This window comes from Chiloscyllium plagiosum, unplaced genomic scaffold (assembly GCF_037043375.1).
Source record: "Chiloscyllium plagiosum isolate Xiang-an unplaced genomic scaffold, Cpla_swu_hap1 HiC_scaffold_37, whole genome shotgun sequence".
Classification (NCBI taxonomy): Eukaryota; Metazoa; Chordata; class Chondrichthyes; order Orectolobiformes; family Hemiscylliidae; genus Chiloscyllium; species Chiloscyllium plagiosum.
In genome coordinates, this window is record NW_028270175.1 from 19,041,455 (window position 1) to 19,458,954 (window position 417,500).

The 417,500-nt window shown below is 41.2% G+C and overlaps 5 protein-coding genes across 20 annotated transcripts in view; 2 read left to right on the top strand and 3 right to left on the bottom strand.

Annotated features, from left to right (window-relative positions):
• chd5 (chromodomain helicase DNA binding protein 5) overlaps positions 1 to 14,990 on the top strand; it is an 89,397-nt gene extending 74,407 nt beyond the window's left edge. For both annotated transcript variants that reach the window (XM_043675984.2, XM_087980421.1), the window contains 8 exons: positions 467 to 608; positions 2,894 to 3,037; positions 3,624 to 3,732; positions 4,693 to 4,825; positions 7,864 to 8,059; positions 13,069 to 13,229; positions 13,724 to 13,850; positions 14,771 to 14,990. In XM_043675984.2, coding sequence (XP_043531919.2) covers positions 467 to 608; positions 2,894 to 3,037; positions 3,624 to 3,732; positions 4,693 to 4,825; positions 7,864 to 8,059; positions 13,069 to 13,229; positions 13,724 to 13,850; positions 14,771 to 14,883 — 1,125 coding nt within the window. In that variant the 3' untranslated portion in view covers positions 14,884 to 14,990. The remainder of the gene's footprint in view (positions 1 to 466; positions 609 to 2,893; positions 3,038 to 3,623; positions 3,733 to 4,692; positions 4,826 to 7,863; positions 8,060 to 13,068; positions 13,230 to 13,723; positions 13,851 to 14,770) is intronic.
• Positions 14,991 to 22,863: 7,873 nt separating this feature from the next.
• Positions 22,864 to 304,686, bottom strand: kcnab2a (potassium voltage-gated channel subfamily A regulatory beta subunit 2a). Of its 11 annotated transcripts, none has more exons than XM_043675966.2 (17): positions 304,615 to 304,686; positions 183,725 to 183,861; positions 171,058 to 171,099; positions 96,272 to 96,315; positions 95,458 to 95,495; positions 90,531 to 90,610; positions 68,845 to 68,889; positions 66,846 to 66,890; positions 62,596 to 62,639; positions 58,388 to 58,474; positions 53,042 to 53,086; positions 41,914 to 41,999; positions 38,234 to 38,354; positions 35,023 to 35,117; positions 34,092 to 34,212; positions 31,598 to 31,686; positions 22,864 to 23,871 (listed from the first exon to the last, which is right to left on the bottom strand). In XM_043675966.2, exons 2-17 carry the CDS (start codon positions 183,799 to 183,801, stop codon positions 23,782 to 23,784), a joined length of 1,149 nt encoding a protein of 382 aa, XP_043531901.1. In that variant the 5' UTR covers positions 183,802 to 183,861; positions 304,615 to 304,686; the 3' UTR covers positions 22,864 to 23,781. The 11 variants fall into 11 exon arrangements, with proteins under 11 accessions (XP_043531901.1, XP_043531902.1, XP_043531904.1 ...); XM_043675967.2 differs by lacking the exon at positions 304,615 to 304,686 and adding an exon at positions 277,343 to 277,404; XM_043675969.2 differs by lacking the exon at positions 304,615 to 304,686 and adding an exon at positions 264,079 to 264,137.
• A 7,682-nt stretch (positions 304,687 to 312,368) lies between these two features.
• Positions 312,369 to 336,131, bottom strand: park7 (parkinson protein 7). The gene is made up of 6 exons (XM_043675974.2): positions 336,000 to 336,131; positions 329,632 to 329,733; positions 322,203 to 322,262; positions 320,419 to 320,488; positions 314,527 to 314,613; positions 312,369 to 313,606 (listed from the first exon to the last, which is right to left on the bottom strand). The coding sequence occupies exons 1-6, from the start codon at positions 336,129 to 336,131 to the stop codon at positions 313,452 to 313,454; spliced, it is 606 nt and encodes a 201-aa protein (XP_043531909.2). The 3' UTR covers positions 312,369 to 313,451.
• Positions 336,132 to 381,183: 45,052 nt separating this feature from the next.
• LOC122540143 (tumor necrosis factor receptor superfamily member 9-like) lies at positions 381,184 to 399,443 on the top strand. The gene is made up of 7 exons (XM_043675455.2): positions 381,184 to 381,493; positions 386,628 to 386,738; positions 388,022 to 388,165; positions 392,908 to 392,995; positions 395,064 to 395,215; positions 397,492 to 397,629; positions 398,754 to 399,443. The coding sequence occupies exons 1-7, from the start codon at positions 381,421 to 381,423 to the stop codon at positions 398,903 to 398,905; spliced, it is 858 nt and encodes a 285-aa protein (XP_043531390.2). The 5' UTR covers positions 381,184 to 381,420; the 3' UTR covers positions 398,906 to 399,443.
• A 6,700-nt stretch (positions 399,444 to 406,143) lies between these two features.
• LOC122540356 (coiled-coil domain-containing protein 50-like) overlaps positions 406,144 to 417,500 on the bottom strand; it is a 48,205-nt gene continuing 36,848 nt past the window's right edge. For all 5 annotated transcript variants that reach the window (XM_087980428.1, XM_087980424.1, XM_043675958.2 and 2 more), the window contains exons 6-12: positions 416,683 to 416,788; positions 414,367 to 414,527; positions 413,050 to 413,112; positions 411,722 to 411,850; positions 410,919 to 411,034; positions 410,184 to 410,281; positions 406,144 to 410,009 (exon numbers count right to left, since the gene is read on the bottom strand). In XM_087980428.1, coding sequence (XP_087836554.1) covers positions 409,855 to 410,009; positions 410,184 to 410,281; positions 410,919 to 411,034; positions 411,722 to 411,850; positions 413,050 to 413,112; positions 414,367 to 414,527; positions 416,683 to 416,788 — 828 coding nt within the window. In that variant the 3' untranslated portion in view covers positions 406,144 to 409,854. The remainder of the gene's footprint in view (positions 410,010 to 410,183; positions 410,282 to 410,918; positions 411,035 to 411,721; positions 411,851 to 413,049; positions 413,113 to 414,366; positions 414,528 to 416,682; positions 416,789 to 417,500) is intronic.

The following is a 417,500-nucleotide window of genomic DNA, read 5'->3' on the forward strand; positions in this document are numbered from 1 at the left end:
GTTCGGGACTCACCCATCAGTGGAAACATGTTTCCTGCCTCCAGAGTGTCCAATCCTTTAATAAAAACTGAAAGCACTGTGGATGCTGGAAATCAGAAACAAAAACAGAAATTGTGCTGGAAAATAATCTCAGGTTTGACAGTATCTGTGGAGAGAAATCAGAATTAATATTTCAGGGAAAAAGTTGTTTTTTAAAAAAGTTGGTTAATAGAGGTATGAGGAAGCATATGGTGGATGCTTGAAACTAACACAAACAGCAGTGGATGCAGAATGGTAACTTGATCTACCTCCAATTTAGCATTTTGATAAGCAAAAAAAAATGCAGGAGAGTTCACTGCCCAATTAGCCTGTATCCTGAAGGCAGTGATCACTGAGAGGAGAGGAGAGGAGGGAGAGAGGGAGGGTGGGAAGGCCTCAGTTGGTTGATGTTTGTACCTACACTGATTTCTCTCCTGATGTTTTCCAGGTTCCCAGTGGCGGGAGCATTGTTTCTGTCAGTGAGAAGCCTCAAGAAACAGGGGAGAGCAAGAAACAAGTGAACGAGGCAGGAGCAGGGGAGAAGGGAGAGTGTGAACCACAGGAGTTGGCTACCCCTTCTCAACCTAAAGGTATGAACTGGAGGTGACAGTGAGGATAAGGGACCATGGCTACAGCATCACAATTATTATGGTGCAGAAGATGCTATTCAGTCCATTGTTTCTGTTATCCAACAAGCATCATGACTTAATGTAACCCTTCTGCCTTTTTCACAAGACATTGCAAATTGTTTCTTTTCAAATAACTATCCAAAAACATCTCTTGGAATTGAACTCTGTACTCCAACACTGTCTATCCTTTTGGGCAGGGACGTTTCTCCCTGCCTGTTCTGGCCAGATTCCTTGTGATTTTGAAAACCTCTGTTAGATCTCCCTTTCACTCCAAGGAGAATAATCCCAACTTCTCCAGGTCCATCTTCACACCAGGTGTTTCTCATCCCTAGAACCATTTTTGTAAATCCCTTCTGTACTCTCTCCAGCGCATTCACATCCTTCCTATAATGTGGCCCCTACATGTACACACTACTCCAGCTGATGTCCATCATGGGTGGCACAGTGGTTAGCACTGCTGCCTCACAGCACCAGGGACCTGGGTTCAATTCCCACCTTGGGTAACTGCTTGTGTGGAGTTTGCACATTCTCCCCGTGTCTGTGTGGGTTTCCTCCGGGTGCTCCGGTTTCCTCCCACAGTCCAAGAATATGCAGGTGAGGTGAATTGGCCATGTTAAATTGTCCGTAGTGTTAGGTAAGGGGTAAATGTAGGAAAATGGGTCTGGGTGGGTTACTCTTTGGAGGGTCAGTGTGGACTTGTTGGGCAGAAGGGCCTGTTTCCATACTGTAGGGAATATTAATATAATAAAGTGTTTTGTGCATGTGCAGCATCCTCATCATCTCTTGTACACTATGCCCTGTTAATAAAGCTGAGGACACCGTCTACTTTATCACCTGCTCTGTCCACTTGTCCTACCACCTTCAGTGATTTATGCACATCCACACCCAGAGCCCTCTGCTCCTGCACCCCTTAAGTATTGTATTTCCTTGTTTTTATATTGTCTGTCCATGTTCTTCCAACTAAAATGTACCACTACACACTTTTCCCTTCATTGAACTTTACCTGCCTACGCCACCAACTTGTTAACGTCCTTTTAAACCTTTACAGTTTTCACTGCTTCCGAGTTTCACTTCAACCTGTGAAATTCTCCCCGTTCACCAAAATCTAGGTCACTCATCTATGTCAGAAAAACAAAGCTCCCAATTGTAACCCTTTGGGGAACTCCACTGAAAGCCTTTCTGTAGCCCAAAAAACCCCACTGATTATTACTGTTTCCTGATCCTCAGCCAGTTTTGTATCCATGTTGCTACTGCCACTTTTATTGCACAAAGCGTAACTTTTCTTACAAGTCTGTATTGAACACCTTACGGAAGTCCATGTACACCACGTCCAATCGTATTATTATCGTTCACCCTTTCTGTGGCCTCTTCAAAAATCTCCAGCAAGTTACTGAAACCACCATTTCACCTTTAAAATTCCATGCTGGCTGTTCCCAAACAATCCACCTTTTCCATTTTACTACTGATTGTACCTGGAATAATAGAAGCTTCATCACCATGGGCGGCATGATGGCTCAGTGGTTAGCACTGCTGCCTCACAGCACCAGGGTCACAGGTTCGATTCCAGCTTCAGGCGACTGTCTGTGTGGAGCTTGCACACTCTCCCCGTGTCTGTGTGGGTTTCCTCACTGTAGGGAATCTAATCTAAACTGACTGGTCTGTAATTGCTGGGTTTATCCTGACAACGTTCAGGGTCTCTAACCAGAGGGTGGTTCATGTGTTGGATGAACTTCCAGAGGAAGTGGTGGATGTGGGTATAATTACAGTGTTTAAAAGACATTTGGATAAGTACATGAACAGGAGAGGTTTGGAGGGATATGGGCCAGGTGGGACTAAAGCAGCTCTCGTGTGATCTATTTGCAGATACACATATGTCCCTTTAACAAGTTGCAATGACAGGTGTTAGGATAAGGAGACTTTTGACGGGCGAAAATGTGATGTGGTTCGCAACTTTTTGAAAGTACAAGTGAATCAAGTAACAGGTGTTAAACAAAAACTGATGGACTTTAATGCAATGTACAGTTTAAAGCATCAGTCAGAATGATTTCAGTCCACCTAAAAGCAGCAGGACAAAAAGATAGTTCCGAAGGGAATTCAGTATCATTTCCCCAATTCTGGATTGGGAGTGGCTAGGTGGTGGTCTCCATAAAAAAAGGATCATGTTTTGGCAGGTAGCCAATTTCTCAGTGATTCTGATTGGCTGGGTGTCTGTGGAAATAGGATTTACTTTCTGTTTCTCTTGACAGCTGAAGATGTGAATGAGGAGAGAGAGATTGCAGAAACACTACAGAACGGAGAGATATTAAAAGAAGTGAAAGAGGAAGAAGAGAGAAAAGATCAGTCTGGCAAAGGAAAATTTATGTTCAATATTGCAGATGGTGGTTTCACAGGTAAACCATCCGTTAACCCCTGACAGTAACCTTAGCACTTAGTAAGTAAGATGGAACCTGTAGCTGCATCACCACAATCTCTCTCTGTCTCTGTCCCAGTATCTGACTGGGATCCTCCCAGCTGCTCCTGCTGCTGCTTTCTCTCCATCCTGCACTTTCCCCTCGAGCTTAACCAAGTGTGTCTGACCATTAATCATCATTACTGGCTCATCAAGGGGGATTGGTGGGGATGTGTGTGTGGTGGGGGTGGGAGTGGGATAGTGTCCCCAGGGTGAGGCTGTGAATGTGTTTGTGTGCCTGTGTGGGGGTGTGTGTATATGTGGGATAGTGCCCCCAGGGTGAGGTGGTGTGTGTGTGTGTGTGTCACAGAGCCTCCAGAGTGAGGCGCTGTGTGACTTGGAAGCTGTTGGTGGGTGTAATTCCGTGAACAGGTCGTGAAGCCGATGGGTTTGTGGAAGAGTGAATGATGGTTACGGTCATCGTTACACAATGGTCTTTATTATTAGGGATTTGTTTACTGAACTGAAATTCCACCATCATGTTCTAAATCAGCTCTGATGAGTAATTTGTGTTCTTGTTTGTTCAGAATTGCACACGCTTTGGCAGAATGAGGAGCGGGCTGCGGTTTCTTCCGGAAAGATCTATGATATCTGGCACAGGAGGCACGATTATTGGCTCCTGGCAGGGATAGTTGCGTATCCTTTTGCTGAGTTGTGGGATTGGGGCAGGACTGGGCTTGGATTTGAGAGACTACATTAAAGGCGCAGTGTGAAATGTGTCGGCACACTGAGCAGGTGACAATCACTGATACAGCAGAGAAATGGGCCACTCAGCCCACCTCGTTCAGGCTCTCGTTTGTGCACCACATGAGCCTGCTCCTTCCCTGGCGTCGTCATGTCCTATCGATAAACATTTCCATTCCTTGCTCCTTTCCCCTTATGTGCATCCATATGTTTCCTCTAGTAAGTTCCACATTCTCACTGTTCTGTGGATGCAAATGTTTCTCCTGAATTCCCTACTGGTTTTGTTTATGGCTTCTTGTATGGGCCATAGTTGAGTTCTTCCATGTGGACAGAAACATCAGCCCTTCGTTATCAACAAACGCTTCCACCAGCTTTCTTAGCTGATGTCTCAGTCCCCGCAGCTTTTCCTGTTTGGAGTCATTCTGATATTGTGGTGTTCTTCTGGCAGCATGGGTGCCAGAAGTATTCCTGGGATCCCAAACATGGTCTTCCCAAAGGGCTCCTAGTCATTGACAATGTGCAAAGTATTCTTCACCCACTGTCCCTGTAAATTAATATTTTGTCCTAACTGTCCCCTCCCTTTGACAGAAACTGAGCATCAAACTCATGGACACCTAGTGTGGGGAACAGAAACTTACATTGAGGGAGCAACATAATTTTAAAATATGAGGATAGTATAGAGTGGGATTTTTATTCTGTACCTAAACCTGTGCTATACCTGTCCTGGGAATGTTTGACAGGGACAGTGTAGAAGGGGAGTTTTATTTTCAGTTTGGAAGTGCAGAGGTAGCTTCACTCTGATTTTCCCCAGCACCTCCATCGTCCCTGTATCTCTTACAGTCATCATATGTGATATCTCATCCACCGAAATGTGCCTTCTCTGCCCATGTTCTCCTTAACGTTTCTGTGTGGTCATGGCTACGCTCGCTGGCAGGATATACAAAACGATCCTCGATACACCATCATAAATGAGCCTTTCAAAGCCGAGATGAACAAGGGGAATTTCCTGGAAATGAAAAACAAATTCTTAGCTAGAAGATTCAAGGTAAATCAAGGCTGTTTGTGCGTGTCCAGGTACACCAGTGTGTGGCAACATGTTAAATGTTTCAACATGTGTATTTGTGTGGGGCAGTGTGTGAGGGTGTATGGCTGTGCCTGTGTGCATTTGCTTGTCTGTACTGGTGCGCATGTCAAGATTAGAGTGGTTCTGGAAAAGCACAGCAGGTCAGGCAGCATCCGAGGAGCAGGAAAATCAACGTTTTGGGCAGGAGCCCTTCATCAGGAATGAGGCAGGGAGTCTCCGGGGTGGAGAGATAAATGGGATGGTGTGGGGCTGGGGAGAAGGTAGCCAAGAGTGCAGTAGGTGGATGGGGGTGGCGATGAAGGTGATAGGTTGGAGAAGAGGGTGGATGGATAGGTGGGAAGGAAGATTGGCAGGTAGGACAGGTCATGAGATGGTGCTGAGCTGGTAGGTTGGAATGGGGTAAGGTGGGGGGCAGAGCACTTTAGGGAACATCTCGGGGACACCCACACCAATCAATCCCACCGCCCTGTGGCCGAACATTTCAACTCCACCTCCCACTTTGCCGAGGACATGCAGGTCCTGGGCCCCTCATCACCTGACGCCTGGAGGAAGAACGCCTCATCTTCCGCCTGGGAACCCTCCAACCCCAGGGCATCAATGTGGACTTCACCAGTTTCCTCATTTCCCCTCCCCCCACCTTACCCCATTCCAACCTTCCAGCTCAGCACCATCCTTATGACCTGTCCTACCTGCCAATCTTCCTACTGCATCCCACTGCAGGGAAATTTGTCCAGGTTGCTGCCTGATGCATTCTGTGCACTACTGAGGGAGTCCTGTCTTTTAACGGAGCTTTAAACTGAAGCTGAAACTGTCCTCTTGGGTGGACCTCAAAACTAAGATCGCACAATGATTGGTTATTTAATTGTTGTCACATGCACTGAGGTACAGGGAAAAGTGTATTACGTGCTTATTCAGGCAGATTGTGCCATACAAAGTGCGTCAGGGTAGCAAATCAGGGTGCAGCGTACAGTGTTATAGTTCAGATCAGAGTGCGGCGTACCGGGTTACAGTTCAGATCAGGGTGCGGCGTACCAGGTTACAGTTCAGATCAGGGTGCGGCGTACCGGGTTACAGTTCAGATCAGAGTGCGGCGTACCGGGTTACAGTTCAGATCAGGGTGCGGCGTACCGGGTTACAGTTCAGATCAGGGTGCGGCGTACCGGGTTACAGTTCAGATCAGGGTGCGGCGTACCGGGTTACAGTTCAGATCAGGGTGCGGCGTACCAGGTTACAGTTCAGATCAGGGTGCGGCGTACCGGGTTACAGTTCAGATCAGGGTGTGGCGTACCGGGTTACAGTTCAGATCAGGGTGCGGCGTACCAGGTTACAGTTCAGATCAGGGTGCGGCGTACCAGGTTACAGTTCAGATCAGGGTGCGGCGTACCGGGTTACAGTTCAGATCAGGGTGCGGCGTACCAGGTTACAGTTCAGATCAGGGTGCGGCGTACCGGGTTACAGTTCAGATCAGAGTGCGGCGTACCGGGTTACAGTTCAGATCAGGGTGCGGCGTACCGGGTTACAGATCAGATCAGAGTGCGGCGTACCGGGTTACAGTTCAGATCAGGGTGCGGCGTACCGGGTTACAGTTCAGATCAGAGTGCGGCGTACCGGGTTACAGATCAGATCAGAGTGCGGCGTACCGGGTTACAGTTCAGATCAGGGTGCGGCGTACCAGGTTACAGATCAGATCAGAGTGCGGCGTACCGGGTTACAGTTCAGATCAGAGTGCGGCGTACCGGGTTACAGATCAGATCAGAGTGCGGCGTACCGGGTTACAGTTCAGATCGGGGTGCGGCGTACCGGGTTACAGTTCAGATCAGGGTGCGGCGTACCGGGTTACAGTTCAGATCAGGGTGCGGCGTACCGGGTTACAGTTCAGATCAGGGTGCGGCGTACCGGGTTACAGTTCAGATCAGGGTGCGGCGTACCGGGTTACAGTTCAGATCAGGGTGCGGCGTACCGGGTTACAGTTCAGATCAGGGTGCGGCGTACCGGGTTACAGTTCAGATCAGGGTGCGGCGTACCGGGTTACAGTTCAGATCAGGGTGCGGCGTACCGGGTTACAGTTCAGATCGGGGTGCGGCGTACCGGGTTACAGTTCAGATCGGGGTGCGGCGTACCGGGTTACAGTTCAGATCAGGGTGCGGCGTACCGGGTTACAGTTCAGATCAGGGTGCGGCGTACCGGGTTACAGTTCAGATCAGGGTGCGGCGTACAGGGTTACAGTTCAGATCAGGGTGTGGCGTACCGGGTTACAGTTCAGATCAGGGTGCGGCGTACCGGGTTACAGTTCAGATCAGGGTGCGGCGTACCGGGTTACAGTTCAGATCAGGGTGCGGCGTACCGGGTTACAGTTCAGATCAGGGTGCGGCGTACCGGGTTACAGTTCAGATCAGGGTGCGGCGTACCGGGTTACAGTTGGTACTGTTTTGAAGAATAAGGGAGTTCTTCTGAGTCCAAAAACAGAAATTTCCAGTGAAACTCGGCAGATCTGGCAATGTCTGTGAGAGAAAGCAGAGTTAGAGTTTTGAGTCTGGTGACTCTTCTCCAGCATATATGGTTCTTTGTTTTATTTTAGTGTTTTTCCTGGTGACCTGGTTGATACTTATCTCTCAACTAACATCATGAAAGTAGATTGTCTGATCATTATCATGTTCTTTGTGGGAACTTGCTGTGGTGCTTTATTTCCTAAATGTCAACAGTGACAACTCAGTGGGAGTATTTCATTGGCTGTTCAAGGGTCGTCTTGGGAGTGAAAGGTGCAAAATACTTTCTTTCTCTTCTCCCCTTTACACTCCTTTCCTCCATTCCCCCCTCTTGATTAAACTATTGCATTTCATCTCACCTTTGGTTTCGTGTGGCTGAGGAGTGTATTGGTGCAGTGAGCTGGGTGGAATTGTGAAGAGATTAGCTAAGTCCAAGTGTGACTGTGTCTAATTATTTGTTTTTGTCTCTGACTCTCTCACCACCACCAACACCCATGCCCCCCCGCCCCCCAGCTCTTGGAGCAGGCTTTGGTGATTGAAGAGCAACTGCGGAGAGCTGCTTACCTCAACATGACCCAGGATCCCAATCATCCAGCCATGGCCCTCAACGCACGCTTTGCTGAGGTCGAATGCTTAGCTGAGAGTCACCAGCACCTCTCGAAGGAGTCCCTGGCTGGTAACAAGCCTGCCAATGCAGTCCTGCACAAAGGTTTGTCACGTGAATTCGAGCACCCCCTCCCGTCTACCTCCCGTCTCCATAGTGACCATTCAGACAGGTCCTGGACATCGTAGAGATAAGAGATTAGTTTCAGCATCACTTGCACTGCCCCGCAATATCATCTTGTAAAAAATTGTTCCTTTTTAGCGAATCTGCGAATAAATTCAGCTTTTTGTAATGAAGTGGCTCTGGTGTAATTGTGATCTTAATTTATTTTTTGAATGTAAGTTGTCTTTCTAAGAGGGACTAGAGATATATTGTCACACACTGGCCTCAAGCTGCTGACACTGAGTTCATCAGTCTCCACCTAGTGCATTCTGGGCCTGAGTTACGTTAACTGCTGCAGGTTGGCCGGTGCAGCTAAGCTGCATTGGTGCAGCAAGGGGACCTGTTTGATGTTGGAGGATTACTGCACAGTTTAAATGGACAGGGTGGAGGAGGGGATTTGCTCTTTGTTAATCCTGTGTTCATCCTGTCCTGGGAGTGTTGGGGGGACTATGTAGAAAGAGCTTTACTCTGTATCTAACCCTATGCTGTATCTGTCCTGGGAATGTTTGGTGGGGAAGTGTGGAGGGAGCTTTACTCTGTACCTACCCTGTGCTGTACCTATCCTGGGAGCATTTGGTGAAGACAGTGTAGAGGGAGCTCTACTCTGTAGCTAATCCTATGCTGTCCCTGTCCTGGGAATGTTTGGTGGGGACAGTGGTGTGGGAGCTTTACTCTAAACCGTGCTGTAGTTGAGACTAGGGTCTAATTGCTGCTTATGACTGAGTCTTGCATTCTTTAACAGCAATAGCCCTTTGCTCTGACCAGAGGATAACAATGAATGACAAGTTGATGATTGATGTTACTTTAGTTTTATGCAAAATACATAAAAATAAGACAATTGATCAGTTTGTTTTGCTGGTTTTCATGCTCACCATCAGCTTCCTTCATCTTTCCTTGATCATTTTAACTAGTTTTCCCTTTAAAATCCTGTATACTGCTCATCTTACCCACTCCCCATGCTAGTGATTTCCACATTTTAATCTCTCTCTTAGTTCCTCCTGATAGTTGATTACTTACCTTTATTTCACTTATTAATGACGACTTGGTGTAAAGGGCTCCTAGTTCCTTTCTTCCCCCAAAATGAAACTATCTTCCATGTGCCTATCTCCAATCACCTCTGTCTTTTATTTCTACAGAAAAGTTGCTTCACTTCAGTCTCTTGTGAAGGGTATTACCCCTCAAGTCCATTTTAGCTAATCTTCTTTGCAACTCCTGCAGTGCCTGACAACCCTTTTCATAATGTAGAGACCAGACTGCAGAGTAATTGCCATCTCGATCAGCTCACACAGCACAGACCTGGACGAAACCCGGGGCCCGCCAGGTTTGTATGTTTCAGGGCCTTACACTGAAGACCTCCCTGATCAATTCCAACCACAGAGGGAGCTGTTAATTCTTTCCTTTCTGGAATTGTTCATTGTGGAAATTTGACAATAACCAACAAAATTGTTTGTTTAATCCTCAAAAGCCATGACTAATGGGTTAACAGCAAACTGAAACAGACACCATCTGAATGGATAGAGCAGACCTGGCCTGTGATCAGTGAGGGAGATTTGGGTAGCTGTACAAAGCTCAGTAGCTGGGGCTGATTGGGCAATCGGAGAAAATGTCAATGTATAGCTGATTCCACCAGGGGGCAAATGTGATCTACATTAGGAACTCCAAGGCCAGTTTATGGATTTTTGTGGGGCATACACCCCTTCCTTTTAGTGATGGGGGAGCACAAATCCCTACTGTACTGAGGGGCACATACCCCTACTGTACAGTGTACATTGGGTTTGGTATAGTCTTTAAGTATTGTATAAGATGATGTGCTAACAGATGGTCATTTCCTAAATCTGTGCCCATCTGTCCTGCATTACATTTTAATCTCTAATCAGGTTTCTGCTCCATCGCATCTTTATCAAAGTCATAAACGACATCCTGTGTGACTGTGACAAAGGTAAACTTTCCCTGTCCTCAAATGTCTCTGCAGCCTTTGGCCACACCATCCTGCTCTAACACCTCTCTATCCTCCAGCTGGTGCTATTCTCATTCATCTCCTCGTAGCCGGAGTGTCTCCACTTGCATGCAGTCTCCTCTCAAGGTTCTGCTCATGCTCAGCTTTGTTGCCTCTAGGTGATGTCACCCAATTTCTTATGTAGACTGTAGTTTATTCTCACCACCATCACCTCCTCTTAACACTACTGTCTGTAAATGGTTAGACTAATTGATTAGACAAACAGCCTTGGATAAACAGAACTTTCCTTTGAACTAAATATCTGGAAGCTTGAGGCCATTGTTTTTGGTCCCCTCAGCAAACGTTCTCGAGACATTATTGCCCCGGGGGGAGTGGGAGAATCAGTCTGTACCAAGGCGTTTGCAAACTGTCATTCCTAAGACGACCTTTCAATCACGTTTGCATCATGAACTGGAATGTTTTCATCACTGAGTCAATCCCTTTTCAGCTGATCTGCTGAAAGTTTCAGGTATTGCCATCCTTGATGATGTGACTGTTAATCCCCACACACACAGGAGCTGGTACAAAGCTCTGCTGCCTGCTTTGTCTTTTGGATCAGGGCTGATTCACCCTTTGCTCTGTGTCCACCGACAAACATTGGCTGCTGGTCCAGCAGTTTTAAAACAGTCATCCTTGGCTCCTTGGATGCTGCCTGAACTGCTGTGCTCTTCCAGCACCACTAATCCAGAATCTGGTTTCCAGCATCTGCAGTCATTGTTTTTAACCCCCTTTTCAAATTTCAACACCCACTCTTCCCACATCTCTGGAATCTCCTCCAGCCTCCCAACCCACTCCAGACTCTTCCAAACTAGCCAGTGTTAATCTGTCAGTGGACAAACCTTTGGCAGCCCAGACTGTACAATCTGGAGTTTCCTCCCGAAACTCCTTGCCTCATCTCTCTCTCTCTCTCGTTGCTCCCTGAAGCCATCCTCTTTTAGTTTCCTGGTTTTATATCTCCATTGCCTGGTCACGGAGCTGTGGAGTATGTTACAACGAGGAAGGTGCATTCAAAATGCAAGTTGTTATTTTAGATTTTTCATAGGGTAAGATCTTTTATTTTTACAATACACTGGAGCAGTTATTGGAGTAATCCCCCCCCCCCCCCCCCCCTCTCATTCCCAGCTGTTTGTGGAAAGGACAGATATGCCATTGGAGATTATTTAAATTTGAATAGAAACAGTAAGTCTGGATTTTAATCATTTTGGATCTGATTGAATGCTCATACTATTCTCTGTGGTGTTTAACATCTAACTCCCGATTTTTATATGGAACAATGGCTTCGGTTTCTTTGTGTTGAGCACAGAATATTCAGTGTTTTCCCCCCAGGTGATGTTCCTGGTGCAGAGGCAGATTAACCAGCTCAATACAATTCAAAACACACAAAAAATCTCAAAGACACAGACTCCCCCTGATGGCCATGCTGCTAATGGCAGTGTCTGAATCGAGCAGATTTTTAATTCCTCCTCCTTGCTGAGTTTACCTGGGCTATAACAACTGTGGGTGAGAAATGTCAGGACTGGATAAGCCCTGAGTTTAAAATTCCATGCACCCCGACCCTCCACTTCCCAATGTGTTTATAATTGCAGGCCAGCTTAGATTAGCCAATTCAGTATAGACTGGGATAGATCCCACAACTGCCGTTTTGTTGCTGCTATGTATAAGATATGGGAGTCACCTTGTAAGGCCAGCATTTGTTGATCCATCATTAATTGCCCTTGAATGGAGTGTCTTGCATTTCAGAGTGGAATGGGTCTGGAGTTCCATGTGGACCAGACTGGGTATAGATTTCCCCTCTCTAAAGGATACTAATCAACTAATTCAGTTTATATGACAATTGATGGTTTCATGGCTACCATTACTGAGACCAACTTTCAACTTTGGATTTTTATTTATTAATGAATTGAAATTCCTCCAGTTTTTCTGGTGGGGTTTGACCGCCTGTCCTAGAGCATGAGCCACAGCCTCTGGACTTACTAAACCAGGGATACTGCCATAATCTCTCCAGTTTGACTCGGTGACAAAGCAGTGACCAATGAAGAGCAACTTCAGCCTGATGCAGTTTTCTCTGCTTCCTCCCAGCAGTCACTACTCTGCAGAGTGAGCTGAGGATCAGGCTGATCTTGTACATTCCAAAAACAAAATCAGGATGTGGGGGTTATTGGAAAGAACAACATTCGTTGCCTTTCTCTAGTAACTATGAGAAGGTGATGGGATGAATGGACTGCCTTCCTGAACCATTACAGTTTGGGGTTGATGTTACAATGGAGTGTTTTGCTGGGTAGTTAGTCATGTTAATGTGGAGACACATTGACCCAGAATGGATAATGCTTCCTAAAGGATCAATTGGGTTTTTATGATAGCCTGATAGCTTCACAATCACTTTTGTGTGTCAATTTTTGAATCTGAATTAAAATTCTGAAAGTGCCACTTTGTACCATTTAAGTTCTATTCTCTGGGTTACTTGTCCAGTACCATTTATCATTATATCACCAAACCACAAACGCGCACAGACATCAATCAGGTTCTGGCTTCCGTGTGGTTGAGTGTTATTCTGCACAATTTATCGGGATAATTTTCTAGTCCACAGATAAACATATCAGTGTTGCTCAGGGAAAGAGCAAAAACTGTGAAGGGAAGAGGTGTGAGCAAGTATTACAGGTGAAGCAGTACTTGCAGAGCCTGGGTAGAGTGTTAGAAGTACTGCCCCCTATTTGTTGACCCTTATTATTGGGTTTCCTACCAATGCACCCTCCCCTACCCCCCCACTTCACTTCTACCTGCAATGTTGCTGTTCCTTGTTCCTACTGCATGGTGTTACTGTGGCTTATGGAGCTACTGAGTACCACTTCACCAGCTGTGAGTGATGTGTTGCCACTGTGGCCCCCTCCCATCCTCCCCGCTTCTGAAACCCTGGCCCTGAGCTCCTTGCCCTGTGTTTGCTTTTTGTTTCTTTCAGTCCTGAATCAGCTGGAGGAGCTCCTGAGCGACATGAAAGCAGACGTGACGCGATTGCCCAACATGTTGTCCAGGGTGCCACCTGTGGCAGCACGACTGCAGATGTCCGAGCGAAGCATTTTGAGCCGACTGGCAAATCGGGGAAATGAACCACAACAGCAGGTGAGAAACTGGGCAAGGGCATCGCGGGGAAGAGGCCGTGAGAGCGTAGGCGCAGCCATCCCTCTGCTACTGAACACCATAGAATCAAGACAATGTGGTGTACTGGAGGATCCTGGTTCTCCTTATTAGCAATGAATGGTATAATGAGACCTGGTGCACAGTTTATCTACGTTTTGATGATGACTTATGTTGATGATTGGAGTGGTGGCAGTCCCAACACTGGGTGTTAAATGCCCTATCAAACCTGTGTAATGCAGGTTTGATAAAGAGTAAAGCTCCCTCTCTGTGGTTTGGGGGGTGTGAGGACACAATTGCACTTTACTGTGATGCATCCCAGTGAGAACAGAAGGCATTCGGTACACCTTGAGAGGGGCTGGACTTAAAGGGTCAACATCTTCAGAGGTTACAGTTTCACCTTTGAAATATTTGCATAAACTATTCCGGACTTTGATTTGATCGACTTCATTTTTGTTTAAAGTAACCATCTTTTACAGCCGTTTCCACAGGGCCCCTATGGAACAGCACAGATGTACAGTAACAACTTTGCACCCACCTTCCGGGGACCAGGGACTGGAGCTCTCATCAACTACAATCAGATGCCTCTAGGGCCCTATATCAGTGGTATGTATGTAACAGAAAAGCAGTACTTATACCTGAATTCTGCAAAAATACCACAATGATAGCCGTGAAGCTGTTGGATTATCATAAATGACCATCTAATTCACAAATATCATTGAGCAACTGGCTATTTTTACCCATTCTATATATGACTCCGTCTCATACCCATGTGGTCAACTGTTCTGTAGTGACTGAGAAAGAGTCAGCTCTATCGAGAAACTTCTAATTGGCAACGCCAGCATTTGTTATCCAGTAATGCCACATCCTCACAATGAATAATGATAAAGAACATAATTCATTGTACTCCACTGAATAATCTCCTTTGATTAACACGGATGGAATTCAGTTCTACATTCTTCAGGCACATGTAGCCAGGACTAGTCAGTGAGCTGGGGCACAAGATCTCCCTGACTCTTGTACAAATTCATCATGTTCAGAAGGAACTTTTAGGATGAAAATTTAAAGCGGATCACAGACCTATTGAAAGACATGGAGCTTCTTTTGTTTGATGTACGCTACTGTGTTAAAACTAAAATGGTCCACTAGTAAAATGGTGTGAGATGGGGTTTAAAACAGTCTGATTCTAGCCTCCTTCATTTTCTTGATCAAATGTCAACAGCTGTGCCTTCAACTGTTAGAGCTCCAAACTCAGGGATTCCAAGCTCGAGACTCTCTCTTTCCTCCTTCAAAGTGTTCCTTTAAAAACTTGTCATTGTAGTCAGGTTTTTGATCACCTGGACCTCCCCAGTATACCACCATGGAAACAATATCAAATAAACTGTTTAATTACCCTCCTGTCAAGTGCCTTGGGCTGTTTTATCAAACTAAAAGTGCGAAATGATTACAAATTTGTGTGCTTTAAAAATGATACCAAATTTCCAACTAAAAGGAGAGACTATTTAAACAATTCTGCTTGTTTGCAGCAACCACAAATATTTCGGCTCTGAGTGTTCCAGATAAAAAGCTCCTAGCGGAAGGGCTGGAAGCAGGAGAGAAGAAAAATAAAGTCAATGACGTAATCTGCATTGAAGATTGACAGCAGAGTTCCCCACGGCATTCCCAGACGACAGACAGTTGATGCAGTCATCGCAAACCTATCATCTTTAAACTTCTGTTGGATAACACAAACTGTTTCCATCTTTTTGCGGGGGGAGGGGGGGGCTGGGTTGGGTGATAATGAATCTCTGCTCATTTGTACATATTTGCACTTTTTTCGCACGTTCATGAAAGACTGTTCCTCTTGCATTGACTGTTGTTTCAGGGAGGGTAGGGGTATGGGCCAAAGGAGAATCCTTACTGGCATATCAGTGATTCTACAGATTGTGCTCGATACATTAGCCCCAGGTCCATCAATAATCTACAGTACAATGTCATCTCCTAAACCTTCAGTATTCCTCTGTGCCAAGCACTGTTCCAGGCCTATCAGTGAACTCCAAGTCGAGGTCAACACTGTCCTTCAAGAGCATCAGATTTTTTGGGATTCTCTTGGGAAAAGGGGAGCATAGATCTGCTCTGTGCTGTGAAATCATTTGGAGGCAGTTTCCCAGCAGGGCACCTGTTGCCTGCAGGTTATAGATTGATCATGATCATTTCAGCCATGTTTATAACAAGGAATTTCTGAATCTTGTCCTGCTGAAGGGTTTAGAGCAATCCTCAGCTTGTCACCTATGTGTTAGCAGGACAAGAATATAATATCCCCTTACAATCCCTCAGCATATAAAAATGCGGTGATGGAACATAGAATTAGTGCATTAGATGCAATGTACCAATTACCATTCAGTACTATGAAGAATTTTTGTTAAGACTGGACACTGCTGCAATTGCAACAGACTGCCCTGGGGATGACCAATACAATGCTGGACCCAAAGGATTTGAATTGTTCTTGATGCAAGTTAAACGTTTTGGTAAATGTCATTTAAACTGGTTCATTTGATTGAGAAATAATGAAGAATTGAACATCAGTGGGAAGTGGGCAAGGCACTTCAGTGGAGGCTGTTCCTCTGTTGTTTCCAAGTGTAATGGTCAGGGCCAGGGAATCCATTAGTGCCCATGTTTATTAAACACTCCCCCAATCCAATCACAAGTGATCCTGACTCTTGGAGAAGGCAAGTAAGCAACTTACCGTTAATTTCCTTCATTGCCGTAGCGTCCTGAGCTAACTTCAGGTGAGGAAGTGAAAGGAGCAAGAACCCAGCGAGCACCAGAAAAACACTAGTACAATTTTTGCTGATTTCTCACTCATCCTGGTTGAGCTCTCTGCCTGCTCTAGCTCCAATCCAATAAAAAGGGGCATTATGGTGACAATGATTGACAAACAAACAATCATTTTACTTAACAGTATTATAAATAGTATTGTATTTCTCACTTTAATATATGGGAGACTGATGGACAAATCCCAGCCATTTGCACATATCCACTCCAAATTCCAGTGTTTTAACTTTTTTTTAAACAGTATCTTGTAAGGTGTTATTGTATTTTCCAATTGTGTACAGAATATTACTGCTGTCTTACTTGAGATTAATAAGCTATTTAGTAAGAAAGTTGCACCCAAATTGAAGGCACCTGACTGTATAAACTCAAAGTGCATCTTAATACAGTCCCTAAAATCAGTTTTGTGCTTTTTACCTCTTTAATCCACTTTGGAAGACTGGAGTTTGACCCCTGCAAATCATGGACATTGTCACCCTCTGGTGGCTAATGTGGGTAAACACACAATTCTGGCCCTGGACAAGATTTAGGCGAAAAGTGAGGACTGCAGATGCCGGCGATTAGAGTTGAGAGAGTGGTGCTGGAAAAGCACAGCAGGTCAGGCAGCATCCAAGGAGCAGGAGAATCGACATTTCGGGCAAAAGCCCTTCATTAGGAATGAGGCTGTGAGCCAAGGGGTGGAGAGATAAATGTTTGGGGGGGGGGTGGGGGGAGAAATAAGAGTGGGAGGTAGCTGAGTGTGCAATAGGTCAAGTCCTGAAACAGGCAAGACAAGGTTTAGTCAGCCAACTGTGAAATGTACAGCTGTCCATCTGCATCTTGGTGGTGTTACCTCATATTTTCTCTGATTGACCTGATTATTATGTAGCTCAAAGGTAGGGATATTTCCACTGTGCTACTTGAATGATAAATCACTAAGTTATGGTACTGAGGCAAACTAATGGATGTAGGCATTTATAGAAATCCCCAGGAAGGGATTGCCACACAAGACTTCCTGAGGCATTAAGCAAATGCCACTTAATATTGGTTCTCCGAATTGATCCTTGATGTGGATGTATGTGATCACTCCAAATGGGAAGCCCATTACAATAACTGGAACTAGTTGTTAAGCACTCCATCACTTAGAACAACATATCTGCAATGTTTTCAATTTTTTTTTTAAAAAAGCCTCTATATAGGCAACATCTAGGAGAAAGTGAGGACTGCAGATCAGAGTTGAGAGTGCAGCAGGTCAGGCAGCATCTGAGGAGCAGAATCGACGTATTAGGCCTAAGCCCTTTATCAGGAATCACATGTCCTGATGAAGAGCTTATGCCCAATATGTCGATTCTCCTGCTCCTCAGATGCTGTCTGACCTGCTGTGTTTTTCTAGCACCACATTCTTGAATCTAAGGGGAGGGGGCATCTATTGGATAAGAATATAAAAAGGATAAAGATGACACGATCTGTACCTCTAATCAGGTTCAATTATAGATTAATCATCTAACAATGTCTAACAGAGTCAAGAAACTGAACGGGCTCACTCTTGTTCCTGTCTTTTGGCCACTAAAAGCTAAATTATATGCATTTGCAACCATTGCTGTAAGTGGAGTGAACGTAGGACACAGTGCAAATAGCCATCAGTACTGCCTGACTGGAATAGATTGGATAAGAAATGGAATAATATCAGTCATGCAATTAAGGTGCCTTTTGCAGTTACAGAACACTGATAAGACAAAGCAACTGTTCTTAACACTGGATCTGTGGTAGGTGTTTTTCAATTGGGTAATTTCCACTCCAATTCCCAACTAACCAATACCTTTTAGGGAAAAAAAGAGTTAGGTCTTTGCTTACCTTTGAGTGTGGGCATAAGAACGTATTCAAGTGCTTGAAGGTTGTGAAGAATTGTGAAAGTGTTCCTTTCCCAGTCTTGACCAAAACATGTTCAATCCCAAAAAAAACTTTTACAGAATTTAATCTAATTTTAAAAAGTGCTCCAAGTGGTATAAAAATCAAGAACCAAAAGGCATATATTTAAAATTGACTGATTTTTAAAAAAAAGTCAAATGTGCAGGAGGAAAACATTTGTGAAGCAAATGATTACAATTGGGAATGCAGTTCCTGAAGTACTGGTGGAGATAGTTTCAAATCTAGCTTTCAAATGTGAAAAGACTTGAAAGTTGAGGAGTGGAATTATTGTCTGGTATGTCAAAGCACAACTCTAAATGTGCAACCATAATGCAAATGATGCCATTAGATCCAAATTCAACTTTACTTTTGTTCTATTTTGAAGGCTCAGAGCTTTAACTCAATGTGCTGATTTATAAAGTCAGACGCTTTATGTATCGTGCAGAGTACCATTTTTATTAAGATGGATTTCTGTTCCTTCGAGGTACAAGCAAACAGATTTTGGTCAGTGTTCAATTCTTTTTGTTCACTCATTGGAATACATCGGCAAGGCTGCCATTTCAAATTGTGGGATTTAAATAAATTTAACTAACTAAAGTTAAATTTGAAGCTTCATTAAATAAATCTGGACAAAGTCCATTAGTAATATTGCATAAAAATTCCAGATTGATATTAGAAACTAATCTGATTCGTGATGGTTCCCCCCAAGAGAAATCTATCATTGATCCAGGTTGTCAATTTTCACAGAATAAGGTACAATCTGTAACATTCTCCTTACTAACCTCAGGGTCTCATTCAAAATTGGAGAGCTATAGCTGCCTGAATTGCTGTGCTCTTCCAGCACCACTGATCCAGAGTATAGGGAAACTAGTCAACCAGCAACCTGACCTAGTGACCCTTGCATCACCTGAGGAGATAGCACACTGGTGGACCGCCTAAAGGAAGTTGCACTGAATGTCCTCAGTATTAACTCAAAGCCATGTCACATGGCATCTGGTCAAATATGGCCACAAAAACTTTCTGTTTATTACAATCCAATCAACTGCTGACCAATGCTCCTCTATGAAACAAGCACTGAGGATAGCAAGTGCCGAGAAACTATTTAGTTAGGGGAGTGTTTAATGCCCATCATTGAATGACTCAGTAACATGATTACTGACTGACAAGGGAGAGAAAATAAGGGAAAAGCCTATTTGACTTTTTACAGATCTGACCATGACAATATAGAAGAAACCACTGCATACGTACTGACCACACCTTCCATTGTATTGTATTGTGTGGCACTACCATTGTGCAAAATGCAGCAGATTCAGAGCAGATCTTTCTGATCAAAATTGGGCACCCAAGAGGAGCAATGGCCACCAGCAGCAGAATTGTATACCACTAAAGTGTATAAAGTTAAAAATCACACAACACCAGGTTATAGTCCAACAGGTTTATTTGACAACCACCTGATGAAGGAGCAGTGCTCCCAAAACAAGAGCTTCCAAATAAACCTGTTGGACTATAACCTGGTGTTGTCTGATTTTTAACTTTGCACACCCCAGTCCAACACCAGAGTTTCAAATCCACTAAAGTGTAAATCCTGTTGGCTTGGCATATCTTTGACTTGACAATTACCATACAACAAAAGCATCAACTCGGCTCAATGATATACTGAAGCATTACTAGGATCAGGCAGCAAGTACACCTAATAATAAAGGTGCCAATTTGGTGAAGCAACAAGACAGGATTACATGCATGTTAAACAGTCGTGACAACATCGTAGCGACTTTAAGGCATTAAACCACGACTGGATTGGAACGTGATAAGCACTGTAGTCCTGTCATACCGGTCAATGGTGGTAGACAATTAAACAACAAAGACAGACTATAAGGAATTGGACACACTGAGGCCAAATCAGTACTTTATAAAGGTTCATTATAACTTATTGTATTCGTCCCCTGTACCTCAATTAATGAAGCCCAAGATTTCTGAACAAGCTCAGCCACATTTAACAATTTGCGCACACACTGCCCCCTATCTGCTGTTTACTTCAATCTCCCCAACTTTAGAATCATAGTCTTCATTTTATATTGCTGTTTTGTCCTTTCCAACAAAACATATCACTTTGCACTTGTGCTAAATTTAATCTGCCACACATTCATTTCACCAACTTGCCCATGCCCTCTTGAAGTCTATCAATATCTTTATTACAGTTCATTACACTTTCAAATTCAGTGTTATCTGGAATACAGGACAATATTTTAAAATTTGCAACGTCCAAGTCATTTTCATTCCAAGAAAGGCAGTGGTCCTAGTAGCAACCTTTGGGGAACCTCTACTGGAGGTTCCTTCAGTCCACGTCTCTACACTCAATCAAATTTGATTCTGTCCTGTCACTGTCGTTTATTGCTCAGGCTTCAACCTCAAGTGCCTAGTATGTGGCACTTTATCAAATATCTTTTGGAATTGCATTTACATCAAACCATCTATTACCATCAACCTTCTCTGTTACATCAAATTAATGAAGCAGCATTGTATAAAGATACTATCAAGAGTAATTCTGCATTCATAGCTGTAGAGCTTCCTTGGTGGCTCAGCTGGTGGGAGGGCACTTTAGTGAAGTCTTTGATTTAATGTTGCTCTTCACTGAGACAGTTTACTTCAGTGATCTCTGAGCTTATGTGAGGATGACTCAGAGTTCCTGGTCTCATTTGCTATTCAATGCTTCATGTTAAATGTGTATTTTTTTAATTAACCTGTTCACGTGATATTATTGCACACTTCTGGAGCAGGTGGGACTTGAAACCCAGCCTCTTGACCCAGAGATAGGGTACTGTGACTGCAGCATAAAGGCCTTTAATAGTTTTAAAGCAACCTGTTTGGATATGTTGAGACACACCACTAGGTCAGATGAGACATGAAGCCATATCTTCTGGACCAGAAGTAGTGACACTACCAATACCTCATAAGAGTCTGCGTATATGCTGGATGTGTTACAGGGAAACAGATGAGATTCATGTGTGGTTAAGCAGTCTGTTGACACCATGAAGTGATGCATCTTTAGTAGGGAGTATGAGAAGATGTGATATTATAATTAAATGGTATAATTTTTAAGGGAAGTACAGGAACAGCATCTCAGGAACATACATAAATCCTTAGAGGCAGCAAGACAGTTTGAGAAGGCTGCTAAACTAACATATGGAATACTTGCTTTTATTAACAGAGGATTAAAATACAAAAGCAAGGAGATTATGCTTAACCTTGATAATTTCACATTAGGCCCCAGCTAGAGAGCCATATTTAATTCAGAGCACCACACTACAGAAAAGATGCCAAAGTCTTGAAGGGTGCAGAAGATATTTGTAAGTATAGTATTTGGGATGAGAGATTTTCAGTTGTGTAGCAACTGGTGCAGTTAGAGTTGTTACCCTTGGACCAAGGATGGTTAAGTGGAAATTTAATAGGAGTTCAAAATCATAATTGTTTTTTATACAGTAAAAGAAAAATGCTTCAGTGAAATGGAATTATACAGCTTAAAACTAATTGGCAAAAGAACTGTAGATAGCATCAAGTAACTTTTATTTTGCACACAGGAAGCTTTAAGATATGGAGTGCTCCAAGACAGTGCCTCAGAACAGGGGCTAGGGTAGAGGCTGTGGTAGAAGCAAATTCAACTGTGAATCGGATTTACATTTGAAAGGGAAAAAATCATAGGCCTAAAGCTAAAAGAGAGGAAGAATGGAATTAACTGGACAGTTCCAAAGAGATACAAAGGATTGTTTGACCTTCTGTGCTGTATCATTCCAAACCTCAACAAAAGATTAATGCCCTGGAAAATTGAGGCTTAAGGAGGGAATGGGAAAGATAACCAGAATTTCTGTGTTGCAGTGATTTTAGCTTGTTTTAATGTTTTGACCCAATAATTCATTTCTCTAAAGATTACAAACTTTATACGCGAAGTAAAATTAAGCAAAAGCAATAATGGGGAAGCTGATGGTGAACAAAAATCAAATGGATGGAAAACACTGAGATGAGGACAAAAGGAGGCTTGAAGAAACAAGATGATTTCCAAAAAAACCAAATTACTGCGGATGCTGGAATCTGAAACCAAAAGAGAAAATGCTGGAAAATCTCAGCAGGTCTGGTAGCATTTGTAAGGAGAGAAAAGAGCTGATGTTTCGAGTCTAACTGACCCTTTGTCAGTTTTGACAAAGGGTCAGTTAGACTCGAAATGTCAGCTCTTTTCTCTCCTTACAGATGCTGCCAGACCTGCTGAGATTTTCCAAGATGATTTCCATTAAGGCTATGGTGAAAGCAAATGAAGTAAAATGTCTTAATATTATACTGAAGGACAATTCAAATTATCATTCTGCCACATGATTCAGTAGAACTGCATGGGTTTCCAAAGGGATTAGGCTGCATTATTAGATGGAATTAGCAAAGGATACCTTTTACTCTTTACTCTCCAGTCACATTTGGAAGAACCTTAAGTTGATTAGGAGTAAATGATCAATATGGCTAAAACAAATTGTATTTATTTAATTTTAAATATCTTTTGGATCTTTTCAAAATAGCAGACATTTTTTGAGTAAATGAGGCAGTCATTTTTACAATTACAAGAGCTCCAAAAAAAAAGTTAACTAGCTAGCTAACATGCACATTTTATTGATGTACATTCACACCTACTTGGTTGAGGGAGGAATATTGCTCAAGGTGCCAGAAGAAATGCTGCTCCTTTTAGAATAGCGCCACTGGATCTTTAACATACATTTGAACCAGTTGAACAGGCAGGTTAGAGCTTGGTTTAACACTTCAGCAAAAAGGTTGCTCCTTATCACACACAGTGGGTGTAAAAGGGTAGGAGGAGGAATAAAAAATAACAGGGTAACAGGACTAGAGTCTACTATAGTTCTTTGAATGTCCAAACCCCAACCTATCCAATATTAATCTTTTTATTGTAATATGATCTTTTCAAAACAGCCCATGGATTCATAGCATTTACATGATCAGCAGCATATACATACACACGGATCCTGATTATAATCGATTCATGCATAGATCAGTCAAGAGCCACTGCTCATTTTAAATCTACAGTCCTACAAGTTCTTTGCAAGTAAAATCAAACTCTGTTACTGTCACATATATACAGCCGGTTGTCAGGACACAATGCTCAATAGTGCCTCAAGATTATGTTATATTGTTATGTTTTTATGTTTTCTTCAAATCAGCATCTCTGACACTTTAACAGTTATGGACATCTGGAAGGTCACCACTGAACCTGTGGCCCATATTTATATGTATGTATATTTTTATATATATATATTATATATATATATATATAAAATCGCATGTATATAACATATACACAAGTGTGCAGATCTGGAACCCCACAATACTACTTTTGGGGAAAAAAACCTCAGTTGATTAGGTTTCCTAAGAAGCAATTAGATTACAGTCAAATCTATGAATTGCAGGCTCCAGCAGAGTACCATACTTTATATTCATGATCAAACAACTCATTATCCAGCAACAGCTCCTCATTAAAATAATGTTTTTCATCACAGGGAAGACCAGCCAACTCTGATGTTAATTTTAATCCAGTAATTTTTTGCATTAAGAAAAGAAAAAGTTTAAAAACTTAGCAAAGGTAACAGGCAGCCCACTGAACCAGTTTAGCTTTGTTAGCACTGGTTTGTGGTATATTTTTTCTTGTTTGATCCTTTTCTGTAGCATCAGGAACCGGAAGTTTAATTCCTTCGTCAGAAGCATACTGGTATTAACTTCAGTTACAGCTTGAGCAGGCAAAGAAGATTATTTTTGAAAGATAACAGTCCAGGCCCATTTGAATCCCTCATTAAGATCGATAGTCCTTTTTGCTGTATGGTTTGTTTCCCAGGATACCATCGATCTCATGCACAACTGATGAGGATAACTTGGGAAGGACCTGGGGAAAAGAATAAGATAATAATACTTGATTTCATTTTACCTCAAAGCCTTTCACATTGAAACAGCATTCACTCTCATTTTGGCACTATTAAAGGAGGAAAGTGTTGCGTGTTGGGGAATCAAAAACTTTCCATAGCAGGGGTCCAATATCAACTTTCCTTCAGAACAAGGAAACCAACATTTAATGTAACAGAACGCAACAAGGCTCAGTGAGATCATCTGTTGTGTTGAACGACCTGATCTCAAGCATACCACAGTGTCTGTACTCCTGAGGAAAATGATCCAGCAAACTCTGTTTGCAGCTGTGAATGTTCGCTGAGAACAGAAATTGGGTTGGCTGTTGAGTCTTTTTAAGTGAGATAGAATTTCCCCTAGCAAGGAGGCAACATCTATAGGGGAAGCAGATTGGGGAAGAGGTGGCATGAGGTTGGAAAGGGGAGAACAAGAAATAAAAACAAATTCAAGGGAGAAAATCTGAGGAAGACAACAAAGAATTAGATGTTCCTGTAACAAGTGACAACTGTAAACGTAATCATAATTGGTCTTTAGTTAACAAAGTGACATGCTGGTATTCCAGTTGACAATGAGGGGTGGCACAGTATCTCAGTGGTTAGCACTGCTGTCTCACAGCGTCAGGGACCCGGGTTCAATTCCCACCTTGGGCGCCTGTCTGTGTGGAGTTTGCACATTCTCCCAGTGTATGCATGGTTTCCTCTGGGTGCTCCAGTTTCCTCTCACAATCCAAAGATGTGCAGGTTAGGTGCATTAGTCAGGGGTAAATGTCAGATAATAGGAGAGGGAAATGGGACTGGGTGGGTTCCTCTTTGGAGGGGTCAGAGTGGACTTGTTGGGCCGAAGGATTCTTAACTGTACCAGTAATGGGAAAACTTACACCATTCCGGGTGTAACTGGGGCCCATCACCAAAATTATCTGTGTCTTCCATAAATGGGCGGCACGGTGGCACAGTGGTTAGCACTGCTGCCTCGCAGCGCCAGAGACCCGGGTTCAATTCCCGACTCAGGCGACTGACTGTGTGGAGTTTGCACGTTCTCCCCGTGTCTGCGTGGGTTTCCTCCGGGGGCTCCGGTTTCCTCCCACAGTCCAAAGATGTGCAAGTCAGGTGAATTGGCCATGATAAATTGCCTGTAGTGTTAGGTAAAGGGGTAAATGTAGGGGTATGGGTGGGTTACGCTTCGGCGGGTCGGTGTGGACTTGTTGGGCCGAAGGGCCTGTTTCCACACTGTAAGTAATCTAAGTAATCTAATCTAATCTAAACTCTTGTACGTTATAAATATGTTAGCTGTATCGATGTAGTTTTTTGATAAGATTGTTTACAAAAAAAGAGTAGGCCATTTGACCATCATGATTAATCTGATTATGGCCTCAATTCTTGCTTTGCTGCCTATTCTCTCCCCTAGTCCAACAATCCTCCTTGATGGAAAATCCAAATCAAACATGAATACATTCAATGAACCAACTACTCCTGTACTCTGTGGAAAGGAATTCCAAAGACTAACAACTCTCAGAGAAGAAATTCTCTTCACTGTTGTAAACGAGCAAGTGAGACAAAGGAGAGCCAATGGATGCAATCTATTTAGATTTCTAGAAGACCTTTGACAAGGTGCCACACAGGATGCTGCTAAATAAGATAAGAGTTAAGCATTAGGGGCAACATACTGACTTGGACACAGGGTTGGCTGACTGGTAGAAGGCACACAGTGGGGATAAAGGGGTCTTTTTCAGGAATGCCAGCCAGTGACTAGCAGGGTTCCGCAGGGGTCAGTGTTGGAACAACTATTCATATTATACATTAATGACCTGGACGATGGAAAAGATAACACTGCTGCTAAGTTTGTAGATGACACAAAGAAAGGTGGAGGGACAGGCAGTGTTGAGGAGGCAGGCAGGTTGCAGAATGACCTGGACAGGCTAGGAGAGTGGATTAAGAAGTGGCAGATGAAATAAAACGTGTGAATTTGGTAGGAAGAAGCAGCGTAGACTATGTTCCAAATGGGGATAGAATGTGGAAATCTGAAGAACAAAGGGACTTAGGAATAGTTCTAGTTCAGTATTCTCTTAAGGTTAAGACATAGTTTCAGTTTGCAGTTAGGAAGGCAAATGCAATGTTAACATTCATTTGAGAAGACAAGAATACAAGAACAGGAATGTACGGCTGAGAATAAGGCTCTGGCCAGACTGCATTTGGAATATTGAGAGGAATTTTAGGCCCTGTATCTTGGGAAGGAAATGCTGATCATATGAGGAGCTGTTGAAGTCTCTGGGTCTGTACTCAATGGAATTTAGAAGGATGTGGAAGGATCTCATTGAAACATACAGATACTGAGAGGTCTGGATAGAGTGGATGTGGAGAAAATGTTTTCACAAGTAGGAGAGACTAGGAACCAAGGGAAGCCTCACAATGAAGGGATAACCCTTTAGAACAGAGATGAGGAGAATTTCTTCAACCAGAGGATGGTGAATCTGTGGCACTCCTTGCTACAGAAGGCTCTGGTGGCTAAGACATTGAGTGGATTTAAGGCAGAGATAGCTAAGTTCTTGATTAGTAAAGGGATCAAGGATTATGGAGAGAATGCAGGAGAATGGCTTTAAGAAACACATCAGCCATGACCAAATGGCAATGCAGACTCAGTGGGGCCAAATGGCCTAATGCTTCTTTCCCTCATGGTCGAAATCAGAAACCTCATTTTTAAACTGTGTCTCTTAGTAGATGCACCCACAAGAAACATCCACCCAGAACTTACCCTGACAACTCTCCTCCAAAACTTAAATGTTTATGCAAACATATGAATTAGGAGTAGGAGGTGGGCTATTCACTCTTACAAGGCTGAAAATGTGTTGCTGGAAAAGCGCAGCAGGTCAGGCAGCATCCAAGGAGCAGGAGAATCGACGTTTTGGGCATGAGCCCTTCTTCAGGAAGGCCCTTCTTCAGGGCTCATGCCCGAAATGTCGATTCTCCTGCTCTTTGGATGCTGCCTGACCTGCTGTGCTTTTCCAGCAACACATTTTCAGCTCTGATCTCCAGCATCTGCAGTCCTCACTTTCTCCTATTTACTCCTACAAGCCAGCTCCAATAAGATGGTTCATCTGTTTGTGTTTAAATTCCAGATTCCCATCATGCCTTGATAACTGTGATTCCCTAGCCTAACGAGAATCTATCTACCTGTGTTAAAAGATATTCAATGACTCCATCTCAATTACCATCTGAGACAGACTTCCAAAGGTGCACAAACCTTTAAGAAAAGAAAAATGCCTTACCTGTGTGCTGTTGGATATTTGGGTCCTTTAAAAATGGGATTTTCTTAGTATTTACTGCATAGTATAACACTGCAATTAACAGTAATTAAAGTAGTAACTTTTAACTTCCCAAAATTCTAGTATAGAATAACGAAAGGAAAAATGGTGATGTCCACAGATGTCATGCTGCACACTGAACTAACATCAAAGCCACCAAATGCATCTTATTGCTTTTGAAAATAAGATGATTTTTTTCTTAGAAGGAATGAAAACTAACTTTTAAATGGAGGTGGGAAAAGGGACAATAGCTGTTCCATGCCATTGGACAGAAGTGTTCCGACAATTGATTGACACAGTGTAAACCACCCACTCCTAGAAGTACAATCTAACAATAACTGCTCGCAGACAGAGGGAAGTTTTCATCAAGCAGACCTTGAGGGTAGCAGGTTGTCATTGGGTAATCCCCAGAGAGTAGCCTTCATCAGGCAAATGGAAGACAAAGCAGAAAAAGAGGAAGACCAAAGGAGGAGTTCACTATCACCTCAGCTAGAGAGCAGGGCGCTGCCCCCACCACTTTAACAGGATCAATACAATCTGTGCTCATAGCTTTCTTGTTCCCTGGTATCAGTGAACATCCCCAATTGTCATGGTTTTATATTTCTCTTTACCTTATTAAAAAATGTCATATCCAAACTACTGCGTCTTGACTAACTCAATAAAATTACTTATAAATCACCAACTATCTATACTGCGTAACTAAAAGGGAGGCCCCTAATTTTAAAAGTGTCTCCTAGTTCTGGACTCATTCATGTCCACTATGTCAGAACAATTCAGGTTTTTAAAAACTTCAATCAAGTACCTCACTTTGATAAAAATCAGCGCCTGCCTAGCCAACCTTTTCTGGTCAGACAGACAATCTGTTCATTCAAAGTATCAATCTAGTAAACCTCTTCTGAATCATCTCCAATGCATTTCCTCCTTAAACAAGGAGACCTAAATGCACACACTATTCAAGATGTGGTCTCACCAATATAAAACCAAAGCAATAAGATTACCTTTCATTATTCTAAATCCAATGAGTATAAGCCCAACCTGCTCAACTTATCGTCATAAGACAACCCTTTCATTCCAGAGATCAGAATAGTGAACGTTCTCTGAACTGCTTCCAATTCAAATATCTTCTTCATTAAGTAAGACCATCAAAACTTTGCAAAGGATTCAGGTACATTTTCACCAAAGAGCTGCACAGCTGTAGTAAGACATCTCTATTTTTATAAAGAGCAACATTCCAATTGATTTCCTAATTATTTGTTGTGCCTGCATGCTAACATTCTGGGATTCATGTACAAAGCCATGCAGAACATTCTGCACTGCAACATTTTCGCAGTTGCTCTCTATTTAAGTAATATTCTGTTTTATTTAATCTACCAGCTGAAGTGGATGACTTCACATTTTCTAACACTGTACTCCAACTGTCAATAGTTTGCCTGCTCACTGAATATAAAACATACACAAAATCCCTTTGCAGAATTTACCTATTTGCCTTGCAATCTGCTTTCCTACTGAGATTTCTATCATAAGCAAATCTGATTAGAAGACAGATTGTAAATAGTTGAGGCCTCAGAGGTAGTCACTGTGGCACAAACTGTAGTTTTCCAATTTGATAGTGAACCATCTGACACTGTTTGCTGTTCACTAACCAATCTTCTATCGCACTCTTATAATGACCCCCAATGACCACTTTTAGACATATGAGCAGTTCAGTCCATTGAGTCTGCTCCAAAATTCAATGAGATCATGGCTGATCTGATAATCCACTCCACTTGCCTGCCTTATCCCCAGAACTCTCGATCCTCTTAATAATTAAAAATTTGTCTATCTCAACTTTGAATATATTTAAATGTTCCAGCTTCAACTATACTCAGTGGTAAAGAATTCCAAAGATTCACAATTCTCAGACAAGAAACTCTTCCTTACCTCAGTTTTAAATATGCATCCTCTGGCCCGAGACTCTTCCCACAAGAGGAAACAGCCTTTCATATCTTCCTCTAACAATCTTGTATGCTACAATAAGGTCATTTTCAATATATCGAGTACAGGCTCAAACCCTCCTAATAAAACAGTCCTTACATACCTGATATCAATCTAGTAAGCCTTCTTTGAACTGCCTCCAAAACAGTTCACTATCTTCCAGCTGTGCTCTGACTAGTGCTTTGGACAGTTTTAGCCAACTTTCTTACTTTTATATTTCACTTGCTTTGAAATAAAGGTCAATATTTCATTTGCCTTTCCCAATACTTGCTGAACCTTGATGCTAGCTCTGATTCACAAACAAGGTTCCCCAAATCAAGCTGTAAAGGTGTGATACTGAGGTTTTTCTCTGGAACTTTTCCAGAATTTGTCGTCCAAGGAGAATCGACATTTCGGGCATAAGCACTTCTTCAGGGCTTATGCCTGAAACGTTGATTCTCCTGCTCCTTGGATGCTGCCTGACCTGCTGCGCTTTTCCAGCAACACATTTTTCAGCTCTGATCTCCAGCATCTGCAGTCCTCACTTTCTCTAAGGGGCCTACGTCCACTTTGCCTTCTCTCTTCCTTTTGATGTAGTTTTCTCTCTTCTCTGAAGGCAAGATAGCGGGTGACTAAAACACTCCATTTGGAGTTCCTCTGCTCAACAGTTTCTTTTCCTTTTTCTTTTCACCTCTTTGCAGCATTTTTTTTGCTCCCCACTTCCCCGCAACTTTCAACTTCTTAAACTACCTGACCCTACCCAGAGAATGGAGGTGAGATGAAGGGAGATGATTCGCAGCTGGATCCCGGGTGGGCCAACTCCCAGAGTGGTGGCAGGGTGAACATGGGCGGATTCGCTGGCAGAGTCCCAGAACAGGATCAGAGTAAGCATGGGCTGAGACCCAGAGTGGTGGCAGAGTGAACATGGACGGATTCGCTGGCTGAGACTGAGAAGTGGTAGCCAAGATTTGAGATATTTCGGAATTCTTTGGCTAACTAAAGACTTTAAGGAAGAAAGAAAAGATAAACAATGCTGGAAAGATTAGTGGCAGTCCAGAAGTTTTAGCAACATTTTTATTGTCACATGCACTCAAATGAATGCAGTGACAAGTGTGTAAGCCATCTTAGGTACAGACTGTCTAGGTACAGATACTTAGGTGTTGTCACAGAATTGAAATAGTAAAAAATATAGATTAGCATGGGAGTACAGTGTTTTAGTCCAGAATGATGGTAAACCATTATAAAGTACTCAAATTCTAGTCCTTTTCCAACATAAGTCCGTGCCCACCTGGCTTCAGACCACAAGGCCACACTGCCTCCATATGCTGGCCCCCATCCAGGACACTGTCTGCCGCTCCGGGATTCAGCCGCCCTCACTCAGCCATAGCGCTCTGCTGTGGTTCCTGTTCCAGCCGTGACCCACTCTACTCTCGGCTCTGGGACCCAGCCTGTGCTTGCTCTGCCTTATTTCTAACCTATTTCAGCCATTAGGGACTTCCTATCCTTATAACTGCCTTTCCTTAAATTTCAGACACTACTTTTCAACACAAATTTCTTGTCCTCAAACTTATTGAAAACTTGCAAATATTACAATCACTCTTAACATGAGGATCCTTTATTATGAGGTCATTAATAAATATTTTAATTACATACTACAAAGTCTAAAATAGTCTGGTTGGTTCCAGAATGTACTGTTTTGAGGAACTGTTTGGAATATACTCATGAACTCATCCTTAGGCTACATTCTTTCCCCATTAGATTTGTCTAATACATACAGAAATAATATTATCTCCTCCAGCCAGTTATTTTTTCACTTATAGTCTATCCTAAAGTGTAGCTACTATTTTTGGGCTTACAAATCACTTTCACCAGTAACATCTTTCTTTTCCAATTTCTTATTTCTACCAACTGGAAGCAAGATCAATTCACACACTACTGATGAGATCCTTCATTAACCTGTATTCTCTTTTGTTTCTGTCCTTTTTGAAATGTCAAACACCCTTGAATATTCAAGTCCCAGCTCATGAACAGTTTCTAACCTTGACTTTGAAATGGCTATTATATTTGTTTCTATTTGAGCTACTAACTGAGCCATTTTGTTATGAGAATGTGAATCTTTTTCATATCAAGGTTGAAGCCATGCAATCAGTAGATTCATATATTTGTGGATTGTTTTAGCTACTCATACTTCCTTCACAGAACTACTTTCTTCATCCTATCTATGGATACCAAAGTAGACCAAAATAAATGAATTCCTCCTCTCCAGTTTTGGGTGGGTGTCCTTAATACTGACATTGTACAGGCAACACAGTATTTCGGACCCACACGTTTGTCTGCAGAAAACAATATAAATTTATGCGCAAAATGTGTACATTTTGCTCAACAGCCAAAAGTAAGGTATATATATTCCTGTAATCTTTGAGGCCAACAATTGCTTGACTTAAATGGTGATACTAACCTGTATTGCTCCAATGTTTTCCAGAAGTTGCTCAGTGTTCGAGGCTCCCACTAACACAGAACTAACTCCCTCATTCCTTAAACACCAGGCTGCAAGATAAACATGAGATTATCAGAATACAAATGCTGTATATACTATTACATTTAGTATCTATTGTCAGAAGTAGTTCCACGTTATGTATGCCCAGTATCACCTAACAGCACAAAAGAAATAATGTCCCTGCCTTCAATGTGGCCTGGAACATTAGACACTGATCTCAAGAACAGCTGCTTGAAGCAGTGGAAAACATGCATCACTTCTACTAACATTTCAATCACATATTGACAAATTAAAATCGGAAGCCTGTAAGGACAGGGCTTGTGGCAAGCAAGAGGGAGGGATATATTTTAAGAAGTATTTTGTTTAGGAATGTAGTAATTTACTAATGGGTAGTGCTTAAATTTACAGTGTACAATGATTATCTCGATGAGAAAATTCTATAGAACCTAACTAAAAAAAGGTTTTGGAAACTGATATACTTAATATTGTTTCATGAATGTAATATTAAGCGAGGACTTATTGTGCCGTGTTTCTTTGAATTATATTAACCACAAATTTTGCTTCTGGTAGTTTCAATTACAGTCACTTTGCATCTAGGTATATTTGACAGCACAGAGAAGTACAACAAATGGATGAGCATCAGTTGATCCTGTTAAATAGCAAACAAGAATTTACTATTGATATATCAAATGCTGGACAAGAATAGCAGAGATTGTAATGTTCACCCAGAGAAGGGAGGGAGAGAGAAGCATCGACCCATATTCATCTATAAAGGCACTTCTCTCAGCCTTTGAAGATCAAATCTGGGATTTGAGTCTTCCCACAACAAATGCTTTTTGGTTTTAATGTATTGTTACAATTCCCACAAATATAAATTGAGAAGGCTTTGGTCTGGTAGGTGCTTCACTTCTTTTCTACTCTTAAGTACAGATGTTGATATCTGTAAACAACATAACTTTAAAAGTTTTACTATTAAATGCAAAAATCCTCTGGATTAAAACCATGGAGGAATACACAACTATCTGTGATTAAACAGTTTTAAGTCTCGATCACATTTTAAAATTTAAGAATGTCAGGATAGCAGGGCAGTCTGAAACAGTATTTCACCACTGCCCACACTGTAACCTAGCGATCATATTTCACTATGGCCATAGTCTCAGGCTAAACTAAACTCTCGGCATCATACTTGAGCTCAAGTCAAGTTTCTGATCTCATATCTCTCATTATAAAGGCTGCCTACTTGTACTTACATAAAATCGTCTTCGACTGCTCCGTCTTAGCCTACTTGTTGTGGAAACTCTCATTCAACCCTCTATTACTCCTGAATTCAATTACTCCAATGATCTGTTAACTGGCCTCCATCTTCCACACTATATCATCCTAAACTGCGACCTCTCCTATTCCCAAGTGTCACTCACCCATCACTTCGCACTTCAGTAACTTATTCTGGCATAGGTTCCTAATATCTCAAATTTTAAAATTCTCGGCATTATACTTAAATATTCCTATGGTTCACTCTTAACTCTACAAACACATTGCTTCTTTGATACAGACTTCTTAAAATTACTTCATTTCCTCTGCCCCATCACAAGCACTACGTTCTCAGTTGCCTGCACCCAATGCTCTGAAATTGCTTGTATAAGCTTCTCTGCTCTTCACTTATATGTCCTTAGATTTCCCCTCAAAAATTACCTTATTAGCTTAGCTTTTGGTTAATCCTTATCTTGCATTCTTTGGCTTGGCCTCCATTTTTCCTGATGACTCTAGCACCTTGGGATGTTATTTAGTGTCAAAGGTATTGTACTTGGCCGCTAAAATTCATAAGGAAAACTCAGGGTGCCCAATTAAATCAGAATAGTTGACAGGCATAGGCTTAACTGATTGGAACTTGTGGTGGAAACATTGGTTAAACCCTAAACTTGCTCCCTGTCACAATGATGACTTTTTATAGGTCTGAATCTGGACTGAATTTCAATGTGAGGTAATGCTCCTTTAACATGATCTCACCTAGCTCAGTGAAGTATCTAGTATTTCATTCAAAGATAGATTTAGATCTAAAATTTTTCAATTGAGAAAACTGGATCATCTACAATTATGGACAGACTTCACCAAATGACAATAAAAGCTTCTAAAAATTGTTGCAGAATGCAACAGCAAATTCTGAATCAGTGTTCCAATGGGGAGTGTCATTCCATAGCAATGCACACTTGAAGTTAGAATGGGTTGCATCTAACTTTATATCCATTAATCTCAGTGATCGGAAAATCACATTCATTGCGTGCCCTAATTTCTTTACCTGTGCTTCCAAAAGGTGAACCGGTGAAGGAATGCTGCCTGACACAGGACATTAAAATGGTGTGGTGTCACAAAGTCATAAAAGAAGTACTGTAGCTCTAGATTGCTAAGAACAACAATCAGTTTTCTCAATTTCCAGATAGCAATATTAAATCCTTACCTATTGCTAACTGAGGTAGGGTGCAGCTCAGTCGCTCTGCAATACCCTGCAGTTCTTTTAGTTTTCCTTGCTGTCGTCTGCCTTCCTCAGTTAGAATCTTATCTTTCAACCACTGGTAACCCTGTAATTATATAGTAACTCAGTTTAAGTTTATTCTCAAAGCTAGCAGCTGGAGTTGGCAAGACAGTTCACCAAGAGGTGGAAACTTAAACAGTTATCCCAATCTCACCCTCTCTCAATAGATCGGTGAGGGAGTTATACTGTCTATGGTGATGGTGACTTTAAAGTAGTATTGTTAGTAACAGTCACTGAATATATTCAACTGACATTTCAAGCCAGTTGATAAAACTTTACATTTCTTTATAAGTGTGGCGATTACTGTTTAACTTAGAACATTCCAGTTGTTTCAACTCTTACATTTGTTTTACGTATCTTGAAATATAATCAATTTTAATTTGAAACTTTATTTCACTGAAAGGAAAATGTTTTCATTTTAATCTAAAATCTTATAAGTGAAAAAACTAAAACAACTAGTCATTTGTGAATTAACCTCAAAGTACAGTAAAAACTTGTTTGACCAAACATATTCACTACAATTATTAGAACAGCTTATCAATATTAAAATAACCTGAATACAGATGGGGATGGTCATATATTTCACACCAACTTTATTCTGATAAAATGTATCTCAACTATAGTAACAATAATAGTATTACAAATGACTTACACTGTAGGTTTATAGCAATGAACTGGTCAAAATCCTGGAATTCCCTTTATCAATAGCACAGTGGTATACTTACCCCCCTGGCAGTTCAACAAGGGCCACTCACCAACATTTGTCAAGAACAAGCAATAAATATTGCCTGGCCTATGATGCTTATATAACAAACATAGCAAAAAAAAAAGCAATACAAAGATTTTCCTACTGTACCTTTAAGGAAGCTCTCGAGTAAGGAGGAACCCCAGCGTCATATTTACCAGAAATAATACCACAGGCCAAAGGGGACCATGTCATTGCACCAACACCTTAAACAAAAAGTAATAAAAGCAGAAAGGTTAGTTACACATACATTTGTGCTTGAGTAATGCACTGGAGCAAATGTTGCCGCTTGGGAAGCAGCCATCCAGTAATGTCATCAGAACTAGGGCAGAAATTGGGTGTTTTCACTCTTGAACAAAACAAAACAGCTGCACTTTCAGATTCTAAAGCCAACTCCCTCCACCATCTAGAATTTGACTATTAATAAAATATTTTGCAGCTATGGATCTACTCAACTGCAAACCTCACTGCTACTTTTGAAGCAATCATTCCCATTAAAAATATTGTATTTTCTGCCATTTCTGTAGTTGATCCCCTGGCATGGCCCCTCCACTCCCATAAGTTAAAAGAATGCAGGCTTGAAGGGATTTTGAAGACAACAGGTTAAATGATTAACCGTCAAACCTGGCTGGATCACACAAAGTGGTGCTGGAAAAACACAGCCGGTCAGGCAGCATCCAGGGAGCAGGAGAATCGACGTTTCGGCATAAGCCCTTCATCAGGAATGAGGATTGTGGGTCGGGGGCTGAGAGATAAATGGGAGGGGGGTAACCTGATAAATTGATCTCTTAGCCCTGACCCACAAGCCACATTCCTGATGAAGGGTTTATGCCTAAAATGTTGATTCTCTTGCTCCTTGGATGCTGCCTGACCGGCTGTGCTTTTCCAGCATCACACTCTCGACTCTGATCTGCAGCACCTGCAGTCCTCACTTTCTCCTGGATCACATGAAGCACTATCAGATCCTTTTCACCTGTCTAAACCACTCACTAATTTAAGATAATTTCCAGCATTTTTTTAAACTACTGCTTCTGAAACCTGTCTCTCCTCTATCCTCACCTTCAACAAGAGCAGGAACTTACTGAATTCACTATCACTAAAATGGAGACCATTTGATCACAGCAGATTCTGCCACTTCCCCAGCCATGTTTGGTCAAACTTGTTTCAAACTCCCCACAGGTTCCCAGGCTTGAATTCACATCAATCTTTATTTTCCCCTTCCTCAAATGTTGTCTCTGAGCTAATCTCATTGAGACTCATCTCTGATTCTCGCAAGTCTATTTTTTTGATGTATTGCTGACCATCTAACTTCCTTTCCTGTCTCCAGTTTTAACGTGTATTGTTCTCTCTCTCACTTCAGATACTTATCTCCTTCTTTCAAATCTGTCATTACCATTCTTCTTTAAGAAAAAAACAACCCTTGACTTCTCCAGATTTGTAAACTAGTGTCACATTTCCAACATTTCGTCTCCAAAATTCTTGAACATGCTACTGCCTTCCAAACTTTCCTCACACTCCATATCAGAATCCCTCCAACAAGGTTTCTGCCTTAGCCACAGAATCAAACCAGCTCGTATCAAAAAAGTTAACGTGTTATCCTTGTCACTGACTAAAATAAATGATTTGGAGATGCCGGTGTTGGACTGGGTGTACAAAATTAAAAATCTGATGAAGGAGCGTCGCTCCGAAAGCTAGTGTGCTTCCAATTAAACCTGTTGGACTATAACCTGGTGTTATGTGATTTTTAACTTTAAAATAAATGAGCCCTCCTCGACTTGTCAGCAACCTTTGATACGGCTAACTATATGAATCTACTCCAAAGCCCAACCACTCTTGCCCTGCTGGACAGGACTCGTTTCCCCAGTTCCAGTCTTATCCACAGTCAGACCATCACCCAAAATAACTTAATTACCCAAACCAGTGTTGTTATCTCTGATATGCGGCCCAGCAGTGTCATTCAAAAACACAGCACCTGTTTCCACATTTATGCGGATGACACACAGCGTTATCACACCATTACATTTCTAAACCTTGTCACTCTCAATTGTCAGCCTGATTTGACGACATCAAGCACAGAATCAGCAGAATTTCCTCACGTTGAACACTGAAAAGATCAAAGACGTTATCTTTGGTCCTCACAACAAATAGCATTACCTAGCCATCTACTTTGCTTTGACAACTTTACCAGGCTGAAACCAGACTGTTGTCAATGTTGGTGTCCAACTAAGATCACTTATTTTTACTTCAGCAGGATTGAATGGCTCTGCTCCTCCCCAGCTCAGCTACAGCTGTTAGCCTAAACCCAATTACTTTAGTACACTTGAGTGGCCTCCTACGTTTTATCCACCCTTCACTTGAGGTCAGCTTCCTATGTCATAACTCATTAAGTCCCATTCACCTATTGTGTCCTTCTTTGATGAACTACATTAGAACTCTTTAAGTGATGTCTCTATTATAAAATTTTCATTCCTGTCTTAAACAAAATCTTCATGGCATTGCACTCTCCATTCAGTAACCTCCTTCAGCCTCACAACCCTCAGGTTTTTTTCAGATTAGATTCCCTACAGTGCGGAAACAGGGCCTTCGGGTCCACACAGGTCCATACCGACCCACCGAAGAGTAACCCACCAAACCCATTTCCCTCTTACTAAAGCACCTAACATTATGGGGAAATTTATCATGGCCAATTCACCTGACCTGCACATCTTTGGACTGTGGGAGGAAACCGAAGCACCCAGAGGAAACCCACGCAGACACAGGGAGAATATGCAAACTCCACACAGACAACCTGAGGCTGGAATCGAACCTGGGACCTTGGTGCTAACCACTGAACCACTGTACCTCTGGAATATCCCTGCATTTGACTACTCCATTATTAGTGCTTTTAGTTGCCAACACCTTTTGCTTTGGAATTCCCTCCTTAAATCTCCTTGTTTTCCTCTCTCTTCTGTTTTAAGATGCTCTTTAAAACTACATCTGACTGAGTTTTTGGTCATTTGCCTTAATAATTCCTGTTACTCAGAATGAAATTTTGTATTATGATGATTCTGAAGTGTACTGGAAAGTTTTATTGCAAGTACTTATAAATAAAAGCTGTTGTTGCATTATACAAAAATTGCTTTAAGGTAAAGTAAACACTAAAAAATTTTGAAATCCACTTTCTCACATTTGCTCAATACTTGGTTAAAGTACCACAGATAGTTGAACACTTGTAGAAATATACTCCAGTACAAGTATTCACCAAATGGACAGAAATTCTCATAGTAAAAAGAAATTAATCAAAGTAGGTGATTTTTAAGTATAATTTGGCAAATATGTTTACCAATCTTATGGAAAAGCTCTGGAAGCTGCACTTCAACTTTCTCTCTCTGGAAGAGGTGATATTCAGCTTGTTCACATATTGGGGGGATGAGGTTAAATTGTCGAGCCACTGAGTAAGCCTCCTGAAGGACAGAGACACCAGAAACAGTTACAGAATAATTTGGTACCTTGAAAGAGGAATCATCAGAACTGCTTTTCCAACAGATTCTGCTCATAAAAACAAAATCAGTGTTCAGTTGCAGTTAAACCTTGTTATTAAGTATATCAAGTAGACAGAAGCAAAGGATATAAATGGAAATTAATCAATGGTAAATTCAAGTAAGTAAAGTCACCATAGTCTTATCAGATCATCGGACTACTCTCTCATTAGAGAGAGATGACTGGTGTTGATTTAACCGAGAGGGCCACCAAGCCTCAGATGAGGGGAGAGGTCGAGAAGGAGAGTTTTTCATGGTAACCTAATCCGTTGTGGGAATTGAATCCACACTGTTGGCATCACTCTGCATTGCAAACCAATCATCATTAATGGTAAACCTAGAACAATTACTTGAAATACATTTTTGAATCAAAAAATACTGCTTGGAATAATTTGCAAACCTGGTGTTGTGTGATTTTTAACTTTGCCAAACAAAGTTAGAGAAGCAAAACATAAGGATTATTCAAAATACATTCGGTTACCACACTGCAGTGTATGGGGGAAGGGAAGGGCGGAGATATACTTTAACATAAAGGATATTGCACCAGAGGAAGGGAGGTAGACTTTGATGGACGAAATGGAATTTTCTGATGCCTAACTTTTCATTTGTTCTGGTCAACTGCCAAGGGTCTGTGCTATCATCAGACAATTATCAAAGAACAATTTTCCATTATCATTGCATTTGGTCTACATTGTACTGTTGGATAATAAAATTATATTAAACATTCACAGCACATTTTCAAACATGACAGTCTCATAAATACTAGTGCTGAGACGGTTACAGTAGAGAATTCTGACAGTTATAAAAGTACTACAGTCACTTTTATCTGTTATGGGACGAAACATGGCACTACAAATTCCAGTGCTAAAAACAGCTGTTCATATTTTACAATTACCTTAAGATCTCACTCCTACACAACAATCGGGTCCATACTTCAGCACTTTACAGAATGGGGGTTGGTGGTTCAATACCAATGAGCCTTATTTAACAAACGGTCAAATCTGCCCTCCATGTCCTGAAGCCAATCTGTCAGAATTTTATGTGACGTCTCATTTTTTTAATCTAAGGTAGTGTCAGGTGAAGGGATGTGGGTGATGGAAAAGCTTTTTAAAATTAAAAAAAACATGTTCAGGGAGTGGTGACTGCCACTGGTAACAAGAACTATGATCTGGTTGTTTTTGCTAGTTGAATGTTTAATAGTACCTAGTCAGACGTGATGGTGTTATACAAATATGAGGGAGATGAGTTGAGGTTAGTAGTGTTATTAACTCAGAAATACAGTAGCTGTAATCATGGTTTTGTTATCCAAGACAGTGACTGATGCAGTGGCAAAATCTAATGGAAGGATGCAGCTTTTAACAAGTAAAAGGAATTCATAAAAAAAATTGACACCACCACAATACTTGAACTTCAAAATATATGTAGAAGGGAAAAACAGTCTTCATAAAATTAATATATAGCCTGTTGGCTTACAAATTCTATTGGTCAGTGACTCTGTTGAGGGAGAACAGGCTCATTCAGCATGAAAAAGGGGAGTCGAGTTTACAATCACAGCGTCAAGGGCATGAATCCTTAATCTCAATATTGTGCACCATCACAAACAGAATTTCTCAAGGTTAATTAAATTGCAGCTACTCTCACAAAAGGTTTCAAAATGTAACTAAAATAGGCACAAATGGGACTAAATCAAATTATTTTGATTGCATTTCTATAACAGCTATGGCTTGGCAAGTAATATTTCAAACTCTTTTTGACATCATTGCTGCTCTTAGTGTCAGTCTGTACATTTGCTGTTGATCACACTGTTGAGAAAAAGGCACATTTAAAAATTCCAAAGTAAAGACTTGTAAAAGGGTAATTGTTAGTGAAAGGAAATACACACCATAGTGTTACATGCAGCATAAAATAGAAATTTAATTTTAGAAAATGTAATTATATTTTAATGTAGCTGTATGCCTGGGAGAAAAATGGAAGTAATTCTTTGGAAGTTAAATAGAAAGAAAATTGTGAATATAACTCAATGGATCAGAGCACTATTGGTAAACACAATCCTAAGCAATGAATGCTCCACAGGTTGAATGCTCATACAAGTCTCTAGTTAGATCCTTGAATAACTTCTTGGAAGGCTTTGACAGATTCTCAAGTTATGTCATAATGAATAGATGCAGGGATTGTGAAGAGAGAATTATAATTTGAGCTGCACATTTCATGTGAATTGCAGGGGTTCTAAATTGTTCAGAGAAATCAGTGAGGATTCGTCTGTGCATGAAAGGCAAGAGGAGCTCAGTTACTGGAACTATTTTTGGGAATGATTCTTCATCAAGCCAAGATGAAGGGACTAGACCCAAAATGTAGGGTAACGGTGAATTTGAACACCACAGTACTGAGGCGGAGATAAATTAACAAGTGACTCCAAACTCACATTTGAAGAAAATCAGCAGTTTGTGGCAGGCAGCAAATACTGAAGGAGATAACTATGTGTGGGGATTGAGATAAAATTTTAAAAGAATGCATAAAACTTGATTGAGGAGTGATAAACAGAAAGAGGCTAGTGACCAACTCAATTACCGGAAAATCTATCTGGATTGTACCATATTTGAGAGGAGTGTCCTTAAGAAATTCTAATCACTTCCAATCAAATTCAACTGGTAGTAGCTAGGATAAAACTAACAATTCTTCACAATACAAATCGCCAGATGGTGAGTCAGCAGAAATCTGTGCAATTCTTCCACTTCCTAATGCAAGGAATTGACATCTCAATTGTCGCTACTCAGTACCGACTGTTCACCATGTTGTTAATACTTTTGTAAGATTTAGCTGCATTTGTTATTTGAACAAAAAGTTACACATGCTTTGCCTTCTGAAACTAGAAACACGGACACCTTAAGTCTCTAACAAAGCAAGTTTAAAAATATTTTCAGATCACTGCGTGTTATTAAATGAACATCTATACAGCAATTGTCAATTTTAGGTGTACGATTAATTAATACAATCTGAAACAAAAAGAAAAAATGAGTTACTTCAGTAAAATCATACACAAAACTCTGCAAGTAAACCTATTGCGACTACCATTGTTTATTAATATAATCACTAAGGCAACGGAAAATTTCTCTTCAGAAAGCTGAATTACTGTAGGATGCTGCAACATTAAACTGTTGCTATAGAATGGTGTGATACTGTTTCACGTGCAATAGCATAGCCTGATGCTACACAATTGCTACAGGACTATCCAGTGCGATACAACCACCTGACCCATTTGCAAGAGGTATCGTATGGTACGAAACAAGCTGCTCATTGAAGAGAAGGTTTTCCTGTTCAACATTGCAAAGATTAACTCAGTTGGAACTGGTTTGAATATTAACTGATATTCTACTTCTTTTGCTGCAACACAAATGCTGCCTCAAGTCTTTGTAACATTAATTATTTCTGAAAAATGCAAAATAATTAATTTTGCTGAAGTTCTAACTCTTTGTATTGCTCTTACCATGATTTCCATCGCACTCCATCGTGAGGTGCCCCAATACATTGCCATTCCTTGGTTAATTACATGTGTCATTGCTCTCACGGTTTCTGCCGGGAGAGAAGAAGTCATTTATGTATATATTTTTTAAATGGCATATTAGGGCTGCAGCATAATATGCTTGTATATTGCTACTGGTTTCACAACAGGGATCTTTTTGCCGCAAGACATCTTGCAAGCAGTGTACATCCGTCTTGCTACAGTGGAATCATGAGGCATTCTGATTTTTTACTTTCCCTCAGAATTCCTTCATATTGCTGGTCTACTAAAGTAAATAAGGGAGGAGCTTGTATGATAATTATGATACACTTATGAGTAAGTGTGTGAAAAAAGGGAAAGAAAATTAAAAGAAAGAATAAGCCATTTTTCTGTGTTTTCTGCATGCGAAAAAAAGATAATGGAAAATGTGCAAAATAGTGAATAAAAACTGACAAATAATGCCACATCAAGAATTAATAAAACAAAAAATTGTTTGTCTGAGGATCGACTCAAGAGACAACATCCCTTTTTTGAAGGCCTACCTACAATAGATTTCACAATGCAATACCCGGTAAAAACGTTTCAAACGGAAGTCTTTAATCTAATGCAGATTTCAATGACTGAATTCAAACATTCATGACATATAAAGAAAAAAACTCTCCTAAAGTTGGGACTATTGTGGAAAAGACACTTCTTAGTTCCTGGATTCGCATCTATTTCAGTTATTATTGGGTATAGTCCTACAGTACAAAAAGCACAGTAAATTGGTTATCTCAAGGGAGCAATAGTGTGGGAAATGGAAAAGTTCGACACATATCCATGATGAAGGTCTCTTGAGGTTAAGTCTGAGGCAGTTTGCTTGGCTAGAGTATTTTTTAATTCTGCTATAATATACCTCACCTGAAAGTACTTTCTGGATGTGTTGCCTGAAATGGTAATGTTTCATTCCCAGCCCTCGTATTCCTCATTTTAATGAGTAGAATGTGATCTAATCTTTGCCTGAGCAAATGAAAGACATTTTTAAAATTCTGCTTACTGTTGTGCAATTTCTAACTCGAGCTTTGACATCTTCAGAATGTAACCTGTTTTTGAGAAGATTACTCAAGTTTAATTCTTAGACAAGATTCCCACTAAGCTTAGATTTTGTAAAAGAACAAGACAACAAAAAAAAAGGTGCTCCTCACCGTTTTGCCAATAGAAAGAAAAGCATGGTTGTTGGAGAGTTTTGACTTGCCGAACCTTTGTAAATCATAAAACTTAATTTTGGCCCTCGATATATCATGCACCATAGCAACTTAAAGGTTCTTTGAGAGCACTTCCTTAACTTAGACTTTCACTACCTGGAAGGAGAAGAGTAGCAAACGCATGGAAACACCACCATCTTTAAGTACTCTTCCAAGTCACTGACCACTTTGATTCAGAAATAGATGCGTTCTTTCATTGTCATTAAGTCAATTCCTAGAACTTCCTACTTCACATCATTATGGGAACAACTTCACCACATAGTTCAAGGCAGCAGGTCAACATCACCTTCTCAAGGAAGATTAGGGGGAAACAATAAATGTTGGCTTTGCCAACAATGCCCAAATCTTGTTGTTGAATATAAATAGTTTGCAAGATTTCAGAATAAAATTTAGCCAGTCTTTTCAGCATCAGTGTTTTTTTTGGGTGAGATGTTAATCTGAAGCCTGGACTACCATCTTGAATGAAAACAAAAACTTCCAACAGCATTATTTGTTGAACAGGTGATCTCTCTAACCAACCATCACCACAAACAAAATTGTTCATTTCATTGGTGTCTATGGTACTTTGTACACAAACTGGTAATGCATTTTACTTCTAACAGTACCAATTTAAAAATGATTAATCAGTTCCAGGGCATCCTGATTACAGAAAGATGAAAAAACATATTCAAGTACTTAACTGGATCAAACACAAATGCCATTTTGTAGAAATTTCTCTTTGTGGCATGGTGTGTATGAGATTAATCGTGATGAAAAAGGAAGAAGTTATCTCCTTTGCCAAATATTGGAATACTATGTACACCAAAAATGCCAAATCTTTTCTTCTACCTGGTATATTTTTGGGCTGCAACATTTTCCTTTCATATTTCTCAAATGTCCAGAGCTGCTGCTGTATGTTTTCAGAGGTACCATCTTCAGCCTTGCCTAAATTTGATTCCAAAAGTAAAGTACTATTGAAGACTTGAACTGCATCACATAATTGAATGTCTTCTCAGCTTAAACTGAAGCAGGTTTAATTAAACCTGCATGTGTGTGCAGCATAGAACAACATTGACCCTAACTTAATCTTACCCAGCAGGAATTCATAATGGCGACATATTTAAATGCTAAAGCTACAGTACTTATCAATTACTTGTCTAACATTTTGATCATTCCATACTCAATTTGTTCACTCTCTAGTTTTCCAGTTCTACTGCTTCATTACCATGTTATCTTTCTTCTGCTATTCTGTCAACATTAGAAAAAATGTTAGTAGTGACATTTGAGATCAAAAAGAAGCTGCTTCATTTTGAAGATATGTGATCCAGTAAATTACCACTTTTTAAAACCAGGATGATTGATTTGCACTTCGCAAGTACAGCTAAATCAGTGATGTACATTTTCGAAGGAGTATACATTTTAATTCTCTGATTCTATGATATTGTGGTAATGAAACAATGGCCAGAGAAATATTAAAGTTCTAGTTTGTTCTACAAAAATGATTCATTTTCTCCAATTTTACAGGCCCAAATAAAACAAAAATCCAATGGATGGAAATAGCTTGGAGGCATGCTTTCCCATAGCTATTGTTTTATCAGCCCCAACATGAAAAGACATCTTGTTAGATGGTCTACACTCAGTTTCAGAGCTCTGACGGACTGCTCTATCAACCAGTCAGGGCTAACTAGTCAAAATAAGATCGACTATAAAATTAGTGGAGTCGGACAACTTGTACTGACATCCCAGCATTTTAGGTGCCATCATTTGGATGAACAAATGTACTACTGGTCTGTTCATGTGACAAAAAGATCCCTCTTTAAGAGCTCTTCTGATATCCAAATCAACCTTCAGCCCACATGACCAGAAGAGGCTGACATTGAATTTCTGTTCTTGGATAACTGCATTTCAAAAATGGGCTGTTACATTCTTTGGACACACTGAAGAACTCCGTGGGTGAATTCAAGCTGCAGGTAAATACAATTTTTGAATTTTACTGAATCAGCATGTGTAAAAATGAATATTTTGACTTGACAGCTGGCTAACAGTGACACATTTGTCATGTAGTAGTAAAAGGTTATGCTGTAAATCAAGTTCAGTTTGAGAATTGACAAATATTCCAAATTAATTTAAACTCTCTCCTTTCTACTGACAGACTAGCCATGTATTTTTAAAATTTTCAGTGTATCATGTAGTCTTTCTAAAAAAAAGACTACACAAAGTACAGTGCTACTGAGGAGCAAGGTCACAAGTACAGTCACAAGCGCTGTGCTCCAGGCAACTGCACCCCTTGTTAGCATGTTATTGAGCCCCACTGAGAATGGTGATTGCATGAAAAGCCAAGCTTTCCAAAATTTTAGCTGGCTAAAGCCACCGTGGAGAAGAAAATGTCTATCATACCCCTTTGCAGGCAAAAGAAAGCCATCCAGTGAATAGCTAAACATAAACACATGACAATATCCAACTGTAAATATGAAAGGATGTCTCCCAAAGAAGGCTATGCGAGGTGAAAAGTATCCAGTGTGAAATCAATGGGAAAATGAGGGCATGAAGCAAGCTACACACAAACAAGTATTAGCAAATGATTTGATAATATATGCAACACTAAAAAGGACACAAGTATGACTGAAGAAAATCTAAATTTCAGATATTCCAATACCTATAACCATGTGTATATTTTCAAAAGTAGACTTTCCAATTTGCACTGTTGAACTTAAATTCCAGTATGTACAATTTAAATATGTTAAGATTTGGCTGAAACATCACAGACAAGAATTGGTCCAAGTGTGCTAAACACGCATATCAAAATTGCACTGATTGGAAAACACCCTAAAATCTTCACTGCAGAAACAAAATACTGCAGGTGCTAGAAATCTAAAATAAAAACAGAAATCTCTGTAAATTCTCAGCTGGTCTTGCACCATCTTTAGAGAGAAACACAGTTGGCCTTTCACAGAACCTTTATGAATGTGACCCTGATAAAAGGTCACAGACTTTTGCTCCAAAGATGCAACCTGTCCTGCAAAGCTTTTCTGGCATTCTCTGTTTTTATTATGCTCTGCATCATCATTTCCCTTAATAACTTCTTACTTTTTTCTTGAAGGTATCAACTTCTTGCTACACAGTACAACTTATAATATAACAGGTGTGCTCCTTCAAACATATTTTCTTCTGAGCAACTACTCTTCATGTGTCAGCCTTGGCAGTGAGCATGACCAGCTATTGAACTGCATGGTCTGATCCTACTTGTCATGGACTGCAATAGGGATCATTTTTGAATAGGAGTAAAACACCTAACTGACGAATCTTCATTCTTGTTGCCAATGGGGTACTACAGCTATTTACTAAACACCTGAAACAATATTATGTGTAGATCTATAAATTTGTTTAATATGTCTTTTTTTGTTTTAAAAGACAGATGTGCCTTATAATAGAGACATAATCAAACAAGTTTTTATCTGACTGCATTGCTTACACTACAGTAACTCATTTTTGACTTGGTTTAATAAACAACTGATATCAAAGTGAACATCTAAAATTCACTTTCCTTTGCGGAGACGGAAATGACTTGGTATGAATTGACTACATTCCACTCTAGATAAAATTTAAAATTCATTTGAATATAAAAAAGAAAATATTTTTCCAACTTCCAAAATAATTTTTGCCACCAATGGTAACATCAGAAAAAAAAGACTTATTATCCATTTTATGTTGATTAGATATATAAAGCACTTTATGCTCTATAACAGACAGACAAACATGGGCAGATATTTTCTCCAGAACTCTCCCTTATTCTTGGAACATTATGGCATCATGTAAGAGCAGAGGAACGAGTTCCCTATTTACATCAGGGAGACGGGGGAGATTCACAACGCAATCATTAGAAACAGGGAGTAATAAATACACTAACACAGAAAATATCCTTTCAACACTATTTCCTTGACAGTGCATTTTGTGAAATAAATTTATCCTTATTTAATATTTTTGTGCAAAGAAAATGCTACTATTGTCCTCAAAAGAAAGGTCTATTGTCTCATGTAGGCCAACAATAAGGGACAAACAGCTCTCACATAGAGTAGAACCTACAGAATTTTGTCAATTGGATAGAGAGAGATGGTATAAAAACAGCAATCAGTAAAATGGCACAAAACTGAATGCTTAGCCAAGGGTTGAAAGTAGTTTGCAGAATTAAGCATTGACATTTTAAAATAAAACATTTTCTGAATGAATTCAAAATGTAAGTTGGCCAATTTTTTCCTCCCTTTCCTTTTCCTCCAACCTGTCTGGCCCTATTACATGAATACATTGCTTGCAAGGCATATCTTATTTTTTATTGCCAGACTTGTGGAATAAAAGATAGTCTTTTAAAATAAACCTCCCCCCAAAAAATCTATAAACCCAACAATTCTCAGCCCAAATTATTATAATGCAGCTTTTCCATAGAAGTATGCACAGACACATATAGGCCAAGGATGAAAAGAGAAAAAGACAAAGGTTGAAAATGCTAAACATGCACCATAAACAAAAGCACAAAGAATTCAGCAGTAATTCTGTTAGGGCTGCCACTTGTGATGCATTAAGTGGTTTAGCAGGCATTCATTATAACTGAATGAAAAGGGAAATCAACGCTTTAGCACAAAGGCTAGGGCCAAAACAGTTAGTGATTGACTGGTACAAATGTTGTTGTTAGTATATTTTGTGTGAGTATAGGGGTGCAGTTACCAAAGCTCTCATCTGGTCACAGTGTTGCATCCTCACTGTTCAAGATTAAATAGAACCATATGGGTTTTCACTTCATGAAAGTGAACTGGATAAATATTTGAAAGGAAAATACTTGGAGGGTTATGGCGAAAAAGCAGGACAGTGTGCTTAAACTGATAGTTGTATCAAAGAGCTAGCGCAGATACAATAGGCAGAATGCTCGATTCCCCCCACCCTGACAAAATAGTCTCTCTATTCCCATAACATATTTCAAAATCTCAAAAATTTGAACTTAATCTCCATTTTGCTTTTTTCTGCTCCAATGAAAATGGTCGGATAACCTCAAACCATCACATTTGATCTGTGCTCTCCACTGCTTTAAAGAAAAGCCCATTATAGAGTATCCAAAATCTAACTCTATGGCTGCAGTTCCCACATTATAACAAAGACTACAAATTTAAAAAGTTTTTCACTGACTGAACCTTTAAGATTTCCTATGGTTATAATGAGTACCACATAAACTCAATTACATGTCCCTAACTACAGTATTCTCAGTTATTTTACTCTTGTATACTATTGATACAAACATAAAGTCAACATATTCCTATTTTTCATTCTTCTTCCAAAGTGTATTATTTCTCTCACATTCTTGTCTATCAATAATGTTCCCATTGTGGTGTGTCTATTCCTTTCTGAACTCTCTCTTACTGACTTCACTGATTGCTGATGCATCAATGTAGGAAGATTGTTAAATTTTGAGTTTTATATCTATATGTCAGTGTGCACTAACCCCTGGAGGGATAATATTTCTTCAATCTGAACAACACCTATTTAAATGAACAACCATTTATAATACATTTTTTCCAGTGTGAACCAATTTGCTGTCCATACTGCTACATTCTTTTCCCCACATTTTTACAACAAATTTCCTCTGCGACTCTCAGATCACTTCTAGAAATCCATATGCAGCATATCTACAATACACCCTTTACAAATCTGTCAGTTATCTTCAATTACCTGCCTATTCTACAATCTCACCTCCTAAACTTACAATACTCTTTAGTTATCTTCAACAGCATTAGGCCCAACTTTACCACATGCCTCCATTTTAAATCTCAGTTTATTTTAATATGGCTCATGTCGGAGCCTAATTCTTTGCTCATTATGCTTCGTAGGTATATAGTTATTTTTCCACTTGATCAATTTGATACTTGAAAATTTCCTATTGCTGATCTCACCTTTTGCTGTCATTGTTGTCAATTATTTTGGACCAGATAGTTACCTTGCTGAACTTGAACCTTTTCAATTTCAACATCTTTAATGACTGCTACTCTGTTCTTACACTAAATCTTGCACTGCTTTAATGACTATTACTCAACTTTGATCACACAGTCTTTATTACAGCCATTACTGGAATAATTAAAATCATGCAACATTTTTGCCTTGCTGTTATAACACATCTTTCTGTATTGGCTGCTGGTCTTCTATATCTCATCTCATATTGGTGATGTGTAACATAGTAAGGAAACTTCACCTATGTGCTTACAGAAAAGACAATGCATTTCACAATGCGATCTCCACAAGACTTGTGTTAGTTTTCCACTTTGATTTCAATGCTTTGAAGCAGCAAGTGCTTCAAATGTACAAATGTGAATTAATGTGATGTCTTACAGTCGTCCATTGGTACTCAACCCTTCAGCACTGTGAACAGAATCAAGCTGTTGCAAGGTAGCGACATTGTCAATATGGATTTGCTCCATGATTAGTCTAAATGAGGAGTGATAGATGTCAAATGGTTCAGCAAAGGTGACTGCAAAACCTAAGATTTTATGTCAGGACCAGCTTAGATAAAAGCAGTACCAGTCTATCACTAAAATTAATTTATGATAGCGGATGCAGAAATCAATTATTAATGCACAGTGAAACCTGCACTAAATGGTCACTTGCAGCAATGCAACTAACTGTATCACATCCATAAATGACAGTAATATGTCATAACAAGAATTAAGTTCTAATGGTAAAGTTGGGCTATGATTACAACATTTCATTTAACACATCTTAAATTTGCCACAATTCTATTTAGTTAGCATCAACATATAGGTATGGAAATAAAAGTATATTTCAAATCTATTTGACACAGCTTTTAAAAAAAAATTCCTTGCACTTTTCTCTGGCAAGTACCAATTCTTTGGTTGAGTATTTTCGTTAGCACTGTCTCCAGTATCTCACCCATGTTGCCGCCCTTCATGTGTGACCAATGAGAAAGAATATTCAATTGTGGTAAGAATATCACAGTTGAGCCAGACACTATTCTGTTTATAGAGTCATAGTGTCATACAGCATGGAAACAACTCTTCATGCCAACCAGGTATTCTAAACTGAACTAGCCCCATTTGCCTGAGTTTGACCCATAATCCCTCTAAAATCTTTTCAATTCATTTACCTGTCCAAATGCCTTTAAAATGTTCTAACTTGAACCCATCGCTAACAACTTCCTCTGGCAGCCCATTCCATGCACACACCACCCTCAGAGAAAAAGTTGCCCCTCAGGTCCATTTTAAATCTTTCCCCTCTCATCTTAAACCTATACCCTCTAGTTTTGGATTTCCCTCCCTTTGCCTATTCATCTTATCTATACCCCTCATAATTTAATAAACCTCCATAAGGTCATCCCTCAGGCTTTGATGCTTCAGGGAAAAATTCCCCAGCATATCTAGCCTCTCCTTATGACTCAAGCACTCCAGTTCTAGCAACATTCTTGTAAATTTTTTCTGTACCCTTTCTTGTTTATCGATAACCTTCCTTTGGAAAGGAAAACAAGAATTGTATGTAATATTCTAAAAGTGGCTTCACCAATGTCTTGTACAGCCACAGCATGATATCCTACCTACAGTACCCACCAGTGCCCTGGACGAGAAGTTATTTTCAAGAAGGAATATCTCCCAAATAAAAGTTTTAACACCATGTTTTCGAATGGGTTATTAAATAACAATTAGGAACGGAATTCCACCTGGTTTCTTGCTCCCTAATTGATATCAAGTATTAGACCCTAGCCAAGGTTTGAGGAGAAAGTGAGGTCTGCAGATGCTGGAGATCAGAGATGGAAATGTGTTGCTGGAAAAGCGCAGCAGGTCAGGCAGCATCTAGGGAACAGGAGAATCGACGTTTCGGGCATTAGCCCTTCTTCTAGGGAATCGATTCTCCTGTTCCCTAGATGCTGCCTGACCTGCTGCGCTTTTCCAGCAACACATTTCCATCCCTAGCCAAGGTTTGCTGACCCAACCAAACCTGGGATTGTGCCCGCTATCTTCATGGCCCAAAATACTCAACTGCTCATCAGAAAATCGTACTGAGTCAACATCACCTTCCTAAATAAATATGGCCCAGTGCTCCCAGGTAAAATGATGTGCCTTTAACAACTGCTTAACCTCATCATCACCATAAATCTATCTATTGGCTTGAACATTTATTTAGGGCAATGCTAAATTCTAACCTAAATCTAGATTGGAATGGCATTCACATACCATTACAAAACATAACACAACTCACAAAAGATCAACATAATTTCTATCAAATTCTTGTACGATAAACTTTTTTTCCTCTTCCAGGGCATGGGACTATTTTTACTTACTGAACTGTAATCTGGAACTCCCAAATTGCAAGCTTATGTTTACATTTTATTTTATTCAACTTTAAATTCTGCACAGATTTGCTTAAGGTTTCAAGCTTCATGGTTCACACTAGTGAATCGAGGATAAGTTTGATTACCAACACTTATCTCAAGGGCATATGGTTCACACTTCAATTAGTAGTAAAACTCCATTAGCCAGATCAAGAAACAGTTGCTGCAGAAAACATGATTACTTTTCTAATAAATAGTAAAGTCATTCTTAACTTCTGGCTCCACTTCAGGTAACTTAATTTATAATTGCTCTTATTAATGCCACTGCATCTATCACAATGATCACACCAACAGATAATTGCTAGATAAGTAAAGGGGTTAATAAGGTTGTAGGTTTCATATTCGCCAGTTGCTCTTGTCTTGCTAAGACTCTATTTTATGTTTTTTTTTACAAAGATGGGCTTTGTTTGATTTAAATCAGTTGTAAAACACAGAAATTAATGTCAGATTACCTCAAGATATAAACCATGGGAAAGTAGGAAGATGGACCAAGAAACAAATTTCTAATCCATTTTTGTGATGCAGTGAGCCAGTGATATCTAACAGTTTTACACCAGTAATGCTGGGTTCTGGCAAGGAATGGGGTGCATGAGAAGGGGGAAACAGGTAATGTGCTTGGAAACTCTAAGGTTTTAAATGAAACGGAACAATTAAATTCTTTGCTGCTTAATCAGTGACCAGAAGAACAGGTTTCAGTTCAGTAATTTCATACTTACCCAAGTTTAGGTATAACTGCAGCAACCTCCTCTATCCCCATCCTACTTCTGCTGATGCACCATTCAGAATGGGAAATGGGAAGGTTGTCTGCTACCCTTCATGATATTCATTTTGGGAATATATTGATTTATATTTATTATGATTAAAAATTATAACAGCCTATTTATTACACATTGCTCAAAAGTATCAAAATGACCAGCAAGAAGGAAATGAAGAGGATAAAGCTCACAATGGCAAGAGAAAATCAAATGAATTAGCACCATCTTACAAACATTTATTTCGAAGCACAGCCACAGCAAACACACTAGTAGGATGAGATAGAAAATTTAACTTCAAACAAAATTAGGTACAAGACTTGTGAAAACAAGCAGTTAACTTTCTAAGCAAAAGTTCATTCTATGCAACATTATTGTACACAGCCCTACCATTCACAGAATGACAGGAATTCAAAATGAAACACTGACAAACCTAAGAGCATGTCGTAAAAGTAAACTCAATTAAAGAGCTGAGACCTAATGGACTAGCAATTGGACAACATGCATGTTTTAAGAATGAGGAATAGCCACTCAAGAATGAAGTAACATTAAAAAAATAAGCAAAAGGGTAGGACAGAATCAGTTTTATTTACTTGCAAGATGTTTTTTTTAAATAAGTCGGGTAACTTGCATTTTATGGGGAAGTTACTTCTGTGGGTGATAGGACAGGAAGTAGGAGCAGAGTGAACGAACAATCTGTCCCATAAAATGCCTCAGAAACAGCTATGTATTAATACTCATTCTTGGGTACTGTGTACCTTCAATGATGAATGTTCTTGATTTTGAAGAACTAAATGGATCCCCTGGTAATAAAAGAAGATTTAAGAAAACCAGAGTTTACAGCTGAAGGTACATTACATTGCAGAATTTAGGGCATGGGAGAATTAAGAGTAATATATATATATATACACACACACATACGTACGACTTCCCAGTTCAGAAAACAGTAGCCAAGTGAAATGTCTTAATATAAACATATATTCATTACAAAATATATACAAGTTGTAAAGGCTCAAATGCATTATGAGCAAAACAAAAATAATTTATTCTCTCAGTGGAGATAGTAAGATGTTCAGTTTAAAAAGACAGTATCCCTTTTGTTTACCTACGTTGAGTACATTTTAAGTGCAGTACCAATCAAACCTACTTGGTAATACGAACCAGAGGGGTGAAATGTAGCATGAACTGGCTTCAATGGATGAGTTTATGGTAGGAGTGGCAGTGGTAAAAAATATCAGCCACAGTCAAATTTGGATTCAAATGATGCATACAATAAGCTTGAGGAAGACTGCCAAATGGTTCCAAAAATAACACAGTATGATGAAAATAACCAAACATCCTAGCCTGCACTCCAAGCACTTCCAGTTCTAGTCTGAGAGCCTGTCACTCTACTACTGTTTCAGTCAGACACCTGCAACATTGATTTCTTTGCCCAAGACACTCAACCTCTCCAAGAAAATTGAAAGGTCACACGTACTGAAAGAAATTGCCTAGGCATATGAAAATAAATCAGAGACTACATTGTGCCTCCATGTCTTACACTTTCAAAAGCTTCCTCAAATCCACATATTCAATTCCCTTTCAGAATCCTTGTTTGAGTGTTAATTCTCCTATTGTCCCGAAAACACTTTAAAATATTTAAAAGTGCCTATAGATTTTTATTTTAAATCAAACTGTTCAGAAAACCTATTATACACCGCTGGAGTAAGTGTCTTATGACAATTTCCTAAACAAATTAGTGCAGGAATGTTTTAGTGCAAAAGCTGCACACTTTGGATGAAGTAGCAATCAAGTCAATGATGTTCATAGTTCTAATCAGTGGGGAGCAAGGGAACAAAAATCTTTAAAGTATTCTAATTGATTTTCCAATGGAATAATTTTATCTGGGTTAAACTGCCAAGGTGGTCCCAGATTTCATCAATGTTGCCTTTGGGTTGGGGGGAGAAGAAAGTCATCCAGAGTGTCAGCTCCTGGTTACAATCAACTCCAAAAGTTCAATAGTCCAGTGACAACTGCTGCAAAAAACTTTTGATGCTAGATTTGACATCGGCTGTCTCAGCTTGGATTTGAGATCAAGTCTCTATAACGCAATGCTTTTTCCATTGAGGGGGCGTTATGTTAGAAAGGTGTAATCTGGACAGTTGAATAAACTTGTCCTAGCACAAATTACAAAATAAACACTCAACTGGAATTACTTAGAAATAGCAAAATTTAAACTGTAAATTATTAAAAACTGCTTGCAATGATTAGTATTGTTACCTTTGATTTCAGTACAGGACACTTTTACATTTGAAAACATTTACACTCAGTAGCTGGAACTGTGAAAGATTTCCAGTACTACAAGTGTAGGTTTTGTCTTTCTATTCTTGGACTGTCTGGTGACATGAACTTTGAGCTTGGATACCACACTGCTGTCAGTTTGTATTTAATACAGTTTGTATTAAATAAAACGTTTTATTAATAGCTGGTTTTAGGACAGTAAGTTAACCCAAGTGAAACAATGGTGTTAGCATTTCTGTTGAAGTCAGAAGTTTCAGGATTCAAATTCCCTTCCCAATGCATCTCAAAGTTTGAAATGAAACAAATCATCCATAGAAAGAATATTTCCTCTTGTAGTGGAGTCTGAACTGGGGGACACTTCAAAATTTAGGGTTTTCCCTTTTAACACAACAATGAGAATTTTTTTCTTTCATTGACTTAGAAATTTGCATAGCCCTGTCTCAAAAGGCAATGGGGACGTGGTTACTGATATCTTTAAGGAGGTGGCAAATAGATTCTTGTTAGGTAAGTCAATCAAATGTTATTGGGGTAGATAGGAATGTAGAATTTGAAACGCAAATCAACCAAAATCTTATTAGTGGCACAGCAGGATCAAGGGGCCAAATGGCTCCAGGTTTGTATGGCTGAAATGACTTTGGTTCCCCAACTTCTGATCCTACCACATGCAGTACTAGGGAAACTACAAAGCCTCCCATTAGCATTTTCCAGTCGCTAACAAAGATGGTTACAGCCATGAGAGGAGCACTCATGTTAGACTGTTAATTAGCTGGCAAATCCTTCCATTACTTCAGACAATTCCCCAAGGGAAACATGTGAACATCCAAAGCAAGAAATCAAAATGAACATCTAAGACAAAGTCAGCCAATTAACATATTTGTAAAATATTCGAGACAAATCTGCAAAAACATCAGAATCATATGAACTAGCACTATGCAACTAAACTAGATTTTCACACCCTAAATGTTATTGTCTATTATCATCTAAATCGTATATGTGTAATTTTACTTTCAAATTGTATTTGCAATATCAATATGGGATTGCAGGGTTAAAGTTTGAATCCTTGATAGGCATCCGCTGAAAATTAGCTTGGAGCATCCACCCAGCCAGACACATATGTAGTTTATGTAGGACTACAAAAGGGACATTCTTTTATAAACCATTTAATGTATCTTACATCATATGGATTAAATGGTGATGCTCAACAGCACTCTCTTATGTCACTTTTACCCATTACTAGGTTGATTGTAACAGAATATTTCAGTAATAAATTGCAAAAACTTTCACTACAATAATCCTTCAGTCAAACCTGACAATTTAAAATAGTCTTGGTATTTTGCTGACACGTTGAATGATATATTTAATATATAGAATTACAAAAACCAATACAGCTTTATTCTATTTAAGAGAATAAAACAAAGAAAGCAATAACCTGCAAAAAATCGACAAGTAATGCCTCTGCAGAAGAAATTGTGTTGATGTCATTAAAACTAAGCACCTCGATCAATGATAAGCATCAATGATCACCCAAAGTGGATGCGGTGCTATAATGAGGTGAATGATAGCTGGATATGCAACTATGCGTGGTATTCCAATCAACCTTGATTATTTTTTAATCTATATCCAGAAACATTTCCTTTTGGCTGACATCATGATTAATGATGAGTGGGAATGCTGACATTTTCCCCGCCCAATCCAGAAATATGCTGACTAGTTTTAGTGCAGCAAATAATGCCCCAGCTGAGATCAGCTAAGCTTTCCTTCTTCACTAAAAATGACAGTATAAGGACAGGGGTGCAAGATCTGTTTCCAAATACTTTTGTAAAATAATTTCAACAGAACTTGATGTACTGAGATTTTTATGTGGCTTAATGTCGCAATTGTCCCATTGCTTTCAACATGAACTGCTTCTAAAGAGTAGGAGATGTCAGTTGAAAGAGAAAAACAGACCTGCTATTTTTGTGAAAATTGCGCAATATCGCACTACAAAAGAAAATAAATGTGCATTACGTATCAAGGTGACCCTTAAAGAATATTGCTGGCCTAAATAATGTGTTAAATAATTCACTGTTATTTTTGTAAATCCATAATGGACTTCTGATGTACAAGCTTATTAATGTTTACCAACTTGTTTGCAATAATTCTGCTTATCAAAATAAGGAACATTGCTTCTGGCAAACAGTATTTTCTACTTCAGTTCCAACATTAATCACTTGCAGGGAATGGTCAAGACAGGTTAATGTACAGCAAAATACTGCGATTTGATCTGACACTTTATCTCCACCTCATCCTCAGGGGAATACTTCTTATTGAACAGTATAACAATCTTCCATTTCCTATACCAGTTATCCAGGAGCTTTACAAATGGAATTGGTCGTTGCAAGCCATTTACTGACGAATGATTGTAAACTTAGTGCAGTACACCTTGCCCAGTAAATTGACAAAGTCCATTTTACATGGTACTCTCATAGCCAATACATGATGGAGATAATCATCTCATAGTCCAGTCTGCAATGCCCTAGTGTGCTACCTAGCATTGTGTGCCTGCTCACCATAAGCTCTTCCCTATGTTGTTGAGTTCCTCTTTATACAAATAATATAATCTAAACTTCCCACAATATTCTTGGTCAATTGCATGAATTGGAGTATCATGACTCAGCTCATTATCTGTCTGTGGACATGTGCTTTGTGAATTGAATGATGTTAACAAAATACTTCACTATAACCCTTGACTAAGGCATCCCTGTTCCAGCCAAATCCAGACAACAGATGTGAAAGTACTAGACTGGAGCACACAGTGACACCCAACTTTAAAGTTTCTGCATTAAAATTAAATATAACAGGTCAAAAATGGTCCTGTACTTTTAACTTTAACAAATGAGCATCAGCAAAAACTATAAATAAATAGCATATTATGTAGTATTCCCAACTTTTACTTGGTAGGAAAGCTCTTTTTGAAACTAACAAATCCCAGACCACTCAAGCAGTCAACAGTCTAGGTGGGCAATTTCTCTCAAGTCCTTGTTAGGAAACACGTGACAATAGGCCAGAAACATTTCTCTCTTGCACCCCACACATTTACATGGGAGTGTGTGGACATGCTCCCAGAATGAAATCAATAATATGTTAATAACATCATAGTATAGAATAAAATCTACATATTCCACCCCATGCCATCATTTCCACATGCTCAGTTCAAAACAGTGTGAAATTTTAACCAATGTTTATTAGTCATCTAAATTGAATTTATACAGAGTCCACACTGGTTCCTGGAAACAAGAACAATATATCAAATATTTGGAATTTTCAGCCACTGAATGACTTCTAAACTAAAAAGACTAAAAGATCCCTAATTTGACTCTTGTTTCATTAGTTAGCTGATCTCAGATAGGCCAGTAATTGGTGCAACAATTAGGTCCTGCAGTTACCTAATGTATGTCAGAGTATTTGAAGACTACTGCTATAAGAATTTTCATTTCCAGAGATAAGGTACTGAAAGAGAAGAAAACTGGGCATGTGGCACTGAAAAGTACTTCTAAGTAAGCAAGCATGTGCACCATTAATTAATATTTTGTATCTGCTTCTGCATTTTAAATAATCAATGAAATGAGCTTGATAATTCTTTTGGCAATATCAGGATAAGTTCAGTTTAGTGCTGAGTAAAAAGACTACTAATTTGTACAAAATGTGCATCAATCTACTTTTCTTGAGTGTTTAGTGCTGGCAAGGAATGGGGAGTTGGTGAAGATAACAGCGAGTGAACGTGTGCATTATACAACTTGCAGATAAAAGAATAATATTTCTCCACTGATGTCAATGCAACTGACCTTCCATAGGTGTGTTTGGGTCCGGCCTGTTTGCAAACACCACATCTACATACTCCAACTGCAAGCGCTCAAGAGAAGCCTTCAATCCTGCAAAAACAGAATATATGTACAAATTTAAAATAGACAATCTTATGAAGCCTTATTCTGCTTGGAATTTTATGTTGTGAGAAAAATAAATACTGTAACTAAGGCTTTAAAGAACAAACTGATTATTTTGGAAGTTTATTTTCTTGTGGAAATGTCACGATTTGCAAAAATGGGCTAATAGAATAATGGCAGAAGTGGGTACTGCAGATGCTGGAGATTAGAGTCAAGACTAGAGTGGTGCTGGAAAAGCACAGCAGGTCAGGCAGCGTCTGAGGATCAGGAAAATTGACCTTTTGGGCAAAAGCCCTTCATCAGGATGAAGGATTCCTGATGAAGGGCTTTTGCCCAAAATGTCGACTTTCTTGCTCCTCAGATGCTGCCTGACCTGCTGTGCTTTTCCAGCACCACTCTAATAGAATGGTGGAGAAAGTGAGGTCTGCAGATGCTGGAGATCAAAGTTGAAACTTTATTGCTGGAACAGCACAGCAGGTCAGGCAGCATCCAGGGAACAGGAGATTCGACGTTTCGGGCACAGGCCCTTCTTCAGGAATGAGCAGAGAGTGTTCAGCAGGAGAAGATAAAAGGTAGGGAGGAGGGACTTGGAGGAGGGGAGTTGGAAATGTGATAGGTGGAAAGAGGTCAAGGTGAGGGTGATAGGTCGGAGTAGGGTGGAGGCGGAGAGGTCAAGAAGAAGACTGCAGGTCAGGAAGGCGGTGCCGGGCTGGAAGGATCCGGCTGAGACAAGGTGGGGGGAGGGGGGATGAAGAAACTGGTGAAGTCCAAGTTCATCCCCTGCGGTTGGAGGGTTCCCAGTCGGAAGATAAGACGCTCCTCCTCCGACCGTCGGGTTGTTGTGGTTTGGCGGTGGATGAGTCCAATGACCTGCATATCCTCGGTGGAGTGGGAGGGGGAGTTGAAATGCTGTGCCACAGGTTGGTTGGGTTGGTTCGTCCGGGTGGCCCAGAGGTGCTCCCTGAATCGCTCCGCAAGTAGGCGGCCTGTCTCCCCAATATAGAGGAGGCCACACCGGCTGCAGCGGATGCAGTAGATGATGTGGGTGGAGGTGCAGGTGAATCTGTGGCGGATATGGAAGTTTCCCTTGGGGCCTTGGAGAGAAGTGAGGGGGGAGGTGTGGGCGCAAGTGTTGCACCTCCTGCGGTTGCAAGGGAAGGTGCCGGGAGTGGTGGTTGGGTCGGTGGGGGGTGTGGATCTGACAAGGGAGTCGCGGAGGGAGTGGTCTCTACGGAAAGCTGATAGGGGAGGGGAGGGAAATATATCCTTGGTGCTGGGGTCTGTTTGGAGGTGGCGGAAGTGACGGCGGATGATGCGCTGTACATGGAGATTGGTGGGGTGGTAGGTGAGGACCAGTGGGGTTCTGTCCTGGTGGCGGTTGGAGGGGCGGGGCTCAAGGGCGGAGGAGCGGGAAGTGGAGGAGATGCGGTGGAGGGCACCGTCGACCACGTCGGGGGGGAAATTGCGGTCCTTGAAGAAGGAGGCCATCTGTGTTGTACGTATTTTGAACTGGTCCTCCTGGGAGCAGATGCGGCGGAGACGAAGGAATTGGGAGAATGGGATGGCGTTTTTACAGGGGGCAGGATGGGAGGAGGTGTAGTCCAGGTAGCTGTGGGAGTCGGTAGGTTTGTAGTAGATGTCCGTGTTGATTCGGCCTATCTCAGGCGACCGAATCAACACGGACATCTACTACAAACCTACCGACTCCCACAGCTACCTGGACTACACCTCCTCCCATCCTGCCCCCTGTAAAAACGCCATCCCATTCTCCCAATTCCTTCGTCTCCGCCGCATCTGCTCCCAGGAGGACCAGTTCAAAATACGTACAACACAGATGGCCTCCTTCTTCAAGGACCGCAATTTCCCCCCCGACGTGGTCGACGGTGCCCTCCACCGCATCTCCTCCACTTCCCGCTCCTCCGCCCTTGAGCCCCGCCCCTCCAACCGCCACCAGGACAGAACCCCACTGGTCCTCACCTACCACCCCACCAATCTCCATGTACAGCGCATCATCCGCCGTCACTTCCGCCACCTCCAAACAGACCCCAGCACCAAGGATATATTTCCCTCCCCTCCCCTATCAGCTTTCCGTAGAGACCACTCCCTCCGCGACTCCCTTGTCAGATCCACACCCCCCACCGACCCAACCACCACTCCCGGCACCTTCCCTTGCAACCGCAGGAGGTGCAACACTTGCGCCCACACCTCCCCCCTCACTTCTCTCCAAGGCCCCAAGGGAAACTTCCATATCCGCCACAGATTCACCTGCACCTCCACCCACATCATCTACTGCATCCGCTGCAGCCGGTGTGGCCTCCTCTATATTGGGGAGACAGGCCGCCTACTTGCGGAGCGATTCAGGGAGCACCTCTGGGCCACCCGGACGAACCAACCCAACCAACCTGTGGCACAGCATTTCAACTCCCCCTCCCACTCCACCGAGGATATGCAGGTCATTGGACTCATCCACCGCCAAACCACAACAACCCGACGGTCGGAGGAGGAGCGTCTTATCTTCCGACTGGGAACCCTCCAACCGCAGGGGATGAACTTGGACTTCACCAGTTTCTTCATCCCCCCTCCCCCCACCTTGTCTCAGCCGGATCCTTCCAGCCCGGCACCGCCTTCCTGACCTGCAGTCTTCTTCTTGACCTCTCCGCCTCCACCCTACTCCGACCTATCACCCTCACCTTGACCTCTTTCCACCTATCACATTTCCAACTCCCCTCCTCCAAGTCCCTCCTCCCTACCTTTTATCTTCTCCTAATAGAATGGTGGGCCTTGCACACTAAATGGTTTCTTCAAAATCACAGCATTATTTGCAGTTACAGAATCATACAGATGTACAGCATGGAAACAGACCCTTCGGTCCAACCCGTCCATGCCGACCAGATATCCCAACCCAATCTAATCCCACCTGCCAGCACCCGGCCCATATCCCTCCAAACCTTTCCTATCCATGTACCCATCCAAATGCCTCTTAAATGTTGCAATTGAACAAGCCTCCACCACTTCCTGTGGCAGCCCATTCCATACAGGTACCACCGTCTGTGTGAAAAAGTTGCCCCCGAGGTCTCTTTTATGTCCTTCCTCTCTCACCCTAAACCTATGCCCTCTAGGTCTGGACTCCCTGACCCCAGGGAAAAGACTTTGTCTATTTACCCTATCCAGGCCCCTAATAATTTTGTAAACCTCTATAAGGTCACCCCTTAGCCTCCGACGCTGCAGTGAAAACAGCCCCAGCCTGTTCAGCCTCTCACTATAGCTCAAATCCTCTTGGATGCGAGCATAAGAGGTACAGTTAGTAAGTTTGCAGATGACACCAAAATTGGAGGTGTAGTGGACAGCGAAGAGGGTTACCTAAGATTACAACAGGATCTTGACCAGATGGGCCAATGGGCTGACAAATGCCAGATGGAGTTTAATTCAGATAAATGAGATGTGCTGCACTTTGGGCAAGCAAATCTTAGCAGGACTTATACACTTAATGGGAAGGTCCTCGGGAGTGTTGCTGAACAAAGAGACCTTGGAGTGCAGGTTCATAGCTCCTTCAAAGTGGAGTCGCAGGTAGATAGGATAGTGAAGTCGGCGTTCGGTATGCTTTCCTTTATTGGTCAGAGTATTGAATACAGGCGTTGTGTGGTCATGTTGCGGCTGTACAGGACATTGATTAGGCCACTGTTGGAATATTGCGTGCAATTCTGGTCTTCTTCCTATCGGAAAGATGTTGTGAAACTTGAAAGGGTTCAGAAAAGATTTACAAGGATGTTGCTAGGATTGGAGGATAAGGCTGAAGAAAAGGCAGCATAATTTATTTAGCCTTTTGCAACTTTAAATTTGTTATCTTTGCCTGCACTCAAGGTAAGTTCTTATTTTCATCTTTCCTAAGGCTGACTCCATCCACTTTCTTTCTCATCAGGAACATGTTGCCTTCTTTTTAATGAAGATTCAAAATTTGATTTATTACTGTATCAACAAAGTAGCAATTACTGTTAGTGAAGTATCAAAGATTCTGAATATGTTCACATCAAATGAAGATTTCATACTTTAATATAGGAAGTAAACAATCTTTGATATAACAGAATTTTTGTACTAATGTAGTGTCCTACCTTCTATAATGTGCTTTCGGGACAGCCCTCGCTCAGTTTCTGCCCTGCAAGAAAAACACAAACGAGAAATGTGACATTATTCAAGGGTTAATTTTCAGTAATAAGTTTGGTTAATCCAGTTTACCAAGTAAGTTATATAATTGATGCATGTAAAATTTCGCTAAGGCAGGGCTGTAGAAATGGTAGACCTGTGTTCAGAAGCATTTTTCGTTTGGAACTTTAGAACCTCTGCTATCTTGAGTCACACAGATCAGTCCCATGTTTGGGTTCTGGTCTGTTCTGAGGTACCTGATCTTAGGCAGAACTGTAATGAAAGCGTCATCATTCCATTATAGGAATGAAGACTAAAAATCATTCAGATGGATGGTGATGTCCATCTGTTGTACACTTGAGCAAATTATGGAACCAGAAAGAGACGTGCTATTGCATAGTGCCTTTCAAGGCCTAAAAACATCCCAAAGCACTTCATGACCTAGCACCTCCAAATGTAATCACTGTTGTATTCTAGAATCAACAAATTGTAATAATCTGTTTTGAAATGAATACCATTTATCACACAATAACAATACTTCCCTCCACAATATTAAACTAAGACTTTTCTATACCCCATTCTGCATTACTCAGATGTATACAACTGTACCATTTCTCACTCTTTAGTTTTCTTCCTAAAAGTGATAGATAGTGAAACTCTGCAATAGATAAATTACATCCTTGTAGAATTCTGAACATTTCTACAACTGCTTTGAAGTGGAAACAACTGAAGTAATATTAGCTTGAATTTTGGTACTTTTCGGGGGAAAAATAGATTTTAGACTGAAATGGATAAATGATACCTCCACATGAGAAGCAACCTAGAGGCTAGCATCAGTAGAATTTCTTTCGGCACCTATGTAAACAGGAGGCTATGTTAATTAAAACATTCTAAGGCGGCTCTGGGAGGAGACAATGAAAAATAGAACTGATAAGACAGACAGCAGGACTGATTGTTTATTCCCTGGCTGGATGAAGGAGATCTTAACACATTAACATAAAACAAATGTCCCCTTTGTGTCTATTTGCTGTGTATGAAGGAAGATTGGAATATTGGTAAGAGGATGCTAATAGTATTAAACGTTATCTTAATGTTTCTGTATACTCCAGAGTTTTGCTTTGGTCTTATTTTGGAGGTAGATCTCTCCTTGCAATGCTCAATTAAAATGATTGTAAGTACTGATATTCAGTCATAGAGTCATGGTGTCATAGAGATGTACAGCATGCAAACAGACCCTTCGGTCCAATGCGTCCGTGCCGAGCAGATATCCCAACCCAATATAGTCCCACCTGCCAGCACCCGGTCAATATCCCTCCCAACTTTTCCTATTCATATACCCATCCAGATGCCTTTTAAATGTGCAACTGTATTAGCCTCCACCACTTCCTCTGGCAGCTGATTTCATACACATACCACACTCTGCGTGAAAAAGTTGCCCCTTAGGTCTCTTTTATATATTTCCCCTCTCACCCTAAACCTATGCCCTCTTGTTCTGGATCCCCCCACCCCAGGGAAAAGACCTTGTCTATTTAACCTATCCATGCTCTTAATGTTTTTGTAAACCTCTATAAGGTCACCCCTCAGCCTCCGACGCTCCAGCGAAAACAGCCTATTCAACCTCTCCCTATAGCTCAAATCCTCCAACCCTTGCAATATGTTTGTAAATCTTTTCTGGACCCTTTCAAGTTTCACAACATCGTTCCGATAGGAAGGAGACCAGAATTGCACACAATATTCTCCAGCAGCTCCAGCACAGTTGCTCCGCGATATATGATTACATGCCAATCATAGCATTGACCTCCAGTTCTGGAAGTCACTGTCGGGCACAAGCCTAGGAGGCCCAGGCACCTGGTAAGAGGGAATGTTGGTCGGCAGCAGTTGATTATTTAAAAATCAAGATAAAATTACCCTTACATTTTTCAATGCATGTTCGTAGATTGCTCATGCTGAAATCACATGTTTGGTCCCGACAATATTCTATCCATTAAAAAGACGTTTTGCAAAATTGTAGCATGTTCTACAATGATTACGTCCTTGTATTTACCGTTTCCTCTGGGACACCCTGGTCCACTCTCCTCCACTCCCCCACAGCCCCATGGCACCTTCCCACGCAACTGCAGAAGATGCAACACCTGCCCATTTACTTCCTTCCTCCCAGGAATATCCAAGGGCCCAAACATACCTTCCTGGTGAAGCAGTGCTTTACCTGACTTCAATCTATCTAGTCTACTGTATTAATTACTCACAATGTGGTCTCCTCTATATCAGGGAAAATAAAGTGTAGACTGAGTTACCACTTCACAAAAAAGCCTATGTTCTGTCTGCAAAAAAGAACTTCTTGTGACTGCCACTTCAACACACCATCTTGTTCTCTGTGTCAGGCTTGCAGCAGTGCTCCAGTAAAGCTCAGCGCAAGCTGGAAGAATAGCAGTTCATTTCCTGCTTGGGAACTCTGCAGGCTTCTGGACTTGATATCGAGTTCAATAATTTTAGGGCTTGAGATACGTTCCCCCATGTCCATGCCCCAGCCCCCAAACATCAGGTCTTGTTAACACATAGTCTGCTATTAAACACTACCCATGGGTAGCCACCAATAGTTCCCATTAGCAGCCATTCATTCTTCTAGACTGACCGTAATCCACTCCTTTGTCTATCCAACTGTTTGAGTCATAGAGATGTACAACACGGACACAGACACTTCAGTTCAACCCATCCATGCCGACCAGATAACCTAAGTTAATCTAGTCCCATTTGACAGCACTTGGTTCATATCCCTCTAAACCCTTCCTATTCATGTATGCATCCAGATATCTGTTAAATGTTGTTATTGTACCAGCCTCCACCACTTCCTCTAGCATCTCATTCCATACACGCACCACCCTCTGCGTGAAAAGGTTGCCCCTTAGGTCCCTTTTAAATTTTTCCCCTCTCACCCTAAAACCATGCCCTCTAGTTCTCAACTCTCTCACCCCAGGGAATAGACTTTGTCTATTTATCCTATCCATGCCCCTCATGATTTTATAAACCTCTGTAAGGTTACCCCTCAGCCTACAACGCTTCAGGGAAAATAGCCCCAGCCTATTCCGCCTCTCCATATGGCTCAAATCCTCCTACCCTGACAACACCCTTGTAAACCTTTACTGAACCTTTCAAGTTTCACAACATCCTTCTGATAGGAGAAAGACCAGAACTGCACACGCTATTCCAGACTAACTAATGTCCTGTATATCCGCAACATGACCTCCCAACTACTATATTCAATAAAGGAAAGCATACCAGACGCCTTTCTCACTATCCTACCGACCTGCGACTCTGCTTTCAAAGAATAATGAACCTCCGCTCCAAGGTCTCTTTTCAGCAACAATCCCCAAGACCTTACCATTAAGTGTCTAAGTCCTGCCCTGATTTGTCTTTCTAAGATGCAGCACTTCTCTGTCTTTGTGCCAAATTGCAGCTCATAAAGTCATAGAGATGTACAGCACAGAAACAGACCCTTCAGTCCAACTCGTCCATGCTCACCAGATATCCCAACCCAATCTAGTCCCACCTGCCAGCACCCGGTCCATATCTCTCCAAACCCTTCCCATTCATATACCCACCCAGATGCCTTTTAAATGTTGCAATTGTACTAGCCTCCACCACTTCCTCTGGCAGCTCATTCCATACACGTACCACCCAGTGACTGAAAAAGTTGCCTCTTAGGTTTCTTTTATATTTTTCCCCTCTCACCGTAAGTCTACGTCCTCTGGGACTCCCCAACCCCAGGGAAAAGACTTTGTCTATTTATCCTATCCATGCCCCTCATGATTTTATAAATCTCTATAAGGTCACCCCTCAGCCTCCGACGTTCCAGGGAAAACAACCCTAGTCTATTCAACTTTTCCCTATAGCTCAAATCCTCCAATCCTGGCAACATCCTTGTAAATCTTTTCTGAACCCTTTTAAGTTTCACAACTCTTTATAAAGATTAGTTAAATCAGTACATCTGAGGACCACACCGGTGCCCTACCAGTCCTGCATGCCTCAAAGGTCATTCAAGTCATAAAACACGGAAACAGTCTCTTCAATCCAACTTTTCCCTGCCGACCAGTTATCCTAGCCTGAACAAGTCCCATTTGCCGGTGTTTGTAGTTAGTCTTTACCAACCAAGAAAACTGGAATATATTAATTACATTTCTGTAAAAAAAAACTAATTGTAGTTAAATATTGGATTACATACTTTCCACCCCAGAAGATTTTAGTAGTAATGACAAGGCTGGACCGTCTGTAAAGAGAAAACAGGACATGGCATTAATAAAAGTTAATTGGTCAATTCAACTTTCTACGTTTTATAAACAGTACTGCAAGGCTAACAAGTTAACAATATTAGTTTATTCTCTAACTCACCCTCAAAATAAATGTTCGGTTTAGTTTTGGAAAATAAACAAATTTTATGGAATACAGGGAGAACTGGCCATTTGGGTACAGAACTGGCTCAAAGGTATAAGACATAGGGTGGTGGTGGAGGGTTGTTTTCAGACTGGAAGCCTGTGACCAGTGGAGTGCATCAAGGATCGGTGCTGGTTCCACCACGTTTTGACACTTACATAAAATGATTTGGATGAGAACATAGGAGGTATGGTTAGTAAGTTTGTAGATGACATCAAAATTGGAGGTGCAGTGGACAGTGAAGAAGGTTACCTCAAAGTACAATGGGAATCTGATCAGGAGCGCCAATGGGCTGAGGAGTGGTATATGGAGATTAATTTAGATAAATGTGAGGTGCTGCATTTTGGAAAGGCAAATCAGAGCAGGACTTATATACTTAATGGAAGATCCTGGGGAGTGTTGCTGAACAAAGAGACCTTGGAGAGCAGGTTCATTGCTCTTGAAAGTGAGTTGCAGATATATTGGATAGTGAAGAAGGCATTACTTAAGCTTTTTTTTTTATTCGTCAAAGCATTGAGTATAGGAGTTGAGAAATCATGTTGTGGCTGTACAGGACATTGGTTAGGCCACTTTTGGAATAGTGTGTGCAATTCTGGTGTCTCTCCTATTAGAAGGATGTTGTGAAACTTGAAAGGACAACGGTGTTGCCAGGGTTGGAGGTTTTCAACCATAGGGAGAGGCTAGGGCTGTTTTCCCTGGAGAGTGGGAGACTGAGGGGTGACCTTATAGAGATTTCTAAAATCATGAGGGGCATGGATAAAATAAATAGACAAGGTATTTTCTCTGGGGTGGGGGAATCCAGAACTAAAGGGCATAGGTTTAAGGTGAGAGGGGAAAATTTAAAAAGGGACATAAGCGGCAACTTTTTCCACGCAGAGGGTGGTACGTGTATGGAATAAGCTGCCAGAGGAAGTGATGGAGGCTGGTACAATTACAACATTTAAAAGGCACCTGGAGGGGTATGGGCCAAGTGTTGGCAAATGGGCCTAGATTAGGTTAGGATATCTGGTTGGCATGGACCAGTTGGACCAAAGTGTCTGTGTCTGTGCTGTATATCTCTAAATGCATCAACTTTCTCTATCAGAGGATGGAGATGTTGTTTGGTACTCGAATCAAAGAATTTAAGTATCAAACGCTATTTTAGCTCAGATATTAACTTGCTAAAATTACGCAGAGGAAGTTTTTAGAAGCTCATTTGGGCGTTTTTCATGAAAAATGCTTATCATAAATTTTTTTGTTGCAAGTCATTTCAATTTTGTACCTTCCTGCATATAGCGCGGTTGTGAAGTCAGTGAGTCGTGTGCTTTTAGGTCTCTGCTAATACAAACAATCCCAGAGAGGTCCATGAGGCCACTGCAAGGCAATTCCTTTTTCTATTTGTTGGATTATTTTGGGGAAATGGCTGGCTCCTGCTCTGATTGACTAAAAATCCACCACATGAAGTGTAAATCTTTCAAGTAAAACACACATTCATTGATCTTCCTAAATTTAATATGTCTAGAAACACATTTAGCATTTGAGAGCCAATCAACTCAGTTAATTATGCATTTTTTCCAATTGCAAACAAAATATTGGAGTGGGGGAAAAGTTGTTACATGCACTCTTGCCATGAGGTAACTATTGTCACCTTTGTTCTGCCTTTTCCAATGTCAACTATCAAAATATTATATTTCTAAGCTTCAAACATTTATGCCAAAAAATGTGATATAATTTCATTAGGCCTTAAAGACTAAAATGCAACATCATTTTGGACAAATAAACTCAGTTTCAAACTGACAAGTTAAAATTACCTCCATCCTTTTTTCTTAATGATACTTCCTAATACAATTTCTGCCCTGAGGAACAGGAAATAAAGATAAGGTTAAAAACATTATACAGAAAACATTAAATTACTGCATAGTGGCTCAGTGATTGGTGCTGCTGCCTCACAGTGCCAGGGACCAATGCTCAATTCCACCCTCAGGTAATTGTGCAAACTGCATACAGACATTCTCCCTGTGTCTGCGTGGGTTTCCTCTGGGTGCTCCAGTTTCCACACACAGTCCAAAGGTGTGCAGGTTAGGTGGATTGACCATGCTAAATTGTCCATAGTGTTCAGGGGTGTGCAGGCTGGGTGGACCAGCCGTGGAAAATGCACAGTTACAGGGATACGATAAGGGTGGTGTAAGGGTATGCATCGAGGTGGATGCTCTTCAGAGGCTTGGTGCAAACTCAATGGGCGGAAAGGCATGCTTCCAATATGCAGAGATTCTATCATACATGCAAGATCATAATACTTTTACTTATCATCAGACAATACTTTGCTTCATAATATTTACTGTATATTAATTGTATTTAATTTTATGCAAGTGGACAAGTGACACCGTTCGTCATGTCAACCTGAATCCCAAACAAGGTGTTCTAATTGATAAAAATGCCCTGCCCATACTGCGCACATAGCCATGATAAACTCAGCACATTATGTACTTAAGGTTTGTGTAAATGTGGAAGCTATATTCTCAACACTAAAAGTAAGTCTAACACCATATCATAATTTAATGGGGTACAAGAGAAAGACAGAGGCCACAAGGGGGTCAGAGGGGATTGGAATGCTCACTGCCTCTTGTAGCTCCCTGTTCCCCTACATCGCCCTAGTCCTCTGCAGCCTTCCTATTTCACCCACCAATGTCACTGCATCCTTATCTCTCTCTCGCCCATAGCCCCAAGTGACCACCCAACCTCTATCATACCATGATTCGGAGATGCCGGTGTTGGACTGGGGTATACAAACTTGCAGATTATATTTTATTTTGCTCAAAAACTGCATGAATCCATGTAAGATTCTGTAAATCCGTTTTTTAGATAAGAATCGGTCTGAATATTGTGGCACAGACACCTCACACCTTAAATGCATTATAACGTGGTCTTTGTTCCGTGGTCTTTCTCTTAGGCATCTGTTGATGAAGTTGCGCGGGTATCCGTTTTGGCGAATAGCTTGTATAGGAACGAGGACATACCACAACCAAAAGGACTAGCCACACTATCATACATCAGGAGCATCTCGGAACTGACTGCCAGACTACTGCGACCCCTAGGACTCATAACGGCACACAAACCAACAGCCACGCTCAGACAACAACTCACCAGAACGAAGGACCCGATACCCAACATGAGCAAGACGAATGTAGTGTACAAAATACCATGCAAGGACTGCACTAAACACTATATAGGACAAACAGAAAGACAGCTAACAATCCGCATACATGAACATCAACTAGACACGAAACGACACGACCAGCTATCCTTAGTAGCCACACACGCAGACAACAAGCAACATGAATTCGACTGGGACAACACTACTATCATAGGGCAAGCCAGACAGAGAACAGCCAGGGAATTCCTAGAGGCATGGCATTCATCCACAAACTCCATCAACAAACACATCGACCTGGACCCAATATACCAACCACTACAGCGGACAGCTGAAACTGACAACCGGAAGCGGCAGGGACAGGCCACTATAAACACCGGAGGAAACATCAAAGAAGCGCTTCGCAGGAGGCTCCCAAGCACTGATGATGTCGCCTAGCCAGGGGACGAAACGTTTGCAACAAAAACTTCCAGCTCGGCGAACAGAACCACTGCATCATTTGACTAACTAGGAGCTACAAAAACGAGAAATCACTGATGCAATTAATTATTTCCAAATTCAAGTCAAATCTGTAAGATACCACATACATTCTTTTTTGGAACTATAAACTGAAAGGGAAGTAGGACTAATATAACTGACTAAACGGGAGAGTTTTGCAACTTGAATATTAATTGCTGTACATTGCTCAACTGTGTAATATTGTTTTCTGAATCAATGGGAGGGAGAATTTTAGTTCAGCAGCACGAAGGATATTTCGAGATAGGAAACTTCTAAGTGACAACAGTCCTTCAATAGGTTGAGCTGCACAGTGTTAAAAAGCTTTAAGTGCCAGAGCAGCACAGAAATGTCTAGAACCTGCAAACAGAAAGCATCCATCTCTCCTTTTCGCTTCACATAGGAAGATAACAGAAAAACCAAAGGCTTAAAAGAGATAATTCTAAATCAAAATCCCGACCTGGGTTCATCTGGTCAACTACAGAATTGAAGAATGACTGTCACCTTACAGGTGGCCACACAAACATATTGCTAGAATTAAAAAGGAGAGAAAATGACTGCATCTCTTAGTGAGAACCTGAAAAGTAGCCTCTGAAAACCAAAGTCCCAAGAGCAGCCATCAGGATTGGGGGAAGAATTTTTATGCCCTATTGTGCAGCGAAGTCTCCACTGTTCAGTCAAATCTAGCACAAAGCAAGACGGTTGTGGTTGGTGGGGGCCAATTATCACTGCACCTGAGGCCAAACCATTTTTAGTTATAAATGATGTTATAAATGAATGGAATAAATTCAAAATTAATGGTTCAAATAGTCATGTGAAGAAAGTCAGTACAAAATAATCAGACTTGATTTATGTTGCATTAACAAATGCAGATTTGATTTTACTTAAATGCTTCTTGGCACACATCCCCATCTAAGTAGACAGACTGCATAGAACATCAATGTATTCTTTAATATCATGGTCAGGTGAATGCTGCAACCGGTTTTTGTCTTGTTTAATGCTGTATAAGTAGTAAAACAGGAAAATCAACTTTCTAAATTTTCATATCTTCGCTGCTTTTATTTTAAATTGATCAAATATGATAATTATAGTGTCATAGAAACATACAGCATGGAAACAGACCTTTATGTCAACTCGACCATGCTAACCACATATCCTAAATAAATCTAGTCCCATTTGCCAGCATTTGGCCCACATCCCTTTAAACCTTTCTTATACATATACCCATCCAGATGCCTTTTAAATATTCAAATTGTATTACCCTCCACCATTTCCGCTGCAGCTCATTGCATGCACGCACCACCCTCTACGTGAAAAAGTTGCCCCTTAGGTCCTTTTTAAATTCTTCCCCTCTCATCTTAAACTATATACTCTAGTTTTGGACTCCTCCAGCCTGTTGAAAAGACCTTATCTATTTACCCTATCCATGCCCCTGATGATTTTATAATTCTTTGCAAGATCACCCTTCAGCCTCCGACCCTACAGGGAATAGCCTCAGTCTATTCAGCCTCTCCCCATAGCTCAAACCCTCCAACCTTGGCAACATCACTAAGTCTTTTCTGAACCCTTTCAAGGTTCACAACATCCTTCCTATAGCAGCGAGACCAGAAGTGCACACAATATTCCAAAAGTGGCCGAATCAATATCCTGTACAGCTTCAACATGATCTTCCAACTCCTATACTCAGCCTTTAATCAATTTAATTGATTTGATTCACTCCATTTGACATTAAAAAAATGGAAATCTTTGTAAGAACAAAGGCCCTAACAACATTCTGAAGATTCATGCTGCAGAACTGGCCACATCCCTAGCATAGCTGTTTCATTATAGCTACAACACTGGCAATACTGACAATATGAAAAACTGAAGATTTGTCCTGTCTACAGACAGCAGGACAAAAGTCTTGTCTCCAAAAGTGCAGCACTCTCTCAGTACGACAATGTACTTGCCCAAAGGCAGTGAACATGGGAGCTTTATGAATGAATGCTCCCATGGCAACCTCTGGTATACTCTGAGGGTTTTGTTTTCCCTGGAGCCTGTTGTCTTCACCATCTGCATGCAATTCTTAGCAACACATCAGGAAGTGTGGGGTCAGTTTGAGTATATGAGCGATGACAGCTAGTGCCACACTTCTGCTTCCTTCATCATTCTAAAAACTGTTGCTACACTCACTAGTTGCCTGTCAAACGTCAATTTCAGGACTAATGCAAAATGTAGATGATGTTGGAAAGACTCAGCAGGTCAGATAGTATCTGTATCGAGACAAACTGAATTAACAGGTGGAGTCAATGCTCCCTGGAGATGAGTCTGAGGAAGAAGGGGCTTTTTGATCAGTTGGTGCCTTTTGTCACCACAAAGGTTTTGGCTCAGGGTTGCAGTTTGTACCTTGGAGAAGTGGTAATCCTTGTCTTTTTGATAGTTTATTGTTGGCTGTGATTTTCTCTTTTATCTATGAGTGACTCTTGCCTTACTGTCTTAGGTCCTGCAATTTATTTTTTTGTGTTATTTCATATAATGCTATTCTCTGTAAGTACAGAATATTCCATCCTTTCCTCAGTTTCTCACACATGACTGCTGTTGTCATGTTAATATCATATATGCATCATTATCTCATTGTCGTATCCATTCTTATTGTACCACAGACAGGATGGTATGAGGTGGACCCTCACTGTTATCCTGCCCCCTCTACCCCATGAGATGTGGGGCGATAGGCTTGCAACACACTCTTCCTCTTGGAGCTTTCCTCTCATTGTCATGTACTGTTGTGTGCTGGCTCTCATATTCTGTCACATTCATTCTCTTTACCTTCTGTACTGGCATTCTTATTCACTATTATCTACTGTGATCACTAATCTTACTTTCTCCCTCAGATACCATAACTGGTGGCCTCTCTTGCTGTGTCTGTCTCCCTCTCGCTCTCTTACCCTCTTGCTTTCATAGGCACACTGTCACTGGTGGCCTCTCTTTCTCATACATTCCCACTCTCAGTCTCCCTCTGCATTCTCAAACTCTCTAAATCTCTTCCCTCAGTCTTTCTGTCTCTAATTTTACAGCTAAGAAAGCTTTAACTAAAAGTGCTAGCTCTTTGGAACTATTCAAAATTAATCCTCCTGCCAGATCTTCTCTTCATAGCCTACTTTCAAATATGTTTTACATTTTCTTTCAAAAGAGAACTAAGGGACAACTTTTTCACTCAGAGGCGTGGTACATGTATGGAATGAGTTGCCAGAGGAAGTGGTGGAGCAAATAAAGGGCATCTGGATGGGTATATGAATGGGAAGGGTTTGGAGGGATATGGCCCAGGTGCTGGCAGGTGGGACTAGATTGGGTTGGGATATCTGGTCGGCGTGGACGAGTTGGACCGAAGGATCTGTTTCCATGCTGTACATCACTATGACTATAACGAAATGCAATTTAGCTAGTCCCTACCCCATCAATCTACACTCTGTCAAAAACAAAGTGATGGAAGAAAGCATTGACAATGCTATCAAACAGCTTAACTCAGTAAAGATGTTAGTGATTTTTCAGCTAGTGTACACAACTCTACATTCTTTACAGTTTTGGTTCGAACACGGACAAAAGAGCTGAATTTCATAGTTGAGAACTGAGTTTGTACCTTGACATCAAAGCCGTATTTGACTGAGAGTGGCATCAAGAAGCTCTTGCAAAATTTAAGTTAATGGTAAGCAGGAAAGATTGTTTGCTATTATAATCATATAGGAGAGATTGGAATAACTGTTATTGTTTTCCTTGGAGCAGGGGAGACACAGGGAGGCATGAATTCATTGTGTAAAATTATGAGGGGGACAGATAGGGTAGACAGAAAGGAACATTTCCTCTCAGTGGAGGGATTAAAGGCAAGGGCATAGATTTTAGGTAAGAAGCAGGAAGTTTAGAGAGGATGAGAAAGTGTTTTTTTTTCCTGACTCAGAGGGTGGTGGAAATTGGGAACTCAATGCCGACAAGGGTGGTAAAGGTAGAAACATTCATAATATTTGAAAAGTATTTAGATGTGCACTTGTGATGCCATGGCATACAAGGCGATGGGCTAAATGCTCGAAAATGGCATTCCCTTACAGATTTAAGTAATATCCAGCACCACTATTCTTCCTGCCACAAAGTGAATAATCTTATATTTTCCCACATTATATTCTATCTGCCAAATTTTTGCCCACTTATTTAACCTGTCCATACACCTCTGCAGACTCCGTGTCATCTGCACCATTTGCCTTTCAACCAATTTTTACAGCTTCTGGAAACTTGGGATACAGTACAGTCACTTTCCTCACCCAAGTCATTAAATGTATTGTAAGCAATTATGACCCAACATTGACCCATAGTTTCTCAATAACAGATGTTAAGCCATTTGGCCTATAGATAGTCACTTATTGTCTCCTTCCTGTCTCCATACCTTTTTAAATAAAGATGTTACATTGATAGTTTTCCAATTCTCTGGGACATTTTCCAGAATCTAAGAGACCCTGGAAGATTACTAGCAGTGCATCCATTATCTCTGCAGCTACTTCCTTTAATATCCTAAGATGCATTCAATCAAATCCAGGGGACTTATTCGTCTTTAGTCAACTAGTTTCTCAAGCAGTTTTTTTTCAGTAATAGTTATTGATTCATTTCCTGTCATTTGGCCCCTTGAATATTTAGTAATTTTCAAGCACAGAAGAAGGAGATTTCGGTTGTTAGGGGCCAATCTCAGGAATGTCTCAGGACAGTATCCTTAGCCAAACCATCTTCAGCTGCTTAAAGATGGAAGAAAATTCTATCACACAGAGGTTAGAATGTTTGCTGATTATTGCATGCCATTGAGAAGTATTCACAACTTCTCTCATACTTAAGATGTCTGTGTCTACATGCAACAAGACCTGGGCATCATAATCACAGAATTATTATAGCACAGAAGGAGGCCATTCAGTCCATAGCCAGCAAATAACAATGCCACAAACCTGCAAAGGAACAACCATACCAAAAAGAAAAAGAGAGAAACTAAATGTTTCTGTTTGACATTAAACAACAATACCATTGCTGAAGGTCCCTCCATCAACATTCTGGAGTTTACAATTAATCAAAAATTTAACTGGACCAGCTCTATAAATACTGTGGCTATGGCTCTCCTTCGATAGCTCAGCTGGTGGAGCAGAGGACAAAAATGCAGGGGTTTGTGTGGTGCAGTGACAGTGTCTCTACCTCTGGGCCAAAGATCAGGATTAGTCCCAGCTGCTCCATGGATATGTCGCAAGTTGTCTGAACTGGTTGATTAAAAATATCCAATATAAGAGCAGGTGATGGACTAGAAATTCAGTGAGTAACAAATCTCCTGTCAAGAGTATTCTCCAGTTGCCTAGATGATTGCAGTTCTAATAATGCTCAAGAAGCTCAACACCATTTAAGATAAAGCAACCCACTGGATCAGCACTCCAACCAAGACCTTAAATATTAATTTCCTGCACCTCCAGTGCACAAACATATCAGTGAGTACCACCTACAAATGCATTGTAACAACTCAACAAGGATCCATTGATAGCACTCACCAAACCTCTACCCGCTAAAAGAACAAGAGCAGCTGATGTATAGGAACACCAGCACCTGCAAGTTCCCCTCCATCCTGACCTGGAACTATATCGCTACTGCTTCACTGTCATTGGGACAAAAACAGCATTTTGGTTGTACCAATTCTACAAAGACTCAGTGGTTCAAGAGGTAGCAGTTGGGATTGGCAACAAATGCTGGTTTTTGCAGGCAACACTCATATCCCAATGAATTTTTAAAACATCCTTCGCACAATCTGATGTCCAGAAATCAGAATTGCAAGCGATATTCAAGTTGAGACTTAACTGCAAGTTTGTAAAGATTTAGCATGACTTCCTTATTTTTGTATTCAATACCCCATTTACTTCAAACAAAAAGTAAAATTTAATTTGATAATTAGCAGTGAAGGTTGATTCTCTTGCCATAGGTTACCTGCTGTGCTCATTCAGAAACTCAATTATATTAAACACCCATTTTCATGGTTTTGATGAGCTGTCTATCGTGGTGTCCAGTTGCCTGCAAACACACTGTAATTAGGCATATCTGTAAGGGTGGAAGAAAGGGTCTGTTGCTCAAAAAGGAGACCTGCAACTTCTGGGGATTCTACTTGAATACATTAGCTTCCAGCGCTCCAAGCCTTTTTGCATAGTTAATAATTCCAGTCTTTCAATCTCAGCAATGTTCCATTAATATGACTGCGCTATATCAGTCTCTATAAATAATGCATAAGGTTAACTAATGTCTTAGCCTCTAAAATATTAAAAAACGCATCCCATTTCAGATAAAATGGGTCATCAATTTGGTCAACCTGAACAAAAAAAAAGAAAGCTGCAAAAAGTGTTGACTTTTTGATCAATGAGAATGTCCCTATCAGTTTTGAAAAAAAATCAATAGGAATGATACTGAAAAGCATAACATGGCAGTTAATGACTATCTAAAGCAGAAACAGAACGTGCTGAAAATACTCTGATCAATCAGTACCCTTGCAGAGGATACATCAATTAACATCTCAAGTGTGACCCTTTTGTCAAAACCATAAGATGTGATGTGTGAACAGCATTTTAACAAAAAATAGACAAAAAGGAAGGAAACAATGAACAAAAGAAATGGAATAACTTGTAGAAACAGCAGATATTTAAATGCTAGAAATTACACTGTCAATCGCCATAGGAAGCAAAATTTAAATAAATAAATGAATGGCTCAATCTTAGTTTTTTTTGTTAAATGTAAATTGCATTGGATTTTTTTTTAGGAGGTGCCACCTATAAAAGCCTGTTTTGCGTTTGGACAACCATGGTCAGTCTGGAGCTGCCCTGCACAGTTCTTGAAATTTGGTTCAAACATGGTGAAATTAGTGCACCTCTTTGCAGACAGGGACCTGGAAGGCCTGTTGAATTGGGTGGTGCAAATGTCTTCTTCCCACAGGTCCAGGAGTTGAAGCAATGGCACTGGACCATTTCAGCCCAACCTGAATTGTTAGCTGGGTCAGTGTAGTCTCAGTTGACAAAACAAATACACAGCAATATAGGAAGATGATCAGCATTATGAGGGCTCTTAGAGGCTGGCTCATGTTGAACATCAACATCAATGGATGTAGGCTCTTTGTGGCCAGTGCCTGTACAGTAGGTTCTGAGATGTTGGAAGTACTTTAGAACAAGTGATGAACTGAAGTCACCAGGTAGCATTCTGACTTCCATGTTGAGAGGTTTTGGCATCTAGCTTGGTTGGCACATTAGGTGCATCTAAAGACAATATCAATAAACCCTCACAATATTCTGAATTACTATATGGCCAATTAAACACTTTGTTCAGTGACAAGTAGAAAATTCAGCAGCGAATTTGGATGCTGAAAGAAGCCGCAAACATCCAGAAGTATTCGACAGGGACAAGTTGGCCCGAAAGGTCTGTTTCCAAGCTGTACACCTCTATGACTCTATGACCAGTGGTGTTCCACAGGGATCAGTGAAGGGAGCCATGTTGTTTTTGATTTGGAGGTGAATGTAGATGCCTAATTAGTAAGTTTATAGGTGACACAAAGATTAGAGGATCTATGGATAGTGAGGAGGATTGCCCAAGGATAGCAAGACAGATAGGCTAGAGACTTGGGCAGAGAAATGATAGATGGAGTTTAATCTGAACAAATGTGAAGTGATGCATTTTGGAAGATCTAATACAGGAGGAAGGTATACAGAAAATGGCAGAACTCTTAGTAACATAGAGAAAGAGGGATCTAGGCTTGCAGATTCACAGTTCCCTGAAAGTGGCAACACAAATGTGGATAAGGTGGTCAAGAAAGCATGTGGCATGCTTGCCTTCATCAGTCAGATCACAGAGTATAAAATTGGCAAGTCATGTTGCAATTGGACAGAAGTTTAGTGGACAACATTTGGAATATTGTGTCCAGTTCTTGCTGCAACACTACCAGAGGATGTGGAGGCTTTGGAGAGGGTACTAAAATGGTTTACCAGGATGTTGCCTGGTTTAGATATTATTAACTATGACGAGAGATTGGACAAAGTTGCTTTGTTTTCACTTGAGCGTTGAAGGATAAGGGGTGACCTGATAGCAATTTACAAAATTGAGAGGCATGTACAGTTAAAGTCTTTTTTCCCAGTGTAGGAATGTCAATTAGTAGGTGACATAGGGGTAAGCTTAAAGAGGAGAGAAGCAGGCTTTTGTTTTACACAGTGTGGTAAATACCTGGAATGCACTGCCAGAGGAGGTAATGGAGATGGATACAATAGCAGCATTTAAGAGGCGCAGTGGCAGATATATGAATAGGCAGGGGACAGAGGGATACGGAAAGTGCAGGTGCAAAGGTTTTTAGTTTAGAAAGGCATCATGTGTCAGTGCAGTCTTGGTAGGCTAAAGGGCCTGTTCCTGTGCTGTACAGTTCTATGTTCTATTACAGTCTCTTAATCCCTACAATTTAGAAGGAAGACAATTAAGTGGATGCACTCATGTAAAATGCAGTAAGTAAAGCAAAGCAATGGAGTGATAAAATTGGTTTCAATGTCTCTCAGAAAAGCAGCCCATTCACTCAACCAGTTTGTATTCTTTGTCAGTCCCTTTGCATGACACTCATAGCCAAGTTTCCCAGTTAGTCCTGTATCAGCAGCAAATGTATATACATTACACTTGGTTCTGTCATCTAGGTTGTTAGTATAGATTGTAAGTAATTCAGGTGCAAACATTGTTCCTTGCAATATTCCATTATATACTATTTGCCAACCCAAAGATGAACTGCTTATTTGTCACTCCTGATATGTGTACCATTAATCTACATTAATGTTACTCCAATCTTTTGAGCCCTAATATAGTGTAATAATCTCTTACATGGCACCATACCTAAAGCTTCAGAGAATTCCAAAAATACTACATCCACTGATTCCCATTTATTAACACAGCTAGTTACAACCTCAGTAACAAATAGACTTTTTGATCACAATTCACCCTTATAAATCTACGCCAATTTCACTCTTTCATATTATGATTTTCCTAGTGGTTTCTTTTCACGTGCCTAATGATTCAGAAGGTAGACAAGCAGGAGGCTGGAAGAACACAGCAAGCCAGGCAGCATCAGGAGCTGGAGAAGTCGACGTTTCGGGTGCAGTCCTTCTTCAGAATTATACCAGAAACGTCGACTTCTCCACCTTCTGATGCTACCTGGCTTGCTGCGTTCTTCCAGCCTCCTGCCTGTCTACCTCGGATTCAAGCATTTGCAGTTTTTTTTTGTCTTTCACGGTTCAGAAGAGCAAACAAAGGAGTGATCTCTTCTGCAGAGGAAAAGTTAACTGTGCTAATAATTATAGATGAACTATTTAAATTCATGCAATGGCTGGGTAAAGTCTGAGATTCCGTTCCAATGCATCTGACTTCCATATGGTCTTTACTGAATGATCTATTTAAAAATAAAGTCTTGTACTTTGATAACATTAATGACCACCTCTGGATTGGCCAAAGTGCTTTACAGCCAATGAAATACTTTTTGAAATACAGTAACTGTTGTAATGAAGAAAACATGGCAACTAATTTGCAAGGTCCTTCAAACAAGAATATAATAATGACTAAACAAATCTGTTATCATGAGGCAGAATAAGTATTTCAATAATATTGACCTTGGTAGTGTGGTTAACCTGCCTGCTGTTCTTCAAAATAGTGCCAAGGGATCTTACACTTGCAGGCAGAATGGGCATCAGTTTAACATTTCATCCAAATCCATCTCAGACAGTGCTACACAGCTTCAGAACTATGTACTTTTAATTTTGGTTGAAAGTAATCTGATGGATTCTCTCTTCAATTTTTTTCCTACCTTAATCTGTTCTAAATTTGCTTTACAATAATTTATTAATATTCTGAGAGTACTTTTACCTAGGTTACAGCAGACTCAATTAGTCAAGTAGACGTTCACTCCCAAAACCTGACCTTCCTTACAAACTTCTATGGGAAGACACAACTCCTTTACAATTGTAAAATCTGGTAGTGCTGCAATCGGTTATCTGATGCAGCCAATAGTACATTCCTGTGCTAAGGGACATTGTGATATTGACTCAGTTATTCAGCACCCCACTCACCTACCACCCCACCAATCTCCACGTACAGCGCATCATCCGCCGTCATTTCCGCCACCTCCAAACGGACCCCACCACCAAGGATATATTTCCCTCCCCTCCCCTATCAGCATTCCGTAAAGACCACTCCCTCCGTGACTCCCTCGTCAGATCCACACCCCCCACCAACCCATCCTCCACTCCCGGCACCTTCCCCTGCAACCGCAGGAGGTGCAAGACTTGCGCCCACACCTCCCCCCTCACCTCCCTCCATGGCCCCAAAGGAAACTTCCATATGCGCCACAGATTCACCTGCACCTCCACACATATCATCTATTGCATCCTCTGCATCCGATGTGGCCTCCTCTATATTGGGGAGACAGGCCGGCTACTTGCGGAGCGTTTCAGAGAACACCTCTGGGACACCCGGACCAACCAACCCAACCACCCTGTAGCTCAACATTTCAATTCCCCCTCCCACTCCACCAAGGATATGCAGGTCTTTGGACTCCTCCATCGTCAGACCACAACAAAACGACGGTTGGAGGAAGAACGCCTCATCTTCCGGCTAGGAACCCTCCAACCACAAGGGATGAACTCGGATTTCACCAGTTTCCTCATTTCCCCTCCCCCCACCCTGTCTCAGTCAAATCCATCAAATTCAGCACCGCCTTCCTAACCTGAGATCTTCTTCCCGACCTCTCCGCCCCCACCCCAGTCTGACCTATCACCCTCACCTTGACCTCTTTCCACCTATCACATTTCCGACGCCCCTCCCCCAAGTCCCTCCTCCCTACCTTTTATCTTAGCTTGCTGGACAAACTTTCCCCATTCCTGAAGAAGGGCTTATGCCCGAAATGTCGATTCTCCTGTTCCCTGGATGCTGCCTGACCTGCTGCGCTTTTCCAGCAACACATTTCCAGCTCTGATCTCCAGCATCTGCAGACCTCACTTTCTCCTCAGTTATTCAGCAACCAATTTTTCCATTTGTAAAATAATGGAAATATGTTAGTAATACTGTGTAAAGGGGAACCCGTATAGTCCTAAAAGGAGCCATTATATTAGGACTTACTCAAGATATTTCTTGACTTTTTTTAGAATCTGAATTTTTAAAAAATATTGGACTGTGCATTTGGCTGGCAAGGAGATGAATAACAAATGTCTGCGATCACAAATATTCTTCAACTTAGTATTCAAAACAGCTTCTTTTTTACTCAAAATAAAACAAGGCCAATCAGATATTTTTGATTTTTTAAATAGGTAGAATCATTGATGCATTTAAACTAAAGATCCTTTATAGTACTATGTGGTGTAAAGCTGGGTATTTAGGTTTTTAAGATCATACTACACTGAAGAATGCATAGAAAAATTCGGAAGAGAACATGCTTTCTGCGGCTGCTGAAAAATGTGTTGCTGGAAAAGTGCAGCAGGTCAGGCAGCATCCAAGGAGCAGGAGAATCGATGTTTCGAGCATAAGCCCTTCTTCAGACATCGAACAAAAAAAAAATTCCGCCCCCAGACGCTTTCTGCAACACCTACCAACAATGACCTATTACACTTCTTACTGGTTCCTCTGTTAATAATATTTTTATACGGCATATTGTACCTTTAAATTGGGTCTAGATTCTGTTTTATCAAGATGAATGTTTCTTGTGCTTTCTGTTCTTATTACTTATACTTCATTTACTTTGTCCAAAAACATTTCTGGGTTTAATATGGCTGTAGTTGCCTTTTGTGTAAGATGATAACATTGAATAATGTAGATATTGAAAATATCTCTTGAGCTCTGCCTGACTGTTACGAAAGTGATATCACTGCTGAAACAAGGAAAGAGGGATAAACCAGGAAAGTACAACTGGTCGGACTACAATCAGTGGTGGGGCACATTGAATTGATAACTTTGGTATGGATGTAAAATGCGTTCAATGACAGGAAACAAAGTTTGACAGAGTCATAAAACCATACAGCATGGAAACAGGCCCTTCGGTCCAATTCGCCTACGGTGACTAGACATCCTAATCTGATTTAGCCCAATTTACCAGCATTTGGCCTATTTCCCTCTAAATCCTTCCTGTTTGTGTAGTCATGCGGATGCCTTTTGAATGCTGTAATTGCACTCACCTCCACCACTTCCACTGGCAGCTCCTTCCAGACACGCACCACCCTCTGAATGTAAAAGTTGTCTCCTCAGGACTTTGAAAGTCTTTCTCCTCTCACCTTAAAACTTGTCTTGTAGTTTTGGATTCCCCTCCCCTAGGAAAAAGACATGGGCTATTCACCCTATCCATGCCTCTCATGATTTTATAAACCTCTATAAAGGTCACCTCTCAGCCTTCAGCATTCCAGGAAAAACAATTTCCAGCCTATTCAGCCTCTCTCTATAGCTCAAACTTCCAGTCCCAGCCACATCCTTGTAAAACGTTTCTGAACCCTCTCAAGTTTAACAACATTCTTCCTATAGGAGAATGACAAGAATTTATGCAGTATTCCAAAAATGGCCTAACCAATGTCCTGTACAGCTGCAATATAACATCCCAACTTCTATACTCAATCATATGACCAATGAAAGTAAGCGTGCCTTCTTCACGACAGTCTAACTGGGACACTATTCTTAAGGAACTATGCACTTGCACCCCTAAGTCTTTTTGCTCGACAACACTCCCCAGGGCCCTACCATTTACTGCATAGGCCCTGCCCTGGGCTGCCTTTCCAAAATGTAACACCGCACATTTATCTAAATTAAATTCCTTGTGCCATTCCTCGTCCCATTGGTCCATTTGATTAAGGTTCTGTTATAATATGAGTTAACCTTTTTCATTATTCACTACACCAACTATTTTGGTGTCATCTGCAAACCTACTAACCATACCTCCTTTACTTACATCCAAATTATTTATATATGTGATGAAAAGCAATGGACCCAGCATTGATCCTTGGGACACACACTGGCCAGAGGCCTCCAGTCTGAAAAACATCATCTGAAAAACTACCACCACCACTTTCTGTCCCATCTTCAAGCCAATTTTGTATCCAACTGGCTAGCTCTCCCTGGATCCCATGTGATCTAACCTCACTAACCAGTCTGCCTTACTGAAGTCCATATGGGCAAACTCTACCGCTCTGTCTTCATCAATCTTCATTGTCATGTCTTCAAAAAAACTTAATCAAGTTGGCAAGACACAATTACCTATGCACAAAACCATAGTGGATGAATATTTTTCAAACTGCAAGGTGGTTTGCAGTAGTGTTCCCCAAATGTCAATTTTGAGTCCATTACTCCAACATGGCTTTATTAAAAGAACTTACAACCGGGTGTACAATGCAGTGTTAAAAAGATAACAGTGAACACAAAACTTGGCACACAGTAGACAATGACGAAGATTGTTATAGGCTTCAGGATGATATAGGTTGGTGATCTGACAGACGTAAAAGAGTTCAAGTTCAATGCAAAGAAGTGTGGAGACAAGCAATTTAGGACAACAAATGTGTAAATGCATTATACTATAATTAGCAAGATTTTGTAAAAAATGTTCATAAACAAAGACCTTGGCACCATACACATAAATTCTAAAGGTGACAGAGCACGTTGATAAGGTGGGTAAGAGTTTAAGGGCTCTTTGTATTTATAAGCAGAGGAACAGACACTCAAAACACATAGGCCATTCTAGAAAATAAATCACTGGTTAGGCCACAACTAAAGTATTGTGAACAATTTGGGCACTATCTTTTAGGGAACATTTCATGGCCTTTAGAAAGAGTACACAGTAGATTGATCAAGATGTTGAAGGTGATGATGCACTTGCATTTTAGATTAAACTGAGAAGCTGGAAAAGACAGGACCATTTTCTGTGTAATTGAGAAGGTTAAGCGATGACCCCAAAAGATTTTCAAGATGAAAGATTTTGATATGTCAACAGGGAAAACAATATTTCCTTTGGCGAGTAGATGACTAACGAGAGATCATAGATTCAAAATCATTCTAGAGGGAAGAGAAAGAAAAAATGTTTCTACTTACTAAAATCTGGAATATTCTGAAAGTTTGGTGGAAGCAGAATCTAAATAATTTTAAGTAGTAGTTGGACAGGAACAATGATGAGCAACAACAGAATTGCTGAAAAAAGTACATCGTACAGCCTCCCCAGTGGCCTCCTAGTCTCTCAACTCCTGCAGTGCCCTCATCTGCCCGAAAGCCCCCGATAGCATTCCTCAAACCAACTTGTAACTCCCATTACCTTCCCAGTCCCTCTGCAGCCTTCCCAGTCTCCCTTCCGCTCCAGTATGGTAACCACATCTCCCAGACAACACCCTGAAACTTTCCATCTGTCCTCACCCACCTGCTATCCCTTTCTCTCTCCACTCCCTCTTACTCTTTGTGGTCTCATGGCCGCCCCCTCAGACCACTGCAGACTCTGTCTCCCTTCAGTCCCCTTGGGATCTCCTGACTATTCGAGGAGAAAGTGAGGTCTGCAGATGCTGGAGATCAGAGCTGAAAATGTGTTGCTGGTAAAGCACAGCAGGTCAGGCAGCATCCAAGGAACAGGAGAATCGACGTTTCGGGCATAAGCCATTCCTGATGAAGGGCTTATGCCCGAAACGCCGATTCTCCTGTTCCTTGGATGCTGCCTGACCTGCTGTGCTTTACCAGCAACACATTTTCATCTCCTGACCATTTCCTCACATCCTTCTTGTCTCCGCATAGTCCCTGCTCTATTTGCTCTCCCACCAAATTTGCAACATCCCCCTCGATAGCTTCAGACCAAGTATTCCGATCCAAGTATGCAGACAAACATTTTATTAAGAATTTTCTTTTGTACTCCTTATGATGAACTTCATGAATTCTGTAAGACTGGGTCTTGTAACTAATTAAGACTAGTAAACCTTCTAATTGAATTTGGAGAAAATCAATCTATAGCTGTAACTGTCTTAGGTCTGACAACTAAAGTTAAAGGCATCCCAAAATTTTACTTTTGTAAAGAATAAAGATTGATACTGCTGCAGGTAAGAAGATAGAGCTTGGTGGCTAGCGCAAGATGTATTGCTCATCAGAACAGAACACGTTTAGCTTGTATCTAACAATGCTAATTATAATTGAGAGTACTTAATGGTGACACTTGAACTCAGGGTGGAGAACGACTCCCAATTCTTAGTAATGTAAGTTGATTCAGTCTGAACAGTGAAATGGAGGTAAGGATCCTGAGCAACACTGATTTATGAAGCACTGAATAATTTATCATGCATGGACGTGAAGTTTCATTCTTCTGGAATCTATGGAGGGGTGAGTACCAAATGCTAAGTCTTAAAGTTGACTATTCACAGAAAATCAATTATTAAATTGGACCGTATTTTACAAAATTTTTTTTTTTAAACTCTTTGGCTGCCGATAGTAAAGTGGTTAGTTAGGTTCATGGGGTGTTTATTTTAGAGGACTGAGTTGTAAAAATTAGTTTTGTGGATTAAAATCAAATATCAGCAATTAATTTAGGGTGTCTATGAAAATCAAACTAGTACAAAAATAATTGCACAAAGATACTCCATCATGACCTCCTGATCCAAAACACAGTGACTTCTTTCTGGGGTATGTTCAGGTGCTTTGCACTGCTCAGCCTAAATGCAGCCTCAGGCTATTCAACCGTGGGGACCTCACAATTAATTCAGACCTAGTCATCACATAAGAGTAGTATTTACGTGCAGAGCTTCTGGATGAATTTGCTTCCCAAAGCCCTTGAGAAACTGAATACACTTCTAGTTAGTGTCTCATTGTTGCCCTTGCACAAATGAATTAAGTCAGCATTAATCAATAGTTAAATCTAGCAGATTTTCAATAAATGATTAGTTACATAACAGCATTTGCTTCTTTAATGGTATAAGAGTAATTAAGAGAAAGGGTCACATTGTGCAAGCTTAATTTATGCTCCAGCTGAATTTCTCAAGTGCACAGCAAATCGGGCAGTAGATGAACAGTGACAATAATTGTTGGCCATTGGTCACCACAAACTAGTGGTGACTTAATTTCAGTGGAGATATATTTTTAGAAGATAACAATGTACTTTGGCATTAAAACAAATTCCATTGGTCGAACTCCTATGATTCAATGCAAAGAATTAGAGAAAAAATGTTGAAGAGCAAACAACTCACATGTACATGCTACAAATGTGTGACCCATGGCTTGGGTCAGGATGAACAAATTAATCAAGGGCAAAAACAGTACGTATGTTGTGAAAGCAAGACTACAGTGACATTGAGACCATATGCTTGTGTAGGCAAGACAGGAGGAATTGGCTGAGAGTTGAGTGATAGATCTGCAGATGGTTAAGAGGGGATATGCATATCAACAACGCTGCATCAAACCAATCATGGCTCAACTGAGAAGTCACAGTAATATAATTTTTAACTGAAGTCAGAAAACCATAGAATTATAGCATGGTTATAGCTCAGAAAGTGTTATTTAGCCTTTTGTTTATGTCAGCTCTCTGCGTAAACAACTCATCTAATCCTATTCTATCCCCCACAACCTTTTAATGTCTTTCCCTTCAGTTAATTACGCAATTGTGTTTTGAAAGTCACAATTGAATCTGCCTCTGCCACATTCTCAGGCTGCACAAAACAGTTTTTCCTGTCTGTCACTATTGCTTCCTAAGCTGATCCCCTTCAATCAGCAATAAAGACAGAAAGTGCTGGAGAAATTTAGCAAGCATTTGTTAGAGTAAGTGAGTTAATGTTTGGAGGCCAACTCGACTCTTTTCCAAAAGGAATCAGAAAGCCTTTCAGCCTGAGTTTCTCTCCTCTATGAACCTGCTTTATGAAGATAGGTTTGTGGGAAGTGAAAGCAGGAGGAGACAGACAAGGTGTGTGCATGTTCAATTCACACTCAGGTTCACACACTGTCTCTTTCTTGCCGCCCACCTTCACAGGGATAGACAGCGAGAGACCCCACGTGAGAGAGAGCATGAGTGAGACAGCGAAAGTAGTTTCGCTCCTGCATTTGTCGCTGGCAATCTCTCAGTGAGCCTGTCAGTAGTAAATGTGAAAGCCTGTCATTAGACAAACAGCTCTGCAACAAATTTCAAATCCATTTAGTTCTTCAGCCTCCAGAGAATACATTCTGGCTACAGAACTATCTGTTTAAGCAAGCCTACTCTACATCATTAAATTTTCATGTCTCTCTGAACCTGTGAATCACCAACTTTAATAACAATACACCATTCATATATGCATATGTAGTAACTTAATTTAGGTTTTATTACCTTCCCTTTTTCTCTGACCTCACCTAATACATAATACCTAACAGATAGCCCCTCCTCAGTAATGAAAGAGAAAAACACAAATGCTGGAACTGCACAGAAGAGGTGAAGAGCCTTACTCAAAACAATAATCTATCTTTTCTTTGCAAAGAGTGTCCCGAAGCATTTTCTGTTTTCATCTCGCACTGGAAGAATTTTTAAATCATAAATGGAAGCTTTTTGGTTGAGTCATAAATTTTCACCATACATATAATTCACTGAAAATTATTCCCCACTGAACAATTTTATTAGGTAACAAAAAAAAGATAGTCCTTTAGGATATCATTAACTTCAGTGAGCATGGCTAAAACCAAAAATGAAACTCCATTTTGCTCTTATAAATATGTTAGGGAAAATGCCCTGGGAAAACTGAAGGCTGCAAGAGGTTGTCTTGACAGTTTGAGTACCCACTAATACAGCTATTCTGCAAATAGCTTTCCCTCGATACATTAGATAATTACCACAATTATCAAACCTTTACCTTCTTTTGATGTCACATTTCATTTTGTACAAATAATTACAATTACTGACCATTTGCTTTAAGGTGAAGCAAACAAAAGCTCAAGGATGGATCCAAGCAGAAATCGGTTTCTCCAATATCTGCTGGCAAGTAATCTAATGTAAAAATTGCTGGATCTTTCATGATATTGGTAACAATGGATTGCAAAATATGATGAAAGTTAAACGCAAACTCCACAGAGAAGAGAAATCAGAGGCAGTAGATAGGCCCAGAACTTGGAAAAATTGTGATAGAGACACAATAGGGTAGATATTCAGATTCCTACAAAGTTTTGTGCAAAACAGCTGGGTCACACTTCAGGTGTAAATGAAAGCAATGTAACTTAACTGACTGCAAAAAAAGAGCTGCATTCCCAAAAGGGAAGTGAATGTACAAATATCTGGGACAAAAGTAAGATATAGTAACAAAACTCACAGCTCAAAACCAAACCAAGCGTGCAAATAAAACAAAACAAACTACAATAAATTCAAAAAATACTCACAAATCACCCTCTAGCCCTTTCAATTTACATCCTACTTTCAACAACTGTCTAGCAATCTAGAATATCTTTTGTGTAACGGTGGCAACACTTTTATTTTGCAAATCTCATATAATCCAGGATGACTAGCCTTTATAATAATATTTAAGTGGAATACCATATTTTGGTGACAGGTTTTACTGTTGCTCAGAACTCACAGGATTGAGATTATGGACAGAGTTGTCAGAAGCAATTTCAACACATTTACAATCTAATTCGCAGCATTCATGATTTCTAGCTCAATTAAAAATTGCAGCTAATATGAAATTAAACATTTTTATTGGCATCTTGTGAAATTTAAACATATCTTATAAAATATGTCACACATTACTGTATAAATAGAAAAGATTTAGGCTGAGAGAGACAACAGGTCATTTGTGGAGAAAGTGAGGACTGCAGATGCTGGAGATCAGAGCTGAAAATGTGTTGCTGGAAAAGCGCAGCAGGTCAGGCAGCATCCAAGGAACAGGAGAATCGACGTTTCGGGCATAAGCCCTTCTTCAGGAAATTTGTGTGACTCAGCTGATTTGGACAGAGCATTGGGGTGGGTTGGCAGTGCATTAACTCCTTAATAAATTGTGCCTGAATTGCATCACGTATTTTGGATTTCTTTTCTCAATTTTAATCTTTGTGCCATTTCATTTTCTACTCAAATTGTTGATTAAAGACTAGGATGTCAAACCATTACTGATTAAGTGACCAGCATGGTTAACATTACACTTGTTAGCAGTTGTGCTAATCCAGTGATCTCATTTCAATGTTTGTAGAAAAAAATTGTAATACATTGTGCATTTACTAGATATGTCTTTTTTAAAAAAGCAAAGTTCAGAACACTAAATAAGTAGCTCAACCATGGGAATAGTTACGAATTATTGTGATATGCCTACATTGTTCACAGAAAAATATACATTAGGGAAGGTGCAGTGTTAATGTCAATGGATTCATAACCTAGAGGCCCAAGCCTCATGTCGACATGAATTCCTATCCCACCGTGGCAGCTGATGGAATTTAAGTTCAAAATAATTTATCTAGAATTAAATCTTCTGTCAATAATGATGACCATGAAACCCAATCATAGCTGGTTGTTAAAAACACATATATTTCACTAATGTCCTTTAAAGAAAAAAGTCTGTTGTCCTTATCTGATCTGGCCTACACATTACTTCAGTCCCACAGCAATGTAGTTTACTCTCAAAAGCCCCCTAAAATGGTCTAGCAAGTTACTTACTTAAAGCGCAATTTGGGATGGGAATAAAAAAATGGCCCTGTTGACCATGCCCACATCTCATGAAAGGGTAAATACTTGTATGAAGTGAAATTAGGTAATTCTTCTCTCCCTAAATTATTCGACTGGGAAATAATTAACCTCATGTTAAAAAGAGAGATTTCCTTGGTCAGTACATGATTTCCAACTGATATGATTGCAAAGGTCAATGTACCTACTTGCCAGCTGCATAAACTTCCGCTGTATCAAAGAGGTTTATTCCATTTTCATAGGCCAAAGTCATCAGCTGTTCAGCCATCTGAAACAAAATGGAAAATATCTGATGTAAATAAAACATGTAGCTTACTTTTAGAGCGAGCAAAAGTTGCAATCAATGTGTTACTTAAAATTATCATTTTTCTTTCTTTTCCCTTCAATTCCCAACATGTACAAGTGGCACATGAGAGATTGGAGGCAGACTGTAGCTGAGCCTGGAGCTGCTTGTTGTCCTTTGCCCCAAGGTTAAAAAGCAGACTGAGAGAAGGGTTCAGAACTGTATAATTAAAGCTGTTCAAAGACCAAAAATGTTTTGTGTGAAAGAGTTCCTTGATAATCAGTTCCATGCTAACCTTCAATGTTTCTGTATGTTATAAGGATAACAGTAAAACCATTAGCACCACTTCAGGCATAACAAGGTTCAATGACTTTCCCATTATCATCAGCTCAGGTTTGCAGATGGAAAGTCTGTGCCCATCATTTTGCTGTGTTTGCAGTGCCCTGTAATTATAGGTATGCAAGTCACAAGAGTAATGGTTGGCTTTGCCACTAGAAATTTATGGAAATATCCATATCTTGGCTGTTTGCACATTCTGTGGCCAATAGCAGCCATTTAAATACAGCAAGAATCCATTTTAAAAATAAACAACTGAAAATCACATTTAAAAACAAATTTACAATCTTTCCTCATATTTTGTTGGTATGAACTTTTCTGGCCATTGGGGAAGAAATTAACTCAATTTCATTTTCTCTAAAACACGTTTGCTTGCAGGAAGATAGTAGTAAGGGGTTGTACATTCATGCTCTCATTCAATCTTGATAGTCCAACACACAACTACTGGCGCAAAAAGTTCACTGCTGCATTCTGTGGCTTTACAAATGGGACATGGTGTCAACAATGACTTTGTTCTTCCTGTAAGGCAAGGCAAGTGATTTTTTTCCTGAGGTTAAAAGACTGCAGATTCAAACTCCAAGTGTAGCAATTTTATATTTGTTGCTTTACAGTTTTCCAGAAATTGTCAAAAACATTCTGGTCTGTGTATAGTAGGATGCTTTGAGACCCTTGGAAAACAGATTTCAAAATACTGAAGGCCATGATAACCTTCTCAAACAAGAAGTACATTTTCTGGTGCGTGCAATTGAATGCTTGATTTCAATACCACCTTCTTGCAGCAGGATGGCTCTTACTCCCTCAGTCACTGGTCACTGTAACATTTTTGCTGAGGTCTGGGCCAAATAGAATGGGCTCGTTCACCAGGATTTCTTTCAATTTAATACAGAGAGATTTTTGGTACTCTCTCTCCACACCATTATGATTTTCTTTCTGGTGCTGCACATTATCAAGGCATCCAGGAATGCACCAGGAGTGTTCAGACAAGCTATGACTTGGGTTGTTAGTTTCTGAAATGTTGCTGGCGCATTTTGGTTTCTACTACAGTTGACCTTATACTGGCATAAGTCATCTGGGATAACAAAGCTGAGATTTCTCTTGCTCTGGAGATCATGGGACATGACAGAATCCTTTTAAAATGTCAATTTTGTTGTATAGGGCGATGGCCTACCTGCTCCATACACTTTTTAAATGTGTGAATTAGGAATGGAGGTTATCCTTATCATTTATGATCCACTAGTAAACATTGAGGTATTGATGGTGCTCAAGTGGTTTTTAATTCACTGGTGGATGTTCTCCCATGTCTACATCATGAGGTGTCAATGGGGTACACCTTGGCATATTCTTACAGTTTCTTCAAATTTCCTGAGCAGGGTGGCCTTTGTCCTTTGGAAAGGGTGCTCATGAGTATGGGTGTTTCAGATTCTGTAGTCTGATAGCCTGGCAGCCAAAGCTTTGACTGGGAAGCCCCTATCGCTTTTTTTCACCCAGCTCCTCCTGCCTGCCCGCAGACTTGGCCATCTTCTGATAGACACTCATCAGTTGACTGGCTTGGCATTTTCAGGGTTGCTAACCTTCCCTGTTCTGTTTCCTTGGTGAGGGGTGCATTCCCAACCTGCCCCATTTTGTTTGGGCTGCTACTGCTTTCCGATGGCTCACCAGCTCCTGCTGCATTGCTGTGAAGTTCATTAACTAGATGATGCATTTGCTGGTTTAACAGGGAACTTAATGCTTTTCCCTTACAGGTCAGGAATAAATAAGAATGGCCAGCCAGCAGGGGTGTGGGTTTTGTTCCCTCTAAACTTTTCTGCCTGTTGCTAGACCATTCTCTGTCCCTACTCTATGATTTTTTTTTGGGACATGCTCACTTACAGGTAAACTAGTTTCAGCAGTTCTGCCCCAAAGCTTTTCAAATGAATTAAGCAGCTTCCTCACCAGCTCAGGGATACTTGGTTTGCCTTCAAATTTGGAAGAGTTTAGGTAGTTGGATCTCCTGCCATCTAGCAGAGGTCCTTTTCTTTTAAATCTAGGCAGGTAGCTTTGTCCCCCCTCCCACTGTGGATCTGTTTGAAGACTTCCATGGTTTCTCTTTAAATGCAAAATGTTGGTTTTGGATAGTCAGATCTGTTATGCATCCAACAGAAGTCAAGGCTTCCTTCCTTTTAAATTTGCCCATCAGATGTGGGAATTTTCCTTGCTTGTGTTTTTCCCTGGTGAGAAAGATTCTGCTAGTCACATTTTGACTAAATCCTGTTCAACCTTTGCTGGTCCCAGCCTTTTTACTTCCTGCTGGCTCAAATTAGTAGCATGTTGGATGTCTGAAAATTATTCACATCTCTTGCAATGACGTTTAGCCAGATACAAGCATAGTTTTGCTTATGAGGTATTGAATTCCTCAAGTTAGTTACTATGGGATAGGCTGGCCTTTATAATGCCCCATACAGAATATGGGACACATGGGGCTCAGTTTGTATTGCTTTACCACCAATGCTTCTTGTAGTATCATCCAATTTTTGCCTTGATCTGAATCTTGCAGTAAGGTTGGTTGAAATTCAGTAAGGGGAAATGCAGAAACTGATTTGTTTAGCTTACTTGTAAAATTGGTGGCATTCAGTTTACCACTTATGCTTGGCACTGCACAACTATTACGGCTGAGCCATGGACTGAATGTCTGCTTGATTGAATCTTTATATTATTTGTCTTACTGAAATGGATTTGAATTTAGATTCTTCTATATAAATGCCTAATTGGACATTTTGGTATACATATGTACTTATGTAAATAGCTGATGTAACAATTGGAAATTGACTTTTACTATGCTCTCAGCAATGCATTCTTGATTAAGACACAAAGGTCTGATGCAAAAGATGCCTTCCCTTTCAGTGTATTAGATAATGGTTTAGTGCTGCAACATCAGAAGTATACTCCAACGCATCGCACATGGGGGTATCTTTGATTTCTCAACACTTGGTTTCTCAAATTGCTGACTCGCTGTCAATTTCAGATAGAACCTAGAGGCATTTTTCTTAGTATGTCTTCAACAAACATTGGTACTAAGTTAGCCTGGAGCAGTGTTTTTTAGAGCAGTAAGACTGCTATTTTCTGGGTCAATACATAATTAGGGTGCAAAGATGGCCTTTAGTAGAGTGATGTGCTTTTCTGGTCAGATGTGGGAGATTAGGGAGAATTTCCATGTTACTGATGATTATGTCTGCAGGAAATGTGTTTGGTTGTGAATCCTATTGGATCACATTGATTGGTTGGAGGCAATGAGGAATTTACAAAAGCCAGAGGGTGTGATGGATGGCAGCTGTAGGAAAAGAGAAAAATCACAGATACAGTCAGGTAGATGGTTTGCTGCCAGGAAAGATAGGAGAAGGAGGCAGGTCATGCAGGAGTCTCATGTGGTTATCTCCTTATCAAATAAATATGCGGTTTTGGAAAACGTAGGGGTTGGACGGACTCTCAGGGAAATGTAGCACAGACTGTCAGGCTTCTGGTACTGAGATTGGCTTCAATTCCAAGCAATAATTGCAATAGGGGACCCTCTAGTCAGAGGCATATACAGATGTTTCTGTGACCGACGGCGAGAAATCAGAATGGTGTGTTGCCTCCCTGGTGTCAGGATCAAGACTATCTCAGACAAGGGGCAGAATATTTTCAAAAGGGGAGAGGAACCAGCAGTAAGTCATTGTACACATTGAAACTAATGACATAGGAAGGGAAAAGGATGAGATTCTGAGGAGACAATATAGGAAGTTAGGCAGCAATTTAAAAAGGAGGTCTTCTAGGCGTTTGGTAAGCTTTCCTTTATTGGTCAGTGCACTGAGTATAGGAGTTGGGAGGTTATGTTGCGACTATATAACACATTGATTAGGCCACTTTTGCAATATTGCATACATTTCTGGTCTCTCTGCTATAGGAAGGATGGTGCAAAACTTGAAAGGGTTCAGAAAAAAGATTTACAAGGATGATGCCAGGGTTGGAGGGTTCGAGATATAGGGAAACACTAAATAGGCTGGGGCTATTTTCTCTGGAGGATTGGAGGCTGAGGGGTGACCTTACAGAGGTTTATAAAATCATGAGGGGCATGAATAGGGTAAATAGACCCTTGGGTCTTTTCCCCAGGGCGAGAGTCAAAAACTAGAGGGCATAGGTTTAGGGTGAGAGGGGAAAGATTTAACAAGGGACCTAAGGGCAACATTTTCACACAGAGGGGGTGCGTATATGGAATGAGCTGCCAGAGGAAGTGGTAGAGGTTGGAACAATTACAACATTTAAAAGACATCTGGATGGGTATATGATTTGGAAGGGTTGAGGGGGATATGGGTGAATCCTGGCAAATGGTACTAGATTTACCTAGGATTGCTGGTGAACCTGACTGAGTTGGATCATTTTCGTGTTGTATATCTTTATGTCTCTAAACTCCAGGTGACAACTGCAATTTAGTTAGCATACAAGTTCAATTCAAATAACTTATAAAATTTAAACTTGCATACCTCATCAGTGATCTGACCTCCAAAGGTAACCCATGTTCCTGTTGAAAAGATAAAAGTTAAGGATTTTATTTTCTGTTTTCAGCTGCTAAGAAAGCTAAATGCTTGAACAAAACAGAAGAAATATTCAATTCAACTGTAATTAAGGAGATTTAGCTACAGACTCAGCAGTTTACATTAACAAAAATCTATAAGCAAATGTCTTTCTTATTCAGCATCTATTATTTTAAAGGTCATCAGACAGCGGAGGAAAATTTACTTTGCATTATCAAAAATATACCAATTTACTATTGCCTGTTGCACATGCCAAGTCAATAAAACAGCAATCAATATTAAATAATTTAAGACTTAGTAGCACGGCAAGCCATTAAACAATGCAATGCTATTTTCTGATCTACCCGAAGTTATTAAATATTAAAAGGACACAGATAAAGCAAACTCACACAGATAATTTAAAGAACATCCAGAAAACAGGACTGGTGTGGATAAAGGTAAATTGATAAAAATCATGTTGACATAACTACTGGGAAAACTCCTTTTGCAAAGAACAGTAATTGGAATAATCTTATCCTCCATTACATTTTTTAATAAGTGGTGGAGTTATTAAAAATTTGTGATGGGACAGCTAATTATGTTGGACAAACGGGCTTCAGTGAACCAAATGATTACTTTTATAAAATAAAGAGTTACTATAATATGACTTTTATGAATTACTTTTTAAGAATTTGTACAATAAAAGTAACACTAACTGCAAGAGAGAAATGTATAATGAAACAAATTAATTGTAATTAGCTCGTGTATGACACCTCCTTTTTACCTAGGCCAAGGCAGGAGACCCTCAGTCCCGATTTTCCAAGATTTCTATTTGAAGATACAAAGAAATAATAGAATTAGAATCATTTAATTCAAGACAACAATATTTTCTCAGAAATACCATTGAAAGACAACTGGAGTTTTCATCCAACTTCTTCCTTCAAGCTCGACCTTGCTGCTGTACCATTTTAAGATTGTTAGTCAATTATAGAGATAAACTTACTGACACTATTCATGTTAGGTCTTGGGAAACTGTATTGCATACAACACATCAATGTTTTGAAAGATATACTATTATACATTTACACCATTTTTTAAAACCTGACAATGAATCTTGGAAGTACCTTCTATATTTCTATTGGTGAAATCATTACATAATTTACTCCCGATTTTTTAATTTTATGACTTTGTGACTTATCCTCAGATTTAGCACTAATGATTCCAACTAAGTTTTGCCTACTTATTTTCTTATAAGGAGCACATTGAACCTAATCAATTTTCAGCAGGAGACTGATTTTGAAGACCATTTCAACTTAAGAAAAGGGTTTTGCATATTGGAATAGCCCACTGAAAATATTGAAAAAACAATTTAGAACAGCACAGTTCTTGGCAATAGGTCACGAGTTCTGATTTCAGAATAGAGTATGTGGTTCCAATTGAAACTCAACCTTCCTGGAAGATAAAAACAGGCACAGATGCAAAATAATAAAAAAAGAAAACTTCAGGACCCTCATCAAGTTTCTGAATAAAGGAATGGACTTCTTACATATCGAGAGTTCCTTATAGTAATATTGTGCCTACATCAGTGATTTATGGCGAAAACTACACGTACTCTGGAGAGCTGGATTAGACAGGATACTTACGATAATTTGTCACCTTTTCTTCAAGATAACTATGAACAGATGAGTGCTGCACTCTTATTAAAGGCCAAATGATAACCCATCTAGCTCTACATTACACCAACTCTAAACCCCTCCACTGCCTAATTTTGCCATGCTGTTCACCAGATTCCAGTACTAGATACGTAGAAATTTTCTCTGGTTAGATGTTGACTGAACAGGGGAATTCACAGCATTCATTTCGAGCTTACAGACACAGGCATGAGCCAACAAACACATTTATCCTCTCAAGACTACCCACAACCATCCTTACAAGATCTCTCAACTCCATGCCTCCTTAAGTTATCAGCTGCTGAAACACACAACAATGCTATAACCTCTGGGCTAAATTATTCCAATGCTTTCCTAGTCAGCCTTTAGTCTTCTCCCTACATATACCTGGAATGACATTAAAGCTTTGCTGCCTCTAACCTACTTTGCACCAATTCTTGTATGCTTAACACTCCTGTGCTCTGTTGACCATAATTAGTTTAGCACATCACAATTTTAAAATTCACAACCTGGTTCTCAAAATTCATTATGGCCTTGCCCCTCTATACCTTAACTTGCTCAATTCCTACAAGCCTTTGCGACCTCTATAGTCTTCTAGTTCAACAATTCTCAAACTAGAGCACATAAGAATTGTTCAAGGATTCTGTGAATGTAGCAATGGCCAGAGGCATGCCATAAAGATTGATTAAGTCTTGGCAGTCTGTTCATAGGTTAGGGTTAATGCTGACAACTATGAGCAAACTGGTGACAAAGTACTGCCCCTGAAGTCCATCCTCACCTACATCAGTGACCACACTTGTACTGAAAAATTTCAAATGCCCATGAACACACTATTAATGACTAAAATCATGCTGATTCAATCACTGCACAATACCAAGCCAATAAGGCATTAAAAAATTGGGAATTTACATCTTCAAGGTTTTCTCTATAAAACCTAAATTGTTCACATGACAAACAGAAAAATAAAACAAGATTTAGCTACTGCAGCTGAAACAATAGGAAAATATCTGCTTTGAAATATAAACCATCTAAAGATGGCTAGGTCCTTTGGAGTGGTTTGGAGTTATACTACAAATGGAGAATTTAATTTGGCATCTTTCATTTGGGTTTTGTAAGAGACCGCTACTTCTAGGTCAGTTATAGTAACTTACCCCTCTAATTTTTCATTTTTCTAACTGTTTTGCAATGGCCTTACACAGCATACAACTCCATCTGAGATGTAGAACAAAAACGTAATATAATCACCATATACCTATAGAACAAAGTCAGAGATGGATAAACCGCATACAGGTTTGCCAGTATCTATGGATTAACAGACAAACTGATGTTTCAAACACCTATCTTGTAATAGAATCATGTCCAAAGCTTCTAATTTTTTGATCAAGACCCAAATTGAAAATAGGAACTATAAAAGAAAACTGGTTCTCCCAATTGCTAAGGCAACTGAGACAAACAAATTGGAAATCAAAGCTTTAGGTTGTAACTTGAGACAGAGCCATCAGAACTTGGTAGAAGTTGAGTCATCCAGTTGTGCAGTACAAAGAAGCTGAAGAAGTTAGAGGCTAGATCCAGAAGCTGAGAATGAGCAGACAGACAGTCATGGATTCATAGAATCATAGAGTCAAATAGCATGGAAACAGACCCTTCAGGCCAAATGGTACATGCCAACCGTATTCTCAAATTAGGAGAAAGTGAGGACTGCAGATGCTGGAGATCAGAGCTGAAAAATGTGTTGCTGGAAAAGCGCAGCAGGTCAGGCAGCATCCAATGAGCAGGAGAATTGACGTTTCAGGCATAAGCCCTTCTTATGCCCGAAATGTCGATTCTCCTGCTCCTTGGATGCTGCCTGACCTGCTGCGCTTTTCCAGCAACACATTTTTCAGTTGTATTCTCAAATTAAACTAGTCCCAGCTGCCTTGGCCTATATCCCGCCAAACACTTCTTATTCATGTACCTACCTAAATGTCTTGTAAATGTTGTAACTGTACCAGTATCCACCACTTCCTCTGGAAATTCATTTCACACGCTAAAATCATTATACTTCATGTCTTTTTAAAATCTTTCTCTTCTCGCCTGAAAAATATGCCCTCTACTCTTGAAATCCCCCACCCTAGGGGAAGACACTTGCCATTCACTTTATCTATACCCGTCATTATTTTATGAACCTCTATAAGGTAATCTCTTAACATACTCTGTTCCAGTGAAAAAAATTCCAATGTCTGTTCAGCTTCTCCTTTTAACTCAAACCCTCCATTCCTGACAACATCTTGGTAAATCTGTTCTGAACCCTCTCCAGATTATTAATAATCTTTCTCACATCAGAGAGACCAGAACTGGACCACTGTACTTCAGAAAAGACCTCACCAACATCCCGTACAATGTCACCATAATGTTCCAACTGTTATACTCAAAAAGTCTGAGCAATGAAGGCAAACGTGTTAAGTGCCTTCTGAACCATCCTGTTTGTGATGCAAACTTCAAAAGAATTATGTACCTGAACTCCTAGGTGTCTCCGTTGTCCACAGTAGGCAAATCCCTATTTTTAAGCCTTGTCTTTGTTTGTTTTACCAAAATGCAATATCTTGCACTTATCCAAATTAAACTCCATCTGCCACTCTTCAGCCCATCGACCCAATTAATCAAGATCTCATTATAATCTTAGATAACCTTCTTCAATGTTGCTGCAGTTATTGTCTCCCTTGAAAATAACATTGGCATATCTACATCATCCAGACTGGTATGGAGGTCCTGCAAATTTGAGCCATTTATGTTGGAGACCATACACATGGAACTTGGTTTGGTTGTGTATTGCTGCCAGCAGGGTCACAGATTGGAAGAGGAGGAACTAAAGTTCTTCATAAGACAGAAGTTTGAAGGACTTTATGCATGGGTTTGATGTCATGTCGAGTAGACTGCAAGTCAACTCATGATGTCTTAGTTGTATCTGTCAATAAATGTAATTTAAAATTTATAAATCAAATGCAATTTGCCTGTTATTTCTGTAACTAACTAGGGATTAACTAAGATATTACTTAGTGTTTGCTTCAACATTTACACAGTAAAATATTCTTTCAAAGCATAGAATCTTGTGGATTCATTCTTTCTCTAAATAACTGGGATTTCAGATTCCTTCTAATTTTTAAAGAGATCTTCTGGTCTCTACTGAGATCATTACAACCCTTTCTTAGAACTAAAAATGTGTGAAGTGAAGACAGAAAAAAAGGGGGAGACATTTGTACAACAAACACATTGAAACTAAGAAATTTCATTATTGCGGGGGAAGGGGAGGGGTTGTCAATATAAAATCAAAACAGGTTAGAAAATTAGTAACTTGAAGTTGGTGATCAAACCACAGACTTGCAGAATGCCTTAGAAAAGGATATGGTTTTACTCTGCACAAATACTGACTAATATGCTTGTTTAGCATTTTGCTTTTGTTTCTGACTTGCAACATTTGTAGTACTTTGATCTTTATAGTATTATAACATGTTTGCAAACAATAAATTGCCAGAAAACAATTTTGCAATACATTAAACAGAAATGTACAAACTTGAAATTGTGAAGAATAACTGCATCTAGAATTTCAGACCCACTTGGGTTTTCCAATAACATGTTATTCATACTTCTTCCCACAAAGATACATTTAGAATTTCACTTTTAATGAATATTTTAACATTTAATTATCCAGATCTAAAAAAAAACACTGGACCTAACAGATGCTGAATATTGTATAACAGATTTATAGTTTATAGGAGGACATGCATATTGGGTAATTTCTGGAGGTCCTTTTGAAGTTAATAGTATGCTATTGGCATTTGATGAACAATTTTCATACTGTGAAAGGACACTTGCACAATAGAAAAGCAGTGAATTTCAGACAAATATTGTTAAACTTTAAACTGATCATATGCTTTTGGTTCTCAATCAGGTCATACTATTTTCATTTAGAATCATTAACACATTTCTAATATTGGTCATTTACAGTCACAGATGTTTTCAAGGTCACCATAACTGTCTTTAGAAATTTGTCATCAAAAACCTGCTAAAAACAAGCAAATTTATCACTACTTCTGATAGAATAAACAAACAAATTTGAAATCAGACCAGCTTAATTGAAGCTCAGTTTGGTGAAATTCAAAGACTTTAATCATGCTTATTTGGGATTATTTGCCGAGAAAAACCATATATGATATTTAAAATACAATTATGTACCACAATAGGTGCTGGTGTAGCAAATACAAATTGGTTGGTCAAATGGTTTTTGATATCCCTGATTTCCCTCATCCATCAGCTACCTTAATATATACTCTTCTACACTGTTGGACTGGGAAATCAGAAGATTGGGAAAACTACAAAAACAGAGGACAACACAGAGAGAAATAAGGAAGGAGTGAATCAAATATGAAGGTAGGCTAGCCAGTAATATTAAAAATGATAGTAAAAGTTTCTTTCATTACATAAGAAGCAAACGAGAGGCAAAAGTAGACATTGGACCGCTCCAAATTGATGCAGGAAGGCTAGTGCTGGAAGATAAGGAAATAGCTGAAGAACTTAATAAGTATTTTGCGTCAGTCTTCACAGTGGAAGACATGAGTTATATCCCAACAATTAAAGAGAGTCGGGGCAGAGTTGAGTATGGTAGCCATTATGAAACAAAGCGCTAGAATACCATAAGGTCTAAAAATTGATAAATCTCCTGGCCCCAATGAGCTACATCCTAGTGTTCTGAGGGAGGTGGCTGAGGAAATAGCAGAGGCGTTGGTTGTGATCTTTCAAAAGTCACTGGAGTCAGGGAAAGTCCCAGATGATTGGAAAATTGCTATTGTAACCCCCTTGTTCAAGAAAGGATCAAGACAAACGATGAAAAATTATAGGCCAATTAGCCTAACCTCGGTTGTGGTAAAATTCTAGAATCCATCATTAAGAACGAGATTTCTAAATTCTTGAAAGTGCAGGGTCAGATTAGAACAAGTCAGCATGGATTTACTAAGGGGTGGTCCTGCCTGACAAACCTGTTAGAATTCTTTGAAGAGGTAACAAGTAGGTTAGACCAGGCAAACCCAGAGGATGTTATCTATCTAGACTTCCAAAAGGCCTTTGATAAGGTGCCTCACGAGAAGCTGCTGAGTAAGGTGAGGGCCCATGGTGTTCGAGGTGAGCTAATGGCATGAATTGAGGATTGGCTGTCTGACAGAAGGCAGAGAGTTGGGATAAATGGCTCTTTTTTTTGGAATGGCAGCTAATGACAAGTGGCATCCCATTGGGTTCAGTGTTGGGGCCGCAGCTGTTCACTTTATATATTAATGATCTGGATGAAGGGACTGAGGGCATGCTGGTGAAGTTCGCCGATGATACAAAGTTAGGTGGACAGGCAGGTAGTACTGAGGAGGTGGAGAGGCTGCAGAAAGATTTAGACAGTTTAGGAGAGTGGTCCAGGAATTGGCTGATGAAATTCAAAGTGAGCAAATGTGAGGTCTTGCACTTTGGAAAAATGAATACAGACATGGACTATTTTCTAAACAGTGAGAAAATTCATAAAGCCAAAGTACAAAGGGATCTGGAAGTTCCAGTCCAGGATTCTCTAAAGGTTGAGTCTGTGATTAAGAAAGCGAATGTAATATTGTAATTTATCTCAAAAGGGTTGGAATATAAAAGCAGCGATGTGCTCCTGAGACTTTTTAAAGCTCTAGTTAAGCCCCAATTAGAATACTGTGTACAAGTTTGGGCCCGATTGGCACTGGAGCGTGTCCAGCGGAGATTCACACAAATGATCCCTAGAATGGTTGGCCTAACATACGATGAACGGTTGAGGATCCTGGTATTGTATTCACTAGTGTTTAGAAAGTTGAGGGGAAGATCTAATAGAAACTTACATGATAATGCATGGCTTAGCAAGGGTGGACGCTGGGAATTTGTTTCTGTTAGGCGGGGAGACTAGGACCTGTGGGCACAGCCTGAGAATTAGTGGGGGTCAATTTAGAATGGAAATGAGGAGACATTTCTTCAGTCAGAGTGGTGGGCCTGTGGAATTCATTGCTACTGAGCGCAATGGATGCCGGGATGTTAAATATCTCCAAGGCAGAGATTGACGAATCCTTAATCTAGCAAGGAATTAAGGGCCATGGGGAGAGTGCGGGTAAGTGGAGTTGAAATGCCCATGATTAAATGGCAGAATGGACTTGATGGGCCGAATGGCCTTACTTCCACTCCTATGTCTTATAGTCTTATCTTAAGTCACAGCCTAAAACTTCAAGGCCTAAACAGCATGTGAAAATTGGATCAAGGAATGCACATTTAAAAGTTGGCAATAGAAATGCAAAGTCTTCTTGTTTTTATTTTTGTTGTAAGCCCCCTATATAGATATTTAAAATTGAAACCGCCGATAAAACTTCTTGCACTACAACTACATCCTTTCTTGAGTGCAAATATTGCAACTTCTCTTATGGCTGGATGGCATAAGTACATGTCTATAAAGTTAATATGGCAGATCCTGATATCATACAAACATAGGAATTAATAAATGGTAAAGGGTTGACATGAAGGATGTGCAGATGCAATGTTTTGAAATGTTATTATAGAAAAAAGTACATCAGTGTGCAAAAGTCACTTTTCACAACAATGTAACAGCAGTAAGTCACGTAATGAGTTACTTCTAACATGGAGTTGAAACTGATGAGACCTATACACCTTGCAAAGTTATGTTTACGAAAGGCAATTAGATTTTGTTCCATTATACCATGTACATTCAGAAAATACACTGTAAAAGGTATAAAGCTTGTGTTCTTATGAAACAACACATCCAGTTAACTGAAATGAACACCATGGACAATCCACAAGCATCCTTGCATTTCTATTGACCTCTGCATTAAATGACTTAACATAAGCAGTATTCTTTAAAATATGCATTCAACTCCTACTTTGCTACTCTGCTAATATGAACTTAAAATATGGGAGGAAAAGATCCTGTCATGCTAGATATATCAATTACATATTAGAATATGTTGCAAATGTTATAAGCACCCACATGACTAGGTCTGCCTTGCATAGAAATACATTTATCACTCATTATGTCCTCACTTAAAGTTATGTTTATTTTTCTGGAAATTGCAACTTTAAATAAAATGATTAATCATGGACATTGTTTTCATGTAGGAGTCAATGGTAAAGTCAGGTTAGGTTCTTTCATAAATTTTTCCTTCGGGAAAAGCAACATAAACACTGAAATACTGTGCTGTACGTGTGCAGCACAGAATTTCTAGCTGAGATCACTTGCACAATAAATCAGCTGAATATAAAAGAAATACAATCTTTTTTAAAAATACCATTCTCACCTTTCCTATACTGTAGTAGATTGATCAGGCTCCATCTAATGGAAGAGGGTAGTCCAGGTTAGAAACAATTGCAGTCCCCAAACGTCTTGCACTGAACACTCTTTTCCAGTAGGTGGACACAAAATGTCAAAGAGGGCAGCCAGCAGCTAAACCAGGAGTGGAAACAGCTGTTGAGCTGGGGAATCCCCAGGCTAAGGTAAGAACAGAGAATGGGGGGAACAAGGTTGGGGATTGGGTGAGTGCTGAGGCCCCAGACAAGGCTGAAGGAGGCCCATCATTGGGACCCAGGGAAGCATTGCCAGGGGGAAAAAAGGAGCCTGACTTTCCCTGGGGTCGGGGAGTCCAGAACTATAGGGCATAGGTTTAGGGTGAGAGGGGAAAAATATAAAAGATACCTAAGAGGCAACCTTTTCACACAGAGGGTGGTACGTGTATGGAATGAGCTGCCAGAGGTGGTGGTGGAGGCTGGTACAATTGCAACATTTAAGAGGCATTTGGATGGGTATATGAATAGGAAGGGTTTGGAGGGATATGGGCCGGGTGCTGGCAGGTGGGACTAGATTGAGTTGGGATATCTGGTCGTCATGGACAGGTTAGACCGAAGGGTCTCTTTCCATGCTGTACATCTCAATGACTGTATGAGTGCCAGAGCAGGTGTTGGGAGAGGGGTTACACGGAATTGTAATCCACAGAAGAGGAGGTTCTGTGGCAAACAACACTAAATTTGCAATATTAAATGGATATACTTTCACTACTACATTAAAAACTTTAAAGCAAAATGACATCCATTGTAAAAGGGTCCAGAAGGGGAAGGTAGAAATTGTGTACGCTAAACTACAGATTTACAATAAAATCCACTGTGAATCTGTCTTTAGCTGCTTAATTCAAAATTTATATATCAGTCTGTTAACATTCAAAACTCTAATGTCAAAAAGACTGAGGGTTCCAAGTCCAAAGTTGCTGGCAGTGGGATCAACAGTTATTTTCCTGGAGGAATCCTCCTAATTGGTTACTTGCAATTCTAGAGCTTCAGCAGCTTCACCAAGAGGGGTACCCACAGCAAGATAAATTTCAAATCAAAGATCACTGGGATCCCTCTTTGGACTATGGAGCCTCCAGTTCCAATAGTCTCTACCATCGGCTGCTATATCTACAAAGCCATTGGCAACTCCACATGGTAAAGGACTACTCCGCTGGAGTGAAAACATTAGTGGCCCGGAGAATTTGACTAGAAGTGATTACATATACTGCGTATTGAGTTCTGCAGCTGGAAAACCTTCCGGTGGCAGGAACTGCTTTGGGCAACCCTGTCCACCATTTTCCTTTGTCTTCCTGCTTGCTACTTAAGTGCCAGGAAAGTCCTGCTATAACTTTCAAGATTTTGTAATGTTAAAACCAGGATTGCAGAGGACAGGCATACAGACTCCATCCTACACTTCTCAATAACCGCAAGCTAATCTCATCTCTGAAACACAAAGATCCATCTCAGCAATCACAATACCACCACCAGACATCTTCTCAGTTGAGAGTTGTGGCATGGACACACTCATGTGTTTTCTTCTAACTACAATTCATCAGCAGATCCAACTGAGATACCAGAGTGCATTGAGACATTATGGAAAATATTTGAGGAGAAAGTGAGGTCTGCAGATGCTGGAGATCAGAGATGGAAATGTGTTGCTGGAAAAGCGCAGCAGGTCAGGCAGCATCTAGGGAACAGGAGAATCGACGTTTCGGGCATTAGCTGAAGAAGGGCTAATGCCCGAAACGTCGATTCTCCTGTTCCCTAGATGCTGCCTGACCTGCTGCGCTTTTCCAGCAACACATTTCCATTATGGAAAATATGTCAATCAAACAACATCCTGCAACAGAATGAGGAGCGATCAGGTGCCCATTGTCGATCCAATACAGTTAATCAGCCAGTTGACACAATTTTGCAGTAAATTCTGTAGTAAACAAAGAATCCACAAAGTACACTATTATATCAGAGTGAGATAACTGTTGAAGATCGGATAGCACTTTCCAGGTGACGAACTCATCACTGACATCAGGTTCGTCTGTAACCACATTGATTTGGTGAAGCTCATTTAGTTCACCATGTAAATACATAGGGGAGAAAGTGAGGACTGCAGATGCTGGAGATCAGAGCTGAAAAATGTGTTGCTGGAAAAGCGCAGCAGGTCAGGTAGCATCCAAAGAACAGGAGAATCGACGTTTCGGGAAGAAGGGCTTCTTCAGGAATAAGCCTTCCTGAAGAAGGGCTTATGCCTGAAACGTCGATTCTCCTGCTCCTTGGATACTGCCTGACCAAATACATAGGGGAACCCTGTTAAGTGAACACACAATAAGTTGAAGAGCTCTGTCTTGCAAGTTATGGTTAGGTTTCTGATTAAAAGCATGAAAATATAGTTACGTAATTTTCTTTTAGCAAAGTAAATCTCAGAAATTCATCTTACATTGTTTATTTTAAGAAATAAAATCTTAGTTTTTTTTCTCACCAATGTACTACTCATGAATGTACTCCAATTCAAGTATGCCAGAGATCTTCAGCCTAATTCTGAACCTCCCTCCCACATTATAAAAATTCAGTGGTTCCTTGTAAGTCATCTTTTAGAACATAGAAGAATACAGCGCAGTACAGGCCCTTCGGCCCTCGATGTTGTGCCGATCCAAGCCCACTAACCTACACTAGCCCACTATCCTCCATATGCCTATCAAATGCCCACTTAAATGCCCATGAGGGAGAGTCCACCACTGCTACTGGCAGGGCATTCCATGAACTCACGACTCACTGAGTAAAGAACCTACCTCTAACATCTGTCCTATACCTACCCCCCCTTAATTTAAAGCTATGCCCCCTTGTAATAGCTGACTTCATACGTGGAAAAAGATTCTCACTGTCGACCCTATCTAAACCCCTAAGTTAAGTATCTTTGGTACAAGTTAGTTAAGTGCATATTATTTTTGTTTTTCTTTGTTAATATGAAACCTGTTGCTGCAGCTGAACAATTCTGTCAAGACATGGATATATGTACAACAAGCACACATGCATATCATGCTCGATGCTCATCCTAGCTTGGTAATGCTTAAGCAAATGGACAGTCTTAGAGACTGATAACTTAATTGTATTGACAGCCATAAAACTCTCACTTCTTCTCTTCTCTCCTTTGCCTGGTTTATGTTCCCAGCACCTTGAGTCGCCCCCTTCAGACTCTCGCCCCCTTCAGACTCTCGCCCCCTTCAGACTCTAATTAAAACTGAATTATAAACTTTGATTTTTCTGACAACATTACAACAGAAAGTAGAATTTTGCAGGAATTATTTCAAGAGAAAGGTATAATTTTGAAATCTACAGAAGCTTCATTCACTTAAATTGAAATTAGTGACATAGAGCTAAGTGATCCTCCATTTCCCCCAAAATATGGAATATAAGGAAGATCTTTTCCATACCTATATTTCATCCCTGGGTATTTGATGCCTAAATCACCTGTGGAGGACAAGCTTTGTACCGACAGCTGTCCTAAGTTCCGTGCAACCATGGAGACCATTCTGAATTTGCTCTTATTTCCCAAGTTGGGGCTACTTGCATTGTGTCGATTGAGTCGCTCGTCTGTGCTTCTGTTCTTCAGACTGTGATCAGTGCACACAAATGACACCTGCATACTTGCTTTGAAAAATCTCGATCTGTAGAATTACCAGCCTCGCAGGATGGATGATTCAAGAATGTTTTCTCAGTGTAGAAGAAAATACGTCCACGTAGCAGAGGAAGCTCTCAAAATAACAGATAATCTTGCAGCAACTGAAATAAGACCCTCAAAGTTGAACAGTCAGCTTTTAAACAGGAAAGTCAGAAAGACTGAGTTAACTATACAGTGGAAAAATTACGAACTTCCTTTTTAATTAATCAGTGATTCTTGATCTTTCTTCACTGTTCATATAGCCTATCTATACTTACCCTTACTATTCAATAAAATTACAGGACCTCCAAATATTTTATTTTTTTCCAGCATTGGTAGTTTCTCAAATATCAGCAACGTTCTTCCCCATCCCCCCCAAACTTCCAAGCCAAACCCTTACACTGCTGCAATGGAGCAAACTAGAACCATGACTCTTTCAAAAAAATGATTTTAGCACTCCAGTCTTGTCATCGCCATATGTTGCACTTAGTCATTTCTTGTTATTCTTCATTATCAAAGTCATTCAGGAGCAACACTATCCATCAGCAGATGCTCAATGGGGAAAAAACTTATCAAAAGATCCTATGATTAATCCAAAACTCTGCAGCATATCTTAGAAAGAGCACTGGAATGTTTTGAGAGAATTAACCAGACCTCAGTAGCCAAGACTACTGGATCACAGTAGAGATAAAGCTCTCTGCAGTCAGTGCTGAGACTTGGCAGCATTACAGTGTTCAGAGACAATTAAGCGTTCACTGAGCTGCATCTTGGTAGCTTACTAGGCATGGATTAAAAAGAGGTAAGAGGAGGGGGTTACATCACAAGCCTGCTCATGCAGGATATATCCTATTGAAATATGCTTAAAAAGGGTAACATCTGATATGAGAGATACAAAGGTCTGAAAATGAGAACAATAAATGCAAACTTAATTCTCACTGAAACAGTTGCACAAAAGCTACCACATATTCATTAGATGAGCACGTGGCTTATTATTTAAATTTTGAAAACTGAAGCACAACATTATACGAAGTTCAAAAAGAAAAATACTAATCTATTGAACTATTATATTTGAACTATTAGGGCAAGAAATTTTTAAGATTATTTAGCAACTCCTCTCACTAATTCTTACTTCATGACTGCTACAGTATTTACTTAATAATCTGGCTATACAAGTCTGCTTGGTATCTGCAGAGAATTATTTGGTGGGGCCTCCAAGCGTAATAGTTGGCATTTAAAAGGCTGATGAAACTAGTATAGCATGAATAATAGTAGTTTTGCTTTGTTAAATGCTCTGCTTCGCTGAAACTGATAATATAGTATTTAACATAAAGGCACTTAGCTACTGAATGTTATACATTCATTGCTTTTTGTTGAAGTGAATTGTTGGATATCAATACAGCACACTAGCAACGCAAAATATCAAAATTCAGGAGCAAAGGAGGAAACATTTATTATCAATTCATTAAGCAGAACTGCAATTTAATGCTTTAGACTTCACAAACAGCAAAGCAAACTTTTTAAAGAATGAAGATCTGATATGAATCCGGGATTGCTAAATGAACACAGAAGATTGGTCATGTAACTGTGAATTTCCCTGTAAAATAATGTATAAATTTAAATATTGTTTTTTGCTTCCACTCACAAAGTGTTCTTACACAATACCTTGCTACCAGGCATATTATGATCTTGGTTTTCAGTAAACACACAGGTTTCCTTAATCGAAATGGTTATCATCATTTATAATTTCATCATTTCGAAGCATCATTGCATGTTAAGTCTCAGCGCTGTCCCTAAAGTCAACACAGTACCCACTTCCCACATGTCCATGCAACGATTTCCACAAAGGGTCTTCGGTCAAACTTTCTGATTTGTCACAGCTAACTAATCTCAGTATGGGCAGAAGTTGTGACATTACAATCATGCTCAGTGCCTCTGGATTGGTGGTAATAATGGTGTTTAGTCTGGGAAGTGGTGTGGTGGCGGTATATTAATATTTTTACATAAAATATACTTTACACTCAGTGTCAAAACAATTTCCTTCATTTTTTAGCAGTCACATTTAATGCATGTTCAGTTCATATACTATATATCCTTTAACATAATGAACAGTTTCATCAGATATACAGAAAATAATGGACGACAGTTTACTGAAATGATGTGTTTTCTCTTTTTAAATGTTGTTGGCTTTACCATAAACAGTACCACAAATATTTCAAATGTTGATTGATGAGGGCAGAGCAGTAGATGTGATCTATATGGACTTCAGTAAGGCATTCAACAAGGTTCCCCATGGGAGACTGGTGAGCAAGGTTAGATCTCATGGAATACAGGGAGAACTAGCCATTTGGATACAGAACTGGCTCAAAGGTAGAAGACAGAGGGTGGTGGTGGAGGGTTGTTTTTCAGACTGGAGGCCTGTGACCAGCCAAGTACCAAAGGATCGGTGCTAGGTCCACTACTTTTCATCATTTATATAAATGACTTGGATGTGAGCTTAAGAGGTATAGTTAGTAAGTTTGCTGATGACACCAAAATTGGAGGTGTAGTGGACAGCGAAGAAGGTTACCTCAGATTACAACAGGATGGGCCAAATCAGATGGGCCAATGGGCTGAGAAGTGGCAGATGGAGTTTAATTCAGATAAATGCGAGGTGCTGCATTTTGGGAAAGCAAACCTTAGCAGGACTTATACACTTAATGGTAAGGTCCTAGAGAGTGTTGCTGAACAAAGAGATCATGGAGTGCAGGTTCATACCTCCTTGAAAGTGGAGTCGCAGGTAGTTAGGACAGTGAAGAAGGCGTTTGGTATGCTTTCCTTTATTGGTCAGAGTATCGAGTACAGGGGTTGGGAGGTCATGTTGCGGCTGTACAGGACATTGATTAGGCCACTGTTGGAATATTTCGTGCAATTCTGGTCACCTTGCTATCGGAAAGTTGTTGTGAAACTTGAAAGGGTTCAGAAAAGATTTACAAGAATATTGCCAGGGTTGGAGGATTCGAGCTGTAGGGAGAGGTTGAATAGGCCAGGGCTGTTTTCTCTGGAGTGTCGGAGGCTGAGGAGTGACTTTATAGATGTTTATAAAATCATGAGGGGCATAGGTAGGATAAATAGACAAAGTCTTTTCACTGGGTTGGGGGGAGTCCATAGATTTAGGGTGAGAGGGGAAAGATGTGAAAGAAACCTAATGGGCAACTTTTTCACACAGAGAGTGGCAAGTGTATGGAATGAGCTGCCAAAGGAAGTGGTGAAGGCTAGTACAATTGCAACATTTAAAAGGCATCTGGATGGGTTTATGAATAGGAAAGGTTTGGAGGTATATGGGCCAGGTGCTGGCAGGTGGGACTAAATTGGGTTGGGATATCTGGTCGGCATGGATGAGTTGCACCGAAGGGTCTGTTTCAGTGCTGTACATCTCTATGACTCTATGCTCACAGTATTAGAATTTATTTGTTTTTCATAACATTATCTAAAAATGATGTGTAACACCAGGAACATTCAGCTACTTTCAAAAGAACATTGTTTTCTTCTTTATGTGAAAGGTTGGCTGAAATAACAATGACGAATATACTAAAACAGGGAACTGAGATCAAGGAAATCTACTGAAGGGCCCTAGTTTCAGTCCTAATGTTTAACTAACCTGCCCATTCTACAATACATTGTTCTTTTGTTTATCATTTCTCAAGGCTCCACTTAAGACTGGTTACCATCTGAACTTCAAATTCTGCATTCAATTTTTTTAAATATATAATAGTATTTCCTGACAGCAGTGGCAATAACCTCTGCTTTGGATAAATCTACAAATCAAATAAATTAAAGCTATAAAAAATTTGCACCTGACAATTTCAGCTGAATCACTTCCTCCAGCATTACAGAAAATATTAACAAGTTGAAAAAATATTCATTTCTTGTTAGAATGGTAATTTGTAATATGAGTACAATATCATATGTTAAGATCAGCCACTTTCAATGTGTCATCAACAGCAGCAAGATGTCTTCATTTCATGCTGCACAGTGCAGCATTGTTCTCTGTCATATTAACTGAAACGCAGCTCAGGTTCCAGTACTATAGCTATGGAAGGTCTAATGCTTTCTAAAGATAATGTGCTCATTAGAAAATGTATCTGTATTTGTCAATGCATTTCCATCCAAACAATTTAAAAATAAGAATGTAAGAAGTAGGATCTGCTCTTCAAATCACGAAGTGAGATGGTTATTAGAGAGCATTAGAAAAACATCCCAATGAAAATGTTAATAAATTCAGGAGAGATAGTGTAAGGAAATAAATAGCAAACAAAAAATTACATTATCCAAGTGGACAAACACATACATCAGGAAGCCGCAGAAATATTTATTCTCAAGGCATCCTAACAGTGAATTACATCATCCTCTTTGTTGACTCTTAGAATCTCTCATGTTTCAATGTGAATGAATCACATTCTTCTAAATTCCAGTGGGTACACTTTTTAGTCAAGTATGGGATGTGGGGATTGCTAGCTGACTAGCATTTATTACCTCTCCTTATTTGCCTTTCAGAAGATGGTAGTGAGCTGCTTTTTTGTATCAGTGAAATCCATTTTGTACACTCATCATGCAATTAGTTTATAGTACATTTTAGCACATGCTATTCAAAACCCCTTCACAAGATTACCCTGTCACCCCAGCAATCAATCTAGTGAACCTTTGGTGCATCCTAACTCACTTGAACACAGACATATTCATCCTTAGGTACAAAGAGAAAAATTATTCATTTTAGAAGGGAGAACAAACGAACAGTATTATTTAAAAGGAGAGAAACTACAGAAAGCTGCTACACAAGCACACTTGTGCACAAAACATAGAAAGTTAGCACATGATGCAATAGGTAGTCAAAAAGGCTAATGGAATGTTGGATCTTATTTCAAAGAGTTTGGAGTATAAGAGTAGAGAAGTCTTACTACAACCACATCTAGTGAAATCACATCTGCGGTACTGAGAGCAGTTTTGTCCCCTTATCTAAGGAATGATTATTTCATTGGAGGCAATCATTTGGATGATCCCTTGGATACAGAGATTGTGTATTGGGACCCTACTCATTGGAGTTTAGAGGATGACAGGCGATCTCATTTGAAATACACAGAAGTTTTTAGGGGTTTGACAGGGCAAGTCCTGACAGGGCAAACGTTACCCTCATGGGAAGAGTGTCGGACCAGAGGGCATTGACTCAAAATAAAGAGGCACCAACTTAATGCTGAGATGAGGAGGAATTGCTTCTCTCAGAAGGTTGAGTGTCTTTGGAACTCCTTGCCACAGAGCGCTGTGGGGGCGGAGTCCTTGGGTACTTTTAGGACTCAGGTAGAGCAAAATTCTTGATCAGTAGGAGAATCAAGATTATGGGGAAAATGCAGCAAAGTGAATGTCAGGACTGTCTAATTAGCCATGGCACTATCGAATGGCAGAACAGACTCGAGGGACCGAGCCTGTTCGTACTTCTTACAGTTTTAAAGACCAGGTGTAGTCTCGCAAAAGTCCTGCACACTTGCAGCAGGACCTCCTTACTTTTATGTGCCAAACTCTGGCTAGAAGAGCCAACAAATAATTAATTTGCTTTATTAACTGGAAGACAGGGTGGTGAAGGCAGCTTATGGATTAATTAGCCAGGGCACACAGTACAGGAGCAAGAAAGTCTTGCAACAACTTTATAAAATATTGATTAGTTAGGCTACATTCATGAAGTCATACAGCATGGAAACAAGCCCTTCAGCTCAACTTGCCCACAGTGACCAGGTTTCCTCGGAATACTGTGTGCAATTCCGGTCGCACACTATTGGAAAGACGTGATTGTACTGAAGAGGGTCCAGAGGAGACCCATCTGGATGTTGCCTGGGATGAAAAGTCTCAGTTAGGAGGAAAAACTGGTCAGAGTAGGTTTGTTTTTGTAGCTGCAGAGGCTAAGATGGGATCTGATTGAGTGATACAAAACTATGAGAGACATAGACAGAGTACATTGTGAGAATCACTTCTCCATGTGTCCAAGACCAGTGGGCATAAGTTTAAAGTGAGGAGCAAATGGCTTACAGGAAATCTGAGGAAATACTTTTCCATCCAGAGGGTAATAAATAGCTGGAACATGTTGCCTGAGAAGGTAGTAGAGGCAAGTACTCTTGCAATATTTAAGAAGCATCTGGATGAGAATTACAGTGTGAGGGCATGGACCAAGTATAGGCAAATGGAAGTAGGATAGTTTGGTGCTTGTTGGTTGGCATAGACATGGCCAGGCATAGCCAATGGCCTGTTTCAGTACTATATGATTCTCTATAACTGTTCACCTGCAAACCTTCTGTTAACTTTCTGCATTCCTTATATAATGATAGCCAGATCCCTCCTACACCAACTGACATTTAATAGCTTGTCACCATTCTTAAAGTTTTTTTTTGAGTGAACTAAATATTCTCACATTACCCCACATTATATGCTATGTGTCACCATCTTGATCACTCATTTAACCTGCCTATATCACTTAGCAGATTTTATTCTCTCAGCTTACTGTCCCACCAAGTTTGGTATCATCAACAAATTTCAGTACATAATCAAAGTCAACAATACGTATTGTTGGCGCAGCACTGAGTCTAATGTTATTCAATTAGTAACAGCCAGTAAATCTGAAAAATAATGCTTCCATTCCTCGGTTTTCTGTCCTTTAATCAATTCCCCAGTGCATGCAAATATTGCCAAAAACCCAGGGACCCTTAATCTGTGCAATATTTCACATACCTCCAAACCTTTTCTTTTAAAAACTCAAAATATATTACATTTACTGGCTTCCCTTTGTCTGCACTGTTGGTTGTATTTTTATTGTTAGATTTGACAAACTTGGGGGAGGATTTTACATCCCTAGATGTGCAGGAAGGGCTGTGTTGGCTTTGGCAAGGTACTCGCATGTTTTCCTCCACTTCAATAATGTTGTCCTAGGTGGGAGGGCACATGGCTGACCTTCCTGACCTGCTATCAATTAAAAAAACTTGAAGTGGTCAATTAACAGCCAGTTAAAAGCCTCATCTTCCATAGTCCAACTACCTGCCTTCCCATGCAACAGGGAAACTTGAGTGGCTTTTTGGGTTGTGGGGTTCTTCATTTGCCCCAATCTGGGCAAACTTGGATGCACAGATGAGGAGGCAGGGAATGGCTGCTGAAAGCTACCACCTGACCCCCCTTCCATGAACTCTGTCCTATAATGAATCCTCTTTTCCTGAAACAAAACAGATTTACCTTCCTGGAGAAAGTGAGGACTGCAGATGCTGGAGATCAGAGCTGAAAATGTGTTGATGGAAGAGCACAGCAGGTCAGGCAGCATCCAAGGAGCAGGAGAATCGACGTTTCGGGCATGAGCCCTTCTTCAGGAATGAGGAAAGTGTGCCAAGCAGGCTAAGATAAAAGGTAGGGAGGAGGGACATGGGGGAGGGGTGGTGGAAATGCGATAGGTGGAAGGAGGTTAAGGTGAGGGTGATAGGCCGGAGTGGGGGTGGGCGGAGAGGTCAGGAAGAAGATTGCAGGTTAAGAAGGTGGTGCTGAGTTCGAGGGTTGGGACTGAGACAAGGTGGGGGGAGGGGAAATGAGAAAACTGGGGAAATCTGAGTTCATCCCTTGTGGTTGGAGGGTTCCTAGGCGGAAGATGAGGCGCTCTTCCTCCAGCCATCGTGTTGCTATGGTCTGGCGATGGAGGAGTCCAAGGACCTGCATGTCCTTGGTGGAGTGGGAGGGGGAGTTGAAGTGTTAAGCCACGGGGTGGTTGGGTTGGTTGGTGCGGGTGTCCCAGCGGTGTTCTCTGAAACGTTTCGCGAGTAGGCGGCCTGTCTCCCCAATATAGAGGAGGCCACATCGGGTGCAGCGGATGCAGAAAATGATGTGTGTGGAGGTGCAGGTGAATTTGTGGTGGATAAGGAAGGATCCCTTGGGGCCTTGGAGGGAAGTAAGGGGGGGAGGGGTGGGCACAAGTTTTGCATTTCTTGCGGTTGCAGGGGAAGTTGCCGGGCGTGGAGGTTGGGTTGGTGGAGGGTGTGGACCTGACAAGGGAGTCACGGAGGGAGTGGTCTTTTCGGAACACTGATAGCGGAGGGGAGGGAAATATATCCCTGGTGGTGGGGTCTGTTTGGAGGTGGCGGAAATGACGACGGATGATACGATGTATCTGGAAATTGGTGGGGTGGTAGGTGAGGACCAGTGGGGTTCTGTCCTGGTGGCTATTGGAGGGGCGGGGTTCAAGGGTGAAGGAGCGGGAAGTGAAGGAGATGCAGTGGAGAGCATTGTCGTTCACGTCTGGGGGGGAATTGCGGTTTTTGAAGAAGGAAGCCATCTAGGTTGTTCGGTATTGGAACTGGTCCTCCTGGGAGCAGATGCGGCGGAGACGAAGGAATTGGGAATATGGGATGGCGTTTTTACAGGGGGCAGGATGGGAGGATGTGTAGTCTAGGTAGCTGTGGGAGTCGGTTGGTTTATAGTAAATGTCCGTGTTGATTTGGTCGCCCGAGATAGAAATGGAGAGGTCTAGGAAGGGGAGGGAGGAGTCTGAGACGGTCCAGGTAAATTTGAGGCCAGGGTGGAAGGTGTTGGTAAAGTGGATGAACTGATCAACCTCCTCGTGGGAGCATGAGGCAGCGCTGATAGAGTCATCGATGTAGCGGAGGAAAAGGTGGGGGGTGGTGCCAGCGTAGCTGCGGAAGATGGACTGTTCCACATATCCTACAAAGAGGGAGGCATAGCTGGGGCCAATGCGGGTGCCCATGGCTACTCCTTTGGTTTGGAGGAAGTGGGAGGATTGGAAAGAGAAGTTGTTCAGGGTGAGGACCAGTTCAGTCAGTTGAAGGAGGGTGTCAGTGGAAGGGTACTGGTTGGTACGGCGGGAAATGAAGAAGCGGAGGGCTTTGAGTCCTTTGTGATGGGGGATGGAGGTGTACAGCGACTGGATGGCCTATCACCCTCACCTTTCCTCATTCCTGAAGGGCTCATGCCCGAAACGTCAGTTCTCCTGCTCCTTGGATGCTGCCTGACCTGCTGCATTTTTCCAGCAACCCATTTTCAGATTTACCTTCCTGTCAACACAGTTCTTCACTGCAATGCAGTCTGGGTCTCCAGCAATGCTCTGCAGTCCCCACAGTGGCCACCCACCTCAGATTGGGCAGTAGTTTTTGACCATGTAGGACTTTGGGTGATGAGGCTTCCCATAAACCAAGGAACTCTCTGTAAAGAACTAAAGTGCCTGATTAGTGCTTAATCCGGCAAGTTTTCTTACCAATACAGGTAGGGTGGCTTAATTACTGCAGTGTGCGCTAAATCTTGGGCATGCTTTCCCTTTCATGAAGCCATTCTGAAAATTGAAACTCAAAGTATGATTAGACAAAGTTTCCTGTTACAACTATCTTGATTTCACAACCAAATATAAAATTAACTAACAGGCATGTAGTCCTCCACAACATTCATTTATTAAAAAGGGCAAAATCACACTGCTTTGAGTGTATTATAGGTTCCAAACAGTCAGCAAACATTAGAGAAGCAGAATTCATGGAGGTGTGTAAACATAATAAAGGTAATTATGTTAGGGGATTTCAACTTCCACAACATTAATTGGAATAATCATTGTGTGAAAGATGTAATGGTGAGGATTTCTTGAAATGCAATCAGGAGAGCTTTTCCTGTCAGTACATAAAATACATGGAACGGTGCGGAATATAATTCTGGGGAATGAAGCTGGACTGGTGGTCAAAGTGGCAATGGGGTAACATATTAATGATAGCTACCACAACGCAGTATAATTTATGGAAAATTATGGAAAAGGAAAAAGATGGTCTGCAAAATACAATTTTGGATTGGGAAAAGGCACATTTTATTAAAATTTGAAATATTGTAGTTACATCTACCTAACTATAGTGAAAAGGTTTGTTTGCAAACAGTACAGGGAGATCATAGTAAGCAAGGACATACAGAACAAAGGGTGCTTAGTCAGAATTAGACATGCAGGTTATACTGCACAGGAAACGCACAAAGCAAGATCAAACTTATTTGAAGTTAGAGAGTCCTCTCATCAGTCCAATAACAGGAGGGAAGAAGCTGATCTTGAACCAGTTGGTACGTGCTGAAGCTTCTGTATCTTCTGCCTGTTGAAAGAAGTTGTAGGACAGCATTACCGGGGTGGGAGGAGTCTTTGATGATGCTGGCAGCCTTTCCGCCACAACAAGTGGTGTAAACAGAGTCCCTGAATGGAAGGTCGGCTTTCATGATGGTCTTGCTATGCTCACAACTTTCTGTAGTTTCTTATGGCCCTGGGCAGAGCAGTTGCCGTACCAGGCCACTATGCACCCAGACAGCATGCTTTCAATGGTACATCTGTAGAAGTTGGTGAGGGTCCTTATCAACATTCCAAATTTCCTGAGCTGCCTGAGGAAGAAGAGGCATTATTGTGCCTTCTAAACTGTCACACCTACATGGGAATGTAGACAAGGACAGATTGTCAGTTATTGTCATTCCTAGGAGCATGACACTCTAGACCTCCACTCCATTGATGTAGGTGGGGGCATGCTCTTCTCCTTTCTTCCTGAAGCTGATGATTAGTTCTTTTGTTTTGCTGACATTGAAATAGAGTGTTATCATTGCACCATGCTACCAAGCCTTCTACCTCCTTTCTGTCTGCTGACTCATCATTGTTTGATATCCATCCTACCACAGTGGTATTGTCAACAGACATATAGATGGCATTCGTTTGGAATTTAGCTACACAGTCGTGGGTGTACAGAGAGCACAGTAGGGGGCTGAGAATGCATCCTTTGGGGGGCTCCAGTATGGAGTGTTATCGTGGAGGAGGTGCAGTTGTCTATCTTCACTGATTGCAGTCTGTGGGTCAGGAAGCTGAGGATCCAGTTGCAGAAGGTGGAGCAGAGACCTAGGTCATGGAGTTTTGAGATCAATCAGGTGTCGATTATGGTGTTGAAAGTGGAGCTGTAGTCAATGAGTAGGAGTCTGATGTAGGTGTCCTTCTTGTCCAAATGTTCAGATGTTCTAGGGATGACTGCAGAGCTAGGGAAATGGTGGCTGTTGTCGGCTTGTTACATCAGCAGGCCAATTGCAGGTAATCAAGGCAGGCTGGGAGGCTAAAGTTGATGTGGGTCATGATCAGTCTCTTGAAGCACTTCATGACTGTGGAAGTCAGAGCCACTGGGCAGTAGTCATTAGGGCACTTTGCATATGCTTTCTTTGGTACTGGGATGATGGTGGTCTTCTTGACGCAGGTGAGGACTTCGGCTTGTAGGAAAGAGAGATTGAAGATATCAGCAAATACCTCTGCCAGCTAGTCCAGACAGGATCTGAGTGCTTGTCAGGGGACTTCATTCAGGCCTATCACTTTCCTTGGGTTGACTCTCAGGAAGACTGATTTGACATGTGCAGTGGCAATAGAGGGAACAGGAGCTTTTGGGACTGTTGGGACAGGTAACACCACACTCCTGGCATTCTGCTTGAACTGAGCATAGAAATCATTAAGTGCATCAGGAGGGATATATTTTTGTCTGCTATCTTGAGCTGCTTCATTTGTATCCATTTATGCTGTTTAGGCATTGCCACAAGCGGCAGGTGTCCGTTGGTTGGTTTGGGTCTCGACCTTTGTCCAGTACTGCCTCTTGGCATCTCCAATGGCTTTGAGAATGTCTTATGTAGATTTTCCGTTTAGGTCTGGGTCATCTGATTTGAATGCTGCACATGGCTGGTCTTCAATAGGCAGTGGATTTTCTGGTTCAACCAAGGTTCCTGGTTGGGTAACACCTGGATTGATGTCATGGGCAGTCCTCCACGCATTTGCTAATGAAGTCCATGACAGTGGCGGTGTACTCATCTAGATTTGCTGCTGAGAAGTTGAATATGGTCCTAGTCCACCAATTCCAAGCAGTCCCAGAGACACTGTTCCGCTGCCTCAGACCAGCATTGTGAAGGATCCTCCCATTTCAGCTCCTACTTGTAAGTTGGGAGATGAAACAGAGGGTTGTGATCCAATTTTCCGAAGTGTGGACTAAGAACAAGATCAAGTAGGGAAACACTGCTGAAAAGAGCAGTGGAGGTAGTCTGAAATGCATGTGTTCCAATGCAAGTAGTATCATAGACAAGGTAGATGAACTAAGAGTTTGGGGTAGTACGTGGAACTATGATATTATTACGATTGCAGAGACTTGGCTGAAACAGGGATGGCACTAGCAGCTGAATGTGCTTAAATGTATCAAGTGTGATAGAAAGGGATGTAAAAGGGGCAGGGGAGGTTTCATTACTGATAAAGGAGTATCTCACAGCTATACTGTGGGTGGATACATCAGAGGACTCAAACAGCGAGGCAATATGGGTAAAATCCAGGAATAGGAAAGGTGAAATCAAAATGCTGGGAGTGTACAATAGGCCTCCAAACAGCCAGTAGGAGATAGACGAGAGAAAATGTTGAGAGATTTTGGTAAGATGCAACAACAGTAGGGTTGTTGTGGCGGGTGATTTTAACTTCCCCTCTATTGACTGGGACACACTTCGTGCTAGGGGCTTGGATGGGGCAGAATTTGTAAAGACCAGCCAGATGAGTGAAGTTTCAGTGCGGGAGCATTTCAGCAGTAGTGACCATGATACTGAGAGTTTTAAGATCCTCATGGACAGGGATAACAGCAGTCCTCAGGTGAAGGTGTTAAATTAGTTGAAGGCGAACTACAACAGTATTAGGCAGGAACTGGAGAATTTTGATTTGAGACAGCTATTTGAGTGTAAATCCACATCGGACATGTGGGCGTACTTCAAATGGCAGTTGATAAGAATTCAGGAGCTGTACATTCCTGCAAGAATGAAGAATAGGTACAGCAAGTTACATGAATCTTGGATGATCAGGGATGTTATGACCTTATGCAAAGAGAAAAAGGAAACATACATAAGGTCTAGGAGGGTGGAAACTGACAAAGCCCTTTAAATATATAAAGAAATTTGAAAAGAACTTAAACAAGGAAATAGAAGGGCTAAAGGGAGTCATGAAAAGTCGATAGCAAACAGGATTAAGGAGAATCCCAAGGTTTTTTTATACATATATAAACAGCAAGAGGGTAGCCAGGGAAAGGTCTGGCCCACTCATGCAAAATGAGGGAATAGGTAGGTGAGGTCCTCAACGAATACTGTGTGTCGGTATTCACTAAAGAGAAGGAATTGGTAGAGGATGACCTCAGGGAAGGGAGTATCAAATTTCTAAGCCAAGTTGCTATTAAAAAAAAGAGGTGATGTGCATCTTAAAAAAATAAAGATAGATAAGACCCCCAGGGTCCTGATGAAATCTATCCCAGAATATTGAGGGAGGCAAGAGAACAAATTGCTGGAGCATCGACAGATATCTTTATATCCTCTTTGGCCACAGGTAAGGTTCCAGAGGACAGGAGAATAGCCAATGTTGTCCCATTGCTTAAGAAGGGTAGTAGGGATAATCGAGGAAATTACAGGCCTGTGAGCCTCACATCAGTGGCATGGAAATTATTCAAAAAGATTCTCAGGGACAAGATTGAAATGCATTTAGAAGCAAATGGACTAATTAGCGAAAGACAGCATGGTTTTGTGCAGGGGAGATCGTGCCTCACTAACCTGAGCAAGCTTTTTGAGGAGGTGACGAAAATGATTGACAAGGGGTTTTCAGTGAGGCCTATAACAAGATCCCTCATGGCAGATTGGTACAAAAGATGAAATCACATGGTATCAGGAGTGAGCTGGCAAGATAGGTACAGAACTGATAGGATTGGTCATAGGAGACTGAGGATAGCGGTGGTTCAACACCTCCATGCTGTAAAATAAAAGTGACCTCTTTACTTCCAAACATAATTTGGGTTCTTGTGTCATTATTACAATTTATAGACTTCAAAACAGTTGCGTTTTAACCTGTTTCCTTTAAATTAAAGGTAAAATGGAGCAGTCCGAAGAAGGGAGATGCGACCTCCTACTATACCTACCTGGAGACAGGCCCATGAGCTTACTCCCATGCGGACAGGGGCCCGGCATAAAATCTTGACACAAAAGGGGAATAGGTAGCTGGTTTTGCTGCACATAGACTCTGAGTTAGACTATCAGAGAGATTTGGAGAAAAGACTGAGAACAGGAACTGCTATGCCAAGCAGAGAAAAGGGACTGTTTCGGTGTTAACCATCATGCAGAGTGCTGGTGAGAACAGATTTCTTGTTTAAAGAAATAAAGTTTATGGACATTTAAAGATCAGAATATGCCTTGTTACTGTAATTTCAATCAATTATTCTCAGAAAGTTGAGTGAAGGGACTTTGTTGTTTTTGAAGAAGTGTGTTCAGGCCACACAGATTTAAGGTGATTGGTAAAAACACCCTACAGTGACTAAGCAAAAACTGTTTCTCCTCTCAGCGTGTTTAGAATCTAGAGTGCAATGCCTGAAAGTGTGGCAGAGATAGATTCAATTGAGGCCTTCGTTAGAGAATTGGATAATTAGCCCTAGAGATATTTCTCTTTAGATAAGGGGGAAAACATCAAATGAGTTGGAATGGGCTAGTTGCTCTTGCAGAGAGCCAGCATTGACATGAAGAGCAGAATGGCCTTCTTTTGTAACCATATTATGATTCAGTAAGAGAGATAATGCGTGATACTTGTCTAGTTAGATTTTAATTTAATGAGATCATGACATTGTCTACTACAGTATAACTTACCAGTGTTACTATCAGGGCATTGAATATCATACGTTCTGTTACATTATGTCATAAATTATAAATTGGTGCATCAATATTAAACAAGTACTATCAAATGTCTAGATATGATTGTAGCCAAGTTATTATACCAGGAAAAAAAAACCCTGAATTTACATGGGCACACTTAAGTACAACCATTAGATTTACTTTCTGCTAACAAAAATGCCATGTTTAAATACAAACCTTCATTATTTATCATAATATACACATCTGCCCTTCAATGGGCAATGGAAACTGACAACCAAAACTTTACTGTGGCAAATCCAACAAGGCTACAAAGAATAAGCGGAGTGGAGTGATTATTGAGCAATGCTTCAGTGACAACCACCTGTGGGTCTGTCAAAAGGCATCTGCAATGACATAGGCACTCTTGTGGCACAACGGTGATGTCCCTACCACTGACCCAGGAGACCTGGGTTCAAGTCCTACCTGCTCCAGTAGTTGTGTAATAACATTGATGAACAGGTTATTACAAAACATTTTTATAGTATCACAAAACTGTTGCAATACAGAAGGAAGTGACTTAACCCATTGCCTATGTGCAATGTCTCCAATGAAATCTTGCTCAGTGTCATTTTCTGTCTCCCTGTAATCCCACACATTGTTCCATTTCAAATAACCATCCAAAACCGTTTTGACTGCCTCAACTGAACCCTTACCATACCCTTGGGTAGTGCATTCCAGATTCTAACCATTCATTGTATGACAATGTCTTTTCTTACATCACTTTTGCTGCTTTTACTAATTACTTTAAAACTGTGTTCTCTTCTTCTTGATCCCTTTATAAGTGGGAACATTATTGGCCTATTTACCATGTGCAGACCTCTTGATTTTGAACTATTTAATTAGAATGTCTCTCAGTCTTCTCTCTTAGGAAAGAGAAGGCAGAGATACAGAATTGCATAGTTTAATGAATCTGGAAGTGTTAGAGTGGAGATTGCAATGAATCATTGTTTCGACTGATCCAGCTAAAATAACAGCGTAGTTCTCATTTAGAAGAGACAAACAGGAAAGTTCAGATATTATTTGGCTCATTCTTTAAAATCAAGTCCAGAACAGAACCAGAGCGTGAACCTTAGATGGAAGATATAACAGCCAATCAGTAGGCTGGCACTTCTGATCCACCCAGCATATTTATAACTAGCAAATGACAGGCAGGAATCTCAGTTTGCGAATTACTGCTCTTGCCCCCAACTTCTCACATCTGATGACTTTCTATAGGACTGACCCCTTACTTACATGGCCATGAAGAATCAGTATTGAAAGGTCAGCACTTAGTCTATATCACAATTTCCACAAATGTTACAATGGGAGTAACTAACTTGGTACCACATATCCATACTTTTCTCATAAAGTCTTTAAATATTAACCACATGTCTACTTTGATTAAAATAAATGCCAGCATTTGGGATTATTATTGAGTGGTTTATTTATCACCAAAGGAAACATTTCAAGTCATATCTTAAAAGGTATTTTCAGAAAAGCAGCAAAATTTCAAGTAGCATCTGTTCATTGAATCAGAGTCATAGAGATGTGCAGCACAGAAACAGACCCTTCGGTCCAACCTGTCCACGCCAACCAGATATCCCAACCCAGTCTAGTCCCACCTGCCAGCACCTGGCGCATATCCCTCCAAACCTTTCCTATTCATGTACTCATCCAGATGCCTTTTAAATGATGAAATTGTACTAGCCTTCACCACTTCCACTGGCAGCCCATTCCACTCATGCACCACCCTCGGCATGGAAAAGTTGTCCCTTAAGTCTCTTTTACATTTTTCCCCTCTCACCCTAAACCTATGCCCTCTAGTTCTGGACTCCCCCACCCCAGGAAAAAGACCTTGTCTATTTACCCTATCCATGCCCCTCATGATTTTATAAACTTCTATTAGCTCAGCCCTCAGTCTGCGACCGCTCCAGGGAAAACAGCCCCAGTCTATTCAACCTCTCCCTATAGCTCAAATCCTCCAACCCTGTCAACATCCTTGTAAATCTTTTCTGAATTATTTCAAGTTTCACAACATCCTTCTGTTCGTAAGGAGACCAGAATTGCACACAATATTCCAACAGTGGCCGAACCAATGTCCTATACAGCTGCAACATGACCTCCCAACTCCTGTACTCAATACTCTGACCAATAAAGGAATGCATACCAAATGCCTTCTTCACTATCCCATCTACCTGCGACTCTACTTCCATGGAGCTATGAACTTTCACTCCTTGTTCAGCAACACTCCCGAGGACTTTACCATTTAGTGCATAAGTCCTGCTAAGATTTACTTTCCCAAAATGCAGCACCTCACATTTATCTAAATTAAACTCCATCTGCCACTTCTCAGCCCACTGGTCCATCTAATCAAAATCCCATTGTAATCTGAGGTAACCTTCTTTGCTGTCTGCTACACCTCCAATTTTGTGTCATCTGCAAACTTACTAACTATACCTCTTATGCTCACATCCAAATCATTTATATAAATGATGAAAAGCAGTGGACCCAGCATCAATCCTTGTGGTACTCCAGTGGTCACAGGCCTCCAATCTGAAAAACAACCCTCCATCACCACCCTCTGTCTTCGACCTTTGAGCCAGTTCTGTATCCAAATGGCTAGTTATCCTTGTATTCCATGAGATGCTAACCAGTTTTCCCATGGGGAACCTTACTGAAGTTCATATAGATCACATCTACCACTCTGCCCTCATCAGTCCCCCTTGTTACTTCTTCAAAATACTCAATCAAGTTTGTGAGACATGATTTCCCACAGACAAAGCCATGTTTACTATCCCTAATCAGTCCTTACCTTTCCAAATACATGTACATCCTGTCCCTCAGGATTCCCTCCAACAACTTGCCCACCACCAACTTCAGGCTCACTGGTCTATAGTTCTCTGGCTTGTCCTTACCACTCTTCTTAAATAACGGCACCACGTGTGCCAATCTCTCATCTTCTGACACTTTACTTGTGACTATCAATGATACAAATATCTCAGCAAGGGGCCCAGCAATCACTTCCTTGGCTTCCCACAGAGTTCTAGGGTACACCTGATCAGATCCTGGAGATTTATCCACCTTTATGTGTTTCAAGACATCCGGCACTTCCTCCTCTGTAATTTGGACATTTTTCAAGATGGCACAATCTATTTTCCTACATTCTATAATTTCCATGTCCTTTTTCACAGTAAACGCTGATGCAAAATACTCGTTTAGTATCTCCCCCATCTCCTGCGGCTCCACACAATGGCTGCCTTGCTGATCTTTGAGGGGCCTTATTCTCTCCCTAGTTAGCCTTTTGTTCTTAACATAGTTGTAAAATCCCTTTGAATTCTCCTTAACTATTTGCCAAAGCTATCTTATGTCCCCTTTTTACCCTCTGATTTCCCTCTTAAGTATACTCCTACTGCCTTTATACTCTTCTAAGGATTCACTCGATTTATCCTGCCTGTACCTGACATATGCTTCCTTTTTTTTAATTAACCGAACCCCTAATTTCTTTAGTCACTCAGCATTCTCTACACCTACCAGCCTTTCCTTTCACCCTAACTGGAACTGGACTCTCATTATCTCATTTCCGAAGGCTTTCCATTTTCCAGCGGTCCCTTTACCTGCCCCCAATCAGCCTTTGGAGGTTCTTGCCTAATATCATCAAAATTGGCCTTTCTCCAATTTAGAACTTCAAGTAGAACAAATACTTTGAACAAAACAAAAATAATAAATTCATTCATCCGAAATATCCATTCTAGTAATATCTCAACTGAATATATACTCTTTGCATTTTGGATAACAGTACTTCTAAATACTTTGGCTCCATCAAAATCTGTTCTATCTTTTTTTCTCCCTCCATTTTCTTTCCTGATCTTTGTCAGATCTCTTCACTTCTTAAATGCCTGCCCCTTACTGCAAACATTATTCCACAGCCACCTTACAATCTACCTTCCAACAGTCTGCTTTCCAAACAATACTTTTGTTTTGACAATGTGTCTTGTCAGCACAATACAGTTCAATCCAGACTTCCCCATGTAGACTTCCCAGCCTGGTCTGCTAAATACTGAGCAAGATTAGAACAATGTTTCCTCTGTAATCAAAGAGTGTTCAAGTCAAATCTAGGATTCTTGTAACTGCCCTGGTGAAAATCAACCAACCTCAGTACAGACTGGGAACTGAAACTTTGACTTTCCTCGGACTATATGGCTTATCCACTGACTACTAATCAGTGAAGTCAAGTGAACATCATGAGAGATTATTTTCTTTCACATTGTTCATCCTTTCTTTTTATTTCCTCTAGGTCCTGACTGTCTCTTTGAGATACACTTCCATAAATGTCCCCATTTGATATCTCTGATAAAGCCATTGCGTGTAGAACAGTTCTGATATGAAGTGCCAGAAACAAGGAGGACAACGCAACTGTTACGGTCCTCATCTGGCAATTACATACACACTTCGAGTATGTGACATTGCAAAGCAATTAGAATAGTTCCCAAGTGGCCTTTAATTATGTGTGAACTTTGACCAGAACCAGTACATATTAAGAAACTCAAAAGGGATTACATTGGTTGGAAAACTGTGAAACCACTCTGCGTTTCCAGTGGACTGGTGGGAAATAGTCAAGAGGGACACTGCGAGGTTCTTCATTCTCAAAGATGTTCAGAAGATGAGAGAGAAAAACATGGGGAAAACTATTCAAAGTCCAGAAAAGCATGCAGATAATACTCCTGCTGCAGATGATAAGAGTCAGCAAGAAATTGCTCTTTGCTTTGGAGGCATCCAGGATAACCTTCGAGACCAGGGTCCAATCTGTGGAGCAGGATGAGATGTGCTTGCATTTACTTTTCAAGGTGCACTGGGAAAGCTCCGTGATGAGCAACCTGAAGAAAGAAGATGGCTCAATAACATCTCAGCTTGACATTTTCAGGATAAATAAATCCTTCTATGCCAGGCTGCCTGACATGAAACCCACAGATAATACCGCCTCCCAGTCTTTACTGTCCTCTGTCACAGAAGTATTAGATGAAAGCAGCAGAAGAGGCTGGGCCAACTGTTAAATGTGGATGAATTGACTGAGCCCCTCTTTCAGAAGAGTAAAACTCCCCTGGTCGCGACAACTTACCAGTGCAGTTGTATTGAGCTTTTAATTGGCTGGGACCTGGTGGTGTATTCTAGGCAGAGGCGGTGTGCAGACCAACGGTCTTGTACACGTGCGTGCGCATGTGTGCACGGGGGGGGGCCATAGACCCTCCACTGTCCGCATCCTGGTGGCCACTTTTGTGGGCCAGCATTAAGCTGTGTGTAGACCAGTGCTATGCAAACACCCCTCGTGAACTGCAAATGAAAACACCTTTGACTACAACGTACACGAGGCAGTGGTCAGCATGTAATGTCCTTGAGACCCTGCAGGAAAAGACAGGGTTGATACTGTCTCATGGTTCCCTAAGCAGACTGTTAAAGTCATTTGGCAGAATGCCTCACCACCAGAACTTTCCAATGTAGCTTGGCTGATGGTGAGAGGGTAATACCCATCAAAGAAGGTCTGGAGAGAGACGCAGTGGTTTGTATCAAGTTTCGTCCTGAGCACTCCGTGACACTGCTCTATGGTGTGTTGCCTGGGACCAACATCAATTGCACCTGAAGGACCATCAACTCGGTCACAGGCACTCTTTGGTCTGCCAATGTAAAGAATTGACCTTGACCAAGTATGGCAGACTGGCACATTCCAAGGCCCAAGACCACAAGCTGAGGGATGTACTAAAGCTTGGATTCGCAGTTGCCAAGGCATAATGGGGAAAGACCACTGTCTTAAAGTCTTTGTGAGGAAGCATAATGAGGCTCCGTGCAGTTCTCAGACTCCTGTTACTTCAAATATATGCAAATATTTGTTACTGCGTGAGTTAAAAATGCCATTTTTTGCAACTGCATGATAGCTCTGTGGGATGTTAAATTCCAATGTATGTATATTTTTTCTTCTCTGAAAAGACTGTATGGAACACATCGAGAAATCTTTGTCAGTACTTATAGATAAATTCATGAATAAAGTATATTTTTACAATGAAAAAATCTACAAGGCACAAGTCAGTCATGTGATGGAATACTCTCCACTTGCCTGGATGAGTGTAGTTCCAACAACACTCGAAGTTTGATCACCATCCAAGATGAAGTAGCTCACTTGATTGGCACCACATCCATAAATATCCACTCCCTTGATCACCGATGCTCAGTTGCAGCAGCACTGCATACCATCTACAAGGTGCAATGCAGAAATTCACCAAGGCTCCTTAGACAGTATCTTCCAAACTCATGACCATTTCCAATTAGAAGGGCATAGACAGCAGAGACAGACAAGAAGAAAATGTGGTGAGGTGAGTGATGGAGATGGAGATGTCACCTTGGAAGTTAAGAAGAAGGCTTAAGACCAGATGGAAAAAGGTATTGCAGCAGACTTAAAATGCAGTGAGATTAAAAGAGGAGCTCCAACTGAGAAGGTGGAGAAAAGTGATCAAATAGCATGAAGAAGACCCCAAGAAAAAAGGAGAATAAGTCATCGATAGTGAAGTTAAAAATCACACAACACCAGGTTATAGTCCTACAGGTTTAAATGGAAGCACACTAGCTTTCAGAGTGCCACAGAGTTACATTGTACTTTGCTCAAAAACTGCATGAATTTATGTAAAACTTTGTTATCTCACTTTTTAGATTAGAATCAATCTTTTCTCAAGAATGCAAAGATTAATCTTTCTTCAATTTCCCTCAACTCAGAAGGACAGTACCAAAGTAGTTTTGCAAATGTGGGCAGCACAGCGACACAGAGGTTAGCATTGCTGCCTCACAAGTGCCAGGAACTCTGGTTCAATCCCAGCCTTGGGTGAGTTTATGACATTCTCCCTATGACTACGTGGATCTCCTCCCGGTGATCCCAGTCTCTTCCAACAGTCCAAAGATGGGCAGGCTAGGTGCCTGCCATGGTGAATGCAGGGGATATGGGGATAGGATCTTCTGAGGGCCGATGCAGACTTGATGGGCCGAATGACCTTTTTCTGCATTATAGTGATTCTATAATTCTAATTCTTACTCTTGGCACAATTTGTATTTTGTACTCAAAAAATAATTCAATTATAGCTTCTCTCCTATTTGGATCCTATACTCCTGGCAAAATCTTTTAAGTTTAAGACGGTCAAGATCCAGATCTCAATGCTCAGTCACAAACACAAACCTATCACTAATCTAATATTAAGTGGCAATGTCAACTAGAGGTCAGATACTTGGTGCAGCTAATGGAATACTGTCACACTAATGAGGCAAAAGAAAAAGGTATAATTTTAATTTTCATCTAACCATAAAGTATCTATCCTGATGTAGTCTTCAGCTAAATACAGAATAGCTTGGATAAGTAGTATCCCACGGTATTGCAAACATAGATTAAAAGTGAAGGGATGTTAGGTTGGATAACTCCCCAAAAACCAGTGCCGGGATTGCAATGTATTCAGAACATCAAGTTGCTGCTGCCTGCTTATTTCCATGATTATTGCAAATATGCCATGTTCCTGACAATAAAAATACTATTCACACTGCCACCTACAGTGGATTAACAGAATTTCTGCCATAAAAACAGAAAAGGCTGGGGGGAAAATATAGGTCAGGTAGTGTCTGTGGAGACAGAAACACAGTTAATATGACCAGGAACCAAACTTCTGAATCTTGAATTGTAAATTAACACAAATGTAAATGAACTGCCTGAAAAGCCCAAATAAAACAAGAAAAAAGGAAAAAAAACTGCAGATGATGGAGATCTGAAAGAAAACCAAAATGTGCTAGAGAAACTCAGGTCTGGCAGCATCAGTGGTGAGAGAAACAGTTAACATTTTGAGTCCAGTGACCCTTCATCAGAACTGAAAGCAGCTGGGAAATGGTAGTATTTACACTGATGACCGGGATGGGATTGGGTGACTGCTTTGTAGCGTATCTCTGCTCTCTCAATAGAAATGACTTTGCGCTACCAGTTGTGTGCCACTTCAACACACCACTATCTTCCCACGCCAACATTTGTGTCTCACTCCTGCTGCAGTGCTTGAGTGATGTTTAACACAAGCTGGAGAAACAAGAAATCTCATCTTCTGCATAGGTACCTTATAACCCTCAGGACTCAGAATTTATAGAACCCCTAGTGTGGAAACAGGCCATTCGGCCCTGCAAGTCCACACCAACCCTTCGACTAGCAACCCATCCAGACCCATTTCCCTACTACTCTACATTTTACCCCTAACTAATGCACCTAACCTACACATCCCTGAACACTATGGGAAATCAGAGCACCTGGAGGAAACCCTTGCAGACACGGGGAGAATATGCAAACTCCACTTAGACAGTAACCTGAGGTTAGAATCGAACCTGGTTCCCTGGCACTTTGAGGCAGCAGTGCTAACCACTGAGCCACTGTGTCAACTCAATGTCATGTTTTACAATTTCAGAGAATGAACATCTTCCTCCATGATCATTATCCACCCATACATCCCAAGATCCTGTTCTGTATGGGTTGCTCCTAGCATAGCCAACCCACTTTCAACTACTCACACTGCCCCTTAGCACTGATTCAGCATTGACTTCTATCTCAGCTTATTTTCAGCAATATGCTTCCTTTCTTTATTTCCCAACACCCCCCACCTCATTCTTTGGGCACTTTCTCCATCTATTCTACTCACTCTTTTTTCCTTCTCTTGAAGGGTCACTGGACTCTAAATGTTAACTATTTCTCTCCTCTCCCCAGATGCTGCCAGCTCTGCTGAGTTTCTCCATCACTTTGTTTTGTTCAAAGACAATTGGAGGATTTCCCTAATGAATCAACAGGCTACATCAATGGTATCAGAACAATGTAGATGAGGATGTTCCCTAACATGGCCTGGACCCATTTTTAATTGATTGGTGTGGTGATACAGGAGCTGTAAACTAGCTTTTGCATCCCTTGGGTAGGGAAAAGCTGGGGAGAAAACAAAACAAAACAAAAATTCAGCTCTTATTGCTTTCAATTCAATGATTTGGTTATGAAATCTGAATGTGTTGATGTAGCATGAAAATAGAATGCACTGCCCTCCAACTGCACATGAAGAGTAATGCCTTGATGGAGAAAACCATTACCAGTAAAATCATGCCTGCATCTCAGAGTCTGAGGGAGATAAACATGAGTTAGAAGTAACGGTGCTAAGATTAAATAAGCTTAATTACAAAGGAATGAGGGGCAAAACTAGCTGAAGTAGATGGGAAAGGAATTTAGCTGCAAAGACAGTTGAGGAAAAATATTCCACATTGCTCATAACAGAGGCATTTCCAGTGCGAAAGAAGGATTCTCACAATCATTGGATAAGTCAGCCACGACTAACCAGAAAAGTTAAGGATGGCATCAAATTAACAGAAAAAATACACAATGTGAAAAGGTTAGTGGTTAGCCACAGGATTGGTAAAGTCTTAAAAACCAACAGAGATAATCAAAAAAAAGGGAGAAAACAGACACTGAAGGTAAAATTGTAAGTAAAATCAAGACCCACCCCACAAGACTTACTTTATATATGTAAAAAAGGAAGAGAGGGGCAAAATGAACATATACCTCTTCGAGAATGAAACTATGGATATAATAATGGGAAATCAGTAGCGGACAAAAGAACTGAGTAAATCTTTTCCAACATTCTTCACAAAAGAATTTGCTAAATATTAATAATGAAAAGACAAAAGGGGAGAGGAAATTAATACAAAAGCTGCCACTGAACAAAGAGTTTAAGGGAAACCAATGCAGCTAAAGACCAATAAGTCCCTTGGTCCTAATAGGATGTATCCTAGGACATTAAAAGCAGCTACAAAGATAATGGATGCACTGGCAATCTTCTAACAATCCTTAAATTCTGGAAAATTCTAGATGATTGGAAAATTGCCAAAGTAACATCTTTATTCAAAAAGGGAAGACGACAAAAAAAACTAAATATAGGCCAGTTAACTTAATATCAGGAAAATATTAGTCTATTATAAAGGATGTAACATCAGAGCATTTAGAACTGTAAAATATGATCCAGAGGAGTCAGCATAGCTTCACAAAGCTCATGCCTGAAAAATTTAGTACAATTCTATGAAGTGAGAATAAGCAGGAGAGATGAAGGGGAAGCAGTGGATGTGACGTATTTGAATGTTTTGAAGGTGTTTAATAATGTACCACATGTTAAGCTACTTAATACATTAAGAGCGCATGACGTTGGAGGTAGTATATTGGCAGGGATACATGATTGGCTAACTAATAGAAGACAGAGTTGGGATAAAGGGGGCATTTTCAGGATAATAACCTGTAACTAGTGGAGTGCCACAGGCATAAATGCTGGGGTTACAATTATTTACAATGTATCTTAATTACTTGGACGCGGAAAGTGAATATAAAATAGCCAAGTTTGACATCAAAGTTGGTGAGAAGGCGGAGGGTCAAATAAAACACTATGCTTACAAATAGTCTGCTACAGCCCTGTGTAAAGGCAGGAATGGAGTCAGCGGTGAGGTGAAGAAAATTGTGGCCATGGGTAGAGACAATGGCTTTGAACTTTGACAATAAAGATGGCGTATCTGTTCTGCCCAAAGGCAGGTCCTTGACTTATTTGCTGTTGGTGCTTCATTATGAGTGGATTCCTTGGCCATTTTTGAGAGTGGTCATTTGCCACTCCCTCCCTCTATCAGCGGTAGGCTGAAGAGGTAGATCCTGCATCTGCCTATGCTGGAATGAGAATCAAACCTATCCTTTTTCGATGATTAATGAGAGAAAACAAAGTCTAACCGGGATTTTCTATAGCTTTTTATGTAAAATTGAGGACAGGATGTCATTACAAGGGATGCTTGGATACAACTAGTTAAGCAACATTGGAATCAGGCAAAGTCTAGTCCAACAGCTGGTCAATGAAGCAGATGCATTAGAAGAGACTGCCTTGATTTTATCATACATCTGCCTGTCTGTCAAATCCCTGTCCCAAACTATAGAGTGAAAGCTGTGAAATATCAGACTGGAATTTTTGTGTCTTATTTACTGCAGTAAATCTGACACCCTCTGCTGGAATAGGGATAGCTGATAAAAAAAGCAACAGCAAGCTAAGATGCCATCAACATTAAGTGAGAACAGTTTAATAAAATATGTCAATAATTGTAATTTACTTCTAAATGTATGAAATATTCTGGTGTTCTACTTTGTATCTTTTTTTTAAATATAAGCAAAAAATTTATTAATTAATGAAATCCAGATATTCCAAATATTTTGGTTTTGTGACAAATACTGAAGTTCTATCAGGTTATTCTTATTCATACCTTCTTAATATTGTGGGCAAAGTAGAAAAGTTACAAGGCCTTTTTTTTGCTTAAACCACATCATTTACACCATGGCAGTAGGTTCACCAAGCTCCTGAAAATATATCTGGAAACTCAGCTGATCAATGTAATTAATTTGAGTGATATTTCGATATATGCTGTTAACTAATTTTAGCTGAAATAGGGGTAAAGAAGATAGAATCTGCACCAATGTCATCTCAATTAAAAAGGGGAAAAACAAGAATGTCGATTTTCCTCATCAACACTTAGGAAGAGTAGGATAAGGGTTATTTGATGATACTTACTCAACTCCTGCATGAAATCACTTGGATAAGTAAGGAAGGATATTCAAAGCATAGCTTCCCCTTCAGGAGAGAAAATTTGGGGCACAGTGGTTAACAGCGCTAAATCCACTGTGTGGAGTTTGCACATTCTCGGTGTCTGTGTGTTTTTCCTCCAGATGCTCCAATTTCCTCCCGCTGTCCAAAGATGTGTAAGTTAGGTGGACTTGGGGAGGTGGGATGCTCTGAGGGTCTTTGCAGACTTGCTGGACTGAATGGCCTTTTCTGCACTGTAGGGATTCTTTCGAAATTAATTTTAAACCAGTAACAAAAATACGCTACAGCACTTATGTTCTAAATACAAGTTCCCTGCTCTGTGAAAAATAGAAATCAATGAGTGCTCGTACATATAATTAGATTCTGAAACATACTTCAATTCAGTATAGCAAAGATCAAAACTAGAAAGTTCATGAAACTGGATTGATAGAATTGTTTGGGCTTCTGTCTGCAATGTCAAAGGGGGGTCTACAATAAATATCCACCTGTAAAATGTACATTGAGGAAAAGGCAATTTTTCAAAATTTTCTGATATGAGACAGAGGCATCACTGGCTGGTAGCACTTACTGCCTATCTCTAGTTGCCCTTGAGAAGGTAGTGGTGAGCTGCCTTCTTAAACTGCTATATTCCATGTATTGTAGGGAGACCCATAATGCCATCAGGGAAGGAATTCCAAGATTTTGATCCAGCAACAGTGAAGGAAGAACAGTGATATATTTCTAAGTCAGGATAGGGAATGACTTGGAGGGGAACTTGCAGTAGTCATGTCCCCATGTATCTGCTACCTGTGCGCTTCTAGATGGATGCAGTTATGGGTTTGGAAGGAGCTGTCTAAGGATTTTAGCAAAATTTCTGTGGTGCATCTTGTAGATAGTACACACTGCTGCGACTGAATGTTGGTGGTGGAGGCAATGGATGCTTGTGGATAAAGCACCAATCAAGTGAGCTGCCTGCTCATGTTAGGTGTTAACTTTCTTGTGTGTTGTTGGAGCTGCACTCATCCAGGAAAGTTGGGAGTATTCCATCACACTCCTGACTTGTGCCTTGAAGATGCTGGACAAGCTTTGGGGAATCAGATGAATTGCTTACATTTGAACATAGATGCTTCAGTATCTCAGTCATCACAAATTGTGCTGAATGTTGCTGAACATTCCCATTTCTGATCTTATGAAGAAGGGAAGGCCATTAGTGAAGTAGCTGAAGATGACTATGCTTAAATCAGAACCCTGAGGAACCCATGCAGCGATTTCAAGGAGCAGAGGTGAATGACCTCCAACAACCACAGTCATCTTGCTACGTGCCAAACATGACCCCAATCAGCAGAACGTTTGCCCCCCCGATTCCCATCAATTCCAATTTTGCTAGCACTCCTTAATACCACAGTCGATCAAATGTGGACTTGATATCAAGCATGGTCACTCTCACCTCACCTCTGGAATTCAGCTCTTTTGTCCATGCTTGAAACAATGCTGTAATGATATCAGGAACCAAGTGGCCCTGGTGGCACTCAAAGTGTGTGGCAGTGAGCAGGTTGTTGCCAAGCAGGTGTTGCTTGATAGCACTGTTGAAGACACCGTCCATTATTTTACTATGGGATGGTAACTGGCCGGGTTGAATTTGTCCTGCGTTTTGTATACAGGACATACGTGAGCATTTATACACTGCTGGGTCGACACTAGTGTAGTAGCTCTGCTGGATGGTTCTGAGGTTCTGAGCACAAGCCATGAGTATTATTGTTGGAATGTTGTCAGGTCCCATGGATAAAAACTGACAGACATCAGCGATGCTGGGGACTACTGAGGCCAAGATGGATCATAGAACATAGAACAATACAGCGCAGAACAAATCCTTCAGCCCTCGATGTTGCGCCGACCAATGATCTAATCTAAGCTCATCCTCCTACACTATCCCATTATCATCCGTATGCTTATCCAAGGATTGTTTAAATCTCCCAAAGGTGGCTGAATTAACTACATCGGCAAGCAGGGGATTCCACACCCTTACCACTCTCTTGAGTAAAGAACCTGCCTCTGACATCTGTCTTAAATCTACCACCCCTCAATTTGTAGCTATGCCCCCTCATACAAGCTGACGTCATCATCCTAGGAAAAAGACTTTCACTGTCGACCCTATCTAATCCTCTGATCATCTTGTATGTCTCTATCAAATCCCCTCTTAGCCCTCTTCTTTCCAATGAGAACAGACCCAAATCTCTCAGCCTTTCCTCATAAGATCTTCCCTCCAGACCAGGCAACAACATCCTGGTAAATCTCCTCTTCACCTTTTCCAATGCTTCCACATCCTTCCTGTAATGGGGCGACCAGAACTGTACACAATATTCCACGTGTGGCCGCACTAGCTTTTGCAAAGTTACAACATGACATTACGGCTCTGGAACTCAATTCCTCTACCAATAAAACCTAACACACTGTAAGCCTTCTTAACAGCACCATCAGCCTGGGGGCAACTTTCAGGGATCTATGTACATGGACTCCAAGATCCCTCTGCACATCCACACTACCAAGAATCTTTCCATTGACCCAGTATTCTGCCATCCTGTTATTCTCCCAAAAGTGAATCACCTCACATTTGGCTGCATTGAACTCCATTTGCCACCTCTCAGCCCAATTCTGTAATTTATCCAAGTTGCCCTGCAACATTCTTCCAAACTGTCCACTACTCCAGCGACTTTAGTGTCATCTGCAAACTTACTAACCCATCCACCTATGCCTGCGTCTAAGTCATTTAGAAAAATGACAAACAGCAGTGGTCCCAAAACAGATCCTTGTGGCACAGCACTAGTAACCAGACTCCGGGCTGAATAGTTTCCATCAACCACCACTCACTGCCTTCTTTCAGAAAGCCAGTTTCTAATGCAAACTGCTAAATCACCCTCAATCCCATGCCTCTGCATTTTCTCCAACAGCCTACCATGTGGAATCTTATCAACGGCCTTATTGAAGTCCATTTACACCATGTCAACTGCCCTACCCTCATCCACATGCTTGGTCACTTTCTCAAAAAAACTCAGTGAGGCTTGTGAGACATGACCTGCCCTTGACGAAACCATGTTGATTATCAGCAATCAAATTGTTGCTTGCTAGATGATTATAGATCCTATCTCTTATAATCCTTTCCAAAACCTTTCCTACAACAGACATAAGGCTCACTGGTCTATAATTACCTGGGTCATATCTACTGCCCTTCTTGAAGTGCACAACATTTGCAATCCTCCAGTCCTCTGGTAATAAACCTGTAGACAATGACTCAAAGGACAAAGCCAAAGTCCCTAGCTTCCCAGAGAATCCTCAGATAAAGCCCATCCGGCCCATGGCCCTTGTCTATTTCCACTCCTTCTAGAATTGATATCACCTCTTACTTATTAACTCGATCCTTTCTACTCTAATATCTTATATATCATTCTTCTCCTCTACAATATTCTTCTTTTCCTGAATGAAAACCAATGAGAAATATTCATTTAACACCTCTCTGATCTCTACAGGGTCTACACACAACTTCCCACTTCTGTCTTTGACTGGCCCTATTCCTACCCTAGTCATCCTTTTATTCCTCACATACCTATAGAAAGCTTTAGAGTTCTTCTTTATTCTATCTGCTAAAGATTGATCATGACCTCTCCTTGCTCTTCTTAACTCTCTCTTTAAATCCTTCCTAGCTAATCAGTAACTCTCCATTGTCTCATCTGAACTGTCTCGTCTCATCGTCACATAACCTCCTTCTTCCACTTAACAACAGATGCAATTTCGGTACTAAACCACGGTTCCCTTATCTTATCACTTTCTCTCTGCCTGACTGTGACATACTTATCAAGGACATGCAATATCTGTCCCTTAAACCAGCTCCACATTTCGATTGTCCCCATCCCCTGCATTTTGCTACTCCATTCTATGCATCTTAAGTCTTGCCTAATCACATTATAATTGCCCTTGTCCCATCAATAACTCTTGTGCTGTGGCATGTACCTATCCCTTTCCATTGCTAAACTAAACATAACTGATTTATGGTCACTCTCTCCAAAGTGCTCACCTACCACTAAATCAAACACCTAGCCTGCGTCACTACTAAGCACCAGATCCAATGTGGCCTCCCCTCTTGTCAGCCCTTCGACATATATCAGGAAATCCTCCTGCACACATTGGACAAAAACTGATTCATCCCATGTACTAGTGTTATAGCATTTCCAGTCAATGTTGGGGAAGTTAAAGACCCCATCATTCACTCAACATTTCTGGCTTAAGATTGTTAAGAATTTTTCAGCCTTATCTTTCGCAATGACATGTTCAACTGTTCCATCATTGAGGATGGGGATATTTGTGGGGCCTTCTCCAGCATTCACAACTGGATGTGGCAGGACAGTAGATCTTGGATCTAATCTGTTGGTTGTGGGATTGTTTAACTCTCACTTACTGATACACCAAGTTTTCATCTTGGGTCTTTGAATAAAACTGACTGATTTACAGGAGCATTTTTACTTCTGAAAAGGTGAGTTTGTTATTGTAAATCAGATCTTTTGAATTTTATTTGGTACTTGCTGAATTTTAGTGCAAATATTACTCAATGAAAATGAACCTTTGATGCCTAATGGTGACTTTAATGTGTATGCAAGATTTGAACTAGATGCTAAGGCTCACTGCAGCATTAATGAATAAATAGAATATTAAAAAAGTTAAATTGTGTCTAACAAACTCTTCATTCGTGTTCTCTTCTGATGCAATAAATCTGGCTTCAGAATAATGGTGTTTATCTTTTTGTTCTAAACATCATATCCCCAGGTTGCAGATTAACTTCAGGTCAAGGAAGAACTTATGAGCTAGTCTTAGAGGTGTTCAAAATCAATCTGCTGACAACTTTCTCCTCTGCTTTTTCATTCCACTTACACAATGGGAAAATACTTCAGCTCCATTCACTGCGCTACCTTAAACTCAGATTAAAAAAATAAATTGCTGCAGAAAACTAATTCGGCCAATTAGACTATATTGAACTCACCTGTATCACATTTGCCACATTTTTCTCCCTTTCACAATTGAGCAGGAATCTTCATATGAGATCCAAGATTGAATGTTTTTTTTATTGACTTGTGGGATGTGACCAGCAAATGTTACCCACTCCTAGTTGCCCTTGAGAAGGTAGTGGTGAGCTGCATCCTTGAACCACTGCAACCAATTTGGTGGAGGTACACTCACAATACCATCAGGAAAGTAGTGTGAATATTTTGACCCATTATCACCGCACATGCAACCCTGTTCAAAAAATATTTGGCATCATGAATTCTTGTTAAGAACAAAACTCTGCCTGATGTTTCCTTCTCTATGTCACAGGCACTTGGAATCAAATGTAGCACGACTTTTATTTCATTTGGGAAACCCTTCTTCATCTGTGAGGGTGGTAAGTAATCGGGCCATGGTGAGTGATCCTTGAGTGAACATTAACTAACCAGGCCCTAACTGCTGGCAAGTCAAATAAAAAAGTCCAGTGAAACTTCTTGGTCAGCGCTTAATTGCTGAGGTTGTAAGAAGGGAATGAGTATCTCTCCATGGCCAACTTGTTCCATCTTTTGTCTTTCTTACCACCTCCCTTGCTACCTCCAGCGAAATGAAAAGGCATTCCGTGGTAGCTCCCAGGCACTCCAGTGATTAAACAATAAAACCACCGCATTGCATTCTATCAGGAATTTGGAACTACACTAAGTAAATACAAACAAATTAATAATAGTACACCAAACACATGTACCTTCTAAGTGATAGGATTCAAAAAGAAAATGCCACTTAAAATATACTACATCATTTTTAGTAATTAGTGGCATTTTCAAAAACTCTCTGTAGTAAAATCATTGTAACAAAGATTGTCTTTGCCTTGACAACATTCTGGTTGCAGTACTCAAAACGTGTGAAGAACTAGCTGCATCAATACAGTTACAACATTAGCACCTACCTAACAATGTGGAAAATTACCCAGGTGAATCCATTCCACAAACTGCAGCAGAAATCTGATCTGACTAACTACTATCTCATCAGCACAGACAGTAGGTGAAGACAAAAAGGTCTGAAAATTGTGAAGTGACAAATCAAGCATACATTATTGCACAAAGTCACTGCAACATGACAGACAGAAATATTTAAGTGCATTTAATCATGTCTAGTGAAATGCAAATACTTCCAAGCCACTTTAAATGGATGGAATTATCAGACTTTAAATATGTAGAAGCATTCGTTTTCTAGTCTGCTTTTACGTCCAAAACTATGAAACAGTGTATTTGTATCAATTCACCAAAATTAGTTCAACACTTCAACATGCAATAAATGGTGGAGTCCAGAACATGACCTTCCTGGATTACATACAGCTATCCATTGTTTAACACACCTAATGGTGTTCCTTAAAGAAAATCAGGCAAAACAAAAATATCAAGCAGTAACTTCTTTTATGTAAGAAAATATGTAATTAGGGTAGGTTATGTTCCTCACTTACAATTTTTACATAAACTTATTGGGGTCTTTAACCTAACTCGCCCAAAAATCCTCTTACTAACTTAAAGTCTTACTGACTTACCTTCCATTTACTTTTGCTTTCCCAGTCCTCCTGCTCCCTGATACACTTCTGAAAGGACCTCTCAAATTTTAAATTTATTGTTGATGTCGTTCTTTTTGCACCTTTTCTGCAACATTGCATTTCACTCTGTTCTATTGCCCTATGGTATGGTTTGATCTGCCTGTACTGTACATAAAACAAAAGACTTTTCACTGTACCTAGGTACATGTAACAATAATAAATCAAATCAAAACTCCAGACCTTCAGCATCCTCTCTTACACCATTTCTCTGTGATCCTTGTGCTCACTGATTCACTTTCCTTCACCCTCCTACTCACTGTTTCTCTCTCCCAACCGAGGAGAAAGTGAGGTCTGCAGACGCTGGAGATCAAAGCTGAAACTTTATTGCTGGAACAGCACAGCAGGTCAGGCAGCATCTAGGGAACAGAAGATTCGACGTTCCTGAGGAAGGGCATGTGCCCGAAACGTCGAATCTTCTGTTCCCTAGATGCTGCCTGACCTGCTGTGCTGTTCCAGCAATAAAGTTTCAGCTCTCTCCAACCCACTCACTGTGCTATGAAGCAAGTGAAAAGACACGAGTCGCCAAAAGGAGGGAAGCTACAAGTGGAAGAGATGATGAGCTTTCCAGCTGAAATAATAAATGAACATTACAGCAATTATAAGCTAAATTGTTTAAAAAGCAACTATATTTGAAGTATCTAAAGAACTCAATAGTACAAGTTTCCTAAATGCTTAGCACATTTTGTTGCTTATTGTGTTTTCTCCAAAAAAGAGAGACAAAGCTATACGAGGTTCAATAGTGAATAATGCAGTATTGTGATACTTTTGAGATGTAAAACAGAAACTATTCCAACTACTTAGTAGAGAAAATGGGTCAAACTATAACTGGAATTGTGTCACACAATTGCCAGGCAATGACCAACTCCAACAAGATAGAAGCTAACTATCTCCCCATGAAATTCAATGGCTGAATCTTCTAACAACAACCATTGACCAGAAACTGAGCTGGACTAGCCATCTTAATATAGTGGCTACAAACTCAGGTCAGCAGCTAGGAATTCTGTAGCGATTATCGCACCTCGTGTCTCCACAAACCCTTTCTAGTATCGAAATGACAAGTCAAGAATATGATGAATTACTCTCCACCTGCCTGAATGGTAAAGTTCCAAAAACACTCAATGAGGCAACATGGTGGCTCAGTGATTAGCACTGCTACCTCATACAGCCAGGGACCTGGGTTCGATTCCAGCCTCGGGCAACTGTCTATATGGAGTTTGCACATCCTCTCCATGTCTGTGTGGGTTTCCTCCCATATCCAAAGAAATGCAGGTTAGGTGAATTGGCCGTACTAGGTTGTCCGTAGTGTTCAAGGATGTGTAGATTAGGTGCAATAGTTAGGGGAATGGGTGTGGTTGGGGTACTCCAACGAGGGTTAGTGTGATCTTGATGGGCCAAATGGCCTGTTTCCACACTGTAGGGATTCTATGAAAACAATTCAGGATAAAATAACCTTCTTGGCTTGACAACTCATCCATCACCTTCAACATTCACTGTCTTCAACACCATGTAGTAGCAACAGGGTTTACCATCTACAAGATGCACTGCAATAATGCACCAAAACTCCTCCAACAGCACCTTCTAAATCTGATCTTTATCAAAGGACAAAGGCAGATGCATGGGAAATTGGAATTGGCGAAAAGGACAATGGTGCAATGCAAATTGTTTGTCTTCTACCAAATTCTACAAAACATTTTGTAGTTGTGGTAACCAGGCCATATACAAAAGTGGTACTAATTTCAGAAGAGCTGCTTGTAGCAAACTAGCATGACATCTGATTTGCCTCTTCAATTTTTTTTTGGTATGACTGCACATCCGAACATAAGAATAGTACAGAATCATATTATGGGATTGAATCTATTAAAAACAGAATAATGACTATCCAGTCCACATCTGCAAGGCCATTAGCAGCCTAAGTTAGATCTTAACCCAATCCCTGAGGAAGAAAGGACACTGTACAAAATCTAATGCTGTATTATGCTGCAATGCTACATAATGCCATTTAATGTATTCACAGGAGGTCCTGACAACATGAAATACATTTTTTCCCACTGCTGCATAATGCATCCTGTAATTGAATGTGATTGAATTACAAGCAAGATAAGACATTTAAAAAGCAGTCACAATTTCCGTGTACAAATTGCAAACACACCAATTCAGTTAGTGATCCCAGATTGTTGCAGTAATCCAGTTCTTTAGGTGTTTTCAAATCCTATTGATTAAAACATATGAAGCCAGCACCCCACAAAAGGTTCAATAAAGTTAACCATGTGAATCGCGTAGTTGTACAGACCAGGAAGATTTTACATCCCTGCAGCCAGTGTGTATTTATGGATGTCAGGTGATGACGTTAGGCTTGGTTTTGAAGCCTCGATAATCAAATATTAAACTGGTACATAATGTCGAAGCTCACACATGAACAAATGCTTAGTAATTCGAAACCAAACTGTCATCTGACTCTAACCATATCACTATTTATTCTCAGCTCATGAAGTGCCACGCAGTTCACACCTTGTGTACTCCATCTGCCAATATTAAGACCGTACTTTCCTCAATTCCCTTCTCCTTCTTCAGTTTATCTAGTTTCTGTATTATTCTGTATTATTCATTTCAATTACTTCCTGTGGTACAGAATTCCACATTCTTGCCAGTCACTGATAAAAAATTTTTTCTAAATTCTCAGAATATTTCATGTAAGCTCAAATTTAAAATATTCCTTTTATAAGGATAGCCATGCACCTTCTAAAATGCATCCGACATGCAAATATGCTCAGTATATTTTATGAAAGACAATATCAACTTATTAGTGTATCAAAAACAACTTTGAAACACAACAGCACTTAAAACATATTTAAAGATGCAATGCAATTCAAAATGGAAATATTTTAGTTCGAAAAATTCTTTTAATACTTCTGCTCACCATGCTGCTAGATTAAATAAAAATAATGAATCTGGTTGCTGGCTGCTATTTGATATCTTATTTGAAAGCAATCAACTCTAAATGGCTGTAATTACTGCACCGGAAACTGGTGCAATCGAAGCAACTTTGAAGGACTGGGCTGCCAAATCATGCTTTCTCTTAAGTGGCTGCCATTCTGGGGAGAACAAAAAAAACTACAAAAATAAACTTCTTCCTGAATTGCTGCAACATTGTTATTGATGACTGGAAGGAGCTCCTACCAATCGTTTAAAATGATGACGTCCTATCCACTGAGTCATGATGGCTTAATGACAAGAAAAAAGCACCGAAGGAAAGAATATGAAGTAATTCCTGCTCTCTAGATCACACTAGTGCAAAGGGCATTCTGAAACATGCATTCAAAGATCTGTGGATCAAGAATCAGTTTGCTCAATCAGTTGAAAAAATATAGCAGAAATTCATAGTGATGTGGAGGTGCTGGTCTTGGACTGGGTGGGCAAAATTAAAAATCACAACAGCGGGTTATAGCCCAACAGGTTTATTTGAAACCGTAAATGTACGGAGTCCCTGCTCCTGAGGAAGGTTTACAGTTTCAAATAAACCGGTTGGACTATAACCTGGTGTTGTGTGATTTTTGACTTCATGACATTGTCATCCTTAAACCAAAGGACAGCCAATAGCAGTGATAATGGAATTACTACGTAAAAGACAGCTATTTACAGTTTGAGCACAGTACTGAATCTCAAATTGTATCCATACGTCACAACAATAAGTTTATGTGGAGCCCAGAAGAAAAGATGGTCAAAAGAGCCAAACACAATCATTATTATTGCCGGCTGCTTTTACACAACTCCCTGCAGTATGCTAAACATCCAACTATTCTACCATAAATAATGTGTGGCAACCAAAGAAGGGACAGAAAGCAAAACAGGGTGGGGAGGGAACCTTCAAAACTCTGACTTCAACTACATAGATAGAAGAGAACAGCAATTCATGAAAACATCACCTCCACGTTTTGTAAGTCACACTCCACCTTGACTTGGAACTGCGTAATCAGGTCAAAATCCTTGAACTTATTTCCTAATAACACTACATTCCATGAGAGGAACATATCAAGTAGTAGTATTACCATCACCATCTCAGAGAAATTAGGAATATGCAATGAATTGTCATTGTCAACCACACACAAATCCCCATAAGAGCAAAACATCGACCCCAAAAGAAATAAAAACACCTTTGGTGGTATTTTGTCTCTTTGTTGAGGAAATGAAGCCCACAGGTTGATGGACAGTCAATAGTTTTTGTAACAAATAGAACAGGATCACAATTCATAATGCAAAATTATGCCACACCACCACATATTTTACAAAGCGTTTCAAAATCACTCATACAACTTTCAGAAATGTCACATCATAGTAGCCTGAACCCACTTCAGTAATAGTAAGTCTGCATGGATATTCTGTACTAAACTAAAAGATGAAGAAAAACACAAAACACATTGTCAAAATAAAATACCTACCCAGCGGTTGATCAAACACAAAATCGTATCATGTTGCATACCAATAACAATGAGTCAAGCAACATTGTTGGAAAATAAGGTCGAGTTTAACCTTGCCTCCTGATATGTTTGCAGTTGAGGTACAGCATTCAATCAAGCAAGACTGTAGCAAGTGGAGACCCCACTGACTTTCCACATGTGCCACAATCTAATTTGGGGTAAGGCAGGTCATTTTCTGGTGGTATGCTTCTGGACAGCCTTCCTACTCACTGCCTATCCAGGACCTCACTTAGACAATTAACTGCTGCTGGCATTTAACCAGGGCCAGGATGCCCAGCTGCCACTCAAAAAGCCCAAAAATGCAAACCCTGTTGGTGTTGTTTCCAGTATCCGGGGGAAGAGTCTTCCCCACGCACTCAATGCCTGAACAAAAGCAGAAGAGTCACTAAGTGCCACCTACAACTCAAGTTGCAAAAACCCCATCACATCCAGTGACTCTCATCCCACTATTCACCTGTGACCTGGATCCCTCCGCAATTGTAAGCCTCTGTCGAGTACATTTCTGGCAGCCACCACTGCTCCTTTTGCCATTTTGCTACATGTGTGACTACTGGTCTCTGATTGTCTGGCAGCTCAAGTGGTGGAATTCTCAATCCCAGACTCCCTGATACTGTGGAAGACCCACTTAAGTACCTTATGGGAACTCAGTAGGTGGTCGATGACTGAGGCAGCCACTGAAAACCCGGTCTCCTGGATTAAATACCAGCTCCTCTCATTTATCTCTCCACCCTTCAGGCACTCTGCCTGCATTCCTGATGAAGGGCTTTTGCCCGAAACGTTGATTTTACTGCTCCTCGGATGCTGCCTGAACTGCTGTGCTTTTCCAGCACCTCTAATCCAGAATCTGGTTTCCAGCATCTGCAGTCATTGTTTTTACCTATTGGATTAAATATAGTGGAGGTATCTATTCCAACCAATTATTTGCTATTTCACAAAAACACTCAGTATTGTCTAACAGTCTGCAAAACCACTTTCTACATTTCAGACAAAAATAACACAACAGAACATATGACACAGTAACTAAAATGTTCAGAGTCAGTGCTGTTTAAATTTCAGTCAAATTTACACAGGACTTACTGCTTAAAATTGAGTTAACAAATAGGTAAATGGAGTCAGTAGAAAATGGCTGTCAATATCAACAGGTTGACTTTTGCATTTTCAAATTAATATTAACAAGTTAATGGCTGCTATAACACTAATGCTTGAAACTTAACTTTGGATTCAATATGTCAAATAAAACAAATCTTTCCAAAAAGTCAGCAAATTTATTCAGTCAATACCTAAAATACATATGCTCATTTGCCCACATGTGCAGCATTATTGACCATAGGTGGAGTGGCAGTATAGTTAAAAAATCTGCCTCACTGGACAAGCAGAAAGCTGCTGCTTTAAACTTTAAATCTTGAAAAATATACTCAGCTACTGTAATAACAATTTTCACAAAACAAGAAATTCTGTTACATTTAAACAAATCAGGTTATATCTCAATATTAACGCAGTTGGGAGAGTCATTAAAACACTTTGAGCTCTTTGTGTAGCTGAGAAAATGTGTTAAAACATGCATATGCTGATACCTTCCAGTGGCTACCATGACAAAGTTTCTGGTAACCGTAAGAAACTTAACTCCTCAGGCATCAATAAATGTAGTAATCCGATCATTGGCTGTTGTAAAACCTGCATGCATTACCTTAAATTACAACATCCAACAAACAAGCCATCAAATAATACAAAGGTATCCTGAAGGCATGTAACATTAGTAGCATTAGAGATAGTAGTGTGATCTATTCTTTAAGGGATAGAATTTTTAAAACCGAATCTTTCAGAATTAAATGTGGTAGGTTCACCAAAAGGACAGGTTGGAAACAATTTTAAAAGTTTCTTATGACAATCATTTAAGCCATTTCTCTACAATTTTTTTTTAAAATGAACAAATTCTTAAAAAGAACCTGCAAGCTTCATTGAATGAAAAACTACTGGAAAATAGATTTCAGCAACTCAGCCAAGAAAGAATTTGTAGGTCAGTTAAATGAATGCAAATTCTGTTGACAAATGCACAATTAGTACTGACAGGACTATATGAGATGTAACTGTACAGTTAGTATTTTAAAAGCATGAGATGGAACCTCTGTCATGTAAGGGCAACAACATGTGGGTCCTCTCAAATCCCTTTAAGCATTTTACATGTAAGTCTAGGAATAAAAGATTCAGCTTAATATAATGAAGGCAAACACCAATGGTCTATAACTGATCCAATTTCTGTTTTTTTTATTTAGTGAGCACTGATTGTGGTGTCACATTGGAAAAATCTGCTCAGTCTATCCTATTACAGTTTCTTTGGAACTGATAACACATGCAAATTTTTTAAATCAATGTGTTCGGGCACGTTAATACACACCTCTTGAGCAGCTGAGACTTGAATGCAGTCTTTTTGGCTCAGAGATAGGGACACCACCTTTGCACCACAAAGGTCATAACAACATGAACTTGAGCAACTTAATCCTGCCATTACTGAACAGCTTTCCTTAAATTCAATGCGGACGCAGTACCTAACATTGTGGGTTATAACACTATGCGGAAGCCCCTTGGGAAATGGTTTCTGAATGGTAACAATTAAAGCCTAAACAAAACCTTCAGGTAACCAAATAGCTGGGCCTCTACATTGGGTTTTTCAAGGGCAGAATTAGAATGGACATTATGGTTTTGTCTGTTTGCTTTTGTTCAAGTGGCCAAATGTATTTGCCTGCTAAAGAATTTGCTGATCTTCACTGGCATGATTTAGAGTACAATTTCTGACCAAAAAAAGTTTGCAAGTTTGGGTTTTGCCATCTCTTAGGACTTTGGTATATTATTCCTATCACTAGAATTAGGAATTTCTGACCAAATGCAGAAAACTGACTTTCTGACATAAAAACAGAAATACCAGAAATAGCAGGGTTGGGATTGTCTGTTGAGAGAGAAACAAGTTCATTCTTCTGACAAAGAGCCACTGAGCCAAAACGTTAATGCTTTCTCTCTTTCCACACATGCTGCCAGACTTGAAAACATCAAAAACATTTCCTATTTATTTCAGATTTCCAGCATACATTCTACTTTAGTCTTGTTTAGTGGCAATTTGGCAAGAATGGTAAGCATACAAAGCCTTTTACTGATACTGAATGTTGTCGTACTTACTATGATTAGCAAACAGCAATTTCCATTCTATGGAACAGCTCTCAATACAGAATACTGAAAAATTATGTAACATATCATTCAGCATATATTTACACATTAACACATTTCCCAAGATCCATTAATATATATATATATATATACCCAATGTAATGATTGCTCCACGCCAATTAGATTAGATCCCCTACAGTGTGGAAACGGTCCCTTCAGCCCAACAATCCACATCAACCCTCTGAAAAGTAACCCACCCAGACCCATTTCCCTCTGGGGCCTTCACTTTTCAAACAAGAACTAGCTGGATTTCATTAAACTGAAAACCCCCCAAACAAGTGACAGGTTTAAAAAATGGCATGAACGAGTAGTGGCTTAGTGTTCCCTGATATATTTCTGGTTTCTCCAAAACAATTATATGAATTTATCCTGATTGACACCATCCATGCTGATTTGCTTATGTAGCATCAACTTCCTCTTCCTTCTTCAGAAATATCGATTTCATATTGAATGTAAAATAGTAATTCATTCTGGCAAAGTTATATCAATGATTCCAGAGGTTTCAAAACACAAATGGGAACAGGCTAAAATTGTCTAAGATTGATCAAAGAGAGAACTTTTTTTTACACAAGCTATTGAAAAAAGTTTTTGCACAAATATCTGTTTTTCACAAATGTAACTGAATGATATCAGTACTAAAAGTGTTACAGTAGATGAAAACAAATTGCAAAGACTGGGCTAGTATTACCATGCTGCTTGTAGCTACTCTGTCAGGAGATCTGCCTTGGGGAATGCCACGCCTTTCAGTCTTACACCATCCTCACATATCCACTGCAGCTTGTTTGTGACCACTCTCATTTTGTGGAAAGTTGCTATACTCCTAACCAGACCATAGAGATATTCTCTCATTAGAGAGATGATTAGTGGTAGTTTAACTGGAAGATGACTGTGCTTCTGGTGAGGGAAAGTTGAGAAAGAAAATCCTCAGGGATAACTTCAAAGGGTTGACAGAAAGATAATTATTTTTTCCCTCATGGAGAAATTCAGAATATAACCCTAAAATTAGAGCTAGGACTTTCAGGGCAATATTAGAAAGGCCAGCTTCTGACAGAATTATGGAAATCCACAATTAACGCCCTCAAAAGATCGTTGAGGCAAATGAAAATCTCAAATCTAAAGATGTTAGACTTTCACTAGGTAAGGAGATTAAGGATTGTGAAAACAAGGTGTGTAGATGGAGTCTAAAATACAAATCAACCATAATTTCATCAAATGGCAGAATAAGCTTAAAGGGCCAAAAGGCTTAACCATGTGCAGCAAATTATGTGGACTCTATTTCTATTAATAGCAGGTCTACACAGAACACCATTTAAAAAGTAGCCCCCTTGCAGTATCCACAAATGCAGTGAAGAATCTTCCAAATTAGCATGAGTGCTAACAAATCCATTTCTTCTAGAAGGAAATCAATTTGTGTATCTGCTCATATTAACCCTCAATCTCATTTTATATCATCGGCATCATATAGAGTCATAGAGATGTTCAGCACGGAAACAGAGCCTTTGGTGCAACTCATCCATGCCGACCAGATATCCTCACATAGTCAGGATATCCTAGTCCTATTTGCCAGCACTTGGCCTATATCCTTCTCAACCGTTTCTATTCATATATCTTTTTAAACGTTGCATTTGTACTAGCCTCCATCACTTGCTCTGGCAGCTCATTCCACACAAGCACCACCCTCTGTGTGAAAAGGTTGCGCCTTAGGTCCCTTTTATATCTTTTTCCCTCTCACCTTAAACCTATGCTCTCTAGTTTTAGACTCCCCCACCCTGGGGAAAAGACCTTGGCTATTCACCTTATCCATGCCTTCGTGATTTTATAAACCTCTATAAGGTCACCCCTCAGCCTCCGATGCTCCAGAGAAAACAGCCCCAACCTATCCCTGTAGCTCAAATCTGCTTTCCTCTTGATTCTAGTTATTGATTCCATTTCCACAAGTGTCCCTTGTAGCTTATTATACAAATCCATTTTCCACATTTTATTTTGTATACAGACCAACATTTCAGTATGCAAGGCAAGATATGTTACAGGAAAGATTTTGATCAACAGTGCAACACAGCAAATGAAAGAACATTCCCCTTACCTATACTTCATGCCCGTCTGATAGGCAGTACAATTCTCCAGCGACAGACAGTGCATTAGGAGAAACTCTTCCATCTTCTTCGATTGGACCAAGGCTCTGACTTCTCGGAGCTTCTGCATCTCTATCGTATCAGTGTGCCGCACCTGATTCAGACCCTGATCTGAATGGTATCTAGTTATACGTTCCTTCAAGTTTTCAGTGTACGACATGGACAGCATGTTCTCAACTATCTTGGGAATCTGCAGATTTTCAGGTTGCACATTTTTACATGAGAAGACCAGAATGACATTTGCTGGGGCCCTAATATCTCATTAATGTTAGATACAGGAGTGGTGAACATGTTGAGGTGGCAAAGGACATTAGCTAACCAGACAAATACTTTAGGCTCAACTATCTAAAAATAGGACCACTTGCATGTTCACGAGCTACACTATTCTGGTTGCCAACAAACAAGCAATTTAGCATTCTGTAACTGGATCTCATTGTCACCAAAGCTTCTCTCAAAACAGCAAAGAAAAAAGAAGTTAATTTCATAATTCATAACTTTCATGTATTTTAAGAAGCAACGCTTACATCCTTCTAATGCTATCAAATTGAAAGATTTCCACTTTTAAAAATTAAATAAAAGCAGCTACTGAGAAATACATCATTGCTTAAACCTTTCCACCGGATTTGAAGCAGTTACATGTTAATTGAATGACTGCATTTGGCTTTTATGACATCACACCTGATAATTCACAGTTGTCCAGCTGGAATATCAACAGCATTTGAGTGTTTCCTGGGACCAAAACAGGATTGATGGCATGTTAGCTAACAAGTTAGTAGCAAATATTGTTGCTCCTAATGAGAATCCTGATGAATGAGCTTTGGTAGCAAACTGAAAATTCTATTGTAGGTGAGGCACTGAATGCAAAATATAAATATTAATCACCTGAAAATATTAGCGAGATTGTCAGGCAATTTCCCTAATTTTTCCATCTTTAGTCATGTATCTTTTCCCTGAAGGAGAAAGTAGACACGTAGTCATATCTTCAATCTATGTTGAAGAAAGTGGTCAAACTGAGGTGCATAAAAGATTCAATAGTTTATTTTCCAATTTTTAATCCATTGTGAAACCTTCAGCTAGCTTCCATTAGGACATTCATTCTGACAACATGGCTGGGCATGCAGTATAGCAATGTAATGAATTCTGTACAGAAATTCATTTACTTTTGCCTATTCTATGCTAAAATGGCATAGGATTAATAATTGATGTGTTTTATTCAATAGTTTTTATTTTGACCAAAGTACAACTTGTTTTTTGGAGATAGAAAAATTGCAATTTGTAACTTTTTGAAGTTCAGGCATACAATCTTCATTTATTTGAAGAGTTCATATGTGTGATCACTCCCAGAAATTTAAAATGGTGCACGACAATTTTTATAGAGTTTCACTCCATCTTGACAGAAGACTCTGATTAATGTATGAATACCGGTCAATAGGCTTCCTCAGGACTTTCATAATTCATTCATGTCATCAGGATAATAAATTTTAATGATGTATTAATTTGGAAAGTTAGGAGAAGAATAAAGTCTGAATTTCACATTACTCTCAACTGAATACAGGCATTTCCAGTGGAAATTATTAGATACTAATCAGGAGCAGGAACCATGACTAGTTTGCTACGTCTTAACTTGGGAGCTCACTGAAGTATACTGTTGCTACCCACATCAGCACTCTGTCTAATCACGTGGCACAGATCATCACTACACACCATGAAGAGAAAATAATATACTTTTCAATGGTATTCATGACTAAATGAATATCACTCTCTGACTATGACATGATTGCTCACAGACCAGGCTGAAGTAGTAGCAAGTTTTGTTTGAGTCGATAAAGCTAAATCTTCCATTAATTACCCAGAACATATTCTGATTGTTAAGATGCAACTTTCCTGCTAATATGACTACTTTAAATCATTTAGACATGACAGCAGCTGCAAAGTTTCAAGTAATACATTCTCTAAAGCTGCTTTTACATTTAGTTTAATGACATGATTGTACTGCTGGCTTCAAAACAAAAATCATGTAAATCGATACTGGCGTCATGATATTAATTTGTTAGATTTCCTATAGTTGAGATTCCTGTCTTTAGTGAAATCTGGGGCATGCATACACCACTGAACTTGATGTAAAAGCTTATACCTTTAAATTGTGAAAGGGGACAACTTAACTTAAATTTGTACTATTGCTAACAAAATACATCCTTTGTTAATTAATTAAATACTTTAGCATTTATAATGAAACATTTTAAAAATCAAAACATAGAACTAACACCCTTAAATACAAAAAAAGCTACTTCTCAAAGATACCAGCTTTTAAAATGGTTCAAACATTTACAATTTTTAACTAGGCAAGTTCCACTGGGAAAACAAATACCAAAATTCCTTCCCAACCTCTGAGGCAGCTTCTCCCTTCTCCTGTCCTTTTCTCTGAAGACACTAATTCTTGCTGGGTCGCAGTGTCATGGTGCTTTTCATTTCTTTGCTCAAGCACCCAACATGGTTCAGCTTTTCCAGTACAATTAGGCAAGCATTTTAACTTAACAGGCATCACAGCAAAACTCAACCCTTTTCTCAAAAGTGTGAATCACTAGATAGTAAATCACTGGACAACAGAAACAGCTACAGAAATTAATTTTATCCTGAGATCAATTATACTGCTTTTAAAATTATCCAAGCTGAGAAACAAAATTAACACACGAGGGAGATCAAACATGGAATTTTTTTGAACTGTGGCTCAGCAATCCATTGGCCTAATCAGTTGAGTTTTACTTTTTTTAATGTACGTATTGTTTATATTACACAGTATTGTTAAATACACAGTAAAACCTCACTTCTTTTGTACTAGCTTTCAAAGAAAATGCTATAAAAGGGTGGTGTGTTTAACTATTTGTAATCAAGGAAATATTTTAAAGTAAAATGCAAATATTAATTTAAGAAATGCCAAAACCATAACCAAAATTAATTAGCTGTTAGGATATTCATAACGTTTTTCATAGTATTGAACAACATATTTGTTAAGAATTTTTGGGCCAAATATGCTCACTTGATGACATACTAGTAAGCATATGAGGGAAACAAACAAATTAAATAAAGTTGGAAAGATAGGGATAGAACCTAAATGACAATTACGAATAAAATTAAAGTACAGAAAAAGAAAATGTTTTTGTTTTAATATGAAGCAGCCAAACATTAAAACAAGGAATGATTAAATACCAGTGTAATTTATAAATTCAGGTATAAATTGAAGTAAAAATAAATTCAATATCTAATAAGGAGTCAAAATGCCCTGCCTTCTCACGAAAGGTGGAAGACAAAAAAAAAGGGAGAAGCGATGACCTTTCCTACATTAAAAAGCTGGCAAACATTTGGATGCATGCAATAGTAGAAATTAGGTCCAAATGAGTAAGAAGATTACAGGACAAAAGGACCAATACCAGAGTCTGGAAAAGTAGGGAAAACATTGTGGACTGGAGAATAAAAAACAATAGTATGACAACCTACTTTTAAGCATGAGAAAAATATAGAACAATCATAGCTTCAAAGTTAAAAAATCTCTTCAGACACAGTCAATCTGTGTTAAAGGATAATACATAGGTTGCACCAAGAATGGGAACAAATATGAATGTGATCTATAAAAGTCCTTGAACTCTATTTGTAACAATGCTGCAGTTTCCTTATATGCTTAGCACAAAACCTAATTACAAATTAATAATGATTCACTGATGGGCATTCAAATCTCTGTCGAGTAGTTTGAATAGGAGCTAAGTACCTGTGTCTTCCCACACAAAACTGTAGTTGAATTCAAAGCAGCAGGCAGCTAAAGTTGGCAGATCCTACCAAATTGGGATATATCTTAATACAATAATTGCATAACTACAGTAACAACTGCCATCTCTGTTCCAAAAGTCAACACTTGTTATAAGATTAAACATATTGACAAAGACCATTCAGTTCATCAATTCCTTATTTCCAGAGATACAGATATCAGAATATCAGTACCATAAACAGTCTGAAGCTTTGATCTTGATTTAATCAGTATTGAAAATGAGTGGTCATTATGTGCAGCCATGTTGGGTACAGACCACACACACATACAAATTACTGAGTCTTTCTTGCATGTTATTGTTTTCCAACCCAAAACAAAACTATTGGGGTATGCAACTCTTTGCTCTTGCAAGCTAAGAAATAAACAGTAAAGCAAAGTAAAATGTTTTATAGCAGGTATACTGCAAAAACATTTTTTACGAAAACCTCTGAGAATCAATCTTCACTTTGGTTAAGTTGAACATTTATTGCTTTTATCATAATGGCTCTCCTTGAAAAAGACACAACTAAAACGAAAAGACCCAATGTTGTGCCAAAGAGGGAGGAGGTTCATATTGCAGCTTAATTAAAATTCTGTTGTGCAACTTTCTCTATTAACATTACTAAAGATAATTTTAAAGGGTAATAAAATTAAATTGTTAAAATAAAAATCATTTCATTAAAATATACAATACTAAATCAGACCTATCAAAAAAGCAATGTATTCCAGCAGCTGCTTTTATTTCAAATAATTTAAATGTTTTCAGAAAATCTCATATCCTAAATTTACATCTTTTGTCTAAACATAAATACTATATAAGCACCTTCCCTTCATATCTGTTTGTTTTAAGTTTACCACTTTTCATAAATACAGTACTCCAAGGCATCAGATAAAAGCTAAATTTTAAAAATCAGTAAAACTAAAAGTTTACATGCATACCCATTCAAGAAGATAAACTCCAGCGTCACTAGTGTCTGTACTAATTATTCTTCTAAACTAAAAGAACAACTCACCCAATTGCCAGAGTAGCTGCTTGGTTAAAAACCAGCAATAGCTTTTAAGGTCTACAAGACGCTACTACAGCACTTTGATATTTGGAGGGGGCGTTCTACAGTCAAAAGCAATTAGTAAGTACCAAATCCATTCCCCCTCCCATGCACTAAGTGGTTTTCTGATGCAGCCCATTTGCTCTTATCAGTGTACTTGCATCTTGGCAAATAGTGGTTAAATTATTTAGGGCATTCTCTTCCACTAAAAGCTTACTGTAGCAGATGAAGTATTGTTTACTGCTGAAAGGGATAAAGTCACTACTACCTTTAGCGAGCTTAGAAACCTGTGCAGGCTTTTCATCAATTTTTGCAGAGCACATATATTTTTGTAACTGGACAGTAATGATTGGTTTAAAAGTGTGTTAAACCCCAAGATAAATGGAGCAATTGGTTCAATCTCCTAGAAACATAATTTCAGCAGAGATTATTTTAGAATATTCTGATGTAAAGACTCCTTACTGCTTCTTCACTAATTACGACTTTCTGTTAAACAATTCTGCTGTGTATGATAGCTGCTTAAACTAAAAAAACAGGAAATATTTTTAAACATATGCCATTTCATAGCTGTTCATGTCTCCTGGATTGAGTTAGCTGCATTACTGCAGCACTTTTGACATCTCAATGTCTGAAAATTTTCTTCTGAATGACTCATGCAACAAAATAAAGCTTTGAAATTTCAAGTTCACAATAAAATAGATATTTTTACACTAAGCTTAAAAATAGTGAACTTTGTACTAATCCTAATTGTAATGCAACAAAAAAAACACCACCAGCTCAAAGGTAGAAGTCAGAGGGTGGTGGTTGAGGGTTGTTTTTCAGACTGGAGGCCTGTAACCAGTGGAGTGCCACAAGGATCAGTGCTGGGTCCTCTACTTTTTGTCATTTACATAAATGATTTGGATGCGAGCATAAGAGGTACAGTTAGTAAGTTTGCAGATGACACCAAAATTGGAGGTGTAGTGGACAGCAAAGAGGGTTACCTCAGATTACAACAGGATCTGTACCAGATGGGCCAATGGGCTGAGAAGTGGCAGCTGGAGTTTAATTCAGATAAATGCAAGGTGCTGCATTTTGGGAAAGCAAATCTTAGCAGGACTTATACACTTAATGGTAGGGTCCTACGGAGTGTTGCTGAACAAAGAGACCTTGGAGTGCAGGTTCATAGCTCCTTGAAAGTGGACAGTGAAGAAGGCATTTGGTATGCTTTCCTTTATTGGTCAGAGTATTGAGTACAGGGGTTAGGAGGTCATGTTGCGGCTGTACAGGACATTGGTTAGGCCACTGTTGGAATATTGTGTGCAATTCTGGTCTCCTTCCTATCGGAAAGATGTTGTGAAACTTGAAAGGGTTCAGAAAAGATTTACAAGGATGTTGCCAGGGTTGGAGGAGTTGAGCTACAGGGAGAGGCTGAACAGACTGGGGCTGTTTTCCCTGGAGCGTCGGAGGCTGAGGGGTGACCTTATAGAGATTTACAAAATTATGAGGGGCATGGATAGGATAAATAGACAAAGTCTTTTCCCTGGGGTTGGGGAGTCCAGAACTAGAGGGCATAGGTTTAGGGTGAGAGGGGAAAGATATAAAAGAGACCTAAGGGGCAACTTTTTCACACAGAGGGTGGTATGTGTATGGAATGAGCTGCCAGAGGATGTGGTGGAGGCTGGTACAATTGCAACATTTAAGAGGCATTTGGATGGGTATATGAATAGGAAGGGTTTGGAGGGATATGGGCCGGGTGCTGGCAGGTGGGACTAGATTGGGTTGGGATATCTGGTTGGCATGGACGGGTTGGACCGAAGGGTCTATTTCCATGCTGTACATCTCTATGACTCTACTAGAAATGAATGCACCAATATGCACCCAAATTGGTGACTGTGTAGTACTTTTGGTACCAGCACTACCAAAAACAAGGGAACAACTAATATTTACATAGCACCTTTAATGGAATAAAATGCCTCAAGGTTATTCATAGGAATAGGCTCTCACCACTTGGTGGTTCAAGTTGTGGATGCTTGGCATCCACACCATAATGAGACCATCATAACTGAGATGGACTAGTTATCTAGTGACACTGATTGAAAAGTATGTGGCAGCTGGATATATATGTTGTCACCATTTTGAACAATTGTCTATTTATTCTATTTGCATTTCTCAAGTCTATTCATTCTTCCTTCTTTCATTATTGACATTAGTGGGTTCCCAAATGAAATCTCTCTACTTGAAGTCTATTAGAAGAGAGCTGTTCCACCGGGATAGGTTTCATTTGAATCATGCTGGGACAAGTATCCTGATGATACATATAACTAGTGCTAGAGAGAGGGCTCTAAAATAATTAGAAGAGGGAAAGAGAAGTATTTAAGAAAGGGAAAATAGCAAAAGGATACGGCAGCATTTCAAGGTGGCTATTGCTGTGGATCAGACCAAACCCCTTTAAAACATATCAAGGAGATAGCCGAGATCCTAACTTTTGAACTTAAAGGCAAGTGTAAGGTATTGCATTCCAGGTGTGCTTTGATTGGTCAAACTACTAGGGCAAAACACAATTTTTCTTTCACCAGTTAAATACAAACAATTGACATGACTCTAACTATCAAAATATTTAACAAAATAATATATTAAGTAACTACTACTCATCAACTGTTCCAATATATCAGCTTTCCATAAACACACCTCGAGCAAAGGCAAGTTCACTCACATGCATTCTGTAGTCCAGGAGATGAATGAATGAATCTAGCAGCATAGACAGAACTCGAGCTTTTTGCAGCAGTATAAAAAGAGCTGTATTTAGCAGTTTCAACTCCAAAAACCCCAATTTCAACAACTGAAAGCAAACAAACATCATGTATCTATGTGAGCCTAACTCCACCCACTCATGCTTTTGTCTACCCAAATAAGACCAAAAGCTATTTACTATGTATTCCATGGATCAGACACCTTGTCACTAGGTATACACCACCACCTCCAAGCAAAACAGGACAGGCCAGCTTTCTCTTAAAGGTACATAGTGTCACTCTATTTTGACATTAATATCCCAAGTGGAACAGGAAGAGTTAAGTGTGTACAAGGATATAAAAACAGCAGTAAATAGGGTAAAAAGGCTGGGGCTGCGAAAGAATAGTAAAAAGTTTTTTTAGAAAAGGCTCCTTACTTTGAATCCATGTAGAATTTGGAACAAAATAAATTAACAAACAGCACAGATGTTAATAGGTATAATCTTATAGCGATTAGGGGCATATGACTACAAGGAGGTCAAAGCTGGAACTAACTTTTCAGCAGTACATGATTTTTTGAAAGAACAGGCAGGATGGACAGGGTAACAGAGTAGCTTTGTTAATGTGGGATGGAATAAGTATGATAACAAAAAATCCTGGACTAGAAGATAAGAAATAACAAGGACAGGACAACACTGGTAGAAATAGGTCTATGACTCTGGGTTCCCTATCATGAGTCATAGACATGTACAGCACAGAAACGGACCCTTAGGTCCAACCTGTCCATGCCGACCAGATATCCCAATACAATCTAGTCCTATCTGCCAGCACCCAGCCCATATCTCTCCAAACCCTTCCCATTCATAAACCCATCCAAATGCCTTTTAAATGTTGCAATTGTACTAGCCTGTAGGACAGAGAATAATTCAGGAAAGAACAAAGGCACATTTCAAAATCAATCATTGGTGATTTTAATCTTCATGTAGATTGGGAAAGTCAGTTTGGTGGACTTAGCCGAAAGGAAGAATTATTAGGACACATGCAAAATAGTTTCTGAGAACATGTGGATCCAACCAGGGATCAGCCTATTTTGGATCTGGTGAAATGAGGCAGGGTTTCAAATGATGTTAGAATAAAGGATCCCTTAGAAAACAGTGATCATAACATGACAGAATACAGCATTTAGTTTGAGAGTGGGTGACTTGGGTTGGAAACAATTGTGTTAAACTTAAAGCTAATTTCAAAGGAGTGGGGGCAGAGCTAGTTGGAGTAGACTGTGAAAGGAGTTTAGCAGCAAAGGTGGTTGAGGAATGATGGTAGACATTTTAAAAAATAGACCCCGCCTCACAACAAAGATTATACCCTAGTAAGAAAGAAAGATTCTAGGAAGGGGATAAGTCATCAGGAGAAGTTAAGAATGACATCAAAATGAAACAAAAAGTACAATGTGGAAAAGATTAGTAGCAAGCCAGGGGATTGAGAAAAAATGAAAAAAAATGAACAAAGACAAACCAAAAATAAAGATTGAGGAAACAGACTTAAAGATAAACTTGCAAGTTATATCGAGACTCACAGCAAGCGCTTCTTCAAATGTGTAAAAAGGAAGACAGGCCAAAGCTAACATAGGCCCCTTAGAAGATAAGGTAGGGGAAATAATAATGGGGAAACCAGGAGGTCCAAAAAGGAGAGAAGAAGTAAATTGAATAACTATCTATAAAGAAAAGTATAGGGAAACTAATGGGGCTAAAGAAGTGTTTCCTGGATGTGATGCATTCTACAATATTACACAAAATAGCTTCAGAGATAATGATTGCACTGGTAGTGATCTTTGAAGAACCTTTAGATCCTGAAAAAGTGCCAAAGGATTTTAAATCTGCTTTTGTAACACACTTATTCACAAAGGGAAGCAGTAAAAAAAAAACCGTTATGTATCGGCCAGTTGTTTTAATATTTGTTACTGGGGAAATTTTAGCATCTATTATGAAGGATGCAACAGCACACCACATAGAAATACAATGTAACCAGAGTTAGCATGGCTCAATGAAGGCAAAATTCATGTTGACAAATTTACTAGAATTCTTTGAGGACAAAGGGGAAGCCGTGGATGTGATAAATTTGGATTTGCAGCAGGTGTTTGATAAGATTCTGCAAGTTAAGCTACTAAGAGTCTACCATGCTGGAAATAGTATATCAGCACGATCGAGGATCAGCTAACTAACGGAGGACAGAAAGTTGGGTTAAGGGGAACATTTTCAGGATGGCAACCTGTAACTAAAGGAGTGCTACAGGGACCAATGCTGGGGCTACAATTATTTACAATATATATTAATATTTGAATTAGGAAAATGAATGTGCTATAGTCAAGTTTGCAAATGACAAAATTTGGCAAGTGATAAGGATGACAACAATTCTGCAGAATGATATAAACAGGCTAGGTGAATGGGCAAAACCTTGGCAGATAGAAAAAAAATGTAGAGAAAATATAAGGTTATGTACTTGGCAGGAGGATTAGAGAGGCTGAATGTTATTTAAACTGAAAAAGATGGCAGAAAGCCGCAGCACAGATGGCATTGGGAGTCCTGATAGATACAAGTCGGGATGAGGAAAAGCAAATGGAATGCAATATATTAAAAAAAAGAAGCCTTGCTAAAATTATGTGAGGCATTAGTTTGACCACACCTGGAATACAAAGAACAGTTCTGGTTCCTATACCGAAGGAAAGATATATAGGGCAATCTAAATAATGTTCACTGGGTTGATGCTGAGTATGGAGAGATCGTCTTATGAGGTTGAGCAGGTTGAGCCTGTACTCAATGGAGTTTCAAAGAATGAAAAGGTAACCTTATTAAACTATACAAGATTCTTAGAGGACTTGACAGGATAGATGCAGAAAGCTTGTTTCTCCCTAAATGGGAATGTCTAGGACAGAAGACACAATCTCAGAACAAGGGGTCACCCATATAAAACAGGCATGAGGAAGAATCTATTCTTGGAGGGTGGTGAATCTGTAAAATTCTTTACTTCAGAGGACTGTAGAGACTGGGTCGCTAAGAGTATTCAAGGCTGAGACAAACATTTTTAAATCAGTAACGCAATTCAAGGGGATGGTGGTAAAAGGCTGGAAAGTGGAATGGAGGATTATCAGATCAAACATATTCTCATTGAATGGTGAAGAAGGCTCAATGGACTGATATGCCTACTTCTGCTCCTACACCTGATGTTGTCCAGCATTCAGGAGAGAGGACCACAGAAGACTACCAAATAGGCCAGATTGCATAACAGCTGCTGTATGGTCACATTGGGTAGAAAGAACAAAATCATCATCCCAAATGGATGATTCCTAATCCTAAAGAAAGCTAATTCAATAGAACAGAGTGATACATCAATGTCTGACTCCCTACAATGCTGGGCATCTTCTCAATACCATGGTTGCTTTTGTTTTACTACCCAAGAGCATTTCACTTTCTGGACTGCAGGACGATTGGAGGACTTGGCTTCTTGGCCTCATTAACCCTGGAAATGAAGCAGAAGGCAGCATCCAAATTTAGTGGTCATACCCTTGAGTTGTTCCCGCAGGCTGATTGTGAGCAAGAGATCATCCAGTTTGATGAAGGCAATGGCAGTGGAGATGACTGAGGTGCTGTGTGCAAGCAACCCACAGGTACAACTAGTGCCACAAATGGACAAATAATCGTTTGCTCTTTGCCAGAGTAAGCATCACTGCTTAACTCCTTCATTACCTATAAACGGTCCCATCACAGTAAGCTCATCATCAAGCAGGACCATCACACACCCGTGGATCAAGTTCAAAATCACACAATACCAGGTTATAGGCCAAGAGGTTTAGTTAGAAGCACTAGCTTTCGGAGCGCTGGTCCTTCATCACTTGGTTGTGGAGTATAAGATCATAAGACACAGAATTTATAGCAAACAATTACAGTGTCATACAGTGATATAATGAACAAGCCTGGACTGTTAAGTGCTTCATCTTTTATAAAACAGGTTTCGATTCATTAATATGTAAATCCCAGGACTTCTTTTAAGTCACTTAAGTTATCTTGAGAAGGTTTTATAATAAAAGGCTCAGACACTGCATTAAAGGTGTGAGGTCTGCCTGTATCCCAATCTATTTCCAAAGAGGAGTTTACAAAATATTACATTTATTGATTGCCTGCAGATTGTGCCTTTTTTGAGCAAAACAGAATCTAATTGCAAATACAAATTCACCCCATAGACTTGTATGTGTGTGCATGAGAGAGAAAAGAGGGCAGGCGGGAAGCAGAAAGAGAAAAGAGGGCAGGCGGGCAGAGAGGGGTGAGGGAGAGAACAACAAGGGGGAGGGAGAGAACAAGGGGGAGGGAGAGAAAAGGGGAGGGAGAGGAGAGAAAAGGGGAGGGAGAGAAGAGAAAAGAGAGAGCGAGCATGTGATTGTGTGTGCATGTGAGAGAGTGTATGCTTGCATGTGTGAAAGCTTGGTAAAATGTGTCTGTGGGTATGTGTTTTAAAAAATTCTCAAGGTCAGGTTCGTAGGAGAGTAGTCTGACACAGAACAAACGACCAAGAGGCGAGTCTGCTAGAATATGGGCATTTTATTCCCCGCAGCGTCGCCACAACCAACGGGTCTGGCTTATACTCACTCTACATGTTACCGGAACTGGGAGCCGTCAGTTCTCGTAGAGCGGTTGCCAACAACCCACGCTCGGCGGTTAAACGTAACCCCGGAGCAGACTCACCGAACTGGAGACTTTTCCAGCTGATATACTCTTTTCCAGATATAAACATTCATGTGAACAGCAGAGCAAGGCTAAAAAACACATTCCATTCTGGTTACATACAGATAAGAAGATTCACACGGGGAGGTGTGTAATAAGATTCACACGGGACTAAGCAACACCTCCATTCCGGTTAGATTCACACATGTATTGGGACATAATTTTTAACCGTTTCACCACATTACACCACAGTATGATGGAGTATAAGCCTGTGAGACTGTGTGCATGGGTGAGCATGTTTGTGTGTATGTGCATGCATGAGAGAGAACATGTGTATGAGGGGGGGTTTACGTGAGTGAGTGTATGTAAGAGTATGTGTGCTTGTGTTTGCGCGTGCAAGAGAGTGTATAGTGTAGTGGGGTCACCTGTAGTGCGACATGAACCCATGATCCAGGTTCAGGCCATTCTCATGGGTTCTGAACTTGGCTATCAGCCTCTGTTCAGCCACGTTGCGTAGTTGCCTATCCGAAGTCTGCCTTGGAGGAAGGTCACCCGATGATCCAAGGCCGAATGACTCCGACCGCTGAAATGCTCCTCGACTTACAGGGAACAGCCCTGTCTGTTGATTGTTGTGCAGTGTCCATTCATCCGCTGTTGTGGCGTCTGCTTGGTCTCGCCAATGTACCATGCCTCAGGGCATCCTTGCCTGCAGTGTGAGAGATAGACAGCATTGGCAGAGTGGTGTGTGGTGTCTCCATGGGTAATGGTGGCATCCGTGTCGACACTTTGACATGTCTTGCAGTAGTTGACAGGACAGGGTTGTATGATATTGTGGTCGATGCTGCCCTGAAGGCTGGGCAGTTTGCTGTGAACAATCATCTGTTTGGCAGTTATTGAAAAGGTGAGAAGTGGAGACTTGGGAAAGTCTTGGCGGGATGCTCATCCTCATCAATAATGTGTTGTAGGCTGCGAAGAACATGGCACAGTTTGTCGGCTCCTGGGAAGTACTGGACAATGAAGGGTACCATCAGTTGCAAATGGTATCTGTCTCTTGAGGTAGTCATTACGGTTTCTCGCTGTGGCATGTCAGAACTGGCAATCAATGAGTTGAGCATCATAACCTGTTCTTATGAATGCATCATTGAGCACCTTCAGGTGTCTGTTACATTCCTCCTCATCTGAACAGATCCTGTGTATGCATAGGGCTTATCCGTATGGGAAGGCTGTTTTAATGGGTTTAGGGTGGAAGCTAGAGAAGTGTAGCATTGAGGTAATCCGTGGGTTTGCAGTAGAATGAAGTAATGAGGTACCCATCCTTGATGGAGATGCATGTCTCCAAGAATGAGACAGATACTAAAAAGAGTAGTCCATGGTAAGTCTGATGGTAGGATGAAACTCACTGCAATCACTGTGTAGTTGTTTCAGTGACTCCTCGCCATGAGCCCTGAGAAAGAAAATGTCATCAATATTTCTGGTGTATTGTGTTGGTTGAAGGTCCTGTGCAACAAAAGTCTTGTTCAAATTTGTGCATGAAAATATTGGCATATTGGGGTGCAAATTTAGTCCCCATGGCTGTTCTGTGTGTCTGGATGACGAATCGGTTGTCAAAGGTGAAAACGTTGTGGTCAAGGATGAAGCGGATGAGTTGTCAGATGATGCTTGGAGATTGACAAATGTTGGCATTAAGTACTGAGGCTGTTGCAACAATGCCATCACAGCGATGCCATCATTGTGGGGCATGCTGGTGTAGAATGCTGAAAGATCCACTGTGACGAAGAATGTTCCCGGTTTGACTAGTCCATGGGTGCTGAGTTTCTGTTAAGAAATCTGTAGCGCTGCGACAGAAGCTGGGGTCCCCTGTACAATAGATTTTAAGATGCCTATGACATAGCCAGAGAGGTTCTCACACAGGGTCCCACTGCCTGATACGATGGGATGTGTATCTTCGGAAGGCAGTAGAAGTCCCCTACTCGAGAAGTACATGGAATGACGGCGCATAGGGAATCCTGAAGGACTGGATCAAAAGTCTTGATCAATGTGTTTAGTTCACAAGTGTGTTCTTTGGTTGGATCTGCCAGTAGTTACCTGTAGTGTTCCTGGCTGTTCAGTTGTCGGTAGACTTCCTTGCAGTACTCTGTTCTATTCTGAATGACGGCTCCTCCTTTATCTGCTGGTTTGATGACAATGTTATAATTGGTTTTGAGAGCATGAATGGCGTTGCATTCTGATCGGATGATGTTTCGCTCTACCTTGTGGGTGCAGCTGATGAATCTAGCATTCACACATTGCCTGACGGTTTGAGCATACATGTCAAGCCCAGGGCAGGGGCCCTCCAGAGGGGTCCAAATTGATGACTCCTTAGGTCAGTCCTCAATGGCTCTCTCTGATGACTGTCCCGGTTAGTCAGTTGGCTCACTTGGATCACTACTGACATCTTGGAAGAATTCCCAGAGTTTCATTTGTCTGATGAATTCCTCCGTGTCTGCCGCAATTGAGCCCTCGGCTAAGAACTTCCATCTCTTCTGGTTGAAGGGTGTGGTCTGATAAATCGAGTCTAACACCAGCTCCTCAACATCATGACCCTTGGATGACAAATTTCAATTACATCTTTTAGGTCTAATCAAGGTCTCTAATTTCATTGCCGCTACCCTTTTTGGACTCAGCAACACAGTGATACTGCAGCTCAAATCTGGCAAAGTTCATACTTCAAAAGGAAAAAGGGATCAACAGCACTCAGCAGTTCACACATCACCACCTCACTCACCCTTCATCACAACTAGGATAACATACTTACACGTTGACATGAATGAGAAAAGGACACCAAAAGGTTACTTGAGCGTGCAACATCTATCCTTTAAGGGGGTATGGCAGGTGTCACTGCACAGAAAGAGAGGAGTGACAGGCAGTCAGAATTTGCCCCTCACTCAGTTCACTCTGTAAGTACCCTGCAACACCACCTCCCATTTGACAGGGATCCAAATGCTTCCAACTGCTCAGGCTGAGGAGAGTGCGCCTGCTCGTATGGGGATCCCAGGAGGCCACAACACTCTAGGCAAGGGTGAGCAGACGATGATGTAACATTTTCTATGCATACTGGCAAACTAAGGTCATTAGGCTTCCACTAGTTCAGCTGTGGCAGCTGAGTATACAAAATAAATTCAAGAATATTGAATTCATTTTGGGTAAACAAGTATGAACATTGTTCATACTCATAAGTAAAGAAATGCACCACCTTTCCAAAATCCTTTGGTCTTGTACAATCTATCAAAATGTTAACAGTTTTATATTTCTTTCCAGAATAGCTTGAGGGCAATGGTTTCTAACAGCATAGGCTACACAGCGTACAGATGCACTGATTTCTGGTTCCAGAAATCGCTGTCATGGACAGACCTTATAAAAGAATAGAGACAACATAGTTGAGGGGAGATGATCTTCCCTGCACACTCCTGTGTTTCAGGGGCAGGGTTGCAAATAACATTCGTGCTCTCATACACAGATCTAATCTGGGAGGAACAAACCCTCTGGTTAGCAGGACTGTGAGCTACATTATTGTGCTGCATGAATAAAATCAGCATGGTGCAGCCTTCCTACATCTTGGTGATAAATGAATGTCTCTTGCAAAGCAAAAGATCTGTGCATTACAAGAGTGGCCCCATTTGTAAGCCCACAGAATCCCACACTGACCATCAAACTGAACAGGAGGAGTTTACTGTTGCAAAGAGAATAAATAAATGATCGAAGAATGACAAGCAAAGAAAGATAAAAGTTTTACCAAAATAGAACAAGTAATTCTTTGAGGTCATATTGGCATTGATACTTGACCAGTAATCTAGAACTTCAGGCTAATGTTCTGGGTTCATGGGTTTGAATCCCCCCATAGAAAATGGTGAAATTTGAATTCAATGCATATTCAGGTATCTGCTGGTATTGAATAACTGTCAAGATATTCAAGTAGACTCATTAAAGTATGTTGGAAGGAAGCTACCCCTAAATCAGTTCAAATCCAACTTCTGGCTGTGAAAACTTTAGAAGTAGTGTCCACTTGTCCAAAACAGGAAAATCTTGACACACATTTGTGTGCAAATTCTACATTCTAAGAAATGTCTGTCTTGTCTTTTCTCCCAGACAAATTCAAGAAAATGTAAAGAACAGTACTTCTTCATTGGGCTCAAACAACCTGATCAAAACATGTAATTCAGTAAATTGCAACGCTGAATAGATTAAACAAAGATGTGGATGTCCAAGTAATTGTATCAGAGTCCAACTGCTTCATGATGACATGACTGCGACTGTCTTGAGTAGGAGATCTGAAGCAGATGGCTTCAAAATCTAGACTACTGTCAAGTAAGGTTTGTGGTAGTCCCCAGACTATTTCCAACTTGCCTGACCATAGCTATTTATCTTAAAGATCAACTGCCCTCTAGTGAAAACATTAAATACTCATCTAGATAGAAACTCTAACCACCATCACCTCCATGCCAAAACAGACTAAACTAATCACTTCAGACATCCATGAATTACAGCTTATGGATTACTTCAGTGTCACTGGCCACTCTGTAGTAAATTTGCAGATATCAAGAATGGTTTGCAATTCTGCACACAGGAGCTTGGGCCTGTCCTTGTATGTTGCCAAAACAAATCTCATTTAATGAACCCACATCTGGTCAGTCAAATATTTAAGGTATTTTGGAATATTTGAGCAATTTCCATGCCTTCAAAGTCACCTCCCAAAAGATCACCATTGAACAGGAGATACAACATAGGATTAGCTACACCAGCTCTGCATTCTTCAAACCATGCCCATAAGCTTTCATAACAAAGATCTCTGCAAGACAACAGAAGTTCTAGTGTACACAGCAGTGTAATCACCACATTCCTATACTGAAAAGTAATAAAATATAAAAGAATGCCAGATAAATTCTTGGTGTCGACACTGCATCTTCTAGATTCAATAGGAGGACTTTTGAACAAACACTAACATCCTACTTGAAGCCAGCTCCGCAACTATTTAGACAAAATTCCCGCAAAAGCAAGTTTGATTGACTGGAAACTGTCTAGACGGCTCAAAAGCATCTTCCCATACCAGGTCATGTTTTCTCAACTCTCAAAGGGACAGTGTTTGAGGCAGGACAAACAAAAATCCTTAAAATACACTTTGATGTTCTTCTTGAAGCATAGCAGCATCGATGTTAATGACTGGAGGCATTTACTACTAATTATTTCAAATGGCAACAAATTGCCCATCAAGCTGAATTCAAATATGTTAATGATGAGGTAGAACAGTAGCCAAGAAAGAAAAGGAGAAAGCAATCCTGCACCTCAAAATATTACTATTATGGTATATCCAGTCCCATATACTCAAAGATCTCAGGCTGAGAATAGTTTGTTCAGTCATACAGCAAAACACGTGAATACTGTTTTCGAATCAAGAGACAATCGATGATTAGTTTGAGTAGATAATTTCCTGGAAGAAGAATGGAGATTCCATCAATCAGCAAAGAAAAACACACTGCAGAAAGAGCTGACTGTTTTCACGCATCTTTCAATTCTATTTGAGACAAGGTGCCAAAATGATTATCACATAGATGGTCACACGTTTTGCAAAGAGGGGACATGTGCACATTTCATTTTTTCTCTTCCTCAGGGAGCCAGTGAGCAACTTTCAGAAAGGTAATGATTGTCACTGCAATAAACAAGGACATTTGTCTCCCACAAGCCTGACCCTCCCTGAAAGCTTCTTGTTCCCAAACCTGTCCTGCAGTCCCACTGCCACAGCTCCAGGACTTAGGCTGTTTGCTGCTCCTCCAATCACAGACTGTTGATAGGCTCACCAGTAAGGTTACAGCACCACACAAAAGGAGCAAAAGAATGTCTGATTGGAAGTTTAGCTCCTTGGAAAATCTTCCATTTAATTGTACAGTACTTGAAAATCTCACTTCAAATAAAATATAAATAAAACAACAAGATTCAAAAATAAAAAATAAACAAAAACAATAAACTTTCACTCAACATTTTTAATCAGTCAATGATCCTGCTAAGGTTATTTAATTATGAGAATAAAGGGAGCTAAATGAGCTTTTCATTTGACTACCAGTAAAACAGATATTGGGCCATATTCAATGTTCTAGCAGGCCATAGGTTGGCACCTTTAATCTATTAAGATTATGCAATCTATATAACACCCATAGAAGTCTTTCAAACTGTTAAATCAGCAGTTAGTCCTAGAAACTACAGACACAAATCATTTTACTTTGGATCTGCTTGTACTGAACTCTGTTGTGAAATTTACTTAAGTCAAATAAATATGAGCTCCTCAAGTCATTTACCATATTATTACTTAAAATTCCAATTATTGTGAAATTACATCAGAGCTATGGTGTAACTATGCACAGCATAACTAATTTCTTCTTGATTCTGTAATGTAAGTTCAGATCCTTAAACTTTGACATAATCAAACTAAAAGCACAGTAAGGCAGAAATATTTTCAGAACACTCTTGAAACATAATTTTTTATAATTTTACATTTCAGTGATAGTTTTCTAAAAGTTTCCGACACTGTTAGAGAGCCCGGAATGGACGAGCTATTTACAGAAGTATTATTTACAAACTCACTTTGGGGGAAAACAAAATATTCCACTTCATGGAAATTACAACGATCTTCAAAAACTAATGTGAAAGTTTCAACAAGTCTCGCAAAGAACTAACATTCAAAATTACGTAAAAAATTGTCGAAAAGAAAATCACTAATTATAGCACACATAAGAATCAGACTACAAGCAAGCAAGTGTGAAGACTCAAAAACTCAATTATTCAACATTACATTAAAGTTCTAATTTCTAGTCCTTTTTCTTTTTTGTCATAGTCATTTGTTAGCAAATCATACTTTACTTCCTCTCTTCTTTTCCAAGTTTTCTCCTATCTCCCTTATCCTCCCATATCTCATCCAAATGGCCATTATTACAAGTCGACAGTGTTTCATACTGACAACCTGTTCAACTGCAATGGTGTCAAAATCTCAAAGATACAATACTGAAATGTGCACTTTCAGTATAACTACTAGATAGATACTAGGAGTGAAACTCCGAGTCAACACACTTGCCCTTAAACCAGTTGGCAGTAAAGTTCAATTACAGCATCATAAATATAGTTCCTAACTGAGATTAGCTTGCTCAGTAATGATCAGGGATCAAATCTGAAACTGTTCTTATCTGCAGAACTCAACCATTCATTTTTTAAATTATTTAAACTTATTGCAAAATCATAAACAACATTTCTTAATCCTCTGGGAACAGCAAGAGCTACCATGCATCACTTAAACAAGGTTAATCAATCAGTAATATTGTAGCTTGACCTCATTTGACATAATACAGTAGAGCCCCCGCATCCGCAGATTTGGTTTCCGTGGTTTCCCGTGGCACAAACATATTACATGGAACATTCCAGAAATAATTCCAGGGGTCTACCAGGGAGGCAAGTTTCCATTTAAATGAGAAGGTTCACTACTATCCGTGGTTTTGGAGATCCAAGGTAGATCTTGGAATGTATCACCCACAGATACAGGGGGACAACTGTATTTAAAAACGTTTCACTGATGAAAACCGAACTTCACAAAATGCCGTCAGGTGCAACGGAGATCCAGTTCAAAACATCTGCACAGTGAGAACTATTGCAATGGCACAAATACAAACTAAATACAGTATAGAAGAACGTGGCAAAATGGCACATGCAGACTATAGCAAAGCACAAATGGAAAGCAAGCTGTGCAATTGTGAAACATGCTGTCTGCAGGAAGTACCTGTAAAACTGCAACTGACGTTTCGGACTCCCATATCGGGCACTTCAGATAGCACAAAAGAAAGAGAGAGTCCATATCATAATTCAAAGAGCAGACATTTGCAGAATGCCAACAAAATTTCTTTCATCTAAACAGAGGAAAGTAAGTGTACCATTTCATTTAATTAATTGAATGTACAATTTTAGTAATTGTCTTTTGCAATGGTGCATCTTTACGAATGCTTCTGCGTCACTGGTGTTTTGCTTTTAAGTCATCTACGGCTTGCCCCAAGTAGAGAAAAAGCCACATTTAGCTACAACTTAGTGTTCTCACAGAATACAGGAGAAGAATATGTTTCTAAATGAATTTGAAGAATTGAATACAAGCAAAATGGCTTGACTGGCTATAAACATTAACAGAACTTTAGGGGGAGGAATTGGAGATAAACTAATAAAATTTAGTCCCAAATTTAAAATGGGATTCTTAGAAATGAATTAAAGAAATTGCATTTAAATAATGTATTTTACAATCTCAGGATATTCCAAAGCACATTGCATGTAATTAAGCATTTCTGTGTTGTGGTCACTGCTACAATCTAAGAAACACTGCAACCAATTCGCACTCAGCAAGCTCCAACAAACAACAATGACAAAATAATCTGTTTATGTTAATTAATGTTAATCTTGCACATTCTTGACCTAAATGGTTACAATGTACTCATTGATGTGAAACATTGTAAGTCCCCGATTTACGGATATAATTTAGGACATTACACAAAGAAAATTATGAAAAACACATTGTATTTCATGACTATAACTAAACTTTTCACTTATAATTAGTGAAAATAAAAAAGATATGCAAATTTATGTGTGTGTCAGAGAGATGTACATTATGGAAACAAACCCTTCGGTCCAACTTGTCCGTGTCAACCAGATATCCCAACCCAATCTCGTCCCACCTGCCAGCACCCGGCCCATATATCTCTAAACCCTTCCTATTCATCTACCCATCCAGATGCCTTTGAAATGTTGCAATTGTACCAGCCTCCACCACTTCCTCTGCCAGCTCATTCCATATACGTACCACCATCTACGTGAAAAAGTTGCCCCTTAGGTCGCTTTTATATCTTTACCCTCTCACCTTAAACCTAAGCCCTCTAGTTTTGGACTCCCCCAACCTAGGGGAAGAGACTTTGTCTATTGATCCTATCCATGCCCCTCATGACTTTATAAAGGTCTGTAAGGTCACCCCTCAGCATCCGACACTCCAGAGAAAACAACCCTGGCCTATTCAACCTCTCCCTTTAGCTGAAATTCTCCAACCCTGGCAACATCCTTATAAATCTTCTCTGAAGCCTTTCAAGTTTCACATCTTTCCAATAGGAAGACCACCAGAATTGTACACAATATTCCAAAAGTAGCCTAACCAATGCCACGTACAGCGGCAACATGACCTCCCAACTCCTGTACTCAATACTCTGACCAAAAAAAGGAAACATACCAAATGCCTTCTTCACTAACCTATCTACCTGCGACTCCACTTTCAAGGAGCTATGAACCTGCACTCCAAGGTCTCTTTGTTCAGCAACACTCCTTAGGACCTTGCCATTAAGTGTATATTAAGATTTGTTTGCCCAAAATGCAGCAATTTGTATTTATTTAAATTAAACTCCATCTGCCATTTCTCAGCCCATTGGCCCATCTGATCAAGATCCCATTGTAATTTAAGGTAACCTTCTTCGCTGTCCACTACACTTCCAATTTTGGTGTCATCTGCAAACTTACTAACTATACCTCTTATGCTCACAACCAAATCATTTATATAAATGATGAAAAGTAGTGGACCCAGCACCGATCCTTGTGGCACTCAACTGGTCACAGGCCTCCAGTCTGAAAAACAACCCTCCACCACCACCTTCTGTCTTCTACCTTTGAGCCAGTTCTGTATCCAAATGGCTAGCTCTCCCTGCATTCCATGAGGTCTAATCTTGTTAACCAGTCTCGTATAGGGAACCTTGTTGAACGCATTACTGAAGTTCATATAGATCATGTCTACCGCTCTGCCCTCATCAATCCTCTTTGTCACTTTTTCAAAAAAACTCAATCAAGTTTGAGGCGCATGATTTCGCACGGACAGAGCCATGTTGACTATCCCTTTCCAAATACATGTACATCCTGTCCCTCAGGATTCCCTCCAACAATTTGCCCACCAGCGACATCAGGCTCACCAGCCTATAGTTCCCTGACTTGTCCTTACCACCCTTATTAAACAGTGGTACCATGTTAGTCAACCTCCAGTCTTCCGGCACCGCACCTGTGACTATCGATGATATAAATGTCCCAGCACGGGGCCCAGCAATTACTTCCCTGGCTTTCCACAGAGTTCTAGGGTATACCTGATCGTGTCCTGGAGGTTTATCCACTTTCATGTGTTTGAAGACATCCAGCACTTTCTACTCGTAATATGGACATTTTTCAAGAGGGCACCATCTATTTCCCTACATTCTATATTATTCATATCCTTTTCCACAGTAAACACTGATGCAAAATACTCATTTAGTATCTCCCTCATCTCCTGCGGTTCCACACAAAGGCCGCCTTGCTGATCTTTGAGAGGACCTATTCTCTCCCTATTTACCCTTTTGTCCTTAATGGATTTGTAAAATTCCTTTGGATTCTCCTTACCTCTATTTACCAAAGTTATCTCATGTCCCCTTTTTGCCCTCCTGAGTTCCCTTTTAAGTATACTCCTACTGCCTTTATACTCTAAGGATTCATTTGATCTAATCTTGTCTATACATTACATATGCTTCCTTCTTTTTCTTAATCAAACCCTCAATTTCTTTAGTCATCCAGCATTCCCTATACCTACCAGCCTTTCCTTTCACCCTAACAGGGATATACTGTCTCTGGATTCTCGTTATCTCATATCTTCACATTTTCCAGCTGTCCCTTTACCCGTGAACATCTGCCCCCAATCAGCTTTTGAAAGGTCTTGCCTAATACCGTCAAAATTGGCCTTCCTCCAATTTAGAACTTTGACTTTTAGATCTGGTCTATCCTTTTCCATCACTATTTTAAAACTAATAGAATTATAGTCGCTGGCCCCAAAGTGCTCCCCCACTGACACCTCAGTCACCTGACCTGCCTTATTTCCCAAGAGTAGGTCCGGTTTTGCACCTTCCCTAGTAGGTACATTCATCCACATACTGAATCAGAAAATTGTCTTGTACACACTCAACAAATTCCTCTCCATCTAAACCCTTAACACTATGGCAGCCCAGTCTATGTTTGGAAAGTTAAAATCCCCTGCCATAACCATCCTACTATTTTTACAGATAAGTGAAATCTCCTTACAAATTTGTTTCTTAATTTCCCTCTGACTATTAAATGGTCTATAATATAATCCCAATAAAGAGATCATCCCTTTCTCATTTCTCAGTACAACCCAAATAACTTCCGCAGATGCATTTCTGGGAATATCCTCCCTCGGTACAGCTGTAATGTTATCCCTTACCAAAGACAGCACTCCCCCTCCTCTCTTGCCTCCCTTTCTGTCCTTCCTGTAGCATTTGTATCCTGGAACATTAAGCTGCCAGTCCTGTCCATCCCTGAGCCATGTTTCTGTAATTGCTATGATATCCCAGTTCCATTTTCTTAACCATGCACTGAGTTCATTAGCCTTCTCTTTTAGGCCTCTAGCATTGAAATAAATCCAGTTTAAGTTATCAGCCCTACCTTGTTCTCCGCCTTGTCCCTACATGCCCTGACTGTTTGACTAGCTTCTGTTCTCAACTGTACCAGTCTCAGATTGATCTCTTTCCTCACTATCTCCCTGGCCCCCTTCCCCTGCCTCACTTACTAGTTTAAATCCTCCTGAGCAGCTCTAGCAAATCTCCCTGCCAGTATATTAGTCCACTTCCAATTCAGGTGCAATCTGTCCTTCTTGTATAGGTCACGTCTACCCTAAAACAGTTTCCAATGATCCAAAATTGTGAATCCTACTCCCAAACACCAGATCCTCAGCCATGCATTCATCTGCTCTATCCTCCTATTCCTTCTCTCACTAGCGCGCAGCACTGGGCGTAATCCACATATTACTACTCTCGAAGACCTCCTTTTTAAATTCCGGCCAAACTCTCTATAATCTCCCTTCACAATCTCATCTTTTTCCCATCTTATGTCATTGGTTCCAATGTGTACAATGGCCCCCTGCTAGTGCCTTTCCCCCTTGAGAACATACTCCACCCTCTCAGAGACATGCTTGATCCTGGCACCAGGGAGGCAACACACCATTCTGATTTTTCACTGCTGGCCACATAAACGTCTGTCTGTGCCTTGGACGAGGGAATCTCTGAACACAATTTATCTCTTGGAAGCAGATGCATCCCTCATTGCGTTCGAGCCAGTCTCAATACCAGAAACCTGGCCATTTGTGCTACATTCCCCTGAGAATCCATCACCCCCTTCATTTTTCAAAACAGCATACCTGTTTGAAATGGGAATAGCCACAGAAAACTCCTATACTACCTGCCCACCTCTCTTAACTTTCCTGGAGTTAACCCATATATGTGACTGTATCTACGACTTTTCTCCCTTCCTATTACTGCCATCCATCGCATCCCCTTGCTCTTGTAAATTCCTCATTGCCTCTAACGGTCTCTCCAACCAATCCATTCGATTTGATAGAATTCCCAAACAACTGCATCTGTTGCAGATATAACCCTCAGTAACATGTAAATGCTCCCTCAACTCCCACTTCTGACAAGAAGAGCATATTACTCCAGCAAAGGCCATTTTTACTTCTTTTAATCTACAGACCCAGAAAATAGCGCAATATTATTTCTCTACAAAACACTGCTCCAGGCTAACTTCATACTTCTGGCTTATATTTTTAAGTTTAATCAAGAGACTTATCTCAATATAACATATAAATCAAGAAAGTCTACTCACTACTGCAGACTTACTTTAACGCCACAGCTAAAATATTCACTCATCGGTTTCTGTGTTGTGACCTCGCCCAAACAGGTTCCTCCAAGATTAGTTGTGAATTTCACTGTTTGTTAATTTTCCCAGATGCACTCTATGTCCAGTGATACATGAATTCAAACAGCAAAGGCAGTAACTGTGCAGGTTCACTGCTGTGTCAGGGAGCAGTGTGGGTTTCTCTCTCTCTCTCTCTCTCTCCTCCCCCCACCACACTGACCTCACCATTTGCGTTCCTCTCCCTTTTAAAAGTGCTATTGTTTTGACTTTTTTTTCGCCAAAGTTCCAAAACAATGCTACACCATATAAAATAGTAATTGCTGATCCTGGAATTTGAGGAAATCATCTCCAACACCTAAAATGTCTCAAAATAAAAAGGAGCAACCTGTTACAGCCAAAATTTGTTCCCATCCTCCATCTTGGATTACCCAGAATAGTGTATGTGAATCGTTTTCCAACTTGCGTGTTATACCAGTGCACAATTATAAATAACATACTTATGAAGATCAACGCAACAATCGATAAGGAAGCTAACTAACTCATTCACAAACTTTGGTTTTGCAGGTAAAAGTGATAATAAAATATATTATGCTGTATTATCAATGTTAACCCAGATCCCAATGGGGGAGAAAAATACAAATTTAAATCAAATCAAAAGAAAGAAAGAGTGACACACTAACAATTACAATAAAAAGCAATGAACCATTTGTTAATTTGGACAAAAATATTCCCAATTTCTGGTGGCAAAAATATACGTGGCAAAAAATCAGAAATAAGGGAAATAAAATATAAATTACAAATATGAATTATATTTGCTGAATATAAATAAGCAGAACCACATCAACAAAAATCATTACTAGTATTGAGAGATATATGTTCAAAACATGTTTTACTTTTTAAAAAGTGCATAACCAGTCTTACAATGTCACAAATAAGTTGGTGCTCACTGTTCAAAGAAAAATGATGAATTAAAAGGGACACATTCTATTGATATTAAATTACAATATAATTTAAACTACTAGAAAAACTTGATCTATTGCAAGAGTAGAAAATAGCATTGGTCAACAACTTTAAAATGGGAACTGGCTATAAAATAACATAGCAGCTGCAAGGAGCCAGGATTGCAATTAGGTCAAACCCATTTCAATATATTCGATGGATGCGACTGTCGCCATGACATAGTTACTGACTGTGAATTTAAGAAATAATTGCTCCTCAAAACAAACATTGAAATTTGAAGGAGAAAGCAAAGATTTTTCAACAGCCAAGATATTTTTCTATAAAGTTTTCTGTAAAGTTTGCATACTTTGCAGCTGTTGTTAACTATTTTTAAACACCAGAGCAAATTCATCAATATGTTCCATTTCTAATTGATCATAAATTGATCACAGTTTGTGAATTTTTGTTTCATCAAGGTTATCCTACAATGAGGAAAAGTAGGTTAAGCCTCTCTTTGAAGAGGTAACCTTAAATCATGCTGCTCTTCATTCACACTTAGAAATTGCACACCTGAAATCAGAATAAAAAACATAGATCAATGTTAAACTCCATATTCTGTCCCTGGAAGAGTTGTTTTTTTGCTGAGACTGTTAGGCAATGAAGCATTTTTCAGAAACTATGGTGTCACTGATCTAACCATCTTACATGGCTGCTCACACATTGGGTGGACACACAAGTCTCAGGTCATGTTAGAAGGATTCTCAAATGTGCAAAGTAGGATAAGACAAGACTGAAATGCAAAGAAGTAGAATCTATACAGCCATCACATTGGCAACAAGGTATCCTGCTTTATTTAGGAAGACTTAGACCAAAAGCAGACACTTTAATTTCAAACACATAAAACTATCAACATAGAAAAAACAAAAATTCATAAGACTTAATGTCAGTAATAATTGCATTTCTGATATAATTCCTTTTAGCTTAAATGCTTTAATTATTTCTGGATATTGTCTTGCATTATGTTTAGCTAGGTAACTTTCTGTAAAACTGTACGTGTTAAAAGAAACTTCTACAACAAAATATTCTAATCAACTTTAAAATTTTATTGAATTTAGAGAGAACTTCAAATGAGGAAATACTGAAACACAATACAAAAGATTTCGGAGTAATGAATATTGAAAAGGACCAAAGGAATGTTGGTTGGATTATTTCCATAGAAGAATACTAACCAGTTTCTCTCAACTAAATGAAAATGAACAATGATTACAGAAGTCTGTCAGCACAATTTTAAAAAAAAAATCATTTGTAAGATGTGGGCATTTCTAGCTGGCCAGCATTTATTGCCTATCCTAGTTATCCTTGAGAAGGTGGTGGTGAGCTGCCTACTTGAACATTTGCAGTCCACCTACTGTGGATTGACCCACAATGCCATTATGAAGGGAATTCCAGGACTTTGACCTAGCTAAGTGATGAACAGCAATATATTTCAAAGTCAGGACCGTGAGTGGCTCAGAGGGAAATTTGAAGGTGGTGGCATTCCCATATAAATGCAGCCCTTGTCCTTCTAGATGGAAGCGGCCGCGTGTTTGGAAGGTGTTGTTTGAGGATCTTTGGTGAATTTCTGCCCTGTACTGTATCTTGTAGTAACACACACTGCTGTTACTGAGTGTCAGTGGTTAAGGGAGTTGATGCTTGTAGCTATAGTACCAATCAAGAGGGCTGCTTTGTCCTAGATGGTGTCAAGCGTCTGGAGTGTCGTTGGAGCTGGACCCAACCAGGCAAGTGGGAGTATTCCATCACATTCCTGACTCGTGCTTTTTGGATGGTGGACAGGCTTTAAGGAGTCATAAGGCAAGTCACTTACTGCAATATTCCTAGCTTCTCACCTGCTCTTGTAGCCAGTGTTTATGTGGTGAGTTAGTTGAGTTTCTGGTCAATGATAATCCCCCAGTATGTTGATAGTGGGGAATTCAGCGATGGTAACACCATTGAATGTCAAGGAGCGGTGGTTAGATTGTCCCTTATTCCCGATGGTCATAGCTTGGCACTTATGTGGCGCAAATGTTACTTGCCACTTGTCAGCCCAAACCTGGATACTGTCCAGACAATGGGACAGTAATTGACTGGGTTGGATTGGTCCTGCTTTTTACATATAGGACATACCTGGGCAATTTACCTCATTGCCAGTGAGATGCCAGTGTTCTGTACTAGAACAGCTGGATGGCTTTACCAAGTTGACACCTAAATCTTCAGGTATGCTTCATGCTCCTCCTGCATGCCCTCTTGTACTCTCCAGTGTTGCATTTGAACATAGACTGCTTCAGTATCTAAACAGTCACAAATGGGGCTGAACATTGTTGGAGGGAAGGTCATTGGTGAAGTAGCTGAAGATGGTTGGGCCAAGGACAATACTTTGAGAAACTCCTGCAATTATGACCTGGAGCTGAGATGACTGACCTCCAATGACCATGACCCTCTTCCTATGTGTCAGATATGACTCCAACCACCATTGATTTCAATTTTACTCGGGCTCCTTGATGCCACCCTTGATGTCAAGGCTGTTACTCTCACCTCACCTCTGGAAATCAGCTCTTTTGTCCATGTTTGTAATGAGGTCCGGAGATGAGAGGCCCAGGCGGAACCCAAACTGGGTGTCATTGAGCAGGTTAGTGCTGCTCGATAGTAAAGTGATTGAAGATGTTGTCAGCAATACTGTGATCAGCAGTAGACTGATGGGGCAGTAATTGGCCTGGTTGGATTTGTCCTGCGTTTTATGTACAGGACGTATCTGGGCAATTATCCCCATTGTCGGGGAGATGCCAGTGTTCTGTACTAGAACAGCTTAGCGAGGGGAGTGGCATCTTCTGAAGCACAAGTCTATTGCTGGAATATTGTCAGAGACTGTAGCCTTTGTAGTATCCAGTGTCTTCAACCATTTTTTTGATATCATGTGGAGTAAATCGAATTGGCTGAAGACTGGTATCTGTAAATGCTGGGGATCACTGGAGGAAGCGGTGATGGGTCATCCACTTGACATTTCTGGCTGAAGATTGCTACAAATGCTTCAGTCTTATCTTTTGCACTGATATTCTAGTCTCTTCCATCATTGAGAATGGGGATATGTTTAGTACAGCCTCCTCCTCCAGTGCATTGTTTGACTGTCCGCCACCGTTCACAACTGGATGTGGCAGGACCGCAGAACTTAGATCTGATCTTTGGTTGTGGGATTGCTTAGCTTTGTCTATCACTTGTTGCTTCTACTACTTGGCATGCAAGTAGTTGATGGCTTTACCAGGTTGATACCTCATTTTCAGATATACCTGGTGCTGCTCCTGCATGCCGTCTTGCACTCTCCAGTGAACCAGGGTTGATCCCATGGCTTGATGGCAATGGTTGAGTGGAGAATATGACAGGCCATAAGATTACAGATTGGGCTGGTGTATTCTGCTGCTGTTGATGGACCACAGCACCTCATGGATGCCCAGTCTTGAGTTGCCAGATCTGTCCCATTTCACACTGTGTTAGTGCCACACAATACAATGGAGGTTATTCTTAATGTGAAGGCAGGACTGTCTCCACAAGGACTCTGCGGTGGTCAATTGTACTGATACAATGAGATCTGCTATAATGTGGAAGTTCAGTTCTTGTGCAATCCAGTGTTAAGAAAATCATGTAATAGCAGGATCATATGAACTAATGGGGCCAGAATCACGTTAGAACCCAAACACACTTGAAAACTTTGCACTTAGGAAACAGTGTCGCCAATTCGTCAATTGTGTTATAGCAAATTCTTGTTAACAAAACGCATAAAATAGCACAACGACCTGTACTGTCATAGACAGATACATCTGCAGCTGGCAGATTGGTAAGACTGAGGTCAAAGTATGCTTTTCCCTGTTGTTGGTTCCCTCACTAGTTGCCGCAGATGTAGTCTAGCAACTATGTCCTTGAGGACCCAACCAGATCAATCTGTAGTACTGCTGCTGAGCCACTCTTGGTGGTGGACATTGAAAGCACCCACCCAGAGTACATTTTGTGCCCCTGCCATCCTCAATGCTTCGTCCAAGTGTTGTTCAATGTGGAGTACCACCGATTCATCAGCTGAGGACAGTACGTGGCAATCAGGAAATTTTCTTGCCCATGTTTAACCTGAAACCATGAGACTTCATGGGATCCAGAGTCAATGTTGAGGACTCCTGGAGCAACTCCCTCCCAACTGTATACCACCATGTCGGGTCTGTTCTACAGGAGAGACAGGGCATATCCAGGGATGCTGATGGTGGTTTCTGGGACACTGTCTGAAAGGTATTATTCCACAAGTATGACTATGCTAGATTGTTGCTCGACTAGTCTATGACAGCTCTTCCAATTTTGACACGAGCCCCCAGATGTGAGTGAGGAGGACTGTGCAGGGTCGACCGTTTTGGCCACTGTCTTTTCCGATGCTTAGGTCAATGCCAGGTGTTCCGTCCAATTTTTCATTTCTTTGAGACTTTGTAGCAACTGGTACAACTGAATGGCTTGCTAGGCCATTTTAGAGGGCAATTGTGAGTCAACCACATTATAGGTCTGGCGTCAAATTACTTGCCCACCAGTCAGTGGAGTACCAAAAAGGTAGCAAACTAGTACCACAGATATAGATTTTGAGTCTTCCATTATAGTTAAATATTGCATTTTTATCAATAAGTTCTGTTAGAATTCTAAATACAAGATTGACAGTACACTGGGTCACAGGAAAAGCAAAGTGAAATTATATAAATGTATTTTCAATAGGTAGTGTGCATATTTCATAACTTTTATTTATACACATATTACACAATTTATGTTTAGCACAAATTGTGTACAACATTATAAAATTCTGATCATAACATTGAGAAGTTAAAGACTATAAATCACTTAACACATCCTCAGTAATATACAAAAGCAAGAATTTCTGCAAGCAGGTTCCCGAAATGGAGATAGAAATTTGTAGTACACATCAGCCCCTTGTGGGCTGCAGGAGAAAATGCACCAGGAACAAAGGATCACTGGAAAATCTATTATCTATGGCCCAATAATTACTACTACATCCAGCACAGTTGATCAAGTCAACAGTTACAGAAAATTTCAGGCTAACTTGAACTTCAAAGCAATTCAATTGAGAGAAATCAGTTAATAATTGTAGTCTACCCATTTGAGCACTATTAAGCAACTTCTACTTCAATTCCTCCTCTCACAGGTTCAGAAGTTTTCAGGTTTTTTAAAACCCAAAGTTACTGTTTTCAAACATCTTTTTGCTTTTTTCTTTCGGTGCCATCACTTCACTGTGATGTCCTACACTCAGCTGGAGCACCTAATCTGATTCAACACACATGGCAGCAGTCCACTCAAACGGGTCTTAATAAAAATTAGCACTTTAAAGTACATGATGAACTGCATAAGCAAGACAAATTGGCACCAATTAGCTGAAGCATGTTGAAAACCAATCAGATCTTCTTGGAGAATAATGAAACAGTAAATCAAACAACTTAGAACTTTGCCCCTCTAGACTGATTTGTCTTAACATTCTTTATAACAATCTCTTGAACACCATGCTAAATAAAGTCAAATTCATCCAAAATATTACCATCAGGATTGTATTCCATTCTTTGTCCCATTCCCATATCAAAACTATTCTTGTCAATCTCCAGTGCTCCTTGATTGTCAAAGTATTTAATACAAAATTCTCATTTTCACTTACAAAACCTTCACAACCTTGCTTTTGTCTGATTTTCTGACCTCCTACTGCTTTTTCCTTTTGGTTGCAGTCTTTGCTCAGTGGTAGCCCACCCCCTGAGCTAAAAGGAACACATGACCAAGAATAGATCATTCAGTGCCAGAGCTTGCTCCATAATTCAGTAAGTTCATGACTGATTTGTGTTGCAATTTCATCTACCTTCCTTGGTTGGTCATGTGCTCAAACCCCAAACTAGATATTTGATTATGTTATACAGGCTGACACTTCACTGCATAACAAGCACAAAAAGTAGACATCTTTCAGTACAACACCAATGCACCAGGACTAGAGTAAGTGTCTAGAGAATAAGCTTTAACCTGTGATCTTCTAACTAAGACAAATATTCACTGAGTCACATTTTTGGCCAAGTATTATGAACTGATTCTTTGACCACGAAGGCTTACTGCTCTATAATCCTAAACTCTGCCATTCCTCCTCATTTTAATATCTTCAACCAAGACTTTGATACTTGTTTCTAAAATTGCATCCTTTAATGCAGCAGCAATTTTCCCTGAACCCCTGAAATGCCTTAGGATATTTATTTGCATTACCCACACCATATATAGCAAACTTTGTTTTAACCAGCACTTGATGAACCAACACTCTCGATAAACTGGCAAAAGTATATATCTGAAATCCCAGAACTTTATTATTATGATCGTGAGAAGGTCCAAGTAGTCAGCTGAGAGTGAGTAAGAGGGCTCTCTGCTGTTAAGTTTTATTTAAGACAAAGATGCATTATTACTTAAGTGGTTTATGCTGTAAATAAAGTAAAATAGTTAGGTTTATACTCCACGTATTACATTTCTATTATTTTACATTGATTATGTGGACCTCATGATCAACTGGAATATTCGATTAACTGGCACAATCCTGGTCCCATAGATGCCTGTTAATAAACATTTGCTCAACGTACAAGTGCCTCACCTGATGTAACTGTGACATCACTAAATCATGCCTGGAAAGTTTGCAGCCTATTTATAATTCACTTAGAGTTCATGAGCCTCACCTGTAAATCATGCCCGGAGAGCCTGTCTGTCTTAGGGAAAGTCGAGCTGGAGAGTCCGTGGTTGATTCTGGATACATCAGGTCAACAGCTTCAGTCAAAGGTATGTTGTTATTTTCTCACACTGTCACTTGCAAAACCTATAGCAACACAAAATTGGAGACAAAGACATTAGGAACTACATTTTCAGACAAAAGATCTTTACTTGACTGAATGTAGGTGGGTGTTATTAATGTGAATAGTAGGCAATGCATTTATCAAAGCATTTGGCAATTCAGATCTTTTGTGGAATTAAAGACTCATCTTCATAAAGACAACACCTTGTGTGTTCTTGTGTGGCACAATCAACAAACTGAATGGGATAGATTCAGAATGGATCCAGAAAGTTCAAAACTGAGCATTCATGAGGTACTGTAATTCAGCAGTAGCATCAACTGTCCACCACAATCTGTATAAAATCTCAGACAAGTCCTATCCCTCAATCGAATATTACCATCATTCGTTCAATGGGAAGTGTAAGAAAGCATGCCAAGAGCAGCATCAGCTATGTCTAAAGGGCAAAGCTAAAACAGAAGACTTTTTCAAGCTAAACAATAGAAGCAATGTGTTAAACAGTGAGTAAATAATCCCACAACCAAATTAAACACAGGAATGAATGCTAGTGGTCAACAGAACTAATAGAGGCAGGTGGTTTTACGTACATCCATCCTCAATAATGGTGTACCCTAGCATGCAATTCCAAAATATGAGTTGTTGTATTCACAACCATTTTCAGTTAGAAATGCCAAATGGATGATCCATCTTGGACTTGACCGATGGCCACCTGCACCCCCAGCATAACAGCTGCTATTCAGATAATTTAGTTGACTTTTTATGATATTAAAAACCAGTTACGCTCAAAAACTATGGGGTTTGACAATATTTTGGCTGTAATGCTCCAAAACTAGCCACATGATCCAGCTCTACACGGTGGCTCAGTGGTTAGTGCTGCTGCCTCACAGCACCAGGGTCCCAGGTTCAATTCCAGCCTCAGGCGACTGTCCGTGTGGAGTTTGCACATTCTCCCCACGTCTGTGTGGGTTTCCTCTAGTTGTTCCGGTTTCCTCCCACAGTCCAAAGATGAATTGGCCATGGTAAATTGCCCATAGTGTTAAGTGCATTAGTCAGAGGGACATGAGTCTTGGGTGGGTTACTCTTCAGAGGGTTGGTGTGGACTGGTTGGGCCGAAGGGCCTGTTTCCACACAATCTAATCTAATCTAATCTAATACTACACTTGGTCAACATGGAAACATAGGACTTGAGAGGAGTAGGCCATTCAGGTCTTTGAGACACTTGACCATTTATTAACAAAGTCCTAAATTGTCCAAGTACATCTGGTCCATTAAAAGCAGAATAAATCCAATCCAACCAATTATCACTGCATCTGTCTATTCTCAATCAAGGAGCACTTCCTTGAAATTAACTTGCCTATGTTTGGTCAGTTTGGATTCATGCCAGAATATATGGCTCCAGACCTTATTACAGCTTTATTACAAACATGAACAAAGAATCTGAATTCTGGACAAGAGGAAAGAACGACTGCCTTTGATATCACAGTTGCAGTTGTCAGAGGGTGACATCAAGGAAACCTAATAAAATTGAAGTAAATGGGAAAAGCTCTCCACAGGTTTGTCAAATCGATCCCAAAAGGTGGTTTTGCTCTTTAGCGGGCTGATGTCAGTCCAATGCTGCTGGTGTTACTCATTAGTGTAGTGTCCTAGGCCCAACTATCATCAGCGACTTCAACACTGACCTTAGAAGACCAGAAGCAGGAATGTTTGCTGATGACTGCATTGTTCAATTCTATTTGCAATTAGTCAGATACTGTGCAGCAAGACCTAGACAATATTCAGGCTTAGGCTGCTGAGAAGTGCCAACTTTTGCACCACAGAAGCGCAAGCAAAGATTTGGTGTTGCAGCATTCAACAACAGATTTGTAGAATTGTTCACTGACATCCTTAGAGTCATCACTGGTCAGAAATTTAACAGAGGCAGCCATATAAGCACTGAAGCAAGAAGAGCACGTCAGAGGTTGGAAATTTTGTGATGAGGAACTCATCTCAGTGACTTCCAAAGCCTGTTTACCATCTACAAGGCACAAATTAGAGTGTGACTGAATATGCCTGAATACTTGCAGCTCTAACATGCAAGATGTTCAACAACATTGAGAGCAAAACAATCCACTGAATTGGAACAGTGACTCATCTACCTTAAGCAGTCACTCAACACCAGCATACAGTGGCAGCATGTACCATCTACAAGCTGCACTGCAGCAACTTGCTAAAGTTTCCTACAACAACTCCTTTCAAATCCACAACCATCACTACCCAAGATCAAGGGCAGCAATGCACATGGATTACCACCACATGGAAGTTTTCAGAGTCGCACATATATTGGATATATGTTCCATTCCATTATGGCTGGGCCAAAATCTTCCAAGTCGACATACCTAAACTACATGAACTGCAACAGTTCAAGATGATAACTCACCACCATGTTCTCAAGTCCAATACTGAGTCAATAGTGCTGCCTCACCCACCTAACTCTCATGAACAAATAAAGTACAATTTTGAGTAAGAACATAATCTCCATATGTCTTTACTTAGCTAATACACAAGGTAAATATTTAAGTGTTAAATTAGCATTAAAGATACATGTATCTTTGATCATAATTGTTGTAGATTGACACAAGATGAAATTGGAAAACAATAGTTTACTGCTATTGGTAGAGTTTACTACTGTCCAAAAGGTGGGTGAAGGAAATGCAAGCTTTTTAGCGGGAGTGGGTAAAAGAAACAGTGGTCCTTTGTCCACCCCAACTTCCTTGGCCCCGTCATCATCACAGGGCTGCTTTCATCATAACCAATCCATTTTTACCTTCTAACTATCCCTATTATCATCTTTTCTTCCTGGCTCACCATTATCCATCCCTTTGTCGACCCAACTGCTGTTTTCTCTCTCTGTCTCCGGACTCCATCTCCAATCGTCTCATACACCTTTTCTATCATGCCCTGACTTCAGTATATGTATCACCTTTTCCTAGTTAGTCAGTTCTGAAGGAGGGTCACTGGAGCCAAAACATTAACTCTGCTTTCTTTCCACAGATCTTGCCAGACCTGCTAAGTTTCTCCAGCACTTTGTTTTTTGTTCAGATATATTCTGTTGGTTAGTCTGCCAAAGCAATTTCAATGTTCTTATTTCTTATGTTGAATAAATTTTAACTGAATTTAACTGGTCTCATAATGTAATGTATGATCAGTTCTGCCTTTTAAAATAAATGACAGTTATTCCAATATTTTACAAAGACGTTTCAAAGAAAAACATACGATTACTATCTCTCACTAAATGACCAGAAAGAATGGATGCCGTTCAATTGCTTGGAACACAATCAAAATACAGCAATCATCCAATGCCAATAGTTTCATCCAATCAGAGAAACACGTATATCCCACTGCATCTTTCAAAAATTGAAATTACATTTCTTTCAATGGGGATTCTGAGCAATAACCTGCATTTATAGTGTCTTTATTAAATATAGCACAACAACTATTACTCCACTCTTTTGCATGTAATATTGTTTGGTTTTAGTTCATCTTGTTACCTTTACAAAATCTATCCAACTGAAGCAAGTCTATTTGACTTCTAGACTAACCAACAATTTCCAGCTATTTTATAATCAACCAGTTTAGAGCTGTTATTACATACCTCTGAAGTGTATGGGACTGGAATCCTGGTCTTCTGGCTCAGAGATAGATTCACCCCCACTGCACCACAAGAGTCCTGTAACCATCAATTTCCTTTTTTTTTAAAACATAAGGGTGAAAGCTTACAGGGCTCTGAGTGATGTTGGCTGAAGATGAGATTTGTGGCAGTAACCGATGAGAGGTCCAGCGAGGCTTATCTCAATGCTGGGAGCATTGCACTGCAACTTATAGACATTTTCTAATCAAACTGTTCAGATATGGTGGTACACATCGCTGGAGCAGGTGGGACTTGAAAACCATCACTTCAACACAGAGCCCTACAACAATTCCCAAAGAAATGAGGTAAACACTTCCAGCTGGCTATGATAACTACAACTTTTTACTTGCTCCAAAGTATTTTCATGTCGCTTAGGACGTACAGCATCTCGGAGCATGATCACAAGCACCAACCACATGTAGTTCAAGGAAAGGTGGAGGAAGAAAGAGACTGCAAGGTGTTGGATGCGGACGGGAGGAGGCTGCAAGGCAGAGGGATGATGTTTCAAATGCCTGAAACTTGTTTGTCTTCCAGAACAAGGAGTTGACACCAACTGAGTGTTACAGACTGGCACATTTGAAGGTCCAGGCCTACATGCTGAGGGACACACTGAAACTTGGGGCACAGTGGAGAAAGACTACTGTCTGAGGTTTTCCTGCAGAAGGTAAATGGAGGTCCATTCAGTTATTAGACCCCCCTAGTGCCTCAAATAAATGTAAATATTAGTATTACATGTGTAAGAGAGGTCTTTGGTGTTTTAGATAGAGTCAAAGTCCAAGATTTTGCTTGCTTACTTTTTTGTGACTATATGTATCATATATAGACAAAGAATTTTTTCATGAATGAAGTACAATTTTGAAATTAAAAAAGGCCAGAGAGAGAAGCAAATTGTTGTGTGAGGACGATGGAAGGGAGAGACAGAGAATCTGCAAAGGCAGGAAGGAGACAAAAGCTATAAGTGGGATGTGGTTGAAAAGGAAAGACGCATGAGAGAGAACATGTTTAAATCTATCAACATATTCCCAAGAGGAATATGCTATTAACTGGAAGACAGGAAATCCCTGATGTAATGAATTCCTTGCAAAGGATATGGAATCTCTAGCTTGTGGCTGTTTTGTTCTTTAAAACTCATTCACAGGATGGGGGCGTCATTGGCTACACCACCATTTATTATCCCTCTCTCATTTTCTGGAGGGTATTTAAGAGTCAACCACATTGCTGTTGTCTGAAGTCACATGTAGGCTAAACTAGGTAAGGAGGGCAGTTTCCTTCCCTAAAGGACATTAGTGAACCAAATGGGTTTTTCTAACAATCAAAATTGGATTCATGGTTATCACCAGACTCTTAATTCCAGATTTTTATTCAATTTAAAATCCACTATTTACCATGGCAATATTTGAACTCAGCTCCCTAGAATATTACCTGGGTCTCTGGATTAACAGCCCAGCGGTAGAATCAGTAGGCGGTCACCTCCCCCTAATGCACTAGGCTATCACCTCCCTCCACTGCATATGTTCAGGAAAATTATATTGAGAAAAATATATTAGGTGCTTGCATTGTAATAAACACAGTCAATGAAGAAACATAATCCAAGATTGAAATGTAAAATACAATAAAACAGGTAGTAACTGCCTGGTTAAAATCTTCAGCTTTGTGCACATGGAATGGAAACACATCAGTTACAACCTCACCAGTCTGTGGAAGGTGGATTTAGGGTGAAGGCGTTTTTGTATGTAGAAGGAAAATTTATACCTTTACTTTCACTGTGAAATGAACCACTTTCACATTCCAGGTGTTGTTGGCACACTATCTGCCAAGCATCTCAGTGCCTGGTGTCAGCTCCTTAGCTCCATCTGGGTCACTTAGGCCCACCCTTCCAGACTCCAGTTCCTTTGATGTTCTTTCACCTCTAAGCTTTTTCCTAGCCGGGTTCCACATCTTGCTGCCCTTTCTGCTGTTCGTGGTTTCATTTTGCAGCCCGGGGAGTTGAAGTTGATGGCGGGTAGCAAATTAATTGGCTAGCTTATGACAGGAAATTAACCCTGTAATCTATTCATTGTTTTCCAAATGTTAATGTATGCTACACAAAGGCAGGAGGAGAGCTACCAATTGCTTACAATTAATGTTGGTGACCCCTGCTGCCTTTTAAAAAAAAATCAACCTGTTCATGTGTGTTGTATAAAACATTTGGAGTAGACAGGACTTGAACCTGGAACTTCTGACTCGGGGTAGAAACACTACCACTGAGACATAGAAAGGGAGACAACTAAATTAAAATGGAGTTGGAGGTGAAAATAATACACTCCAACCTCCACATCGTTCACTTCATTCTAAAGGCTTTGAGGGTGTTGATGGGCACAGTGGGTTCCCTCTCCAAGGGCACTCAGACATGAAAGTAGTCACAGAGGACAGGCAGGTAGTCAGGAACAATGACTCCCTTTGCAGGGTTCTGTCCGTGTAGTGGTTCGCACTAATGGGTCATCACTATGCACCTAAGCATTTCCAGAGAGTACACTATCAGGTTCAAGCACCACATTTTCAAGTGAAGGCTAGCACGTTCGCAAGCTGGAGGCCCATTGCTGCTACGCTCTCCAACTACTGTGGTAACACGTAGCCCGGCCACCTAGCATTACCCTCAATTCTGGTAACCCCCACAATCGTGCCACCTCCCTTCCACCAGCCCTAGATGTGGAGGAGTGGATTCCTAAGCAGCTTTCTAACAAAAGCCACTACTCTTGATGGCATGGTGATGCAACTCATATCAACCCATTCTCTAGCCGTTGATCAGGTCTTGGTAAAGACAGGGTCCTGAGGGAAATCCTCACTGTCTATGAACAGGAGCTACATGTCAGACTAAGGTCACACACTTGGTCGAACAAATTAGTTGTCAGGGCACACCAGACGACAGGTGGCTCAAAGGTATCGCTGCAGGGTATTAAGATGAAGGTCATCACCATTAAGCTCTCCCACAGAACCTCTGCTGTGACCCAGTGCATCGTCTTGCCCCAGAAGTGGACGAATAACTTCCTGAGTTTGTGACAAAGCCTGGGGAAGGGGTCCAAAAAACCAGTCAATACATTAGCATGGAGGCAACCACTGGTTTATGTCCACTGTTCGACATATGCAGTGCAGAAGAGTGTGCTCCCAAATTACTTGCATCTTCACCTCTGCTGAAGCTGCTCCACTACAGCCCAAAAGCTACAACACTAATATTAACCAATGTGGAAAACTGCCAAGGTACAGTTATTTTATTCAATCTGCTCAGACAGACATATTATGACACAGCTCTGGAGTAGGCAGGACTTGTACCAAGAGGTACTCAGAGGTGGACACGCTAGTACTGCTACATTTTCCAAACTTTTAAAAAAAAAATTCTTTTCCCTACCACCAAATCACCCATGTTGCTTTGTTCACCAGTAAATCACCAGTTTTTCTTAATCAAAAGATTAACCGACGTGCAAAGTCTAATCATGGGCAGGGCAGTACCTGAGTTTTCTTTCTCTGTATTTAGAAATGCTTTCATGCACAACTGAATGGTTTTCTCCCCTACAAATCACCCTTATTACTTTTCACTTGTTATCCTCCACCACCTGTGTCCAATTAATCAATTTTCCTGCATAGCCCATTCTTTATTCTGAGACTATGCCCTCTGGGGGGGGGGGAAATCAAATCAAATTTAATTCCAGGTTTTTATTCAATTTAAAATCCACTATTTAACATGGCAAGATTCGAACCCAGCTCCCCAGAACATTATCTGGGTCTCTGGATTAACTGATCAAATTATCAAATCAAAGTTCAGAGATGGTCTTGCATATGTCTAGAACATATGAGACCTGTAACAAAGTTTCCTGGTTCAGAAGTAGAGACACCATTCCTACACAAGGGCCCAAAGCCCTACTATAATTTTTTCGCCGTCATCATGGCTGAGGCTAGTGTTCCATGCCAGATATTTTCCATTAATCTGTGGAGAGGCATTATTACACATTTCTGAACTAGGTGGGACTTGAACTAGAACCTCCTAAATTGAGAAAAAGCTGCTAAGCTGTAACACCAAGGGATTTGGGGTATTTGAGCACAAAACACAGAAACCTAACGGACAGGTACACAGGTACTTAGCAGAACTAGTGGAATTTGGACCCTTACTTGAAGGATGTTGCAGTACAAGAGTAAGGAAGTCTTAACTGCAACTGTGCAATGTGCTGGTCAGACCACATTGAAAAATACGAGCAGTTTTACTCTCCTTATTTAAGGAAAGATATTATATCATTGAAGGCAGTTCAGATAAAGTTCACTTGGAAGACCTCTGGTATGAAGAGACTGTCTTATAAGTTTATGTTAAAGATGGGGGAATGGTGGTTCTGTGGTCAGCACTGCTGCCTCACCGTGCCAGGGACCAAGGTTCAATTCCAGTCTCAGGTGACTGTCTGTATGGTGTTTGCACATTCTGAATCTGCACAGGTTTCCACTAAGTGCGCCAATTTCCTCCCACTGTCCACAGATGTCCAGGTGAGGAGGATTGCAAATGCCAAATTGCTCATTGTCCAAACATGAGCAGGTTGGGTGGATTAGTCATGGGAAATGAAGGATGACATGGATGGGGGGGGGCCTCTGTGTGGGATGCTGTTTTGAAGGGCATAGTCGACTCGAAAGTCTGATTGGCCTGCTTCCACACAATAGGGAATCCGTGATTCTATGTGAGAATTCACTGGAATTTCAAAGAATGAGAAGTGATGCCATTGAAATATACAGGCTTCTTAAGGGCCTTGACAGGGAAAATGCTGAAAGGATATTGCATCTCACGGGACAGTCTAGGACCAGAGGGCATAGTCTCAGAATAAAGAATGGCAATTTAAGACTGAAATTGGCTGGAATTCCTTCTATGGAACTCCATGCCACAGAGAGCTGTGGTGGTGCTGGGCTGGGTGTGTGGAGAAGAGGAGTTCTGTGCATATTTAAAGATGAGGTAGATAGAAGGGAATCAAAGGTTGTGGGGACAAGGCAGAAAGGTTGACGTGAGGAATGTCATATCAGCCATGATCCTAATGAATGGCAGAGCAGACTCAAGGGTCTGAATGGAAAACTCCTGTTCCTATTGCTTATGGTCTCCTGGCTCAGGGGTAGAGACATTACCACCAGTTTTTTCCCCTACCACCAAATCATTCATGGTATTTTTCGCCTATTAAATACTACTGCTAATCACCTGTGTTACAACTGATTAATTTACATGCAAAGCTCATTAAGTGCAATGGAATAACACCAAAAGGTGACAACACCGGGTGAGAGCCCCACAGGTTTATTTGGAAGCACTAGCTTTTGGACCGTTGGTTCTTTGTCAGGTAGCTAGTGCAGCAAGATCATAAGACACAGAATTTATAGCACAAGAGCACAGTGTCATGCAACTGATACATATAATGAACAAACCTAGATTGCTGTTAAGTTTTTAATCTTTTAGAATGGGTTACAGGTTTCGATTCATTAATATGTAAATCCCAGAACTTCTTTCAAGTCACATTCCCGAGATAACTTAATGTTTTATAAAAAATTGTGACATCTCAGCTCAGAAAATGTATTAATGGTATGAGGCTAGAGTCTGTCTGAGTTCCAATCTTGAGTCAGACTGGTTCTGTTTCCAAAGTAGGAATTTATAAAATGTCACATGGATTGACTGCCTGCAGATTGCGTGCTTTTGAGCAAAATAGAATGTATCTGCAAATACAATTCTGCAAAATGCAATTTATGTGTGCGCACATCTAGGTTTGTCCAATATATCGTATCAGTTGCATGACACTATGATCTTGTGCTATAAATTCTGCTCCACTAGCTACCTATGAAGGAGCAGCACTCCAAATAAACCTCTTGGACTATAACCTGGCATTGTATGAGTTTTAAACTTTGTCCACCCCAGTCCAACACTGACACATCCTCATCATGACCAAAAGGTGAGAACGAGGAAGAGGGGATGAAATCAAAATGGAATGCCCCTGCTATATGTCTCTGCAGTAGACTGAACTTGAACCTGGGCCTCCTGACTCAGAGGAAGAGATACAAGAGCCCTATGCCATGTTTTTTTTAAATTTGTGAATCAACCTGTTCACTGATGTTATGCATCTATGGAGCAGTGGGATTTGAACCTAGACCTCCTGGTTGAGAAGAAGGGTCACTGCCACTACGTCACAATAGCTCTTAAAATCAATCTGTTCACAAATGCCCTGCTGTAAATAAATATCTTAAGATCACCTAAAGTTTTAAGAGACTGGGCTCCCTCTTGCGGCCGAAGCGTATTAGTGTAGGCAGAATTTCTTGCATCAATCAATCTCTGCCATTAGGTGGAACTCAGGCAGCAAAGAAAACAGGCACTGAAACTGGAAGGTTAAAAACTTCGAAGTTTAAGACTTGAAAGCAGGCAAGTCACTCAGGACATCTGTAGGAAACAACATTAGTTGGAACTCAACATTCAAATATACTGGGGTTGAATCTTTTGATATTTGGCTGAGCGTGACTTACATCAAATTTTTTAAATGTATTTTTACCATCAAGGTTTAGCAAGATTCCTTGCCATATCGTACCAAACCTGCATTAACTACCCACCCCAACCCTACAGCATCCCTAATGTCCAATTCTATCCCCAACTTTCCACGTGCTGTTTCTACATCAACTCGCCATACACACTGGATATCTGCCAAAAGACGAACATCCCTGGGTCCCATATCATATTTAAAAAGGTTGCTATGCACTCAGACGAGACATTTTGAAGCTATTCTGATCAGTCAGGGACAATATATTCAATTGTGTCTGAGAAGGGGAACATGGCACTGCAATTCTTCGATGTGGACCTGACTGTTTTGATCATGGGGGTGGTGCAAAGGAGAGCAGTCCTTTTTCTGGAGGACCAGCAGAGGAGTCTGCAGCACCAGACTCTGCAGTCTGGTTCAAGGCCATCCCCTGGGTCAGTACCATCTTGATGGCGAGGAATAGCCAGCATTGCCATCTAAAAGGTCAAATAACTTCCCTGCTCCCCCAGGATTAATACCATACTCTTCACTCAGCTTCCTTGCACTCTGCTACTGGACGCACCTTCCACCAAGGCTTATGCTCTTTCACACTCACTACTGCCTTCTTATGTTCTCACTACCCATCCTCCGCCAAACTTCCTAAACCACTAACCCTCCAATGCCCCTGCACTGCCTTCACACTCCCCTGAAATACCACCACTTGCACCCATACGGTCACCTCATTCAATCCCTCTTTTTCTGTCATTCCATGAGACAATGGCACACAATAGAGCGAAAAGAGTGCAACATTAAACTCTTTAGCCGCTATAAGGAAAAATCCTGGTCCTCACAGGAGAAAACTGGGATGTTCCTGCAAATGTGCCAAGACATGAACATCCCACTAAGTACCACTTGTTGTTCTACTGCAACTCTCTAAGTAACCCAATCTTCAGTCTCATTCATTGCACTCCATGTTTTTAGATTAGATTAGATTCCCTACAGTGTCGAAACAGGCCCTTTGGCCCAACGAGTCCACACCAACCCTCCGAAGGGTAACACACCCAGATCCATTTCCCTCTGACTAATGCACCTAACACTATGGGCAATTTAGCATGGCCAATTCACCTGACCTGCACATCTTTGGACTGTGGGAGGAAACCGGAGCACCCAGAGGAAACCCATGCAGACACGGGGAGAATGTGCAAACTCCACATAGACAGCTGCCTGAAGTTAGAATCGAACCTGGGACCCTGGTGCTGTAAGGCATCAGTGCTAACCACTGAGCCACCGTGCTGCCCCCTGGTACCAAGAAACAGTTCATGCATGCAGACACAATGTACTGACCAGCACTGTACAATCACCTGGGGACAATTTACCCATTTGCAGCAAGCAGGCATAGAACTTCTAATCATTGGCCACAACTCCTCTGTTTCATATGGGAGTACAATTTGATGAAAGAGTCAGATTGGTGATAGCCTCGCAGGTGGCCAAAAATTAAACAGCCTAAGCCACTGTTCCTTGGAGAAGAAATTCCAGAGACCAGGCACCTGCTCATTTCCCAGGCAGAAGAGGACTCCATAGTATCAACAATCAGAGACTTCATCCACATGCACATTGAGATGCAAGAATGATAGACAGGTATGTAGGAACCAGTAATCCTAGTTGTCCAGAAACTGCAATAATGCAGCATATCATGAGCATGCAGCTGAGGGTTCAAGTGTGCAAGCACCGAGGGAAAAGACGAGCAGCCTTGAGGTGCAGCCGCATCCAATCTGGGTGCCTGTCTCTGCACGCAATGTGCCCTTACAGTAGCCTTTGAATACAGGCTGCTAGTGCACCCTGCAATGCAATTATGTCCTTCCTAAACATCTTGAATGTGTACTTGGAGGTAGCATGATGGTCACAAGGGGTTGGCATATGCCAGCTGTCAATGCCTGTGGATGACGGGTGCATGCAGCTGGTGCTCGTGGATTGTGCCTTGAGATGCTGTTTGGACCAAAGCAACATGGAGACCCTTCGGAGTCAGTGGCAAGCTGAAATCACCAGGTACCTGCTCTGGTTTCCATGTTGAGATTTCTGGACATTTACCTTGTTTGTCACATTTAGTAAGATAGGAAGCTGAACATTAAGGAAGCACACTGGGCCATTAACGAGGTGTTTTAACGAGCAATAATCCCCTTAAGTGACAAATCATCTCTGCCCAAAGAACAACTCAGCTTGCAGTTTGGCAAAAACAAAAGATGGATTCAGATGTTTTTGATGTCAAAATGAGTCTCATAGGATCTCTCATTTGGGTAGTGTTGTAGAACAAAGAGATCTAAGAGGTCAGGTACATAATTCTTCGAAGTTTGCATCATGTATAGATAGGATAGTTAAGGCAGCATTTAGCATGTTTGCCTTCATTGCTCAGACCTGAGTATAGCAGTTGGGATGTTATATTGAGGTTGTACACAATGTTGGTCAGGCCTCTTCTGGAGTAAGTCCAGTTCTGGTTGCCCTGATAGAAGGATATTATTAAGCTGGAGAGGATTCAGAAGAGATTTACCGGGATGTTGCTAAGAATGGAGGGTTTGAGTTATAGAGAGAAAGTGGGACATTTTTTTCCACTGGAGCAGAGAAGGTTGAGGAGTAACCTTATAGAGGTTTATAAAATAATGAGGGGTACAGATAAGGTGAATGGTAAGTGTCTTTCACTTAGGGTGGGAATTTCAAGACGAGGGAATATATTTTTGAGGTGAGAGAAAGAAGATTTTAAAAAAGACTTAGAAGCAAATTTTTTTTTAAGAAACAAAGTGATTCACGTGTGGAGTGAACTGCTAAAGGAAGTGGCGGATGTGGGTACAACTACAAGGTTTAAAAGACATTCAAATAGGTACGTGAATAAGAAATATCTGGAGAGATATGGACCAAGTTATGGACCAAGGTATAGGTGGAAGGAAGGGGAGAGCTGCATTTTTGATTAAGGAGAGTATCACAGCAGTAATCAGAGATGAAATAATTGAAGGATCATCCAATGAGGCTTTGTGGGTGGAGCTAAGAAAGAAGGCGGTGATGGTGACATTATTGAGGTTGTACTATAGGCCCTCAAATACTCAATGGGAATTAGAGGAACAAATATGCAGGGAGATTGGGGAGACTTGAAGGAGGAATAGGGTTGTCATACTAGGGGATTTTAATTTTCCTAACATAGATTGGGACTGCCAGAGCATTAAGAGATGAAAGGAGCAAAACTCGATCTACTCTTGGGAAATAGGGCAGGACAAGTGACATAGCAGGACAGTGGGGGAGCACTCTGGGACCAGTGACCATAGTTCTACTTACTTAAAAATAATTATGGAGAGGGACAAAACTGGTCCACAGGTTCAAGTTCTAAATGGACGCAAGGCAAATTTTGATGGAATTAGACAGGAGCTTGCAAAGGTTGTTTGGGGTTGTTTGTTTGCAAATAAAGGGACGTCTGGCAAGTGTGAGGCCTTTAAAACTGGGATAGCTAGAGTTCAAGGTCTATATGTTCTTGTGAGGGTGAAGGGCAAGGTTGGTAGGAATAGGGAACCTTAGATAACAAGGGATATCATGGCTTTGACAAGAAAAAAGGAGGCGTGGCTCAGGTACAGGTAGCTGGGATCAAGGGAATCCCTGGAGGTATAAAGGGAATACAGGAGTTTATTAAAGGAAGAAATCAGGAGGGCAAAAAGGGGGAACGAGATAGCCTTGGCTGAGAAGAATAGGGTGAATCCAAAGAGGTACTTAAAGTATATTAAAGGAAAAATAATAACGAGAGAGAGAATAGGGCCCCTTAAGGACTAAAGTGGACATGTATGTGTAGAATCACTGGAGATGTGCGAGGTCCACAATGAATATTTCTCCTGTGTGTTTATCATGGAGAAAGACAAGACAACTTGGGGATGTTAGTGGTAATATCTTCGGGATAGTCCATATCACAGTGGAGGTGATTTTGGATGTATTAGAATGTATGAAGGTGGATAAATTTCCTGGTCCTGACCAGATATACAAAGAACATTGCAGAGAAGAAATAGCAGGGGTCCTGGCTGATAAATTTTTCATCATCGTTAACCACGGGTGAGGTCCCAGAAGACTGGAAGGTAGCAAATGTTGTGCTATTATTTAAGAAGGGTTGCGAAGAAAAGCCTGGGAACTGTACAGTAGTATGCTTAACTCCTGTGCTGGGTAAGATACTTGACAAGATTCTGAGAGATAAGATGTACACAGGATTTGATTAGTAGTTAGCATGGCTTTGAATGGGAAATCATGCCTCACAAATTGATGAAATGACCAGGAAGGATGACGAGGACAGGGTGGCACGCGTAGTTTATATGGATTTCAGTAAGGCCTTTGATAAGGTTCTACATGGGAGGCTGCTCTGGAAAGTTAGATCACATCGAATCCAAGTCAAGTCAGCAAACTGGATACATAAATCCCCATCATCCCCTTCACATAACTCAATATCATCTGGTAGAAGACAGAGGGTGTGGTGGAGGGTTGTTATTCAGACTGGAGACCTGTAATCAGTGGGTGCCACAAGGATCAGTGCTGGGTCCACTACTTTTCGTCATTATATAAATGATTTGGATATGAACATAGAACGTATAGTTAGTAAGTTTGTAGATGACACCAATATTGGAGGTGTAGTGGATAGCGAAGAAGGTTACCTCAGATGACAACGGGATCTTGATCAGATGGGCCAATGGGTTGTGGAGTGGCAGATGGAATTTGATTTAGATAAATGCGAGCTGCTGCATTTTGGACAAGCAAATCAGTGCAGGACTTAAAACACTTAATGGTAAGGTCTTAGGGAGTGTTGATGAACAAAGAGACCTTGTTGTACAGGTTCATAGCTCCTTGAAAGTAGAGTCGCAGGTAGGTAAGATAATGAAGGTGGCATTTGGTTTGCTCTCCTTTATTGGTCAGAGTATTGAGTACAGGAATTGGGAGTGCATGTTGCGGCTGTACAGGACATTGGTCAGGCCACTTTTAGAACATTGCATGCAATTCTGGCATCCTTCCTATTGGAAGGATGTTATGAAACTTGAAAGGGTTCAGAAAAGATTTATAATGATGTTACCAGAGTTAGAGGATTTGTGCAACAGGGGGCGGCTGAATAGGCTGAGGGCGTTTTCCCTGGAGCATCGAAGACTGAGGGCTGACCTTATAGAGGTTTATAAGATCATGAGGGGCATGGATAGGATAAATAGACAAAGTCTTTTCCCTGGGATAGTGGAGTCCAGAACTAGAAGGCACAGGTTTAGGGTGAGAGGGATTAGATACAAAAGAGACCTAAGGGGCAACTTTTTCATGCAGAGGCTGATACATGTATGGAATGAGCTGCCAGAGGAAGTGGTGGAGGCTGGTACAATTGCAACATTTAAAGGCATCTGGATGGGTATATGAATAGGAAGGGTTTGTATGGATATGGGCCAGGTGCTGGAAAATGGGACTAGATTGGGTTGGGATATCTGGTTGGCATGGAGGATTTGGACCGAAGGGGCTGTTTCCATGCTGTACACCTCTGTGACTCTATCTGCAACCATCAGCAACCATGGCCCTTCCTGTCTCATGCTCAGTCAGAAGAGGAAAGGGTGCAACCCAACTTTCAATTCAAAATTCTGCCTCATTTTGCTTATTAAAGAGGAAACACTTTTGGAGGAGTAGTGTGTTCAGTCGTGGGCACCTTATTACAGGAAGGATATTAAAGCCTTGGAGAATCCGCCAAAGGAGATTTACTTCAACGAAATTAGGGATTTAAATACAAGGAAGACTAGATTGAAGAAATTAAGTTTGTTCTCATTGAAACTGAGAAAACTAAGAGTTAATATTATTGAGGTGTTCAAGATTCTGAAAAGCTGTATTAGGGTAAAAAAAGGATGTTCTAATTCCACTGGTTGTACATCAGTAACTAGGGTCCCAGTTTCACAACCGTCAGCAAGACAGCTAGAAACAAGAAATTACGTTTTTCAGACTTGTTTGGATTTGGAATGTACTGCCTGGGAGAGTATTGGAATCAATTTTCAAAAGAGTCTTTTTTTGAAAGAGAGAGAACTGGACACTATATATTTGAAAGTGATGAAATTAGAGGGCTATGAAGATACGGCGAGAGAATAAGACCTTTGTAGCCAGTATGGACACAATGGGCCGAATGGCAGCCTCCTGTACAGTAAAATTCTATGATTCTATAAAACAGTAGAAAAGCTAAGAGGACAAACATGGAAATTTCCAAGTCCTGAGGCCTTGACAGCTGAAAGCATCACGAGATCATCAAATGATAATGTAAATAAAATGAGGGATGTTCATGAGGTCAGAATTAGCACAGCACAGATATCTCAAAGGCTTGTGGGGATTACAAAGACAGGGAGTGAACAAGGCCACTTATGGATTTAAAAATAAGATCAAGCTTTAAATATTCAGGTGTTGTTTGCAAGTCAGCAAGCATAATCATGAAAAGCAAGTCCTATAAAGTAAGCTATTTGCAGATTCATGACCCCAATCTCACCTCACTGAATGCCAATTTGGCAATATATCACACTAGCTCCACAAGATTTCATCTGTTAATGTATGCTAGACAGCAACCAATGTAAGCATGCACCCATTTTCATGCAGTGAGTGACAGAAGTGTGGAATCTCTTCCACAAAAACAAACAGATGTCAGCTCAATTAAAAATTATAGATGAGACTGATAGTTTTGTTAGACAATTGATAAAGGGGATATTAGCGACAAAGCATTTAGATAAGATTGAGTTAAACCACAATATCAGCAGAATAGATTCAAGGTTCAATAATCCACCTGTTCTTTTCCTAAAAATCTTTGTTAACCTCAGCTTCCATTATTGTAAATATTCAGTAATTTTCTAAAAATGGAAACCATACTACAAATGTATGTTGATATAGTTTAGAAACAAGGAACCACTCAATTTTCAATTGTTGTTCTGAATTATTTTTTTAAAAATGATCAGATACTGTATTCTTCTGAGTAGAATACCTGGCATCACTCTTGTTTCAGGCAAGTTAAAGGAAGAGTTACATAGAATGTGAAAATCTAATCAAGAATACACAACTCCCTCCCCTCCTGATCAAATCAAGAAGCAGAGGGATGCAAGAACCTGCACTCATTTACACTCCACATGCATGATGTCTATTTTGAATTCCAATCTACTGATCTACACAGTCAACAGTAAATATTTTTTAAGTTCTAAAAGAATCAGAATGTAATTTGACGTATTAAAAGAACCAATTTAATTTCTTAATATATTATAGGTAAAATCTTGATGCATAAATTTCTCTCTCTAACTGACAATATTATGGCTGCTGAAAATACTCCTGCCTCTGCACTGCAGCATTTGACTGTAACTTGCAGAAGCAGTCATTTCAAGTAAGTGAGGTACCATGGTACCAACACTAAAGCTATTAATACCACTGGAGGACAATTCCATTAAAAACCATGCAGAATGTACATATGTTACAACAATATAATTTTTAAAGACAAACTGATCACAAATCTGATTCATTCTGACAGGGAAAACCAAAACGTTGGCTTAATAGAGACATCAATTTTAAAAGGATTGTCATGACTACAACTCTCTATCAAACTGTCAGACAAAACATAATATTGCAGCATCTTCCATTCAACTTGGAACTCAATTGTATTCTCAGACTAGTGCTTCAGATCATTTTTAATGCATGCAGTACATACGTATTTATTGCAAAGAGCTTGCAAAATAAGCAGATAGTTATTTGGTGAAGAATCCTTTTTGCAGCAGCAGATGTGGTCCAGCTAGGAGTCCTGTAGGAGGTGCCAGAGGAACGTTTACATGATACAAAACAATGACTTGTACTTTGCATATTTCAAGGAAACCCGGAACTGCAGTGCTGATTAACAATTCTTGCAGTCACTCCTTAAACCAACGACAGGCAAAAAGCTGTACAGAAAATAATCAATGCAGCATAAGCTCCTCTTTTGCCACTTGGTTTTTTTAATATACTACTTTTAATTTGTGGCAATATATTTTGTATTTGCATGAAGAGATTATCAAGAATAAAATAAACATATTAGTAGTAGCTCAACAAGATACAAAGTTTTCAAACAATACCGGAAAGGTTTCATGGTCTACAAATCAGTTGGTTTCTAATATTAAATACGAAGACAAAATGCAATGTATAATGCACAAAGACTTGAGAGTGCACTTTCACTTAAAGGTTGAAAAAAAGGTTAAACTGCAGTTCTAAAACACTAATTCAGAAATCAATTTATCCCATTACTGTTGCGAAGATTCATGATCTATAATTACTACTGTTTGGAAGCTTAATTCTAAAGTGGAGAAATTATGTATAGTTTAAAGTACGATTTGTATTGCTATATTGAGGAAGAGGGAAGTACAGATTTAGTTTAATTTTTGAGTTCTAATTGCAGTACAAAGTTGTCCGAAGTTTATTGATGCATGTATTTTTTAAGTGGTTACAGCCTTAGAGGAGAGCTTGACATGTACAGTTCAGAAAAATGGGTAGAAGGGAGACAAAAAGACTGTTGACTAGTAATATAGTGTCCTATGACACAAAAGAAACCGACAGAAACAAGTCTTATTAGAAAGGTAGTTTGTAAGGCTTTTTCAGAGAGAAACAGATCATTCAGAGAAAAACTGTAACAGCATCAGTACAATTCATCAGTCTCTAAAACAGTCAGGGCTGTAGAAAATAAGTCCTGAGTGGTTTAAAATCAGTAAGGAGAAGAGTTCAGAAACCAATTACAGCCACCGAACTGAGCAAGACATTTTAAATGGCAATAGAATGACCTTTCACTGAGGTTCATGTATTTGGAAGGTTTTGTTGAGTGTAAAAGGGTTAAATTATTGCCTATATTTGTAATAAACTTTGATGCACTAATGAAAAGAACTCTGGCAGCCTCTTGTGCATGGCCAGTGATAGATCACAGAAAACAACAACAAAAATAAAACTGATGGTTGAACATGCTAGGTTTCACTTCAGCATCTGACTTGCACAGTATTAGCGTCAACTGGTATCATAATATTTTTTGTGGATATCACCAGGTCTTCTGAGAATATAAAATTGAGTAATTTTAATTAGGCTGATGTAACTTTAATATATGAAATAATATTGGGTAATATTACACAGAGGGAAAACCATGGTTGAAATAGTGACATCTATTTTCAGTCAGAATAACTGAGTTGATAATCTTTCTCAGCTTCCTTCAATGGGTACCATTTGAAGATGCAATGCAGCAAATCACCAAGGCTTTCAGAACAATGTCTCTCAAACTACAACCTCATACTATTGCATAATTCACCATCCTAAGGTGAAAATATATCATTATTAATCACTGAGCCAAAATCCTAAAAATTCACAATCACAACTATTATACTGTTGATGAGTCCCATTAGACCCACAGCAATTTTGTTACCTAGTGCCAATCTTCTAACTTTTCCCGAGACCTGTGCACACCATTTCCATCCAACTAATTGTCAATGTCCTCCTGAATGCCTCAAATGAACCTGCTTCTGTTACATTTCCAGGTGTGCATTCCATCCTTAACTACTTACTGTGAGAAAAGCGTTGTTTACATTATCCTTGCCTTTTTCACACATCACTTAAGATCTATGCTTTGTTGTTCTTACAAGCAGAAACAATTTCTCCCTACCTAGTCTATCCAGCTGCTGATGATTTTGAAAACCTGTTTTTTGCCATTTTTATAAATGATCTGGATGTGAACATGGGAGGTATAGTTAGTAAGTTTGCAGATGACACCAAAATTGGAGGTGTAGTGGACAGCGAAGAAGGTTATTTCATAGTAAAATGTGATCTTGATCAGATGGGATAAGGAGTGGTAGGTGGAGTTTAATTTAGATAAATGTGAGCTGCTGCAGTTTGGACAAGCAAATCAGTGCAGAACTTATATACTTAATGGTAAGGTCCTAGGGAGTGTCACTGATCAAAGAGACCTTGGAGTGCAGTTTCATAGTTCCTCAAAAGTAGAGTCGCACGTAGATAGGATAGTGAAGGTGACATTTGGTATGCTTTCCTTTATAGGTCAGAGTATTGAATACAGGAGTTGGGAGGTCATGTTATGGCTTTACAGGACATTGGTTAGGCCACTTTTGGAATATTACGTGCAATTCTGGTCTCCTTCCTATCAGAAGGATGTTGTGAAACTTGGAAGGGTTCAGACAGGATTTACAAGGATGTTGCCAGGGTTGGAGGATTTGAGCTATAGGGAGAGGCTGTTTTCCCTGGAGCATTGGAGGCTGAGGGGTGACCTTATAGAGGTTTATAAAATCATGAGGGGCATGGATAGGATAATAGACAAGGTCTTTTCCCTGGGGTGGGGGACCCAGAACAAGTGAGGGCATAGGTTTAGTGTGAGAGGGGAAAGATATAAAAGGGACCTAAGAGGCAACTTTTTCATGCAGAGGGTGGTGTGTACATGGAATGAGGCGCCAGAGGAACAGGATGAGGCTGGTACAATTACAGCATTTAAAAAGCATCTGGATTGGTATATGAATAGGAAGGTTTTAGAGGGATATGGGCCAGGTGCTGGCAAATGATACTAGATTGGGTTAGGATATCTGGTCGGCATGGGCAAGTTGGACCAAAGGGTCTCTATGACTCTAAATTTCCCCATAGCCTTATTTCCAAGCAGAACCATCCCAACTACAATCTATCGTCATAACTGAAGTTCCTCATTACTGGAACCATTCTTCAATGCATTCAGATCCTCCCTATAATGTGTATCCTACAACTGTATACAATAACGTCTTACCTAACAAGATATGGTAGCTTTATTTTAATATAAACTGCAATATACATACCCCATTTTCATGAATATGAAAACAGTAGAACAGATTTTATTTTTGTCACAAACTGTATCTTTCATGACACAGACTGCAGTTCAAGAAGGCAGCACACTTTTTTCTCCATTAAATTTTATTCAATAAATGCTAGGCCAGACCAGGTAAGGATGGCAGTTTCCCTCCCAAAGGGACATTAGAGAACCAAATGGATCTTTCTGACAACAGACAATAGTTTCATGTCAGCATTATACTCTTAATTCCAGATTTTTAAAAAATAATTGAATTTGAATTCCACTGTCTACCATGGCAGGACTCTGGTCCCTAGAACATTACCTGGGTCTCTGGATTAACATCTCTCCTGTATCAAGATGTGCAATGTACACAGTCATGCTAAAAATGTCCACGAGCTGTGAATGAGCACACTTTTAAAATTAAAGCACTCATTCCCATACTTATACGTGGCATTTCATTAGATGATTCTTGACTGAATTCATTCAAAATTCACATGAAGGTATAGCAGTTATTGAGATAATCTCACAGGTAAGTTATTATCAGTTCAAAATTGCTTGAATTATCTGATTAATTGCAAGGGATTAGAGGAGAAGACTAAAAAGATGTTGCTGCAAACGCAAGGGACTTTGGTGACACTGTAATTGGAGTACTGAGAATAGTTTTAGCCTTCTTACCCAAGGAATGATGGTTATTTTCAATCCACCTGTTGGACATGTTATGACAAACATCTGAGGTAAACTGGAATTGAACTCAAATCTTCTAGCTCAGAGATAGGAACTATGTGGATGGGGGAATAAGCCATTTAAGAACTGAAATAAGAAATTTCTTCACTCAGTGGCATGTGAACCTTTGAAATTATCTACCCGAGGACTGTGGATGCTTTGTTGTTGCATACATTCAAGGCTGAAATTGATAGATTTCTGAACTCTTATCAAAGAAACAGGGATCAGGCAGGGAATAGTATTTAAGTCAAAAGACCAGTCATCACCTCCCTGAGTGATGCAGCAAGTTTGAGGAACCATATACAATCAGAGTTATACAGCACAAAAATAGACTCTTTGGTCGAACTCGTCCACACCAACCAAATATCTTAATTTGACCCTCTAAACCCTTCCTATTCACATACCCATCAAGATGCTTTTTAAATGTTGTAATTGCAACCACCTCCATCACCTCCTTTAGCAGTTCATTTCATACATGTACCACCCTCTGCGTGAAAAACCCTCAGGTCCCTTTTAAATCTTTCCCCTTTTACCTTAAACCTATGCCTTCTAGTTTTGGATTACCTTACCATAAGGAAACAGACCTTGGCTATTTATCCTATCCATGGTGCTCATGATTTTATAAACCTCCATAAGGTCACCCCTCAATCTCTGACACTCAGGCAAAAAGGCCACCGCCTAATCAGCCTCTTCCTGTTGCTTAAACCCTCCAATCCCAGCAATATCCTTGTAAATCTTTTCTGAACCCTTTCAAGTTTAACAACTTCTTTCCAGAATTGAATGCAATTTTCTAAAACAGACTTTATCAACGTCCTGTACCGTCACAACATGACATCCCAACTTCTATACTCAACGCACTGAGCAATGAAGGCAAGCATGCCAACTGCTTTCTTCACAACCCTGACTGACTAGCAACTCCACTTTAAATGAACTTTGCATCTGCATCCCTTGGTTTCTTTGTTCGGTAGCACTCCTAAGAGGCCTACCATTAACTATACGCCTGCTTTTGCTTAAGTCTTCTCTTCCAATTTGAATTCATCAAAAACACTGACAAAAACAATGAGAAAAAAATAGTGGACTACTCCATGCTAGATCATGTCAAAAAGGTAATGAACAGATCAGTCAAAGCTATATTAAACACGAATGCAATCTGTGCAGGAATAGATCAAATGTATTTGTTAAAATCTAAACTGCATATGCATATTCTTCATTATCAAATATGAAAACTGCCACAGATTTCATTCTTGTCACTTAATTTACATGTTTTGATTTTGAGCATAGCAGAGGAGCTCTTTTAGCCCATGGCTTTAAAAAAAACCATCTACAGTTCCAGCCAGGAAACCAACTGTGACTCAGTATTTAAAAAAAACCATGTCATTAGCTGGAAGGAAGAGATAGTAGAGTTTGAGAGAGGAACTGCATAAAGCATATAATCTTCTGATTGAAGTTGGAACAAAGCTGCACCTAAACCTTCATTTTTGTTGCAGCACAAAGGACCCTCAAAAAAGTTTAAACATTAAGGCCAATATTATTCTCCCTCTTTGCAATGATAATGGCTATTGTGCAGTTACTATCCAACCATTAAGTTATCCTTGGAGCAGGAAAGTCGACGTTTTGGGTCAGGACACTTCATCAAGACCTTTCCAGCTCCGCATTTTATCAACTCTGATTTTCAGCATCTCTAGTCCTCACTATCTCCAAGTTACTGAGAGTCCTGATCCGAAACATCGACTCTCCTGCTCCTCCGATGCTGTCTGACCTGCTGTGTCTTTCCAGCTCCACATTTTGTTGACTTTGACTTCCATAATCTGCAGTCCTTAATATCTCCTATTAAATTACACTTTGATTTCCTCAATTTCCTACTGACATTAGTAACAACTTTTTAAAAAATGCATTTTCAATAACTGAACTAGCTTCCTAGCCAAAAATCAATAGCCCTGTTGTGTGTTGTGAATGAGATGGATTTATTTATGCAGACTCAGTAAATAAATTCCACTAAAGCACTGTCATCACTAGCTTGAAAAGCACCTATGTACCAGACTCAAAACACAAAGTGTTGGAGTAACTCAACAGTCAGATAAAAACAGTCAAGTCTGATATGATTCTTCTTCAGAGCGAAGGTGTCAGGAGAAGAAAAGCAAAGTATCTACAGCAATAGATTGAATGTTCAAAAACACTTTCTTAAAACTGTTGCGGCAGGCATTAATGGTGATTCTCACCAGCAAGACAACAAGTCCACAAAAAAAATGAAAGGAAAGAAGAAATAATTTCAGCCAGATTTAAGATAGACAATTTGCCCCTGTAATTGTTTACAAACAGAAGAAAATGAATAAGTTCAATAAAAGATAATGAGATCTATAAAGGTAGGTTGAGGAATGCCAAAAGGAATAAGGAGGAGGATCACAGAGGAAATTTGTTAAAGAAATTCAGAACTGGAATAGGAACACAGAAAATAAGTGCCAAACACCCCTCTGCCATTCAATCAGATAAAGGCTCATTCTCTATACCAGTCTTTCAATAAATGAGTTTAAATAAGCCCAGAGACGACAATAAATATGGGTTGCAAAGAGGGACTGGTCCACTAAAAACCACCGATGGGAAAGTGGTGGCTGAAAATTGAGTACGTGAAGGGAACAATTGAGAAAGGCCAGCATTTAAGTCGCTATTTAAGTATGAATATAAACTGAAATGTTTTTAAATCACAAAAGACAACATTGAGGTGGTTGCTGAAGCTCAAGATCAATAAGACACGCCTGCTGCCTGACAATTTTCAACAGTTTTGAAACTGAGGTTACTGGTTGACAGCCAGGTAGCTATGGAATGCTATAAAGTCATTGCTGTTTAAAATAGGTTAAGGAATTTTTTAGGCAATACCAAATTGCAAACAACAAATGGTGTTTGCCAATGACCACAAATTTAAAAAGGCACCTTAATAAGTTTGATGAGAAAAACGGCAACAGTTTAAGAAGAGGAATGAGAGGTTTGAGATTTGACATGAAGGGTAATAAGAATGAGAATGTAATTGAGTTGACAGAGGAGAGAGATTTTGGGGTTTTAGTGGACAAGTCACAAAAGTCATTAGTACAGTTCTTCCAAGCTGAAAATAACGTGAACAGACAGTTGAGATGCATGGAACATGAGATAACCTACATTATAACCAAAAGTTGCTTTTTTAACTTATTCAGCTTTGATAAAGGTGGAAAGGCAATGGAGTCCTGCCACTTATTGCAAAAGGACCGGTTTATAAAAGTCATGTAGTTACAATTATATAAGGCATTGGTGAGACCACACTGGAATACTGTGTCCAGTTTTGGTCCTCTAACTTGAGGAAGGATGTGGTGGCACTGGAGGCAGTTCAGAAGAGGTTCACCAGGTTGATTCTGGGGTTGAACTGGCTGTCCATATGAGGGATGGTTGAATAGTTTGGGCTTGTATTTGCTGAAGTTCAGAAGAATGAGGGAAGATCTGACTGATGTATAAAATGTTAAGATGAGGGGATTGATAAGGTAGACATTGAACAGGTGATTCCCCCTGTCGGACAATCTTGAACAAGAGTTCACAGATATACATTAAAAGGAGATAGGTTCAAAACTGAGATGAAGAGAAACTACGTCTCTCAGAGGGTTGTGAATCTGTGGAATTCACAATCCAAGAATGCAGTGGAGGCAGAATCAATCAACAGATTTGAGAAAGAAATAGATATATTTCAGATGAAAAATGGGATAAAGGGCTACAGGAAGCAGAAAGTGGAGTTAAAACCAGAATAAGATCAGCCATGATCATGTTAAATGGCAGAGCAGGCTCAAAGGGCTGAACTGCCTTCTCCTGCTCCTAACTCTTATGTTCCTATCTGCATTTCGTGTGCAATTTTAGTCTTCCTCTTCAAACAAATTTCAAAGAAAAGCTACACCATTGATATCAGAATTTAAGAAAATTATATAATAGGAAAAGTTGACTCTCCAGGACTCTTTCTGTCTCGAAGACAGAGGACAAGGTTTAAAATGATCAGTTTTGAACAACTTGAATTCAAGTAAGCTACTCTTCCTGTAGAGATTACAAAGTGACATATTTATAAATCTAGCAACAAGAAGATGGGAATGCAAAAGGAACTTTTTTTGAAAAGCGCAACAGATATGGTAACAGGAAAGCTTAATGGGTTTGATAAGGAAATTAGCAAGATTTTGGCTATTAGAAATGAGCCATAGTGGGTAAGAAGTTGGGAAATATAATGTGGAAAAATGTAAAGTTATTCATTTTTGAAGAAAGAATAAAAGAACAGAATATTATTTAAAAGATAAAAATCTGCAACACAAAAGGTACTTTAGGGTATTGTGCACAAAACACAAAACTAACCCAGAGGAATGCTGGCCCTTATTTTAAGGGGTTTGGAATATAGGAATAAGGAAATCTTAACTACAACTGTACAAGGTGCTGGGGAGACCATATTTAGAGTACACTGAGAGTAGTTTGATTCCTTGTTTCAGGAAAGATATTATTACATTGGAGACAGTTCTGAGAAGGTTTCCTAGGATGATCCTCAATATGAGGGGATTGTCTTATGAACACAGGTTAAAGATATTAGGACTCTACTCATTGGAGTTGAGAAGGATGAGAGGTGATCTTATTAAAACAAATGACTCTTTAGGGGCTTTACAGGGTAAATGCTGTAAGGATGTTTCTTCTCATGGAGAAGATCAGATGATATAGTTGAAAAATAAAGAGTTGCCAATTTAAAATTGAGATGAGGAGAAACTTTTTCTTTCAATAGGCTGAATGTCCTTGGAACTCTGCCAAAAAGAGGGTAGAGTCTTGAGGTACATATTTAAGGCTGAGATAGACAGATTCTTGATTAGTGGGGCATTAAGGGTTATGGGGAAAGGACAGAAAAGTGGACGTGAGAAGTGTTGGTTCAGCCATGACCTTATTTAATGGTGGAGTAGGCTTGAACAGCCTACTCCTGTTCATATTTCTTATGGGCCAAAATCAGTATATTGCATGTGGAAAATTTCTGCTAACCTATAAACAAGTTCAAATGCTACTAACTGGTAACAGTATTAAAATATGATGCAGTTGCAACTTGAACAGCAAGCACGTTTAATGCTTAAGTTGACCAAATCTGCTCTAACTGAGTTGGTTGGCACGCTGTCACATTAAATACAAATGAGAAAATCAAAACACAGAAGTACTTTTCAAGTCTACTAATCATTAAATTTTATTCTAACTTAGTATCAATTATGAACAAGGATTTTCCTGATCGATGACTTTATCTAATAAATAGTTCAGTTTTAACAGTTGCAATTCCTGATCCATAAAATAAAAAACTACCAACCCAGCAAGGCAACAATGATGGTGCTACAATCAGCCTAAACACCCTTTGGTTAAGGATAAAGTTCAAGTAGAGGGCCTAGTGTTGCTGCTGTGGGCCAGATGGTGCAGGTTCATGTCCCATTTATGCAGAGGAGTATCCTAACAGGTTAATGTAAAATAATTAAAAATCAAGTGGAGTTCTACCAATCTCTGCAGAAAGTGCAGTAAGTGAAACAATTTAAATTCACTAAGCACTTAAAGTCACTGAGACAACAACCACTTGATGACGAGCAATACTTATTGAAACTGCAAATCAGTAAAGAATCACCACCTTCAGGAAGAAGCAAAAAAAGACTAAAAAGAACTCCAAACAAATTGTTTCACATTAGTGTTAGGGAAATTATTGAAGATTCTTAGAAATAAGATTTATTTACATTTGGGAAAATACAGACATTAGCAATGGCTCTGTGCAGGGAGAGGTGACTCTCACAAACTGGATTGAGATTTTTGAGGAAGTAACAAAGATGATCGATGAGATGTTGTCTAGTTGGACCAAAGAGTCGGTTTCCATGTTGTATGACTCTACATGGACTTTAGCAAGGCCTTTAACAAAGTCCCTTATGGCAGGCTGATACAAAAGGTGAAGTCATATGGGGTCCACACTGAGCTGGCAAGACATAACTGGCTTAGTCATAGAAGAGTTGCAGAAGGGTGCTTTTCAGACTGGGTCCTGCGACCAGTGGTTTCCACAGAGACCTGAGTGCTGTACACTGATGTTTGTTTTATATATAGATATGCTAGAGACTTGGGCAAAGAAATGGCAGATGGGGTTTAATCCAGATAAATGAGAGGTGATGCATTTTGGGAGACCTTATGTAGGAGGGAAGTATATAGTAAATGGTAGAACCCTCAGTATCCTCAACATGCAGAAAGATCCACAGTTCCCTGAACGTGACAACACAAGAGGTTAAGGTGGCACATGGCATGCTTGCCTTCATCAGCCAAGGCGGAGAAAGTGAGGACTGCAGATGCTGGAGATCAGAGCTGAAAAATGTGTTGCTGGAAAAGCGCAGCAGGTCAGGCAGCATCCAAGGAAAAGAAGGGCTTAAGCCTGAAACGTGGATTCTCCTGCTCCTTGGATGCTGCCTGACCTGCTGCGCTTTTCCAGCAACACATTTTTCAGCTTCATCAGCCAAGGCCTAGAGTATAAAAATTGGCAAGTCATGTTGCGACTGTTAAGAACTTTAATAAGGTCATATTTCGAATATTGTGTTCTGTTCTAGTCAACACACTATTAGAAGGATGCAGAGGCTTTAAAGAGGGTACAGATTAGGTTTACCATAACGTTGCACACGCAGATGACAAGCAACATGAATTCGACTGGGACAACACTACTGTTATAGGACAAGCCAAACAGAGAACAGCCAGGGAATTCCTAGAGGCATGGCACTCATCCACAGATTCAATCAATAAGCACATTGATCTGGATCCAATATACCGGCCACTGCAACAGACAGCTGGAACTGACCAACCGGAAGTGGCAGATTCAAACCACTACAAATGCCGGAGGAAAGATCACAGAAGCGCTTCACAAGAGGCTCCCAAGCACTGAGGATGTTTTCTGAACCCTTTCAAATTTAATTTTCCTCTACCAGGAACACCGGAATTGAACACAATGTTCGAAAAGAGACTTCACCAATGTCCTGTACAGCCTCAAAAGGACATCCCAACATCTATGCTCAATGCACAGAGCAATGAAGGCAAGCATGCCAAACACCTTCACCACTGTTGACCTACAACTCCACTTTCAAAGTACTATGAACCTGCACCCCAGGTCTCTTTGTTCAGTAACACTCCTCAGTGACCTACCATAAGGTGTATGCCCTGGTTTGCCTTACCAAAATGTAATACCTCACATTTATCTAAATTAAATTCCATCTGCCACTCCTCAGCTCATGGGCCCATGTGATCAAGCTGTTGACCTCATTCAAACATAACTGAATAAATTGAGTGGGTCACAAAAAATTTAAAGATTTTATACAGACAAGACAGGAATATTAATGATATCCTGCTAACAACGAAACAAAACAGCTTTGACCAAACAGAAGATGAGTTACAGCAAAAAGGGAGGCCATGCAAACTTATATCTTGAAAAGAGAATGTAAAAGGTTCAAACCTGGAAATGAGCAAGAAATGTTCCAGGTAAGGAAGTAACAGTCAACCTAGCTCTAAATTTGTCAGCCTTATTTTTCTTACAGACCTCAATGGGAAAAATGTTGGAAAGACAGAGTCTAATTTAGCCCAAAGGCAGGAAACAGTTCTGATTTGTTATAAAACAAAATCGGGAGAATAAAAAGGGGAAAATAATCCCCAGATAAAATCTTAGAAATTTCCTCAAATTGTGTGGTATCAGCCACTGTGTGTAGAAGAAAACTGGTATTCTCTCCATTTTGTGTCTTCATGATGCAGCTCTGTAAAAAAAAAGTTTCAATTTTTCCCGAAAGGGTAAGGGTGTTATGAAAGTGCCAAGTGATTAGGTTTTTTATACATAAGATAGACTTGTTTAAAAGGACATTTGTTTTAAAAATCTGTACATTGGAAATTAAATTTAAACATTGTTCTTCAGGACAGAGGCCAGAGCAGGCCAAGGCAGTTGCAGAAGACTGCTTCAAAGCCCATTTATGATTTCCCAGTCTCTAGTCACAAAAAGTATACTTTTAGAATAAACCTAGCATTCTTCATTAGTAGGAAAGTGGAATTCAAGAAATTGGTGGGACTATAGTCTAGAAATCCCAGGGTTCAACATTATGTCCCACAGTAATTAAGGAAGTGAACCTAGAATTAGTGGATGTATTGGTGGTCATCTTTCAGGGATCTACAGAAAAGTTCCCATGTATTGGAGGGCAGCTAACGCAATCTATTATTTCAAAAAGGAGATAGAGAGAGAACCAAATTAAAGACCAGTTGGCCGGACATCACTAGGGAAATGCTAGAATCCATTAAAGATATAATAACGGAGCATTTGGAAAATGGTGACAGGATCAGACAGTCCATTTGGGACTTACAAAAGGGAGATCATGCTTAATAAATCTATTGGAAATGATAGAGGCTGTAATTAATATGGTTGATGAGAGAGAACGAATTTTCTAATCAACCATAGTATTTTCTAATCAACCTGTTCAAGGATGTTATTATACACCTTTAGAGAAGGTGGGACTTGAAACTGAGCTTTGTGGCTCAGATGTAGAGACACTGCCACCACGTCACAACAGCCTTTTTAGTGGACATGATTTACTTGGATTTTCAGAAGGGGTTTGATAAGATTCCACATAAGAGATTAGCATGTAAAGTTGAAGTGTATGGGATCAATGTAGTATACTGACATGGACGGACAAGTGGTTGGCAGACAGGAAACAAACAGCGGGAATGAGCTGGTCTTTCTGCCAAGTGGCAGGCAGTGACTAGTGGGATACTACAAGTATCAGTGCTTGGACTCTAGATATTCACAATATAGTGTTATCCACTCGGAAGCAAAAACTAGAAAGCAGATTATCATCTGAATGGAGATGGATTGGGAAAGGTGGGTTATGCAATGAGACTGGGGGGTCTTGGTACACCACTCATTGAAAGTAAGCATGCAGGGGCAGCAAACGGTGAAGACAGCAAATGATATGTTGGCCTTCATAGCAAGAGAAGCAGGAATGTCTTGCTGCAATTCTACAAGCTGAAAATGTGTTGCTGGAAAAGCGCAGCAGGTCAGGCAGCATCCAAGGAGCAGGAGAATCGATGTTTCGGGCATGAGCCCTTCTTCAGGAAAGGATTCCTGAAGAAGGGCGCATGCCCGAAAAGTCAATTCTCCTGCTCCTTGGATGCTGCCTGACCTGCTGCGCTTTTCCAGCAACACATTTTCAGCTCTGATCTCCAGCATCTGCAGTCCTCACTTTCTCCTGCAATTCTACAAGGCCTTAGTGAGACCACATCTGGAATACTACATGCAGTTTTGGGCTCGTTTTTGGAGGATGGATGTTCTGACCATGGAGGGAATGCAACAAAAGGTTTACCAGAGTAATTCCTAGGATTGCAGGCCCAGTATAGGAAGAAACGTTGGATCGGTTAGGACTATATTTACTGGAAATTAGAAGAACGAAACAAGATCTCACAGAAATTTATAAAGTTCTAACAGGACTGCAGAGGGTGAATGCAGGAAGGATGTTCCCAATGACTGGATAGTCCAGAACCAGGAGTCACAGTTTAAGGATACAGGATAGGCCACTTAGGACTGAGATGAGAAGAAAATTTCTTCACCCAGAGAGTGGCAAACCTGTGAAAGTCTCTGCTACAGAAAGGGACTGAAGCCAAAACATTGAATATTTTCAAGGTGTTTGCTATAGTTCTTAGGACTAAAGGGATTAAAGGGTATTAAGAAAAGCAGGATACTAAGTTGGATGATCAGCCACGACAATGTTGAATGGCAGAGCAAACCCAAAAGGACTGAATGACCGACACCTGCTTCTATTCTGTACATTTCTAAAGCATGAAAGCACACAGAAATCAAACACGGCCCTGTTGCAGGAAACAGGCAATGTGAAAATGCTGAAACAACTGAATTAGTGAAGAAAAGGAAGCTTCTCTCTCCCAAAAGCCTACTGTTCTGAGGAACCAACCTGCACAAAAGAACCTATTCAACTACAGAAATATTCACAGCTGCTGGATATAACTTCAGTTGTTAACCTCTTCCCTTCACTATAAGAAATTTAAGCAACAAGCCACAACAGCACACCTTAGTCACTTGGTCTTATCTATACTTGTTTTAACCTTGGTACCTGTAATTTCATTACCCAAGATACCTTCAGTAATAAGTTGTAACAAACCTACCTGAGCCTGTTTAAACAGAAGGTTGACTACTGTTCTGAGCTAACTTGAATCATTACCAATTAATTTGGGACTACACAAGTTATATTTATGTATAGTTCACCATGTGGTGGAGACACCAAGTTGTAAGTGAAGTGTCATGAGCCTTCCATTTGTACAATTGGGGAATTCAAGCAACACATCCAAGATCCTATTGCAGATGGCAATACAAATTCCATTACGATGAGTGTAATGGGTAGCCTGCCCTTTCCACCATAATTTAGATTCCTTATTTGTCCCTACTGTTGCCCCTCTCCAGGGAAGTGGGCCACACTCAGGGAGACTATGTCAATTTGGACTTTTGATGGCTCATGGTACAAATGAAGTTCTTCACCTGGACATTGTGCAGGAGAGTTCCAATATTTGCAGATGTGCTGCCTAAAGACACACTTTCCCAATACAGGTGTTTAATGACCTTCATACATCTGTCACCTGTGCAGATTCTTGATTAGGCACTCTGTATCTATGAACCTATCACATTGCATATTCTCCACTGCCATAGGACTTGACAAATGAACTCTGGTAGAACCGGCAGTTACTCATAACAGTTTGCCTCAATGACTACCATCCAGTGGCTCTGACCTCCATAATTATGAAGTGCTTAAAGAGGTCGGTCATGGCTCGCATCAACTCTAGCCTCCCAGATTGCCTTGATCCCTTGCAGTTCACCTACCAATGCCACAGGTCTATGGTCAACACCATCACCCTGCCCTACACTCATCCTTGCAACATCTGGATAACAAAAATTCCTATGTCAGGCTCCCACTTATTGACTACAGCTCTGCCTTCAACATCATAATTCCAAATAAACTCACCTCCAAACTCTGGGACCAAAGTCTCTCTGCCCTCTCAGTAATGGATTGTCGACTTCCTGACCAATAGACCACAGTTTTGGTCCACCCACATTGACACTACAGTCAAGAAAGCACAGCAACATCTCTACCCACTCAGCAGGTTAAGGAAATTTGGCATGCCCATAAATACTCTAGAAAATTTATAAAGTTGCACCATTTTCTATCTGGATGCTTCCCCATATGGAATGGCAATTGCTCTTCCCAAAACCAAAAGAAACTACAGTGGTTGTGAACACAGTCCCATCCATTGACTTCATCTATACTTTCTGCTGCCTTGGGAAAATGACTAACATAATCAAAGATCCCTCCTACCCCCACTATACTTTCTTCTGTCAGGCAGATAAAGATGATTTTGCACATAGAGCCATAGAGATGTACAGCATGGAAACAGACCCTTCAGTCGAACTGATATCCCAACCCAATCTACTCCCACCTGCCAGCACCCAGCCCATATCCCTCCAAACCCTTTCCTATTCATATACCCATCCAAATGAGTCTTAAATGCTGCAATTGTACCAGCCTCCACCACTTGCTCTGGCAACTCATTCCATACACGTACCACCCTCTGCGTGAAAAAGTTGCCCCTTAGGTCCCTTTTATATTTTTCCCCTCTCACCCTAAACCTATGCCCTCTAGCTCTGGACTCCCCAACCACAGGGAAAAGACTTTGCCTATTTATCCTATCCATGCCCCTCATAATTTTGTAAACCTCTATAAGGTCCCCCCTCAGTCTCTGATGCTCCAGGAAAAACAGCCCCAGCCTGTTCAGCCTCTCCCTGTAGTTCAAATCCTCCAACCCTGGCAACATCCTTGTAAATCTTTCCTGAACCCTTCAAGTTTCACAACATCTTTCCGATAGGAAGGAGACCAGAACTGCACGCAATATTCCAACAGTGGCCTAACCAATGTCCTGTACAACCACAACATGACCTCCCAATTCCTGGACTCAATACTCTGACCAATAAAGGAAAGCAGACCCGTCGCAATCTTCACTATCCTATCTACCTGCGACTCCACTTTCAAGAAGCTATGAACTTGCACTCCAAGGTCTTTGTTCAGCAACACTCCCTAGGACCTTACCATTAAGTGTATAAGTCCTGCTAAGATTTGCTTTCCCAAAATGCAGCACCTCGCATTTAACTGAATTAAACTCCACCTGCCACTTCTCAGCCCATTGGCCCATCTGATCAAGATCCTGTTGTAATCTGAGGTAACCATCTTCGCTGTCCACTACACCTCCAATTTTGGTGTCATCTGCAAACTTACTAACTGTACCTCTTATGCTCAGATCCAAATCATTTATGCAAATGACAAAAAGTAGAGGACCCAGCACCAATCCTTGTGGCACTCCACTGGTCACAGGCCTGCAGTCTGAAATACAACCCTCCACCACCACCCTCTGTCTTCTACCTTTGAGCCATTTCTGTATCCAAATGGCTAGTTCTCCCATTATTCCGTGAGACCTAAGCTTGCTAATCAGTCTCCCATGGGGAACCTTGTCAAACGCCTTACTGAAGTCCATATAGGTCACATCTACTGCTCTATCCTCATCAATCTTCTTTGTTACTTCATCAGTCCTCTTTGTTACTTATTCAAAACAATCAATCAAATTTGTGAGACATGATTTCCCACGCACAAAGCTGTGTTGACTATTCCTAATCAGTCCTTGCCTTTCCAAATACATTCTGGATTAGTGGTGCTGGAAGAGCACAGCAGTTCAGGCAGCATCCAAGGAGCTTCGAAATCAATGTTTCGGGCAAAAGTCCTTCATCAGGCTTTTGCCCGAAACGTCAATTTCGAAGCTCCTTGGATGCTGCCTGAACTGCTGTGCTCTTCCAGCACCACTAATCCAGAATCTGGTTTCCAGCATCTGCAGTCATTGTTTTTACCTTTCCAAATACATGTACATCCTGTCCCTCAGGATTCCCTCCAACAACTTGCCCACCACCGACGTCAGGTTCACTGGTCTATAGTTCCCTGGTTTGTCCTTACTACCCTTCATAAAGAGTGGCATCACGATAGCCAATCTCCAGTCTCCCGGCACCTCACCTGTGACTATCAATGATACAAATATCTCTGCAAGAGGCCAAGCAATCACTTCTCTAGCTTCCCACAGAGTTCTATGGTACACCTGATCTGGTCCTGGGGATTTATTCACCTTTATGCGTTTCAAGACATCCAGCACTTCCTCTTCTGTAATATGGACATTTTGCAAGGTGTCACCATCTATTTCCCTACAGACTATATCTTCCATATCCTTTTCACAGTAAATACTGATGCAAAATACTCGTTTAGTATCTCCCCTATTTTCTGCGGCTCCACACAAAGGCCACCTTGCTGATCTTTGAGGGGCCCTATTCTCTCCCTAGTTATCCTTTTGTCCTTAATATATTTGTAAAAACCGTTTGGATTCTCCTTAACTCTATTTGCCAAAGTGATCTCATGTCCCCTTTTTGCCCTCCTAATTTCCCTCTTAAGTATACTCCTACTGCCTTTATATTTTTCTAAGGATTCACTCGATCTATCCTGTCTATACCTTACAAATGCTTCCTCTTTTTCTTAACCAAACCCTCAATTTCTTTTGTCATCCAGCATTCCCTATACCTACCAGTCTTTCCTTTCACCCTAACAGGAATATATTTTCTCTGGACTCTCGTTATCTCATTTCTGAAGGTTTCACATTTTCCAGCCGTCCCTTTACCTGCAAACATCTGCCTCCAATCAGCTTTTGAAAGTTCTTGCCTATTACTGTCAAAATTGGCCTTTCTCCAATTTAGAACTTTGACTTTTAGATCTGGTCTATCCTTTTCCATCACTATTTTAAATCTAATAGAATTAAAAGTGCCCCAAAGTGCTCCCCCACTGACACCTCAGTCACCTGCCCTGCCTTATTTCCCAAGAGTAGGTCAAGTTTTGCACCTTCTCTCGTAGGTACATCCACATACTGAATCAGAAAGTTGTCTTGTACACACTTAACAAATTCCTCTCCATCTAAACCTTTAACACTATGGCAGTCCCAGTCTATGTTCGGAAAGTTAAAATCCCTTATCATAACCACCCTATTATTCTTACAGATAGCTGAGATCCCCTTACAAGTTTGTTTCTCAATTTCCCTCTGACTATTAGGGGGTCTATAATACAATGCCAGTAAGGTGATCATCCCTTTCTTATTTCTAAATTCCACCCAAACAACTTCCAACAGATTAAGGAACAGCTTCTTCCCTGCTGTTATCAAATTATTGAATGGACCTTTTTAATATTAATGATAATACTGGTCTCTCTCTGCACCTTCTCAACAGCCGTAACATTGTAGCTTGCATTCTGTCCTGTTACCCTGATGCACTTGCATAGTATGATCTGCATGTAAAGCACACAAGACAACACTTTTCATTATGCATCAGTTCATGTGACAATAATACAATCAAATTAAATTTGTTTAACATGGAAACTTTGAGCTGCCATCATTACCCACACAATCTTGACAGGTTGCTGGTCAGATATGTTGAAATACAATAACCAGAATCACTACGCCACTACAGTTTTACTCTGCCTTCTTGCCTTTTCCCCGTTTTTGCCATTAAGGATATTTTGGACTGTAATTTGCCCATTACTTCCCCAACCACAGGTGACCCTTCAGGAACATGGAGCTCCTGTCATCACTCAAAGGATCAGAGTGTACATTATAGTGGCAATTTATAGTGACAAATATACTACCATACTCAAGAGTTCTGCATTAAGTGAAGTCACATTTCAGTTGATGGTATTAGATAATCTCTTTCCGTACGAATCCACCTTCAGCATACTTACTTTAAGCAAACAAATCTAATTAAGATCTGCCTATTAGCAATAATAATCCATCTCTTTATAATCTACTCATTCTTTTTCCTCTTTTCTTCTCCTATACCACTTTTGTTTTTTATTTTCACTCTACTCCAATTCTCACCTTTTCCCATTCCTTTACCCCATTTATTTAAGGCTTTATTTTGTCAGAATGGCATCTCTACGTGGCACAAGGTGCACACAGGCACAGACTCTCCTCTTGGCAGCACCTCTCAATTCTGGCCTCAGTCGGGCCATCCGTACATGAACAGCAAATAAAACTGAGCTATGTTGAACACTTATTAAAACCAAATACAACATATTTTAGGCTAACTGCACCTCAAAGTTTTGAACTTCCTCTCAGGATGAACTTGTGCTCAAGACAATACTATACATTTCATTCTTTAATGATTTCTTGCTGCTCAAATCTGCATTATCACACATTTGTGAACTAACAGTTGGTGAATGAGAAATTCTATACCCATTTGCATCAATCAATAAGCCTCCAGCTAGCATGCTTTCAATATACTAACCAAATCTATAGTAACAAAACACTAGCTGCGTCCATTGTTTTTCCTGAAACTCACCTTAACAAAGTCAAAATCCCTTTCCCCTTTAATCTATGTTTGAACACTAGGACCTTGTTTCAAATTAAGAACAAATTACAGAATAAAAATGATATTTCACCACCCTGACAACCAGAAAATGTTTAGTGGATATAATAGCACTACTTAAAACAGTACATCATCAGTTCACAATTAAGTTGAAATGAAACCACTTGCCTTTTGTAGAAAGGCTTTTATTCTTTGGCCGAGTGCCATCATTATTTGATTCACAGTTCAAGTTACAGTCTAAAGAACTGCAAAAATCTATTTCTCAGTAGGTGCCAGTAAAACGTTGAAGGAATTCTAACTAGATAGGCATGTTTAGAATTTAGAATGCAATTATATTTCAACACACTGTTAACTATCTTCTCAACCTTCTGACTAAACAAATGGCACTTCAGACAAATAAGGGAGCAATTGTTAAAAATTGCTTTGTTTGGAACTGGAAAACTTAACATCCTGAAGGCAATTTTGCCTCACATCAACTCCAGGATAACTTCTCATTATTAAAATTGGCCCTTCAGATAGAATGAACAGTAACTTTGATGCAAATTTATTGTTGCAATTCTCAAAGCATTATTGTAACATATCATCTATATTGTACTAGGTAAAAAACAGATCACATCACATTGCAAAGTGCAGGTGTAATTTTTCCACAATTTTCCATGTGGCAAGATGCCAGTCACATCAGCACAAATCAAATAATGTGCTACGATCAGGGTATTACACAAATAAAATCAGTGAGTCATTTCACACTGGTCTTGAGTAACTCAAAAGAGCTCATTAAAAAGTTAGACTAAATTAGAACTGGTAACAGTTGGTCAACCTACCCTCTCAACACCTCACTGGGTTTGAAAAGTTAATACACCAACATAAAATTAAGCATTCACAATCTTCTGGGATAGAATATTCAAAATGTTTGACCACCATTGCAGTGAGGGAAATTCTTCTCATCTCAGTCCTAAAATAACTGCATTTACCCCAAGGCCATTTCCTGGTGATTCTAATTCCACCAACAGGTGAAACAACCTCTGTCTGGCCTTTCCATAAACATGTAAAACTTGCAAGTTTCAATTAGATCATCTCATTTTCTTTCAAATTCCAAACAATATAGACCCAACTAACTCAGCCTTTCATATCAGGGCCATCTAGTATATTAACAGACAATAGGTGCAGAAGTAGGCCATTCGGCCCTTCGAGCCAGCAACACCATTCATTATGATCATGGCTGATCAGCCACAATCAGTATCCTGTTCCTGCCTTATCCCCACAACCCTTGATTCCACTATCTTTAAGAGCTCTATCCATTTCTTTCTTGAAAGTATCCCGAGACTTGGCCTCCACTGCCTTCTGGGGTAGAGCATTCCATATACCCACCACTCTCTGGGTGAACAAGATTTTCCTCAACTCTGTTCTAAATGGCCTACCCATTATTTTTAAAACTGTCCCCTCTGGTTTTGGACTCACCCATCAGCAGAAACATGCTTCCTGCCTCCAGCGTGTCCAATCCTTTAATAATCTTATACGTTTCAATCAGATCCCCTCTCATCCTTCTAAACTCAAGTGTATACAAGCCCAGTCACTCCAATCATTCAACATATGATAGTCCCGCCATTCTGGGAATTGACCTCATGAACCTACACTACACTCCCCCAATAACCAGAATGTCCTTCCTCAAATTTGGAGACCAAAACTGCACACAATACTCCAGGTGCGGTCTCACCAGGGCCCTGTACAGCTGTAGAACAATCTCTTTGCTTCAGTACTCAATTCCTCTTGTTATGAAGGCCAGCATGCCATTAGATTTCTTCACTGCCTGCTGTACCTGCATGCTTGCTTTCATTGACTGATGTACAAGAATACCTAAATCTCATTGTACTTCCCCTTTACCTAACCTGACTCCATTTAGATAGTAGTTGAAACTTTATTGCTGGAACAGCACAGCAGGTCAGGCAGCATCCAGGGAACAGGAGATTCGACGTTTCGGGCACAGGCCCTTCTTCAGGATTCCTGAAGAAGGGCCTGTGCCCGAAACGTCGAATCTCCTGTTCCCTGGATGCTGCCTGACCTGCTGTGCTGTTCCAGCAATAAAGTTTCAACTTTGATCTCCAGCATCTGCAGACCTCACTTTCTCCTCCATTTAGATAGTAATCTGCCTTCCTGTTCTTCCACCAAAGTGGATAACCACACAGTTATCCACATTAAACTGCATCTGCCATGCATCTGTCCACTCACCTAGCCTGTTCAAGTCACCCTGTATTCTCATAACATCCTCCTCACATTTCACTCTGCCACTTAGCTTTGCGTCATCAGCAAATTTGCTAATATTACTTTTAATACCTTCATCTATATCATTAATATACATTGCAAACAGCTGCAGTCCCAGCACCGAACCTTGTGGTACCCCCACTGGTCACCACCTGCCCTTCCGAAAGGGACCCATTTATCACTACTCTTTGCTTCCTGTCAACCAGCCAACTTTCAATCCAAATCAGTATTTTGCCCCCAATATCATATGCCCTAATTTTGCTCACTAATCTCCTATGTGGAACTTTATCAAAGGCTTTCTGAAAGTCCAGGTACACTACATCCACTGGCTCTCCCTTGTCTATCTGCATAGTTACATTCTCAAAAATTCCAGAAGATTAGTCAAGCACAATTTCCCCTTCGCAAATCCATGCTGACTCTGACCTATCCTGTTACTGCTATTCATTTGAGTTGTAATTTCATCTTTTATAATCAACTCCAGCATCTTTCTCCCCACTGACATCAGGCTAACCGGTCTATAATTCCCTGTTTTCTCTCTCCCTCCTTTCTTGAAAAGTGAGACATTAGCCACCCTCCAATCCACAGGAACTGATCCTGAATCTACAGAACATTGGAAAATGATTACCAATGCCGCCCATGATTTCTAGAGCCACCTCCTTAAGTACCCTGGGGTGCAGACCATCAGGTCCTGGGGACTTACCAGCCTTCAGACTTAACAGTCTATCCACACTGTTTCCTGCCTAATATAAATTCCCTTCAGTTCGTCCATTACCCTAGGTCCTTCAGCCACTGTTACATCTGGGAGATTGCTTGTGTCTTCCCATGAAGACAGATCCAAAGAAACTATTCAATTCTTCTGCCATTTCCTTGTTCCCCATTATAAATTCACCTGTTTCTGTCTTCAAAGGCCCGATTTTAGTCTAAACCTTTTTTTTCTTTTAACATACCTAAAAAAACTTTTACAATCCTCCTTTATATTTTTGGCCAGTTTGCTTTCATACCTCATTTTTTTCTCCATATATTTATTGCCTGTTTCGTTATCCTCTGTTGCTCTTTCAAAGTTTCCCAATCCTCCGGCTTCCTGCTCATCTTTGCTATGTTATATGCCTTCTCTTTCATCTTTAACTTCCCTCGTCAGCCACGGCCGCCCCTCCCTCCCCTTAGGATCTTTCCTCCCCTTTGAAATGAACCAATCCTGCACCTTCTGCATTATATCCAGAAATACTTGCCATTGTTGTTCCACAGCCATCCCTGCTAGGGTATTGAACCATTGTATTTTGGCCAGCTCCTCCCTGATAGCTCCATAATTCCCTTTGTTCAACTGCAATACTGACACTCCAATTCTCCCTTCTCCCTCTCAAATTGCAGATTATCATACTATGGTAACTTTGCTGTACCGTCTCAAAGGTGAGTTTATCCTTCTTTACTGAAAGGGACAAGAACTTGCCTCAGTACACCAGCTGTAGTATCCAAAGCCGTACACAATTATAGGCATGACTCTAGTCCCTTTGCACTAAACGGCATCCATTACAATCTCATTGTAGTCCCTAAACATTTAAAGAGAATTCCGAACAGCTTATTTTAACCAATATAGCCATGCCACAAGATTTCACATTTTATTTAAACAAAACAAATTTTACTGTACATAGATCAGATTAAACAAGACAAGCACACTATTAACTTAACAACAGAAGAACATAAAACATAGGAGGAGGAGTAGGCCGTTATGCCTGCTCCATCATTCAATGGGAATATTGCTGATCTGATGATCCTCAACTCCACTTTACTGTCTTTTCCTCATGCTCCCGATTCAGGTTAAAAATCTGTCTCAGTCATGAATATACTGAATGGCCCCAACCTCTACCCACCTCTGCAGTAAAGAATTCCATGGATTCATCAATCTCGGAGAGATGCAGCTCCGACTCATCAGATATAACCTACAATGATATATTATGGCCCTGGATTTATTTCTTCCTTTGACAAGATTTTTTAAACATTCTTTCATGGAACATGGGCACATACAAAGGCAGTACCTGTTATTCATAACTAACTGCCCCTGAATTAAGTGGCTTGCTGGGCCATTTCAGCACATTTCAGAATTGACAACACTGCTTTTCGGTATGAAGTAATGTGTAGACTTAACCAGAAAGGATATCATATTTCCTTCTGTAATAAAGATTAGCGAATGTGTGATTTCTTTTCCCCCCTAACTACTAGCGACAATTTCATGGTCACCATTATTAAAACTAACTTTTTAATTCCAGATTTATTGCTAGAATTTAAATTCAAACAGTTATCATGGCAGATTTCTTCTGGACCTCTAGTCAAGTAACATTACCACCACACTACCATAAAATACAAAAATCTTAAAAATTATTTACTTCCGCTGGGTACACCTATAAGAATGCTATAGTCATCTGGAAATTTCAACTCAGCTCCAGCTATCCCAAAGAGGTAAAGTTTTCATTACTTGACTGTGGATATCACAGTCTATCTAGCTATCATTTACTTTGCTACCTTCTCTCAGTAAGCAACAATTCACACAAGGTCCAAGCTACTAACTCTTAGCAAAAATAGTCCCAATAAATTGAAACCAGACATCTTCGCCAAGCTCCATCCATCTTCACGACATTGAGATGTCCACAAAACAAATCAGTCTAAGTATTCCTCATTTAAAATTCCTTCTTTGAACTGGGTTAGCAAATGGGTTTATAACTGAGTTCACCGAATGCTTTGCAAATAATATAGCGCCTATTCCTAAAACAAAACCATCTTTCAAATATACTTTTCTTGTCCATACCAAAGATGTTAAATCTCCAGTTCTTTACCTACGCTCGCTAAGTGTTTCTAGTTTTATCTTTCCTAATCTGACTTTATTAAACAAACATAGATCACTTTTGGAACTGCCATTTGTTTAGGTTCTGCCAATCTTTAAAGTCCAACATTTTACTTACCTTACAACATTAATCTTCCTAAAATTAAAAACAGCTTTTAAAATTTTAACATTAAATATGAGCTAGACATTCATGTCATTTGACTTCCTAAATGCTTGTCATACATGAATTCTAACTGCATTTCTTGTGCAGACATTCTCAAGGATCTCTAAAAAATAACAACTGACAAAGCTCAAAAACATTCTCTTATCTTTACTACAAAAGAAAATAACCTTTTATTTCCCCACCATCATACTTATCTGTTGCTTTCTTGCCCACCCACTTTACTCATCTGTATCTCTTTGCAGCTTCTCTGTGCCCCTCCTTCCAAGTTAAATTCACACCTAGCTTCATTTTACCTTTAAACCTGGATTCGTTACTCTCGATCTAAATCATTATAAATTGTAGAGAGCTGATTCCACAGCATTGATCCTTGCAGCTATCTACTAGCTTCAAACTAAATGTCATATTTATCCCTGCATTCTATATCACTGAAGAAAAACACACATTTGAAATTCGAATAGACTTAATAGATAGAATTCCATTTATGTTCTAAACCCTGTGGTACTCGTTTTTGGCAATTAACATCATTCATAAATTACCATCTCTTTACAATCCGAATGCTGTTTCGGATCAGCTTTTATCTATACAGACTTGCAACTAATCACCTTCAATAAATAATAAATGCACAAAAAGAGCAGCACAGATATAATAGCAACTAGTTTAGGCAAATTTATTCACAGAAAATACAAAAAACAGAAAATTAGTCTAACTTATTGAAACAAATTGGGGCAAAATGTCAGACTTTTGTCATGTTAAATAACCAGAGTTTTCCATCCAGCATTGTTCCAGAATACTAAAGTCTTATAAAACTGCAAACACCACCTTTAAAATATGATGCATTTAACCCACTTTCTGGTCAATATTGCATCATATTATTGAAGCAATATGACTAAGTAAGATTCAAGTTGTTCAAATTGCTTATAAACATATCAGCCACAATAGAATGGTAAGGCAGACTCAATGGGCCAAATGGCTTAATTCTGCTTTGAAATTTTATGGCTTATGGTCTTGTGTTGTAAAGTTACAACAATCTACCTGAAGTAAATCAAAACAAACAAACAAACTGTCAAGTTGATTTTTACTTCAAAGTTAATAATCAATAACTATTTTTCTATAACAACTGAAAACAATTTCCAAGAGGAGGGAGAAACCAAAAAAGAGCAACTTTGCAGTCATACTAACCTTTGGTTTGCTCACTCCCCAGGTGTACATTCTATTAAGATAAATGCAGGCCTTTAATTTCATCATATCTAAAACACATCACAGAAGCTAGAAAAATTTGGCTAGATTAACAATGCACAAGGCCTTTTTTAAAAAAAAAAATCCTCTGGGAGGTAAAGTATTTGCATTTGAATTAAACATTGTGATTACCTTCAGATTAAAGCCATTAGCCATACAAATTATGAATTTCAAGCTCTACACTCTGTCAATACAGATACTGTAAATTGACCTGAGAATCGTAGATTTAAGCACAGGAAAATAAGAACATAAGTGTCTTTTGTGATCATGACACCTGCTGGCAGGTTGTGGTGTGTGGAAACATGAGGACAGGAGCAGGAATCAGCATGACGTACACAAGACTGAACACGTGATGATACACACTGTTTCGCTCATGTGGATAAATGGCCAATATTACATGCCATGATCTGCTCATGGCATAGGAGGAGGTCATTCAGCCCATCATTCCTACACTGTCTCATTAAATGAGCATCATTACCAAGTACCTGCTTTTTCCCACACTCTTACACATTAATTTTATAATTAGTATATCAGAAGTCAAACGGTACCAATGGAATTGAATCCCAATAAGTGAATATGCTGTTGACATTTTAGGAAAATAAAGAATTTCAAGCATTATAGTTGTATTTCATGAAAAAGCAATTCATTTTATACTGCAAGGCAGTCACTACACCCTTACAATTAGCATACTGAATATCTAAATTAGGTTCAGTATTATTTATTGTAATTGCAAAACTGAATTTCTACTGTTCTAAAATTTCTACTGTTAAATGTTAGAGTGGAATTATGTTATAGAATACAATAACAACAGATTTTGAAGATATTCTGAAATCAAGTTGCTGAGGAAAAAGGTGTCTATTATTACCAGCATTTAGTGCAGAAATATTTCTTGAGTCAAAGGAATTTTAACATTAGTTTCAAGCAGCAGGCATTAACTCATGACAAAATAGCAGATTTTGAAAATGATTTGTAACTGTAATTTATTTTCTTTATACATTCCATCCTGTTCCTATCTTGCTTTCCTAAAAGGCAACGATCGTTACAAAACTCTGTCCGCGAAAACAGGGCCCTGCACATTAATATCCGTAGGTTCTAGTGCATCCAATTGCACCGCACTACAAGCCTTGCTGACCATTCAAAATTAGTTGTCAGTACAATTGTTTGCCCACACAAATTATCCAGCAAACGTTGTCCAATTACAGAATCAGATCTAATCTTGGCCACTGTATTGCGAGTTTTGTAAGTCTGGGCCAGTTGTTGACAATATCTTTGTTTGCTGCGAACAGCCAAAGGAATGTGCGATTCGATAAATGATATATCAGTCTTTAGAATGTACAGCCTACAAACATGACATTGCACTGGTCCCAAAATTCATATACCACATTAGTCATTACAGGTAGATCATTTGGCTTTGATAACCTTCTGTTTGTAGTGAACCAATTGTGTTGTTACTGCAGAGCTGCAGCATAAAACAGCTAGCTTCATCTGCTGTTTAAATATTTGAGATAACTTATTCTGCAGGGTAACAAGGAGTAGACTGGGCTCTTTGAGACCAAAACTGATGTCCAATCATTAATGTCTGAAATTTGATCTGAAAAATGGAATTGATTAGGGTGGCCATTATCATGTAAGATAACTCTGACGCAGCTTATTTTGGCACCAGGCTTGCACATGGAATAAATGGCTAATGTTCTATTTACAAAGTTGCTGATAAGGCCAATCATACAGCACATGGAAATATAGGAATTCTAACATCTATAAGGACCAATGAAGTTAGGTTCAGAGTAGACAGAAATCCATGCCACTTTCTCATCTAGGTCATGTTGCCAGGGTTGGAGGATTTGAGCTATATGGAGAGGGTGAACAGGCTGGGGCTGTTTTCCCTGGAGTGTCGGAGGCTGAGGGGTGACCTTATAGAGGTTTGCAAAATTATGACGGGCATGGATAGGGTAAATAGGCAAAGTCTTTTTCCTGGAGTCGGGGAGTCCAGAACTAGAGGGCATAGGTTTAGGGTGAGAGGGGCAAGATATAAAAGAGACCTAAGGGGCAACTTTTTCATACAGAGGGTGGTACGTGTATGGAATGAACTGCCAGAGGAAGTGGTGGAGGCTGGTACAATTGCAACATTTAAGACTCATTTGGATAGGTATATGAATAGGAAGGGTTTGGAGGGATATGGGCCGGATGCTGGCAGGTGGGACTAGATTGGGTTGGGATATCTGGTCGGCATGGATGGGTTGGACTGAAGGGTCTGTTTCCATGCTGTACATCTCTATGACTCTATCAAAGAAAGGGACAGATTTGATTGTTCCATTTCAAACAAAGGATGCAGCTTATTAACGCATGTAAGGAAATTCTTGCCTTTAACTATGCATTCATATATAGCAAACATACCGCCTACAAAGATTAAAGCAGTAGAGAATGAATTGAAGAGGTTAGGTGGAACATTTAAAAATAAAACCTTCAAAGTAATAATTTCTGGTTTACTTCCAATGCCAAACTCAAATGAGGGAAGGAACAAAAGGTTAAAAAGGTTAAAGGAGATAAATCAATGGCTCAAGAGTTGAACCCCATAAACAAACACATAGATCTAGATGCCATCTATCAACCCCTCAGAAAATGAACAGGAAATGACATCACCACAAACCCCAGGAACCCCATCCAGGAGAAAGATATAAATAGAAAGCAGGAGACAACAGCTTCACTTCACTTGGAGGTCGCCACTGATGTTACCTAGCCAGGTAATGAAACGTCTGGATATAAAACCTATAGCTCAGCGAGCAAACCTACACCCTAAACCTCAACCTGAGCTACAAACCTTCACAAACTTTACAAAAAGGAGGGGGCGTTGGTGTTTTTGATTAAGGAATACATTACTGCTGGAACCAGGGAAGAAATTTCTGAAAAATCGTCCAGTGAAAATATATCGGTAGAAGTTACAAGCGAGAAAGGAAATATCACTTTGATGAGATTGTACTATAGGCCCAATAGTAAGAGAGAAATTTAAAAACAAATATGCAGCAAGATTGCAGATATATGTAAGCATAATAAGGTTGTAATAATGGAGGGGTTTTAATTTTCCAAACATTGACTGGGGCTACCATAGTGTTAAAGGTTTGGATGGTGAAGGATTTGTCTAATATGTTCAAAACAATTTCATCAATATATGGATACTCCTACTAGAGAAGGAGCGAAATTAGACCTTCTTTTGGGCAATAAGGCAGGGCAGGTGACTGAAATAAAAGTGGGGGATCACTTTCGGTCTAGCAAGGATAATTCTATTAATTTTAAAAAGATTATGGAAAAAGATATGCCTTCCATAAAAGTTAAAGTTTTTAATTGGAGTAAGGTAAATTTTAACAGTATGAGACAAGAACTTTAAAAAGTTGATCAGCATAGACGGTTTGCAGATAAAAGGAAATTTGACAAGTGGGAGGTATACAAGAGTGAGATGACAAGAGCTCAGAGGCATTTCGTTCCTGTTAGAGTGAAGGGTAAGGCTGGTAAGATGAAGGAATAATGAATAAGAGAGAATCCTATTTTAGATAAAGAAACTTGGTTCAATTGATTCTCTTAATCAATACAAAGAGTGTAGGGGCATTGTTGAGAGCAATCAGGAAGGCAAAGAGGAGATATGAGATAACATTGGCAGATAGGGTTAAGGATAATCCAAAGAGATTCAACAAATACATTAAGAGCAAGAGGGCAATTGGAGAGAAGATTGAGCCTCTTAAAGATCGAGGTGGTGGTCTTTGTATTGAATCCCAGGAGATGGGAGAGCTACTAAATGAATGTTTTGCGTCAGTTTTTCCTGTTGAACAAAGAAATGAAGTCTAGAGAATGCAGAGAAATAAACCTTGATGTTTTTAAAAACAGTTCAATTACAGAACAGGACATTTGGTGGTCTTAGAGAATATAAAGGTGGATAAATCTCCAGGACCTGATCTAATGTATTCCAAAACATTGTGTGAAGTAAGGGGGGGAATTACGAGATCCCTTGCAGAAATGTTAGCATCATCTATAACTATGGGTGAGGTGCCTAATGACTGGAGGGTAGCTAATGTTGTACCTTTGTTTCAGAAAGGTTGTAAGGAGAAACCAGGGAACTAAGCGTCTGACTTCGGTTGTGGATAAATTGTTAGGGGTGATGATAAAAGTTAGGATTTATGGACATTTAGAGAGGCAAAAATTGATTAGGGATAGTCAGCAAGGCTTTATGCAAGGAAATTTGTGTCTCACAAATCTGATTTGGATTATCCTTGGATTTTTGAGGAAATTCCTAGAAAGCTTGATGATGGCAGAGCATTAGATGTTGTTTATTTGGGTTTTAGTAAAGCCTTTGACAAGGTTCTGGATGGTAGACTAATTAGTAAAGTTAGGCCACATGAGATTTGGGGTGAGCTTGCCAATTTGATACATAATTGGCTTAACAGCAGGACTCAGTAATGGTTGGGGGGTTGCTTTTCGGACTGAGGCCTGTGACCTGCGGTGTTCAACAGGGATTGGTTCTCAGTCCTCTTTTGTTTATCACTTTATCAATGATTTGGATGATAATATAGAAGGCATGGTTAGTAAGTTTGTGGATGACATCAAAATTGGTAACATATTAGACAATGAAGGTTTTTGAAGATTACAAAGGGATCTTTATCAAATGGGTCAAAGGGTTGAAAAATGGCAGATGGAGTTCAATCTAAACAAATGCGAGGTATTGCAATTTGGTACAACTAACAAGGGTAGGCTTATACAATTAATAGTTGGGTAGTATTGTAGAATAGAGGGGCCAAGGGGTGCAGGTAAATAATTCTTTGAAATATGCATCACATACAGGCAGTAGTTAAAAAAGCTTGCCTTCATTGCTCAGTCCTTTTGAGTATAGGAGTTGGGATATTATGTTGAGGTTGCACAGGACATTGGTGAGGCCTCTTCTGGAACACTGTGTCCAGTTCTGGTTGCCCAGCTATAGGGAGGATATTGTCAAATTGGAGAGGGTTCAGAACTGCATGACCAGGATGTTGCCAGGTATGGAAGGTTTGAGTTCTAAAAAAAGGCTGGATAAGCTGGGACTTTTTTCACTAGAGTGTAAAAAGTTAAGAGGCGACCTGATTGAGGTTTATAACAAAATGAATGGTATAGATGGAGAGTTGATGGTAGTTGCCTTTTCCCTAAGATGGGGAATTACAAGACCAGGAGCACATTTTTAAAGACAAGAAGAGAAAGATTTTAAAAGACATGAGGGTGGGTCATGTGTGAAATGAAATTCCTGAGGAAGTGACTTATACGGATACAATTACGTTCAAAAGACATTTAAAAGACATGAAAAGGAAAGGTTTGGAGGAATATGGTCCAGGATCGGGCAGGTGGGACTCATTTAGTTTGGGATTATGTTCAGCATGAACTGGTTGGACCGAAGGGTGTGTTTCTTTGCTGTGTGACTCTATGTCAAAAATATGTAGATAGAAAGATCAACTGCAAGTATTGCACTTATTTCAACTCAACAAAATCAATGATAGCTATACATTTGATCATTGGTCAAAGCAATGCCTTGAGCAATAGACAATAGGTGCAGGAGTAGGCCATCCTGCCCTTCGAGCCTGCACCACCATTCATTATGATCATGGCTGATCATCCTCAATCAGTATCCTGTTCCTGCCTTATCTCCATAACCCTTGATTCCACAATCCTTGAGAGCTCTATCCAACTCTTTCCGAAACGAATCCAGAGAATGGACTCCACTGCCCTCTGGGGCAGAGCATTCCACACTCCCACCACTCTCTGGGTGAAGAAGTTTCTCCTCATCTAATGGCCTACCCCTTAGTTTTAAGCTGTGTCCTCTGGTTCGGGATTCAGCTATCAGCGGAAACATGTTTCCTGCCTCCAGAGTGTCCAATCCTTTAATAATTTTAAATGTCTCAATCAGATCCCCTTTCAGTCTTCTAAACTCAAGGGTATACAAGCTCAGTCGCTCCAATCTTTCAACATAAGATAGTCCCGCCATTCCAGGAATTGACCTTGTGAACCTACGCTGCACTCCCACAATAGCCAGAATGTCTTTCCTCAAATTTGGAGACCAGAACTGCACACAATATTCCAGGTGCGGTCTCACCAGGGCCCTGTATAGCTGCAGAAGAACCTCTTTGCTTCTATACTCAATCCCTCTTGTTATGAAGGCCAGCATGCTATTACCTTTCTTCACTACCTGCTGCACCTGCATGCTTGCCTTCATTGACTGATGTACAAGAACACCCAGATCTCTTTGTACTTCCCCTTTACCTAACTTGACTCCATTTAGGTAGTAATCTGCCTTCCTGTTCTTGCCACCAAAGTGGATAACCATACATTTATCCACATTAAACTGCATCTGCCAGGCATCTGTCCACTCACCTAAACTGTCCAGGTCATCCTGTAATCTCCTAACATCCTCCTCATATTTCACCCTGCCACCCAGCTTTGTATCATCAGCAAATTTGCTAATGTTACTATTAATACCATTTTCTATATCATTAATATACAGTGTAAAAAGCTGCGGTCCCAGCACTGATCACTGCGGTACCCCACTGGTCACCGCCTGCCATTCCGAAAGGGAGCTGTTTATCACTACTCTTTGTTTCCTGTCAGCCAACCAATTTTCAATCCAAGTCAGTACTTTGCCCCCAATACCATGCACCCTAATTTTGCTCACTAACCTCCTATGTGGGACTTTATCAAAGGCTTTCTGAAAGTCCAGGTACACTACATCCACTGGATCTCCCTTGTCCACCTTCAGAGTTACATTATCAAAAATTCCAGAAGATTAGTCAAGCATGATTTCCCCTTCATAAATCCATGCTGACTCTGACCTACCCTGTTACTGCTATCCAGATGTGTCGTAATTTTATCCTTTATAATTGACTCCAGCATCTTTCCCACCACTGAGGTCAGACTAACTGGTCTATAATTTCCTGCTTTCTCTCTCACTCCTTTCTTAAAAAGTGATACAACATTAGCCACCCTCCAATCCGCAGGAACTGATCCTGAATCTATCGAACTCTGGAAAATAATCACCAACGCATCCATGATTTCTAGAGCCACCTCCTTCAGTACCCTGGGGTGTAGAACATCAGGCCCCGGGGACTTATCAACCTTCAGACCTAACAGTCTCTCCAACACCAATTCCTGGCAAATATAAATTCCCTTCAGTTCAGGTCCTTCAGCCACTGTTACCTCTGGGAGATTGCTTGTGTCCTCCCCAGTGAACACAGATCCGAAGTACCAATCTAACTCTTCTGCCATTTCTTTGTTCCCCGTAATATATTCCCCTGTTTCTGTCTTCAAGGGCCATTTTTTTGCCTTTCACATACCTAAAAAAGCTTTTACTATCCTCCTTTATATTTTTGGCCAGTTTACCATCGTACCTAATTTTTTCTCTGCGTATTTCCTTCTTAATAATCCTCTGTTCTTTAAAAGCTTCCCACTCCCTCCGTTTTCCCACTTATCTTTGCTATGTCATACATTTTCTCTTTTGACTTTATATGTTTCTTAACTTCCCTCGTCAGCCATGGCCACCCTGCCTCCTCATAGGATCTTTCTTCCTTTTTGGAATGAACTGATCCTATATCTTCTGCATTATACCCAGAAATATCTGCCATTGTTCCTCCACTGTCACCCCTGCTAAGGTATTGCACCATTGAACTTTGGCCAGCTCCTCCCTCATAGCTCCATAGTTCCCTTTATTCAACTGAAATATTGTCACTACCGATTCTACCCTCTCCCTTTCAAATTGCAGATTGAAGCTTATTGTATTATGGTCACTACCTCCTAATGGCTCTCACTTCGAGGTCCCTGATTAATTCTGGTTCGTTGCACAATACCAGATCCAGAATTTCCTTCTCCCTGGTAGGCTCCAGCACCAGCTGTTCTAAGAATCCATCTCGGAGGCACACCACAAAGTCTCTTTCTTGAAGTCCAATACGATCCTGATTCTTCCAGTCTATCTGCATGTTGAAATCCCACATAACAACTGTAGTAACATCTTTGCGACAGGCCAATTTCAGCTCCTTATTCAACTTACACCCTACATCCATTCTACTGTTTGGGGGCCTGTAGATAACTCCCAAGCAACCGGTCACATTTAAAATTTAAACAAAACCTGGTAGAGAACTGTTAACTTTTATTAATTGGTGCATTCTCCATTGCAATACCTCTGCTCATCAAGAGTCCACTTGCCAATCCATTAATTTGCTCCTCTCACAGTGTAAATGCTGGTTTTCCCCTGAATTTGGTATTTTTGTGTATCGTCTTGATGAGTACAGGATGAAAGGATTCCACAAGACGTCTGTTTTCAGCAAACTCAAGCTCTCCAAGACCAAACAACTTTTTGTTTTTACATAATTAAAATTTCAAGTCTTAGCTGGCAGTTGCATATAATAATACTAGAAATGTATTGAACTTAGTTGATTCTAATGTTTTATTTTTAGGAAATACAAAATGGTTGCACCTAGCAATGATGGTTTTACTTGTAGCAGGATAGCCAGCTGGCGCAGAAATGCATTTTTAAAAAATGTTTTAAATAATCTTTATTTCCCCCAAATCAACCTTCCAAACTTCCCAAAAAGTTTCATGAGATAAACCTATGGGTACTATTCCTTTCTACTTCCACCTACTAATTTCATCATCTCTGCACTTCAAGTAATTAATACTCAATAAAAAAATCTGAAGAAAAAAAACGTGAACATTTGCTGCAGTCCATGATGATTATAATTAAGTCAAACAACCTTTTAGTTCAGCATTATAAAGTGAATCAATATAATTAACTTGTCCTTCAGAACTAAACACACATCAGCAAATTCTACTTTTTACCCATCAATCACAAACTTGACTATAGACAGCACATTTACAATAAAGCTTATTACTGTTAGTTTGAAATGCAAATAGCCTTTTATAGTTGGTTTATCATTTTATAGTGTGACAACACCATGCTAGAATTCCATACCAAGGAACATCTTCATGACAAATGGACAGACTCTTTCAATTTGGAGAACAGTTTGGTTTGACCATCACCAACAGGAAGGCAAATGTCACGACCAAGAACATTACCATATTACTCTATGACAATGTGACCTCTGGAGTTTGTTGCCAGCTTCACATATCTATACTGGTGAAAATAACGCCATCAGTCATGTGATGCTGAATTCAGCATACATTTCAACAGCTGCATCCACAAGGCTGTAAGGGTATTGGAGCAGAAGCAGGCCATTCAGCTCTGAGTCTGTGTCACCGTTCAATGAGGTCATAGCTAATCTGAGTCTTCAACTCCACTTTCTTGCCTTGCCCCTTGATTCCCTTATTAATTAAATATCTATCCCAGCTTTGAATATATTTAATGAAATAGCCTCAGCAGCCCTCTGCAGTAAGGAATTCCAAAAATTCACTACCTCCGAAGGAGAAATTGCTCATCCATCATAAATGGGTGGCCCCTTATTCTGAAGGTATGCCTTTTAGAACTGGACTCTCACAGAATGGGAAACAACATTTCTGCATCTACACTGTCAAATATCCTAAGTAGGCGCAACTGACTCAACCTATTATGTTTAAGGTCATGGAAAGTGTGTGCAGCAAGGTGAGACCCGGATAACCTATCACTAGTCAGGGGAAAAGGCTGAAAGGTTTTCACGTTTACTATTCCAACATATTCTCAGCATCTCTTGTGACATGACCACCAAATCGGAGGCACTGAAGCGTGCTAATTCTACAACATACACTCATTGTTAAGCCAACAATCTCTGCACTAGCTCAGCCATGCTCACTGGATGATTGATAACCACTGGTGATTGGAGGTTAGTTAGAACCCAGAGAAAACAAGACTAATGAATTGTGCACTTCCTCAGCCCATTGTCTTCTTCTAGTGCAAATGCAACAGAGATTACCTTGCTATATTGGGACTCCTAAACCATCCCAGGTGATGCTCAAGACAGAATTGATGCTATTGGTAGAAATCTTGAGATAGAAAAGCAGCTATTGCATCAGTTTATAACACAAAACAATATAAGGCAATACTGATCTGATTGTATGCATAAGTTTTCTCATATCATCTCAAATCTATCTTCAATTTAAACTATATAACCCAATCTCTACATTTTTAAGGACAAGGTATACAAGGGAAAGCGATGGCCTTGTGGTATCATTGCTGGACTGTTAATCCAGAGACCCAGATAACATTCTGGGGTCCTGGGTTCAGATCCTGTCATGGCAGATGACGAACTTTGAAATCAATAAATGTCTGGAATTAAGAATCTAGTGATGAGCATGAGTCCATTGTCAATTGTTGGAAAACGGACCCCACCACCAAGGATATATTTCCCTCCCCTCCCCTATCAGCATTCCGTAAAGACCACTCCCTCCGTGACTCCCTCGTCAGATCCACACCCCCCACCAACCCAACCTCCACTCCCGGCACCTTCCCCTGCAACCGCAGGAGGTGCAAGACTTGCGCCCACACCTCCCCCCTCACCTCCCTCCAAGGCCCCAAAGGAAACTTCCATATCCGCCACAGATTCACCTGTACCTCCACACATATCATCTATTGCATCCTTTGCACCCGATGTGGCCTCCTCTATATTGGGGAGACGGGCCGCCTACTTGCGGAGCGTTTCAGGGAACACCTCTGGGACACCCGGACCAACCAACCCAACCACCCTGTAGCTCAACATTTCAATTCCCCCTCCCACTCCACCAAGGATATGCAGGTCTTTGGACTCCTCCATCGTCAGACCACAGCGAAACGACGGTTGGAGGAAGAACGCCTCATCTTCCGGCTAGGAACCCTCCAACCACAAGGGATGAACTCGGATTTCACCAGTTTCCTCATTTCCCCTCCCCCCAGCCTGTCTCAGTCAAATCCATCAAATTCAGCACCGCCTTCCTAACCTGCAATCTTCTTCCCGACCTCTCCGCCCCCACCCCAGTCTGACCTATCACCCTCACCTTGACCTCTTTCCACCTATCACATTTCCGACACCCCTCCCCCAAGTCCCTCCTCCCTATCTTTTATCTTAGCCTGCTGGACCAACTTTCCTCATTCCTGAAGAAGGGCTAATGCCCGAAACGTCGATTCTCCTGTTCCCTAGATGCTGCCTGACCTGCTGCGCTTTTCCAGCAACACATTTCCATCAATTGTTGGAAAAACCCATCTGATTCACTAATGTCCTTTCGGGAAGAAATCTACCAGCCTTACTTGGTCGGCCTACATATGAATCCAGATCCACAGCAATGTAGTTAATTCTTAACTAATCTCTAGGCAATTAGGGATGCGCAATAAATGCTGGCCTTGCCAGCAACGCCCTCATCCTGTGAATGAATAAAAAGAGTACAACAATGGTTCATGACTCAATTCCTGGGATTGTCGGGTTATCCAAAGAGGAAAAAACTAGACAGACTGGTCTACATTCTTTGGAGTTGAGATTACCTCTTGATCTTCTAATCAAAACATACAAAATTCCTGCAGGGACCAACAAGGTAGATTGCTGGAATAATGAGGCAAAGATAAGGTAAATAGCCAAATTATTTTCTCTAGGGTAGGGGAGTCCAAAATTAGAGGGTATAGGTTTAAAGATGAGAGGGCAAAGATCTTAAAAAGGGACATGAGGGGCAACCTTTTCCACAGAGAGTAAGGTGCATATGGAATTAACTGCTAGAGAAATTATAATTACAACATTTAAAAGACATTTGGACAGGTACATGAATAGGAAAGGTCTAGAGGGATGTGGGTCAAAAGCAGGCAAACAGGACTAGTTTAGTTTAGTTTAGGAAACCTAGTCAGCATGGATGAGTTGGACTGAAGGGTCTGTTTCCTTGCTGTATGACTCTTTCCCCTGGTGGAGATGACGAGAACCAGGGGATAATCTCACAGTAAGGAGAAGACCATTTCAAAATGAAATGAGGATTTTTTTTCCCCACAAGAAGGTGGTGAATATTTGGAATTCTTGTACCAGAGATCTGTGGAGGTCCAGTCATTGAAAATCTTCAAGACTGATGTTGATATATTTTTGTATGTTAAAAACATTAAACGAAACAGAAGTAGTGCAAGAAAGCAATGCTGCAGTAGATGATCAGCCATGATCTAACTGAATAGTGGTTAGACTCAAAGTGCTGAATAGTCTACTCTTGCTCCCATTTATGTTCTTTAATTGATCTCGGGTATAATATATTCAATGGCAATTAATAAGAAACTTTGCTTATTTATCAGCATTACATTACTTTTGTCCTTGCAGAGGGTACATTAGCTTCTAATGCATTTTTGGAGGCTGAGTAGGAGCTCAATGTACTTGATTCAGAACAGAGTGGGATCGTGTCGAAGTTTCAGGAGCAAAAAGATTAGAAGCATACAAATTTTGGAACTTTTACAATTAAGTCATAGTTAAGCATTTACTAATTGGCTTTCCTAGAAGATTTTTCTAGGTATGCGCATATAGTTCCTCAGCATTTCTTTTCAATTCACTCAAAGGACATGTGCATCTCTGGCTTGGCAATTATTTATTGCCCATCCCTAATTGCCCAGAGGGCAGTCAACCACATTGTTGTGGTCCAGAGTCACATGCAGGCCAGACCAGGCAAAGATGGCAGAATTACTTCCCTGAGGACATCAGTGAATTCAGATAGGCTTTTCCAGTGATCAACAACAGTTTCATGGTCATCAGCGTTTCCTTCTGGTTAAAGGTGCTCAACTATGATAGTCATGTTTCTGTAATGATCAATCTACTAAGAGTCATGAGCAACATTCTAAGATTAAAATTATAACATTTCCATACATTCGTAAAATAATCAATTTGAACAATTTCTCAATTAATGATCAGAACTATCAGCATTTGAAAATACCCTTACTTCCATACTTAATGATTACCAACAGCACCAATCTGTAGGCTTTAATTCTTTACATAAACCCGAATTGGATTTCAAGAGGAAACATTACTTTATTAAGAATATTCCCATCAAAATATTTTCTTTAATTTCATGTAGTTGAAGTAGGCAGAGAAAGAAAGAAAAAATGTTGGAAATTTTCTGTTGGTTATAAATTTTACTTTCCTCTATCACCGGCTGGCTAGTAAAGCTTCATCTAATCGAAAAACTTAAAAACTGCTGTCCACCTGATGAAACAGCTCAAATGCCAACAAAGAGCTCTACAAACATCAGGGCATGTATTGGATCAGCTCAGATCAGCCGGGTGCAACAAATCCAATAACATTTCTTTTCAATTTGTTTTTGCAGAGTTCATCTAATGACTACTAACTAAAAACAATCCTGAAATAATTCTGAGCTTTGATATTGACTGGAAGAAACCTGTGACAATCTGAAAAATTAGTTAGTGAATTAGCCTCTGACACTGTTCTATATCTGGATCACATTTTGGATGCTGAATATTTACTATATTCTTGCAACACACCCAACTGCAATATCTCATACACAATAAAACAAATCTGGGAGTGTTTAGGTCACAAGAAATATTTACTGACGTAGAGTACTTGGATTTTAATTCAGTGAGTTTCCTAAAATGAATAAGGAAGCTATCCTACTGATAAATATTTATCATTAACCAAGTTTAGAAAAATAGATAATCTGGTTATTAACCCATTACAGTTTGTGGGAGCTTGCTATGAGCATATTAGCTGCCATATTTCCTACATCACAACAACGAATATACATCAAGCAGTATTTAAGGATCATGAAATGAGGATTATAAATACAAGTCACCCTTATTTTCCCCCACTGTGAAATCCCTTAGGGCTCAAGAAAGCAGAGATATGTGGGACAAATCACACAGGAGTCATATTGCTGCAGAGTAAACATCCACCAGCGGCATACAAAACAGATATTATGACATCCATCAGCATTCAACACTGATTTGATATCTGTGGTGTCATTTTGAATTCAATGCTGTAATCAATGTTGTCTCTTAATCTCACACAGTTAAAGGTGGGTTCAGCAGCAGGACAAACACATTCCTTACCAACCCTATTTAAAGAGTTCAACTATTTGTAGGTAATTTTCTGGTTGATTGCATTTGCGGTTTGAAATAACTATCGATGGGAAAGTGTAGTGCTAAAAGTGGTCATCTAAACCTTTGAACAACCTGTTTATCCCACACATGGATGTACTGGAAAACATTTCCCGTGGAATACAACATTACTTGGAGAATGAGCAGAGGCAAGCAGAACAGGCTAACCTGCTGGAAGTAGAGGGCATTTATTTGTCCAGTGCTGTCAACTATATTTCATTCCCTCTTACCAGAGACCAGCCAGCATGCAGGTTTGCTAGAATTGAAGAGTTCCTAATGGCACAGAACATAAATAATGACATGCACAACACATTGCGGACACTGTGGAACAACTCTGCCCAACACCAGAAATTAAAGGGATTCCACTATTTCAACTTCTAGCTGCTGTGACCATAGGTAATGAATCATAAAAGTCAATGTCCTTTCTTCAGACTATAGTGGTCTACTCCAGCTCCATTTGAACCACAAAGGTAAATAAAAGCAAGGCTCCTGGTCACGGGGTTATCTGCCGAGGATGTGCTTGATGAGTGCTACCCACAAACCAAATGCACAAGTGCTGCATACACATTATGAAAGCCATCACACAGAACTAGCTGATCAATGGGTCCTGAAATAATAGTTCTGATGTCTGGATCCTTCTGGAGACCCTGATGTACTAAGCAGCATGTGTTAAGATCTATGATGGTCTGCTTACTATCATGAAGTAACAGTTTTGCCACGAAGCTACATTGCAAGCAACCTAACAGCATCAGGAGGTGGAAGAAAGAGGAATGAGGAGTCAACTTAATGCCTGTTTGGGCTGTCTAAAGAACTCATCCAAATACAATGCTAGCAATCACAACCTCAATTTCCTATTCATCAACAATTCCAAACAATAAACTGTGAAGGACCATGACAGCAGGGGGAGGTAATATTTGGTTGCAATACAAAAAAAAACCAACACGAGATTCCAAACAAATTTAAAATAAAATCATGCAATATTGCATATATAAATTAATATCAGGATCAGTGGTGCTGGAAGGGCACAGCAATTCAGGCAGCATCCAACGAGCAGCGAAATCGACGTTTCGGGCAAAAGCCCTTCATCAGGAATTCCTGATGAAGGGCTTTTGCCCAAAACGTCGATTTTGCTGCTCGTCGGATGCTGCCTGAATTGCTGTGCTCTTCCAGCACCACTGATCCAGAATCTGGTTTCCAGCATCTGCAGTTATTGTTTTTACCCTATATAAATTAATACCCTTGTGTATTCACTTAGTGCCTGTCTTCAATATTCCTTTGCCTGTTCTATTGCTCCTTTGTAACACTATATCCAGGGGCAGTATTGCAGCAGATGGACGGCTGCTGACTTTCAGCAAAGGAGACAGCAGGTATCCTTGGAGGTCATACTCAGAGTCCTGGCTGCAAACTATGCCACTGTTGTACTGATTGCGGAAATCTGGTTGGATGGCATCAGTAAGGGCATTGTGGATTGACAGGACAGGGCTGCCCTCCTGAGGGAGAACAACAGGTTCATGCTTAATGGAAACATTGCCTCTCCGACAGGTCAGAGCATCCATGTTGTAATCTGTTGGAGGACAAACTGTTGAGACTGCTATAACATCCTGAAATCACCTTTTATCTGACATAATCCATTACAATGAGTTTGAGCCGAAGTTTGCACAGGAAGCTGATCTTCCACTGTAGCAGTCCAACATTGGGTAGCTGTTGCTTATGATGCAGTGATGTCTGTGACATTGGGCATCAGATCTCTAATCATAGTGGCCTATACAAGCAGAGCCTACCACCACTTCGACTATGAAAAGAATTATCTCCAAGTTCTATGAAAAATCCTGTGAAAAGTTAGTGTTTGATTGCTCTATGTTCCTAGATGTTGAACACAGACTTTCTGGCAGACCTCTAATGCACCAAACATTTGTGTACAACCTGTCAGCTAAGCTCTGCTGACAGCCTCATTCAAGTCTAGATTAGACTGGTGCTGGAAAAGCACAGCAGGTCAGGCAGCATCTAAGAAGCAGGAAAATCGACGTTTTCGGGCAAAAACCCTTCATCAGGCTTTTTTCCTGATTATATTTCCTGCTCCTCAGATGCTGCCTGACCTGTGCTTTTCCAGCACCACTCTAATTTAGACTCTGATAGCCAGCATCTGCAGTTCTCACTTTTGCCTAGCCTCATTCAAGTGCTCATCGAAGTCCTCTATGGCAGGCCATTTAAGTGACCATTTTTATCCTTCCTTCTTGATGTAGCAAAAGCCACTCATGTCAGCATCTCACTACAGGCAGATCCCATATCTATTCTAAGCTTTAAATTACAAATAATATCAGTACCTGAGCTGGTGGGTGAAATCAAGTGTCAGTGCTGTGCATTTATCGTTTTTCTTGTTGGTGTACTTTCACTATCTGACCTCTGCCTATCTTAAAGAAAAATCTTCAGGATAATGTTGTATTGTAGGAAGGATGAGTGGTGAAAGAGAGAGGTTTATTCTTGCATCATCTGCAACTTGCAAATCTGAAATGTGTGGGAGATGAGGAAGAAGTGGGCTGTAAATGCTGAAAATCTACTTGGCTGATGTACTGATTTATTATGTAAGTGGCAATACTTGGGATATGTAGATGTAAGGCTTCAACTTGAAAGGTGATATAAAGCACGAGTCCTTAGGTGTACAGGCTAACTGATAGAAATTGCTGGTCAGTGTGCGACTAGTGATCAAGGGTGGGCAAGTGGCACTTGAACAAGCCCTGAAGGTACAGCTAGGAGGAAACGCCATTTAAAATGCATTCACTGACCTTGGCCAGTTATGCAAGATTACCATTTCTTGCAGCATTACATCTACATTCTCAGAGCTTGATTCCTGACATTGATTTTCACAACTATTAGCTCCCATTGCTTTTTGACTGGGTAGCTGGAGGGTATACACTCTCTGCCATCCCCATCATCAAGCCAACCAACAAAAACTGACACATTGTATCTCTCCTACATTCTATTCCTCAACTATGGTCTCTAGCACTGGTCCAAAAACCTTTCTTCCATGTTGTGCTATTCCAAACAGTTTCATAGGTCATATTCACTTTCTATACAATAATCAATACCTCTCCAGTCATAATGTGCCACCATTTTAAGATGTGCAGGTTAACCTGTTCTACTAAATAATCAACTGGTACAGTTGATGCTTACTGTATGCAAAAGTTATTCACATGGGGAGGGGAGGTGTGGGGATGGGACGGAGACACCGAGACAACATCGCCATTGCATTATCAATCGGTGCTGAAGCAAGCCCAAGCCTGCCCAATTATTGGAAACTTCTTTGTCTGTTCATTAACATTTCTCCTGAAACAACAGACTCAAACACCTATCACCTCGTCATTCATTTTAGTTTAGGTAGTATGTAACATGTTATACAAATCACCTATGTTTGCCCAGAGATCAAAAATGATTGCAATAAAAAAAAAATCGACTGGTGGCACAGAACTTTAGAGACTTGAAACACTCCACAATCATGGTGCTATATAAATGCAAGCTCTCTATAAGCACATGCTCTCCAGAAATAATTTAATGCTTTGAATGCATGAGTGTGGAAAAGCTAAAAAGAAAAATTATACCCGAGTACTGAACCAGCCCTTTAGTTTCATACTCAACTCCAGGTAAGAGATTTTTTAACATAGCAGCCATCTGAATAGAGGGATAGCTAGGTTATATTCATTATGGAAAAAGGGCTTGAATGTAATAACAACATTTATAAACGAGATTGGAATGTAGTGAATGATTTTTCTTTATATTTATGAATTATGAAATAGCTCCTGAAAAAAATTGGGTCCTTTTCAGAAAAAGCTGTAATAGATTCTGATCCAGACAGATGGTTCTGCATTTATCAGAGCCTGACTAAAATCTTAACTTTAGGGACAAGGGACATTGTGAAAGCAATGTTACAAAGGAGATCTAGCACTTCAACATTTTGATCCCTTATATAGACTAGAAGAAAATACTAATTATTGAAAGCAGTTCTGATTGCAGAACAATTCATCTGTATGCCCTCCCATCTGGCAAACTGATTGGATCTGACATTTAGGTTGAAGGCATCAAAAGTCCATTTTAGTTAGGATGTGGTTATAAAGAAACAAAAAAGTCACTATAGTTCTTTGAGCATTAAAAATAAGATCCTATAAGCGCTTCAGCGTAAAAACAATTGTAGACATATGGTTACCCAATATACATGTAAGAGGAGATGCTCTCAGAGGGGTAAGGTTATTTACTAACCAAATTAGAGACTGTGCAACTAAATTTTACTGTACCAAGTAAGTGCTCTCATTTGCAAAGTAAAATAAGAGTCTTAATTTTGTTTTACTCTATAAATCATTATATGCTAAATAGTGAAATCTTGGGTAAGGACTACCACAAGAGCAAAATTTTCACATCCTATTGCCATGCAAGTAAAACACAAAACCAATGTATCTTCATGTAACACCACATAACAGAACATTCCATTGACAGACCTAAAATGAGGAGTGGTACTCTGCCAGAATATACAAAAATGCCTGTCTATGCAGCAAAAAAAAACATGCATTCCCTCGACAGAGCTCGAGCTGCACTGCATCTGTTATTCAGAATAATCTCAAAACAATATCTGCTTAATGTACAAGCTTTAAAAGCAAGGCAAAACATACCCTTAAGTAAACACATCTTTACCTTAGCCAATTCTTCACAACACAATATTTTGGTTTAAATTCTGTTGAGAAGGTATCCTGCTGCAAAGGTATAAGGAGCGGGGTTTGGGGGATGAAAACATAAGAACAACAACGAAGAGTCCGTAGTTTAGGAAAATGAGAAGTGCAATAAAAGACAAAAAAAGAGGCAGAAGGGTGGGTGACAGAGAGAGAGAGAAAATGGAGAGGGAGGAAAATGGAGGAAGAGAGACAGAAAAGGAATGAGAGAGACTAATAAGAAGCGTAACACAGCCTCCTCTGCATAGTCTAGCATAGTCAGCATTGAGAGAGGACAGACACAAGTGTTACACAGGTTCCATGCCAAGAGAGGAAAAAAAAATCAGCTGATCATACAAGTAACATTGGTCAAATAAAATCCATTTAGCAGATTCTGAAGAAAATGCTTTTACTACAGTAAACTAATTTACATTGAATTCATATCCTGAATTGGCAAGTTTACATCAGCAAGAAGCTACACCTGCATTCGTGTTATTTTCTCCCGATTCCTAATCTGAAATTTGCACGCTCCCAAATAGACCAACTTGTGTATTGATTAGATTTTAACTTGAATTTTGAGAAGGATGCAATGATTTCTGTGTGCCTGACACTCAAAATGTACTAAAATATAACACCCATCTTATAAAATAACTTCAATGAATATATTATTCATGAATTGCAATTCACTAAAACCAACTTAGCTTTGCATCGGGACGGAACTATATATCGACTCACTTTAATTTCAAAAATATACTTATTCATAAAAATACACATTCACAGTCATGAAATCAGTTTGGTTCTATACAATCTTAATACAGTGAGAACAAAAATGAGAGTATGACTCTCGCAAAAGCACAAGGCATTTGTTCTTTATGCAAGATTAGATTTGCATATATTTGAGGAACTGGGAAAGTTTGTTAATTGAATAGACGACCATTGTAGAGTCATAGAGGATGTACTGCACGGAAACAACCCTTCGGGGTCCAACTCGTCCATGCTGACCAGATATCCCAATCCCACTTGCCAACACCTGGCCCATATCTCTCCAAACCCTTCCTATTCATTGACCCATCCAGATGCCTTTTAATTGTTACAATTGTATTAGCCTCCACCACTTCCTCTGGCAGTTCATTCCATACATGTACCACCCTCTGTGAAAAAGTTGCCCCTTAGGTCACTTTTATATCTTTATCCTCTCACCCTAAACCTATGCCCTCTGGCTCTGGACTCTCCCCCCTCTCCCCTCTTCCTTGGGGTGTGAGGGGGCGGGAAAGGAGGAGGAATGAATTTATCTATTTACCTATGCCATTTAGTTCTGGACTTCCCGACCCCAGGGAAAAGACTTTGCCTATTTACCCTATCCATGCCCCTCATGATTTTGTAAGCCTCTCTAAGTCACCTCTCAGCCTCCGGTGATCCAGGGAAAACAGCCCTAGCCTATTCAGCCTCTCCCTATAGCTCAATCCTCCAACCATGCCAATATCCTCGTAAATCTTTTCTGAACCCTTTCAAGTTTCACAACATCTTTCCGATAGGAAGGAGACCAGAATTGCACACAATATTCCAAAAGTGGCCTAACCAATGTCCTGTATAGCCACAATATGACCTCCCAACTCCAGTACTCAACACTCTGACCAATAAAGAAAAGCATACCAAATGTCTTCTTCACTATCCTATCTACCTGCGACTCCACTTTCAAGGAGTTATAAACCTTTGCTCAGCAACACTCCCTAGGACCTTACCATCAAGTGTATAAGTCCTGCTAAGATTTGCTTTCCCAAAATGCAGCACCTCACATTTATCTAAATTAAACTCCATCTGCCACTTCTCAGCCCATTGGCCCATCTGATCAAGATCCCATTGTAATATAAGGTAACCTTCTTCGCCGTCCACTACACCTCCAATTTTGGTGTCATCTGCAAACTTACTAACTATACCTCTGATGCTCACAACCAAATCATTTATATAAATGACGAAAAGAAGTGGACCCAGCACCGATCCTTCTGGCACTCCATTGGTCACAGGCCTTCAGTCTGAAAAACAACCCTCCACCACCACCCTACCTTTGAGCCAGTTCTGTATCCAAATGGCTAGTCCTCCTTGTATTCCATGAGATCTAACCTTGCTAACCAGACTCCCATGAGGAACCTTGTCAAACACCTTACTGAAGTCCACATAAATCATGTCTACCGCTCTGCCCTCATCAATCCTCTTTGTTACTTCTTCACAAAACTCAAATCAAGTTTGTGAGACATGATTTCTCATGCACAAAGGCATATTGACTGTCCCTAATCAGTCCTTGCCTTTCCAAATACATGTATACCCTGTCCCTCAGGATTCCTCCAACAACTTGCCCACCACAGATGTCAGGCTCACTGGTCTATAGTTCCCTGGCTTGTCCTTACCACTTTTCTTAAACAGTGGCACCACATTAGCCAACCTCCAGTCTTCTGGTACCTCACCTGTGATTATCGATGATACAAGTATTTCACTAAGAGGCCCAGCAATCACTTCCCGAGCCTCCCACAAAGGTCTAGGGTACACCTGATACTTTGGGCGAAAGATCTTAGATGGTGGTCTTTCCCCACTGCATCTCGGTGGCAGCTGCCCCAACCTTTCATGTGTAGCCCAGCAAGTATCTGTCATTTTCTGTTCATTAGTTACTCCATGACATTGATTTCACCACATTTAGAAAAACTTTACGCTATGAGAGTATGCAGTTTCATATGGTCCATGAGATTGTTCAGAACTGTCACACCTACCCAAACTTTAAATGTTGCTCGACCTCACCTGACCATGCCTCTTACCCAAGCAGGGCAATTTCCGTGCTCCCTACACCAAACTTCATCCCCTGAAGTAAAATATCTCTCAGTGCAGTCTTGTGGCCAGCATTAGCGTTCCTGATGCTGACTTCCATTGCAACTGGGGTGACTATTTAACCTGACGTTTATTTTGATTGGTTCTGATTTGGATGTGCTAAGCAATTTAATTGTTCCAAACCAAATGTAGGTGGACTTTCCAGGGTATGCACTCTCCTGCATACAGCCTATGAATTCTCTTACTCAATTTAGGTACATTAAGACTCTTTTGCTGTCTCGAGTTCACATACTACAATGGTTTGATGGGCCGGCTCCCGAAGAAAATCCTAATGGTTTAGCCAAGGCTTGGCTTTCTTATGAACCTTTGCTACAGGCTGACCTAAGGTCTCTCTGTTCAGGATATATACTGAATGAGGCTATGTTATTGTCTTCACTCAACTGGTGTTTCCCAAGCTTAGTCAGACTGGCAAATTCCCTCAGAATATCCTCCACATTTTCCAATGATAAAGCCAGTTGCAGTATCTGTCTGAAGTCCAGTTGGGCTTTGGCTAATAGATATTTTTGGATGGTTACATCATTAATCCCACATACCAAACAGTCTCTTGGCATCTCACCCTCTTGATGCCAGTGAAATAACTCCACAGATCGGTATCCCGTCATCAAGTCACCTTTTATTTACACGTGGAGAGTCCTTGACACTGATCCAGCTTCATCAGAGACAACTCTCAGAGTGAACGGGATGTCTGAGACTCCTATTCTGACCACATTAACAGCTCCAATCAGGGTACTCATTGTATGAGGTCCACCAGGCTAACTTCGTTATGATCACGACAGCACACATTTGAATTTTGTCCACTGTTCTCAGCACTGAATTCATAAAGCTGGCACGGAGTCATAGAGATGTACAGCACAGAAACAGATCCTTTAATCCGACTTATCCGTGCCAACCACATTACCCAACCCAATCTAGTCCCACCTGCCAGCTCCTGGACCACATCCCTCCAAACTCTTCCTATTCATATACCCATACAAATGCCTTTTAGATGTTGCAATTGTACCAGCCTCCACCACTTCCTCTGGCAGCTCATTTCATACACGTACCATCCTCTGCGTGAAAAGGTTGTTCCTTAAGTCACTTTTATATCTTTACCCTCTCACCCTAAACCTATGCCCTCTAGTTCTGGACTCCCCCACCCAGAGAAAAGACTATTTATCCTATTCATGTCCCTCATGATTTTATAAACCTCTATAAAAGGTCACCCCCTCAGCCTCCGATGCTCCAGGGAAAACAGCCCCAACCTATTCAACCTCTCCCCATAGCTCAAATCCTCGAACCCTGCCAACATCCTTATAAATCTTTTCTGAACCCTTTCAAGTTTAGTAACATCCTTCCAATAGGAGGGAGACCAGAATTACATGCAATATTTAGATTAGATTAGATTAGATTACTTACAGTGTGGAAACAGGCCCTTCGGCCCAACAAGTCCACACCGCCCCGCAGAAGCGCAACCCAGCCATACCCGCTACACTACCCTACCTTTACCCCTTACCTAACACTATGGGCAATTTAGCATGGCCAATTCACCTGATCTGCACATCTTTGGACTGTGGGAGGAAACCGGAGCACCCGGAGGAAACCCACGCAGACACGGGGAGAATGTGCAAACTCCACACAGTCAGTCGACTGAGGTTTCAAAAGTAACCTAACCAATGTCCTGTACAGCTGCAACATGACCTCCCAACTCCTGTACTCAATACTCTGACCAATAAAAGAAAGCATACCAAATGCCTTCTTCGCTATCCTATCTACCTGTGACTCCACTTTCAAGGAGCTATGAACCTGCCCTCCAAGGTCTCTCTGTTCAGCAACACTCCCTAGGACCTTATCATTTGATAAAAACAATTGTTTAAAACATTGATATATTAACACCATGGTCCAAATAGCTAAATTTCAACCTACCATTCTTCCTATCTCATCACTAGCAGCAGATGCCAATTTGGCTAGATCACAGTGCAATGAATAACTTTTACATAGACAAATGAGATAGCACTTTCTGAGTAATGTTTGCACTAAAGCTAACATATGCAGCAAGTATATCAAGCACTGGGAAGCCTGATTACATTCAACCTTAATGACAAAATGGCCAATTCAATGTCATCTACTGCATCCGTTGCACCCGGTTTGGTCTCCTCCACATCGGGGAGACAGGACACCTTCTTGCGGATCATTTCAGAGAACATCTCCAGGACACCACACCCAGCATCCCCACTGCCCAGTGGCGGAACACCTCAACTTCCCCTCCCACTCCGTCAAGGACATGCATGTCCTGGGCCACCTCCACCACCAAACCGTTACCACCTGACGCCTGGAGGACGATTGCATCATATTCTGCCTTGGGATCGTGCAACCACATGGGATAAATGTGGATTTCAACAGCTTCCTCATTTCCCCTCCCAATACATTATCCCAGTCCCAAGCCTCCAACTCGCCACTGCCCTTCGGACCGTCCATCACTCCCCCCTCTGACCTATCACCTTCTCCCTTATCTTCATCCACCATTCTCCTCCTCCTCCCCCCCCCCCATTTTTCTCTCAGCCCTGACCCACAAGCCTCTTTCCTGATGAAGGGCTTATGCCCGAAATGTTGATTCTCCTGCTCATTGGATGCTGCCTGACCTGCTGTGCTTTTCCAGCACTATTCTCTCGACTGACCTCCAGCATCTGCAGCCCTCACATTCTCCTAACTAACTTACACTGTAAGGTTTTATGGGCTGCCTAATTTAACATTACAATCTATATTTACATAAAAGTATAGATTTCAGGGCATCCATATTCCTGTTCTAAATACACTATAAAATTGCAATCAACCAGTTGTGCAAGAACAAAGTTACCAATCAACTCCATTCATTTTAACTGTAGCCTCCACCTGTTTTCCATCAGGTCTAGGCACCTATATTAAACTTATCTCAAGCAATGGCAAAAAAAGTATACACTTGTCTACCACTGGGATTCTCAAATCTTAAACTAAGTCTGTGCCACTAACGGATGCTTTCAAAATGTGAAGACATCAAGAACACTGGGCTGATGGACTACTCACCAAAATGAGAGTCTACAGCTCTCAATTCAAATGGAGATCTAATATTTAAATGAATATAGATTTGTAACTTATTAATAATATTCATGCCTTTTCTTTCAGCCTGCATTCCTCCACAAGCTCACAAATGGATTTGTCTTACTGTCTCGGCATGTAATGTACTTGTAAAAATTTTTCTATTGCTGTTTCCCAACATCTCACATGCAACAGGAAAGTGTAATTTCGCTTCCTAAAAGAAACACCTGCATAAATCACACCTCAAAATTTCTTAAATCGTTTCACACAGATCAACAGATTGTGTCACATAAGCTGAAAAAGGACCAAGTAACTGAAATTCAGGAGAACATCAATTATTGCAAAGATCAACAATAAATTGGCTCTGAGTTAGCATATATGCCAGGAAGATCAAGTGGAGAGAAGCCACCATGGTATCATCATAACCACAACACCAGAGTAATTTTCAGAGGGCTCTTGTGGTGCAGTGGCAGTGTCCTACCTCTCGGCAGAGGCCTGGGTTCAAGACGAACATGTTCCAGAGGTTTATCATATGATGTCTGAACAAATTGATGAAAATAACCACACAGATGGTGTGCTGGACTACACTATTTCCTCCACTGATTGATATTTTGATCGAATGTTCCAGCTTTGTCTTAAGGTGGGGAGTCAATGGTCTCGTGGTATTAACCCGGAGACTCAGCTATGTTCTGGTGACCTCGGGTCGAATTCCACCATGGCAGATGATGGAATTTGAAATCAATAGAAAACACTCGTTTGTTAGAATTGATTATTTTATAATAAATAGTAGTTTCTTGTTAAATATAGAAACCTAGTAACTTTTCTGTTAACCATGATTCATATGACAGAAAACTGGGACAGCGTGATTTGATTAAATCTAGCTTTTATGGTAATTCCGGAAGTTGTGGGGCTCAAGTGTCAGTGCACTTTCCCAAGTGGTCATGACAACTGTAAACAATGCTTTGCCTATTACGCCAAGTGTTTACTATTCACTTCCCCTGATATTGGTTCTAAATTGACTTTGCAATCATGTCCTCCAGTCCTCCTTTTCTAACTCACTTTGAAGTAGCAATCTGGGATTACTTTATCTATGCCACTTAACATTTCACTTGTGGGGATCTAAGATGGCGGCAATCTGAGAAGATCACACTGCACAGCTTCGCATCGCAGCAGGAGCAGGACGGTCCTTTAACCCACCCAACCCAGGTCATCAGGATTTCTTGGGGCATTGGAAAGATTGTGGAGGCCCAAGAAACATTTAAAAATTGACTTACCTGTATTTTCAGCTGTCCAGAAATGCCTAAAAAGGGAGGAGGAGCATCTGAGGCCGGGCCTGCAGCAGCCTCAGAGCCGATTACTCTCCAGGACCTGGTGAACCAGCTCTCGAAATCTCGCGAGATGTTGGGGAAACAGATTGAAGAGAAGCTGGCTCTAGTCTCTCTCATGCTGCAGAAGCATGAGCAGCAGCTGGGAGACCTGGAGAAGAGGACGGATAAGGTGGAGCACAGGGTCACAGTGGTGGAAGCTGATGCCAGTTCATTCAAGGAAGAGATCCAAGCCCTGAAGACACAGGTTCGTAATTTGCGTGACCAAGTGGATGATCTTGAAAACAGGGGCAGGAGAAAAAACATTTGGATCATCGGTCTGCCTGAGGGTAAGGAAGGTGAGCGGCCTGCAGAATTTGTTGAAGATTGGCTTCCGAAATTCCTTGACTTGGAGACTGGCATGAGAGGACTGAAGATAGAGAGGGCTCACCGGGTCACAGCGCGGAGGTCGGGTCTGGGTCAACGCCCTCGTCCTTTCCTGGTGCGGTTCCATCATTACTGGGATAAGGAGAGAGTCATGGGAGGCTTCCAGACTCCAGGGGAAGGATCCAAAGGCCCTAATTTGCGAGGTGTCTAAGATCATGTTTGTTTTCAGGACTTTTCAGTGGCGGGGATCCAGAAACGAAAACCGTATGATGGTGTCAAGAGAAGATTGAAGGAGCTTGGGATTCAGTACTCCCTGAGATATCCGGCAGTGCTTCGGATCACCTTAGATGGATCCATGCATCTCTTTGACACATCGGAGAAGGCAAGAGACTTTGTGGACAAACTAACCTAATTTAAACAATTGTAGTGTGTATAAATATTGTTGCTTGGGTATGCGTTTATCATTCTGTAAAAGAAATGGAGGAAATCCAGTTGGAGCTTTGTTTTTCCCCTTTTTTTTCCTCTATTGAAAATAATTTGGTTCAAACTATGTCTGGTGGTGGTTAAGATGTACATTTTAAATTTCTAAGTTAGGACATACCAAAGGATGGGTGGGGTATTTATTCCCCCTTTTTTTTAATAAAAGAATGTTTTTTTATTCATATTGATATTCTATGGGGTGTTTATTCTTTTTAACTTGTGCTTGCGATGCGGCTCTAGCTGGGAGAAGTGAAGGTGGTTGAGATGGTTAGATGCCTATTTATGGGCAGTTCAAGCAAGGGGAAGAGTTCCCCTACTAAGTACTATTGGCGCTTTATATGTTGATTTGTTTTCTGGTTTTTGTTGTTTTTTATTTTTAATAATTTTGTATGTTTGTTAAATGTAGTGGTTTTAGTTTATGTAGTTTTTATATTTGGTGGACCATGCGACACTAAGACTCAGCAATTTGTGATTCGGGTTCCTCCTCTCTGGAATTTAAATGTAATTGCAGAAGATTACGGTTAATGATTTGATTAAATGGTATACCTGGAATATCAAGGGAAGTCACTCACCAATTAAGAGGAAGAAGGTACTCTTGAGTCTTAGAAAGGAGAAGGTGGATATTGCTTTGTTACAGGAGACACATTTGGATGACAAGGAGCATCTGAAATTACAGCAGAATAGCTTTGACCGAGTTTATTTTTCATCATTTAATACCAGAGGTAGGGGAGTGCCTATATTGGTAAGGAAAAATCTCTCATTTAAATTGTTGGAATGTGTTAAAGACACATACGGGAGGTTTGTAATCCTTAAAGCCTTGATAAATGGGGAAGAATATGGCATTTTAAATGTTTATTGTCCCCCAGCTCATCCTCTTAAATTCTTGGTAGATGCTTTTTCTAAACTGATAAGTCTCAAGTCTCGGCACATCAATATAGGGGGAGATTTTAACTGCCTCATGGACCCCACAGTAGACAGGTTGCCTAAAGGTCCCTCGATACCCTCTGCACAAACTAAACAGTTATTAGGTTTGTGTGGGGAATTAGGATTGGTGGACGTCTGGAGGTGTCTCCACCCTACAGGTAGGGATTTCACGTTTTTCTCCAATCCGCACAGATGTCACACGAGGATTGATTTTTTTCTGACCCCCGCGGTAACCCTGGATCTGGTGGCATCCTGTACGATTGGTAATATTGCCATCTCTGATCATGCTCCAGTGTACCTCATGGTTAAAATTAAGGAAGTTACAGTGGATTCAAGGTACTGGCGAATGGACCCCTTTATTCTCATGGACAGCAAGTTTGTGGAATATTTCTCTAGGGAATTTCGGGCATTCCTAGACATCAACATAGGCTCAGTTGATAGCTCATCTGTTCTCTGGGAAACTGCCAAAGCTTATGCCAGGGGGTTAGTTATTTCATATTCCACAAGTAGGAAGCGGCAGAAGGGTGAGCAGCAACGTCTCCTTGAAGCACGTTAGAAGGCAGCCGAGAAGGCCTATTTTGACAGACCCTTGTTGGTCAAACTACAGAGGATTACAGTACTGCGGTCTACACTAAATTCCGTGCTCACGCAGACGGCAAAGAAGGAGCTGGCTTTTGCAAAGCAAAGGTTATACGAGCATGGTGACAAGCCAGGCAAATACTTAGCATACCTTGCCAGAAAGAGAAGTGCCCCACAAACCATTACAGCGATTAGGGAAGGGTTTGGGAACCTAACACGTGTGGGGAATTAAAAAGATGAATGTGGCGTTCCAGAGATTCTACTCTAAGTTATATCAGTCTGAGAATTAGAAGGAAGGGAAGGCCAAAATGGAATCCTTTTTTTAGAGATCTGAAGCTCCCGGGTGTGACTCCCGAACAACAGTCCTTTCTCAATGCCCCATTATCAGAGCAAGAAGTGCAGGAAGCTGAGAGGCAGCTTCAGAGTGGAAAGGCGCCCGGTCCTCATGGGCTTCCCAGTGAATTCTATAAGGAATTTATAAGTATACTGTCAGGCCCGATGCTGAATATGTTTAATGATTCATACAGTCATGCTTGTCTCCCATCTCTGAGAGGGGCCAATATTTGATTTATCCTTAAAAAAGGGAAGGATCCGGAAGACTGTGCTTCATAGAGGCCCATCTCGCTCTTAAATGTGGAGTTTAAGATCCTCTCTAAGGATCTTGCGTTAAGGCTGGAGACTGTGTTACCCTCTATTATTAAAGAGGATCAGACGGGCTTCATAAAGGGTCGCAGATCCTCCAATAATGTTAGGAGGCTGCTTAATGTAATTCAAGCATGCCAACAGCAGTCAATACAGGGATTGGTGATTTCTTTAGATGCAGAGAAGGCATTTGACCGAATTGAGTGGCCGTACCTTTTCTATACTCTAGACCGGTTTGGTCTGGGCGAAGTTTTCATAAGATGGGTAAAGGTTCTCTACAGTGTACCTCTCGCTGCAGTCATTACCAACGGGGTACGATCAAGCAATTTTAATATTTCTAGGGGCAGCCGGCAGGGCTGTCCCCTTTCACCATTACTTTTTACGTTGGTGATTGAACCGTTGGCAGAGGCCATTCGTGGGGATCTCAATATATCAGCTCCAGAAGTGGGGTCAAAATTACATAAGATCTCGCTGTATGCAGATGATGTTCTAATTTTCTTGACAAATCCAGCAGTCTCAGTGCCTTGCCTGATACAATGCATTCACGCGTTTGGCGCTTTTTCAGGGTATAAGATTAATTTTGCTAAATCAGAGGCTATGCCTATTGGTGGTCTTATGAAAGAGTTCGCTCTTGAGTGTGACTATAGATTCCCATTTAGGTGGTCACAGGGGTGTTTTGTGTATTTGGGCATATTCATTACTCCAGTTCTGGATTGGCTGTTCAAAGCCAATTTTACTCAATTATTTGAAAAAATTAAACAAGATCTCCAAAGATGGGAGGCACTTTCAGTCACATGGTTGGGTCAGATAGCGTTTATTAAGATGAATATTCTCCCTCGTTTGCTATACCCTATACGGATGCTCCCCCTGATTTTCAATAAACAAACATTCAGGAGACTGAATGGTTGATTCAGCTTCTTTATCTGGCACCGTAAACGGCCCCTCATTAAATTAGCCAAACAGCAGTTGCCTCACAGATTGGGGGGAAATAGACCTTCCGGACATCAAAAATTACCAATTAAGCTCGCTTTTGATCCTCGTAAGTGATCGAGTTTGTGGGAACCCTCTTTCAATATGGCTAGATATCGAAGTCTCCCAGGCAAGGTGCCCCCTTACCAGTTTGCTGTTTTTGGACAAGGTGAGGACAGTTAGGGATTATTGCCATAACCCAATAGTCATCAATACTGTTAAAGAATGGAGGGCAATTCGGCAGAGGGAAGGTAATATTGGCAAAACATCTTTGTTTACACCTTTAGTGGGTATGCCGAGTTTTCAACCAGGTATGATAGATTCAGGATTTAAACGTTGGGAAGCGAGGGATATATCTTGCATGGGTGATTTATTTGTGGGAGATGTAATGATGTCCTTCGATCAGTTAGTATGGAAGTATGAGTTACCTAATAGAGACCTCTTTTGTTTTTTTTCAAGTTAGGGATTTTATTCAAAAAAGGACCACACTTTTGACTGATCCCTACAAATCTGACATAGAAAGAGGGGTACTAAGGGCTAAGAGTAACACTCTCTGTCAGTACTCTATATCACCAATTGGGGGGTGCCACCTCAGATGAGTCTGATCGACTTTGCAAGATATGGGAAAGAGAGCTGGGTGTTGAAGTTTCTTCAGAGGCATGGGAGGATATTTGGGAGAATGCAAGGAAGATATCAATTTGCAATAGGACCCTTTACAGTTGAAGATTCTCCACAGGGTCCACTTAGCCCCAGACCGTTTGTCAAAATTTAAACCAGGGGTATCTTCAGCATGTGGAGAAAGTGAGGTCTGCAGATGCTGGAGATCAAAGTTGAAACTTTATTGCTGGAACAGCACAGCAGGTCAGGCAGCATCCAGGGAACAGGAGATTCGACGTTTCGGGCACAGGCCCTTAAGGGCCTGTGCCCGAAACGTCGAATCTCCTGTTCCCTGGATGCTGCCTGACCTGCTGTGCTGTTCCAGCAATAAAGTTTCAACTATCTTCAGCATGTCCCAAGTGCAAGGTCTGTACGGGTACTCTTACCCATTGTCTTTGGTCTTGTGACAGGCTTCAAACATATTGGAGCACTGTGGTGGGTGCAATGGAGAGGATTTTAGGTAGGGGTGGAGAAGGATCCTATTTCGCTCCTTTTGGGCCTACCCATTGTATTTCCTGCAGACTCGCATAAGGCAAAACTTTTCAATATTCTTACATTCTGTGCAAGGAAGAATATTCTTGCTAGGTTGGATATCAGAAAAACCCCCAGGCCTGTCGGGTTGGCGGATGATTGTTATGGAGCATATTTCCCTGGATTTTCTCACAAATATGGTACACCACAAAACTGAGAATTTTTACAAGACACGGCAACCCTTTTTGAAATACCTGGACACAGATTTATCTGCCACACTAACAAGGGCTTTTATATAGCCATAACAATTGTGTTTCATCCAATATCCAGGGAGGAGGAACTGTGAATGTATGAGTGTTTTGTTTGGCTGGGCTGAGTTATTACTATTTATTTGTTTGTTGTTAGGTATTTATTTAGTTAGTTAAATAGTTAGTTTAGGTTTTTTTTAATTTTATACTTCTCTATATATGTTTATACATTCGTATAGGAGGGTGGGTTGGGGAACTTTTTTTATTATTTGGGTTTAGTTTTGTACTCTTTTGAATTGCATGATTTTGTATTTGTTGTAATATTTAAAAATCTATTTTTTCTTAATAAAAATATATTATAAAAAAAACATTTCACTTGTACTTTGAGAATTTCTTTCCCCTCATCCCCTTAACTGCCTTCTTCCTAAATTACAAAGCTTAAGCTCCTTCATCACACCTAAATTTCTTTAGAACTTAGAATTAGCCCTATTGGCCTAAAGTTCCATAATTATTCAACAATAATATTTGTAACAGATTTTTATCATTGGAACCACAGCAACATATAAATTTAGCACAAGACAATGTAAATGAAAACAGTGTGAAAAATAACTGTTCTCTTCTGTCAATGTATATTTAAAGAACTATGCTTAAAATTCAATATTGGGTGACTTCAAACCACTGAAGAGCAACCTGCTCTGGGAAACTATGCTGCAGGATAGGAACATACATTCTGCTGTTCACCACCGTTTTGTAGAGTCATGCAGCAATTCAACCACTGGTTTTAACTTGCAACTTCTGTTTCCAGGGAAACTGCTCTGGGATTTTCCCTCAGCAATGATGTTATCAGAATAATGTAGCACGGGGAAAAAAAGTCAACTTTAGGGTTTTATTGCTCGTATTAAAAGTGAAAATTTACTTTAAACAAAAAAATTAATCATACTTTTCTAGAGGCTATTTTTCTTTCTTAAAAAAAGGAACCACTGAAGAAACAGAATCGTCAAGACTTCCCCTTTTAAGATAGGTTAGAAATAAAGGAATAATTGCTGAAGACTCAGTCCGAAGTTAGCAAAAATGCAGATTTCATCTGAACTATAATTAATCATAAATACACTAATATAAAGAGAATGGAGAGAGAAAATTAACAGATCAAAATAAAATTGTTCAATATGTCTTAGGACACATGCCTAAAGTTAAGAGAAAGCTAGGCTGTTAATCTTATTCTTCTTGTTAACATTCAGAAACAGTCCTTTCAGACTATAACAAATGATATTTTCTTTCAGAAAATAACAAAATCAATCAACAACTCAAGGAGTTTTGACTGATGCGGTCAGTCCGCGCATAACATACATAAGCTCATTACAAACCCAGTACAGTCCACATCCAAATCTAATATATTTGAACTATATTCTACTACAGCTGAAAATGTGTTGCTGGAACAGTGCAGCAGGTCAGGCAGCATCCAGGGAACAGGAGAATCGACGTTTCGGGCATAAGTCCTTCTTCAGGAAATGCCCGAAACGTCGATTCTCCTGTTCCCTGGATGCTGCCTGACCTGCTGCACTGTTCCAGCAACACATTTTCAGCTCAGATCTCCAGCATCTGCAGACCTCACTTTCTCCTCCTATATTCTACTACATACCTGCACATTATCATGGAAACATTCACAATCATTAGACTCATTACAAAATTTTTAATATAGTAAACTTTCCTTTTCGCTCAACTTTGTTCAATATTTCAGCTTCTCATCTAATATAATTGGTGCTAGTGGTGCACAGTTGTGTAGCAACTGTATATCAATTATTTACACCAATCATGGAAAGTATCCTTATTTTTAGATTACTTACAGTGTGGAAAAAGGCACTTTGGGCCAACAAGTCCACACCGACCCTACGAAGAGCACCCACCCAAACCCATTCCCCTACATTTACCCCTTCATTTTAATTGAACACTAGATGTATATGGTGTTGTCTTTGTGAAAATAAGGAACAGACAAGGGGGTAGAAATTGGAATTTTCTGTTCTATTTCCTTCACAAAATTCTAAGGCAGTTGCCAGTAAGTTTGCCAATGCAAACTGGATCATATTGCCCAAAGACAGGCAGACAAACAGCAACAGATCAACTCAACTAAGATAATATTCAAAGTTCAATCTTGGCCAACACTGAATTCTGGCAGAATTTGTCATGTACCTAACATTTCATATCCAAAAACTACTCAAAAATAATTTCTACCCCAAGGAAAGTTTTATTACCAAACATCTACATTGGTCGCATCCTCAAGGCTCTATTTACAAACAGACTGAAGTGTGCAAACTGAAAGGAGCCATTAAAAATAGACTTTAGTTCATACAACAGACACACTCAGCAGTTTGTTTTGGGGGGGGGGGGGGGGGTGAGATTTCAAAAAAAAATCTTATGACAATTTGCAATCTTATGAAACATACCTTAAAAAAATGCTCATCAGTTAAGGCCAGTTTACATGCTGCAACATTATGCAACAAGTTGACTCATTTCAAAACTTCCCTTATAATTCAGAGCACTTTGCTGTGCTGCACTCACACTTGATATGCAGAAGTACCATTGTAACAACTGGTATACAGGAATATATGCCATTAGGTGTATATGCAAGATGCAGAGAAGAGAGAGGCAGACAGTCAATTTAGGCCTTTGTTGAAGCCATTTTCTAACGGGTTTCCTGAATGTGCTCAAGAATTAGAAGTTACTTCTTCCTCTAATCTGTTTTTATAGAAAAGCTTGTAATTTTATCACATTGAGGTTCCAAAGATCAAGTATTTAACATGTAGAACCAGAAGATGCATCTTAGCACTCCACATTGTACTACATCTTGAATGAAAGAACATCGAACAGTGTAGCACAGGAACATGCCCTCGGTCCACCACGTCTGTCGACCATGATGCCATTCTAAACTCATTCCACCTGCCTGCACATGGTTCATATCCCTTTATTTCCGCGTCTGTTCACGTGTCTGTCTAAATGATTCCAAGCTAGCCTTTGAAATTGACCCAGTTGGTTTGTCATTATATTTAAAGAAATTACAGAATTAATTACTTTGTTAAACAGTAACATAATCATAGACTCAAAGAATCCCTACAGTGCAAAAGGCATCCATTTGGCCTCCCTCCTTTACCCAAAGTCAGACTCATGTTACATTATAGTTTCACAGCAAGTGAAATCTCTAAGGTGATGAAACTTCACCTGCGAGTCCAAGTAAAGACTGTCAGACATTGTCAGGCATCTTAACTGAACCTGATCTTGCCTTTATCTGATAGGAGTACCTGAGTAGGAATCCGTGCCTGCAATCGGTAGGATGGACCAAAAATGATGATGTGGTTTTTTCCAGCCTGGAGACATTGACACTAAATACATATCACCAATCATTACAATTTGAATCAAATAAGTCTACATCAATCAGAAACCTAATATAGAGCCTCCTGGTCTATATAGACAATAGACGATAGGTGCAGGAGTAGGCCATTCTGCCCTTCGAGCCTGCACCACCATTCAATATGATCATGGCTGATCATCCTCAATCAGTATCCTGTTCCTGCCTTATCTCCATAACCCTTGATTCCACTATCCTCGAGAGCTCACTCCAGCTCTTTCTTAAATGAATCCAGAGACTGGGCCTCCACTGCTCTCTGGGGCAGAGCATTCCACACAGCCACCACTCTCTGGGTGAAGAAGTTTCTCCTCATCTCTGTCCTAAATAGTCTACCCTGTATTTTTAAGCTGTGTCCTCTGGTTCAGCACTCACCCATCAGCGGAACATGTTTCCTGCCTCCAGAGTGTCCAATCCTTTAATAATCTTATATGTCTCAATCAGATACCCTCTCAGTCTTCTAAAATTAATGGTATACAAGCCCAGTCGCTCCAGTTTTTCAGCGTAAGATAGTCCCACCATTCCAGGAATTGACCTCGTGAACCTACGCTGCACTCCCTCAATAGCCAGAATGTCTCAGAACCACACATTTAAAGGGAGTGGATGCTTCTGGATGTGGTGTCAATCAAAAGCTACTTCATTCTGAATAGCATTAAGCTTCTTGAGTGTTGTTAGAGCTGCAATCATCTGAACAAATGGGGAGTACTCCATCACACTGCTGACCTGTGCCTTGTAGTTGGTGAGGTAAAAACAATGACTGCAGATGCTGGAAACCAGATTCTGGATTAGTGGTGCTGGAAGAGCACAGCAGTTCAGGCAGCATCCAAGGAGCTTCGAAATCGACGAAACGTCGATTTCGAAGCTCCTTGGATGCTGCCTGAACTGCTGTGCTCTTCCAGCACCACTAACCCAGAACCTTGTAGTTGGTGGACAGGCTTTGAGGAATCAAGAACTGAGCTACTCACCACAGCATTCCTAGCCTCTGACCTGTTTGTGTAGCCAGTGTTTATTTGGTGAGTCCAGTTGACCTTCTGATCAACGGCAACCCCCAGGATGTTGATAATGGGGCAGTCATGGTCGCATCGCTGAATGTACAAATGTTACTTACCACTTGTCAACCCAAGCCTGGATCTTGTCCAGTTTTACTTGCACTTGAACATGGACTGCTTCAGTATCTGAGGAGTTACAAATGGAGCTGAACATTGTACAACCAATTGCAAACATCCCCACTTCTGAAGGTGGGAAGATACTTGATGAAGCAGTTGAAGATAGTCGGGCCCAGGATAATAAGTGAGGAACTCCTACAGAGATGTCCTGAAGCCAAGGTGACTGACCTCCAACAACCACAACCATCATCCTATATCCAACCAGCAGAGGATATGATCCAATTCCCATTGATTCCAGTTTTGCTAGGGCTCCTTGATGTCACATTCGGTCAAACGTGGCCTTGATACCAAGAACTGTCACTCTTACCTTACGTGTGAAATTCAGCTCTTTTGTCCATATTTAAACTAAGGTTTTAGTGAGATTAGGTGATGATTGGCCCTGACAGAACCCAAACTAGGCGGCAGTGAACAGATTGTTGCTAAGCAGGTTTTACTTGATAGAACTTGATGACACCTTCCATCACGTTACTGATGATCGAGAGTAGATAATAAGGTGGTAAGTGGCCGGGTTGGATTTGTCCTGCTTTCCATGTTTAGAACATTTGGCAAGTTTCCACCTTGTTGGGTAGATGCCATTGTTGCAACTGTACTCAAACAGCTTGGGTAAGTGGACTACTAATCCAGAGGCTCAAACCTTTGTATTTGCTAACTGAATGGCATACTTACCAAAATTGCCACTGCGACAACACTTCAAAAATATTTAACTGGTTGGCTGCAAGTGCTTTGGGGCAACCTGGATTTGAGAGGAAATGTACATTAGTACTTTAAATGTTGTTAATTATCTGAAAATGCTTTATTTATTTTCGCTTTTCTAAAAATATGGCTGTTTTGGACATTCACTATTTTGCAGCAACAACTCTAAAATAGATTACCGCCTCTCTCAGGTTGAAGATTATTTCATTTGCCTTTCTCCAGTGCTCACTTTCTGTCTGGCAACTAAATAATCACAAATGGAATTCAGTGTCCTAACAAGTCCTTGACTCATTCACTTGCTACTTCTCGGAGTAACAAGGATACCGAGAAGACATATCAAGGAGGGGGAGGAATTTCAGCCAAAATATTTTTAAAAATCTAATCCAATATTGCTGTACACTGTATTATGCCTAATAACACACTGTTCCAAGACACACAGTTTCCATCACTACAGCCATTCTAAGTAATACACCACTTTTCTTCCTCAGAGTGTATAATGTCACAATTGTTAAGACCAATGTACATCTGGCAGAAAACAAGGCCAAGACTTGAAAATATCTGTGGAGTTTAACAAGCTCATTCATTAGGATTTGTTTCTCTCCATTAAACTGCACCAGAACTGTCAGTTGTCCAGGTATGAGTGACAACACTACTCCAGTACCTTTATTCTTGAGCAAACGTGACAAAGATAACAAGCAACCTCGTGCAATAAATAGTAGACCTGCAAGTCAAATGCATTCTAAAACAGCACTGTGAAGAAATTAAAGCTAAATCTTAAAAATTTAAATCAGTGCTAGCAGTGAACAGACTTGTATCCAATAATCAGCATTTGTCAGTTTGGACCACATTTCAGTATACTGGATCCCACTGGCACTACAGTAGATAGACTAAGTGTCAAATCCAGAAAAAGGTAAAGAATATATGGATCTAAGCTCTTATTGAGAAGCTAAACATTGTCCAATTGGAGATTCAAGATGGTGACAACCCAGTAGGTCTGAATCTGCTGAGCTGTCCCCAGGACCCAGACAAAGTGGGGCACCTACTCTCCCCTCAGTCTTTTTCCCAGCTGCTATAGCCATTTTGCACCAAACATTCTAAAATGACTAAAGGTACAGGATCACTTACTTCGCACCAAGAAGGGTGATAGTATGGGGGTGGAACAGGTTAGTTGTCCACTTATATTTTCCGTGTTATAAGACGTTGGTATTTGTTTATCTAACTTTGTGATGTCTGGGTTGAGGGTATGGCTTTAGCTTGAAGGAGACATGGTGAGATTTTTGGATGGTAGGAGTGCCCCCTGTGGACAAGGGGTGGGATGTCTCCTTTTACTTATGCTTTAATGTTATGATTTTGTAGGAGTTGTTAGTAGTTTTGATTTAGTTGTTTTTAAGGTTGTATTTTTAAATTTATGTGAATTGTTTAAGGTCTCTACTCTTTTTGAGTGGGGTTCTTCCTCCTGGGGGATCTCGGACTTCCTTGAACGATCATGGCTAGCCATTCGTTAAAATGGTGCACCTGGAATGTTAAAGGGAGCCAATCACCAATTAAAATGAAAAAGATACTATCAAGTCTTAAAAAAAAAAGAGGATTGATGTAGCCCTTTTACAAGAGACACACCTAATCGACAAGGAACATTTGAAGCTGCAGCAGGGAGGATTTGGTCAGGTGTTCTTTTCATCCTTCAATTGAAAAAGTAGGGGAGTGGCCATTCTTATCCAGAAGAATCTTCCATTCAAATATTAAGCCAGATAAGAGACGAGTCCAGACAGTTTATAATACTTAAAGCCCTAATATATGGCGAGGAGTACGGGATTTTGAATGTATATTAGGCCCCCCCCCGCCCACCCCGGCACATCCTTTTAAATTCGTAACAGATGCGCTCTCCAGGTTGATGGCCCTTGGGGTGCATCACATAATTATAGGGGGAGATTTTAATTGTATTATCAATCCCAAGGTGGACAGGATACTTAGGAGTTCTGCGGGTATATCTCTGCGATCTAGGCAGTTGGCTGATCTGAATAGGGAGAATGTGTGGAGGTGTCTTCACCCATAGGGTAGAGACTTTACTTTTTATTCTAACCCACACAAGTGCCATACCAGAATCGATACTTTTTTTGTCCCCTCGACCTTTCTGAATTCGATATTGTCCTGTAAAATAGGGAATATAACTATTTCCGACCATGCAGCAGTGTATATGGAGGTCAAGACTAGTGGTGATAAGATGGGCTCCCGACATTGGCGTATGGTCCCTTTCCTATTGAAGGATAGTAAGTTCATAGAATATTTCTCGCAAAAATTTAAAGCTTTCTGGGACATTAATTCAAGTACGGCCAGTAACCCATCGGTGATGTGGGAGACTGCTAAGGCATATGCGCACGGCTTGATTATCTCATATTCTGCAACCCAGAAACGACAGAAGGGAGAACAACAGCGTCAGCTTGAGGCTCGCCTGAAGGCAGCTGAGTCAGTGTATGTTGATAGACCATCCATTACTAAATTACAGCGGATTACAGGCCCCGGGGCTACTTTGAATGCCGCACTTACTCAAACAGCAAAGATTGGGATACTATTTGCGAAGCAGAGATTATTTGAGTATGGCAATAAGCTGGGCAACTATCTAGCCAGAAAGTTCTTGCCAGAAAGAAAAAGGCTCCCCAATCCATTACATCTACTGGAGAAGGTGCTGGTACTTTGATTTGTGATTCTAAAAAGATCAATGCAGCTTTTAGAAAATTCTATTTTGAACTGTATCAGTTGGTAGGCTGTGAGGATAGAGCAAGGAAGATGGAGTCTTTTTTTAAAGAATCTAGACCTCCCGGGCGTTACCTCAGAGCAGATGTCTTTTTTGAATGCCCCCTTGACAATTCAGGAAGTGCAGGAGGCGGTCAGGCAGCTCCAGAACCCGCGCCAGATGAATTTCAGTTTGAGTTCTATAAAGAGTTTATAGACGAATTGGCCAGATCACTTATAGACATGTGTAACTACTCATATAGTCAGGGTAGTCCCCCACCCTCTCTGAGAGAAGCAAATATCTCTCTCATCCTTAAGAAAGGAAAAGCCCCAGATGACAATACTTCATACAGGCCTGTAACCCTTATTGATTAGATAGATTAGATTCCCTAAAGTGCGGAAACAGGCCCTTCGGCACAACAAGTCCACACCGACCCTCCGAAGAGTAACCCACCCAGACTCATTTCCCTCTGACTAATGCATTTAGCACTATGGACAATTTAGCATGGCCAATTCACCTAACCTACACATCTTTGGACTGTGGGAGGAAACCGGAGCACCCGGAGGAAACCCACGCAGACACGGGGAGAATGTGCAAACTCCACATAGATAATCGCCCAAGGGTGGAGTCGAACCTGGAACCCTGGTGCTGTGAGGCAGCAGTGCTAAGCACTGAACCACCACGCCGCCCTATTGAATGTGAACTTCAAAATTCTCTCAAAAATGCGAGCACTAAGACTGGAGAGGGTTTTACCATTTATTACAAAAGAGGATTAGATGGGGTTTATTAAGGGTTACAGATCTACTAATAATATCAGAAGAGTGTTAAATATGGCACAAGTCTGCCAGCAAAGAGCGATACCGGGATTAGTCATCTCCCTAGATGCAGAGAAGGCATTCGGCCAGGTGGAATGGCCATACCTTTTTTATACTATGGAGTGGTTTGGCATTGGAGAGGTTTTTACCAAATGGGTTGCAGTGTTGTATAGCGACCCAAAAGCAGCGGTGATTACCAACGACGTAAGATCGGATAGTTTTAGTGTTGGCAGAGGTTGTCGTCAAAATGCCCTCTCTCGGCACTACTATTTACACAAGTGATTGAACCGCTGGTGAGAGCTATCCAAACTGACCCCAATATAAGAGCCCCGGAGATAGGATCAGGCAAGCATAAAATTACTCTTTATGCGGATGACTTTCTTCTTTTTTTAAATGATCCATTGACATCTGTAACCACTTGAATTAAGCGATGCAATTTATTTGGTATGTTTTCAGGGTACAAAATTAATTTTATAAAATCAGAGACCATGTGCTAGAAGGTCTTAGCAGCATATCCAACTTTGCGGATGGATCCCACTTCCCCTTTCGGTGGTCACTGGGAGGTTTTCTCTATTTAGGTATTTTTATTAGCCCGGTATTTGGTCAGCTCTATAAAGCTAACTGTACGCATTTATTAGAAAAAAAAAGACAGGACCTCCAATGTTGGGAAGAGATCCCAATATCCTGGTTAGGAAGAATAGCTTTGGTCAAGGTGAATATTCTTCCTCGCCTATTAGAGAGAATGCTTCCTTTGATGTTGCTGAGACAGGCGCTGCGTAAGCTTTATGGGTTGGCTTTATGGATGGCTGTTTGGAATCATAGATGGCTCCTTATTAAATTAGATAAGTTGCAGCTCCCACAAGTAAGGGCAGGTCTAGATTTTCCAAATTTTAGGAAGTAACAACTGAGCTCCCTACTATCATATGTGGCTGATTGGGTCTCGTCATCCACAATCAATTTGGCTGGATATCGAGGCTTCCTAAGCAAAATGCCTCCTCATCAATCTATTATTTATGGATAAGATGAGAATTATCATGGATTATTGTAGAAACCCGATTGTCCTAAACACAATCAAAGCTTGGAGGATGATACGACAAGTCAGGGTAATATACAAAAAACCTTCTCCTTTATTCCTATAGTGGGAGCGTTGGGATTTCAGCCAGGCTTGACAGACGCTGAATTTAAAATTTGGGAGTCCAGAGGAATCTCCTGCTTGGGAGATCTGTTCAATGGGGAGGTCATGATGTCCTTCGAACAGTTGCGCCAGAATTTCGGGTTGTCTAGCAAGCATCTCTTTCGATATTTTCAAGTACGAGACTTCGTACAAAAAAAGATCATATTGATGACTAATCCTTACAAATCAGATATGGAAAGGAGTGTGCTTCGGCCAATGGGTGCAGCCTCAGTCAGTATTCTCTATTACTCGCTAAGTAGTAAGGTATCGAAGGACATGGAATGGCTATATAAAAACTGGACTCAAGAATTAGGGATGGAAATCTCAGAGATGTGGGAAGATATCTAGGAAAATGCCAGGAAGATCTCTACCTGTAAGAGGACTCAACCTATGGGATGAGCTGCCAGAGGAAGTGGAGGAGGTTGGTACAATTGAAACATTTAAAAGGCATTTGGATGGGTATATGAATAGGAAGGGTTTGGAGGGATATGGACTGGGTGCTGGCAGGTGGGATTAGATTGGGTTGGGATATCTGGGCGGCAAGGACAGGTTGGACTGAAGGGTCTGTTTCCATACTGCATATCTCTATGACTCTATTCAATTGAAGATACTTCATAGGGCTCATATAGCATCACAGCGGCTTGCAAAGTTTAAGGCAGGAGCGTCCCCAATGTGCCCTAAACGTAAAATAGAAGTTGGTATTCTCACTCATTGTTTGCGGACACGCCATAAGATTCATAGATACTGGGACACTAGCGAATGCCTAGGCAAAGATTTTGGGAACAGAGATTGGATTGGACCCGGTGTCTCTCATTTTGGGCTTTCCAAATCTTCCTTCTCTAGATGTATATGGGAAGAAACTATTTACTATCCTCTTCTTTTGTGAGAGGAAAAACATTTTAGCAAGCTGGGTATCGGAAAGTCCCCCAGGACTTACAAATTGGCATAGGATAGTTACGGAACATATTCCCCTGGACTTCCTTACAAATATGGTGCACCAAAAAACTGAACTGTTTTATAGAACATGGCGGCCCTTCTTGAACAACACTGATGCAGATGTATCAGCCATACTGTCTAGGGCCTTTGTTTAGTCATGGGGGTGATGCTTGTCGGTTCAGGGGCCCCTGGGAGGAGGAATCCCGTATAAATACAGGTCTTGTTATGATTTGATATAATTTTATTTTGAATGCTTATTTTTTAATTTATTTGTTGTTGTTAGTTATGTACTATACTGTAGTCTTTTTTTTAAATATATAGAGTCTTTTTTCTTATATCTTACTTTGTGTTTTGGTAGTCTGTAGAGCAGATTAGTAATTAGTTTTCTTAATTTATATCATTTGTTATTATAATGTAAAGTGGCTACACTATTTTGTATTAGTTTTGTAATTTTGTTTAAAAAAACCCCAAAAACCTTTTCTTTTCAGCAAAAATTTATTTTAAGAAAAGTTGTCCAATTGATTGCTTCTATTGCTATCAGATGATGGCAGTATTAAATTTATTCAAATAGCAATTTTATGGTAGAAAAAAGCTTCATAGAAGTGTATTCAGACAGAAATTTAATAATGAGCCAAAACATGCAGATAATTGATGAATGATTTAAAACCTTATTCAAAGAGTTAAGTTTTAAACATTATTTTTGGAAGCAAAGTTGTAGAGGAGTCCTAAGTGTGGGGTGATTGGAGACAGAAATGCAGAGGGGACAAGAAATAGAGCAATAGAGGTATCATATACATGGAGAAGTAATAAATACGGAGAGATAGACGATGAAGGTGTTCACATTTGAAAATTTTAATTTAGAGGCACTGGGGGACTAGGTCAATGAGCACAAAGTCAAGAGTGAGTAGGATTTTTGAATGACAGTGGATTTTAAGATAATGTTTATCAAATGGATGATCAAAGGCAGGCCAGGAGAGCAATATAATAAAATATAAATCTAAAACAAATAAGGGCTTTGGCAGCAATAGATGAAGGCAGGATTGGAGATGGACCCTACTAAGAAAGTTGAAAGACTTTATGATGGAATGAATATAGGGTTAGAATCTGAGCATTGTGAAGAGTCAACTCCAACCGAAACCAGAAATCATGGAGGAGAATGGAATCGTGAGAAGGGTATAGCATTTGTGAGGAGGGGTCAGAGACAATGTTTTCAATCTTCTCAATGCACTTACTTGAAGAAAGAAATTGCTCTTCATCCAAAACAGAATGTTGGACAAACAGATTAATAAAATGAGGACAGTGAAGGGGACCAATAGGTACTGGAAATGTAGAACAGAGTATCAAAATATATGTGGAGCCTAACACAAAATCTGAGGATATCAATGAGATGATCAAAGGCAGGCCAGGAAAGCAATATAATAAAATATAAATCTAAAACAAATAATGTGAATGAACTGCAGTGTTGAGAGGGAAATAAGGGTAAACAAGGATAGATTCTTGGGGACTCCAAAGATAATGGTACAGGGTGGGTGATGCAATTGCTCAATGGTGCTGAATGAAAACAGACATATTAAGTCATATTCAACTGAACAACAAGGCAGCTTTAAGGCATTAGAAGAGGATGGTGTGATCAAAAAGTTGAAGAGATGCCAAGAAGGACAAGTGTGGAATAATGCATTGCTATTACAATTGCAATCACAGAAGAGGTTATTTATGACCTTGAATAGTGTTGATTCAGCAACATGGTAGGTCAGAAACCAGAAGTACAGATTCAAACATAGAGCTATGGGAAACAGTTTTGCAATTCAGGGGCTGACAGAAAACATACTCAAGAATTTAAAGGAAGTTCAAGCTTGGGCATAAAAGACAAGAGAAAAGCTAAAATGGGATAGTGGGATTCTATTCCACTCCCATCCCTCCCAAACTGATAAGAAAAACAAACTTGTCAAACATCACTTATTATTATCCTGCTTGATAAAGAATTGCATGTTTGTATTCTGGTAGAATTTATATACCACTTTGAAAAATAGTGTTCAGTTTATACTTTTATTGCATTTGGTTTCAACAATTTAGACATTGTTTAATAATTAAGTTATTTACAATTTCATCATATTCAGTAAATATCACACTTATTGTAAAGTAACAAACTGACAAGATCCCTGACAATGGAAATCAAAGAGGAGACATTTTGAGTCATATTCATTTTCAGGAACAGCAAGATAAAAACAAACGAGATCTTTAAACTTCTGAACCATTCTAAATGTTTTTGTTTACATTTTTTATACTTGTGGTATTTTTCATTTCTCCTCATCCCTCCCAAAGACACTGATTTCTACAACTCTGAGCAAACCAAGAGCTTATCCCAGGACATTTTCTGCTGCCACCTCTTTTGAAACCCCACAATATAGGGTGTCAGAGACAGATCTGCCAGCTTTCAATCTGTTAATATTAAGAGCTAGTACTGTAGAAATTAAATTCTTCAATTGCATTAGATGCTTGTTTCCCCATTATTTTGAGAGTTTTGTCTTCCACCATAAAAACCACGTACAAGGTATTTATTTAACATGTTACTTAGAACTAGAGGGCATAGGTATAGGGTGAGAGGGAAAAGATATAAAAGGGACTGATGGGGCAGCTTTTTCATGCAGAGGGTGGTGCGTGTATGGAATGAGCTGCCAGAGGATGTGGTGGAGGCTGGTACAATTGCAACATTTAAAAGGCATCTGGGTGGGTATATGAATAGGAAGGGTGTAGAGGGATGTGGGCCATGTGCTGGCAAATGGGTCTATGTTAGGTTGGGGTATCTGGTCGGCATGGACGAGTTGGACCGAAGGGTCTGTTTCCATGCTGTACATCTCTATGACTCCATCCTGCCTCACCTATTAAACGTCTCACATTTACTTTCCTATTCTCCTCTAATTCTTTCTGAAGCTCTTAAAATATTAGAATAAACTAGCAAGTAGTAAAAAAAAAAGCAAATTCTATTTTCTCCATCACATTTTTGATAACCCTTTGCCTGGTATCTAAAACTTCCAATCTTCAGACTTACTAATGTTATCGAGGGTATTACAAAACACAATTTAGACAATTCTTAAGCGATAGGCAGACCTTTCTCATAAAGCTCTATTTCACAACATAATATATATTTGTTGATGAATATGAACTAATTAACGCTTGCTACTGCCTAAGTTCCAAACAACAGCCATTTGGCCCTCATACCTATGTTAGTCGGCTTTACGTCTAACATTGCACTTTCGGGACTTGTGTACATTATTGCTTAAAAATGTGTTGCTGGAAAAGCGCAGCAGGTCAGGCAGCATCAAAGGAATAGGAGATTCGACGTTTCGGGCATAAGCCTGAAGAAGTGCTTATGCCCGAAACGTCGATTCTCCTATTCCTTTGATGCTGCCTGACCTGCTGCGCTTTTCCAGCAACACATTTTTAAGCTCTGGTCTCCAGCATCTGCAGTCCTCACTTTCTCCTTGTGTACATTATTCTCAAACTCAATGTATTATTTTCACCCTTCTCTAGGGGACCCATTCCTAGGAGATTACTAACACTCAATGCCCAAGACTAGATCTAAAATAGTCTCTTCCCTGGTTTGTTCCACAACATGTTGTTCTAAGAAACTGGCTCAAATTAATTCCATGAATTTATGTCCCTAACTACCTAAGTTGATTTGCTTTGTCCAATCCATAAGAGTATTAAAGTCCTCTATGGTAATTTAACTGCCTTTGCTATAAGCTCCTTTTATTTCTCGATTAATACCCTGTCCACCAATATAGCTATTATCAGGAAGCATAAAGACTACTCACATAAGTACTTTTCCCCCTTGTTATTTCTTATCTCTACTCACACTGATTCCACTTGCAAACGTCCTCTCTCACTACTGTCCTCAAGTCATCCTTTATCAAAGCTAAACTCCTCCTCCTTTTCAATTTTATCCATCTTTTCCAAATGTCACATACCCTAGAATATTTCTTTACTATCCCGGTCTCCACACAAACTCCTTTGTAATAGCTATTAGTTCAAACCCTTTGGTTCTATTTGTGCCAACAATTCATCTCTTTTGTTAGAAATGCTTTGAGCAGTAAAAGTGCCTTTAATTTGAACTTTTACAGATTTTCTCCAATTTTATTCACTAAGAAGTATTACCATTAAGTTTGTTGCCCCTTCTTAGCTACACTTTACTCTACAGCCTTGATTTTTTTCATTAGATTCATCAATTTCACTGAGCTGAGCACTTATCACATTCTTTAAACCCCGATATCCAGCTCTAGTTCTTCAATTCACCAGGACACTAGTCCCAGCCTGATATAAATGGAACTCTTCCCAACGAAGTGTCACTTCACCTGACAAAGGAGCAGCACTCCGGAAGCTTGTGATTTTAAATAAATCTGCTGGACTATAAACTGGTGTCACGTGACTTTTAACTCTGGACAATTCAAGAAACAAACTAGGAAATTAAGAGGAAATATTGCAATGGTGGACATTCATTTTTATAGCCACATTTGAATTGCCTCGAGTAACAGGTGGCTAGAACCAAACACCTGCTTAAAAAGTTAAATGTCAAGGCTTTTCCAGCATTGTGCTCAAGGTTGCCTTACTTCCTTGATTTGCAATCACAATTCTGTGCACGACTGATAACTAGAGCTGCACCGTTCTAACCTGTGGGTATTGAGTGACTCCTGGATCAGGGTGTCCAGGTGACTATCCTCTTCCCTGATACCATGTAAAGTCTGCACCTTGGACTCCAGTTCAAGGTATTTCCTAATCAAACTGTGTTAGAGATGTTAAGACACACCGCTGGAGCGGCTGTGACTTGAACCTGGGCATCTTGGTCCATGGGTAGAGACACTACAACTTCACAAGAGGTCTTCAGACTCCAGTTCATTTTTTTTTTCATATCTAGAATTTGTCTTACACAAAACTGGATGCTTTGCTTTTCCAACACCTGATCACCCCAGAACAGACTTCAATTCATTTTTTTCTACCACTGTGCCACAAGATGGTCCACAATCTGCTTTATATATTTTTTAGCTTGTTTTTCTAATCCACCCATTCAGCGATGTTATTACACACATCTGGAGCAGGTGGAATTTGAAAGGAGGCCTTTTGGTCCAATGATAGGGGCATTACCATAGTGGCACAAAAGGGTCTGTGATCTGCTTTATTTTTATTAACCTATTTTTCTAATCAACTTGTTCAGAGATGTTATTACACACCTCTGGACCAGGTGGGATTTTAACTTGGGTCTCCTGGCTCAGGAGTAGGGACATTACCACTGCACCACAACAGCCCTCCAGACTCATTTTCATATCCAGAATTGCTCTCACATACAAATGATTGCTTTGCTTTTCCATCACCAAAACACCCATAGATACGGACTCTAGTTCAACAACTCAGACTAAATTTCCTTCAGCTGCAGGTATGGTTCTCTAGGATCACAATATTCTCTACAATCTTCCAAACGCTGCAGCTGCAAGACACCATCTGCACCACATCCGTTTTGCTTAATTAAAGTTTACGTATTTACATCAACTCAGATTATAGGTCTTAGATCAAGTAATTAGCTAAAAAAACTAATTTAAGTTCTAAACAAAAACAGAAATTGCTGGAAAAACTCAGCAGGGATGGCAGCATCTGTGGAGAGAAAGTTCTGAAGACCCAAAACTCTGCTTTCTTTCCTGAGTTTTTCTAGTAATTCCTGTTTTTGTTTCTGATTTTCAGCATCTGCAGATCTGTAGATTTTTTTGTTTAAATTATACATAGATTACAGTAAGTGAAATAATTACCTGTAAAACTGACTAACAGAAGCATTAGGAGAAAAAGGCAGCACTTCCTACCCCCTCTGCATCAGATTTCCAACTTCTTCATTCTGTTTAGGATGTAATGTGTATATGATTGCTCTGTCACGAACAACTATCTTCTTGAGGTGGGGAAAGGAGAATGTGGGGTCTCTTTAGGATGTTAGTATTTCCAAAATGACATGTGGAAGAAAACTGGGGAAGTGTACATTTCAAATAATATCTTAAAGAATTCACTTGGTCTGTTAAAATATTATTCAAAATGATTTTAATAGGGAATTAGAGGTTCAATGCCTAAGGTAATTGAATTAATCCAGCATGGTTTAAGTGATTATACAAGAACTTAGTTAATCCTTTCCTGCTACCATCAGGTATATGGATTCAAAGCAAACAGCAATAGAAGATGTAAAATGAAACAGAAAACATTTGGTACATAAAGATTATTTTCATCAACATAAACCAAATCTATGCCAAACACTGCTCACAATAAAAGAGTCTTGCAAAATCCCATGGTATCAATCGTTCAACTGATCAATCTTTGTCCATGTATATTCAAGGACTCAAGTCCAATTTCTTCAATCCAACAATTGATCGTGCTGCAATATTTCCATACCTTAAATTAATAATAATCCTTTATCTCAAAATGCATTAGTACTGAAAGTCAATTACTGAAAGTCATCTACATAAATTATTTCTTAAAATATTTTCTTCTTGAAAAAAATAGGTTTCCGTACTGAAGCACTTTCCTGAAAATATCTTATCCAACTGGCTCAGTGGTTTGCACTGCTGCCTCACAGCACCAGGGCCCAGGTTCGATTTCCGCCTCAGGCGACTGTGTGTGTAGAGTTTGCACGTTCTCCCCATGTCTGCATGGGTTTCCTCCGGGTGCTCTGGTTTCTTCCCACAGTCCAAACATATGCAGGTCAGGTGAATTGGCCATGCTAAGTTGCCCATAGTGTTAGATGCATTAGTCAGAGGGAAATGGGTCTGGTTGTGTTACTCTTTGGAGGGTCGGTGTGGACTGGTTGGGCCGAAGGGCCTGTTTCGACACTGTAGGGAATCTAATCTAATCATGTGAACAGTGACACTTGGTAGGCTATCCAATTGTGCCGAGCATGTCAAATCGAATATAATTCAATACCCACTTACTGAATCAGTAGAGCAATTTTTCTTTCCTTTTTGGAAACAGAAGCACCATCTGAAGGATTGCTTGACATGATTCTCTTGCACCATCCTACCAGATAGGGCTGTATAGGCAACCAGCTCCATGTGATACTCCATAATTAATCATCAAAAATCTATAGAAATATAGTCTAGTGCATCAGTACTTTACACTTCATCTGCATCTCTCAACACTGAAGCTTGTTTCATATGCACTGTAACTGTTCTATATATTATGTAATGAGTAATGTTGAAGTGTCAAACTCAATTTTAAAAATCTAATACGTATGAGAAACCTATTGTTTTTGAAAAATTGTGCGGCCGAAGTGTACAACACAAATGGCTTGGCATGGAAACCTAAAGAGACAAACAGCAATTACTCTCCTCCCTGGGTAGACTTGCACCAAAGTTGCATGCTCAAGACCAAACTTTCAAATAGGCACATCAGTAGTACTGTACTATATGTTTTCAACCTTCTACCAAAATAACCTCGAAGGCTTATTTCAAACATTAATACCGCTGCAATAGACCTTCACAGCAAATCATATTTAAACTGATGTGCTTTCATATTCTTCTGCCACACTCTTCATTCCAGACTGTAAATTTATCCTACCAATGACAAAGCAAACAGTGCTCCAGCTTGGCATCATAGAATATTTTCTCCCCCACGAGACACTTGAAAGACAAAAATGTACAATTTCATTTATATTTTTGATTATTGGAACAAGCGCAATGCAACAAATCTAACTTTCACATTTACAGGTGATTGAAAGTCTAGTTACAAAACTATTATTCCTGAAGACAAGACCTATGTACAGAGAGAAATACTAATTCAATAAACTGAATGCAACACTTACTGTGCTGCGAGTTTATCTTGCTGAGCTCTCAAAATGCTGATGCTACCTTCCTTACCATGCACAGTACTATTCCTAAAATAAAACTGATATTATTTCTTCAATTACTAAAATATAATAATTGACTCTTCCACCTGTACATCCAGTATTCTCAGTGCTTAATGATCCAGATGTACTACAAATATCTCTCATTAAATCCTGTTTTGTGCTGAGTATCACAACATGAAGCTTGGGTTTGAGAGGAAGGATCAAACCAGGTTCCCTACCCCTAATGTGTATTTACTGGCTTTTGCTGAAAAGTGCCAGTAATGATTCCAATGCTCCCTTTAATCCAGATTATTGTTTTTGCTTAACTCACTTTCTAAGCTTACACATGAAGGATGCCTGTTTGGACCAGACAGGAGAGAATAAATGTGCAGTATCTCCAAGGGAAGAAAGTGATGGGATACTACGTAATTAAAAATAACTGGGCATTCCTCATGAGACAAGATATTTATCCAGCAAGTAACCGAGTGTGCAGATCTGAAATGTTTTCCAATCTTTGCTGAGGATGCTAGTCACTTTCTCAGTTATAGGTAACAAAACGCAATCTCACCAAAAACGTACCCAATCATCCTCTGCAAGTCACATACCACCCTAATCTGGAACTATATTGCCGTTCCCCCACTGTCAACAAAGTACTGGAAGTCTCTTAAGTGCCTAGGGGTATAATGACACTTGAGGGACCACTCCAGAGCAGCGTGGAGCTCATGAAGAACTTAGCAAGTTTTGAGAAGACTGATTTAAGGACTGATGGGCAGCTCTTGACCTTGATCAATTAAGTATGTTTTTCATTTATCCAGATATCAAGCAAACTTCCAAAAACAAAAAATTCAACAACAGAAATTACATTTGAGGGAGGTAGGGCTACTGATGCTATTGGACTAGTAATTCAGAGGCCCAGTCTAATGCTCTGGGGACTTGGCTGCAAATCCCACCACAGAGGATAATAGAATTTAAATTCAATGAATAAAGCTGATACATTACATACACATATCATTACCAGTGCCATCAAATTACCACCAACTGACAAAATCCATCTAGTTCACTAACTGCCTTTCCTGGTCTGGCCTGCATGTGACTTCAGATCCACAGCAAAACCTCATTCTTAATGCGCTCTAAAATAGGCCTCAGTTCAAGAACAACTAAGGATAGGCAACAAATGCTGGCCTAGCCAGCAACTATCACTTTCCGTGGATAAATATAAAAAAGGTTTTAATTTCCATTTTTTTTTCATCTTGCATCTTATTTTTACAAATATATCCATGCCCACCTTGGCCTTGTTTCTCATTATCAATAGCATTTGATTGACAGCATTTTGGCTCTCAAAACATTAGAAACAAGAACACTGCTTGAAAATCTCAACAGTCTGGCAACATCAGAGGAGAGAAATCAGATAACATTTTGGGTCCAGTGACAACTCTTCAGAATTGATGCAGAACTTAAACGTTAAATTAAGTTTCAAAAATGACTGATCTTGAAAAGTTTGCAGACCTCTGGTCTGGGCTCACAAATCTAAAACAGCCATTTGAGAAAGTAGAAACTGTGTGGCTTTAATGTAGAAGTTATCAGCCAGTTTAGTAGATAGAGATGGTGAGAAAATAATTAAAATTGTTGCATTCAAAACAAAGTTACAAAATTTACCAGGAAAGCAAAATGAGGCAGCAAAGCGATAGAGAAAAGTACATTTCAAGTACATACCCATGATCCTTATTGCTAAATTACAAATTTCCGTTACATAAGTGATGAAACACAAAGTACAGATAGGGAATGAAAAACAGAGACCAAAATTGCCTTAATGCATCTCTTAAGTATTAATCAAATGGCAAGAGAGTTGCTGTATTTGTAGTAAGAACATCCAATGTTTTTGAACTTCCAAATGCCAACTGGGTCAGTTACACAAGATTTTGACAATAAAAGGTTTCTGTTCAGTAAGGTGTTAACCTTTCTTGCCAGTTCAAAAGTCCAATTCCATTACTGTATTGAATCCTATTAATAACAAAATAACAAAAACCTCAGCAAACAGGTCTAATAAAACTGCATACGGTTGACCTTGCATCAGGAGTTATGCAAGTCAAGATATAACACAAAAATAACAATTTTACATGCACTCACACCAGTGGAGCTACTCAATTGGAAGCCGAAAAGTGCATACATTTCAGTTTCAGCTACTATAACCAGCATTTTTAATAAGTTTTTTTATACTTACCCACACAGTTAAGAACTTCTGCTACTATGGTTGGGTTAGTCAGTCATTTTTGGCACAGTAGTAATATAATATTCAATTAATTATTCAAATAGAAAATGAGATACACTTAACTTGGATAGTCCAACATAAAGCCTGTGGGCCAGAATTAGTCTGCCATGTATCTCTACCCAGCTCAGACATCCACAAAATGCAAGTGCAAGTAGAAAAAAATTCTGCAAGGAGATGCTCCTTCAATCACTAGTAATTTCCAGCACTGTAGGAGAGAGAAATTCAGTGACTGTAGGAGCAGCAAGCAGTGCAGGCAAGATTGGCTTTATTCAATGAAGGCAGAAACACTGGAGCAGAGACAGTGAATCTGCTAGGGACTGGTGAGATTTCAAGTTAGAGGTTTCATGTTCCTGGGTAGGTCAGGGAAAAAGAGGTGTTTTGCAGCCATTGGGCTGGTGTGGTGGAGAGACAAGGCTGGCACATAGGTGACTGCAGTCATGATGAGGAAGCAGAACACTGTGCCTATGGTGGCACGGGAAGACTTGAGACAGAGGTAGCAGGATCACAAGGAACAGCAAATCTAAGAATTAGCATACGAGAGGGAGCAAAATGTGAGAGAGAATGGGTATGAACTCACGCAGCTTCAAATCTCCATCCACACTGTACTGGGAGAGAAAGACCCAGGACAAAAGGCATCTGCTCCACTCCACTACTCTATGATTTCTGCCAAGCCATTGTTAAGCCAACACCATACTTTACCACTGTTCTCTTCCTGTTCCCTGATAACCAGGGCTCAGGGTTAAATCTATTCCTCTCTAGCTCTGCTTCTATGCAGAAAGAAATAAAAACTTAGCTAACTCTGTACTTTTTAAATAATCATTTTTATTAACTATGCTTAAATTATCAATTTATTGCTTTGACATTAATTTTTCTTTTTTTTCCCCATATCACAACTTTTATTTTGAAATTCATGCTCAATATTGTGCCAAACTTTATCTTTCCAAAACATTTCATTGCAAGTTAAATATGGCCCATGATGCAAAGAGGTGGACAAAGTGTAATCTTTGAGCGGCATTAAACTTGTTTTTTTTGTGACAATAAGGAATCATCTTTCTTTAAATTATGTTTCACTTCATCCACAATCAGAATTGTGGATCAGAATCCTGGAACTCTCTCGCAAACAGCTCTGTGGGTGTACCTGCACCAGACGGATTGCAGCTATTGGTATGCAGTAATTGGTAACAAATACTGGCACTGCCAACAAAGCTCACGTCCCACGCAAGAGTCTTTGAAAACCACCCATTTCTATGTCTGTTGTATAAGCCAGTCTAAGATTGCGAAGTGTCAGAGCAACTGCAAACAAGCACTTGCTTTTTTGTTTCACTTATTCCATAGCGAAAATCAAGAATTCAATCTGTGAAAGGCTTTTAATACAAATTCACTACATAGTAATTTAGCATCTCAATAAACCGCACCATCATGTTCCCCAGTTTGTTGAAAACGTTACATAATCCAGTATTCTGGGTCATACAATTATCATATTTTTCAATCTTGGCTGTAATCACTTAGTTACTTCTGGTAATTCTACAACGTCTTGCATTATATAGCAACATGGCTCAAGGTGCATAAAAAGAGCATTTAATTAAAAACATACTACCAATCCACAGAAGGACAGATGACCAAAAGCTTTAAGAAACACCTTAGAAGATGACAAAATGGGGGAGAAAGGGTGGTGACATTGAGGAAGGCAGTTCCAGCGGTGAGGGCCAAGGCAGATGAAAATATGGTCGAGCAATTGAAATTAGGGATGTACAAGATGCCAGAACTGAAGGAGCACATAAATCTCAAAGGCTCTAAGGGCTTAAGGAGATTGCAGACATAAGATGAGGCAGGGCCTTGAAGGAACTTTAAAATGATGAGAATTTTAAAAATTAGACTATTGTCAGAGTGGAAATTAGCACAGGTCACAAGATAGGGGTGATGGATGAATCAAGCTTCATGAACATTAATGGGAATAGAGTTTAATGGGATCAGCATAATGGAAGTCTGGCTAAAAGGACTGCATGTAGTTGTTGGTTAGGAAAGTCTACACTATTTGTACAACCCTAATTTAGCTTGTAATTGAAATCAACAGCTTAAATTCCGTAGCTACCAGCCTTGAATATTTTCTAATCAACCTGGTTAGAGATATTATTCGACACCTCTGAAGCATGTCTCAGGCTTCCTTGCTTGCAAATATATTTCCACTGTGTCATAATAGCCTTTAGCTATGAGCCTTAAGCTAATTTTTCTTTTTGTTTTCAAAACTAGTAACCCCCACCAGTAAAATATCCTTGCAGCCAATTTAATATTTAAAAACGAAGCCCACTATGAACAATGCAAACCATCAAAACCTGTGGGCTGGTAGAGAGAGTAGGAAGGAACTACATCAAAACAGAGCTGGAAGGAGAGATAAAGCACTGTACCCCACACAGTGCCCACCTCTCTCTAAAGGCATCAATTGCATTGACGGACACTGGATGTTCCTTTTCCAGGGATATTGTGTATGAACATAACCAAACAGGGGCTGATAGTCAGCAGATATGATCCCCCTCCACAGTCCACTGCCTGGACCTGTTTTAGCTGCTTGACCAAACCCAGGAAGAGACCCACAAGGATATCCTCCGATCTGCCCACATCCCTTTTCACTGAATGTCCGAAAGATCAGGAGCATGGGGCTGAAGGGCAACCAAATGCAAAGAAGATTTTTCAAATTACTCAAAAGGGAGTGCAAACACGGATATAAACATGGTCCACAAAGATTTTTCTTCTAAAAGGTTGCAGTGAAAGAGCGAGGTAAAAACAATGACTGCAGATGCTGGAAACCAGATTCTGGATCAGTGGTGCTGGAAGAGCACAGCAATTCAGGCAGCATCCGAGGACAGGCAAAATCGACGTTTCGGGCAAAAGCCCTTCATCAGGAATAAAGGCAGCGGGCCTGAAGCGTGGAGAGATAAGCTAGAGGAGGGTGGGGGTGGGGAGAGAGTGGCATAGAGTACAATAGGTCAGTGGGGAAGGAGATGAAGGTGATAGGTCAGGGAGGAGAGGGTGGAGTAGATAGGTGGAAAAGGAGCTGGGCAGGTCGGACAAGTCCGGACAGGTCAGGGGATCGAGTTTCTGGAGGTTAGAAGCTAGGATGAGGTGGGGGAAGGGGAAATGAGGAAACTATTGAAATCCACATTGATGCCCTGGGGTTGAAGTGTTCCGAGGCGGAAGATGAGGCGTTCTTCCTCCAGGCGTCTGGTGGTGAGGGAGCGGCGGTGGAGGAGGCCCAGCACCTCCATATCCTCGGCAGAGTGGGAGGGGGAGTTGAAATGTTGAGCCACTGGGCGATGTGGTTGATTGGTGCGGGTGTCTCGGAGATGTTCCCTAAAGCGCTCTACTAGGAGGCGTCCAGTCTCCCCAATGTAGAGGAGACCGCATCGGGAGCAACGGATACAATAGATGATATTAGTGGATGTGCAGGTAAAACTTTGATGGATGTGGAAAGCTCCTTTGGGGCCTTGGATAGAGGTGAGGGAGGAGGTGTGGGCGCAGGTTTTACAGTTCCTGCGGTGGCAGGGGAAAGTGCCAGGATGGGAGGGTGGGTCGTAGGGGGGCGTGGACCTGACCAGGTAGTCACGGAGGGAACGGGCTTTGCGGAAGGCGGAGAGAGGTGGGAAGGGAAATATATCCCTGGTGGTGGGGTCTGTTTGGAGGTGGCGGAAATGTCGGCGGATGATTTGGTTTATGCGAAGGTTGGTCGGGTGGAAGGTGAGCACCAGGGGCGTTCTGTCCTTGTTGCGGTTGGAGGGGTTGGGTCTGAGGGCGGAGGTGCGGGATGTGGATGAGATGCGTTGGAGGGCATCTTTAACCACGTGGGAAGGGAAATTGCGGTCTCTAAAGAAGGAGGCCATCTGGTGTGTTCTATGGTGGAACCGCTCCTCCTGGGAGCAGATACGGCGGAGGCGGAGGAATTGGGAATACGGGATGGCATTTTTGCAAGAGATAGGGTGGGAAGAGGTGTAATCCAGGTAGCTGTGGGAGTCAGTGGGTTTGTAGAAGATGTCAGTGTCAAGTCGGTCGTCACTGATGGAGATGGAGAGGTCCAGGAAGGGGAGGGAGGTGTCAGAGATGGTCCAGGTAAATTTAAGGTCAGGGTGGAATGTGTTGGTGAAGTTGATGAATTGCTCAACCTCCTCGCGGGAGCACGAGGTGGCGCCAATGCAGTCATCAATGTAGCGGAGGAAGAGGTGGGGAGTGGTGCCGGTGTAATTACAAAAGATCAACTGCTCTACATAGCCAACAAAGAGACAGACATATGTGGGGCCCATACGTGTGCCCATGGCTACCCCTTTGGTCTGGAGGAAGTGGGAGGATTCAAAGGAGAAATTGTTAAGGGTGAGGACCAGTTCGGCCAAACGAATGAGAGTGTCGATGGAAGGGTACTGTTGGGAACGTCTGGAGAGGAAAAAACGGAGGGCTTGGAGGCCCTGGTCATGGCGGATGGAGGTGTAGAGGGATTGGATATCCATGGTGAAGATGAGGTGTTGGGGGCCGGGGAAACGGAAGTCTTGGAGGAGGTGGAGGGCGTGGGTGGTGTCTCGAACGTATGTGGGGAGTTCCTGGACTGGGGGGATAGGACAGTGTCGAGGTAGGTAGAGATGAGTTCAGTGGGGCAGGAGCATGCTGAGACAATGGGTCGGCCAGGGTGGTCAGGCTTGTGGATCTTGGGAAGGAGGTAGAACCGGGCAGTGCGGGGTTCCCGGACTATGAGGTTGGAAGCTGTGGGTGGGAGATCTCCTGAGGTGATGAGGTTCTGTATGGTCTGGGAGATGATGGTTTGGTGATGGGGGGTGGGGTCACGGTCAAGGGGGCGGTAGGAAGAGGTGTCCTCAAGTTGGCGTTTGGCTTCAGCGATGTAGAGGTCAGTGCGCCAGACTACCACTGCGCCCCCTTTGTCCGCTGGCTTGATGGTGAGGTCAGGATTGGAGCAGAGGGATTGAAGGGCTGCGCGTTGTGAGGGCGAGAGGTTGGAGTGGGGGTCGACAGGTTGAGGCGGTTAATGTCCCGGCGGCAGTTGGAAATGAAGAGGTCGAGGGCAGGTAATAGGCCAGCGCGGGGTGTCCAGGTGGATGCAGTGTGTTGAAGGTGGGCGGGAGTCCTGATTGTGAAAGTAAGCTCGGAGGCGGAGGCGACGGAAGAATTGTTCGATGTCACGGCGTGTATTAAATTCATTGATGCGTGGACGGACGGGGACGAAGGTGAGTCCTTTGCTGAGGACTGATCGTTCGTCCTCAGTGAGGGGGAGGTCTGGGGGGATGGTGAAAACTCGGCAGGGCTGGGAGCTGGTGTGGGTGTAGAGCTGGGAGTGGGGTCGGAGCCAGTACCTGGAGTGGGTGTAATGGTGGGGGGAATGGGGGTAGAGTCATGAGCAGGGGTAGTGTTCCCCTCGGGGTTCTGGGGGGTGGGGATAGTGACAGTGGGGTCTGTGGGGGGCGTGTCAGCAGAATGCAGGTGAGTGGGGCTGGTGGGGTCGGAAGTGGTGGCAGACATGGCAGTAGGGGTGGCGGAAGTCACTGAGCGTGTGGCATCGGCGATGATGTGAGGGCCGGAAGTGGCTGTGGGAGTGGCCATGATGGGGGCAGAAATGACATCATCAATCAGCGTGGGGGTGGTAGCTGCATCAGCCGCATGGCTAATGGCATTTCCGAGGCCAGGGGAATCTTCTGGAATGTTCGAGGAGCGCTGGTTATGGAGCTGGGTAGATAAAGGTTTGTTGTACTTACAGTTTTTGATATTTGAGATGGAATTGAAATACTGTTTGTTGAGAGTATGAATTCTCCTGAGGATGTAGTACAGAGTGGGTCCTTTGCAATTCTGAGAGAGTGTGGCCCTCAGCTGAGGCAGGGCAGACTGTAGAGAGGTTAGGTACCGGCGCATTGCTGCAAGCATGGAGCGGAGGATCTTGATGGAGAACCGTTGCTGGTGTTTTTGAATCTGTAATCTGTACTGTTTGTCCTGTTCGGGTCCGAACTCTGCTGGTTTAAAGGTGGTCCGGAGTCCGTGTGGGGTGAGTTGGTTATGGAGACAGGCACTGAGGAAGCAAATGTGGCTGTGATACCGAGTTTGTTTCAGAACATGGTTGAAGAGCTTCAGGGCTGAGGAAATGACCTGGGAGTTGCAGTGAGAGAGAGACTCCCTGAGATTCTTGTAGAGAGAGGAAAACTTCTTCAAGGCAGGCATCCTTGCAAGAGGATTCGCAGTAGGGTTAAAATCAACGAGGTAAAAACAATGACTGCAGATGCTGGAAACCAGATTCTGGATCAGTGGTGCTGGAAGAGCACAGCAATTCAGGCAGCATCCGAGGACAGGCAAAATCGACGTTTCGGGCAAAAGCCCTTCATCAGGAATAAAGGCAGAGAGCCTGAAGCGTGGAGAGATAAGCTAGAGGAGGGTGGGGGTGGGGAGAGAGTGGCATAGAGTACAATAGGTCAGTGGGGAAGGAGATGAAGGTGATAGGTCAGGGAGGAGAGGGTGGAGTGGATAGGTGGAAAAGGAGCTGGGCCGGTCGGACAAGTCCGGACAGGTCAGGGGATCGAGTTTCTGGAGGTTAGAAGCTAGGATGAGGTGGGGGAAGGGGAAATGAGGAAACTGTTGAAATCCACATTGATGCCCTGGGGTTGAAGTGTTCCGAGGCGGAAGATGAGGCGTTCTTCCTCCAGGCGTCTGGTGGTTAGGGAGCGGCGGTGGAGGAGGCCCAGCACCTCCATATCCTCGGCAGAGTGGGAGGGGGAGTTGAAATGTTGAGCCACTGGGCAATGTGGTTGATTGGTGCGGGTGTCTCGGAGATGTTCCCTAAAGCGCTCTGCTAGGAGGCGTCCAGTCTCCCCAATGTAGAGGAGACCGCATCGGGAGCAACGGATACAATAGATGATATTAGTGGATGTGCAGGTAAAACTTTGATGGATGTGGAAAGCTCCTTTGGGGCCTTGGATAGAGGTGAGGGAGGAGGTGTTGGCTACGTAGAGCAGTTGATCTTCCGTAATTACACCGGCACCACTCCCCACCTCTTCCTCCGCTACATTGATGACTGCATTGGCGCCACCTCGTGCTCCCGCGAGGAGGTTGAGCAATTCATCAACTTCACCAACACATTCCACCCTGACCTTAAATTTACCTGGACCATCTCTGACACCTCCCTCCCCTTCCTGGACCTCTCCATCTCCATCAGTGACGACCGACTTGACACTGACATCTTCTACAAACCCACCGACTCCCACAACTACCTGGATTACACCTCTTCCCACCCTACCTCTTGCAAAAATGCCATCCCGTATTCCCAATTCCTCCGCCTCCGCCGTATCTGCTCCCAGGAGGAGCGGTTCCACCATAGAACACACCAGATGGCCTCCTTCTTTAGAGACCGCAATTTCCCTTCCCACGTGGTTAAAGATGCCCTCCAACGCATCTCATCCACATCCCGCACCTCCGCCCTCAGACCCAACCCCTCCAACCGCAACAAGGACAGAACGCCCCTGGTGCTCACCTTCCACCCGACCAACCTTCGCATAAACCAAATCATCCGCCGACATTTCCGCCACCTCCAAACAGACCCCACCACCAGGGATATATTTCCCTCCCCACCCCTCTCCGCCTTCCGCAAAGACCGTTCCCTCCGTGACTACCTGGTCAGGTCCACGCCCCCCTACGACCCACCCTCCCATCCTGGCACTTTCCCCTGCCACCGCAGGAACTGTAAAACCTGCGCCCACACCTCCTCCCTCACCTCTATCCAAGGCCCCAAAGGATCTTTCCACATCCATCAAAGTTTTACCTGCACATCCACTAATATCATCTATTGTATCCGTTGCTCCCGATGCGGTCTCCTCTACATTGGGGAGACTGGACGCCTCCTAGCAGAACGCTTTAGGGAACATCTCCGAGACACCCGCACCAATCAACCACATCGCCCAGTGGCTCAACATTTCAACTCCCCCTCCCACTCTGCCGAGGATATGGAGGTGCTGGGCCTCCTCCACCGCTGCTCCCTCACCACCAGACGCCTGGAGGAAGAACACCTCATCTTCCGCCTCGGAACACTTCAACCCCAGGGCATCAATGTGGATTTCAACAGTTTCCTCATTTCCCCTTCCCCCACCTCATCCTAGCTTCTAACCTCCAGAAACTCGATCCCCTGACCTGTCCGGACTTGTCCGACCTGCCCAGCTCCTTTTCCACCTATCTACTCCACCCTCTCCTCCCTGACCCATCACCTTCATCTCCTTCCCCACTGACCTATTGTACTCTATGCCACTCTCTCCCCACCCCCACCCTCCTCTAGCTTATCTCTCCACGCTTCAGGCTCTCTGCCTTTATTCCTGATGAAGGGCTTTTGCCCGAAACGTCGATTTTGCCTGTCCTCGGATGCTGCCTGAATTGCTGTGCTCTTCCAGCACCACTGATCCAGAATGCAGTGAAAGAGCAGATTAATTAAGCTGAAATTGGATGTTCATTGAGTAACTCAAATAGATTTGCTTTGTTGGGAGCACATATAAATAGCCAGCTTGCTATAGGATTCTGGAGTTAAGCAGAGGAAGGGAAGAGATGTTTGGTTGATTTTGCCTCAACAAAGCAACTGATTAACGAGTGCTATCAGAAGGATGTTGTGGAACTTGAAAGGGTTCAGAAAAGATTTATGATGCAATAGTAAGGTCCTTAGTTTGTTTTTAGGAGATTTTCCCCCTTAAAAATAGCTTAAGTATGAGTGATACTGGCATAAAAAGATTTATAATAAAGTGTAAAGAGCAAGGATGCTGATGATTAATAAAATATGGCAAAGATGGTGGGTCAGATGATTAGTGCTACTGCAGCAAATGGTAACTGCTGGATAACCAGTTGATCCAGAGTGCACTCATCTCCAGCGTTTCCAGTTTGAGCAACTTTAGATAAGTTGAGCTGGAGTGTAAGCTATAGACATCCTCACATCAGGGAGGAGGAAGTTACCGCAGACATTTCTTCTGGAGATAGTGACACCGTCATCATGCAATTCAAACTTTGCCTATGATCAGAAACTGGTGTATGTGACTGGAGGGTAAGCAAGTATGGGGACCAAGGAGTAGCTTTCAAGGAGCCTTAGCCGCTGCAATTATCCAACAGTTAAGGAGCTCTTACAACCTTAGGTCTCTGTGGGGAAATAGATGGTGACATCTTGAAAAATGTCCATATTACAGAGATGGTAGTGCTGGATATCTTAAAACACGTGAAGGTGGATACATCACATTTTTGACTGACTATTCAGCATCTGCAGTCCTCACTTTCTCCTGATCAGGCGTACCCCAGAATTCTGTGGGAAGCTAGGGAAGTGATTGCTGGGCCCCTTGCTAAGATATTTGGATCATCAATAGTCACAGGTGAGGTGCAGAAGACTGAAGGCTGATTAACAATGTGCCACTATTTAAGAAAGGTAGTAAGGAAAAGCCAGGAAAATATGGACGGTGAGCCTGACATCAGTGGTGGGCAAATTGTTGGAGGGACTCCAAAGGGACAGGATTTACATGTATTTGGAAAGGAAAGGACTGATTAGGGATCATCAATATGGCTTTGTATGTGGGAAATCACATCCCAGTAACTTGATTGAGGTTTTTGAAGAAGTAATAAAGAGAACTGATGAGGGCAGAGCAATGGATATGGATCTATACAGACTTCAACAAGGCATTTGACAAGGCTCCTCATGGTAGACTGGTTAGTAAGGTTAGATCTCATGGAATACAGGGAGAACTAATTGGATACAGAATTGGCTCGAAGGTAGAAGACAGAGGGTGGTGCTGGAGGGTTGCTTTTCAGACTGGAGGCCTGTGACCAGTGCAGTGCCACAAGGATCGGTCTGGGTCCACTGCTTTTCATCACTTATATAAATGATTTGGATGTGAACATGGGAGGTTTAGGAAGTAAGTTTGCAGATGAAACCAAAATTGGAGGTGTACTGGACGGCGAAAGAGATTACCACAGAGTGTAATGGGATCTTGATCAAATGCACCAATGGGCTGAGGAGTGGCAGTTGGAATTTGATTTAGATAAATGTGAGGTGCTGCATTTTGGAAAGGGAAATCAGGGCAGGACTTATATACTTAATGGTAAGGTCCTGGGAAGTGTTGCTGAACAAAGAGACCTTGGAGTGCAGGTTCATAGTTCCTTGAAACTGGAGTCACAGGTAGATAAAGTAATGAAGAAGGCGTCAGATATGCTTTCGTTTATTGATCAAAACATTGGGTATAGGAGTTGGGATGTCATGTTGTGGCTGTACAGGACATTGGTTAGGCCACTTTTGGAATATTGTTTACAATTCTGGTCTCCTTCCTATCAGAAGGATGTTGTGGAACTTGAAAGGGTTCAGAAAAGATTTATGATGATGTTGCCAAGGTTGGAAGATTTGAGCTATAGGGAGAGGCTAAACAGGCAGGGGCTGTTTTCCCTGGAGCATCAGAGGCTGAGGGGTGATCTTATAGAGGTTTATAAAATCATGAGGGGTATGGATAGGGTAAATAGACAAGGTCTTTTCCCAAGGTTGCGGGAGTCCAGAACTAAAGGGCAGAGGTTTAGGGTGAAAGGGGAAAGATTTAAAAAGGGACGGAACAGGCAACTTTTTCACACAGAGGGTGGTGCGTGTATGGAATGAGCTGTCAGAGGAAGTGGTGGAGGCCAGCACAATTACAACATTTAAAGGCATCTGGATGGGAATAAGAAAGGTTTAGAGGGATATGGGCCAAACATTGGTAAATGGGGACTGGATTAATTTAGGATATATGGCATCGACAAGTTGGACCAAAGGGTCTGTTTCCATGCTGTACATCTCTATGACTCTATGATTGCAGGAGGAATAGGAAATTGACCATGTGTCATGATATGGTGCGCCATTCGGCATGTAGTAATACAGGACATTGTTAAGATTAGATTAGATTACAGATTAGATTACAGTGTGGAAACAGGCCCTTCGGCCCAACAAGTCCACACCGACCCGCCGAAGCGAAACCCACCCATACCCCTACATTTACCCCTTACCTAACACTACGGGCAATTTAGTATGGCCAATTCACCTAACCTGCACATCTTTGGATTGTGGGAGGAAACCGGAGCACCCGGAGGAAACCCACGCAGACACGGGGAGAACGTGCAAACTCCACACAGTCGCCTGAGTTGGGAATTGAACCCGGGTCTCTGGCGCTGCGAGGCAGCAGTGCTAACCACTGTGCCACCGTGCCGCCCATAACTGGGGACGAATGTGTTCAAAAGACTGTTGCTTGCTGATGCCATGGTAAGAGCATCTCTTCAGGACTAGAAAGGAAAATGGGAATGAGAGGAGAAGCATCCAGTTGTAGTTCATTAGTCCTACCAATGGCATTGGACTGAGAGGTCTGCTGAAAGACTCTAAACAATTAGGAGATAAAATTTAAAAAGTTAAAATGAGTGTTTCAAAGATTGATACGAGAGGAATAGGTTTGTTTGTGGGGCACCAGCACAAGAGAGGAAGGCTATTATTCCAGTGGTGAGCTGAAACTTTATTGCTGGAACAGCACAGCAGGTCAGGCAGCATCTAGGGAACAGAAGATTCGACGTTTCGGGCACATGCCCTTCTTCAGGAATGAGCAGAGAGTGTTCAGCAGGAGAAGATAAAAGGTAGGGAGGAGGGACTTGGAGGAGGGGCGTTGGAAATGTGATAGGTGGAAAGAGGTCAAGGTGAGGGTGATAGGTCGGAGTAGGGTGGAGGCGGAGAGGTCAAGAAGAAGACTGCAGGTCAGGAAGGCGGTGCCGGGCTGGAGGGATTCGGCTGAGACAAGGTGGGGGGAGGGGGGATGAAGAAACTGGTGAAGTCCAAGTTCATCCCCTGTGGTTGGAGGGTTCCCAGTCGGAAGATAAGACGCTCCTCCTCCGACCGTCGCGTTGTTGTGGTTTGGCGGTGGATGAGTCCAATGACCTGCATATCCTCGGTGGAGTGGGAGGGGGAGTTGAAATGCTGTGCTACAGGGTGATTGGGTTGGTTCGTCCGGGTGGCCCAGAGGTGCTCTCTGAATCGCTCCGCAAGTAGGCGGCCTGTCTCCCCAATATAGAGGAGGCCACACCGGCTGCAGCGGATGCAGTAGATAATGTGGGTGGAGGTGCAGGTGAATCTGTGGCGGATATGGAAGTTTCCTTTGGGGCCTTGGAGAGAAGTGAGGGGGGAGGTGTGGGCGCAAGTGTTGCACCTCCTGCGGTTGCAAGGGAAGGTGCCGGGAGTGGAGGTTGGGTTGGTGGGGGGTATGGATCTGACAAGGGAGTCGCGGAGGGAGTGGTCTCTACGGAAAGCTGATAGAGGAGGGGAGGGAAATATTCCAGTGGGACAGGCTCTGCCCGAATCATGGTGGATTCAGTGTCCAGTTGAAAAACTCAGGCTATACAGAGGGCTTTAAACTAATTAGAGGAGGAAAGGGAACACTTGGCCTTACAAAGCAAAAGGATTTGATGGAATAGGAAGGATGAAAATGAACAAACCAGCAAAAACAAATAGGGTCAAAGGTGATAGCAAATAGTAAAAAGGCAAAGTTTAATGGCTCTTAAATGTGCAAAGTATTTGGAACAATAAATTAATGGCACATATTAATTAGCATATTTTTCTAGCCATTGTGGAGACACGATTACATGAAGATAGAAACAGAAATGAGAAGAAGAGTATGGGATTTTTCGCCCAGGCTGAAATAAGTACAATAGCATAAAATGATTTTTGATTGGAACATGTAGGATCCGTAAGATTGAATTTTTAAGAAAAAGGAAGATGAAACTGGTGGGAGTAGTCCATAGGACTAAGAAGTTGTTCTGCAGGATAGAAAAAAGTTAAAATATGATGAGGGCATGTTTAATTAAAAAGTACACTAATCATGGTTGATTTCATCCTTTTTCATAGATTAGGAAAATGAAACTGGCAGAGGCAGCCACAAAGAATATTGTGGGGACAATTCTCTCAAACATTGTTGTGAATTCTACCAGGGATCAGGCAAAGCCAGTTTAATTAATTTTGTTTTAAAAACAGTGACTATGACATTGTAGAATTTAACGTTTCAGTTGTCATGAAAAACCTGGGTCAAAAAACTATGCTATACCTATATGGGATGATTATGGGATAATTATAAAGGAATAAGGGCAGAAGTTGGCTGAAGTAAATTAGAAAAAGGAACTTAGCAGAAAAGACCATTATTGGACAATGGTAGGTGTTTAAGAAAACAATGATTCTTGAAGATATTCCAGAGAGAAAAATGGATTCTAGGAAGGGGATAAACCAACTATTCTTGACCAAAGAAATTAAGGATAACATCAATGTGGCGAAGGTTAGTGCTAAGCCGGAGGACTAAGCAAGTATTTATTTGAAAAATACAAGAAAAGATGACCTCCAAAAAAAGAAAATAAACCAAGGGCAAATTGGCAAGTAAAATAAAACTGTAAAGTATGAGCTTCTTTAAATTTATAAAGAGGCCATCGTTAACACCCGCCCCTTTAGAGTAAAGCTAGGGGAACGAAAACTAGGAACTGACCAATTAAATTTTTAAAAATCCATCCATCTTCACTATGAAAGACACTAACACCATTCCAAACTTACTAAGTCAAGGGGCTTTTGGTAAAGCATTTGCAAGACACTAGACAAACCTCAAGTGGAATACTGCGAACTGTTTTGAGCAACCCTTTTTAATCTAAGGAAAAACATCAACAATGCAGGCAGTTCAAAGAAGGTCCACTTGACTGATAGCAGGTATGGAGGGACTGCCTTATGAGGAAATTGAGTAAATTGGGCCTATACTCACTGGAATGAAGAAGCATGAGAGTTGACCTTATTGAAACATACAAGATTGAGACTTGAAAGGGTAAATACAGAAAGGTTGTTTCCTCCCTTTTGTGGAAGAATATGGGACCAGAGGATACGATCTCTGAATAAGGGGTCATGTATTTAAAAAGTATTTGAATAGTCTCTGATCTTTTGACATGAATGAGAGTTTCAGCAGCTGAGTTAAGGAAGGTTTGGAGTCAGGCAATTAGAAATGGAAGTAGACAGTCTAGGTGCTGCAGCAGAAATGGCTAAAAGCTTGTGTGGAGAAGGAAGATATAGTCAAATATTAAGTTACAAATTGGAGAAAACTTGCCATATCACAGTTACACAGAATGTCAATTATGACCTTAAACTAAGGCAGAATCCTGCTTGTAATTGTGAGAAAGAAATATATGGACTTAGGAGGCAACAACACATTCAAGAACTTGAGAGGAGATTCTCTATTCATCAGGTATTGTGAACATTCACTCTTTGATCCTGTTTCCTCATACAATTAGATGGTGTCTAATATGTACCACATACCCATTTATCCACACAATATTTGCTGACATCAATGATCCAATAATTGACTTTTGTTTATTTTCTATTAATCTATTTTTTTTTGAGTTGTAAAAGAAATAACTAACAAAATTAACATATATTTAAGATTGATCACTGCTCGAGGACAAGATCCTGGGTGTCAGCAAGTGCTGCCTTACCCAGTACTGTTTCCAAAGTCTTTATTACCTTGCCTAACCATGTTAAAAAAATCACAGAACACCAGGTAATAGTCCAACAGGTTTATTTGAAAGTACTAGCTTTTGGCGCTCTGAAAGCTAGCACAGGCACTTCCAAATACACCTGTTGGACCATAACCTGGTGTTCTGTGATTTTTAATTTTGTCCACCCCAGTCCAACACCAGCATCTCCACATCTTGCCTAACAATAACAGTTGTTAAATTTCATTTGCTCTGTCCACACAGTTGTTTGGGAGAACATTTTCAGATTTATTTTGTGTATGAAGTGCTGTTTCTTGTCATCGCCTCTGAATAATTTAGTTGTAAGTTTTTAAGATCTCTTCTCTTATTTTGAATTCTATCACAGGATGTAGTTTATCTATATCTATCGAATGTTTCAACATTAAGTCTAACATGACTCTTCAGAACTTCTTTTCTGAAGAGTCACACTAGACTTAAAACATCAACTGTTTCTCTCTTCACAGACGCTGACAAGACCCTGTTTTATTTCCGCCAGCATTTGCAATACTTTTTGATTGATTAAACATTTGGACAATCTCAATTAGGTTTATTTAAATCAAACTCAATCCAAACTTTACTTGAGCAACATGTCCTCAGGTGAATCTGTCCTACACCTGGTCCAAAGCAATCTTTAAATGTGGTGCCCAGAAGTGACCATAGTGTAACCATTGGAAAAACTCAACATTAAAGTTGATGCAAAGTTTCCACCGTTTTAAATTTATCAACTTGTTCAGCTATTTTATGGTGCATATCAAGTAGGTCACGAACCCAGACTTTCTGGCCTAGATGCTATTATACCACAAGCCCTTTCACCCTTCAGTATATTGTCTTTCAGATGGCCACTAACATTTCGTTAAGCTTCTGCACTTAATCATTTGCTTTTTAGTACGGTTCTTCCTGGGGCATACCAAAACACTTTACAGTCAATAAAACACTTTTGTTAATGCTGTAATTTAGGAAAAAGTTGTAACACTACTAAAAGGCATTATGAACAACTGAGACCTATTTACTCAGCAAAGACTTAATCTCCAACAAGAAATTATTCCACATTGTCATAAATTAACATTGGGAAAACGAAACTAAACTATCACTCCACTGTAGTCAATTCTTGTTAAACCAATGTGACCTAGAGCCAAGTGAAATATTACATCTCTCAAGATATTTAACTTGCCAGGCTGTTCAGCATTTCAAATGGAAACAAAGACTAAACTGGCCTACAGGACAAGGCAGCAGAAGACATGCCCTGTGAAGTGTGACCTACAACACAGTAAAAATCAATGTCAGCATGAACATTTCAATACAATATGCATTTAGTATTAGCTTTGTTTCCAGTGATAGCAAAGGATAGATGCTGGAGCATTGGAATAGGAAGTCAACTAAATGATGTACAGTCTTAAGTCTAATTGTCAGGATATCTATTTTTAAAAAAGACAATATAGACATGATTGAGGGTTTAAGGTGAAGGAAATGTATAGATGCTGATTGGATAATTCAAATTAAAAGACTGACCAGTCAGTGCAGGTTAGATTCCAATGACACAACTGCAGTCTCTGTATTTTAAATATACTATGGAATTACACAATGAATTTACATGTCAAAAGTGAACTTGAGTTTCAACAGAAGACTACTTTTGTTAAATGAAATATCAATTGGTTGGAATCCAACTGTTGCCATTCTGCTTGGCTGCATTAGGAAATCAAAAACATTCTAGAGGTTTCTTTCCTGAATTGGTCCATTTTATACATTATAAGGCCACACAATGAATGCCTCAAAGCGTGTATTCGGTACATTGTTTTAATGGGAAATGTTAGATCCATTGGAATTACAACATTTACTGTCTTTCTCTCCAAACACTGCCAAACCTGTTGTGTTTCTCAATCACATTGGGTTTTACTGTGTTGGTCTTTTATAGCTTTTTTTAGTATATCACCCAAAAGTATTTCATTGTGGCGGCTTGAAAAGGTCCTGCACAAAAAAATTACATGCTTGCCAGTTCTGAGTAACGAGAGGTTTTAATAAGAGAAAGCACTGCACCTCTTAACAGTAAGGACCTGAAAGAGGCTGAGGTAACTAGTTGTTGTCAGGAACAACCACCTAACAGATGCTCTTAATAACTTAGGCGCCAATAAAATGGCTTGTCGGTGCAAATTAACAAATCTGCTACAGCTGCATAAAATGGCTTTTAAGTTACTAACTGCTAATTCTGCTATAGTTGCATAATTGACTAACCATAGTCTGCTTCAATAAAGATTAACAGACCATGCTCCCTTTACAGCACAGAAATAATTCGCCAAGACAAAAAATTACTGGCCATCCTAGCTGACCTTCAGATGCAGGTGCAATGGCTCGGTTAGTGATATAAGGTGGCCTGAGTGTTGGAAAACAAAGTTGGTTCCCAGGAAATATCATTCATTGAACCAAAGAACTGTCAAATAAAGTGATATCACATATTGATTGGTAATTATTTGAATGTACTATGCGATCACAGCCTCTACCCTTCTTTAATAAAAGTATAAAAATGTCTTTGTCTTCAGCCAGGTGCACTGCTCCTCTGAGGAACACGGAGGTTTTTAACCTCTGTTTCTGGGCACTCTGTGCCCCGCCGTGTGAAAATTAAAGAGTGAAGTCTTAGAAGCCAGACAGATTGAGAGTGTTTATTGACCGATCTCGGAACAGAGACACCCTGCAGGGGCCCAGATTTTCATCTGGTGCCGTGACTCTGATTCGGTACGGACAGTGGTGTAAGAGCCTCAAGTCCTCCAATATTGAGTGTAGAGGAATCGGCCGGCCAGACTGAGTATTTTCTCCATTTGGTTTTCCTTGCATTCAAGTTGCAGTTGACTCGACCCCTCACTGTCTATCGTCTAAGTCCAGCCTGAAAAGAATCAGTCCTAGTAAGAATTCATTAAAAAAAGGAGTCGGGGACTCCCACTAACAGGTCGGGAACCTGCATAAGGAAGTACTTCAAAATGAGTCGGAGACTCAGATACAATCGAATGGTTGTTGAAATTGATTTCCAAATTGTCCTGCGAAAGATGAAGAAAGAAAGTATCGTGATACATTATAACGAGACTGTTGAGGATTTTTAGAAAGTTCAGAAAGGTTTACGGAAGTCATTAGTTTTGTTGTTAGGTTATTGAATAGTGAAAATCTTAAATCGCGATTATAAAACAAGGCTGTTTTATCATCCCGACTTAAGATCTTCACTATTCAATAAGTAATAATATAGACAAGACAGAAGATCTGTCTTCTTCATTGATGAAACTATGTGAAAAGTGTCTGGAAAAGTTTGAAAGCCTGTGAAAACATTCTGGCGCCTTAAATAAGACATTAGGTGATGAGCAGTGGCCACTGAACAGCCCTAAACATACTCAATTGGTTAAATCAGCCCAGTAATTGATTTGGCGACCAAATTTGGGCTCAAAAATCGAAAGAATTGATTGAACTGTGACAGCAATTTTGTTGTGAAAGCTACAAAGAATCAGTTTTCTGTTCATGGGAAGATACTACCACCAAATTGGGAACTGAATAAACCAATGACAGTCCATGAAATCTATTGAGGCCCTCAAAAATGAATGTGCTCGAGTCAAACATAGACATAAACAAAAAGTAGCCACTGGTGACTGATAATCAAAAAGACCTGTGCAGTTCGATGGTTGGCCTTGGTTTGGTTCCGGGAGACAAAGAAAATTCAGATTTAGATGATTGGTGTTTCCTATCTGCGCCTTCCACTGGCACCACCTCCCCCACCCCCACCTAACCCGCAAGCAGCTCTTAATGCACTCCCTCCCCCCCCATTTATTCCAGTCCCTGCTACATCGGCAAGTCAAGCGCCCCCAGCCCTAACCCCTTTCCCACATATTATTCAACCTCCTGCTTATCAAGCTGTTGTTGCTGCTCATTCTCAAATCCCCATTGTTCCCCCGTCGTTCTCCCACCTGGATTCACCCCCACTATTGCCGCTTCCTCAGACTCTCAGATTCCCGTTAGTTTGGCAGCTGTAGCTCGTCCTCAGACATACGCTGCTGCCGTAGCCACGCCTCTTCCACCACTCCCTCCTCAGTTTACCAACCCTGTTGCTTGGAATAACTCGCAATCAACTGAAATGGAGATCTCGCCAATCCTCTAAAAAGTCTCACCGTGCTTTGCCACAACTTATCCAACAATCAGAAACCCTATTGAATCTCTCTTGAGGACTCGGGAGATGAAATACCCGATCCAGGCATGCTCCCTATAAGAGAACCCACGAATCCGCAGACTGGCGCTGCCAGTCAAAATGCCTCTATGTTTACTGCCCTTGGAAGCCCATGAAATTATTTCTATTCTCAGTAATGCTCTGGATCGCCACAAGCTCCCCAATAGGTTGTTGATTTCCTAAACACCACGATTAAAGTTTACGATGGCACTGCCCAAGATTTTTGGGCTCTTCTTCGACAGTTCCTTACCCGTATGAATATGCCCGTTTCACTGAATGGTTATAATGATTTTGCTGCCCTCGCCAACGCTGTGGCTCAGGATCAGCAGTGACAGGATGATATCCTTGCTGCTACATCCTCCATACTGGCAAAACCTATTGACCTTACTAGTATCCTCGAACTTCACCCTTAAAAGTAAGGAATCTGCTGAAGACTTTCTTGAATGCTTTCGAGAATGTTATGAATCCTATTCTGGAGATCAGGCTTTGAATTTCCATGTTGTTAATGCTAAATATAGCTATGTTATTGAACTGTCTGCCGCTCTCTGTCACCATTGCAGTTAAGACAAATAACCTGAACTGGGTCGACGGTAATCCCAATCAACTTCTTCGTTCCGTTATGGCTTAATGGAAACATCAGAGCAAAGACAAGGTGCCGACCTGCGTAAAGTGTGAATTTGTTGTCCAGAAAGAGACTTAACAATTACCTATGCATTGCAGTAGCAGTCCTTCACCCTTTCGAGGCCACATTCATGGACATGACCGGGGGCGGTCCCTCCCAGATAACTTCCTCAGAGCTGTTTCAATTGTGGCAACCCATATCACTGGGTTCATCACTGCCCAACGCAAGGCTGCTTTATTTGTTGCTACCCTTTTCACTGGGCGTCTAATTGCCCTAAAGGACAACAGGGGGGAGGCAGATATGAAAGTTACCTTCAGGACCCTTATGACAACTGGGGGAAACTCCCTAATAATAATCACCGTTTGACACAAGCAAGAGGCAGAGGACGACTCACTAATTTTTTGCAAAATAATGCTTTTTCCCAATGACTAAGGAACTTTTCTTTGAAGTCTGTGTCCTGCAAGCAGGAACCTACAGTCTTTCTTAAAGTTGAAAACAGATGGTATTCCTTTCTGATTACAGGAGCTTCAATGTCCTCGCGAAATCTGACATGAACCTTCCAATTTCTAAGACAACCCAAAAATTATCTAGCTTCCGAGGAGAAACCCATCATTATCCAGTTTCTCATCCAGTCCCTGTCTATTTCCAAGGCTATTCCCTGGACCACCGCTTTGTGATTACTACCACATTATCCTGCAACATAATGGGACGAGATCTGCTATGTGCCTTTCAAGTCAAAATGCCTGTTCCCCTGATGGTGTCCAACTTGATTAGGACTCAGGTGAACGCCAACTGTACGTGTCCACTAAACCCCAATGGTAGTCACTTGACCTTGACACCCAAGGTTCTGGAAGTCATGTCGCGCTTACTTATAGTCGGCCAGACCAAGACCAATCCCTTGAACGTTTTTTCAGGGATTTTAATGGTATTGAATGCACTATACAGATCCTGGCACGGGTCACCAGGCCGGAGGGTGAAGCAGATTACGTTCAAACACCCACTCACCTATGGAAACAGGCAGATATCCCAGCCCCTCACATCACCCAGAAGATCAATCCGCCTTCTCGTGCTAAAGACCTGGGCCCTTTGGTCCACTGTGCAACCACCAGAGCTGATCCACACTGCTATCATCTACAAACAATCCAAGGAGGGATGATTATCCTCTATTGCTCAAATCCTACCTCTCAGTGCCACACTCCTGCACCATGAAAGTCAGGATGTCCACCCTGATGTACGAGCTGAAACATCCTCTCATGTCGGACTTACGGAATTGTAAACCCATTCAGATCGCTCTAAAACCAAATGTTACTCTACCATCCATCCGCCAATACCTGCTGAAACAACAGGTGATACCGAGCCTCATTGCTCTGATTGATGACTTTCTCCGCCAAGGCATCTTGGTCCCTTGCCAATCTCCCTGTAACACTCCAATTACGGGTGTCCTAAAACCTGGCATGTCAGACCAGTATAGACTGGTTCAAGACTTAAGAGCTATCAACACTATTGTCCAGCCTCTTCATGTCCTGGTCCCAAATCCAGCTCATATTCTAATCGCAGTACCATCAGACACTAAATTTTTCACTGCAACATGCTTTTTTCTCTCTGCCTCTTCATGAAGACAGTCAGTTGATGTGGACCCAACTACCTCAAGGCTTCATACATTCTCCAACCTTTTTCTCTCAGGTCTTACAGAAACAATTGTGGTCTCTCACCCTCACAGGTGGGTTTGCACTGATCCAATATGTAGACCCATCTAGATAAAGGGTCAAATTGCTCCGATGTTGTCGTCCTCCTCAACTATCTGAAACATCTGGGCTGTGTTGTCTCTCTCAAAAAGGTCTCAATTGCACGATGCCAGGTAAAGTTTCTAGGTTTCATTCTGTCAGCTGATTCACGCTCTCTTGAACAGAGCCACATCAATCCTATTGTCAACTTCCCAATCCCAACAACTGCGAAAAAGCTTCGCTAGTGGCTAGGCATGGTCAACTTCTGCCGACAATGGATCCCGAACACTGCTCTCCTCGTTAAGATGTTGACACCTTTTACTTCCCACGAAGGGGCCTTCGAGCTCTCCTAAGAAGCAAAGCAAGCCTTAGGCGAACTAAAACAAACCTTGTCACAAGTTCTAGCTTTGAGAAGACCCCTCTCTGACAGACCTTTCCAACTTTAGTGCACTATTCTGGATGACTGTGCTTCCTCAGGTCTCACTCAGCTACATGGAGATCGACACCGTCCAGTTGCCGATTTCGCTACTAAACTTGACTCTTGCCTTCGGACATCCCCGTTTTACTCAGATCCATTCTGCTATTTATCTTAGTTTACAGTCTGCAGAAAACCTCACACTTCAGCAGGACATTGTCGTCTACAGTTCTCATGAAGTGATCGCCCTGTTAGGACAATTGCAAACTCAACAGTTGGCTGCTGCTCACCAAAACCATTATGAGATTTACCTCCTCAACAACCCAACTGACCTTTAAGTACTCTACCACCATTAATCCTGCCGATTTCCTTGCACATCCCTCATCACCATTACCCACTCCAGATCATGACTGTTTTCTCCTCATCAAATGAGGACATCCAAATTCATCCAGCTCGTTCCAATGCTCCCATCCCAGACCCTGATATTAAAATGTTCACTGAAGGTGGTTCTTCTACTGACCATATAGGTACTCGCCTCTTAGGCTACACGATAGTTGATAACCATGGCTCCGTCCTGGAATCAGCTTCTTTTGAGATTCCCTTTCTTGTCCAACAAGCTGAACGTTTTACCCCGATCCATGCCTGAGCCCTCAGGACTGGCCTTCATATTAACATTTACACCAAGTCCTGCTATGCTTTCAGAATGGTGCATGATTTTTTTAGCTCCAGAAAAAAAGAGAGGGTTTTTGATGTCTTCAGGTACTCCCATTTCTCACCGCCAGCTCATCTCGGACCTTTTAACTGTGCCCCTGCTCCCAAAACAGGTTTCAGCAGAATAAGTATGTTTTGGTCACTGTGGAAGTTTTTTTCTAAACGAAGCTTACCCCACTTCCAACACCGTTAAAAATGTTTTACTCAGAGAAATTATTCCTGCTTTGGTATTCCTTTCTGCCTGTCTTCTGACAATGGTCCTCAATTTATTAGTGATATTAAAGAGCAATTATGCTTTCATTTTGATATCTGCCAACAACTTCATCGTGCTCATCGCCCACAGGCTGCAGGGCTCGCGGAGCTTTGTAACCAGACAATGAAAACTAAACTTGCCAAATTGACTTCTGAGACAGGTCTTTCCTGGGTTAGGCTATTGCCTCTGGTATTGTTCCAACAATAATGCACTCCTGTGAGTAAAACTCACTTACCCTCTGCTTCAGAGAACATCCCTGGGACACCTGCACCAATCAACCCCACCGCCCCGTGACTGAACATTTCAACTCCCTCTCTCACTCTGCCGAGGACATGCAGGTCCTGGGCCTCCTCCACTGCCACTCCCTCACCACCTGAAGGAAGAACGCCTCATCTTCCACTATGGAACTCTTCAACCCCTTGGCATCAATGTGGACTTCACCAGTTTCCTCATTTCCCTCCCCCCACCTTACCCCCAGATCTTATCTTCCAGCTCAGCACTACCCTCACGACCTGTCCATCTTCCCTCCCACCTATCCGTTCCACCCTCCTCTCCACCACTAGAAAAAGAATCAGAGCTCCTTGGTAGGAAAATATACAGATACTCAAAAAATTGCAAATGGATAGTTATGCACAAGTGGAAGGTAATCCTTTAAGTGTAAGTGAAAAAGAAAACCATGATATAGTGCTAACACTCATTTCACTGAGCAAAATGAATCTTCCCTATAGAATAAAACTACTGATGCTGGAAATCTGACTTGAGTTTTGAAGAAGGGTCATTGGACTCACACTATTAACTCTGCTTTCTCTCCACAGGTGCTGCCAGAACTGAGGTTTTTCCAACAATTTGCTTTTGTCTCATCCTTTCAAAATAGGCCTATACTGCATCCACATTATTGAGTGTATTAGCACAAAGTTCCTTTGTAGTGAACATCAGAATTGTGTATCATCCGGTTTCCTTAACATTTAGTTAACTTTCCTTTTCCTAACCCAATAGTTCTGAAGCCAACGCAGCACTGAAGATACTACAAATCAATCTTGCTGCCACATACTGCTTCAGTTGTTCTAGCCTTAAGTAGTCAGGCCACATGTTTAAGTCCATCCATATCAACTGTGTATGGATGATGTGACCACCTACGTTATAATTAAAAGATGAGGGATGACCCAGAGGCTGATTATGGCCGTGTATGTCAGACCACACGCACATCGACCTGCTCATTAAGATTCGTTGCAAGAGGAACCATTGCGCCATTCAACATTTCAGGTCACTGGACAACCAAGATAGACATCCTATTAGAAGCTATTCCTCTCAAAAAGTTGGAGCACCTTGCCTAAATTAGAACAACGTTTCTGAATCCACTAGTCAAAACAATTCCTGTAAAATTTTACTCGTGCACATATCAATAGTCAATTAATAATCTCCTCCACTTAACCTGAAAAAAAATCTATATTTTCGCAATCCTAAACTGGGAAATGTCAGCATAGATACTACCATGATGATTGCATGGCCATTTAAAATCTTTTAATTGTCAAGGCCTATGTTGGTACATCAGTCTTGCCCACGGGATTTCTTAATCGTAAAAAATATTTTGAATCGTACGTCATAATCTTTTAAATTACCCCGCAAAAATTCCAATAAAAATCTTTAAAATAGATATTCGGTTTTATAAACGTGCCTCAGTATAATGCATGCAATTTGAATAACTTTTTAACTAAGTCCATTTTAAACCAATAACGTTTAAATTTGAGAGCGCGCAGGTGCCAGTAATGTCGCAATTCACAGCCCGAGGAAATGAATCGCCAGCGTGCAGCATCTCCACATCTTTAAAAGATCATAAATCCCCTTCGGAATTGCTTTAAACCGATTATCTCTCAAATAAACGATGAAGTCAGGGCACTGTATAAACGAGACGCATGCCATGTTTGAGATGAGTAGAGCTGATCGCCCACCGGTGTTTACCACAATGCTCCCCGGCGCTAGCACCCGATTCTGCGAGTTATAACAGCACTTTGACATCGATTTACTAACGTGCATTAAAACACAGGGTATTCAAATTTCAGTCTGGTTTGATTTTCCTCTCTGCTAGGGTTAAATACGACGCATGAGTTATTCTTCACCGCTGCTTTTTGAAAAAAAAATTATTCTCACCCAAGTTTTATCATAGCCAACTCTAATTTGTAATTTCGTTTGCTCATGCTGCGGTTAAAGAGTTTGGGTCATTTTTTTTTTGCTCTAATTTATTAACGACCACCACGCTCCGATACGTACCTCCAACGCTCTCCTCTTGTTTTTGCCGCCTCTGCCCAGTACCAGCACGCGCCGCCCCGCAACCGGACCTGCTGCTCCCCACCGCCCCCCCCCTCAGGAAGTCCCGCCTCTGCACCACAGCCATTGGTCCTGGCCCGCGCCGCTGCGGCGAGACCCCTTCCCCTAATTGGACCTGACGTCTTGCCAATCAGATCCACGACGGTTGTGGATCGGGGAAGCTTGAGGCCGCGCGGAGGCGGGGTTGAAATGGCCGACCGCTGTCAAAGGTTCACGTCAAAATGAAAATCGGTCGGGACGCTCATCTTCCTCACTCATTTTAAAGGTTAAAAAAAAAGGATCAGCAGCAGAAAAACTATTGACTCGTCATTGACGGTAAAATCAATCTTTGAATATGTATCAATAGATTTTTGGAGACTAAATGACATTTAGAAAGAAAAGGGTATCGTACAGGAAGGTGGCTATATACTTATGATCTAAGCGAAAGTCAGAGCAGACTCGACAGGCGGAATGCCCTACTTACGTTCCTGTTACTGACTAGCCTTCAGAATACAGGAATGATAAATAGATGGGCATTCTGTAAACGATAAAGAGCGGGGCTGTACAACCCATCCTAGTAGAGATTGGAGAATCTCAATTTCCTTCTTTTCCTCTAGATAAATACCACTTAAACATGAACAAGATGAAGTTTGCACGCTGTTTTACAAATAAAAGAATGCAAGTCATTATTTCAAGTAATTCAAGATAAAAGGGCCAGAGTGCTGACACGTTTAAAAATAAATTCTCAAGAAAAAAAATTCTTCGCTTGAAAAGGGGTAACAAGAAATTAGAAACTTCCAGAGGGGCTAGTCGAGAGTAAAAATCATGATATAAAAACAGTGAGGTTCAATAGTCACATAACAGTTTCCCAGCTTTGATATTTACCAGTCTGGTGCAATTCTTTGTACTTCAGATTTGAAGCTTCAGTCATATACAGAGCAGGAATAATATTCAGAAAAACCTTGTGTATTTAAAATTATGGGTTACTTTTATTCCCAAACTACAATTTAGCAAGCCTGCCAAACAAGCAGCTTGAGTCAATTACATGCACCCTAATTCCCCAATGTTTCATAGAATCTGGGCATTAATTTTGGATTGTATCTCTAATTTGTGCCAGTCACAAATACTAATGAAAATTACATGTTATCATTGCGTTTCCATCCAATTTGGACTCAGCTATAACTATAGGGTTAATGTTTCAAATTTAAATGGATTCCATCTGAAAGTCTTCAGTGCTCTCTTGGTTATAAGATAGGTATCTGGCCAATGTAAAGACTAAGTCATCAGTAGCTGCAGTGAATATATATGAAATAGACATTCATCATACCTACGCTTGCCAGTCTAGAGTTTCTCCATTTCCAATATCTCAAATTTGAAATTCTTAACCTAGTGTTTAGATTCCCTCATGATTTGTTCTCCCTCTTTTTCCTCCTACTTTCTCTTGCACCCCTCAGACATGGTTCTACTTCTCAAATTTTGGCCTTTTGTGCACCCACTGTTTCCTTCCTTTATCGTTAATAACAATGCGTATACTCCTCAGCGGTTTAGTCTAAAATTCCCCAAAATTCTCCATCTTTTCTTTCTAAAATCCTCAAGATCAACAAAGCTTTGTCACCTGTCTCAATAATTGCCTCTTCATGGCTATCATTTTGTCTAATTACACTTCTATTAAATACATTAGGATGCATTAGGTATTGGAATTGGTCCTCCTGGGAGCTGGTCCTCACCTACCACCCCACCAACCTCCAGATACATCGTATCATCCTTCGTCATTTCCACCACCTCCAAACAGACCCCACCACTAAGGATATATTTCCCTTCCCTCCCCTATCAGCGTTCCGGAAAGACCACTCCCTCGGCAACTACCTCGTCAGGTCCACACCCTCCACCAACACAACCTCCACTCCCGGCCCCTTCCCCTGCAACCGCAAGAAATGCAAAACTTGCGCCCACACCTCCCCCCTCACTTCTCTCCAAGGCCTCAAGGGATCCTTCCATATCCGTCACAAATTCACCTGCACCTCCACACACATCATTTACTGCATCCGCTGCACCCAATGTGGCCTCTACATTAGGGACACAGGCCGCCTACTTGCGGAACGTTACAGAGAACACCTCTGGGACACCCGCACCAACCGCCCCATGGCTGAACACTTTAACTCCCCCCTCCCACTCCGCCAAGGACATGCAGGTCCTTGGCCGCCTCCATCGCCAGACCATGGCAACACGACGCCTGGAGAAAGAGCGCCTCATCTTCCGCCTAGGAACTCTCCAACCACAAGGGATGAATGCAGATTTCTCCAGCTTCCTCATTTCCCCTCTCAGTCCCTACCCTCTGACTCAGCACCGCCTTCTTGACCTGCAATCTTCTTCCCGACCTCTCTGCCCCCACCCCCTCTCCGGCCTATCACCCTCACCTTGACCTCCTTCCACCTATCACATTTCCAACGCCCCTCCCCCAAGTCCCTCCTCCCTACCTTTTATCTTAGCCTGCTTGGCACACCTTCCTCATTCCTGAAGGGCTTACACCTGAAATGTCAATTCTCCTGCTCCTTGGATGCTGCCTGATCTGCTGCGCTTTTCCAGCAACGCATTTTCAGCTCTGATTTCCAGCATCTGCAGTCCTCACTTACTCCTACATCAGAGGTCATCGATTTTCGTCAGAATAATAGAAAGGTAACTTATGATATGAGTGGGAGAGAAACTTCGATATAAGGGAAGGAGTGTCCTTCTGCTAACTAACTAGAGAAGGTAATGCAGATAATAAGGAAGGGAAGTAGACTTTTGGCATTTATTGCAAAAGGAATAGACTATAAAAATAGGTGTCACTGCAACAGTACAAGGCATTAGTGAGACTGCACATGGAGTATAGCATTACTTGAGGTAGTAATTGTATCAGAGGTGGTTTGTTAGATTGAGACAAACCAGTCATCTTTGTAATCATTGTGAAATTGAGCAGTTTTGATCTACATTTTGTAGTGCTTAGGAAAGGCGATCTAGTGGATCTCAAGATATTGAGAGGATTCACAAAGTACATGTAGAGCAAATATTTCCTTGTATTGCCTTAGATTAGGCAATCTAGAACAAGCGGTCATAGTTTTAGGAAAAGGGATAGCAGATTTAAAACAGTTGAGGAGGAAACACTTCTCTCAAAAAGGATCATGAATCTGTGGAATTTATTACCCTAGAATGTGGTGAATGTCAGGGTACAGAGTAAATTTGGGATACACAGATTCTTAAATTAGTAATGGGTCGAAGAGTGATGAAAAATGACAAGGCAGGCTCAAGGGGTTGAATCATCTACTCCTGCTCCAAGTTCTTAAGTTCTATATAGCACCTGTTGCTCTTCATCTTTTTCTCCTCAATCCCAATGGACAGTTACCACCAATCACCATCATGCATGGAGAATGACAACTTTGGGTACCAGATGAAACTCTGGAGAAATCCATGAAAGCACACTGCAGCAAGAAGTGATTTTAGAAAACAAAAAAAGTGGGTAGAAAATAGAATGAAAACAATTCCCCTTCCGTAGTTTACAAGCACAGGAGAAAAAAATGTGTTGTATGATAAACAGTTCAACAGTAGTGATTTATTTATAGGCCTCTCTAACTCCAAAAGAAAGAGGACTAATTTTCCAAGTATATAACAAATAAATTGGGTAACACTCCCAATGGCTTTATGCTTGATAGATTGTTGCATCAAAAAAAATGCAATTGTTCAGGAGACAATTATTTTACAAACTTCTGGCATCCAAAAACAAGATTTTTTTAAAAAATCAGTCTATTTATTTGAAATACATAACTGTCGCTATCTTAATTCAACTGTCCACTTGGATAAGGAGTTGATATGCTAATTAAATCACATTTGGAATGAAAATATTTCCACATATTCACTCTCATTTAAAAAAAGGCTTCTCAAACACTCATCTGGAAGCTTAAGAAATCTAGAATCAAGGAAGTATGAAACATGTAAAATGTAAGTATTTATTATTTCAAAGTAATCCTTAAAGCAAGGCCACAGAACATAAATGGATGCCTGCCCAATACGTACTTGGAGTAGGTAGCAGGAAAATATTTACGGGGGGGGGGCAAAAAACTTCAAATAATCCACTAAACAATACTTGTATCAAAATACTGCGTTTATTGAAAACAATTAATCCAATCATGACATCTTAATAATTAGACCAGAAACAAAAACCATTGGCAAAGTTAATTTATGACAGCCATGGTGTAACTTAAGTAGAGGGATATTTTAAATGGAAACATTGTACCAAAGGGATGAACAAAATATTTCCATTCTTTTAACCATGGTTGTATATGACTTTAGCTCAATTGATGACAGGCCTGGGTTAAAGGATATTCAGTTCAGGCTCCACTCGGATTTAGTTAGATAATAGAGATAACAAAAACAGTTGAATTAGTGCTATATTAACAGAGGCACTGACTGTCTTTTGTCTCAGAGGCTGTTTCATGAACCCACAGGGTTCATGAACATGTACACCAGCATGTATCCCGCAAAGACCAAACAATTGGCCACTGAGGCCACTGTTTATGCACAATTGCCAGCTGCATCCACATATGTGGGTAGTTGGAGGCACTGGATACTGCAAAAGGCAATGGGCACAGAACATTTTCACAATAGTACTGAAGATTTTCCACTCCATTAGCCAAACTGTTCCAGTACAGCTACAACATGACATCAACCTAACAAGGTCAAAAATTGCCCAGGTATGCTTTGTACATAGAAAGAGGATGACAAAATCCAACCCAATCAGTTACCACCACCAGTCTATTCTTGATCAGCAAAATGACAAAGTATCATCAAGTGCTATCAAGCAGCACTTACTTAGCAACAACCTGCTTATTGATGCACATTTTGAGTTCCACCAGTGCAACTCAGCTCTTGACCTCATTGCAGCCTTGGTTCAAATATGCACCAGAAGAGCTGAATTCCAGAGGTGAGGTGAGAGTGACATCAAAGCTGCATTTGACTAAATGTGGTATGAAGGAGCCCAAGCAAAACTAGAATCAATGAGAATCAGTGGTAAACTCTATGCTTATTGGAGTCTCACCTGGCACAGAGGAAGATGGCTGTGGTTGTTGGAAGACATTCATATCAGCGCCAGGATCTGTCTGCAGAAGCTCCTTAGGGTAGTGCTCTATGCCTAACCAGCTTCAGCTACTCCAGCAATGACCTTTCCTCCATCTTAAGATCAGAAGTGGAGACATTCACTGACAATTGTACAAATGTTCTGCACCATTCATGATTCCTCAGATACGAATTAGTCCATATTCAAACACACAATCTGGATAATATCCAGGCTTTAGCTGATAGGGAGCAAGTAATATTTGTGCTACACAAGTGCCAGCCAATGACCATGTCCAACAAGAAAGAAAGAAAGAAACAAACAAACAAACCATTGCCCCGAGATATTCAATGATACTACCATCAAGTCCCCCATAAATCAACATCCTGGGGGTTACCATTATCCAGAAAAGAGATCTAGTCTAGACATAAATACAATGGCTACAAATAGGTTCAGAAGAGATTTACCATAATGTTGCCAGGTATGGAAGGTTTGAGTTATGAAGAAAGGCCGGGACCTTTTTTTACTGGAGCCGAGAGGGTTTTTTAAAATTCATTTGTGGGACTTGGGTGCCTCTGGCTGGCCAGCATTGATAGCCCATCTCTATTTGCCCTTGAGAAGGTGGTCAGCTACTTCTTGAATCACTGCAGTCCACTTGCTAGAGTTTGACCCACAATGCCAATAGGGAGGGAATTCCAGGATTTTGACCCAACGACTGAAAGAACAGCAGTATATTTCCAAGTCAGGGTGGTAAGTGGCTTGGAGGGGAACTTGCAGGTGGTGATGTTCCCAAGTACTTGCTGCCCTTGTCCTTCGAGATGGAAATAGTCATGGGTTTGGAAGGTGCGGTCTTTGGTGAATTTTTAGGTGACATTATAGAGGTTTACAGTCACAAGAGGTATAGATAGGGTTAATGGTAGGTGCCTTTTCCCTTGTATGGGGATTTCAAGACATATTTTTTAAGAGGAGAGGAGAGTTTTTTTTAAAAAAAAGGGATTTTTAAAAATTCTACAGAGGTTGGTTCATATGTGGAATGGACTACCTGAGGAAGTGGTGGATATGGGAACAGCTACAATGTTTGAGACATTTGGATATGTACATGAATAGGAAAGGTTTGGACAGATATGGGCCAGGAGCAGGCAAGTGAAACTAGTTTATAGTTTACACTTATGTTTGTCATGGATTGGTTGGACTGAAGGATTTATTTCTATGCTGTTTGATTCTAAATGCAGGTCAAAAGGCTAGGAATACTGTGGTGAGTAACTCCCGAAAGAACTGTGGATCCTGTAAATCAGACAAAAAAAACAGTTGCTGGAAAAGCTCAGCAAATCCAGCAGCATCTGTGTAGAAAAATCAGGGTTAACATTTTGGGTCTTCTGAGGAACAGTCACTCAGCCTGAAACATTAACTGATTTCTCTCCACAGAAATCTGCCAGACCTGCTGAGCTTTTCAAGCAATTTCTATTTTTGTTGTGGCGAGTAACTCACCTCCTGACTCCCCAAAGCCTGTCCCCATCTGCAAGGCACACGTCAGTGAGATGGAATACTTGCCTGGGTCAGTATAGCTCCAACAACACTTAAGGAGCTGGACATCATCCAGGACAAAGCAGTATACTTGACTGGAATCACACCAGAAACATCATTCCCTCCACCACCAACACTCAGTATACACTGCTGCTCCTATCTACAACTTACACTGCAGAAATTCACAAAAGATCCTTCAACAGCAGCGTCCAAAGCCTTGAAACACCTCTATCCAGAAGGAGAAGATCAGCAGATACATGGGGACACCTCCTCCTGGAAGATCCCCTCCAATCTACTCACCATCCTGGCTTGGAAATATATCACTGTTCCTTCGTTGTCACTGGGTCAAAATCCTGGAATTTCCACTCGGGCATTGTGGGTCTACCTATAACATATGGACTGCAGCGGCTCAAGGCAGCAGCTCACCACCACCTCAAGGGCAACTATGGATGGGCAATAAAAGGTGCCTAACCATAATGCCCATGTTCCAAGAGTAAAATTTGAAAAAAGATTTTCGAAGAAGTACTTAAAAACCAATTAATTGCTTCTGAAGTGGTCATTAGTCGAGAGAAAGATGACCACCAGTGAGCAGTGAAAAACCTACTAAGAGCAGGGATAAGTGACTCATTAAATCTATTTCAGAATATCTGTTGAAGAAATCAGAGTTTTCTACTTCTAATTAGCAGACAGAGCTCCAGTTTCATCCAAAAGACAATACAACAATGGAGCACTCCTTTAATGTTAGCCTAGATTATGTATTTAGATCCTGCTGTTGGAAATAAACCATGATTTTTCTGACTCAAGCAAATGTTTCTAATAAACCAAACTGACAAAGAAACATTATAAAGTATTCTTGTAGAATATAGTTGATCGAGAAACACTATGCAATTCTCTTACAATAGTGCTGTTGATCCTGTCCTCTGGAAAATTAACCATGTCATTGTTTTTCAGGTAGCACATAGTACAACATATCCACAAATCACAAGGTATCCACGCAGAAAGAAAATCGCCACAAAGTTAACTCCATAATCAGGTGGTAAACTAGCATATCAGGCTTTAGCACGATATAGCAAATCACCAGACCAGCAGGAATAAATGCACACCAATATCCAGACACTGATTTTATTTGTTGCTGCAGTCAAGAAAAGCCACTACTGATATCAGACAACAGATTTGTGGTATTTTCTGAGAATACATAAAACTCAAATTTTGTTGAAATGTCTACTTAAAGGCTATATTATAGAGCTGGACAGATGGGTTTCACAAGCAGTGGCTTGTGGAATTTTAACTATAATCTCACATCCTTATCTAATCAAGCATTTACAGAAATTACATGGAAAACATTCATGAAGTTTTGCTTTAATAAGCCTTTTAACCCACAGCCTAACCACCTGTTTAATTAGTATTTGTTACAAAGTTACGGTACTGTGGCTAAATGCCAAATTCAGAACAATTCCCAGGGTATCATTTATAAAACACACATCTTAGTCATCAGGAACTTACACAGAGGCCCTTAGCACAAAGATATGATGTTAGAAAGAGCGATTCCTAACCTACATGAAGCTGGCAGCTGAGAAAGTGGAAAAATTACAAAAGGGCATCTTCTCCTTTTAAAGAAAAGTTCTATCAAGTGTAAGGCATGAAGCTAGCCAAGGAACATATTCCTTTTGAGAATACTGCTGTAGCAGTGTGACAAGTATGCTAGTTATAAAGGTGTTTTCCTGTCCCATAAAATATAGATGTTACATGACAATAATAGTGTTCAAAAAGAAGATATAATTGGAGAGGTGTGGGATACAGAAAAAATGCAAGTTATTGGTATTGAATACAGAAGGATCTTCTGTTCCAATTTAAATTACAGGAATTCAAGCTAAATTCATACCTCAGGTTATTCAATTCACAGAGTAGAACAAAAGGAAAGATTAAAACTTTAACAAATTTCTAAGGAGCAGAAATTTGGAAGTCAATTCCTATCAGTAATTAAGTATCATCAGGATTTAAATCTTGCAAGTTAGTCCAATTCAGTAGCATTTGCTTTGAAAATGCTTAAAAGATTATTAAAGTCAAAATTCCACCTGTCATATTGGCTCTACTTATGAAAAATTGTTCTCTAAGCAGCAAGTCTCCAATTAATTCAACTTATTTCTTCCTTTCCCACCACTCCATCCACAATTCTCCAAAGTTGGCAGTTTCACAGGACCAAAGGAGCTTTAACTTTGTCAGCCATCTCTTTTCCAAGAAGTTTTTCTATAATTGCAAGGCCAAATTCGAAACTGGTGCCTGGTCCCCTGCTGGTAAGAAGGTTCCCATCTATCTCCACACGAGCTTCAGAATAAATATAATGATCTGAAAGGGAATAAAGCAAAGCAGAGCAAACTTTTAACAATACTGATACAGTATTAAAGCTATGGGTACTGGTGATGAAACAAGCTTGATTGAAAACATCTTGAATAAAAGTACAAAGGTCTTGGAATAACATTGCAATTCCATCTACTTCACTGGGTTGATCCATTCAGTTTATCCAGATATCGACCAGTTTAAGTTCAGACATTTAACACAGTATTGATGAAACATTTATAAAAGTTGCATTCAAGAACAAAAAAAAATTTAGACTTCAACTGGATTCACAGAGCTTTTGGCATTGAAGCCAAGATCAAATTAATTTTTCAAAACCATAAGACCAAAGCACAAAGGCTTCCTTAGAAGGAACATGTAGGATGGAGAAGAAACCACAGCAAAAATTTTATCTTGTGCATACCAGAGCAGCATTTTTCAGTAGGAAGTCTCCCAACCGTATGCAGGAGCAGGAGAAAAGCAGACCAATTTTCCGGACTATTCCCCCAGTAGAGAGCCAAATGAAATACTGCACCACTTCAGGAAGGCAGCTTAAGGGTAATTAATGATGGACAATAAATGTTGGACCGGCCAAGGACACCCACATCCCATGAATTAATAAAACAAATACTTTACTGCCACCCATCTGAGTTTTGTCAATTCTGCAACATCAAACCTAGCAACTTCTGGTCTGTATAGTCAGTTGAACACACAGAAGTTGCAAGCAGTGGATTCAGACAGGAAGCTAAATACCTTTAAGATTTTAAACAAGAGATTTCATTAATTAACTTCATTAATTTAAATATAGCATTAAAATAATAGGAATCACACACTAACATGAAAATTTGATCATAAGATGGTGGCAAGCTTTCCTACCAGGTTGTTAAAAGAAAAATGCATACTAGATACCAAGCATGTATCTGACCCCTTACCTCCATTCATCACTTTGTCCTTAGCAAGAGGATGGCTTGTGACTTTCTTCCCATAGCCTATTTCATGAGCCAATAGAGCTGTGGGGCCTGCAAAACAAAACAGAAGAATCATCATATGGAACACAAAACATTAACTATTTCTTTCTCCACAGATGCTACCAGACCTGTTGAGTTTCTTTAGCACTTTGTTTCTAAAATAAAGATGTTTTAAAAAGGTGGTTGTTTTGCACAACTTGTCACCAAAAATCTGGTTAAACAACAATGCATGTAACTATACTGATTAATCTGGCTTATAGTTTTGAAGATTTTGTAGCTCAGTCTCACAACCTGAAGTTTACATTAACTAAAAGAAATCACCGTAAACATCAAAAATGCAAGAGAAATAAAATCCCTGAGCTCAAGAGCAAGCGGAAGAAAAGTAAATGCCTTCCTGAGAGAGATGGGCAGCTAACAGGCATGGGTTTTCAAAGAAGTTGGATCCGCAGTAAATTCTGCATCTTCAAGTATGAAAATATTTGTACAAAATTTATATGCATATCATAATGCCTTTTCTTTCTCTTCTTGGAAATTCAAAAGTGTCCTTGGAAATGCAAAAGTCTTTTGGTACAGGCTTCCACATTAGCAGGTTTGTGCCTGGTGTACCTCTTCATCTAAGAGTGTTTAGAAAAATGACAATCCTCAGCACAATGTAAACTAAAACACTGACCTCAAACTAGAGGAAGGAGATAACCAGACACCTTAAAAATCTGTCCTGTATTCATCTTTGGTTAAAAAGATGATTAGCATATAGAAAACAATCAGAAATAAATATATTTATCAAGTCCTTGTTAAAAGGGTAGTGCTTGCCAGGCAACTGACTTCATCAGACAGAAGGTGGAGAAAGACTCCCCTAAATAGTACAGATAGAGAACAGGGTGCCTCCCATATAATTTGACGTCAACACACACTGCATCAACCCTTTGTTTGCACTCTAGTATCAGTGAACTGCCCTCAATTTCACAGGTTATACACTTTTCCTGTCTATTTAGCCAATAGAGGACATCTAAATGACTGCTTCTTAATAAGACCTTATTAACAATTGACTAGATATTTTGGATAACTATAGTCCCAAATCACAAAGTTTAGTGGCATTCTAAAGGCACTAGACTATGGTAGAGTTTATAATGGAATGCTGCCTCTAAACACAGGCTCCAGTGTTTAAGATTAATTCGACACAACACTGGAGAAGAATATTGTGGAAAGGAAGGGGGGGAATTGAGACCTCTTGCAGAAATACAGGTGAGGTGCCTGACAACTGGAGGGGGCTAACGTTGTACCTTTGTTTTAGAATGTTTGTAAGGAGAAACTGGGGAACTATAGACCTGAGAGTCTGACTTCAGTTGTGGGTAAGTTGTTGGAGATGATTATACAAGATAGGATTTATGGACATTTAGAGGGGCAGAAATTGATTAGGTGTAGTCGACATGGTTTTGTGTGAGGAAAGTCATGTCTCACAAGCTTGATTGAGTTTTTTGAGGAAGTTATCAAAACGATTGATAAGGGTACAGCAGTAACCCGTGTTTATCTTGGATTTTAATAAAACCTTTGACAAGGTTCCACATGGTAGACTAATTAGTAAAGTTAGGTCACATGGGATTCAGAGTGAACTTGCCAATTAGATACATAATTGGCAGGAGACAGAATGGTGGTGGAGGATTGCTTTTCCGACTGGAGGCCTTACACCAGCAGTGTTCCCCTAGGATCAGTTCTGGGTCCTCTTTGGTTTGTCATTTATATTAATGATTTGGATAAGAATAGAGAAGGCATGGTTAGCAAGTTTGCAGAGGAGACCAAAATTGATGGCACAGAAAACCTTCTTCACTGTCTACTAAGATTACAAAGGGATCTTCATCAAAGGGTCAATGGGCTGAAAAATAATTGATAGAGTTCAGTCTGTTTAAATACAAATATTGCATTTTAGTACATTAACTCCTTTCCATCAGAAGAAAAACTGGCAATAAGAGTACACAGTTTTCAAGAATAATAAATAAGCATTGGATTTTCTTAACAAGGAAATGTAAATGGGCTGCAGGTTTGCAAACTCGATTGTCTTAGTGTCAATAGCATACCATGGTAGTCTGAAGGCTTCAAGGCAACTGAGAGAATATCATCTTTCTTCACAATCCATTCATGCTGATGTGACTATAACCATATGAAAGAGCTGTTTAATGTTCTGAAGGTCAGAACAAAAGATAAATAAATGAAACCTCCTTTCAGCTATCATCTTGAGGGTTGAAACATGCACTGCAAATATTAATACATTTGCTTTGTCAGATGTGACAGACTAATTATACCAAGTATATCTAATAAATCTTAGATGATTTATTACAAAGAGTTATATTTGGTTAATGGAACAAATATGAAATGAATAAAAGGATCATCTTTGCAGGTGTCAGTGCAGTGCAAGTGTCTTTTCACTGTCTGTTGCACAGCTTAAAAATGTGTTGCTGGAAAAGCGCAGCAGGTCAGGCAGCATCAAAGGAACAGGAGAATCGACGTTTTGGGCATAAGCCCTTCTTCAGGAATGAGCAACTGTCTGTTGCACATTCAAGAGACAAATCACTGGACCACGAAGATTCTGCCCACAACATACAACTGAGCAACTATTTCAATAAGCTGGTCAGGGGATGTGAAGCAATGTGAAATATGCCACATAAATACAAGTTCATTGCCTTTAGTTAGGACCGCAGTAAACATGGTGACCAGATTGGCATTCACTCAGGAACAACTATGGTGTAGCTAAATTTAAAAATTCTGTGGGGAAAAAAAAAAGAAAAAATCTTTCAGAGCTGACAAGGTGACATTTTACAGATAATTGAACATATGTAACAGAATCAGCAGTTGACTTAACATCCTGACGTATCTGTAGCAGTCAAAACCCCAGTGTTTTTCTCGTCCTTCCAAGTGGCCCTGATATGTACCACTGATTAAAGACAGAATTATTTTGTGCTATTCCATTATCTTCCAGTGAAAAGAACTCCGCAGCAGCAAAAGTGACAAGGAATTGAAGGGATATGTCATGCAGAAAAATGCTCGATTATTTTTAAAATAAAGAGTCAGTGCTTGCAAATAACCCTTTAGTCTTTCTGCATCCTAATGCAAATATTGCATTGACTACAATAAAGCTTCTGCTTTGAGTTTTATCCAGGAGAGAGACAGATAAGGAGTCAGTTAGGGATAAGGTGGGCTCAAGTCATCTTGAGGAAAATGCAGAGTCAGAGTCATTTGGTTGTTTACACAGGCTACCATTCATATCAGTCCACAAGGTGGCAGACAGGGTCATTCAACCACACAGCACACAACAGACTTTATGTCGCATCTCAACTTCCATAACCCTTATGTTTGCTGATCCCCACAGAATAGCTTTCCCAGGTGTTGGGCTCAGAAGACTTTCAAGCTAAACCCTACAAGAGGGAATAAGTTCACTTTAAAATTGAATCTCCATCTAATGGTGAATCAGTGGTGCTGGAAGAGCACAGCAGTTCAGGCAGCATCCGAGGACAGGCAAAATCCGAGGACAGGCAAAAATCGACGTTTCGGGCAAAAGCCCTTCATCAGGAATAAAGGCAGAGAGCCTGAAGTGTGGACAGATAAGCTAGAGGAGGGTGGGGGTGGGGAGAGAGTAGCATAGAGTAAGAGCTTCAGGGCAGAGGAAATGACCTGGGAGTTGCAGTGGGAGAGAGACTCCCTGAGATTCTTGTAGAGAGAGGAGGAAAACGTCTTCAAGGCAGGCATCCTTGCAAGAGGATTCGCAGTAGGGTTAAAATCAACGAGGTAAAAACAATGACTGCAGATGCTGGAAACCAGATTCTGGATCAGTGGTGCTGATGAAGGGCTTTTGCCCGAAACGTCGATTTTGCCTGTCCTCGGATTCTGCCTGAACTGCTGTGCTCTTCCAGCACCACTGATCCAGAATCTGGTTTCCAGCATCTGCAGTCATTGTTTTTACCTCCATCAAATGGTGTCTAACACTCTCAGTCGGACCATCAACAAGATAAACTGGCCAAGGAGTGACCCTGCTTTTCTTCAGTCTCATGCCTCACTTAGTAGCCAGGAATGGGGCAGTGCTCAGAAAAACCACTAAACATTCTGCCTTTCGAGAATGGATGCTGAGTAACTCTACCCAGGAAGTGCTGTGGTTAGCAAACAAGACAAATGGGTGTTGTAAAGATACCACAAAGACATTTAAAAGCAGAGAGAAACATGAACCAACCAGACAGGCACTTTAGCACTTTATACAAGTGTTGCAGGTTTGAATCTTGCAGATGGAAAAGCAAACACAGGAAAGAACACTAGGCTGCTCATATTGCAATATGAGGTTACTTGAAGTCAACACCTCAAAAAGGTTCACCTCACACCATGCTTCCAGTGCTGACTCTGTTCTCGCAGTTCTTCCATTACATTGTCCTGACGATGCCAAATTTGACAATGGGGCCTCCTTCTTCCATAATCGAGGACTTTTCAGCACCACAGTTGACTGAAGGCTCTCAGCTGGATCTGACCCATATTCTGCGCTTCAACCCTCACGCCCTCTCTTTCCTCAAACAACAGGTATAGGGTCCCACTTGTCCTTATCTACCGTCCCACCAGCATTCACATTAATTAGGCACTATTTCTTTCACCTCCAGCAGGATACCACATTCTCCTCCCTTCCCTTGTCAGCCTTCCGCAGGATCTGTTCTTTCTGGACCATCCTGGTCAACCCTTTCTTCACTCCCAATACCTTCCTGCAATCGCAGAAGGTGCAAAACCTGCCCGTCTACTTCCAGGTGAAGTAATGTTTTCTGCACTTCATGCAATCTATTCTACTATATTTCTGCTCACAATGTAGTCTTCTCTACATTGGGGAAATGAAGGGCAGACCGGGTGATTGTTTTGCAGAACACCCATGTTCTATCCGCTCAAAAAAGACTCTTGAGCTTCTAGTTGCCTGTCACTTCAATACACCATGTTCCCTAGCCAATACCTGTTTCAAGCTCACTGTAGCGCTCCAACAAAGCGCTTCATTTTCCACTTGGGAAGTCTGCAGCCTTTTGGTCTTTATATCACATTCAACAATTTTAAGGCTGAAGCACCTTCTCCCATATCTTTACCTTAACTCCCACACACCAGGCCTTGTCATCACATGGGCTGCTACCACACACAACCCATTGTCAACTACTAATAGACCCCATTAGCACATTCATTCTCCCAGGCTGACCTCAGGAATGGCAAATGGAGTTTAATTCAGATAAATGCAAGATGTTGCATTTTGGTCAGACAAACCAGGGCAGGACTGACACAATTAATGGTAGAATCCTGTTGTTGAACAGAGACCTACAGGTTTGGGTACATAGTTCCTTGAAAGTGGCGATACAAGCAGAAAGGGTGGCAAAGAGGGAGTTTCGCATGCTTGCCTTCATTGGTCAGAGCATCAAGTAGAGAGGTTGCTAAGTCATGTTACAGCTGTACAAGACATTGGTAAGGCCACATTTGGAGTACAGAGTACAATTCTGGTTGCCTTGCATTAGGAAGAATGTTAATAAACTGGAAATAGTGCAACAAAGATTTACAAGGATGTTACAAAGACAGGAGGGTTTGAGTTATAAGGAGTGATCATTTTACATTTTTTTGGGGGGGAAAAAAAAAAGAGGGGCCTTATAAAAGTTTATAAAATCGTGAAGGCAGAGATAAGGTGAATTGCTAAGGCCACCCCCTGCCTAGAACCGCCAACATTCTATGGAGGAAGTCAGATAAATTTATATAGACTAGAGATAAAACATGATCTTTCTGGTCAGTATGGCATTTGCTTTCAACCAAGTCAAGGGAAGTTAGTACAGGGAGTTTCATATACACAAGTCAAGAAAGCCATACCTGCACAGATAGCAGCTATCAAACCATTCCGGCAATCTTGGTCCTTCAGCACTTCCTTTACAGCTGGAGACTGACAAAAATAAAAAAGTAAAGCTTCAATTAGGATACTGCGAGTTGGCACATGCTAATAGTTTCTATGGCAGGTACATTTCTCATTTGTCAGGAGACAAGTTGCATTTTCTATTTTATGACATGTTCTCAGGTTCTGTAATATGGTCCAAGAAGCTGTTCTAAAAGTTGTAAAGTATAAATGAACAGAGAGATATTGGTATTTATACACTGAACTCCTTCGAAAAACCAGAAAAAATATAGTTCAGGACAAATTGATAAGGTGGTTAAAAACAAAAAGTTAGGCGATTTATAAATTCAGGCAGAGAGTATAAAAGCAAAGATCAGCTAGAACTCTAAATTACTGATTAGTCCTTGGCTGAAGTACTGTGGACAACTCTAGACCCTAGACTTAAAAATAGTTCAATGGCATTTGAAAGGCTGCAGATTTACTTCAGTTATGAGAAAAAGGTTAGAAAAGTCATCATTCTTGTTGAAACTGAGAAAGTCAAGAGGTGATCGAGAAGAGGCTTTCAAGAGCAGGTATATGGGGTAGCAGCAACAGGCAAGTAGAGCTAGTTGATACTAGGTGTACAGACTATTCACCACTAGAGGATTTCCCAGCTGGGTGTGGTCATTTGGCACATTTGTTTTAGACATCTTTGGTTCATGTGTTTGCCTAAACAACTGAAATTATACCTCAAATATAATTAATTGACTAAAAACACTTGGGACTTGAAAATGTTCTTTCTAATGAACACAATAGTAGGAATGGATCATATGACTCTTTCAGCCTGCTCCACCTTTCAACAGAATTATCATGGAACTTGGGCTTCAAATCCACTTCCCTACCTCACTCCCCAATATTCTTAGATTCTCCTGAGACATTGAATACCTGTAAGACAGAGAGACAATGATGGAGCAGCTACAACACTCTGCAGTAGAGAACACCAAAGATACACAACTATTGAGGGAAGTAATTTATTCTCATCTAAGTTCTAAATAGATCAGCACCTTAGCCCAAGATACTGGTCCATGCTTTAGAGCCCCCAACCAGTAGAAACAAATCTTTTGCATCTATCTTATCAAGCCCCTTCAGAATCTTGAATTTATTCTTATTCTTCAAAATTCCAGAGAAAATAGAAAATCAACCTCTCAGTAGGAGCAGATATTCCTACAATAGGGACCAATTTAGGAAGTCTTACCTAAGCCATCTACAATGCAAATATGTCCTTCCCTAAAAATATAAACCAAAACTGCACACAATATTGCAAGTGTCGACTCACTAAACCCTGTACAATTGTAGCAAGGCTTCCTTATTTCTGTACTCCAAATATGCCACTTACCTGAAGTGTTTGGCACACCATATGCTACTTTTCTACATCCAATGTATAAGCACACCAAAGTCTCTGAACATATAAATTTTAACCTATCAAAACATATTCTGCTTTTCTATTCTGGTAACCAAATGAATAACTTCACACTTCCCTACTTCATACTCCTATCTTCCACCTTATTTCCTGCTCACCTAACCCATTTCGGACCCGTTGTAGCCAGTGTCCTCCTCACAATCTGCATTTCCACTTAGTTTTTGTATCAAACGTTGATAAACCAAAAGGACAAAGAAACAATGTCACCCATTAAGTGGTGTTTCCAACAGTAACAAACAAAAAATTATGGAACAAGATACAGAATCTCAAAAATTCAAATAATTCTGTTATTCTATTTGAACTCACCTCAGATAAGTTCTGGGCCCCAAGGTTTCCTCCAGGTAATACAATCACATCATAAGGACCCTGCAAAAAGCCACAAACTAGCTGTTAATCAAATTTGTGCTAACTGTTTAATTATTGACTGTGTGTTCAGCATTACTGGTAGAATCATAAAAGGAGAACCTAATGCCATCAAGTGAAAGTGAACAAACCCATTTAAACGTTAACACAGATAGAATAAATTGAACAGTGGCTTTTGGTCCTGTCCAATGAGGTTTCTTACTTCACCTAGGCACTGCAAAAAAAAAAATCAACAATAATAACAATTATAACAATAAGGGTTATTCTTAGCCACAGAAAAACTAACATACGAACACAGAACTCAAAACAGTCACTGCTAATTTCTAAGCCCACAAATGGATATACTGCATAGCAGGTAGATCAGCCATGATCTCATTGAATGGTAAAGCAGACCCAATGGGCTGAAGGGCCTTTGTGTGCTCCTCTTACTATGGTCTTACAGAAGCAACCTCTAGCTATTCAACTGCAGAAGCCATTGCAAACCCTCTACCTCAAATCATCTAACTAATAACCAGCCTACAACAATAATACTTAGAGATGAAGGAAGATCAGTATCTTAACTGTACCAAAATTAAAATACAAGTACAAAAGTTAATAATTGCGTAATAAACTAACCTTTAATCATGCCCAAGACTAAAGCTTTATTGGTTTGTTATTTGTGCAGGAATTCACAAGATTTACAGTTTACAGGAATTAGGATGGTGTATAGGATCAGGAATGGGCAATAAACACAGGCCTCATCACCAGAGCTTATGTTGCATGAAAATTTTTTTTTTTAAAAAAGTGCTATCGAAATATTTCAAGGCTATGAAGAATGCAGACATAGCTCAGCATCGTAACTATCATGAACGATTTGGGTGTGTCTGGAATGGCCCACGAACTGTAAATTTATATAGCACATTTAACTTCCTTTTTAGTTTTGTTTTGAGTGTGTTCCATTTAAGACATAAAACTAAAGCTTTACTGCTGATTAAGCAAGAGCAAAGGTTAGCTTAAAATTTATTTTAGCAAAACTTATTGTTCAAAACACAAAGTAAAAAATGACAATTAGCTAAGATACAGAAGGTTAAAGTAAGTACAGTTACAAGATACTTATAAAGACTAAGGAAGATCTATTATTGCAGGCTGGTTACTAGCTCAAAGATTCGGAGGTAAAGGGTTATGTAGTTAACAGCTGGGTTGTTGCTTCAATAAGATGGGAAGAGCATAAATAGGCCATTCAGCCCATTAAGTCTGGTCTACTATTCAATGAGGGCATGGCTAAACAGGATCCTCAACTCCACTTTCCTTCCTTCTCCCATAATCGTTGAATATATTTAGACTTGAATATTCTTAACTTACAGCTTTGAATATATTTAAATTAACCAACCTCCACACTCCTCTGCAGTAAAGAATTCCACAGATTCATTATCGTCAGACGGAATTCCACTTCGTCTCAGTCTTAAGTGTACATTCTAAGAGTATGCCCTCTCATCCTAGAATCTCCCACAAGGGAGAACAATCTTTCTGCACCTACATTGTCAAATCCCTTAAGTATTTTTAAGGTTTCAATAAGGTCACCTCTCATTCTTCTAGATTCCTACAAGTATAGGCCCAATCTATGCAACGTGCCTTCATAAGACAGACACAGTCTCTCCACACCTGGTAACACTTAGTGAACCTTCTCTAGATTGCCTCGAATACCATAGATCTTTTCTTAGATAAAGAAACAAAAACTTCAGAGTGTTCAGCCATGGTCAGGCCTGTGCCTTGTGTAGATTTAGCAAACAGTTCACAGCAAGTCAATAAACAGAACACATTCTGAGGAAGAGTACAGTCTCTTCTATTTTACTTTTACACAATTGGAGGTTGTAGCTCTACCATGCAAAGTTTCCAAGTTGCACAGCTGAGCACATGCATTGCTGCTCAGAGGGGCCATGCACAACAATTGGTGTGTTGATACCATCCACAACATTGTTTTCTGGTTCTGGAAATCACTAATATACATGGACCTCAGCAGTCCAGTCTGAAGAAACAAAATTTAATCAGGATAGCTGCTTGTACCCTAGTTCGGTAAAGCAGACCTTAGATAGTTTGCCTTTTCTCAGCACTCTGTTGGAAATAATCTCTCTCCCTTGGATGGTGTCTCTTAGAGATCCTCTTGAAGTTTTGCTTAAAGTTGGTGTCTGTGTTTATTGTAAAGATTGAAAGCTTAAGATTGCTGCTTTATTAACTTTTGATGAATTATTGTTCCTCAAAGCATAGCCAATTATGCTTCAATGCCGTGGAGGAGTACTTCTAGTCCATCTTCCTCAGAAGCTTTGAATTCTCATCTTTAAAAAGATCCAATCTGTTGTTAAGGGGTTACTGAATTCAAAATGCCTCCCTTTATGATTAATGCCATGATAACAAACCAGTTTTGGCAACAGCAAATTAAGGACAGTCATATCCAGGGACAACCTTGCAGGACAGTGTCCATTTTTACAGACATATTGGCCTTCTTTATAAACTAGACTAAGTAAATTGTTGTGACACAGCTAAAAGGCCATCAAACAAAATGGAGACCGAACACCAGCAAGCAATCTTACACATCTTCACTCCTCTATTGGGTTATCTAAACATGTGCTGAATCTCATACATTAGAATACACAATGTGATTACTTAAGATTTTCATCTTGAGATGTGAAACAACAATTGAAGTATGGATTGACTAGTGCTTATGTTGTAAATGGGGTTGGAGGATTAAACAACTAACGGGAGGAGGCAGATAAATGATCAGTCCCTTCCTCAATTATGGCAGAGTCCAGCAGTGAGTGAAAGTTAAGACTGAAACATTTGCAACCACGATCAGCCAGAAATACCAAATGGAGCATCTATCATCGGTTCCCAACGTCACAGTTGCTATAGCAGTACCTGTTCAGCAAGACCCTGCATACTGATGCCCAGTTTGGGTTCTGCTAGGACAACTCCGCTCCTTTGCTCAAATACAAGCAACACAGATAAATTCGAGAAGGGAGTTCGAAGTGACAGTCCTTGATATCAGGCCACATTTGACCAAGTTTGGCATCAAAAAGTCCGAGAAAAACTGGAGTCAATGGGAATCAGTAAGAAAAATTTCCAATGACTGAAGACATACCCGGAATACAAGAAAATGGTTGTTGGAGATCAGATTTCTCAAGTCCAGGCCATCTCTGCAAGAGAGTTCCTGAGGGTAGTATCCTTGGCTCAACAATTTTCAGATGCTTTATCAAGAACCTTCTCTGCGTCATCTATGATTGCTCAATGTTCAGCACCATTCACAACTCCTCAGATACTGAAGCAGTCCACATCCAAATGCAATCCAAACCTGGACAATATTCAGGTTTGGGCTGACAACGAGCAAGTAACATTTACACCATACAAATGCCAGGCATTATTCAACTCTAATAAGAGACAATCTAATCACCACTTCTTAAGTTAATGGCATTCCAAACCCCGCACCACCACCCCATGGATTACCAGTGCCACTAAATTGGATCAGCTATATAAATACAGTTGCTACAAATACAATTCAGGGACTAGGAATACTGTAGCAAGGGGCAGCACGGTGGCTCAGTGGTTAGCACTACTGCCTCAGTGCCAGGGACCTGGGTTCAATTCCCACCTTGGGCGACTGTCTGTATGGAGTGTGCACATTCTTCCCATGTCCACGTGGGTTTCCTCCGGGTGCTCCAGTGTCCTCCCACAGTCCAAAGATGTGTAGGTCAGGTGAATTGGCCATGCTAAATTGCCCATAGTGATAGAGGTGCATTAGTCAGTGGAAAATACAGGCTAGGGGAACGGGTCTGGGTGGGTTACTCTTCGGAGGGTTGGTGTGGATTTGTTGGGCCAAAGGGCCTGTTTCCATAACCGTAGGGAATTTAAAAAAAAAAGTAATGTACCTCCCAAAGTCTATCCACTATTTACAAACAAGTCAAGAGTGTGATGGAATAGTCCCCACTTGTCTGATGAGTGCTGCTCCAACACCACTGAAGCAGCTCGATGTCAATCCAGAACAAAACTGCCCACTTGAATGGTACCACATCCAAAAACAGTCAGCCCCTCCATTCCTGATGCTCAGTAGCAGTAGTACATATTAACTACAAGATGCAATGCAGAAATTCAAAGATCCTTAGCACCTTCCAAACCCATGACCACTGCCAACTAGAAGGGAAAAGACATTAGATACATGGAAACACTACCCATCTGCAAGGTCCCCTCCTAGCCACTCCGTATCTTGACTTGGAAATATATCACCGTTCCTTCACTGTTGCTAGATCACAATCCTGGAATTCCCTTCTAAGCACACAGACTGCAGTGGTTCAAGAAGGCAGCTAACCAGCACCTTGAGGGCATCAAACATTGCCCAGCTAGCAATGCTCACATCCCACAGGTGAATTAAAACAAAAATGCCAGCAAATTCAATAAATGTTGTGTGCACTGAATACAACTAAAGCAATGAACCCTGATAACATCCCAGCTTAGCGAGTTTTAAGAATATTTGTAGCTCAGGTTGAGGTTCTGAATGTAGGTTTGCTCGCTGTGCTGGAAGTTTCGTTTTCAGACATTTCGTCACCAAACTAGGTAACATCATCAATGAGCCTCCAGATGAAGCACTGGTGGCATGGCCCGCTTTCTATTTGTGGTTTGATTTCCCTACGTTTGGATGTCATTTCCTGTGGCAACATCACTTCCTGTGATGTAATTTATTGTTCTCCCCCCCCCCCCTCAGTGTGTGGTAAATGGAATCCAAGTCAATGCGTTTATTGATAGAGTTCCAGCTGGAATGCCATGCTTCTAGGAATTCTCGTGCATGTTTCTGTTTGGCTTGTCCTTGGATGGATGTGTTGTCCCAGTCAAAGTGGTGTCCTTCCTCATCTGGAGAATTCTCCATTCCTCTGGGAGAAATAAATAATACCAACTTCCAAAAAAATGAAACCAGACAGATCCAACACACCACGCTTCTAAGGATTACTCAAAATTCACAAATCAGGAGCCCCTCTCAGACCCATACTCTTGCTACCTGGAACACCAACTTACAGATTGGCCAAGGAGCTACACCAAAGACTAAAACACTGAGTAGAAGGCTCATGCCACCCCATCCATTCCACGTAAGAATTCCTGAACACCAAAGATAGAAGAGGATAAAATAATGGTCTCCTTTGACGTAACAGACCTGTTCACATCCATCAACATCAATCTAGCCAAGGAAACACTGACTACATTATTAGAAGAACCAAAGTCACATACACCAACACCAACACCAACACCAACTTCATCAGCAAGAACAATGTTGTCAACCTAGTGGACCTACCACCCACTTCACCTTCAACAACAAAACCTACAGACAAGCCAATGGAACACTCGTGGGATCTCCGCTATCAGGGTTCTTAGCAGAGGTAGTAATGCAGAGACTTGAACAAACAGTTCTGCCAACCATCCAACCCAAACTTTGATCCGCTACGTGGATGACACCTTTGTCATCACTAAACAAAACAAATTAGAGGAAACCTTCAAGACCATCAATAATACCCTTACTGGCATAAAATTCACTAAAAGAGGAGGAAAACAACAAACTGCCATTCCTAGATGTCGCAGTAGAGCGAACAGCCAATGGGGAACTTCAAACCAGCGTCTACATGGAAACAACACATACTGAACTACAGAAGCAATCATCCCAACACACACACACAAACGAAGTTGCATTAGAACGTTATTTCAACAAACCATCACACACTGTAGCACACAGAAACTACACAGAGCAGAAGAAAATCACCTATAAAGCATATTCAAAAAGAATGGGTATCCAATTAACACAGTCCACCAATTGCTCAGCAACAAACCCCAATAAGCAGACAAAACACATCCAGAACCCCTAGCCACTCTCCCCTACAAAGACATCTCAAAGGACTGCCAGACTACTCAGACCTCTTGGCATCATGGTAGCCCACAATCCCACCCACAAACTAAAACAGCAGGTAATGAACTTGAAAGACCCTATACAGACAACAAGCAAAACTAATGTCATTTACAAAATACCTTACAAGAACTGCTACACACACTACATTGGCAGAAAACTAGCTACCAGGATACATGAACATCATTAGCCACAAAAAGACATGACCCACTCTCACTAGTATCCTTACATATGGATGAGGAAGGACACCACTTCAACTGGAACAACACATCCATCCTAGGACAAGCCAAACAGAGACATGCACGCGAATTCCTAGAAGCATGGCATTCCAACCAGAACTCTATCAACAAACACTGACTTGGATCCCATTTACCATCCCGAGAAAAAGTACAGGAAATGATATCACCACAGGAAATTACATCACCAACCCAAGGAAACCTAAACACAAATAGAAAGCGGACCATGCCACCAGTGCTTCATCCGGAGGCTCACTGTTATTACCTAGTATGGTGATGAAACATCTGAAAATGAACCTTCCAGCTCAGAGAGCAAACCTACATCCAGAACATTCCAGTTGTTGTGAAGACTTACAATCCAGAGATGGCGGTGTCTCTGGTCTGTTCCAGCATATGTACAGCACTGACATCTACTTCACAAAAGGTAGAACTTACTCACGTTATGTCATGTCCATTGAATTTGTTACGCATTTTATCAGCCAATTATCTCCCCATTGGCTAGATATATGCAGCTTCAACAACACAAGAAGCTCAACAACACCCTAAACAAAGCAGATCTGAATGATCACCATCCCATTTTCCTTAAACTTTCACTCCTTCCACCATTAGCACATAATAGCAACAGTGGGCACCATCTGCAAGATGCACAACAGCAACTTGTCTAGGTTCTTTAACAGCATCTTCCAAATTGTGAAGAGGAGCATCAAGCACTTATGAATCTCATCACCTTAGGAGAATTCTCCTTCAAGTCACACATATCCTGACTTGATAATACATCTGGCTCTCCAGGTCACAATCTCCAAGTTCCCTACCAATGAAAATTATGGATGAACATATAACACCGGGACCGGAGTAGTCCACTACTCAGTATCTTGAGGACATTTAAAGGAGAGACCTTGCCAACAACATATTTAATCATATTTTTTAAATTGCAATATTTCTAGGCTGCTCAAAAAAGTGAGCAGCTCAATATTACAGCCAACTGATCCAAAAGGACTTCAGTCTAACAACTATACTCAGCTACCAGGCACCTTGATGTGCACTGAATTTGCATCAACACTGCAAGTGTACAAACTCCAATCTGAAAGGAAGTACATGCCAATTGCAAAATGCAGCTGAATTAGATTATGAGTTTAAAGTTAATTGAATGCAGTTTAATTAAGCAGTGCTCAAACACAACTCCCTTTTACCTTTAATTGTCACTGAAGCAGAGACAACATACCTGTTTAGCTGCATCTTGCAAGCTGGAGTCAGGACAAATAACTACATCACGACTGCATGTTATAGGCTCTTTACATGTCAGCCCTGCCACTGTTACTGTTATCTGAAATATAAAACATTAATATCAAACAGCAGTAAGGCACCTTGAATGCTCAGCTTCTCAGGACTGCCACTGGAATGCCAGTGAAGCAAAAATAAACATTTAAGAATGCTTTCAGCATCCACTTCAATTGTGAGAAAAAAAATTCTAGAACAGGTCCTTCCAGACCTGAAAGGAATTACTCAACAGATCATAAGGAATGACAAATTAAACATTAGCATTAACAATAGGAACAACGTGAGGAGCAAATTGAGACAATTAAATTGCAATAGCTTCAGAATTCTACATTCTTATCTAATGTAAGGATAGCAGTAGGTAAATCATTTGAGACACAGACCATGGTCCTGTCATCATCATATAAAAAAATACATAGCAGACACAAGGTACATCCACATAATATTAACTGGAATTACAGCAAAAGCATGAGACATGTTAGAAAGACAGCTGTCACAGGACTGTCTTACCAATGTACAGGAATAGCAAACTTAAAATGACATCAACTCTCACCCCCTACCTTAGTAGTGGATAATGCAGGGAGATGATGGAATAGAAAGAAATGGAAAAGCTATACACAATATTCAAATTCAACCATGGATTACAATTAAAACCAGATTTTAAAATACACTGTCTAGAAGTCTACCAACAGGAGGTTACATAATCACAGAAACTTCACCCACGATATTCCAAATTGTACACCTTTTAATGATTTGGTCTGAAAATCTGGTTAACATTTAACTTTAGATACATACTAACCAAAGTAAATCTCTAAACAGATTTTTTTAGATGCAAACATTGACAGATTCAAAACCTTCATATCATTTATATTTCATGTTGTTAATTTGTTACACAAGTTTAACAATTTGGTTTCACCAAAACAAAAAAAATTCAAATCTCTGCTCTCCACTCCAATACAATTTCAAATTGCCTTTTTGAAAATCTTGTTCAGCTTCATTTATTTTTATTTCCCTTGTCTTTGATCAGGTTTCAAATCCCAAGGCAACTAACCTTTTTCGAATCCTGATTAAGGTCATTGATCTGAAGTGTTAATGACTTCTCTCTCCACAGATGCAGCCTGACATGAGTATTTCCAACATTATGTTTTGTTTTTATTTCAGCTTTGCTCAATTAGTAGCCATCTAACACCACATAGTCTAATGCTTACAGTTCAACAAGTATGGCTGCAGTACATAATCAATTCACCACTCCAGTGCACTAAGTGATCATTGTATTGGTGATGTTGCTTTTGGGAGAAAGGGAGGGCTGCAGATGCTGGAGATCAGCGTAGAGAATGTGGTGCTGGAAAAGCACAGCTGGTCAGGTAGCATCAGAGGAGTAGGAGAATTGGCCTGTCCAAAGTTCTACCCTCAACCCCTTTAAAAACAGATTAATCAGAAAGTCATCCCTTTGTTGTTTGGAGAACTTTCTGTACATAAGACATCTCCCCTATTAGAATGCTTTTCAGTCATTATAGCCATAATACGCATAACCAAGACATTTTAGATGTAATATAAAGTCGTAAGTACAACACATACTTTTTAAGTGATATTTTTCTATGAAAAAAAAATCACCCATAGATTCACTGATTTATTAATGTCCTACAGGGAACAAAGATTTGGAACCCTATCACGGCAGCCACTGGAAGACATGTCAGAGTGACGACATAGATATCACCATTATACATGGGGACACCTCCCATCATGTACGCAGCAGGTACTCATGTGACCCGGCCAACGTTGTCTATCTCATACGCTGCAGGCAAGGAAACCCTGAGGCATGGTACATTGGCGAGACCGAGCAGTTGCTACAACAATGGATGAATGGGCACAGCGCAATGATCACCAGGCAGAGTGTTCCCTCCCAGTCGGGGAACACTTTAGCAGTCCAGGACATTCGGCCTTGGAGCTTGGGGTAGCCATCCTCCAAGATGGACTTCGGGACAAGCAACAACGCAAAATGGCCAAGCAAAGGCTGATAGTCAAGCTCAGTACCCATGGGGATGGCCTCAACCAGGACCTTTGGTTCATGTCACACTACAGGTGATCCCACTCCACTATACATACTCATACACAAGCGAGCACACATTCCTAAATACTTACGCAGACCCTCTCTCTTGCACAAGCTCTCTCTCATATGCACACACACACACACCCTCACACCTTCTCATACGCTTGTACACATGCAGCACAAGTTTATGGGGTGAATTTGTATTTGCAGAGTTACATTTTATTTTGCTCAAAAACTGCATAAATTCATGTAAGATTCTTTAAGCCCCACTTCAGAAACAGAACCAGTCTTGTCTCAACAATGGGACAAGACAGACTTTAACCTCACACCTTTAATGCATTGTCTGAGCTGAGACACCACTTCCTATTAGAAAAGCTGAAGCTAACTTAAAATATAACTTAAAAACTTTTAAAGTGGCCGAAATCACCTGGACCAGATGAACTGCACCCCAGAGTTTAAAGGAGATAGCTGAAAAGATAGCAGAGGCATTAATGGTGATCTTTCAGGAATTGCTAAAATCAAGGAGGGTCCCAGAGGATTGGAAAATCACCAAAATGACACACCTGTTTAAAAAGGGAGTCAGGCAAAAGACAAAATTACAGACCAATTAGCCTAACCTCAGTCGCAGGTAAGCTCCTGCATTGTGAAGGATGAGATTTCTGAATACTTGGAAGTACATGGTAAAATACGGCAAAGTAAGCATGGTTTCATCAAGGGAAGATCAGGCTTGACAAATCTGCTAGAATGCTTTGAGGAAGTAATGGCCAGGTTAGACCAAGGAGAACCAATGGATGTTAACTATCTGGATTTCAAGAAGACCTTTGACAAGGTGCTGCATAGCATTATGTACGAGAAGGGCTCATGGTGTCACAGACAAGGTGCTAGCATGAATAGAAGCTTGGCTGTCTGGCAGAAAGCAGAGAGTGGGGATAAAAGGGTTCTTCTCAGGATGGCAGCCAGTGACAAGTAGTGCTCCACAAGGCTCAGCGTTGGAACCACAACTTTTCACTTTATACATTAATGATCTAGATGAAGGAACTGAGGACATTCTGACTAAGTTTGCAGACGATACAAAGATAGACATTGAGGTGGTGGGGAGGCTGCAGAAGGATTTGGACAGGTTATGACAATTGCAAAGACGTTGCAAATGGAGTACAATGTGAGAAAGCATGAGGTCATGCACTTTGGTAGGAAGCACAGAGACATGGACTATTTTTTAAATGGGGAGAAAATTCAAAGTCTGAAGTGCAAAGAGACTTGGGAGTTCTAGTCCAGTATTCTCTCAAGGTAAACTTGCAGGTTGAGTCAGTAGTTTGGAAGGCAAATGCAATGCTGGCATTTATTTTGAGAGGACTTGAATATAAAAGCAGGATGCACTTCGGAGGCTCCAGTCAGGCCACAATTGTGTGCAGTTTTGGGCCCCATATCTCAGGAGAGGTACTGGTCCTGAAGTGTGTTCAGAGCAGATTCACAAGAAATTCCCAGGAATGAAAAGCTTAACATTTGAGGAATGTTTGAGGACTCTAGATTTATACTTGATGGGATTTAGAAGGATATGGGGAGGATCTAATTGAAACATACAGAATACTGAATGGCCTGGACAGAGTAGACATTGGGAAGATGTTTTCATTGGTAGGTGAGACTAGGACCCAAGAGCATAGCCTTAGATTAAAAGGGAAGAACTTTTAGAACAGAGATAAGGAGAAATTTCTTTAGCCAAAGAGTGGAGAATCTATTGAATTCATTGCCACAGAAGGCTGTAGAGGTCAGGTCATGGAGTATATTTAAAGTTAAAAATCACAACACCAGGTTATAGACTGAGATAGGTTCTTGATTATCAAGGGGATCAAGGGTTACAGGGAGAAAGCAGGAGAATGAGGTTGAGAAACCTGTCATGATTGAATGGCATAGCAGACTCAATGGGCTGAATGGAGTCCATCTGCTCCTATGTCTTATGGGCTAAATGTACTGGTCCATGACCAATGTACTGCAGAATCATTGTGGAGAATCAGTCCCATCTTCATACTGAAGATAGTGGGCATAGTGTTGTGTTCCGATATGCTGAATGAGACAGAATTAGAACAGATCTAGCAGTTTAAAAACTGGAAATCAATGAGGCAGAGTAAGCTATCAGCAGAACTGTAGTAAACCACAAACATGTAACCTAATAGTCCAACATATCCTTCAACCAGGAACTGCTTCAAGCATACTCAAAAGTGAAGTGTCAATCTGCTGAAACTATATAGGTCTATTCACATGCTAAACTGCAAAACCAGCGTACTGAAGAGCAAAAAGATAAAAAATAAATAAATTTCTGTACCCATAAACAGTGATGAGACAATTAAATACATAACTAAAAAGGAGGCAGCTGCCAAACATCTCATCTCCAGTTATGGTGAAGAAAAGCACATCAAGGCAAAAGACAAGGCTCATAATTTTAGACCATCTTCAACCAGTCGTCACCTTCATCACACATGCTAGTTTTCAAACAAATTCTCTTCATTCCACATCATATCAGGAAATAGCTGAAGGCACAGGATACATTAAAAGGCCCTGAAAACAGCATGTGCCTGAATTAGGAAACTGCCAAGGTACTCAGTTCACAAAAATGTGACAAATCCAATCTGGACAATTATTGAACCAGTCTTTCTCAAATCAGCAAAGCGATGCAAGTTGTCAGCAACAATTTTTTTTATTTCAAAAATATACTTTATTCATAAAATAATTTTGATGATCTGTACAATTGGTCATGCCATACATATGTAAACATTCCATTTCTTTGCATACAGAGACAGAGTAAGCATTCATATATACAGGTCTGTACGATTACTATCCACATATTTAGCTCGGTGGGGGGGGTTCAGCAGAGCCCCCTTACTGTATCGGCCCCCTGTGCTCAGGCAGGCAGATGTTACACTGTAGTCTTTCCCCACCGTGCCTTGGCGGCAGCTGCCCCAGGCTTCAGCACGTCCCTCAACACGTAGCCCTGGACCTTGGAATGTGCCAGTATGCAACACTCAGTCGGGGTCAACTCCTTCAGCTGGAAGATCAACAGGTTTCGGACCGCCCACAATGCCATCAAGCGACACTCAGGAACAACTTGTTCACTTATGTTGATCTTGGGCTCTGCCAAGGCCACTTAGCTCCAGACACATTACAGTCTTGTTTCAAGTGTGGACATTTTTATAATCATACTTGCCAAGGCTAATGGAATCCTGGTTTTTATAACAACAGGACTACAACACAATGGAGTAGAATTCATGTTTCAGGTGCACAGAAACCCAATTAGATCAAACCTGGACTTCTGATAGCAGCTGTTAGGGAGATACATTGTGATTGGAGAGAATGTGGTGCTAATAATTTACATGAATTATACTTGGTTATTAAACTTTTAAACTACAAAGACAGACGAAATAACAGAACTGTGCTCATTCATATTAAGAGGTTAAATGGAATCTTGATAACTTTGAATAAACAAGGAAAGATGAACTAAATACAGATTAGAGTCTCTAGGATTTATGGACGATTCAAAAACAAAAGAGTCAGTTCCTTCTGAGGTGAATTAAGAAAAATGTCTGCATGTAAAAAGCAGAAATCTGGAAAATTCCCATAAAAAGGAACTGGCGCTAGGTCATTAAACAATTTCAAAATGAAGATCTTGTTAACGTAGAGCACTGAGAAATATAGGCATATATGTGTTGGATATCACCCAACCAAAAGTTACAAGGATGCAAGCCAAGTATTGGAAAATGTAAATAGGTGCTTGACAACAAACACGGACAGAGTGAGCTGGAGAATTCTAACTATAATTCCATGATTTAAGTGACTGATCAGGCTTTAGCAACTAAATGACCTATTCTTACACTCCATTTAAATTCCCCAGCTGTCAAGTTAGAATTTGAAACATGAATCATTCGGCCTCTGGATTCCTATGTCAGTAACATAACCTTTTAATTATTCTATCTGCAGTACAAATCCCCAAATGCGTTTGGTTATTTAAAGAAAAAAAACTGAAGCAGTAACGGGAGAAGGATCAATCTGCCCCCGTCTCTGAAATTTATCGAGGTTAATCCAGGTCAAATAACTGCAATCCTATTGACTACACAGACTGACATGGACAGGCCCAGGCCCAGCCCCTGCTCTGCGCTTATTGGACATTTTGTCTGCCAATCACCACAGCACCCGAAACTGAAACATTTCTCAATTTAAACTGCGAAAATTTTATTATCAAAATACAGAGCAAAGACGGCAATATTCCTGCTCACCCCAGCCCGACGCATTAGGTCCGTCGGAATCACGGTTTCCATTTCCTCAGCCCCTTTGGCCAAAATCACCAGCGCGCGCTTGGCCGCCATTTTGGAACAGGTGCTGTCTCCCTCGCCTGCGCGGTGCATCATAGGAGCTGGGCTACGACTCCCGAGTCCGGCCATAACACACCGCGCCGCAAATTCAAAATAGCTGCACTGCAGTACTGACAGCCTCTAAAGTACAAACAGAAACTTCTAGAAACGTTAAGCATCAGTGAGGATGTAAACTGAGAGAAAGAGATTTAACGTTTCAAATCAATGACCTTTCATTAGAATTGATCCATTGAGCTGCAACAATATCTCAGTTTCTCCCTCTAGAGATGTTGCCTGATCTTCTGACATTTCGTGTATTTATTTCAAATTTCCAAATCACAGAATGATACATCACTACTTCAAAAATCTGTTGTATCTGGTCACAATATCATTGTCATTGGCAGATTCTAACTCTCACCAAAACCCTAACACCAAATATACTAACCCTGAATTGCCCAATTAGCACAATCATAATCCTGAAGTTTACACAGTAAACTTCACAATTCTAAATCCTAACCAGTAGTCACTAATTCTAACAACTAACTCTAACCCAATATAGTGATGCAATGTTAGCAGCATGACTATAGTACTAATGGTCAGTGATGCTACAAATAGTCACTCCATTTTGGACAAAATAGATACAGGAGACCAAATTTCAACTTACACTATGTTCATTCATTTACACCATGTTAAAATCAAGCTTTGAGATTTTCCACTTATGGGGACGAAGCCTCAATATAAGGTAGTCATCAAGGAACCAAAAAAGGAATTGAGAATAGCTTGGTTACCCAGAGAGAGCTAATAATGTAGAACATTACCTCTGGGAATGATTATAAGAGGGAGCTAGATATGAGTATGAGGGAGAAATGAATAAGTTTTAGCATGGAGCATAAATAGTGGCCTGAATTATTGAGGCCAGATGTCCCTGTGGAGCATTTTCCATGTAATGTTTGCAACTCTGTAACTGCCAAATCATTTTAAAATAATCTTTGGGCAAATGTTATATCCAACATAAGAATGTTTACAATATTCATTGCACTTTAGAATACCCTCTTTAGGTAGCATTGTATCAGCTTTTTGGACTAATACTTTTTTGGACTAGCTGTAACTTTACTATTAATATCTCCCCGTGCCTGACAGTTCTTCTTCCAATGGCATCATGTCAGAATCTTGTCCCATCATCAAATTACCATAAACCTTCTATGTTGACCTCAGTGGAAGTGATTGAGCTTATGATGTAGAATTTGTAATTAGTTCAGTAAAGGTATTATAACATTTTCATGTAAAGAGAGTTACCAAGTTATACAGCAAAGAAACAGACCCCTTCGTCCAACTCATCCTTGCCGACCAGATATTCTAAACTGATCCCCTTTGCCAACATTTGGCCCAAATCCCTCTAAACCCTTCCTATTCATGTACCCATCCAGATGTCTTTTAAATGTTGTAATTGTATCTGCCTCCACCACCTCCTCTGGCAGCTCATTTCAAACATGTACTGCCCTCTGTGTGAAAAATATGCCCTTCAGGACCCTTTTGAATCTTTACCTTCTCACTTTAAACCAATGGCCGCTAGTTTTGGACTCCCTTACCCTGGGAAAAAGACCTTGACTATTCACCTTATCCATGTCCTCATGATTTTATAAATCTCTACAAGATCACCCCTCAGTCTCTGACGTTCAGCCTCTCCCCACAACTTAAACCATCTAATTCAGGCAACATCCTAGTAAATCTTTTCTGAACACTTTCAAGTTTAGCAACTGCTTTCCTATAGCAAGAAGACCAGAACAGAATAGATAGTATTCTAGAAATGGCCTCACTGATGTCTTGTACAGCAACAACATGACACCCCAACTTCTATACTCAATGCACTGACCAATGAAAGCAAGCATGCCAAACACCTTTTTCACCCCCCCCCCCCCCCCCCGTTTAACTGTGACACTTTCATGGAACTATGCACCTGCACTCCAAGCTCTCTCTGCTGGCAACGTTCCCCAGAACCTTACCACTAAGTGTATAAGTCCTTCTCTGATTTGCCTTTTCAAAATGCAGCACCTCTCATTTATCTAAATTAAACTCCATCTGCCACTCCTCAGCCCTTTGGCTCATCTGATCAAGGTCCTGTTGTACTCTGAGATAACCTTCTTCATTGTCCACTACACCACCAATTCTGGTGTCATCTGCAAACCACTAACCATATGTCTATATTCACAGCCAAATCGTTTATATAAACAATGAAAAGCATGAACCCAGCATCAATCCTTGCTACAAACCGTTGGTCACAGGACTCCAGCCCACTACCTTCTGTCTCCTAGTTTCAAGCCAATTTTGTATCCAACTAGCTAGCTCCCCTGGATTCTATGTGATCTAACCTTGTTAATCAATCTACCATGTGGAACCTTGTCAAACACTTTGCTGAAGTCCATATAGACAACATCTACTGAACTGTGGAATTTATTCAAGGAACAGCTACTGTGGGTCTTTGATAAGTATACACCTATCAGGCAGGGAGGTAACTGTTAAGAGAGGAAGCCATGGTTTACTAAAGAAGTTGAAGCTCTTGTCAAGAAGAAGAGGAAGTCTTATGTGAGGATGAGGCTTGAAGGCTCTTTTAGAGGACTTGCGAGTTATAAGTTAGTCAGAAAATATCTAAAGAGAGGGCTAAGAAGACACAGGAGGGGACATGAGAAGTTGTTGGTTGACAGGATCAAGGAAAACCCGAAGGCTTTCTATAGGTATATTAGGAATAAGAGAATGATTAAAGTAAGATTAGGGCCACTCAAAGATAATAGTGGAAAGTTGTGTGTGGAATCCGAGGTTATAGGGGAAGCACTTACTGAATACTTTTGTCAGTATTCACATTGGAAAAGGGCAATGTTAGTGAGAATATGGAAATACAGGCTACGAGATTAGAAGGGATTGAGGTTGACAAAGAGGAGGCTTTAGCAATTTTGAAAATCTGAAAATAGATAACAACCCAAGACCAAATGGGATTTATCCTCAGATTCTCTGGGAAGACAAGGAGGAGATTGCAGAGCATTTGGCTTCAATCTTTATGTCATCATTGTCAACAGCAGTAGTGACAGAAGACTGGAGGATAGTAAATGTTGTTCCCTTGTTTAAGAAAGGGAGTCTGGACAACCCTGATAATCATAGGCCAGTGAGCCTTACTTCAGTTGTGGGTAAGGTGTTAGAAAATGTTATAAGAGGTAGGATTTATAATCAACTGGAAAGGAATAATTTGATTAAGGATAGTCAACACAGTTTTGTGAAAGGTAGGTTGTGCCTCACTAACCTTATTGAGTTCTTCGTGAAAGTGACAAAACAGGTGGATGAAGGTAAGGCAGTTGATGTGGTGTATGTGGACTTCAGTAAGGTGATTGATAAGGTTCCACATGGTAGGCTATTGCACAAAATAAGGAGTTTCAGCATTGAAGGTGATTTAGCAGTATGGATCAGAAATTGGCTATCTGAATGAAAACAGAGAGTGGTGGTTGATGGGAAATGTTCATCCTGAAGCTCAGTTATCAACGGTGTGCTGCAAGGATCTGTTTGGGGCCACTGCTGTTTGTCATTTTTGTAAGTGATCTGGAGGTCAGCATAGAAGGATGGATTAGTAAATTTGCAGATGACACTAAGGTAAGCAGAGTTGTGGATAGTGCCGAAGGATGTTGTGGGTCACAGAGGGACATAGATGCAGAGCTGGGCTGAGATGTGACAAATGAAGTTTAATGCAGAAAAGTGTGAGGTAGTTCACTTCAGAAGAAATAACAGGAATGCAGAGAACTGGGCTAATGGTAAAATTCTTGGCAGTGTAGATGAACAGAGAAATTTCTGTGTCCAGGTACATAAATCGCTGAAAGTTGCCACCCAGGTTGTGAAGAAAGCATATGGTGTATTGGCGTTTATTGATAGGGGGATTGAGTTTCAGAGCCACGAGGTCATGCTTCAGCTGTACAAGTAACTGGTAAGGCCACACCTGGAGTATTGTGTGCAGTTCTGGTCACCACATTATAGGAAGGATGTGGAAGCTTTGGAAAGGGTTCAGAGGAGATTTAGTAGGATGTGACCTGGTTTGAAAGGAAGGTCTTACGAGGAAAGGCTGAGGGAACTGAGGCTGTTTTCATTGGAGAGAAGAAGATTGAGAGGTGACTTAATCGAGACGTATAAGATAATCAGAAGGTTAGATATGGTGGACAGTGAGAGCCTTTTTCCTCGGCTGATGAAGGCTAACTCAAGGGGACATAGCTTTAAATTGAGGGGTGATAGATTTAGGACAGATATCAGGGATAGTTTCTTTACTCGGAGAGTAGTAGGGGTGTGGAATAGCCTGCCTGCAACAATAGTAGACTTGCCAACGTTAAGGACATTTAAATGTGCATTGGACATACATATGGATAGTAATGGTACGGTGTAGAATAGATGGGCATCAGATTCATTTCACAGGTTGACGCAACATCGAGGGCCAAAGGGCCTGTACTGTGCTGTAACATTCCATGTCCTGCTCTGCCTTCATCAATCTTCTTTGTCACTTCTTCAAAAAACTCAACCAAGTCAGTGAGACATAATTTTACAAACACAAAGCCATGTTGACTCTCCCTTATCAGTCTTGCCTTTCCAAATATACGTAAATCCTTTCCCTCAGAACCCTCTTCAACAACATACCCATCACTAATGTCAGGTTCACTGGTCTATAGTTTCCTGGCTTTACCTTACAACCTTTCTTAAATAATGGCACCAAATTAGCCAACTGCCAGTCTTCTGGCACCTTACCAGTGTCTATCAATGACACAAATATCTCAGCAAGGGGCCAATCATTTCCCTAGCGTCCCACAAAGGTCTGGGATAAATCTATAAGGTTCCGAGGATTTATCCACCATAAGAGTTTTAAGCACATTCTCTTCCATAATATGGGCACTTTTCAAGATATCACTATTTATATCCCCAAGTTCTCTAGCTTCCATATCTTTCTCCACAGTAAACACTAATGCAAAGTACTCATTTAGTATCTCACCCATCTCCATAGACAGTCTTGCTGATCTTTAACGGGCCCTATTCTCTCTCTAGTTACTCTTTCTCCCTTAATGTATTTGCAGAATCTCTTTGGATTCTCCTTAACTTGCCAAAGGTATGTTATGTCATATTTTTGCACTCCTGATTTCCCCCTTAGGTATACTCCTGCTGCCCTTCTACTCCCAGATAATCTAGGGATTTCCTTGATCCCATTTGTCCAAACCTCCTCCTTTTTTTCTTGACCAGAGCCTCAAATCATCCAGTATTGCCTACACCTATCAGCCCTGCCCTTCACACTAATAGGAGCAGACTGTCCCTGAACTCCCATTATCATATTTTTAAAGGTGTCCAACTTTCCAAACATCTCTTTACCTGCAGATATCATCTCCCAATCAACTTTTGAAAGTTCTTGCTTAATACTGTCAAAATTTGCCTTACACCAATTTAGAACTTTAACTTTTAGATCAGGTCTATCCTTTCCATAACTATTTTAAAACTAATAGAATTATGATCGCTGGCCCCAAAGTGCTTCCCCACACACCCCTCAGTCACTTGCCTTATTTCCCAAAAGAAGGTCAAGTTTTACTCCTCTAATAGCTCCATCCACATACTGAATAAGGTAAGTTTCTTGTACATACTTAACAAATTCCTCTCCATCCAAGCCCTATCACTATGGCAGTTCCAGTGTTATGTTTAGAAAGTTAAATCCCCTATTATTATTACAGATATCTGTGATCTCCTTACATATTTGCTTCTCAATTTCCTGCTGACTATTTGGGGGCCTAGAGTACAATCCCAATAAATTGATCATCCCTTTCCCATTTCTCTGTTCCGCCCATATAACTTCTCTGGACATTCTCTCAGGAACATCTTCCTTAAGTGTAACCATAATGTTCTTCCTAACCAAGGTACTGTTGTACTCTTAGATAACCTTCCCTCCAGTTGAAATTCTCCCTGATCTCCCACATCCAACAAGAAGAGCACATCATTATGCTAAAAGGCATCTCTGCACCTAAAATAATCTAGAGATCCAGAAAATACCCCAAAAATAAATCACTACACACTTTTCTTAAACTGTGTTGCCTATTTATTCCAGGTACATATGTATAATCATTATCTGTTTAATATAGTTTCACTATGAATAGTCTCCTGTTAAAGTGCTTCAACACAAGTTTGTATTCAGGTGTTGATATGCTGTGCACAGTGGAGTTTCTCATTCACTGGCCCTCTGTGGTTGAGATCTGTTTGCAGCAGTGCACCATATTGGCCACAGAGTGGCACCAGATGTCAAATATAGAGCAGAAGGTTAAAAACTATTGTCGCAATCGTAATGAGTACTCATTGCTTCTGTTAAAACCAATGACAGAGGAACATTGGACAAGCACATTCATTGTTTATACATTGTCAATATAACAGTTATTTCCAGTGTCAACAATTTGAGAGTATTCTATTATACTCATGATGTGCCTTGTGGAAAGTGGACATTCTTTGGGGAGAAAACAGGTGAGCCATTTGTTATCGAATATCCAACTTTTGATCTGTTTTTGTAGCCACAGGATTAACAGGTTTCTTCAGTTTCAATCAACAGTAACCCACAGAATATTGATCTTGGAGGATTCGGTGAATGTAATATTATTGACTGTAATGAGGTGATGGTTACATTCTTATTTGTTGGAGGTGCTAACAAAATACCACCAAACCATCTCCTGTCCCACCAAAGGTCTGAACATCCTTGACCATTAACATACAATCATCAAAGATGCCTGCTGCTCCATCCACCATCTGCAGTTTGGAAAATCAGATCACTCCGCTGTGCTCCTCCTATCAGTTTACAAGGAGAAATTGAAGCATGAGGACCCGGTACAGAAAGTTGTGCAGTGTTGGTCTGAGGCACTGCTTAGGGTCAATGGACTGGCCCATACTCAAGAACTCAGCGGCCAACCTAAACAACTGTAGGGAATCTAATCTAATCTAATCTAATAAAAGTATGTCACCACCATAACAAACCTTATTAGTAAGTATATAGATGACTGCGGGCCAAAGAAGTTAATCTGAACCGGAAACCATGGATGAGCCAAGAGATTCACTCTCTACTGAAGTCCAGGTTTGAGGTGTACAAGGTGAGCAACCCTGACCTATACAGAAAATCCAGGTACGATCTTCATTAGGCCATCGAAGACAATAAGTGGCAATACCAAACTAAGTTTGAGACCCAGACCAACCACATGGACACCCGTCATTTGTGACAAGGCTTACATGATATAACAAGCTACAAAGTGATAGTCCATCCCTAACCAATGAACACAATACATTTTTCACTTGCTTTAAAGAGAAGGTCTGTGAAACAGTCACCTATCCCAACAGCCTCAGGTTCACCTGTACACGTGGCTACACCTGCACCTATACCCAGATGTTAGATCAGCTCTCTTGCAAGCAAACCCACAGAAAGCGGCTGGCCCTGATGGACTCCCCAGCCGTGCACTCCGATCCTGTACAGACCAACTGCTGGGAGTATTCGCTAACATCTGTAACCTCTCCTTACTACTATCTAAAATCCCCACCTGTTTCAAGAAGACCGCCATTATCCCAGTGCCAAAGAAATGTCATGCATTATGCCTCAATGACTACCATGCAGTAGCTCGGACCTCTATAAGTACTTCAAGCGGTTAGTCATGGTTCACATCAACTCCAGGCCACCAAATTGCCTTAATCCTTTGCAATTTAGCTACCAGCGCAAAGGTCCACAGCAGATACCAATGCCCTGCCCTGAACTCATCCCTGGAGCATCTGGATAACAAAGATACCCACATCAGGCTCCTACTTATTGACTACAGTTCCGCCTTGGAGGAGAAAGTGAGGGCTGCAGATGCTGGAGATCAGAGCTGAAAATGTGTTGCTGGAAAAGCGCAGCAGGTCAGACAGCATCCAAGGAGCAGGAGAATCGACGTTTCAGGCATTCCTGAAGAAGGGCTCATGCCCGAAACGTCCATTTTCCTGCTCCTTGGATGCTGTCTGACCTGCTGCGCTTTTCCAGCAACACATTTTCAACACCATAATTCCAACCTAATTCATCTCTCAGCTCCAAGACATAGGATCAGCTTTCCCCTCTCTAACTGGATCCTCGACTTTCTGAACCATAGACTGCAACCAATAATAGGCATCAACACCTCCACCACATTGCTGTCCCACAAGACTATGTCCTAAGCCCCCTAATATACTCGTTATACACTCACAACTGTGTGGCCAAATTTCACCCCAACTCCATTTACAAGTTTGCTGATGACACCATCTTTGTAGACTGGACCTCAAACAACAACGATACAGAGTACAGGAAAGCGATTGAGTGCTTAGTAGCATGGTATAAAGACAATAACCTCTCCATCAATGTCAGCAAAATAAAGGAGCCGATCATTAACTTCAGGATGTGGAGTGTAGGCCACACCCTTATCTGCATCAATGGTGCTGGGGTGAAAATAGTCAAGAGCATCAAGTTCCTAGGAGTGATGATCACCATAGAGTCATAGAGTCATAGAGATAAACAACATGGAAACAGACCCTTCCGTCCAACCCAATCCAGTCCCACCTGCCAGCATCCGGCTCATATCCCGCTAAACCGTTCTTATTCGTATACCCATCCAAATGCCTCTTAAATGTTGCAATTGTACCAGCCTCCACCACTTCCTCTGCCAGCTCATTCCATGCCCGTACCATCCTCTGTGTGAAAAAGTTGCCCCTGAAGTCTCTTTTCTATCTTTCCCCTCTCACCCTAAACCTATGCCCTCTAGTTCTGGACTCCTCGACCCAGGGAAAAGACTTTGCCTATTTACCCTATCCATGCCCCTCATAATTTTGTAAACCTCTATAAGGTCACCCCTCAGCCTCTGACGCTCCAGGGAAAACAGCCCCAGCCTGTTCAGCCTCTCCCTGTAGCTCAAATCCTCCAACCCTGGCAACATCCTTGTAAATTTTTTCTGAACCCTTCCAAGTTTCACAACATCTTTCCAGTAGGAAGGAGACCAGAATTGCACGCAATATTCCAACAGTGGTCTAACCAATGTCCTGTACAGCTGCAACATGACCTCTAAACTCCTGTACTCAACACTCTGACCAATAAAGGAAAGCATACCAAACTGTTCCCAAGAGTAGCATTTAACACAGATATTCAAGTGTGGCTCAGTGATCAGCACTGCTGTCTCACAGCGCCAGGGACTCAGGTTCGATTCCAGCCTCAAGTGACTGTCTGTGTGCAGTTTGTACATTCTCCCCATATCTGTGAGTTTTGTCTGGGTGCTCCAGTTTCCTCCCACAGTCCAAAGGTCTGCAGGTTAGGGCATGCCAAATTGCCCATAGTTTCCAGGAACATGCAGGCTAGGTGGATTAGCCATTGGAAATGCAAGGTTACAGGGATTAGGGGATCTGGGTGGCATGCTCTTCAGAGGATCAATGTGGACTTGATAGGCCAAATGGCCTGCTTCCACACTGTAGGGGATTCTATGTTTTGAAAAGCATCTCATCAATGGAGATTCCCCTGCATTTCACGTCAGTCACTAACGTTCATTTGGACAACATTGCCTGTGACTCATTCACAACTTGAAGAATGTGTCAGTGAGCGCCAGGCAGTAATAGTGAGTGTCGTAGAAGTGGGACGGTAGAGTGTGGGTGCAAATGTTCTGGCCGTTTTGCCCTTCACTGTTTTATTGAGCTAATTTCAAAGTAAATGATGACGTCAGGGTTTAACCCTTTTTTGGACCTTGCAGCATCCCACATTAAACAGCACAAATCCAGGAGAATAAAATTTCAATATTAGACATTGATTGATGAGCAAAATTTTCCTTCCACTGTCCCATGAACCATTCCCAGGACAAGTACACCATGGGTTAGATACAGAGTACCACCCCTTCTATACTGTCCCAGTGCCTCCCCCACTTCAGACACAAAAATTATTTTTGTTCAATTTCAAGAGCTATCCTACAGCAATTGATCATTTTTTAAATAAACTCTCTCAGCTCCCTCTCTGTGAGTAGGGAAGTGAACCCTAAACCAAAAAGGACCCAAGTATCATCTCAAGTCTGTTCCGAACCTACTGATTTAAACTGCAAGCACTATTTACCTGGAGAAAGGAAACTCAAGTAGGTTTTCTAATCTAGATCATTTTTGGAATGCAAGTTATGGTCAGACTCAGTTGTGAGGACACTCTGAGGCCTTTTAAAGGATAAAGAGATATTTAATTACAGCTCGATCAGAATGTAGGCTAGTGTGTCACATGCATTACGTCTTTATATTTAGCACATCTCAGTATCTAATTCTATCAATGGGCTGAGCTTCAATGGAGTAAAATACAACGAGTATAGAGTTTGTGAAAGTGTGGGTGTCAGTGTGGTTTATAATATACGTGTATGAGTGGGTGAAAGGTCAGAACAGTGCAAACATTCCCCACTGAGTATGTTAGCGCATAAAACGTCACTGCTAGAAATGACACTTTAATGTTGAACTCTCCTCCCCTCTGGCTGTGCACATACCCACGGAGACCCATTAAAAATATATCAAGATTGTCTCCTTGCCTGTGTCTGCCTAGGAACAGCACAGACTTGTGGCAGGGCAGGTACAGCACAAGTTAGATACAGAATAAAGGTCTTTCTACGTTGGTTCATTAAATCCTCCCAGGGCAGATACCAAATAGGAGAGAGACATAGCAAAATTCTCTCTACACTGTTTCATTAAACATTTTCAGGGCAAGAAATGGATGCAGAGTAAAACTCTCTCAATACTGTCTCATCAAACTCTCCCAGGGTAGATAGCAACATGGGTTAGTGACAATTTTTATATTCATTCACAGGATGAGGGCACCACTGGCTAGACCAGTATTTATTGCCCATCCCTAATTTCCCAGAGGGCAGGTAAGAGTCAATCTCATTGCTGTGGGTCTGGCCACATCAGGTAAGGATGGCTGTTTCCTTCCCTAAAGGACATTAGTGAACCAGATGACCCTTCTATGCTGTCTCTATAAATATTCCCAGGGCAGACACTACATGGGTTTGATACAGAACAAAGTTCCTTCTATCAGCATTGGACGGCTATTTTGTCCACCTCTCTACTTGCTGCTTTTGTGATGCTGGTAGACAGAAATAGAGGTTTTCTTAACAAGTTAGATCGTGTAGGCAGTAATAATGGAAGATTTATCCATTGACATGGTCCTGTCAAAATGTGAACCATAACAGTGAGACACATTCAATTTTGGCAGACAATATCTGGTGTGCATGATGAGATTGTGCAGCCTGTTGATTGTGGTATATCCTGTGCACTACCTAAGCACTACCTAGGCACAGCCATGTAAAATGGCCCCTTGCTCCAGTGAGGTATATGAGGGCTGCTGAGGTATAAGTAATTGAACCCTAGCAAGAGGCAACAACCTTAAAGGGTGAGTGAGTGGTTGGGGAAGACTTTCAGCCAGTGTTTAGTGGGCAAGAGCAGTGAGAGGAACTTCTGGTTGGTCAGTCATTGAATAAACTGTACCACGGCCTCAAAAAATCTGGTGGACCAAAAATGCCTAGATAGCAAATTGCAATTTTAATCAATTGAAATCTCACCAGAGATAATCCCTAGTGTCCTTAGATTTTGCATACATTGGAAGAATGATTCTTCAGTGTTCTCACATATACACCAGCCAATACGTCAGCTGCTGACGTACTTTAGAGTTGTGTATCTGCCTCATGGGAACCACAAGATATTAATGAGCAGCATCAATGTGCTGATGATGCGTTGATTGTAAACTTAGCCTCAGCCAGAAAAGATCTATTCCATGTTCTATGACTGAACCAGGACAATAAAACAGTCCATTTTATTTTAAACTAAAACAGAAAATGCTGAAAATACTCAGCAGGGTCATGCAGCATCTGTGCAGAGAAAAAGAGTAAAAGTGTCAGGTCGATAACCTACTGTCAGAATTGGTCTGAAATATTGGGTGAGATGAAACTCAATCAAAACCCATCCACCTGCAGAAAGTTAAAGGCAGCTCCATTTGTACTGTTCCTCTCTGTACAGATGCAACCCTTGCTGACATGTTGCATTCCCCCAACCCCCACCATTCAAACCTCTGGGGTTTAATCCCATGTGTGCTAACCCCCCAGGACCACCACACCAATCACTGGAGCAAGGGACTACTCCAGTATTTTCTGCTTTTATTTCAGATTTCCAGCATCTACAATTTTTAACCTTTGGCTTTTGGCTCATAAATTAAAAATCTCTAATGTGAAAATTGAAATATGCTCATATAGACAGAGAAAAGCCTCCTAAAACGACAAGAGACTGAAGGGAAAAGTTAAAGAGGTGGGGCAGAAAGCTTAGCTTAGAGGGAGGGCTTTGAATAGTTTTTAATGATGGGGAGAAGATTGTTTAGCAATCCATCTGGATCACTAATATCCTTAAGAGAAGGAAACTACCATCCTTACCAGGTTTGACCTACACATGACTCCAGACCCACAGCAATGTGGTTGAGCCTGAACTGCCCTCTGGGCAATTAGAGTGGGTAATAAATTTTGGCCTAGATGGTAATGCCCATATCCTGTGAATGAATATAAAAAGATAGAGTCAGGTGTGGGTGGGACAACTGAGACTAATGGGTGTGACGATTACATCAAGTTAGAAGAGGTTGCAGAGAGTTTAGAAGATGACAACAAAAAGCATATTGTTACCTGTGTGGCTTACTAGCTGTCCTGTCCTGACTTGTCCTTCTTGTGCCTATTCCTGCAAGGTGATCTGCTGTCATGGTACATCATACTCACCTGTCCTGCACCTTCCTCACATATCTACTGTGAGACTCTGTGACAGTTATCATCCAACTACATTCAGTTGGTAATGAGCCAATGTATTGACCACTGGATGGTTCAGTCCCAATCATAGAACCCAATAGCATGTGTGACTGAATTAGGACAAGAATAAGTTACTAGGAGAAAGTGAGGACTGCAGATGCTGGAGATCAGAGCTTTAAAATGTATTGTTAGAAAAGAGCAGTAGGTCAGGCAGCATCAAAGGAACAGGAGAATCGACATTATGCCCGAAACGTTGATTCTCCTGTTCCTTTGATGCTGCCAGACCTGCTGCGCTTTTCCAAGAATAAGTTACATCTATTTAATCCAACTGATTACCTTTTTTATTGATTTCCAGACTCCCATAAAGTATTTTATTAATATATTCATTCATTCTCGGAATGATCTCCAGTCTTTCAATAACAGATTAGTTATAAAAATAGACAATAGACAATAGCCAATAGACAATAAGTGCAGGAGTAGGCCATTCTGCCCTTCGAGCCTGCACCACCATTCATTATGATCATGGCTGATCATCCTCAATCAGTATCCTGTTCCTGCCTTATTTCCATAACCCTTGATTCCACTATCTTTGAGAGCTCTATCCAACTCTTTCTTAAATGAATCCAGAGACTGGGCCTCCACTGCCTTCTGGGGCAGAGCATTCCACACTCCCACCACTCTCTGGGTGAAGAAGTTTCTCATCATCCCTGTCCTAAATGGCCTACCCCTTATTTTTAAGCTGTGTCCTCTGGTTCGGGACTCACCCATCAGTGGAAGCATGTTTCCTGCCTCCAGAGTGTCTCCAATCCTTTAATAATCTGTGACTGAAAAGGGTGATCTTTATTATCCAGGTACACACGAATGCCTCTTTAGATCACTGTAGAAGCCAGTCAGACTAGCTGGTATGAAATTGGAGCCAGATATATGTCCAGGTCGGGTAAGACAGTGCACTGCCTTCCCTAGTAGGACACGTATAAACTAGTTTGGAATCTATACCCATCTAAAAACTTAATTGTCTATTTTACTAATATAGTGTTTGATCTCCATTCTTTCAAATAACAGATTAGTTATAAAAATGAATTTCTGTGACTGAAATTGAAATTAAAATTAAAAATGACCAGAGAGAAGAAAGCAGTTCCCTAGAATGGAGCCAAGAAATCAATGAGCAAAGAGGCAGCAAAAAGTGTGGAAGCACAGATTTATCACATTACTGAAGGAGGCCATTCAGCCCACCATGTCTGCATCAGCTCTTTAAGCATTTTGACATAGTGTTAATCTCCAGCCTTTTGCCCATTGTTCCTATTTAAATAATGACCTAATGCCGTCCCCAAATGCTTTAATTGAACTTGCCTCCTCAACACTTGCAAATTGCATACCTTTTTGCAGTGTGCACACACTTCTTTACATATTATATTTGCTTCTTTTGCAAAGCATTTTAAATCTATGCATTCTAGTTATTGATCCTCTTATGGACAGGAACAGTTTCTCCCCATCTACTTTATCCAGACCTCTCCAGATTTTGTCAACCTCCGTAAAATCTCTTCTTAGACTCCCCCTTTAATTAAAACAGTCCCAGCTTCTCCAATCTATCCTCATCACTGAAGTTTCTTGCCTCTGGGACCATTTTGTAAATCTCTTGTGTACTCTCTCTCCAATGGCTTCCTTGATACTTGGAAGGATAAGGCCAGCCGATGTATGGGAACAGCACCACTTGCAAAAACCGTTCTGACTTGAAACTGTATTGCTGTGCCTTCATTGTCACTGCATCAAAGTCCTGGAACTCCTTCCCACACAGTATCGTAGGTGTCCTTACACCCAATGGATTCCAACGGTTTCAGAAAGCATCTCACCACCTTCTCTAGAGCAATTAGTATGCAGCAGTAAATGCCAGCCCAATCAGTGATACTCATGAATGAATTAAATCAAAATTTGTATAGTGGGGGGATCCAAGATGGCGGTGATCTAAGAAGATCGCACTGCAGAGCTCCACATCGCAGCACAAGCAGGACAAACTTTCAACCCACCCAACCTGGGCCACCACGATATCTTGGGACTCTGGAACAACCGTGGAGTTCCAAGAAATGTGTAAAAATTAACATACCTGCATTACCAGACATCCAGAGATGCCAAAAAAAGGGAGGGTGAGCATCCAGCCAGCAGGGTCCTCCGAGTCGATTACTTTCCGGGCACCGGTGAACAAGCTCGCGAAATCTTGCGATATGTTGGGGAAACAGATTGAAGAGAAGCTGGCTCCAATCTCTCTCATGCTGCAGAAGCATGAGCAGCTACTGGGAAACCTGGAGAAAAGGACGGATGAGGTGGAGCACAGGTTCACAGTGGGGGAAGCTGATGCCAGTTCATCCAAGGATAGGATCCAAGCCTTGGAGACACAGGTCTGTAATTTGTGACCAAGTGGATGTTCTTGAGAACAGGGGCAGGAGCAAAAACATTCCGATCATTGGTCTGCTTGAGGGTAAGGAAGGTGGAATTTGTTGAAGATTGGCTGCTGAAATTCCTTGACTTGGAGACTGGCATGAGAGGATTGAAGTTAGAGAGGGCTCACTGAGTCATAGTGCGGAGATCGGGTCTGGATCAACGTCCTCGTCCTCTCCTGGTGCAGTTCCATCATTACCAGGATAAGGAGAGAGTCATGGAAGTTGCCAGAGTCCAGGGGAAGGATCTGAAGGCCCTAATTTATGAGGGCTCGAAGATCATGTTCTTTCAGGACTTCTCAGCAGTGGTGATCCAAAAACGATAATCTTACAAAGGTGTCAAGAGAAGACTGAGGGAACTTGGGATTCAGTATTCCCTGAGGTATCCAGCGGTGCTTCAGAACACCTTAGATAGATCCATCATCTCTTTAACATGTCCGAGAAGGCAACAGACTTTGTGGACAAATTAACCTAATTTGAACAATTTTAGTATGTATAAATAGTGTTGTTTGGGTATGTCTTTATTGTTTGTAAAAGAAATGGAAGATGTCCGGTTGGAGCTTTATTTTTTTCTATTTTTATTTCTATGATAATAATTTGGTTTAATCTATGTTTGGCGGCAGTTGATATGTACATTTTCAATTTCTAAGTTAGGATATACCAAAGGATGGGTGGGGCATTTATTCCTTTTTTTTAAAGATTTTTTTAAATTCATATTGGTATTCTGTGGTGTATTTACTCTTTTCTGTTTGTGTTTGCGGTGTGGCTCTAGTTGGGAGAAGTGAAGGTGGCTTGGATGGTTAGATGCCTACTTATGGCCAGTTTCGGATGGGTAGTTGCCCCCTCTGGGCAGGGGGAGAGTTCCCCTACTCAGCACTATTGGCACTTTATATGTTGGTTTGTTTATTGGTTTTCGTTGTTTTTAATTTTTAATAGTTTTGTCGGTCTGTTAAATGTAGTGGTTTAGTTTATGTAGTTTTTATATTTGGCAGATCATGTGACACTAAGGCCCAGCAATTTGTAGTTCGGGTTCCTCCTCTCTGGAATTTAAATGTTATTGCAGAAGGTTAAGCCTAATGACTTGATTAAATGGTTGTACCTGGAATATCAAGGGATGTCACTCACCAATTAAAAGGAAGAAGGTACTCTTGAATCTTAGAAAGGAGAAGGTGGATATTGCTTTGTTATAGAAGACTCACTTGGGTGACAAGGAGCATCTGAAATTACAGTAAAATGGCTTTGACTGAGTTTATTTTTCATTATTTAATACCGGAAGTAGGGGAGTTGTTAGAGTGTGTTAAAGACACACACGGGAGGTTTGTAATTCTTAAAGCCTCGATAAATGGGGGAGAATACGGTGTTTTAAATGTTTATTGCCCTCCAGTTCATCCCCTCAAATTTTTGGTAGATGCATTTTCTAAACTGATCAGTTTCGAGCCCCGGCACATCATTACAGGGGGAGATTTTAACTGCCTCATGGATCCCACAGTAGACAGGTTGCCCAAAGGTCCCTTGATACCCTCTGTACAAACTAAACAGTTAGTACATCTTTGTGTGGAGTTAGGGTCGGTGGACGTCTGGAGGTCTCCACCCTATAGGCAGGGATTTTACGTTTTTCTCCAATCCGCACAGATGTCAAACTAGGATTGATTTTTTTCTGACCCCTGTGGCAACCTTGGTCTTGGTGGTAATATTACCATGTCCAACCATGCTGCAGTGTACGTGTTGGTTAAGATTGAAGATGTTACAGTGAGTTCACGGTACTGACGAATGAATCCCTTTATCCTCAAGGATAATAAGTTTGTGGAGTATTTCTCTAGGGAATTTCGGGTGTTCCTAGACATCAACTTAGGCTCGGTTGGTAGTTCATCTGTCATCTGGGAAACTGCCAAAGCCTATGCTAGCAGGTTAGTTATTTCATATTCCGCCAGTAAGAAGTGGCAGAAGGGTGAGCAGTAATGTCTCCTTGAAGCACAGTTGAAGGCAACCGAGAAGGCTTACTTTGACAGACCCTCGTTGGTCAAACTACAGAGGATTACGGCGCTGTGGTCTGCATTAAATTCTGTGCTCACGCAGACGACAAAGAAGAAGCTGGCTTTTGCAAAGCACAGCTTATATGAGCATAGTGACAAGCCAGGCAAATACTTAGCATACCTTGCCAGCAAGAGAAGTGCATCACAAACCATTACCACGATTACGAAAGGGTCTGGGAACCTAACATGTAATTCTAAAAAGATTAATGTGGCATTCCAGAGATTTTACTCTAAGTTATACCAGTCCGAGGATTGTGAGGAGGGGCGGAACAAAATGGAATCCTTTTTTAAGGATCTGAAACTCCTGGGCTTGATTCTGAACAACAATCCTTTCTCAATGCCCCGTTATCAGAGAAAGAAGTGCAGGAAGCTGTGAGGCAGCTTCAGAGTGGAAAGGCGCCCGGTCCTAATGGACTTCCCAGTGAATTCTATAAGGAATTTGTAAACATACTGTCAGGTCAGATGCTCAATATGTTTAATGATTCATACAGGAGGAGAAAGTGAGGGCTGCAGATGCTGGAGATCAGAGCTGAAAATGTGTTGCTGGAAAAGCGCAGCAGGTCAGGCAGCATCCAAGGAGCAGGAGAATCGACGTTTCGGGCATGAGCCCTTCTTCAGGAATGTGGGTACCCAGTTTATTACTTGTGTTGAATTCAAAGGAAAGACGTACTGTTGAAATCCATTCCAATGATTGGCTAGCATGCTGTGCTTATGTTTTGAAGTATCCACCAATCATCTATCACCAGCAATGGGATCATTGATAAACAATGAGCTTGGTAAGTGGTTATGGCTAGATATCGAAGCCTCCCAGGCAAGGTGCCCCCTTACCAGCTTGCTGTTTTTGGACAAAATGAGGACAGTTAGGGAATATTGCCATAACCCAATAGTCATCAATACTGTTAAAGCATGGATGGCAATTCGGCAGACGGAAGGCAATATTGGCAAAACATCTTTGTTTACACCTTTAGTGGGTATGTCGGGTTTTCAACCGGGGTTGATAGATTCAGTATTTAAATGTTGGGAGCTAGGCGTGTGTCTTGCATGGGTGATTTATTTGAGGGAGACGTAATGATGTCCTTCGATTAGTTAGTACGGAAGTACGAGTTATCTAATGGAGGCCTCTTTCGTTTTTTTCAAGTTAGGGATTTTATTCAAAAAAAGACTACACTTTTGAATGATCCCCACAAATCCGACATAGAGAGGGATTGCTAAGTGCTAAGAGTACACTTTCTGTTAGTACTTTATATCATTTGGGGGGGTGCTCCCTCAGGTGAATTTGATTGACTCTGCAGGGAGTGGGCGAGAGAGCTGGGTGTTGACATTTCTTCAGAAGCATGGGAGGATATTTGGGAGAATGCAGGGAAGATATCAATTTGCAATAGGACCCATGCTTTACAATTGAAGATTCTCCACAGGGCCCACTTGGCTCTGGACAGTTTGTCAAAATTTAAACCAGGGGTATCTTCAACATGTTCCAAGTGCAAGATCTGTCTGGGCACTCGTACCCATTGTCTCTGGTCTTGCGATAGGCTTCAAACATATTAGAGTGCTGTGGCGGATGCAATGGAGGATATTTTGAGTGTAAGGGTGGAGAAGGACCTTATCGCTCTCCTTCAGGGCCTGCCCACTGAATTCCCTGCAGAAGCGTATAACAAAGAACTTTTCAATATTCTCATGTTCTGTGCAAGAAAGAATATCTTGCTAGGTTGGATATCCAAAACCACCACCACCACCACATCTCCGCCGCCCCCCCCCCAACCCCCCCACCCCAGGCCTGTTGGGTTGGCGGAAGATTGTTATGGGGCATATTCCCTTGGATTTTCTCACAAATATGGTACACCACAAAACTGAGAATTTTTCAAGGGACATGGCAGCCCTTTTTGGAATACCTTGATACAGATTTATCTGCCACATTAACAAGGGTTTTTATATAGCCATAACAATTGTGTTTTACAAGTCCAGTATCTAGGGAGGAGGAACTGTGAATGTATGAGCGTTTTGTTTGGCTGGACTGAATTATTACTATTTATTAGTTTGTTGTTGGCTACTATTTATTTAATCAATTAAATAGCCAGTTTGGGTTTTTTTTATTCTATACTTTTTTATATATGTTCATACATTTGTACATGAGGGTGGGTTGGGTTTTATTTTACTTGTTTGCTTTGTATTGTTTTGAATTGTATTGTTTTGTACTTGTTTTCCAATAAAAATATATTAAAAAACAAATTTGTATAGCACCACTAAAGCCATTAGATCTTCTGAGATGTTTCGTTGGAGCAATTATCAAACAAAGTCTGACATTGGGGTGCAAGTGGAGTTAGGAGTGGAGAGGTAAACAGAAAAACATACCCAAACAGACAATATTAAAGTGCATTTTAATGGAGGTGAAAGAGATTGAGAGGTGGAGAACTGTAAAGTCTAGATAGCAAAAAGTCTGGCTGTCAGTGATGAAGCAATTAAAATTTGGGAAGCACAAGAGGTCAGATTATGGAAAAATAGAGATATATTGAAGGAGTGGAGAGATTACATAGATCTTTCAGGACTGTATCCTGGTGAGACTTCCAACCTGGTCTGTCACAACAAGTGCCTGACCATCAGTCCCTGGAGATTTCAAAGTGGCACGCACTCACTGCTGCTTGGAACACAAAGACCTGGCAAGTACATTCATTTCAAATAATTTCAAATAATTCCCTTTATCCATGGAATGGTTTGACACAAGGTCACAGTCTGTTCTCATTGAGCGGGAAATGAGACAAGATGGGGAGCTTTGATTACCCAGAGAGTGAGTAAATTAATGTGCATATCACCTTGCAGTGCTCCCTCTCTTTCCTGACAATGGGCTGGTATGGCATGAGCAAACCTGAGAAAAGCTCCCTGCCACACTGCAAGTCAAATATGATGCAAGCGCATGACTGTGACCTTTACCTTGTGCCTGCAAATATAGACACAGATGTGATGACGAGATTCACAATGTTTTAAAAACACCTGCTTCAAAAACAAGACAGAGAGAGAGAGTGAGTGATAGCAGGGAGCTGACTGTCTTTACCTCTCAGATTTTAACCGTACTGTTATGGTGCCCGTGGCAGATGTAGAAGCAAATAAAAAACTGTCAGATTAAACCTGTCTTATGGCATATTATTTTTAAAAAGTACTTTAACCTGTGTCAACAAAATAGTCTCAGGAAGGGCATAGAGATTGTGATCGCATAACCATATCTACTGCATTGGATCATACATCACTGCTGATGTTTCACTTCAAGAGCAGCCTGAGGCAGAGTGTGAAGTGGAAAATGATCAAGATTTGATTTCTCTGTCTTTAAAAATCCCTTTCATATGACAAGGTCATTTTAGATCTCTGCATTGCCTGAACCTTATTCTGTCCTTGCCCTACCTCTACCATGTTCCCTCTTGCAGCCTCAAGCCTACCCTGCTATTCTCCTCCACTCTCTCACTGTCCATCTCTTATCCTGTCTGTATTACAACCCAACTCTCTCCTACCCTGTTCCCTATTGCCAACCCAACTCTAGCCTTGCTCCTCATACTCTGTCATGAACTCTTACCTCCATTCTATCCTTTACTCCAACCCCAATCCTACCCTCATTAGTACCTCAACTTGCCCTACCTTAGCCATTCCATCCACCACCCAACCCTTTCCCTACTGTACATTCTATTATTATCCCTACACTCTGCCATTACCACTACCATGCCCCTGTCTTTACCAGGCGCCTATCTTGTCCTTCAACCAATCTCCCCCTTGCTTTACTCTGTTCCTTTATTGCCCCTTGTTGGTCTTGGGTTTGTCAGAACCTGACAATATTTAAGCACCTTACCAGTGGACTTGTTGAAAAATGTAAAAGCATAACTTTAGAATTAAAATAGAATATAATTACCATGTTAAAATTAGGATGCAAAGACCATTAATCAATGTTCTCCAGCACTTTGTGTTCTTACTTCAGATTCCAGCATCCACAGTCTTTTGCTTTTATGTTAATTAATTTACGTTGCCTTTTTTCACTTGATGAAGGACTGAAGTGTCTTTCGATCTTCCAGATGTAAATGCAATTCAAACGAACAGAGCTTCACAATGCAGCTAAAAGAGAATTTCTGGCTCACATGAGGAACTGTTGACTCTGCCCAACAAAAGAACTGACCCGAGCAACAGACTGGACTCAAATTACTGCTACTTTATAGCATTAGTCACCTACAGCCCACTGACAGTCTGACACATGGCAGACAGTTCTCTGCCTCTGCAGCTAGTCACCCCAGCTCAAACAAACTAATGGATAGAGACAGTCATGTTGCAATGTATTAGTGAAAGGTTATGCATTTGAGGAGGGAAAACAGGGAATACACAATCAATGGGAGAATATTGAGAGAAGTGGAGACAGCAAGAGTTCTTCAAGTGGATCAGTGGACAGGTCCCGAAAATTGGCAGGACAGATCGATAACATGGTAAAATAAAAAGACATCAAAGAATGCCTACAGTGTGGAAACAGGCCCTTTGTCCCAACAAATCCACACCAACCTTCTGGAGAGTAACCCAACCAGAGCAATCCCCCAAGCCTGTGTTTACCCTGACTAATGGACCTAACCTACACATCCCTGAACACTATGGGCCATTTAGCATGGCCATTCACCATACCTGCACATCTTTGGATTGTGGGAGGAAACTAGAGCACCCAGAGGAAACCCATGCAGACACGGGGAGAATGTGCAAACTCCACACAGACAGTTGGCTGAGGCTGGAATCAAACCCGGGTCCTTGGTGCTGTGAGGTAGCAGTGCTAGCCACTGAGCTACCGTGCTGCCCAGATATAGAATGCTTTCCTTCTTTGGGTGATATATTAAATTCAAAAGCAGGAATCTAATGCTAGACTGATATAGGATACTGGTTAGGCCACAGCTGGGATTTTGTACACAGTTTTTATCACTGCATTACCAGAAAGACACAATTGCTCAATATGGAGTCCAGAGAAGATTTACAAGAAAGTTCCCAAGATTTGAAAATTACCGCTATGAGAAAAGATAGATTAGGACTGTTTTCCTTAGAACAGAGAGGGTTGAGGGGTGACTTAATTGAATTGTGCAAAATAATGAGGGCTTTGCATAGACTGGATAGGGAAGACCTGATGCCCCTCACAGATGTCAATCACCAAGATTAAGGTGATAGGTAGAGGTTGAAGCTGATTGACAGAAGGATTTGAGGGACATGAGGAAAAGGTTATTAATAAACCTTTTTAATTTGTATGTGTAGGAAATTGCTAGTGCCATTAAAGTGGTCTGATTAAGTGATAGAGGTGCCTTGCTCTGAATCAGCACCCACCCTCAAACTACTGTGAAGGTTCACCTCCTCAGCTAGTTAAGACTCCCTAATATATAAAAATTTATCTTATAAAGGAAAAGATTTAAAGATTGCTCCCAGCTTCCTGCAGTGAATGCTATTTCATTATTTGAAGTTGATAAGGACTGATTAAATGAGGCAATATGTCAGTTGTGTCTCAGTGGGTAGCACTGTTGCATCTGAGTCAGAAAATCTAGAGCCGTGAGTACACAATATAGACTGACACTCTAGTGCAGTACTGAGGGAGTGTTGCTCTGCCAGAGCTGCTATCATTGGGATGATACATTAAACTTAGACCCTAGGTACCCTCCATTAGTTATTAAAGATCCAGTCACACTATTCAAAGAAGAGTAACGAGGTGCTTCTCAGTGCCCTGACCCACATTCAATCTTCAACAAAAATCACTAACTCCAATTCTCTGGTCATCACCACTCTTTATGGGATCTTACTGTGCGCATATTGGTGACTGATGTTTTATCCATTACAATAGTGACCACACTTCAAATTTACATCATTTGCTGTAGCGTACTCTGGGACGTTCTGAATTCATGGAAAGTGTTATATAAATGTTAGTCTTTGAAGATGTTTTTCTCTGTGGGTGAGACCAATATTCCATACAGAAACAGGCCATCTGGCTCAGCAGGTCAATACTGATGTTTTATGTTATGCATGCGTTTTCTCCCTCTGCCCCCCTTCATTATTTAATCCTACCAACATGTAATCTCTACTTCTAGTATTCCTTTGAATCCATCAGTACTATGTATTTCAATTATTCCATGGGATAGTGATTATGACATTTTAACCATTCTAGATAAACAAATTCCTCCTGTATTTCATATTCACAATGAGTACCTTGAATTTATGAACTCTAGTTTTGGTCACTACAACAAGTGGAAACATAGGGCTGAATTTTAAGTTTCAGATTTCCTTGCAGTGATGGATAGCACAACAGGAGATCATACATTTCAGCAGTATATTCATCTGTGACGTTATAATCCAAACACTTCTGGATTCCCAAAGTTATTAAAACAGGCAGGCAAAATAGTGAATCACTATTTTTCAGTAGCGTTCAGTATGTAAAGGAATCCTGTGATGATTAATTATGCTTTGTGGCTATGTTTTGACCGAAACAGAATCTGCATAAATAGAGGCTGAACATGGCAAAGTAACATTACACTTCAGTAATGTGCCCATGCAGATGATACTGTGAGCAGACCAGGTGTTGCTGGAAGGAGCAGTCACAGTGCAGAGCCTTGTTCCTACAAACTGTACAAGAAAAGGCTTACGACATGATGAGAGTAGCAAAGATAATTGGTTCCAGCACCACACTCTCGAATCTAATCTCTGGCATCTGCAGTCCTCACTTTCTCCTAGTTGATTTTAATCTCACTGCAAAGCCTCTCCTAAGGATGCCTAACTCCTCCTCTCTCTACAAGGATCTCAGTGAGTCTCTCTCTCTCACTGCATCCTTCAGGTCATCTCCTCTGCCCTGAAGCTCTTCAATCACGTTCTGAAGCAGACTCGCTACCATAACCACATCTCCTTCCTTAGTGCCTGCCTACGGAACCATCTGATGGACCCTGGACTATACTCAGACCGTCACAATTTAGATCTGAACAATGCCCACTCTACAAACGGACTTCACCACTAGAGGTATATTTCCTCCCCACCCCTATCCGCTTTCCGTAAAGATCTTTCCCTCTGCAAATCCCTCATCAGGTCCACGCACCCCACCAACCCACCCTACCCTCCTGGCACCTTGCCCTGCCACCGCAGGAATTGCAAAATCTGCGCCCACACCTCCCCCCTTACCTCCATCCAATGCCCCAAAGGAGCCTCCACATCCATCAGAGTTTCACCTGCACTTCCACACATCATTTACTGTATCCATTGTTCCCAATGTGGTCTCCTCTACCTTGGGGAGACAGGACACCTACTCGCAGAGCATTTCAGAGTACATCTCCGGGACACCCGCACCAACCAACCCCACCACCCTGTCGCCGAAAACTTCAACCCCCCCCTCCCACTCGCCAAGGACATGCAGGTTCTGGTCCTCCTCGTTAACTCTCCTGTTCCTTGGATGCTGCCTGACCTGCTGTGCTTTTCCAGCACCACACTTTTGAAGATAATTGGTATGGCTCAATTAAGTTAAAAATAACCCTGCCTTCTCTGAAGTGTGAAGTTTGGAGAAAGGTGCAGTGGCTTTGATCGAAGTTTGTCCCAAGCAGCTCTGTGACACAGGACTCTCGACTCTATGGTCTGTTCCCCGGCACGCACACAGAGCCAAATATCACCTACAACTGGAGGACCATCAGCTGGATGAAAGACGCTCTTTGGTTCACCCAAAACCTGTTCATCTTCCAGAACAAGAAGTTGACCTCAAGCAAGTGTTGCAGATTGGCACATTCCAATGTCTAGGACAACTTGCTGAGAGATGCATATCATTGATGCCTGGGAACCCTAAACTCTGCTAACATTGGGGTTAGCAGCACCTGCGAGCTGAAACTCTGTGTTCATCCCCTGTGTCTTGTGGAGTGGCAGGAAGTTGAGAAGACTGCTGTTGTTACTAATGCTGCTTCTGCCACTACTGACACTGCTACTGCTGTTCCTGTTGTCCTTGTCTGAGGTTCAAAGTAGAGCTTTGTAAGTGGCTCCATGCTGCTGTGAAGGTTGGTAGTAAGGAATCAAAGATCAAAAGCAAAGTGTTTCAATGTAGTAGGTGAATTGGAAATAGCCTCCAAGACAGTGCAGACACTCTCTCTAAGCAAGTCCCCTGAGCAAAAGACTTACATAGGCAGGGAAGCAGCTATCATATCTCAGTATGTAAAGCCTTCCCTGCCCAAATGACTTCTGCTGTTCTCTTGCCTTGTCTTATCTGATGAGTTTGTTTCATGATCTGAGGAAAGCCCATGTGTACAACAGTTGAAGACAGATTCTTGGTTAAAACAGCAGCTGGTTATTCGACATGTTCAAACAGCAGATCAACCAGCCCCTGCAGTGTTCCCCATGCACTGAAGAATGAGCTCATGTTAAAGGCAGGAATCAGTCATATCCTGTCAGATTTCAGAGATGTTGGCAAGGAAACCTACCCATCTTCAGAGGTTAACGTGCTCCTGTATTCCTTTTAAACGCTGCTTAAAGATCTCTGTTAAGTTGCTCTCAGTCTTCTTGTTTTGAGAGGGCAATGTTTAAACCGTGTGGTAAGGGCGAGCTTGCTCACTGAAACCTCTACTTCAAAAGTCCTAGGGGCATATTTTATATTTCCAGAGGGTAACTGATTGAGTATATTTTGAAAGTTTGTATATCCAGATGGTAACTGATGAGGTATATTTTGAACATTTGTGTTTACAGGAGTTAATTAATAGGGAGCATTTTGAATATTATGTTTCCTGAGGATAACTGATGGGGTACATTTTGATTATTTCTGTTTCTAGAAAGTGACTAACTTGTCAGGAGCATTTCCTGGAAATTTGACCAAGTGTCCTAATTTCATTCCAGTTCCAGGAGTTTGAAGTCAGGAAGCCACTGTCCTCCTGGATTGGGTTTTATCTCTGGACAGTCCTATTATATAATAAGACTTTGTCTTATTATAAGCGCCCATCCTTGCCCTTATCCTTACAGCAATGAATTTGTTCAGATAGTTTTACAGAAGTAGACTGCACAAATGAAACTACTCAACCGTTCGCGGTCTTTGCTGGCACTCTGAATGAATTTCCCAATTCGTTCCACCCCTCCTGCTTTGCATAAGCATTTTTTAAAAAATAATTTGATAGTAGACAATTAACAGTGCAGGATTAAACTCCAACACTTTACAACACCAATAGGCTGAAGCCTGTGGTTTCTGATGTAACTCACACCCTCTGGATGAAGGTTACAGACCATTAGTCATTCCCACCCTACTACTCTTGCACGAGTCTTGAAACCCACCAAGGTTTCTCAATGGCCAACCAGACACCAGATTAACTATGGTGTGGCACGCGTGGTTGATGTTGTCACTCACAGTTCAGTAAGAGGCAGCAAACATTCTGATAAAATCGCCCACTTGATTTGAACTTAGTGAAGCCCACAGCAAGTGTAGCCATGAGCAAGAGATGCACACCCACAGCTTCAGAGGCTCAGCTGCCCCCCAGGCAATTCCGTCCCAACTGACCACGTGTAAAAGCGACCAAGTTATTACCCAATCATAATCGAATGTTTTACATTTGATAAGAAGACATAAATGTTCATTCTCTCTCTCTCTTTCTCTCTCTCTCTCTCTCTCCACAACTGCTGACAATATTTTTGGTTCTGATTTCCAGAATCTACAGGGTCTTATACTTATAGAGTTGTCTTGATCCATCTGTTAGAAATATTTCCAAATAGTTCCTGTACTCTGAATTATGTTGAAATGCAGTAACTTGTTATGTAAGTGCATTTATTTTCCTGCACAGCAAACAGCATTGAGATTGTGAGCAGATATTTAAAGAAGGATTTACATTTATATAGTGTCTTTCACAACGTCAGAATGTACCAAGAACTTTATTGTTTGTTAAAATACTTTACAAAGTGTAGTCACTGTTATAACATAGATTACATGGTTGCCAATCTCACGCAGCAAGTTCTCACAAACAGCAATATAATAATATTCAGATCATGTATGTTAATTCATAATGGTTGAAAGGTAAGTATTTGCCAGGACAGCAGAAATACCTCCAATGTAGTGAACCTGTTCCAGCTGCCTCAGAGATCAGACGGGACTCTGTTCAATAACTAATTCAAGACATGGGTCCTCCGCAGTACCATGTCCCTCATTCTAGCCTAGATTGTGTGTCTGGATTGGAACCTAAACTCAGGTTCCTGACTCAGAAATGCAAATGTTACTACTGTGCTAAGACTTTGAAGATGTTAGTTGAGAGATGCCCACTGGACAGTGAATAGGGGAGGTCTCCCTTCCTGTTTCTCAAATAGCCTTGTGAGATCTTGTACATTAACCTGACAGGGCAAGTGGGACCCTGGTTTAACATCGCATCCAAATCATGGGATCATTTTCATCCATCACTGATGCATCGCCAGTAAAAAATCCTTTTTTATTTTAATTGTTTTATTCTAGATCTAGTTTTCCATTCCTCTATTGATAATGTTAATTTTGTGAGTGATGTATCTCCCTATTTCCCTGTTGATGTTCTGAGCGTGAGCTGTAGCCTCCAGCCTCAGTGCCCATCCAGTAGTGTAGGAGAGCCTACCAGAAGTCCACTAAAACAATCATAATCTAAAACATCATCAGTACATTCCTACTACCACCTCAATCCTAAGGAGCAGGGCATCAGTCCATCTTTCCCATTCTGTGTCTGGATAGTGTAATCCTATCACTGGCCTGACCCACATTATCTAACATAGGACAGCACAACATACTTCAAAATGAACTCATTGACTGGAGAGAATTTTGGGGCGTCCTGTGGTCAAGAAAGGTTCTGATGTATCAAAATATTCAACAACCACTTATATGGCACCTTCAATGTAAAAAGAATTATAAAGCACTTCACAGGAATGTTATCAGGCAAACTATGACACTGTGTCACAGAGGAGTTGTTAGGTTAGATATCAAAATACTTTGTCTGGGATGTAGGTTTTAAGCAGTATTTTAAAGGAGGACATTAGGTGGTGAAGGGGAGAGGTTTAGGAAGTGAGGTCCAGTGTCAGAAGTCTGGCATCCAGTAATGAAGAGATTAGATCAGAGTCGTACACGAGGCCAGTATGAGAGGAGCATAGATATCATCGAATTCCTACAGTGTCAAAGCAGGCCATTCAGCCCATCATATCCACACTGACCCTCTGAAGACCATCTCATTCAGATGTACTCCATCCCTGTGGTCCTGCATTTCCCACAGCTAATACTGCAAACCTTTGGATTGTAGGAGGAGGAAGGAACTAGAGCACCCAGCAGAAACCCACACAGACACAGGGAGAATGTGCAAACTCTACACAGTCACCCAAGATTGGAATTGAACCCAGGTTCCTGGCATTGTAAGGTAGCAGTGCTAACCACTGAGCCACCATGCCACGATATCACAGAAAGTTGTTTGGCTGAAAGAGATTATACAGATAGGAAGGAGCAGGGCCATAGACAGAGGTAAAAAGAAAGACTGGAATTTTAAAATCAAGATGTGCCTGTTTGGGAACCAATGTAGATTTGCAAGCACAGGGTGATCGGGGAATGAAACTTACTGGAGGGTAAGACATGAGCAGTGGAGTTTTTGATGACTTTGAGCTTACTGAGGGTAGAATTTGGGAGACCAGCCAGGTGTACACTGAAACAGTCGAGGCTCGAGATGATAAAGGCACGGACAGGAATTTCAGCAACTGCTGGTCTGAAACAGATGGGGTTAAACTGAGTGATATTACAGAGTGGGAAATGAGCAATCTCAGAGATGATGCAAATATTAAGTCAGCTGCTCAACCTTGATTCCAAGGTTGTGGTGTTTTTCCTTCTTCCTAAACTATAACTTAATTGCCCATTTCTTATCAATATTCATTACATCATGGCATACTAGCTATATAAATCCTGTCACTACAATAGCACATCAGATGCTGGGAATTCTGTGTTAAGTACCTTGACTCCTGTTTCCCAAAAGCCTGTCCACCATCTACAAGACACAAGCCAGGAGTCTGATAGAATACTCTCCATTTGTTTGGCTAAGTGCAGCTTCAACAACTCTCATCTCTTGACACCATCCAAGACAAAGCAGCCCACTTGTTTGCCACCATCCACCACCTTCAATATTCACTCCTCTCACCACCAATGCACAATGGCAGCACGGTGTACCATCTGCCATGTGCACTGCAGCAACTCACCAAGGGTCCTTCAACAGGATCATGCTAACATGAGACTTTTGCCACCTAGAAGGACAAGGGCAGTGAAAGTGGGTGGCACAGTGGTTAGCACTGCTGCCTCACAGCGCCAGAGACCAGAGTTCAATTCCCGCCTCAGGCGACTGACTGTGTGGAGTTTGCACATTCTCCCCATGTCTGCATGGGTTTTCTCCGGGTGCTCTGGTTTCCTCCCACAGTCCAAAGATATACGGGTCAGGCGAATTGGCCATGTTAAATTGCCCGTAGTTAGGTGCAGGGGTAAATGTAGGGGAATGGGTCTGGGTAAGTGCGCTTCAGCGGGTCGGTGTGGACTTGTTGGGCCGAAGGGCCTGTTTCCACACTATAAGTAATCATAGAAAGCATGGGAACTCAACCATCTGCAAATTTCCCTCCAAGCCATACACTCTCCTGATTTAGAAATATATCGGCATTCCTTCTGTATCAATGGATCAAAGTCCCAGATTTCCATTCCTAACAGCACAGTGGCTGCCCCTACTCATCAAGCACTGCAGCAGTTCAAGAGGCAGCTCACCAACATTTCCTCGAGGGAATTCAGGGTTGGACAACAAATGCTGCTCTATACAGTGACATTCACATCACATGAACGAATATATTTTAAAAAGTAGTTTACACATGCACTCGTGCTGTTATACCCATGGCTCATTTTTAACTTGTACTGTGCCCAAATTACATATGTTTGGTTCAAGGTATCATCATAGTACACATTATATCAAAGGTTTATTTCATTAAACCAACATTGTGGGCACAATGTGCATTTTAAATTTATGATACGTATCCGTGTATATGTTCAATGAATACAGATGAGTTTATTCTGCACATTGTTATTTTTGTAGTATTCACATCAGTTATATAGATTGATAAATTCTTGATGTCACAAGGAATTAAGGGCTACGGGGAGAATGCAGGTAAGTGGAGTTGAAATGCCCATCAGCCATGATTGAATGGCGGAGTGGACTCGATGGGCCGAATGGCCTTATTTCCACTCCGATGTCTTATGGTCTTATGGTCTTTTATGGTATATAAGGACAGATTTCAGAAACAGTTGCCCCCACTTGGCACACCAACTAGACCTTGGAGCTCACCAATTGGACAACCATGAGCCTAATACCCCAGTTTGTGCTCCAAATCCTGTGTAGGAGAAAAGATTAATATTGAGTGATCCCACAGAGGTGCAGTGATAGAATGTTTTCAAAAGGATTGCGTTATTGGTGCAAAGTTTACGTAACTGAGAGCAGTCAATCCCTTTGCTCACACAGTAAGTGTCAGCCCCCTCTGTACTGCCCACATGGTGACAGCACATGAAGACTCAGCTTGCTCTTCACAGTTACCCACAGTCACGTCAGGTTCATATCAACTTTGGGTGAAGTTTGTTCTCTGACTCACACACTCTTCCTGTCTGAAACCACAGGAAACTTTTTTTAAAATTATACAAACAAGTAACGTTCTGGCATGGCAGTTACAAACAAAACATTTTTAAATAGTTACTCAAAAGAATATTGAAGAGACTTGTTTCAATGCTGTTGATTTTTAACAACAAGTATTTACCTTATCTTTACTGCAATTTATTTCCTCATTCCCACAGGATGCTGATTCACCTTGTTCTATACTCAATATACCAACTCCAGACCATGTACTCAAAAGTCTCTGCCACGTGTAGTGCATGATTGCTGTATCAGTGTTGTGCTTGTTGTGAAATATTATCATAATGACATTATCAATTCCCTGCAAAATGAGCTTCTAGAATTGTAAAAATGACAGGACAGATTGGAAGTGACAGTCAAAGCTAAAAAATGTCATCTGCAACATCAACAAACAGATCCCATTGGCAGATAGCTTTAGGTTCTCTGTTTAGATTCTGTAACAGGCAGACACACAAACCTAACTGAAGAGTACATCTTCAAAATAACCTCCAATGGGGATTCCAGCACTCAACAGATAACATGCCAAGTAACACGATTCTTGGATTTCTGAGGAGGAATCTTTGGTATTGCATCAAAAATATCAGGCTTATTAAATATGTTTGTCCGTCCCTGGAGGGTGAAAGTTGTGTGTGGAATCCCTAAATGGTGAGAATAAGATGGAAGTGATCCATTTTTAAAAATCATTCACAGGATATAGGTGTTACTGGAGTCAGATGTAGGCCAGACCAGATAAGGCTACCTTCCCTAAAGGATATTAGTGAGCCCAGTGGGTTTTTCTGACACTTGACAATGGTGTTAAGGTCGTTATTAGGCTTTTAATTCCAGGTTTTTGTCTTATTGAATTACACCACCTGTTTTGATATGACTTGAATCCAGGTCCCCACATTACCTGGATATTTGGATTAATAGTCTAGCAATAATAATACAAGACCATCACCACCTGCATGATTCAACACAAATCGTTGTGTGAAAGAGCAAATCCTTGATCAAAGTTTTGAAATGGGAATGATGACAGCAAAGGAATAAAAAAAGACTGTACGTATTCTATCAATGAACTGTTGGAAATTGGAAGTATAAGTGTCCACTGTCCTCTGGAAATGATAAAACTTGATGTAGCCATCCACACAAACCACAAAGACCATGGGTTTCCACAACAATACATCAACAATCTTTCTTCACAAGGACAATCCCACAACATGATAAACTGTCAAAGGAAATAATCACTGCTCCATCATTAGAAATTTTCAAGACCCATCTTGAGATTATTTTAATTTAAAAGTTTTAATTATCAAGACCACCATCTCAGCAGTTCTTGCCTGGTTTAACTAGCATGACGCATGGAAACTTTGGAAGAATATAGATATTCACCTTTGGTGTTGAGACAACTAAAGCAGAAGCAGACCACGGTCGACATTCAATGGGAAGCTTTCTCAGCTCAGAGTCAAAAAGATTTAGAGCACAAAATCCAGGCTGACACTCCTAGTGCATTACTAAGGAAATGTTGCAGAGTTGGAGGTGCTGACTTTAAGAGGAGGTTTTAAACAAAAGCCCAGCTGGCCCCTGTGATAAATCTAAAAGACTCCTGGCATTACTTGAAGAAGAGCGTAGGAAATTCCCCACTGTCTGCACAATATCTTTCACTCATTCCTTTTTACTGAAGTAGGTGATCTGATCATTGTTTCACAGCACTATTGGTGGGATCTTGCTGTTCACAAATTGGCTGCTGTCTTACCTACAACAGTGACTACACTTCATTGACTGCAAAGTATTTTTGGGATAAAGCTGTCAGCATATTTGACTAAAACAGTAGATTTTCCTTTTACCTTCTGTGTTTTGCCCTCGTCAGCAGACCTGAGACATGGGTAGAAAGGAATCTGATGGTACTTACAGCTTTCATTATGTCTGACATAACAGATGGGATAGATCAATTGGTATTTCCTTGTCCTTTTTATAAGTTTATAAAGTTTCCTTGACACTGCTCCAATATTTATATTTCCCACACCAATCTGTTTTGTGTCCAGTTAGACCCAAGTTGGGATTGATTCCACAGGGGAGCTTCATTTGTAAGCAGTGGGTGGAGGATCAGGTTGGCGTTATTGAAGGGTGAACAGAAAGAGGGCCAGATCTTTCGAGGCCCTGAAAGGATGTGGGCTATGGTGAGAAGTCTGAGAGAGTCAGATAGAATGTTGGGTGAGGTCTTTCTTGACATCAGAGAAACAAGTTGCAATTTCCAGTTAAGATGCTTGTTAGTAAGTGGCAGGATATTATTAATGTATCGCTCATTGTCACCCTCATTACCACTGAAACAGACCTCATTCATTTGCAGGTTGCTAGTCTACAATGTCTGAAGAGAAACTGGATGCTGAGAATTTCCAATGTGAAACTCAGAGTGGTTATCTGGCAACTTCAGCTCACTGTTTGCTCCCTTGGATCACTATCTTGGACACCCAGCCTCATCATTTCAGGGAACATTCCATGGATAGTGACCATGCGCACACCATGTGCATGGATGCTGGCATTTGACATGTGCCAGCCTCTCCACCCCATTGTGGCACATCTCTGATCCATAGACTGTGCTTCTCAACTGTAATACTGCACCTCCGAGCACAGCAGGAACTATCATTGCGAGGCTGCTGCAAGGACATTTAACTCACAGTGACAGGCACCAACACAGGGATTGGACGAGGCTGCACATGAGGCTGTTTGCTTGTTCTCTTAGTGCTCACTCACTTTACCCTTCTCTGGGTACTCACAGAATCCCTGCTTTGCGTTATTTCATTTTGCCTTCCCCCCCTCTACCACTGAGTCATAGTCAAACAGTCATAGAGTCATACAGCACAGAAACAGACTCTTCAATCCAACCAGTCCATGCTGACCATAATCCCAAACTCAACTAGTTCCACCTGCTTAATCCTGGCCCATATCTCTCCAAACCTTTCCTATTCAAGTACTTATCAAAATGTCTTTTAAACATTGTAATTATACCCGCATCCATCACTTCCTCTGGAAGTTCATCCCATACATGAACCTCTGCGTAAAGACATTGCCCCTCATATCTTTTTAAATCTCTCTCCTCTCACTTTAAAAATGTGCCCCGTAATCTTGAAATCCCCCATCCGAGGGAAACAGTAACTACCATTAAACTCTATCTATAACTGTCATTATTAAATAATATTTTATCAGATTGCATCTCAACCTCCTGTGCTCCAGTGAAAAAAGTCCCAGCCTATCCAAAGTTAAAAATCACACAACACCAGGTTATAGTCCAACAGGTTTAATTGGAAGCACTAGCTTTCGGAGCACTGTGATGAAGGAGCGGCGCTCCAAAAGCTAGTGCTTCCAATTAAACCTGTTGGACTGTAACCTGGTGTTGTGTGATTTTTAACTTTGTACACCCCAGTCCAACACCGGCATCTCCAAATCCAGCCTATCCATGCTTTCTTTATAACTCAAACCTTCTATACCTTGCAACATCCTGATAAATCTCTTCTGAACCTTATCCAATTTAATAATATCCATTCTATAACTGGGCGACCAGAACTGGACACAATATTCCAGAAGAGGCCTCACCAATGTCCTGTACAACCTCAACGTGACTTTCAAACTCCTATACTCAAAGGACTGAGTAATGAAGGAAAGCTTGCCAAATGCCTTTTTAATGACCCTGTCTATATGTGATGCAAACTTCAAAGAATTATATACCTGAAACCCTCGGTTCCTCTGTTCTACAACACTACCCAAGGCCCTGCCATTACTTTTATAAGCCCTACCCTTCTTGTTGTACCAAAATGAAATACCAAATTGAACTCCATCTGCCATTTTTTAGCCCATTGACCCAATTAATCAAGATCCCTTTGTAACCTTAGACAACCTTCTTCATTGCCTACTATGCCACAAATTTTGGTGTTATCCACAAATTTACTAACCATGCCTTCTATATTCTCATCCATATCATTAATGTAAATGACAAACCAAAGAGGACCCAGAACTGATCCTTGTGGAACACAGCTGGTGACAGGCCTCCAGTCCAAAAAGCACCCTCCACCACCACTCTCCGTTTCCTGCTGTTAAGCCCATTTTGTATCCAACTGGCGTTCAGGTTGGTCTATCAGAGGTCAGCGTGGATCTTGCAGCTGTTCCTGGGATTGCAGGCTTAGTTAAAGATTTATTATAGTTTTATTACAGTTACTAAAGCTGTAGTTCACAGCTTATCAGAGATCAGCATGGATTTTGCAGCTGTTCCTGGGATTGCAGACGTATTTAAAGATTTATCAGAATTTTATTACAGTTCACAGGATTGCTGCATTGCCTTTCCTCTTTAACACAGATGCAAAGCTGTGCAGCTTGTCATGCTTGGCAGCAGCGAACAGTCAGGGAGCTGGAAATGTTGCTGTATGGTTCATAGCTACGCCAATCTCTCACCTGCAGCACGTGCAGACTCAGACAGATGGGCTGATTGGGGACTTAGGAAGATGGCAAGCCAAAGGGATTGATAGCAAATGGATGTTAATGCTTGGGAATTTGTCTAATTGGAAAGTAGGAGCCTAGAACTCACAGCCCACACAGTGATTGCTGTTGCCTTCCTTTGTCCTGGGGTGGCACGGTAGCTCAGTGGTTAGCACTGCTGCCTTACAGTGCCAGGGACCCAGGTTCAACTTCTGCCTTTGGTGACTGACTGTGTGGAGTTTGCACATTTTCCCCGTGTTTGTGTGGGTTTCCTCCCGGTGCTCCGGTTTCCTCCCCAAATCCAAAGATGTGCAGGCGAGGTGAATTGATCATGCTAAATTGCCCATAGTCAGGCATGAATATGGGGAATGGGTCTGGGTGAGTTACTCTTCAGAGGGTCGGTATGGACTTGTTGGGTCGCAGGGCCTTTTTCCATACTGGAGGGAATCTAATCTAAATAACAAGTGCTCATTGGAAATTCAAATGGCTACTGAAATAATTCCACAGAGGCAAGTATCCCAGGATCCAATCACCCTTTATTTACAAGTGGAGAGTCCTTGACACTGATCCAGCTCCCTCAGAGCCAGCTCTCAGTCTGACACTCCTGTTTTTATCTGTCAGCCAAGGCTCCCTGATTCGACCAGATAACAGCCCCAATCAGGGAACTCGTACTCTATGAGGTCCACCTGGCTGACCTTGTTACAATCGCTACATCCCTCTCCCTTTGGGTCCGAGGGCAGAGGCCGATTCTTTCTCGTGTAGCTCCTCCTGTGGCATTTTACTACCGGGGCAAGTTCTTCTGACTCAGCCTTGGAGCCTCTTGCCCCTGGAGCGTCTCAGAAGAAGTTCATTTTCTTCTTCAGGCAGAAAAGGCATTGAGGCATCAACATCTGCCGTGTCCATCCCAAATTCCAAGGAGCCCTCAATGCTTGATGGAGAGGAAGCATCCAGGGGTTCTGCCAGACTATCCAAGGAGCTGAGTACATCTTGCTCCTGCCCCATTTGCTAGCTTGCAGCTTTCATATGGTCCATGTGCTTGTTCAAGACCGTTACACCTACCTGGACCTGCCCTTGCATAGACCATGCCTCTTACTCACACAGAGCCATTCCCATGGTTCCTATATCAAAGTTCATCCCCTGAAACTGCACCACCCTATCCACCGGGTCCTCCAGGTCACTGTCCACAAAGGAAGGCACCAATTTGTCCTTTTCCCATACCTGGGAAGGATGTGTGGAACTGTGCAAGGCAGTTGCTGAATGTCAGCACTCAAACTGGGTATGCAACATTATTATAAGTACAGCATTGATACTAAGGATGCCAGTTCTATGAAGAGTGCAGGAGGATGTGCCAGGGGCAACACCAGGTCTGGGAAAATATGAGTTGTCAGCTTAGTGGTGCTACAATTCAGGACTAACTGCATGCCAAATAGTATAAGCAGCAAGTGATTGTCAGGTTTAAGCAATCCCGTAGCCAATAGATAAGATCTAAACTCTACAATTCTGCCACATTCAGTCGTGAATAGTGGTGGAAATTTAAACAATTCACTGCAGGAGGAGGCTTGACAAATATTATCATCCTCAATAATGGGAATGCCCCAGACAGCCGTGCAAAACATTATGCTAAGAAATTTACAACAACCTACAGCCAGAAGTATGAAGTGGATGATCCATCTCATCCTCCTACAGTGGACCCCAATATCATAGGCACCAGTCTTTAGCCAATTTGATTCACTCTATTTGATTTCAAAAACAGTTGGTGGCACTGGGTACAATACTAGTATCTACCTGACAATGTGGAAGGTTGCTCAGGAATGCCCTGTACACAAAAAGCAAAACACTGACTAATTATTAGCCCATCAGTCCACTGTCAATCATCAGTAAAGTGATGGAAGCTGTCATTAACAGTACCATTGGCATATTTTCTTCGCCTACTCACTGATGTCCAGTTTGGGTTCTGCCAGGTCCACTCAGCCCCTGGCCTGGTTACAGCTTTGGTTGAAACATGGAGCGAAGAGCTAAATTCTGGAGGTGAGATGAGAGTGATAGCCCTTGATATCACAAATGCAGTTGATAGAGTTGGCTATCAAGGTGTCCAAGCAAAACTAAACTCAATGGGAATCAGAGGGAAAATTAATCTCTGATCAGAGGCATACCTGGCACAAAGAAAGATGGTTGTGATTCTTAGAAGTCATTCATCTCAGTTTAAGGATATCTCAGCAGGGGTTCCTCAGGGTCCAACCATCTTCAGCTGTTTCGTCAATGACCCCTCCAACATAAGGTCAGAAGTGGTGATGTTTCATTGATGATTGAACAATGTTAAGTACCATTCACAGCAACTCAGATACTGAAGCAGTCCATATACAAATGCAGCAAGACCTCGACAATATCTAGGCCTGGGCTGACATTTGACAAGTAACATTCAAGCCACACCAGTGCCATCCAACAAGACAGAACCAAACCATTACCCCTTGATATTCAATAGCAATACCATTACTGAATCCCCCACTTTCAACATCCTGGATGTTACCATTGACAAGAAACTGAACTAGACCAGCTATAGAAATACTGTGATGAATAGAACAGGTCAGAAGTTAGGAATCCTGCAGTGAATAACTCACCTTCTGACTCACAAAGCCTGTCCTCATCTATATGACACAAGTCAGCGGTGTGATGGAATACACCCCACTTGCCTGGATGGGTGCAGTTCCAACAACACTCAAGCAGCTTGGCACCATTCAGGACAAAATCACCCACTCAATTACCATCGCATTCATAAAAGTTTAATCCTTCCATCACTGACACTCAGTATCAGGAGTGTGTACCATCTCTAATATGTACTGCAGAAATTCACCAAAGCACCTCGGACAGCACATTCCAAAACTGCAACCACTACCATTTAGAAGGACAAGGGCAGCAGATACACGGGAACACCATCATCTGCAAACTCCCTTCCAAACTACTCACCATCCTGACTTGTAAATATATCACCATTCCTTCAGTGTCGTTGGGTCAAAATCCAGGAATTCCATCCTGAACATTATTGTGGATCTACCTACATTGCATGGACTCCAAACATTCTAGAAGCGAGCTCACCACCACCTTCTCAAGGGCAACTAAGGATGGACAATAAATTCTGGCCAGCCAGTGAAGCTCAGGTCCCATTAATGATTAAAATGAACTGCTGCCATACATAGATAAGCTGCAGAGCTGGGCTGAGAGGTGGCAAATGGAGTTTAATGCGGACAAGTGTGAGGTGATTCAATTTGGTCGGAGTAACTAGAATGCAAAGTACTGGGCTAATGGTAAGATTCTTGGTAGTGTAGATGAGCAGAGAGACCTTGGTGTCCACGTACACAAATCCTTGAAAGCTGCTACCCAGGTTGACAGGGTTGTTAAGAAGGCATAGTGTTTTAGCTTTTATTAATAGAGGGATCAAGTTCCAGAACCATGAGGTTATGCTACAGCTGTACAAACCTCTGGTGCAGCTGCATTTGGAGTATTGTGTACAGTTCTGGTCACCGCATTATAAGAAGGATGTGGAAGCTTTGGAAAGGGTGCAGAGGAGATTTACTAGGATGTTGCCTGGTATGGAGGGAAGGTCTTACGAGGAAAGGCTGAAGGACTCGAGGCTGTTTTCGTTGGAGAGAAGAAGGTTGAGAGGTGACTTAATAGAGACATATAAGATAATCCGAGGGTTAGATAGGGTGGACAGGGAGAGCCTTTTTCCAAGTATGGTGACAGTGAGCATGAGGGGGCATAGCTTTAAATTGAGGGGAGACAGATATAGGACAGATGTCAGAGGTAGCTTCTTTATTCAGAGAGTAGTATGGGTATGAAATGCTTTGCCTGCAACGGTAGTAGATTCACCAACTTTAAGTATATTTAAGTCATCATTGGACAAGCATATGGACGTACATGGAATAGTGTAGGTTAGATGGGCTTCAGATTGGTATGACAGGTCGGCGCAACATCGAGGGCCGAAGGGCCTGTACTGCGCTGTAATGTTCTATGTTCTATACTGTTGTCTCCGGAGAGACAGAGAATTGGGCTAGTGCCAGACGAGATGGTACCATGGAGATGGGATAGGTAATTAATGAAGTGAGTCAAGATTAAAGTGGTAACGGAAAAGCACAGCAGGTCAGGCAGCATCGGAGGAGCAGGAAAATCGATGTTTGGGGCAGCCCTTCCTGATGAAAGGTTCCTGCTGTGCTTTTCCAGCACCACTCTAATCTTGACTGACCTCCAACATCTACAGTCCTCACTTTTGCCTAATTAACGAAGTGATTTTGAGATGATCAAGCAAGAACACTTTCTAAGTCTCATTGAGAAAATGTTGTAAGATTGACCCCAGTGAGTGAGTTGGCTATCCAACTGTGGAAGCCATTGCCCACCCTGTTTGAGAGTTTTGGCTTCCCTAGGTCAGGGTTAACCATAAGCATTGCAGCTTGGCTACCTCCATATTGTTGCTGAGGTCGATGAGTTTGACATGATGGGCCCCACTGTAGGATGGAGCCCGACTCAGCACAAATGTTACTGGTCAGCTCCCACTCGTGCAAAATTTTCAAAAGTCATTCACATTTTAATTCGTACAAAAGCAGAAGTAACTCAAAAATATACTATGACTTTTTGTGCCACTTTTCAAAAGTATTTTTATTTCAACAGAGTGACAACAATCACTTGTGCGAAGAATTACAGAAACAGTTGATTGTATGAACACACTTCTCTCACACAACCCATATTAATTCTGCCACATGTTATACATTCATTTGATTTTCATTGCTTTTCACTTCAATTGAAATCTATGAAAACTTCAGGAGTGATGTTTGTGCTGGAAGGTGGGGTGAGAGCCTTAGCAACGTCTAGAAATCCAACGGTACAGAAAAAAATGTTAAAAATATAACGTGCTTTTGTTTTGAACCAATGACTTATTATACATTCCCACAATGATGCAATGACCTAATAATTAAAATCCTCTATTGTCAATCTGAAACACTAGGGTTATTTTGTAAACAATCACATTATTCTTTTATGGGATTTCCCCTTCATGGCATCATAGATTCCTGGCAATCAGTTGCAGAAATATGAAGCTCTTTCTTTGCAATTATTTATTTCCTGCCTCCTCTCCTGAAGGTGCTGACTCTCTCTGGGATTCAACTCCCCCTGCTCTCATGAAGGTGCTCACTCTCACACAAGTTCCATGGTTGTAGGATGCTCCCTCCAATATATGATTTGGAGATGCTGGTGTTGGACTAGGGTGTACAAAGTTAAAAGTCACTCAACACCAGGTTATAGTCCAACAGGTTTAATTGGAAGCACACTAGCTTTCGGAGTGCTATTCTTTCATGAGATAGTTGTCACCTGATGAAGGAGCGAAAGCTAGTGCTTCCAATTAAACCTGTTGGACTATTACCTGGTGTTGAGTGACTTTTAACTTTGTACCCTCCAAGATAAGCAGGACTGTGAAACCACTTTTTCGACTTTCATCCTATGTCTCCAGTATGATATAATCAAGGAAATCATTTCTTTACTGGAATATATTGAAAAATGGGTGAGAATAGTGTATTGAGAATTGATGTGAGACCTGCTGAATTCTTTTTGCTCATCGTTGTGACATACACACAACAAAGAGGATACTGAGGCATTAGGAAAGTGCAAAAAAAATTGATCTAGGTGGCGCCTTTTCTCTGGAAGAAATTTCAAAATGGTGGGTGTGAGAAATCCATGATTAAATGCTGAACAAGGGAGCCTAAGTATAAAGTAATGCTGGAAATGTGAGATCCCACTCCCCATGTATTTCCAAATATCTTGCTATTTGTGGGGCCAGCACACAATGAGTTAACATTCTTTTAATTCAGTTCAACAGGGAACAAGGAACAACGAATCAGACCTATCTGAAATATGATCATTCATCCATGTCTTAGCTTAGCTCTTGCCTTAAAGAAGCAGATGTGGAATATACACGGGTCAGAAACCGAGGGAAACTCCATCTCTTTAACTCTTATTGCAATTGGAATGCTGAAGTTTGACTTTTGTTATCGAAACAAACCTATTGTTCAGTTCCCTTCAGTTTAGTTCCTGGTAACTTAGAATGCCAATGGAAAAAGAAACAGAAAAAAGGTGAGGTAATTTAGTTAATTTTGTACACCTGTTTAACATTTCCATGTCTATATCTATTTGAAATTATTTTCTAATTTGAATTGTTTTGTGTAAGGGATTATCAATTTAAACTAGCATTACATATGAAGTTAATTAACTTGTCATACAGCAAAAAAAATCTTCGTTCTATCCTTGTAGATATTCTGGTTATTGTCAGTTTAGTGAGAATCTCTACTCCCAGATAAGAGTGGGTCACATAAACAATTGACATTTTAAAATTCCTGTTCATTTACAAAGAGTTAATAATTTGAGGTGATTCTGGTCATTTAATTATATTGACTCCCCTGGAAAGTGTTAACCAGACAAAGAAAGAAAAATACAAGATTCTGCGACTGTGAATGTCATAGCGGTCTGAGTTCATCTTACACTTAGAGTGTTATGCAGAATTGTTTGACAGTGCTCAAAGTTTTAAGTTTACTTAAGACTGCAATGAGTTTTAACTTTACTGGGATATCTGGGTTTGCCTTTTGAAATGCAGAATTCATTGCAGTGTATGATTTTGTTCTTTCTATTATCTGATTACTCCAATTTTTAATTCACCATGCAATGACTTCATTTTGAAATTTTACTTCAAATTTAGTAGGATTGCTTTATGGTATTTTGGGACCAATAGATGTCAGCATTGGTTTGTGAGAAGTATGCACAAGGTAACAACTTGTTCGGATAATTGTGCTTTGACATCCTACATGGAACAATTGTCACTGCTACAGTATTGAAATCTGCACTTGTAGATCTAGGGTTTGTGAGCTTGATCATCAAATTTGTTGTTACTTATGATCAGATACTGTACAAATATACACACATCTGGACATTGTACCTTATCATTGCAATCAATCTCCTCTAATTGTGGAATGTGTTAGTCTACAACTCTGTTGACTCAAAGTAATCACAGCACTACATAATTTAAAATGGCATTCTGTGACTCTTGAGTATGCAACAACTTGGTTTTGATCCTCACTCTGCTATTATTTATAAGGAGAAAGTGAGGACTGCAGATGCTGGAGATCAGAGCTGAAAATGTGTTGCTGGAAAAGCGCAGCAGGTCAGGCAGCATCCAAGGAGCAGAAGAATCGACGTTTCGGGCATGTGCTGCTGAACCCAACCTGTCCCCATTTGACTCCCACCTACAATATATTTTACAGGAAATGGTGTGGGGCCTGCGTTAATGGGATAGTGATCAGGAGTGGGAATCTTGGTAATAGTCCAGGGACATTGAAGCCAACTTTAAAATCTCCACTATCCCTTGGCATAAATCTGGGACATTCCTGGCCAACATCAGAGGAATTGAACTGGCTGACTCATTGCTGAATATTTCAACACCAATCCCTGACAATAATTGGTGTGAGTCATCAATCATATTGTCAGAGTGACACGACAGTGACACTGAAACAGGAATAGGATGTGACTGAAAACCTTCATTGAAATGTATTATTTATTCTTGGAAGAGTCATTCAGTTACTCTCTCCACAGATGCTGCCAGACCTGCTGAGTCTCTCCAGCGCTTACTGTTTTCAATTCAGGTTTCCAGCATCCTCAGCTACTTTGTTTTATCTTAAAGCCTGTTGAAGCGATGGAGTCTCCTCAATCTTTCTGACAGAGTTTAGGAAGTGGCGTGTTCCATTTCAGGCCATTTTTTATATCGAAAGCTCTGGTTAATCCCTCAGGCTGTGGGATATCTCTCAAACTGTGGGATTAACCAGAGCTCTTGATATAAATGGCCTGAGCGTGGGGGAGAGCGAATGTGACACCGTGCGCCACATTACACGGCGGTGTGGAGATTAGATACAATCAGGGAGTATGAATATCAAAGAAACCACGAATATGTCGATTTAACGATGAGAGGAGCCGCAGTTACTAAACGTGCACTCGCGAACCATACATAATTCCAAATAAAAACAGCTCTCTCGAATGCGGGAACGGCTTCATATCCCACACAGATTTTGTTTCACAGTGAATGATAAATGGCTACGTTTATAGATTTTAGAAACGAGTGGAGGGAGGGGGGGATAAAACCGAAGGTGTGAATACGCTTTCTTCCTCTTAAGCAGCGAGAATTCAGTTAACAGCAATTTTGTACATTCAGTAGAGAGTTCAGCTATTCAAAATGGTCACGTGGAAAGATTGGAATCAAGATTTGGAAAAAAAAAGAAACTGTTTCATGTGGAATCGGGGACCGGGGACCTTCTTAAAGTAAGAGCTAGGGATTCCGGAGTGGAATCAGAATGGATTTTACCCCGCCTGCACCCAGTTGGCGGTCAGTTGGAGTTTTCCCGACTGATGCGAAAGTGAGGACTGCAGATGCTGGAGATTAGAGTCAAGATTAGAGTGGTGCTGGAAAAGCACAGCAGGAGCCCTTCCTGAAGAAAGGAAACGTCGATTCTCCTGCTCCTCGGATGCTGCCTGAGCTGCTGTGCTTTTCCAGCGTCACACTTTTCGATATTTCCCAACGTCCCAAAGCACTTTACAGCCAATTGAAGCAAACTCTGAGATTTCGTCTTTAAACCTTCGCTCCTCCAGCTTCCTTAAAATGTTCCTGAAAATCTACTTTTATGTCCAAGTTTTGGTCTAGATGCACCTCTGCTCTTCATGAGGCTACTGTGAAACTAGTCACTGCAACTGTACAAGGTGTGGGGGAGGCTACAAATGGGTCACCAATCTAAGGTTCCTCATCTAAGGAAAGATATTATTTAATCGAAAGCAGTTCAGAGAAGGATCACTGGGATGATCCCTGCTAAGGAGGGATTCCTGAATGAGCAAAAGCTGAATGGGTTGGGACTTATTCGAGTTTAGAAAAATGAGGGGGGGGACTTATTAAAACCTAGAGGATTCTTAAGGGACGAGACAGAGTTAATGCTGAGAGTATGTTTCTTCTAGTGGGAGAGTCCGTTGGGCATAGCGTCAGAACAAAGGAACGTCAATTTCAGCCTGAGACCAGGAGCAATTTCTGCTCTTTGAGTTTGTGTGCCTTCAGAAATCCTTGCCCCAGACAGGCCCAACTGGGAAACAGAGGCTAAAGGGCAGAGGAATGGATGTGAGAAATGTTGGTTCAGCTGTGATCTTATGGGATGGCGGAGTAGCCCAATGCTAAGTCTTAAGGCAACGCCTTGGGATGTTTTATTCTGTCAAAGGTGCTATATGAATGCAAGTTGTTGTGCAGCCACTGTGACCACGAAGGAAAGGTGGTGGCCAATTTACAAAAGCAAGCAGCTGATTTCTAGAACCAACACTCCTCTGAGCGCGCAGTTGAATTTGCCACCAGAACAGCAGCCCCTCCACAGTACAGCAGCGTGTGCTCGCTTCTGTGGTGTGATGGCTCCCAGAGAGAAGCACTACCCCCCTGGAGCAGTACTCTGACAGGGATCAGCTTTACTGCTGGAGATGTGTCACATTTCTCTATTGACAGTATCCAGGAGGGGGAGGGGGCGCGGGAACCATCTCGGTTAGAGCACTCCAGTCCTTACATCATTCAGAGTTACCAGAATGACCAGATCATAACCCTGGGAAAGTCCATCACCCGCTTGAAATGTGGTGACGCCGAGAGTGGGGTAGCACAATCAGAGGGACAGAATGAACGCTGCTCGCTGCTTCTGGGTGAAGGGGCGGGACCTTTGCGTGAGCCGGTGGGTATCCCTCCGGATGTTTCGTGTTTCTGAGAGAGGGGGCAGGTTTAACCCTCACCCCCCAGGGCTCGTAAATTCTGGGGATTCCCCCCCCATCCCCCGTCCCCCGGAACGTCAGCCAGGCCGCCCCCTCCGGTAGCTCGGGCTAAACCCTGAGCTAGTGAGGGCAGTCTCTCAGTTCACTGTGAGAACGGCCCGGGTATAGAGAGGATGGAGAGCTGGCTTCTGCTCCTGGTGCTCCTCCCGCTGGTAAAGGCGTCCTCGGACAAGGACTGTCCTGCAGGTAGGGAGCAAGTCTACTGCAGATCCAATTAACTTGGGTTCAGGGCGCTCTTTACCGCGCTCCTGCTGTGTTTTACTGGGATTGAAGGTGTGCTGACTGAATTTGACCCGGAGCTGGTTCGATCATGCACACCTGAACAACTCCAGAGAGTAAACAAACCGAAATCTCCATTATTGGGGAATGTCTGATGTTACCCAGACCGCTTATCTATTTGTGTGCAGCGCTCTCTATCTGCCGCAATCTTTCTCTTTAGTTTTGTTTATTTCGCAGACTCACTTTCTCCTACATCAAGTGTCTCTCTCTCTCTCTCTCAGTTCCCCCTTCTCTCTCTCACCCTCTGTCCCTCTTTCAATCCTTATCTCAGACCTCCCCTCAGTCGCTCTCGATTTTTTTTTCTGTTTCCAACCCATTTTCTGTAACCTCCTGATGTCAGCGGGGGGGGGGGGGGGGGGGGGATATATAACAAACTTAGACGGAGGTCACCAGCGGGCTTGGTGAACAGCCAAGCAACTCCCTCACATTCACTGGGAGACAGGTCCTTTAGAGTGTCCGCGGTCATTTTAAAAAAAAACGAGTGGCGCTGGGGGAACCGTAAACATGTCCCTGGTTTTGTTGATTTTTGCAGCTAGATTCTCCTATGGTTTCCGGGGGTCACTGACTCCTCCAGACTGCGATAATGTGAGACCATTACCCATGCCCCTAGGCACTTCTAAAAAACCCGACTACAGAATTTTGTTGGAGTTTTTATTCTTGTGAAACATTGCCGTTTGCCCTCAGACTGACAACCCAGTCACACTGTATGAAGATCTCTGCACTCAGATTCCAACTTTATGAGTCACCGACCTCGATAATGATCAGGGCTGTCCACCCCCACAGGACTGATAGCCTTGCCTAGCCCCTTCCCCATTACCCCATGCCCTTCCCTTCTACCTTTAACAACTCCCCCGCCTCTCCCCCCTATTCTTCCTTCCTCCCATCCCTCTGCCGCTTTATGTGTTCCCCCCCCCCCACCCCGTGCCCACTCCCCTTCCCTGTTCGTCTCCTCTCTCCCCTCCCCCAACCCCTCTTACCCTGCTTCTGAGTTCTGGGGTTCCATTACCATCCCACCCCCACCCCCCAAACCTTCTAGTGTCAAGCTGCTCCTTCATACTCTGTCCCTGGGATCTTCCTGTGCTGGGGAAACTGTACTGAGCCACACGATGGGCATTGGGAGAGAAGGCATCTGAACTGTTTCTTGATATTTCTTGCTTATTCCTGGAAGCAGAAATGCTTAAAAACTCCCCCAAATCTCTAGATAATTATCTGGCAGGGAAATCCACCAACTGGTTATGCAATGTGTATTTTTGGGAGGAGGGATGGGGATCTCAGTATTCCCCTTTCCCTTAACACTGTCCTGTCCCTCAATGCTCACAAGCTGTGCTTGCATTGCTACTCCATCCCCTACTAGCAGAGGGAACCTCTCCAGCATCCAATTCCACAGTCTGGTATTCCCCAAGACCAGCAGCTCCACGTGAGGACAGAGTGCACTGGTGATCTGAGAGATTCCCCAAAATATTTATTGGTGGTTGTGAGAATATTTCTAACCAGGTGCCAAACAGTGAAAGGATAATACTGATCATGTTCTGGCAAGCAGTGAATGTAATACACAGATGGATGAATGATGTATGACTTATTTATCGTCATGTGTATCTTGAAGATAGAATGAAAAGTGTTTTATAGCCATAATCCGGTGTTATTTTGAATTATAATAAGGACAAAAAAGAAATTACTTAAAGTTTATCTTTGGTTCAAACTGGGGTCTCAAGTATGGCCTTAGGGTTCCTATAAAATCCCTGCAAGGTGTTCTGGTCTTCAAGCAGTCCCATTCTGGGAACAGCAATGACCATGCTGATGCTCCAGGATACTCTAGTTCTGCTGTTGCCTTACCTCGCCCACCCTGCTGAGAGTCCAGGCTCTGGGACTACTGCTGCCAGGAGTCCCTGCTCTGGGTCTCACCACCACCAAGAGTCCAGACTGTGGGCCTACCTGGTTCATGCTGCCTAAGCTCTAGCCACCATCCACCAATACCACTCTGGCCTCAAAAACGCAGGCTTGGAGTGGTTGGGTTCTAATGAGCCCAAACACTACCTACCCATGGGGAGAAAGTGAGGTCTGCAGATGCTGGAGATCAGAGCTGAAAATGTGTTGCTGGAAAAGCGCAGCAGGTCAGGCAGCATCCAGGGAACAGGAGAATCGACGTTTCGGGCATAAGCCCTTCTTCAGGAATGAGGAAAGTTTGTCCAGCAGGCCATGCCAGTGCCATCTTGGAAATCTAAGATGAGCACCAGCCTCCCCCACAGTTACAGGGAGAACTCTCAAATGGTTTAATAGACAGTTATTCTGTCTCTGGTCTCATCAGTCCAAGTCCAAGACAGTGCTAAGTACAATCTCCAACCTATGCTGAGGTAGCAATTTCAGTCAGTCATTAACCTCAGTGCCCTTGGCTAGAAAGTGTTCTCCAACAGAAGCCCATAAATGTATAGGATGTTCACTGATAGCCTCTTCCCTCTTTAGCCTGGAGTTGATTTAGATCAGTTGTACCATCCTGTCTAACTCAGAATGGGAGAAAGTGAGGACTGCAGATGCTGGAGATCAGAGCTGAAAATACGTTGCTTCAGAACATGTTGCTTATTCCTTAAGAAGGGCTCATGCCCGAAATGTCAATTCTCCTGCTCCTTGGATGCTGCCTGACCTGCTGCACTCTTCCAGCAACACATTTTTAACTCAGAATGGATCAGGAATCAAATTTCAGACCAACTGGTCCATATAATCACATTGAAATTAAGAACCGAATATCAAGCAGCGCTTGGGTGCAGATGTAGTGAATGAGTGTTGATCTAATTGAAAACTACAAAGTACCTGATGGGATACACCAGGTAGATGTAGGTAAAATCTTTCCCTTGATTGGAGAGTCTAGAATAAAGTGACACGATTTGAAAATAAGGGGCTTGCCATTTAGGACTAAGATGGGAAGAAATAAGAGGATGTGTACCTTTGGATTGTTGGATTGTGGAAGCTCAGCCTTTCAGTATGTTTAAATTACAGTTTGATAGATTTCTGTTTATCAATGGCATAACAAGTTTTGGGGATGTTGTGAGTAAAAGATATTGAAGGTCCAGTCAGCCATGATCATATTACATACTGGAATAGGCTTGATGGGCTGAATAGTTTATACCTGTTCCTAATGTCTGAGGAATGAGGGTCTGAGAGAATGAAAGAAGGTAGGGTGAGGCACTGACTCAGGGGGTGAGACGATGCAGAACTAAGGGGGCAGTTATGAAGAAGCAGACTTACTACTTGTATGATGATAAAAGAGATGCAAAAGAGAAGGTAATAAGGTGAGTCATCAGATAGAATACCAGGGTAACATTCAGATGCAATTACTAACTGGGAATTTTCATGTTTATAAATAACTCTGATGCAAATGTGACATGGTTAATTAAGTAGTTCAAGAATCACCCTTCAAACAATTTAGTACAAATTTAAAGCTGTTCAATGTCTGTTTGAAGGACCAGTGTTTAATTCAAAGGAAGAATATATTTGCATTTGTATAGAGTCTTTCACAACTACAGGAAGCGTCAAAGCTCTGTCCAGCAACGTTTTCAAATATAGTCACTGTGAGAGTAGTGGCAGCTGTTTGACTCAGAACAAGTTCTCTCAAACAGCAATGTGATAATAGCCAGATAATCATTTGTACTGATGTTGATTGAGGGACATATATTGGCTAGATTACCAAGATGATCCCCTTTGCTCCTGTTTCTAATAATGCCAAGGATTCTCTACATCCATTCAAGAAAGCCTAAGTTTAGCATCTGCTCTGATAGAAAGTACCTCGAACAATGCAGCACTCCCTCCACACTGCACTGGACTGTCAGCCTGGAATTTGTGCATAAATCTACCCCCTCTCCTTCCCCCACCCAATAGAGTAAATGATCCTGTGGGAAATCTAATTGGAGTACTTTGCAAGATGAAGAAATATTTTGTCTCCCTATTGACTGGCCCTGCTCAAAAGAGAAATGGGGAGTGATGGAGCAAAAGAAAGAGGAAGGGAAGCAGGGAAAGAAAAGGACAGTGAATTGAATGGTTTGGATTAAATTTAATTTCATTGATTCTGAGTGACTCAGCTGACTGTTGAAAGCAAGTTGGGAATATTGGGTGTTTTCCTTCCAGCCAGCCCCTGCAAAGGGAAATTCAATGTCAATTCCCAGATGTGGAAAGACAGTGCCTTAGAACGCAAACCTAATTGGTTTTAAAACAAAAATTGCTGGAAAAACTCAGCAAGTCCCTGGAGAGAAAGCAGAATTAACATTTCATACTTTTTTGTTTCTGATTTCCAGCATCTGCAGTTCTTTGGGGGTTTTTTGTCTCACATGTATTAAACTGCCTCAGTTATTACCACGAGAATTCCACAGACTAACAACGCTCAGAGAAAAAATAGATCTCATCTGTCCTATTGTTATCCAATTGTATTCTTTGATTCTAGTCTCCCATTATGAGGAAACATCCACCTGGTCCAGTGCTGGGAGTTCTGGCAGGTTATCAGGCAAGAACAAGTTTAGACTCACAGCAAGGTGCAAACTGGAAAGTGGCCATTTGGCTCATCATGCATATTCTGACTCTGAAATTGAAATTAACTATTTAGTTAGTCCCAGCCTCCTGCTCTCAAATCTGGTTTGATCCTCTCATGCTCACTAACACATTCTGAGAATGGTAAGGTCCTGGAGGTTGAATCAACGAGGTAAAAACAATAACTGCAGATGCTGGAAACCAGATTCTGGATCAGTGGTGCTGGAAGAGCACAGCAATTCAGGCAGCATCCAACGAGCAGCGAAATCGACATTTCGGGCAAAAGCTCTTCATCAGGAATTCCTGATGAAGGGCTTTTGCCCGAAACGTCGATTTCGCTGCTCGTTGGATGCTGCCTGAATTGCTGTGCTCTTCCAGCACCACTGATCCAGAACCTGGAGGTTGAATGCTGTTTGAGGAACTAAACATAGGACAAGAGTTTCGAGGAGGAATGGAGGAGAACTGCGCTCGCTGTCAATTATTTTGACTATTTAGTGATTAAAATAGTGACCATTTTTCTTGTCAACAGGCTGGTATTTGAATTCTAAGGAGCGTGTATGCACCCTCTGTCCAGCAGGATCGTACACAGAGAACCCAAATCATGGCCATTTCTGCAACAGGTGCCAACAGTGTACTGGAGGTAGGTGCCTTCTACAAACAGGATCTGGCGCTGTCTTGCTGTGCATTTACTGTCAGGTCCTGAAGGATCTGAAAAAGGACACCTAGTGGGTTGGCAAAAGTATATTGTCAACATCGGCAAGAAGAATTACAAACACATTTTAATTAAAGAGAGAGAGAGATTCCAGAACCTTGGTGAAGGGTGGGGGGTGGGAGAACTGAGTGTCCTGGTACATGAATCACAAAGTTACTTTGCAGATACAGTCAGTGATTAGGAAGGCAAGAGGAGTAGACTGTGAAAATAGGGAAGTTTTACTACACTGTACAGGATCTTGGAGAGATCACATCCACCATACTGTGTACATCTTTGGTCTCATTATTTGATAAGGGATATAATTGTGTTCAAAGCAATTCAGAGAAGATCCACTTGACTCATTCTTAAAATGAAAGCATTATTTTATGAAGAAAGGCTGAACTGGTTTACCCAGCTGGAGTTTAGAAGGAATGAGAGGTGATCTATTGAGATACAATGTCTTAAGGGCACTGGTCAGGGTGGATTCTGAGGATGTTATTTTTTGTGAGGAGACTAGAATTACGTTAGGGAACATAATTTTAAGAGTGCGAGATCTTCCTTTTATGACAGATTAGATTTTTTTCTTACAGTTATTAGTCTGTGAAATATTTGTCCCCTGAAAGCAGTGGAGGCTGTGTCATTGAATTAATTCAAGATTGAGTGAGAGAGATTTTTGATATACAAAGGAGTCAAGGGTTACAAGAAGGTCAAGTTGAGATGACAAGCAGATCAAAAGCTTAGAAGAAAGATGCTATTATTCGAACATATGTAATTTGTACAGGGATCTATGGATTACTGCAGGATGCTTCCCTTAGCTGGAGGGTGTAGAATCAGGGAACACTGTCTCAGAATAAGGTGCAGGTCATATAGAACTGAGCTGAGGAGGAATTTCTTCACACAGAGGGTGACAAATCTTTTGAACTCTCTACTCCAGGGAGCTATATCAAATATATATGTCCAACACTGAGGTTTATAAGTTTCCATATATTAAAATCATCCACGATACAGGGATAGTATGGGAGAGTGGTGTTGAAGGAAAAGGTCGCCCCTGATCTAACTGAATGGCTGAGTGGGCTTGAAGAGTTGAATGGCCTACTCTTGCTCCTATGTCATGTTCCTATGCTTCTCTTTTTGCCAATGTTTTATCCTCTCTCCCTTTTCTACTCTTCCTTCTATCCATTCATTTCCAGTGCTAGTCCTCTCAATGACATGAGTTTTTCTGTTTTTGAAAGGGAAATTTTTGACCTTAGAACCCTGTACATCGACCTCCAACACCAAGTGTCGATGTGTCAAGGGTTTCATGTGTGCAAATAAAGAGTGCAGCTCCTGTCAAGCCCATAAAGTGTGCAAGAAAGGACAACAAGTGCAACAGAAAGGTAAGGGGTCCTGAAGAAACTAGTTTTATTTGAAATGTTTGTTTTATTCCTATTTAATAACTATCTGAACATTGTCGGGATATAGTTTGAGTATTGCATCAGTACGGTTCTTTATCGTCAGCATATTGCCTGGTCATTGCTGTTTCATCTTTCAACTCTCCAAAATGCCTCTGTCTCAATCCTACTCTTCTCCTTCTCTCCAGTTCTTACAAATCTTTCATGTCAGAACTTTGGGATAAATAGAAGCCGCACATCCCTTTCTATTATATCCTGAGAGTTTTCATGGCTGAGTCCAATTCTGTCCTGACTCCAATATCCACATGCAGGTAGGGCTCACATGGTAGTGTCCCTATCTCTGAAACAAGAGGCCTGAGTTCAAATCCTACTTGCCCCAACTTCTCTAAACAGTTTGATTTGAAAATATCAATCTCGACCTGTGATGTAGGTCAGATTCAGACTATTACAATGATGTTGAGGTCAACTGGAACCTCTGCCGTTGTTTCATGCCACATTAGACTGGGGAATAAAACTGGGCCCTGGTTAATGTAGCTCAGTTCCACACTGGGACCTGCATGAACTGCTGAATCCATTGCCTTACCTGGTTTTGGTATGGTCTCTGCCAATACCTTTTTAAATAGTGGACATAATGCTGAGTTGTTAAAATGAGGCGTTTTAATTCAGTGCTATGCTGGGAACATTAGAGACCATTGTCTCCCAGACTTTGTTTATGGCAACACTAGATGAACTCGTTGTTGGGACAAAGTCAATCTTTAACGCTGTGTAGTTATTTCCTTCATTATTAGCCTCTTATTGTTCCTCCATGAATCCTTCTGAGTTGATTACTCTCCACCTCTTTGCACAAATAAAATGTCTGAAAAACTCTATTTGGTTTCTTTTGGAATTATTGAAGAGTTCTCTTGCTGAACCCATCCTGTTAGTTCTTTTCTCTTAACCCAAAAGTTCTTCTTAAGCACATATCTAAGTTGTTGATTTTCTTTACATTGTCTTCGCAATATTCTAAGTTTCACATTCATATTCATAACTGACTAAACATCACACTTTCCTGATTCAGCTTCTTCTTTCTGACCTTTTTAGACCGCTGCTGAATTTTACAGAATTACTTCTGGCTTGTCCAATCCTTTCTTGAGTTTCAATGCTGCTTTTGATATTGGATATTACTGCACTTCCTAGATAGTTAAATTGATAGATTCTTTTAACTTGCTTCTATTTACTTGCAGTTCAGTACAAGTCTGTACCAACCACTTACCTTTACAAAATTTTTTTTAACGTTTTGTGGCTCTTCATTTATTAGGGCACCGGTGTTTTATTAAGGGCATAAAATAACAAGTTATTTACAGTAGTTTCAGGTGCTCCACATCTCTGATGCTTTACTGGGCCACATATAGCAGAGAGAAAGAGATAAAGGATGAAAATCAAGTAATTACTTGATAAATTATACAATGAAGACTCTGACACCATCACACATCATGTCACATCTCTCCCTTCAAAGAAAATCAAGACCTATCTAATCCTCATAGGTAGAGGAATTCAGAAACTTAACCAAAACACAATCACAAACAGGCAGCTACTGTAACACTTTTTTTTTAGGCAGATGTTGCCTTTGAGATTTGTGACCTGTGATTGTGTCGGACTGGCAATCGTTTCAAGTCTTGTAGTTTTTACAATTTCTTTTGGAAGGGAGTAGAAAGAGCAAAGGACCACTGATTAACTGCATTTCAGAAAAGTTCCTAACCTCCGGTGTCTTGCTTCTGGATAATATGGTTGCATGTACGTGCCTTCACTCAACCTGTGTCTGAGTGTTTTGTCATTTAAATATCTTAGCTGTTCCCTCAAGAGGACATGGTGTCTTGCACCATTGACCCATGAATCTTTGTCTGGGAAGTGAATCTCCATCTTCACTTAGTGTGTGGTACCCATCCAACTGAGCAAGGGACTCCCGGCTAACTGGACTCTGTGCATTTTTTTGAAGAGTCATGAAGACCCGACTATACTCTTTGCTTTGCCATTGGGCTGAAAGCTGATGGTGCCGCATGCTTAAGTCTTGGCAAACACTGTGAATAGTGAACCCTTATCCCTTATTAGAAAGGGCCAGTATCCCAATACTTTCAAACCTTTTTTCACAATTATTTCTAAAGTGAGGTCACCTACCTTAATAAAGTTACTGTACTGGTGAAACATAATGAGCAGGATAATGCTATGAAACTCACACAGCTCTGATCCAATATTTATACAAGGCCTAGCCCAAATCTCCTGCTGTTGTTATTAATGGTTCCTTATATGAAGAACACCAACCAGAGATAACACTGTCCATTGTGTTGTTTAAGCTTGTGGGAATATAGGAACTAGGAGCAAAGTAAGCCATTCAGCCCCTCAAGCCTGTCCTGCCATGGGTTGTGTTGTACCTCAGCATCATATTCTCATTCGTTTCCCATATCCCTTGATATCATTAGTAACTAGCAATCTATAAACTCTCTTTGACTTACTCAGTGACTGAGCTCTCACTGCCCTCTAGGTGAGAGAAGTTCAAAAACTCACCACCCTCTGTCCTTGTCATCTCTGTCATAAATGGTTTGCCTTTTATTCTGAGATGGTGTCCCTAGTTTTAGACCCTTAACCAGAGCCAGAGAAGACATCCTTTCTATATCTACACTGTCTATCCACTTAAGAATTTTGTAATTTTCTATAAGATAATCCTCCATTCTTCCAAACTCTCGTGAATATAGTTGCCATCTCCTCTATCTCTCCTTCTAGGACAGTGCCACCATTACAGAAACCAGTCTGGTGAAACACTACTGCAAATACTCTTTCCATAGGCAAGGAGGCCAGAAATACACATGTGACTTCAGGTTCAGTGTGGTCCAGTTGGTGTTCTGTACAACTGAAACAGGACTGAACTCAAACCATTTTGCAATAAAGGCTACGTACTATTTTTTAAAATTTCTTACTGCACCTGAATGCTAGCTTTCAGTGGCTTATCAACAACTGTCTCTCTTTGGACTGTCTCTCTGTCTAGTCTCTCACCGTTAAAGAAATATTCTGCACCTTCATTCCTGCTACTGAAGCAGATAACCTCAAACTTATCTACATTATGGTTGAAGCAGTTTGTCTCAAATCCTTGAATCCTAACTCGAGGTGGTCTCAGACTCTCTCTTCTGTTGTCAATCTTGGACCCTTGCGAAGTGTTCACACTGCAAAGTTATATTCTCATCAGTCACTTGCATTCAAGATTCTTAGGAGAAAAGAAACACAAAAGTGTTCCTCTGACTAATTACCTGAGAAGTCAGATAACAATGGCTCAGTCTCCCATGAGTATCTGGAAATACAAGGTCAGATAGATCATAACCTGCAGGAACTGAGGGCAATGCACCTTTGTCTTTCACTCCCCCCCCCAAACTTGTGAAGTGGAAAGGATGTGTTTGACGTTTAGCATCACAACTTGTTGAGTCACTCAGTGCAGGATTTGGCTGAAAACTGATTATTACAGAACCACATCCTGTGGTCAGCATGACCCGGGTAAGAATGTTCCACTTTTGTTTCATGTTCTCTTTTTATGGCCTCCATTAAATAGGAATGCCATGACTTAACCAATGGCAATGATCACAATGAAAGCTTCTTCCTGCTTCCCCTGATCTGGATTCCATTGTTTGGAGACTGGATTCTGGTATTTTGCCTGTATCTTTGTTTACAGAACTTGCCTTTAAGTTCCGATTCTCCCCGGAGGAAGTATACAGTTGGTTGTTTAGAGAGATGAGCTATTTGTGAGAAAGGTCTTTCTGTTTTGCTGTTGATTCCAAACCTCAGATCAGCAAACTCAGCGGCACTGCAAACAATCTGCCTGGCTTGGCCACTCCCTCCACATTACTGGCTTGAGTGATCCCACTCACCCTGTGCCCACTCAATGTCTTATACCATCTCTATGCAACCCCATACCCCTTGTACCCACTCTGTGTGACCCCATTCCCCCTGTACCCACTCTGTATGACCCCAATCCCCTGTACCCACTCTCTGTGACCTCACTCTCCCGTACCCCCTGTGTGTGACCCACCCCCCCATACCTGCTCTATGTGACCTCACTCCCTCTGTACCTGCCCTGTGTGACCCACTCCCCTCTGTACCGACTCTGAGACCCTTGTCATCCTGTACCCACTCTCTGTGACCCCACTCTCCCGTACCCATTCTGAGACACTAGTTGTCCTGTACCCACTCTGTGTGACTCCATTCTCTTGTACCCACTCTGTGACCCCACTCTCCTGTACCAACTCTCTGTGACCCCACTCTCCTGTACCCACTCTGTGTGCCTGCCTCCCCCATACCCACTCTGTGTGACCCACTCCCTCTGTACCCATTCTGTGTGACCCCACTCTCTCGCGCTCGCCCTGTGTGACCCCTTTCCCTCTGTACCCACTCTGAGACCCTAGTCACCCTGCACCCACTCTCTGTGATCCCACTCTCCCGTACCCGCTATGTGTGACCCCACTCTGAGAGCCTAGTTGCCCTGTACCCACTGTATCTCACTTGGTGGTGTGTGTTACAAACAGAATCTTCTCAATAGCTGTCTCCAATTTCTCTTTGTTTATCTGAATGACTCGTTTTCCCAAATGATATTCCTTTCACAGCATCTCACAATGATATGGGCAGGAGTGTTCAGGATGAAATAAGGGTTAGCAGGTCTTTGAGAGGTTAGAATTACAAAATAACTGTTCATTTTTGTTCCCTCCTAGGTGACTCCTTCAGGGACACAGTTTGCAGTAACTGTAGGAATGGTACATATTCCAACACAGAGGGTGGAGTCTGTAAACCATGGACTGAGTGAGTTGTCAATCAGAGCTGTATCAGGGGCTTGGGAAGCAGCAGAGAGCTTTATAGTTAGACTGAGAGGAAATATTTCTGAGGGAAACTTTCATCAGTGCAATACACAATGTTTAAGATGCTACATCAATGTAAAACATCCCACAGGAGCGACTCTCAAACAATGTTGAACGCTGAGCCACAAAAGGTGACATTAGAAGAGGAAAAGGAAAAATCAGAGAGGTTTAGGAAGGAATTCCAGCAGCTCACCACCACCTTCCCATGGCCCACAGTGAATTAAAAACAATTAGGGCCCAAACAGCTGAAGCTATGACTACCAGCAGAAACCATCAATGCACAGAATTGGAGGAAGGAAGACATCTGGAAGATCTGGACAAAGTTACAGAGATAGGGAGTGGTCGCACCTGTATGATGTGGGGAGGTGGGACCAGAGGGACACGTTGGGAAAGCGGGAGTGTGAGGCAGGGAGGATTGTGGAATTGGAAATAAAGCTAAGTGATAAAACAATATTAGACTTGGGACCAGTTAAGACTATTGTTAGTCTTTAAGATTGAGTTCTTAGAAGTAAATGGATCAGAGGGTATGGGAGAAAGAGGGAACAGGGTACTGAGTGAGATGATCATAATGAAGAGCTCAGGAGCCGAATGGCCTTCTCCTGCTTCTGCGTTTTATGATTCTGAGTCAATCTGTGGTATCTTAAAAATCCTTAAAGAACAATGAGCTTGGTCTTGACCTGAGTCTATACTGAATTCTCAGGGAGTGATGCTTCTGTCTGTGAGTTTCAGTGTGTGTGTGATGCCCCCTGTAGATGAATTTCTATATTCATGATGTCAAAGCTCATACATGTGCAAAGGCCACTTAGGCAGAGAGCAAGTGGCTATAACAATGAACCCAGTGAAAGCCACACCTTCAGGAGGACAGGAATTTTGGGAATAAAATCTTTGCAGAAGTATTTGATGTTGTGAAACTTGAAAGGGTTCAGAAATGATTTACAAGGATGTTGCCAGGGTTGGAGAATTTGAGCTATAGGGAGAGGCTGAACAGGCTTGGGATGTTTTCCCTGGAGTGTCGGAGGCTGAGGGGTGACCTTATAGAGGTTTACAAAATTATGAGAGGCATGGATAGGGTAAATAGGCAAAGTCATTTCCCTGGGGTGGGGAAGTCCAGAACTAGAGGGCATAGGTTTAGGGTGAGAGGGGAAAGATATAAAAGAGACCTAAGGGGCAACTTTTTCATGTAGAGGGTAGTACCTGTATGGAATGAGCTGCCAGAGGAAGTGGTGGAGGCTGGTACAATTGCAACATTTAAGAGGCATTTGGATGGGTATATGAATAGGAAGGGTTTGGAGGGATCTGGGCCAGGTGCTGGTAGGTGGGACTAGATTGGGTTGGAATATCTGGTCGGCATGGACGGGCTGTACAGCTCTATGACTCTATTTGAAACAGAGGTACCTTGTAGGCTGTCTGTATGACAAGGTCATAATGTTCCTCTGAAGTCTCCTGCTAATGAAATGGCCAAATGCACTGAGTGGAGAATCCCCCTTTAAGAGGAGCTGTACTGACAGCAATGCCCTTTAAGAATTTGCTTCTTCGTAACGATCACACAGCAATGTCCCTTGATGAGATCGTCCATGGGCTGTACTACTCATTTCTGAAAGTAGAGTCCAGAGCCTGGGCAGCTAGTGGAAACTTAAAGGCTTCACTCATAACCACAGGGAGCAGCAATGAAGGGCTTTGCAAAATTCTTCCACCATCCCTCAACACAGCAAGGAGCTTTAAAATATTGTGGAAAGCAGGTGATGGAGTGGTTTCCCTTCTTTGCAGATCCGGCTTGCTCACAATACTGTAACTGTATGGGCTGGAGGTACTTATTTCAGAATGATAAAGTTAGACGCATAATGCTCTCCAGCTGGGGTTCACAGGCGATGATAAAACAAAACCACTTTAAATACCTCCCACAGATCAGACCAGTCATTGCACAACCTTCTAAAAATATCTCAGCTACAGAAAGCCGAATGAGTAGGTTTGTACAGTTTGTGTCTAATCACCTTTTATCTTTCTTGTACTAGCTGCTTGGAAAAAGGTCTCCAAGTTCTGAGGAATGGTTCACAGACGGAGGATGTAAAGTGTGGAGCTCCAATGACAACCCCACAGCTGCTGACCACCTCAGTCCGACCTACAATCAGAAACCCCAGGCAGCCAGACGATCCATTGATTGAAGGTAGGTCATGTGGGTCATAAACTCTGTCTGAAAACCCTTTGCCAAAGGGAGGAGTGGCTTGCTGATAGTATTTTCTCAGAGTTATCAAATCACAATGGGCGGAATGGCATCCTCGTGGACTGTAAGATTCTGTTCTAGTGTATCCCAGAATTAGAGAATCCTGAAAGAATAAAGAGGGAGTGCTGGGATTACACCGTGGTGGTGAGCCAGTCTTGGGAGCATTTCAGGTACCATTGGAAAGGATCCACTCAGGCTCAGCAAAAATATACCAGGGTTCCCAAATCCGTTCAGGAAGCTGAGCATCATCTCACCCCTTATCACCCCCTCGACCACTGTCAACATTCAATCCCTCTACTCTCACTAGCAGCAGCGAGTCCTTTGTACAAAATTTGCCAGGCCTTCTTTCTTAGCACTTTCTCCAAGTTACACACCATTCTGACTTGGAAATGTGTAGCTATTCCTTTACTGTTGATTAAAGAGCTGGGACTCCTTCCTGATAGCACTGTGAGTGTACCCTACTCTCCAGGACTGCAGTAGATCACAAAGCCAGCTGAGCCACACCTTCTCAAGGGCAGTAAATGCTGAACTTGCTAGCGACAGATATATCTCATGAACGAGAAGTATATAAAGATGAGGAAGTTAGCCACTTCCTAATGATTTTTTTTTCTGCATTTTAGATAATGTGAAAGAAGCCAAGAATTCATAAATTCAGATTAGGGAAATGCATAAGAGTGACAAGACCAAAACAGCTAGGGTCAGCTTGTGTCAGTACAGCTCTTTCTCCTGGTCTCTGTTTTAAACCTCTGCCATCAAAACAGAGATGGTGAGTTTGGGGATACACTGGAAGATGCCTGGGCATTCACATATCTGCCAGTGTGTGCCAGTGATGGTTGGACTGACCTGCATGGTCAAGAGCACTGATTGGCACCACAGGGACAGTCAAGACAGTCAATGCTATTCGCACTGATGACACTAAATGTCTCCCCACTGATGTTGGGATCCAGCTCTGGGTAGTGAGCAGAAATACAGACTGAATTCACCCCTTCAGGCTCTTTCTTCTGTTCAACTAACTGTAATAACTCATCTGACACCAACTAACTCTGCGCAATTCTGAGAATAAAAACAAACTGGTGCATGCTGCTCAGTTAGTGGCTGCCTAAGCCAGCTATGGCTTAGTTAGTAACCGGTTTGATGAAGTGGGTTTTGACACCAGCTAGCAATTTGGAAGTGGATGGGACTGAGGGCATCAGAGTTTCTTCAGAGTCTGTGATCTACAGCAAACACAACTCGTGACCAAAATTGCAGTCTCCCAATAAAAGCAAGGAAAGTTTTCCAGCAAATGCAATCTGTAACACTATAAGAAATAGGTGCAGGAGGCCATTCAGTCCATTAAGCCTGCTCTGCCATCCAATGAAACTATGGCCTTTTTGATAATCCTCAACTCCACTTTCCTGCCTTGTCCCCGTAACCCTTGATTCCCTCACTGATTAAAAAAATCTACCTGAGTCTTGAATCTACTTAATGACCTACAGCCAACAAATATGTTCAATGACCCTCTGTGGTAAAGAGCTCCACAGATTCACTATCCTCAAGAGAAGAAATCCCCTTTCATTTCTGTCTTAACTGTGTGACTCCTTTCTCTGAGATAATAATCTCTGGTTCCAGACTCTCCCACAACGGGAAACACCTGTCGAGGCTCCTAAGAATCTTGTATGTGAAAGCAATGCTGTTTCATGGTCATCATTACTGAGACGTTCCATTCCAAATTTATTGGCTGAAGCTAAATTGAACCAAACTGCTATAGTCGGTTTTGAAACCACGTTGACTGTGTCTGTTAGCTGGGTCTCGGATTTTTCTAACCTAGTGAAATTCCTACTATGCCAGTCAGGAGATGGTTACACAATGTAACTAAAGTGAAAGCTACCTTGTCCCAGAGATCCATGGGCTACCCTCTTGTTAGAGAGAGCTGACTCGTAGTGAGTTTAACCTGAGGGTCATTACACCTCCTGGTGAGATTAAGAAGATAGGGACTTCGTGCTGATTTTAGCAAGTGTGGGAATTGAACCCAGACTGACAGTATCACTTGGCATCACAAATTCGAGCTTCAATCCTGGTCTCTTAACAGTGGAATTGTTTAATCATTTCCATTCATCGTCCTGTTTGTTGTCCACTTGTTAAGAACAGCAGAATAACTGTTCCATTGTTGATTGAGAAATGGTGAAAATTAACAGCTCAAGATCTTTTATCCTCAATCTTTTTCACTTTTTCCTGTTTAGGTGCAACAAAGAATGAGGGCACTGTTGGGATTGTCGCTTTAATATTGCTCTCATGCACCTTCATCCCGTTCACTTTGTACTTTGTTGTACAGAATAGAAAAAAACAGAAGCATCTGCCACTGGATGTAACAAATCACGGTGAGTACGTGTCTCACATTCACGCCATCACCAACAGCACCATCACACGAAGCCATGGTTACCCACAACTCAGCTGACTTGGCTTGTCACTGTTGTTGCGTTGATGGCTGCAGCATTTCACCTCTTGGCTTGTGAGAATGTTATCTTGGTCTGTATGATGTTTAATTCCATTCAAAATGTGCTATTGTTACAGCAATAGCTGTATTCTTGTCTTTCCGTGCATATTGTAAATATACATAAAACATGATGTGGTGGTCATTGTTATGTAATGAAACAGGCAATTCAGACGAAACTAGTTTTGTCCTTAAAGAAGGAGGGAATAAAAACACCTGACAGATTTGGTGGGAGGAGGCACAGGTTGACTGTAAATCAGCAGAGACCTGCAGGGCCGAATGGACTGTCTGTGTGCTTTTAAATTCTATGTTAACAATGACTTGCATTAGATTAGATTCCATACAGTATGGAAATAGGCCCTTCATTCCAACAAGTCCAAACCGACCCTCCGAAGAGTAACCCACTCAGACCCATTCCCCTACCTTATAGTTACCCCTGACTAATGCACCTAACACTATAGGCAATTCCCCTAACCTGCACATCTTTGGAATTTGGGAGGAAACTGGAGCACCCGGAGGAAACCTACACGGACAGGGGGAGAATGTATAAACTCCACACGGAGAGTCGCCCGAGGCTGGAATCGAACCCGGGTACCTGGCCAGTGCTAACCACTTAGTCACTGTGCCGTGCACTATTGAAGGTGGTAAATATCCCCCACCCCCAGAGGTGCTTTGTAGGGGCCTCATCAGATAAACTGTAGCTGTGTGAAGGAGACAGGTAACTAAAGTCTGCTCGAAAGTTTAGGTTTTGAAGAGTGACTCAAAGGAAGATAGAATGGGAGAGAAGTTTAAAGGTAATTCCAGAGCGTGGGACCTGGATTACTGAAGTATTACTCACCGATAATAAGGCTGTGAAATTGAAGATTGACAAGAAACAAAATGATCTGAACTGCTTTGCTCCAGAGAAATTACAGCGAGATTTTTTTTTAAAAAAGAAGAGAGATGAGATGCGATAAAGCAGAAGGACTCAATTTGCAACATTCCTAATGCTTCTCTACTTCTGGTTTTTAGACGATCCTCCTGTGGCCCTGGTGACAGCAGCGGATGATCGGTGCAGCTGTCATTGTCCAGAAGAGGAGGTGGGAGACTGGCAGCTGCGGCAGGAGACCAACCCCAAACCTCCAGAATGGGGTTGTGCCTCCTCCAGTCTGAGCAGACACTAACCCTTGCTGCCCTTGTGATCAGTTCATTGTGAAATGGTGGAAGAAGCATGAGGTCAACAACTTTCAAAGTGATTCATTTCTAGAAAGTCAAAGTAACTGTCCAGAAAGAACTGGATTTATTTAAAGAACCTGGCCTTTTTCCTTTCTAGTAAATAGATGAATGTTAAGTTTTGTGGAACAGCCAGTCCATGATAATCACATGGTCACATTAAGAATCACAGATCACCACCCCTTTTTGCTTCAATTTCTGTGTAACCAGACACATGTCAGTCAGGTGTTAAGACCAGGACCCTGCAACTCTTTTCTGATTGAGTTAAGGCTTTAGTAACTGTGTCTAGCAGATCTGCAAAGCCTCACATTCAAACTAATCGGCAAAAGGGGAGAGAGGGTAAAATTTGCTTCAGTTTACACAATAAACATGCACTCCATAGGAGGGTGAGAAAAAGATACAATAAGAACGTTGGAAAAGAGAATTGATAAGTACTTGACAAGAGAAACAAGGTGCAGCACTTTAAAACGGCTGGTACAGACACATTGAGCAGAATCCGGGGGGGGGGGGGGGGGGGGGTGGGAGGGAGAGGGAGGGAAGGGGTCAATAATCAACCGGATTCCTGTTCCTATTGAGGGCAATTCCAGAGTTGACTTTAAGGCATAGTCACTGTGGTGAATAATTTACATATGGAATAAACAGTACTATAAAATGAGATGAGTACACAGGTGAGGTGTTGGAAGACTAGAGGTTGGCTAATGTGTTGCCAGTATGTAAGAAAGGTGGTAAGGAAAAGCCAGGGAACTATAGACCAGTGAGCCTGACGTCAGTAGTGGGCAAGTTGTTGGAGGGCAGGATTTACATGTATTTACATTCCTGAAGAAGGGCCTGTGCCCGAAACGTCGAATCTCCTGTTCCCTGGATGCTGCCTGACCTGCTGTGCTGTTCCAGCAATAAAGTTTCAACTTTGATCTCCAGCATCTGCAGACCTCACTTTCTCCTCATGTATTTGGAAAGGCAAGGACTGATTTAGGGTAATCAGAATGGCTTTGTGTGTAGGAAATCACCTCATAAATTTGATTGAGTTTTTTGAAGAAGTAACAAAGAGGACTGATGAGGGCAGAGTGGTGGATATGATCTATATGGACCAGCGGTGTGCCACAAGGATTGGCGCTGAGTCCACTATTTTCCGTTTATATAAATGATTTGGATGTGAGCATAGGAGGTATAGTTTGCAGATGACATTAAAATTGGAGGTGTAGTGGACAGTGAAGAAGGTTACCCCAGATTACAACAGGATCTTAATCACTTGGGTCAATGGGCTGGAGTGGCAGATGGAGATTAATTTCAATATATGTGAGCTGCGCATTTTAGACAAGCAAATCAGTGCAGGGCTTATACACTTAATGGTAAGGTCCTGAGGAATGTTGGTGAACAAAGAGACCTTGGAGTGCAGGTTCATAACTCCTTGAATGTAGAGTTGCAGTAGATAGGATAGTGAAGAAGGCATTTGGCATGCTTTCCTTTATTGGTCAGAGCATTGAATAGATGAGTTGGGAGGTCATGTCTCCTTCCTATCAGAAGGATGTTGTGAAACTTGAAAGGGTTCAGAAAAGATTTATGATGATGTTACCAGTATTGGAGGATTTGGGCTATAGGCAAGAGGCTGAACTGAGGGGAACTATTTTCTCTGGAGGATCAGAGGCTGAGGGGTGACCTTATAGGGGTTTATAAAATCATGAGGAGCATGGATAGGATAAATAGACAAAGTCTTTTTCCTGGGGTGGGTGAGTCCAGAACTAGAGGGCATAGGTTTAGTGTGGTAGGGGTAAGATATAAAAGGGACCTAAGGGGCAACTTGTTCACACAGAGGATGGAATGGAATGAGATGCCAGAGGAAGTGAAGGCGGCTGGTACAATTACAACATTTAAAAGGCATTTGGTTTGGTATATGAATAGGGAGGGTTTGGAGGGATATGGGCCAAATGCTGGCAAATGGGACTAGATTAGGTTAGGATATCTGGTTGGCATGAACAAGCTGGACCCAAGGGTCAGTTTCCATGCTGTACATCGCTGACTCTACATCATAGAGAATTGTGTGGCTGGAAGAGATTTTAGAGGTGAGAGGAGGATGGAATAAAATGTGACCTTTGAAAGAAATGGTGTGAACAAGCTAAAGTGTGATCAGGTGAGGAGCTCCACACACTCACTGCAATTGGCTTGAGCAGCAAGTGGAGGAAGGTCTCAGTGAGTGGAGAGGCACCACTGAGGAGAAAGGGGTCATCAAGCCCAAATCAGGCCAGGGGTCACAATATTGATGCAATCAGCCACAGTAAATTCATGGTTGGCAAGGGCCTGCTTTTGAAGTCAATGGACATTCTAGGGGGAGATCTTGGAGGGATGGCACAAGCAAATCCCCTGACAACATGCACAGGGTTAGCAATGGAGGGGTAAGTGATCAGCCCCCATTTGACGCAATGGTCAGGAAGGTTCATGAAAGTGGGATTGGACAATTGGTGTTACTGCCCCTAATGGGCTGGTGCTAATTGCATTGATGAGCCCTCTGGAGGATACCATGGGAGATGCTGTAGACTCATTCAACAGGGAGTTAAGCCTGGGCTGGAGGTGACAGAGATGCAAGGAGGACTGATTCATTGGGGTAAGGATTAGAGGAGGCAAAGTACATGAGAGTGAAAAGGGGTGTGACAATAGAAGACAGAGGTCTACAAGGGGCAAAAAGTAAAACAAACAGCAAAAGTGCAGATGGAGTGATAGGCTTGGAGCTGGAGTGTGAATCAAAATACATGAAAGCCAGAGACACAGTCACATGATAGCTTTGATAAGGAAGAGTGGATAATAAGTGGGAAACTGGAAATGGATAGGAAAAAATAGTACAAATGCAACCTATCCTGAGCTAGAATATTAATGACCAAAGATAGGATGAAGGACAGATGATCTGTTCTCAGAGTTTGAGGCAGGAAGAGCAAGTAAGATCCAGAAGCTATTCAAAAAACCATCATCTGTGCTTCACAGGCGAATGTGTTGGATGCATCAAATAATGTTACACTTGATTCCTAAATGTAACCAGAAAATATTGTAAAATTGTTTATTAGTAAATAGTTGATAGTCACTTATCAGGAACAGAACTTCATTGAATCTCTTGTCAAACTTTAAAGCAGTCTGCAAATTTGGGTCTATGAATCAAACAAAAGGCTTGGTTTTTATAAGGAATTTCATTGGAATTCAGTGGGCAAAGCTCTTGTTGCTGATCTGTACAGATTCTTTTTAAATATTTAATGAATAAAGCTACTTTCAGTCACCATCTCGGACCCAGTGTACAGCAGTGCATAACCACTGTTTATGTTGCTATCTTTTTACTGTCACTTTAAACAAAGTCACTGAATATATTGTGAAATATAAGTATCTAACTCTGCTCCTGTGATTTGGTGTATGTTTGGGCCAGGACAGTGTGTGGTGATTAATAAATACTTTAAAAATGCAAAACTATTAGAAAATATTTGCTGAAGAGAGAGAGAGAGAGAGAGAGAAAACTCCATTCGAATGTTCCTGTCGTTGTTTGTGCATCACAAATGCTCCCCCTAGCTTTTTTTCCCACACCTCAACGTATTTTCTCTTAATTATTCCCCAGCTTGCTTTTAAACACATCTGTTCTGATCCCCTTAACCACTCCTCATGATGGCAGGTTCCACATTTTAATTACTCTCTGGGTAAAGAAGCTTCTCCTGACATTCTTTTAGATGTCTTCATTATCATTTTACATTTATGATCCTTAACCTGGTCTCAACTGTAAGTGGAAACATCATCTCTCTGGCTAAATTTACTCTTAATCTTGAAGACCTTATTAGAACATAGAAGAATACAGCGCAGTACAGGCACTTCAGCCCTCGATGTTGCGCCGATCCAAGCCCACCTAACCTACACTAGCCCACTATCCTCCATATGCCTATCCAATGCCCACTTAAATGCCCATAATGAGGGAGAGTCCACCACTGCTACTGGCAGGGCATTCCATGAACTCATGACTCGCTGAGTAAAGTAACACCTGTCCTATACCTACCCCCCCTTAATTTAAAGTTATGCCCCCTTGTAATAGCTGACTCCATACGTGGAAAAAGATTCTCACTGTCGACCCTATCTAAACCCCTAATCATCTTGTACACCTCTATCAAGTCACCCCTAAACCTTCTTTTCTCCAATGAAAACAACCCCAAGTGCCTCAGCCTTTCCTCATACGATCTTTCTACCATACCAGGCAATATCCTGGTAAACCTCCTCTGCACCCGTTCCAGTGCCTCCACATCCTTCCTATGGTATGGCGACCAAAACTGCACACAATACTCCAGATGCGGCCGCACCAGAGTCTTATACAACTGCAACATGACCTCAGTACTCCGGAACTCAATTCCTCTACCAATAAAAGCCAGTACGCCATATGCCTTCTTCACCGCACTATTTACCTGGGTGGCAACTTTCAAAGATCTGTGTACATGGACACCAAGATCCCTCTGCTCATCCACACTACCAAGTATCTGACCATTAGCCCAGTACCCCATCTTTTTGTTACTCTTACCAAAGTGAATCACCTCACACTTAGCTACATTGAACTCCATTTGCCACCTTTCTGCCCAGTTCTGCAGCTTATCTATATCCCGCTGTAACCTGCCACATCCTTCCTCACTGTCTACAACTCCTCCGACTTTCGTATCATCCGCAAACTTGCTCACCCAACCTTCTAACCCCTCTTCCAGGTCATTTATAAAAATGACAAACAGCAATGGTCCCAAAACAGATCCTTGCAGAACACCGCTAGTGACGGCACTCCAAGATGAACCTTTGCCATCAACTACTACCCTCTGTCTTCTTCCAGCCAGCCAACTCCTAATCCAAACCTCCAACTCACCCTCAATGCCATACCTCCGTATTTTCTGCAGTAGTCCACCATGGGGAACCTTATCAAACGCCTTACTAAAATCCAAATACACCACATCTACCGCTTTCCCCTCGTCCACCTCCTTAGTCACCTTCTCAAATAATTCAATAAGGTTTGTGAGGCACGACCTGCCCTTCACAAAACCATGCTGACTATCCTTGATCACATTATTCCTATCCAGATGTTCATAAATCCTATCCCTTACAATTCTCTCTAAGATTTTGCCCACAACAGAAGTGAGACTCACCGGCCTATAGTTACTAGGGTTATCCCTACTCCCCTTCTTGAACAAGGGAACCACATTTGCTAGCCTCCAATCTTCTGGCACTACTCCTGTAGACAACGAGGACATAAAAATCAAGGCCAATGGCTCTGCAATCTCCTCCCTTGCTTCCCAGAGAATCCTAGGATAAATGCCATCAGGCCCAGGGGACTTATCTATTTTCACCCTTTTCAGAATTTCCAACACCTCTTCTCTGCATACCTCAAAGCCATCCATTCTACTTAATTGTGACTCAGTATTCACATTGACAACAATGTCCTGTTCCTGATTGAATACTGATGAAAAGTATTCATTCACTGTCTCCCCAATCTCTTCAGCCTCCACACGCAACTTCCCACTACTATCCTTGACTGGACCTATTCCTACCCTAGTCATTCTTTTATTCCTGACATACCTATAGAAAGCCTTAGGGTTTTCCCTAATCCTGGATTAGTGGTGCTGGAAGAGCACAGCAATTCAGGCAGCATCTGAGGACAGGCAAAATCGACGTTTCGGGCAAAAGCCCTTCATCAGGGCTTCGTTTTCCCTAATCCTACCAACTAAGGATCTTTCATGTCCCCTCCTTACTGCTCTCAGCTCTCTCTTCAGGTCCTTCCTGGCTACCTTATAACTCTCAATCGCCCCAATTGAACCTTCACGCCTCATCTTTACATAGGCCGCCCTCTTCCATTTAACAAGGGATTCCAATTCCTTATTAAACCACGGCTCCCTCACACGACCCTTTCCTCCCTGCCTGATGGGTACATACTTATCAAGGACACTCAATAGTTGCTCCTTGAACAAGCTCCACATATCAATTACGCCCTTGCCTTGAAGCTTACTTTTCCAAGCCACACATCCTAAGTCATGCCTCACCGCATCATAATTTCCCTGCCCCCAGCTATAACTCTTGTCCTGTAGTGCACACTTATCCCTCTCTATCACTAGAGTAAAAGTCAGCGAATTGTGGTCACTGTCCCCAAAGTGCTCACCTACCTCTAATTCTAACACCTGACCTGGTTCATTACCCAGAACCAAATCCAGTATGGCCTCACCTCTTGTTGGCCTATCTACATATTGTGTCAGGAAACCCTCCTGCACACATTGGACAAACACTGACCCATCTAACGAACTTGAGCTATAGCTTTCCCAATCAATATCAGGAAAGTTAAAGTCCCCCATAACAACCACCCTATTACTTTCACTCTTCTCTTGAATCATCCTCGCAATCCTTTATTCTACGTTTCTAGGACTATTAGGAGGCCTGTAAAAAACTCCTAACAGGGTAAGCTCATTAGGTCACCCCTCAAGTCAGTTTTCTACAGAAGAGTCCCTGTTTATTCAACCTGTCCCTCCAAGTATAACCTGTTGGCTCTGGTATCATTTTAAGAAATCTCCTTTGCAGCTTTTTCAGAAACTCGATATCCTGTTTATGAAGTGCAGCTCAAAGCTTGTGTGATCAATGCAGGTTTAACATAACTTCTCTGCTTTACAAGTCTTTCCCTCTGAAAACCCAATGATGTCTTTAAAACTAAATTATTGCTATAGGGATATGGCCTCAATGATTTGTTTCAAACAACCTGTTTTTTTTTAATATTTCCAATTGCTGGGCTTCCTTCTTATTCTTCTGACCAAAACAACAACTGTATTATCTCACACATTTATACTTGATATTCTTCGACAATTACATATCAGTTCAGCAAGTCTGAATGTCTCTCCGCTTTCTAATCTCTGTACTGACTACAAACCCAACAGGAAATTTTGAAATTACACATCCAGATTCCAACTTCTAAATCATTCAAGCAAATGATGGATAACACTGGCATAAATACTGACCTTTGTAGAAATCCAGTTCCACCAGTTGCCAGTCTAAGTAATTACCTTTAACCTCTACTCCCTGGTTTCTGTTTTGGAGTCAGATTACTGTACTTTTTACTACATGTTCACTGGTTCGGCAAAGAGAGACCAGATTTTAACTCATGCAAAGGCAGGGTTTATACATCAGTTCTGAAACTCAAAGAGTGCAGAGTCTAAGCCTTGATGAATAGTACTTTATTTTTCTGGACAGAGTAACATATACACAGTCAAAGAAATACAAAACTGCTGATTCAGACTTAGGCAAATCAGTTACCATCTGATCCAAAGCTATCAAAAAATTAAATAATCGCCTCACGAAAAGGAAGAGTGGGCAAGTTGACACACATGGAATCCTCATGACAGGATAACAATTTGTTTTTTGTGGGGGTGGGGAGGAACCATTAATAAATCTTTCAATGGATCATTTTGACAAAGTTAGTTTTCTTGCTCCCTACCTCTACAGTGAAGCCAACAAGAAAAATATTTTGTTATTTGAAGGTAATTGGATCAGTACAGTTTCACCCTTGTAGTTAACTGGTCAGGATGCTGAGAATTGGGCAGGATTTATCTTTAATTTCCTTATCTCTGTCTCTCAGTCTCTGATCAACTGATAGTTAAGCCACCTTTCCAGAACTGGAACCTGAAACCAGGGGTTGGGTAAAGTCCATGGTGTGCATCAGGATTGCGGGATAGAAACCAGCAAATGATATCAGATGATGAGTTAGGAAATGTGTTGGTTCAATGGATTACCCATCATGTGACAGTCACAAGACCAGGGAATCCCCCAGAAAGCATACCACAGCTGGTGACTGTAGCTGGAATGATTAACATAAGAACTCATTGCCAAAGCACACAGTTGAGGAACACCCGTCTGACCCAGAACAGTTACCAGTGGCACACAGCATTTGCTGTGATCAGTAGGTATTAACTATTTATTGGCCACAGCCATACTGGACAACACATTGATTTCCCAAGTGAAAATTATGGATTTGACCCTCACCCTCAGTGGTGTTTCTTTTGGTCATTCTGAAACCATTGGAAGACTTACGTTTTCCCCCAGGAGGACAAGGGTAAGGTTGCTGCCCCTATTCTCTCCTGAGCAGGGTTGAAGATCACTAGGTGGATACTCCTGCCCCCTACAGGGTGGGAGGTCACTGGTCCCAATCCCAGAATGATCACTTACTTGATCATTCACTCCCCATTCAGATTTCAAAAAGGGAGAGTCATACTGATTTGGACCTTGCCATTGAGTTACCATACAACTGGCTGAATAGGATGAGACAGAGACAGGGGGAGGGAGAGCGAGAGACAGAGATAGAAATAGAGCTTCACAAAATCTTGTCATCCTTGTCCTTTTTCAAATTGCAGAGGGCAGAGAGGAAGGATGAGATTTAAAAGTACCAAAGGAAGACAATTCAATGGGTTCCAAATCTCTGCAGAGACTGAGGAAAATTTCTGATTGAAGTGACTAACGTAGCCAGACCTCAGATTGGGGGATTTCCAATTTATCCCCAGTTTGAGTCTAAAAAGAAAATTAACTTTATGAAAACAAAGACATATGAGTATTATTTCTTCAGAGTTAAAACAAGCACCAAACTTTCCCCAGAAACTTTCCCCTGTGTTTTTACACAGTCACTGGCACCAACTATCCTAAACAACATTCCCCCCTCCACCCACCCATCTCCCCCACTCTTTGCCAGCAGCTTCCAGTTGTTACATCCTCTGGATCCTTCTCCACCAGGGCACTTGGCTCCACACAGCAGCCAAAGAAAGAAACACGTCAACTTGGAAGTTCTGCCAGACTGTGGTGGTTTGAGAGAGAGGGTGAGAGAGTTCGAGTGTGAGAGAGCGTGTGAGAGACAGTGTGCAAATAAGTGAATGTCGGTGTGAGAGTGTGTGTGTGTGTGAGAGAAAATGTGTGCACACGTGCGCATGTGTGTGAGAGAGGGGGAGGGAGAGTGCAGGAGAGAGAAAGATCAGGGGCACCAGGACTTGAAGTGGGCGTTGCTCAGAGAGACATCAATTGTCCAAGCTAGGATTGCTGAATGTCAGGGTCAGAACTCTGAAGCTGTTGACTGGTTAGCACATTTTCTGTTATGTTAATAAAAAGCATTTCCTGAAAATGACACAGTTGATAACAGCCCTGGGGTCTGGATTGGGTCTTGTTTGAAATCTTTTGCATCAACTGACAGGAGTATTGCACAGTGACACGCAGCAGGGAAACAGCAGGAGACAGGCGGATCAGGAAACGGTGGCCTTAGTTGTTACTCAAGTCTGAGACAGCAAGGAGCAGGGAGAAAGTTTAAAAGCAGACAGATTCAAGGGGTTTGCTGTCTTGTCATGTATCTCAACCTCCAAGTGCCCTTTCCCCCCTCCCTCCATGATAGGTGGAGGGTGGGCCTTGAGTCAGCTGGAGACAATGCCTGCGGTAACTCTGTATCAGACCCTCGCTGCAGTGATAGCCAGCAGCCAGGCAAATCACTGCCCACCTTCCCTGGGTCCGGAAAGGCCAACACAGTGTGAAACTGCCTCTTCCACCACAAGCAGCAAGACATTCTAATCTGAGGAACCTTCCTGTAATTTTTTTTATATCAGTTACGCTTCAATAAACAGAATCTTTTTTGGCAGCAGTTATGATTAGCATTACATTTCTGGAGGTGCGATTTTCTCAAAGCCCAACACAAAATGGCCCAGTTACAAAATTAAACCCATTTTTCGAAAAAAGGAAGTTGTACTTAGGCCTGTAATTAATCAAAAGCCTGAAATTACAGGCTGTTCACAGAAGGCCAGAAAGTCCCGCTCTTGGTATCTCTCCCTGCACAAAAAGCTGCACAGCATGGGGTTAGATACAGAGTAAAACTCCCTCTACACTATCCCCGTCAAACACTCCCAGTGCACATACAGCATGGGGTTAGATACAGAGTAAAGCTCTCTCTACACGGGGAAGCAGCTACATCAATGTTGCTCTACAAATAATCCCAAGCAATGATTGAAAATGAAATTCTTTCAATTCTATCCATTAAATAATTGAAAATGTTTAAAGCTAAAACTACAGAAATGTTCAGGATGTAACTCCATGTTCTCACATCTGGCTGGTGTCATTAGATTACAATGTGCTATGACTGATTTCGCCACAGTGACTGTAGATTGATGAGTGGAGTTACAGATCACAACCAGTAAGATCACTGATTTTGGCACAGTCTCAGGATGGAGTACTAAACAGTGACCAAAGGTTTTAGTTAGGGTCAGAGTAAAGAAGCATCACTGTGTAACTGGAGTGAGGTCACTTTGGAACTGGAGGTGGGAGATGTCATTCCCAGGCACTGACATCTCTCACACACGGCATGACAGAATTTAAAGAATAACAAGTGAGAAACAGATGTGACAGGCAGTCACACAACCTAGTCACTTACTCGGTGCCTGATTGGTCACTGCTCTTTGGCCAAGTCTTGGGACGTCCAGAAAAGGGGGAGGGAAGAGAAGATCTTCAATTCCAACCTATCAGTTTCAACAGTGAAATAATCTTAGAGTCAGTTGGTCATTCAACCCAGGACCTGAAGCTGGTGATCCCTCCTCATCCCTCCCACTCCCACTCCTTCCAATCACTGCAGTGGCAGCAAACTGTAGGAAAGGGTGGGCTTTCACCAAATTCAGAACTGGGTAGATAATCCAGCTGCCTTCTACTCTGGACCAGACTCAAATCATAGCTGCAGCCTTGCAATGCAGGGGCCCCAGCTACAATGGGGTGGAACACTAGGGCAATATATTACTGGCGTCTCAAGTGGAAACCTGAAGTCTACAATAATGAGAAGTAAATGTGTGCGTGTGTGTAGACAGAGGCTTCCTGGACTGGGCTAGCACTTTCAGGCCGGTCCACAGCCCTGCCATCCTTATTGCTGCTTGCAACCTTCCTTTTTCTCCTTCGATTTCTGCCTCACCAGTTTCTCTTCCTGCCGCCTGGTTGGTGAAGCATACGCTGGCTTGGAGGATTTGTCCAGGTAGTCATAGAAACCGTCTGGTGGTACAGCACAGGGCTGAGGCAAGGCTGCAGGAGGGAGAGTAACACATTACCAGCCAACAGGGAGACAGCACCATTGTACAGAGTATAACGGATACATCGGGGAGAACTATTGGCTACAATCTCGTTGACAGGCTCAGGGGGTGGGGGGTGGGTGATAAGTCAAGTCACTGCCCATGATGGTGAACATGAATGCGCTACCTGGTGGAACTGCAGGAAACCGGTCAGAGGTGTGCTCCAGATGTTTGGATTTAAAGGTAGGATCCAGCTCCTCTGCTATGTTTCTGGGGAATAGGTGCCTTCAGCAAAGAAACACATGAAAAAAAAACCGTAAAACACACAGAAGAAAGGTCACTTTGACATCCACCACAGCAATGACTTAGTCTGCAAACACATGGAAAATTTGACTCTTGAGGACAGTCCCTGACACAATCTATGTTTGGGTGGGCAGGTTTCTCATTTAACTTTCGGGGTGGAAAGATTGAGTTTGGTTTCTTGTTTCATTCAACAACGAGAGTTAAAGGGACCCCTGTCCACCAGCGCAGTGGAAAATGCCTGGCCCCAGCTTTAACTCCCAGATCACAGGCACACCCACAGCATACGTTGCTGTATTTGCCTTGGTGCTTTATGGGGCTGGAGCGATCTTAGGAAGGGAGTTGCAGGGTGTTGTGGGGTAATGTGTGGAAGATATCGAGTGCTCTGGGTAACATAGCAATCAGTGCCCCTAATTACTTCACAATAACTTCGACAAGAGGTAGCCTCTCTTTCCTGATAACACATGCAAACATCCTGAAAAACCCCCTTGAAAAGGTGGGAGACAGGTTCAGCTGAAGACAGAGCTAGACTGTCAAGACAGTGACACACACACATGCACCCCGCCCTCACCCTCTGACCCCATCCCTGGTACCAATGAGTGACAACATTGGGAGTGGGTACCTTGATCGCTGTAGCTGCTCTGTGGGAGACGGTCCTCTCTCGGGAGGCTGCTCACCACACGGAGATGGAAACCCTTCCGAGTTTAATCGCTCTTGTCGAGCGGAGGCTGGCTGATTCTGAAAAAGGAAAGATGAGATTAAACCTGGCCCAATCTACAGTCCCTGCCCTCCACCTCCAACCCAGCAGCTAACTCAGTCATAGAGTTTCACAAGACCTTGGGTGGCTTTAGCTTGACTCTATGTCAGTCATTATTGAGTTCAGCCAATGTTAGATATGAGGAATATTTATTCACTAGTTGCAGCTTTAAGCAACAGTGTGGACAAGGTAAACCAAGTTGAATTTCCTGTTAACTCATGATAAACACATGAAGGGTGAGCAAGGTATCAGATAACCATTAATCTATCCAGTGAGGAACTGGAGAAAATTCCATTTAGGAAAATAAAGGGAAAACAACAGCTGAAGTCAGACACAATGGCCCAGGAGAGAGATGGATAGAGGCTTTTTGATCCTCTTGTTAATAATCCGAGTCTGTAACTAGTAGCATTGCTGGGAACTCCATCACTCTGCGATGACAGCACAGTAGTTGGTACAATGGGCTGAATGGCCTCATTTTGTAATTATATTCTGGGACTGGGACTTGGCCATATGGACAAACATTGGTACAAAACTCCAAACTGAATAATTACATCAGAATCAACTATTGCACCGATATTTTATACAGTTACCCACATGGTTCAGTCAAACAAACTGGGTGAACTGTGCTCAAAACAAATGTTTCACATCCTGATTGAACTGTTCCTTACCTGCCTCTTCGGCGTCTCTGAGCATTCGTTGCTTTCTCCTGAATGCTCTCTCCTCGCCAACCTCTGTTCCAGTCGCTTGGACTGTTTGTGGGCTTTTAATTCTTGTCTTTGAATGTATTTGGCTATTTCCTGGCAGAAATAGACTTGGTCTTAGATAGGCTTTAGCTTTTGTCAAGTCAAGAAAAATGGACAGGATGATTCATTTAAGAAATATTTATGTAAGTTTTCTTTTTAAAATTCTTTTATATTACACCTTTCACAATCTGAAGATGTTCCAAATGGTTTCTAGCCAACTGAGTACTTTCAAACTAAAACCTAACTGCTTTTGTAATGTGGGAAACACAACAGCCAGCATACACACAACAAACTCCCACTCACAGCAACGTGATAATGACCAGATCATGTTATGTGACATTGATTAAAGGTTAAATGTTGGTTTAGATATTGAGGGTATCTTGCCTGCTTTTTGTCAAAACACTGCCATTGGATCTCTTTTTAACAATTGCGGCCCGGACCTATTTAATATCTTGTGTCGAAAACAGCACGAGGACTCCCTCAGATACTGCCCTGGGAACAGCAGAAGGGATTACCCACTCAGGTCCCTACAAACCACGAGCATCGGTATCAGAGAGCCGACAGCCAAACCTGAGTGAAGGCCAACACCGTTAGTGAGTATCATCCAGGTTTCCCTCAGCCTGCCTTCATCCCAGCTGCTTCAATCAATGCTTTCTCATCTTCACATCAACAGATATTGGGGCTCATAAGCAAAACTTAACCTGACATTCAGGGTCTGGGTGATATCCCATTGTTCAGCTTTGGGATGGCCATCCAAAAGCACAGGCATCAATCCCCACCAACACAGGTCCAGGTAGTTCTTCTATAATGCGTGTCTCATCGCCGCAAATTGGCTATAACACAATTGATGAACTCTGACCTTGTCTGTGTAACATTAACTTTCCGCTGAACAGGTATAACGGGTTTTCCATAGTGCGAGGTTGAAGAGGAACATAACTGTAATGTTATAGCAGAACAACCCGTATCCCTTCCCCACCGACCCAGGTATCACCCACCCCCCACCCCGACTACTTATCCAGAGTTTCCACCTATCTACGTGGACAGAATCTCGGGAGCGTGTCTGGTCCATCCAGGGAGTTCTCCCTGTTTTGACAGTCTCTGATCTCCTCAGCTTCATACACTGACTGAAATCACTGGGTAATAATGGCAGGAGAGCACCAGTGAGCTGTGACTGACGGCTCCCTGATCTGGTGTACAAGCCTTGATCAAACCTCAATGCTCCCCCCTTGTGGTGCCCATTGCCTGGATGGTACCTCATCCTGTGCCACCTGAGCTGCCCGGAAATCCTCCTCCTGGTTTCTCTGGCTCCTCGATCTCTGTAAGAGATTTATTCACAACGTAAGGACAGCTTTACAGGAGAAGCAAGGCAAGAAGGAAAAATATCACAATATTTGGTGTCGAACTCATACTTGTTTGTTTCGGGGCATGCAACAGGAAAAAGTCAGCAAAGCAAAGTCACATTCCATGACTGGGGAGGCGGAGTAGTGAACATCTAGACCTGTCCTCTTCAATCCACCCTGTCCACAAGCACACACTATCTCACTTCCTATTAGCCAGTTCATCTTAAAATGAAACTTTAACCCCACTCCGAGACAGAAAATGAAACAGCAGTTAGTTCATCGCTAAACTCCAGTTCTATGGCCAGACACGTTTCCAATCACAGACTCAAACTGGATGACACTTCCTTTTGACGGAGTTCCCAATTCACCCGGCAATAACATGAACTATCTCCAAACTGAACCACAATAAAAGCTCAATATTAGATCAGGTTAGTGTGGAGATGCCACAGATAATAATGAAGGACCTCATTAACAACTTGTATTTACATAACATCTTTAATGTGGGGAATGTTCCAGGGAACCTCACCCGGAATAGTAGCAGTTAAAACACCGAGCCACAAATGAGGACAGATGATTAAAAGCTTCGTAAAATTAATGGTAGCTGGCTTTTCCCTCGAATGGGGAATTTCATGACTAGGGGGCACTTTTTAAAAATGGGAGCAGTGAGGTTTAAAAAAGATGAGGGTCAAATTTTGTTTTTACACGGAGGGTGGTTCATGTGTGGAATGATCTTCCTGAGGAAGTGGTGGATGTGGATACAGTTACAATGTTTTAAAGACATTTGGATAGATGCACGACTAGGAAAGGTTAGGAGGGATGTGGGCCAGGAGCAGGCAGGTGGGACTGGTTTAGTTTGGGAATATGTTCGGCACGGACTGATTGGGCTGAAGGGTCTGTTTCCATGCTGCATGACTGCAGGATTGTAAGGGCACGTCATAAACAACATCTTAAAAGAAGGAAAGAGAGAGATTGAGAAGTTTAAAGAGAATTCCAGGGCAGCTGAAGGTACAGACACTGACGTTGATGTGATGACAATCAGGGAACGCACAGGCGGTCTGAACCAGGAAAGAGCTGGGCAGGGATGGCAGGCTTTACGGGGCTGAAGGAGGCAGCAGAGATGGAGGTCTGAGTGAAACTTTAGTGACAAGACAACAAACAGATACCTGAATGCAGTTTAATGATGGGAGACAAGTGTGCCTGGCACTGCCCAGGTCTCCCAGCCTCACTTACCATCTGCACCATCCTCACTTCCTCCTCCTCCTGTAAGAGGCGGGCCAGAGCTTCATCACGTTGTAGCTGCTCCTGGTCACTCTCGTAGGAATCACCGAGATTCAGCTGGGCCACCTCGCTCTCCAAGGGGTTCTGCTCATGTCCATGCCACAACCTCCTCCCTGGAAACAAAACGGCACAAAAAAAACGTGGATCATCTCTCCTCCTTCACCAGCCAACTCAGAGAGTCTACAGGACCAGAGATCCAAAATCGGTCTTATAGTGGACAGCGAAGAAGGTTATCTAAGATTACAACAAAATCTTAATCAACTTGGTCAATGGGCTGAGGAGTGGCAGATGGAGTTTCATTTGGATAAATGTGAGGGATTATGTTTTGGTAAAACAATCAAAGGCAGGACTTAGAGTTAATGGCAGAGCCATGAGATGTGTTGTCAAACAGAGACCCCTAGGGGTTCAGGCACTTTGAAAACGGTGTCACGGGTAAACAAGGATGGTTTTGAATACATTTAGCACACTCGCCTGCACTGCTCAGACCGTGGAGAATCGTTGAGGTTATACAGGGTGTTGGTGAGGCCTCTTCTGGAATACTGTCTGCAGCTCAGGTGACCCTGTTGTAGAAGGTTCTTATTAAACTGTAGAGGGTTCTGAAAACATTTACTCAGATGTTGTTGGGACTGGAGGGTTTGAGATATAAAAATAGCCTGGATAGGCTGGGCCTTTTTTTCACTGGAGCATGGGAGGTTGAAGGGTGACCTTGTAGAGGTTTATAAAATCAGGAGGGGTATAGATAAGCTAAAAGACAAAGGTCTTTTCCCTAGGGTAGGGTTTCAAAACTAGGGGGCATACGTTTAAGGTGAGAGGAGCAAGATTTAAAAAGGACACGAGGGGCAACGATTTTTTTTTACACAGAAAGCGGTGTGTGTGTGGAATGAACTGGCAGAGAAAGTGATGGATGTGGGTACAGTTACAACTTTTAAAAGACATTCGGATACGTTTACGAACAGGAAAGGTTTGGAGGAATATGGGCCAAGCACAAGCAAGTCAGACTAGTTGAGTTTGGGAACATGGTCAGCATGGACTGGTTGGGCCGAAGGTTCTGTTTCTGTGCTGTATAACTCTATCCCAACCTGACTGTCTCATCTTCACACACCAGCTGGCACTGGCAAGTCGACTCCAGGGGCATCACAACCTGGCCAATGTCCAGTGGGGCAAAGGGAAATAAAGTGGGAAGAGCAAGGAGGGCAAGAATTGTGGGGGGGGGCTTTCAGTCCTCACTCAGTAAGTTGAGGTGTTACAGTGTCAAATGACACTGGAACCTGTCTCACCCATTGTGCGAGTCTCTCTGCCTCCAGCTCACCAGCACTGGCACTGCCAGCACTGTGCCCACTATGTAAAGCACTGTCTGGAAACACTGTGGTCTGACCTGCAGCTTCAAACTCATTCATCGTGTTTTAAAACCATGTATCTGGTCAATTATATCCCTTTATAGTAAACCAGCACTGAGAAAGCTAGGAGCTTATCCACACTAAATACCTCAGTGAAGGAGATCTGATCAAATTTTGAATGCATTGTTAGAAGGTAATTGCGAAACACTAATAGGTAAGTAGATGGTAGAATCTTAAAGATCACAAAATAACAAAGGGAATTTTAAGTGAGACAGGGAACACTGCATCATCAAATATAGTGGAACCAGAATTGTTAATAGCTTTTGAAAATTAAGTGATTTTTAAATAAAATAAGAAAATTGAACATGGTTTAAGGGAGGGGCAGGAGAATGGGACTGAGGGACTAAGGGATTCTGGGAAAGTCAGCTCAGCTGCAATGGGCTGAATGGCTTCCTCCTGGATTGTAACATTGGAGTGGGAAAGGGTCTCGTAATCACCATTTCAAATACTAGCCCTTGCCCCGTCCAGCAACTGAGGCGCACAGCCCAGTCGAGAGATTGAGGGGGATGCTTGGCACACCAGCCTCACTCCTGAAGAAGGGCTTATGCCCAAAATGTCGATTCTCCTGCTCCTTGGATGCTGCCTGGCCTGCTGTGCTTTTCCAGACTTTTCAACACCTAGCCTACACATCCTTGAACACTATGGGCAATTTAGCAAGGTCAATTCATCCAGCCTGCACATCTTTAGATTGTGGGAGGAAACTGAGGTACCTGGAGGACACCCACGCAGACACAGGGAGAACGAGCAAACTCCACACAGACAGACAGTCACCTGAGGCTAGAATCGGACCTGGGTCCCTGGCGCTGTGTGTGGCAGCAGTGCTAACCACTGAGCCACCGTGCCCGCCCCATGTTGGAGCAGCGTCCTTTACCTGGCGGTCTGTGCATCTCATCTCCAGCTGCATACACCTCGGCCTCCAGCACCAGCCTCCTCTGGTCCCTCAACTCCTCGTCCTGCTGCAATCTCCTGGCCACCTCCTACAATTCCATTGGAGGTAGAAGATTAGACAGAGGAAAACATTCGCTTCGCATCCCCTTGAGCTTTCAAAACCAGAAACACGCGACACTTATTGCATGACATAATCTCTGTGCAAAGAGAAATAAATTGTGCATAGACCCAACGTGGAGGAAAGATGATCAAAGAGAAGGAAACCAAATCCCTCCTTGGGTGCACATGCCCTGGCTCAATATTCAGTCTGGGACGTTGCGAGAGCACACAGTCAGGTTAACCTGACCTGCCCCTCCCCTAGGGAGAAGCAGCACCTTCAGGCAAGGAGGGAAGGGGTTAAACCACCAGAAATGATGAAAGTGTTCAGTGTAATTGAGCTAGGAATACAGGGGGGTCATTAACAATAGCTCAGACACAGTGGGCTGAATGGCTGCACCATTACAATGCTGTGATTTTAAACCAAATCTGTAGGAGGAGAATGAAAGAGAACAAGACCGATTGGCTGATCACAACGGAGGGTGATCACAACACAGCCAGTGTTGGTGGGGAATTTTCACGGCAATTCTCTCAAGTGTTTTGACAGGAAATTAAAACACTGACCAAATCCAGGAAGCCAAGGTTAGAAACCGGTAAAAAGCAGACAGCTCAATGTTAATCAGAGTCAAACCAAAACTAGAAGGTGAGATTAGAACAGACCAGCGTTCCCCCACACCCGGGGGCTTGACATTACAGCGGGGACTG

Coding starts and splice junctions, on each gene's coding strand:
- kcnab2a (XM_043675961.2), bottom strand. CDS start 151,163: ATGCTGTCCATGTCGTACACTGAAAACTTGAAGGAACGTATAACTAGA. Junction 62,640..66,845: donor AAAATCTTCTGGGGTGGAAA/GTATGTAATCCA, acceptor TTTTTCTTGCAG/GGCAGAAACTGAGCGAGGGC. Junction 38,355..41,913: donor GGAGTGCGATGGAAATCATG/GTAAGAGCAATA, acceptor TCTGTCCTTCAG/GAGGCTTACTCAGTGGCTCG.
- park7 (XM_043675974.2), bottom strand. CDS start 336,131: ATGATGCACCGCGCAGGCGAGGGAGACAGCACCTGTTCCAAAATGGCG. Junction 322,263..329,631: donor TGCAAGATGCAGCTAAACAG/GTATGTTGTCTC, acceptor GGCTTTTTGCAG/GGTCCTTATGATGTGATTGT. Junction 314,614..320,418: donor GATAGCTGCTATCTGTGCAG/GTATGGCTTTCT, acceptor TTTGTTTTGCAG/GCCCCACAGCTCTATTGGCT.
- LOC122540143 (XM_043675455.2), top strand. CDS start 381,421: ATGGAGAGCTGGCTTCTGCTCCTGGTGCTCCTCCCGCTGGTAAAGGCG. Junction 395,216..397,491: donor AGACGATCCATTGATTGAAG/GTAGGTCATGTG, acceptor TTTCCTGTTTAG/GTGCAACAAAGAATGAGGGC. Junction 397,630..398,753: donor ACTGGATGTAACAAATCACG/GTGAGTACGTGT, acceptor TCTGGTTTTTAG/ACGATCCTCCTGTGGCCCTG.